The 576,716-nt window shown below is 37.0% G+C and overlaps 1 protein-coding gene, 1 long non-coding RNA gene and 1 pseudogene across 2 annotated transcripts; 1 reads left to right on the top strand and 2 right to left on the bottom strand.

Moving 5' to 3' along the window:
- The first annotated feature begins 176,664 nt into the window (after window positions 1-176,664).
- Thsd7a (thrombospondin type 1 domain containing 7A) lies at window positions 176,665-576,341 on the top strand. The gene is made up of 28 exons (XM_052722143.1): window positions 176,665-177,199; window positions 350,709-351,540; window positions 397,621-397,869; window positions 400,432-400,613; window positions 430,044-430,199; window positions 431,706-431,918; window positions 478,305-478,499; window positions 488,298-488,532; window positions 496,900-497,015; window positions 506,728-506,860; window positions 507,983-508,086; window positions 522,428-522,622; window positions 524,062-524,325; window positions 537,731-537,909; window positions 540,110-540,115; window positions 541,576-541,709; window positions 546,339-546,492; window positions 549,834-549,978; window positions 551,200-551,315; window positions 554,792-554,909; window positions 555,149-555,294; window positions 555,714-555,888; window positions 558,966-559,139; window positions 563,901-563,996; window positions 566,774-566,856; window positions 567,202-567,412; window positions 569,849-569,936; window positions 570,615-576,341. Exons 1-28 carry the CDS (start codon window positions 177,043-177,045, stop codon window positions 570,697-570,699), a joined length of 4,941 nt encoding a protein of 1,646 aa, XP_052578103.1. The 5' UTR covers window positions 176,665-177,042; the 3' UTR covers window positions 570,700-576,341.
- Window positions 211,306-213,356, bottom strand: LOC128098593 (40S ribosomal protein S27-like; annotated as a pseudogene).
- On the bottom strand, window positions 345,033-357,912 carry LOC128100084 (uncharacterized). Its single transcript, XR_008214657.1, has 3 exons — window positions 357,556-357,912; window positions 350,117-350,221; window positions 345,033-347,686 (listed from the first exon to the last, which is right to left on the bottom strand). It is a non-coding gene; the product is annotated as an uncharacterized LOC128100084 (long non-coding RNA).
- Window positions 576,342-576,716: the final 375 nt, after the last annotated feature.

The raw sequence follows: 576,716 nt of genomic DNA, 5'->3' as shown, positions 1-576,716 counted from the left end.
GCATTTTATTTATACAGAGCGATATCCACAGCAAAGGCTAGTGATTTTTGTAAGTAAGTTGATTTTGCACTCTGCCGCTTTGCTAAAATTATTGGTTATTTGTAGAACTTTTCTGGGGAATTTTGAGATCTTGTGCATAATGTAAGAGCATCTGCAAATATGAATGATTTTGCTTCTTCTTTTCCTATTGGTGTCCCTTTAGTTTCTTTCTCTCACCTTATTGCTCTGGTTAGTGCTTCCAGCACTATATTAAAAATGAGTGGGCATAGTAGACATCCATATCTGGCTCTTGATTTTAATAGAATTGTTTTGAGATTTTCTCCATTTAAGATAGTGTTGGCTATGGTTTTGTCATACATAGTCATTATTATGTCAAGGTGTATTTCAAACATGGTTGTTTCATTGTGGTTTCTGGTGATGAATCTTCCTTTTTCTAATCTATTTTGTAAAATTATTTTTTTAGATTTGTAATAATTCATTCTTCTCAATTTCACTGCTTCAAGATTGGCATCTGGTGCTTTGATTTTTTAAAATAGATTTCTAGTTCAGTAGGCCCGAATCTCTTTTGAACATGGTGTTTGGAGAAAGATAATGGATTCCTTCTCATCTTTCCATGTTGTAGGATCAGAACATGTACAGCTCCAGTTTCAATGGTAGTGTTGAGAATATCTCCCAGGCTAAACATACCTTTTACATTTGATACTAATAATTCATAGCCTTTTGGCCTGGTGGCAGAATTTTGTTTATTTGTTTGTTTATATGGAGAGTCCTTAATTTTTGCCTTTTGTTTTTGAAAACTAAAACAAAAATATTAAAAATATTAAAAGTATTAGATAAGTCTTATATTAAACTCACTCGTTTTTACTTCCCTTTTTATTGTACACATTTACGATGCACAAAATGTTTTGGTTATAATGGTGAAAATTATTACCAGAGTCAAGCAAACTAACTTATCAATATCCTCACAATAGGGCCTTGTTTTTTGGGAAAGGTAAAGGTCAAAAGCATCTGAAGTCTCTTAGGAGATTTCCAGTGTTTAGTTACACATTATTAATTGCAGTCAGCCATTAGTGTAGTCACAATCTACACTGCAACTTTGTACCTTTTGATCAATATTGCTTTATTCTATTATAATAACCACATGTTCTGTTGTTTAGTGTGTGTGTGTATTTTGACATTTTTGCATTCTAAATAACTAGCATAGTGTATATTTTAGTGTTAGTTCTCAGGTCAATATTAGTTAAGTGAATCCTTAGCTATTCATCTAACATTATGGCTGCATTATGAGTTATGTATTTGAGTCTCACTTATTTCACTAACATTGTTTCATTGGATAGCTTATACCATTTAGTCTAATTGATACAAATTATTTTTGAATACTTTCTGTGATAGGCTCTTGTGCAAAAAGAAAGGCCTGTTTGCACAATTAGTCCTTGTCAAATATGTCTGGAAACTTACAGTGATGTAAGAGCCTTATGGCTCACTATGCTTACATAGACCGTTTATACAAAGACTAAGGTTTATGCCAGGCACCTGCTTTTATATGTGAGCACAAAATTTTGCTATAGGTTAGGCAGAATGCCCACTTGACCAACCCCCCAGTGAAAACCCAGGACACTGAAGCTCTAATGAGCTTCCCTGGTAGATGACACTTCTACCCAGGATGGAAAATCATGCCCAGGGTGAGTCCCTAGAGAGAAGGCCCTCAGGTTTGTGCACCTGGTTAATTCTAATTTTCATTCCATACACCTTGGACCTTTCAAGTTTTGCTTTGTTTCTTTTTGCCACAATAAATCATAGCTTCAATGAAGCTATATGCTGAGCTCTCCTTGTGAGTTGCTGAACCTGGGGAGGTCTTGGAGATTGCTGACAGAGCTGTTCATCAAATAAATTGAAGACACTGTGAAAGGCAAAATCATTGGCTTAGGCAAGCCAAGTGTCTTATAGAGAGGAGTAAGAGAAGTAAATACTAACTAGTCAAATACATAATTAAAATATATTTGAAAATGACAGAGCTATGCAGAGTGCTAACTATGAAAGAAATGGAAATTGTGCTAGGGATGAAGGAAAGGTTTTAAACTAGGTGACTATTTCACCACTAAATAAAGGATTGTAATATATCCTGAGTATAGGACGTAAACATAATTAAGAGGATAGCAATCACCACAGGAGCAGTGACATCAATCATACAATCCTTAGTAAGTTCTAAACTTGCTTTAAGCACTTTCTATATTTTAGTTTTTTATTTTTATCTTTGTCTTATAAAGTAAATGATGTGGTTCTGTGTTTTTGAAAAAAAAAAGACAACTTGGGCAGAGAGAGATATCGTATATTATACAGATTCACATAGCTTGTGAGGTGTACAGCTTACTTTACTATTCTATGTTAGGTTTGTTTGTTTTGAAAAAAACATTTCTCCTTGTAGCCCTGATTATCCTAGAACTCACTTTGTAGACAAAGTTGGGCTTGAACTTAGAGATCCACTTGCCTCTGCCTCCAAAATGCTGGGGAAAAAGCTTGTGCCACCATGCTCAGCTCTGTGCGTTTTAAAGAAGGGAATAGGGAATAGTTTTGTTGGTATTTGTACTGATTTTTTTTCTAATGCTAAATGCTGGTAATCAAAACCAGGGTCTCATGATGTTAGGCAAGTGTTCTACCAATGAGTTATAGCATTTTCTTAACTTTTACTTTTTAACTCCAAATGTGATGATAAATGACTTTTGAAATTATAAACACAGTAAAGGAGTCTTTTAAGATGAAGATATGCTTTTATTATTTGACTGAGAAAATAAGACTTGTAAACACAAAGCAATAGAAATCAATAAAAAAAACACAAATACCTAATAGTTTAAAAGAGTATCATAGATATTGAAGATTACTTTCTTTGTACAAGTAGCAAGTCAATTATCTTTGTAGTACATGTATCAGCAATAAAATCATAATAGCATATCAATAGATAATCCATTTATTTATTGAATTGACAATACATTCAGCAGTGAATAACTTATTTTATATATTTTGTTTGTGTGTGTTTTCATATTTATTAGCTAAAAAGTGAATAAATATATTCTTTTGCTTTTGAAAGGCATTTTCTGATGTATATACAATTACTTGAGGTTTAAGATACAATTAGGAAGGTAAAATTGATTGCCTTTTAGATTTTCATTCAATGATACATCAAGGCTCAGCAATATACATGAAAAAGAAACACAAAGTGGCATGGATAAAGTAATATTCCATTTACCATTTTATAGCTCTTTTGGATATAATATAGCCTTCTGGATACAACATAATCATGAACAGTGCTTAACTCTAATGCACCTGGAAATGTAAGATTTCTCAATGATTACACACACACACACACACACACACACACACACACACACACACACACACACACATATTCATATATATATATATGAAACTGTGCTTTCCTGTGTAGCTTAAGAAAGGCAGCATAGTGGTGAGCTGTATATTGATGGAAACACTTTCAGGGAGCTTAGCTAATGAAAAATTTTAATTAAAATATATTTAGGAAGAGAATGACAATAGTCACATTTCGACAGATTTTAATGATTGTCAATAATAGTGATATTTTTAGACTCACCATGTGCTAGTTATAGTTAAAAATTCTTATTAATTGACTTATGTATGTCTGCGTGTCATGTGTTCAGGTGCCTGCAGGGGAGGGGCCTGAACAGGGCATCAAATCCTCTGCAGCTGGAGTAACAGCAATTGTGAACCAATCGATGTAGAACTAGACATGGGTCCTCCGGAAGATCAGCAAATACTTTTAACCACTGCGTCATCTCACTAGCCCCCTTACATGTTATTATAATTTTATTATTTACAGAATAATGATAAAATTTTTATTTCCAAGTCTCTAATAAATTTTTTATCATGTTATTTAACTACACGATTATATTCACTGTATTTATTTTAATGTTCTTGTCTGACAACTCCGGTATCTATTTCTGCCAAACATTTGTTTCCATTGTCTTCTGCTGGCTTTGAGACAGTTGGTCTTGTTACTTGCTATGCCTAATGATTATTTAATGGGACATTGTCTATTGAGTATGGAAAATTGTGGTGATACTTTGAGTCTCTACATATTATTTTACTGCTCACAAGAGAATTCACATTTGCCTTCTTCATGCAGACAGACTGGATAGATTCAAGTAGTTCAAGTCAATCAGTGATGGAAGCTTCTACAGAAAATTCAGTCATATTGAAAGGTGCTTTGCGTTCACCCTGAAATACGTTTGTGCAGTGATAGTATGAGTACATATAAACACTTAGTACAAACATAATCATATCTGATGTGTGGTGATTTTTAGAAAAATAGAATTGATATTATTGTTTGTGGTTCCCCATCAGGATGTTTACCAGGTTACCTGCTTGAACTCTTATGCACAGTTTCAGGCTCCCCCACCTGATGAGAGACTTGCTCTTTATCTTAACCTCCTAGCATTTGTTTACAAATTTGCAAATGCTTTAAAGTGTAAGTAGCTTTGAGTGTTTGCCTCAGTCCTCTACTTCCTACTTGGAATCATGATGTGTCACCTATAGCCTTTTAAATTCTCTATTGCTTTCAAGTTGGTATAAGTTAGATTTTGGACATTTCTACCCTTCTCACCAAGAGCATTAGTTTGCAACAATTTTTTTTCTGAAAAAAAAAGTTCAGTGCGTTATTGAAGATGCTAAATGTAAGAATGCATTTAGGTATATTGTCCTCTGTAGACTTTTTGGTGGCAAATTTCAGAATTCGAGAATACTATACTTAAAAGCATCCTTGTGTGAGGGGCAGTCGTAGATACTTTATACTGGGCTGCTCAATTGAATAGGCTTAAGAGATACTTAGCATAGCGTGAGTGATTTGGCACAATAGCTTGTTATAGCTGGACCTTCCAGTAAGTGCATCATCTCAATGTTTGACTTTACAACATGCCACTGTAAAAGGAAATATGAAATAACTGCCCAGCCTGAACTTCAAGCCACATGTTTTAACTGGGACCACATTTCAAGAACAATCTGAACCTATTTAGTTTTTATTATTGCAATCATTTTGCTTGCCTCCTGTAATAAATAAGTTGCTAACAGGTAAAATGCTTGAGCATAAGGATAGTAAAAGTCATGATGACTAACATAAAGAATGTAAGATTGTGTATGCAATCTTCGCTCTTGACTGTCTCATGAAAGTTCACATCTTATAAAGATGTCGTTCCATTCAGGTTCTGATGAAAACCCTGTCCTTCAGTGAGTCAGGGGAAATGCCTATTTATTACTTCACATAACTCAACATTGTGAATCACTACAAATGCCCATTAATATAAAATTTCCCCAGAAGCCTATTTCACATAGCTTTGCAAACACATGGGAAAGGAACATGAGATGAATTAGATATTTAATCATTTAGTAGCAATTCTAACTTACAGTTTTGACACAGCACTTAAATGAAACAATGAAGTGATTGATTCAGGAAAAGTAGTTAGAAGGCAAATTACACTGTATGAAATATTTAGTTCCTAAATTTCACATGTGAGTTATCATTACCATAACCCATGAGTATTCACTTAACGATTGATACCTTTTATAGATGGTTTGCGCAAGAAAGTTTATAAGAAAAACTTTCCCCATCATTAACGCTTCAAATTACAATCATGAATTAATTTTTAAGGGCTATCTATAGGACATAGGGGGAGTTTGACTTGTATCCACTGACATATATGCATATTAGAAATGTTTTACTTCTAACTTTGAAGCTTTTCTGGTGCCCTAAAAGTCAAGTAGTCCAACATTCATTTCCATGTAACATATGTAATAACTGAAGTATTATATACAAATAATTTGTTGAGGAAACTTCTTGTCTTTGGCACATATACCCTTCTCCGTTTTTGTTCATTTTATTTACTGTTTGTAACTTCACGTGTATTGAGTATAGGAACCCAGGGCCTTGTTCATGCTATGCAAGATGCTACAACTGAGCTATATTCCTAACCAGGAACCTTTCTTTTTAACGATGGGTCAAAATCAGTATTCTCTTTTTTATTACCTGCATTCTTTGACAGTTTCACACACACACACACACACACACACACACACACACACACACACACACATACACACACACATTTTGATATTTTGGTCACATTCCCCACCCGCAACCACTCTCATTTCTACTCTGACCCCTGTGAATTCAACCCTCTTACAAGTTCTTTCCCACTTCCATCTTTTTGTTAGTTTTTTGTTTTGTGACTCAATGAATTTAACCAGTGCATGAGTATGGAGATATCCACTGGAACTGAGCCAGTGAGTATAACACAGAAGACAAAGACTCCCCCTCCCTCAGCAAACATATGCAAGCAATAGTTTCCTGGGAAGGACAGGGTCCCATGATACCCTCTCCCAGTCATGACTGAATGTGGATGGGTCCAGTCTTGTGCAGACTGTGTGCATCAGCTGTTAGGTTCAAGACTGATTTCATTGTGGATATCATCTTCTGAGCTCAAAGTTGAAAATCTGAGATTCTATGTTAATACAACTGTTATTTGCTCTTACAATTGCACATATGCTGAATAAATAAAATACCATTGTTAGAATTATTTCTTCAGTTTTAGTATTATCTATCAATTTTAAGCACATGAATGAGTTTGGTGCATTTGAGAATCAACTAGCCAAGTGTTACATATTGTTCCTCATACATGTTACTACTTACATGCTTATAGAAAGCATTCTGATTATTAGATTGACAAATATAGAAATATATACTAACTGCCAAGAATTTCTATATGGAGAAAAAAATGTATAATTTAGGTTGGTAATAATAATCAATATTGGGGCTGGAGAGATGGCTCAGTGGTTAATAGCACTGACTGCTCTTCCAGACGACCAGGGTTCAATTCCCAGCACCCACATGGCAACTCACAACTGTCTGTAATTCCAGTTCCAGGGGATCCAATATCTGCACACAGACATAAACACAGGCAAAACACCAATGTACATAAAATAAATAAATAATAAGTAAATAAATATTTAAAAATCATTACTATCAAAATTATGCCTTCTAAGATATAAAGGACATTCATGAAGAGTCAGCAGTCTCTGCCCTAAGTTCAGAGTTCCTAGGCACATCATCACACAGCCACACATACAGCAAGAATGACAGAGACATAGGATCTCTGGGGTGAAATACATATGTCAAAGAGCTGATTTACATTTATTGTTGACCAAAGTATGCATTTGAATATGTTATTTCAAAAAAATGTTCCTTGCTATTAGATCCATTACTATATTTTTGAAAATGGCTTTACTTATGTGACACATTGTCAAGTTAAATATTCAATTAAAATTATTTTCAATGTATTAATTTCCTGTGATAAACAGGATTCTTATTTGCACATGACAGCTGCCACCAAAGGAACTCTCAGTCACTTCTGTGTGGAAGTATGTTGTGGAATATTTCTTTATACTGGAAAGATGTATCTTTGCCAAGGCATCATCTGATTGGTTTAATCAAGAGATGAATTGCCAATAGCTAGGCAGGAAGAGGTTAGACAGGATTTCTGGAGACAGAGAGGACTCTGGTGCTGGGGTCCATCCTCAGCTAAGGTTCAGGTCCTGAGACAGGGAAGGAGCGTTGGCGCAAGGAAAACTTCTGGCTACCAAGTGGATTGCACTCAAGTGCCCCAAATAGCCCAGGCCATCTTTGTTTATACTTAAACAGAGTTTTTCTTACCAGCGTTACACAAACAGCTTTATTATTGTCTTCTATTATTGACTTTAAGAAATACATCACAACTTAAGGAATACATTATGATCATTATGAAAGCCCCCATTATTCCCCTTCATGCTTCCCCAAATACACCTCCCCCACCCACATAACCTTTTTCTAGACATAGACTTCAGCAGTTTTTTAGACTTAACTAAATATCAAGCCAGACACAATCTGCTCTCACAGCACTTATGTCAGCTGGCAGCAACTTGCGGTTACAAAGTTAAAAAGTAATAGACATAGGCACAATGCTTTAATGACAATATTCAAACCCAAACAATTCTTTCATGTCTGCAAGATATGTTTTTATACAGTGCCCTTTTCTACAAGAGGGTCCCATGTCTCAATCTCTCTGTAAAAGGCAGACCTTGATAAAGCACTCTTTTCCAATCTCACTATACCATACTTCTTCCACCGATATAAGCTCCTATGTATGATAAAGGTGGATCTAACCACCCCACATTTTGCATTGAATTTTGTCCTCTTGGAGCATACCAGATCCTACCAATGATTCTATGCTTGGCGTCCAGGGAACTTACTCTCAACAGTTGGCACTATGTGTATTTCTGAGGCCTTTTCTCTATACTGTGTACACATGCCCTTCTATCCTTTTCAGAACTGTGAAACATGGTTAATGTTCCAAATATTGTTTTCTCATATGTACCTTACCTAACTATCTCTATTGAGTCAGAAAACTTCCCAGGATTGGGAGTTGTAGTTAGTAACTCCAGATAAGAGATCTGAGAAGTATTGGCCCCTTGCTGAGTCTTATGGGAAAATACTTGTGAAGGAGGAGAATTTCCAGGGAAAATAACAGCTATTGCATGTGTGACTGACAAAGTAAAACTAAAAACTGCCCAAAGAATCACCAATAAAATGAGAGAAAAAGAGCTTGCAAGCTGCATGAATTTTACAAATTCATACACTGTCCCATGGACTACTGGTCCTTGCCAAGTGAGAGTCCATTTCCACAGGTGTCTTGCCCTGGGGAAACCCATTAGACAGGTAGTCATATGCTTATCTGAGACTAGGCTGCAAGTCTCCCAACGCTCTGGGAAGAAAAAGGGCAGAGTCACCAGCCGGACACAGAGAGGAAACAGGAGATGCAAGATGGAAGAGAGGTAACACCACATGTAAGAATGTAGATTAAGATAAATGGACTAATTAAGTTTCTAAGAGCTAGTTAGGAACAAGCCTAAGCTATAGCTTTCATAATTAATAACAAGTCTCCATGTCATTATTTGGGAGCTGGCGGGTGAGACAGAAAGACTCATTACAGAAATGCCCTGAGCATATTGAAGTGAGTTTTCAGGCACTGTACTACCACAATACTAGCCAATTGTACTAGCCAATATGGAGGATGAGGAACTTTGCAACACAGGGATTAGCTATTAACCATATATAAAATGAAATGGACCTGTCTAAATTGCAGCTAGAGGACAGAAAAGGTGGATGTCGGAGGAAGGAAGAAACATTTCTTTCTTATTGAAACTGCTCTCAGAGCAGAGACAACGCCACTGAATTTCAACAACCTTTAAGAATTCATCTCTACCCTCGAGGACTGTATAAGAACTGAACTCCAGCCTTCATGTTTCAATAACCCCTCTGATGGTTTCTTGGCTGCTTTCATTTGGAAATGTACTCGTACAGTCTCAATATTTTCTCTGGAGTATTCTCACACTGTTCAATATGTGTATTTACTCCATTCTCTTCCCTGGATTTGCAACATTGTCCTCCTCAGCTTTCATGTAAGCAGAAAACCAGCTCATTTATAAATAAACCCTTGTCTTTTCAAGACTGACAAATGCTGAAAATTTTCTTCCTTGAATCTTAAGTTGCCCAGCCTCCTCGGACATAGAGGAGTTGTGTGTATGTGGGAGGGTTCTGAATGAATATACTAAAATAAAGGAGTGATTTTGATTTTTCCACTGAAATTAATTTGTGTGCTGATATATGCTAACAAGTATAGCAGAATTCCCTAATAATTTATATTATTCTGCTGATCCAGGCTAAAAAGTTAGCATATGTGGTATGTTTATTTTATCCCTTAATAACCATGGTATAGAGGGACGTATTTCACTGCAAATTTAAAGAATGCAATGAATTTTAAAAAGCAGGGCATTGTTTTGGTATAAATACCAATCTATCTTAATAAATGAGGAAAATAATTGGTAGAAAGTAGCTTTGGGGTTGACTGCCATGGCAATAACATAAATCATGTGAATAAAACATTAATTAAAATACGAGCAGGTAAACTCCTTCTAGCAGTGTTTTAATGATGGACACCTTCCAAGAGGACTCTAACCTCCTCGGGGCAAAGGATGGAAGTAGCTTTCCTGATTCAGTCACAGGATGATAGTGTCTCGTTTTGACTATTAAGCACAGAGTAAAAGTGAAAAGCATCCGGAAATACACAAAAACATGTTGCTTTTCAGAACAAGAAAATGCAGTAACTTTAAGGATCTGCTTTGGAGATTGGGAGGATTTTATTTTCTTTTGGTTTTGCACTTAAAGACAGTATTTGGGACAAAAGCAGATTTTATGTTCAGACCTTTTGAAAAACGTTAATAAAAGGAAACAACCCTGGCTATTTTTTTAAGTCAGATAGAATGAGTCAGGGACGTCCCTCCTTGCTGCTTTTAACCGATACTTATTATGCAAGATATTAATGTATAACTATGTGAGGTAAGCCACTTGGAGATATTTGTTCTTTGAATACCAAGTATCTGTAAATTAGTTCTCTTTTCTAGTATAGAATGTGGAGAAGCTTGTCTGAACTGACTTAGCACCTCACATACTCCTCTTCATGGGTGCTGGGGACCATTCAGTCCTTTGACTTTGTTGGTTTCAATGCACAGTCCCCAGGGGGTTGAATGCAGGGAATTTGTTGTAGAAGCACAAATTTCACCTTTTGCATGTCCTCCATAGGAGTAATCCCTTGCACTTGATCCTTTAGCTGGTATTTCTCAATTCTGACTATGCATTTCAACCCCCCGAGACTGTAATGAAATTGGTAGTGGGTAAAAGCATTTGTCCTCCTCATGTGACTCGGTGTACAGCACACTTAAAGTACCACACAATGAATGATTCAGGCAATTCACTCATGGCAGGAGATGGGAGCATGGTGGCCATGTCCTCTATACCTTTACCATGAAATTGGCCATTCTAGTTATGACCTCATCTTAAAAGATTTGCCAGATCCCATCTTTGAACTCTTCTATCATTCCTGCTTTGTTCTACTTCCAGTGCTTTGTACAGAATAGTTCAGGCATCTTCACGTTGCCTGGCTTGTGGCTGCATAGTATACAAATGATGATTTATCCCAGCCTGCAACTTTAGTCAGTCTCTTCTCATAGTCAAAAGATGAGGCTGGGCCATAGTCCATAGCAAACTAGACATATTACAGGCTCCTGAAGCAGTGTTTGCTTTTTCAGATTATAGAATACCCCTCACAGTTAGAAACTGGAACCCCTGCTACTTCTTAACCTCCATAAGAGCTAGTGATTCAAGCAAATGCACTAACGTTTAGTTCATAGCTCTGTATGTTATGGAAACAAATAAGTCTTTGATCCAAAATGTCATGCAGCCACCATAGGTCATCTCGCTTCTCTTCCCTCTGTATTAGTAATTCTAATTAATCTGACTATAAAAATATTTTATCAAAAAAGCATAATCATTTCCCAAGATACATTGTGAAAATATTTAGCTTTCATGCATAAATTACTTTTTAAATATCCTTATGTAGATTAGGAATGCAACTTGGAACACTTAGATCCATATGGTAGTAGAAAGTGGTGAAATCAATGATAATTTGTCAACTAAAATATGTGAATAGGTCAAAACACTGGTTTTAAACAAAAAGAGCTGTGTTCTCTAAGTTGCATTGTGATGCTTTAGTTGATAAGACTCCCACCCCACCACTGGAAGAATGTGATGTGAAATAATTCGACATATATAGTCACCAAAATACAATAAAAATTTTATACTGTGCAACTAGCATTTTTTTTTTAGAACTTTTTCACCTATTAGCAAAGCAAAGAACCACAGAAATCAGATTTGTAAACTTTAGTGATTTTCTTAGACAAAGAGTGTTAAAATAACTACAAATGAAGAACACCAGTGGTAATAATAATCAGCTCACAACATTCTAGTCATCTGAATCTTCATCCTCTAGGGCTGAGTAAGAGCAGTATTAAGATTGGTTGTCTTGTCCAGCCTCAATAGGAGAGAAGGTGCCTAGTCTTACTGAAACTTGATATGCCATGGCTGGCTGATAAACATGGGATGCTTGCCCTTTTCTGAAGAGAAAAGAAGAGGAGTGGGTAGGGGACAGGGGAAGTTGGGGAGGGATTAGGAGGAGAGGAGGGAGGAAGGGGAAGCTGTGATCTGGCTGGAAATAATTAATTGATTAATTAAAAAACATTTAAAAAAAGATTCCTCTCTGTATTTAGGAGGCCTGTAGGTGGCTCAGGTTTATCACTTGGAGTCAGGTCTAGTGTCATTTCTACAAGGTAGCTTTGACACACATTAAAACCTCTAATGACTTTACAGGACTAGGGTGCCACAGTTACCGTGGCACTCTTTACCCAGTTCTCTAACTCTTAAGAAACAAGAACAATATCTTCAAATTAATCTAAAAGATAATTGCTAAGGCAAAATCTCCTAGCCCAGCTGCAGAGATTGTGGTTGCTCCTGAGTATACAGGATGTGTCTTGGACTAGGCTAGTCTTTAGATTGTCCACTTAATGCTGACAATCTTATTTGTAGACAGTAATCTCTGTTTCATAGATATGCAGAGCTTTAGAAAATTAGTTTTACAGAGGAGGCTTGAGCCAGAAAGTAGTAGAGCTGGAATTCAGCCCCGGGAATCTGAATCTTGGACTAATTTTTCACGTAGTATTTTTGCAGAAGAGTGGATAGTATGTATTTATGTTGGGCAGCATCTCTTGCATGAATCCCCACGTAATGACATCTTTACTAGGCTTTATCAGGTGCCTCACCGCAGACATTTTCCAAAGACACTCTAGGCTGTGTTCTGAGTAGACTGCTCAGTTGGTAAAGTGTTGTCATGAAAGCATGAGGGCCTGAGTTCAATCCCCAGTAGCCATGTAAACAGCAGCATGTAATGATGCTGGGAAAGCACAGACAGATGGATCTCTGGAATTTGCCAGCCAGGCAAGTCCCACCTGGATGCAAGGAAAAGAACTTGCCTCGAAAAACCAGGTGGCTGGCTTCTGAGGAATGATTCCTGCTATTGATCTTTGTCCCTCTCACACATATAAAAAAACTCTAGGCTCACATAGTGCTTCTTTGATATAGCCCATTTCATTCAGTAGTTTCACTCTTCTTTTATGTAACATCATCTGTTTAGGGAGAGTCTAAACAGACTTAGGCTTATCTGCCTAGTGTTCTCTTCCTGTCATTATTTAGGAACTTAGGAAGAAAGTGGAGAGAAGCAATCTTACTCTGCTTTAGGAGACCTAATCCGAACACTTCTGCAAACTTCCAGATTCAACAAAAAGAATCAGCAATGTCAGATGGATTTTTGTCATCCATGCTATGGGGCTCCAGTGGGTAGTTCAGGTGGAAGCAGTCTAGACTTCTTTGCAGACAAGTAGAGGGAAGAAAGACAGAGGATACACTGGGATAGACAGATGCTTAGCATTCATGAAAACTCATGACCCAGATTGACAAGGTAACACATTTAAATTGCATTACTAGTTGACCAGAATTTGAACAATTGGACTTCCATGCAGACTGACCTAATTATAGTGGGGGAAATGAGAACCAAATAGACTCAGTTTACAAATGCATTTTGAAAATTCAACTCATTTAAAATTAGACATTCCCCACTTAGCTGTAAAATGTATATAATTGGGTCAGATTTCTGCTGAGAAATAAAAATATTATTCATTAGTAAAAATTATATGGAAGTAGAAACACCAGAATGCTGAGGGCCTAATGAAACCAGCTTGAAGGAAGTCTGTGGCAAGGGGCAATCCTGAAGGAAGCAAGTGCAGAACAAAATGTCACAGAAAAGTTTTTAATTATCTAATTGAAATGTATGGAAATTAAAGGTAACAGGATCATTTATAGTTTTTAGCAAAGCCTAAGCCAAGAAAAAAAAAGAAAAAATATCTAGCTCATCATTGTGGGAAGTATGTCTTCAGCATTGGTGAAGTTATAAAGCCAGTTTGAAATTATATTTTCACTATAATTACACTTACTTATATTACACAGTGATGGAGAAATACTTATTTTGGCTAAATTGAAGTTGATGATTTTGTTATTGACACAGCAAAACTGTCATCAGAATACAATCTGTGTCCCTTTTGGTGTGCAGGAAGAAAGATCTGTTGAAGTACACTTATGCTGAATAGGTCCATCTGATGCCTCTCCACTATCTCTCATTCAGCCATCTTTCACTTAATGCTCCTAAGAAGCTAATGCTATGCCAGGTTCTTGTTCCTGTTCATACTCAAAATTAAAATTGTAAATCTTGAAAATAATTCCCAAAGCAGTATGCTGGTTTGCAGTCTTGGAAAAACATGGCTTCAGTGTGATCCATTTTCTCAAGAGTGGTAGATGTGTTTCTTCAGGTTGTGTGGGGCAGTTGGGTACGTATTTTACTGGCAGGCTTCAGGACTTATCTTTACACACATCTCCTCCTAGCAAGATATCAGGCAAGCACAAATCATTCAGGCTCCAGTCTTCTCTTATGCTCCATGAAGGTCTGATTTATGCCTGGAGTGGGGGCTGTAAAATATCTAACTTTCCTTTGTGGTGACTGAGGAGACAAAGAAAATGCAAAGTTCCGGGGTCATTTTCACAGCTGGAAAGTGAAAAGTTCAAAGGTTTATCTTCCTTTGAAATTCTGATTTGTCTATATATGCTTAAAGTGAGTGTATTCTCTTTGATGGACTGAAAAGAATCTAACTAGTGACTTCTGCCTGCCTCTGCCAACAGCCTTAACCATGGTCCAAGTGAAAACCACAGTGCTTTTGACCATTTATCTGCTTTGAGATTATTTACTCTGTTGTGTTTATTGGAAGAATGGATCCCAGACTTGGTTTCCAAAGTTGTACAAAGTGAAAACATAGAGGCCTATAGAGCAGTTCTCTACTACTGATGAATGTGTGGATATATCTTATGGTGCTTAAAGTAACATAATTTTGTCATGTTATATTGTTGAGGGTCAGGAGTACTCTGGGTGGTTGGAGAGATGGCTCACTAGTTAAGAGTGTTTTCTGTTCTTCTAGAGGAAAGTGATTTGGCTCCCAGAACCTACATTGTGTTTGCTCACAGACATCTATAACTCACAGATTCAGGAGATCCAAAACCTTTCTTTGACTTCCACAGGCAACTGCACACAGGTTAAGCATTCACATGCATGTTAAGAACACACACATAAATAATAAAAGCAATAAGTTTTTTTTAAGAGTACTATTTTGGTCTGTCTGGTCTCAGATGGAGGTGTGAGCAGGCCAGGAAACTCAGAGGTTTTCAGGAAGAACTAGATACATGGCTTTCCCAGCTTCCAGAGGCTGGCCATCTTCTGGATTAATGACAACACTCCTCTACTACCTCACAATACACTCAGTTACATCTACCACACTTCTGCTGTGTAATATATTAAGAAGTAAACATAAAGGGTGAGAAGTGGGGGGGGGGCTGATTCTTTCTATCACAAAATCCCTTAAGGTGACTCGACTACCGTGACACCTTACTATTTCTTTATGGAACTTTCAAAGGTCTCTTTTTTAAAAGAGATTTGACTGCTAAATGAAAATTTACATATAGCAAGGCTAATGGTCGTTTTGAAAATCTATCTACTTTTAATCATATGTTTTTATTGCAAAATGGTTAAAAAATGCAATGACAGGTAATAAATTATATGCGTGAATGCATTATTTTTGTCTTAAAACTAGTCTGGATATAAAATAGCTTGTTTCTTTTTCTTATTGAGATCTAGCACAGCACAATGGCAAATAATTTGAGAATTATTCCATAGCACTGCCTGACTGAATGAGTGAAATGTTATAAAATTTTCAGTACTGGGTAGAAGTCTCACTACACATTAAATTGGAAAAAATGGTAGAAACAAGCCTTCTGCCGAACACTTTGATAGTTTTCTTGATATAAAAATAAAATGCCTACTGCATTCTCCTTTGAGCAATAGTTTTGAAATATTACTAACCTCCCTGGCAGAGGTTGCTTAATCTGCAAATTTATCAGCAGGCAAGCCATTATTATTGCTAATAACCCTTATGCACATTACCCAGAGAATTGCCTCTTCTGCCTTTCATCAGCAAATGAAGTTCAGCATAGTAGGCACACTAAAGCCCATTACAGCTCACATTCCATTAGCCCCCACCTCCCTCAAAGTTTTAGCTTATATTTTTCCTTTATGCCATTTTCTCCACAAAGACATTTTTCTTTCACCAAGGAAAACCTATTGAACAGTAGTTCATTCAGTTTAATATGATTCTCTCATGTCATTTTGTTTAAAAACTAGGTAAAGTTGTGACTTGTGTGCTTTTGTGAAACCATTCTGACTTGGTCCAGTTGGTCACAATATGAAAAGTACACAGAATCTCTTTGACTCTGTGGATATTGCTGAATTCCCTGCACTGTGTGAGTTAGAAATGACAGTGACCATAAAAAAATGGCTTAGTTGGACTGTCACGATTTGCAGTGATTAAATCACAATGAGACCTTTCAGCATCACCGTTTCCAAGGTTGAGTTTTGTATAGAGACATTTACTTTTCAGTCTTCTTCTAGTCCTTATTTGAAGACTGTTTAATCAACTGTGGTATATTGTGGTTGTGTTTCATGTTGGTTCCCACAGATATTTCTGCTAAATTAGGTAAAAATATTTTCAGTCTTTCTTTCAAAGTTTCTAATAATTTCTATTCTTTTACAAATTTCAAGAGAATAAGGTGATCTTTCTGTTAGCATTAAGTATATGCTCCCTTCCATAGGAAAAAATATATAAAGCAGATTTGCCAATAAGATGATAATAATCTCTTAGGTATTTCTGGAAATCTGGGCATTCTTCTGTCTGAGAATGCCAAGCGTGCTTTGTTTTAAGAGACTTTCAATCTAGCAGAGTTTATTCTAGCAAAGAATGATTTGTGAATCTGATAGCACTGTGAACTAGGAGGGGTCCAAAGAATTCCACCCACAAATGTCAGCAGGCAGTGTACACACCGAAAAAGCGGTGATACAGAGGAACAGCTTGACTGCTTGGGGCTCAGCATCTGCCTCATTTGGGAAAGCTATGATGAAGCTTTGCCTTACAGAGATACGGTCTGATGGGTTGATGGTATGAGATTACTGAAGCTTAGCTGCTATGATCCACTGAGACGCGGGTAATTGTTGGACTAATATGCTCAGAGGTAGGTTGCAGTTTGTTTATGTACTAAATTACATTGCAGTTCACCATGAAGGAACTCAAAGTACAAAGACAGCTCTAAGCCTGATTCAGTTATCAATCTCAAGCCATACATAGTCCTTTTCAAACCTTAGCTCGGATTATGGGTTAGGATTCATGTTGTAAAGGTAAATAGGACCATCTCTATTTATCAGCAGATTAGAAAACCTAGCCTTTAAACTTGCCTTGTAACTCAAGAGGGGCTAACAAGATTGGTGATTAAAGATATTAATCCCACATTAGTCATCTTTTTAATAATTAAAAAACTATTATGTGTTTTTATAGATGAACCAGGATGGGTAAATCTTTTCAAGTAGCACATTAAAACACTTGTCTGTCATATATATAAAGCTTAGAATTTATCACTCCTATTCTTACAGCAAGAAGGACCCTGAACAAATTGAAAATCAATAACCCTGTATAAATTTATCAGAGAATTAAACTCACCAGGAAAACTGCTGCCCCTCAAACTGGAAATGCAAATAGCATTGGGTCATGGCTTACTGGTCACAAAAGCCACAGCTGCAGACTTGTAGAAATCTCCTCAGGGCAGCCCTCTGATTTGCTGATGCTGAGCATAGACTAGCAAGGGCGAGAAAAACTTGTGGAGTCAGACTGAGGAGGACCCCCACCTTACCTTGTGGAATCAAACTTTGCCCACACTTTAGCTTCTGAGTTTTACCTCTAGAAGCTTCATCAAGTTCCCAGGAAGATAAATTAGGAGAAATCCTCTCCCAACTTCCAGCAAGAACCCCCTGTTTCTTTTCTCTGGGGCATCCTGGCTTCCTTTTCAGGTGAGGCTTCTGCTTCTGCTCCCCAGATTTGGAAGCCCCTCATTCTTTTTGGTGTGTCTTATTTCTGTTTCTCCATACTATTTAAGCTCTCCTTGCACTCCGTTTTTTTTGTTGTTGTTGTTTTAGTTTCAAAAGCTCTTCATTTCCTTCTGCCATTGGATCACAGCAAGTATTTTCTTTATCCTGAATCTTTCCTCACTAGTCCAATACATGGATACAGCCTCTGGTCCACTGTCTTGCCAATAAGTCCTGAATGCTATCATTTTGCCCAAATAATGTATGTTAAGAAAAAGAAAATAAGAGTAAAAGTTTAAGAAAAGGAGATTTTTTTCTTTTATCTACAGATGATCTTAGAATTCAGAGCAGGAATATATCTATATAAGGAGACAAATTATGGGTCCCAAATATCTAAGACAACTACACTACTTTTAGGATACTCTGTACATTTAGTCAAAAATGAATTTATAAACACTTTCTAGAAGTATATGAAAATAAAATATTACAAGCAAGATACAGATGTAGTCCGTTAATGATAAGAAGGAATATAAGGAAATTTAATGTTGAAAATATGGCTGAGGAGACAGTCCAGTTTGTAAAGAGCTTTGCCTGTAAGAATGAGGACCTGGGTTTGATCCCCACTTACCCACATACAAATCACAAGATAGGAAACACTTATAATCCCCCTGTGGTAGAGGCAGGAGAATCCCTAGAACTTGCTGACCTATCAATGTAGTTAAATTGGTGAGGTACAGGTTAAGTGAAAGACCCCGAGTCAAAATATTTGTGGGGTGAGGAAGACACCCAATATTGACTTGTGCTTGCTTGTTCATGTACAGATCTATTCATGTGTCTGCACACACACACACACACACACACACACACACACACACACACATGCATGTGTGTGCACAAGAGAGAGAGAAACTCATACTCACAAACATGTTTGAAAGATTCAGATTATTCATCTGAAACATTATTTGTAGGAAATTTTTGTTGAGATTTTTTGTTTTGGTTTTTTTTTGTTTTTTTTTTGGTTTTTCGAGACAGGGTTTCTCTGTGTAGCTTTGCGCCTTTCCTGGGACTCATTTGGTAGTCCAGGCTGGCCTTGAACTCACAGAGCTCCTCCTGGCTCTGCCTCCCGAGTGCTGGGATTAAAGGTGTGTGCCACCACTGCCTGGCTTGCTGAGATTTCTTAGGTGTCACAATTGGTAACTTCCTAAGAAACCACGCTGCAGGTTTCCTTTTTTTTGGTGTGTGTGGGAATGTGAATCAAAACAGAACAATTTTACCAGGCCTATGAATTAACTGAAATAATTAATAAACTTTTATTGATGAAAAAAAAACTCTGTTCAGAAACATGAGGTCTATTTCCCAGGTTGTGCATTTAAAGATTCGTTTTTTAAAATGGTTCCATATCAAATTTCAGAAAAGTTATTTAAAAAGTGATTTTTTCCCTTGTCCCACTATTTCCGTAAAGGAATCTCACTATGTAGAGATAATGTTCATCTTCTCCTGGCTTTCTCTTTTTGTCTGACAATTTGATCAACACGGCACTTTGAAGAAGGACCATGGAGAAATTAGGGCACAGGAAGAGACTAAAGGAAGAAAGTAGATAAACAAAATATGCGATAAGGGAGGAAAGAAGTTTTCTGGGTGAACATTTATAGAGACAAAGGAGACAGGAAAGATAAGGAAGAGAGATTTCTTCCAAAGGAATAAGTCCCAGTTTCCAGAACACTTTGTCTTTGTTCTAATTATGCAGCCTTTGACTCCTGCTTCATGAGCATACATCGGAACGCAGGATAAAATGAGTGAGGAGCGAATTGTGAGACTTTTCCTCCCATCACTTTCTATTTTGTTTCTATTACTTCTCTAGCCTTGTTCTGCTTGTTAACTTTGACCTTCCTATGGGAGCCCGTTTTCAGGTTCCTAGTGGCTTTACCCAGCAGGTCTGCAAAGAGAGGATGATTAGGACCATGGGCCTGAGTGCAGGTGTCTGAGATGGTCTCCACTTGGCTGTGCTGGGGGGAGGTCTTTTGCTCCACCCCTTGGCGTCTCTATAAAAACCCTGGGGCAGAGACAGTCAGGGCTCATTGGAATAGGTTCCAGGCCCTCTCGAGGATATCCTTTGTTTTCTATCTGTTTATCTCCACAGTCTAAATCCTTCTATCTAATATTTCATGCTGCTCGTACTCAAGAAAACTCTGGGGAGCTGTGGGGTTGGTGGGTTAACGCCCCGCATCTTCCCAGGTGGCTAGGCATACACACAGTGCAGAAGTTAGTGTGTATGCAGCAATGACTATAAACCACCTCAGTGACACAGCAAAAGTTTATTTTACAGTGGTGGAATGCCATACTAATTTGAACTCAGTGTGACTCCACCTTGTTTCTTATGCTAATCCGTGTTTTGATATATTTCTGTCAACATTTCTGTTTATTCTCAGATGGTTTCTATGACAACAGAAATTCTAGAAATATAACTCAATTTTATAAATTTTAACCTTTTAATGAAAACCGTGCAACTTCCACAGGCTATTTTCTTCAAGCCAAATAGCATCTACACTGAGTCACAGCCTTGGCAAAGTGATTCATAAGTCTCCTGAGTGACCCTCTGTTCAGAGAAACCTTAATACTGATTTTTTTAATTAGATTTTTTTGTGTATTGATATACTAAAATAGCACTTCCAATTATATGTGTTTAAATCTATTTGCATATATACATAAGTGTTATGGTTATGTATTTGATGTACATATTTTATACTATGTAATATATTTTATATTAATTTACTAGTATTTTATTTTTATAAAACCTCATATCTTTCCTGATATGCACTTACATCCCTGTCAATCTGAGTGGAGTTTTATAAAACTGTTTGCTCAGCTTTTTAAATCAGTGAGTCTCTCTTTTATGTCTCTTTCATGTCTTGCCCAGCTCATACACTTTTCCTGTAGATTTTTGCTATTAGTTGGATGTTACAAAGTGTTCCACCTGAGGCTTTGACATTGGAGTACCGTCTCAGGGGATAATCCTTTCTAGGATATTAATAATGCATTTGCACAACACATAAACTGAGATTTAAATTTTCTGTGCCCTCCTGAGAACCTGAGGAACACCACAGATGAGCTGCTCTTCTCTTCCCCCACTTCTGGGTCAGCAGTCACATCCTTGTATCTAGCTCTGAGGGATCTTTGCCGTTTGAGTTTTTGTCATGGCTGCTGTCATTTGTCTCAATGGAGGCCATCTTCCTGCTGGCAAACCTAGTATTATGATATTCTCATGGCCACAGCTAGAGAAGGAGCATTGCTGGCACTCCCTAGTGTACATTTTAGGAATCTGACATTGGTGATCTTAGTATTTCAAAAGAAAGAGCCATGTGGTATTCTTTTCAATGCCCTACCCTGAGCTGTCTGTTGCCTCATTTTTTTATATTATAAATATTTTTATATCATAAATATTATAATCACACTATTATTGTATCATATTCTATATAATAATAGTGTAATTATATGATAATAATTATTATTAAATATAATTATATTATTATTATCTTATAATATAATTACACTATTCCCTCCTTCTCTTTTATCCTTCCAAATCCTATAACACATACTTCCTTATTCTCTTTCAAATTCATGGCCTCTTTTTCATTAATTGTTGTTACATAATATATGTATACAAACATACATATATATTCCTAAACAAAACCTGCTCAGTCTGAGTCATAATACTTGTATGAATGTTTCAGAGCTGACCATTAGTGGCCCATTGGTGTGCTCTTCCCTGGAGAAGAATGTTGCTTCCAGCCTCAGCATTACTTAGTGGCCTGCAGTTCTTTATGTAAGGTTCAGGCCCCATGGGCTTTCATACTCCTACTTTAGCATGTCCACTGTTGTTCTTTTTAAGTGGAAATCTTTAGCTGCTTGATACCAACTATGGGTAGATCTCACTCTGTTGCCAGCTAATCACATTTAGAATGATATCAAAGTATGTTTATGACTATGATATAATATAGAAATGTATGATATAGATATGATAGGATGAAAGTGTAGATTATTGAATCTACTTTTAAAGAGCAACTTGTTTAAAATGTTTTACATTGCTATAGATTTTAGTTTATTGATATAAATTTAAAGTTAATTTTGTTATCCTATATGTATATTTCTACTCTTGTTTAAGGTATTATGTTTGTACAGCTCATTTGAAATTGTAATAAATAATTAAGATATACAGATTAATAATTAGTCTTCTATGATAGTCAAACTTATACTCATGTTAGCTGGGTTTTCTTGGTATACATAGATATATTTCAATTAGGTAGGTAATCTTCAAACATTTTGAAGGCCTGCAGAATATAGCATTTAAAATGTTTTAAAAACTTAAACATTTCTGGACAATGAGACACATCTGCTACTGGCAGCACCAATTACTTCAAGAAAAATGATGGGCACCAAAGACATTCCATATGGAGTTTATCTTCTTCATGGCAAAAGTTAGCCACTGAACAAAAAAGTGCCCTTGCATCGACTGATTGACAGTATGTTATATAAACTGGACATGCAGGACACATAGAAAGGTGACCACTGAACTTTGCACAGCAAGATGGTCCTTCAGGTTCTTGCTTCACAGTCTGAAACTGCCAGACATTCTACAGGACACAGAGAAAAGTGACTGAGAGGCTCTAGGCCTATAGGCTGAAGAAGGATGCCCCAACATTGCAGAGAAACCTTGGATGACTGTCCAGGCAGGCAGCTGTCTCTGTCATTCTAGATTTTTGGAAGTTGCTTACAATGCTCTTCTTGTTCACTTAGATAATATTGTATCCTTTTGAGGTCTTTGATGTAGTTGAAGACTAGATAGTTATAATTGTGGTTTTCCTTGGTTATGATAAGAGATAAGGTAGATATGAAACCTTGGACTCACAAATATAGGATAAATAGAATATTTTCTTTAAATTTGCCAAATATAAGTGGACTAGATATTGTAACTATGGTTCTTGCTTGATAACTGTTTTGTTATATGTAATTTTACTATGTTGAATTTAAAGCCTTCCTTTTTGATTAGATAGAAAAGGGGGAATGCTGTGGAATGTCTTTCTGTATGCTATGAATATGTGTTGCTCTGATTGGTTAATAAATAAAGCTACATTGGCCTATGGCAGGGCAGCACAGAGCCAGGTGGGAAAATCCAACAGAGGTAGAGAGAGAAGAAAGGAGAGTGGGGCAGACGCTACTAGCCACTGCCAGGAAAAGCAAGATGTAAAGGTATCGATAAGCCACAAGTCACGTGGCAAAGTATAGATCTATAGAAATGGATTAATTTAAGATATAGGAGCTAGCTAGCAAGAAGCCTGCCATGGCCATAGTTTAAAAATAATATAAGCTTCTGTATGTTTATTTGGGTCTGAGCAGCCACAGGACTGGGCAGAACACAGAAAAATTTCCAATTACATTGGTACAGCTATTCTGTACTCTAAGCTCCTTTTTCTGTACTAATTATTAATAAGTGACTTTGTGTATCAGTTGACTCGAAGCTACCTCTGCTGGTTAGTTTTTGTCAACTTGACACTAACTAGAGTCACCCGAGAAGAGCGAACCTCAACAGAGGAATTGCCTCCTTCAGATTGGGCCGTGGACATGTCTTTCTTAATGATTGATGTGGATAGACCCAGTCCACTGTGGTTGGTGCCACTCCTGGAATGACAGCCAGTGTTGTATAAGAAGGAAAATTGAGAAAGCAATGAGAGTAAGCGAGTAAGCAGCATCCCTTCATGGTCTCTGCCTCAGTACCTCTCTCCAGGTTCCTTCCTTGAGCTTTTGCTCTGGCTCCCTTTGCTTTCCCCCTCTCCTGAAGGTTGGTTTTAGTAATGGTATTTATCACAGCAACAAAAATAAAACTAATATACTTCTTGTTCAAAGTTGCATGAATGGAGGTTGAGGTGCTGTAGCTATCTGGCTGCTCCCAGCAGGATCCATGACAGGAAGCAAGTCTCAGATGCACAGTGAATAGCTGTCAAATGTGGATGTCAAACTCATCAGCCTCTCCCCTGTCTGTTCCTTTCCTTCAGTTCTCTCTGTAACTTCTTTCCCCTTTATCTTGAATCACTACCATTCACATACACACATTCAAGATTCCCCAAAACCTTGTTTTCAGTCATCACTGTCTTTCCAGCTTTGTAATTGGAGGCATCTTCTGTAAGCTGCCAGCTTTTCTTCCAATTTGAAGAGAAAAGGGTTTTAGGACTTCTTTATCTGCTGGTTGTGTTGAGGGAATTTAATGATGACCTTCCCATCTGGAGAGAGGAAACAGATCACGGAGTGTGGCAGGATGCTTCACTTCAGCCTAGAAGTATCTCAAAGTAGACACACACACACACACACACACACACACACACACACACACACACACACACCCCCGATGGCTACCTTTGTGATGATTCACAAATTTCCAAGGTCCCCATCTGGTCTTTGTGAGAAAGTCATATTACTTCTATTAACATAACTTTGACCTTATTTATAGGAAACAAATAACTAATAACTCTAGTCTTATTATAACATGACAGCATCTGCCTTTTTCAGCCCCAGGCTATATTATAAATTGTCTTGTATTAGCAGGCAATGAAAGTCACTGTATCTATTTGCTTCTACCAGATTCCTAGAGATGAGAACAAAATTTAAGCAAATATTCTTACAAAATGATTTCTTCAGTAGCACCCTGGAATTAGTAGTTTAGTATACATATAGCCTGTAAGAGTCTAATTTTCTTTATTTCCACTCTAATCAGTGTGGGCTTTAAACCATACGACAAATAGAAATGTCTCCAAATACCTTTATGAAATGTTCATTTATTTTTATTTCCTTAAATTTCCAAGGAAAAACAATCCAGTAACCAAAATTATTGGTTTATTTATGAAGGGGGAGCATATAATAGGATAATAGACAAAGTTTAATATAGAACATCATCAGTGCTTTGTGTTCTTTGCAAATAATGTAGGTGATCTTTGAAATCACTAGATTCTTGAGTCTTTGGGGTGGTTTATATGAATTTTGAAAATAATACAAATGTACTCATGTATATGCTATGCAAAACCAAGCATTTCAAAAACCAAATGTGTTTTTTCCATGTTTTTCAAAGTAGCCACCAAATGCTAACTTTTCCTGAATTTGGACAAGTGTGAGCTTCATGTACTCTACTGTGATTTCTTCATGTGCCCATCGTCTGTGTAAATATTTCACTTTTTCTATATGACATGTGTCTGAGTCTTAGTTTTCCAGAATGGTTTTGTAGCTTCCCAGTCACAGATATTCTGCATCTCCCACTTTCTTTTGCTGGCTTGTCTGAAGCTTGCTCTTTCAGGTTTTGAGTCCACCACCAATATCTGCGATCAGCGCTTTGTGTCTGCCACTCCTCCCTAAACACCTCGCCTTCCCCTGTCTGTATTTCCTGGTACTCTTATCTTCCCCGCGTCTCTGCCTGGACACTATCACTGTCAAATACCCCACTCTTTACTGATCGTCATCTTCTAAAAGTATCCTCTTTAACTGGTTTTGTCATGTGTTTGGGAGTCTTTATCTTCTTTTCAATAAAATGTCTTGGATAGAAAAGAGGGGGGCTTAATTATTTTATATGGGGATAATAGCTGCTGCATCTTATTCCTCCAAGGTGCTGAATCCAGTGTCCATATCTACTTTATAAATATATTGATCACCCACACTGGCTTGTACAAGCCAATATACCTGAAGTTCTAGAGATCCAAAGATGAATATTATACTTCCTGAAGATAAGTACCTTATAATGTAAGTTCCAAAAAATGTCTGATTGGGGTTGTTACTTGGTTTACAACAGCAAGTAATCTCTTGCTTGTATCTGTTATAATGGAGAGTTGTAATTCTCCATACTCCTATATGAGTAGTGCTGACAATGATTCATATGCTAACCACTCCTTTGTCATTGCTGGAGAGTGAAAAAGTCTGAAGAGTTCTTATGTTTAATTAAATGAGATGCCAGGAAGTGAAAATACAGAAGAAATTAGTCTGTAGTCCCAAAACTGTCTCAAGGTCCACTCCTGAAAAACTACTTTCTTCCCATATCAGCCAACTTTGTAACAGTTGCACCAGCATCCAATAGTGGTACCCTCTGGAACAACTTTCAATATAAGGATTTTTCCAAAGTATAGCATGTGCCATGTCTTGAAAGTGAAGTTTCTTTTAAAAACCAATGACTTAGCCACATGTTTACTTCTGCTTCTTTCCTGTTATGACAAAGCTTTGATACTCAAGCTCTGGTTCCCATTCTCATGTCTCAGCAGTGCCAGCACCAGGTGAAGTACACAGGATTGTGACTACACATCAGCAGATATCCCCAGAAGTAGAGAGTGCTTTCATTTCCCACTCTGCCACAGATAAGTTTCCCATGGAACCTGCCCCTCTGCCCTTGCTCAGTGCTGTCTCAGTCCTTGGTCTTGTTTGATTGGCAGCTGAGTTGAGTGATTCTAAAATGAGGCTCAAATCTACATTTGTACATTATGTGCACAAAATTCCTTCATGGTCCCCTGTGCACAGGAACAGGCTTTCCTTGTAAATTTGGCTGAAGTAAAATGTGATCTCAGTGGCATATCTGTTTGTAGTATCCAATTTTAAAAAATCAGGAAAGGTAGGAATTTGAAGATTATAGGAGAAGAGAAGAATCTAGGATGGACTGGGAAAGAAACCAGGTTTTTGTTGGTTTGTTTGTTTTTTAACTGTACAATTCCCACACCAGGGAAAAATATTCTCCTTCCTATGAGACTTTGAAGATGAGATTAAGAACTTGGAAACTGAAAGGTTTTTTATTTTAAAAAATGTTATTCTCCTGCACCTATGGCTTAGGGATCTTTGTGGAAGCAGGGCAGAAAGGTTATAAGAGCTAGAGGAACAGGAAGTTTGCTGTGAGAGAGATTGTGCCTCCTAGAAGAAATATCAGAGAAGTTATACCCATGAAGTCTCATCAACATGGATAGTTAACCTGATGTGAACCAGGATAACACCAATAGATATGCTAACATGGAAGGTGGAAAGTTTAAGAGGCCTCAACCCTAGACAAGGAAAAACAAGCCACTAAGGAATGCTGAGGATAATAGTCTTTCTCAGGAAAAAGTACACCAATTTGTTATAGAATATTATTTTAAGGTGTGTTACTTTTGTTTATGTTGCATTTGTTTAACTCTGTGACGCTATGTTACTTTGACTGTCTAAAACACCTGACGGTCTAATAAATAACTAAATGGCCAATAGTGAGGCAGGAGAGAGAAATAGGTGGGGCTGGAAGGCAGAAAGAAAGAATATATTGAAGGATAAATCTGGGAGGAGACAGGAAGTAACCAGAGAAGGAGGAAGACTTCAGGGACCAGCCACCCAGCTACACAGCAAGTCATGGAGTAAGAGTACGATTTACAGAAGTTAAGAGAATGGGAAAAGCCCAGAGGCAAAAGGCAGTCGGGATAGTTTAAGGACAAATAAGCCAAGCTAAGGTCAAGCATTCATAATTAAGATAAGCCTCTGTATTTATTTGGGACCTGGGTGGTGGCCCCCCCCCAAAGAGAAAATAGCCAAAAAACAATTGGAGTTACCCAATGCCAAATGGTCAACTCTGAACATATATGCATATGGATAACTTTCTATAGACTCCTCCGGTTTCATTTGTATATTTAAGAATAGGCACATGCATGTATTTGTGTATGTATGCATGTATGTATGTAGTAACAATTAGAGAAAAAGGAACAATGGATTTCAATGAGAGCATGTGGAGGCAGTACATGGGAAGGGGTAGAGGGAAGAAAAGGTAGGGGGAAATGATGTGACTATATTATATTCTCAAAAACTAAAAAGTTTTAGGAAAAAATTGTGATTCTCCAAACTCTTAAAAATGCATTTTTTCTCTTTTGTTCTGGCTACCTCCTTGCTGTTTCCATGCTAGATCCCTGTCTCAGAATTTGAAAGTAGATGTAAATCAGAGACAGCTCTTCGAGAGGCTTAATTCATCTCCAACTTTAGAAGAATAGCAGAAGACACTTTGTCATAGTGATTCAGTCATCAATGGATGCTCCTTCACATTTTATGATATTTAATTCTACAGTCACCATTAAGAAGCTCTTAGTTCTGATCCATAGTTAGATGCATTATCCATTGTGCTACTGGCCTGCCACACCAGTGCGGGTTGTCTCTGACTCTCCTGCCTGCTCTTCTGGCCTTTTTCCTCCTACTGTGTTGCCTCATCCAGAGTCTTATCGTAATTCCTTATGAGGTTTGGTTGATATCCCTGGGAAGCCTACACTTTTCTGAAGGCAAACAGAGTAGGAGTGAATCTAAATGGAGGGGAGGCGGGAGACTGGAAGGAGTAGAGGGAGGACAAACTCCAGTAGGGATATATTGTGTGAGAGAAGAATAAATGAAAGAAAGGAAGGAAGTGCTTCACAGAAGACTCTGTCAGATATTCTGCAGGACACAGAGAAAAGCAACTGATGAACTTTGCCAGTACAAGGCAAGACAGTCCTTCAAATTTCCTGCTTCACTGAGAAGTCTGCCAGACACTATGGGCCTGTAGGCTGAAGATGGATGCCCCAAAGTTGCTGAAGGAGCTTTGGGGGATTGTCCAGGCAGTCAGATGCCTCTGTCATTTCTAGAGATTTGAAGGTTGTTTGCAATGCCCTTTTTGTTTACTCAAATAATATTATCCTTCTGGAGTCTTTGATAGAGTTGAAGACTAAATAGTTATAGTTGCAGTTTTCCTTAGTTATGATAGAGAGTAAATTAGGTATAAAAGTTTGGATTCATTAGGATAGGATAGGTAATGGAATATTTTCTTTTAATTTGCCAGACACAAATGAACTGGAATTAATTACATTGTGAATGTAACCTTTACTTGATAATTGTTCTTATTGTATACATTCTTATTATGTTAAAGTTAAAACTTTTCATTTTTTGTTTAGACAAAAAGAGGGAAATGTACATATTATTTTAAGGTGTGTTACTTTTGTTTATGCTCTGGAACATTTGTTTAATGATGCAAAAATGTGTTTGATTAAATAAAATTCACCTGCAGTCAGGAGGCTGAGTTAGCAACTAGCTGACAGGAAGTGGTAGGGAGAAGCCAGGTGAAAAAGAGATTTTAAGGAGGGGCAAGGAAAAGTATTGGGGGGAGGGGCTTTTTGGAGGACTCATGTAAGGAGAGGAGGTGAGTTACTTGCTATTCAGCCTCTCTGAAGAGCAGAATTCCATCTTAAAAAAATAAAGGAAGGAAGGAAGGAACTCTTATTTCCTGAAGATAGTAGGGGTTAGAGAGATGGCCCAGCAGTTAAGATCTCATGGGGCATGTAGGGTTCTTGGAAAGAACCCAGTTTGGTCCCCAGAACCTATGTTGGGTAGCTCACAGTCTTCTGTAATTTCAGGTCCAGGGGATTCCTATATTCCCTTCTGGCCGTTTTGGACGCTGCACTTACCTGCAAAGAAAACACAGATGTACACATATATAGGTAATTAAAAATAAACATAAGGGCTGGAGGGATTGCTTGGGGATTGAAGGCACTTGCTGCTCTTTCAGAGGACCCAGGTTCAATTCCTGGTACACTCATGGCATCCAACAACTGTTTGGATATCTCTAGTACCAACGACTCCCATCCTCTCTGGTCTCTGAGGTCATCAAGCACATGGTCTACAGACATACATGCAGACACAGCACACAGGCCTTGGGGGTTTCAGTTTATCTTATAAGGCAAATTTCCACAAAGAACTAACTTGCTTAAGATTTTATGGTTGCTAATAATAGATATGCACGGTTATGACAAACCTAGAAAGAGACTTCAAAAATATGTTATATGGATTATTAATAGAAAGGCTAATGATATTAGTTCCCAACCCCCATCACATGACTTATAATTTAGTTAAATACAATAATTATATATATCATTGTTTTATATTTTTAATTAATTATATATAGTTAAATGATAACTATTTAATTGTATAATTGAATGTAGTTATATATATATATATATATATATATATATATATATATATATATATACACATCATATCTCCTTCACTTCCTTCCTATCTCATGACCCCTGTTCCCAAATTTATGGCCTCCTCCTCTCTAACAATTGCTGTTACATATACATATAAATGAATAAGCATATAAATACAACCGACTGAGTTCATCCAATGTTGTCTTAAATAACAGTTTTCTAGAGCTGATCATGTGGTATTAAACAACCAATCAAGAGCGCTTATTCCCTGAAGAAGACTAATTCTGTATCTCTCGGAAGTTACCTGCTTTTGCTCTACTTCTGGGGGGTCAGGCTCCATGAAATTTCCCCCATCCACATTGGGGTGTCAACTGGATTTGGAATTGTTCAGGTCTTGTTTAGTCAGCCATGTTGTTGTGATTTCATATCCATTTTATAGCTTCCCTGCCATAGCTAGAAGATACAATCTCACAGTAGACATCCTGGTCCGTTGGCCCCAGCAATATTTCTTCCCCCTTTTTGGAGATGGTCCTCAAGCCTTGGGTGAAGGAATTGTGTTTAAATGTATCACTTGGGGCTGGGCACCTGTCTTAGCTAAGATTTCTATTGTTTGATAAAGCATCATGACCAAAAAACATCTTGGGGAGGAATGGTTTATGACATTTACACTTATAAATCACAGTCCATCATCCCATCATCAGAGGAAGTCAGGACAAGAACTGGGATACAGGAACTGATACAGAGGTCATGGAGGAGTGGTGTTTACTGAATTGCTCCCATGGTTTGCTCAATCTGCTCTCTCATAGCTCCCAGGACCACCTACCAGAGGTGGCACTGCCCATAGTGATCAATCAAAAAAAAAATGCACGACAGGCTTAACCACAGACCAATCTTTTGGGCACATTGTTTTCAGTGGAGGTTTTCTGTTCCCAAATGACTCTACCTTGTATCAAGTTGACATAAAACTAACCATCCCAACACACCAGGACCAGTTATTCTCTGTAACTGACTATTATAATTTTAACTATTATAATTTTTATTGTTTGTTATGTTACATGTTCAAATATGCCCTTGTCATTAACTAACACTGATGTCTATTTGAAAGTAGCTTAAAGCCACATAAGTAATTTCCTCAGGTAATTTCAATCCTTATCTACCATTTGGGTCTAACTTCAGTTTTTAAAATAAATATCCTGTTCCCACTGTGATCTACTTTCCATCATTTCTATGTATTTATAATGATAGCTATTTTAACCATTAATATCTTTAATTAGTGTTTATCAAACACTTAGTTTGTTCTAAACCATGTGTAAAGTAATGGTGTTATGAATGACATGTCCATTCTCTAAAATTCCATAGTAAAATAATTTACATATGTTGTAGGTATGAGGTTATACTGATTTTTTTATTACTTGCTAATAATATTAACTTTATTTTAATACTATTACTCAGGAAAATATATTCTAATTATTTCTATTAAAATCTCTATTGTATTATAAAAATAGATTTGTTATATTTCCATAAATTGAATCCGTCTCTCCATACTAAATCCCAGATGAGTAAGTACTGCTATAAACTTAGTTACTCCCCTCCATGTTTCTTATAATTACCAAAATCAAAATGTTATATTTTACATTAATAGGATGATACCACTTCTATATTTGTACTTTTGAATATTTTCTGACTCAAAATTACGTTGGACTTCTCACTTTTTCAGTCTGTTTTGTTCCTCTTTATTTTTGCTGTTGTGTATCACTCATTAATGCCATCGTGGTAAATAGAATTTGATTCATTTTCATTTTTCACTGTTTTCCCCAGTGGTTAAGAAAAACATTGATTTTTATTGTGCTTTTCCAGTATTTGCCACTTTGATTATTGATATAACAAAAGTCAGATTTATTTTTCAGTCAGTGAGCCAGCACTTGGATGGATGGATGGATGGATGGCGATTACTGCTACATCTTTCTTTTCTTTTCAGGTGAATCTCAAAAATACATATATCAAAATGCCTTTCCTATTGTTGAGAATTTACGTTTAATCTGTGAGAAGCACTCAGAGGACATAAGCTATTAGAGATAACTAAAATCAGAACTTAAAATGGAATGGATTTGGATTGACTTATTGAAATTTAATTAATGTGTTACAGAGATCAATTTTGATGCCCCGGAGGAGTAATACAATTTAAGTTGATGGACTACCACTGCATATCTGTAACAGTTCTGCTGATTTCAATACACATGGGAGTTTCACAATGGCCAGCACAATAACTAACAGAAAACCTACAAGATACAACATTACCATTTCTCATTAATTCTGTACCTTTCAGAGACACACAATGGGTTTTTCTCCTTCTAGGCTCATTTTATACATGTGTGTGGTTTTGTCTGTACAAGTGGTAATTCCCAGGCAGTGTTAGTGAGTGAATGTGAAACCCAGGTGCAGGTTGCTTTTCAATATTGACCTCATCTGTTGAAGTGCAGTAAGCTCAGCCACTCTAAAATCCAATCAGCAAAGCCCAGCAAGATAAGAGTTGAAACAAGGTTTCCTTGTAATATTTTCAGTGAGGATAACGGATTTCATAAGGGATGGTAACTATTTGAATCATCTGAGAACCTTTTAGAGATATGAGGTCTATAGATATCTCTTGGGTTAATGATAACTACTGCATACCTTGAGTGCATTAAACTTTTCTCCAGCTGTTTTTGATCCCTTGTATCTGGTAGGTTTAGACTGTCTGTGTTGTTAATGTTAGTTGTTATATGATAGAGCTGATTAAATGTAGTTTTACAAAGGAATATGCCAGGTTGTGTGTATCAACATCTTTAATACAGTCCTATGCTGTCCTGATCCTCATGAGCCCCAGGGACCACAAAGAGCTGAACAAGATACACTTAGTACATCGGCAAGCTTAAGGACTGGTAGACAACAGAAAAAACAAGGAAGGTAGAAGAAGCAAAAGAGGCATTAAAGAAAATTAAACTAGGAAAAGATAAGAGACCCAAAAACTGACCTCAAAACATCCTGGAACCATTTCCTAAGATGATTCATGCTTAGTTGATGTCTAAGTTTGAATGACAATATCCCCATCTCTTTATTCTTTATTCAAAAAGAGAGTGAATAAAAGTATTGTGGGATGAATTTGGTCTATGCATGTATTATACACAAAGAAAGAATATTTTGTATATATCTGAATAACACCAGAAAAGTCATAAGAAAATGTAAAGACCATTCATATGATTAAACTATATGATAAAATTAAATGGCAGGAATCCACTTATCCCTTCACTTTATAACAAAATTATCAACATTAAAAAAATGGACTCCAGATTTTTTGTGTGCCTTTTGGTTTTTTGGTTTTAGGCATATTTGTTTATAGTAACTTTTCTATAGCCAAATCTTCATGCTTACTAAAAGGCAAATAGATAGTCTCATATCAATTAACTATCAGTTAAAATGTTTTCTATAAATTATTTTTATAACATATATGAGTGCAGTTGTATAATTTTGTCCACATAAATATACATGCATATATTCTTATAAACTTAGTTTTTGCTTGTAACTACTATAAATTAAGTAACCAAGATTATGATTGATAGAGTGCCATAGACCTATAACTGATTTTCCTTTGCATTATTTTTGCTTGATTCTCTGTGATGTTCCTAAAAAATGCAGGGACACATTTCCTTACATAGTGATATTGCAACAGAGCTCATTGGCCAAAGATAACTTCAGGTTTTGGTATATGTTAAACAACCCATGATGAATATAAACTATAGTAATTATCTCATATTGCTTATGGATTTTTAGTAGTATGTTTTTAGTGTAAATATGAGGGATTTTTTTTGGACCATATGACTTTTAAATTTTAATTTAAAAATTAGAGTGTCAAGAAATGATCTGCTACACAGAGATAATGCAAGGCCTGATACTGTAGCATTTTATCTGTTGCATTATTGATCTAGAATCTTACCATGTGTTAATTACTGTTGGTGTAAAAGGTAACCAAGGTAGTATCACAAAAGCTGATGTTGCAATTCAGTTTAGAAGATGAAAACATCATTCTTTAACAGAATACTTTAAGTGTTGATGCTTTTCAACACTTAAAACTGATGACCTATAATGTTTCCCAAGTCCCAAATGTGCCATCACGCAAATAAATATAACTAAGTAGTTATTTAACTAACTAATGTACAAATAGAGAATGGTGAAACTTGTGCTAAGGAGAAGTATGTGATAAGAGCTCTAGAGACATGCATGAAAGATTGTTGACAAAAGATGGTGAGCTTTGGTACATAGTGAATGACAGACATACACAGTCAAGTGACATTACACTTTTGAATTGCTCTTTTTACAAACTAGAAAGCCACTTGCAACCATTTAGTAGTAACATTGCTTCTTTTAATTAACAATAGACAGTGAATTAAAGGTGCATTTTATTTATTTAAATGTTCCTCAGATGCACTAGTTAATGCGTAAGTAGTAAAGTAGAAGGGTATGCAATTTCACTTTGCCTTGCCTTATTTCAGAAATTTGAAATACTTCTTTTTTTAGATAGAGTTATCACTGAAATATAAGAGAGAGTCTATAAATGCTTGAAAACAAAGGGAAATGACTTATAAAATGACACCCTGGTGACTTTATGTTAAAATTAAGAATAAGACACATTTCTTTATTTGCAAGAGGAGAAAAGATGTGATACTGGGGGAAAATGAGTGAAAGAAGATAAAGGATTGAACATTGCATGGGGGAAGGCTCATGAGGAATCTGTCATCGTGGCATGATCAAATGGAATTCTGAGAACAGAAATAGCTAAGATTTGGAGCATTTTTTGTTGTGCAGCATCTGTCTATCTTCTTTGCCTCCTGCTCCTTCATAAAGTGCCTTATACTTACAGTGTTCTAGATGTCATTTGTTTTAGATACTGGTAAATGGGTCATGTTTCATGGGCAGATGATTCATTTTTGAATTCTCTCATGTATTCAGCAACTTTAGAGCCCAATTCAATGTTTTGTATTTGTGAGTAGCTAGGGAAACTATTTTAAGCAAAATAAACTCCCCTTTCTAAAATATAAGCCAAAATTTAGGGAGTAAGAAAGCATGGTTCAAGCCACCAGACTAAGTACAAAGTATGTCCAAAGACAAGACTGTGATAAAGGATGTAGCATGTTGAAGGGATGAAAAAAGAACATTTTGGATGTCATGATGACTCAAAATTCAGTTGACCTGGTAGGTATAACGCTATCATGTTGCAGCATACATTGATGAATAGAATTATTGGTTAAGCCTCATATTAATTCCCAGAAGTATGGAACCTGGAATGGAATGTATGGGATCCATCTGGATATGTGGAGTATCAATTATAATATTAGAAAATTCTTTGAAACCTAATATACCTATTTTAAGTTAATATGCTCAAACTTACAAGTAAATTGTCTCCTAATTTAAGATCATGTTTCTTGTCCATTCTGCAAAGACCTATTTAAATGTCATTATTTGTCATATATTGTGACAATATCATAATGCTGAGGCCAATACCTAACACAATATTTTCCACATAACATTTTTGAGAAATAGAGTTTCTAAGTGACGATACTCATTGGATTCTATAGCCAATAACTCTCCATCCTACAATTGGCTGAACATAGCATAATTGAAAATTTGGTGGTTGTACATATCACCACCTTGAAAATCCTATTTAGAGTTCTTTTTTAAGATATGTTGGTAGAATTTAGTTTAAAGTAGAATACAAATTCTGTTTGTAATCCATTTCTGAATCTGAAAATGTCATATCCTATAGACAAATTTCTAAATGGTCTTATTAAATAAAAAACACGGAGCCAAATATAGGGGTGAAAACCTTAGATCAGGGAAATAGGATAACCCACCAGCCAACCTTACCTCATCAACTCTTCATCTTCCAAATGTGAGTTACTTCCCGTCTACGCATGCCTTTATTGCCTTGCTGTTCTACCCTGTCATTGGCTATCTTAGACCAGCTACCTCATTTCCTCTTTCTACACAGCTCTGTCACTTTCTGTCTGTCTGTACAGATCTCCAGGTCTCTATGGTTGGTACTGGGATTAAAGGCATGTGTTACCATGCTTGGCTGTGTTCCCTAGTGTGGTCTTGAACACACAGAGACACTACCTACTAAGTGATAGGATTAAGGGAATGTGCTACCACTGCCAGAATTTGTGTTTACTATAGTGGCTGGCTTTCCTCTGATTTCCAGGCAAGCTTTATTAAATCACATATAAAATATCACCAGATTTCAGCACAAATAAAATATCACCACAATATCCAAGTAAGTGGGTGTTCTTCAGTGTCAGTTTTATTACATAAAGAAGAATATTTTAAACTTCTTTACTTCATGAGCCCACTTTATATAATGGAAGAAATAATATAAAAAGTTAGGAAAATATTTGTGAGTTATAGCTGATGGATCCATTAATTTCAAATGATACACAAGTTTTGTTTAACCTCTTAGATTCACCTGTTTGCTGCCCAGTTGCATGATGCTGAGCTCACCGTAGTTCCAATGGCAAACCTGCCTGCAGGACAGTCACAAGGATCCTTGAGCATCTAAGAGCACATGTTGTGAATACTACTAGCTACTGACATCAATGCTGAAATGTTGATGGCATTAATAAAACCAATTTAGGAGCTTACCTGATTTGATGGTAGTTTGAGTATTTCCAAATAGTCTGTTATCAGTTTCACTGCATATAAATTTCTCTGAAAGTAATCCCTTTAACAGCAACCATCTTGTAAAGAAAACCAATTAATTACCTAAGTGTTGAAGGTTTAATGCTGAGAAAATAATTGAAGAATCTGATAGAACAAAATTAATTCACTTTAACATTGACTGAATACCTTTATCTTGAAAAGGAAAATGGAAATAGATTCTTAGAAGCTTAAAATTGGTCTTTTGACAAACACAGTACTTAATTTCTAGAAATGTAACTGAGAAAAAGTAGAAATCTGAGCTTATATATGAAGGCTTCTCACATGTTCATTTGACCAGCTACTGGATGCACACTGAAGGGTTTTACAGAGTCCCATAGTGCTTCAAAATAATCTAATTAGGAAACTATGCTAAATAACAATTTAAAAATGAAAAGCAGAGCAGCTAAATCCATCCATTTGCTCATACACAGTGGATCATAGATACATGACAATAATTTTTAAAAAATAGCTTTCCTCAAGTGAGCAAGTGGGACCTGCCCTGCCCCTACAGTGAGACCTAACAAAAAGCCAGTTTAGAAAATAAGATTGGTTTTTTTAAGTGACATTTAAATATGCTTAATAAAGTAGTCATGCCTTTATGATGAATGTGAAACTCGATGGAATATTTTATTGAATACTGTTTTGTAGAAAGATTTTGTAACTTCTGCCCAAGTTAGGTTTATTCTTCCCATTAAAATGTAAAAAGCTCCCCAGCAATTTCCATTCCTTGAGAGAATTAGAAGTTATTGGTGTGTTGAATTATTTTTATATATTTAACTTGAAGCTTGTTTGCCTGTTGGAATTGACCTTAAACTATGAGAAAATAAACCTAAAGCAATAAAATATTGCTTTAATCTTATCTGTTTTATTACTTTTCATTTTCTCCTTTTAGATAAATACATACATGTTTCTATTGTGGGGGCAATCTTAAAACTGATTTAAAAAAAGAAGAAACAAAAGGAAGTTATTGTACTTTTCCTCAAAAAAAAAGGACCAGTTCAAAACAGTTTTGTTAGTAATACGAAGACCTAGCTAAACTTTTGATTGAAGGAATGAAAGAATACAGCATTATCAGGAGTTCAGGAAAGTGAGGCAAGAGGATTGCAAATTTGAGACCAGTATGGGTGACATAGTGAGATACTGTTTAAAAAACAAAAACAGCCGGGCGGTGGTGGCGCACGCCTTTAATCCCAGCACTCGGGAGGCAGAGCCAGGAGGATCTCTGTGAGTTCGAGGCCAGCCTGGTCTCCAAAGCGAGTTCCAGGAAAGGCACAAAGCTACACAGAGAAACCCTGTCTCGAAAAAACAAAAACAAACAAACAAAAAAAAAAAAACAAAAAACAAAAAAAAACAAAAACAAAAACAATCTCAAAACCAAAAGCATGAACTCTCCTTCTTTGTTAATATCCATCATGGGAAATAATTAACAACCTTTCTCTTTATATAAGGAATTTCACTAAAAATCCATTCACTACTAAAGATAGTGGTCACTGTTTTTAATTCCAGAGAAGGAAAGGAAACAGAAAAAAAAAAAATTCTTGTTTGTTTGTTTTTCAAGACAGGGTTTCTCTGTGTAACAATCTTGGCTGTCCTGAAATTTGTTTTGTAGTCCAAGCTGGCCTTGAACTCAGGGATCTGCCTGCCTCTGCATCCCAAGTGCTGAAATTGAAGGCATGCACCACCACTGCCTAGAAAAAAAAAATGTTTTGATATTTTGAGAGTTCTTTCCTTCTGACATCTGAATTAACCTAATCCCCTTTCAAGCCACAATTGGTTAAAGTTCAGCTTGCTCATGAAAGTGACAGGAAGCCTTAACTAACAGCCTCCTTCCTCTCACCCATTCAAGTCTCAGCCTTTGTGCATCTGGCAGCTATAAAGTGACTTACTCAACAATACACCTTAGAAACAGCTGTCCATCTTTGGGTACAAGATGACTTCCCTTTACAGAAGGAATAATCCGAATTTTCACTCAATGAGGATTGTAATCTACTTAGTAAGGCTCACATATTCTCTGTGTTAGTAGGTAGTACTAATTTTTCCATACCACCTCAAAACCAAAGGATGCATGTAGAGTAAAGATAAAGGCAGATAAGAGTTAGCTCTTGACTCAGTACTTATTATTATAAGCATCATTAGAAATTCAGTATGCCTTTCCATCTTTTCCCAGGCAGATAGCTGGAATGTGTCACACTTTTTCCTCATGGATATTTTGTGATGCCTCATCCCTCCTTCCTCCTCAACACCCCTCTCCTCTCCTTCCTTCTCTCTCTCTCTCTCTCTCTCTCTCTCTCTCTGTGTCTCTCTCACACACACACACACACACACACACACACACACACACACACACACACACGTATTCTTCATTTGTTTGTTTATCAGATGTATTAGGATCATTTCAGCTGTACATAATAAAATAAAAACAAAACCATCTCAAATCCTCCCACCAGCTGTGAATGAGGGTTTGGGATGGTGACAAGGATTAAAGTCCCACATACCTATTTTTCATTATGTAGATTGTTTCCATTGGGTTGGTATCTATTTGATAAAGGATCGTATTCCTCTCATTTACTCTAAATATATACAATACAGAATTGTGTCTAGGATATAATATGCCATCATACGTCTCTGAAAAAAAGGAGACAATAAGTAGAATAACAAAAATGAGAACTTAAGCTGAAAAAGCAAATGAAGGTCATTTGTATACATAGACTTTAGAAAGAAAATGAACTTTTCTCTGCAGTGGTGACATTCAAAGTTTCTCAAGTCAAATAGGGTATATTTTAGTATGCACACACTTTTTTTTCAAATTAATTTTGTATTTTTACAGCTGTTAAAAAGTTTGTGAATTGATAAAGGTGACCATTTTAATACCCTGTTAATTTGAAAGTATTTAGCCAAACTACAATTTTATTTGTTTTGTTTTTCTTGGTTAATACATTGGCTACCTCTGTAGAAATACCACAAACCAAAAATCAATATTTCTGGCAATAGTGTAACAATGCCTGTGTCTATGTTTTCTATTAATGAATAGTTTTAGTGCATTTTTTTGTTTTGAACATCAAGTGAAATAAAGGCAGTTTTTTAAAATCTAAAACCTTTTTGTTTTGACAGATTCTCTCTACGTAGCCCTGACTGATCTGTAATTCACCTAAAAGACCATCTTATCCTCAAACACGGTCTTTTCTCCTTTTTCAGCCTCCTGAGTTCTGGGATTACAGCAATATGCTACTCTGCTCTATTAATTTTCAAAATGGCCTATCATGGTATAGTGTGTGTGTGTGTGTGTGTGTGTGTGTGTGTGTGTGTGTGTGTGTGTGTAGGTAGTAGATAGAAAGATAAATAATAGATACATAATGATATTTAGGTAGAGAAATAAGACTATATATAATGAGCACATTGTTCAGTTAATTCTCATTAAACTCTAATTGTAATAGTACTCAAGAAATCCCTCATATTAAAACATAACCATTCTTCCAAGCTTTAAGATGTATGTGGTGTGCTTTCATGTCTTACATAAATAATACATGCATTCTCACACTCAGCTTCTGCTCTGTTTGACCTGAATGAGAATGAACCAGATTTTACTCCTTGGTGTGACTATGGCACACTTTACTTGCTATTAGAGCAATGCTTATATGTTATTTAGCTCTTGTTTCTCTGAACAGATGTATGCTTTTGTGCTGAGTATGATGTATTAGTCAGAGTTCTCTAGAGTCACAGAACTTATCTTTTTCTTCTCCCTCTCTTCATATATATAAAGAATTTATTGGAATGACTTACAAGTTGCAATCCAACTAATCCAACAATGGCTAGTTATGAATGGAAAGTCGAAGAATCTGGTAGTTGCTGAGTTCTACAAGGTTGGCTATCTCAGCTGGTCTTTTGTACATGCTGGAATCCCAAAGAAGAAGGCTATAATACCAGTGAAGGAATGGATATGCTGGCAAGACAAGGACAAGCAGGCGAAGAATGAACAAACCCTCTCTTCTTCCATTGTTCTTATATAGGCTTCCAGCAGAAGGTGTAGCCTAGATTAAAGGTGTATCTTCCAGCCTCAAGATCTGGATAAAACATCTGTATCTTCTAGCCTCAAGATTCGGATGACTGGTGTGCCCTCCATTTCTTAATTGTAGTTCATTCCAGATGTAGTCAAGTTGACAACGAAGAACAGCTATCACCTATGCATGTAGCAGAATTGTGACATTTGCGCATACATGTGCTCAGCTATTCCAGCAACCTCTAAGACATCCCAGTACTGTTGTGATAATACTACTTCACACCATTTCAGCTTTTACTGTATTGTCCTTCATTAAATATTGGTTAGTTTCATGTGGTTCAATAAATATTTTTCCCTTATGAACAGCAATGTTGTCTCCTATTGACTATAACAACTCCAAGCAGACATTGTAGTTGATGAACTTTATCAAAACACATCTGACTCAAGTATGAAACTTTTAATTGCTTGCCACCCCCCCCCCAAAAAAGGAAAGAAGAAAATGGTAACTCCCAGGTTAAAAAGATGCTTCACATTTAGTTCAAAGGTATATACTTAGGGAAGAGAAACAGAGGGGAAGGAGCCTGAAAAAAAAAGCAAGTTTTAAGAAAGCAAGATAAAGGAAAGGAAGAATTTGGTTTTTGTTATTTTTTTCTTCATATTGAAACCATGGTCTCTGACTCCTCCAATTCCTGTATCTTTCTTAGGATACCATGACATGGGGCTTGGTGACCATACGATAAAATAAGCCTGGTATAACCAATCCTAGAGTATTACATTTGACCCCAGCAAATATTTCTCATTGAGTTATAGTGAGAAAAAAACACAAATACCTAAGTGTGAATGAATTAACTATACTGCTTGATAGAGAGTAGAGCTTCACAGAAGCAAATCTGCCTTTCTAGAGCAAATATTCCTTAACAGGCCTCTCTCCGCTTATATTTTGGGCATTAACTTTGTAATTTTATAATTATATCTTAAACATTTATGGCACATAAATGTAGTTTTCTCTTTCCCTAACCTCACCATTCTAAAGAATGTTTTATTGTATTTTATTGTTTTCAAAACAATTGATGTAAGAAGATTAAAAACATCTGAAATACACATTACATCACTTAATTTTCAGCTATCAATTCAACTTCATTAAACTTGAATGCAGTTCAATTAGAGTATTATGTTTACAGCACTGTTTTTCACAAGCCTGACTCCTTAGGCCCCTGAGGATGTGCCTCACTAATTAAATATGTTTGCTCTAGTCATGTATTCTTGCCCAAACAGTGCAGAACGAAGTCCTCTATGATATACTGTCATTATTATCTAGAATAGCTCCCATTTCCTTTGAGAAAATAAAGATACTCTCAAATATAGTATTTTCCACCTGGGAATGGAGTGTGAAGGTCATGGTAGAATCTTTGCCAGTCCTATTTCATGAAAAAAGGGGTATTTTAGGAAGTGAAACTTGGGATTCTGCTCTTTTATTATTGGCTTCTATGAAGGTGTGAAGAGGGCTTTAAAATTAATACCTAATCTTTCATAAAGTATCTAACATCTCACAATAAATTATAATTGATTAGCATTTATTCATATACATTTAAAACTACATATTATAATTTTCAAAATCATATATACACATAGATTACAACTGGTTAGTATTTCTTGACACATTTTATTATAGACATAATCAAACACACATGTATATATGTCTAAATAATTAAAATAATTTTCAAATAGTTTTTTGTTTTTCCTTTTTAAAAACTGTTTTTTTGAATTTATTTATTTTATGTATGTGAGAGCTTTGATGCAGGTATACATGTGCACCATGTGTATGTTGGTTGCTGTGGAGGATGAAAGAAGAAGATCCTCTGGAACTGGAGTTAAAGAAGGTTATGAACCACCTTGTTAGTGCTGGGAATGCAGCACAGGTCATCTTCAAGAGTAGTTAAGGACTATGAACCACTGAGCATCTCTTCAATGGATCTCTAACGAACTGCTAAACACATACTATTTAAAAGTATAAAGCCACTAGCTTGGTATTTTGTTAGTTTAGAATTTTGATCATATTGATTATTGTTTAATGCTGGTTGAGAGAGGATTTAGCAAATGGAGATTGAAATTATTTTAATTCCTCTCTCATCATTTCCAACACCATGTCAAGTGTCCTGGCAGAATAAATTTGTCTACATTGGCTACAGAGAGCATGGACATTCATAGTGAGCATGTGAGCCAACACAATTCTTTCCACAGGGCTACATGTTTGCTGTATTTATGGAGAAAACTGCAGAAAAAGGAGCATTAATTGCCCTTTATTTCTATAATCCACCTCCCCTAGTCATCTGCTGTTAAGTCACTAGAGACCCAGCCTTGTTAGAAATAAACCAGACCAATGATCAATCTAATCACTTAACTGTAGAAGAAAGGAGAAGTGACTTATCTAAGCGCTTCAGTGAGGAAGAAAGCTAGAACAGGTATGGCCCTTTCTCTAATCAAGGACAGTGATTTATGTAATCATCCTTCCTGTAAAGTGCTAAAAAAGGGGAGAATGAGGGAAGATGCATGTGCACCTCTCCCCAGTTCATTCTGCTTAAGTTTAAATCCCTTTAAACAATCCTCAGTCACTTTGACTGTGAGTTAACTTTGAATCACTGTCACAGATAACTGACTGAAGAACTAGTGTGTGCAAAGATTTATTTTGGCCCATGATGTAAGGGGATTTCAGAATATCAGCATAGGCAGGTATTAATTTCACTGTGCAAGAATAAAACCACTACTACAATTTTCAACCAAATTTAAAGCAAGTTTTTATTAAATATAGGCCAAGATAATGGACTCTAGCCAGAACCATTCTGGGAGTTCCCAGAAAATAGCAATGCGTAACATTTTGCAGAGGCTTATAAAGGCAAACACATAAGGTTATGTATTTCCCACCAGCTCTAATCAGGGACAAGCACATATCCTGACATACTTCCTGCCTGTGTACCTCCCGCCTACGTCCAGTCAGGGGCAAGCATACATCCTGATGTATTTCCTGCCTAGGCTGCTCCCACCTACATGTGATCAAGCACATCCCCTGTAGTTGGGTACAACACACTTGTTTAGTGGAGCAAAAATGTGTAGCTTGTTATCTTCCATAAACGATATCTTACAGCATTTCAGAAAGTATTTGGCCTTGAGCAAGTGGGCTTACAGATTAGAGGCATTTTTGTTTTCTAGATCTCTTAGACACAGTAATTAAAACTCAAAAGATAACTTTGGCTCTCACCACAGGCAGGGCATTGTGGCTGCCTGAGGGAGGGCAGAAGTGAGGGCATGCACCAGGAAACAATGAAGGGAACTCACTGCTCTGCTGAACTGTGGTCCTCAGTCTCACTCTTAGTGGCTGACTTCCAGCAGGGTCCTGCCTCCTACACCACCACCTACTAAAACCTGACCACCTGCCAGAGACCATGCAGGGGGCATTTTCGACTCAAAGCATACTCCAAGCTATTTCTTGCATTTCTGATAAATAAGCTAGAATTATTTCATAAATGAATCTGAGATTTCACCTTTTTCTGCTCTGTGTTTCAAAACATTTTAGATAGATGAAAAGATTCAAAGAAGTTGTAGGTTGGAAATTTCAATGAGTTAACTCATATTTGAAGTTTTTAAGTTATCCTGGAGGAGTACATTGTGTTTGATGTTTCCTTAAAATGATTTGTAACTATCACATTAAATAATTTGGAAGATGACTATTTTTACACCTGTTTTCTCTAAACATTCCAAAATCTTTTTAAATTGAGGTATAGTTGCTAAGTGACGAAATTTAAAATTATGTTCACTTACATTCTCCCATTAAACAAAATAAGAAGGGAATTTTTTTGTGACAATAATTTCTGTTTGAAGTTAGTGTGTAATCAAAGTTTAAGAGAAATTAGATTGGATAGGGCTTTGTTTTTTGTCTTTTAAAATATTAACTTGATTCTATAAATAAAAATATGGCATATTTAACTACAAAATTACTTATGTATCAATGTACCTAATGATTATTTAACTCTAATGCTGTGGGATGGTCTGTATGTCAAATGTGTTGCTGATTGGTCAATAAATAAATCACTGATTGGCCCGTGGCCAGGCAGGAAGTATAGGCGGGACAAGGAGGAGAATAGAGCTGAGAAGTGGAAGGCTGAGTGAGGAGACACTGCCAGCCGCCATCAGGACAAGGAAGATGTAAAGTACCGGTAAGCCACAAGCCACGTGGCAAGGTATAGATTAATAGAAATGGATTAATTTAAGCTGTAAGAACAGTTAGCAAGAAGCCTGCCACGGCCATACAGTTTGTAACCAATATAAGTCTCTGTGTTTACTTGATCGGGTTTGAGCGGCTTGGGACTGGCGGGTGAGAGATTTGTCCTGACTGTGGGCCAGGCAGAAAAACTCTAGCTACACTCTAATGTATTGAATTGTAGTTGTACAGAATGATTATAAGGTATGAGAATCAAATTAGAATCTCAGTTCTGATATGTTTGCTCAGTGTCAGCAAATGCAGTTCAAATGTTTTTAAAGTAAATGCTTCTCAAGTAATCTCAATTATCAGAACACAGACACTCCTCCAGAATGTGCTGATTAAAAATATCATTCAAGTTATTCTAGGCTGAGCTTTCCTTTAGCTTGTTTTTCTAACTCCATCTTACATAAGGAGCTTAATTTGATAACCGCGTAGTTTAGTAACCTTATTGGCAACTTGTATTGACATGATTTTGAAATTCTGACTGCAAAAATTTATATGTATATGAAATATATTCCCTACCTCTATTTTAGTTTTTTCTCACGTGTTTCTCTGCATTGACCTTACAGCATTTAGACATAAGCATTTATTAAGAACTTGAGGCGGGTTACACTCTTGAAGAAATATTTTCGTCCTTCATTCCTCCTGTCTAGTGGGAGGAGGTGCCCATTAGAGAGGCCCTGCCCTGGGCCCCCACTAGACCTCCTCCTGCTGTGTCCTCCCTCCACTCCTACTCTGCCATGCATCAGGCTTCCTGCAAATTAAATGCTCATCAACACTATTACAACCTTTGGATCTTTTGTTTTTTTTCTTACAACCCGTATAATATGAATTCCTTCTGTCAGCAAAAGGTTTTAGGGTGGCTAAAAGGCAGCTATTTTGAAGCTATATCAGCATTCTTCTAAAACAAAGGCTGACTTCAGTAGAGGCTGCAAGCACGTGGTGAAAAAGTGTTTGTCAGAAACCACATTTGCCCAGTTCCCTTCTCTGGGCCAGATACATAACTGGCATCTTTGCCAGGCAAATCATTTCTAGTAGAAGAGGTGAGTATGATTTTAAATGGAATATGCAGTTAACACTGGATTCCAATTTTGTTAGTATTTTTGCCACCTTAGTCTGTGGCAGCTGAAAATTTGTAAATTGATTAACTGATGTGTTCCAAGCTTTTTCTTTTGGGCCACCAACCAGCTCCCAAACCATGACACAGAAACTTGTTAGTTTTGAATGCTTGGCCTAGCTTAGTCACATTTCTGGCTAGCTCTTTTAATTTAATTTAACTCGTTTCTCTTTATCTACCTTTCGCCTCGGGGCTTTTTACCCTTCTTACTTCTGTATGTCTTTCACTTCTTCTCTATGTCTGTCTGTCTGGTGGCTGCCTGGCTTCTTGCCTTAGGCATCTCCCTCCTTCTCCTTCATCCTTCCTCCTCACTCTTCTCTCTCGCCTAGATTTCTCCTATTTATTCTTTCTGCCTGGCATCTCCACCTATCCTTTTCCTGCCTGGCTATTGGCCATTCAGCTCTTTATTAGACCCATCAGGTGCCATGGGTAGGCAAAGTGAAACAGCAACACATCTTTTCAGTTAAACAAATGCAGCATAAACAAATGTAACACACTTTTACACAGTTAAAATAATGTTCTACCGCATAAACAAATGTAACACATCTTTTCATAGTTAAAATAATATTCTACAACACTGAAAAGCCTGAAGCATTGCTCTACAACAAACACTGAGGAAAACAAATACAATGAAGTAAAATAAACCACGGAGAGGAAATTAATGTTTTGTGAATGAAAATGCATATTCATAATACTATTGTACATAATGAAAGTGAACAGATGTTACAGTAGTTTTAGGGTTGATGTTGGTGTTGTTTATTTAAAGAGGTCTAGGTATTAGCAAACTAATTTAATGCTTGCATTATGTTCAGGAAAATGTCTCTTTTGGTTCTCTGTCTCTCATTTTAAGAAGACAAGCCTTCCATATGCCACATGTCTACTTGATCTGCTTAAAGGCCTCCCTGGCAGTAGGATCAGGATCCATCCTTGGTGCATGAGCTGGCTTTTTGGAGTCCATTACCTATGGTGGGACACCTTGCACAGTCTTAATGCAGGAGGAGGGGCTTGGACCTGCCTCTACTGAGTGTACCAGGCTCTGCTGATTCCCCATGGGAGGCCATACCTTGTTGGAGGGGTGGGTTGGTGGAGGAAGACTGGAGGAGCAGGAGGAGGGAAGAGAGGGGGATCTATGGTTGGTATGTAAAATGAACAAAAAATTCCTTAATAAAAATTTTTTAAAAAGAATAAACCATTAGCATATACTGCTTTGAGAAATTTCCAGGCATCATTTAGTTATAAGACTTACCTTTATCTCATCACAACATTAGCTACTTTGCCAAATCCCTGTGATATTCCTGTTCTTAACATAGAATGCAGATGAAGAGATACTACTTTTTAAACATAGAATCTATCTAACATTAATAACATGAAAATGAAATTTTGAAGTAGGAGGGATCTTAGTATCTTTCTTTATAAAAATGTTGGCAGAAAGTTTGTACCAAGTTAAAATCAAAATTTTAACCAATATATTCTACTAAAGCATGCTTGAATCATTTAATTTTTCATACTAATTGGAAACATTTTCTCTCTCTTCATGTCAGAGTAAAAGCTGATGAGAATGACCCAGATAGGAAAAATCAAAACCAATGACAACTCTAGATTAAAAGTCAGTAGTCAAATGGGGAGGCAGACTAATATCAAATTATTTTGTGAGGAACTCTAAGGCACCAATACAAAATGTCAGTGGCAAAGTTATATTCTGAATTTTATTTTCAAAAATTCTGTTTTATTGACAGTCTTTGTCTTAGTCAGGATTTTCTTTACTGTGAAGAGACACCATAACCATGGTTAATCTTATAAAGGAAAACATTTAGTTGGGGCTGGCTTACAGTTCAGAGTTTTATTCTATTATTGTCATATCAGCTAGCACGGATGCATGTAGGCAGACATGATGCTGGCGAGGTTGCTCAGAGTTTTACAGATCCACAGAGAGCAGGATTAGGAAGTGACACACTGGCCAGGCTTGAGTATCTGAGACCTCAAAACCCATCCCCAGTGACACACTTCCTCCAACAAGCCCACACCTCCTAATAGTGCCACTCCCTATGAGCCTATGGGGGCTATTTTATTCAAACTACCACAGTCTCTATCTCATATTTAAAACCCTGGGTAGAGTTTCTACACATTTTATCATGAACTATTTTTGTTTCAATGTAAAATGAGGTGAGTTGAGGCAGGATAAAAAGATGGAAAATGAAGGGGACATGGTGAAGGAAAGGAGCCCTTCACCAGAGAGACTGCATGAAGCCTCCGGCCAGCTGAAGATCAAGTACTCTAGCTCAAGAATTCTACCACAATTAACAGTTGCTGTGAACATCAGCACGTAGACACATTATTCTTTTTATAGGGAGATATTTCAGATAACACACAGTGGGGGTGGTCCTTCCTCATCTTATTGTACCAGACTTTGTTGACTCCCCAAGGGAGGCCTTACCCTCTCTGAGGAGTGGGTTGGGGGAGGTGGGAAGGGTGAGCGAATGAGAGGGAGGGGCAACTGGGATTGGTATGTAAAATGAAAAAAAACTTTTTATTAAAATAAATTAATTAAAAAAAAGAATGCTAAAATAACAGTAAATCATGGTTAAGGCTGATGTGTATATGTCTTTTTCTTTCCCTATTGCAAACCTGAAATTTCTAGTAATCTCACAAGACATCCCATTTATATTAAAAATGTCTTAAATCCTTTGTACAACCTCTGGGGGTCATTTGTTTTTTGTTTTTTGTTTTTTGTTTTTTTGTTTTCTTATCAGGTTGCAATTTTACACAAGGTACTTAAGAGTCACCCCATAATGTCACTTATTGAAAAGAGGAAGTAATTAGGGTGTCCCCTAAACAATGAAATTTCAAAATTTCCCAATCTCCTGTAAGATATAACTAAGTCACAGAAGCACAACTCTCCCATGAGAAGCCACACCCATGTTCTCAGGTAGGTCTTATTCTCTTCCTGAACCCTCTCTTTCTATTAACCCCCCATGTTTGAACCTATGTTAAAAAAATCTCCACTTAATAAACTGTAATTCAGCTTCCAACTGGCTCACTGTGATAGTCTCTGCAGTTAAAAATCTCAACTTCACTCTGGTACCCTCCTGTCTGTGATAAGGGAGAAGGAAGAAAAATAAATAAAGTTTTCATTTTCTTGATATACAAATAATATTTTTTCTATTTTACCAAAGTTTTTACTGAGTTTCACTTCATGAAAAATTATTAGTGTTGTTTTGGAATATTACATATAACATCTGAAAAATGATGATTTAAAAAGGTATCACATTTGACTTTAAAATACACTTAAAATGGAGAATATTAGTTATCATACTTCCATTATATACAATAATCTATTGCTCCCAGTGAAACTAAATAATAACAACAAATATAGTTAAGGGTATTATACATATATATATGGAAGGGCAATTAGAATTGCTGCATGTAATTAAATTTGGTTATTATGAAAACCATGTGAGCTCTGAACATAAAAGGACATTTCAGAAATTCAAGTTGCTTCACCACAAGCTGCTAATCGAACTCAAGACAGAGGCTAGGTGAGAATCTGTTAAACATTACAGAGAAAAATTCATATGTTGCATGTTGTTAATGTCCCTTCTAAATTCAAGGCTTTTTAATTAAAATAATAATGATAAACATGACTATTGCTCTGAATGAAATTTGAAAATCTATGGCAGGAACTCAGGTCTGCTTCAGTTGCGTCTCCTCACAGTACTGGTCGTGGGAAAGGAGGAAATGACTTGTCCTGTAATTCTACCAGGATGCAGCCCTACAATCAGAATAACCTTTTCTAATCAAAATCAATGGGCACTGAAGATGAGCATTCAAGCAAATAAGGAATAAATCTTAATTAGATTAATTTTACCATAAATACAGAGTCCTCTCTAGCCACATTGGATACTTTTTACATATTGTCTACTTATTGAAATAAATTCTTGATTGTTTAGTATTTCACTGCACTAATTAGAAGTTTGTCTGCATTTTTATATTTTTTATCATTTGCTCTAACTTTCTGGGTCTGTCTTTTTTTCTATGATTAATACCAAGCTTTTATTGCTTACTTTTTATACACACCACAGAAGACTTACTTCCTATTGAGGAACACACTGTTTTTCTTTTCATATCAGATTAAATTTTATCTCACAAGAAATGCATCAGGAATCAGGTCACTCAATTCTGGATAGTATGCATGACCTTAGACAAGTCCCTTAAGATTTTGGAATAACTTATTGTTATCACTAAAATGTTAATAAAATGTAACCTACGGAAGTAAGAAATATAGTAAACCACCTTGTATAGTGCTTGGTATATAGTAAGTTTTTATTAAAGTTAGGTCCCTTCTCTCATCCCCATATTCCATACATACTATTTCTCACACCCAAAGAATCTATAGAATTATTCCCATTGAGTATGTCTTTTATCTTGTGCCCCACAAAAATCCTATGAACAATTTCATCACATTTTAACAGTTCACCTACTGGTAAAACAAAAAGTTTTCTTTACTATGCATTTCACATTGGACAAAAGAATGCAACTCTATGTTCCTTTAGACATATAAAGTATCAGAAGAAAAATTCAGGGTAGTGATAGAAGAAAACATCTTTGGTCTTTGTGTTGAATCCAAGCACTGCTATGACAGTAGAGGCCAGGCTAAGCACAGACTCTTTGATAACAAGAGATGTTGCTACATTTCGGCTATGTCTGCAGTATTTTTTTTAGATTCGATAAAGAAGGACCCAAGGCTTCATAATTTCCCTATTGTTCTTTGCTTTGGTGTTCCTATGCTTGCTCTTGATTCTCATGGTATCACATTTTAAAGTGAGATGGATACAGAGTTTTCATGAACATTTGAGGTAATCTGTACTCTTCTAATGCTTCCTAGCAACAAATGAATTTGGTAGACATTTCATGCTATTCCAAGTAGATGAAGTTATAACTTCATTATAGCTTTAAGAATATTTTAGAAAATAAAGTTTTTCTGAACCGCAGCATGGAAGTTGTAGAATTGTTACTTTACAACAGACACTTTTCCTGGTCATCTTGCAGTCTCATCCATCAGTGTTGACTTTGGCAGGTTGTACATTTTCTGGTGGCACAAAGTTAATTTAACTTCATCATCATAGACTATCATTCATTTAGACCACAAGCTGCTTGACAAGTTTTATATAAATATTTGATTAAAATAATGGCTTTCTGGCTCTCAAGAGAAGAACTATAAAAATTAGAGTCCCATTTATAATCCACACTGACTCCATCTAGTAAAACAGTGTATCTATAAAAGTCAGACAAGTTAAAAAGAAGATAAGTAACTTTGACGAACTTGGATTTGAATTCATTTGATTTTTAAACTTTCTCTTAATGTTTAGATAAAACATTTCATGCATAAGCATAATTTTTGATTTTTATAATATGCACAGCACTAGACTAATTGGGGAACATCACGACACAGGAGAATGCTTCAGGAATTCCCCAACTACAAACTGCTCTTTTCAAATGAGGTGGCTATAACTTTGTTATGGAAAGCTTTTGCAGTCGTATTTCTTTTTTTTGTTTTTTTGTTTTTTTTTTTGTTTTTTTTTTGTTTTTTTTTTGGTTTTTCGAGACAGGGTTTCTCTGTATAGCTTTGCGCCTTTCCTGGAACTCATTCTGTAGCCCAGGCTGGCCTCGAACTCACAGAGATCCGCCTGCCTCTGCCTCCCGAGTGCTGGGATTAAAGGCGTGCGCCACCACCGCCCGGCGCAGTCGTATTTCTTACATAGAAGCTAGCCTGTGAAACTGCAAACCTCAAATTCCTTGATTCTTTTCTCCCCCTTATATTTGCCCTCATCCCCATTGCTCCTCAACGGATAATTTTTATATTTTTTTTTTTTACTGGATCTGAAAGGAAAAGTTAACAACATTATCATTTCATATGATACTTTTAAAGAGTACCCTATTCTGCAGTTTGAATAGGAATTGTTTCCTTTTCAGTGTATAGAATTCTTCTCTATTCTCTAAAATGACTGTTGAGATAAAATATTATGGTGATATTTTATTTGTATTAAAATGTTATTTGTATGTTAATAAATAAAGTTGCCCAGGGGTCAGAGCTATTAGCAAGCCATAGGAAAGCAGGGCAGTGGTGGCGTACGCTTGTAATTCCAGCACTTGGTAGGCAGAGCTGGGTAAGTCTCTGTGTGTTCAGGGATACAGCCATTATTGGATACACATGCCTTTAATCTTAATACCAATCATGGAAAACCTGGAGGCCTATACAGACAGGCCGTGAGGAGGCGGTCATGTGGTTGGGTTTACAACCAATGAGAAGGCAGGACAGGAACTCTATATAAAGACTTTAACACAGGGGTGGTTCTGGTTCGGAGAGGTAGGACCACCACAGGAGGAAGGGTAAGGTTTTCGCTCTTAGTTCTGACCTCTTGGCTTTCTTCTTTGCATTGGTTCTGTGTTTCTTATTTAATAAGAAGGTTGGATACATCTACAAAATATATATTTCAACATTTTTGTAGTTAAGAATTTCATTTACTTACTGAATTATATATAAATTCCTGAAGTAAAGATACATTAAAATATCCTTTAATTACAACAAAATAAGTTTGTGGAAAATTGTATATATTTTTCTACATTTCTCCTTATGCACAATCTTTGCTTCAGCTCTTCTTACTAAGGGAGATCCCCAAGCAATCCCCAGCTTCCCTTTTTCTGTACAAGAACCAATTTACTAGTAACCAGAAGATGAGGCAGCTATTATTGGTTGAAGGCATTGAATGTCATTGAGAATGACTAACAGGGTACAGGTATAGAGGTCAAGTGAAAACAACACCATTATAAGCTATAGTCATTTAGCAAGTTCATTTACCAGTCATTCTATATAGTTTAAAACCTACCACACAACACTCAAAGCCTGTCTGGATAAACACTAGCCCATAAAAATCACAAGAGCTAAGCTAAGATCCATGTGTTGAAAGTCCAGAAATTTAATACACTCATAAGGTTTCCTCGTGTTACGTTTGTCTAAAACTTCACACCATGTTTTGTTTCTTATGTGCTCTCATGGTGCACCAATATCAATGGTTGATTTTTAAAGGAAATAAATAACAAAGTCTCTACAAGCCAAGTTTTGAGAATTAAGAAAAAAACTCAGTGGATGGCAATGCTCACACACCCATCTTCTTAATGGCCTGGTCAGTAGAGATCTGATGTGGAGAAGACCCTTGATATCTGCCAGCAACTTCCTCCCATGCATTTAATCCAAGCTGTAACAGTACCTTTCTTTGGGTCACCAGTTTAAACAAATAATGACAGAGAGGCTTATTATTAATTACAAAAGCTTGGCCTTAGCTTAGACTTCTTCCTAACTAGTTCTTATCATTTAAGTTAACACATATTTTTAAATCTGTGTTCTGTCACATGACTTGTTACCTCATCTCTCAGTACTTCTCTTCCTGCTCCTTCTGCATCTGGCTGGTGACTCCACCCTTCTTCTTCCCAGCATCCTCTGTCCCTTCAAGTCCTGCCTAACTTCTTCCTACCTTGCTATTGGCCATTCATTTTTTTATTAAACCAATCAGAAGGTGCCTTGGCAAAGACACATCTTCACAGTATAAACAAATATTCTTCTACATTTTCCCCTTTTTGTCTAAATGAAAAGGAAAGGCTTTAACCCCAACACAGTAAAACTATATATATAATAAGAACAATTATCAGGTAAGAATTACATTTACAATGTCCAGTCCATTTTTATTTGGTAATTCAGAGAAAATACTCTATTATCATTCCTATCTTGATGAATCTAAAGTTTTATACCTAACCCACTTTTTATCATTATTTGTATTACCATCCTAAAAAATATCTTTTTAGACCTCAAAACACCTCATTAGTAAGTTTCTTTTCTGAATCTTATAACAATGGAAACCATAACTATCTAGTCTTTAACACCATCAAAGACCCAAGAAGTACATAATATTACCTGAGTAAACAGAAACTGCAGAGCAAGCAACTTACAGAACTGTATACACAACAGAGGCAGCTGGCTGCCTGGTCAGTCATCCAAGTTTCCTCTGCAATGTCAGGGCATCCATCTTTAGCCTACAGGCCTGGAAAAATCTAACAAACTTTTCTGTGAAGCAGGAATTTTGAAGGACTACCCTACCTTGCCTTGGCAAAGTTTGGCACTTGCTTTCTTTTGTGCTCTGATTATCCAGTTGGGAGAGCATACTGTCACCAGTCAAGGCAAGGTCTGTTTCTAGCCCAGATGGCTAGCTTTGCCGCATAGAAAGCAAACTCCATATGGAAGGTCTTTGATGCTCATCATCCTTTTTTGAAGTAAATTGGTGGTACCAGGAGTAGATACGTCTCAATACCATGAAAAGCCATAAAATGTTATTAAAACATTTTAAGTGAAATATTCTGTAGGTCTTTGGAGTGTTTGAGACCATCTATATGTTTAAAATATGTCTGTTTGACCTTGAAATCATACCTAACATAACGTAAGTTTGATTGTTATAGATGACTAACTACTAATCTGTATTTCAGTATTGTCCTAAATAGCTTTCAAGGACTAGAAATTTACATTACATTATTAAATGAGGAGCATAAGTGCAATACCTTAAATAAGAGTAGAAGCATATAAACAGTATAGCAAAAATCACCTTAAATTTTTATCAATATATAAAAATCTATACCAATGTAAAATATTTGAAACTAGCAGTTGTTTTTAAATTCAAACATAGACTCAACAATGCACCCTTTTATCTTATTATTTCAATACTATATTCCCCCTTTTTCCTTTCAGAAAGAAATCCCTGAATCTAATCTTTGTTCATTTTTTTTCTGACCATGATCAATAACAACTTGTAACCAAAACCCCTAAATGAAAACATCCATAACCCACCAAATGACCAAAAACCATCCATCCCACCTTTTGGAAATATGGCTGTCATATTCTCTAGACTGCTTCCTGTTGTCAAGAGGCAACTGCATCTTTAGGGGACCCTGAGAAAATTGGGATAATGGTCAAGTTCTAGAAGAGCTATCTGTATTATTTTTTAATTTAGCTTCTGTGTTATGGGAAAGTGTAGAGCTTATCTGAAGTTTTAGGGGGGATAGTCTGTGAGGCTGGACCTTCTCAGCCAGCAGCTTTGAAGTTGTTCTGGATGCAGAATTTTGAGGAAACTGCAACAGAGGCATTCTGAGAGGTTGGATCATCTGGGATACTTGTCTTTGTTGGTATCTGGTCAAAAAGTTCCCTGAATACACATAAACTTTTAAAGATAACATATATATCTGTATCAACACAACTATCGAATTGCAGTGTGCATAAGTCAGTTAAAGATTTTTTTGTTTTATGTTTGAGCAGGTAAAAGGCATTTGTTAAGTTTACAAGTTTGTTTGGACTATATAACAAAACCTCTATGCATGCCATATGAAAGGATGGCATGTAATAATAAGCCATGAGGACTCGGTAGCCAATAAGATTTATTTATCATGTTCATCCAGTCTCAGAGATGTTCCCATAATAGAGGGATCCGCATATATGTCACCTGCCCTGCAGTATTTCATGATTTATTTTTTCATGTTTATAGCCACAATCAAATCTGATCTTCATTAATTTTAAAGAGAACCATAACTTTTTGTTTCCTGTGGAAACAAAGGTGTTATTTCTCCCCCAACACAATGTATTTTCTGACTTCCATTTTGAAGTTAAGACATTCTTAAAACATATAGGTTTGCATAATTTAAAAGTTTCCATAATCCAATGTCTCACAGAAGCTATTGTTTTTTGTACATTATCATTTAAAAAATTCAGTCATCAAAACAGCATACAAGATCCAGACACCCTGTGCATTTCCCATCTTTACATGGCTTATTCTTTTTATACTATTTTATTCTTTCTTTAAAGACTTTATTTATTTATTTATTTATTTATTTATTTATTTATTTATTTATTTTTGTTTTTTCGAGACAGGGTTTCTCTGTGTAGCTTTGCGCCTTTCCTGGGACTCACTTGGTAGCCCAGGCTGGCCTCGAACTCACAGAGATCCGCCTGGCTCTGCCTCCCGAGTGCTGGGATTAAAGGCGTGTGCCACCACCGCTGGAGAGATGGCTCAGCCGTTAAAGGCTAGGCTCACAACCAAAAATATAAGACTTTATTATTTTTAAACTATTTTTCTATGATTCTTTATTCCCATTTTTTTTCTTTCCTTAGCATCTAAGCACATTTTTAAACATGTACCTTTTTAGAGGTTTTCTGTGTCTGGAATTGGCTTTACTAAGCATCTGCAGCATTCTCTGACTGTGTAAGACAAATATTAAATTGTCACATCAGCCTCTCCACAGCTCAGCTTAGCACATGGTGCTCGTGCCAGCCCTCAGGCAGTGACTGGGAGCTGCATCTCTGTATGCTGAGCACTGACCTTCCTGAGAGACTGTAGGACTAGGAAGCCATGTCTGGCTCCTTGTCCAGAACTTTTCTTAGCTTTCGTGGGCCCTATGTTTTGTTAATTGAGCCTCCAGGTTGGACACCACCCAGTACTCAGGAGGCAGAGTCAGGTGGATCTCTGTGAGTTAGAGGCCAGCCTGATCTGCAGAGCAGCCACAGCTGTTACACAAGAAACCTCTTCTGGAAAAGAAAAAAAAAATAGTGCCTGGAGTGATTTTGATGCACCCACGGGTGAATTATTCACCACAGCTTGTAAAATAATTTCAAATCCTCTGGAGTTCTCTCTATTGACCAGAGTGGCTTAGCTTGCAAATTAGGTGTGAGAGTTCTGAGCTATTCATGCAGTCAGAACTCATTTTTGTAAATACCAGAAGGCAGAATTCCTACCTCACATGATGTAAGTAGATCACAGAGAAGGGAAAACAAGCCCTGATCTTCAGCATTTGTCAGTAGGAGTGCTGCCAATTTCAGCTTATGAACATGATTTCGCAGAAAGTGAGAGGAGGAAAATATTCATCCAGGACACCATTTCTGTGTTTATTTCCCTAAAGTTAAGGTATGTGGTTACTACTATAGCACAAGGTAAACACTTCAAGGAACAGCAAGGGTATTAGTGACCACATAAACATCAAGCTGATAGAGCCTACGGTCAGGGGTCTACATTACTGTAAAGTCTGAGGCACATTTTTCCCACTTGAAAATCTTGTTGGTTTCAGGTTTCTGGTTGTAGTAGTTTAAATGTAATTGACCCTCATAAGCTCATAGGGAGTGGCACTATTAGGAGGTATGGCTTTGTTGGAGTAGGTATGGCCTTGTAGGAGGAAGTGTGTCATTGTAGGGGTGAGATTTGAGGTCTCCTATGCTCAAGCTATGTGTGTTGGTTTTAAATAATAAGCAGCGCTCTTACTATGAGAGAAAGGCCATGATGCATGACAAAATCCAGTATCAGAGCTTTATTAGGAGGAAGTGTGGGGGACAGAAGAGAGCTTGGCCAGGCCTGTGGCCAGACACATGAGGAGAAGGGAGAGATGGGGGAGGAGGAAAGAGCAGAAGAGAGGGGAGGAGTCTGTGACTGGCTTTTAAAGAATTCCCTGCACATGCGCATGTGGGCTTATGGAGCTAAGCCACACATACACAGATTGCATGACCATACCACGTGCATTATGTAATCACACAGTGCACAAATGATGTAAGACCTAAGACTCCTTGTTCAGCTACTGAATTGCGCATGTGCAGTCATGCAGCTGGAGGACTGGCAGAATCCTAACAATGTCCAAAGTCAGTTCACTTCCTATTGCCAGCCGATCAAGATGTAGGACTCTTAGCTTCTAAAGCACAATGTCTTCCTGCATGCTGCCATGTCCTGCCATGATGATAATGGACTAAACCTCTGAAACTGTAAGCCACCAAATTAAATGTTTTCCTTTATACCAGTTGCCATGGTCATGGTGTAGTTTCACAACAACGGAAACCTTAACTAAGACACTGGTCAAACTGCCTGGGTAGATTTGCAGTTGTATCATTCTGTGGTTTCAACTCTCATTTCTTCAGGAACTATCATTTCAAAACCTATTTTTGTGTTTATTGACATTTGAATGTTTTCTTTTCTTTTTTGATTATTGTGGTCATTTTCTCATTGTGTATTTTGTTGGTACTGTTTATTACAGCTAGCAATATATGTTACCCTAGTCTTAATTTTTACTTGTAGACTTTTTTTATAAACAAACTTCTTCAATTTCAACGTATTGTAAACAAAATTCTCATCTTATTTCTCTGTGGTCAGTATTTCTTTTCTCCCCTGTTGAAAAAATTTTCCCAATTCCAAGGACTTGAGGATATTTTCAATGATTAATTGCTTTTAGTTTCCACATTAAGGGTCACAATTCAAATAGGAATGATTGTTGTGTGAAAGTTATAAGGTATCAATCATGGTTTTTGTCTTTGTTTGTATATTCAAAAACCCCAGAATGAAATGCAGAAGTCTATCCTTTGCTTTTGGTGCAGAATTCTACCTTTAGCTTAACTTGAATATCTTTGTCTTCTACAACAAAATATTGGAAACTGAATAACTTAGAAAGAAAAAGAAAAGAAATATATTTTGGCTTACAGTGCTGAAGGCCCAAACGTATGGCATCGTCAGTGGCTAGATTTCTACTTGGTACCCTTATGATAGAAAACTGACAAGCACAACTTACATAGAAGAATGTGTTGAAAATTCAGGATTTGCCAATGATCCTGTCCAGAAATCAATTAAACTTAGAAGAATAGCTATAATCTGAAAAAAAAAATATGTGTTTTGTTCTTCCTTATTAGAAGTAGCTACAAGAGGTTAGAATAAACATTGCTAATATCAAGGGATGCATATGACCATCTTAGAAGGCATCAAATAGGAATAATAGGCAAACTTCTTAAAATCAGAAAAGTTTGGTGAATCAGAAATGACAAACTTCTAAATAGTTCTTAAAACTGCTCAGTTTCAGCCAGGCGGTGGTGGCGCACGCCTTTAATCCCAGCACTCGGGAGGCAGAGGCAGGCGGATCTCTGTGAGTTCGAGGCCAGCCTGGTCTACAGCGCGAGATCCAGGAAAGGCGCAAAGCTACACAGAGAAACCCTGTCTCGAAAAACCAAAAAAAAAAAAAAAAAAAAAACTGCTCAGTTTCAGGTCTCCAGATGAGATGAATGTCAGCGTGGGAAAAATGTGTAGAGTGAAATTTATTCTACTAGAAATTCTCTTGGTCTATCTCTTTTCCCCAGGATGACCATATTTGGAGTGTGGGGGGGGGATTTTAGGAGACAAAGTTAAATGAAGTCATAAAGAATTGGTAGCCTGTAATACCAGGAAGAATATGAAGTGTGTCCTTCCATGTGTATACACCTAGGTAAGGCTATGTGATGGCACAGACAAAGGTGGTCATGTGCAAACAGGAAAAGAACCTCTGTTTGGCCTTAACCATGATGGCTCCCTTATCACTGGTTTCTCAGATTCCAGACACCCTGACAAAAGCGACTTAAAGGAGAAAAGGTTTATTTTGGCCCACAGTTCAAGGGCACAGTCCATCAGGGCAGGGGACTTCTGGCAACAGGAGCTTCAGGTAGCTAGCTGATCACACTGCATCCATAGCCAGAAAGCAGAGAATGATGAATGCTTGTGGCCTGCTAACCTTCTGGTCTCCTTTTTATATGCCTATGTTCCCATATGAAGAAATGATGCTACCCACAGAAGGTGGGTCTTCCTAATTCATTTAACCTAATCAAGACAACTCTAAACCATAGGCATACCCTAAAGTCTATCTCCGTAATTCTAGATCTTATCAAGTTGACAACTGAGACTAAGCACAACACTTGAAAAATACATTTTAAAAGTGTGTGTGTGTGTGTGTGTGTAACTACATGTGTGTGTATCAGGGAAAGCACTAGAGAGGGTAATCTATGTTGTCATCCTCAGAAATGCCATTCATGACCTTTCAGATAGAGTTTGTCACTGGCTAAGAACTCACCAATTGTGCAAGAATGGCTGGCCAACAAGCTACAAGGATCTACTTGCCTCCACCACCCCAGTCTGGGATTATAAGCACATGCCATCACACCTGGTATTTTTATGAGGGTTGTCAGGATTGAACTCATATCCTCATATTGACAAGGCAAGTGCTTTACCAACTCAGCTATTTCCCCAGTCCTGAAAATCAGATTTTAAGTAGATTTTCTTATTTCTATTTTATTTTCTTTAAATATTAAGCCACATTTTCCAACAAATTTTCTACTACATTAGAGTATTTTTAATTTAAAGGATTTAATTTAAAGGATTTTTAATGTTAGTATAATTTTTAATTTTAATTTAATTAAAAGTATGACAGTACTTGTCCTCTATTCTAATTGTCCATGGGAACCATATCAGCAAAGCCAGGTTAAAAGAGAATAAGCAAAAGTTTAACATACTGAGGATTCTTGATTTCTGTGGGGTTAAATCCCCATAAACTCATTCCAAGTTGACAATACTCTAAGAAAAGTTCATCTAATAGAACTAGCCTCAGAGCACTGTAGCCTAGCAACACAGTACAGTATCACTCTCCTTAAAGTACCTAACTGATAGGTGACTGTCACCCTGTCTTTTCAGAATTTGGGGAAAAAATCATACTTTTTACATACATAGTTAGCCCAGTAAAATATAAATATTCAAAGGAACTATCTGTAATAATAACAAAAAATATGAGTTGAATCATCTTAAATTTCCTACTTAAAGCTTGATGCAACATCTCTGCTTTCAAAGCTTTCTTTGTCTCTATTTCATGAAATAGTCAACTCAAAGTGATCATTTTGCACCCTAAGGCTTGTTTGAGAGGAACACTTTCTTTTCACAGTTATATTTTGATGAGGTATACTCTGGTCTCTTGGTTCTAAATAAAGAAAATAAAGTCCTGAAATACATTAGAGTAATTTTAACTTAAACACACCATCTAGCTTTCTACTGGGAAATAATCTGATTTTCAGAAGAACCCATTGAACTAAGGAAAATAATTATAAGATTATGGACACTGGGCAGCTGGAGAGAGGCAGGCACAGAGGGCTCAAGTGAATTTTTTAAAGACTGCAGTGAGTGCTCAAGAGTTCTAAATACTAATCTTCTTTGTGTTACATTGGCTGAAGATGGTTAGCCAAAAATATCAGTGTAAATTACAGAATGATGAATTCTTATATTTACAAAACACAAAATTAGAGTTTTTTATTTTATAGATTTTTATAGAATATATTTGATCATGTTTTTTCCTCTCCCCAAGTTCTCCAAGATCTTTCCCACATCCCTATCCACCCAACTTTACCTTCTATCTTTAAAAAAACAAACAAAGAAATTCAAGACAAACACAGCAAAAAAATAAGACAATGTAAAAACAAAATAAAATGCAAAATAAGACAAAAAGTCCACAAAGAAAAAACAGTAAGGTTGTTTTGTGTTGGCCAACTACTATTGGGCATGGGGCCTGCCCTGGAGTGTGGTTTATGTACCCAGTGACATTCCATTGGAGAACTCTGAGAGATTAGAGTTGTGTATATACAATATTCTTCCCAATAATGAACTAATTCTAAGGATATGCAAGATGAAAAGTACATGAGGCAAAGAAGACAAATGTATGTTTCCGTAAACGTAACAGAGTTTCATAAATTAAAGTGAAGTTTTGTTAGTTATTTTTCTCCGCACAGTTATAAAGTACCAGAAAAAAAGCAATTTAAGGAAGGGAAGGAGTTGTGGAATATTATTTTAAAGTGTATTGTATTTTTTTCCTACTGCTTTTGTTAACAATGCAAAGATGTGTTATATTTGTTTCATTAAATAAAATTAACCTGCCAGCAGGAGGCTGAGTCAGCAAGTAACTGACAGAAAGTGGTAGGGAGGAACTATGTGCAGCCAGGGTTCTTAAGTGGGGGCAGAAGGACAGTTGGGTTTTTTGGAAGACTCCAGCAAAGGGAGAAGGTGAGCTACTTGCTATTCAGTTGTTCTAGTGAGCAGAATTCCACCTCAACCTTTGAATTGTGAGTTCTTTGGAGGAATAGAGATCTAGAAAAAGTTTCCCTTAGTAGCTTTGAAAGAGTTGGGGCCTGAGGGAACAGGATTCTCTCAAGTTGTGGCCCTTGCTGCAAACTACTGCTGTTAATGGTGGAGTTGCAGTTTCTGATTAGGACAGCAGTTGCTTAAGATAATAATAAATGTAAATAATAAAATGTAAATAACAAAAACCAGTTAATAACAGGAAGATTTATTTTAGCTCACAACAGGGAAGTCATGGTACCAGGAGTGGCATGCTTCTGGTCATATTGCAGCATCAGCCAGAAAGCAGAGACATACTGAGTGTCCAGCTGTGTCCCTTTTTAACTCAGTCCAAGACTCCAGCCCATGAAATGGTTCTGCTCACATTTGGGGTGAATCTTTACACTTCAGTTACCCCAATATAGAAACTCCTTCACTGGCATATCCAGGAATTTGTTTCCATGGTAAATTTAAATTCTGTCTACTTGACATTCAAGATAGCTATTATAACTCAATCCCTTATTAACTTGACAACAAAACATATTACTTTTAAGCCTTAACCCTCCATCCAATGTCCCCATAGGCTTATGGCCTGGAGTTGCCTTAACCCTCCAGTGTTCCCATATACTCACTCGTGGCCCTGTCATGACACAAAATGCATGCAGTCCAATTTCCAATTCTCTGTAGTCTTTAATAGTTCCAACACTATTCAAAAGAAGGAAATATCTTCTGCAACCTAAGCAATCTTTTAACAGTGAGCCCATGCTCACAAAATGATAATTTCAACCCGCAATGCACAGAACAAACACACTCTGAAAATGGAGAATGGGGGTGTGGCAAGGAAATATTAGACTACAGCAAGACTGAATCCCATTAGGAACAACAACACCTCTTGAGATTCTATATGTAGTGTCTGGGGCTCATGATGGAATTTTGTTGATTCTAAAGGGCTTGGGTATCCCAGCCCCTCCCAGCTCTGCTTCCTGTAACACTTGTGGCCTTTCTTTTGGTCTATCTCTGTAGCATGAATCTTAAAGAGTCTTTATTAATAAAACAAACCCAGAACCAAGTATTGGGGTGAACACTGGAAGATCAGAGAGATAGAACAGGCCACAGCTAACCTCACCTCACCAATTCCTCAGCTGATTCTGTTTCCTCAAACTGGAAGCTTCTGTGTCCTCATATCCGAATGGGTCTCAGCTGAACTGCGCTGCTCAAAACCCAAAAGCTTAACCAGCCAAATGCCTCTAGTTTCTGGTCTTCACGCCTTATTTTTTTTTTTTCTGTTTTTGCCATCACTCCCTGGATTTAAAGGCTCACTTCTTGGGGTTAAAGGCGTGTGTCACCATGCCTGGTTGTTTCCAATGTGGTCTTGAACTCACAGAGATCCAGAGGGATTTCTGTCTCTGGAATGCTAGGATTAAAGGTGTGAGTGTCACCATTTTCTAGCCTCTATATCTAGTGGCTGTCTGTTCTCTGACCCAGATAAATTTATTAGGGTGCACAATATTTTGGGGAACACAATACACCACATATCTCTCTTCTGTACTTCAGCCCTTTGGAAACATGTGCCCTGGTTCCAGCACCTCCAGCATACCGGGTCTCCTTTGTAACTTAGACTTTGTCTTCACATGTTCATACAGTGGTCTCTCTGGAGACTGACACTACCACACATTTCTGGCCTAAGTGGTTCTCATGAGCCACACCTCTACTGTCTTGACATTCTGGTATTTCAAACTGCTACAACAATGAAGCAGACTATAAGCTCTGTTTATAGTATCCTAGTGTTTTTCTAGTACAAAGTTCAAAACTCCTGGGTGTTCCACCTGCAAATCAGTTTTACAGCAACAGCCATTGTCATATTTATCACAGCAACAGGCTTTACTCTCAAGACCAATGTTCTATATTGGTTACTTTTATTGTCACAATGACAATACCTGACAAAAGCAATTTAAGGAATGGGTCATTTTGGTTTACAGTTTTAGGGTACAGTTCATCTTTATGGGAAATTCATGATGGGAGGAGCTTGAAGCACCTAGTTACCATGTGTTCACACTCAGGAACAGTGGAAATGCTGATTTCCACCTCATTTTATCCTTTACATTTATTCTAGGACTCCAGGTCTTGTAATAGTGCTACCCAAAATTAGGGTGTGACTTCTGACCTCAATTAACCCAGTCAATCTAAAAACTTCTTCACAATCATATCTATAGGTTGATCTCAATAGCAATTCTAAATTCCATCAAGCTGACAAGCAAGATAACCATCGCATTAGTAAGAATTTTAAATAAGATCAAAATAGTTATGTTTTAATTAAAATATAACAATCTAAAATTGCATATAGTGACTGACTAGTTCATTCTTTCACATCAATAACATATATGTATTGTATAGAGGGCCTTGTTTAAGAGCTGGGGATAGTACATTGAATTCATCTGAAATATACTCATCTTTCATGAATATTGTATTATACTGATAATGCAGTTTCAACATAATATAAATCTGTGTTATTAATAGTGTTGCAGTGATGATTACAACTGTGGTAATTTAAAATGAAACAAATTTGTGATGTTGAGTGAAAAGGAAAAAAACCCTGCTACAACAAAAAAGCAAACTTGCAAATAATCTAAGGGCAATAAGAAAGTGAAATTAGAGAAGGCACTCTGTCAGTTCTAATTATCCTAATCTGAAAAAGTAAATAGGCCTACCAGATGTTACTACATGAGTTAATTGTGTCTTCAACATTAAAGGTAATTAACTTACGTGCTTACACTTGTACAATTTCTTACACTGGAGTTAAATTCATGTTATGATTTTCAATGGCACTGTCTTCAAGCAGAAGCCCCTAATAGAGTGGTCTAAGCATCTGCTACTTCAGCATGTCCTGTGCATGCTTTGGTCACAGGACCACCAGGATGCTGTTGGCCTTGGCTAGGGATGGTGAGGCCTTGGACCTACCTGTCATCTGCATCCCTAAGTGGCTGATTGACCATTCCTCACTGACAATTCCATGACATACTTTGTTTGTTCCTCAACTCACCTAGTACCCCATAGAGAGAAGGTAACCTAGAAAGGAATAATGTAGCTACCTTCTTCATCTACTGATCCCGTAATCACTGTAATAATGATAGGTAGAATTTCTTGAATGCTTTATACCTGTTCACCTGTATTTAATCCTCACTGAAAATCTTTTAAGTTTTCAGTATCTGTATCTAAAAATTGAGCATCCCAAGGCCCAGGAGAATCAAAAGTGTCAGGGAACCTTTCCAGTAGTCTAAGATGGAAAGCCAGGGAGGCTGAAGAATACTTTGTAATTGTAATAAGTAGTGCAAATTGTAATAAGCAGGGCAAAAATTTATACAATTTAGATATTGCCATATTCACAATTTTTTGCTGTGACTTTTCTAATATACTTTAACCCACATATATTTAATCAACGAAAGAAAACAAATTACCTCCATTTTGCCTCCGATTGAGGATAACTTATAACAAGTTATAGTATGAGAAAAATATCTGATAAATAAAAAACACCAGATAAATTTGAAAATGATTATGGTTATTACTTAGTACTCTTGACAACTTCTTTATTCTTTCCTTCTCCATGACATTAATCTTCATGCCTATCACCTTTTCTAAATTCGTCTTTGGCTCCTTCAATGTTTGGGATTCTCTTTTAATGACAACCCACTCGAAATGGGCAAAGCTGTCATACTCACCTTGGGTCTAGAGAATTGAGATGCCACCTAGTCTTTCTCCTTCATCACATAATGAGGAAATACTTTTCAGTTTTCTGATTGTTGCAAGGTTAACTTCTTCCCGAGCTAGTATTTGTGCATGGATTCCACTACCTAGTCTTAAGTCCTTCCTCAGCAGATGCTTGGTCAATTAAGTGGGAATAATTTCTCCATCTTTTTGCACATCATAGAATATCTGATCTGAAAGTTAATAGTGGTTAAAACATAAAAGTTAGAAGAGGACGTGTTTTAAGACTACTTCTGTAAGATTGCAATCGGTGAGTAACATCAGTTAAATGCAGAAGAAAATTAAAAGGATTAAACAAATTGACTCCATAATAAAAAGATATGCCATATCAGGGCAGAGTTACAGAAACATCTGTTTTTACATCTTTTAAGCAGGGGAAAAAACTAATTAGTTTGGGACCAATTCCGATAGATGTCATTTAAAATTACTTTTTTTCTTCTGCTACCAAAATAAAGCAATCAGATGGAGTAGAACAATAAAGAAGATTGTGTTAAAACAGATGTTTGGCAATAGACATTACACTATGAAAAACTATATAAGGAACTGCCTGCTAGGCATATTACACAGAATAAAGTGGGAGGTCATTCTCAGAAAAATAAATTGACTTGGACTGAAGTGCATAGATGAAGCCATGGCTCTCTTTATTTAATCAATGATGGCTTGTCTAGGTAGGCTGACCAGAGTGGCCTGGGATTTGAAGGACAAATGGGTGGTGAGGGGAACTAATTGGCTTAATCAGTTCTTCCAAGAAATGTCATAAGCAATATTTAATATTTTGAATTTAATTGAGGTTTTTATTTGCTTTTGCTGCCTGTTGTGAATGTACTTCTACCTGTATATTTATACTCATTCACTCACACAATTTTTTTCCTCAGAGAATTAAATCATAATAAATATGGTTTCTTAGTAGTAAAGTTTCCATTAAGCTAAACTGATCCTCTTTTTGGTATTTTTTTTTCTTTCTAAGTAGGAAAAGAGGATTCATCACAGATGGCAACAAATGATTTTGACTAAAACACAAAAAGGTTTTTATTTTTAAGTTTGAATAGCAGAATACTTAAAATAATAATAAAACATACCTTTATATCATTGGTCTTTTGAAGGTCTTTAGACATTTTTATAGAGACAGACAGTTTATTAATATTATAGAAATTACAACTCTCCCTTTTAAGTGAAATTTTTTCTCATGAAACTAAATGCTCCTTATAGTCAACTACCAATTTCATTGCACTAGTACAGTGCATGAGGCCAGTGTGATATAGGATCAACATTATCAGGTTGGGCGAGTATTTTGTTTCTTTGCTTGGTTGTTGGTTTTCTGAGTCAGGATCTCGTTGTAGAGCTCTGTTTGTCTTGGAATTAGCTATGTGGGCCAGGCTGACCATGACATGACAAAGAACCACTTGTCTCTATCCCCAGAGTGCTAGGATTAAAGGTATATGCTACCATATTCAGTCCTAAGAGTGTTTGTAGTGATAGAGCTTTATAGTTCACAGTTCAATGTGATTAGTAAAATGGGACATTTTTCTTTGCCTGTTGAGTGCATACAGGGCCAGCTGACCTAGCATGTTGCAGTTTGGATGTGGAAATATGTGGGACATTAGTTAAGGTACATGTGGCTGCAATTAGCAAAATAGAGAAAGCTGGTGGAACCAGATTACAAGTTGACTAATGAAGTATGCTAAAAATTTTCAAATATATCGTATGGACAATGGAAAATAGACGGTTTTAAGAGAGAGAGAGAGAAATGGGTAATCCAGCTTACATTAAATAGCAATTTTTGTTTAATTTAATTTTCAGGAAAGATTTATCCACTCTAACTCTTGACACAGCTCATTGTCAACAATCTTATTGCAGAAAAGACACTGAAAAATGGTTTTGTTTGGTTTCTGTTCGATAATTATCAATTGTGTTCTTTTTTTGCCATACTGCACCTTGCTGGGTTCTGGGAATTTGTAATAGGAACCCTTGAGACCGTCAATTTAGACAGTGATATATTTCTAAGTAAAGCATACTCCCTTTTCCTTGATTCAGAGAATTATATGACTACATATTTACTGGTATGTTCCAATTGCTTTTCTATTAATCCTGAATCCTCTCTAAATTATCCTCCTGGTCGTCTCTCCTTGTTTCTTATCCCACTTTACAAGGTTTTCACCTGGTAGTAATTCTGGTGGGTTTGTTGTTGTTTTTTCAAGAGAACCCTGCTTCATACAGCTGTCTTTTGAATTCATGTTTGTAAGTCCTAGTTGTCTTGGCTCCTCCCTCAGTCTTCACAGCATCTGGAAGACACATGTATTTCTTTTCAAATAGTATTGCACTAATTGGCCTTTACTGCTTCGCTTCCATATATTCTGCTTAAACAAGAATATGTAGACCAATGCTAAACCAATGGCCTGTGGTAGGTGGAGTCATGGAGAGTAAAGCAATGTTTAGCAACTGTTCATGGTGGAAGTATTTCCACCATTGCCAATGTCTCACTCCCAAAATTACATATCTCCAGTGAGGGGCTTTCTTTTAATTGTCCAATTGTCTCCTTTCTTGAAGAGAGAAAAAGGTTGCCTTTTGTTTAAGATAAAGCCAGTTAGTGTGCACAGATAGCCCAACAGCTGCCCTTCGGCTCTCAACTCTGTTCTGCTTCTGTGTAAGTGGCCTTCAGACCCGAGCTCTGTCCTCTTTCTATATTGTAACAGGCTTGAGAAATATCTTCCTTATCTATTTTTGTTTTTTATTTCACAATTGTTATGGACTAAATTGTTTCTGTTCAAAAGTTGTGTTTTGGAACCCTAATTCCCAAGGCTTTAGAATGTAATAATATTTGGAGATGGGACCTCTAAGGTGGCATTTGGAGGTAAAATGAGGTCATTTGAGTATGTCCTATCAAAATCCCTGGTATCTTTATAAAAAGAGAAGAGAGAAAAGGATGTGTGAAGACCTGGAGATAAAAAGGCATGAGAGGAATGAAGGAGTAGAAATCAACCCTACTGACAACTTCACCTTGACGCCTAGCTTCTAAAACTGAGAAAATAAACTGTTAACTCATGCAGTACGTTGTATTTTGATGTTGTATGCCTAGTGAATTGAGAGAGCACCCTAGGAATAGTAACTGAGAGGTTATCATACTGTAGCATCTTTACTTTTTAAAATTAGATATTTTGAACTATTTGCTAATTTAGAAAATTAATTATTAATTTTATTTCTGTTTCTATTATTTAGTAGTGCCATTTGGACCCTTTATTTATCCCATTGTATTTATTCCATTATAACTAATCAACGTTCGGACAACTGTTTCCTATTGTGATCTTAGAGTGATTTCTCAGTGTGTCTTCTCTTTCCGTTTTCAACACAGTATGCTTTAGAATTTTAGTTACTATCACAGTTGAGGGATCTTAGGGCAGAAACTCCAGCAGGGTAGGAGCTGAAGCAGAAACCATGGGTGAGTGCTGCTTGTAGTCTTTTGCTCTTTGGTTTGCTTAGCTACCTTTCATACACAGCCCAGTCCTGCCCGCCTGAAGCCAGCATGGCCCACACTGGACTATGCCTTCCTACATCAATTAGCAATTAAGAAAACATATCCCAAACAAAGTCCAGGCCAATCAGATTTAGTCACCTCCCCCGCACACACACACGCTCAAGGTAGTTTTAGGATTGTATGAAGTTGACATATGAAGCGAACTTTGACAGTTCTTTTCTATTTTTTGTTTTGTATCAAATATACTATTATTTTTGCTTTAACCCTTATGTAGTTCAGGACTTCTAGAATGAATTTTTAATTGATCCTTTAATGTATTTTATTTCTGAAGTTAACAGAGAATTTCTCATCTTTTGTTTGTGAGTATAATATTGATCTGACTATTTGTCCCTGTGCTTTATCCAACCTTGGTCTCAACAATTCTTGTTCATATAAGTCCTCCTCTTTCTCACTAATTGGACTCCCAGAGCTCCACCTGGGGCCTAGTCATGGATCTCTGCATCTAGATCCCTCAGTCGTTGGATGGGGTTTCTAGCACGACAGTTAGGGTGTTTGGCCATCCCATCACCAGAGTAGGTCAGTTTGGGCTGTCTCTCAACCATTGCCAGCAGTCTGTTGTGGGGGTATCTTTGTGGATTTCTGTGGGCCTCTCTAGCACGTGAACTATGAACCAATGGCTGAGGGGTCCCCAACTGGATCAGGCCCTCTGAATGGGTAAGACAGTTGATTGGCTTGATCTGTTTGGGAGGCATTCAGGCAGTGGGACCAGATCCTGTGCTCATTGCATGAGTTGGCTGTTTGAAGCCTGGGGCCTATGCAGGGTCGCTTGACTCGGCCTAAGAGGAGTGGACTGGACCTGCCTGGACTGAGTCTACCAGGTTGATCTCAGTCCTCGGGGAAGGCTTTGCCCTGGAGGAAGTGGGAGTGGGGAGTGAGCTGGGGGAAAGATGAGGGGGGCGGGAGGGGGGAAAACAGGGGAATCCGTGGCTGATATGTAGAACTGAACTATATTGCAAAATAAAAAAAAAAAAAGACAAAAAAAAGATTGATCTGAAAAGATTATTGTCTTTGAAAGTTTTATTACATTTTAATCTACTTATTTTGCGTGATGAATATGTGTAGGTGTACACATGCCAAGGAATGTGATTTTAGTCCAATGGACAAATTGTGGGAGACAGTTCTCTCCTACCATGTGGATCACAGGGATCTAATTAAGGTGGTCAAGCTTGGTGACAGTGCCCTTACATCACTGCCCTTGGTGGTTTCATTTTAAATAATTATTTACTTATTTTAAGATAAGAATTTCTCTCTCCCCCTCCCTTCCTCCCTCCCTGCCCCCCCCCCCCCCCCCCCCCGCCCCGCCTGTGTGTGTGTGTGTGTGTGTGTGTGTGTGTGTGTGTGTGTGTGTGTGTGTGTGTTGGGAACTGATCTCAGATCCTCTGTAAGAGAAGTGTGCATTCTTTTTTTTTTTTTACTTTTTTTTTTAATTTTTATTTTGCAATACAATTCAGTTCTACATATCAGCCACGGATTCCCTTGTTATCCCCCCTCCCGCCCCCCTCAGCTTCCCCCCCAGCCCACCCCCATTCCCATCTCCTCCAGGGCAAAGCCTTCCAGGCAGACTGAGATCAACCTGGTAGACTCAGTCCAGGTAGGTCCAGTCCCCTCCTCCCAGGCCAAGCCAAGCGATCCTGCATAGGCCCCAGGTTTCAAACAGCCAACTCATGCAATGAGCACAGGACCCGGTCCTACTGCCTGGATGCCTCCCAAACAGATCAAGCCAATCAACTGTCTCACCCACTCAGAGGGCCTGATCCAGTTGGGGACCCCTCAGCCATTGGATCATAGTTCATGTGTTTCCGTTTGTTTGGCTATTTGTCCCTGTGCTTTATCCAACCTTGGTCTCAACAGTTCTCGCTCATATAAACCCTCCTCATTCTCGCTAATTGGACTCCCAGAGATCCACCCGGGGCCTAGTCGTGGATCTCTGCATCCAGATCCCTCAGTAGTTGGATGGGGTTTCTAGCACGACATTTAGGGTGTTTGGCCATCCCATCACCAGAGTAGGTCAGTTCGGGCTGTCTCTCGACCATTGCCAGCAGTCTGATGTGGGGTATCTTTGTGGATTTCTGTGGGCCTCTCTAGCACTTTGCTTCTTCCTATTCCCATATGGTCTTCATTTATCATGGTCTCCTATTCATTGTTCTCCCTCTTTGTTGTTGATCCAGCTGGGATCTCCCACTCCCCCAAGCTCTCTTTCCCTCGACCCTCGCCCTTCACTACCCCCACTCATGTCCAGGCTGTTCATGTAGATCTCTTCCATTTCTCTGTCATTGGGCGATCCCTGTGTCTTTCTTGGGGTCCTGTTTTCCAGGTAGCCTCCCTGGTGATGTGAGTAGCAGTCCAGTCATCCTTGTTCCACATCTAGTATCCTGCTATGAGTGAGTATATACCATGTTTGTCTTTCTGAGTCTGGGTTACCTCACTCAGGATGATTTTTTCTAGATCCATCCATTTGTCTGCAAACCTCATGATGTCATTGTTTTTCTCTGCTGAGTAGTATTCCATTGTATATATGTACCACATTTTGTTTATCCATTCTTCAGTTGAAGGGCATCTAGGTTGTTTCCATGTTCTGGCTATTACAAACAATGCTGATATGAACATAGCTGAACAAGTGCTCTTGTGGTGTGGTTGAGCATTCCTTGGGTATAAGCCCAAGAGTGGTATAGCTGGATCTTGGGGGAGATGGATTCCCAATTTTCTAAGAAAGCACCATATTGATTTCCAAAGTGGTTATACAAGCTTGCATTCCCACCAGCAGTGGAGGAGAGTTCCCCTAGCTCCACATCCTCTCCAGCATAAGGTGTCTTCAGTGTTTTTTTTTTTTTTTTTTTTTTTTTTTTTTTTTTTTTTTTTTTGAGACAGGGTTTCTCTGTGTAGCTTTGCATCTTTCCTGGAACTCACTTGGTAGTCCAGGCTGGCCTCGAACTCACAGAGATCCGCCTGGCTCTGCCTCCCGAGTGCTGGGATTAAAGGCGTGCACCACCACCGCCCGGCCTGTCTTCAGTGTTTTTGATCTTAGCCATTCTGACAGGCGTAAGGTGGTATCTCAGAGTTGTTTTGATTTGCATTTCCCTGATGATTAGGGATGTTGAGCAATTCCTTAAATGTCTTTTGGCCATTTGAGTTTCCTCTGTTGAGAATTCTCTGTTTAGTTCTATAGCCCATTTCTTAATTGGACTGTTGGGCATTTTGATGTCTAATTTCTTGAGTTCCTTATATATTCTGGACATCAGTCCTCTGTCAGATGTGGGGTTGGTGAAGATCTTTTCCCATTCTGTAGGCTGTCGCTTTGCCTTGTTGACCATATCCTTTGCTCTACAAAAGCTTCTCAGTTTCAAGAGGTCCCATTGATTGATTGTTTCTCTCAGTGTCTGTGATACTGGCGTTTTATTTAGGAAGTGGTCTCCTATGCCAATGCGTTCAAGACTACTTCCTACTTTCTCTTCTAGCAGGTTCAGAGTAGCTGGATTTATGTTGAGGTCCTTGATCCACTTGGATTTAAGTTTTGTGCACGGTGATAGATATGGATCTATTTGCTGCCTTCTACATGTTGATATCCAGTTTTGCTAGCACCATTTGTTGAAGATGTTTTCTTTTTTCCATTGTGCACTTTTGGCTTCTTTGTCAAAAATTCTATGTTCATAGGTTTGCAGATTAATGTCAGGGTCTACAGTTCGACTCCATTGGTCCACATGTCGGTTTTTATGCCAGTACCAAGCTGTTTTTATTACTGTAGCTCTATAGTAGAGCTTGAAGTCAGGGATCGTGATGCCTCCAGAGGTTGTGTTATTGTACAGGATTCTTTTGGCTATCCTGGGTTTTTTGTTTTTCCATATGAAGTTGAGTATTATTCTTTCCAGGTCTGTGAAGAATTGTGTTCGTATTTTGATGGGGATTGCATTGAATCTGTAGATTGCTTTTGGGAAGATTGCCATTTTTGCTATGTTAGTCCTGCCTATCCATGAGCGTGGGAGATCTTTCCATTTTCTGACATCTTCTTCAATTTCTTTTTTCAGGGACTTAAAGTTCTTGTCATATAGGTCCTTCACTTGCTTGGTTAGTGTTACCCCAAGGTATTTTATGTCATTTGTGGCTATAGTAAAGGGTGAGGTATCTCTGATTTCCTTCTCTTCTTCTTTGTCTATTGTATATAGGAGGGCTACTGATTTTTTTGAGTTGATCTTGTATCCTGCTATGTTGCTGAAGGTGTTTATAAGCTGTATCAGTTCCTTGGTGGAATCTTTGGGGTCACTCAAGTATACTATCATGTCATCTGCAAATAGGGAAAGCTTGACTTCTTCCTTTCCAATTTGTATCCCCTTAATCTTCTTATGTTGTCTTATTGCTCTGGCTAGAACTTCAAGTACTATATTGAATAAGTATGGGGAGAGCAGACAGCCTTGCCTCGTTCCTGATTTTAGTGGAATTGCTTTGAGTTTCTCTCCATTTAATTTGATTGGTTGTTGGCTTGCTGTAAATTGCCTTTATTATGTTTAGGTAAGTTCTCTGTATTCCTGATCGCTCCAAGACCTTTATCATGAAGGAGTGTTGGATTTTGTCAAATGCCTTTTCTGCATCTAGTGAGATGATCATGTGGTTTTTTTCTTTGAGTTTGTTTATATGGTGTATTACATTGATGGACTTTCATACGTTAAACCACTCTTGCATCCCTGGAATGAATCCTACTTGATCATGGTGGATAATTGTTTTGATGTGTTCTTGGAGTCTGTTTGCCAGTATTTTATTGAGTATTTTTGCATCAATGTTCATGAGGGAGATCGGTCTGTAGTTCTCTTTCTTTGTTGTATCCTTGTTTGGTTTAGGAATCAGGGTAATTGTAGCCTCATAGAAGGAGTTTGGTAATGTTCCTTCTGTTTCTATTGTGTGGAACAATTTAGAGAGTATTGGTATTAACTCTTCTTTGAAGATCTGGTAGAATTCTGCGCTGAAACCATCTGCTCCTGGGCTTTCTTTGGTTGGGAGACTTTTAATGACTGTTTCTATTTTTGGGGGGTTATTGGACTATTTAAATAGTTTATCTGGTCTTTATTTAACTTAGGTATGTGGTACCTATCCAGAAAGTTATCCATTTCTTTTAGGTTTTCCAGTTTTGTCGAATAGAGGTTTTTGAAGTATGACCTGATGATTCTCTGGATTTCCTCAATGTCTGTTGTTATGTCCCCCTTTTCATTTCTGGTTTTGTTGATTTGGATGCTCTCTCTCTGTCTTTTGGTTAGTTTGGATAAGGGTTTGTCTATCTTGTTGATTTTCTCAAAGAACCAATTCTTTGTTTCATTATTTTTTTGTATAGTTTCCTTTGTTTCTATTTTATTGACTTCAGCTCTCACTTTGATAATTTCCTGGCGTCTATTTTTCCTGGGAGACTTTGCTTCTTCTTGTTCTAGAGCTTTCAGGTGTGCTGTTAAGTCACTAGTATGAGATTTCTCCAACTTATTTATGTGGGCATTTAGTGCTATGAATTTCCCTCTTAGTACTGCTTTCATAGTGTCCCATAGGTTTAGATATGTGGTGTCTTCATTTTCATTGATCTTTAGGAAGTCTTTAATTTCTTTCTTTATTTCTTCCTTAACCCATTGGTGATTCAGTTGGGTATTATTCAGTTTCCATGAGATTGTAGGTTTTCTGTAGTTTTTGTTGTTGTTGAAATCCAACTTTAGACCATGGTGGTCTGATAGAACACAGGAGGTTATTCGAATTGTTTTGTATCTGTTTAGATTTGTTTTGTGGCCAAGTATGTGGTCGACTTTAGAGAAGGTTCCATGGGGTGCTGAGAAGAAGGTATATTCTTTTTTGTTAGGATGGAATGTTCTGTAGATATCGATTAAGTCCATTTGAGTCCTTTATTTCTCTGTTAAGTTTCAATTTGGGAGATCTGTCCAGTGGTGAAAGTGGGGTGTTGAGGTCTCCCACTATTAATGTGTGGGGTTTTATATGTGATTTAAGCTTTAGTAATGTTTCTTTTACATATGTGGGTGCCCTTGTGTTTGGGGCATAAATGTTCAGAATTGAGACTTCATCTTGGTGGATCTTTCCTGTGATGAGTATGTAATGCCCTTCTTGATCTCTTTTGATTGATTTTAGTTTGAAGTCAATTTTGCTGGATATCAGGATGGCTACACCTGCTTGTTTCTTAAGACCGTTTGATTGGAAAGTCGTTTCCCAGCCTTTTATTTTTAGGTAATGTCTATCTTTGAATTTGAGATGCGTTTCTTGTATGCAGCAGAAAGATGGGTCCTGCTTTCATATCCATTCTGTAAGCCTATGTCTTTTTATAGGTGAATTAAGTCCATTGATATTGAGGGATATTAATGACCAGTGATTGTTCATTCCTGTTATTTTTTGGTGGTGATGTGTGTGTACTTCTCTTCATTGGGGTTTACCGCTGTGGCTTTATCTATTGTCTGTGTTTTCGAGGGTATATCTGACTTCCTTAGGTTGGAATTTTCCTTCTAGTGCTTTCTGTAGGGCTGGGTTTGTGGATAAGTATTGTTTAAATCTGGCTTTGTCATGGAATGTCTTGTTCACTCCATCTATGATGATTGAAAGTTTTGCTGGGTATATTAGTCTAGGCTGACATCCATGGTCTCTTAGTGCCTGCATTACATCTGTTCACGTCCTTCTGGCTTTCAAAGTCTCCATTGAGAAATCGGGTGTTATTCTGATGAGTTTGCCTTTATATGTCACTTGGCCTTTTTCCTTTGCTGCTCTTAATATTCTTTCTTTATTCTGTACGTTTAGTTGTTTAATTATTATGTGGCAAGGGGACTTTTTTGGGGGGTCTAGTCTGTTTGGTGTTCTATAGGCTTCTTGTATCTTCATAGGCATTTCCTTCTTTAAGTTGGGAAAGTTTTCTTCTATGATCTTGTTGAATATATTTTCTGTGCCCTTGAGTTGGTATTCTTCTCCTTCTTCTATCCCTATTATTTGTAGGTTTGGTCTTTTCATGGTGTCCCAAATTTCTTGGACATTTTGGTTCATGACTTTGTTGGCTTTAGTGTTTTCTTTGACTGATGAATCTATTTCTTCTACTGTATCTTCAACGCTAGAGATCCTCTCTTCCATCTCTTGCATTCTGTTGATTATACTTGCATCTGAAGTTCCCAATCGTTTACTCAGATTTTCTATTTCCAGCATTCCCTCTGTTTGTGTCTTCTTCATTTTTTCTATTTCCCTTTTCAGGTCTTGGACTGTTTCCTTCATTTGTTTCATTGATTTTTCTTGATTTTCTCTCAGTATTTTATTGTTTTCTTCCAGGACTTTATTGATTTCTTCTAATTTGTTTACCCTTTCTGTAGTTGTTTACAGCGTTCTTCCCATTTTTTTGTCTTTTCCTCTACACAAGCCTCTAGCTTCTTCATGATGTCATTCATAAGGCTGTTTTCTTCTGCTTCTTCCAATTTCTGATGTTCAGGTCTAGGTGTTGGAGGAGGGCTAGGGCCTGGTGATGCTGTATTGCTCTTCATTTTGTTGTATGTGTTTCTGCCTTGACGTCTGCCCATCTCCTTGTGGTTCGTTCTTGGCCTTATCCGCACACTTGGTTCAGACAGAACTGACAGATTCAGGAAGTCTCTCTCTCTTGTCCTGATGGGAGCTCTCTTGTCCAAATTGGAAGTCCGGGGCAGGATGGGAGCTCTTGTCCAGAAGGGAAGTCCGGGGCAGGATGGGAGCTCTTCTCTCTCTCTCTCTCTCTCTCTCTCTCTCTCTCTCTCTCTCTCTCTGTGCTCCAGAAGGGAAGTCCGGGGCAGGATGGGATCTGGGGACCGGCCTCTAAGTCTCAGGAAAAGGCTTGGGGCTAGGGCGGATAGGCGTGGGGGCTGGGCGTGGAGATTGCAGGGTCTGCCAGGGGTCTGGAGAAGGGGATCCTTCCCGGTGGGGCTAGAAGGGAACCTGCCTGGTGGCCAGAACCTGGGGCCAAGTTGGGCAGGTCTTCCCAGGAGTGGCTGGTGCCCAGGGATGGGGTCTGGGGCAAGCTAGGGCACTCACCTGTGCTCCTGAAGGGAAGTCCGGGGAAGATGGGGAAGTATGCAATCTTAACCACTGAGTCATTTCTCCATCCTCAAATTTTATCAATTAAATAATTTGTATTGACTTTTATCAAAAGTGTTTCGATCGCATCATACCTTTTTTCTTCTTTACATAATTATAACCTAATATCTAATACTAAAACATTAGTATGTTACTATAATAATCTGACATCATGTGGTTTATTGTACATTTGAATCCCATTCATTTTTTAGTATTCTACTTAACATTATGAAGCTGGGACCTATAAGGTCAATATTTTGATCTGTCATTGTACAATTTTATGCTTTTTCATGAAAATGTTAGCTTAGTAATACTGGCGGAATAAAATTATTACTAACTTAACATATTTCTTGCATAGTAATCTTAAGTATAAGTATTACAGATGAATTAATTTTCATTCAGTGGTTTACATTTATTTTCATTACAGTCAGATGTACTATCAAATGACACACACACAATATATATATATATATATATATATATATATATATATATATATATGGAAGGGAGGGAGAGAGGGAGAAAGGGGGTCCCTAAAATCCTCTTACTATACAAAATAATGCAATAAAACACCAGAATGTTTAGGAAAATATTAAAGAGCATGAACTTTTAAAGTGTATTAATAAGTGACTCATAAAATGTTGAACTCTAGTAAAAATGGTAGCAGAAGTTTTTATTGGTTAGATACTTTTAAGCATATATAACTATTAGAAATATAATTATTTGCATTAATTAAAACCTGAATTTTCTTATAAAATAGGAGTAGTGGAGGTTGTATTTGAGTGACTTTTAAACTGGCAGGTGAATAGTTAATTAACTGAAATGAACTGAGGAGAAAGCTGTAGGCCCATGTGTGATTTAACAGTGGTGCATAATGTTAAGTGCATACTGAGATTGTTTGGTGGGGGTGGGGAGGGAGAGAGAAAGAGAGAGAGAGGGGAGGGGAGAGAGAATATGTGTGTTGGAATGTGTTTATCTGCTTGGTTCAGCTAGGTGCAGCTTGCTGTAAACCTAATGTTTCTCATCAATAGAATCACAAACCAATGGGGAATATGTGGTAGGCTGTGTATGATTTTTAGCATACCCTGACTGCAGCAAGCTTATTGGAAAACTGACTCTACTGAGAGAATTGAAATACCTTGTCTGGAAATCTGTTAGTAACTAATTCACGCAGAACTTTTACTTCTTTCCCACTCTTGTTTGTTCTGGCTATCTTCATTTGGGGTTATTTTTGGTCATCCCACTGATTTTATCTGTGTTCAGAGTGTGCTTTTGCTTCCCAGGTCTAGTATTAGTCTGCCTTGGCCCAGTGCCCAGCACACATTTGTATATGTGCCAACTGAGAAAAATATTGGGGAACTAGCAGTTCCCAGAGGAAATGTCCAACCATCTTAAATCTCATTTCTCGGTTGTGCCTGATGATTCTTCGCCTTTGGAGTCCTTCCCCCACCCTTTTGCAAAATAGTTGGTTACAGAGACTCAACACATAGTGTTTTTCTGTAAAGGATGACCAATAATCTACAATAATAAGCCTTTCTTTCTTTAGTGCCCTTCGAATTGTGTTGCAAACTGCACCAAGAGATTTTAGAAGAGGTTCCAATTCCAGTTACATGGAAAAATACTTTTTTTTGCCTATTACCAGATTAATTGCTCTTGCAACCACAACAAAAGTAAAGATCAATAAGACAAAAGTATATAAATGTATTAATGCAAAATTTTATATGACACAGAGAACTGACGACCCAAAGAGATAGGAAAGCCTGTGTATTTTTTGGTGAGCCATGTAGAAGTATGATTGGACACAGAGGATATGACTCGGTGGTAATAAAATGGAGGCAGTGAAGCAAAGCCAGATTGTTAGGATTCTTCTTGCAGTCTTTGAGGTAAAGATGTTTCTTCCTTCTGGATATAAATGTTTTATGATCTGCTCAGAGGAGACAGGCAAGGAAAAATGAGTGATTGTTCTACTTCTTCTGGTTTCTCAAAAACCAAAGTATATTTTCTAGTGTGCATTCCTAACCTAATTTACAATGAAGTAAATGATTGACAATGATTGTTTACCAAATATCTCAATTGTAATATGCAAATAAGAGTCACTATAGACTAAAGGAAATCAGACCTGTATTCTGAACAGCCAGAACTACCATATTCTCAAAATCATGTTAAAATTTAAATAATATTTGCTTGAAAAATACAATGTGTGCATGTGTACACATGCATACTCTTGCTCTTCTAGAGGAACCCCATTTACTTTATTTTTTGTTGTTGTTGTTTTCTTTATCAATATATAACGTGGGTTTATTTACATATGCCTCATCTGTACACAGTATGATTTATTTTATTACTTTCTTTTTCCTTTTTTTTTTTAAATTTTGCAACACAGTTCAGTTCTATATACCAGCCACGGATTCCCTTGTTCTCCCCCCTCTCGCCCCCCTCAGCTTCCCCCCAGTACACCCCCTAGTCCCACCTCCTCCAGGGCAAAGCCTCCCCCATGGACTGAGATCAACCTGGTAGACTCAGTCCAGGCAGGTCCAGTCCCCTCCTCCCAGGCTGAGCCAAGCGACCCTGCATAGGCCCCAGGCTTCAAACAGCCAACTCATGCAATGAGCACAGGACCCGGTCCCACTGCCTGGATGCCTCCCAAACAGATCAAACCAATCAACTGTCTCACCCATTCAGAGGGCCTGATCCAGTTGGGGAGCCCTCAGCCATTGACTCATAGTTCATGTGTTTCCATTCGTTTGGCTACTTGTTCCTGTGCTTTATCCAACCTTGGTCTCAACCATTCTCGCTCATATAAACCCTCCTCTTTCTCGCTAATTGGACACCAGGAGCGCCACCCCGAGCCTAGTCATGGATCTCTGCATCCAGATCCTTCAGTCATTGGATGGGGTTTCTAGCACGACATTTAGGGTGTTTGGCCATCCCATCACCAGAGTAGGTCAGTTCGGGCTGTCTCTCGACCATTGCCAGCAGTCTGTTGTGGGGGTATCTTTGTGGATTTCTGTGGGCCTCTCTAGCACTTCGCTTCTTCCTATTCTCATGTGGTCTTCATTTACCATGGTCTCCTATTCCTTGTTCTCCCTCTCTGTTGTTGATCCAGCTGGTATACTACTCAGCAGAGAAAAACAATGACATCATGAGGTTTGCAGGCAAATGGATGGATCTAGAAAAAATCATCCTGAGTGAGGTAACCCAGATTCAGAAAGACAAACATGGTATGTACTCATTCACAGGAGGATACTAGATGTGGAACAAAAATGACTGGACTGCTACTCACATCACCAGGGAGGCTACCTGGAAAACAGGACCCCAAGAAAGACACAGGGATCGCCCAATGACAGAGAAATGGAAGAGATCTACATGAACAGCCTGGACATGAGTGGGGGTAATGAAGGGCGAGGGTTGAGGGAAAGAGAGCGGGAGATCCCATTTACTTTTTTTTTTTTTTTAATAAGGAAAGCATTTAATTTAGAAGGCTTGCTTACAGTTTCAGAGGTTCAGTCCATTATCATCAGGATGGGGCGCATGGCAGCATGCAGGCAGATGTAGTGCTGGAGCTAAGAGTCCTACATCTTGTCTCAGAGGCAACAGGAAGTAGACTGAAGCACTGTGCAGTACTCTGACCATAGAAAACCTGAAACCCTGCCCCCATAATGACATACTTCCTCCAAAAAGGCCATACCCACTCAAAAAAAACCACACCTCCTAATAGTACCACTCCCTATGAGATTATGGGAGCCAGTTACACTCAAACTACCACAATCCCCAACCACACCCATGAAAAGGGGAGAAGAAAGAATGTTGGTAATTAGTACACTGTGGTATGCTTGCTGCTTCCTTTGTGACTTTGGGGCTGACTTGGGGCTACCCAGCATCCTGAGAGCCTTGTGTGTGCTGCTAGCCTGAGCAAGGACCACGATTCAGAATTCTCAGCACAGTTCCTAATAGATGCAGAGCACATTGGAAAATCCCAAGGCAAACCACTGTAGTCAGGAACTGTCTGAAAATCCCAGCCTTACTCACAGTAGACAGTTCACGAACACCAACAAACATGGCTAATGAGCTGCAGAGTTCCAAACAGAACCCAGGCTGTCTAGCTTCAGGTCCCTTGCCAAACATTGGGCCTCTAAGGGAGTCCCCCTGAGCAAAGGGAAGAGGGATTATAGGAGCCAGGGGGTCATAGACATTGGAGGAAAACCCACAGAAAGAGCTAGCCTGGCTCATGGGAACTCTGAAACAATAGCCAGAGAGCCCGCTGATAACTGACCTAGGCCCTCTGCATAATGTGACAGTTGTGTAGCTTGGTCTATTTGTAGGAGTCTTGGCAATGGAAACAGGACTGTCCTGGTGCTTTGTCTTGCTCTTGAGAAACTATTCATCATACTGGATTGCCTTGCCCAGCCTGAATATAGGGGGAGGTGCCTGGTCTTAGGGAAGCTTGGTATGTCATGCTTTGCTGATGCCCATGGGAGGCCTGCCCCTTTCTGAGCAATACGGAAGAGGGGTGGGTTGGGGGGCAGGTGGAAAGGTGTATTTGGAGGAGAGGAGGGAGAGGAGACTGTTGTCAGGATATATAATTAATTAATCAATTAATCAATTAATTAATTAAAAGCACAGTTCCTCATGTTGTGGAGACCTCCAACCATAAAAGAGCAAGAACAATCCAATCAAGAGCCAATAGTGGAGGGCCAAGAGAGCAGGTGGCCAGAATGGCAGGTTCATATAGGAAAAGGGAGGGGGGAAGAAAAGAAAGCCCAGGCCCTGGGCTGGAGAAGTTTAGGGTAGGAGACAGAGCGAGAAGGACTGGGAGAAGCCACAGGTACTGAGTGAGATTTATTCCAGATTGTTTGGGACTTGACGCTCTCATCTCCATTTATCTTCCTTACAGAATTTTATTACTTAACAAAGTATGTCCTCTGTTGTTATTTTTAATGTTTTCTTTAAATATGGCTATGTGAAAACAAGTGAGAGAGGAAATATTATTAAGCAGATATTTGTGAAACCTGCAGTTTGCCAAGGAAAGGATCATGAACTCAGTTAAAGCTGCAGATAGAACTGTGCACCAGGGTGAGAAAAAGAGAGATTGGACTTGATTAAGGCAGGGTCTAAGAAAGTGGCTGCAGTTCCTAAGGAGGTTAGTGTGTGTGGCAGGTCCATACTTCCTGCATGGAGCTCTTGAGTGTGCCATGAATGAAGCGCAAGGTTCAGTAAAATCCTGAGAGAATTAGAGAGGTTAGGAACATAAGACATTTACTAAGGAAAGCTGCAGGCACTGAGGTGAGTCACCCTAAGAAAAGGTCACGTGTTCTTAGGCAGCAGTGGAATTGCTCAAGGCCACTGTATCCTAGACAATGCAACCTAATATCTCAGATATCAGATATGAATCTTCTGGATTTAATGTGTGCCCCATGTTTTAGTTAGGGTTTCTATTGCTGTGAAGAGATACCATGACCCTGGCAACTCTCATTTCATTGGGGCTGGTTTATAGTTTCAGAGGTTTAGTACATTGTCATCATGGTGGGAAGCATGGCAGCATTGCAGCAGATATGGTGCTGGAGAGGTAGGTGAGAGTTCTACATCTTAATCTGCAGGCAACAGGAAGTGAACTGTCATACTGGATGTGGCTTGAACATATGAGACTTCAAAGCTCACTTCCATAGTAACATACTTCCTGCAACAAGGCAACATCTACTTCAACAAGGCTGTGCCTCCTAATAATGCCAGTCCCCATGGGCCATGCATTCAAACACCTGAGTCTATGGGGGGCCATTCCTATTCAAACTACTACACCCTGATAGCTTTATGTCTTCATTTCACTCCATATTTCCTTAATATGTCATCAATACTCCCTTTAGAGTGGGAATGTTTATGCTGTTCCATTATGTGTTGGACATATACTTTTCATAGGCTCCAATAATTAAGATATTGCTTTGAGTCTCAAAAAAAAAAGATTTTTGGAATTTTGAACAATATTGAAACAATAAGTCTAAGGAGACTTTTGGATGTGGGCTGAATGCATTATTTTTTTTTGGCGGGGGAGGTCTGGAGATAGCAATAAGCTCAATAAGTTTCTGAAGGCCATACACAGAATAATATGTTATAAAATTTGAAATTCTCCATTCATCTAAGCATTTGAACATGTTGCCACAATCTGTCCTGTTTGGGGAGGTGTGGGTTCTTTGGAATGTGGTGCTTCAGTGGAAGAATTGATCCCTTGACGTGGATAGCCAACCCTGTTTCCTATTCCAGCTCTGCTTCCTGTCCTGTGAGATGTGAGCAAGCAGCCTCACGGGCTGCCACCACAGGTATGAGCTGTATACTGCTCCCTGTACTGCCACCATGATGCTTAGTAACCTGTGTCGTGCTCCAAAAACACCCTCCTGTTCTTATCCTTTAAGATCGCTGTTTGTAGCAAGGAGAAAACTTAAACTATGTGGTAAGTGTTGGAAAATAAAACAAGAGAAATATGAAAAGGAAATGGTAAGAAAGGAAGGAGGATTTGGAATAATCCAAGAATGGGGATGATGGTGATAATGATTTCCATTCAGCCAGAAGTATTATTATAGCTGAATGTAAATATTATTATCATTAATATTATTGTTAAAGAGAAGGAAAGAAAAGCATGAATGGTAGGTTCTGGCTATACATCTTGGTTGCCATTTTCCTTTAAAACTGATTTTTAGAACATTTAATGCTTAAAATGCATTGTCTTTGATATATACCTTATATCTCTATTTATTTATCCACATTGAAATGGACATAGATTTGAGTAGTCTGGTGGTTTGAATAAGAATGGCCCCTATAGGCTCATAGATTTGAATGCTTGGTCACCAGGAAAAGGCAGAATTTGAAATGACTAGAAGGTGTAGACTAGTTGGAGAAAGTACATTACTGAATGGTGTTCTCTGAGGTTTCAGAAGCCCATGCTAAGCCCAGAGTCTCTCTCTTCCTTCTGCCTGCAGATCCACATGCAGAACTCTCAGCTGCCATGTTTGCCTGGGTGCTGCTATGCTTTTCACCATAAGGAAAATGGACTAAACCTCTGAAACTGTTAAGGAAGTCCCAACTAAATGCTTTCCTTTTTAAGAGTTGCCATGGTCATGGTGTCTCTTTACAGCAATAGAACACTGGCTAAGTCAGGCATCTAAATAAATGTGCATCACATTGCTTATATTTTTTCTATGTTTTTCCTTCTGTGTACAATCAGTACATTTCAATTCATTAAACTAACGTTAGGCAGACAAATGCTGAATAATTTTATTCTTGGTCAATAGTGAATAAAAGGCTACACTATGGTGAGAATTTTCCTATCAGTAGCTGTGAATAATGACTAAATTTTATGGCTGGCTGTGCTGTTCATGTGCTTACTATTAGTGAGGCTAGCCAGCAGCATTATTATAGCTGAATGTAAAACCATAGATAGTATATTTCTTAATAAAATTATGAAGGAGTTCTATTTCTATTAAATTTACTGCCTGTATCCCATTGCAATCGTAATTTCATAGTGAAATAATGACTTGACGACTAATAGACTGTAAACACTCTTACTTACATATCAACTAATGAGCCTTGAAACCAACCGCACTGGTAAATACTTGTATCCAAAGTAGTCCTTACAATTCTGTTTTTCCCTAGAGATACAGAAGTGATTTCTGAGGGTCAATCAATATACTCGTCTGTTACATACAATTAGTGTTAGATCATTATAATATATCCTGACTTACTGAGACTAGCTAGGTGCTAGTTGAAAGTAATCCTTCCTTAGTAGTGAACCACTGGCCTCCAGTAAGTCAGATTTGGGACCCCTCTCCTCATTGCATATAGGGGCCACTTCTGAAAAGCTGCTCTGTTTTTTAATTAACATATTTTTAACATGATTCTTATTTTGTATTCTATTTCTTTGTCCTCTTTTTTTTTCCAGAGACAAGGTTTCTCTGTGTAGTTTTGGCGCCTGTCCTGGATCTCACTCTGTAGACCATGCTGGCCTCAAATTCACAGAGATCTGCCTGCCTCTGCTTCCTGAGTGCTGGGATAAAGGCGTGTGCCGCCCAGCCTCTTTTTCCTCTTAATATTACTAAGAACCAATAATTTTAATTTTAGGTATAATACTGATATCAAACATTCTTGCAAACCACCTTGAGAATGTAAAAACAAACAGAAATCTGTCTCAACTTTTTGTTAATTGTCTATTATGTACACTTGATTTTTCAGTTTTCTGGAGCACCTAGAGTAAAATATTTGAAAACTTAAATAACATAGCTTTTCATATATATATATATATCTATATATCTATATAGATATATATATATAAAATATATATATGAATAATGACTGGATTTTATGGCTGGCAATTATATATATATATATATATTATATATATATATATATGTGTGTGTGTGTGTGTGTGTGTGTATGTATGTATTGGTCTTACAGGGTCACCGAGAACCCATTAAAGAAAAACCCTCCCTCGGGATGTCAGCACCATCTTCAGCCATGCTAAAGAGATAGGAGGAATGATTCCCTCTTTAGTGAGACAATGCAGTTTATTCCCAGGAATACCCGCTCCTAGTAGAGGAGCTTACAAAGCTGTTGACATGCAACTTGGTAATTCTGCACACTTTTCCGCATTATTTGGAAAAAAACATGTAACTTTTCCTTTTCATCTTTTCATCCTAGCACATTGGTCTTACCTAACACTTAAGGTTTCAACCTTGCTCCAAATCTTCCCTCCCAAGCATGAACATATATATCATATGACTGACCTCTATGAAGGCTTAATTCAAACAGTTTATCCCTTTCTTTTTCTCTGGGCAGTTACCTGAGCTTCCATTTGAATTCATTCTTAAATTCATTTCTTAACAAGACTAAGAACCCCAACAGGGAAAACCTCAATTTCTTCAGTACCTTGTTGAATCCATGAAAGGATTTTCCATATTCCTGGTAATATTGTTAAAAAGTCAAAATAGCACCTGGGATTAGGTAAACTCTGCTTTTATAGTCAATGCAATTATAAACATAAGTTAATTTGTTCCATGGGTAATATTCACTTAAACTTTTAAATTTATTGTGCCAAATACAATAACAAATATTCTCAATTTTGTGGGATAGCAGAAATAATAGTTCAGTATATAAAGATGGTGTCTTAGGGTATTATTGCTCTGAAGAGACACCATGACCACAGCAACTCTTATAAAGGAAAACATTTAATTGGGGCTGGCTTACAGTTCAGAGGTTTACTCACTATCATCATAGCAGCATGCGGGTAGACATAGTGCTGGAGAGGTAGCCTAGAGTTCTACATCTAGATTGGTAGGCAGCAGGAAGACAGAGTGAACCACTGCATCTGACTTGAGCTTCTGAACCTACAAAGTCCATCCTCAGTAACACTCTACTTCCAATAAGGCCACATCCCAATCCTTTCAAATGCCACATCCTATGATCCGATGGGGATCATTTTCATTTACACTACCACAGATGGTAAAAACAATAACAACAGCATAATCTTGGAATTAAAGGATAAATGTTGATGTAAACTCATAGCACTCAAAATAAAAACACAACTCACACCTCAAAGGGAAAAGGAGATAACTTACTCTGAAGCAAAATATGAGTGATCGATGCACAGTAACACAGATTAGAGTTACCCTCAACAGTCTTATTAAGGGTTTCTGTGGCTGTGGTGAAACACCATGACCAAAAGGCAAGTTGGGGAAGAAAGGGTTTATTTGGTTTCCACTTCCACGTGGTTCCACAACACTGTTCATCATTGAAGGAAGCCAGGGCAAGAACTCAAACAGGACAGAATCCTCAAGGCAGGAGTTGATACAGAGGTGTGCTGCTTACTGTCTTGCTCCCTCTGGCTTGCTCAGCCTGCTTTCTTATAGAACCTAGAACCATCAGCCAAGGGATGGCACCACCCACAGTGGGCCCTCCCCTACCATTCACTCATTAAAAAAAAATGACTTACAGCTGGATCTTATGAAGGCATTTTCTCAATTGAGGTTCCTTCCTTTCAGATGATGTTAGCTTGTGTCAGTTGACATAAGATTCACCAACACACCCAACCAAGCTTCATATTCCAGTTTGATGAAGTTGTAAGAGTAAAGAAAAAAGACACACTTAAAATATATTTCTTGAGACTTCAGGTGGGTGGATCACAGCAAAGGGGGGAAATCTCAGTTATAGACCTGCAGGCATTCTTAGATCCTTAATGTTTGGGTTAGAGAAAGCTATGGTTTTGTTAAGTTATATATTTCAAAGGGATTTATCTCTTAGTCACGGACTGTTAGGTCCAACACAGATATGGGCAAGGAATGATTGTTCAGGGAGCTAAAAATAGCCCAAGATAAGTTGTAATTAAGTTCTGGATCTGCAGTATTCCAATCCTTTCATAGTCACTGAAGTTCTTATCAGTTAATCAGCCTTATGGAAGGTGTCATGTAAGGTGTTGGTCTTCCTAGGAACTTTACTTCACAAATGTCAGTAACTTACAGGAGTAATCTTGTTTTCCAAAGGTTCATTCTGATTTATGAGGACATGCCATTTACTGTGCCTTTCAAACCTCCTCAAACATGGTGTGCTCTCTGTGTTTTATTTCTGTCTTTTAGTCCGTGCTAACATTTCCAACTGAGAGCAAAGACAAAGAAGTCCATCTATACTACTGCAAATTTACATATCCCCAATTTCCTCAGCTCCTCATAGTAGGAAAGATACTAATTTAAATGGTAGAATATTATGCATGATTAAGGGGTTTATCTGAGCCTGTGTACATAGATGTGTTTTTAATCTTGTCACATGAAATTTTTCAATGTTAGTCACCCTCATAAAAACTCAGAATTATTCTGTCATTTTCCTTGCAGTCCAAAAAGAGGATTGCATCTAGCCTTCTTGTGAAATCCTACTTTCACTACAAACAACTGTTGGTTATTAATGGCTTGTCATTCCACCAGGGTCACCACCAGGCTGTGAAAGAGCTCTTATGCCTTTTATAGGCTTTGTCTGCAGGTCTGTATCTCCAAAGCCTGACAGTGTTGTAATAAATGTGAGTTTGTCAACGGGATGGTAATATTATAGTTCTATTACAGGATAACTAAGTGTGAAAGGCAGGTTCCTATCAATACTAGGCATGTATGGGGGGGGCAGCAAATTTTCATTGAACTTGTATGTTTCTATTCTAATTATGTATATTACAATGATGATGAGATTCCTATTTCCTTAGGGCTCAGGGGGAAACTTGTAACGAAAGCCTCATCTTCCTTTTCTTAGAGAATTTAGGAAGTTGTATTTATTAATTCTTTCTTGTTTTTTAGGGGGGAATATAAATCTTTTCAGATAGTTTTCTCAAGAACCTTGAGAACTGAGCATGGTGATTTACACCTGTAATCCCACAGTGCTCAGTGGATTCAGAGCGTTGGTGGTGCAGAGTTTGAGGCCAGCCTGGACTACAAAGCTACTTCCAAGTCAGCTTGAACTGTAAGGAGACATCATGTCTCAAAAAACAACCACATATGAGCTGTCATTTTAAAATGTAATGATCAAGGGGGTTAGGATTCCTTTTTTCTAGTTTCTATGGAAGGTTGGGAGCCTAAGTTCACAATTTTAATGAATCTTTACTCATGTTGTAAAATGTCTCCTATCCATAAGAGAGGAGAAAATGTGTTCTTTCTTTGGGTAAATTCAATTAACACACATAGACAAGATACCTCAGATCCTCATTCCATCCTAGCTTTTAAAGTTATTTGTGGTTCTTTCCTGTGGTGTTGAGCTCATATCCCATGGCCCCCATGGTGGTTAATTTTTATTTTAAACTTGACTGGATTTAAATCACATACCTGTAGGTGTGTCTCTGAGGGCATTTTTGGAGAAGATTAACTGAGATGGGAATATCCACTCTAAATGTAGGTAACACTATATCATGGGGTGAGGTTCCATAATGACCAACATCGAGAGAAGGAAAAAGCAAGCTGAACACCTATATTCTTTGCCAGCTTGTTCTGGGGATTTCCTGTCTTTGCCTTCTGAGGCAGGGATTACAGGCAGGAAGCCAAGCCCACTTGGTGTTTAAGTGTAAGGCATCCAAACTCTCATTCTCACATTTGCTTGGCAAATGCAGAACCATCTCTTTAACACAAAAAGTGATGAACACACACACACACACACACACACACACACACACACACACATTAAAAACTGATCAGGGACCAGGTAAGAGCCAGGCTGGCCTACAGCATATAGTGTGTAAATTCATAACACTGTAATATATTACAAACAAGTGTATTAAATATACAGTACAATGATACCAAAATTAAAAAAATACATACAATCTTGAAATCATATACCATGCAACACTTCATTATACTGTGTATGGATACATATATTTTAATATGTGGGAGGAATGCTGATACATAGTCACCAAGTCTTGATATTTATGCCTAAGAACATAAGCTTGTTATAAAACATATTAAATTGAATTATGATGCACCTTATGTCCTCAACCCTGTACATCAGAACCAGGTAACTTGATATCCTCAACCAAGCACATCACCAGGTGACTCCAAAGCCACTGGCATCCTTTCATAAATAAATAGGCAATTGGGACAGGTTCAATGCACAAGCAAACACTATGTGAAACATCATAGAGAGAAGACGACCAAGGAGAGAAGTCTACGTTGAACTCTCCCTTCCCAGTCTTTATATGGAATCACTTTGTAAACATCCTCACTGTGGCCTTCTAGCATCAGACACTACTTACATTTATTTTCTTTAGAACATCCAATTTATGGTTGTGGCTAGCCAATTTGTGGTTAATACTCAAAGCTTCCTTTGTAGCAAAACATAAAAAGTAAGAAAAATTGCAATCTGCTGAGCATGGTGACACTCAGTTTTTATCCTAGCATTCAGAATGAAGAGACAAGGGGATCTCTGCCAATCGGAGGACAGCCTACTCTACTCAGCAAGTCCTAGACCAGTCGAGGTGACATAGGGAGACTTTTGTCTCAAAAAACATGTAAGCAACACTGGCAACATATTGAATTATTGTAAAAGAATTAAAGCCATGTTTATTGAAAAAACATCTGTGGAGAAAGTACAACCCATATTCCCTGCTGCTGGGAAGGTAATCTTGAGCAGCCAATATGGAAATTTCTCAAAAAACTAAAAGTAGAACCACTATATGAACCAGCTATATAACTGTCAATTATGTACCCAAAATGCTGTAAGTCAACATAGTACAGAGATACTTAAACATCAATATTAACCACTTTGCCACTCACAATAGATGGGAATTAGAACCAGAAATTGTATTTTTTTAACTACACCATGAGCCTTTTGAATAAAGTGTTTTCTATTATTATTTTAGACTCTAAAATGGCTCATATATAAAATAATAGAAAGAATAAATATGTGTGCATTTTATGTGCTATGTAATTTTCTTACTACAAAGATATTTTGATAAAAGATGACTGTACTTAGTCCTTACTGTAATACAATACTTAAGTCTTGATATTTATAAAGAAAGGAGGTTTATTTGGCTCATAAGTTTGGTGGCTAGAAGTCCAAACAGAAAACACTGGGTCATTGACAGTCCCTTGGCTGCACCTCTTCATGGCAGATAGCAACACAATTGTGACATCTTGTGCAGGAAGACAAGCTCCCATAACCAAATAGGAAGCCAAAGCTGAGGAGAGGGCTAGTCTTAGGACTTTGGATTAGACTCCATCTTTTTCAGATTTATCCATCTTAACACTGTCATCTCTAACACATCAGCCTTTGCTCCAGTGAATCTGAAAACCCCTGTAGTGACCAATTAAATTATGTAAAGCATTACTACAAATGCATGCTTTGTTGATCACACCCATGGAATTAATAAACTGGATTTTATGAATGATGAGAGTCACTCTAACAGTTAAGGACCAAGAAGAAAACAAGAGACAAAGGTAGAATCTGCCACAGATTTCAGCTTGACAGCTCAGTCAACCCTGACTCAGGACAAGAATATAAACACTTGTAGACAGAAAGCATAAATTCACTTACATTTTCTACAAGTGTGTAGATATATATAAGCAAACAGAAACACAGTAAATACTTACTAGTTTAAAAATGGGAAATATGGTTTAAAAAACAGGAGCTTATTTGAATGTATGTGCTAGACAATTTTTCCATTAACCAAAAGACCATGAAAAGAACACTGGAATTCTTATAAATATTGCTTTTGTGCTTCCACAATATATCCAACCATCAAAATTACAAATGTGATGGCTGACCTCAAGAAAAGGAACTTCAGTTGAGGAATTGCCTCTATACATGGCCAATGAGAATGTCTATATCTCCAATTGATGGAGAGCCCAGCCCACTGTGGGTAGTATCATCCCTAGGCAGACAGGCCTGGACTATATAAGAAAGGGAGCTGAACATGAGCCTGGGAACAAGCCAGTATGCAGCCTTTCTCCCTGGTTTCTGATCCAGGTTCCTGGCATTCATGAGTTTCTCCTCTGACTTCTCTCAATGATGGAAGTTACCTGGAAGTGTGAGTTGAAATAAACTGTTTCCTCGGTTCATGCCTTGGGTGCTAGAACGTTCCATGAAATAGTTTAGAATAGTATGGAACTTACATTGTTCTAAAGAGTCTTTCAGCTTCCAAAACCCAGGAAGAAGATGTAGTTGTGAAGGTACAAACATAAAATTATATTTAATATTAATTATACTGGAGACTCCATGATTTTAAAGGACGATGGCCTCAGCTTCTCTGGAATTTCTTCTGCAGATTTCTTCAGCACATGGCATCACATAGGGAGGCTATTCTCTGCAGGGTACAATCCTGGGGACAAGCAAAAGTTTTTGTTTGTTGTTTGTTTGTTTTTTCTCAGTATCTGCTAATCAATAAGCTACGACCCCAGGTTCTGGTAATGTTTGTCAGAGCGAAAGGAAAGCCCAGGGTTTAGATAGCATGATTGATTTTTGAGTCCTCTGACTCAGTTGTAATTAATATACAATCAGAATCTGGTTTCTCATATAGAGTAAAATACATTTATTGCTTCCAGAGAAATGAAGTAATGTCTGCAGAGCAGAGCTGAGAACTTCTAACATAGATGCTGCTGTGGCAAACATCTGGATAATAGTAAATATGGGCATATTTTGTGTGTTTTAAGTTACTGCTATGCCCACTGACATGTAACTGGGCTTTCTTCAAGTGATTAATGAGTTTAAGATAAATGTGACCTCTGTTGCATAACCACTTCCTTCCATTTGCCAATTATTCTTAACAACTAGATTTTAGAAATGTTAAAAGATCTATATCACAGGGCCAGTTGAAGCCATGGGGAACCCTATAGCCTTCTGAGTGAATACATCATTGACCAGCAGTGACAACCAACAAAAGCGTCACGTGCTGCCCACAAAAAATGCAGTTTTCTGTGTGTCGAATTCACTACTATTTTGCTAGATTGTAAAGGGATGAGTGAATCTTATAAATTGTCTCTTCACTTTTTTGTTTTGATGACAATTTCATACATGTATATAATGCATTCTAATGAATCTCAACTCCTTTACCCTCTTTTATCTCCCTTCCATCCCTATGAACTCTGTCCTCCCTGTAAGTCCCTTTTGCACATTTATGTCTTTTTGTTTTGTTTTGTGACCCAGCAAGTTTAGCAGTGAGCATGTGTTTGGAACTCTCCACTGAAGTCTAGTGTACTCACCAGTTAGTGGATAACAGAAGATGATGATCCCACCCAGCCTGCACCTCTCCTCAAATCTATCAGTAACCAAAAATTCAGCAAAGAAGGGTAGGGCCCCATGAGCCCTCGCCCTGTCCATGCCTGACTGTCGAGGCTTTCTTCTGTAAGCCCAGTGTAGACAATTGCAGCTGCTGTGAGTTCTTGTTTGTGAGGGCTGTTTCTTACTCAGAAGATGGAATTTTACTGCTTTCCTTAAATTTTTGTTTACACTTTTAAATTTATTATTATTATATTATTATTATTATGTATTTGTGTGTGTGTGTGTGTGTGTGTGTGTGTGTGTGTGTGTGTGTGTGTGTGTGTGTTTGTGTGTGTGTGTTTTCACAGGCATGAATTTTCCAGGATGAGTGTATGGAGGTCCAGAAAACATTTAAGGCCAATGCTATCCTTCTAACATCTGGGTTCTGGGGATCAAACTCAGGTCCTGAGGCTAGATACCAAACATATTTACCAGCTGTCAACTCTTACTTTCTTTGTATCCTTTCTTCCAAGATGTCTCCTGAACTTTAGTGGAGGTGGTGTAAATGTACTTTTAGGGCTGAGCACATGATGATCACTTATTCTCAACACTGGAACAACCATGAGTCTCTACATTTACAGCTGTTCTCTGCAAAGAGATGTTTATAATTCTAACTGCATGTTTACAGTAAAACTCCTAGGCCACACAAATATTTGCATGTATATTTTCTTTCTTCTGGATGACAAGTAGGTTTCTCTTTCAAAAACTGAAATAACAAAATATTTAACTCCAGCAAAAGTAAGTTACTGCACCTTTTGTCTTTATGACACAATTTGAATGTGTAATGATGGGGAAAGGAATTTTGTGGAACTGTTTGCACCCCAAAGGGCAAGCTCTCTAGCACATTTGGTATAAACATTATCTTGAAAGATTATATAGAAGACCTGGGGCCCCCTGCTATCTGAGGGTTCTGTACTGTATTAGAGGATCTGACTGAAGTACAACCCAAGAAGCTAAGGAATAACCCGCCAGTTTCCTGTATGATTCTGATGAAACCCCCTGGGAGTGTGCCATGCTGGGAACGACCATGCAAACACTAGAAGTAGTAACAGGTCGCTAAACAAATACTGCAATAAGTATCTTATTACTTTGTTCACTAGTTGAGTACATAATTACTAAATGCCTACTATAAATAGCTCAGCCAGGTTCTGTGTTTCTGCTAGGAGAGGACAAAAATGGGCAGCTTTTTCTATTATAATCCAAGGGTAAGAATTCCAATTATTTCTAAATCCCCAAATGCTACTTCACTGAGTATGTTTCCAGTTTTATTATAATCTTATTATGTATAAATCAACACATATTTCTTTTGCCTTGATATGTGCATATTAAGATTCAAAATATTAAATCAAACAAGTATGAAGCTCAATAGATGCAGCTGCTATCTTGTTTGTCTTTTAGATGTATTTACCTTTATTTTAATAAAGATGCTTCTACCTGTGAGAGCAGAAGAACAGAGAATCACTTACTCTAAGGTAGTCTTCAGTGCTTTTGCACTAAAATGAAAATGAAACTCTAAAATACTTGTCTCCTTTTTTTAAGTTCAAGTTTAGGAATCATCACTGGATCTAAAATATTTGATATGCTTTATATGTATATATAACAGTGGAGTGATTGTTGGAGGAACAGAAGGAACAGGTGTTGACAAATTTATAGAGCAATCAAGCCAACAATAAATAAATACACCAATAAATAATACATAAGTCAATCCATCAAGCAAACTGAAATCTGTGTGATTATGAGCTATAGCATTAGAGAAAAAGATAAAGAAGTTCTTGTAATTTTTTATTCAATGAAATCACGGTTAACCATTGTAATCACAGTAATGTATGCATATGTTCATCTAGCATTTTATGTGGGCAGACTAGAATCTCTTAACACTTAGAGATATTCAGAAGCTCTTTTGCTATGCCTAGCCAGGGAACAAATCTATTAAACTGGCTTCTGTTCATATCTCTGTTAAGAAATGGTGCTTTTGTTCTCATGCTGGGATCTTTCTAGGTTTAGCAAGCTTCCTGCCCTAACCCCCAACACAAATAAGAAATTTAAACTATCACTTCTTAACTAAGTATTAGAAGCAAAAGTGTCTATGCAGAGTCCTGGCATCCGCCTGCCTATTGTGTTTACAGAGTGTGCAATAGCACTGGTGGGAGCCAGTTGAAACCATGCTGAGTAATTATCAAAGGTAATGAGTTTTGCCATTGTCTTCTGCACTGAGAAATTTGCACATTTATTGTTAGGTAAATATTGATACTGTATTTGTGCATTCATTAAAGTGCAAAAGTCTCTCATTTTAATTCCTAGAGCATAGATTAGGAGAAGGAAAGGATTAAATGAGGATACTCTGCAGCATAAATCTAGTTATGAGTTAGACAAGTGCTCTTTAGAATTAAATTTGCAAAGGAATCTCTTCTGTATGCTCATAGTTACTCTTATAAGGATTCAGCCATTTATGATTTGAAAGAACCACACATTGGTCGAACATGATGAGGAACTGTGTTAGCAAGTGATTTCCTAATAACCAAATTATTTCATACTATAATTTACAGATTGTAGCTTGTCAATTGATTATTTGTCTTTTAGACGGATGGCTGCAATAATGACCCACTCCCATTTTAACAGCCCAGCAAATTCTCCTGGCTCTTAAAAATAGTGATTGTTCTTTAAACCTAAAACCACAATATTAAAGTTACTTCTCAAAAATCCTTGTCCAAGAATACAATTTCTAATGCTTTATTAGTGTTGTGTAAACACAACTACATTGCTACAAAAGCTATTTGAAATACATGAATGATGCCATGTTATCTTTGAGGAAAATAAAAGTGGAGATAGTACCTGAAATACAGTTAGACACACAGTACTTTCTAAAAAATACTTCTGACTATATAAAGAATTTGATGAAGAAAATTAGATGTTTAAATAACATAACTAAAGCTAAATGTTAGACTCGTGAAGGATCAAGACAACGAAAGTGATAGTCTCTTTCTTTTGTGAATATTCTTGTGGTGATTCAAAAGAAAATGACCTCCATAGGGAGTGGCACTATTAAAAAGTGTAGCTTTGTTGGTGTAGGTGTAGCCTTGTTGGAGGAAGTGTGTCACTGTGGGAGTGGGTTATGAGGTCTCCCATGCTCAAGCTATGTCAGTGCAACACACAGTTGCTTCTGTTACCTGCCAATCAAGATGTAGAACTCTCAGCTCCTTCTCTAGCACCATGTCTGCCTGCACACCACCATGACAATAATGGACTAAACCTGAAACTGTAAGGTAGCCCCAGTTAAATGTCTTCCTTTGTAAGAGTTGCCTTGGTCATAGTTTCTCTTCCCAGCAATAGAAACCCTAACTAAGACAATTGCCCAAAGAGAAAATATTTTAATAGCTTCAGTGACATGACCTTGTCAAATTGATTTTAAATGTATTTTAAATTTTTTTAATTTTATATAAGAGATTTTCTAGTCATTTTTACCTAACAGCCACAGATTCCCCTGTCCTCCCTCCTTCCACTCCCCAGCCTTCCCCTGACTCCAATCAACTTCCCCCATTCCCACCTCCTCCAAGGTAAGGTCTCCCCTGGGGATTCAGCCCAGCCTGGTACATTGAGCTGAGGCAGGTCCAATCCCCTCCTCCCTACACCAAGGCTGAGCAAAGTGTCTTAGCATAGGCCCTAGGTTCCAAAAAGCCGACTCATGCACCAAGGACAGGTCCTGGTACCACTGCCTGGGGGCCTCCTAAATAGTTCAAGCTAATCAACTGCCTCACATATTTTCAATCTAAGACAAAGATTTAGAAATTTAGAAATTTAGAGCAAAATGATGTGATTAGGAATTGCATACTTAGCCTTTCGTTGTGTAGTCTGCTAGACTTTTGCCACAGTCATGCTTCCTGTGTTAGATTTAACTCTTCTTTTCCTAGATTGAGTTTTATATCTGGCCTTGTTAAAGAGAAGATCTGAAACATTTTGTTTATCATTATCCATCAGTTTGAACTTGGGGATAGGAAATGGGCTTAAATGACTCTATACCAATTAGCTAATGCTGCCTACCTCTCAACCTTATCCTAACTCAATTATACATGGTGGCCACACATGATAAGAAAGTATGTTAGTCCCTTGACAAACAGAGTTGAAGTGTTTTAAAGCTTGTACATGGGTATTTGGAGGAAATTGTTAATTGGGAAACAGTTTAAAATTTTTTTAATTAGACAAAATTTTCTTTTGGTAAACATCAACTCAACATGTATTTCTAATTATATGTTTGGGTCCAGTGGCTCTGAGAAACAGGGTCCATAAATACATAGGCACAAATGTGAAAACCATTCTCAGAATTTTCTCTTAATACTTTTTATATGAACTGCAAAATTCTAGTCCTATATTTCAGCTACATAAATTGTCACTGTACACTTGGTTTTAATTTATCTGTTATATATCACTGCCAACTAACTTACCTAGTCTTATATTAGATCCAAGCAAAAATTTTAATTTTAAGGTTTTTATGTTCAAAATAGCACCATAACACAAATCCCAAGTAACTACAATGAAGGCAAAGCTGAAAACAGTCATTCCCCAAATATCATGTATAATGGATACTGGAAAAGCAAAAGGATAAAGGATATAGAATCTAATATACTCTCCTCCTTTCAGAGCACAGAATTCTTATAAGCTCACTGCTTTTATACAGTCCCATACATAATTTACTTTTGTTTGAAGATTCTGAACTTCATTTTTCTGTTAAATTTTGTGTATTTGTGCAGGTGACAGCTTGTAGGTTTAATTTATTATTTATGTTCTTACCAAACAATAGAAGAAAAAAGAATACCAAGACAAACCAAAAAAGTCTACATGGAAAACATACCAATAGAGTAACAAAATCTTGAAGGGGAGATATAATATACAGTTATTATAAAATAGGAGAAGAATATTCCAGAGGAGGTGATATGCATGGAAAGGAGTAGAGAATCAGAAAAGAAGAAGACACGATTATATAGTAAAATACTATGGCTACATATCTAACCAGTGTCTAAGGATGGGTCATTCATATTAGAATGGGTTATAAATTAAATCTTTATGTTGAGTCATCCCTACTGTTTTATAATATGTATTTGATGGTTAATGCTTAGAAACACTTGGTTCTTGACAGAATGGTGAATAATGTCCTTTAGCCAGCTATTCTTCTTTGTCTGAATTTCAAGCATCAGAAAGGGTTCTTATCAATTTCCACAATGTCTCTTACATTGTATCATTCAGTTTGATGCTTTTAAATACAATCCATACCATCCTCTTAAGTCTACATTTAATGCCTCAAACTCTTCTCTCTGAAAACTACTTTGTTCAAGTGCCTCTGGGATGTGCTCACTTCAATATTTAGAAAGCATTTTATGGCTGTGACAATCCATATTTTTCAGGTGTGCTGGCTATGAACACACAGGCCAAGAATCCAGAATTGCTCAGTCTGCTAGGCTGGATGTCTCAGCTGGTCTTCAGTAGACTCTAGAATCCCAAAGAAGTATGCTATAATGCCAGTAAAGGAATAGACTTGCTAGCAAGGCTAGCGCAAGCAGGCAAAGAGTAAAAGCTTCTTTTTTTCTGTGTCCTTACGTAGACTTTGTCCTTATATAGACTTTGAGCAGAAGGTGTGGTCCAGATTAAAGGTGTGTCATCCAGTCTCAAGATTGTCTTCAAAGGTAGGAAGACACACCTTTAATCTGAGTAGTCCTGGATAGTCTTTTGTCATCTTAACACTCAAACACATCACTATTAAGCCACAACCCTGTGACATTTACCTAGATTGTTCTAGTATTAATAAAAACTCAGGAGACAGAAATTGAGATTAAAAGCCTGATAAATCCATGGAACAATGAAGGGGTGATTAGCTGACACTACTCTCCATATTTCCTTGATCCAAACATGCCAGAAATCCCCTCAGTCCTTCATTCTCTTTTCCTGTCCCTCTCTGACTTCCTCAGTCCTCCAACATCTCTATGGCTAATCCCAGTCAGCCAATCACTGACTCCATCCTTGATTCAAGGTAGCTTTATTGGCACAGTGGACTGGTAATGCAAACAATTCTCCTGCAACACAACCCTTCCCTTTTTATTTACTTCCAAGATCTCGCATTAAAATTATGAATAACTTTAAAAGTCCTACAGTCCTTATAACAAATCTTTCCAGTCTTTGCAGTCAAACACAGTAAAATTTCTGTCATTTGAAAATAGCCAAAAATCTTTAAAAATCCAAAGTCTTAAATTCAAAGTCTCTACTTTCTTCCTTCAAGAGGGAAGAACCAGGATATAGTCACAATCAAATCAAAGCAAAACCAAACTCCAACTGCATAACTGACTCAATGTCCAATGTCTGGGACCCACTCACAATTTTCTGGGCTCTAGGTCACTTCTATGGCTCTGTCTTCTGTCTAGAGTTGGGGCAGTAAACATGACTCTGGAGCTGACAATAAACATACCTAGGTCATGAGATTGGTCTCTCAGGGAACTGAGGGGGAGGAGCCAGCCACCAGTACACTATCATCTAAGTTACACAGCAGTTTAAATTTTACTCATGCAGACAAAAAGTTAACAGATACACAGTAAAGACAGATTCAGAAGGAAAAAGAAGCCTCTGAATGGGTTATGGTGTGTTTAAAAATATACATAGGCCTTGGTCCAGGGAGGAGGATACTGGACCTGCCTCGCCTGAGTCTACCAGGCTGGGCTGACTCCCCAGGGAAGACCTTGCCTTGGAAGAGGTGGGAATGTGGAGTGGATTGGGAGGGAGAGCTGGGGGGGGGAGGAAAAGGACAGGGGAATCTGTGGCTGATATGTGAAGTTAAGTATAAAATAAAAATATTAAATAAAAAATATACATAGGCTTGGGAGAGAGAAGAGAAAGGGTATATAAAAATATTTCAAAAATGAAATAATAAAGTCCTTAAGGAGGGAGTAAAGTAATATAAAAAAAAAGCCATGTGAAGATGAAAAATACACAGAGAGTCTGGATCCTGTATGTTATTGTGTTGCCTTTAAATATTTTAGCTGCTAGGACAAAATGGATTTTGAGGACTGCTAGATTAAATCAACCTATATATTTTGAAAATGTCTTGAAATCAAAATTTAAGTCAAAAGGTGTATTGTTTTGGGGGAGAGCTTATGCTTTTATTTCCACAGGAAATGACAGGCTGTGGATTCATTGCAGGTTAAAGAACATCAGGTTTTGATCAAGGAAGACCCCCTGAAATTCCTGGCTAAAAGCATAAAGAAATAAACTTAAAAGAACTGCAAAACACATAATGTATATTTTACCTGCTTAAACACATAACAAAAAATCATCTTTGGCTGACTTATGTACAATGCACAGTCTATACTTGTATTAAGGCAGATATGTATATTACCTTTAAAGGTTTATGTATTTTCAGAGCAAGGGGACCAGACATTAATGAAAACAGATGGCCCAAGTAATCCAGCATCCAATCCAGAGTCAAGGATGCTGGCTGAGATGATCCAGCCCCACAGACTACTCCAGGAAAGACTTAACCATTATCCTAAATTTTCTCAGGGTCCAAAGATTACCAGCTTCCCTAATCAGCAGGAAGTAGTCTAGAGAACTATGCCCACATTCTCAAAAAATGAGTTATGGATGTTTATTACCATTAAAGGAAGATTGGTTACAAATTGTCATTGGTCGTAGTCAGGAAAAAAAGCTAAACAAAGGAGTTAAATTCAAGGATCTCTTTCTAAAGGAAAAAAAATGGGATAGGATATAGAAATGTTAGGATAAAAGGGTAGATTATTGAATCTACTTTTAAACCAAAAAGCAACTACTAGTCTTAGAGATTTTACATTGGTATGGATTTTTATATATTGATACAAATTTAAAGTAATTTTGTTATACTGTGTGTATGCTTCTACTCTTGTTTGGGTTATTGTGCTTATGCAGCTCATTTAAAAATGTGATATATGATTAAAAAATACAGATCAATAGTCATCTGTAATAGTCAAACTTATAGTCATGTTAGGCATGTTTTCAAGGTCATGCACAGATATATTTAGATAGATAGACAATCTTGAAACTCTTCAAAGACCTACAGAATATGGCATTTAATATTTAATAACCTAAGGGTTTTCATGACAATAAGACACAAAGCACCAATTTACTTCAGAGAAGATAATGGACACCGAAGAAACTCCATATGGAGTTTACCTTCTTTATGGCAAATCAAGCCATTTGGGCAAAGAAACTGCCCTTGCTTCAATTCCTGAGAGTATATTGTCCAAACTGCACCAGCAGGATATAAGAAAGGTGACTGCCAAATTTTTCCAAGACAAGTTAGGACAGCCCTTCAAAATTGTCTGTTTCTCAAGAAAGTCTATCAGATATGCTAAGCCTGTAGCCCAGAGTTGGATGCCCTAACATTACAGAGGAAACTTCGGTAACTGTCCAGACAGCTAGCTGTTTCTGTCACTTCTCTCAGTATTTGGGCATCACTTGCTATATACTTCCTGCCTACTCAGATAATAGTATATCCTTCTGTGGTCTTTGATAGAGTTGATGACTAGATAGTTATAATTATAGTTTTCCTTAGTTATGATAAAAAAGGCAAATTAGATGTAGAACTTTAGACTCACCAGATAAGATAGATAATATTTTTTCTAATTTTGCCAAATATAAATGTACTGGATATTGTAACTATAATTCTTACTTTACAACTGTTTTGTTATATATAGTTTCACTATATTAAGGTTAAAACCTTCATTTTTGTTTGTTTGTTTTTGTTTTTCGAGACAGGGTTTCTCTGTGTAGCTTTGCACCTTTCCTTGAACTCACTTTGTAGACCAGGCTAACCTCAAACTCACAGAGATCCGCCTGCCTCTGCCTCCCGAGTGCTGGGATTAAAGGCGTGCTGGAGAGATGGCTCAGCCATTAAAGGCTAGGCTCACAACCAAAAATATAAAACCTTCATTTTTAATTAGACAAAAAGGAGAAATGCTGTGAAATGATCCTTCTGTACACTGTGAATATATACTAGCCTCACTGGTAAATAAAAAGCTTATTGGCAAGTAGCCAGGCAGGAAGTACAAATGGGACAGCCAAACTGAGAATTCTGGGAGGAAGAAGGATGAAGTCAGATGAGTTTCCAGCCAGAAACAGAGGGAGTAGGAGATGAACATGCCATGCTAATAAGGGTACCATCAAGTGGCACAGGATAAATCAGGAATATGGGTTAACTTAAAATGTAAGATCTAGTTAGTAATTAGCCTGAGCTATTGATCAAGTATTTATAATTAATATAAGCCTCTGTGTTGTAATTTGGAAGTGGCTACTGGGATGGGAAAACTCCACCTACATTTTCTGTTCTTTTTTTGTTTTTTGAGACAGGGCTTCTCTATGTGAAACTTTTGCTTTCTTGGAACTCACTATGTAGACCAGGTCAGCCTCAAACCAAATGAGATCTGCCTGCCTCTCCCTCCCAACTGCTGGAATTAAAGGCATGCACCACCACTGCCCAGATTACAATAGATTCTAATTTCTGGTTTTTGTAGACACATTCTGAGATGGTCACTCCTGATAATACCTTTATCTTCCACCCTTTGTGTTGGATGGAATGCATAAAAAATAAGGGACACTACTTACCTTTAATGGAACAACAGACTTAAAATAAAAGAGACTACCAAATGGGATAATCTGAGTTCATTAAAAAACAAATAGGTTTTTCTGGCCATTGACAAAAATGGGGTTTGGAAGCAGCGGAGCATTTGGACAACAGGCTACTACTCTTCATTACTAAGATATTAGGAGCCATAGACAAAACAGGAGGTACCTCTAGAGTCTGAAAAAGCTATGCCTAGTAGTACATTTTAGTCCTGCAATCACAGAGAAACTGATTCTATCCATATTGTAAAACTTCAGGTGAGGAAGGATCCTCTGACTTTTTGATGGTAGCCTTGGATAGCCTGAGCATAGACTCAAATATGCAGTGTTGAACTTCTAACAGTGAGGTGTTTTAAGCAGCTAAACTTGTATTAATTTTGCAACATAATAATAACATAATACACCAGCAGAGTGAGGTTTTTTCATATTATTAATTTTTTAAGCATTTTCTTAGCTTTGTTTAAACTTTTTTATTTAAATTTTTTTCTGGTTCTTCAGTAAAACAGAAGAAACAGTAAAATCCAGGAATCATTAACCTTGGGAAAGACATTAACTTCTAGTTGGATAGAATTCTTATAGTGCTAATATTAACTATTTGAAGAAAATTAAAATTAATTCCACAAACTCAAACATTTGTTTTTCTTCTGTTTTTGGTTTTCCAGCACTGTTGCATAATTTTATGTAGTGAATTATTATTCTTTTCAATATATAGTCTTCAGTTATAATTTCTGGGTTATTTTATAGTTTTGAAAATTGTTGCTGTTAAGAATGTGATATTCTTTTGTTTACAACATTTTCACAGTGAGGTTTATAATAAATTTTAAAATATTGAAAGTAAGAAAATTATTTTGCAATTTAAAAAAATCATACAATTCTTATTACATGAGTACTTCCAAATATTAATTTTGATGGCTAGTTATATTATGTAAGCTCTAATAACAAGTGTTTTATGATACTGAAACTCTGTTTTACTCTTGTAATGGCATGTAACCCTGTATTTTGTGTTCTTGGTATACATGATGCATTGGAGTAAATGGGAAATTTATGGTACATGGAGAATAGTGAAGCTATTCTAAATGGATAAGACAGAACCAATGGGAACAATGGTGTATTTAAAGAGGTGTCAGAGGGAAACTTGGAAGAATTTGTAGAGAAATTGAATTTGAAGATAAAGATGGACACATACAAGTTGATATTTTTAAAACAAGATTATGTGGCATTGGTGGTTTATTATGTTGAACAATCACAGATAATGAATATGAAACACAGGAAACAATTAAGCAGACATAAACTTGTGACAATGCTGAGTTTAGAATACTGGAAGAAAAGGTAGGCAGAACCTCTCTGCCTGTTGCAATGAAAATCTTTATGGTTAAGGAAGAATTCATCTGATAATTTAATTGAGTTTTTCTCTTGACTTAGCCATGAGATAGCTGATCTTAAATAAATGGGTGAATCTTGCTTATTGATTAAGGCAAGAATTTCAGTGAAATTCGGCTAACATTTATTGAATTTCTGCTCTGTAGAAAATACAGCTGTAGGAACAAGAAAGTTAGAAAACAAAGTGATCTGAAAGACTAGTTTGTTCACAACACTGATAAATGGATGAGTTTGGAAACACATAGATGAAAAAGATCAAAATTTATAATTCAGTGAAGACATCCAATGCAATGGAGAGGGCTTGATTTTCTAAATGTAAAATATCCAGAACATGTCCCTACACAGCTGAAAAATCTGCATTGTGTTTATTATAGAAAAAAATGAATTACTTGGAGTGTACAAATGATTGTTTATTTCTTTTCCTGCTTTATTCCTCTGCATTCTGCTTCCCTGTGCTACCCTGAGTTTCAGTCATTTCATGTCTGGTTAATGTGTATTCCAATACTCCTGATCTGATGCTCATGTCAGTGATCTGTCTAGAATTCCACCCTCACTATAAAATCACTTAGTGAGTACCTGTCAAGACTTCAAACCCACCTATCATCCCACCCCTTGTAAGAAATTCTAGATCTTGCTATGATGATGTTGCATGAATGCTTATTTTTGTCACTCGAATTCTCTTTATTTGCTTGAGTTAAAACATTGCATGTTTTGAAATTTCTTTTTTTCCTTAGGTGAACATTCTTGAAAATAGTGTTTGTGTCACATTTTACACATTAATATTTTCATTAACTATTCAGCTTGAATTTTTCTGTCGTGGTATGTTTTCAGCAGTTCTAGACTCAAGCCAGGTCCTCACCAAGTCACTACTGAATAAATGTCACTGTTGACAGATCTATGCTCATTTCCTGAAGTGCCATTTCCCTTGGTCTCAAACACATTTCTGAAATGAAATGACAACTTTCCCTTTCAATTACAGAGACTGAAGAGTTTATCTAAAACAAACAAAATCAAGGAAGGGATCACTTCGCTCTTTGAGTGTATGGGGTATTTTTAATCTTTTGTCCAATATACATTTTATTCTGATGCCTATAGAAACATTTAGAAAAAATTTCATTCAATCTATGATTTCTATCAGCAAATGTTCACTTGTGAGCTTGCGTCATAGTGTATTTCAAAGTCAATTTAGGACCTGCCTAACACAAGCACATTTATAGAATCAGGACATCTGCTGCTATTGGACACTCAGGCCCATGTAAGAGCCAGCTGCAGCATGCATTATTTATTTGAACAGCTGGCTGATTTGAAAGTCTTTAAAAATTCTCTCTCTGAAGCACCAATAAAGGGTGTTTTCTTTTGTATTTTCCTTTTTTGGTCATTGATTTCCTACATGTTCTATGAACAGGTCCTGAGTAATTAAAATAATTACAGTAAAAATTGTCTGGCACAAAGCATTCCACCCCATAGTCATACATAAATTGGTTAGAGGGATAGCATTGTGCTGTGTTTCTTATGACTCTTATTAAAGTATCTATCATAAAAATGAAGCAAATAGAATATTTTCATGACAGTAAGTGTTTATTAATAGTCTAACTGGTAAAACCTGATGCATTTAGGCAATGCATAACCAAGTGGCAAACAATCTCTTAAGTAAATTTTGAAATTTTATTACATTCTAATTATGTCCCCAAACATTTTCACAGGAGTAAATTATTTAAAAAATATTGATGTCTTAAATCCTGAACTATATTGAAACTGAACATGCCATTTTTTCTTTATAAAAGAGTCATAATACTTCTTTATTACTGTTAATGGGGAATAAACCAAACAAAGTGATGCTTAAAGTACATTATGTGCGTAATCATCTCTGATCATATTTTAGAATGTTCATGGAGACAGGTGGCAAAATTCAACCACGTAGCACTTTCAATTAAAATCTATATGTGTGATGAATGCTACACAAAAGCACCACAAGTGCCTTTTGCAACGATGTCTTGTCATATATGTGTTTCCTTTTTCTTTTGACACAATAATTTCTGACATTAATTAGTAAAGCTTGCCTCCTGCAGCAGGTAGTGGGATAGATGACTGGAGTAGTTGACACATGGTATGTTGCTGGTTTTTAATCACAATGGCTATCATGGTTTTTAGGTAATTGATTTCTGGTTATACTCAAGTAATTGTATTTGACTAACATTAGCACCACTTCAAGAATGACATATTAGTAAAATTAGGATTTTTAATTATTTTAATCTCATAATAAAAGCAATGAATGATCATTTATAGATGATTAGAAAGTAGAGTACTTATTAAGAGATGAAAAATTCTAGCTTCGTGCAGGCTAGATGAATTTAAAATGTTTATTCTTACAGTGTGAATCGCAATGCCATTTAGTTTGTTCACTTTGAAGCCAAGTTTCACTATGTTGCCTAAAAATAGGCTATAGATACTATATAGCTATCTATTCAGATAGAACTTGAACTCAAATTAAACTTACTGTTTCAGTCTCCTAAGTGTTGGGATTGCTATGCTTGGTGCTGTGATGTGTTGATATATGTGTGTATTGTGAAATTCTTGAGTCTAAATAATTCAGATGCCTATCATTAGGTACTTGTGATTTCTGGCAAAATAAAATCTTTAAGATCTGTGCACCAGAAAGTTTCATGTATACCATACATTATTATTAGCTAGAGCTACCTTGTTATATAAGAGAGCAACAATGTGTTCTTCTGGCTGATAAGAACTTTACACCCTGTAAGCAGTGTCTTCCACTTCTCTAACCCTCCTACAGACTCTAGTAACCAACTTTTTGTGTCTATGAGGTTGAGATTTTCATTTTCTCATGTGAAATTGAGATAATGGATTATTCACTTTTCTATGTCTGAAACAGTCCAAGTATCCATAGCCTTCACACATGTTATAAAAGTAAAAAGACTTCCTTCCTTTTAAAGACTGAATAACATTCAAGTGTGTGTGTGTTTGTTGTGTTATGTGTGTCTGTGTGTGTTGTGTTGTGTGTGTCTGTGTGTGTTTTGTGTGTGTATTGTGTGTGTTGTGTTTTGTGTGTGTGTGTGTTGTGTGTGTTGTGTGTATGCGTGTATATGTATGTGTTGTGTTGTGTGTGTCCATGTGTGTTGTGGTTTTTGTGTGTGTTGTGTTTTTTGTGTGTGTTGTGTGTATTGTGTGTGTGTGTTGTGTTGTATTCTATATTGAAAAATTCATTAATACTTTTGTACAAAGTTTTGGAAGAATCTCTAGACTGTTTTCCATAAAAAAATACTAATTTATATTCTTACAAAGAGTATATGTAAATTCCCTTTTCTCCACATTCTTCCCAATACCTGTTAAATTCTTCCTGATGACAGAAATTCCAACAGATGTGAGATGGTATCATGCTGTGATATTTCTGGTGAGTAATTATGTTGAGCATTTATTCAAGTGTTTGTTAACCAGTTGTTTGACTGTCATTTCTGTCAGTTTAGACTCAGATTGTTCTTTTCCTGTTGATTTATTTGAGTTATGTACATATTTTAGATAATTCTTTAATATATGTATACATTTTACTTTATGGATATGTATACTTTCCTAAAATATTTATTGAAGAAACTCTATTTTCTCTATTGCATATATTTATATGTATAAAACATAACACACTGAATACTTTTGGTGTTACATGAATTCATTTCATTGGTCTTTAAGTTTGTTTTATGCTTATATTTTCATTGTTCAAAATATTTTTGTAGTTGTTTTTCTTGTTTATTTGTTTGTTTTGCATGTGTTTGTGTGAAATAAAGAGAGATTCAGAGAACAAACATGAAGTTATATAGGTAGGGAGGCATGGAGGATCTGGGAGGAGTTGGAGAGGAAAAAATGATCATAATATATTATACAAAAAATACAATAAAAATATTTTTAAAGTAGGCCATGAATATTAAAGAGAGTGGTGTGGGTGTACTGGACTATTTGGAAGAAAGAAAATGGAAAGAAAATGCTATAACTATTATAATCTCAAAAAACTTCAAGAATGCTTGTATATAAATAAGTAACTGGGATAAAAAGAAACACAGTCATTCATCACATAAATAGACACAAGGAGAGATAGCGTATGACTGTTTTCAATGGAATCCTGACTTCAATTCCTTTGGATGTATACCTAATGACAAGGATGCTGGATCACATAGTTGTTCTATTTTTAATTTTTAAAAAGACCCTCCATTCTGTTCTCCATAATGACTCTACAATTTCCATCCAACCAGAAATGCGTAACAGTGCCCCATTTTCACCAATATTGCCTGTCATCTTTATTACTTTGTTTTTTGAGAAAGCTATTTTAACAGTATTATCTTAACAGTATTTCCCTGCCTTTAATCTGCATTTCATTTAATTATTAGTGAAACTAAACTTTTTTTGTGTGTGTACATGTTGACTATGTATATTTTTAGAGAAATACTTGATAAATTTTGTTCATATTTCTGTTGTCATTGATAGAGGTGATATAGGATATTATCTATAAATTAAGGCACTTTACAGTCCTTTTCCTGATGTATGCCTTTCATTTATTTCTCTTACCGAATTACTATGCTTAGGACCATATTGAACAGTGGCTTTCCTGTTTTTACCTTGAATATAATTTTAAAATTGGTTGTTAAGTGAGATCTTTATTTATTTTGGGGAGGAGAAAAGAAAGCTTAAATCTGTAGATGAATTGCTAAACAGTCTTATTAAATAAAAAACATGGAGCCAGATATAGGGTGAAAACCTGAGAGATCAGGGAAATAGGAAAAGCCACAGCTAACCTCACCACACCAACTCTACAGCTTCCAAAGAGACCTATTCCTGTATACCCAAGCCTGTATGCCTTTCTGTTCTGTTCTCTCATTTGCTCTCTCAGCCCAGCTACATCACTTCCTCTTCCTGCCCAGGTCTCTCACTTCCTGTCTGTCTGTACAGACCTACAGACCTCTATGGTTGGTGCTGGGATTAAAGATGTGTCACCATGCCTGGCTCTGTTCCCCAGTGTGGCCTTGAACTCACAGAGATCCAGACAGATCCCTGCCTGCCCAGTGATAGGATTAAAGGCTTGTGCTATCATTGCCTGACTTCTGTTTAATACAATGACTGGCTTTTTCCTCTGATCTCCAGGAAAGCTTTATTTATTAGAGCACAAATAAAATATCACCACATTTCCCCCTTTTTTGTCTAAAATAAAAAATAAAAAGTTATAACTAATATAAGAAAAAATATATACAATAAGTACAATGTGGGGCGTTTACCCACCACCCCCACAGTTCCCCAGAGTTTTCTTGAGTGCGAGCAGCAGGAAATATTAGATAGAAGGATTGCAGAAATAAACAGATAGAAAATAAAGGATAGCCTCGAGAGGGCCTGGAACCTATTCCAAAGGTCCCGACTGTCTCTGCCCCAGGGTTTTTATAGAGACGCCAAGGGGTGGAGCAAAAGACCTCCTCCCCAGCACAGCCAAGTGCAGACCATCTCAGACACCTGCACTCAGGCCCGTGGTCCTAATCATCCTCTATGCGGGCCTGCTGGGTAAAGTCACGAGGAACACGAGAATGGGCTCCCACAGTACAATAATTATATACAATATATACAAGCAATAAATATATCAACAATGTCTAGTCCATTTGCATTTGATCAATTCAGAGAAAATACTTCATTATCTATCCTATTTTTGTGAACCCAAAATGTATCTAATTCACTTTCTATCCTATCTTGTATTACCAACAGAAAACTATCTTATGATATCTTTCAAACTTATATACTTAACACCTCTTAGTGAGTTTCTTTTCTGAATTCCTTAACAAGGAAAACTATAATCTTCAACTCCCTCAGAGACCCAAGAAGGAAATATTACCTAGTAAAACAGGAAGTGCAAACAAGTGACTTCCAAAAATTGTGAGTTATGACAGAAACAGCCAGATTCCTGGACAGTCACCTGAGGTTTCTCTGCAATGCTGGTGCATCATCTTTGGCCTACAGGCTTAGCATATCTGACAGACTCATTTGTGAAGCAGGATATACGTAAGGCCTACAGCTCAACCTCTCATCAGTGCTGGTGTTTCATGTACCAGATAAACTTGAATTCCACCAGTGTCCTGACATGATTCAGGATTTTAAATTCTGGAAATTGCTGATGTTCTTGAAATTTGGGCTTCCATTTTTCTTGGCTTGTGGGTGGCTTCATCTCATTTATTAAATGTCAGTCTACTATTGAGAGGCCAGACTCTGTCAGCCTAGTTACTCCTCCAAGAATAACTGTTCCAGCTACTGTTCCACTGCACACCAGGGTCCATCAGTCCACTGACTGTTCATCTGCCTTCGAAGAAAAGGGCATTGTATCTTTTCTGAATTGCAAAGCCACTTCAGCAATGATGTCATATTGTCCTGGCCTCAGAGGATGCCTGTTGCCAAAGCTGCAACCACACTTGTCTTGGCAAGGATCGGTAGTCTGTGTGTGTGTGTGTGTGTGTGTGTGTGTGTGTGTGTGTGTGTGTGTGTCCGTCCTACTTGTCCATTTTTGACAGCATACTGTCAGCAGTTGATGCAAGGGCACTTTCTTGATCAATGGCTAACTTTTGCCACAGTGAAAGTTAACTCCATGTGGAAGTTCTTCAATGCCTATATCTTCTCTGAAATAGATTGGTGCTGCCAGGAACCAACATGTCTCATAGTCATTAAAAAAAAGAAAAAAAAATCTATGTTTTTGAAGCATCTTAAATGCCATATTCTATAGATCTCTGAAGGGTTTGAAGATGACCTGTCTGTCTAAAATATATCTCTGCTTGACCTTTAAAACATACCTAATATGACTAAAAGTTTGATTGGAAAGTCTAACTATTAACTTTATTTCATTGTATCCTAATAATTGGTAATAATAACATTCAAGGATTAGCAAATTGCATTACATTGTTAAATGAACTGTATAGGTATAATGCTGTGGGATGGTCTGTATGTCAGATGTGTTGCTGATTGGTCAATAAATAAATCACTGATTGGCCAGTGGCCAGGCAGGAAGTATAGGCGGGACAAGGAGGAGAATAAAGCTGGGAAGTGGAAGGCTGAGTCAGAGAGACACTGCCAGCCACCACGATGACAAACAGCATGTGAAGATGCCAGTAAGCCAGGAGCCACGTGGCAAGGTATAGATTTATAGAAATGGATTAATTTAAGCTGTAAGAACAGTTAGCAAGAAGCCTGCCACAGCCATACAGCTTGTAACCAATATAAGTCTCTGTGTTTACTTGGTCAGGTCTGAGCGGCTGTGGGACTGGCAGGTGAGAGAGATTTGCCCTGACCGTGGGCCAGGCAGGAAAACTCTAGCTACAGTATAATACCTTGAACAATATTAGAAATATACATACAGTATTTTCTAACAAAATCAATCTCAAATTTGTATCAATATACATAATTTGTATACAAAGTACAATCCAATCCAATGTAAAATATTTAAAACTAGCCATTGCTTTCTAAAAGTAGATTCAATAATCTACCTTTTTATCTTATATCTATATAAATCATTCTCAAATTTATAGCAATATACATAATTTGTATACAATATACAAAAATCCAATACAATTTAAAACTAGTAGTTGCCTTTTAAAAGTAGATTCAATAATGTACCTTTTTATCTATATCCTCTCATTTTTCTTTTCAGAGTAGATTCAATAATCTACCCTTTATTCTATTATTTCTATATCTTTTTTTCAGAGTAGATTCAATAATCTACTTCTTATCTATATCCTCTATTTTCTTTTTCTTTTTTTTTTTTTTTTTTTTTTTTTTGGTGTTTCAAAACAAGGTTTCTTTGTGTAGTTTTGGTCCCTGCCTTGGATCTCGCTCTGTAACCCAGGCTGGCCTTGAACTCACAGATCTGCCTGGCTCTGCCTCCTGAGCGCTGGGATTAAAGGTGTGCGCCACCACCACCTGACTTCTGTTTAATATAATGACTGGCTTTTTCTTCTGATCTCCAGGCAGGTTTTATTTATTAGAGCATAAATAAAATATCACCACAAATATCTCCTCTACCATTTTCCTAATATCAACCTGACAGAGATTATATATACATGCATAGTGTGCCAGATGGTATGTAAACTACTAAACTAAAAGTTTCTTTCCTTTAAAATATTAAACATTTCCAATATTGTTGATGACATGTAATATATTATTTTATACATGCCTATATTTAATAATACATATGAACTACATTTTATCAAAAGAGATATCTATATTGAATAATTATGCCATTCATAGATATTTGCTTTTATAAATTATTCAACTGAAACACTTCAAAATAAAGTTCCTATTGTATATTATTTTATTTAGTAATTTTTCTCTTATACAATGCATTCCAACAACATTATCCCTTCCCTCCACTCCTCCCAGTTCCCACTCCTTCCCCTCTCCCCCAGATCCACTCCTCCATTGTTTCCCTTCAGAAAATAGCAGGGCTCCCAGTGCCATCAACCAAATTCTGCTTAAGAAAATGTGATAAGACTAGGCACAGACCCTCATATCAGGGCTAGTCAAGGCAACACAGTAGGAGGAAAAGGGTCCCAACAGCAGGCAGAAGTCAGAGACACCCCATCCCACATAAACACCAAGCTAACAAACATAACATAATGTTTGACCGCACCTAATGTTTGCCTATGGAGCTCTTCATCTGCTCCCATCAGCTGCTAGAGAAAGCTGCTCTGAGAAGGGTTGGGCTAGGCACCAATCTATGAGTATAGTACAATGTCATTATGAATCATTTTATTAACTTTTTTTCCTATCTTAGATGCCTAGGATATTCAACCCCCAGTTCTTGGTCATCGAGGAAGTGTCTGACATGGGCCCCTTCTCGTGACATGGGCCGTAAAGTACACAAGTCATTGGTTGGCCACTTCCACAAGTACAAGTTCTGCACCTCTGTTGCCCCAAAACATCTTGTAAGCACGAAAGATTATCAGTTAAAGGTTTTGTAGCTGGGTTGGAGCCACAGCCCTCTCACTGGAGGTTGCCTGGTTACAGAAGAAAGCCAGTTTAAGCTCCATATCTTCCATTACTAGAAGTCCTCACTGAGGTCACCCTCCTAGAATCCTGGGAGTTTCTACTGCACTTGGTTTCCACACTGCCCCCCAAATGCCCTCCAGTTCTAATCGTCTTTCCCCATAGTCTCTTCCTCCACACCACCTGCTACTTGATCCCTCCTTATGCCCCCCAGTCCATCCTCAAAGCATATTCTGTTTCTTCTTCCCAGGAAGATCCAGGAGTCCCCCATTGAGCTTTCCTTGTGAATTAGCCTCTCTGGGTCGGTGAATTGTAGCATGATTATACTTTAATTAACCGCTAATGTCCACATATAAGAGTACAGACCATGTTTGTCTCTCCGGTTCTGGGTTAGTTCATCAGGATGATTTTTCTGTAGGTTTATCCATTTGCCTGCAAATTTCATAATGTCATTGTTTTTAACAGCTGACTAATACTTCACTGTATAAATGTAGCACGTTTTCTTTTTTTAATTAAGAAAAACTTTTTATTTAGTTTACATAACAAAGATCCTCTTCTTCCCTCCTTCTGCCCATCCAGCCTCCCTCTGCCAACTCACTCCACCCATTCCCTCCTATAAGAAGGTGAGGCCTCCCATGGGGAGGTACATCTAGTAAAGGCAGGTCCAAGCTTCCACACACACACACACACACAGCTCAAGGCTGTGCAAGCTGTTTCATCATAGAAATGGGCCATTCTCTTTATACATTCTTTGGTTGAGGAACATCTAGGTTGTTTTCAGTTTCTGGCTATTATAAATAAAGCCAGTATGAGCATAGTTGAATAAGTGTCTTTGTGGTAGAGTGGAGTGTCCTTTGGGTATATGCCCAAGAATGTTATCACTGGGTCTTGAGGTAGATCAATTCCCAGTTTTCTGAGGAACCGCCCTATTGATTTCCATGGTCGTTGTACAGGTTTGCACTCCTACCAGCAATGGAGGAGTGTTCCCCTTGCTCCACATCCTCACCAGCACAAGCTGCCACTTGTGTTATTAATGTTAGTCATTCTGAAAGGTGTAAGATGGAATTTTAAAGGAGTTTTGATTTGCATTTCCCTGATGGCTAAGGATGCTGAATAGTTTTTTCAGCCATTTGAGATTCCTCTATTGAGAACATTCTGTATAGATCTGTACCCCAATTTTAAATTGGATTATTTGTTTTGTTGATGTCTCATTTCTTGAGTTCTTTATATATTTTTAATATTAGCTCTCTGTCAGGTGTGAGGTTAATGAAAATCTTTTTCCGTTGAATGGGATGCCACTTTTTCTGATTGATAGTGTCCTTTACCTTACAGAAACTTTTCATTTTTGTGGGGTCACATTTATTAATTGCTGATCTTACTGACTGCACTATTGGTGCTCTTTCTGTTCAGAAAGTTTTCTCCTGTGCCAATGCATTCAAGGCTATTTTCCACTTTCTCTTCTATCAGATTCAGCATATCTGGTTTTACGTTTGATCCACTTGAACTTGAGTTTTGTGACAGATGATAAATGTGGAACTATTGCATTCTTCTCAATGCAGACATCCAGTTAGGCCAGCAGCATTTGTTTAAGATGCTTTCTTTTTTCCATTCTGCCTTTCTGGCTTTTTTATCAAAAATTTGATGTTCATAGTTGTGTGGATTTATATCTGTGTCTTCAATTAAATTCCATTGATTGATGTGGTTTTGGGGGGCAAATACCATGTAGTTTTTACTATTATAGCTCTGTATATAGCTTGAAATCAGGGATAGTAATACCTCTCAAAGTTCTTTTATTGTTTAGGATTATTTTAGCTACCCATATAAAGCTGAATATTGTCCCTTCAAGGTCTGTAACGAATTGTGTGGGAATTTTGATGAAGATTGAGTTAAATATGAAGATTGCTTTTGGAAGGATGGCTATTTTACTATGTTCATCTTACTGATCCATGAGCATGGGAGATCTTTTGATCTTCTGAAATCTACATTTTTTTCTTCAAAGACCTGAAGTTTTTTTATCATACGAGTCACTTTCTTGGTTAGAGTTACTCCAAGGTATTCTATATTGTATGTGATTATTGTAAAGGGTGTTGTTTTCTTAATTTTTCCCTCTGTCCATTTGTCATTTATATAAAGGTGGGCTACTGATTTTTTTTAGTTAGTCTTGTATTCAGCCACTTCGCTGGATGAATTTATCAGCTGTAGGAGTTCCCTGGAAGAATTTTGAGATCACTTATGTATTCGATCATATCATCTCTGAACAGTGATATGTTGACTTCTTCCTTTCAAATTTGTGTTCCCTTACTCTTCTTAGGTTTTCTTATTGCTCTAGCCAGAATTTCAAGTAGTATATTGAATAGATATGGAGAGAGTGGACAGCATTGTCTTATTCCTGATTTTGCTTTGAGTTTCTGTCCATTTAATTTGATGATGGCTATATCCTTGCTGTAAATTGCCTTTGTTACATTTAGGAATGTTCCTTGTAACCCCACTCTCTTCAAGACTTTTATCATGAAGAAATGTTGGATTTTTGTCAAAGGCTTTTTTAGCATATAATGAGATGATCGTGTGTGTGTGTGTGTGTGTGTGTGTGTGTGTGTGTGTGTGTGTTTGCTTTCAGTTTGTTTATATGGTGGATTAAATTGATCTTTGTGTGTAGAACCCTCATTGTATCTCTGTGATGGAGCCTAATTGATCATGGTGGATGATCTGTTTGGTGTGTTCTTGGATGCAGTTTGTGAATATTTTATTGAGTATTTTTGCATCAATGTTCATGAGGGAAATCAGTCTCCAATTCTCTTTTTTGTTGTTGTTGAATCTTTTTGTGGTTTGGGTATCTGAGTGACAGTGGCTTCATAACAAAGAATTTGATGGTGTTCCTTCTGTTTCTCTTTTGTGGAATAATTTGACTAGTATTGGCATTAGCTCTTCCTTGAATGTCTGGTAGAATTCTTTGATTAATCTAATGAATCTTTGGATTTCTTCCTTGTCTGTTATTACATCCCCCTTTTTGTTTCTGAATTTGTTAATTTGGATATTCTCTCCCTGTATTTTAGTTAGTTTGACTTGGGATTTGTCAATCTTGTTGATTTCCTCAAAAAAACCAACTGTTTGTTTCATTGATTCTTTGGATTGTTCTCTTTGTTTCTATTTAATTAATTTCAGAAGGCAGTTTGATTATTTTCATCTACTCCTCTTGGATGTGCTTACTCCCTTTTGTTCTAGGGTTTTCAGGTGTTCTGTTAAGTTGTTAGTATGAAATCTTTCCAATTTTTTTTTTTTTTTTTTGGTTTTTCGAGACAGGGTTTCTCTGTGTAGCTTTGCGCCTTTCCTGGAACTCACTTGGTAGTCCAGGCTGGCCTCGAACTCACAGAGATCCGCCTGGCTCTGCCTCCCGAGTGCTGGGATTAAAGGCGTGCGCCACCACTGCCCGGCCAATATTTTTTTTTAATGTAAGCCCTTAGTGCTTTGAACTTTCCTCTTATTACTGCTTTCACTGTCCCCCATAAATTTGTGTATATTGTATATTCATTTTCATTGAATTCTAGAAAATCTTTAGTGCCTTCCTTTATTTCAGTCTTCACCCATTTTTTTCATTCAGTAGAGAATTGTTCAGTTTCCATTAGTTTTTAGGCTTTTTGTTGTTTCTCTTGTTGAAATTTCTCATTGTCTTATAGGTTGCAGGAAGTTGTTTCAATTTTCTTGTATCTCTTGAGATTTTGCTTGGTGTCCAAGCATGTGGTCAATTTTGGAAAAAAATTCTGTGAGGTGCTAAGAAGAAGGTATATTCTTTTGTGTTTGGGTGAAATGTTCTGTAGATATACAATGTTCTGTGAAATGTTCTATCAGGTCCATTTAAGTCATAATGTCTGCCAACTCAATTATTCCTCTGTTTAGGTTTTGTCTGGATGACTTGTTCATTGGTGAGAATGGGGTATTGGAGTCTCCCAATATTATTGTATGAGGTTTAATGTGTGATTTAAGTTTTAGTAATTTTTTTTAAAAAATGTGAATGCCATTGTGTTAGAGACATAGATGTTCAGAATTGTTATGTCACCTTGGTGGATTTTTCTTTTGATAAGTATGAAGTACCATTTCCTGTCTCTTTTGACTAACTTTGATTGGAAGTTATTTTGTCAGATTTTAAAATAGCTACACCAGCTTGCTTCTTGGGTCCATTTGCTTGGAAAATTTTCTTGTACCTTTATAGGCATGTCTTTCTTTAGGTTGGGAAATTTTTCTTCTATGATTTTTATTGAATATATTTTCTGTGCCTTTGAGCTGGGATTCTTCTTTTTCTTCTATCTCTATTATTCTTAGGTTTGTTCTTTTTTTTTTTTTTTTTTTTTTTTTTGGTTTTTCGAGACAGGGTTTCTCTGTGTAGCTTTGCGCCTTTCCTGGAACTCACTCTGTAGACCAGGCTGGCCTCGAACTCACAGAGATCCACCTGGCTCTGCCTCCCCAGTGCTGGGATTAAAGGCATGTGCCACCACTGCCCGGCCCAGGTTTGTTCTTTTATTGGTGTCCCAGATTTCCTGGATGGTTTGTGTTCAGAATTTTTTTGATTTGACATTTTCTTTGACTGATGAATATATTTCTTCTATTGCATCTTCAATGCCTGAGATTCTCTCTTCCATCACTTGTATTCTGTTGGTGATGCTTGCATCTATAGTTTCTGTTCATTCACCCAGATTTTCCTTTTACATAATTCCCTGTTTGTGTTTTCTTTATTGTTTCTATTTCAGTTTTCAAGTCTTGAAACATTTCTTTCACCTGTTCAATTGTTTTATTCTTGGCATTCTTGGCTTTCTTTGATTTCTTTAAGGGATTTATTGATTTCTTCAAATATTTTGTTTGTCTCTTCCTTGATTTCTTTAAGGGATTTATTAATTTTCTTTTAGGAACCACTACCATCTTCACAAAGTTGGTTTTAAGGTCTTTTTCTTGTGCTTCATCTGTGTTATAATTTCAGGTCTTGCTGTTGTAGAATAGCTGGGTTCTGGTGGTGTCATATTGCCATGACTATTGTTTGTGTTCTTACACTGGCATCTAGGCATCATGTTTGTGGGTTAATATAGGTATAGATGAGGTGCTGATTTTGGAGTTTATCTTTGTTGGATGGGTTTTTGTTCCTTGGTTTCTGGTCTCTTTCTGGTCTCTCTGGTGTGCTCGTGGTTGAGCAGAAAGTCTCTGTCTGAGTTGGGGTTGGGACACAGCAGGAGGAGGGGTTGGGGTTGTGAATGGGATTGGGGGCATCAAGAGAGTGAGGCAAGTCTCAGAACAGGTGGACTAACTGCAGTGGTTGGTGTGGCCTCTGGTGAAGCAGTGGATCTCTCCCAGAGTCAAGGTCTGGTATATAGTGATAAGGAGGGCAGAGGAGACTTGGGATATGGTGAGTGGACACTCAGAGAGTAAGGGAGGTCAATTGGCAGGGTCCTGCCTGGAGTACTTGGGATCTTGGGATCAGGATGGCCTCTGATTGATTAGAGGGCCTTTGCCAAAGTTGGGATCTGTGACATGGTGGAGATGAAAATAATATTAATTTTTGAAAATATTTATTTATTTTTAATTTATTTACATTGGTGTTTTGCCTGCATGTATGTCTGTATGATGGTATTTGATATCCTGGAACTGGAGTCATAGACAGTTATGAGATGGCTTGTGAGTGCTGGGAATTGAATCTGGATCTTCTGGAAGATCAGCTAGTGCTCCTAACCACTGAGCTATCTCTCCAGCCCCTGTTAATATTCTTATTATACATGAGTATAAAGAGGAAAGAGATACTTTAGAATGATTTTTGTCCTTATGATTTGTTCACCAGAAGTTTTCTACCTGCTTATTTTCTGAGTGATTGCTATAATTTATTTATATTTTTATGATCACTTATCTAGGAAATACATAGTAATTGCAGAAAATATTTAAAATGTCTGGAGTAGATTAGCCAACCAAAATAAATGTCAGAATTCTTCTCAATGCCTATGTACATAGAAAGGAAAGTATAACAATGAAGTTCCCACAAGAGTTAGAAGACTGAATTATTTTGTTTAATTCTCTCAAATAATTTGAAAGTATAATGAATAACTTTTTGTTTTATTTTGTTTTTACTCAACTTTTAAAAAATAATCTTTCAAATTCCTATTCAATTTTTTTTGCATTAATGTTTAAAAAACAGAAACATGCTTGTAAAGTTTTTAATGTTTTCCCAAACAAGATAATTATCTTAACTGTTCTGGCACTATTTGCCTTTCTCTTTCTTCTTGACACCAATCTACATGCTCATTATTAATTGCCATTCATTCACACAGCACAATTAATTTACTTAGATTTAGCAGCATACTTACCACTTTCTTAATGTTCTTGTATCACAACATTTCTTTTATTTATTCTGAAACTTCGGCTTCAAAGTGTATGTTTCTTGGATCTTCCAGATCATATCCTTGATGCCTTCATTCTGCCAATAATGTACTTCACATTATATGATGACTTTCTCATAGTCTGTGAGGTAAAAACTGTGCGGACTCACTGTTTCTCAGGAAGCACACCTGTCAGACCCCCCCCTCCCCCGCCCCGCCAGCTCCAGCCTACTTTTGTGAAGCTAAATCCTCTCAGCAGTGCAGAGATCAGCTTAATTTTCACGGATCACAGACATGTTCTGAGTTGAAGCAAGGCTTTCCTGTTCAAAAGAGAGATGCTCACCTCTCCAGCTAAACTCGTGTTTCTTATCATTCCCTCCCAGTCCTAGTCTGCTCCTTTTGTAAAGATTTCCAGTGAAATGCATGCAGAACCAAGTCTCTAGAGATCAATCCATTCCCAGAATTCTTCATTCATCTGGTTCAAATTCTTGGACAAATGAGAAATGATTTGCTTTTCTTAATCACAAAGCCTGATTCAAAATACAACACAATGGAAAATACACACGTATACTTTTCAGTCTTTCTTTTTATACTTCTTTGGGTACTTTTGTAGCACAGTGATAGTACAGTGGAGTGAGCACCTACTTACTCTACCACATTATTTATGGGCCGCCACTTAAGACTTCATGAGGTATTGAGATTAAATAACATTCTATATTTCTGTGTTCTTTTTATTTCCTAACTTGATTTTCTTGAAAATTTTGGATATAGATGGTTGCATTGCTTTTCTTTCTGTATATATTTTCTCATTTGTGGATCACATCAATTTGCATAGTTTCAAAGCTTAGTTTTTCTCTATTCCTTGTAATCCTATGTGTTAGTCATGATACTTTGCGTAGCTTTGATTCTACTATTTTTAGAATTTTCTAGAAGATCTGCCTTCAGTTATTTGTTTTGCATTTCTATCTTCAGTGCATCAAAAAGAAAATCTCAATAACATGCCCAATTCTGGTTCTCTCTTCTTTTTTTCACATGTGTAAGTATATGTGTGTATGTGCACATGTGATTGCATGGAGGGCAGAGGAATGTGTGGGGTATCCTATGCTCCCTTTTGCTTCACACCTTATTTCTTTTGAACTTAGAACTATTTTTGTGGGGGAGTCTAGGCTCAAAGGCAGAAATCCCCAGTAAGCCCTCTGTCTATGTCTCACTCAGTACTAGGTTACAAGAATCACTGGACCATTTATTACATGGATGATGGGATGAGACCCCTGATCCTCATGTTTGCGTAACAGGCATTCTTAACTACCAAGCAATCTCTTTAGTTCTGTTTTCTTATCATCACCCGATTCAGTGATTTTTCTTAGCTACCATTTCCAATGTCCATTGATCTGCTTTCCCTGATAAAATGGCATAATCTCTTTGATACAAAAACTCACATGTGCTCAACAGACATTATGATTAAGAGAAAAATCTCCAATGTGTTTTTATTTTTCTTGTGTACATGTTTCTTGACTTGCAGTGGCTTGACTTAATAGATTTACTAATTGGCCATGGTGTGAAACATGACATTCATTCAGTAGAGATCATATTTTTAACTTCAATCGTTTTCCTGGTCAGGAATATGTGGTATGATTCTCTTGTGCAATAAAGGGCAGAGAAGCAGCAACAGCAGCAACCTGCCGCTCTCAGTCATTTCTACTTTGATGAGGTTAAAAAATGACAGTCCAGTGCATACTATGCTGCAGAGAAATGATGTCCAGAAGGTTAGGTGATATAAATAAATGCATGTTCAACTTACGATCTCATCAATATTCAGTGGGTTTATCAGCATTCAACTTTATTGTTAGTTGAGGAATGGTACTCACTTTGCCTTGCTGGTGGCATCACTGGTGGCCTTCATAATAGCTCCTGTGTGCCTGGGTCCTCTTAAAGTCACCTCTAGGCACAGTATAATATATTGTCCTCCTTGTGTGCATTCTACTTTTACCTTCAAGTTTTATTTATGCTTTTGGAGCCTATAATAAATCTTTTCACTTCCTCACATGCTTTGCCAAAGTCTTATCAGAGCAGAGCAAACAGTCATAAACCACCCTTGATCTTCCAGGTGGGTGTGCTCCATACATTCCTGCAATTCCAAGAGTGTCTAGAGATCAGGGGAGGGGGTGCTTCACAGGAGACTGGAGAGGTACTGTCCAGGAAGAGATACTTGAATATGACTAGTCATGACGAAGTGTTGTGAGTGTAAAATGCATAGATTTCTAGGGTCAAGTCAAATAAAATAACATTAAATGTCTTAGTAATTATTTATACTAACCCACACCAACTGCACATATATTGCAACTTATAACTGATGTACCTATTTGCAGAAACCAACAAATCTGGTAATGTATGTATTGAACAGTTTTGGAATTGCATAGCTTTCAGAAAAATAGTCTAACTGAACAGAGACCCAGCTTCTCCTGGGGATTAGTAACTTGTCTTCTCACTTGTCCTTTCTTTCAATTTTATGTGCACGACAAGCTACCAGATTACCCTCTCAAATGAGCCCCTTCCTGGTTTATTATATCCAATAGAATGGCCTAGAGGTGCGGCAGCAATCAGGATAGAAGAAACTGGTTAAATGCACCTCTAAGACTTGAAAGGACTGCATTTTATTATGTAACAGGCAATTATGATCTCTGATCCTGATATTATCTAGGTAAATAATTATTATTTGATAATCAATTTTAATTGATCTATTTGGTTACTTTGTATAACAAGAGAACATTACTCCACTTTTGACAGAAAAACTGCTGGATATCTGACGTAAGACAAGCTCTCAAACAGCTCTGGTGTCTTTGAGTAAACAACGACCTTGCTGCAGGAGATGGGGCCTTTTCCCCTCTAGAGCTGGAAGCACAGCATTGTCCACTTGAATGGCAAATTGTGATAAAGTAGTGAGTGCAAAATTGCATAGCATAATCACTGCAATTTTTTATTGAATTGAGCCCTTTGCTCTTACTCTTGACAGAACAGTTTATTGAATGTGCTTGTGGAAAACAAAGAAAGGCAGTAAAAAAAATATATATCTTTTCTTTCTCTCTCCTTTTTCTTTGTCTAAGAATAGAAGAGGCAAAAAAGTGTGTCTACTTCAAGAGTGCATTTGTTAAATGGAAGAACATTTTCAGGAGCAAACAGACTCCTTAGAAATATCATAAAACTGTGTGGCTCAAGGGCAATCCAGTGACTGATGAGGTCTCTAGCTGACACCCCTGTCCACTTGAACAATGAGAGTTTCTTCTGTCCTTTATTTCTGGGAAATGGAAAATTTCTACCAGATAATAAAATATTTTCATTGAAAGGTAGAAAGATGATTTTAACAGATGACTAATATTTAATTTATGCATCCAATAATAAATGGTCAGTCAGTTTCTAATTAAACTTTTATGAATATATGTGAACAGAAAAATAATTACCTGAAGTTTAAGGTAGAGATTGACACGGAAATTGGCTTTGAATTGTAGCTTCAGCACTGATGCTACTGTGGTAGATGGAATGATTCTTCGTGACTTGTACTAAGTATTTTCAAACTTAGTAATCTTTGAAAAAAAAGTACTGACTTTGTCTTAAAGATTTATACTTTAAAGCAGGAACAGTGCCATTTATCATGAAATATTTGGGGAAATGATGATCTCTGTTTCTTCTTCCTTCTCTTGGGCTGTTTTCCTTAAAAGAAAAGGGGTTGTGAGGTTTTTTTTAAAAAAAGGAGTTGTGAGTATTGAACTTGCAATGAACAACATTGATTGTCCACCTACAAATTAGAAACATTTTTAAGGCTCTTTCACTGCAAAAGGATAAAGTAAAATCAAATAAATGAAGAAAATTGGTCTAAAAGGTGATTCCCACATGATGTAGACTATCATCAACATTTTTCAGTTGTTTAAAACTTTGATTTTATAATTGTCAATGGTGAGGATGCCACTTTATGTAAATATACTATAAAATTGATAACCTATGAATGGATTAATCTCTTTTTTTTTATTTTGCAATACAATTCAGTTCTACATATCAGCCATGGATTCCCTTGTTCTCCCCCCTCCCACCCCCCTCACCTTCCCCCCAGCCCACCCCCCATTTCCACCTCCTCCAGGGCAAAGCCTCCCCTGGGGACTGAGATCAACCTGGTAGACTCAGTTCAGGTAGGTCCAGTCCCCTCCTCCCAGGCCGAGCCAAGCGATCCTGCATAGGCCCCAGGTTTCAAACAGCCAACTCATGCAATGAGCACAGGACCCGGTCCCACTGCCTGGATGCCTCCCAGACAGATCAAGCCAATCAACTGTCTCACCCACTCAGAGGGCCTGATCCAGTTGGTGACCCCTCAGCCATTGGTTCATAGTTCATGTGTTTCCATTCTTTTGGCTGTTTGTCCCTGTGCTTTATCCAACCTTGGTCTCAACAGTTCTCGATCATATAAACAAACCCTCCTCATTCTCACTAATTGGACTCCCAGAGATCCACCCGGGGCCTAGCCATGGATCTCTGCATCCAGATCCCTCAGTGGTTGGATGGGGTTTCTAGCATGACAATTAGGGTGTTTGGCCATCTCATCACCAGAATAGGTCAGTTCGGGCTGTCTCTCGACCATTGCCAGCAGTCTGTTGTGGGGGTATCTTTGTGGATTTCTGTGGGCCTCTCTAGCACTTTGCTTCTTCCTATTCTCATGTGGTCTTCATTTACCATGGTCTCCTATTCCTTGTTCTCCCTCTTTGTTGTTGATCCAGCTGGGATCTCCCACTCCCCCAAGGTCTCTTTCCCTCGGCCCTCGCCCTTCACTACCCCCACTCATGTCCAGGCTGTTCATTTCTTGGGGTCCTGTTTTCCAGGTAGCCTCCCTGGTGACTGATAGAGTCATAATAGAGTAGCATTATTGAAAGATAAAAAATGGAGCCAACCTGCATAAGGGTCATGTGCTGGGGAGTAGAGTTTGCCCAGCCTATTTCTGTATGAGCCTTTTTCTGTCCCTGCTGCCATGTGATCTACTGTTTTGCTAAAACCTTTTCTACATTGTTGTGGAATAATCTTTTTGTACACTGTGAAGATGTGTCTTTGCCAAGGTAACTTCTAATTAACTTAATAAAAGGCTAAACAGCAAATTGTTAGGCAGCTAGAGGTTAGGCAGGACTTGTAGACAAAGAGAGAGCACCAGGAAGAAGAAGGCAGGGTTGCTGTGAGCCAGAGGTAGAAGAAGCAGGAGATGAATATGCTGTAATAAAAAAGGTACCACCACACTGTAGAGAGTAGATAAGAAATATGGATTAATTTAAGATGTAAGAGCTAGTTAGTATCAAGCCTAAGCTACTGGACAAGCATTTATAATTAATAATAAGTCTCTGGTTATTTGTGAGTCAGGGCAGATCTGACTGGCAGGACCATGAAAGTTCACCTATACTACATTATTGAGTTTCATTAAAAATATTATTAAATGAATTTTGGCATGGAGTTAGAGAAGATTTCCAATGATTGCTAAAATGGATTTAAGCATACTTACATAATTATACTATATGTCAATATAATTTGATACTCTTAGCATTGATAAGTATAAAATTAAAATATTAACCAACTCTAAAAAAATGTTTAAGATGGTCTGTGTCATATAGTATCAAATATTTAGTTAAGGTCAAACTCTTTGTATAAAATTCATGAGTATTACTTTTATATTTCTACACACATTTATTTTGTCTTATTGAAGACAAAATGGTAAAATCATATGCATGCCAAATATTTTTTTTAAAAATTATTTATGATTTATCATCAATAGATGATGACTTGTATACCTAGGGTTGTGTAAAAATTTGCTTTGGTGAAAAAGAGTTGAGCCAGGCTGTTGCCAAGACACTAGATTGTTCTCTACAAAGTTATAGCAAGGACCCATTGCTGAAGACAACACACAGACAGCTTACTGAATAGAAGGAAGTCAAGCTGGTGCCCATATAGAGCCTTCACCTCCACATTCTAGTGTCTTTTGTACAAGAAGGTACTCTGCATACTACCAAAAGAGAAACATAAATACCAATCCTGTCACAAACCCTTGGATCCACAATGGTGTCCCGCCTGCAATATATGAAAGGGCAATGGTGGCACAAAGCTTGTGGGAGTAACCATCAATATTTGGTTTGACTTACGGCCCACTCTACGAGATGGAACCCGTACCCACTACTGCTTGGGTCACTGAGAACCTGAGACTGGATAGCCCAGGGACCTAGAGTAAAACCAAGTACTACTAAAAAAAAAAAAATCTGGGGGCTGGAGAGATGGCTCAGCAGTTAAGAGCACTACCTGCTCTTCCTGAGGTCCTGAGTTCAATTCCCAGCAACCACATGGTGGCTCACAACCATCTGTAATGAGATCTGGTGCCCTCTTCTGGCCTGCAGACAGAACACATACTATACATAATAAATAAACCTTTAAAAAAAAAAATCTGTAGCAAAAAAAAATGACTCCTAATGACATTCTGCTATAATTATAGATCAGTGCCTGGCTAAGCTTTATCAGAGAAGCGTCTTCCTGCTCCAGATGGAAACAAATACAAAGACCCACAGCCAAACATGTGAGAGACCTTGGAGCACTCAGCTCTAGATGGGATGTCTCCATCAAATCCCTCTCTTCGGGGCTCAGTGAACCCTGAGAGGAGAAGGCAGAAGGAGTGTAAGAGCCAGAGCAGATAGAGGACACCAAGAAAACAAGGCCCTCTAAACAACATGATCAAAGCTCACATGAGCTCACAGAGTGAGGCAGCATGCACAGGTCTTGCAGAGAGCTGAATCAGGTCCTTTGCATGTGTATTATGGCTACCAGTTTAGCATCTTTATGCAATTCCTGAGTGTGTGAAAGATTAGGTCTCTGTTTCTTGTGTCTTCTCTTGGGCTTTTTTCCTTCTGTTTCTTTGTTTTGTCCAATTCTTATGTGTTAGTTTTTGTTTTATCTCATTTTATTATATGTTTTAAATAGAAAAACATGAAAAAGAAAAAGGGTTGCAAGTGAAAAAAAGGGTTGTGAGGACTCAACCTGCCATGAACAACACTGATCACCCCCTACAAATTTGGAGAACGTATGGAGATCCTGATATAAAAAGGATGTCAAGATGTATTTGATGTCTTTTTTTGCTGAGCCTGGAATATGCACTATTCTGTTTGGTTATCACAATTATTTTAAGAAAAGGGACTATTATTTTCATTTCTATATAGTGAAACTAAGATCTAAAGATATTAATAATTTTTTTTGGTGTCTCAGCATGAGAAATTAAGCTCAATTTCAATGCAGATATGTCTTTCACCAAAGCCAGAGAGTTCAATTATACATCTTATAAAGAAGAAATCTGATGGTGCAAGAAGAAAATTCAAAAAGTGACACATATAAATTAGATAAAAATATAAGCACATAGGAACAGAAAATCTGTGAATATCTAAAAGCACAGTGTGTTCTATAAATAACAGTGTGGAAAATAAATCATGTTTATATGAGACACCGTAACAATAGAAACCAAATAAATGAAAAAAAAAAATAGAATAGAGTGCAAAAGCACACCCTGGCTCATGAATTCATCATGTTCATGATAATGGTTCTCCTGGATGGCAAGAAAATGACTCATAGTGTTTAAATGCAGCCTTTATGCCCAGACAGCAGGAGCCCTGCAGGCCACAGCAGCAGCAGCAGGGGCCTCCCAGCAACTGTATTTTTTTCCTGGCTAGAAATGCAACTGAGCTACATGGAAGATAATATGCCTTGGTGATAGTAGGAAGCCAAAGCAAAGAATTCCTCTCAATCCAGGTCATAGCAACTAGTGGTTTGGACCCAGAAAGATCAGGATGAACCATAAATTGTATGGCTTGCTCACTATAATAAACAGATAAGAAATTATGTGATGATTATTTGTTAGTACTTATTTTCTCAATTATTTAAGAGTCAATCAAGCTAATTGGAACTTTAAGTATACCAAGCAAATGACTTAAAAATCAGGTTAAAAAGTGAATGCATCATAAGTTATTTTCCTAGTTTTAATTGCTTGTTTGCTTGAAATTTTAGGTTGTTTGTATGCCTTACATGAAAAGTTAACATATTTCATTTACATATTTTTTCTTAGTAAAATCTGAATTTTTCAAAACAAATAGTATCTAATAAGACTAATAATAAAATATGTATTATAAAAAATCTGTAAAAATAGTTTTGTATTTAAATTCACATGATTGATACAAGTCTTATCACTATAATCACTGCATCATATAAGAACTCTTCTTTGAATAACATTCTATTTTTTTCTGCATGTTAATTAAGACAGAGAGCACTCAAAGAGATGCTACAAAATATTGTAACTTACCTAAATATTTAGAGATGAAACTATCAGGGTCATGTAGATCTGTAAAGTCAGAAAGTCTTGACTTACGGAGTGGGGAGGACGTGTAGCTGAAAATCTCTGCCTTTGAGGAAAAACATACTTGCATTGAAACTGAACTTAATTTCTCATACTGAGAAGGTATGTTGTAAAGTGCAGTAAACTTTAAAATGGCTTTGGCAAGAATAATAGAAAAGAAAAACAAAACTGGAATCTTATAGGTATTTTTTATTTTCAGTTTTTACTTCTTTTCCTGGAAAGCACTGTTTATGTCAATACCAATCAATTAAAAGTGATTGCCCGGAGTGCTCTGTGGGAAAGGACAGAATCCACACATCTACTTAATGGTTAAGTGGTCTAAAAGTTGTGTAATCAATTAGCAATGCTGACTAGAAGCTTGGATGTGAGCCGCCTTAGTGTAAAACCTGCAATACATTATTAGCTCAGATCTCAGCCCTTTCCTGTCCTAGTCTTAGGGTAAGTATGGCTTAAAAGTAACTGTGCTGTTACTATATCACTCTAGGTTTAGCATCCCCAATGTTCTTGCTTCCAGCAGTGTTCCTAGCAATTAATTTTGATCACATCCAAATATTCATTTTACCATTGCTTTTTCATTTTCATTAGTAGTCAAGCTAATAAAACTGTGTATTAGTGTGTGTGTGTGTGTGTGTGTGTGTGTGTGTGTGTGTGTGTGTGTGTGTGTGTTGGTCTGAAATTGATTTAAAAATTAAAAGATTGAGTGATATGGCCCAGTGGTTAAGCGCACTGGCCACTCTTCCAGTGGACCTGGGTTCAATTCCCAACACCCACATGGTGGCTAACGACTATCTGTAACTTCAGTTTCAGGTTATCCACATTCTTCTGGTCTCCATGAGAACTAGGCATGCATGTGGTGGACATGCATGCAAGCAACACCCACACGCATGCAATAAAATAATATAAAGAAAAACCTTATAAGATTAGTTTTTCTTCACAGATATTTTCAAAAGCCCTGGGTCAATGAACTTCAATTAACTTAAAGGGCATTCTACATTTGGAAAGGAATTATAATCTAAATATAAAATCATTGAAACAGAAACCCAAATACTTTATGTTGATTTTAGTTAACATTCTTCTAACATTGAATAGATACCTCAATTTAAGACTTGTTCACAGATTTTAAACACCTACTTTTAAGAGAGAAAAAGTATTTGTCTTCCTTAGTCACATAAAACTTTTAATGGGTTATGAATACCTAAGTGTAAACTGATTATTATATGAGTAACTTAAGAACTAGGAATAAAGGTGTATGTCCTTAATGACTATAGTAGATAATTAACAACAGTCTGATTCAAGAACATCTTAGCTATGCTAATTATTTGCATGAAAGAAAAATATATGATAAGTTCTATGGACTTAAGTACTTCTTAAGTACTGTGGTGTAGTTCATAATTTGTTGATGACTACTGATTTTAAAGCATATACATTATTTCATATGTATATTAATAAAACTTAAAATGTATTTGTGCTGGAAAATTGCTCAGTGGGTTAAGGCAATGACTTCTATTACCTGAGTTTGGTCTCTGAGTCCTGTGTGGTATAAGGAGGGAGCTAACTCCTACAAATTTTCAACTAACCTCCATAGGCATGGCACAGCATGCTTGTATCTGTACAGTAAAATAAAAAAGTACATTACTTTCCTGAAAAAGTAAACTTATTTAAGCATCCAAAATAAATATTATTTGTTTGTATGTTTTCATGCTGACCATTTGGCACTAGACAGTTTAAATACATGATTATGTTTTTCACATGGCTGTGATTTTCTATTCAAATAACTAAGGACAAAGGACACATGTACTGTATAAGACCATTATTGCTTTTATGTATAGAATTTTGCAAGGTATTGCTCTGATACTTATTTTTCTTAGTGTTAGCAAAGGTGGATTCTATTTCTTACTCATTATTAACATATTAGTAAACTTTTTATTATACACCCTTCATTTCAGTATTTTTACTCCATGAGTGGTTTTAATTTTTTGAATTTTTGCAACATTAATTCTGCATGAATTTCAAGTCCTATGCTACAGTTATTTCTAGGATTGGACTACAGTTCTACAGTATTCTTAATGACATATATAGTAATGTCTCTCCCCAGTATACTTTTTGCAATTATTTATGTATTCAGTAAATGCATTGAGTATCTTTTGTATTTCCGTTACTGTATTATACACTTGGCAAAAGGAAAAGAATGCAGCTGGTCTCTGTCTCTTTATTTATTTTGGAATACTTTTCTTCCTTGTTTAGTATTTTTATTAACACTTGGATATTTTCATGCAATGTTTACCCCCAGTTCCTTCCCCCTACTCTTCCCATATCTGTACCTACCCACCAACTTCATGTTTTCTTTTTTCTTACTCAATTCTCTTTTTATTGACTTATATTCAATGTCATATACATTAATCTTTAAAACTTTATTATAAAATGTTGCAAATAAAAACACCCTAAAATTAATAAAATGCATTAAACTATATTATAGATTAATATATATTAAAGAGAGCCTATAATATATTCTCAAAGGACTAGTCAGTCCTTTAAGAGTTTCATACAATTTGTTTTGATTGTGAGACTGATCCTTCCTTCACCTTCCAGCTGCACCTTCTTTTCCCTGCCAACCAAACTTGTGTCTTTGCTTTTTAAATCTATCAAGTCCAGTTTGTTCTGCAAATATAGTTTGGGATATGTAATCTTCCACTGGAGGTGTCAACTTGCCGGGGGCTACATTCTTAGAGAAAGCTTGCTTTTCTCAGCCACTATCAATTGCCAATCGCTCCTCATTTATGGCTGGGACTTCATGCCATGTTTCTTCCTCCATTCTGGGACTTGATCAGGCTTGAACTTGCACAGATCCTATGGACACTGTTACAGTAGCATGTGCAGCACCCCTTCCGTGTATAGAAGATCTGTTTCCTTGTAGTCTTTCACCACCTCTGGCTCTTACACTCTTTCTGCTCCCTCTTCTGCAATGATTCCTTAGCCTTTGGAGAAGGGGTATGGTATAGATATTTTATGTAGGGAGAAGTATTCCAGCTTTTTTTTTTTCTGAGCAAAGTCAGTTATGGGTATATGTATTAATCCTCACCTATTCCAAAATAGGATGAAGTTTGAGAGATGTATTAATCTATGGGTGTCATGATAAGTCATTAAGAGTCAGTGTGATACTGTGCTCATTTATAAGACTAATAGTATCAGGTCACTCCTACAGCTTACAGCCTAACTAAAGGTTAGGCTATCTTGGTCTGATTATGGGTTTCATCTTGTGGAGTGGGGCTTAAATCCAATCAGAAAGTAGCTGGTTACTCTCACGATATTTGCACTAATATTGCACCCTTGGACATGTCTTGCCATCCAGTTCTTACTGTAGCTTGCAGGGATTACAGCTGCATAATGATGATTACAGACTTATCATTGCTTTTTTTCTAGTAACATGCATAGAATCCTCCACTACTATGAAATCTAGGCATTAGGGATGAAGTGTCTAGGTTGATTTTTCCATGTTCTATGACTTAAATATATTTTCAGATATAGGTCCTTATCATCAAGTTCTGTAGGTAAACCAAGAGCACTGGCAGTAGCCTGTAATGTTTGTAGGTCTATGGGATATCAATGGTCAGCAATTTCAATAGCACTGAGTTCTTTCTTTTTCTCTTGTTGTGTTAGGACCCAAACCAAGGTCCTTCACATGCTGTATAAATGCTATCACAGAACCATACTCCCACAGATGATTTGGTAATATTTCTTCCCCATCCCTTCAGCATGGAAAAGCATTCATTATTCTTACTTTACTCTGTAATTCATTTTTGAAAGACCAATGACAATAATGTATTTTGATAAGTACTGGGAGAAATAATGTGTTTTTATTTTGTTTTCTTCTTTATGCAACTAGGGTGTCTATATTTGCTAAGGACATTTAATTTTTTTTCAGGCTAAAATTGAGATAAGAAATTTTAGTGGTAAACAAGGAAATTTGAAAGCCTTTGGTCTGGCATAGGCTAGGCAATTTTTTCGCTGGAAAGTAGCACATGAGTAGTAAACATTTATTTTTAGTTTGTAACACAGAAAAGTATTTTGTAAGTCTAGACAATTAGTATGGGTATTTCCTTTTGTTCTGTTATTTTCCTCATAAAAACAGATTCTGAGTCAGGCTTTCCATGCAGACAGTGTATTGATGCTGCTCTTAGCAAGCACACCTCTGAGCAGGAGGTTGTACTGAGAAGCATTGCAGCCCATTGTAAGGAAGCATTGCCACAGCAGGGGTTCTTAGATGTGTGTTCTTAGAAAGGGGTGCAACCTTTTGTGAAGAAAGTCTTATCTGAATAAGGCCATTTCTGAGGCAGGAGAAGTTTTCTTAAAGGGAGTATAAGGCAATATACCACAGTGTTCACTTCTTTCTTTATGCTGTTTTCAATATCTAGAGACATGAAAAAATTTGTACACTATTTCCCTTTTTATCTACAAGGAAAATACTGGAATAAGAATAATATATATTTCTTTACAAATCTAGCTATTTCCTCAATCAGCTTAATTATAATATTTGCTTTTTCTTGAATTAACATAGAAAAATCAAAGTAATGAAATACATCAAGAAAAGTGAAGTGATACCTTATTTTAAAAGTTAATTCTTTTATAAAATCTCAGAAATAAGAAGGAATGGTAGTTTGAATGTAATTGGCCTCCATAAGCTCATAGGGAGTAGCACTATGAGAAGATGTGACTTTGTTGAAGTAAGTATGGCCTTGTTGGAGGAAGTGTGTCAGTCACTGTAAGGGTGGGCTTTGAGGTCTCATACATGCTCAAGCCACACCCAGCACCTCAGACTACTTCCTGTTGACTGTGGATCAAGATGTGGAACTCTCAGCTCTTTTTCAAGCACCATGTCTGTTTTCATGCCACCATGTCACATCATGATGGTAGTGGACTGAACCTCTGAACTGTAAGCCACCCCAGTTAAATGTTTTCCTTTATAAGAGCTGCCATCATGGTGTCTCTTCACAGTAATCGATACCTGAACTAAGACAGAAAAAGAAATGGACACAAAGTCCCATGCAAAGGCAAGACGGTTTGCAATTGATACCTTCTGGGAAAGGAGCAATTAATTTCCTCCAATACAGTGTCACTGGATATATAAACCATACTCCAGGACAAGCACCATGCTAGAAGTAGTTGGTCAACACAAAATAGAATCCGTGTGTGTGTGTGTGTGTGTGTGTGTGTGTGTGTGTGTGTGTGTGTTGTGTGTGTGTGTGTGTGTGTGCAAGAAATGTTAAAAAGGCACCCCGGGCAGGCTGGTGCTCCTACCATGAACAGGTATGTGGCAAGAGAAGGAGAAATAAAGTGGTTTGTGGAACTGAAAAAGTTATGGTTGTGAGGAACAGGCTGATATGGATGGCCTGTGCTGCCACCTGGAGCCATGTGATGTTCAGGCCTGTGCTGCCACTGAGGGCCATGTAGGTCTGTGACCCTACTGCAGCTAGGGTCTGTGTTGATATCTGTGACTCGTGTTGCCAAAGAAGACACTACAGATGCTTGTGGTCTGTGCTGCCACCTGAGGCCATGTTGATGTCCAAGGCCACACTGTCTCCAGGGCCATACTTATCTGAGTGGACACACTGCCACCAGAGGCTATGGTGACATTCAGGCCTGAGCTGTGGCCAAGGGCCATGTCTTGGTCTGTGGTCCTATCACAGCCACGGTATATGATGATGTCTGTGGCCTGTGTTACCACCAAAGCCATGTGGATGCCTAGGATTGAGGCTGCCACTGGAGGCCAGGCTGGGGTCTAAGGGCCACACTGCCACTGAGGCCATATCAACATGAGTAGTCTATACTGCTACCCAAGGCCATGGAGACATCTGGGCCCAAACCGCTGGCAAGGGCCATGTCTGGGTCCGTGGTCTTATAGAAGCTGTGCTCTGTGTTGATGTCCATAGGTCATGTTATCACTGGGACCATGGCAGAGCTGGCTCCCATGGCTTGGGCACCAGAGAACTGATCCTGCCCCTCACAAGCCACCTCATTATTTAGAGAAATGAAAGAAGTTACCTACAAATAAACATAAATAAAGCCAGTATCTGTATATACCTGGGATGATGGAGTAATGTATATTTATTTTAAGTTAAAAGTTATATCTAATATAAAAGTGATAAAAAGCAACATATACCTTCAGAAAGACAAGGTCTGCTTCAAAAATGCAAATGTAAGAAAATGTCTATTAAAGAAGGATAAATAATTTCTGAAACTATCAAAAACTGCTTTGTGAAAAAGTGATTTGAGAGGTATGATGTACAAGTTTACTAATAATTACTCATAACTGAGGGAAATGTCAACACAGTAAATAGGTATAGAGAGAACCATTCTAGAAAAGCAAATGATCCACTGAACCCTTGACTCTGAAATTAGGTCATTTGAAAGGACAAATCATTTTTAGAAACTCACAGAGACAGCAGTAATCTGAATGAGAAAGTGCTTTATACAGCAACAGGCAGAATTTTAAAAATTGTATTATGTGTAACAGGACAAATACAACAACAGAAAACATAGTATTAAAGGACGTCCATACCCTCCAAGAGTCTCTAGACCTGGAGTGGGAAGAATTTCATCCATGAGCTGGGCCCAGTAGGGCAACATTATGGTGAGTGAGTGAGTACAGGGTGGTGAAATGGGAGAGAGAGAGAGAGGCAGAAGGATTCATGTGCTGGAGAAGTAGGCCGATCTCAAGAGAGGAGGGCAGGGAGGAAGGGGCTGAGCTAGATGCCCTGTTTGCCAGGGCATGGCGATATCTGGGTCTGGGCTGCTACCAAGGGCATGACTTGGTCCATGACCCTGATGCAGCTGTGGGGGTCTGTATTGATGTCTGTGGCTCCTGTTACCACTGAGGGCCCTGTTGACCTCCTCCCCTGACCAAGTCTGGGCTGCTACCTGTGACCAAGTTGATGTCCAAGGGATGTGTCTCCACAGGGGTCATGCTAATCCAGGATTCCTGCACCACCATCTAGGACCCTGGTGATGTCAGTCACAGAAGGCTGCTGGGGCCTATGTTTGGTTCCTCTCCTTTCGCCTGCTAGGGCCATGCAGAGGTTCACAGCCCAGGCTAACACCTGAGGCCATGTTGGTCTTAATGGGTCAAGTTGCCCACCAGGGCCATACAGACCTGAGTGGCCCATGCTGACACCTGGTGCCATGATGTCGCCAGGCCCTGAACTATGGCCATAGGCAATATCTGGGTCCATGGCACTACTGCAGTGCGGGTCTGTGTTGATGTCCATGACTCTTGTTACCATTGAAGGCTGAGTGGATACCCAAGGTCTGTGCTACCACCTGGGTACATATTGGGCCATGCCAGTATGAGCAATTTGCAATGCCAAGTAGCGCCACAATGACATCTGGGCCTGGGTTATAGCCAAGGACCATGTCTAGGGGGTCTGAGATACACCCCCTTGCTCCTCGCCCCTCATCCCTTGCCACCTACTACAGGCGGGAAAAGCTGGTCCCAGGGCCATGAGCATGGGAGAGCTGATCCTGCCCCTCACTGGCTACAGCAATCGGGAAAGTGGGCCTTGTACCTCCCCTGGGCAGCATAGTAGAGCTGACCCTGCAGGCAGGGGTGCAGGTGAGTGGGCAGCTGGTGTGAGAACAGGAGGACTGACCCCACCCCACCTCATCTGACTTGCGGTGGCATGGGTGAGAAAAAAATGTCCTTCCTCTCCCCACCCCTTGCCACCTGTGACAGGTGGGAGAGCTGACCTTGGGGGCATGAGAATGGAAGAGCTGGCCTTGCCCCTCACCTAGTATAGCAATCTTGAGAGCAGGTCTTGAACCTCAGCTGAGCAAACCCGGAGAGCTGGCCCTGGTGGTATGTGTGTGGGTTAGCTGGACCCTGGGGTATGAGAGCAGGAGAATTCTCTCTACTCCTTCCTGTCTGCGACATTGGGTGACCTAGCCAGGGCAGTGCTGAAGAGCTTGCCTGGTTGGTGATGCTGAGGGAAAGCTGGCAGGCTGACCAACCCAGCACCGACCACCCAGGCCCAGAACTAAGACTACAAGGAAACCCACCCCAACACCCACCTCATCTGTGAACTGCTGGAGCATATGAGGGGGCAGGACCTGCAGATCCAAAGCTGCAGGATCTCCATGACCCAGGGCAACAACAGGATATTCAAGAGGGGTCCCAGTGAGGGCCCAGTATTGTGGGAGTAGCAGAAGCCAGAGTCCTCGAACCAGACCAAGGACTCATTGCAACGAACACTTACACGTGAAGATGTATGGACTAAAGGGTAAACTGTGTGACTCAGTGGGTCACGCCACAGCTCCCATGCCGAGATTTTTGTTTGTTTTGTTTTATTTTATTTTATTTTTTGTTTTACTTTTAAATTTTGTTTTGTGGGGAAGTTGCAAGAGCAGAGGGCAGAAGTGAGGGGCAGGAGAGATGAGTGGGATCGGGATGCATGATGTTAAAGCCACAAACAATCAATAACAACTTTTTAAAAAAGGACACGCATAAAGTAAAAAAAAATTAAACAAATGTTTGTGGATGTAGCAAGCATCTGCATGAAAAAAAAAGTCTGGATAAAACAGTAAAACCCTAAAATCCATTTAACTTAGAAAATGTGCAGTCACACATAGAGGAACAATGTGATACCAATGGGGATTTTAGATAATGAATTTAAACCAGTCTGAAATGCAGATGGCTTCCAGGAAATAGCAAACTAAATTTTTCTCAGCTTGGAGCCCAAAGCATTACACACTAGAGAAGTGAGTGAGCAGGGGACACACTCTGCCGTCTTTTCAGTCTTCTGTTAGGTTTTCTACATCCCTGGCAGTAATGTGTTTAATCCTCTTGGGAGAACAGTATTGCCAAAAGAAGCATTTTTCTTTCCTTTTTTTAAACTTTCAGATTTTTTCCCTGTATAAAATATTAGACCAAGTACCCTTCACCTAAGTAGACAAGGGAGCCATAACTGAGATACATGCCATCTGTTAGGTTTTGAGACAGTGTCTCATAATACATCTGTGTACAGCTTGTGTTTCAAACCCCCCTGCTTCAGCCTCTTGGGTGCTGGGATTACAGAAATACACTACTACAATTTGGGGATTTTGCATTAGAATTTGTATAGGATGGTTCATTTTTATGTTTCCTAGGAATATCCTCCTTAAATTTTCTCCCTCCTCCCCTCCCTCTGTCTTTCTCCCCATATATATATGTATATATATATATATATATATATACATATATATGTATGATCTCTATACGTGCTGTGAACATGTTAATAAGAGATGATGGGGAAGATGATCATTATCAGTTATAATTGACTAACTATATGCAGCTTACTAAATAAGTTCATAAAGTCAATCATTCATGTCCCAGAGTGATCCACAGGCTGGAGTCAGAGTGACAGAGGAAAGAAGAGTCCATGAGCTAGCAGCAGATAATAGCACATCTGACAAGAGCATGGTCTTCCACATAGAGAAGCAAAGTGATACAGGGGCGAGCAGCATCTTTCCCATGCCCCGGGTGACTTCCTCCTTAAGCAGAAAACATAATATCTAAAAGGGAAAGAAGATTAATCTAAATCATTGTTTTCAAAATACTCATCAAAGCCAAATTTGCTCATTTTTATTTTGCAATCAGGAAGAATGTTTATTAAAAATTTCCAACATCTTGGGGTGGCAAAAGGTGACACCCAGAAAAGCTCACAGTTCTTTTAAGCAGGGTTAGGGAAATTCCAGGGAGGAGAGATTAGTCTGGAGGCTGATTGGTGGGAGGCTCTATTGGTTAGGGACCTTCCAGCAGCAGGGTAAAGAATATATGTTGAACAACCTACCCCCCAAGTTTTCTTTGCTAGAAAGAACAAATCATAAGATTGCTGGGCAGCAGTGGCGCTCACCTTTAATCCCAGCACTCGGGAGACAGAGCCAGGCAGATCTCTGTGAATTTGAAGCCAGCCTGGTCTACAGAAGGAGATCCAGGACAGGTACCAAAGCTACACAGAGAAACCCTGTCTCAAAAACAAACAAACAAACAAACAAAAAATAAAAATAAGAAACAAAAAATAAAAAAAGAAAGATTTCAATGTGCTTGATAGCTCCCTTCTGGTGACTGCTGAGAAGGACATCCATTATTCTGAACTTTTTTGTTGCTTCACTGAGTAAGACCGCATTTCCTTATTTCCTGGATTTTAAATAGCTTATCATAAACTTTAGGAGCCATAATATGCTAGGAATTTGGCATTGCCTTTTATAAGTTTATGTTGCTTGTGCTTTATATGTGTAAACTGAAAAATCTATTAATTTTATATTCGCAGCTCACATTAAACTTTTGTCCCATGACATATCCTGTTTAATAAAAAAGCCCGAACAGTTAAGGCAGAAGAATGAGTGATGAGTATAAAATATCATTTCAAACACTGTTCCTAGTGAACACCACCAATTGATACCTGTGGGCACATAACTCACCAGGGCCTGCTTGGGGAAGCAATTGTGAACTCTATGTTTGTTGTGTGGTCATTAAGACTGCACCTAGGGATCTGTTGAGAGCTATATGTGTCATTCTGTTTTCCTTTAACTCTCTTTATCTTCTATGAAGAAATACTGCACAATGGAAACACAGCCCAGTTGCCACTGGGGCTCATTCCTGAAGATGTTTTCCTGGAGCAAAGGAAGTGATTGTGGCTTCATTCACTCTATGATTGTGTATTAAAGAATAAAATGACAAAAATAAAGTTAGAAGGGGGAGGAAAAGGGGAGAGGGAAATATTGTACTTATATTATAATTTGAAAATTTAAAGAAATATTCAAACATAAAAATATAAGAGAGAGTCAGTCAAAGAGTAATCTCAAGCAGTACCCAATCAGTAAAAATCACAGCTGCTTTTAGTAAATTTCTTCTTTTTTATTATTTACACAATTTGGAGAGGTCCAGAGTTTTCACATACTCAATTTCTGGGGCACTACATTTAAAAACAAAGTGACTTTTCATTTAGACATTTTAATATTTTCACTTGAGTTCCTTTAATGGTACTTCAAAACATTAAAATTAGAAAAATCATGTCTTAATATTCCATTATGCTGTTATCTTCTCTTGAGATATTCATATGATCTCATGGAGGAAATTTTAAGTATAAACAACAAAAACAATTTTATGATATGAAATCAACTCAGATTTTATCAATTTGTATAAATAGCTTATTTTTATGAGCAATGTATTATTTAAACCTAAAATCCTTTGTTCAATGCTACCAATGTACAATTATTTACTCTATTAGCTATTTCATGGTACAGTGTGTTTTCATTTCTCTTAGACTTCTATGCATGCATATAAATATGTCACCCTGTGATTTCCCAAAATATGAAAACAAACAAATAAAATACAGCTTTTTATGTAAAAGGACATGTATGACATATTTTAAACTTGGTTTAGAATAGTCAAGATGACTAATGAAATAGCTGATTCATTAAATGTAGAAGATAACAATGGCAGACTGGACAATTCATGTTTTGGGATTTCCCTCTGATAATCGGTCATTTCAGTCTAGACAGCAAAATTTATTAGCTGGCTAGGGGAAGATGGTGCAACAAAGAATTTCAGAGAAAAAGTATCAAAGATGAAAGATTTTTATTTAATTCTTATTTGTTTAAGACCAAGTGTTCCGAACTATTGCTTATTAATTGCACTTATTTCATCTCCGTGGATGACTACATACTTTCTCATTCTAACATCCTAGTTAAGTTAGGGAAAGTACATTTTCGGTGATCCTTTCAAAGTTCATTTGTTATTTGCAGATATATAAAGCAAGGTGATATTTTACTGATATAGCTTTAGAAACTGTTTTATCGATTCTTTGATGGCTTCATATATTGCATTTTGATCACACTCACACCAAATTCCTTCCCTTAACTCAGGCTGCACCTGAGCGGCATGAATGTTATGGGGTTAACAAGTACAGATTTTACTTGTCTTAGACATTTTGTGGCAACCTTTTATGATTTGTTGTCCTTAAAGATGTTTAAATTTTAATGATGACAATATAAATTGAATCAAGCTTCTTAGAAATTTCATCTGCCTTTTAGTTTAGAAAAGAGTTCTTACCTGTGATCTACATGCCTACAATTTTGCCTCCTTTTCCATACCTGTGCCATAATCCCCTATCAAGGATATGTTCAAACCATATCACACAGACATGTTAGATTATCCTAATACACAATAGAAACCATATTGAAGCTACCAAAATCAGTCAAGACTTTGTTTTATGCTCAGAATTTAATATTTATTATTAGATTATACTGTGGGAACCTTATATAAATAAAACCTTTGTGATTTGTTCAAAATAAAATTTACTTTCAATAGTTAAAATCTAAGGCATATTCATGATTAATGACATTAGTGATAGAATGATTTTTGCAAGGTAATGCTTTAATAAAAGTGTGTTACTATAGGTAGCTTTCATTCAAATACCTTTTTTGTAAATATCACAATGATGTAATCTAACATTTAAAAGAAGGATAAGTATAAAAATAAAGGATAAATTTTACTAATGCTTTGAGATTCTAAGAAGTGACAAAAATAGAAACTGCCACTCCTGGAATAAATTTTCAGTACTAATTAAGTTGTGGTCTCCTGTTTCCCAGATGGTTTGCTTGGATGGCATGATCTCTCTTCTCACATCTCCTGGGCTTTAAAGGAGGCATGAAAATAAGTGGAGGCCCATGTGTGCATGGCCTAATTAGAACTGGGCAGTTAACCTCAGCAAAACTAAGTGCTTTGTGTGTCCTGTCTAGTTCCTTACTGTCAAATTATCTTAAATCCATCTTTTGAATGAAACACTAAATTATTCTTCTTCAAGCCAATATCTTTGCTCTTATTCAAAGTAATTGAAAGGATTATTCAAAAATACCAATAAGGATTGGCTACCTATACAAGATAATGAAGAAATAGACAAATCATAGTTATTTTCAAACTTGACATGGCTATGTCTGTCTTGATAAGCCAAATAATGAACAGATCTATTTCACTGAACACTAAATTTCAATACACCCACTGTCCCTTAAGTGGGAGATAAGTTGTTACTCAGAATTAATATAGTGCCCACATTTTGTAGAAGTTTTAGTGCCTTGTAATTGACTGAAAATCTGAATAAAAATGAGGTACTTTCTTACTTCAGTTACCACTTGCCTGTGTATCTTCATCCCAGTTCGTGCATCTACTGACCGTCATCACAATGGGGAATCTCAGTTTTGTGCCACATTTTGGATTGTGTCCTCTTATCATTTTTGTGGTTTGGATGTATCAATGCTTGTGATGCTATATATCCCTTTCATGGGCTGGGGATGAATTTTAGGACGTTATAGGCGATGCCAACTCACATCACTGTTCATGATGGAGCTTCTGAAACAAATGCTCTAATGACAGTCCAATTTGATGGTAGTTCACAACAAATTTGGCTCAAGTTCTCCTATTGAGAGAAAGTTCAGGATAGCAATTTGGACATTTGAGACCCAGAACCCACTAAGCTCTGGTTCTATAACATTACAGTAATAAATATCTATCTGTTCTGGTTTCCAGGGAACATGAAATAAGACATTTCTGTTTAGTGCTCAGAACCAGAGCCTGATACTTGGTAAGTGATGTTGACCATTATTGTTCTCCAGCACAGATAAGCATTTGTGGTGGTTTCAGTTAGGATGGCACTCATAGACTTATATATTTGAATACTTGGTCCTCAGTTGCTGAAACTGTGAAGAATCAGAAAGTGTGGTCTTGGAGGAAGCATGACAATGAGGGGCTGGTTTGAACGTTTCAAAAGTCTACAGTGTTCCCAGATAGGTCTCTGTCTGGTGCATGGTTCTGTCCTAAGATGTGAAATCTCAGCTATTTTTTCAGGGCCTTGCTTACCTGCCTCCTGCCATGCTCCTGGCCATGGTGGTCCAGGACTTTAACCCTCTGAAACTGTAAGTCCCAAATAAATTATTTCTCCTGTAATTTGCTTTGGTCACAGTGTCTTGTCACAGTAATAGAAAGGTAACTAGGGCCATTGCATATGGAAACATTTCTTTAAGAGGATGTCAATCAAACTTGTAAATATGTGTTCCCTCTTTTTGAAGTTTTAATTTGCTGAAAATATAAAAAAAATTGGTATAACCTAAGGGACTCATTTATTGTTAGTAATGGTCCTTAAGTACAAAAGTTCCATTTCAAATATTTTGTCCATAAGATACTTACATTTTAAATATCTTTACTTCAGCTATAGTTTTTATGTAGAAATTTTTAATATTTTTTCAAAACTTTCTTCATTGTAAAGGATTGTGGTAGTAGACTCCTATTCAAATAATGAGAGATTTTCCACTAAAATTATAGTCATAAGTGAATGAACGTATATATATTTATCATTTATTGATTAATTTGTGAATATTTAACCCTCTAACAAAAATTTGACTATTTCTTCATTTCTTTCAAACAACTACAACTGCATTCTAAAATCTTCAGTAGCAGGTGGGGCTAGGTTCATTTGCCTTTATTTTGTTGCTGCCATTCATAGTTAAGATTATTCGCAACAGGCAAATAAATTTAGTTTTCTTTGGAAATCATTCAGATATTTGACAAAATTGTAACAATTTTATTCTCCATTGTCTTTATTTAGTTGTTATTCGTTCTGAAGTCATTTTCTAAATCCCCAAGTTTGTTTTCATCTTTCCATCAATAGGACACCTTGAAATGGAGGTAAAGGGAGAAATAAAACTTTCTAAGTCTAGTAACCCCAGTGTTTTATTACTTCCTAGAGAACAGTGAATATTTATTTAAAGGCCACATAACAAATAATTGTGATCCTCGGGTTCATACAGGATGATACACGGCAGTGTGGAGGCCGAGTTCTATGATGCTCCATACCCACAAGTGGAAATGCAATTGCCACATTTAGTTCAGAATCACAGTCACTCTAGTATATGCAGTTAATTAAAATAGACCTTTGCAACTTTATAGGAATAATAATGGTCAATATAAACTGATTTTTCCCTAGATTTTAATAAGCCTTTGTATTCAAACACTTTATATCATAATATTTCAAACTGATTTCATTTTCTGGCAGAATTGGCTCATATCATTATCTATGATCAACCATTCTGATTATTTTAACATTATTTAAAATGTTTAATGGCTTTAGCCTCAAGACCTCTAGAAGGTAGATAGAAGGGTTTTTTTTTAAAAAAAAAAAAAAACCTACTGGTATCTCTGAAGAAAAAGTGAACTGTTAAATTGAAATTATTGTTCTCAAAGCAAAATTTTAAAAATAATGTTACAGCTAGGCAGTGGTGGTGCACGCCTTTAATCTCTGCTCAGGAGGCAGAGGCAGGCTGTTCTCTGTGAGCTCAAGGCAAGCCTGGTCTACAGTGCGAGTTCCAGGACAGCCAGGGCTGTTACACAAAAAACACTGTCTCAGAAAAAAATTTAAAAAGTTGAGTAATTTTACTGGTTGGTTAACATGACAGGGTCTTGTAGCAAAAGTGAAATCATCAGGTCATCTTCTCATTGTGCTGAGGACATGGGCTTCTCTGATTTCTCAATTTTTTTCCTTTGCAATGAATGGAAAACTTTATTCTTTCCACCTAATGCTTGTGCAACTGACTTGATTACAACGAATTCAATTTTGATAGCATGAAAACTACTCTAGCACAAGTAAAAAGATGTATGCTATTGTGTGATTTTTTAATGGGTATAATGCTGCTCTTATAGACCTGTGAGTTCTCTCACATTTTTATAGGCCTATCATAAACTGATAAGTTTCAACACAACATCAGCTGTTTTAATTGATTCTTTGCAATTTATGCATAATTTTCAAGTCATGCATATCCTTATTTATATATAAAATCATCATTAAATTTTCTTTGAGTCTGAGTTCATTTCACAAAATAAATGGAATATGTAATACTTTGGACTCCTTGCCTTAGCTGCAACAAACTTGGGGGGGAAATTAAGCACTTGATCTAACTGTGTCTTCCTCTTACACAGCCTGTTGAACTCATGAACGTTTGGATGATCTATGGATTAATTTATCCATATATCAATTTATTTTTAATTATTTTGAGTTTCTAAACTCAATTAATATTTCAAGAGTATAAAGATTATGGGATACCCATGATAATGATAAGTACCATAAGAAATCCAACTTAATCTTTTCTCCATAAATATTCTTAAATGCTTACCACACATTTTATCATTCTCAAACTTACTCTTTGTTTAAATATAAATTACTGTGGCTGGCATAAGGGTTGTGTATTAACCTATTTAAACTGAAATTTAGCCTAAAAGGTTATGTTTCTACATGAAGTTAGCTATTAATAAAGATATAATTAGCCTGTGTATAAATTAGGGTTAAGAGGCTGCTATCAAAGATGGCCCATACTGCCAAGCTTACATAAAAGAGCATATTTCTTACCTACTTAACGCTCCAGAAAACTCTAGTTCTGATTCACTAAGTTACTCAGAGACCCGAGCTGGTATTATCTCTGCAATTCTCACCATACATGTGGCTTCTCATCCTGTGGATAGAAAATCTGCTCTTATTTCAGGCTCTGCACCATTACAGGAGAATCAGGAATATTATGTCACTTTCTGAGAAGTGGTATAGTAGTGTTCCAGAAACACTGAGGACCCATGCTTACAAAGTGGTTGCAGAGCAAACCCCAGGCTCACCAATATCCCCTCTCTACCCCAACTCCTCATTTTTCTAGACTTTTGGTTTTCTCCTCCTCACTCAAGCTGTATTCTAGTTACAAGGAGCAAATCATGAATTCCAAGTGTCACAGGTCATGGTGCCGTGTTCATAGACTATTTTTGCATGATTTCTAATACTTCTGGTAGTTGATAAATACAAACATTTTTACCAATTTCTTTGTTCACTTATTTCTAGTAAAGAGTTCTCATTTGTAAAATTCTTTAAATTTTTAAAAGTTAAGCACTGGCCTATAATATATGTTGGACCTAAATTCCCTTATTTTGCCACATTTCTTTCAATATTGTTTATGTTTTTCTCAGTAGATGTTTGAAAAATCACTTAGTCATATGTATGAATTTTTTTCCTCAGTTAATTCCTTTTGTACTATGTTTAGAAAAGTCCATTCACAAAAATTGGTGTGCTTTGTTGCAGTATATTTATGGCCCCGCTCGTGTTTAACTCTTTGATGTGATTGGGATTATAAGGAGAGGACTTCCCATTCTGATGACATTCTTTCCCCATCAATAACTGGGGGGGGGGGGGCGGGTGCACAGTTAGAAGTTATTACAGAATTTAATAGTACTTAATCTGAACCATGTGACTGTGTGGTCCCAGGTAATAATAAAGGATGTTACAAAGAATATTTATATGTGATATCTATCATATTTATTTTGGTTACTTGGCAGCATTTTTGTGTGTTTAGACCAATGAATTATCCAGTAATATCCAGTAATAGAAAAACCTATTTTGTAAATATTAACAGAAACAACAGAATCTTAGAACTGATCTCCAAATACGTTCAAAGAGTATTTATGTCTTTATGTCACAAACTGGAAAAAAATGATGCTAAAACCCATCTAAGTTTCCTGTGCTCATTGTCATTTGACTCACTCTCTTCAATCAAGGAAAAAACGCCTACTATACTTATTTAACATACTACTCAACCCTTTCAGATTCACGGACCATGAGGGTTTCATAGATAAATGTATAAATAAAACAGAGTTAGTTGAATTGGCTTCTGAGACCATTTATAGTACTAACCTTTAAATGGTTACAGAAGAGGTCAAGAGCAGATAAAAGTGCATACAGGTTGATAACACAGATGGGGGCAACAGATAGGAAAGGACAAAGCTGTTAAATGGGAAGTCAATACAAGAATTATGAACCTTCAATTTCATTAGGTCATTTGTCTATTGTCTTTTGTTTTTTACAGGCTTCTTTCAACTGAGGGATAGTTAAGCAGAATTAGTAATAAATAAAACTCCAAATGTGCCTCAAACCTAAAACATTCAAAATTCTTCTAGTTCAGCTTAAATGATGACAACTTTAACAATACTGTGTTAGTAAAGGGACTCTGAGTTGCTTGTTTGCTTAATATGTTAAACACCCTGCTAAGGATGAGCAAGCCAAACCTGAGCACCATCTGGACCCCAGATATGGGCTTCAGTTGGATGACTGTCACATAAACCACTGAACTATACAAACAAATCAAAGCATCAGAGAAACAGGCAGCAAAAACTCCACTGTTCCTGTGGCTTGCCCTTTCCCTCCCCTCTGTTGTTTTCTGGTTGGAAATGTTGGGCAATTCCAGGACATGGTCTGGCAGATCTCACTTACTGCACCTATGTGATATCACTTTGATTTGTACAAAACTTTTGCCTTGTGAAGTTACATTTGAAAATCGTGGAACCAATTTGTTGGGAGCATAGTGCGAAGGTCCTTTTGCCCACAGGTCTCCAGAGAAATCAGGAATATTAAGCACCCAGGATTGTCTTTCAAATGGGAAAGATATGAATACTGTTCTTCTGGAAAGCTGAGAATTGGAAGTGATTAATAGCCTGGTGATCGGCATTATCTGTTGGGCCAGACCATCCTACAATCAGGGCCGAAGATGGCTAGTAATCTAAATGACCCTTACAGCGAGGGACTCGGCCAGCTCCTACAAACCAGGACCAGAGGTGGCTAATGAACCAAATGACATCTATGCAATTGCTATCTATATGCCGGACACTTAGACTCTTAAGCGAGCACAGGTAGCCTATCTCTAGAACCCATCTTCTTGGAAGAAATGACATGTACCCTGAGTAGAGTTTCTATATAGTTACACTTTCTTGTGCACTGGGGATTGTATTACACCAGGAAACCTTTTTCCAAATTAAACTGGGCTTAAATATACCAAGCCTAAATGTCCTGATGTCAGACTCCTGAGATATCTTGATCCAGAGTAATAAAGTCAATCTGAACTGAATTTTCATTCTCATATCTTCTCAGTTTGCTTCTCTGCATGACACCTGAAGAGACCCCCTCACCAAGTCTCCTAGCTGTAGCAAATAAATAAAGCAAGATTTGTGTGTGTGTGTGTGTGTGTGTGTGTGTGTGTGTGTGTGTGTGTGTGTGTAAGGTTTAACTTATTTTGATGAAGGGTCGTATAATACATACTAGACAATTGAAATAAGAATAGATTGGTTCCCTAGACAGTTTGGTTGGTCTGTGAGAAGCCTGTGCCTGTGTGACTTTGTGTAAGACACTAAAGCCTCAGGGTATATGCTGCTAATGTTGTGTGCTGGCCCTCCATGCCTGGAAGAATCATTACATGCGGTAGCTGCAGTCTTGTATGTACACCCTGGCTCCTGTTCCCCTCACTGTGTACCACAGATGGAGTAAATGGGCCTGCAATTCCTCGGGGTTTTTAAAAATTCACTGCCGTATTGTAGAAATTGTGGCTGCTCCATTGAGTTCCACCCATAGCAGTCTGCTTTGGTGTAGCCCCTCTGCAACAGAGCCTGGAAAGATTAAACCTAAAGCTTTGCTTAAAATCTCTTTATGGACTGTTAATCACCAAAGCAGGAAATATAATGGATTGCAAATATTTACTAGACTTGAGCTTCTATATACAGCTGTGCCTATGTAATTTAATCAAGGCTTTACAAGGCAATTTACCTCAAAGAGTTTTGTAATTCTGAATTTAAATAAGAAAAAAAAACATACTAAGCGAAGTATTTGCATTTTAGTGGTTTTGATCATTGGCCATCAAATTAAAAGGTTTTCATTTATGATGTAATATGTAAAACTGTAAAAATAAACTTAACATTATCCATTAACCATGCATAATTGCATGCTTAGATATAAAGAAAAATGTTGTCTCTACACAAATGTTCATTGGAAATCTTCCCATGGGAAACCAGGAAACTGATGGCTCTTTTCAAAGGACACAAAAACAGAACAATCTGAATACCAGTCTTGGGGTAAATAATGTCACAGTTTCATTGATGATGTTTTACTGGGAGATGAACTAAATATTCATTTCTCCTCAAATGTTCATTGCTTTATTTAATGTATTTTAATTTCTGGGAAGAACCTTTGTAGGGAGATATAATTTGAGAGCTAACTGCACCCCAATTTGCATACTACTTGCATAAGTCCACTTTTTTCTTCAGTTAATATCTCATTTGAAACCACAGTTTTACACAGTGGACATGAACCTTGTAAGGAAACCTTGGATAGAGGAACAAAAGGAGCTCATGCCAAGTCCCATGTACAAATGTTTTCTGAGGCTCCAGCTGCTGACTAAAACTAGTTCTGGAGGAAGAAGATTACTTTCATAAAACAAAAAGAAACCCTCATTAATATAAAATCAGTAGTGGGAGTCAGTTGCTAAAATACAATCTATTTCATAAAGGAGGAGAAACTTCATACTCCAAAAAGATAGAGAAGTGTATGGCCTTTGTAATGAACACCAAGTATTAAGTAGATAATGTCAATGTGGTTCAAACATTAAGAAAAAGGTAAAATTATAAAAGTCCTATTAACTGCTGTCAGCCTTAGACAAGCAGGCTTAATAATATTCCATGCTCCTCTTTCTAGAACTCTGGAGGGATGGAGATACAAAGTTCCAGGTCCATGTAATGGACCTATATTGAATAAACTGTAATAAGCAATTACCACAACACAGTAATACATACAGCCATAAGTGTGTCAAAGTGATAAGAGAAAGTCAGGTTAATTTGCGCTAATAATCTGTCCTTGCATTCCAGCCATTTATTTAAAGTAAACTGCAGAGGAATGGAAACATAATAGCTATTTTACAAAGGTGCTTCACATGGAAAGAAAAAAGAGACTGTGTAATTATGGCCCTGGGACACTGTTAGGGCTGTGAGGGATGGATAATCATGGAAGTAGCAAGGCTTTTATGTCACTTCCAACGGCACCAGCATGTGGTAGAGTCGACCCCTGGGATCACTGGTATTGCCTGTAAAATGAAGTCCCTTGGGATAGTTAGGGGATGGTGAGAAATTATGTGGGAGGTGTCAGATTCTTTAATATTCTTGTACATCTTAAGCCTGGCTGAATTTTATCACCTGTAAATCCACTTGCTCTACCTCTTTTCTAGATTCATGCCCTCCTGTTTAAGATGTGCATGGATTGGGAATTATAGATCGAAATCCAAGGCAGACGTTTTAAGGAAAGCTTTATTTTAAATATTGATCTGTGAAAAAAATAAAAAAAATCCTTGAAAAGTAAACAGATAAACAGAAGTTTGGGAAACACGGATATTTTAAAATACCATATAATGTGATACAGACAGTGTTCATGTGTTTTAAATTTGTTTCTATAATCTTGAAATCAATCTTTGCTCCAACATTGTTATACTTAGCTGCAATTGCTCTAGAGAGTTACAAATGCATGTATTTCACCATTTCTCTGTGTTTTCATCATCACCCTCAGATCATGTGTTCCAGTTTTTTGGGTGGGAATGCATGTCAGCATAGATCATCAGAAGGTAACTTGTTTTCCTCTTTTATTCACTTTAATTTTCGAAAGATGTAATGCCAATGTAATTTATTCATGCATATCTTAACAGGTTAAAAATTAAGATGAGCCAGGTGGTGGCGGCACACACCTTTGATCCCAGCACTGGGGAGGCAGAAGCAGATGGATCTCTGTGGGTTCAAGGTCAGCCTAGTCTACAGAGTGAGTTCCAGGATAGCCAGGGCTGTTACATAGAGAAACCCTGTCACAAAAAAAAAAAAAAAAAAGAAAAAAGGAAAAAGAAAAAAATTAAGATGAGAATTTGGGAAGTTGTGACTATCCTGTATTTAGCAATGTCTTTGTCAACAATGCTAAATGTCCTCTTTTTCCCCCTGACGGGAATAATTGGGACAAATGCCATTTGAACACTACAAGAATAAAGGATCGTGCTATATCTTTTATTTCTCTATTTATGCTCATGAAATATTCAATCTTCCTACAGTCCATAGATTGTCCTTGAATTAAATATTGTTTTAGCTTTACTTCTGTTTATGTGAGGAAAATGTTGAGGGATGTGACTAAAAACATCCTGGAAAAATATAACCAAAAGCCCAAGCATGGGCATCTAATTATATTGCATCGGCCATCTCTGAGAAAAAGAAAAAGAGCCCCTACAGGAACATGTAATAATAAAAATGATTATCATCCAATTATCAGGGGTTGTGATAGTAATAGGCAATGTAAAGTAAGCGGGTAAACCATTGGTTGCAATTTCTGTGAATGCTTACTATTTTGTTGTTGTTGTTGTTGTCGGAGGTGAGGGTTCAGGAAGTTCCAGAGCCTCATGTAGCTCAGGCTGACCTCAGACACTCTATATAGGCAAAGATAACCCTGAACTTCAAATCTTCCCTCTAACCTAGCACTTTGATTTCAGGACTGCTCTAGCATATCCCATGTTTGTCGGGGTACTAGGGCTTTGTGCATGCCGGACAAACACTCTAACAACTACAGAGCCACATCTGCAACCTCTGTGAGCTTTTTAGAAGGTTTAAGGAAGTCACTAATGAGACATTTTAAAACCACTATGAGAATAAACAATAAAAGACTGACCATCTTCCTGTACTGAACTAGACTGTGGCAAATCACAGCTGGAATTCTTTTTTCATACACAAACAGGTAAAAGTGGGGATACGAAGACAACCCCCAAATTGCAAACAGATGTATGTGGGAGGCTGTTTTGAAGACCAAAGAGGCATTAGACTTGTGTTCAGGCAGAGAAAAAAAATAAACAATTAATAACTCACTGAATTTTCTTTCTTTTTCTTTTTTTTTTGGTACAAATGATGGATTTGAGTATAATGTGGTAGTTACATAGTAGAGCAGAATTATTCTAAATCTCTTAAGGTAAAATGACACACAGAAGCAAATTCCTCTAATTTTAGGAGTTAAATGCTTAAGTATTCAAGTATATCCAATTTATAAAATAGTTCAGCAAGAAAAAAGGATATCTTTATATGGATTGTTATGTTAAAATGTCAAAAACTATTAGACTGGAAGGGAGAAGAACTCTGAATAGAGGATGTCAAAATACAAGCCAAGTGAATGAGGATATGGGAATAGGTGAGGGATTTTACTTTTCTTGGAAATGATGAAGGGAGACAATACTAAAGGAGAGAGGGAAAGGAGGGGTAAATAAAAATACGGATGTTTGAAAAGGACGTAGGTAATCATATTGTTTTATATTTACCTAAAATTACAGAAAGCACGGGCAGGCACGGGGGGGGGGGGGGGGGGGGGGGGGGGGGAGGGCACGCACATGGAAAGTTACAACACTTGGGGTGAAAACAGTCCTCCCAAGAGCCATAGAAATGGAATATCAATTAAAACTCCAGGGCTAGTCATGAGAAAACTCTTTGACTTGTAGATCAGAGAGGTGTAAGAAACTTTCAAAACTATACAGGTTATTGCTATTGCCCCTGGTTATCTCCCAGAAGTTGAAAGTAAGTCCCTATTGTATTGCTGAAGACACTAAGTTCTTTGCACATAGGACTCAGAATCAATCTGGATCTAACTGGGAGACTGCCTATCTGAAGACTAGCTTTCATATTATCAGAAGGTGGTAGGCAGGCTTCCAAGCAGGGGAAGCAATCAGTAGCCCTAACCAGCTGTGATGTCTATAAACCATAACAACAATCAGAATGATAAGCACCATTAAGAGGGCAATAGTGGCAATCGTATCTTGGATGTAACCAACAGCTGTCTAATTATACATAGGCCTGATTAACACACCACTATAAAACTAACCAACATGAGAACATAGGGAAATGGGAGGGTCAGATGGAACAGGGACAGAGTGGAAAGGCAGGGAAGGAGATACCATGATAGATGAGGACATCATGGGAATAGGAAGAGGCAGGGTACTGAGGAGGCTCTCAGGAATCCACAAGGATGACCCCACCTTGGAGTGCTGGCAGTGGTCTAGAGGGTGCCTGGACTGGTCTACTCTGGTGACTGGCCTAGTGAATACCATAACTGTCATCACAGAGGCTTTGTCCAGTGTCTGATGGAGGCAGATGCAGAGATCCACAGCCAGGCACCAGGCTGAGCTCCGGGAGTCCAATTGATGAGAGAGAGGAGGGATTCTGCAGGTGGGGGACATCATATCATGATGGGAAGACGTGCAGAGACGACAGGCCACAGTAGTGGAAGCCCATGAACTATGGACTGGTGGCTGTGGAGCCCCCATGGGACTGGACTAGGCCCTCTGGATATGGAAGACAGTTGCTTGGCTCTAACTGTTTGGGGGGCACCCAGGCAGGGGGATTGGGATCCATCCCTGGTACATGGGCAGGCTTTTGGGAGCCCCGTGCCTGTGGTGTGATGCCTTACACAGCCTTGGTGGAGTGGGGAGGGGCTTGGACCTGCCTAGGCTCAGTGTGCCAGGCTCTGCTGACTCCCTATGGGAGACCTTGATTTGGAGGATGTGGGTATGTGGGGTGGCTTGGGAGGGAGGGCTGCTGGGTAGGAGAAGAGAAGAGGGAGGACCTGTGGGTGGTATGTAGAGTGAGGAGAAAATTTCTTAATAAAGAAAAATGAAAAAAAAAAAACTAGCCAATGACCTGTGACTAATGAAATCATGGATCTTAGAGAAGAACATAAACAGTCTAATTCTTAACTGCTTTTAAGATCATTTTCATTATACTCACAGGTAAGTTTACTCCTCACCATTCATCAAAGAAACTTTTTTTGAAGCAGATACAAGGTCATAATGTGTCACATGTAGAAAACAACTGACATCTACAACACTACCACTACACCTAAGGCTTAAAGCCCCATGGAAGAAGCAGGAAGATTGCAAGAGCCAGAGTACCAGGAACCCTGCTGTGAGATTGTGTCTTCCATATATGTTAAAGAAGCTACACTCATGAAACCTTAATAATATGGCTGGCTGGCTAAACAAGACCTGAACAATGAAAGTATCAATTGACATCTCATCATGGATAGGAGAAATCTCCTCTTTCCCTAGATGAAGATCTGCAAACAATTCAGGACTACTGAGAGAAAGAGAATTTGTCTTCCCCAGAGTTGAGCCCTATAATTGGTTACCCAATACCAAGTGGTAGTCCAAAAAACATATACATACAAGCAATATTAAATGAACTCATCAGGTGGCATATATATATATATATATACATATATATATATACATATATATATACAGATATTTGTCTAATAAATATTCAATAATAGTTAAAGTGAAATAGGCCATGAATTTGAGATTGAGTCTGGGTTGTGGGAAGGTGGAAGTGGTATAGTATTTTAATCAAAAATAAAATTTTAAAAAATTATTAAAATGAATCTAATTGATGAGTATATACAAGTTCATTATAAATTAGTCATTTTAGAAATATTTAAAATTTTTATAGAATTAAGAACATATAAAATTTATAAAGGAGCATGTTAGCCAACCAATAGATCTCAATGGTCACACCAGAACTTTTGAGCAGCAGAACAGATAGCCTTGGAGTATAATTCAAAGTGTGAAATAAACATCGGAACACTATTTCCACTCATACTGTGGTGGTCTGAATGAGAATGTCCCCTACAGGCTCATATATTTGAATACTTAGTCCCCAGTTGGTAGAACTGCTTGGGAAGAATTAGGAGATATGGCCTTGTTGAGGAGGTGTGTCACTGAAGGTAGACTTGGAAGTTTCAAAAGCTCTTGCCATTCTTACTATGCCTCTTTACCTCAGGCTTGTAGATCAAGGTGTAAGCTTTCAGCTACCAATCCACTGTCATGCCTGCCATGCTCCCACCATCATAGTCATGGACACACTCTGAAACTGTGAGCCACAAATGGACTCTTCTATAAGTTGCCTTGGTCACAGCATCTTATCACAACAATAGAAAAATAACTAAATGCATACTGATACAAATAAACATTTAGACTAATGAACTGGTGAGGATGGGAAACAAGTATCCCATGCAGGTGCCACCTCTGGGCAGGGCTCCTGGGGTGTATATGGAAACAGACTGAACTAGTCATGGGGAGCAAAGTCCTCCATGGCTTCTGGTCCAGTTCCTGCCCTCAGGTTCCAACTCTGAGTCCCTGTCATTGTTTTCCTCCGTGGTGGACTATAAAGTGAAATTTCCTCAACAAGTTGCTTTTGGGCATGATGTTTTTATTGCATCAGTAGAAACCCTAGCTTTGATTATACGCCTATTCTTTGAGAGGTTTATTCATGTATAAAGTGTACATTGATCACTTTATTTGTAAATTGATTCATCATTAAAGAGCCAGACAAGTTTTCCTCTGTGCTGCCAACTAAAGTCACAGATGACATTAATTTTAGTAGCTAAAGATAGGTAATTTCTCTAAGTATAAAAATTCATTGAAAATAAATATAAACACACACACAATGACAAAATGGCAGTCATTACATATCTACATATTGAGTGAAACTTATTTTCTCAAAACTTTAAAAATAGAAAAAGTCTTACAGCTACAATAGGTATCTGCTTTGACAAATTAATCTGTAGGTCAAAGTTTATCTCTATAATCCCATTAATATTTTAGTAATTTTAGTAAATAGTTTTTAATCAAGTGTACTTTAAATATAGCATGTCCTTTCATGATTTATAAGATTTTTAGTTGAATAATCCCGTCTGAATCTCCCTGTCTTCCCCCAACATTATGTATTGGAAACTTATCCATGCTTGTAAATGCAGTTTAATTTGTTTATTAAAAATATAAATATATGCAACTTTTACCTCTATTCTTAGAGATAAACAAAAAGTATAATTTCATTTAATTAAGAAAGCTATAACACATTCTGATGATTTTTAATGTGATACTCAGCCCACACTAGAAATGGTTTAGTAATGCAGTTTGAAAACAGTGACATCAGGGTATTGCTCCTCTCTGAATCTCTGACTGTAAAGGTATAATATGAATATTATAAAGGTATAAGTATGAGTAAAGCAGAGCAAAAGGTGAATTGAAATACATTAGCAATGCAATAACAAACTGGATTATTCTCAAGACTCAACAGTTTATGGCCCTGACCTGATTAACCAGGCACAGTCAATGTGAATCCAACTCACTGCTGCAAATACCCAGCACACCTCATATGTGCAAATATTCTCTTTCGAGAGGGCTTAAATGAAAAACCAAAAAAGCTCCAACTCCAAGAGGTCAGTCTCACCATGAGCAAATGTAAGTATAATAAAAGCACATAGAACCTGAACAAAGTGTGGTCTCTTATGGGTTTTTACAATAGAACCACCGTTCCTAAAGATTAAGGAGAAAATTTCTTGATATGAATTGTATAGCACAAGTGGAGTTATTCCAGATAAAGAAGGTAAGAAGGATAAGTCCAGGCATTTTTTAAAAAATGTTAACATGGATGAACTTTTGATAAAGACTTGTCTCTGTCCAGGACTCAGGGACTCATGGTATGATAAACTTGCTGATGACCAAAAGTCAGCCTGAGGCAGTGGGTCTTGATTTCCTGTTCACACCAAAGAAAATGAAAGACCTGTACGTTCATGGGTATAAGCAAAGCAAAAACAAACATTATTAAGAAAAATTGTAGGAAGGTAAGATTAAGAAAAAAGTAGAAAAGCTACCAAGACCAGGAGGGATTAGCTAGAGAGGAAAAAAAAATGTTGAACGTTCTTTTGTTGTTGTTGTTTTAGGACTTAATGGCAGAAACTGGATGAGAACTGAAGTAACTTCTATTGAGATTGACTAGGTCTCTGGGATAGCATAGTGGACTGAGACAATAGAGGGTCCACATACTCCATGCATGGCCCAACCAGAAGGAATTTATACACTCACTGTTCACACACTGCCAAAGTTGGTGTGATTCAAGCACCACCTTTTTGCATTTCAGACTTACGCTTTCTTACTTGCAGGATTTGACTATCTGCTTGTCATTTACATTGTAGACGCTTTGCTTGCCTGTGCTCTCTTTGCTCTCACGTTTACAACACCAGCTTTTAGTCCTACCACGGCAGAGCACCGAATCTATTAAAGGTACCAAGATGTAGTGCCAGTCTATCTCAATTGCCTCACATCTAACTTCTTGTCTATGAGGTGTGTGGTATTTTTAATGTAATTGGCCCCTAAAAGCTCATAGAGAGTGGCACTATTAGGAGGTGTGGCCTTGTTGGAGGAAGTGTTTCACTGTGGAGATGGGCTTTGAGGTCTCTTTTGTTCAAGCTTCTCTCAGTGTGACTTTCAGTTGACTTCTTATTGCCTGCAAGATGTAGGACTCTCAGCTGCTTCTTCTGCACACCATCATGCTCCCTGCCATGATAATGAACTCTCAAACTGTAAGCAAGCCACCCCAATTAAATGTTTTCTTTACAACAGTTGCCATGGTCATGGTATCTCTTCACAGCAATAGAAACCCTAACTAAGATAGGGTGGTTTGGTGTAGTATCCTTTTTGAAATAGTTGGGAACTTCTTACTAGAAGCCATATCACCCACCCTTTACTTTGTTATAATTATCTATATTAGAAGGAATAAAGGGCAACAGTGTAGTCAAAAGTTTCTCCAGTTCTGCTCAGTTCCAAGGTCCCATATTTCTCTGATCCCGCCAGGCCCATGGTCACACAGCTGGTCATAAAACAATTACTCAGAGGCTTAATATTAATTACCAATTACATGGCCTATGGCAGGCTCCTTGCTAGCTAGCTCTTTAACTTAACCCATTTCTATTACTCTATAAGTTGCCCGTGACCATAGCATTACTGTTACTTTCACATCTTGCTTCTCCTGGTGGAGGCTCGAAGCATCTGTTCCACCTCTCCTTTCCTCTCTCCATATATCTGCTTGGATTTCCTGCCTGCCTCTAAGCTGCCTTGCTATAGGCCAATGCAGCTTTATTTATTAACTAGTCAGAGCAACACATACATACAGCAGACAGAAAGATATCCCACAGCACAACAGTGCCTTGCATATGTTCTCCAAGGAAGAAAGACTTTGGGGGAGCCAGTCATTCTGTTCACACTGTCTTAGAACCCTGTTCTTCATTTCATCTGATCCACTTGGTTGCATCATATCCAACTACAAGCTCTTTTATGTCTGATTTACAGTTGTTCCAACCTCACCATTTTAACCCTAACGTTTTTATTTACCTCAGCATCTGTTTTCATGATCAACTTGTTTTCACCACAAAATCTCTTTCCTTAATGCTTATAAAGCAAAGTGAAGGGAGTTTGACATTGAACATTACAGTGCTTTGAGTGGAAGCTCAGTTTGTAAATAAGTGAGATAAGAAATGGCAGTCCAAAAGGAGATGGCAATATATTGATGGTTATGGAAGACTAATGCAAATGTGAAAAACAGTGAAATATTTTCCTAAAGGCAAAAGGGAAGTATGAGACATGTTAGTGGATGGAAAAGCAGATACATTTCTGTTAAAATTATAACTTTATAGAAACATAGACTGTATATAAAAGAGGAGTGTTCTAGGTTTAATAGAGCAGTATTCTATGTTTAAGAATAAAATTAAAATATTCTGAGATTAGTTGAGTCTAAAGCCAGGTTAACAAAATATGGTTTCGAGAAGAAAGGATAATACTAAGTATTGCAGACTGACATCTCCCATATTTTATTCATTTATTTGTTTTTATGTGGTGTGTGTGGGGGTGGTGTTTGTGTTTATGTGTGTGTGTATGTGTGTGTCTGTGTGTGTGTATGCACATGAGGAGGACAGAGCAGGACACTGCATGAATTCTTCAGCTCATTTTTACCTTACTGCCTTGAGACAAGCATCAAGCATACTCTCAGGAGCTCCTGTCTCCATCCCCCAATGGTTAGTTACATGTATGTACGACCATACTTAACTTTTTACATAACTGCTGAGAATTCAAACTCAGATCCTAATGTTATCATGTTACAATCACCAAGCACCTAAAATTTCCATCTTATATGAGTTTTTCTCTATACACAGTAAAATGCTTATAAGCATTTTGCATGTGTAATTTTCATAATTAAAACAGTCTTTAGTGTCATTAACTATGCTGAGTACCAGACGTATATGTCTTGTTCAGCATCTCTGCCTGTTACCACTGACCAGCATGTAACTCATATCTTTTATCTTCCTCCTGTATTCCTTATGTTAGGTAAGATTGAAGAAAATGGATATCATCAATATTCAACAGAAGAAGTAATACCATGTTTAGAGTAAAATGATTGTAAGCAGCTTGTCTACTTAAAACCTTGGCCTCATTTAAATTGTTTCCATGTAAACACAATATTGTCAAAGTGCTATAGAGATATAAACATTGACATAGAGTAAAAAATAGAATATATTATTCATATTTAGGTATTTCTATCTAAAAATATGTGCTATAAATAAATCATTAATTCAATGTAGACAACGAGAAAAGTATTGCTCTGACATATGACAGAAAATGGACCTCACTAGTTCCTTTTTTAGAGGTCATTGAATAAATTGATAAAAAATACTTGGTTGAGCATAACGTCTCTCTGTGAAGATGTATCACCAATTAAAACTTTCAGATTTTATTCTGAAGTTTAACTATCACACTAATCAACAAATATATGCATGAATAACTCAGCCTTCTTTTCTTTCACAGATACTTTTGTGGGATTCTCTGCAAAATATATATTCCCAAATAATCACCGCTTAAGACTTTCCTCTGTGTTAGAAATGAGGAATTCCATGATATAGTTGTCTTTGACTAAGACACTTAAAAGATAGTTTAAAATATGAAAATATAGTTTGTAAATTAAAGGCAACAATGAATAGGACAAAATGCAATGAAAGTTAAAACAGAAGATTTTTATTACAAATATTGTATCTTGCAACTAAAATGCAGATTACAATGTACCACAATGTTTCTTTCTTCTAAACACACAAGATAAAATTTGCATATCTAAATTGGATCTAACCAGATGGGTTACCTGGGCCTCTTTCCCTTAAGTAGCAATAAACCTGAAAAGTCCTGCAGGTGACCCTCCAAAAGTGAGTTTTATAAAATCCATACTCAAGTCTTCATTGGATTTATGAGTACATGTGCATAGTCATACATATATGCAACTACATTTAAATGTAATGACCACCAAATTTATTTTCATTTTATTTGCTATTTTTAAAAATGTTTACCTATTGTGCAGTAAGAGAAGATCCATTTGGTAAGAGCATACACTGCTTGTCTTAGAGTTTTATTGCTGTGAAGAAACACCATGACCATGGCAATTCTTACAAAGGAAAACATTTCACCAGGGCTGGCTTACAGCTTCAGAGGTTTAGTCCATTGTCGTCATGGCAGGAAACACGTTAGTGTGCAGATCTCAAAGCCCAACCCTACAGTGAGACACTTCCTCCAACAGTGCACATCTACTCCAACAAGGCCACATCTCTTGGTAGTGTACATCTTATAGGCCAGGCCTTCCTTCAAACACCTGAGTCCATGGAGACCATTCCTATTCAAACCATCACACTGCTCTTGGGAACCCAGTTTGGTTCCCAGTACATAGATTAGGCAGCCAACAACTACCTGTAATTCAATATCCAGGAGATATGAGATGTTTTTTTTGAGATCCACAGATGCTGTACGTGTGTGTGTGTGTTGTGTGTGTGTGCATGTGTGTGTAATTAAAAAATGATCCCTCTCTATTTTTTCTTCCTTGTGTTTCTATTCCTTTCATGAATATTGTTTTTATTAATTCTTTAAAAATTTTGAGGCATTTTTCAGGATGTATGTACTTGGTAAAACTATTCATAATGTTTTATATTGAAAAGGGAACTTAATTAAGTACCAGTTAGAACTTCAGTTTACTTCTTTTTGGGAAGTTTCTCAACTTTCCTAGTAACTTTGTTTAACTTTTAATGTTTACTGCCACGTTATTATTTTCAAAGTACTTTTTCTTTGGGTTCTTTCTATTTTAAAACATCTTTTTGCCGGGCGGTGGTGGCGCACGCCTTTAATCCCAGCACTCGGGAGGCACAGCCAGGCGGATCTCTGTGAGTTCGAGGCCAGTCTGGGCTACCAAGTGAGTTCCAGGAAAAGGCGCAAAGCTACACAGAGAAACCCTGTCTCGAAAAAAAAAAAAAAAAAAAAAAAAAAAAAAAACATCTTTTTTGCTTCCTATTGACTTACTAATTAAAATGCCTTTTCATCCTACTGGATCTCATCACATGAATTTTAGTTTGCTTTAAGACTCCAAATGAATGGCATTCTGCAGGCTCACACTTTCACACATTTCCTTCATGTCCTTGAGACATTATTTCAAATGTTTTGCTTTATTTATGAAAGACAAGTGCTTTTGACATTATGTTGGCTGTTTCACAACCCAATACTTCTATTGAACAGCTGGGATCGGTCCTGAGGCTGGAGAGAGGGCTCAGTGAGCAAAGTGTTTGCTGAATAAGCATGAGTGTCTGAGTTTCTATCCCTAGCACCCACCACAGAAAAAGCTGGGTGTGAAGGTGTACACCTGTAACCTTGGCACTGGGGAGGCAGAGACACAAAGTATATGTGGTTTTATAGCCAGCTCTTCTAGCTGAAACAGAATGACAGGTTCGGTGAGAGAATTTGTCTAAAAACAATAAGGGAGAAAGCATTAGAAGATGAAAACATTGATGGTAACCTCTTGTTTCCATGTGTTTAAGGATGGGCACAAACACCTACAGATACATATGTGCATACATGGACAAATATACTTACACTAAGTAAAATAAAATGTAAATTCAGAATATTTAACCATCCTTGCCTTCTGGACATGGTTCTAAAATCATAACATTGTGTCATTCTCTAGCTCTATCAAGTAACCCAATGTACCAACATTGTATTTGAAATTTTTATCTGAAAATCTATCAGGGAAAGTGCCTGCACTTTTAATTTCTGATCATGTCTTATTTATTATTATTATTACATTTTAGTATTGCGCTGATTTACACAAAAAACTCAGCAACTCTAACTCATATTTTAATTCTATTCAATTTAAAATAAATTTATAGAGATAAAAGTATAATCTGAATTATCTTAAGGCATTGTCTGTAATATACAACAAACCAAATAGATCTTTCTCTTTAGAAAGAATAGTTTAGTGTGAGGCAGGAAACAGGGGATAAAGGCCCACCTATCTCTTTTGAGGACTTGTTTGATAAAAGACTTTCTAGGTTTGAGAAAAGAAGCCATTGATGAGAACAGGATAGCTCTTTTCTAATTCTCCATGTCTTTTTCTCAGGATTACAGTAGGCTATTTTTCTTCATTGGTATGATTTTTTCTGAATTGCTTTATTTAAAATAATATTTTTTACCCACTGTCCAAGGGGGATGTATGGTACAGTGTAATTCATGAAGTTATACACTGATTTATTCAAAGTACATTTCAAATAAGGGATCGTCTGTCTCTGTCTCTCTGTCTCTGTCTCTCTGTCTCTGTCTCTGTCTCTGTGTGTGTGTGTGTGTGTGTGTGTGTATGTCTTTCTCTCTGTTTAGAGAGTTTGGTTATGTATATTATTTTATTGAGTATACAATCATGATTGTATCTTATACTTAGTGCTTCCATTGAGGTACAATCTAATTGATATTATCTCACCACACATGAAGAAAACAATTTTTTCCATTTAAGCACTTCTACACAGTAGCTGTCATCCTTTATTGTGAAATCGCAATAACTTCTCACTACTATCACCACCTCGAAATTACTGATTGAGCTATTTTAGCATCATGATATTCCGAGTAAATTTCCATAGTTGTCCAATTACATTCTCTTCAGAGGGTCTGATTCTCTTTGAAGTTTGGAAACAAAAGTGTTGCTAAGGCAACCAAATTTGATTTGCAACAAAAATGAATACTTTCTACATTAGGAAAGCACTTCAATGGACCCCTCTGATTTTGAACACCCCTTGAATCTATTCATTAAAGAATATATGTGTATATTTAAATTGATATAACCAACAGAAGCAGTCTTGAAATTTAATAACCAAGAAAAGTATGTTATAATTAAATGCTTGTCAAACAAAGGGAGAAAAATACTTCACTGGCAATCTTTCATAAGGAGAAAATGAATTCTTTATTTCTGCATGTAAATCACTGTGACATATGAGTTTGTGCTTTAAATACCCTAGTGTGTAATACCTTGAGCCAACTGAAGGCGTTTAGTTAGAAGACTAATTTGGAAAACTGTGAAAGTTTGGGGATGTAAAGAAGACAATTTCTATACTAACTGAGGAAAATGAAGAAAAGTTTACATCTGTTAGTTCAGATATATACCAGTGTGGCTAAGGTTCCAGGTTATGCTCATTATTTATTTGCATTTGTATAGCAAGTCCACTTTGCGTTTCCAAACTGTGCTTGGAATCAATGATTCTGAAGTGAAAATTCTCAGTTTCCAACATATCCCAAACTTCCCAGAGATTATTCATTTATAACTGAGAGAACAAGGACAATGGCTTAGAACCTCAAAGCATTCCTCACAGTTGATCATATAGATGATGACAGGTATCTGTTAACATTGGGGACTACAGCTACAGCTAATGGATGAAACTGAATTTGAAAATGGTTCTTGTCTGTTTATCTGCAAGGGAAGCTGTAGGCATATTACTGATGTTGCACACTGAAATCTTTTGAAGCTTGTGTTTACTTAATGATGTTAGAGATATTTGAGAGAATCCATTTACATGTAACATGAAGGTCAGAGACGTCAAAGGCCTTTGACACAGCACTACATTTGTGTAATCATTGCTGTGTAGAATCCCTGGGCTTCAGATGGATCTGTAAGACGCAGCAACAATGACAATGTAAGTTTCCTGCAGCCACAATAGGAGAGAGGGTAAGGGTTTAATTTCAAAGTGTTGTGCACTCATGACCTTAGTGTTGCCCATTGAACTGTGATTAATGCTTCCACTTCAGGTGCCACAATAATCATTAACTAACCAAGGATATCATCTAAATTATAGATAATTGAATTAACTTCTTAGTTTTACTGGCTTTAGAGAAGAGCAGGCTTTTAACTTTAAGAAATTATAACCATCTGTGTGACTTCTATTACTCAATAGATTTTCTCCAATAAGAAGGAATTTGATTTAATAATTGTGTTCACAGTATCATACTAAAAACAAGCATAGGCAGACCTACTTTTTGTCTTTTTATACATGTCGAGATTAGTCAAATTAGAGAAAGAAGGTATTCAAATTTCTAGGGTGAATTGAGCAAGGAAAGCCTACTACCACTTTGTTATCTATAACAAACAACTGAAAATTTTTGTGAATTATGATTAGAAATATATGTTTGGTCAGGCAACTATGTAAACTAGACATTTTAATAGAAATGTACAAATCAAATTAATCCTTTAACAAGATTATGTTTCCACACCTATAGATTTCAAAAAGTAACATTTTGTGTTAATCTCTGATCTCCTATAATTTTAATGGATTAAAATTACAAAAAATGCTAATTAAATGCAAACACCATAAGTGAAGACCCATGATAACTAGGATGCTCTGTGATTATCTCTGTTGAAACACAGACTTGATGTTTTGCAAAGAAATCATTTGTTCTGCCTTAGTGAAGCTAATTATTCCCAGCATGCAATCACTGTTTCAAATTGCAAAAGGCACATCAGCCTTTGCTGTATGCTGCTGGAATTAAAACCCAATCAAATGAGATAATGAAGTGCACACAAAGAATATGATCTCACTTTTGCAATGCAACAACAGTGAAAACTGCTGAAAGAAATGTTGCAGAAATCATAATTCACAGAGGAAAAATGCAAATGTTTACTCTGTGTTTAAGTACTTACTGCTTAGAGACAAGTATGAGGTTTATCACATGGTAGAATCTCCCTTTAAGTGACTGAATAGCACCTTAACAGTCCAGAGTGAGGTATATAGGTTTCTTTACTTGTTATTATGTGGAAAAGCAAGAAGCTAGTCCATAGTATTGTCAGTAGTATATCACAGATAAACATTTGATTATAATGATTTTCTAAGAAAATAAGGAAGTGTTTACTAAAAGTGGACAGTATTCTCCTGAACTTACAGATCTAAAAGGATGAAACATACCAGTTCTCATTAAAAGATCATTTCTGCTAATGTCTACAACAATGTCTTACCCATTTAACAATCTGTGTTTATTCTTCAAAACTAAAAATAATTCACAATTCACATGTAGCCACCATGATTGTATAACCTAGTGAAATATTGTTGAGCATGGATGTGTTTAATGTTACTGAAGTGAAAATATCTTGTCATTTAAACAAATTGAGTTATCTCCTGTATTAGTCAGGATTCTCTACAGAACTTACAGAATGAATATATGTGTAGCTATATAATACATATAGACACAGATAGATAGATAGATAGATAGATAGATAGATAGATAGATAGATAGATAGATAGATAGATGGGTTTTTTTTAGAATTACTTATAGGTTGTGTCCTAGGCAACCAACAATGAGTCTATAAATGGAAGTTCAAAAATTCAGTAGTTGTTCAGTTCATGAGGTTGGATTTCTCTCTTAACTGGTATTGAGTATAAGCTGGAATCCTGGAGTAGACTCTAATGCCAGTGAAGGAATGGACTTGCTAGTGAGTATGAAGGCAAATGGGAAAAAGAGAGAAAGTCTACTTCTTCCATGTCCTTTGTATAGGTTGTCAAAAGGAGTTATGGCCCTGATTAAAGGTGTATCTTCCCACCTCAAAAGATTCATATTAAAGATTTATTTTCCCACATTTGGATTACATGTGAGTCTTCCTGTGTCAAATGATTTAATGAAGAAAAAAAAAAAACACTCACAGGTATGCTCAGCCATTTGGGTTTTAGTTAATTACAGATGTAGTCAAACTGACAACCAACAATAGCTATCAGAAGTGCACACCTTGTCAGCTTGACACATAATTGTATCTCCTTATGTCACACTTCATTTCCAAATGAACAATAACAAGGTCATAATTACACCTCATATAATATAACTATCCTTTGTACAACTGCAAACCATTATAAATTTAAAATAGGTGGCACTATCCTTTGAGGGAAATTCTTTTAATGTCTGGTTCTAGAGGAACATAACTATAAAAAATGAATATTTTAAGTATCTGGAATAGGTTTTCCAATTTGCCAACCCTACAGTTACCAAAGCCTCTCCCAGGAGCTCAGAGAGTACTGAAAGCCCATGATGTGAACTATTTTACAAATTTAAGAAGACAAACGCTTTTGATTATCCTGATTCATCAGTTGTGAGAAGCAACAGATTTGGTGACTCTCTAAATAAAACTTTTGATAATTTGTGGAAAAATAAGGAAAATGATGATGCTAGTTGGCTGCTCCTAGCGTCTCCGGATAAACTGACATAAGAAATACAGAATGGGTAGTAGAGGAAGATGGTTATAAATACCATCTAAGGCCACATGAGCAGTTGCAGACACAAATATTATAATTGACATGAGTGTTTCTGTCATACTTTGCTAAGAATGTATTTGCACAGATATTTGTGTTTTCTTTTCTCAACTTCTTTATCATGCAATGTAATATCAATTAAGAAAAAAAATACCTCTCAGGTATACTAAGTCATTTGAGTTTTAGTTTATTCTAGATGTGGTCCAGTTGACAATCAAGAATAGACAACAAATCCCTTTTCATGTGTTGGTTTTAGTTTTTGTTTTCTTCCACATTAGCCCCTGTCAGAGATGCTTTATGTTGTCTGTAACAACACCTCCTTTCAAAGAAATCTGCTGAAATGAAGATGGATTATAGGTTTTGTCCCTTGTTGGTTATGGAGAGACCAGAGCAACTTTCCCTTTCAGCTACTAAGAATGTGCAGTCATCTCAGCTGTCCGGAGTGGAAATAGCAGGATGGAAACAGAAGTGACAACCGGGAGAGACTGAAGTTTCTGCTCATTCCACTCTATGGGGGCTGCCTGCCTAGAGCAGTTTACTCCACGACCTATTGATTGGTGATAATGGCCACCATTAGTTACTCACACGCCGATGTGGCACATACAAGGGAATGTTTCTTTCAGCTGTGGCTGTATTTTCTCCCATACTGTTACATTCGATCTTTGTTTACATAGTGTTGTAAACAAAGGCACATGCAGTGTAATGAACATGTGTGGTTTCACATTCTGAGCCTCAAAGCTCTGCGCCATGAAAAGCAGTGAGTGGTATGTGATGTTGACATCACCACCTCTACAGCCTGCCACACTGGCTGACTGACACAAACTCTCGGTAAATGTTTTACTGTTGGTTGAATGAATGAGCTCACTTTCACTGACAATCTGATACAGGGGACATAATGAAATCCTGTCAAAACTGTGATGAAGTAAGTGTAAAATGGTCCATAATCCTTACATGATGACTCAACCAGGGTTGGAAAGAATGTAGAACTGGATTGGGCGTGTGCATGATTATTAAGTCAGTGTTAAATTCTTAATTTAATTTTTGCTTAAAGTTTAATAATTGCAGACGAGGCAAACAGCTGTATACTGTGGTTTCGACCACTATTTCTCTAAAAACATGTGCTGATAAGAGCATCTTGTCTCAGCTCTCAGCCCTCACCTATTGAGGGTTCACAACAGTTTGGCAAGTGAATGTGCCATGCATTTAACAGCCTTCCCCATGAATGTGATTGTGAGGAGCTGCTGCTCTTCCTGTCCCATCCTGCTCATTGTGCCTTTTCAAACTGAATCACCTGGAACTGGACTGTGATCTGTTATTCAGCTAATGTGGCGGCTTTCTCCCAGACAAGAGATAACTGAAAAATCCTTTATACTTTTTTATTATCTTCTTGGATCTGCTGCAACACAATATCCATGCTACAAATTGGGAATGAGAGAAAAAATTGTTTTGATTTTAAAGAGCCAAACGATGCCATTGTCATATATGAAGATAGGTTGGCATTTGCATCTCGAGGGAAAAACTTTTGAAAGTAACAGAACTGCCAGTGGCAATTAATGAGAAAGCTTTTCATATTGTTTTCAGTAACAGACACGTACTAGCAGTTTGAGAAAACTGGGAGTGACGGCTGCTGTCACCACAGGGTACTACCATGAATTGAGCTAATTTACTGACATTTGCTGGTTTTTTTTTCCTTCAAATTGTCATATCTTTAACTTACATTGAGCTTGGTTTTCATTGCCAAATGGTGAATTTAGCATAAATATATTTTTCAGAATTAAATTACAATACATGATGTTGTGTGAGATCTAAGCACATTGTTGTCGGCAGGAACAAATGCAGCTTACACCCGTGAATGACAAGCTGTATTGAACAGATGATCCCCTTTCAACACCTTCTATGCCAGACTACAAAAGACAGCCTCTCTGTTAGAAGCAAAGGAAAATAAATATTAGCAAGACATCAAAGTTATTTGACAAAATTTCCAGAGTAAAAGTATCTTTTATATAATAACTTTAGCATTAATTCAAAGGGAAGCTGCACTTAATTAATTTGGGGGGATAATTATGCAAGGCTAGATTCCTTATTTTCTTGAAAAGTCTTTTCTTTGAACTGTTTCAAAGTCCTGGAACACTGGGCAGAGTCTCTTCTCTCTTCCTAATCAAGTAAATCAAAACCTTATGGTTTATTAGTTTTAAAGCATTGAAGTTATTTGCTTACATTATTGATCTACTTTCACAATTTTTTATCTTAAGTCAATAATATATCTTGTGCTACCCTAAATAAATCAAAATCATATAAATATTTGCATTATTTTATGTTTTAATAAAGCCCCTCTCTGTAGAATCACTAATTTTTAATATCTTACTTTATTAAGAGCAACACTACACATAGCAAGTACTACTACCTCCAATTTATCACTGATTATATAGGAAAATTATTCAATCTCTGTGTCCACTTTTTTGGTGGCATCATAAAATATTATATTTATCACCTCATTCTTCAGACAGTGATAGCTTTTTTTGTTTTGTTTTGTTTTGTTTTTTAATTTTCCAGAGCTGAGGACTGAACCCAGGGCCTTCTGCTTGCTAGGCAAGCGCTCTACCCCAACCCCAAGACAGTGATAGCTTTAACTGACATTGAACATGTGAACGCAATGAACTCCAGCTCCAGTCAGTTAGATATTATAGCTCCTTTTTTTTTTGCAGTTGGTTATACAAATCAAAGATGAATAAAGGCAGTGACTAAATATCAACTTGCAATTAATTATGAAGTCTTGCCTCTCTCTGTTTCATTATAAAACCTCACTAAAACTTCAACATCATATGTAAATACAAAGACTAGATAGAAGAGGAAAGGAATAATGGCAAAAAAATAATGATAAAACGTATTAAAATAAAAATAACTCAGTCAGGAAGATCTGTTTTTAAGTATCTCAGCACAGGAGTATCTAGGACCTTACAAGTGTCAAAGAATCAAAGCAAAAATTTATTTGAAGGAAGACCAGAAAGCAGAAGTGTCTCAAACTGTCAAGGTAGAAAGAGGCAGCGCTTTTGTGTCAAATAAACACTGTGTGTCATGAGAATATTTTCTGAGGAATTATTATGTGAAGTCTGATGACTTTTTTAAAAAAATGAAAACCTGACTCTGCAAATAAAGTATTGAAAGAGATGTGTGACACAGAGAAAGTATCAATGCACCTTGATTACACACAGGTCTTTCCCTTCCTACAGTGTGATCACTTGGGCCCCTTTTACTTGTTCATTTGCTTTCTTGGTCAGAGTTGCCAACTTGATTCCTGTGGTTTCTGTATATTAACATTTCCACTTTAGTCATTTATTAATTTACTTGATTATCTGTAGACTTAGTAGTTTGACCTGCAAAGTTGAGAGTTATCACATTTTGAGTAAGTAGACAAAAATCACAAGCCTTTTAGAAACACAATTACCGTATCATGGGACAGTATGACAGAATTAAATGCTATGTATTTTTGAAATGTGATCTTTTCTTGATCCTGTTTTCCTGCTTCCCATGCAATTAAATGGCAGTTATGTTAAGTTCCCCAAAAGCTTACAGAGAAAGAGAGAAGGTAAACATTTAATATAGTTCTTTTGTCCTCTTCTTTCCATCTGTGGTAACCACAGGGGCCTCAAGTTGGGACAACAACCCAAAAGTTGATATAATCCCTTAGGTGAAGAAAAGCTGCATTGGTAAACTTGAACAGAGATGACTAGGCATGATGCAATCGAATGAACAGACAAGTGAAAAAACGAGCAGATCTCTATAGATATGTGAATCAGAACCAAGCATTCAAATGAGTAAGCCATAAAACTATCAACAAGGGAGAAAAGAAGAACAAGAAAAATTGTAGTTGAAGATTCACTGCTCAAAATTTCTCCAAGTTTAATGTGGAGCATTAAATAATAATCTCAAAAATTCTGGAGTAGTATAAGAGAATCACTTAAAATATGATGAGAAAATAGTATAATTCATTAAACGAAAAATGAATCATTAAGTACAAAGAAACTACATTTAATATCAACAGTTAATTTACAATTAGGAATAATGGCAATTAGAAGACAGTGGAATATTAAAAGTGTTAAAAGAAAAGTTTTAAGGATGTTTTTATTATGGAGGACCTTTTTTTGCGGGGGGGCGGGGGGGGGGGGGGGGGGGGGGGGGGGTGTTGGTTTTTTTCGAGACAGGGTTTTCTGTGTAACTTTGGTCCTGGAAATTGCTCTGTAGACCAGACTGGCCTCAAACTCATAGAGATCTGCCTGGCTCTGTCTCCTGAGTGCTGGGATTAAAGGTGTGTGCCACCACTGCCAGGCTAAGGAGGACCATTCTTAAAATATTAGGTGAAACAAAGACCTCAATAGATAAAATCTGAGTGGCTGTATGGCTAGCAGATCTTACTTATATGACTATCTAGAAAGTCCACAGGTCAGAGCACAATTAGACAGTAACTGTATACAACAGGAAGAAATGTAGTTGGAAGTTTTCCTGTGTACCGGCAGCAGTGGTCAGAAAAAATCTCTCCCACTTGTGTCCCCCAAGTAAGCACACAGAGGCTTATATTAATTATAACTGCTCAGTCATTCACTCAGGCTTATTATTGACTAGTTCTTATATTTAAATTAACCCATATTTCTTATCTACGTTTAGCCACGAGGTTTGGTACATTTTCTCAGTTCTGCCTTGTCATCTTGTTTCCTCTGTGTCTGGCTGTCAACTCCTGACTCAGCTCTTCTTCTTCCCAGAATCCTCCTTGTCTGCCTACCCTGCCAATACTTCCTGCCTGGCTATTGGTCAATCAGTGTTTTATTTATCAACCAATCAGAGCAACACATATTCACAGCATACAGAACTACATCCCACAGCAAAGAAATAAATGCTGATAAAAGTGATAAATACGTGTAGAAAATATGAAAATTCATGTGTGTTCAATTTTAATTTCTCTAAGAGATATCAGATTTTTGCATAGGATTATTTGTGTTGTTATTTTGCTGCAGTCACAATATATAAACCACACAGAAAATGGGAGGAAAAAGGAGATGTAGGGAAAGGTGTGCTTTGTGTGAATTATGTTACCACTCTTTTAAAGTAAATTGTGAAAAGGTGAGATATATACTGTGATTCCTAGAGCAGCTGCAAAGAAATTTACCCAAAGGGTGCCTTAAAACACCCAAGGATTAAGATGATAGTTATATACAGTTATAACAGAAGGCATAAAGAAGGAACGAAACATAAAAATTATCTGAAATGTGTATTTTATTAAACGTAACATTGTTTATAATAGTCAGAAAACAGAGACAACCCTAAAGCCTGAAATCGAATTAATAAGTGGAAAAGTAGCATCTTTGTAAAATAAGGGGCTTAACAACTATAAAAAGAAAATACTGACTTCTGATTTATGACACTTAAAACAGAAAGAACACTTCCAAACTCATTTTATGCAACCATACACTTTGAGATGAAGATATCTCACATACAAAAAATCAAAATCATTGGTGAACACAAATGCAAAATTCCTCAAAATTTTAATATCATAGCAAATTCAACAGCACATCAAAATGATTAGACATCATAATCATTTGAGATATATTATTGGATTCAAGCTTAAATCAATATATTCCAATCATACAATGTGATATTGCACATTAACACATCCAAATACAAAAAGCACAGAATCACTTCAGTAGATGTGAAAGAAGTAGTAGACAATGTAGACAATGTCCAACATCTGTTCATGGCAAGAACTCTTAACGAAATAGACCACCTCAACACAATAAAGGCAACTGATTAAAACACACACATACACACACACAGAGAGAGAGAGAGAGAGAGAGAGAGAGAGAGAGAGAGAGAGAGAGAGGATAACACAAGGATGCCTGTTCTCTTCGCCTTTACTCAATACTGTAGTGAAAGTCCTAACTAAAGTAATTGCATTTAAAATAGAAGTGAGAATACCTAGATTGAAATAGTAGAAGTCAAATTATCTGCTTGTGCAGATGATATGATTCTATAAATATATTTCATCAAAATATGTTAAAACAAGTAAATTCAGTGAAATTTCAGGATAAAGACATCAACACATCACAAATCAACAATAAATTAGGCAAGAATGAAACAAATGACCTCATGGTAACATAAAAAGGAATAATATTTTATGTAGCTAGAGTTTTCCTGGCTGCCCACAGTCAGGACAAATCTCTGTCACCCGCCAGTCCCACAGCCACTCAGACCCAACTAAGTAAACACAGAGACTTATATTGCTTACAAACTGTATGGCCATAGCAGGCTTCTTGCTAACTGTTCTTATATCTTAAATTAATCCATTTCTATAAATCTATACCTTGCCACATGGCTCATGGCTTACTGGCATCTTCACATGCTGCTTGTCATGGCACGGCTGGCAGTGTCTCCCTCAGCCTTCCTGTTCTTTCAATTCTCCTCTATGTTAGTCCCGCCTATACTTCCTGCCTGGCTACTGGCCAATCAGTGTTTTATTTCTTGACCAATCAGAGCAACACATTTGACATACAGACCATCCCACAGCACTTTTAGGAATGAATTTAACTGAAGGTAGATATATCTGTATCCCAGACAGGTAAAACAATGATAGAAGACACTGAAGAAGTAACAAATAAGCAAAAAGTTTTAATGCCATTTCAAGGTGGTGGATATGGTCAAAATGAAAGTATGAAATTTGTACATGTATGAAATTCTCAAGAAATAAAAATTATTAACTAAAAATAAAGTACAGCATACAACATCAATATGTAAGACTTAATTTTATTCCTATGACCCAGTAATAAAAAATCTGAAATCAAAATCAGAAAAATATATTTAAAAAGTAAGAAATAAACAAGTGCTTAAGGAAAAATTTTCACAAAGCATATGCAATCTTCTTGTGCTGAAAATAACATGCAAAATAGCATGAAAATAATTTAGGAAGACTAAATAAATGGAGAGCACATTCCATGTTTATGAATCAGTAGACTCATTACTACTCTTCAAATTTATCTGGAAATTTGGTACTCTCTCCATTTGTAGCAGCAATTTGTAGAAGTTGAAAAATCTCCCTAAAACACTTCTGACAACACAGAGCTTTGAATAAGCACTTTTGAGAAAAAAGAAAACTAGAGCATTTAATGTATTTCATAATTTCCTACAGACAGTTGGTAGAAGCTTAAGGTTGGCATTTTTACCAAAGAATAGAAATAAATCATCCCATTTATAGTCAGGTGACATTTAACAAAAAGTGCCAGAGCAGCTCAGTGAGAAAAGTAATAATCTTAGAAACAAATTATTTTCAGACAACTGGATATGTTAGCTTTTCATTCCTGTTATATACCTAAGGTAATCAACTAGAAGGAGGAAAGGGTTGGCTTTCTTCAGTGTTTTAGAGGTTTCTCCCCCATTGTCTTTGAGCCTGTGGTGGGGTAGCAGTACACTGTAGTGCAACTGCATGTCAGAGCAAGCTGCTCACTCCAGCTGCCAAAAAACAAAAGCAGAAAGCAAGTACAGGTTTTTCTTAGTAGGACCCTAGTCTTAATACAACAAGCCTGACTCACGAAAATCTTTCCATTATTTTTGAAGTCATCATCATTTCTTAAGATTTTCAGTTTGGTCCTTGGGTTTTTCTATTCTACCACCAATGAGACAAAGGTTTATATTTCAGCTGCTAAGGAGAACTTCTGTTCTATAACTTCACACTTGTTTGTTAAACGCCAATGCTTTTTCATTATCCTTCTGTAGGGCATCATGACAACAACACACGACTAATAACTCATCCATGCTGTTGTCTTTTTGTGTGCTGTTCTCCTGTGTTTCTCAAATATCCAATTCATTGCATTCAGCCAGAGTGCTTAGCTCTCTAAGAACATTCTGCCTAGTTACCATTGGTAGATTACTTAAACACATTGACTCCCATCTTCTGCCAGGTACCATTGATGCCACGTGTACCACCTGGAATAGGAGGCTCCCTGAGTCTAAGACCAGCTGTAAATAATCTATCCTCAGTGTTTGAAGGATCTGAAATAAAACATGGTACTTTCACCTGATGCACAAAATATGATCTCCTTTGTTTCCAAAATACTTTTGTTATTAGTAACATGGAGAATATATGACAATATTGTTATGTAAAACTTTTAAATTTAGAATCTTACCTCTTATCAAAATTATAAAACTACAAATCAGAAAACCAGTTGATCAACCAACCAATCAACCAACCAACATAGTATGATGTTGGTAACTAAAAAGGAATTGGAAGGGAAATTGAGGAGAAATATGAGTCAAAATTGAGAAGGTAAGGTACATGGCTACTTACCACAGAGATCAAATGTGAAATGTTTTCTTGTTTTGTTTTGTAATTTGATAGGTATAGCAGAGGACTGATGAGAAAGAGCCTAAAATAAATGTTGTTGAATACAAATCTTGGTTAAGTATGACACCTAGAGGATGCATAAATAGAATTCCTTTGAGTTTTTGATGTTGTTATTGGAATTAAGTAGCAACGATGTGGAGAAGTTTATTTAAGATTTTTATTTCAAAATAAGCATTTTAAATACTCCTCTATGCAATATTCTATCAATAAATAATTTTGTCTATAATTGCATCACATATTGCCTTTACACACAGTGTGTGTGTAAATGCATATGAATGTGCATATCTTTAGACAGTAGAGTTCTTAAATGAGAGTAAATGTAACGAAGGGCAATTAAGGATACCATACATATAATGTATAGGTCAGAATTGTACCATTTTTAAGTATTAGAAATTGTTTTGTATTTATCCTTTGTTGGATTGGAAAACTTTTCTAGTCCTGGCTCATTAATACTTGAACAGTTCATGAAAAATGATGACTGATTTACTTCATGGCAGGCTGTACAGATGGCCAATTTAAATCTGCATCCTTGAGACGTCTCTGGACCATATTTTGACATAGTGTCATTATACATTTGTGTATTATTTATACCATTGTAGAAAACAAAGATCAGTATATCTTGCTATCACTTGCCATCTATCAGGTTTAGTGATACAGTTTATCCATGTGGACAGTATTCTTTTTTCCACGAAGAGCTGTGTGTCTGAATATATGCGCCACCTTGTCTCTTCAGCAACCCAAACATTTTTGTCCTCACGTGCAGTAATGATATTGCATGAACAGAAATGTGGTGTTGGTGGAGACATGTTCTTATGACTCAGTTTCTCTAACACTGTTTAAAGATGTTTCCACTATTAGGGAACGTTTGCATATGTATGTGGGGGGTGGGATTCCCTTAAGCTTGGTTTAAGTTTCAATTAAAAGAGGGAACCCCTACTGATAGCAAATTTCAAACACTTCTGCACAACATGTCACCTTGGTTGTGTATTTTAAATGATAATAGATGCTGATTTAGAAATTAGCCTTGATATTATAGTTGCCATATTTCATGTCTAATATGGATAGGCAATTATTATACAATCCTGGATAAATAAGAAAATTCAATCTTAAATTTTCTTTTGACATTAGGTTATGGATTGTGACATCTGATGGCTCTTGGGAGGTCTAGGTGGTGAGCTTGCACATCAGCTACTCTGACTTGCCCCCTTGAATGCTCTGTCTTCTGCTGTATGAAGAACGTCCACTTGGTGAATTGACTTGGGTCTTAGGAAAAATGCTATGAATGGGCACTAATAACGGAGAATTTGCAGTGTGAGGTTATAGAACTTCAGAATTGGGCCCTATCAACTGAGAAATACAACCAGAAAGGGTAGGAAGACGCTTCTTTGCAGGGTGGCATGGCAGGGAGGAGCAATTTCTGAGAGGACGGAGCCCAGGAGGCAATGGCAGGTCTTTCTCTTCTTTGACAGTGTGAACATTGAAGGACTTGCTCCTTCAGGGAAGCATACATTAGTTAGGATCAGGCTTTCTTTGTATCCCTATCAACCTATAATCTTTTGATCATTGCCTATTTTTCACCAGTGTAGAAATATTAAGCCACACTGGCTTATCGCCTCTAATCACAGACACAGGCCAGGGCTCTCTGAGCTTTTAATTCCCTCTTAGAGGCCTAACAGAGTGAAAAGTAAACAAAGACCAAATTTGCAACCCTGAATGCAGCTAATTTCCTCTGATGTCAGAATACTTAAACAGGCAGGACCTGGGAATTATTTGATCAAACCTGCTTTTAATCTAATGCATGCAGAAGGGCTGTGTCTGGAAAGCTCAGCAAAATGACAAGCATCCCCAGGGAGCCCTAGGGAAGGTTTCCTCCCTAAGAAACAGTAGCTTTCTCCTTTCAGACTCATGGGTGGTTGGATCCTGGTGGGTGAAGTCACCAAGGGAAGTTTTCTGCTTTTCAAATGTTACTGTGTTTGGTGTAAGATTGGGAACCAAATGACAATAGTTATCCTGAGCTTTGGGTTGGTTGCTCAGGGATTTTTGTTGTTGTTTTGCTTTGTTTTCAGTGGCTAACTGCCTTGATATTATTTAAGCTTTACAAGGAAATGAATTAATAATAAAAGACTGTTATTGTGAGTTTGTGGGGGAGGGACAAAGCTTTATCTGACTGCACACATTCTTCTGTTAGTACTGATCTAAGAAAATGAAAACAGAGAACAAAAGGTACAAGCCATGTGGTTGCTTATTTTGGTTGTGAAAAGCATTAAAAAAGAATCAGGAGACATTAGTTTCAGGAATAAAATTTAAGTAGTGTTTATTAACTGGGAGATAGTGAACTACTGTCCTGACACATTTGCACTTTAATTTTTCTCCTCATCTCTAATACATATCAGTGTGTTTTCAACAGAGAGAGGAGAAAGAAATGGAACTTTTATTTACTTCACGGTTGAAAGAGAATCTGGCTAGCAGTGTTTGCACATTCTTATTTATGCAATTAGCATCGCGCACACTTCTTAAGTACAAATTCACTTTCAAAGGCGATTACAAGACAATGTGTTGAATTTGACACGGACTAACCACGGTCACATTGTTACTGAGAATGGACTGAAGTTAAAAAAAAAGACACTTAAGAAAGTGCTCAAGTGCCTTTTGACAGTGAGCTCTGGTCTGTTCCCTTATAAATTCATAAATACCACTCCTCACATAAAGTAATTCAGAAGGCACAGCTTCAGAATAAATGACCAGCACTGAAGCTTTGTGTAAATACGCTAGGAGAATAGCACACCACTAGATCAGCATCTGACTCCTTGGGTGACGATGAATTTCAATGTCAGTTATTCGTCATCCTGAAGCCTGCCCCGAGATGATTCCTTTTATTGGAGTATCCTTGCGAACATATTTCAGCGCACCATGTGCCGGGGAGTTCTCGGGGCGGGCGCGTGGGGTCTGGGTGCTGGCCCTGTGCCCTCGCTGGCCCCCGCTTGTGGTCCCCTCGAGTCCCCTCGGTTCCTCTCGGCTCTCGCCCCCCTCCCCTCCCTACAGCTGGCGGCGGGGGCTGCTCCTCGCAGAGCTCTGGGCCGGCTCTGTCAGCTGGGGCCCCCTGCGGCCGGCTGTGTCCCTCGCCGCTAGGACCTGCCAGTCTGCGCGCCATGGCAGCGGCGGCAGCATCCCCGCCAGCATCCCCGCCAGCGGCGGCGGCGGTGGCGTCCACAGCCACCGCGGATGCTATTGTTCCCTAGTGTTAGTTGCTCTTTGGCTGCTTTTCATCTGGAGCGAACAATAGCAGCAGAGAGAGCTTTGCCTTCTCTTCTGGTGGAGAAAGAAGGACCGTCCCCTGCGAGAGTACTGCGGCTCCGGAGGCTGGAGCGGCTGCGGACAGCATGGGGCTGCGAGCCGGGCGCCTGGCGTCCCCGAGCCGGGGCGTCCTGCAGCTGCTGCGGCTGCCACTGCTCTTGCTGCTCCTGCTGAGCTCCGGCGCCCGCGGGGCTGCGGCGCAGGGAGACTCCGAGGTGCCCACCCTCTATCTCTGGAAGACGGGTAAGTGGGACAGAGTTTCCCTTTCCTTCATCTCCAAATCTGGGACGATAATCCGGAGCTGGGGGGCTCCTGAAGGGACCCCTGTCCTTCCAGCTGGTCCTGATTGTGCCGGGATCCTCAGGTCAAAAGTATGATTCCTGCAAGCGAATTAGGTCACGTCCTAAGCCATCAGGAAAGAACAACATAACTAAGAGGCAACAGTGAGTCACTGGGGTGATTGTTTCTCTCGCAGCTCGCGGCTAGGCAGTGAATGAGGGCAGCGCTGTACTTTCATTACAAAGTAAAGTGTTTTTCATCTCTGGGTTTCCAGTCTAAGACTTTCTAAAATGACAGTCTAGCAGAGATCAAGTAAACAGTTTCGCATATGTTTATGTCGTGTTTGGGTGAGCAGTACGTTTACTGCTGTTATATATGAGGGGACAGAGTTAAATTTGTTAAGGGCAGATTTGTGGTGTGTGGGACACTCAGGGACAAGCCCTGTGAGGACAGAGCTAATAGAAAGAGGCAAAGGGGGTTCCTAGGAACCCTTAGGGAAGACTGGACAGCGCAATTAGTAACGCGAGAGTTAAAGTGATTTTTACAGTGTGGAGTGATTACCGTGTGGGTTTTGAAACTTTGCCTTCCGGGAAAGAAGTCTTTTCGCTTTGTTTTTCGACCAAACAAGAAAGGCAGCAACTCACTGCTTCTAAGACTCTCCCTGTCAAGCGCTGTTGAGGCAAGAACCCACAGAGAAACAACAAAACCCGAAGGCTCCAGACTCCTCTCTCTGCCGGGTAGGTGGATGCTCTCTGTCCACTACGGGAGATGGAATTCCAGAGCCAATCTGAGACTTCATACACTCATAGGAAAGAAGTGGAGGAGGTATTCTGTTGCTGAGAGCTGAGGATGACTTGAGAGTTCCTGGGCGATGCTGAAATATTGAGAGGGACTAGATAAAAGAAAAAGTGCCTCAATCCCAAAATAGAGGTCGGCTCTCCTTTCGGGTCTTCAGCCCTCCTAACCCCTGTAGAGGAGGTAGATCCATTTACACCAAAATTGCACTGATAACTGAAGGTTTTAAGAAGGTCCACATATTGAAGCAACTTAGTGAGGGAATTAAACAAATTCACTTAAAGACAAAACACACTTCACCTTGGAATATTGCATGAAATGCACATGCATGCTTGTACATGCACAAACACAGACACAGATTAGTCAAAGCAAAATCATTCCTGCTAACACTTTGAAGACCAATTGATTGGTGAAAGCAGATAAAATCAAATTAATTTCTTTGATTTTAAATAAAGAATTGGAAGATTTTATTTATTTATTTATTTATTTATTTATTTATTTCTAAATTGGTAGTGATTAGTAGTATTTGGAAGCTTAGAAAGAGCTTCTCAGATAAGTTTTGGCCAAACAGTGCTGGACTAGTTGAAATTTGTACTATCAAAGGAACATAAGCCAAGTTGTAATTCAGATGAAAAAGAGTGTATTCATCATTCACTGTGCTGCCTCTCAGGTGCCAATATATGTCAACATTAATGTCAAGGCAGGAGCACAAGCCAATTAACAGTTTAAAATAGAAGGAAACACTCGGAATCAAGGTCATGGAGACCTTGATTTCAGCATTAGGTTCAGCTCTAGCCTGCTCTAAGAATAGTTTGCTTGACTTTTGACCCCTACTTCCTCAGCGACCTATGGTTTGATAGCACTTGCTGTTGACTGCCAACACATGGTATGGTGAAATTAAGTGGGTGATGAGAAACTAACTCATGCATTGTTAAGTTTTGTCCAAACAAAAGCTGGTGTGGTAGGGTAATGGTACTATATTTTTGTTTGTTTGTTTGGTTTTTGTTTTTGTTTTTTCACAGTGACTTCCTGTTTGACTGACAATAATGGAGAATTTAACCTGCTAGGAAAAATAATGATTTCTTCATTTTTTTTTAACCCACTCAGAGGAAGGGAGATGTTACTAGATATGAAAAGAGTTGAGATTGGTTCTCAGAGGAACTAGGACATATGTAAAGGAACAGAGTACAATGTAACTGAAAATGCAGAGGTGACAGAATCACAATGTCTACCATTTGATGATTTAAATGAGAAACAAAACAAGAGAAAAAAGGGCAGGAAAGGAGCTGGGAGAAGAGGATAGCGAAGTTGAGCACATTTGCTCCAGTGAGGGGAACTTGCTCTCTCTACTGTTTACAGGAAATATCATGAAAGATGACATCACTTAGGTGGAATTTTCACTGGACAAAGGTCTGGGGAATGAGCATTAACTGTCAGTAACATGCTGTCCATCGTGGTGAAGTCAGACACTGCCTGGTTCAATGATTAAAAGAGATAATATTGGAATATCTACTCAACCATTAAGTATTTCATTTACATTAATATATAAGCAAATTCATGCATCATTAAATACAATATGCTCATGTAGTAGATACTTGTGATTGTTGAATATATCAGATTTATGACATGTGGCTAATAATATATGTGTTATATGGTAGTTTTAGGTCAACACACAATAGAGTTGTTAAAGATTTACAATTGACTCTCACTTTAGTAAAGGTTAAATGTGCTGTTGACATCTTTGTCTTTGACCAACTTAAAACTAAACAATTCTGTAAATACACAATAATTACTACATGGTATACCATACTCATGAACACCATACAATAAGAACAGAGGTTATGAAAGTTGATAAAAATGGTTGAGGGTATGGATCAATGAGAAACTGTTATTTGCTTTTGATCTTGGCTTTTTGCCAAAGAGGAAGTGCAGCACAGAAGAGAGAATATAAAAATAAAGACATACTGCAATATGCCTAGATCTTGAAGGGATCAGTGACAGTGCAGCTCATGACCAAATACTTAGTAGAAAAGTATTTAATATCAATGAAGTCAATTGGAAATAGACTTTTAAGAAAATTCTAGAACTATGAAAAAGCTATTAGATCTTAACCTGTAAGGAGGTAGGAGTCATTGGAAGCTCTAAGAAGATGATTGATGTATTGTTTGTTGAAAAAGAAGAGAGGTGAATCTAAAGATGATGGGGCCAATAAGAAAAGGAAAACAGCATCAGTACCATAGAAGTTATGGTAAAGCTTGGAGAACAGGTCTGTTTTGCATTGCTGAAGTGTCGGTTCAGGTTTGTCATCACTCCTAAAGAAGTCATCAAGGTACCCACCCTTTCAGCACCCAAGAATTGAGATAGAAGGTGACAAGGAAGAAACATCAGATTTCTTAGTGTTGAGAAGAGTAGCAGTTTAATTCAGACACATTGAACTTGAGGAACAGTGATCTAATGAATAAAGGTAATGCAAAAAATTTCTAATGGGTGATTAGTAAAGAGCTGTGCTGAATTTGGAAGCTTGGAAGTCAATTATGGTTTTTCAGGTTATGAGTAGTTTGCTAATGAAAGCAAATATTGAAAAGTAAAATAAGGATTTTCACAAAGAATATTAAGTTTTTAAGGAGTATATCAGAAACTAGTTAAGAAAAAAACTCGAGAAAGTATCAGAAATGTTATAAGGAAAATAGCAACAGGTACTCATTGGTAGATATGTATTATTAAATCACGTTGAAAAAGTATAAGAAATTTCAGAAATTACTTGATATGGGGTTATAAAGTATTACAAGTAATATCATGCAGAGGTTTTGGAAGGAACATGTGGTATCTGGTGTGCTAGATATCTAAACTTGATTAATTAATAAACAAGACAGTAGAAAACATGCACTATTGATTAAGCTGAATAACCAAATAACATTTAAGTCTTTCACTGTACTTCCATGGTGATTTTGGAATAGAACAAACTCAAATATTTCTTAAAATACAAAAGTATAAATTTTCAATTGTGTTATATCATAGCTATTTAAAATTAACTTGCCTTTATGTGAATTGTTAATAATATATTTACATCAGTATGTCAAATTACTGGTGTAATTGTAATTTGAAAAAATGAAATATTATTAGATGGTGAATAATCACTACAAGTATTAAACGGTTGCTTACTATTTATACTTTTTTTAGTTCATGAAATTATTCTCATAATGGTTTTGGTTAATCATAGTCACCTGACAATTTCACAATACAAGTGTGAACAGACTAACCAAAATGTGCTTGACAGCTTAAGAACACTAGGCTTTTGCCAACTTAAGTCATGGAGCTCTATTCTCAACAAAGTCCTAATAAACTCATTGAATATACTTTTAGGATAATGAGATTATTTTGAAATCTGGGAAACATGAAAGTATTATCCATTATTTAGAATTGGGATATTTATAAGTATAATTATCTCTCAAGAAGAACGCTTCTCACATTAGGTTCATGCAACATAACTATACTGATATTAATAATCACAGTGTCCTTTACAGAACTAATTGCATGAAAGTAGTATCTTTATTCTTCAATATGAAAGAAAATATAATCATTTTCCTTTTATTTCCTTTTACTGATAGTCATTACATATTTGAAAATAAAGTCACCTGCAATGACTTTTGAGAATTATCTCTTCTCCTTGTCAGTTAGTAAGTGACAAAGGAGAGACCTATCATCCCAAAGAGTCTAAAGTACATTTTTTGAACTTCAGTTATGCTGAAAAAGTGCCTTTGTTTGGACCATGACTCAGTTTACTCATAAACTTGAGGAAATGATGAAAAAGCATTGGCAGAGGATGAGCACCAATGTTCCTTAGTCCTGGTCAGAATGGTTTGAAAATATTCTATCTCTGTTTCTTATGAAATTATTTCATGTCCCTAAATGTTTTTAGTTTTATCTCCACTGTGGTTCAATAGCATATATTCTCTAGGATTTAATAGAGTAACATTATAAGGTACTAGTCAAATACTTGGTTCATATTAGAAGTTCAATAGTGATAGTTTTTTTATTGTTTCTAACATTCTTTCACACAATTTTGTAACCTCAATCAAGTGTGGAAATGTATATTAGCTCTCTCTAAAACACTCTTTTCCCTGTAAATGCACTATTTATCTCATATTGATAAAGTTAAAATACCACAACAAGTTATAAGGAATGTAGCATGAAATGTATGTGGACTGAGATAATATAAAATTGTTTTAAACTAGACTCTACCTGGTTATTCTGGCTATTTAAATGCTATGATGTTTTATATTAGAATGATAATAGAAGTTCTGAAGTAGGAAAGTACATGTGAAGTTTTAACAGGTACTAAAGAGAAAGTATCTAACTGGGTCCGCTAAGGTTCTCTTCCCATTCATCATTATTCACACAAAACGGCAGATAAAATTTGCACAGATTCTATTGGTCTCACCTGTTTGCCTGCTGATTTCAAGTAAGGGACAAACAAAAAAATCTAGAAAGTGAAGTTATTTGTTTATAGGTCTACCTATTATATTAAATTGGCATTTACTAGAGATCATAAGAATATTCTCAGTAAGAAGCCCAAGGTTAATTGTTCACTAGGACCTTTTGTACTTCATTTTGTGATGGTTCTTGGGGGACTGAGCAAGAGACTGAAATTCCACATACTTAAAAAAATCTCCCTTCAGCATTTCATGCATGTGTACAATGAAATATGATAATGTCTACCCTGTATTTCTCCTTCTTCAACTCGCCTCAGATTCCCAAACACATCCTGTATTTCCTCTTCCTCTTCTTCTCTGCTTTGTTTTTTTGACACAGGGTTTCTCTGTGTAGTCCTGGCATTCTGATTGTCCTGGAACTGACTCTGTAGATCAGGCTGGCCTTGAATTCAGAGATCTGTCTGCCTCTGCTTCCCAAGTGCTAGGATTAAAGGCATGTACCATGATTACCTGGCTCCCATTCTTATTCTTTTACTTTATTCTCTTTACTATCCAGTAAATTCACTTACCGTAGTACATGGGTATGAGGTCATGCACTGCAACATGGTCAACTTACCAATGGCCACCGTTTGAAAGAACGATTGTCCCTCCCTCGACAGCTATCAATGACAACAACTTCCTATCTGCATAGTATTGCTCCAGCTTCATGTGTTGGTTTGTTTTACTTTGTAAGCAATCATTTGAATAAACAATTCAAGTCCCTGCAGTTTATACTGTACCATGTCTTTCTTTCTTTGTTCTAGGTCTATGGGGAATTAAGAAGAATTTGCCCTTCTATTAACTCTCCATCTCTCCCTATTTTCCCCTAGTACTAAAATCATGTGCCAATGGTATATATTTTTTATAATCTATTACTGACTCATTATTCTTGACTAATGTTCATGGTTTCCACTTATGTTCACACTCTGTGTTATACGTTCTATGGATTTGACATGCACATGAAGATGTATGATATACCATGCTGGTATTTTACAAGAAAATTTCACGGAGATAAAATTCTTTTCGCTCAGTCTATTTACTCCTCATTTGTTGCCCCTGAGTCTCTAGCAACAACTGGTATTACTGTCTCTACTCTCGGAGTTTTTCGATGTCTAATAGCTGAAATCACGCAGTGTGTAGCCTCTTCATGCTGGCTTCTTTCCCTTACAATAACCATTTAAAATTTCCCCAAGTCTTTTAATGGCTTTAAAGCTCATTTTAGTATTGAATAATACTCCATTGTTTGTATACATTACAGTTTATCAAGTCACCTACTGAAGGATTCTGAGGTTTCTTCAAAATGCTGCCAATTATGACTGTAAATATGTTGCCATGGATCTATGTTTCAATTTATTTTGTTACTAAGGAGCATAGTAAGAATATATTTATTTTTATAAAAAAAATATAAACTGTCCTCCATAAGTGACTCTACCATTTTTTTGTTTCACCTCCAGGGCCATATGCAGTTCTATATCTAACCAGCTCTGGTCTGGTTATAAAAGTCATTTAACAGTCTTATAAATGTCATATTGGTTTGGGGTGGTTTGAAAGAGAACACCTTCCCCTTCCATAAGCATATTTGTATGCTTAGTTCTCAGTTGATAAACTGTTTGGACGGATTAGGAGGTGTGGCCTTGTTGGAGAATATGTGTCTCTGGGAGTGGGCTTTGAGGTTTCAAAAGCCCACAACAGACCCAGTCCCCCCACCCCCCGCCCCTTACTCTCCCACTGCCTGCTGATTAGATATAAAACTCTCAGCTACTTCTCTAGTACTATGCTTTCCTGCATACTGCCATGTTCCCTGCCATGATGATAAAGGACTAACCCTAATAGTCATGGACTCTACAGTCCACTAGAACCATGATCCCTAAATTAAATGCCTCCTTTTATGAGTTGCCTTGGTCAACGCCTCTTCACAGCAATAGAACCATAACTAAGTAAGTTGTATATCTACTTTTCCTTCTTCACTCTTAAGGAAGGCATGCTCTGGGAAAAGATGGACATATACTATCCTTTTGAACTTGTGGGACATTCCATTGTGCTGACATTGTGATCAGGTGACCAGAGAACCTAGTAGTTAAGGCAGCAAGATACTTAGATATCTCCATTGACATGTTGGGCTGAGGACCCAAAGAAGGAGTCAGTTGAACAATAGCTGTTGAGTGCATACTTGAGTGCACAGACAGAAAAACATGGCCCACTGTCAAAGTACATAATTTAAAGTTATCGCAGAACCTTGATGGAAAAACAAGTTCCTTAAGCATCAGGGACAGACATTGATTTTGAAGAGGTAATAGTTTAATTTATGCAGGGCTTATGCCATACATGTTCTTCCTTGGATTTTGATATCATTAGTAATACCAAGATATTTGAATCTTGTAAGTGAATCTGCTTGCAGGTATGTTTTATCATGTGTCAAAAAATAGCATGAGAACACCAATAGTAACTATTAGGGTTACATCTTTTTGTTTGTTTGTTTGTTTGTTTTTTAGACTAGGTCTCTCCTTGTAATCCTGGCTTTCTCAGAACTCACTGTGTAGACCAGCCTGGCCTTGAACTCACAGAAACCTGCCTGCCTCTGCCTCCAGAGTGCTGGGATTAGTAATGTCTGCCACCATGTCCAGGAAGTCTACAGCACCTAGGCGATTTCCCATCCAAACACTAAGCAGGCCAAACCTTGTTTAGCATTCAAGATTAGACAAGATCGGGGGGTTCAGAGTTGTATATCCTTAGACTGGGTTACATTGTTTAAACATTATTTTTATTCTCTAATAGTATCTGAGAATGTAACAGTAAATGTCATCAACCCACTGTCCCAGATTCTGTCCCTGACAGTGAAAGGCATGAGTGCTGAAGAACTGAATCGACAGTTAGAATGAGAGCAGCACTAACTACTCGATAGTATGCATTTACATATATCTGAATCTGTATTTCATTAAATGAGATATTTAAGAATGGGATTTGGGGCCAGGTATACATGAGTTGCTCAAAATTTTAGAGCTATGTAATCTCTCTTTGTATCTTGTTCTTCAGCTATAAATTAGGTATGCATTATTGTCTACTTCTCCACAAATTTTAAAGGTAAGATAAACTTGTACAAGACGTAGACAATGCTTGGTGATTACTCATTAAATAGTTATCTACTGCCTGACAGTGATCCCAGTGTGACCTGATAATGTCCCCCATCACCGCCCAGGAAAGAGTCTGTGGCCAGCATCTTTTACTTCTTCAATTTAGTTCTTCCTGTGTGGATGGATCTATGTGTATCTCCCAAGCCTTACTACATCTGATAGTTTTTTTTTTTTTGCCTGTTGCTGGGCCAACAGAATCACAGCTTATTAGCAAGATTATGCAAAGTACAGTTTTTAAGGAATATTCTGCCTTGATGTTTCCTTGAGATCGAACAAATCCTTGCCATGCTGGAAATGCTGCAGGTGTGACTCTTTAAGTGGGACTATGCAGCCTCAAGATGATCTAGTGTAGAAACACCTGAGACTATTCTTGGCAAGATGATTCAACTCTGTGAGGTGTAAAGAGGAAGTGAATGCTTCATTTCCCAAAGTGCAATGTGTATATGTATATACATGTAGGTCACATATATAATTAGACTTCTTACATACCTAAATCTAGATGGTTCAATATCTTCCAAATAAAACTATTTAATCACTACTTGGAAGGAAGGTAGCTATGCAACTGTTTCATGCCCATTAATACACATTTACCTATACATTTCTAAACTGCATTAAGCATTTCAAATTTATGGTAGAATTACAATAATAATCTAATGTGCCATTACAAGCATACTGATGCACACATAGCTGTATGTGTTCCTACATGTATAAATATAGACATGAATGTACAAATACCATCACTTATAGCTAAATCACCACACAGGACTTCATTATTTATCTGCCATAGGAAATTACATCTCCTGAAATGTGTTTTATATGTGATATTTATAGTACTGGCTTAAAAATGTAATTCAATTATTCATACTTTTTTGCTAAAATATTAATTATATTCAATTTTATTTTAGTGTGCTTTGTGCTAATTTTCTGTTCAATAAAACCCCCCAAAAGCACTTATTATATAAGACCTTATACCACCTTCCACAAACTCAAGAGTTTTATTTTAAGATACTTTATGTCTACTTTCCTTCCTGTGTTTGCCATCCTGGTGGCTCAGCAATGTCTACAAACTGCAGCGCCTCCATATATTTCTAAGAAAGATTTTTCTTTTAGTAGTATCTGTCTGCAATCATATCAACAAATTCTGATTTGCTTATGTCACCAATAATTGACATTGATTAAAACACCATGGAGACATTATTGATAAGAAACCCAAGCACAATAGTATAGAGAATGTAGTCCTGCTTTCTAGAGGAGATAGTTAAGGTACAGACAACACATTCTATAACTTTAGAGGACTTCAATCATAGAACTAGGTGATCCTTTTCCTCTTCAACTTGTGTCGATTAGGCTCAATTAAGTAGAACCGGCAGATGTTTAGTGTCTATTTTATGGCAAGGTCTGTGGCTGGTACAGGAGAGCATACTTAAAGAGTGTGTGAATCTGTCTTACTTGGAAATCCCCATTAAGTTTCAATATGTCATTCAAAGTAAGCAAACTGACTGTAAATAGAGAAGCATATAGAGACGTAGAGCACAGACAGAGGCACTCAGTACAGGACACAGTGACTCTCTTGCAAAACGGGACAAGCAATTAATATTTTCCTACAATATGAGCTTGAAAGATAAACAGTTTACAAAAGAGACATAAGCTAAAAAGAGAACTCCATGCAGAGAAGGAGCACAAATTAAAAACAAAACAAAAAGAATGGAGGCTAGGAGAGGTCATGCATGCCTGTAACACAAGTAGTCAGGAAGATGAGTCAGGAGGGCTGCTAGTTCAAAGCCAGCTAGGAGAGAGAGAGAGAGAGAGAGAGAGAGAGAGAGAGAGAGAGAGAGAGAGAGAGAGAGAGAGAGAGAGAGAGAGAGACCCTGATTCAAAAGAACCAGTAAAACTTTTTACAAAGAAGCAAATGAAAGCCAGCAAGATGGCTCAGGTGGTAAAGGGTCCTGCTTTCACGGCTTTGATCCCTGGTACAGTTAAGGTGAAAGGAGAAAAGCAGCTTCTACAAGTGTCGTTTGTCTACACGCATGAGCAGTGGCGTGAATACCTTTTCACACACAAATAAATAGACAGGTAAGTAAATTAACAAATAGGGATGAGTGAGTTGGTTATGGGGTGATGGCAGGTAAGGGATAGGCAGACTATACAGTCTTGTCTCTTATTCTAAGCAGACTGTCCTTGGCTTTCTGTCCTCTGACTTATGGAAACAAGTGTGTATGTATATAATATTGCCAGGAGTAAAAGAATATACTTATAAATTTTAAGCCAAGTGAACTTACAAATTTCATAAAATTGTTAGTTGAAATGAACTTCTATCAGGTTTCTTGTAAACTTTGAAAGACAAGTAAATACAGCCTTTGGTGATGCTAATTATACATACATTTAGAATAGCTTTTCTAGTATTTGAAATTGAAATATAATTACATAATTTTCTCCCCTCCCTTTTCCTCCTTCTAACTTCCCATATACCCCTCCTACTATTCTTAAATTCCTTTTATTTGTTGTTACATACATGCATACACTTTATTCCTAAATACTTAAGTACAACCTGCTCAATTCGTATAATGTTACTTGTATGTATATGACTTCAGAGCTGATCTTTTGTTATTGAATAACCAGCTGGTGTTCTTCCTTGGAGAAAACTATTTCCCCTGCTTTCAGCTTAGTTACCTATAGTTTTTGTCTAGTGTTGGAACCCCAAATGATTTTATCTCTTCATGTTAGCATGTCTATTGGTGCAGTTAATGTTTACATCACATTGATGAGACTTTGTGAGTGTTCTCTGACAGATCTAAGAGGTACAATATCACAGCAAAGTTCCTATTCCTCTGGCTGTTGTGACCTTTCTTTCCACTCTTCCACAATTATGCCTAAGCCTTAGGTTCAGGAATTGTGTTGTAGATGTATCAGTTGGGGCAGGGCACCTCAAGGCCGTTGTTCTCTATATTTTGAGCTGTTGTGGTTTTCTGTGATGGCCTGTGTATGTTGCAATTTGAAGCTTCATTGATGAGGGGTGAGAATTACATTTATCTGTAATTATAAGGACAAATATGTGGATTTTATGCTGGGTAGGTAAGGTTTATGCTGGGTGAGTAAAGTAATGGTTGTGGGTTCTCCTTAAAGATCCATGACTTCATTAGCCCTGGGTAGTTGCTAGGGTTTCATACTAGGCATGATTTCACTCTTGTTCACCAGACCTTGGGTCCAATTAGAAGGATCTTTGCTCCTGCCAAGGTACTCATGCTACTATTACCAATTAGGGTCACACGCCAAGCTGGTCATTGTTGTAGGTCATAGGCATCATAGCTAGTAGGAATATTGGTTGCTTCCCTTCTTTGGAAGTTAGCATTGTGCCTTTTATGCCATGAAAGCTAGTCCTCAGGGAGGAATCATTTAGGTCAGTACCATTTCAGGAGCCTCCAAGCCCGGTGTCTGAAGGAGATGGTATCTTCAGCAATAGAGACAAACTTTCACTCCTGGGAGATAATGAAAGGTAACAACAACAGGTTATAATGTTGGTGAAGTCTCTTAGATAAAACTGACCAATAACTAAAAAGGGGCTGCTCATGCCTGGGGTTAGGATTTTTGTTAGATTGTCTGTGGCTCTTGAGAGGAGCATTATCTGCGCAACTAGGTGAATTTTATTTAAATTTTATATGTGTGCAATGATTTGCATGTGTTATAGGCAGTTTTAGGTAAGTATATAATGTGATTGCTTATGACTTTTTAGACATTCTTGTTATTTCCCCCCTCCTTCCCTCTCCTTCTGTATTGAACACCCTCCTTCTTCCCTAATTAAAGGCCCCTCCCCATTTTTCCCATTTCCTTTAAATGATTTGTATCTTGCTATCCCCTGCTCTATTGATCCCCGAGACTACCATGATCCCTTTGTACTTTCCTATTTCCTGAAGACTTTTCCAAGTGATACGTTCACATTTTCTTTGAGGCCATTGTGAACTCGATTGTCTCTACGATTTCTTTCCTTCCTCCCTCCCTTGCTGTTCCCTTCCTTCCTTCCTTCCTTCCTTGCTTCCTTCCTTCCTTGCTTCTTTCTTTCTCTCTCTGTTACTTTCTTTCTCTTCCTCTTCCTTTCTTTCTTTCATCTTTTCTTATGTTTTTACCTGGTTTTGGCATTAGAGCAATACTGGCTTCATAGAATGAATTTAGGAGTGCTCCTTCTGTTTATAATTTTCTGAATAATTTAAGAAGGATTGGCTGATGTTTTTTTTAATATCCATGGGAAGCCTGACATTTTCTGAATAAAAATGGAGGAAGAGTGAATTGGGGTGAGATGGAGGGGCAGTGGGGGAGGGATTGGGAGGAATGGAGGAAGGGGAAACTATGGTGGGGTGTGAATTAAATAAATAAATTAAAAAGAAAGAAAGAAAGGAAGAAAATTGGGCTGTAGATTTTCCTTGAAAGTCTGATAGAATCCTGCGGTGGATCAAGCTGGTCTTTTTTTTTTTCTTTCTCTCGTTTTTTTAAAAAGACTTTATTACTGCTTGAATCTTCTTTGCTTTGGGTCCATTTAGGTTGCTGATCTCTTCATAGTTTAATTTTGGTGATTTGGCTGAATCTAGAAATTCATCCATTTCTTTTAAATTTTCTACTTTAATGGAGCAGCGTTTTTGAAGTATTTCTTTGTAATACTTTGACACTTCTTAGTATTTGTAATTCTATATTCTCTTTTCAATAGCATATTAAGTATCTATTTTAACTTATTTATAAAGTTCATGTAATGTCATTTTTTTTCCGCTGCAATTTTGAGTAGACCTATATTAAAGTGAATAGACCCTACAGTCTTTCTCTGGTGGAGTCTGTGGTGGGGAATGTGAGAAAAATGAAACATGGTGGTCTCAAGGCAGTCTTAGGCAACTCTTCTTGCCAGATTGTTTAGTGTGAGAAGCACTGCCATTCCCTACTCCTGCTAAAGATCTGTTGGTCACCCTTAGGGACAGGGTCCAAGTTTAAAAAGTATCTCAGAAGGAACAACAGTGTTGGTCATCTACAACACCTAGTGAACTAAAATTGGATGACAAGTTTAAGACCTTTGTCCTTACCGAATTATGTTCCACTTGAAAAGCATAGAAAGCTTATAAAGCTTAAGTGTGACAGTGGAAAATATATTTATAGCATGCTTTTGTTTTAGTCTTAGAGAATGATTCCATGAGAGAACATGGGATACCAACTATTAAGTATCTGAAAATCCTATTTCTAGCCATCTATATTCTATATGCTGTCCTTTGTCAATTCACTGGCTTGTGGGCCTTATGGAGGGGAGGAGCTAGGACCGCGGTATTCCTGGCTTCTGAGCTGGTGTAGATAATTACAGAAATGCAGTGAGATCTCCAAGTTCAATTGCTCTATAAAACAGCTTCTTCTGACAGTTTGCAGTCGTAACTGCATATCTCTAATGGGAGAGTCATCAAAGCAGATTTGGATTTATGGAATCAAATAATTCATAAAGAAAGCCTTGACGGCAGCTAAGATACATTTCTTTGCTTGTCTCTTACTGCAAAATTTAATGGCGCTTCTTCAGTTCCCTTGGCTCGTGTTGTAAGGGAGTTGGCTTTGAACTGCTTCAGCCATGAAAGTTCCACAAACAGAACTAATATCTCATCAGACAAGGTGGCGTCTCAACCTTGGCGGAGAAAACACTGCAGGGCTGTGATTTCCTGGTTGTAACAGAAGTTTTCAAGACTCTTCCTCTCGCAGTAATTTTGTATTTTGATAGCATCATCTAAAAGCTAAGTTGATGGAACTTTTTCTGAAAAAAAAAAATGACACTCTGAGGGGAAATTAACCCTGTGCCTTACTATTTTATATAAGATAGAGTTCCTTTGTAGCCATATAATGAAGAGTTGGAATTTTTACTACAGTGACATTTTTAATAGTTATGTTGGACATGACTTTTACCATGCAAGCATTCATTTTTTTTTAAAAAAAAGACAATATAGTGCCTTTTAGTATATTCACAGAATGGTGTGTGAATAACTACCATCATTTTAAAACATTCTTATAACTCTTCCAAAGAAATTGTGTATTCTCTAGTCATTATCTCATGGCCTATGCAAGTACAAATCTGCTTTCTTTTGCTGTAGATTTGTTAATTCTTGACATTTTTTATGAATGGAATCATATTCTCTTGGTTCAGAGTTCATTTATGTTGTAATACAAGTCAACATATTGTTTCTTAATATTGCTCCCTACTATTCATTTTATAAACCAACCAAATTTTACTTATCCATTTGTTGATGAACATTTGGCTTACTCCAACTTTGGGACCCTTGTGAACATTACCACTGACATTCTTTTTTTATTTGTTTGATTGTCCATATGTTTTCCTTCTTAAGCAGCTGGACAGGACAGAGCTTCTCTCCCCATTAGTTGTTATTGGTAAGACAACCTTGGAGAAAAGAGCTTTGTGAATCCTGTTAAATTATAGGAACTTCCTGTGACTTAGAAGTTTTGCATGTGTGTTCCTTTTTTACTTCCTGAGCCTTTTAAGTTTTGTATACTTTGTGAGTTTTAAGAATCTACACTCCAGAAGAGATACTTTCAACTTAGCTGTTCTTTCACATTATTCATATTAATGAATACACTTTAATGTATACATTTTTCATTAACACAGCCAGAAGTGATATCCCTCACTTTTAAGTGATATGACCTAAACCACAATTTTACTACTCAAGTATCTTTTGCTATATTTTATGACACTCACAAAAATAGTCAGCCCTGAAATGATGTACATACAAGAACATTATATGGAATGAGCAGGTTGTTACTGTATACTTCGAATAGATATTTCACACACACACACACACACACACACACACACACACACACACACACACACACACACAAAGAATAAGAGGTCACAAATTTAACAGAAAGTAAGAGGGATTAAGAGGGAGGGGTTGGAAGGAGGAAAGGGAAGAAGAAAATGGTGTAATTATATTTTATTTCAAAAAAAGAAAGCCTCCTATAAAGCACTTAAAAGGTATACTTCCTAGTATTTGAACTGTAGAAGCCAAGTAGAAAATGTTCTTTAACTATGTGAAGAGTAAGTTTATTAAATTAGCATTTTATAATACAGATAATATGTTATAACAGAAATTTGATTTTAAAACTCTGAGGTGAGCCTAGAAAGCTTTGCTAAGTGACCACACGTTGTGTTTTTATAAATAGTTCAGCTATTCAATATACTGAGAAATGAATACTTTAATTCAGACTTTACCATTTATGCTTATAACTTCCAGTTATATGGCAGAGCAATAACATATCTGATCTAAACAACAAATTACCCAGTGATCAAATACAATTACATCATCATATTGTTCCAAGATACAGTGAATCCTACCTCTCCATTCAAGTAATAAATCAATACTCATTTTCACTATCTTGTTATCCTTTTTACTGTGGCCATTCTTAAAAGTGTAACACAAGAGTTTACACTGACATCCTAAGTCTTTCTTCACCAGTATGTTTCTTCAGATACCCCACATACAGGTCCATGTTGTAGAATATTATTTTAAGATGCTTACATTCATTTATGCTGTGGAACATTTCTTTAATGACGCAAAGATGTGTGTATTAGTTTAGGCTCACATTTGTTTAACTCTGTGTAGCTGTGTTTCTTTGCTTGCCTAAAACAGCTGATTGGTCTAATAAAAAGCTGAAAAGTCAACAGCTAGGCAGGAGAGGGATAGAAGGGGCTGCCAGGCAGAGAAGATAAATAGAAGGAGAAGAGGGGGAGGGAGAGAAGAAGGAGAGAGGACACTACGGGCCAGCCACTCAGCCACTCAGCCACCAAGGGAGTAAGATGTAAAGAAAGGAATATAGAATAGAGAAAGGTAGAAGCTGAGGGGCAAAAGGTAGATGGGACAGTATAAGAAAAGCTGGCTAGAAATAAACCAAGCTAAGGTCGGGCATCCATAAGTAAGAATAAGTCTCCATGTATTTATTTGGGGACTGGGTAGTGAGCCCCCAAAGAGTCAAAGAGTAAAAAAATAATAAATAGAAAAAAGTAACTACAGCCCCCCCTCCCTCTCCTTCCTTCGAGGCCCTCTCCCGTACGTCCTAACCTCTTCCTCTACGCCATCAGTTTTATTTTACTCTCGCCCGAAACTTCTCTTGGCTGAGTTCTCCTTTCCTCTTCTCTCCAGCTTCTCTCCTCTGGCCATCTGCCTGTGTTCGGGACAGTATTGTACAATCTCCACCTTTACTTTCAGAGAATCTTCTGAGTGTGTAAACTGATACACTTTATCGAACCGGCATTTATCAACAACAGAAATGCTGACTTCCTCAGCATCCTGCACATGCATTCCAGCTGCAGTTTTCTCTTTCTTTTCTTTCCAGAATGAGACAAAATGAAAAGTTTACCACATCATTATAGATGTCTGAAGGCATCTAAGCTGATATATTCAGTGTGGACTGCTGTACGGAAGGCAGCTGTGAAATGAGCTAAATTTTATTATTGCAGGTAAAAGGACTAGTGTAAATTTATTCAAATGAAATCCTTTGCAAGCATTACTGTAAATAGGCTCTGGAAACAGCCTCATTCTGTCTCTAGCACTTTAAAAATGACTGTTCTGAAGATACTATATATCTCAGGCATGTGATGAAAGAGATGAAAGTGAGTCCTTCCACATTCAGATATCTATGTGGTTTGGATCTTTTACCATCAAGGAAATACAACTTTTAATTTGAATTCAGGTCTGTGCTTGGCTCATTCTAAACACTGGACTAGAGTCAAATATTTCTCTATGATATTTGAGAGAAGTGACTCCCAAATGCATCATTTTATTTTCTAAGTATCAAGACAAAAATTTTTATCTCATAAGAAACTTGGAATTTTTTTTCTATTTGTGCATTACACACATGTGTTATAAGTTGTGTGTGTGTTTGCATGGTGTGTGTGTGTGTGTGTGTGTGTGTGTGTGTGTGAGAGAGAGAGAGAGAGGGGGGGGCTGTTGATTAATATGTACAGGAAATTTTACTTCTTAATCAAAGATTGGTTAATGGACAGAAGAGACATTATACATAAATCACCAGATTTTAAAATACTAAAAACCAATATAATGTACTTAACACTAGCAATATATGCTACATAATTTAATCTGAATGTCTTCTGAAGTTTGAAGTACACCAGAGTCCTCATTAATGAATTAACATGTATTGCTCTCATGGAGTTATGAAGAAGCTCTGGGAGAAATTTGTAATAGGTATAATGCAGGAGAGCAAGATTTGAGGAGTCCTTGTTTTCTTAGTTTAATCAAATTTTAAGGCCTATTTTAGAATATCAACATTTTTATGAATGACTCCTTCTCATCAAAACTTCACTCATAGCCAGATCTTGGGAATTTAGAATCAAAACAGTTGTTAGGTCTCTGATACCTTCAATGATTTTGCCTACGTGCACACTTACATGTTTCCCATTATTTGTTACATCATATTATTTTATCTAGGTTAGGAGATTAACCAAAAGTGAAGAAAAGTTCTGTTTTATCTTTCTTTACACTATTACCCCACCCCCAATTTAATTTTGCAAACGTACTATTGATACCAGCATTAGTGTGCTATACTCTAAGCCCCTGTGTTTATGGTACATACCTCTGATTGAATTCTGGGTTTCACACTATTTGGCTAGGGGAAGTATGGACACATGATTGGGTCTCTCTATCACTGATGAGCTCATGTCTTTGAAAGAGATGCAGAAGCATAACAGCCATAAATCAGGATAATTGGGGCTATCAGGAAGGCATGTTTGAAGTGCTCTCCGGATACTGAAGGGAATGATCAATTACTTTGGGCTGGGGACCAAGACAGGCCTGATGGAGACATTTACATTTGTGCTAGGCTTCAAAAGACAAGCAAAAATCTTAGATCTGAAAGAGGAAGGGCTGTTTTGTAGAGGAAGGCAGTGAGTGAGTGCTTTCTCCACTCAGAATGGCTCCCTTCCTGGCTGTGTGCTAAACATTCCCCTGCTGGGCTTCTCACCAGGCTTCCCAGAATTCTTCTGCTTCACCCCTGGTTTCCATTTCTGAAGCTGATGAGTTTCTGTTCGCAGCTATAGTCCGTGCCGTTCCTGTTCAGCATTTCACAGTGTTTCCACGGGATAGTCACGTCCCAGTCCCAGATGCTTCTTCATTCCTGGTCCACTGTTTTCCAAGGTCCGTGGTTCCTTTTGTTTCTCTTCTCTGCACAGTCCACTCTTCCAGAAACTGCCTTCCACATGATCATCAAATAGGTAGTTTCTTGCTAGTTATACCTTTCATCTGTTTGTTGTGGAACCTGTATCACATCAATTTTACTCTTTGCTACAGGTAAGACCTGCTGGAGGATCTGGGTGAGAAATACCTTGTTATCATCTGCTTTAGACCTTAGAATGAAGCAAGGGAGCAAGTCTCAGAACTATTTTAAACAGTTCATTTTGGGAAAAGCAGAAGTTTATTAAATGTTGCAAAGGTGCTTACAATAATATTAAGCAGTGTTAATTCTGATTTTTTTCTCCTTCACAAAACTATAATTTGACACATTCATCAGTGTGATTATCAGGCTGTAAATGTTTTTCTCCAATAAGTGGACTATGTTTTAAAAACTAAATGCTCATGGGTACTGAAGGGTAGTTGTGATTTGTAAAATTTAATGAGTGGCAACAGTCATGTTCTTGGTGTGTGGCAGCATTTACATTGGTATTTGATTTCATTTTCTTGACACCTCTGCACATTTGGTATGCACTTCTCTCAAAGTCCCAGCAATGATTTGTAGGTGTATGGGTTTTGTCCTTTATCTTTGTACTATATTCCTTATACATCTCTTACCCTTATTACTACAATGGAAACTCCTAGAGTCAGGAACTGCATCATTCAGTCTGTTCCCAAGCATCTTTTACATACTAAGCATCCACACATGATTGTTAGATAAAATGTTGATGAGTCTTCATTTAAAATGCTTAGATATGTATCACAGAATTTCACTTTATGGCACTGGAAAGATTTTCTTGTTTTACTGAGTTTCAACTGAAATTTTGATGCATTCTTTTTCAGAAGATCATACATCTTATTGATGTATGAATTAAGTACTTACCATTCTTCCATACTGACTTTGCAACTTATTTCCTTCTTTAGTATAGACAAAGTGCTGTGGATTACATTTCTGCAGTCTTTCTTCTTGTATGTATCAGGGTTTTTCATAGGAACAATTAAAGGGATGAAAGAAATGTTTAAGGTTCAATACAGATTATTAAATTAATATAGATATATAATTTATTAATAAGGAATAAAGATATCTATTTTACATAACCACAACTGGACATAAAATCTTAAAATCTTTTCTTAACATGTGAAATTTCAAGGCATTTCCACATCACATCTCTTTCCAATTTTCCCCAAAGAAGATAGAACCTGAGTATGATCCCAGAACCCCAGAAGGGAGAAGCAGGTTCTGCAGAGGCCCAGACAGCCTCTCGGCAATAGTGCTCATGTAAGGTGTGTGAAATATCATCATTGCTCTAACAATGTTTTGTTTACTATCATGTGTTTTGTTTTGAAGTTTTGAATTATTGATGCTAGGTGATATCCAGGTAAATAAGCTTATAAAGTTAGCTGTGTGTGTGAGTGTGTGTGTGTGTGTGTGTGTGTGTGTGTGTGTGTGTGGAGAGCTGTATATTTTAGTTTTAGAAATGTATTTATTCACTGATTAAAAAATTTATAGCAGAAGCTATTCTAAAGTAAATGTATAAGGTCAAAACTTAAAAACTGTTTTCCTGAAAAGTAAAATAGTCACTCTATTAATTTCATACATAAGTTAATGCTGCTATAATTCATGTCATATTTAAATGGCTTACTTAAGTTTGAGTTTGCATGCTCATCAGTACCCTTATTTAGTTCACAGTTGTATATGTCTTCAGATGATAAAGCCAGTAATTGTTTTCCCTTTCAAATCCCTTATATTTTCTCTTTTCCCTTTCTGTATCCCTTACACATGTAAGAAATCAGAGCTTTCCTTGATAAGTAATATAACAAACAATTAAACTCCCTTCTGATACCCCAAATAAGTGTGCACCTCGTGTGGTTCCCTCCCCCCTTCTATTTCAGGGCACTATCTTGATGAGGAGCTAATTGGCAACTGTAAATACTGGTGCAAATAAATTTCTACCTGGTTGTTTTGAACTCTGATCTCTCACAGGTCTTAGGAGATGACATTTGTATGTTATGTGGCCACTGTGACATCTGTGCTGTGCCCACAGTCCATTACCAAAGGTGACGCAGAATGACAGGGAGAGGAGATGGATTTTGCACAACTTCCTATGGAAAAAAATGTTCAAGATAGAGCTCAAGAGCACTGCTTTTGTCTGCTCATTTTGCAGTAAAGAAAAACTGGCAGTGGCTACATGGGTCCTTGTTATTAGTAAGCATAAAATAACAAAGAGACACACACAGAGAGTTAAGTGAATAAAAGTTATTTTACTCTGCTAATGCTGTCCTCAATATTTTGTGCGGGCAAAAGCTAGCTCTAAGGTCTGAGTTTAACACAGAAGGGGAAGTATAACATTCCAAGGGTATTTTTTGGGTGGGGTAGGTAGAAATCTTGAAAGACCAATCAGGAAGTGAACAGGGGAGTGCCTGATGATTGGCACCTTCCTGCTCTAGCTGACACCAAGACCTCTCCCCCACCTGTGGCTTGGCCCGTGGCTTGGTCCGACCACCTCCAAGAACCTCCCTGTCTGTTATTTAGGTCCTGGGTGAGGCTGGCCATCTGGAATTCCTACTAGTAGGCTGAGCATACAGGAAGTGATAAAGCAGCACCACTCTGTCTCATTGAGGGCTATTTCTCATTCAAAAATGCCTGAAATTCTCTTCTCCTTAAATTTCTCAATGAACATTCTATACCGGCAGCCATTTCAAGACTTTGTAGAAGAACATTATTTATAGATCTTAGAATATTTTTCACTTCATCATGCTGTGAGATGTTGGGTAGTATAGTCCATTTCCTGTATATATTTTTTCACATGGAATGTTTTAATTTCTTGTTGTTTTTAAAATAAAGGTTACATATGAGCTAAGCATATTTGTAAAAATAGTTCTTGAAAATATTTTTGCTTACATACTTTTATTCTTCATTAAAAATTAAGTAAATTTAATTGTAAAAGTTGAGATTCACACACACAAATATTTTTTAAAAATGTGAAGTGGCAATCCTGTGGGAGACCTGTGTGATGCTGGTTAGCACTGTGGAGAAGGCATGCATGAATTATTCAGATGATCACAGGGCATTAGGTACATCCTGATTTGCTGACAAATATCAATGTGTATCACTTCTTACAGAGAAAATGTGAAATTATAAGTGTTAGAGGTCAAAAACGAAGACAAAGCTGCATTTAATTCTTCAAGGTCAAATAAAAATGATCAATCACTGAATCTTTGGTGTTTTGCCCTTGCAAATATCTGCAATCATCCCATAGGACAATTATAATTCATAATATCCTTCTACAAAATAATTTATTAGCTGCAGTCAAAACACATGAAATATTGAGATCTATGCAGGCTATAGCTGAGCCGTATTTTAGAAACAGTGATTCATAAATAATGTTGAATGTAAGCAGATTACAACAAGCCATTTCTGAATAGAAATACTGAGGGGCTTGATATATTTTTTCAAGAACTAATTTATTTCATAATAATTTTTCACATACCAATCTTCAGTCTTCCTTAACAAGCACAGTTCTAATTGCCACAATCCCTATTTAAAAGAAAATTTATGCAAAAATGTATCCCTATTTTTAATATATTTTTAATTGAAATAGAATTATATCACTTTCCTCCCTCCCTTTCTTCCACCCATCCCTTCCAAGGTAGCATCTCCCCAACCCCTCCTGTGCCCACCACCACTCTCAAGTTGATAGCATCTTTTTCTTTGATTAATATTATTATATATATGCATATGCATATATAAATTCAACCTGATAAGTCTGTTTTTGTTGTCTGTTTTCTGTATGGTTTTAGGGCTGACCATTCTTCACTGAACAACTAACAAAGGGACTTATCCCTGGAAGAGACTAGTTCTTCCAGCAGTCATTATTTGCCAAAAGAGCTTTGTCTAGGAGTAGAACCCTACAAAATCCTCACCTCCTGCATTAATATGTCCATTGATATTGTCATTACTCTAGTCTTGTTTATCCAGCCATTTCTAGGAGAGACCATCTGACAGCAGACTTTCTAGTGCTCTAGCTCAAGCAATCTGTTTACTCTGTCTCCTGTGATCGTCCCTGAGCGTAGATGCAAGAACTGTGACATAACTGTAGTCACTGGGGCTGAGCTCCCCGTAATCTGTACATCTCTCCAGTGTTTCCTGTGATGACCTTCATTTGTTGTAAGAGAGGCTTCTTTGATTAGGAGTGGTAACTGCACTGATCTGTGGGTGTAGGGATAAGATTTAGAATGTAGTAAGGTATTCTCCTGGTCTAGCTAAATGGTAGTAGTAGATTCTTTTCCAAGGTTCATGATCTCACTTGTCCTGGGAAGCTACTTAGATTTCTACTACTAGGCATGATTTCCCTTCTGTTGAGTGGGCTTTAAGTCCAACTGGATAGCTGTTTATTACCATTGGCATATGAGTGTCACTTACTTCATCTTTATGTATATCTTGCCATGTTGATTGTTGCTGTGGTTCACAGGTACTGAAACTGGATAGGACTGCTTAATTGCTTCCTTTGGCAGCTGGCGTATTTGTGCAGCAGTAAAGAAAAGGAAGTCATGACATTGGCAGGTAAATGGATGGATCTAGACAAGATTATGCTGAGTGAGATAATCCAGACCCAGAAGGACAATTGCTGTATGTCCTTGCTCATCTGTACTTCCTTCCTCCAAATCCTCAGATGTGAGGGTACAACATAGAGTAATTACAGAATCTAGGAAAGTACAAAGGAACCAGAGTTGAGGGTGTGTCCAGAGGGGAACAGCATGATACAGGTGATGCAAAATGGGAGATTGAAAAACTGGGAGGTGCCCCAACTGGGAATGGGGGATGGAAGTCAATACAGACGGAGAAGGAGGGACAAGGCACAAATAATACAAAGGATGTTTGATAAAGCCTTGAGAAATAATATTTTCTGTTTACCTAAATTATACTGTACATATAGCTATATAGTATATATATATATATATATATATATATATATATATATATATATATATATATATATTACATATACTTCTAGTATAATACTAAATATATAAAGTATATAAATATACTTCTATTATAATAAATATTTCTTGTGGGGAGCATTGGCACTATATGCTCTCCACAAGAACTATAAACCAACTAAAACTCAGTACCTGGCAGGAGAAACCTCCTTTCCAATGCTTGGGGAGGGTAGTCCAGGTAACTCCACAAGCAATATAAACTATGAATGTAGCCCTGGGTTACCTCTCAGGGGTTTGGGGTGGGCACATGTTGCTGAAAACACTGCACACTTAGGACACAGAACTTGAATATTCTAGCTGAATCTTACCTGAAAGCCTTTCTGTAGTTTAGCATCTATGTTTCCAGAAGATACTTTAAAATGTTACAAATTGCACATAGCTATAAATTCATCTTAAGGTTGAAATCACAACTTTCATATTATAATTTCTACAAACATGATTTCTTCTACATCATAACTAAATTACAGCTTGACATTTCAAAACCACATGAAAATGGGAGTGAACTAAAATTATCAACATTTCCTCTGTGAATGATATAAAAATAAATTGTCTAAAGAAGATTTAAAGAGATGTACATAGTTTTTCTTAGAATATTGCTTTCACAATATATAGAATATCAAAAGTTTGTGGATATTATTTTCTATATTTTTGTCTCAAAATCTTACATTAAAAGACATAGCGGTATAGCTATACAAGAGTTTCAAGTATATATTTTCTATAATTTGGTGAATGACAGTCATATGATATTTTGCTACTTTTATTTATACTCAGCATAGTAAATAAGGAACAATGTTTAAAATAGTATTTTAGTAACTGGGATGAGGCACTGAGATATACAACAGTCATAACTCCTATTTCTTTTGAATCCCTTTTCAAATGATAATATATACATCATTTTTAGGGAGCATGAATGAAACAAAAAGCTCCAATGGTAAGTAAGAATGGGAGGGTTGGATGTACATATGTCCAAGGTAAGAGGACTCTCCCAAAAGTAGTGACTTCCCAAAATGGGCCTTTTCCTAAATTCTTCCCTTGACATACAATCAATGGAATTTACCTAGGCTTTAGAAGTGGGTGAAGAGATTGAGAGTTCAATGAACAAGACGGATGCCTGACACTATAGGGTACTGTAGGGTACTGTACGTACTGTAGGCTGATCTCCTGGAAAGTCACTGAACATGTGTAGACACTCTAATTTTCAATATCCTTATATAATGGTTCTAAAACTGTGCAACCAGCCTGTAGAGGAGCACTTATAGGCTTTATGGGTGGACACCAAAGAACACCAAGCAGTCACTAAGCAGATACTAGAAGACTTAAAGAGTCACTTACATTATTTAGAGCATTAAAAATTCTATAAATCCAATAACCTTTTTATTTGTTGAGAAGGAAAAATGAAATCCCCAGATGTTACCTAGGAACTAAATGTCACAAGGTATCATAAATGTTTAATTTCTCAGCAATAGTCACTGTTTTGGTAAATTTAATGCAAATAAATTAAAATACTATGCAACATTTAATGAAACAAATTTAACAGCTGTATAAGAACAATTTTTTTTAAAAAAAAAACCATGTATTTACTCATGTTGGGTTTGAACTTTACATTTACCTTTTTTTTGAACATTCCTGTATTTTAAAAAGTTTTCTTGTCATTGACAGACAATTGATAATTTTGAAATGCATCATAACTATATCTGAGCCTGGGCCATTTTAAAAATAAATGCTTTCTTTGTTTGCAAACACTTAGTATTTAAGTCCATGAATTTTCAGAAAGAGAACTCTAGTTGCCACCATAGTATTATGCCCATATATTTTGAACAGAAGAAAAAGAATACTCAAAATCCATATTTTACAAATATGGAAGCCAAGAAATATTATTGTACTTAATAATACAATAGTCTTTAGTGGTAAAAACAGAATCATTTAGTCTATTCATTTTTGTTTCTGAAGAACAAAATGTAAACCAATAATCTGAATATCACCTAATATCTCTAGCTTTTTCCTGAACTAGCTAATTCAATCATCCTAAAACAGTTATGAATAAAAAGTCTAAAATCAAGAATTTACTATCTTTCTAGTTCATAACTTGCTGAATTAAATTAAGATCTGTTAATCTATATTTTGTGGCATATGATAGAATACTGGCTTTCAGTCATGGATACTTTAGAGCTACTGTACTGTAGACAGTACAGATATCCAGATGCTGTGTACCTCTGACCCCAATAAAGAAAGAGACCTGATGCTTTTATATATATTTTTTATATACATTTTATATACATACATACATACATACATACATACATACGAACTGCAGATAATTATAATGGGTAATTGTAGTTGCTGTAATTCCAACATACAGGAGTCAGGAGGTCCAAAGTTCTAAGGCTGACTAGGCTGCATAGACTCCATGTCCAAAGCAGAAAGATGCCAAGAAAACAAGAATTTAAAAAGGAAGAGGAGGGCTCGGCCGGGCGGTGGTGGCGCACGCCTTTAATCCCAGCACTCGGGAGGCAGAGCCAGGCGGATCTCTGTGAGTTCGAGGCCAGCCTGGACTACCAAGTGAGTTCCAGGAAAGGCGCAAAGCTACACAGAGAAACCCTGTCTCGAAAAACCAAAAAAAAAAAAAAAAAAAAAAAAAAAAAAAAAAAAAAAAGGAAGAGGAGGAAGAGAAAGAAAAGGGAGGGGAAGGGACAAAAAGAAAAAGGAGGAATATGGACAGGGAGGAAGACAGGGAAAAAGAGAGAGGGAAAGGCTGCATTGGATTGAAGATTCTTCTAGGCATTATCACAACTTACAGTGGGTGGACCTTTATGTAGTGTAGCCATGCAGGAAATGAAGAGCCTTCACAGCTTTGATTTAACTGCCACCAGAATCCCCCATACTTATGCTCAAAGCAAAACATTGCTTTAGGACACACATTCCACTTCACTGTTCCTTTATCTCCCTTTTCTCTTTTCCAGTATTTCATGCCTAGCTCCTTCCTTTCTGCCTCTGCTTCTGTTCATTCTGAAGAGAATGTGAGTTTAATTTATAGCTTGAAATATGTTTTTGACCAAATAGAGAAGGAAGTATAAGACATTGAAACTAGTTAATGGAAGTTCTACTCATGAGTAGTGCTTGCTTGTGATTTTGCTTAAGTATTTAATTTTTCTAAACATTATTTCTCTCATTATAAAATATTGATGGAAATTTCAAGCATAAAGCTTAGTGCCTTTTAAAGATATGACATGCAGCCAGCATGAGAAAAGAGGCATTTATAGAAACCCAAGGCTCACAAACACACTCTGTCTCAACTTTCTGAACAATGATTCCTTCAGATTGTCTCAGAAAAATGTTTACTGTGCTCTCCCCATCAAATTATCTTAGTATTTTCTAATTCCCCCTACTTTCCCATTTGTCACAGATGTACTTTAATATCTGGATGATTATTTTACTAACATCTGTGTTCTTCACAAGACTCTTATCTCATGGATGTTCTGTATGTCTTGTTTTATTTACTTTTTTTTCCTTTCTTCTTTGCATATGGCAGAATGGAACCCAGGGCTTCATGCTTGTTAACCAAGCAGTTTCTCTCTGAGCTGCAGCATCAACTCTCTTCACTAATTTTTAATCATAGGGTGCTCACCCTAGCAGATTGCCAAGAGAACCAGAAACTACAAATATGAGAAACTTGACACTCAACTCTTTATTAATTAAAGTCTTGCTCCCTCTGCCATTCTCTTCTATTTTTAATTATTATTCATAGGTCAGAAGCAACAAATTTTCCTACATACCCTGAGACCTTCTCTGCTGTGTCCTTACTTGCGTTTTCTCTCAGTAGATGGCTCATACACTGCAACTCTCAGGTTCAGGAAAGCTCCCAACAAGGAGATGTAGATTTCGTTTCTCAAAATTCCTGTTGCCAGAAGTGATGATTCAACTCAGTAACACAGCAGAATTCCAGTAATGTGATCATATGAACCTGATGAGAATACAAAGACCATGATTTCCTCAAAGCTGGAGAAAGGTACTCCCTAAAAATTCTGTGATTTGTGGAGTTAGGATGATGTTAAGTAGCTTCTAATGTATAGAATAAAGAACTGAAATAGTTACATCACAGAAATGATTCCTTCATCTGACCTAGAGAATTTCTCTAGAAAGAAAAGTATAATTTTTGGATACTAAAAAGCTTGTGAAGTACATGGCATAGAAATTATGAAAGGACATTGTTACATCACTTAAAATAGTCAGACAGGCTGTCATTAACAGAGAATGTGATACTTCAAAACTGGCCTATAAAATGGGAAATCTCCATTTCAGAAAACAGTATCAGTGTAATTTATACGACCTAACTTAAATCTATTCCTAATATATGCAGCATGAGAGTACACATGCATGTTTTATAAATATATTATTGTGATGTTGTAGCAAGCTTTGCCCAATTAGAAGAGAATGACAGTATCAGATTTTAAATTATTGCCCTTGAACAAATAATAAAAAGACTGTAAGATTTATTGTGAGACCTTTATTTGGCTTGTTCTATGATTTTAAATTTTTAAAAAATTTTATTCTGGGAGGCGAGGAGTGAGGGGAAACCGCCACTAAGAATTAAAACAAACAAACAAACAAATAAGTAAATAAATAAATAAATTTACAAAATAAAAAAGGGTTATTATTTTATGTGTATACTAGTTTTCTTGTATGTATGTTGTATATGAACCATGCACATGCTTGGTTCCCAAGGAGGTCAGGAGAGGATGTTGGATCACCAGGAACTGGTGTTCTGGATGTTTGTGAGGCAGAGAACTCAGCCTGGGTCCTCTGCAAGAGCAGCAACTATTCTAAACAGTTGATCTATCTCTACAGCCCCTAACCCCTAAATTACTCAGTTTTCCAGATCTAGACAAAGGCATTCATTATTTCCTAGTAATTTGAAGGTGTATATACTAATTTTTCACATCAGAGTTTGTGACTGGTTAAATTTTTAACCAATTCAATAATGTAGGTTATTATAATACAAAAGCTACAATATTTTAATAGACAGTATAAATTCTGAATCTTGGTGTAACACAAATTGCTAAACGGTCTTATTAATTGAAAATCTGGAGCCAGATGTTGGGGTGAAAGCTGAAAGATCAGAGAAGCAGAACAAGCCACAGCCAACCTCACCTCGCCAACTCCTTAAGAATCATTTTGTTTTGTTTTGGCAAATTCAGTGGTCATTTTCCTATGGGTCCTGTATGCCAAGTTTATACAACTTATTATCAGCAGTCCAGGCAAGAGCAGTTTCTTGCCCAAATGGCTATTTTTGTCAAGAAGAAGATAAACTCCATATGGAGTGTCTTCGACACCCATCTTCTTTTTTGAAGTAAATCAATGCTGCCAAGAGCAGACATGTCTCACTGTCCAGAAAGTCTAAGTTTTTAAAACATTTTAAATGCCATATTCTGTAGGTCTTTGAAGTGTTTGAAGATTACCTACCTAATTGAAATATATTATGTATAGCTAGAAAGCTTAACTAACATGACTATAAGTTTGATTATTATGGATGACTATATTTCTCAATTATACATTACAATTTCAAATGAGCTGCACAAACATAATACCTTAAACAATAGTAGAAATATACATACAGTATAACAAAATTAACTTTAAATTTGTATCAATAAACTAAAATCCATAGCAATATAAAACATTTTAAACAATTTGATGTTCTTTAAAAATAGATATAACAATCTACCCTTTTATCCTATCATATCTATATCCTACACTTTTGTATCATATCCCCTTTTCTTCTTTTAGAAAGAGATTGTATTTATCATCAATCCCCTTCAAACAAAAATAAACATAGACTATATTTTGGGAATTTGGGCATAGCTTATCATACTACTTCCTGCTGTTGGGGGCACTGGCAGTCTTTTGGGGATCCTGAGAAATTAAGAATTATGGTCAAGTACTGACTGGAGTAGTCTGTGATGCTGTATTCTCTGAACCAGTTGCCTTGAAGCTTTTTTAGATGCTGGATCATCTGGGCCTCTTAGGGGGTCTTCCTTGATCAAATCATACTAGCCTTGAAGCAATCCACAGGTTCTCATCTAGTGTGGAAACAAAAACATAACCTCTTTGCCAAAGTAACATATCCTTAGACATAAACCTTGAAGTCCAGATACCTTTAAAATATATATATTGGCTTAACTCAACAACTTTTACAATCAAATGTCTTTTTGCAGTTAAAAATACCAAAGACAATATAATCCAGATTCTCTGTGCAATATCCATCTTTACATGGCTTATTTTTTATATACTTTTACTGTCTCTTTAAAGACTATTTTTTTAAAACTATTTCTTTATATAACTGTCTATCCTCTTTTTCCTCTTTCTTCCAAGCCTATGTACATTTTTATATACATTGTAAACTTAGGGTTTTATTTCATCTGAATTTTTTTTATTGTAAATCTATAATCCTTTTCTGACCAGGAGAGATTTTAAACTGTTGAACTGCTTGACTAGGACCAACACAACAGCCTTGACTGCTGACTCCACCCACCTCAGCTTCCCAACTTGGTGGAAGTATGCCTACCACCAACTCCAGGAAGTAGTGTGTCTATATCTTTAAGAATTAGAATGCTGTGTGGCTTGGAGATACCAATGTGTGCCACTGTGGGGAATCTGCCATGCTGCTTAGTTCAAGCCCACATGCTGTGAACCTGCCATAGCTTAGCTCAAGTTTGCATGCCATGGCATCTCTGTACCTTAGCATCTCTATATCTTGGCCTGCATGAGACATGAAGTAGAAAACTATTTTTGGCTCCATTATTGTGTGTTTAGAGCCCTTTTTAAACTCTTTTAGGCCTCATGGAAACTCAAGAGCCCCGTATTGATATGCTAGTTGTCAGAGGATTTCCTGTGTCCCATCTGGCCCACGGTCAGGACAAATCTCTCACCCACAGTCCTGCAGCCTTTTATAAAATAAAATAATCACACAGAGGCTTAATATTATTTATATATTAGCTTATTATATAAATTATATAAATATTATTTATAATTAGCCATTAGCTCAGACTTACTACTGACTAGTTTTTGCACTTAAATTAACCCATAATTCTTTTCTATATTTAGCCATGTGGCTTGTTACCTTTTCTCAGTTCTGCCTTGTCATCTTGCCTCCTCTGTGTCTGGCTGGTGACTCCTGACTTTACTCTTCCCAGCATTCCTTTAGTCTGCTCACCCTGCCTATACTTCCTGCCTGGCTATTGCCCAATCAGCATTTTATTAAACCAGTGTACAAAAGCATTATCCCACAGCAGAGACTCTTCATTGTTGGCCGGCAATTACACTCGGTGTTCAGCATCTCAGTGTAGCCCTGTTACAATGGGAATGAGAACATGAAAATATATGGGGAAAGAGTGTAATCAAGAATTACATTCAAATATATGCCAAAACAATGCATTCAGAGCTCCCCTGCTATAAATATTGAGATGAACATAAGAGTTGATCTGCACTTGCATCTACATTACCAAACCTGTGTAGACATTGATACTGTTTTACAAGTCATTATTATGGATGTAATTTCAATAATGTTTAAGAAAATTAAAAATTTGTTTTGGCAGAAGTCTATGATATAGTGTGAACATAATTACGAGTAGTACATTTTATAATGATTGAACTTTATTTTAAAATGATTGGCCTTATATAAAATTTGAAGTTGGTCATTTTCACTCAGTTACTTGCTGTCTCTTTAACCAGAAAATTTTTAACCCTATAGTTTTACTCCTTTGTCTTCCAAAATGTCATATTTTTCTAGGACCTGTTTCTTCTGGATTGTTTGACAGTGCTGGAGCTCAAACTCAGGCTTTTGTGTGGACTAGGTAAAAACTTTACCATGGAGCTATATCCCCAGCCTTCCTAGGGCCTCTTACTCTATCAGCTCATTGCACCGCTGTGGTTGTTTCAAAGATTTTTGGTCTCCATCCCAATCAGGAAGCAGACTGGAAGTGAAACAGAAACCAGTAAAACAATAGTGCATTTGTTTTAAATGTAGGCTCATTTTGTGGAACAACATAATATGCTCGAATTATAAGCAAGCCCTTATTTCAGCCCTATCTTGTAAAGCATAAGCCCACAGACAGTAAACTATGTTACAGTGAATGAAGTCTACAGATCATGACAGCTGTTAAATTTGTTTTCATCAGCCCATCCATGAAAAAAATAATCTAAAACCATCTGTTATTTATATAATACCAATTTAATTGTGTGATTTCCTATGTATAGAATAGCATCATTTTTTTTTTTTGAAGAACCATAAATAGCTTACTAATGCTGGTGGGGGCAGAGCTCAGAGCTATTAGAATATGACTGTGACTTTAAGATATATTTTTATTTTCTCCATAAAATGTCAAATATGTGTGTGTGTGTGGTTAATGTACATATTTGTTTGTATGTCTACTTGTTTGCTTTTGCCAACTTGACACAAACTAAAGTTACCTGGGAAGAGGGTCCCTCAACTGAGGAATTGCTTCCATCATATTGGCCTTCTTTGGACATGTCTGTAGGGCATTTTCTTGATCAAGTGTTGAAATAGGAAGACCCAGAACACTGTGGGATATGCTAACCCTGAGCATGTATGTGGTCCTGGGTTCTATAAGAAATGTAGCTGAGTAAACCAGTAAGAGCAAGCCAGTAGGCAGCATTCCTCCATGGTCTTCAGTTACTGAATCCAGATTCCTGCTTTTACTTCCTCCTCTGGCTTCCCTCAGTGACAGACTGTAACCTATAGGGGAATAAATCACTTCTTCCCAAGTAGTGTTTGATTAGAGATCAAAGAGAGATGCAAGCTAAGACAATGTATTCTTTTAAAAATTGAAAACATAATTTTCTTCAGAATGCTGTAATTATTTGAAAGGAGAAGACAGTTTCCTAATGTTATAAGGCCTATATTTTTGCAAAACCTGTTAGCCCTATAAACCAAAAGCCCTAAATCATTCTATCAAAATATAATCTGTCTGAAAAACAGCTTACCATGAATCCTCTAACTTGAAGTTATAAAAGTATTCAATATATGTCATATGTATTACTATTTGTTTAATGGACCAAAGGCTCCAAAATCCAATGATAGTGTTTATTAGATATATTATTTGTTCAATTGTCCTTAATGTTTATAAAAATGAAATCCTGTTTCTGTTCCATTTGTCTCTGTACATATAGATTAATTGAAAAAAGAAAGAAAGAAAACTCTAGGTTCGCAATGCTCTGATAAATAAAATTTCGAAGCTCTGTTTCAAAGAAGCCAAAATGGCACATGCTCTCATATGATGGAAGAGAGCTGGGACTGCCATTGAAAAATGTCTTTCTAGCCAAAAGACACAGGCTTCAAGTGATTTTGTGGGGATGAGCCTCTCATTATTGATTCTTAAGTCTTAGGCGATGGTATTAAAGCATACTAGAAAATTAAGCTAGCTTAAATACCGATGCAGACCCCTCAGCAATGCTGCTTTCTCAATCATGCTGTGGATTAGTAAGTGATTGACCTGAATTAAATCCTGTATCATGTTGCCTGATAAAAATAGAAGTCGAGCAGTAGGAGGAGTGGATGTATATTAAGGAAATGCACTCTCCTTTATAGCTGGTTTAAAGGACAATGCTAATTGAGCATTAATTCCTAAGCAGAGGCTTGATATGGATTTGAGTGTAGGCCAGGAGATTGCTACTCAGTTTGATAAACTAAAAAATTCTCAATTAAAATATGCAAACCTATCAATTACTGTGTAAGCACTGAAGCACTACTAATTTTTCAGCTTCTATGAGAAGCCACACTTACACAACTCTATAATGCACCTTTATATTTCTATTGTCAAAAATGACGTAGGCAGTTTTATCCATCTACCTTAACTTCACAGACATTTTATCGTCTGACCTTTGTGTTTACAGATTTAATAGAAATAAAATGTATTTAAATACAATGAAGTAAATGAAAGTAAGATTGTATTCACCTAGAAACTTCTTTTTGTTCAATTTTCTTCTTTTACCTCGTTATTTCAAATCTATTGTTGATGTAAAACATGCTAGCTCTTCCTTGGTCCTAAGATATCCTAAACTTTAAGTTATGTTACAATGGGTAATCTAATCACCTCATGGGAAGCAAATGTTCACGTTCTTCATTTTATTACTCTTGCTTGCTTGTCCTTTTAAAAATTAAAATAAAAAAAAAATTCATGATGAGACTGATGCAAACAGGATTAGACATTGGAAGCAATGGTCTTAAGATTAATTAAAGACTTCAAAGACTAGATAAAATTGTCTATGACATGTTTTTTAACCTGGAAAGTGTAGTGTAGCATTTCCACATGACTTTTGAATACACCATTATCTCACTTAATGACTCATAAAATTACTATTTTAACATTTTTTTTGTTCATGTTTATGTTCTTGGTTTTTAATGAAAAATGTGTTTATTGGGATGATTCCCACTCATCCTGAATCAGGTGCTATCAGTTCTGCTTCCTCCTGAAGGAGCATCCTTCTGTTAGCCTGGCTTTTCTTCCTATGGGGCTGACAGAGAGCAGTGGAGCAGCCAGCTAAAGACCATGGGGATTTCATAGCATACTGAGCACTTCACCTCCATAAAGTAGGAATTGGGCTCTGTACCAGATGCTTTTTCTTGTGTTTTCTCTTCTCCTCTTCTGGAGAAGGATGAAGGAGATCCTTTGCAAGAGGCACGGTCTCTTCATGAGGTCATCATCTTTGGAAAAAGCAACAGTTGTTATTTTTGACATTGGGGTTTCTCTGCTTTTCAACACTAATAAATTTCCTTTGAGGTTAGGTTTTTATTTTGTAGGGTTTTTTTAGTTTAGATTTTTAGAAGTAATGGTTTACAATTTGCTACCATGGTTTCCAGATTCCTTCGTTTTTGTTTGTTACTTTTTAATGTCTATAGTTTGTGCTAATTGAGATCATTCTTTTTTCTTACCCAGATAGAGAAATCTTTTTCAGGTTGACTCTCTATGCCCTGTATACCGTAGCTGCCACCACTGCTTTGTATTTATCATCACCCACTATATACATTGTTTGCAGTTTTGCCACAGGGCTGCTGCTTTAGGCATTGCTAATTATGATTTTTCTACTTAAAAACTAAATATCAGTTTTGTCATTAGTAATGATGTGTTCAAATACAGACACGTTCCTTCCTTTCTTTTATCTCCTCCAATAGAATCTCATCTCATCTTTGCAGCAGATTCTCCCTTAAATTGTCCCTTCCTGTATATAGAGACTGTGCGATTCTTATCTTCATTTGAAAATATTTTGTTGTTTTATTGTAAGTTTCTCCTGTGTCCGGGGATAACTTACAAAACATGCAGCACAATCTTAATCCAGAGGTTTCTTGAAAATATAATGAAATAATTGAAAATATAATGCTACAGTCAGATTTGAGAATTAGAAAACTACAGCTCGTGTTTCTTAATATATTGTCTATAGAAGCCTCTCTACTCCAGTGGGAAGAAGAATGATTCAGACAAAAAAACAGAGGGCTCTGATAAGATATCCCCACTCCAAGGCCTGCTTTAAAATATATTGGAGTAGAGTAAGTTGCTAACAAACGCATGGAAGGCAGAACTTGCAGTGAAGAATCAGATTGAAAAACACTCATGCTCCATGAATAGTGGTTTGCAAAAGCCATAAATGACTTTACACTAGAAAATGACATTCAGATTTAGCTTTAGGGCAGGTACATCACCGATGGTTGAAGGGAAAACACTAAGGTAAAGGTGAAAAGCGTTTCCGTTACTAACATAGTTAATTAAACTCATGGTAATGTAACCCAGAATGGCCAAGAAACAGCAAAGCAATAACGATGGGAAAGCGATGTTCAGAGTAAACAGAAGACAAGGTAAAAGTAGAGACAGGAAGAATCAATTTCAAAAACTCAAAGAGGAGTGCATTTATGGTTGGATACAACACACTCCAAAGGAGGGCTTTTAAAAGAACATGGGTTTGTTTTGTTTTGTTTGTTTGTTGGTTGGTTGTTTTTCACATTTAGGTGTTGAGAGTTGTGTTTGTCGGGAACCATTGGAAAGTTATAGAGAACATAACACCACTTAGTAAGAAAATAAAATAGGGTGAATTCTTTGGGATAACACCAAGAAACAACAAAATAGAAGGCAGTCCAGAAAGTGGGGAAACAAAGGCAGGGGATCAAGCATGGAAGAAATAGGAAAGTACCACACTTTGCTTTTTGCAGTCCACTCCTTTCGTATCATTTCTCTTGGGCTTTAAAATGTACATTTTTTTCATGTGCTTGTAGTCTCTGCATGAAAATATAAGATTAAATAAAAAAATCTAGACTACAAGTTATACTTTCTTTTAACTAAAGTAAATTCTTGAAGGGAAGATTACAGTGAATAGCAGGGCTGTTGATTTCACATGGAACTTTATTTAGACAACTCACCGTGTAACGCACCTTACAGAAAACTGCAGTGACAGTTAATGCAATTTCAGGAAACTGAAACTTCTCACTAATCCCCTCAGGGCATCGGGGGCACATCTCTTCTTAATACTTAGACTCCATAAACTCCTCAGAAAAAGAGATAAGATGATAGAGGACAACAAGATGCTTATCAGAAAGTCAGCAAAGTTTTTCAACATTTCAAAACTGTCTATGAGATAACAGATGCCAGTTGCCACGAAATGTGGATGGTTGGTGAAAATCCAGAAAGACACTGCAGAGTGGGTTCCTGAACCACGTAGACTTCAAGATTTTAGGTGACCTTCAACTACATGTGTTGACTATTCTAGCCGGCCAATTAAATTCATGTTATTAAAATTGTCACATTAGTTCTTGGCAGAAATAAGTTTTTAATGTGACTTTCATTTATACTTTATCTTGGGAAACCATAGCAGATGGTTTTATGAGACTTGGCTTATAACATTTCTCATGATATATTTCATTCCTCCTTACATTTTAAACATGGGTTTTGAGAGGCTTGTTCTTCAAAAGTGAAGGCAGAGGAATAAAAGTAACTACCCGAGCAAAAATGACATTTTGATCTTACTTTTGTATAAAATTAGAGAACTAAAGGATACTTATTTATAACTCTTCATCTTATAAAACTTGGAAAATACGGCATTGTACATATGTACACATCTGTATATCTATAGCTGAATCAGTTTCTGTAATAAAAGTAGTTTAGGGGCTAATGAGTTGGCATTAAGGCCCTTGTAACAAGGCTTTGGGACCTGAGTTCAATTTCTGTGACCTACATGGTAGAGAAAACCAACTCCCACAAATTATCCTCTGACCTCCACATGTACATGATGGCATGCACATACAAATATTTACACACACAAACACACACACACACACACACACACACACACACACACACACACACACATACACACACACCCCTACCCATATACATATACAAAATAAAAATAAGATTTCAAAATATTAGGAAAAACTTATCCAGACTGATGATAGGCACATCTATCAAGCTAATAGTTCTCAGCAAAAAAATTAAGTAAAAAAGTCATAAAAATTTAATTAAAAAATTTTAAATTTCTTCTGACAGAAATATTCCTGCTGTTTTAAGATCTTATTTTATGCAAGGTACTGCTACATGAAGTGTTAAATAAAGCTTTAAATGATGTAACATAAAAATCTTCAAACTTTCAGCATGAAATCGTTCTATGCAAGGTAAAGAACTGATTGTATGCTCCAAAACTAACACCAGTGTTCTGTATAATGTACCCATTGTTCCTTCTACATCAATTTTGCTATTCAGAGGATATCAGCTTACAACTCAATTCCCTTGAATAGAGCTTTATTTGTTTTACTTTTTCTATCTTGCTGGTTGTGTTGGCTAATTTCATGTCAACGTGACACAGAGTAGAATCATCTGAAAGGAAGGAACCTCAACTGAAAAAAAATGCCTCCATAAGATCCACCTGTAGTGCATTTTCTTAGTGATTGGTGGGAGGGGATCCAGCCCATCGTGGGTGGTGTTAACCCTAGGCTGTCGGTCCAGGGTTCTATAAAGCAGGCTGAACAAGCCCTGAGGAGGAAGCCAGTAAGCAGCACCCACCATGGTGTCTGCATCAGCTCCTGCCTCCAGATTCCCAGCAGTGGTTTGAGTTCCTGTGTTGGCTTCCCTCAGTGGACTGTGACTGAAGAGATGTGAGACAAATAAACTCTTTCCTCCCCACAGTGGTTTTGGTCATAGTGTTTCACAGTGGTTTACTAAATATGCAATAAAAATCAGGGCCATGTCATTTATTTTCTTAAAATTTTCCATACAGTACAGCAGTAGTTGGGTTGTTTAGTCTGATTTTTCAACCACATTCAGTTATCTTCTTCATAAAACACTTGGTACTTTTGGCTGGAACAATGCACGCTCTAATTTTGCCTCTGTTCAGAAGTCAAAAGAATTTTAATTTGTTCTTGTAACATGACCAAATTCTTCCAGAACACACTTGTGCCTCCTTACCTCCGACCCCTTCCTCTTCATAAGACTTACTTTCAAACAGACCTTGAAAGAAATCCAGAGTGAAGTTTGTTGTATTTGCTACTCAGTTACAACAAATCCGAGACATTGAAGTTCACAGCATATATTCCCTGATAGCAGGGAAAGCTTGTAAGGCACATTGGAAGAAGTGATAGAAATGATTGAGCCTGTGTTTGCCATAGGAAACTACACAGGAATTTCAGATAGAGGGGAATAAGGTGAGCCTCCAAAGAAAAGATACTTTCTGGTTCGGTTATAAAACATGGTGACATTGATACTCAGCCAATGTGAAGTTTCAATTAAACAAGATGAGTAGATTCCTGACAGGTGCTTCATCACATTAGTAAAGAGTCCAGTACCATGCGTTTTAAAATTTGTTAGGAAGATAGATTGTTTGTTTCATAATAGGGAGAAGAAAAATAAAAGACTAGTAAATATGTAAATACATTTACAGCATCATTTATATCAGATAAATGTACCTTTTATTTTTAAAGGCAAAAAAAAAAAAAAAAAAACAAACCCCAGAAATGGGTGATTTGCCTTCATGAATCTGCCTGACTTCAGTGGCCCATTATATGGTCTTTCCTCTTCTACCCTTGTCCTCTACATTATAGTCAGTCATCAGGGTGTGCCCCACTTAGAGGTCTCCAAAGGCTTCCCTGCTCCCTGAGATTGAAAGCAATGTCCTACACGAAGGGTCGATTGCCCATCTTATCTAATTTCTTCAGTCTCTTCTCTGTGCTCAGCATGATGGCCTTTATGTGGTTCAGTGACACCACTTAAGTCTCTTGCACTCACTTCCCTGTGCTGGAGAGTGCATTCCTTCATCTCTCTGGGGGACTGAGGCTAGTTGGTAATTCAGGGCTCTGCTGCAGTGTTACCTGTTCAGGGAGGTCTTCCATTTAATTGCCTCTTCACCCAGAATTATTTCCAATTATCTCCCTTGGTGTCGTATTCCTCATGGTACTTACTGCTATTTGAGAGCTATTTGTTTATGTTACTGTGCTTTTCTTGACAGATTTCTCTCCCTAGAATACAATAAAAATAACAGCTAACATTTATTCCCCACTTATTTTCTGGTACTTATTTTGTATTTATTCAGTGATCACTATGAGCATGTATGATCTGATTTAGCTTAATCTGGAAGAGCATCAAATGTTTATGTATACTATTGTCTCATACACACACACACACACACACACACACACACACACACATACGAACACACACACACACATATACAAATATAATGAAATGTGACCAACAAGAGATTAAAATCTGCCTTCACGTGAGTGGTAGAGCAGCCTGACCCCTGAGCTTCTGAGTTTACAATTTACATCATACTTTAAGTCTCCATTGAATGACTTCCTTGGCAATGTATAGGAAGAACATGTCTCACTGTGTGTACTCTAATAATTGTTAATATTTTAAAAACTATCCTAGGATCGAAACAGCAGGCAAAGGTATAAGCAGCTTGGGTAGCAGCTGAAGGGAAGGGATTTTGCTGGCAGTAAATAAAACCAAATGGCTCTCAGGGAAAAAATGGGGCATGTGCAGAAAATGTTGAATACTTTATAAATATAAATCTGGATAGGCCAGACTATAAAGATGATATTCCAGAGATTAGGCAGTGAGAATGGAGTCAATGTGCTTGAGTGGGAAGGCAACAATATAAAAGTTATGCTTTAAAGAAAAAATGTGGCCTAGTACAGGGGAGAGGTCATGGTCTGTAAATGTTTGCTTTGATCCCTAGAACTCACACTAAAAAATAAATAAGCAAACAAACAAGCATTGCACACACACTTGTAATATCAGTGCTAGGGATATAAATAAAAGTGGATCATTGGGGCTCCCTGGCCAGGCAGGCTAGCTTACTTCAAGAGTTCCTAGAAATTCGAGAGACCTTCTCAGAAAAATTGGGTGGTGCCTGAAAAAACACAGGAGGTTTTCTTCTGTCCTCCACATGGAGGACACATACACACACACACACACACACACACACACACACACACACACACACAGTGGAAAGAAGGATGAAAAATGAGAATAATGTGGCAGAAATGTGGAAGTACATCCAGCTATATCACTCATACAAAAAATAAGCAAGAGACATCCCTATCATAGAGAACATGGATTCATAGGAATACCTGGTTTATTCAACTGTAGATGAATTGCTAAATGGTCTTATTAAATTAAAAACCCAGAGCCAGATATCAGGGTTAAAACTTGAGAGATCAGAGAAATAGGAAAAGCCACAAGCCAACCTCACTCACCTCACCGACACCTCAGCTTCCAAAGAGCTACTTCCTGTATACCCACACCTATATGCCTTTCTGTTCTACTATCTCATTTGCTCTCCTGTCCAGCTTCATCACTTCCTCTTCCTGCCCAGCTCTGTTACTTCCTGTCTGTCTGCACAGACTGTCAGACTTCCATGGTTAACTGTGTTGGAATTTAAGGCATGTGCCACCATGCCTGGCTCTGTTCCCAGTGTGGCCTTGAACTCACAGAGATCCAGACATATCTCTGCCTCCCAAATGATAGGAATAAAGGTGTGTGCTACCATTGCCTGACTTCTATGTTTAATATAGTAGTTGGCTTTTTCCTCTGATCCTCAGATAAATTTTATTGGCGAACACAGATAAAATACCACCACATTCAACACGAAGATTATTCTAAGGATGCGTAATTGTAGGATGTAGCTGCCCACCAGAAGGAAATGGAAAACAAAGGAAACCAAACTTGTAAGCAAACTATATAGGTTTGATGGTGATTTTGATTTTGTAGTTACAATTTTTCAGCAATTTAGAATATTCAGTTGCAATTCCAGAAGGCACTGATACATGAAGCCAGTGTTTGTGAGGGGTCATGGTTGAGTCTGATTTGCTATGTAATAGACTGTCAAACTACCTTCCAGAGTTACTGTACCATTTTGCACTGTTATCATCTATGAAGCATTTTTGTTGAATGTCTTCACTAGCATTTTGTGTTGTCTTGAATTCTTATTGAACGTGAGCAGATTTTTAATCATTGGGTACTGATATCTCATTGTTCTAATCTGAATTTCCCTGATAACATATGATATTGAGAAATGATTTGCATGCTTATTTGTAAATCTGTGTGTTTGCTTTAGTGAGGTATCATTTATGTATTTGTGCCCATTTTAAGGTTAGATTGTTTCCTCATTGAGTTTTAAGAGGTTTTATATAGTCTGTGTGTACTGGTTAGTTTCTGTCAACTTGACACAAACTAGAGTCACAGGAGAGGAAAAGGAATTGAAGAAATGGCTGCCTCAGATTGCCCTTTGGGTAATTTGTGTGGAGCAGTTTAGAGATTGATGATTGGTATAGAAAAGTGCAACCTGCTGTGCTGGTACCACTCCTGGGTGGGTGGTCTTGGGTTACACAAGAAAGTAAGCTGAGGATCCAGTAAACAGCTTTCCCCCACTGTTCTTCCTTTGTCCTGTTTGAGTTCTTGCTCTGACTTCCCTTAAGGATTGACTGTAACTGGGATATATAAGGCAAACAAACCCTTTCTTTCCCAGGTTTGGCCATCATGATTATCACAGAAAAGAAAGCAAACTAGAACAGTGGGTAACAATTAGTCGTGTACTTCAAAAATATTTTACTCTAAGTTGACTTCGCATCATCTTGATAGCACAAAGAAGGGGAGAAACATATTTTCATGAAGTCAGGTTTGTCAGTTACTTCTTTCACACCTTTTATCTTTAATGTTGTATCTTTTTTTTTTTTTTTTTTTTTTTTTTGGTTTTCAAGACAGGGTTTCTCTGTGTAGTTTTGCGCCTTTCCTGGAACTCACTTTGTAGACCAGGCTGGCCTTGAACTCACAGAGATCCGCCTGCCTCTGCCTCCCGAGTGCTGGGATTAAAGGCGTGCGCCACCACCGCCCGGCTAATGTTGTATCTTAAAAGTGAGTTTTATGTCTAAAGTTATTTAGATTTTCTTCTGTTATTATGTAGACCTTTTGTATTTTACATTTTTACTTAATTTAAAATGTCCACTACTATTTATGTTTTCCTGTGTAGATATCCACTTTTCTCAGAAGCATTTGCTCAAAAGACGGTCTTTTCTTTCTTGAATTTCTTGCTTTAATTTTAAACACAGGCATTATACAACTCTAATATGAGGTTGAGAGTGTTAGATCCAGGAACATAGATCACTTCATTGTCTCTTATCAATTTCTTAAATTTTCCCAGAAAATAAGCAGCTTTAATTTTCTAAATTTGAACTGCGTGGTGGTTTGAATGAGAATGGCCTCCACTGACATGTATTTGAATGCTTGTCCCGCCACCGCCACCCACCCACAGTTGGTAGAACTATTTGGGAAGGATTAAGAATTCTGTCCTTGTTGAATGAGGTATGTCATTGGGAGTGGGCTTTGAGGGTTAAAACCCATGTCATTCCCAATGAGGCCCTCTCTTTCTGCCTGGTGATTGTGGATGAGATGTAAGCTCTCAGCTAATGTTCCAACAACATGCCTACCCTCGTGCTGTCATTCATGCTTCCTAACCTGAGGCCCATGGACTCTACTGCCCTCCAGAACCCAAGCCACAAATAAAATGCTTCCTTTTATAAGTTTCCTTGGTTACATGGTTTTGTACAGCAATAGAAAAATAACTAAGGCCAAGTGTTCATGACTAATACAAACTTAGTAGAAGCTGTAGAGCTGAGCACTGTATCTTTTGGTGCTAATTTGTCTGAGAAACACTATCTCCTGACCACTACTTGCTGAATGTGAAGGATTGAGGAGACTAGTGATACCATGCCTGCAATGGATTATGTCATGTTTTAATGTCTGCCTTTTGGAGGTGGAGGAAGAGAGATCAAAGGAGGGACCCATTAATATCATATTAGTCTACAAGTTAGTTACTACACTCAAACTATAGCAAGTTCTATCTGTTCCTTTGTTTTCAAAAGGTGGTTGCCGTTTTCTTAGCAAGATGTCTGCATGAGAAACCGAGGGAGTTCTGCAGCTGCAAGATAGATTTCTCAGCTTCCCTCTAGCTTCATCTTCATCACAATTTTAGAGTCCCCTTTCTGCTTTTTTCCTAAGGTAAAAACCATATCATGAGAGAGTTGCTGTATGACAAGCTTAGTAACCATGTTCCTGGCAGAAAAAGTGAAAGAGGCAAGGGGACAAAGTTACCTCTCTAGCCAAGCTTCACCTTCTGTTTTATGAAGGAATTTCTCCCCCAGGGTCTTTTAGCAGGACTTTGTTAGCCACAGCCATGTAGTCCACCACTGAGATTTCTGTTTTGCTTGCTTCTCTTAGGGAGGAAGACAAGAGAGAAGGGGTTTCTGGTGAGTTCTGCCTGGTTGGGCCATTGTCTGCCACTGTGTAGGGCTGGGAAAAGAATGAGTATGAAGAAGTAAGACATTTGAGCACAGGATGAATAATCTATTACAGAAGGAACAATGGGAGATTCAAAAGAAAAGATAATAATTAGCCAAACAAATTATTCTCTGGAAAGAGAAGGAAAAAAGGGGTTGAATTAATTATGCAGTTATTCCACAACGCCTAAACCAGTTTAAAAGAAATTACTTTAAATTGAAATGGGAAATGAGATTCAAGGGGGAGTAAAAAATTGTCTTAAAGATTTAGTGAAAGATGAATTAAAGATTATAAATTAGCCAAGGAGCACATCTGAGTTTTGGAGACTTATTTTGTACAGTGAACAATTAGTCTATTATTTCCACTAATGCTTGGCATGCCGATACTGACAGACAGCATGTGAAGTTCAGCAGAGGTCACGGTACACTCAGTCTTTGTGACTGTGAAAGTAGACGTGATACAAAGATAAGCCATATAAATGTGTTATGGTGTGGTTTTAATGGGTGATCATAGACACATTGAACGTGGAGGGTATAAGGGTATAACAAGTTACATAAAGCAGTAAGAGAATGAATATAGTGGAAGAATAGATTAATAGTGAAGGTCAAATCCAGGTGGAAGATGGAGTAAGCAGATGTTCAAACTTTGTGGAGTATTACTTAGTGGGATATTTCCCTTTCCAAGATATGAAATAAAATGTAGCCATCATCAAAATAGGAATGAGATCACAAGAAGGGAAGGAAATTTTCAGAGTCAAAATTGAAATAGAACTGAAAATCAGTCATTAACTTCATAGGGAAACTGAGGCTGGTTGACCAGTGGGGCTTGAGCTATTGCAGAAACCAAAGGACACATAACAATGTTAAGCAATTTGCTAATTGGAATACATTGGACTTATGTATTGGTGATGAATAAATGATTAAAACGTATTTTTTGATTTCTAATTTCATCTATATTCTCCTAAAAGGCACAATGTTTTTAAAGGAAGAGGTAAATATTCTCCCTAAGAGCACATCTCTACTAGTTACTTTTCTGTAAACTGTAACAGAGAACTCCACAGAAGTAACCGGGGGAGGGGGTGGATATTTTAGTGCACAGTTTCATCTTGAAGCACTAATGCATTACTACTAGCTCTTGACATGGTCATGAGAGGAGGAGGCTACTTGCTCACATGTACACACACAGGAAGCAGAACTCCTAGCCCTCAAATAGGGGCTGACACATAATGAACACCTCCCTGTTCCCGCCAGCTAGGCTCTTGTCTACAAGTTTCCTTAGTCTCCCAAAACAGCATCATTAGAGGACCAAGTGTTCAACCCGCCAGTCTCTGAAAGACATTCCATGTTCAAACTATAACAACATCCAAGAAGGCAATAGTCTCTTAATATTTTTGGTCTACTGCATTTATTATTTAATATGAAGTGTAGTGTAGCAGCTGATGCCATTGCCTAATCAGTGCCCATTTAGTTCTCTGGATCATTGACTGCTAACTGCCAATCTCTATGTGTAGTCACCTTCTCTGAAAACTTTCAATGGCTCCTGAAGTGCTTAACCTGACTGCACCCTAGGCTACAAATGTCAGGAAATTAGTGTTGCTTGGAGCAGAACTCACAGAACAGCTAAGGAAGATTGGTGCGGAATATTTAAGCTCTCCTGATCCTCACTGGAATTGTTGTCAGCTGGAGCTGTCTTCTACATTCTTGTTTTCTCAAAGGAAAGAATTCAGCTGAGAGACACAGAAAGTTTACACAAAAGTTTATTTGGCAAAGTGGAAGTTAATATAAATATAGATAGATAGATAGATAGATAGATAGATAGATAGATAGATAGATACATAAATACATAGATACATAGATACATAGATGGAGAGAGACAGAGAGACAGAGAGAAGACTGGAGCAGGCTGACCTGAAGAGGGTAGCAGTCCATCAGATTCTGAGTTGCAGATACTTAAAGAAAAACTATTTTTTGACTGAAGGCTTCTGTGACAATCCCCGCCCCACCCTCCACCCCACCCCACCCCACCCCAAAAAAGGAAAAGAAACCGTCCATACAGGAAGCTGGAAGAGAGTCCTTAAAAACTGTGATAAAGACGTTGAAGTGTAACTCTTCACAGTTGACGGCTTCTAGTGGCAGGTGGAGGCATGGGGTTGGGGAAGACTCAGTTTTCTTTAAGGGGCTGGCCATTGGGAGTTTGATCATGCTTCAATGAGTACATGGACAGCCCTTTTTTTGAGACAAGGTTTCTCTGTGTAACAGCTTTGACTGTCCTGGAACTCTGTTTGTAGACCAGGCTGGACTCGAACTCACAGAGATCCACCTTTCTTTGTCTCCTGAGTGCTGGGACTTGATTTTTTTCCCTCTCTCTCTCTTTTCTTTTATTGTGTGTTGGACGCAAGGGTGGGAGGGTGGACTTGGGAAGAATGGGAAGTAAGTGTGATAGGGGCGAATTGTATGGACTTCCCAACTAATGAATAAAAATATTATGTTGGGGGTAAAAATAAAATGTCATTCATGACAAAATATAGAAGCCCCAAAGCCTCAACAATCAAACTAAAGAATAGTTAGTGAAATTTTGTGCCAAAATAAATGTTAGTGTAAGAATCCATTACCAAGAAAATATCAGTCTTTTATATGAAGATTAGACTCCACATTTAAACAAAAAAGAAAACTATTTTCTGGCTTTTAAAAATTAATATATAACTACATATTTTTTTCTCCCTTCCCTTTCCACCTTCCAGTTTCTTCCTTGTCCCCTCACCACCTCATTGTCTCTCCAATTTCTGGCTTCAGTTTCTATTTAAATAATTTTAATAGTTAATATTTATGAGTGGGTGGTATATTCCAAATCATGATGGGAAAGGAGTTCCCTGTTAGCGTGTGACTTCCCATAGTCCTTGCTGTTTGTTTGTTTGAAATAGGATATGACTCTGTAGTCTAGGCTGGTCTGGGACTCATAACACACTCCCTTCCTCAGCTTCCAAAGGACTGGGATTACAGGTGTGAGCCACCATACCAAGCCCCCAAAGGGGTTTCAAAACCATAATACAAATGATATAAAAACGAAGCCAGGGCCATTTGAAGATGTAGGCTTCTTAATGCTTTGTATGATGAGACAGTTAGGGAAGTTCCTGGAACATTAGCTTCTGATACAGTGCAAAGAACCAGGCTGTAGCTCTGCACCTGTTTAACAAAGAGAATTCTGACAGCACTGCTACCTATACAGAGGTGAGGGTTTCTTAGTTAACCACATAGCTAACTCTCACAGGCCTGTTCTCAGGATGACTGAGTTGTGCATTTGTACTGGCTTTAAATACTTCCCTAGTGGGAATAGACTTTAATTGTTTCCAGTCATGGATAAATTATGGAAGCATTATTGACTGTCTCCTTTTCTGTTTCTTAACCTTGTACCCTGCTTCCTCACCAGAAAATGAAAGTATGCTCACATTGTTGTATGAATGTCTGTTTCTACAGGGGCCCATACAAAACAAAAAGCACAGGTTTTTGTTGTTGTTTTTGTTTTGTTTCAAAATTCCAGTAAAATAGTTACCAATTAGGCAAACAAAAAGGAAGAATATCATTTAATATTCACTATATTAAAGAATTCTACAATACCTTATAACAGGCAGAGAAATCCCTAACACTAGAAAAATCCATCCCCTTGATTTTCTGGAAACAATAGTGCCACAAAAATATCTTTAATGCTTCTAAGTAGAAGACTCACAAAATTTCTTCAACTTATTCAAGACTTGGTTAATTTAATTGATGGCCATTGTTTACTCAAGTTTTGAAAATTCCAACAATAGGGAGCCCTTGGACTATTCACTTTACTCATTCTCATAACTTAATTCATTGACTTTCTTCTTTCTTAAATAAAATTTCAATTCATTCAGACACTGACTAGAAAGTGGTGAGAATGAATGAATGCTTTCTCTCACTCTCTCTACCCCCTCTCTCTGTGTGTGTATGTGTGTGTAAGAAAGAGAGTGTGTATATGTGTATGTGTAAGAAAGCCTGCATGTGTGTGTGTCTGTGAGTGGTGAGGGTATACATGTGTGTACGTTTATAAAATATAAAACTTTCTTTGTATATTTTGCGGTAAGGATTTTATCACAGACTCATACCTAAAGTCATTTTTCCTGACGATTTGCAACATGGACTGTCAGTTTGTGGCAATCTGTCAGATTTTTAGAACTATAGCAGATGGCATCAAACCGTTTAATCAGAAAAATCCAACTGAAGGTTCTAGATTCTCTTTGCATTTCATTCCTAAAAATGAAATGGTTCAGAGCAGATGGGAACATTGCTATTGTTGAAAAATGTTATTTTGAGTCAATAATTTAAATTACCTTGTATAATTATACCTATAGCTGTTTTTACCAAATGTGTTTCAGTCTTCCACTCTGGCCTCATTTGTTAATTTCTATAAATAATTCTTAGCCTTACATTTTTGGGAGTACCAGTACCGGCACCTGGGGTTCTGATGCCTGGGATATTGCTGAGGACCCTTCCACACACAGGAAAGATCCCTGAAATAAGAGCTGTCCAATTCAAAATGTATATATTAGAGGATAAGATGTCCAGGCATTTTAGATGTTAAAAGCGCATGCTTTTCTTTTAATTTTCAACAACTGATAAAATATAGATACATTTTTGAAGGAAATTTTTCCATTTGGAACTCATTAGAAACAATTTTTCTCAAAGAGGAGTTGGGTTGTTTTTATCAATATAAAGCCAGATTGTAAATTACATTTTGTTTATTTTTGCACATTGAAAACAGAAGTTCAATGACCCTGCAAACAAGAGAAATGTGTTACTTGACAGATCCTTTTAATTACAGTTACACTTGGGTTTCAATAATATCTATGACATTTGTGGAAAACACATGAGCCATTTACAGCATAATGTAACCTAATGTTTTGTTGCATTCGACTTTTATTTTGAAATAATGTATTCAAAATGGCTTTTCTTTATCTCCCCACCTAGTGAACTGCTTTAGATGGCTTGTGCTTTCTGTGAATCATTCTTATCACCTAAGATTTGATTTTTTTTATTTAGATATTTCATAACTTCTTCATTCTCTCTAAAATTAAAAGACTTGTTAGATTTTTCATTTAGCTGTAAACATTATTCTAAAACTCATTTGGTTAAAACAAACAACTATGGGGTAGTTTCTGTGATTCAGGAATTACTGGGTTAAATTATTCAGTAATTTAGGTTCATAGTAATTTATGAGATTACTTTCAAACTATTATGTCAGGGACAAGGATAGAATCTCTAGTTAGTGGAAAAATACAGACCCCCCATAAGACAGGGAACTAGATCATCTTACAGTCAGGTTGCCTAGCAACAGGACATTGAGGCAGAGCCCTTGACTCTTTCACCCTGTAAACATCCTATACAAACATCCTGATAGCTTGCCCCACCTTATGCAGATGACAGCTTCTTGCTTCCCCCACCCTGCAGGAACTATATAAACCCTCTTGGAGAAAAATAAAGTTGCACCTTGATCAGAATCTAGACTTGGTGTATTTCCTTGTATCTCCTGTCTCTATCATTCCGTCCTTAGGGTGGTCGAGAACCCGTTGAAGCCCTGCAGGTGGGGCACTATTAGATGCGCAAAAGTCATCTAAATGATTGATCAGACCAACAGAATTCATTTATAAGATGGCTCATTCAGATTCCCAGTATGTCATAGCTAACTACTGGCTAGAACCTGGGTTTATCACATGGACTTGCATATCAAGCATCCTAAAAGCATGACAGCTATAAATAAAAGTGAAAATCAAAATATATTTTATGATTTAAAAACAAGTCACGTATATAAATTACATAATATTCTCTTGATATGTAGGCCACTTTTATTCAGTGTGAAAGGAAGTCATACAAAAACACATTTAAAGGTTAAATGTCTGTGTTCTATAAATGTATTTATCCAACTCCTAATATGAAGGTGCTACAAGGTGTGGACATTGGGAGGTAAATAGTTAATTAGAGGAGGAGGGTGGTACCTCATGAATAGAATGAGGAACCTTAGGAGAAAAGCCTTTCACATTCTCTCTGCTGCTGGACACCATTAAGGATGCAGTGAGAGTCTATCTGTGGTGTTCTGAATGAAAATGGCCCCTATAGGCTCCTGTGTTTGAATGCACAGTCACCAAGCAGTTGAACTATTTGATAGGATTAGAAGGATTAGGCAGTGTGGCCTTGTTGAAAAAAATGTGTCATAGGGGATAGGCTTTGAGGTTTCAGAAGCCCATGCCAGACCTAGTCTTTCTCCTGCTTTCTGCTGCCTGTGGATCAAGATGTTGAACTCTCAGCTTTTTTCCAGCACCATGTCTGCTTTTGGTGCCACCATGCTCCCCACCGTGATAATATTGGGCTAACCTCTAAAACTGTAAGCAAGCCTCCCATTAAATGCTTTCTTTTTATAAGAGTTACTTTGGCCATGGTGTTTCTTTATAACAATGACTAAGGCAGGAATTGGTTCCAGGAGTCAGACATTGCTGTGGCAGGCCTGACCATTAAACAGGGCTTAATACACCATCCTACTAGGAGCATGGAAGACAGCTCTGAGGGCAATTTGAACTATGTGAGCCCATTTCAAGAAGCTTCTGGGGCAGGGGAATATTAGTAAGTGGCCTTGAGACCACTCTTGTGATATTTTGGAAAAGAATGTGCCTGTTCTTTGCTCTTGTCCTAAAAAAAAATCTGCCTGAGGCTAAATTGAAGACTTCAGTTAATGGTATGGGAAGAGGAGATTTCAAGAAACCCTAGTATCGACTGTGTCATGTGGTTACCAGTGGTCACTTTATGCATATCTATAATGAAAAGGAGTAAGCTAAGCAAGGAAAAATATTAAATAGGCAGTTTAGGAATAAAAGGAGCACCAGGAAATATAATGTTGAAGCCAAGTACAATGCTCAAGGAGATAGTTTCCTAAAAAGCTGGAAGTTAAATGGAATAAAGGGAGTGGTGACCTCAGGGCAACACCCCACCCAGCTTCCAACTTGTAAAAAGGAATTAAAGGAAAGCTTAACCACCGAAGGAAGCCTGAAACAGAAAACTGATGCAAATGTATTTGAATAAGGGGAGAAGGTTCCAGCCACACCCAGTAGCATAATTTGGCAGCTTTGGTTCTGGCTTTAGAATCAAGAATACAAGAAAGGGGTTTTAAAATCTTCCTCCATGGCTAAGGAAAGCCCCAGAGACAAGATATGTCAAGACTGTCCCTGCACGGAGGATCAAAAGCCATTGTATGAAGCTGTGGAGCCTGGATTGTGTTGGAGACGTCAAGATATAGGAAATGGCAGAGCCATGGGATAACTGCCAAGGGAAGCTGAAGTCTGGGTATGGAACCAGTCCAAGAGAGAGAAGTATGTTGTAGTCAACAAAGCTGAAAGGAGTTGGAGTTCTGGAGAAAGCTTTAACATCAGACATGGAGATGCAAAATTTGGAACTTGCCCTGCTGGTTTTTGGATTTGTTTTGGTTCAGTATTTCCTCACTCTGCTCCCTGTCTTCCCTTTTGTAATAGTAATGTACATTCTATGCCCTTGTGTGTTGAAAGTTTGTGATCTGCTCTTTGATTTTTCATTTGTACAGGGGATTTTAGTTAAAAGATTGCCTTGAGTTTCAGAAGAGACTTTGAACTTTTAAGCAGTGTTGAGACTGTGAAAGAATATGATGACTTTTGAACTAAATGCATTTTTATGGTATAGGCACAAGTCTATAGGGGCCAGAGAATGAAATGGGGTAGTTTGAATGAGAATAGCCCATATAGGCTCATATATTTGAATGCTTAGTTACCAGGGAGTAGAACTCTTTGGTAGGATTAGAAGGATTAGGAGGTATAGCCTTTTTGGAGGGAGTTTGTAACTGGAGGTGGGCTTTGAAGTTTCAAAAGTCCATGCCAGGCCTAGTTTCTCTCTTTCTTGTTTTCTCTCTCTCTCTCTCTCTCTCTCTCTCTCTCTCTCTCTCTCTCTCTCCTCTCCCTCCCCCTCTTTCTTTTTCTCTCCCTCTCTCCTGTCTGTGGATCAGGATGTTGAACTTTGAAATTGAATTTTCCTAGACTTTAGAACGATACAAAATACATGTTTATTGTGAAATCAAACTATGACAATTTGTTATAGAAATATAAACTAAGAGAGAGATAACAATGATGATGGGTCTATCAGTGGAGTCACCTGCTGTTCGTTATCAACACTTATACTCTGATGGACATGGTAAAGTATTTTATGATAACCAAAGGCTTTACTTTCTTTTTTATACATAGATTATGCTCATAAATTATTTAATTGTGTTTTATAATAATTTTGCAACTCAGTAATTGATGCCTTAGAAGGGAAAGAGACTAGAAGTAGGGAAACCAATATGAAAGTTAATATTCAAATTACAAATATAAAGTTATAAATATACTATAATAATATATATAATGAAACTATAAAGTTAAAATTCAAATAATACTCAAAAGGACCAGGCATATGGAGCAGAAATAGACCTTGCTCTGGGGAGAAAGATGGAGAGATACACAAGTGAATAGATAAGCTTTGGATTAAAAATAACTGCAGATGATTCTGAATTCTTCTGTGTCTGCTTATAGAAAAAAAAAAGTCCTTTAAAAAGATAACAAAACACATGGAGACAAGTGGTGTTCGATAATGAATCTAGTTTTCATGCATACCATCATGATTTATTATCAGACAAACAAGTTCAGAGAAGTAGCCAGGGATGAGTGGGAAGCATAGTGAAAAAAAAAACAACAACAGAGAACTTACTTTCAAATTAACTCATGTGGAGACTATTAAGATGGATAGAGAATAGAAGGAGGGATATGCGGAAGAGGGAGGCAGACAAAGAGGAAAGAAAGGAAAGAGGGGGATAGGTAGATGAGACAGAGAGAGAGAGAGAGAGAGAGAGAGAGAGAGAGAGAGAGAGAGAGAGAGAGAGCTGAACCTGCATGTAAGTGGACATTTCTGATGTCCACTCATCTTAGCAGTAAGTTATAGAAATGATGGAGTAAACACTCTTTCCCAATTGAAACAAACAGTGCAGTGAGAACAATAACTCTCTCTTCTTTGATCCTGACCATCAGGTTGATCTTTTGCAAATCCTTTTCACATTTGTTATGGATTTAACCTAAAAAATCTGTACAGTACTTCTACATTAAAAAGTCAATAGTGCTGAGAGAACCAACTCTCACAACTTGTTCTTTTTCCTCCACATGTGCATTAGGCAAGAACACCTCTGCATACACACACACACACACACACACACACACACACACACACACACACACAAACAAATACAATAAAACTTAAAATATATATGTGATTAAACTAGAATATCAGGCAAATGTTCAATGTTTACAGCATATAAGAAAAAGCTACAGTCCAGTTGAATAGAGGGAGGAAGGATTATATTAGCAAGGGGGTGATCAAGATTGTGATGATGAAAAACCACAGAGACAGCAGACCCAAGCTTGTGGGAGCTCAGGGACCCTAGACCGACAGCCAGAGAACCTGCATGGGGCTAACCTAGACCCTCTGCATGTGGGGGACAGTTGTGTAGCCTGGTCTGTTTGTGGAGACCCTAGCAGTGGGACCAAGACCTGTCCCTGGCGCATGAGCTGGCTTTTTGGAACCTATTCCCTATGCTGGGTTGCCTTGCCCAGCTTTGATGTAGTGGGGAGGGGCTTAGTCCTGCCTCAACTTGATATGCCATGCTTTGACACCCATGGGAGGCCTTACCCTTTCTGAATGGAGAGAAGGAGAAGTGGATGGGGGGGGGTAGAAAGGGATGGGGGAGGCAACAGGAGGAGAAGAGGGAGGGAAGCTGTGGTTGGTATGTAAAATAAATTTAAAAATTTAATAAATAAAAAGGAAAAAGCCACTGTGGGAGGATGGTGTCAAGGGCTGGGGTATTTCAGGGCTCCTGCATGCTAGAAGATCAGTCAATCTGCTGATGAGCCCTTTTTTGTAAGTGGGCTAGGCCACAATTTAGTTAACCACACCCTTGTCATCTTTTCCTAACCCCTCCATTGAGAAACCTCAGTTTTTGTTATGAGAACATGAAAAGCTCATTGCTATAAGACAATGTAAAGGCACGCTTCAGTTGATAAGCGCATCCTTGGGAAAGCCTTGTACATGCTGGAACTGCCTTTTCAGTATAGATTTCCAGACATAAGTATTAAATTGTGTGCACAAAAGGATCCTATGTGATATCTAAACTTGTGGAAAATGTTACGTGTTAAATAGTAATTTAAGACCAGTAGCTGAAATACTTCAGGAAAAGCATTTTTTGATCAAGTCTATATCTCCCCAGAGGGCTCTTAAGCCTTTCTTTGAGTCACATCCCTAGATACTAACATATCTTGAAAATAACAGGAAAGTGAACCTATAAAAAAATTTCCTAGAATATGCTGTTGAAATCTCAATTGTTTTTCTATGATTCTTCATGTTAGTGCTTATGCCTGAATTAGACCATTAGTGTTGGGATGGATGAGATGAGATGGCTCAGCAGTTAATAGTTCTTGTTGCTCTTGTAGAAGAACTGGATTCTGTTCCCAGCACCCAGGTGATAATCCACAGCTGACTTTAGCTTCAGTTCCAGGGGATCTGAGCCCTCCTGTCCTCTGAGGGCACCGGGCATGCACAAGGTGCAGAAATTTACAGGCAAGCAAACACCCATACACATTAAAAGGAAAGAATAAAAAATAAGAAGAACAATCCACTTGGTGAATTCTAAACTCCAAGTTCTTTTCCAAAGCCTGTTTTTAAAAATATACCTCCAAATCATTATTGTATCTAACGCATGGGAATGATTATTCATATAGGAAGGGGTACAATTTGAATAGCTCCACAGTGTAGTAAATTCGGGATTATAGTAGGAAAAATTATACTGGGTTAGCCAAGGCACAATTCCCCCACCATTTTTGGAATCCCTGGTAAATATTGATTTAATCTGGGTTTGTTAAAATTGACATCACTAAAGCTTTTATTATATCCATGACCTTTAATTGATAAGGAATTTGAGAATTAGACTACTGTTTTTATATGAATAGTAAGCATTCAGAACACACAGACAAACAAGATGAAGGAGTCAAGGTTTTCTTTCCTTTGTGGGTCCTCAACAAGGAGCTGGGGATCTGTTCACATGGGGAGACTGAATCACAGCAAAATGTCCTTACTCATGGATTTTGAGTGAAATTGATCCATACATACAAGTTTGTGTGTGTGTGTGTGTGTGTGTGTGTGTGTGTGTGTGTGTGTGTGTGTGTGTGGCAAGAGGGGAGGGTGTGATTTAATCTGCGTACAAAGCACCTCTTTTGGTAAAACATCCCAACTGAATGAAATCTTTTCTTCCTGACAGTTTGTTCTCTTTCTTTGCTTTCATATTTTTCTATCTGTAGTGGGATATAGGAGCACAATCATAACTGAGTTTTGGTCTCCTCATACACAATACTACACCAAATCTCTCAAAACTATTATCACATGGCTCCAAATGTCCTTCTGTCAGTATGACTAAGAATTGTAAAAGAAGTGAGTTTTTACGAAATTGACCTAGGCAAATTAGATTCCACTTTGCATTTCTTACATTACATTATCTCTGATGATTTTCTGTCATGCAAAATAAACACTACTTTCCATTCTGTGTTAAAAATCACAAACTGTATCTGGTAATGCTTTTTATAATAACTCAGATTATAACTCAGGAGGAAGGTCTGAGTGCACCAATATGCAGCCATTACTTTGGGTTAAATCACAGAAGGTCTATAGTGATATGTGAAATGCTGGACATAAATTAAATGCCTTATATTTATTTGAGCTGTAATGAGAGAAGGTTTCTAGCAATCTTCATAATTCAAATTGCTACAGACTATTTTCCAACTCTTCCGTGTTAAGATTTTTGATAGAAAGTTTTATTGCTGGTCAGAATGTATATATAGCTTTCTTCAAATACCTTCGTGTTTCTTTGTTTCACAGTGTCTATACTTTCAAAGGGTTTTAAAAATTGCAAATTGTTCTTGAGAAACTATGATAAAAATCTCATTTTGAAAAATGTAGCTGGGTGTCAAATGGGAAAGAGAGACAAACCAGATATAGTGTTTTATCCAGTATAATATGAATTTAAAATAGATTTTGTATAAAGTCATGGAATAGAAAATGAAGTTTGATTATAAGGTACCACCATCTCTATTAGCAAATAAGGCTGAGAAAATTGACCAGATAATAAAGCAAGAGCTCTTTTTATTTGTTTTTTTCTCTCTTTGGGAATTCGTAAAAATTATAAAGGCTTCAAAATTTTCCTTCCAGGCATTGTAACCACAGCAGATTGGTGTGTCCCATGATTGAGACTGATTTTTCCTATGCAGATTGAGTCTCTAGGGAAAAATTTCATAAGTGAGAACAGCTACTTCCACAAATGCGTTTGCTGCCCTGGAGGAGAAAATGAAACATATGTCCCAACTTTCATGTTTCAAATCTTTGGTGGTCTGGAGACAGCCCCTCCACACCAAGTAGACACTTACCCAGAGAGCCATGTGCAGTTTGCCTCCGTGAAATTGTAGCTCCCCTGGGCTAGCCACGACCTAGGAAACATCTGCTTCACCACCAGACAAGATTCACAAAGGAAACCTGCTCAGCTATCAGCTTACATTTGAAAAAGACAAGCATCATTTATTTAACTTAAATATCTGAATCTCTATAGTGAGGGAATTTGCAGACAGATTTAGAAAATACAGAAATGTTTATTTTTTTTAATGTTCACAGTTGTTTTTAATTTTACTTTATGACACATTTATGTTGATTCCTTTTTTCTTTTTTAAACTGTGGCAAAGTGCATGTAATACAAAGTTACTATTATAATCTTATTTTATTAACTTATTCATATTTTATCTCTTTTGTATATGTATATATGATGTGTGTCTGTGGTGTGTGTGTGTGTGTGTGTGTGTGTGTGTGTGTGTGTGTGTGTGTGTGAATGTAGGCCCACATATGCCACAGCACACACAGTCCTTGCCTTCGACTTGGTTTGACACATGACCTCTTGTCTGCCATTGTTACCTTGGCTAATTGGCCTCTAAGCTTTCAGGGATTCTCCTGTCTTCTTGCATCTCATCAGAGGAGTGCTGGGAATACAGATGCTCACTGATTTGTCTGCTTTACAAGGTATTATGGTTATCGTTAATGTCAGTGATAGGCCAGAATCCCCTCAGAGATGGGCCCTGTCGTAGATAGGGTTTCTATCGCTGTGAAGAAACATGACCACAGAAGTTCTTATAAAGGAAAACATTTCATTGAGGTGGTAGCTTACAGTTCAGAAGTTTGGTCCATTATCAGCATGGTAAGGAGCATGGTGGCATGCAGCACACATGGTGCTGGAGAAGGAGCTCCTATGTTTGATCCTACAAGCAAAAAGGAAGTGGTCTGTCTCACTGGGCGTGGCTTGAGCATATGTGAGACCTCAAAAAGCACCTCCACAGTGGCACACTTCCTCCAACAAAACCACACCTACTCCAACAAGGCCACACCTCTAAATCGTGCCACTCCCTTTGGGGGCCATTTTCTTTCAAACCACCACAGGCCCCTTAGAATGCCAGTGGGATATTTTCATAATTGTGTTAATTGAGCTAGGAAGACCTTCCCACTGTATCAGTCCCTATCTTGGATCCAGGAACATATAAATGAAGAGAAGTGAGCAGTAGCATTTATTCATTAACGTGACATGACCAGCTGCTTCAGAATCTTGCAAATTTGGCTTTCCCCACTACATAGGACTGTACCCCTGAGCTATGATCCAAAATAAACAATTTCTCCCTTAATTTGCTTTTGTGGTAGGATTTTATTACAGAAACTGGAAAAGAAACTGTGACCTATGGGTTCTGGATATCGGAACTTAACTTCTTGTTCTCAGATAGTAAACGATTTACACACTAAGCCATCTTTCCATACTATTAGGGTTTTCTTTGAGGCAGGGTTCCTGTAACTAAAGTTTACTTTAAACTTCTGGTTATTCAGTATCTTTGGCCATAGTGGTAGATTACAGGCATGTTCTACCAGGCCGGGCAGTTTTTGTGTATGGTTCTGTGGATTAAGCCTACTCACATCTCTGTGACCCAATAACAGTATCCATTTTCAGAAACTTTCATCCTATAGACTTGAAACTTTGTAGCAGTTAAACAATAAATCCTCATTCTTTTCTAAACGAAATCCCTGAGAATCATCATTCTACTGTGAGTCTCTGGGATTTTTTGATTACTTTACTTCATGTAGATGGAGTCATTGTTATTATGCTTTCAATGGCTTTTTTTTGTTTGTTTATTTAATATAATATCTTCCAGGTTTATTTACATTGTAATATGTGCTCAAAAATTTCCTTTCTAATTTGGGACTGAATAATACTCTATTGTATGTATTTTCCTAGTCATCTGTATTCGTCCACCAGTATGCAAATGACGTATTTCTGCCTTAGGTCAATTAGGGGTACTGATGTTAAGAACACAGAGATGCAAATATCTGAGCTTACATTCAATTCTTATAGGTATGTACCCAAAATTAGGCTTGCTGGATCATATGATAATCCTATTTTTTATGTTAGAAAAGTAGTTATGCTCTTTTGTCAGGTTGTTATTCTATTTTCTATCCTAACCAACCTTGCATGAAGAGAAAACTTCCTCTTCATCTCATATTATTTTCTGAATATTTAAAAAACAGTGATCACATTACATTTGGTGTTAAGTTTTATTACAAAAAGTATAATTAATAATCTTTCACTTATATTTTTATAATATACCTCCAAGTAGAGATTCCCTATCATAAATGCATAGTATAGGTTGAATATCAGCACACACCATGCCACTAATACCACACAATCATAAAATCAAGGTAGTAAACACACATTACCTCCAAAGCTTTCGTGTGAGTATGTGTGCATTTCAAATGCATAATGCCATGTTGGCCATATGGGTGTTAACTATGAATGTGATGTAGGGCAAAACTAATGAACTATGTGACTCCACATTTCTCCTTCCTCCCAGTACCTGGCAGTGGCCATTCTGTTCTTTGCTTTTAAAATTCTGGCTATTTTTAGGTAAGTGAAATCATAGAGTATCTCTGTTCCTGACACTGGATTATTTCACTTCATATTCTTATCCATGTTATTACATAAAATTTAATTTTCTCCCTTTTAAACTCTGTTCAAAATAGCCTTTTCGGCAAATTGTTTTACAAAATTCCTATTCTAATGCATACTCTTACTTCTGGTGTAAAGATGCCACCTTCACATGTTCCAACACTGATTGATACTATTACTTAAATCTGTGTGGTTTTATTTTTAAAAAGACTATTTTAACTTGCTAATTATTGTTAGGCAAATGTCTAACAAGTTCCAGTCATTAACTTGCACCTGAGAGGCATTTTATGAATGGCCTCTTCAATTCCCTAGCTCAGTTTTTCCTGCAGGATGTTTACTTTTCTTTCCACATCATGTGGTCACCTCTTAGTGCTGTTTCCTTCTGTTGTATGCAAAATCAAAACTCTGTGTATTCACATATGTGATTTCTCTCCTTCAGGTAATGGTTTATTATTTTTCTAATTGGTAAAGAATTTTCCACTGTTCATCATGTTTATTAGCAATTTCTCCATTAGGTATTTATATTTTGACTTCATATATAGTTGCCAAATTCACATCAAATGTAGGTGTTTTTGCTACCATGACTGGAATGGAGCATCTTTTAACATCCCAAGAAAATTCATCCTTTCACTCCACACTATCATCTAATGATATTTTTATTATAAAAGATACCAAATTCATGCATACGCTGGATGTCAGATTTTGTAGACTGTTTTCTTATTATTATTCTTAAGTCCTTCATGTGTAACACCATTTAAGTATTGAAGTTTATTGTCTTTAGTGTTTCTTTCATTGCCAATGTGGCTTCATTGTTGGACTTCTTTGAGTGTTTTTGGCTATTTTTTAATTTCCTTCGGGATGAATTTTATACTTACTCCTTACTCCAGGAAAAATGAAGTCACTGGTATTTATATTGGAATTGTATTAAGTGACCTGAGAATAACTGTTACCATTATAATTGAGCTTCTAAATTTCCTTGCTTATAAATTGTGATCAGTTGACTAGCATACTGTTTCACAAACTTCAAAATGTGTTTTTATATGTTGAATCTATACTAGGATTTTGACATACTAAACCTTTTTCTTTATATAACATCTTCAATGATAATTTTGTTGTTTAATATTTTTCTAATAAATATTAAATTAGAACTATTTGATTATTATGTTCATTTATTCATCTATATATTTGTTAATTTATTGCTTATAAAATTCATATTTATCTAGATTTTACGAAGTTGAAAATTACAATGTTGATTTTTATGATTGAGGAGTATACATGTCTATAAGATGTTTTGTATTATAAACATTTTCTATTATATTCTGTATGATAAAGACTTTTTAATAGCCAATGTTTGTTTAAATACTTTATATACTTTCTCACCTTTGAAAAATCTACCTATCAAAGGCAACTAAAAGCAGCAATGTTATGAGATGCTTGTTTGAATAATTTTAATATATACATTTTAAATTTAAATTAGGCAAACTGGTTTTCAATAATAATGGATGTATTCCATTACATAAAACTAATATCTTTGATATTTAAAAAATATAGAAAATATTACAAATAATGTTTTTATTATGTTGTAAATAATTTTAGGCATCCAAGGTATTTTGGTATGTTTAGATATAAATAGCATTAGGCCATAATATTGATCTTACTTGAGCATTTTTTCAGTGTATATAAATATTTGTTATTCTTTAAAAGGGAGTGATATCATGCATGTTTTTCTCAAAAATAATGTATGCTTACATATGAGAATTTGGAGCTAGGAATCACAGATAAGAGAAAACATGCAACATTTACTCTTCTGGTCTAAGTTACCTCACTCAATATAATCTTTTCTAGCTCAATCCATATACCTAAAATTTCATGATTTCATTTTTCTTTACAACTGAATAGTATCCTATTGTGTATCTGTACCATGTTTTCATTATCCACTCATCGGATGAAGGACATTAAGTTGTTTCAGTTTCTTGGCTATTGTGAATTGGGAAGCAATGAACATTGCTGAGCATGCAATAGGATGTGGAATAGGATGTCCAGTCCTTTGGGTATATGCCAAGGAGTAGTATAGTGGGATAATATGGAAGGTTTTGTTGTAGAGTTTTGAGTTTTCTCCATACTTATTTCCTGAGTGGCTATACCAATTTTCATTCTCATAAACAATTAACGAAGTTTTCTCTTTCTCCACAGCCTCACCAGCATTTCTCACCAGCTATTTTGTTGATCTTGGCCATTCTAACTAGGGTGACGTGAAATCTCAAAGTCGTTTACATTTACATTTTCCCTAATTATAAGGATAATAAATGATTTTTGAGATATTTCTTAGCTAGTCTCATGTCTCCTGTTGAGAACTCTCTGCTTAGATCTCTAACCCACATTTAATTGGGTCATTTGTTTCATTGACTCTTTGTTTTCTTGAATTCTTTGTGTATCCTGGATATTACTCCTCTAACAGATATATAGCTGGCAAAGATTCTCTCTCATTCTGTGGGTTTCTTCACCCAATTGTTTTCTTTTCCTTAGCTGTTCAGATAGGTCCCAGCTGTCGGTAGTTTACCTTAATTCTTGGCAAGTGAAGTTCTGTTCAGAAAGTTTTTTTTCTTACCCTATAATGGATGTGGTACTTACTATATCTTCAACTGGCGGTTTTAGTGCTTCAGGTTTCACATTGAGGTCTTTGTTCTACTTGGAGATAATTTTTTCAGGGTGATGGATATGGGTCTGCTTTCATTCCTCTGCATATGGACATCTAATATTCCCAACAGAAAGAGTTAAAGAGCATGAAATTGGGTGGGTAAAGCAATGGGGAGCATCTGGGACAAATTGGGGGAGGGTAAAGAATATGATGAAAGTATATTATATGAAAAAACATTTTAAAAGAACACATGAAATTTGGGGAAAATAATAGTGGAATGGATGGAGGAGGAACTGAAGCAGAGGAAATGGTGTGTGTAATATTTCTGAAGTTCCAGTGGAAAACTCCTTTCAGATTCCTAGCAAAGTTCACACAGACACACACACAGACACACACACACACACACACACACACACACACACACACACACACACGTACACACACACACACGTACACACACATACACATGCACAGGCACACAAGCACACACACATATGCACGCATCTCTCTGAATCACACATTTTATATTTGTTGACTCTGAATGATCTTCCTCATAATCTAAAGTATTTAGATACTGCTTAACATGTTTACTGACCTGTTTTCATCTCATCGCGTTCTAAAGTAAGCATGTGTCTATAATATCTTAAAGTCATCACTCATTTTAACACATTACCCATTGAATCTTCTTTTCCGTATCCTCCCATGCTGTGTTGTTTCTTTCTTGCACTCTTTTTCCTCCTCAAGCCATTTGAAATCACATGTTTCATTTTCTAGCTACAAGGAAGGCATTCTTCACTCAGTAAACTTTCAACAGGAATTAATTAAGACTGTATTCATTGCCAGGATCTTATGTAGGGCTGTCAGTGAACAAGCATTCTATAAAGATGTCTCTCAGGCCTTACTGTGGGCTGAAGCTGAAGATTAAAAGTAAAATCTATATAACTGAATATAAGTTTTAAAATCACGTGGAACTGTAGAGGAGTGTTTTCCAATGGGCGACAGTATTATGCAGGGTTCAGAGTTGGTTTCTTTGAGTTGTCATGAAAGGGTTGGTAGTGTAGATTAGTAGTGCTCCAGAATTGGGAAAGAGTTGTACATAGTTGAGGAACTAGAAAAGGAGCAATGCAACCAGAGAGAACAAAGGTCTTGATCATGTGGCCATGGAGAGGTGGACACTTTGAATCCAAATAATGTGATGCCACTCGAGTATTTTGAGCACAGGAATAATGTGATCTGGTTTTATAGAAATGGAATTATCTCGAACTGACAGAACGTTAAGAGTATGCAATGTGTTCTTGCTTACACCATTTTTGTTTCATGAACTATTGGTTTTGTCCCTCTGTTGCTCAAAGTTCCAGTAGAAAACCTCTTCCAGATGCACACACACACACACACACACACACACACACACACACACACACACACGCAAATAGACACTACTAAGTCACTAAAAGTTGTCCACAGATAGGCCATCCCATCTAAACATTTCACTTCATACTTTCTAGGAACAAAGATCTCTTACATAGCCACATCATCACATGATGCCTAAGATAATAGCTACAACTTCAATGCAGTTTTCAAGTTTCCCTAAGGTCTCTCAAAAAGCTTTTGTCCAATCTCATGTAATACAAGACCCGGTTAGTGCATTCCCTAAACAATCTGTATTCTCCTCATTATGCATCTTTCTGCTTTTGTTCTTCATGCTACTTAATCTCAGAGAGACTTCAGGTCATTTGTCCTGTAGGTCACCCTTGTTCTAATAGGCCTGGGTGGCAGACGTACATTTATATCCCGTTTTGCTTTTTCCATATATTAATTGCTTGAATAGGCAGAGAAAGTCAAATCTGTGTGAGCAGAGGCTACATTGACAGTTGCTTGTGTGATCTCTATTAGGACAAATGTTTGAACCAGCACAGTTATTTCTAAAGTCATCTTTTGTTTAAGTGATAAATGAGGATCTAGGGGGAGTATAATCTGGGGTTCAATAACCTATAAATTTGCCTTGGAAAGTTGTGTCTTATTTATCTCCTTCATTTATCCCTTGGGGCTAGTAGTTGATTTCTAAAGTTTGGAACATCCAAGGTAGATGTGTTATTGATGAAATCACTGCTCAGAGCTGATGACAATTTAATGTAGGGCAAAACTGGATTGAGTGACTTTTGCTGCAACTGACGTTGGCCTTGCTTCATGTTAAGTGACTGGCCAATTTATCTAAGTTATAGGAAATATTGTGATTGCTAAATAGACTGTCATAGATAAAGATACACACCATTCATCTTGAACAGGTTCACCAGACAGTAATAAGAGAAAGTCAAGGGGCATAGACTTCTTAAACCCCTTAAAATTCAATGTCCTTCCATACAAAAATAGTTGCATGACTTTTTATCTTTTAACTATTTCAGCACAGTCCAGCTCACTAAATACACATTGTGCACCAAAGAGTGAAAACATGTTTTACTCTATCATTAAAATATTAGATGTTTGGATTCATGTGTAAAATGAACATAAACTGTTTATTCTTTGAGTTGGGAACACAAACCTGGGTAATTATCAATGTTTATTAAACTGCAGATTCTGGATTATTTCTACGGAAAATTGGACTTACTTTCCAAAAAAGCCATACATGTTTCTTGAATGCATAGAATCGGAGGGACAAAAGTGTGGGAACATAGGCATTTTGGGAATATGCTATGCTGGAAGTGTGCTTCAATAAAATCGCGTAAGGCTGTACAAGAAACACATCTGCCTTTGGTGGGTGGGAGGAAATAAAAGCTTATGAAATGCATATAGTGACCCAATATAAATAGTTCAAAGACAAATTTAAAACACTGGTAACAAGAATTCTTCCCCTACATAGGTGATCCAAACCATATTTATTTTTATGTGTGAATTACTGTAAACAAATAGTAGTATCCCAGGTACTAAAACATTAATTATCTCCTACCTGGTTCATTTGCTGTTCACAAAAGTCACCTGGCCAATTGTAGGAACTGAGTGTGATATTCTTTCCGCTATTGACCTACATGGAACACTGATTCTGCCAAGTCTTTCTGGGTCTTGGTAACTTTAACATGAATTCATAATTTTATTAGGAAGCAACCTAACAAAAGATAAATTTAGATAAGCACATCAAATGTCCATTCTGTACAGGCTGAAAAATAAGGAAATAAAGCTTGTTACTCCTTTGTTGTAAAATTGTAGTTAGTAAACCCCTGAATTATTTCCTGTCTGTTAAAATATATTTTTCATACCTCACATACACATTTTCAAATATGTGATTCTTTTAAAAATGAATTTTCATTTCTGGTGCATCTTCCACTATTTTCCCTCTCAATAAGGAGATATACATTATTTATCCTACACCCTCCTGCGTGTTTAGCTGTGTCTACCGTCTCCCTCACCACTTAGGGTCATTACTGAATTTCTGTAGTATTACATACTTTCAAGCCATTACTTGCTGCATTAGGGTTTGACAAATTGCCCTCTTGAAATCCTTATTCTATTTTTATAGCTTTTCCATTTGATTTAATGAGTTAGGGAAATTTACTTCACTTTATTTTAATTGCTTTATTAGAAATGCCATATTTTCCAGAAGGCTGGAGCTGAAAAACTGACTTTCTCAAGTCTCTTCCAGGTCCTATATTCATTAATTTACTACATTAGTTCAGCCCTTAATCACTGAAAATTATAATTATAACCCAATTCAAGATTTATCTGGTTCTTCTTTCATGTTTACAGAAGAAACTATGTAACGATAGGTCCATTCCTTTCCATTTATTTCTTTATCCATTTAGTTTATTTACTATATTTAAATCACATTTAATTTCAACTGGTGTTTAATTGAAAAAAAAAAAAACACACCCATGTTGTCAAACACTGATCTTGTCAGTCTATATTTTTTCTGTCTTCATGTAATTTATCTAGTTTAAGGTAGGGTTGAATAATTCTATTGTAGTAAATCAAATTTTTCAGAACAGTAAGTTAGTAGTTACGTATTTAAAACTATCCATAGGACCTATCTATTATATTTGTGTCCTTATAATTAGAAAGAAAAAATATTAGAGACAGGGATTAAAGTTAAAAGTAGTATGAATAGTCAAACAGTTTCAATTATTTTAAAAGTTTGATAGCATCTGACATACTCATCTAATTAATACTAGTCATAATATTATTGTGATGACTCCATCCACAAAGCAAATTTTAGGTTATCGGTGCAATTGACATTTTTGTACATGTCACATTTAAGTCCTAACAAAATGTGCAACTTATGAGACTTTTGAAAAGAACTGAAACAATTATTTAAATATAATTTTCCTGGAAATGTAGGAACCATACTTAATGACCACCCACAAATATTACTTGTATCATTGAAGAAAATTAAGTTCAAAGGACATGTAAAAGTGACTCGACATATTTTATTATTTAAATTATAATTGCTAACATTTCTTAATTATCCACAAACTTATGCCTTTGAGTTGATCATTTTTAGGTATTCTGCTTCATTTCATGTTTCATTTCTGAGTAAAAAAATAAAGATATATACATATTTATTCATATTTATCTATACATGGTTATGCAAATATATACATATATATATATGTGCATAGACACATTTATACCTAAGACATAATGAAATACATTGTGTTATTTGTAAACACAGAGGAAAGAGCATCTAACTCAGCTCATTTGTAGCATAGAATGACTCAAGAACTGACGTTTTGGCTAAGACATCAAGTTGAATAAGTTGATAACAGGTAACAATATAATTGAGGGTAGCTATAAAAGAAGATATTCATCCAGCCAAGAAAACAGTGTCTGTACATGTCTGCTGTGTGATACCTGCTTATCAATAAGAATTCTACCTTAACGTTTATTTTCATGGGAAAATAGTAAAACAATTTGGAATGAATTTATATGTTATACATAAGTGTTTTTGTTATTGCTGTTGTTGTTTCTCCTGAGCTATGATAGGGATCAAAAGCAATGGACTGACTTAATTGCTTAGATGCTAAGAAGACAATTCTGTTACCAAAATATCATTGAAATGTGTTCTTGGCAAGAGTAAAGGGCACTTAGAAATGGTCAATTTCTACCCTCTCAGAAGGCTTTCAACTATAGACAGGAAGTACTGTACAAGCCTCTTTCTTATGTTAATGTGGCCTCCTGGTGGAAACACTTTCTGTGTTCAGTGAGATAATACCTTTGTATTGAAAAAGATCCATGATAAAACCTTTTCCTAATTTCTAGGAAAATACATATCTGTGAGCCCAATGATACTACACTTTGACCAGATCTATAATTTTAGGACAACATTATATCACATACACTCGATTAATAGGCTTTAACTTTCTTCTCCATTAAAAATACATTGACTTTTATGTCTTTGTAGCTGCGGGTAAAAGTGGTTTATTGATGAAAGTGCAAGATGACCTTTTTTTTTTGTCAGAATAAAACTCTTTAAAATTATTTGATTCAATTTAAATTTTCAAGTTTCTGAAATAATGAAATCTTCATGCCCACCTTTCAGGTTTTGTTGACCTTTCAATTGTTTAATGCTTAATGTATTTATTGTTTTTTATCTAATCATTTTGAGAAGTTTGTATTGAATTATAAATTACTCAGTTGAGCAGTTTCTGTGTTTTAAACTAAGGCTAGTAGGGAATTAAGTAACAGGTAGGTAGTTAACAAAGAAACAAATCTGTCAATAGTATCACATTCACATTCCATGCACTGACCTATTACCATATTAATAATATGGTACCATATTAACATCATGTGTCCATATTACAGGATAAATTCAAATTGTGCAAGCTAGTTCCAGTTAATGCCATTATTGTGGCTGTCTGGTTTTACACTGTGTAGTGGGTGGTGTTCTTAGCACAGTGTGTGCTGAAGCCACTGGTACTCCATGAAAGTCATAATAAAATCTACTGTAAGCCATCCATGAAGGGGACTTTTACAGATGTCATGATTATGTGAGCCTAGAGGCTGTCTTGCTATAACTGGCCTCCCATGAGGCTGGTGTTCTGCAATTGTTCCTGGAAATTCAGAGAACAAGAATTTCACAATGTCCGTAGAATTTCACAATGTCCGTAGAATTTCACAATGTTTACAGTTGTTGACTGTTACTTTGAGTTAGCAACATTCACATAAAGATGAGCAGTCATTCCTGCTTGCAGGCCTGTCCTGTTGATATTAAATCCAGAATTATCTTTGATTTTCTCTTTTTTTTTTTCTGCTACAGAATTAGGTCGCTGTGATAATGTTGATATAACCATCTAATAATTATCATGGCATGTTCTTTTTTCCACAAACATCTTGTTTATGTGTCTGTGGAATATTCTACTTTGGACATGGAAATCTCACAAATATCTATGTATTAATTTCTTAGTTTTTTAATTTGGAAGTTTTGTCTTTTATTTCAGTTCCTTTACTGATCATAAAGCACTAAAACAGTAGCTTTAAACCTTGACAATTCCTTTAGTGGGTGATATAGATAATTTTTTAAGAATTATTTATCAGAAGGGCCAGTGGCATAGCTTAGTGGGTAGAGGTGATGCCACTCAGTGATGCAAATGTAGGGAGATCCGACTCCACAAGGTTGTCCTTTGACCCCTGAGTACATTCCTTGACACACATGCCCATCAATACATCACACATACACACAAGACAATAACAATAAAGGAAATTAAAAAGAAAATGAGTATTTAACAGAAACAGACTTTAATATATTTGCCCTCCTAAAACAAGTGCCTTAAAATTCTTTGTCTTATTACTCCCAATTTAGTTACTGTTTATCATAGTTAGATCTCTGCAAATTTTATTCTTAATTATTAAATATTATTTTTTACCTATCAAAAGGGAGCTGAAATCTACCCACCCATGATGCTGCTCCTCTGACCTTGTGTCAGGTCTTCAGGAAGCTCATTATTTAATGATTCTAATTATTGAAAATATTTAGTTGCTAAACTGCTCACCACACTACTGTCTGAATGTCTTTAGTTTACACTGTTATTTGGATAGCTTTGCACAGCATGAGAGTCCATGTTGACAGATAATTTTACCTCACCACTTTGGAAGCATTCCATTGATACTTTTCAGTTTGGTTCAGTGTCTTGGGTGAGATTCTATATACACACATACACTTTACCACAATGATTTATTTGCCCTTTGGCGTCTGAGAACTGATATGTTTGATCAGTTCTAAAAATCCTGGATCATGATTTCTTCTAATGTGTCCTTCTTTGTAGAGTATATGCACAGAATACCTCCAAGATATGTTTTGTGTTTTCATTGTTTTCTCACTGTTGTGTGTGCCCATGTCACACTGTGCATCATTTCTACAGATAAGTATTGCGACTCATTAATTCTCTCTTGTTGCATCCAGTCTTCTACTTAATATTCTCTCTGAATTTGTAAATATTAATTGCATCTGTTTTACTTATGATCATCGTATGGTATTTTTTTTTCAAACACTGTGGTGATCTCATTTCAGCATACTTTAAAAACATACTGTTATCTTTTTAAACATTCAGACATCCCTGAGTTTCTAGAATTCCATTATTCATTGTGTTTACACCCAAACTATACAATTTTCAAATTAACTGTCAGTAGTAATTGTTCTTTTCCGGAAACACTGCTATGGGGATTCTTTGAAGCCTGAGCTTGCACAATTTCTCCAGAGACAGCTTGTGTTGTTCTGCCAGGTCCTGAATCATCAGCAGGATGGAACCACTTAAAGTAAATGTTTTGGAGAAGGTGTTCTGGGCCACAGCATGGCAAACTACAGCCTATAGAACAAATCCAGGGTTCTGCCTGCCTTTGTACATAAATACAGCCATGTTAATATTTTGTACTGTGTGATTAACTGTTACAATGGCAAGATGAAGAGTAACAGAGACCATATGACTCCCAATGCCAGAAACATTTACTATCCATCCTTCACAGGAAATCTCTGCTCACTATGGTTTTAGACCACACACCCCAGGGGCTTGTGAACTCTTCCAGATATTATTTTCTTCCTCTTCAGACATAGTGGATTTAGTTTTGCCCCTCTTCTTTCAGTTTACCTACTGATGGAGTCACCTTACTGGAGTTCTGGCATCAAATGCACTCTCTAGCATCTGATAATGACCATTCTACTCAAAACTTACTTAAAACCAACTTCTGTAGACTTTACAAAAGAAAACCATCACTGTCTATCTTTGCTGGACTTATTTCACCTGACATAAGGATATTTAGTTTCATCCCTATGCTACAGATAATGTAACAGACAGTGTCACCACCCTTATTTTATACTTGGAGAAATTAAAGTACTAGCTGCTTTTTCCTAGGTTTCAAACGTAACTCTATCAATATTGGGATTTTAAATCTATATCTTCAAAGTTCTTTCTTTTATAGTTGGCTAGTATTCCACTGTCTAGAAGATAGTTAATGGACACATGTTGTATTCACTTTGTGGCAGATCAGAATTAAGTGCTATATTGAAAAATAGGAACATGAATATGCATCACATTGACTTCAATTTCATTGACTATATAGGTGGATAATTCTTTGGGCTACCAGCTCACATAAATGACATGGAGACTTATTATTAATTATAAAAGCTTGGCCTATAGCTTAGGCTTGTCCCACTAGCTTTTATAGCTTAAATGATTCTATTCATCTGCATGCTGTCATGTGACTCTTGGCCTTTACCTCTCCTGCTACATGTCTTGCTCCCTCTGTGTTCAGCTCGCAACCCCACCTTTCTTCTTCCCAGAGTTCTCTCTGTCCCGAAGTCTCACCTAAACCTCCTACCTAGCTATTGGACGTTTAGCTTTTCATTATTCTACAATATTTGACTGTGTATCCAATAGTGGAAATGCAGGATCATATGGCTGTTCTATTTTTAACTTTTTGACAAGCCATCATACCATTTGCATAATGACTGTACTGACTTATGTTCTGACCAATAGTGTGCAGAGATTCACTTTTCTCTATACATTCTCAAGCTATACTTATTATCAGTAGTCTTTTAGATAATAATTATCCTAGCTAGGGTTAGATGATATCTCCTTGTAGTTTTGACTCACATTTTTCTGGTGATTAGTGATGATCATTTTTTTTTAACCTACCTGTTGTCCATTTGTATATGCTGCTTTGAAAGATGTCTATTTAGATTCATGGCCATTTTTAAACTCTGCTACTTGACTCTTTCATTATTAGGTATTCAGAGGTATTTACATGTTCTGAACATTAACACCACCCCAGATATACCATTTGTAAATATTTTTCCTATATTATTTAACACCTTAATTTTTTATTATTTCCACATTTAGGGAAGTTTTACATGGTGGTCTAGAATAAAAATAGTAGGAATTTGAAATTTGAATTTCTATAAAAACAACACTTTTCTTTTTGTTATAGTAACACATTTTTCATAGTATCTCAAAGTAGGCTAGAAGTTAAAAGATCTGGATTTAAAATGCCAACATGTGTGGGGCAAGTTCTAAGATTTTGGACATAGCAGTTAGTTCTTGAGTTTCTTCATTGATAAAATAATGATAGTAATGGAGTCCTTTCTGAAGAACAGTACTATGGGAGTGCACACTGGCATTATGACATCAGCTGCACTATATCACTCACTGCTCATGCACCAGGATTAGACTTTGGAAAAGCTGACTTTGTGGCATTTCTCCTCTACTTTTCATTCCAGATGGTCCCTAATTAATCACGGTGGTTAAACATGAAAGCAGATATGATAGATATCATCACCTTTTTGAGTAAAGTAAATTTATTCCTAACTTCTCATGATGTGGCTATACCATTGTGCTCTTGATTACTTTTTCCCAATTTCTCTGCAGCCTTTTATGACCACAGTGGCTTTATACTGGAAGTTCTGTAATTGAATGTTTTCTGAGCATCCACTGGGAGTAAAGCACCATATCATCAGTTGGAAGTGAGAACTACTTCATCAACAAGACTATAGCTTTAAGAAGCTTATACTCTCTGTTCGCCAGAGATAAATAAAATCTGCATTCATTTGGTGTTAGAAGGCAATGTTTAATAAGTAAAAAGCACACTATTTCCTTTTAAAATTTCACAGAACTCTTAAAATAACTTCAGGCAATGTTTTCCTGAATTTTTACATAAAATACTGTTCTAATTTCTCATTGGCTTTTTACCTTAGTAACAAAAATATAAATATAGAAACAGTAAAGTATACATTATATATAATACCCTCCTCAAAGAAGGTGGATTTTAGATAAAAAGCTTTTACAGATTTGACAAAAAAATAAATAAAATAAAGCACTGTGTTTCTGCATGTGAAAGACTACCTTCTCTATTTTTTAGTCTCAAAATTGTCTATGACATTTGTTAATTAATTAAATTTCATTAACATCACTTTACTTATCCTTGAAATCCAGATTTTTATTGAGTATTGATCTTTTATTTTTTTATTTATTGCCATTTTATCAGAAACACAAAAAGGTCCCTCATGGTGAATAAGAGAAATTCCCCTTTCTATAGCAGTATTTGTTCTCAGACATCATGGTCTACATCCCTTCATAAGCAAGGATAGTGTCTGGGCACTGAATATGGGAGTTTGCAAGTTGACACTCTGGCTGAACTAAATCCAAAAATGGAGACAATTGTTTTAGAAGTGACCATAATACATGTATAGAAATATTTATATATATATATATATATATATACATACATATATATATGTATATATATATATAGGCTATAGATTTAGGGGTGTGTGTGTGTGTGTGTGTGTGTGTGTGTGTGTAAAATCACACTTTCATTTGTAATTAAAATGTCATTAGGTAGTAACAACAGGAAACCCAGCTTTATTCCTTTCCTTGTATATTGAGTCTCATAGTAGGAAACAGATTTTATCGATGTGAGGCATTCTCTACAAGTCTGATGACATGCATAAGGTTTAATCTAATTGTTTTTTTGTATCAGGTTCTGAACATTGTGATTAGAAAATGGATTAATCCTCACTTATGACCCAGACTATGAATTTCATTTCTAATCATGAACTTATAAGCCTATTGCTTTTCTTTCCTCCATATTTAACTAGTAAAGACCACTTTGATATGTTTGCTCTACTCTCTATGACAATGGTTTGGAAACTATACCTTTGAATCAGCTAAAAATGAGACTTCTAGGTTGCAGCTACATTTAATCACTACTTTAAGATTTTATTTAATTGTTTATGTCCTCATAATGTCTACAGTCCAAAAACCAGTGCCTTGTCTGGCATTTTTCTCACAACCAAATTTTATTTTTTTTTATATATATTTTTTTTTTTTTTTTTTTTTTTTTTTTTTTTTGGTTTTTCGAGACAGGGTTTCTCTGTGTAGCTTTGCGCCTCTCCTGGGACTCACTTGGTAGCCCAGGCTGGCCTCGAACTCACAGAGATCCGCCTGGCTCTGCCTCCCGAGTGCTGGGATTAAAGGCGTGCGCCACCACCGCCCGGCCTTTTTTTTTTTATATTTTTATTTTGCAATACAATTCAGTTCTACATGTCAGCCACGGATTCCCTTGTTCTTCCCGCTCCCGCCCCCCCTCACCTTCCCCCCAGCCCACCCCCCATTCCCACCTCCTCCAGGGCAAAGCCTCCCCCGCGGACTGAGATCAACCTGGTAGCCTCAGTCCAGGTAGGTCCAGTCCCCTCCTCCCAGGCTGAGCCAAGCTATCCTGCATAGGCCCCAGGTTTCAAACAGCCAACTCATGCAATGAGCACAGGACCCGGTCCCACTGCCTGGATGCCTGCCTCCCAAACAGATCAAGCCAATCAACTGTCTCACCCATTCAGAGGGCCTGATCCAGTTGGTGACCCCTCAGCCATTGGTTCATAGTTCATGTGTTTCCGTTTGTTTGGCTATTTGTCCCTGTGCTTTATCCAACCTTGGTCTCAACAATTCTCACTCATATAAACCCTCCTCATTCTCGTTAATTGGACTCCAAGAGCTCCACCCGGGGCCTAGTCATGGATCTCTGCATCCAGATCCCTCAGTATTGGATGGGGTTTCTAGCATAACAATTAGGGTATTTGGCCATCCCATCACCAGAGTAGGTCAGTTCGGGCTGTCTCTCGACCATTGCCAGCAGTCTGTTGTGGGGGTATCTTTGTGGATTTCTGTGGGCCTCTCTAGCACTTTGCTTCTTCCTATTCTCATGTGGTCTTCATTTACCATGGTCTCCTATTCCTTGTTCCCCCTCTCTGTTCTTGATCCAGCTGGGAACTCACGCTCCCCCAAGCTCTCTTTCCCTCGACCCTCGCCCTTCATTACCCCCACTCATGTCCAGGCTGTTCATGTAGATCTCTTCCATTTCTCCGTCATTGGGCGATCCCTGTGTCTTTCTTGGGGTCCTGTTTTCCAGGTAGCCTCCCTGGTGATGTGAGTAGCAGTCCAGTCATCCTTGTTCCACATCTAGTATCCTCCTATGAGTGAGTACATACCATGTTTGTCTTTCTGAGTCTGGGTTACCTCACTCAGGATGATTTTTTTCTAGATCCATCCATTTGTCTGCAAACCTCATGATGTCATTGTTTTTCTCTGCTGAGTAGTATTCGGTTGTATATATGTACCACATTTTATTTATCCATTCTTCAGTTGAAGGGCATCTAGGTTGTTTCCATGTTCTGGCTATTACAAACAATGCTGATATGAACATAGGTGAACAAGTGCTCTTGTGGTGTGGTTGAGCATTCCTTGGGTATATGTCCAAGAGTGGTATAGATGGATCTTGGGGGAGATGGATTCCCAATTTTCTAAGAAAGCACCATATTGATTTCCAAAGTGGTTGTACAAGCTTGCATTCCCACCAGCAGTGGAGGAGAGTTCCCCTAGCTCCACATCCTCTCCAGCATAAGGTGTCTTCAGTGTTTTTGATCTTAGCCATTCTGACAGGCGTAAGGTGGTATCTCAGAGTTGTTTTTATTTGCATTTCCCTGATGATTAGGGATGTTGAGCAATTCCTTAAATGTCTTTCAGCCATTTGAGTTTCCTCTGTTGAGAATTCTCTGTTTAGTTCTATAGCCCATTTCTTAATTGGACTGCTGGGCATTTTGATGTCTAATTTCTTGAGTTCCTTACGTATTCTGCATATCAGTCCTCTGTCAGATGTGGGGTAGGTGAAGATCTTTTCCCATTCTGCAGGCTGTCGCTTTGCCTTGTTGACCGTATCCTTTGCTCTACAAAAGCTTCTCAGTTTCAAGAGGTCCCATTGATTGATTGTTTCTCTCAGTGTCTGTGCTACTGGTGTTCTACTTAGGAAGTGATCTCCTATGCCAATGCATTCAAGACTACTTCCTACTTTCTCTTCTAGCAGGTTCAGAGTAGCTGGATTTATGTTGAGGTCCTTGATCCACTTGGACTTAAGTTTTGTGCACGGTGATAGATATGGATCTATTTGCAGCCTTCTACATGTTGATATCCAGTTATGCCAGCACCATTTGTTGAAGATGCTTTCTTTTTTCCATTGTGCACTTTTGGCTTCTTTGTCAAAAATTATATGTTCATAGGTGTGCAGATTAATGTCAGGGTCTTCAATTCGATTCCATTGGTTCACATGTCAGTTTTTATTCCAGTACCAAGCTGTTTTTATTACTGTAGCTCTATAGTAGAGCTTGAAGTCAGGGATCATGATGCCTCCAGAGGTTGTGTTATTGTACAGGATTCTTTTGGCTATCCTGGGTTTTTTGTTTTTCCATATGAAGTTAAATATTATTCTTTCTAGGTCTGTGAAGAATTGTGTTGGTATTTTGATGGGGATTGCATTGAATCTGTAGATTGCTTTTGGTAAGATTGCCATTTTTACTATGTTAGTCCTGCCCTATCCATGAGCATGGGAGATCTTTCCATTTTCTGACATCTTCTTCAATTTCTTTTTTCAGGGACTTAAAGTTCTTGTCATATAGGTCCTTCACTTGCTTGGTTAGTGTTACCCCAAGGTATTTTATGTCATTTGTGGCTATTGTAAAGGGTGATGTATCTCTGATTTCCTTCTTAGCTTCTTTGTCCATTGTATATAGGAGGGCTACTGATTTTTTTGAGTTGATCTTGTATCCTGCTATGTTGCTGAAGGTGTTTATAAGCTGTATCAGTTCCTTGGTGGAATCTTTGGGGTCACTCAAGTATACTATCATGTCATCTGCAAATAGGGAAAGCTTGACTTCTTCCTTTCCAATTTGTATCCCCTTAATCTCCTTATGTTGTCTTATTGCTCTGGCTAGAACTTCAAGTACTATATTGAATAAGTATGGGGAGAGTGGACAGCCTTGCCTCGTTCCTGATTTTAGTGGAATTGCTTTGAGTTTCTCTCCATTTAATTTGATGTTGGCTGTTGGCTTGCTGTAAATTGCCTTTATTATGTTTAGGTATGTTCCCTGTATTCCTGATCGCTCCAAGACCTTTATCATGAAGGGGTGTTGGATTTTGTCAAATGCCTTTTCTGCATCTAGTGAGATGATCATGTGGTTTTTTTCTTTGAGTTTGTTTATATGGTGTATTACATTGACGGACTTTCATATGTTGAACCTCACAACCACATTTTATATAATCACACTTCAAAGGAACTACTGACAGTGGATAATTTTCATACCTGAGCAAAGAATTTCAAGGGGGAAATCTCTTTGATGTCAAATTTTGTTGTATTTTCATGAATATATGACCATCATGCTATCAAGTATTTTATTGTAAAATTCATTGGGTTTTTTTTCCATCTTTTCAAATAGTCCCACCCTAACTGTCAATTATTTAACAGTCCTTTAGAAATGAGAGTGATATGGGTTAGAGTGATTGCTCTGTGGTTAAGAGCACTTGATACACTTGAAAAGGACCCAGATTTGGTTTGCAGCATCCATGTGGTGGATCACAACTGGTTTTTACAATAGCAGTGGAGGACCTGATGCCCCCTTCCTTCCTCTACAAACACCACGCACACATCTGGTGCCCTTACAAACGTTCAGGCAAACACTCATACAGATAATAGAAATATAAAATAAATTTTAAAAGAAGAAAAAGAATGGTCTTATAAACAATCCTCTGCTCTATAATGACATTACCTGGCATTTTGGGACCTTGGGATACATTTAATATGTTAATGCTTCCTTTGTAACTACATTTGGAAAATAACAAACAGGAGTATTGTTAAATGCCATTTTATTCTTTGCAATTATAAATATAGGTTGAAATTTCCAAGTACATCTAAAGTACAATATGAGGAACTGTGTGTTATTTTTATCCAACTGCTTTTAAGTTTTACTTCTTAATATACTACCAATTACATTTGTAATTCTCTGTTGGGAAAGTAATATCGTAACTGAAATCTCATTAAACATATGCAAGTATTCAGACCCTAGTCACTAGACTAAAGGTCTCCTTCCTAATGCTCAAGGTCAAGGATACCATTCATATTCTCTTCCAAGTGCTAATATGTTTTCCTACTCTTCTTCCTTGATTATCAATTTTTATTCCTATATTTTCCACGTACAGTTGTGGTGGCTGCACTTCTTTCCAATGTAAGCATTATTAGTTTATTTCAGAGTATAAAGAACTATGGGCAACAAACAAATCCATGTTACCTTTTTGTAATATTTAATCATATCTTCTTGTCTTTATTTTTCTTTATGATTTATTGATTACATATTGTTTTTGTTTTTCTGAAATCTACTATTTATAGTGTTACTAATACTTTTTGGTTAGCACACTGAAAACTTCCTGTTTTCCATACCAATTGTATGGGACACTGAGAATGTCTCTCCTCACTTCTCAAATCACTTCCGTTATTCCATGTTCATTGGTTTGCTCCTCTCTTCGTGTCCCCTGTTTTCTCATGGATAATGCTGTGGAGGCGCTCCATTCTTGTCTGCCAGCATCTAGTCTTGAAAAAGTTCAGGTTCTAAGACATCACATTAGTTTTTTTTATGCATAACATCTCTCAGGATATTTTCCAGACAAAATTGTTTTATGTTTTATGATGACTAACCTACAACCATATCTGATTCCTTAGTACATTAGATCTGTTAGCATCCCTCCTTTCCCTAAATGCTAGCCATGGAGCAACGCTGTTTGTAGCCATTTCATATGCACAATAAGAAGATCCACATTTGGACTTTGCTTCCTTATGGGGTTATCTGTAAACTTTCTATTAACCTTTGAAGACACAGATCAAGGAGGATCCTTTCAAGTAATCCATGGACCTGGGAGTCAGTTTCTGTGTTCCTTTTTGAAACCAGCATAATATCACATGCATTTCTTTATTAAGTACATCTTTTTTTCTGTCTTTTCTAGATCTCTCCTCTAAACTCCTGTCTCTAGTCCAGAGTTTATTGTCAACAAAGAAACAAATATTATTCTTTAAAATAAAAGTCAATTATTCTTAAGGATTCCCAGCTATTTTTGAATTTTCTCAAAATAAAATCCAAATTTTTTGCACTGATTAATTAAGGCCATTGAGATTTCACCATGGCTGCCTCTCTCAACTGCCAGTTGCACATTTGATTTTATATTCTGCCATAAATGTCCCCTTGATAACACCCAAAAGCCAGGTATGGCTCCATCAAGAAATGTCCACAACTGTTTACCCCTCTGCTTTTATCATCTCAAATATTACCTAATTAGCAGCTTCCTTACTCCAAATATCATCTCCTACAACTTTCTATACTTAGACTCTGTATTTCTTCTTTATCTCTCCTCTTTTGCTAGCATTATACTGTTATATATTTACTGATGTTATTTCCACAACTAAAATGAAAACCATTTGAGATAAAGGTCTATGTACTATGTCACTCAGTGTACAGAGTTCCAGGGACATGTTTGCTGTGCAATAGTGGTACAATACATAACAGTATTGGTGATGGATTGATTCAACTAGTCAAACACATACATTATACCCCACGACTTACCATTTCAGCTGTGTCGCTCTTACCTATCCCTTACCTTTTACATTTTGGAGTCTCTATGTTTCTCTCATTTCAGTCTGGTGTTTAATATTTACCTAATTTCAGCCATGATCTTTTGCTCATAGACATGATTAGAATTTTACATTGGTTCTTGCTCTGTACCTCAACCTAGCAGCACCCCTATTCTCATCGTGGTCACTTTTTATAGATTCATAAGCAAAAGATCCAAGCGTGCAGTGTATGTTAAAATATACCCAAGCTTCTCAAACTGGCATCCAACAATATCCAGATTCTGACGTCAAAGTGAAGGATTTTTAGACCTGCTAAAACAAGGATGGGTGCTGGCAAACATTGAAGAATCTGGGCTTGAAGAAGCAAGTACCTAAAAATTATGTTCATGTTGTTTCTTTGATGGTTCTTACGCAGATCTAATAGGAGTCTCAGGAACATAAGAATTATTTTGCTTTTAGTTACTCATGAATCCAACATTTAAAATAATGCTTGCTGCACAGTAAAGCTAGCTATGCATTCCTTGAAAGCATAAGTTCCTATGTTTTAAAGTTAAGTTTTTTTTTTAAAGATGAGTTCAAAAACATTCTATTAGACTAGCTGAGCAAGGCAAGTAAAAAGTAAGAGCACAGAAGTAATTCACAAATGGGAATTCTAGTTGATGAGAAAAGGAAGACTGGGGGAAGAATAGGCAATTTAGGGGAATAAAGGGTTTGTTTTGTTTGCTAAAGTGATTACTAAATTTGAGATACATATCAAAATAGAGATGAAACCTGTTACTTAACTCAGTGGTAATGCTTGCTAGCATGAACGAGACCTTTGGCTTTATTCCCATTCTACCACAGCAAAAACATGGAAATGTTCTCTAGGTAATGCATATGATTCAAGAAATATCGAGAACATTTGGGTCTAACTATATCAACTTGGAAGTCATCCACATGGAACTGGTAAGTTGCTGCCCTGAATAATAAAAGAGTCTGTAATAGGTACTCATAAAAGATGGACTTTCTCAAGGTTATGCTGGCACACTATGTATGTGGAAGAAAATGCTTGAATAGGAGATTAATATTGTATGTAAATATTCAAAAAGTAGAATGTGTTCTAAATAAAACAGAGGCAAGGCAGAAATAAAATAAATAGTAGAAACATTTAAGAGGTAGAATCATCAGCTTTTTCAGGAAGCTACTGGGAATGGAAGACACAAAAAGTAGTCAGAGGCACTAAAATAAATAACCTGGTACAATGTGCTGAATAAAGGAGATAGATAAAATGGCACTAGAAGTAAATGCATAAAAAAGATGTCTAATAAAATTTCCTTGAGAAAGATTGTGCTTAAAGAATTTCAAACATCATTAAGTAGATTTTTAGCACAAGTTTATACATATAAGTGTATATAAAAATTAATTTTAAATCATCCTTTCAGAACTGAAACTAGGATTTATTAGTAATATTTTCTTCTGCGTTCTTTGAGACATGTATAATTAGGTGTTGATAATTTCCTATCTTATTTCAAATGAAGTAGAAATATTTAGAGTTATTTTCAAATGAGTATATTTTAAGCTTAAGCAATAACATTTATCTCTAACTTGATGTTATAACAAGTGAAATACCCAACAGATATGCCTTGATTACATGCCTTTGTTAATGTAGAAATGCTACCAGTCATCAAGTTTAAAGGATATGACACACCTGGTTTCCTGAAAATAATATTCTCTTCTCATTTCCTTATCAGACAATATTCCGTCAATTGTATTGCAGAAAGTAGTAGACTAGTAAGCATAACAAGAAGTTCTTATTGATTTTCAAATAGCCGTTGTGGTTGGCAGGGAGATGTACTGTATAATTCTTTCCTACTAAATTTCTGCTATGGGTAGCAGGCTCCACTGAGTGCCTCCAGCTGCCACACCTCTGGGTCCTTGTACATTTTTGATGCCAAGATCACACTTGCCCTGGGGTAATCCTAGCCAAAACTGTACATTAGGGTACTAGAGCCAAGAAACTCTATATTATATGTGATCCTCTAATTGGCATTTTGAGTCCAAACACTTTCCATGAGCCTGACAGAAATATCTTCAGACTGGTAGTGCCAGCCAAGGTGCTACCTGCTCAATCTTTCCCTTTCTATCCCTGTCACAGTCAAGGTTCAAAAAGAATGTCAAGTCTCTTCCGTTTCTGCCTTCACAAGCATACCCCTCCTACCTAAGTAAGACATCTGTCATCATCGTTCTCATCTCAGAATTTGGCTAAGGGAAGACTCAAGTGATACAACCATATTAAAAAATTGACTTAGCATTTTTTGGTCTGTCACTTGTAGTTTCTATGTTAATGCTTTTAACTAGTATTCATGTGATTCAATGTAGTTTATTTAAAGGCTTCATAAGGTTTTGCATAAACAAGTAATTATTGAGCACTATGTCCCTAAGCAATGTTTTCCCAACTTTGGCTTTGTTAAAAGATTTGACTAAATCACCCTTTGTTTTGGAGTGTTTTTGTTTATCTAAAGTCAGTGGTGTCCTAGTTTTTCCACTCACTAGGTTTGTCCCCCAGTCTCCAGACATTGTCAAATGACTTAAAAGATTACTAAGTAGCTTCTCATAGACAAATTAGGCCCTCATTAAAAACCAGTGGAGGTATGTGTAATTTGTGCTGTTACTACCCATGCTTCTGTCAGGGTATTAATTGAATTTAGTTCTATGGTTATGGAATTGTCAGTCTATACACTAGATTGATAGACACTGCCTATACAATTGCAGAATAGCAAAGACACATCTACAATATCTGTGAAGACAATTGTGTCCTAAGAAATAAGAGATGAGATGTGGTCTCATCTGACTAGACTGGTCTGAAAAACATCATGTTACAAAGAATGACTTTGACTTCTGGTCCTCCTGACCCATCTCTCAAGTGCTGGTATTATGGACATGTCTGCTCTGCCTGGTTTTAAGCTGTGCTGGGTGTCAAATCCAGTGCATTGGACATCCTAGTTAAATTCTGAACCAATTTGACTACATTCTCATTCCCATTACATTTGAAATAGTGATAAATGCTTTTAGGACACAGTAGTTGACACAGGTGTTTGACACTTGACAAGGATTGGCTCAGACAAGAACTTCCAGATGGGACTAGACACAGTGCAGAGGTGCTGAAGCAGAGATGAGCATATCCAGGAAATCTCTTCTCAAGAGGCCACTTCAACAGAAGCAGAGTTTCTACACTGGGAATGGTAGAATAGTAAGGTGATTCCTTCAGTGATATGTGCCTCAAAGCTCAATGTTATGTGTTTTTCCTGTTACATTTCCCTTAGTCCATCAGTTACTAAGCCTGTGAGTGCTGGCTTCATGACATCACATAAAAGAGTCTTTCTCTGTATTGTAACATGGGCTATGAAACCCAACACCTTCTAAGGAGGTCTTCTCTATAGTACTGAGCACTTCAACTTCCTCATTAATATTCCGACATGTTTCATTCTTTTATTTTATTTTTTTTAATTTTATAATTTGATTTAATTTTACATATCAGCGATGGATTCCCCTGTCCTCCCTTCTCCCCCAATCCCCCCCACTCTCCACCCAGCCCACCATCCATTCCCAACTCCTCCAGGGTAAGGACTCCCCGGGCATTCAGCTCAACCTGGGTAGATTCAGTCCAGGCAGGTCCAGTCCCTTCCTCCCAGGCTGAGCCAAGTGTCCCTGTATAAGCCCTAGGTTCCAAACAACCAGCTCATGCACTGAGGACAGGTCCTAGTCCCACTGCCTGGATGCCTCCCAAACACATCAAGTTAATCAGCTGTCTCACTTATCCAGAGGGCCTGATCCAGTTGGGGGCTCCTCAGCTATTGGTTCATAGTTCATATGTTTCCACTAGTTTGGCTATTTGTCCCTGTGTTTTCCCAATCTTGGTCTCAACAATTCTCGTTCATACAATCCCTCCTCTTTCTTGCTGATTGGATTCCTGGAGCTTCACCTGGGGCCTGGTCATGGATCTCTGCATCTGCTTCTATCAGTCATTGGATGAGATTTCAATATGGTACATATACACAATGGAGTACTACTCAGCAGAGAAAAACAATGACATCATAAGGTTTGCAGGCAAATGAGATGGATCTAGAAAAAATCATCCTGAGTGAGGTAACCCAGACTCAGAAAGACAAACATGGTATGTACTCACTCATAAGTGGATACTAGATGTAAAGCAAAGGATGACTAGACTGCTACTCACAACTCCAGGGAGGCTACCTAGAAAACAGGACTCGAAGAAAGACACAGAGATTGCCCAATGACAGAGAAATGGATGAAATCTACATGAGCAAACTGGATGTGAGTGGGGGTAATGAAGGGCAAGGCTCCAGGGAAAGAGAGCTTAGGGGAGGGGGAGATCCCAGCTGGATCAAGAACACAGAGGGAGAACAAGGAAAAAGAGACCATGATAAATGAAGACCCCATGGGAATAGGAAGAAGCAAAGTGCTAGAGAGGTCCCCAGAAATCCACAAAGATACCTCCACAACAGACTGCTGGCAATGGTCAAGAGAAATCCCGAACTGATCTACTCTGGTGATAGGATGGTCAAACACTGACATGTTTCATTCTTATGCCCCCTTTGGTTTCTTTAGAACTTTTTTCTGTGATTCCTTTAAAGATAATTATAAGATTTAAAGTGTATGTCTAAAAACTCTATGTGGACTTTTTTGTGGTGATGTTTCATTGATTGCATTTTGTACACCCATCGAAATTTCCAGTTTCCTTGTGTGTCTTCTGTTAGTTAAAATCTATACATTTAATATTATATATAAAGAGAATTATTTTTATATGTGACTTCAAAGATAACATTTATATAACTTATAGGTTTATAAGTTTCATATATCAGTATTGTCCTGTTACACTCTACAAATAACAAATGTTTTCAAGTTTATATTTTAGTACTAGTAACAGAATACACATTTTGCTTTTGTAAAAAGAGTTATACATTTTATTATATATGAGACTCTGTAATTAACTAACCAACTAACTTATCATAACTGATGTTGACTCTAAAGGACACTTTGAAAGTTTATAGCTTTAACAATCTGTACATAATTTGTATGGCTTGTGATGATTTCTTTAGACAGTATTCTCATGTTTCTTTCTCCAAATAAGAGAAAATAAAATTAGAGAAATATGACAAATATATTTAGTTTTGCAAACTTTAGCTATTTACATGGTAAAATTACATAACAAATATTTTCAAACCACCTCTTACATTTTCCCTTAAGTGAGTTTTTCAAGAACAAATTACCTTTCATTATGTGAAAACAGTTTCAACTCCAATTATGGTGAGTAATTCTGAGTCACCTACATTATCCAAATTAAGCTTCATTTTACTCTCTTTTTAATCAAGCTCACCCAAAGGGAAATCTGTCCTTCATTGTTCTAATTTAATCAATTCAGCTCATCATATCAAATTTGTTTTCCAAACAATTCGATAAATAATCCACCCTCTCTATCTCCATTGTTATAATGAGGCCCTCATACCTTTTTAGCTCTGGTCCCAGTCTACCTCATCTCTGTCTGGACTCTGTGCCAGCCTAACTAGTCATTAAAAAATACAAATCCTATTATACAGCAGTCCTACTTCCTCGGTTGTTAGATTGATGTGCAGATTTCTTCCCAGGGAACTGACGCTTTCTTTTCTCCTCTGTTATTTCCCTCCAAGTGCTTATCTGCAGAATCCATACATATTTTCTTGGAAAGACCATGTTGCCTCAAGTGTGCTCTGTTGTGTTACGGTGTTTCCGATTTTATAGATCCTTTTCTCCAACGTCAAGCATCCTTCTTGTTGATTAGCCCTTGGATTAATGCACCATTTAAGAAGGATCAGAGTAAATTTAACTTCTTTGGAAACTTTCCCCATGAACTTCCACAGACAATAACCTTCCACCTCCATGTAGAAACTGACTTTGAAACACAACCAGCACCCCAGAACTGGGTTTGAGATGTTTTAGACATAAAAGTTATGAAATTAAAGAATAAACGCCCCCCACACACAAATACCAAACTGATAAAACCTAAACTGCCATCCACTAACAGTGTCCAGTTGGTTCAACACTGTGAATAGTAGTGCCAGTTTGAAAGTTTGATTTCACTTCTCTGCATTTGCTTTCCTGTATTTGCTTCATTTTTTTGTTAATTCAACCTGCTTAAGAGAGAGACATTAAAGTTCTTAGCATGAGAGTAACTCAATCTCAGAGAAGAGAGCCTGGAGCAAATTTTCATGTTCATGCCTAGGGCTGCCTCACAGCATATCTTTGAAAGAAGCGCGATTAATAAAAATGATGATACACAATGCTAAAGGCACAAGCAATGGGAAAACACTTAACAAGTATACCATGGCTTTTCTCATTACTAGCAGTCTTGTCTCCTGAGAAGACAATAGAGTCTCATTTTTTTTTCAACAAAATCTCTATACCTTAAGTCATGTAAATCACTATTTAAAAACTAGAATACCCATTCCCTTGATATTGAGAAAGTCAAACAGTTTCCCAAATACCACATTAACTTTCCTTCTGAATTTCTGAGTTCATGGATCAGTTAATGTGAGTAAATAATACTTTACTTATGGGGAGTAGAGAAAGCATTGGTGTGAAACACTGGCTTTATTCCCAATATTTTCATATTATTTCAAAACGGAGGAGAATAAGGGATACATCTTTTATACAAAATTCACACTAATCCATTAGACACCCCTCCTTCTCTAAAATAACATTAAAATCACCTCCAAAATACATGTTACATTTAATGACTGATTTCCTATCAAATTAATGGAGCATGGGAAGGTGAAATAATAACCATACACTGGAGCACTGTGACAGTCCTGGCAGTGTCTTACCCAGATGATACCATGAGTATTACCATGTCAATAAATACACTTTTCATATACACTGTTGAGAATATTCTGACTCTGATATATTTGTTCATAAAGCCAAAACCATGCAGGTTAACAATGAAAAAAAATACTAGACAATCCCAAATTAATATTTATAAAATGTGTATTTACAGCTGTTCAAAACAAGGTCATCAAAAAGAAAGAATCTGGCACAACACACAGAGATCCTGAAACTCATAACAATTAGGAGTGAGGGGATCCTGGGATGGTTTGTGCAGTAGGAACAAATATTAATGTGGAAATGCAAATAAAGTCTGAAATTTGGGTATTTATAATATGTCAGTGTTGGTTTCTTTGTTCTGGTAGATGTAACATGGCAATGTAAGGTATCAACATTAGAGGAGATTGTATGAAGGTTTCAGAGATGTTTTATATATAATCTTTATAACTATTTATTAAAATAAGCATTTATATATAAAATATAAGATAAATGTAACTAATTAAAATAACAAGAGAGTGCATCTCTCAGTTAATTAAAAGGACAATTAAGCCTGGTATCATAAAAATTGATTCAAACATATGTTAATCTACATATTTTAATTGAAAGTATATAAATGAGTATCTATTATTCAATCTTTTGATGCAAGAACCAGGGGTTCTCTTTAATTTTATTCCTGTGTACTTATGTACATCTGTCAGGACATTTCAGAAGGAAAGCAAACTTACTTTAAAATTTCTGAAAATCAGTCACATAAAGAACAAAACAAGTTCTCCTTTTAGAATTGTATTAGGAAGACAACCATATTAATATTTGTCTGCATCTGTCAAAAGACATTGAGGCTGACTCCATTTTTATTCAGTTGTTAAAAGGGTCAGCAATAAACTTACTTGAGAACACATAATGAGGAAAACAGAACCCATCCCAGTCATTAAGACCGAGTAGGAGAAGGAGCCCTACATGTCTGTCTAAGGTGCCCCGCCCCAGGCAGTTGGGAGAAAACACAGTCCTACCAGGCTCTGCTATTATGGTGAGTTAGTATATGGTGGGAGAGAGAGAGAGAGAGAGAGAGAGAGAGAGAGAGAGAGAGAGAGAGAGAGAGAGAGAGAGAGAGAGAGAGAATGGTCCATATCCTGTGGAGAGAGATAGATCAGAAGAGGTTAAGGCAGTGAGGAGTCGCCATGGTGATGCCCAGGCCTGGGCTGCTGCCAAGGTCCATGCCAAGGGCTGTCCAAAGCTTTGCTGTGGCCATGGTTTGTGTTGATGTTCTTGGCTCCTGTTACCACAGAAAGCTGAGAGGATAGGGCTGCACAGAGTTGACCCTGCCACTCACTGACTGCAACACTAGGGAAAACGTTTCATGCTCTTCATCAGCTGCAGCAGGAAGGAGAACAGGTCCTGCACCTTGCCTGAAGAGAACAGCAGAGCTGACCTTATCAGCAGGGGTGTGGGTGAACTGGCCCCCAGAACATGAGCATGAGAAATCTGGCCCTTACCCTCATCTGAAATATGGAGGTACCAACAGGGGAGAGATGCCTCCCCGCCACACACACAATCCCCCCGCCACACACACACACCTCTGGCAGGTGTGAGAGCTGTCCTTGTTCCTCACCAGCTGCAGCACTTGGGAGACTGGGCACTGCATCTCACCTGCGCAACACAGTGATCTAGCCCTGGTGGTGTAGGTGTGTGTGTGAGCCAACCCTGAGGTCATGAAAGTAGGAGACCCAATTCTGCCCCTTGCTCTTGCTGCATAGGGTGAACTAGCCAGGACAGTGCTGAAGAGCTCACCCTCATGGTGAGAATGGGGGAGAGCTGGAGGGCTGACCAACCCAGCAACCACCCAGGTCCAGAACCAGGGCTATAAGTTGGCCTACTCCAACATCCATCCTATCTTATGATCTGCTGGAGCACATGAAGGGGCCTTGACACAGACCAACAACAGGATATCCAAGAGTCCCAGTGAGGTCCCAGTATTGATGGTGCAGCAGAAACCAGAGGCCTCAAACCAGACCAATGACTCTTTGCAATGACCACTTGCAAGTAATGATATATGAACTAAAAAGTATAATGTGTGACTAGCTATGTCACACTAGAGCTTCCACAGTGAGATTTTTTTTCCCCTTTCATTGGTTTTAAATTTTATTTTATTTTATTTGGGGGGCAGGGGTTGCAAAGGCAGAAGGTAGATTTCAAGGAACAGGAAGCTAAAAAGAATAAAAAAAGTAAAAAACAAAAGAATAAATAACAAAAACATGATATATACATGGCTATAAATGAATTTTATTCAGCCATAGAAAAAGTGAGACCTGAAGGAAAATGGATGGAACTGGAAATCATTAGTGAGGCAACCTGGACTCTCATATGTGTTACCTGAACTCTAATTTACAGATCTATATTCAGGGTAAAAGAAGTGTGGACAAAGCTTGGGAATCTAGAAGGGGGCCAATGAGACTAGAAAAGGCAAGAGGCTTTAGAGGAGGTTGGAGAAAACAGCACAGCAAAGACGACAGGCCATATGGACACACAGGGGTTTGGTGAAAGTGGGGAAGAGGGATGAGAGGCGATGGGTAACCCAATAAAATGAACTGCGTAGGAAAACTCCACACATGTGGAAAATCTAATTAAAAAAATGTTTAAAAATGTATTTGCAAACTACATCTAAAAAAGTAGTGGCATGGGAGTGGGGAACACTGTGAGTGGAACCAAAATTCAGGAACTTGGCTACAGTTTCTTTGATATTGGAGTGCTTTAAAATCAGTCCTTGTATTTGTATATGATTTAAAATTTTAAGAATTCAAAGTTTGTTTAATTTATGGACAGCTGGAATGTCACATAAACTCAGCAAGGTACATTTTTTTAAAAATGATTCCACATCACAGTGCACAAACTTGGGCATATCTAACATTACCAACAGTACCTGAAGTGTTTTCACAGGACTATCTTCTTGGTCTCCACATGAGGAGATGCAATGTATCTCTGAAGGGAACCAATAGTACATTCCAAAGGAACTGTGTTCTCAGGAAAACTCAACACATATTAAGAGGGGTACATTAACCAAAAAGACAGATTTGAAACCTCAATGAATAGTATATTGGACTACCAAAACGGATGGAATTCTCATTTATTTGGTATTCCCAAATAAACATTGCTCTCTATTGGACTTATTCTAATATTGTCATGATAACTAAAGAACAGGCATAATGTAAATTTGATCTCTCAAATAGATGAATAGACTCCATGGGTGATAAATTTAGTTGCAATTGCTATACATTTTAGGTCTTTTAGATAAGGACATAGTACTGGTAAGATCAGATTTGGTGTTACATTCTAAACACCATAATGATTTATTACTGAGCTGCCTTGTAAAGATAATGAAACCCCTACAGCATTGCTAAGTATCTCATCTATTAGGGCTGTAAAATATGTGTGCACTTTCATAAATGTTAATGAATAAGGATGGGTAAACAAATGCCACCGAGTATAAATTAGACATTAGAAAAGCCATAAAGCCATAAGGCTCTTCAATCTTTGTCCATCCAAAAAAACCTTTGCATTTTAGCAGAATTTTCAATAAAGCAGAGGAACTCTTATTGCTGCAGTTTCCTTCCAACCTTTATGGTAATATCACTGAATATTCCAGGGCAGCATTTTGCATTGTAAACCTCAATGAACAGGACTATCATGCTACTCAAAACAGCCATTAATTAAGTATGAATTACTATATTTTAAAGCGCTGTCTGTGGAAGGAGAAATGCTACCTTTAAATGAGTAGTTTCCTCTGGTTGATCTGTCCTCCTTCCCCTTGAGATGTGAAGGTGATAAATCACTAGGATGGCAGCAGCAGGGACACTCAATAATGGCAGTCTCCATTCTCTGACAGTCACCATAAGTGCAGATAACATGCACAAAGGGTTTCCTTTCTAGCTGAAAGGATGCATATGTCTGTAAGAAATTCTTAGAAATGACACAGAATCTCTGGGTCATGCAAGTAATTGCTTTGCCAACTGACAATGTAAAGAAGGGTTCCCAGAAAACATGGCAGTAGGACATCAGCTGTTGTCCTAACGGTTTGAATTGAGGGTTTTTATATCACTATTGGGGCTGTATTCTAGAAAGGAATGCAAAGATCACTGCAGAATTTCTTCCCCTTTGAAGGGGCAGGAAAATTGAGCCAGCAGGCAAAGGATATGATTTTTGCTTAATTAACCAGTTGAAAGAAGAATCTAATTTTAAAATGGTAACTTAAAAACTAGGGTTATTTAACTTCTTATTGCCTTAGTTATTATAACCAAAGGCTTGACTACAATTATTTTTTTTCCGTTTACATTTCTTCTTATAGTGCCTGTGCAACTGACAGCTTCCACCAAAAGCATGATACGATTAGCAAGGAATAGTCAGGTTTGACTTCGATATTTCAATCCATTAGAATTTCAGAAATTAAAAATAAAAGGGAAAGACAGGTAACAAAAAAAATAATGTGATTTTAGGAAATCTGAGTCTTAGATTAAACCTTATGTAAGCAAAAACCATCTACTCTTGGGGTCAGCATCCACATCTTCAGATAAAAAACCATGCCATCATTACTCAATATAAAATTGGAAGAGTTATTTGTATGGTAAGAATCATTTGAAATATTGTGTGTATATTAACACTGGGAACAGTAAACTCATTAAAAGTTTAAGGCGGTTTTATAAATATCATTACTGAAAAAAGAAGAAAACATTGATATTAGTAATTTGGAATTGATATAGAAATTTGATCACATTTTTGTTTGTCACCATTGTACTTATTGAAAAATTGGCTTGTTTTTTTTTATGTCCACCATAGGAGGACATAGCTTATTTTCTCTTCTTCCCTTCTACAAATTTCAGTCTTATAATTGAAAAATATTTTTCATATTTTTTCAGTCCAATAAATACTCACAGATTATAGTTCTTTTTTTAAAATTTTACATCCTGACCACATTTTACTCCTCCCTCTTCTCCTATCAGTCCCCCTCCTCCATTCTTCCTCTGGCCCCCTAATCCACTCTTAATGCAACTTGATATGCCATGTTTTGTAGATATCCATGGCAAGCCTGCCTTTTTCTGAACAAAAATGGAGGTTATAGTTCTTAAGGGAACAGAATCTATCTACACTTGTCTGTGTAATAATTTATCCATTTTGCAAACTATATTAAAAATATAACCAAAGTCACTCATGAGATCACTTCCAAATTTCAGTTTTTAAGTGCACACACACACACACAATATGGATATCCATGTGTGTATGGTGTGTATGTATGCTTGTGATCCTGTAAAATTAATGATGATGTTTATTTCAATATCTACTGATGGTGAAAAACAAAAAAGCACAGAATGATGAGTAAAAATGCATTTAAAATTTGGCGTGACACGTCAGAGAAGAGCCTGTGCTCGTCTGAACAGCGTAAGTGGGGGGAGGAGGGCTTTTCTTAGCAAAGTTTATTTAAAATACTCTTTTCTTAGTCAAAACTACAACTCAAAGTAATCTAACAGAGAAACAGCATTTCATACTATCAGGAGGGAATGCTATAATGTGATTACACAGCTAGCAGAGTACATAGGACACAGGATGAATTGAACAAAATTTCTATGGTTACCATTGAATAAATGGAAATGCCTTTCCTACTGTGGTGTTTTCGTATAAAAACATATAGAAAACTCAAGCAATTTATTCATTCAGCAGATACTTTCTACTGTTTATCATGTGACAGGTGCTTGTAAAATAATGGAAAAAAATAACTGGGCCCTATGGATTTTGTATTCTAGTCAAGAGAAGCAGACCTTGCAATGGTAGAGTTTCATCCATATGGAAAAGCAGATTAGCCTGCTTTCTACAAGGATAATCAGGGTGGTAGGAGTAGAAGAATAAGGAAGGTTTATCATATTGCTGTAGGATACGTGTCAGATTTCTTCTTCCTAGCCCTGGCTCTGAAGCCATTGATCACTCACTTCATCTGGTCACCAAGGTTTAGAGAACAATGTACACACATCTCAGTTCTCTTCTTACCTGTGCCTCATAAACTTCCTCTTTGAGATTTGCCTTATCCTTACATTTATACTCTGGAGTTGTAGAGGAGGTAGCCACCAGAGATAAATCTGTGAGCAGTGGAAGGAGGAAGACAAATGTACAAAGGGTAGGAATTTCTTTCTACTTCAGGAAAATTTTTCCTGGAATGGAATAACTCATGTCATCTGAAATGGCACTTTCCCTGTCACCACCAAGGTGATAGAGGGAATCTAGCAGAAAATATATTCCCTTGCCTCTTTCACTCACTGGATGTGCCTAATGTATGTATTGGTATTTTTATTGGTTTCCAACAACTGCGATGAGCAACAGCATAAACTTCTCAGATCTCTGTGACTTTCTCTTGCCTTCCTCTTCTGTCAAAAGGACTCCAGACCTTGGACACCTACGTATTGAAGATAGGGGGCATGTTTCTTCTTACAACATGTGCCTTTAACATTTAAAATAAAGAAACAGAGAAAATAAGAAATGTATCGAGGTCCCAAAAACTAGTAATTGGAGAAGTACTCAACTGCCCACTAGAGCGTATTCTTACTTTAAAAGAAGAATAAGAATTGCTTGTATAACTTTGCCTGTGTTCCTTTGGGGCAATATTGGATAATAGCGTTTGTTGAGATGATATTATGTCATGAATCTTAAAATACTATATGAACTTTCATTATGGATACAATATTTAAGTGACTGCAGATCCCAACATTCAAGAACCTAAGACTCTTGACAGAGAGACAACAAATGCCAAAATGAAGTATCAACTATACATGTAAATATATAACAAAAAATGGTGTTAGATACATAAAGTGCTATAGGAAGTGAAAAATGGAATTCATACAGCTTAGTTCATTTGTCCAGTGCCATCGTGCTTACCATAATGAGCCATGGAAGACAGATTCAACGTATTGTATTCTACTAAACACAAAGTCATATTCAATGATCACACTGGTTGACGGTCTTACTCTATCATCCTTGAACGATATAGTCATTTCCAGTTTTATGTAACTGGAAAATTAATTTGAATGTGGATTCACCTTCTTTGTTTGATCTGGAATATTGCTTAAAATATTGACTATTTTGTTAATTTAGATTTTAATTTAAACAATAAAGTGATTAAATTATAGTACCTATATGTGCCAAATACTCCCTAGAGAAATTTCTCCTCGGAGAACATGGTATATTTGGCAACATTTCACTGTCTAAAGACATTTGGATCCCTCTTTGCAATTTGTGATTTCTTCACAACTGCCTTAGGTTTCTTGATTTATTTGGGCACAAAATGGCACTTTTTCTCAAATTTAAAGATTTTTTCACTGATGGACTAAACAGTATAAATATATCCAGCATTGGCAAATCTTAAGACAGCACAGGACCAGACCATCCTTTCATGAACTTTCTATTTCCCCTCGTTCCGTCTTTCATACCTGCTCTGAACTTCCCAGAAGTCACCACCTGCCAAGAGCCCAACTCTTAATTTACATAAATCTCAAAAGAAGTGTCATCAGTACCACCCACCAGTGCCACCACAGGTAAGGCAGCTTCTGTCTTCAGGCAGCCACTTCTAGCTGTATGTACTGACCTTTCCTGATCTCTAATATTCTCATATTAACAACAACAAAAAAGGTCTCCTTGCTTAGTCAGCAAAATGAAGTGGATGCCGAAATATTTTCAGAGTCATTTTCAAGCTTTGAAAAGCAAAGTGACTTTTCTTCATCATTTATAATTTCTGAGCCTTCCATTTACACATATGTAAGGGTTGGGGGTTACTTAGCTTTTTCTCTTTCTTGTAAAAAAGCTGATTTTCTTATGATTTTGTTACTAAAAAAGATAAAAAGAGCATCCAGAGTCTTTTCATTAAAGCATCACTATACATCTAAACAGCCTTCAAATAAATGCTTAATTGAATTCTATGTTGACTATATCAAATACAGTAGCTATTAGTAAAGGAAAAATATTTTACTTTAGCATATATGTGGACCTAGTACTATTAGTTTATGTTATTTAAAATATCTTAAACTTTCTATGTCTTTTGGAAAATAATACCATCATTTGCTTTCTACATATTCATCTTAAGTATCTAAATACTGCATTTGGGGCTTATTTAACTTATCATAACTTGAAATTTAAATTACAAATTAGACACATAAAATACATTATTGAGCCTTTAGATCTATGTAGGTATTTACTATGCAAATATATTTAAAAGTTAAAATATGATCATTTAATAAAAATATAAGAATGTGAAATACACTGCCATTTGAGTATAACATAAACCACATAGTATGCTTCTGTTTTCTAGCATGTGTTTTTAATCCTTTGCATAGACATCCATTTCCCAACTATTAATATACTAGTATGTGCAATCCACAGCATAGTAAGTTTGATTACATTGTTTTCTTAAAAGCAGGTTAAACTTAAAAAGGTTGAGCATATAGTAGGATAACAGGCCGAGTACTCAGTCATAATGATTACAAGGCATGTTATTAATTTAGCTACAAGGTCTGACAAAACTTCACTCCATTTGAAGACAGGAGATGCTTTCAGAAAAATATATTACCACACTGTTGTAAATGAGAAGGGAAACCTTGCTAAAAATGACCTAGATACATTCCAGTGAGTAAGAGCATGCAAGGTGAGGTCAACAGGTAGAAGGGTTTGGGCAGGCTATGTGAACATAAGCAAGGTTTAATTAAAAACAGAGTGATCTTACAAAAAGTGGTTGGAACTCATGAAAGTGAGAAAAGTCCAGTTTTCAACAATTAATTAATTGGATCTAGTCCTCTAAGCAATAAAAGTTCAGTGATGAAAAGTTGTATAAAATTACTATACAATCAAGCAGAAAATGATTTGTTACATACATTATTCAAGTACTTTCTCCCGGGCTTTGAACTCATATATTTCAGGAAACATGTCAAGGCACTCTGTTGTTATCTGAATGAGAATGAAAAATCTATTGCATTGGAATCTCTGTCCATGAAAACAATCTCCTTTAGGGAATTTATACTGAAAAAAAAAAAGGAAATAATATCTTAGTAAATGTTGTGGCAAAATGAAAATCGTTGTCAGGGCTCTAAGAGAAAAAACATAAGTAATGATATTCAGTGTTTACAAGGAAGAGGCCACACTAGACTAGACAGTACAAAGAGTTATTATGGAAACACTGATTGCACTGAGTAGTTAAATATCAAGAAAGCAAGGTGGCCATTTCTGGGTAAAATGAGGGACTCTTAGGTCCCCATACATGAGGCATAGCCTCTCACTGTTTTCGACTCTGAAGTGTATAAAGGTCAGAAAAGTGAAGTTTTAAATGACATTATGGATAGATTTAATTTTTGCTGTAGTAATTTTTCGTTATTCTCCAAGAAGGAGCCAGATAGATTTGTTCGAATGATTAATGGTCTGCATACTAGGAATAATTAACTTCCTTGTGAGGTATGAATGATTTGAGACAGCAAGATTTTAAGTTAAAGGCTATTAATTGAGGGCAAGTTGTGACTTTCATAGCCACAGAAGTAAAAATGGAAAGGTACTTCTCAAAATACTTTACAATTAAGATTTTAGGGTGTGGGAGCTAAGAAGATATGACAGCTAATCAATAGGAAGGGGTCAAAGAGAGAATACAAGAGAATTTTGAAAGCCGAGATCAGGAATGAGGTTAGTAGGGAAAGCTACAGAACCCTGAGAGATAGGCCTTTGGGAAGTTGAATAGGAAGAGTCAGTGAAAGGAAACCTATTAAAAAAAACATATATATAAAATCAGATACAGGAACAGTACAAGGAGAGGGGATACAGGATTGAGTAAATCTAGAAAGCTCAGGAATGGAGCATTAAACTTCATGTTGGCAACATATTTATTTCAGTGTATGAACTGTAAAACATCTTTGAATATCAAATGTTTCATGAGCATTTTGTAAGAGTAAAAGGCAACAGCCTCTGGTATCTGTGAGCTCAATTTCTACCTCACTTAGAGCTGTGTCTGCCTAACTGCTCTTGGCCACATCCCATCTTTCTCAATATTGCAGATCCCTCAGCACTGACAGTGAAGGACTTGGTGCTTTAGATCCTGACTTCCTGCTCTCTGTAGCTTCCTCTCGAATTTTGAAAGGTACAATGTCCTTACCACATTCATTTCATCATTACTGCAGCCAGATCAATCTCATTGCCACTTTTCTCTACTTTCAAGGACGTACATGAAGTGTAACATAGGGTCAGATAAAATGACCAAAGTTTGTGATGTTCCACTACTTTTGAACATGTCATAACTTTTTGCATTCATTTTATGCATAAATATCTTGTAAATGTTTATCTCAAACATTATCTACCATCATGATGAGGATGTACTAACTAGTGTAGATAAGTCAAGATGATGCCATTTGGAGCTAACACGTGATAACTCAGCAGTGGGGATAATAGAAAGACTAATATGGACATAATGGGAAGTGGAGTGACCTCACTTGTCACATGTGGATATAGAAGTCTCGCTCTGGTCACTCAACTGTCTCTGTAGATATAGGTCTCACATGAAACACTATTTCCCTGCAGAGAAAAGCAATGTCCTCAATGTTGAAGATGTGATAAACTGGCTTTCTAGGTGGTAGCTAAACAGTTTGAATATCTTGAATGATTATCAATGTAGTGTCATACTGGTTTGTTAATTTACAATGCTTGGTAATAACATGAACCAATTCTATTGGCTACTTGATACTCACTAAATGTTATACTTTTATGTTAGACATGTCATGTACGTCTTTCTTTGACACTATACTTTTAAAAGAATCTGTGCACAGACTATAGGTTATGTACTTTAACAGTAGTTCATCTAAAGAATTAGGCTTTCAATCATGGTTCATATGCCTCAACTCCATTTGATTATCCTACCATAAAGTCACTTTCATAGCCTCTTATATGCACTTGTGAAGCCATACAGAAAGCTACTTGACTTTGTATCCAAGGCTAGGCAGTACTCTGTAGGTGGGTTGAGAACACATTTGTTTTTGGTGCTGTTTCAGTAATTGAAAGGTCATTGCTACAAATGTACATGTTTTGTTTTATGTTTTATACATAAGTGATATGCTATAGGTGAAATACAAAATATATTTTACATTAAAATATGCTACGAATATTTTGAAAGATGAAAGGGCACAGAAATACAAGGTTGGAAGAATAATCCCTTTAGAGTTAAACTCATGAATAAGAATTAATTTCATGTTTAACTTGGTTTCACTCTGCACTGCATCCTGAAGTATGCCACATGGCTGACTGCGTTTGGTTTTCATTATTTTATTTTACATTTCTGAATTGTAGTTCATCTATTTACATTTTAAGATTAGGTTTTTCACACACTTGAAGAAATGGATGGCAAGTTTTAAGACAAATATTCTAAAGGTATTGCCAAAAAATGTGTGAGATGTCTTCTATTAAAATAAAACTAACATCATGTTTTCAAAAGAATAAATATATTCCTGTGTGCTTGATGCTCATTAAACAATCTAATCACTTTGACAGACAAAACCAGCTCTCTTAGGGAATTTCTAAAGACACTCTTAAATCCTTGAGTAATTAGTTACTCTTTTAAGTCTTTTTTATTTTATTATTTTATATGTATAATGTTTAATTGAATGTATGTGCATGCATCACATTCATGTTTTGTGACCATGGAGGTCAAAAGAGGGCATTAAATTCACTGAGACTAGAGTTACAGATGATGTGAGCCACCATGTAGGTGCTGGGAATCAAACCTAGGTCCTCTGCAAGGGCACTCAGTGCTGTTAACTGCTGAGCCAACTCCTTTGCCCTGTTCAACTTTTGAGCACAAATTTCAATATTATTTATTAAGATTTCTAAATTATGTGTCCCACTTTTTCTAAAATTTTAAATTCTAGCTAGATGTTTTATAATACAATATTGCAATGTGCTCTTCTTAATTCTAGTTAAATTTAAAATTTGATTCAACCTATCCTAAGTACACCAGGATTCCACAACAAAACAGGTGAGTTCAATAGAAGCATATTGACCATGTCTGCAAAGTCATAACAGCAAAAGCTGCCTCCCTCACCATCTGTAGAGAATGTACAGAGGTGATTCTCCACATTGCAAATCTCGACATTCCTTTATCCAGGTTCATCTCTTTGGTAATGTCAATCACTTGTCTGGCACATCAGTTGGAAGACTTTTCACTTGTGTTTTCCTCACCTTCTAAAATTACTGAAATTCTTACTTTAATCATTTTAAAATAAGTTAACAAATTCTGTTTCCACACAGAAGAGTATATGGTATACTTAAAGATCTCATTCACTTAGAATGCTGCATTGGAAAGACGATTAAATGTAGCTACAGTTTTTCCAAGCTATCTGCTTAGTGACATTGTGTGGAGTGTCTGGGAATTTGTATTTTTTGTTCATAAGTTCGTAAGAGAAAGCTTTTCAATGTAAACTTAAGTGTGATTCTTTGAAAGTAATTGTCATAAAAACATCAAAATATTATCATATCATAGAATTGATATCTGTGACTACTGTCTATATCATTACAGCATATGTAATGATAAAATTTATGATTGGTCGTGTTTGTCTGCTTTTACATTTTCAAGTATTTTTTAAGGTTAATTACAATAGTATTTTCGGTGATTTATGGTTGTGATTAAATACTTTTGTCATCAAGGACAAATATTATTTATATTTCACAATATAGCTGAAAATCACTTGGACAAAAAGAAGGGAATCAACTCTGCCAGTGTTCTTGTTAACTTGTTGAAATAGTCTTCCTCGATTCTTTTAGGATGTTTTCCTACACATTTCCTACACACTTCCATGGATTTGGAAGTACTCTGTGATGCTTTATGCTATCTTATCATGAAAAATCTGCATAAATATATAGGTTAATATATAACAAAAACTAAAGAAGTGAAACACATGCGAAGACTGAACATGTCTTTCCATTAATCAAATCCTGGCCTTCCGTCAGAATGGAGTATCTACCAAATGAACCAAGTGAAATGTCCAATGTCAACTAGTGCACTGGATATTATTAACACTTCATGTATTTGTTTTCATATAAAAATGTATGAGACAGCCAGGTATGGTGATGCACACATGTAATCTCAGCAGCCATGAATCTGAAGTAGGGGAACCCATGGAAGTCTAAGGCTACATACTTCTTAAGTCCTCTTGAGGAACATAGTGAGACCTGATTCAGAAAATCAAATCCAAAGCCAAACAAAACAAAGTCAGAAATCAGTTTCTATAATTCATGCCTATAATTCCGGCTCTCAATAAACCAAGACAAAAGAATTACAAGTAGAACACCAGTCTGAGCTACATTTTGAGATCCAGTTTCAAAACAAACAAACAAACAAACAAACAAAAATTATAAATATGCATATACATTCACATGAAATTCTTTGAAACCATTTGGTAGTTTCTGATACAGTGGGTAACAAGTAGAATCGGGGAGCTTTCATTTCCCAAGCTCCTGGGTAATCTGAGCCCTCTTATCCACACACTACACTTGAAGTTACCAGATCTTACAGGGAATCTGCACATCTGAGGCTCACCTTAAGAAGCTTGCTTCCAGCTTGAAGATAGCCAGAAACGAGTTATGTCACTGAAGAATTTTCTAAGAGACAAAGTAAAAATTAAGTTTAAGTACTCTAAAACTGAGATGAGAGCTTGAGTCTCTCTCAACAGGCAAGAATATATACTTCTCTTGCAAAGAACCAAGCTGGTTCTCAGCACCAACATCAGAGGACATATAACTGACTGTGACTTTCACTGCAGGGAATCCAACAGTCTTTTCTGAATTCCGTGGGCACCTGCACTCACATACACACAAAAATAATTAAAAAATACATCTTTAAAAATTAGATAAAATTACTAAGCCATTTTAGTGATGAGATTAAAAGCGTTGCCCATATTCTACACAATAGTGTAAAATCAAAATAATAGATAGATCCTTAAAGAAAGACCCATCTTATTACTAATGAACAAACAGATCCTATAGTTATTGGAGTTTTTAAGTATTGAGAAATTTTCTACTATTTATTAAACAGAAATATTAAACTTAGTTCTTAATAAACCAGTAAAGTATGTTGATAGCCTTTCACATTAATGAAGCATGAAACTGCATTTGATGGTCCATACTTGCTCATTATGTCACTTTGGTATTTCTTATACATATTGATTATGCTAATATTCTGAACCCCAGAAGATTTCCAGAAAGCATAGTGAGTGAATGTATATCTTTAAAATGTGTTTTTAGAAATACTGTATTTATTAACTTATTGCCACTGTACAGCTGTTTTGAACTCTTCATTCCTTTACTGTGAAGGTTGGTGTCTTGAGATTTCATCCATAGTTTATTGTCAGAAGGAAAGAGACCAAGATGGGATATTGCCAATCCTAAGAAAAGTGAAAAATCAAATGACCTAAAAGAAAGTAACACAGAGAAGGAAAAGCAAAAAGGTTCTAAGAAAGTAATGCATAATGAGCTCAAGTCTGTAAAAACTGAATGCCTAACAATTTGGCCAGTAATTCTCAGTGATGCCTCACAAATTTGTCTCCATTTTCCATGTCCTTCCTGGCCTGGTGACAGATTGCTCTTCTTTGCACCTGGAGTGTTAGGCTGCATTTCAGTAGAAATACAATGCTTACCACGTGACATAGCACTAGCCTTAGGAGTGCAAGAGTAAATGCAGAAATGATTTGGATGCCTCTGAAGTGGGACCAGGAGCCTTTCTGCTCAGCCATGGCATGTCATGGCTGTGCTCAGCATCAGTGCCCCAAACCACTGGTTTTTCATTACGAAGCAGAGGCTAGGATGGACATAGGGAATTATTTTTAGATAACTGAAAAGGTGGTCTAGAAAACATGAGACCCTCCAGGCATGGAGTATTTGCGTTTTATGATTCCCTAGTCAGCACTATTTCCTCAGCCTATGGAAAGTAATGCAAAGGGAAACTATAATTTCTGCAGTACTCACTCGCTGCTCAGAGCCCATGTGGTACACACATGAGAGAGCCAATGTGGAGAATGCATCCATCCACACTGCACTGATCCTTGATCCAGGTACACCGTGACGGAGTCACAACCTATTTAGACTATCAGCGAAATCACCATCCACCTCCATCAACTGAACGCAAAGGGTGGAAAGGGAATCATTACGGTGCAAAAAAATCAATTCTGGGCATCTGTCTGCATGCAGACCTCAGGCCAAAACAGATTGAGTACTGAAAAGTAGACAAAAGGGAAATCCTGGATTTCATTGCACAGCTTCTATTATGTGACTAATGAACCTTTCATTTGGAATCAGTGTGTTTTACAGCTGCACCTAATCATTGTTTCTGAGACCTAAAATTATGATGTGTGGCAGAAGTTGCAGATGAGGTGAGGCGTGATGGATTGTCATTGTCAAATTATTAATAGAAAAGTTCATTTTCTATTAGGACTATAAAATATGGTATTTTATTCACAGCTACCTTTTGAACTCTGCCTCCAGCTGCCAAAAGCAACTCTATCATTCAATGACACACAACTTGGAAAAAGTAGGTTATTTGACAGTCTACCTATGAAACTTTTTAACCCTCGCTTTTGTGAAGACTATTTCCCAAATATTTTTGCACATAATATTATTGTGTTTATTGTTGAGAGAAGGTCTCACTACATATCCTTGACTGGCCTAGAACTTCTTATGTAGACCATGATGGTGTTAAACACATGCAGATATACTTGCATTTTCCTCTTGAATGCTGGCATTAAAGGTATGTACCATGTCTGGCTATAAGTACTATTTTTTAAAATGTTAAAATGTGATCAAACTTCTGTTGAAAGCTACAGCAAAAAGATTCAATCTAGAGAGCTCTGATTCTATTGGAAACACTGATAAAATTTGGTCTATGAGTAATGTTCAATATATTTGCAACATGTACATACTGTAGAATTAGTATCATAACATTAATTATCTACCTCTTATAAACAAGATTGTGAGATTCAAACAATGACATATCTTTCTTTTAAAACACCCCATTACATAAATATGAACATGGATCTTATAACTTGAACAAATTAATGATTCTAACTCTATTACTATTGCTAATTGTGAAGTTCAGAGAAAACAAGATCCACTCACCAAAATTTATACAGTAACAAAAATATACAACAATATTAAGTAGGTGTATACATATTTATTTTGTGTTTAGATTTAAGTGGAAAAGCTATCATGACCATTTCCATATGTAAAAATAAGACTATTTCAAATCTATAGCAGTTTCTTCTTTATGAGAGGGCTTGGAGAAAGAGAAGGGGAGGGGGAAATGATGTAATTATATTGTAATCTCAAAAATAAGAGAAATAACAAAAATAAGCTATTTAAAATTTAAAATAAAAAATAAATTGCACAAAATTCAATCACAAATATTAAAAATTATTTTCTGTTTTTATATAACCAGTTTGACATTTTTACTTTCCAATCCTGATTCTAAACTAAGGCAAATCTTCTTAATATAATGAGGGAGTGGAGTATTTTATGAGTTGCTTCCATTCAAAGTCAAACAAGTTAAGTATGTCATTTAAAATTTAAACGGTAAAGACATTTAAGAAAAAACATATTTCTGAAGATATGTGTTCAGGTCTCATCACAAGGAGTGCAGCTGAGGCTTGAAGAAGCTTATTCATGTCTAATTAGTAGCAGATACACCTCAATTTCAAGAACAAAACGTTAATTTCCATTATATTTCTTTTTTACTACTCCTACCTCTTCCTTCTACATTTTTTTCTTTAAGGGTGGTCTACCAGAAAGTTTCCTTTAAAGATTAAAAGATAAAAAGTAGCCAGGCTGCTTCCCTAGGTTAGTTTGGAAGGAAATTCTCAGTGGTGCTATTGATGACCACTCTCAGTGTGCACATCAGACTTAACCAATGGATTTTCACTGTTGCATATATTGTATACAACCACCTTGGTTTTGTGCACTGATGTGGGCATTCCATTATTTATGATGGTTGTCTTAAAATAACTATTTTTCTAAAATGTAAAAAAAAAATCCATTTTAGAACTCAACATCCTTAAATGTTCCCAACAAATTAAAAAATATAAAAGACTTTACCCTACTCAGAATAAAAGTGTATACTTAAGTAATACATTGAGTTAGAATATGAATTACATGTATATATACTGGTATATATCATATGTACATTCTCTTTTTCTGAAATAGGTTTTGCCTAGGCTTTGGCCCACAGTATCATCCTATATAACTAGCTTTACATCACTGAGTCAATATAAAGCTGGCTGCTGTCAATACCAGAAGAGATGAGAGGAAAATTACTGAGAACTGAGATACTTCTAATATTGTGCAGCTTAGAGCCTAATTCGATGCTGGAAGACTGTGCTATATTGGATTCTGTGATAGAAATTGTTATGACTTCAGCATGATAGTCAACATCTTTATTATGTCACTTTCTATTAAATGGTACTTTCAGTCTTCCACACACTTGGACAAAGTCTCCACACAGTCTCCACTTCTACACAGTCTTTCTCTACATCACATCTTATCTTTATCCCTTCCCCAGGCATTTGGGCTCAGTATTTGACCATATCCCAGCCTGCAGCTCATTACTACTTGTGCTCCTGTCAGCACTATGTGGAGCCTCCACCATCTTCTGTCCGGGTTTTACTGATGTCCTCTCTTTGTTCTTGGTTCTATATTTGTTAATGTTAGAATCCGTGCACAGTACATCAGCTACAATATGAGAAACCCTTTCCCACTCAAAATCTGAACTCTTTACGATGATCTCCAACATCTCTATGGTCTGAATCAATTACTTCCTGTCTAACCCAACTTCGTATTAATCTTGCTTTTTTGCTTCAATTCCATGGATCTCCTTGTTATGAATGAAGCACAAAAGTCCTACTTACTTTTCAAAATATTGGAGTTGTTATGTGCTCTTGTGAAGTTCTCTCCATGATGTAGCATAGAGGTGCTTCCTTTTCTACTAAAAATCCTCACTTAAACACCTGGAGTATAGCTATAAATAAAACTGTAATGCTAACCAACCAAACAGAAGATTCAAAATGACATTATCTAATTTCTGTGTCTACTTTATTTTTCTAAGTAATTATTACTAGGTAGCATACACTTTAATGTACTTTTAATCTGGTTTCTTATCTTCTTCCTTAGAATATAAGCTATTCTTCATTTCCATGGGGTTTATACAGTAGCTGTTATGCAGTAAGTAGTCATTTAACTTGGTGAAAGAAAGAACGGGGTTATATTACCAAGTACTATTGTGGAGGCGCACACCAGTAATCTCAACATTGAGACGGGCTGAGAGAAGATGGCTGCTGTTAGCACAAGCACAGCATGGGCTACATAGTGAATTTAAACTACCCTAGCCTACAAAACAAGACGTTGTTTTAAGAAAAAATACTCAAGCTAGGCAGTGGTGGCACATGCCTTTAATCCCAGCACTCAGGAAGCAGAGGCAGGCAGATCTCTGTGAGTTTCAGGCCAGCCTGGGCTACAGAGTGAGTTCCAGGAAAGGCACCAAAAGTTACACAGAGAAACCCTGTCTTGAAAAAAGAGAGAGAGAGAGAAACAAATACTCAAAGTAAAAGATGTAATGGGAGGAGAGGGAGAAAAAAGAGGAAAGGCAGAAATCTTTATCATGTTTAAAAATTGATGTAAAAAGCAAGAAAAAAATGATTAAGGCCACAGCATACCCAGATTCCTAAGAAACCAGACATGAACACTAGAGAATTTGTCATTATGTGAAAGTGTGTAGTAAAATTTCAGCTTGACAGTGAAAAATGAGGGATTTTATCTGAAGACTATTTGGTCATTGAATTACAAGATAATGACAGATGCTAAGGATGAAGGGCAAGAGGGGAAATGATTTGTGGGGAAATTTGACATTTTCTTGGCAAAGAATGGTTGTGTAAGGCGAGTGGGATGACAAAGTAGGACTTCTGGGGAAGTTCTGACAGATCTATTGAAGTTTGGGATCATGTGCTGGTTCAGTAGTGCTTATCTACATACTCAAGGGATTTTTAAAGCAACACTAAGCTGATTTCTTGAAATCATGCCAGAGGGATGTGACAAAAGCATATTGAAGCAAATAAATTTAGTACTTAGACAAAGCAGTGGCTGTGCTTATGGGTATGAGATTTAACCTTATTCAGTAGGATATGAAGACAAATTACAGTTAAGGAGGAAGTGGAGCTTATTCATTCAATAGATGTTTATCTAACAATTACTATGTTTATATGTGTGTTTGAGATATACTGAAGAGATATGGTCTCTATCCTTTGGTTTTTAAGGCTCTGGTGATAGAGAAGAGCTAGTGTGATTGAAATCAGTGTGCAGAATTTCTAGGAGAATTGAGTTTTCAAGGTAAAGATTTAGAATGGGATATATAGAGCACACATACTTTGGTATTTAGGCTGAGATATAGTTCTATACTGAAGGAATAAAGTGAAAGAATAGAGTTGAAGGAGAGAAAATCTATCCATTGGGACTATCACTGGTGACAACAGCCTTAGGGAATCAGGTGTTACATGTGAACATCAAAGTCACTTTGATGGTGGTCAAGTATTATTGGAAAAACTTAAGTTCTGCAAATAATTGATGAATGAATGAGAGAAACAAGCAGTAAATGGAAAGAAAAAGGTATCAGTCGTAAGGAAAGATGACCAGATAACGAAGTAAAGAGGAATGAGACTTTATAAAAGTGTGTTCAAGCACTCAAGAGGCAGAGGCACATGGATCTCTGTGAGTTCAAGTCCAATCTGGTCTATAAAGTCAGTTCCTGGACATCTAGGACTGTTACACAGAGAAATCTTGTCTCAAAAAAAATGTGTTCAAAATTCATGCATGACAGGATGACAGGCACTATGGGAAAAATATGGGAACAGTGAATGAGCATGCTTCTAGATTTGGGGATTCACTGCACAAAAAAGTAAATTATTTGTTTGAGAGAACGTTGAGAGAAAGAGAAGTAAAGGTTTCATAGAAAACCTGGGCTCAGTTAAAGCAGGAAGATGGGAGCATATAAAAAAACGAGAACACAGTTCCAAGGAGTTTTCAGGTCTCATATGTGACCCAATGACAATGACTAAGCTTTGTTAAGGGGGAAAGATAGGGCAGTTGGCTTTTTATGGACATAAGAAAAACATAAACATTTCACAAGAGTACTGCTTGAACAGGAAACAGTTCTTTTCTCAGTAGAAGCTATACATGTTCTCACTAAGTAGAGTAATAAATATCCTGATGCTTTCACTGATGCCTTTTCTACTTTTCACAATTGGCCCCATTTTCAATGGTGACATTTAAATCAAGCATTAAATTTTAAAAGGGATTTATATTGAAGTCCAAAGGTATAAATTCTTAAACTTTATCTCGATTTAATAATCTGAGCAAGATCAAGGTCAAATAGGCATCCACATGATATACCACTTTTAAGCCTGCTTTAGACCACTATAAGCCACACTTAAAAATATTTTACTTATTTTGGATTTATTTGATGTGTATGTGGACTTGTGCCTACATGTGTTTTTGTGTACCATTTGTGTACAGACTCATGGGGGCCAGAGCAATGTGTCAGATATTTTGGCTCTAGAGTTACAAGCAAGTGTGAGTTGCCAGGCATAGGTACTGAGAATCAAACCAAAGTCCTCTACAAGAGCAATAAGTAAATGCTGTTTTTTCTTTCTTTCTTTCTTTCTTTCTTTCTTTCTTTCTTTCTTTCTTTCTTTCTTTCTTTCTTCCCCTCCTTCCTTCTTTCTCTTTCTTTTTAGATTTTTAAAAATTCTTCTCTCATACAATACAACCAGACTTCAGCCTCTCTTCCTTCCACTCCTCCCAGTAATCCCCTCCCTTCTTCCCCAGATCCACTGTTCCTCCATTTCCTTCAGAAAAGAGCAGGCCTCCCAGGGATATCAACAAAGCTTGACATAAAAAGACGCTATAAGACTAGGTACAAACCCTCATATCAAAGCTGGAAGAGACAACCCAGAAGGAGAAAAAGGGTCCCAAGAGTAGGTAAAAGAGCCAGAGACAGCGCCATGCCCACTGTTAGAAGTCCTACAAAGTCCCCAAGCTAACCAACCACAGCATGTACTGACAGGAACTAGAGCAGATCCATACAGGCTCCATAATTGTTGCTTCAGTCTGTAAGCCCATATGAGCCCTGACTAGTTGATTCTGTGGGCCATGTTCTCCTAGTGGCCTTGAACCCTCTGGCTCCTACAATCCTTCCTCCCCTTCTTCAGCTGGGTTCCCCAGCCCTACCTAAAGTTTGACTATGGGTCTCTGCATCTGCTCCCATCAACTTCTGGAGGAAGCTCCTCTGATGACAGTTGGGCTAGGCACCAATCTATGAGTATAATAGAATATCATTAGGAATCATTTGATTGGCTTTTTTTTTTTTTTTTTGGCCAGTCCTGTTTGGTTCTACCCTAGGTCTCTGGGCCATCCAGCTTCTGGTTCCTGGCCATTCAGGCAATGCTTGCTATGGTCTCCCTCTCATGGCATGGCCCTCAAGTTAGGTCAGTCATTGGTTGGCCATTCTTGCAAGGTCTGAGCCACCATTGGCTCAGCACATTGTGTAGTCAGGACAGCGACACACACTGTTAAGCACTGAGCCATCTCTCCATCCCATCTCTAAGTCACTTTTTAAAGGGGCCATGTATTGTGTGAAGATTTCTTATCAGTTAATTCTTTGGTCAATTCCTTATCCTAGTTAAATGCATTCAGTAATTTACTGCTATATCAGGACCTATTGATTAAAGTAATCTAGCTACAGATGAATGGCTAAAGGAAACAAAAGGAGATATTTATCACAGTTGTGCTTACCATTTAATGATAGACACAAAATTGGATGTATTACTTGCTAGTCCCATGGAATATTTAAAAACTATAGAGTGTGCTATCCTTTAATCTACAAATATTTTAAAGGACAGTATAAAATATGAGGATACATAATAAGATTAGGTTCTCATTGAGAGAACCATTTCATTCCTAATATGAGAACCATAGCTCAAATTCTGTTTCTGTGTGGATTGATATACCGTGTGTGTGTGTGTGTGTGTGTGTGTGTGTGTGTGTGTGTGTGTGTGTGTGTGTTTGGCTTTGATTCTGAAAACAAGAAGAAAATGATTTCCAGGGCCACTGATGAGTTCAAAGTTATCAATGCCGAAAAGCCAGGGATTGATGAGAAAAAGTAAAACACAAAAGGGCATCCAACCTTAGGGAAACCCGGTTGTGTGTAGGACTGCAGAGTTTTGGTTCTATTTATCCATCACAGGCTTCATGGTTCCACTGTTACCCCCAAATATATATGACGTAATTTCTCGTTTATCCATTCATGACTATCTTTTAGCATGGCTAAGAGGATGAAGCAGACAGGATTCTAGTGCCTGAAAGACTCAGAGGCGTTAGGAGAGGAAGAGTCAGGGGATTGGTACCTGCCCCCAGGTATATGCAAATTGCAGATGCAGAAACTGATGATAAAAAATTCAGCAACAAAATTTAAAAAGCATGAAATATGACTAAAAAGAAAGTTATGTGGAACCAACATTAGCTTCCTCTGCCTTTCAGCGGTTTAGTAGCCAAGAAGGTACAGTGTTTGCTCCCTTATTGACAGGTTATCAAATTCTGAAGAGTTCGCCTGGTTGTAGAATCCTAGTCATTCTATTTTTGCCACCCAAGGGTACAGAGTTCCTCCCTGGGTTTTATATTCATTCATTCATTTACTTTTATTTCTTACTTCAATGAAAATATTGCTCTTTTTCATAAAGCCATAGTAACAAAAATTTTTACATAACTTTCATTATTTCCAAAGTAGTCTTGATATACAACATATTCACGATTACTACTATTTTGTTCTCTGGGAAGTGTGGAGATGAGAAAGGAGGGAGGTGATATCTCAGGTTTGGGGATTTTTATTTTTGTTGTTGTTGTTTCCTATTGCTGGGACTTAAAATACTCAGACAAACGCAACTTGGAGAAAGGAATTATTTGGCTCACAGTTCCAGGTTACAGTCTATCATGGCAAGGAGGTCACAGCTGCAGGAGCCTGCAGGAGCTGGTCTTATGACATCCAGGGTTAGCAATAGAGCAGTAAAGGATGTGTGCTCAGCTGACTGTCTCCACTTATTCAGCTTAGGTGCTGCTTAGTAATGGTGTCACTATAAGCCAGTGGGTCTCCTACCTCAGTTAACATATTCAAGAAAATGTACCACAGACATATCCAAAGGCCAAAAGAATCTAGAGAATCCATCACAAAGATTCCATTCCAAAGTTGATCTTATATGTGTAAAACTGAAAATTAAAACTATCCACCACAGGGGGCATAGCATAACATGTAGCTTAAGTTTTCCTGCTTGACCCACAGTCAGGACAAATCTCTCTCACCTGCCAGTCCCACAGTCATCAGACCCAACCAAGTAAGCACAGAGACTTATATTGGTTAAAAACTGTATGGCCGTGGCAGGCTTCTTGCTAACTGTTCTTACAGCTTAAATTAATCCTTTTCCATTAATCTATACCTTGCCACATGGCTCGTGGCTTACCGGCATCTTCACATGCTGTTTCTCATCATGGCCGCTGGCAGTGTCTCTCTGACTCAGCCTTCTACTTCCCAGCTTTATTCTCCTCCTTGTCCCGCCTACACTTCCTGCCTAGCCAATGGCCAATCAGTGTTTTATTTATTGACTAATTAGCAACACATTTGCCATACAGAACATCCCACAGCAATAACACACTATTGCTACCTTACAGACAGTGCAGCAGAATGATAGTCTGTAGAAACTTATTATATATTCTTGATTCATGTCATATTATATGCCAGCTAAACACCAAAAGTAAGAGCTGTTATTTTAACCTAAGTAGTGCTTAGTTTCAAACAGAGGCCATAGAATGACACAATAATTTTCAAATAATCTTTGACAAACAGAAAAGGTAAGAGACAAATAATTTTTCATACAGCATTCTAACTAGTTTAACCACTTTGGTGGTTAAACAAGCTGGTTAAATTCACTTAAAATAGGAAGTTTAAATTACTTTTAAGCAATCTTCAAGATTACTTTTCTCCATTTCTTAAAACTTATACTATATTATTTCAGCAAATCAAATTGTTTTCACTTTGCTTTGGAGTGTCCTTGGAGAATTCTCCTCTACCTGTTATAGCATGAGCCTCTCCATTCATTCACAAAATGAGCCTTGGCTGACATAATAATGTGTTTCTCTGCTTCTAAAAGGAAACAATTGGATTTTTCCAAAATGGAATCTAGTTTGCCTGACTTCAGTGTAATGATCCACTTCCTCTGAACACAGTTGTGAATGCCTACTTTTCTTTGCCTGACTAATGAGTGAATTGAATTCCTGAGCCAATGTTTTATTGATCTTAAAGAGTCAAGTTATTCAAGCACCTTTTCTTTCAGTGAAAAGCAAGGAACAACTAAAGCAACTACCTAGCCAGAGAGAGAGAGTGAGAGAGAGAGAGAGAGCCAGAGACAGAGCCAGAGAGAGACACACAGAGAGAGACAGAGAGAGGGGAGAGACAGAGACAGACAGAGACTGAGGCAGACAGAGAGAGACAGAGACAGAGAGAGGGGGAGATAAAGAGAGAACAGTGTACTCTGCAAATCAGTGTACATATGGTTTTCTGGCAAATTTAGTTAACTGCTACCTTAAAATACATAATTTGACTAATTTTGGGGCACACTATACTATTATACCTGCAGTTTGTTGTTGTTGTTAAGAAAAATACTGCTTATGTACTTGATAAACAAACAAGGAGTAAACTGCAGGAGAGGTCTAACCTACTTGTTGTTAAAAAAAATACTATGCATTTGAAAACAAGAAGTGGACTATAGAGGAGGTGTCTAACTTCATACCAATAAATTCTAACAAATTAAGAATTAAAGCAATTTGCTCTGTTAGATGGGTATTTTTATCTCCTACTTTTTTCCATTCCAGTTAATAAAATATAGTCTGCATCTGTCTATTTTATTGTTTATGTTAGTTTTGGTGTTGTAGCAGAACTCCCAAGGCTGTATATTTTATCAAGGAAAGGGGTCATTTAGCTCACAGTTATGGTTCAAGAGCCAATGCTTGCATTTTCTTGGCTGTTTGGAAGAGCTGCACAGCAGGTGGCGGGAATGATTGCATGAAAGATTACATTATGTGACTAGGAGACAGAGATCTGTGAAGTACCACACTCAGTCTTTCTGTGACACCCATTGTTGTTTGAACTAATGTACTTGTGCCAAATCTGAAAATTTCCCAGGAGACATTATTCCATTCATGAGACTGGAACTTTGTGATCTCACTACACTACATCTCTAACATCAATGAACCTTTGTGGAACAATGAATAATCCAAACTGCAGCAGTCTTTCTAAGAACTTCAGATCCACCAATAAGATTATTATTTAAATAATAAAGAATCTCTTACTCTAGCTTATATACTGAGTTTTCAGAAGTTTGACATTTAACTAAAAATCACTGGGTCTTCACAACTCAATCACCATGATTGTCTGACCTCTTCAATAAAAAGGAAGGTTAAAAAATTTCCCCAAATCATAAAATATTAAGATTTGCATGCATAATACATATAAATGTAAATATAACATATATATGTATTTAATATTTGTGCATATAAACACATATTTATTGGTACATATAGTAGATTTTGGCATTCACTCTGTTTCGGAGATTTCTCTGTGTTCCTATTACATTTATTTTGGCCCCGTGAACCTATTGAAGGGACAAGATGGCAGAAAATTTAGACTTCATTCTTCAAAAACAAATGAATATAGAATCTTACTTACGCAGAGAGGACATTCTCAGTTGACAATCTCACCATGACAGACAGCATGACTTGTCCTGGCAGAGGTGAATAAACCATACTCATGGAAAAGAGTATGAGCTTTAAACACTGTGAAGTGAAATCAACTACTACTTTTCTTTTATACATTTTTGGGAATGGTTGAGAGTCACAATATCCCACACTTTAGGAGTTGATATTTGTCCTTCTTCGTCTGGCTTCTGCCTGGCTCAGCAGCAGTGTGCCGCCCAGGAGTGTGTTGACGAGGTCTCATGGCTTTGGAGAAAGAGATTAAATTATGTATTAATTAAATCATTCTTTCCATATTCCTGGTCACATGGAGATAAATATTATTCAGAAGCAATTAGAAAGGTAAGTCTATGGACATTCAGAGGCAGGATACATGCTACACTTCCTCCTAGGCTTAGAATGTTCAAGTTGGATGAGACTTGCATTCACCACAGATAAGAGTATTCCTGCTCTATGCGTGAATTATGCCCTTTCTTATGACTTACAGACTAGAAAATATTGAGATCAATTTATATCTAAAATAATTTTCTACCCACACCAGTCATGTATGAACCTTTAGTTGAAAGTGAGATTTGATGTTAGAATCAAGTAGAAAATATCTAAGTAACAAATGTTATAGTAACAGAGAAAGATAGCTAAAGAAGGACAAAGATTGACGGAAAAAAGCATAAGACTCTGCTTGGTCTGTGGGGCATTCAATTCGTCTAGGTCATGGGGTACTAAGACATTTCTAATGCCTGGGCTTGTGGAAAATGAAACTATTGACATTTATGGGGCAAATACCTAAATTCTGGTGTCTAGATTACTGATTACATCTCAGAATGTTAATCTTTTTCAGAGGTAAATATTTTGAGTGAACGCTGGGAAAGGTTTGGATGACATACAATCCCAACCCCAAGACCTGCTGTGTGATAAGATTAGAAAAAGTATCTGTTCCTTTCCCTAGTTTTGGAACTAACAAGGAATATTCTGTAGCTATAGCACTACATTGTGGAACATGATATTTGTGTTTAATATAGAATATGGTAGCCTTGGTACAGTGAATGGACCTGTCATTTTGATGATATTGTTCTCTTTGAATAAGTGTATGCTTTGTAACTGCCTGAGAGATGACCTGGAGGCATGTAACGTGGACACCAGTTCAAGAGTTCTCCTATGTTTATGTGGTTGTGGTTTCTGTTTGAGGCTTCTTTTGGATATTTGTCTTCCCATGGTAGCTTTTTAAGCATGAGGAATGTTGTAATTGAGACTTGTTTGCTCTGTCTGTCTTAGTTACATGACTCTCTAACAGGCAACTATTTCTAGTAACAAAGAAACCAAATAGTGTGAAAAGGCGCTGGCAAGATGGCCCTGAGCTTTTATTGATAGAAATGCAAAGGTGGCAAATGACAAGTTATCTTAGCTAGGAGACTAACATGCAGATTGACAGGGTATCCTTTCTCTTGTTCCATTTGGTTGTAGTGGGTGAAACTGAAATGCCGCTTGCCTTTGGAATTACAGAGTTGTCTTCTGCTAATTCTTATTCATTTCTTGCAAGTTTTTAAAAAATTTATGCAGTTACTTTTTAGAAATTATTTCTTTAAGAAAACATTATGATGATATATTTTCCCAAGTGTTTTGTACATTTACATGTATTAGCTCATATAACTAATGACAATCTTATCTTGTAGGCAGTAAAAATGTCAATTTCATGATGAGGAAATAGAGGATGTTAAAATATGATGGCTAAGTGTGGGTTTATACAGAAAGGCAAATAAAATGTAGGAATGGAGATATAAAGTGATTTTATGAGCAGATAAATGTCATATTTAAGATTGAAGCAACATTTCAGAAGTTTCACCTGGGTAGGGAAGTCATGTAAACCTGAGCAGGGTACAGGGCATAGTCCAGAGCAGATGACACCAGGAAGCACTTCTGATTTTCTATAAGCTCCTTTGTCTATAGCATATCAAGAGCAACAAACAGCGAATTCAAGATTTAAATGACTGATACACAAAACAATTAAACATTTCTCAATTGTTTATTTGGAAAAAATATATATACAGCTAGTTTTCTTTACTGGCTATTGTATATTAGCTCAGTTTTCCAGGACTTTGTATAAGTCCAGGAGGGAGTGATGGAGGAGAGAGGGGAAAAAAGAAAAAGCAAAGCTGGAGACATTCCTATAGCACCGTTTCTACACAGGGAATGCAGCTTCTATGCTTGCTGTCTTAACAAATCTTTAAAAGCACTTCCATAGATAAATGTTAAAAGAATTGAACACATAATTTGTCTGCCCTCTCTAAACATACCATTTTATCAAGTCAAGTAATAAACAAAATTATCGTCTTAAAATAAAATATAAATGATGGTCCTGGAACTTACTCAAACTCAGTTATCTACAGTTATCTATCATCCTCTCTCACCATTTTTGTTATAACTTTCATAAAAGCACAGTGGTCCAAATTATAGGATAGTATATAAATATGTGCAGGTAACAGAACTTTAGTAATTTAGAAATATTTTTTGGCTTCTTAGGTGAAATCATCAAGTGTTTTTCCACCTCAGAGCATTTTGCCAGACTTGATCAGTCATGCTTTCTTGAGAAGTAGGTCAGCATTCAGATTATCTTTGCATTAGAACTCAGGAAGAGCTTGTTAATTCATCACCCAGGAATCCAGTCGGGGATATCTACCACGGATTTTACAGCTACCCATAATTCAGAATTCTGCCCTCTTGAGAACTCTAACTTATGGATTCTGTTGAATATTTTTGTAGATGAAGACTTACATAACATGCCACTTAGTTTTACTTCTGAGACCTAGCATTGATGAATAGATTAAACAAAGCCAGTTGCTGGGAATCTATTCAGATTCCCTACATGGTTTAAATATATGGGAGACTTTGAAAGTTCCTGTATTTGAACACAGAATAGTCACTGCATAGTGAATTTATCTTGACAATAGAATATTAAAGTCCTACAAGAAACGTTGCTCTGGTGCCTTCTCTGCTTTTCTGTTTTTTCTCCCTTGCAGTATCCTTGATGCAGTGGTGCTCAAGGATTTTTGCCTAGCCCACCAGCATCCGTATTGCATGGAAACTGGTTACAGACAGACTGATTACTGGGCCTCATCCCATATTTAATCAATCAGAAGTATTTCATATGGGACCCCATAAGTTTATACTTTGATAAGCATCCATGAGATTTTGCAGTTTGCCAAAGTTTTGAAAACACCTTGTTATGCATATTACAGATTTCTCCATTTTCTGTAATGCATTTATTTGATAAAAAAGTATCTTCTGCAGAGTCAGATTGTAGGACTAAACAGTTAAAGCCACAAGATGCTTAAGCACAGGGGCATTGAAAGTATGTGGATAGCACATTTCTTTGATCTGACTTTTTAAGAGTCAGTGGTCAGTAAGTCTAGATACACCTGTATGCACTTAGAAAAACATATTTGTTTTGACGCAGAAGCTGGAGAATCTTCTATTTAAATCTCCTTTGGAAAAGCAGTAATTTTTAAAACACAGGATATATTCTACTGATAGGAAAAGTTGCTATTCTTTCTATTGATTCCCAGCCATTATTCACCCTTATGTATTTGCCTTTCTGTTGATAAAACAAAATGTTTTCTACAAACTCCAAGTACTGCTTTCTTCAAAATATTTAACATAGCCAAAGTCAGAATAAACTACTACATACTTGTCTATACAAACACTCATGTTTATTCTTTAAAATATGGGAAGGACTAACTGAGAAACAGACCAACAGAGACAGCAATGGAGAAGGATAGAAAAAAATTCCTTCTGGTTTCTTCCATCATAGCTATGAATTATGGCTGTAAGATCAAATATGAATCACAAGTGATTCAACACACCGTAATGCCTTTAACAGGCCAAATCTGAGATTGATAAATCAGAAGTCCTGAAGCCCCAGTGTTCAGGCAGTGTGTAAATCATGACAGTACATTTTATTATCTCAGGCTGACCTGGTGATAGCAACGTACCTGTGGATATAAATTCACGTAGTTAAAAACAATCATTCATTTAAGGGGTATCCACTGGGTACTCACACACAGCATCACCAGGAGGATTAAGATAAAGCTCACACTGAACCTATGCAAGATGAGAGAGGACAACAAATTAGGTAATAAAATAATCCTGAAAAACGTCTCAAACATCTATGGCTATTTGTTAGTCACAGCTTAGCTCAGATTCTATTGTTCATTAATCTTAAGGACTTAATATAGAGTTTAGTGTATAGTGACTTCAAGATAAATTGAACTTGCTCAATGTATACTCTTTTGAATTTTCTTAGTAACATTTTATAAAAGTACCCATCACATAAGATTATATATTGCTCAGATTTTCATTGTTTCCTACATTGATAACCAGTATTTCTGCCTACATAAATTGTCTAGACATCTAAAAGTTCTGTTAAATTCTATTCTGTGCGTGTCTTTGTTAGGGTTTCTATTGCGGAGAAAAGACACCATGACCACAGAAACTCTTATAAAGGAAAACATTTCATTGGGGCTGACTTACAGTTTCAGAGGTTTAATCCATAACTGGCATGGGAGGAAGCCTAGTGGTGCACAGGCAGACATGGTGCTGGAAAAGGAGCTGAGAGTTCTACATCTGGGTCAGCAGGCAGAAGGAAGGGAGAGAGAGTCCTTGAGACTAACTTGAGCATTTGAAACCTCAAAGCCCACCTCTAGTGATACACTTCCTCCCACAAGGCCATATCTACTGCAACAAGGCTACAACATCCTAATAGTGCCACTGCCTATGAGCCTTTGGGGGCCATTTTCATTCAAACCACCACAGGGTGCTTAAATACCTTAAGGATGTATAATAGTTTGTCAACAATGACTATTGATGATTGTGGTGGTAGTTCACTCCAACAGAGTACTGCAGACAAATGGATGGATCTAGAAAAAATCATCCTGAGTGAGGTAACCCAGACTCAGAAAGACAAACATGGTATGTACTCACTCATAGGAGGATACTAGATGTGGAACAAGGATGACTGGACTGCTACTCACATCATCAGGGAGGCTACCTGGAAAACAGGACCCCAAGAAAGACACAGGGATCGCCCAATGACAAATGGAAGAGATCTACATGAACAGTCTAGACATGAGTGGGGGTAATGAAGGGCGAGGGTCGAGGGAAAGAGAGCTTGGGGGAGCGGGAGATCCCAGCTGGATCAACAACAGAGAGGGAGAACAAGGAATAGGAGACCATGGTAAATGAAGACCACATGAGAATAGGAAGAAGCAAAGTGCTAGAGAGGCCCACAGAAATCCACAAAGATACCCACACAACAGACTGCTGGCAATGGTCAAGAGACAGCCCGAACTGACCTACTCTGGTGATGGGATGGCCAAACACCCTAATTGTCATGCTAGAAACCCCATCCAGCTACTGAGGGATCTGGATGCAGAGATCCATGGCTAGGCCCCGGGTGGATCTCTGGGAGTCCAATTAGCGAGAATGAGGAGGGTTTATATGAGCGAGAATTGTTGAGACCAAGGTTGGATAAAGCACAGGGACAAATAGCCAAACAAATGGAAACACATGAACTATGAACCAATGGCTGAGGGGTCCCCAACTGGATCAGGCCCTCTGAATGGGTGAGACAGTTGATTGGCTTGATCTGTTTGGGAGGCATCCAGGCAGTGGGACCGGGTCCTGTGCTCATTGCATGAGTTGGCTGTTTGAAATCTGGGGCCCGTGCAGGATCGCTTGGCTCAGCCTGGGAGGAGGGGACTGGACCTAGGCTACCAGGTTGATCTCAGTCTTCGGGGGAGGCTTTGCCCTGGAGGAGGTGGGAATGGGGGGTGGACTGGGGGGAAGGTGAGGGGGCCCGGAGGGGGGAGAACAAGGGAATCCGTGGCTGATATGTAGAACTGAATTGTATTGCAAAATAAAAATAAAAAATACAAAAAAAGGAAATAATCATATCTATATTCATAAAAATACTGATGATAAATAACAAATATTGTTAGATAGCATAGAGGAATATTTATAAAAGTTCATTGTCATGCTATTAATTATAAATATTTTCCCTAATTAACCTTGCTTTCTACAAAATATCTACTGTCTTTACCTCCCAGCTCTGAGTCAGGCCTGTTGCATATTAAGGAAGCAGAATTGAGCAAAGAAGCCAGGATGGCTGTATTGAGTGCAGAAATGGGTGAAAAGATAAATGGGGAAAATTTACAAAGAACACAAGCAACACCTTGGTGTCTTTCAGCTAAATGTACGTCATGTTTTTCTTAGTGAGTTTACTGGCATATTTGGGGGGAGGGGCTAAAGAAATGAATGGAGAAGTGATAAAATGGGCAGATTCAAACTTTTATCAGCCTGCTAAGAAATGAAGCAGTGTAAATCAGAAAAATTCTTGAATAAAGTATTTCCTTTCCATCGGCTCTTTCATTTTCAAGGGTTATTTTGGCCCAAGCCAAATGAATTTCAAAGGAATATCAAATCAGTATTGAAAGATGCAGACCTGGAAACGATAGTATACCACATGCTGCTGAAGGCTTTAGAACAGACTCCTTTGGGTATCAAAGGCTCTGGTTTGGATGTGCGTTTTATATTAATTAAAAATAAAAATAAGAGCTCTCCCCTGTCTGGGGAAGATCCTAGTCTCTCTGATGGGTTTGCCTGCCAGGCACACACATTCGAGGTTTTGCAGAGATTATAATGATAGAATGTATTGATTTGAGCTAACAAATGGAGAAACAAGAGTCAGCTGGGGCTCCTCTTCTAATAGCATGCCCAGGGTTTTCCACGATTCCTCAACCCAAGCAACTTAGACATATTGGTTCGGCAGGCAGCCAGCCAGCACTCTTGGCATTCTGCACAGGGTGTCAGGGTAAACAGAAGCTATGTAAAACTTTAATAGCTCCATCACTGAGAGGCAGTAATGAAAGCAGGGGAGCAACAATGCCAGCAAAGACAAATACTGTGATTACCTTCCCACTGTGGCTCCACTGTGATGTCCAGCTTCATGGGCATGAATTCAGAGAAACGCAATGGAAGGAACCTGAGACATTCCTGGCTGTAGATGAGAATTTGGGATACTGTTTCAAAGTGCTGGCTTGCACATGGGGACAGAAAGAAACATTTCACTGATCCAGCTCAGTGTGACCCACTAGTTCTGCAACTGAGTTGTTCAGAAACTTGATCAATATTTAAGCCAGCTTCGTGTGCTGTGCAAAAGTTTCCTCTAGATTGTACTTTGATTTCCCAATATTTTTATCAAGCAAAAAAAAAAGTTCCGTCAATGAGAAATCTTTCACTCAGATAACTGAGTCAGAGGTGTGGCTGCCTGGTATCTGATGTTGAGGTAATGACAAGCATATGAAGAATAACATATTAGCCAAGAAGCCATTGCTTCTTTGGACTCTGATAGATATATTTTAATGATTTTCTGTAAAGCTCAAGCTTAATCTTTGAGAGTGTTTAGAACACATTTTCTTGGCTTTGTATTATTGCAAGTGGTTATTGATGTACTTGATTCAAGAAGCAAATAAGTTCCTGCTAAGCAGCTGATAATTTAAATGCGTAACAGCTCTGTAGCTTTCATAATGTAAGTGATAACAAAATTTATGAAAGAAGTAATCGTGACTATTTTTATTATTGAACATAAGCAAACACAGTGTCCTGTCTTAACAAACTAAACTTGCTAACGATGGTGGGTATGCATTCGCTAAAGCATTATGAGTATCTTTGCAAAGACACCCTTTCTGAGGAATGTGGTTTCTTATTGCTATGTGAAGATTCAAAGTATATTTCCTGCTTCAAATATTCTTTCATGCTCCACCAAATCAGCACTTGAGAATCAGATTAACATCACTGCACAAGGCATTAATGGAAGGTGTAGCCCATGTCATAGAGACTTGAGTACCCAAAAGGGCAATATTCACAATGGTGAGAGTTTACACTGCTATCATATATTATATGCTCATTTTCTTCATTCAATCTATGTTAAGGGCTAGCTGGAAGATGTCTTTGTAGTAGGTATTCTTTGAGATACTGGAACAATATAGAGAATAGATATTTGAGTCACGAGTAATATTTACTTGGGGGGTGGGGAGATGGCTTAGTTGATAAAGTACTTACCAGATTTGCCTGTAGTCCCAAGTTTAATACCCAACACCCAGTGGAAATGCTGGGCATGGTCATGCATACTGTAATGTTAACACTAGGGCTGGGGCAGGGCAGGCTGATTCACGGAGCTGTGTAGGTTTTCACTCTAGCCAACTGATGAGAACCGAGAGATCTTGATTTAGAAAATAATATGGAAAGTGATAGAAAAGGACAATTGATGTCAACCTCTGCTCCCACACACATACACAGTCGCTGTCACACACTAACACACATGTGCACTTTAGACAAACACAAACCCCCACTAAAATTAAAAACAAAAAAGTCTAAAAATATTATTTAAGGAATCCCTAGTAGCCTCATGGACAAATATACAGACTATTTCTAATGGGACATCACTCTTCAGGGCATCTTCCTTTAGGAAAAAAATGAGCCATTTGCGAACTAAACCAGTTAGAGGAACTGTAGCAAAAGTAAAGTAAAATTTTAACCAAATAAATATCCTGTGGTAAATCTCCCAGCATTCATCCTGCCTGCAATATGAACATGTATTGCTAAATATCCTTCTGGTGTGAGATGTGGAGGGGTGTAAAGTCAGCCCAGACTGGGACAAGCTGACAGACAGGAAAGTTAGGAACAAACCAACCACATGTATGTGACAATGACCGCTAATGTCAGCACGATCCAGGCAGAGCAGATGTGACTCAGTCAACTTTCAGAAGTAAGAGGTACTCTTAGGCCTGGTTAATTTGACCTCGTATTTGTCAAAGTATTATAATGTATAATACACATGCTTTGGAATTATTTATATTTATGTAATTAAATGTATGTAATTAAAATCTTTATGTAACTAAAACACAAGTTTAGGTTATTTAATCATTTCTGTGACTCTTATTAATTCAACATAACCATAATGATTATTTGTGTCACATTAGAGTATTGCATCTGAAGAATAGCAGGGTCAAATTCTTGATATTTTGTAATATCTTAACTTGTACCTTGAGTTTTGTGTTCTAGAAGGCTCTTAGTTTTGGAGTATCTGCTGATGGTTAGTTCCTTATGACAGACAGTCATAAAACAAAGGCTAGGCAAATCATCCCTAACAGTCTGCTGTGGTGATATATTGTACACTCTCATAAAATTTGCCTATAGAGCAGAGAGACAAAGGAACAAGCTACTGCCATGTCTTACCTCTAGCACTTCTCAGCCTGAAAAAGCTTCAGTTCCTGTCTCCTCACACCTTATATACCTTTCTCTGCCCAGCCATCACTTCCTTTCTAGTGCTAGGATTAATGGCAGGTGTGATTCCCAAATACTGGGATTAAAGGTGTGAGATCTCAAGTGCTGGGATTAAAGGTATGTGACTCCCAAATACTGGGATTAGAGATATGTGCCACCACTGCCTGACTTCTATGTTTAATCTAGTGGCTTGTTCTGTACAATGATCTTCAGACAAATTTTATTAGGGTACACAATACACCACCACAGTCTGCCTTTATTTTGGAGATTTCATTCAACTGAGGCATACTTCATTCTCTATAGGCTGTCATATTCTATAGTTCCCAAGCAACCAGATGCCTTGGCAAACTATGCTCCCAAATGTCTCAAGAGCTATTGGAAGATAGGTTCTTCGTCTTCCCTTGATCATGAACCACAAGGAGACATTAAGCTATAGCTCCTTTACAGGAAGACATTAGTTGGACAAAACAAACAAACAAAACATGCATAACACATTTAATTTGTTACTCAATTAGTGTCAGTTTATGAACTTTATTATTTAGAAATACTTCCAAAAGGTCTCATGTGAAAAAAATCTCCTTTATGAGGCCCAAACATAAGCTATTGCTCAATCATGAGCACTTTACACTGAATATCTGAAGTATATGTAGCTCATTCCTGCTGGTTCTCATTGCCTGTCAGAGTAATTCACTGAGCAGTGATTATTTTCATATATTCTGTCTGATCACAAATACCTACTCTTTTGAAACATCTAACTTACATGCTATTATGATTTGCTTTCTATGATCTAATTCCTATATATATGCTGACATATATGTCATGACCTGCTATATTTTACTAATACTGCATTTTTTTTCTTTTTTAATTCAATATTTAATTTAAAATGATATTTTTGAATTAGAGACAGTCTCAGTAAGAACATTAAAAACAATGATATGTGTAGCAGGAGTCATTACTTGTAGCTCTGCTTTAAAGTTCTATTAAAAGTTCAAATAATTTGTAGGTAAAAACCCATCATCATTTTCCTACTTGTATTAAATAACTGTCGAGAGAGCCTTTCAGTGCTTTGTTCTTCTCAATTAAACACTGGCTCTGTGTATAGAATTAGAATAAAGATTGGTTTATGCTTCAAAGATACCACTAATTAAGTGATAATCTAATGCATTCTGAAACCTGTTTTGTTTTCAACTCAAAGTCTGTGTCTGTTGCCAATTATACCCCAATTAATTCCAGTTTCAGTGTGAGAAATATTTTTTCTTTCTCACTGCACTAGAGAAGTGCCTTTAACTGAAGCTTCTCTGATCTTCTAGCTTTGCATATCTTTCAAAAATCATAAGCTATATGGCACACAGAGATTTACTCATTGCATTTCAATAGGTTCTGTTGTCCATTGAGCATATTTGATCAGTGCATTAAGAACATATAATGGGTGTACTGAAATCAAAGGGAAGGAGAAGGTCAAGTACAGTCAGATACTACACTGCTATTTTGAATTTTGTACTTTCCGAATAGAATTGTTTTATATGCATACTTCATATAAGACATTATGCCACACACTACAGTGGCACATAATAGGGTTTTTTATGAAGATTTAAGAAACATAAATATCCTGCAATAATGTCAAATATTAATTTCCAAAGAATAGTGACTTCTCACTTTAATAAATGGGCAATGTAATATTATGAACTTCAATCTGCACTGACCCAAGGCTTAAACACCCACTGCTTCTTACTGAGTATGGAACATGGAAATAAGATATCTTTAGTATTTAGATCCTGAAATGTGGATCCTCTGTGCAAATAATGCACAGAGGTTTGAGTGTGTGAATTAATTTGAAGCCGGTTCTAAATATGGTAAATATATACCTGTATCTGCACCCAATCAAGCCAAAGTAAGAGCTTTGGCATACAATGATCCACAGTCTAGTTCACAAATCCTTTCCCTTCCAGCGTATTCACACAGAATATTCAGTAGAGTTTCTTCTTCAGAGTTCCCAGAGAGCTAAACCAAGATGATTATGAGGTTTTTCCCTAAGAAAGTTAGGTAAATCACACTATGTTAACCTAGCACCAGAGCCAGGCGGATGTTTGAGGGAGCAAGAGCAACCAGATATTTTGCAACCAAATTATCAATGATTCTTCTTGTTAGCTAATGCATGCTGAATACCTAGTGTGAGCCAGATTATCATCTAGATAATCTACATTTGTACTTCCACCCTTAAAAAAGTCTTTTGAGCTGGTCACTTATCATCATTTACAAGTGGAATAGATCCAAGGAACATTCAGTTTGCTCAGGCAGAAACCAAGATGACTCCCCAAGATACCCAGCTCCTGGCTATTCAATCAAACAATAAATGCAGACTGCTGGATGTGAATTTCCACAGATATAATTGAAATTACAGTTAAATGAACACAGATAAGAAGATTTTCCAAGTGGGTATGCTTGACAAAATCATATAAGCACTTTAAAGGTAAAGAGTTTTCTTGGGCAGAAAAGAAAGTGTAAAGTATAAAGTGTAAAATATAAGCCAGAGAAAGGATTTTAGAGATATTAATATTTAGATGATGTAGATAATGAGATGAGATGACTAGAAACAATTTCTTACTGAAGAAAGGAAGAATTCTTTCAAGGAGGGAAGAATCATGGTAATACAGTATCAAGGACTTTGATTCTGCCTACATTCTGATTAAGCATCATAAAGGACCCCCCCCCCAGGTTCTTCATATTATCACATTTAATTGAGTCAATGTCTTAATTAAAGCCTTGTCATACCTTAAGCAGTGAACTCTTCAACAGAGTATCAACTTCTAACTATTGAAATGTGAACTGATAAATGGGTATCTTTTCAAATGGATCTTGACAGTGATTTGTTAAGCTGCAACTAGAAGTTAAATATAGTCATACAGTAACTGAGGGTACATGCAAGGAAGCTCTATGGAATTAGAAGAGCTAAGACACTGGGATAGATTTAACACCCAAGAGTCCACCTAGGCTGAGGACAGAGGGGAGACCTGGAAACAACAAAGTGGCCATGGGAAGTAACTTGAAATAAGAAGCTGCTGCCTTACAGGGAGAAAATTATCTCAGATGTCTCTGACTTTTGAGAGAGACTGAAAAAAGACCCAGTCTGAGAAGTGAGATCTTTCCATATTCTACTTAGCATCGAAAGGATGCTATTGGCTTGCGAACTGACAAATTTTGTATCACCTACAAGGTTCTTAGAGATTCTGAATGTCAGTTCCCAACCTAGACCTAGTATGCTGGGATGTGCCCTTTAACAATTTCTCACTAGCATGACCTATTTGCATACTATTATTTGAAAAAATACCAAACTAAGAAAAAATTAGTTACCGTATAACAACTGTCAGCTTGCTAGTAGAAGTAGATGCTGAGGGAAAAAGGAACCAAGAGTTCGAAATCTTGGAAATCTTTCTTTTTTTTGTACTACTAAATATCTTTTGCATGAGTTATAGTGATACAAATAGCTTAGAGTGTTCTAAAGATAAAACAAATGGAGTGTACAGTAAGAGGAAATTGATCTGCAAATCTTTGAAGAACTGTGTACAGAAAATGTAAATGTTTCTTCAGTTGAATGGTATGTGAATGAGCTGTTAAAATGTGTGTTTATGGTATGTGGTCTAATGTATCACATCAAATAACTTCCTCTGCACACATTGTGTTTTCTATACCTCGAATTGTATGCAGATCTAGAAAACTACAATTAAGAAAGACCCTACAAAGTCTTCTTACATGTAGAAATGTTAAAGCAAATTGTACAACGCCAAGTTCTGCAAATACACCTTTAAAAGTAATCAGAACTATGAAAAGAAAGTTTGGAAAATCAATTCCATGAAGCAAAAAGACATTTTTCATCTTCATGTAAAAAAATTAATAAAATCAAATACCACATTTCTTTACAGAAGGCTTTGCAAACATCCTAGGCAGATAAATTTAAATATAGAGAGTTCTTTAAAATTGACATTTTTTTCCAAGTAGAAACTGGAATTACTTGTAGATGAAGTCTGTTATTTTTCCTGGGGCTGTGGAGCAATCATGAATACAGTATTGCTTGTTAGACAGATAAGGCAGCCAGAGCAAACAGCAATGAAATCCAAAGCACACAATCTCTACGAAAGATTGGTATTAAGATCAAAATAAATTATTGCAATTTTCAGAAATGATCAAGGAACTGATGTGGTCCTCCCCTATTTTCAGAAAAGGCTGTGTATAAACAAGTATAACATGAAAACATGCCATGTGCTGTTTTACCATAATGTTCGTTGGAACTTTACAAATGAAGTTCTTGCTATTTTGTTACATAATTGATTCTTTTCATTGGCCATATGTCCTAATTGTTCACTGAAACTAATAATCATTTCGTCAGAAATTAATATCTTCTTATTGAAGGGGTATTTTTATTAGGAGAAAACGGAATTTCAAAGTAGTCCACTTCTTTCCAAAAGTAGTAAAGCAGATCCAACTCTCCAATACCAAATGGTAAGACTATTATTTGAAGTTTCTTTAACTGGGTTTTTGTACTGTTACTGGACAAAAGAGAGCATTCTATTTAATTAGCTTTCTTCCTCTGGTCCCATAAGTTGGACACTTTCTAGGAGTTGATCTATCAAGAAATGTGTGTAACCTGATAGAAGACTCTACTGACACAAACAATGTCATGTCCTTACCATACTATAATTGTTGTGATTGTCTGAAAGTGGTAATTTTATTAATATTTTGGAAACATATGTATGTATGTAATTATAAACAACTTAAGTTTACATGACTTGTTTATACTATTTGAATAGGTACTAGGCCATATAACCTTAAGAATGTTCTTTTACACTGTTGTTAATACTGTCTTTAGATAAGGAAGATTTGGTATAGATTTTGTTCAGGTTAAGACAAGATATATTGTGAAAGAGCAACCATCTACATGTATTCCCTCAGTGCCACACCCTGACTCTTACATCAGTACAAATTATAGGCCTTTTAGAAAACATTCTACTGACATGGAATCTAGCAGTCAGTTCTGTGGTAACCATAACACCTTAGCTTTGTAGGCTGGAAGCTGAAGATGTCACTCTGTAGAGAAATAATGCTAACAACTAAACTGTCATATTCTGCAACTGAGTGTAAGTCAGAAGACAATGTAAAAGTTACATGATGTTCTTTATTTATATATTTATTTATGATATATCACTTCAGGCCAAGGGAGCATAGATTAATCATGTAAGCAAATAGTCATTTATGCTCTTGAGCACAGATGAATGTTGATGGAATAATTGACCCATTTATTGGTAAGAATGATAGATAAATAATAGCAAGAGTTACTTCAAATGAATTAGTTTATGTTATAGTTAGGGGTTTCCAATTAATGCAAATTTTGTTTTGTTTTTTTGAGACAGGGTTTCTCTTTGTAATAGTCCTATCTGCCCTGGAACTCTTTTGTAGACCAGGCTGGCCTCAAACTTACAGAGATCTGCCTGCCTCTGCCTCCTGATTGCAAGGATTAAAGGCATGAGCCACCACTGCCTGACTCATAATGTAAATTTTTAATTTGGCACTCAGCCTAATTAGAGAATAGAATTCCTTAATAAATTAGATGTAGATAGATGAACAGTACTGGGAAGTTTGTCTTTATTTGGAGGTTTTGTATAGTCAATGGACTCTCCATAGACAATGAAAGCCAAATGGCAAGTCAGTGTAACTGTAATTAACCAAAGTTACTTTTAAGGTAATTGAAACACTCAAATAATTTTAATAATTTCATATGCATTATTTATGTATACTTATGATTTATGTTTCACTCATACTTGCAGAATGCAAAACTCTAGAATTGGTAGTATAAAATCAGAAAACTCAAGACAGACATCAATGCTATTAAAAAAGTAGGTATTCCAAAAGACACAAAGCTTTTTTAAATGATATTTTAATAGATATTTTTATTTTGTTTTGTTTTGTTTTTGCATTGCTAGAACGGGATTCTGCAGTAAGTTTCTTTTGTAGCTTCTATTAGAGAAGTTAAAAAAACAATTGTATATGAACAGACTCTCCTAGGATGAGTTGATATTTTTTAAAGTATTTATAAGCTTAACTTTCTCTTGTCTATAACTATGAGACACAATTTTTTAAAGAATAAAAATGATCAACAAAAGCCAATTTCTGTAAGAAAGAGAGAGAGAGAGAGACAGAGAGAGAGAATGAAGTACTGAGATAGAAGCTGTGATTCCATGCCTAAAAGTGAACCTCAAATGACCTGAACTCAAAGCTCACCTTACCTTATTAGTATGACAAGGGTTCATTTACTTTCTTGCTGCAAATGTTCTATATTCAGGTTTTCTGGTTCTTAATTAGTTATCTGCCCCTTGGCAATGTTTTGATATCATGGAATTGTAAATGCACAAAAGTATCAACAACAATTCCAGGAACATTTCAAAGCACCCATATACAGACATGATTATATTTGAAATCTCCTTCATATAACATAAAGAATACACTTGGGCTGAGAGCTGATACAAAACCTGACCTGATTCTCCAATTTCAGGTAATTATTTGAATTCATTAGAACTGTTAGTTTCCATAATTAACATTGATCTGACTTTATATTACTATTTCTGAAATCAGCAAATTCCCTCGTCTTTGCACTTCCTCTCTAAGTTTGGAAGATTTCCAGTTGAAAGCGTTGTTTTGAACCTAAATAGAAACCACCCTGAACAGCTCCATGATGCAGAGAGGAATAAAGGTGTCTTTGGAGAAAGAACTTCAAGTGCAAATTAACTTGAAATAATTTAACCTGAGTGTGGGATAATTTGCAGTCTTTCTTCTGTGCAGCTGTGGGAGTTGCTTATGCAGGCCCAGGTGGGGGAGTTGCCTGGCGACTCAAAATTTTGTCACATCTGTCAGCTGTAGTGAAATGGAAAACACAGTAAGAGGTAACCTTCCATAGATGTGGGACATCCCTGCAGGGGCTTGTCTCTTTGCAGCAGTGAATAAATTATGTGAAAATTGAAATGAAATACAATGTTGTTGCTTTGCCAACCCATGCAATTTGAAGGAATGGAAAGATAAAAGCAAAAAACACTTCTTAGATTAATTGTTGCAGTTATCTAGAGCCAAGAAACATCTATCTACCAAAATCCTACTTTCCATATAAAAAATCCAGGCCACTATTATCTGAGACAGATTGCACTTTCTATTTTTATGCTTCCGGATTTTGAAATATTTTACGAGGAATTAATCATTGCCTCATATTTTGGTATATTACAGTCAACAAATTTGTATTTTTTAAACAATCAATATTACATGGAAGCAGACATTCAAGCCATCTTACAGAATTTAGTCAGTCTATATGCTGTTATTAATTAATACTATTAATTAATTTATATTAATTGCATTATATTATAAGCATAGTCAACAATTTCAGTATGATGAGGGAGAAAATGTGGAATAACATGTAGGTAAAATATTAAGTATCAAATGCTGGAGCAGTTTACTACAAGGCAGCAATGTGCATTACTTGTTTAAATGCACTTAATTGATATTCTTGTTAGTGGAGGAAATTTGTTACTTCCTTTTCTAGTAAGGCATCTAAGTAGGAAACTAGGTGACCTTCGATAAGGTCTTCCCAACTTCACAGTTCCTTGCGTTGGTATATATAGGTCATTGACTAGATAGGAGATTAAAAACAATGTCTGCCTCTCTCATCTTGAAGATTTATTTTCAGGCTATGTAATGAGTAGACATATGAGAGTACTTTATAGACTGTAAAACAGTGATTCTCAACCTTCCTAGTGCTGCAACCCTTTAGTGCAGTTCCTCATGTTGTGGTGACCCCCAACCATAAAAATTATTTTCATTGCTACTTCATAACTGTAATTTTGCTACTGTTATGAATCATAATATAAGTATCTGTGTTTTCCAATGGTTTTAGGCAACTCCTGTGAAAGGGTCATTCGACCTCCAAGGGTCACAACCCACAAGTTGAGAACCACTGGTATAAAGGATCAATAAAAATTCTTATCCTTTAGGCAAATCTAATAAGCAAATAATAAATGGAAATTCTTCACATCCTTTGTTTTGATTTTACCAACAATTGTTTATCAAGTTACATATTTTCCCGTTACTTATCTTTAGAGTCATTCAAGAAATACTTAGCATACACTAAATATTAAATTACACAGAATATCATACAGCAATACAATTATGTCAATCATCATTATCATTAAGAAATTTCTAGTTGCAAAACACAGCAGCATGGGGCAAACATAAAATATTAAAGAGAATGAGAGTAACGAAAGGGCAATACAGAAATACAGGAAAATGTTAAGTTAATATATATTTTAACACTAAGGATTATAAAATTTATTTGGTCATAGGTTAAAAACATAATAAAACTTATAGCTGGAAAAAAATCATCAAATCTATTGATAAATCCACAAGAATGGCAAACACTCTGGCCTGGCCAAATTCAAAAGTTCTAAATCCACTGCCTTTATTTAAAAATTGGATTTTCCACACAAAATTCTTCATTTCAGCTTTCCAAAACTTCTGACCCAAACTGTAACCATGGGTCTGTATCCTATCAAACCACAATCAGTTGGCGCTGGGCTCATGTCCCTATAGACAGGATGCGTGCTCTCTGTCTTCACTGATTTGTGTCAATTGCCCAGTGTCTGTAAGGATATGAGCTCTCCAACCTCACTGCATAAGAGGGACTCTGAATTAACATCCACAGAAGGTTTTACCTCCCTTTCCTTCCATACTACCAAATTTTTACTACTGGGATAGACCTTCCTTGTCTTACAACTTCTCCTTTATACTGATTTGCCATTTATCTACCTGCTTCTTCCAGGTATTTGTCCTAAACATAATCAATGGAGTCACATAATTGTCTGTTTGTTTCAAACTGATAATATTTACCATTCTGATAGTACATTTTGATTATTAACTTGATTGGATTAAGAATATCTAGGAGATGAAGGATGCTTACCTCTGAATGTATCTGTGAGGGATGTTTCAAGAGAGTTAAATGAGAGGGAAAACCCATCCTGAGTATGAGTGATGTCATTTCTTTGGTTAGGACCATGGAAAGAACATAAAAGGGAGAATGGGAAAGCCAGTGGAGCTCGGGGATCTACCTTGCCTCTGTTTCCAGACCTGCTATGACATGTACTGCTCAGCTCTATCACTGCCTCCCTGCCATGATGGACTGAACCCGCTGAAACGCAGAGCTGAAGTAGACCTTTTCCCTCCCTCAAGCCAACGATGCCAGGCATTTGGTCCCAGAGAAGAAAAGCAATTAAAGCAGCCAGATATCATTGTTGCAATGCTATCCTCCTTTCCTGATTTAATTACTGTCCCTGTGGTCACATAGTTGCAGTTACCTACAGACCACTTCTAGGTCCTTTTTTTTTTTTTTTTTTTTTTTTTTTTTTTGTCCCAACTGTTCAAAGGCAACATATCTATACTGTGAGTGCACTCATGGTAATTTAGAAAAACACTTTACACTCTCTGTTTCATTGCTTGATAACTGACCTCCACATTCACCAAATGGCAGAATTGAAATCTTCCTAAGGGGCTCACTGGACTTTATACTTGTTCCATTCAGCAGATCCCTAACTGCACTAGAACTTATTTTAATCTGTCATTCTTATTTTTATGGTAAATACAACAGGCTCCTAGTTCCCATGTCATAAGCCAGTGCCTGCTTTATCTTTGTTCTGATGCTGGAAGGTCTCTCTAAAATGTGGATTTTTGTTATAATGTCTCTCTAATTTTAAAATATCATTGGTTTGCCACTATACTCAAGAAAAAGTTCAAATTATTTAGCTTGTCTTTCAGAATCTATTTCTACCTATTTATTTACTACTATGACTCAACTTCTCTTTGGAACCATGAGACAGACAATGGAGGACAGAATGTTTTTTGAACCTTAATATCTACCACAGACACTGCCTATTGTTTGGCATTCATGAAAAATTAATTGAATAAATCAATAAATTGCTCATTCTACACTAAACATCTCTAAGATTTCATAAATTCTAAGTAATTCACTTCTGTATTTCTGACATACCAGCTCTTTGTCAGTACTCTACTTTAATCAAGGTGTGTTATGATCAGCAAGAGATGGATAGGAAACGGAACTCTATGATGAGAATCTATGAACCCTAAAGTCCATTAGAGCAGACTTTATGTCTCATTCCATTTGAATGTTACCTATATGATTATGAGAGTTTTACTGGTCTCACTAGCTCTTTGTGCCTCATGTGTAAAATGTGAGTAATAATATTTGAATGAGAGATCCTTTTTTATATTGAATGAGACAGTTAAAGGGTTCTGGCACATTGCCAGTAAATATTCAACTTTGTAACTTTAAGTTTCTATTCTAGTATGTGTTGTGCCATTAGAATATGTAGTAATTATGCCAAATAGTCCCCCAGAAATTTAGAATTCTAATTATTAAAAAGACTTGTAAGTGAATTTAGACTTATAAGACATGGACTCTAACATGTTAGTATGTTTGGGTTACGATGATGAAATAGGAAGCATACTTAATATTTAAATTCAACTAGTGTAGCTACGTTTACAGTTACCTTGCTCACCCAAGAAATGGTCCAGAAATCAAGCGTTTTCTGATCTGTGAATTATATATGATAATCCTAATGAACAGGGTGATGATATATGGTTTCTGACTTATGAAACCTTGTCTGGTTCTTATTGCATTGGTGGGAACACACTTCATTCATTGTTCTTTGGTGCTTTTATTGGGATTTTATCATGTGTCTGAACTATATGAGTATTCAGTGTAACTGGGAAACCCTATAATGGAAATAATAGAATTTACATTTTGTTGACTGACATGTAACAAGAGAGAAATTTAAGGAAATGATATCTAAGTATTGCTTGTCTCCAGTGCAGATCAGTTAGTTCCAGAGGGCCGAACTGTGGCTTTTAGAGGCCTGAGAACAGCAGACTGAGGCTGCTTTTCTTTTCAATGCTTGTAATACATGGGGACATGCAGCAGTTATTGGAAATGGCATCTCAAGGGTTGACACTATAAAAATAAATAAAAAGATGAGGTCAACAGTCATTTGGAATCAGGTTAGATAAATAAGCGAGATAGACAATAGATGAGCCCCTGGGAAAGAGTGGATAATCACTGATGGTTAATCTGGCCCAAACCCTTCTATGTCTTCACATATACTTTTGTTCACTGTATGTCTCTAACTTGTTTGAACATCTTTATAAATGTAGTGTGGGGGCTGCTGAGAAAAATGTTGGAATTAAACCATTTCTCCTACTTTTATGGAAGGAGCTATACAAAAATATTTATTGATCTTTCATGTAATAAATAAGATGAAATATTTAGGGCAAGCTCACATATTATAAAATATGTAAGAGATAACATTTGCAATAATGTTAATAATGCCTGTAATCCATCAACTCTCATGTGTTCTAAATGATGAACTGATACATGACCGAGCTTGTGCATGTATATTTCTACTAGCTAGCAGTGACTCTGAAACTATTATCTTTGTTTTCCTGATGAGAACATCAGGGAAATAAAGATAGGGACAAATAATTCTAAACAAGGTTTCTTTAACATGGATTATTGTTTGAAAATATATTTACCTTATTGTGTGTGTGTGTGTGTGTGTGTGTGTGTGTGTGTGTGTGTGTGTGTGTGTGTAAGCATGTCTGCATGTGCACTGTGTTCGTGTCTGGTTCCTACGGAGGATAGAAAAGGGTTTTGGATCCCCTGAAACTAAATTTACAGCCAGTTGTGAGCTGCAGTGTGGGTACTGGGAACCAAACTCAAGTCCCTATAAGAACAGTAAGTGCTCTTAACCACTGAACCATCTTTCCTGCTCCAAAATTCACTATCTTATTTAGGCATAAGCACTACCATGAAGAATCATAAGTAATATATTAAAGATTTTAACTGCATATTCTCCTAGAAAACTTGTTGTAGGTTCAGATTCCTTTTATTTACAAGATATGTTAGTATCTAAGGTTGCAACTCAAAGAAAAGCTTATGAGCTCTCTAGAGAGCCATAGACTTGATCAAAAATATCTTTTTCTGTAGTATTTCAGCTACTGGTCTTAAATTATTGTTTAAAGTATAACATTTTCCACAAGTTTAGATACCACATAGGATCATTTATACACAGAGTTTAATACTTATGTCTGGACATTTATACTGAAAAATGCAGTTTCAGCATTTATAAGACTTTCCCTAAGATTCCCTTATCAATTAAAGCATGCTCTTTCTTTCCATGGTCTTATAGCAATGAGCTTTTTATGTTCTCACAGCAAATACTGAGGTTTCTCAGTGGAGGGGTTAGAAAAAGATGGCAAGGGGATGGTTCACTGAACTGTAGCCTAACCCACTTTCAAAAAAAGAGTAGCACTAGGGTCTGGAGTGTAGCGCATCAGTAGATTGAGTTCATGAGTAGATTGATTCAGGAGCGCTGAAATACCCTTGATGCCAGCTTCTCACACAGCTCGCTTTGATATGCTATATACATTGAGCATGCCTAGTACTATGGATTAATTTCATATACTTAAACTTTTACTCTGTTTATTATTGGTGTGTGTGTGTGTGTGTGTGTGTGTGTGTGTGTGTGTGAGAGAGAGAGAGAGAGAGAGAGAGAGAGAGAGAACATGGCATAGTACAGGTATGCATGTTAGTGAACACTTGGTAACACTCTCTTCTATAGTAGGTTCCAGAGATTGAGTTTCAGGTCATCAGGTTTGTGCTAAAAGTGACTTTACAACCTGAGCCTGTTTGCCTGCTCTTAATTATTTGTCCTTCACGTTCATTTGCTAAAATGAGAAAGTAATGCTTTAAAACCACTGGCCTAAAGTGCAGTTGTTCTATTTTGCCATGGGAAACAACAGAGACTTGATCATACACTGGTATCTCTACTCCTAGCTTCTGTATTATTTAGATAGACTTTGACTTCTGTTTTAGACCTCACTCTCCCTATCCCCGGCTGGAATTGAGAACTAGCAAGCACATCAGACCTATCAGGACGTTGTCCTTGGCTGACGCTATGACTGAATAATCTTTGAAGTCTAAGTTGTAATTGGAATTCTTAGCTGCTCTTCTTGTTTACTGATTCTGTGCTTCAGTGATATTATGTGTGGCTCGAAAAGGTTCACCTTGGACTTACTGGTTCTCTGAGTGTTACCCTAACATATTCCATCGCTGAAAATGATAGGTCCTAATACTAATGATAAGCCTTTAATTTTAGGAGAAACAGTAGTTTTTCTTTTTTCTTTTTTTTAACAGAAAGGTATGTCTTTTAATTTTTATACTTCATAACACATCTGTCATATACAAGCTGTAGTGACCCTATATTTTATTTTATTTTTAATTTTTTATCGATTCTTTGGGAATTTCATATCATGCACCCCAATTCTACTGACTTCCCAATTTTTCCATGTTTGTCCTCCACCTTCAAGCCTCCCCTCACAAAAGACATTTAAAAAAAAATAGAAATTAACAAAAAAATCACTTTACCCTCCATCTTTTCTCCATCACTTATTGGTTCACTGTAGAGGCATTGGCAGCTGTGGTGTGTCACACGCTGTACCCTTTGGCTCAAACAGCTTTACTTGTAAATGTTCATTGCAATGAGTCGTTAGTCTGGTTCAAGGTCTCTGGCTTCTGCTATACCATCAATACTGGCTCCTCATCAAGGCGCCTCTCATGTACCCTGCTGTTGCGGTGAGTCATGGAGATCCTCCGGCTGTAGTTCTACAGGACTGGTCACTTCACATGCTCCAGCAGGTCATATATGGGATAGATGTTTGGGTAGGCCAACTAAAAGCCCTGGATGTGTACCAGGGTGTTAGCTGGCTTGGTAAGCCCAGGCCTCCAATGGGGTACCACCCACACGAGAGTTAGGGGCAGCTCTCCTCCCTCGCCACTGGAGCAAGCTCTCCAGTGGTTGCTGGCTGGCTGGCTGGCAGTCATGGAGCAAGCAGACTCTCCCAGGGCCAGAGTGGAGGGGTGCCATCTCACACAACCTCAGGTGGCACCCATACTGCTTCAGGGGCCATATTGATCCAAGGGGCCTAAGCTGCCACCTGAGGTCATGGTGACATCTGGGCCATGCTGCAGCCAAGGGTCATGTCTGGGTCTACGAATCTACTGCAGCTGGGGTCTTTCTTGATGTCCATGGCCTGTGTTACCATCAGAAACAGTAGGCTTTCTATTTTAATATTTTCAGGACAAACTTTCATTCATATATGAAATTTAATATCTACCATTCTTTCTCTAAATAATTCAATATAATGATTGGTTCAACACATTACTCATTCAAAATACACTAAGACTTCTAAAATTACATGTGAAGTGTTATAAGTGGAGAAGTATAACATTTATATGTTATGGTTTAAAAGGCCTCATATAATATCAATTTGTATGAGTTCCAAAGAAGCACACCCTTATAGACCCAGGTGACCTTTTTTTTTGTTTTTCCAAATGCAGTTCTTTCTGTCTTTTATTTAAAGTGACTATATTTCATCAGGAAGTATGCCCTGAAATCTTATTAAATGCCCCATTGTTCTCTTACAACATCATACACTTCTCATTAACAGCAATCACTACAGCTGCAATTTTCTGTGAACTTTCTATGAATTGTTGACTAAAGAGCATCTCCTTATTTGGCTGGGTTCTTGAGGACGGACCCAGGAGATCATGGTTTTGTTCATTAGTGTGTCCTTAGTGCTATGCTAATGCTGCATTTTCCAGTTTCAAGAAACATGTCAAATACATGTACTTGTATGAGCTTCCTTCTTTAGAAACATCCAGATCCCAAATTGCAGCTGTAATGATTGCTGTTAATGAGAAGTGAGTGATGTTGGAAGAGAAAACAATGGGGCATTTAATAAGATCTTAGCACAATATGCACATTTCTCTGGTGCCTAAATAATGTTTCTTTCTGTATTTCTGACCAAAATATAATGAACATATAAGAACTTGATTAAAAGTTCTATGACTTTGTGACTTCGCTGTTTCTTTTTATTTTTTTTCTTCAGACCACTATTTTTAAAAAGATTTTGTATTGTATTAAATTCCACTCAGAATTTCAAAGAAAACTAAAAATCAATGAAGAAAGTATCATTGAGTACCACCACTTGAACCATGATCTCCCCAGTTGATTTTTTAGAGCATTTAAGGGAAGCATAGAGGTTCTTTTCTTTACATTTACTTTTTAAAATGTTATATATTTATATTTTAATAAGTATGTAACATGTTATATACATATATAGTTTATTTCTGGAAAAAATCAGCTTCTTGGTTCTCATCCTTCCCATCCCTCTGATACTCCAGTTTCCTCCTTGTCCTCACCCCTTCCTAACTGCATTTACCTATAGAGTCTGTTTCCCCAAGGGAAAAATAGAAGAAAACATATGTTGTTGTTAGTGTAGCACAGATTAACCTTTACGATGCAAAAACCCAAATGTACTCAGAGGAGTTGAACGCACGACTTTCATTGAGCAAAACCCATCAAAAAAACAAGTTAGTGTCAATCTAACACCTTTCACAATACTAGGGTAACTCCCTCCTGTAACAGGACCAATGGCAAAACAGGAAATAAAGTACCAGTGGGATAAACTGTTATCCACATTAGACCTCGGTTTCTAGAAATAGTGTGAGCACCTACTTCTGTCCTTCATTGCAGCACACATATATTCCCCCCATGTAATATCAGTCTGCCATTCACTTTTTGGTTTGAGAAAGAGCAAATACATCAAAAGTAGATGGTTAGATCTCCCTCTACCACCAATGCAAAAATATTCCTTGTTCATCTAGTCATCACTTGGTTAGTTTTAATTACCAAAAGACAATCAATCAAAAAGACAAGTAAGAAGACGTTTGGTCACCTGTTATAACAGATAAATGATCTATGCTGTGGAATGATGGATTGAAAATATTTAAGTCTTTAGGAACAGAAGTTGAATTAGTCATGTGACATTTTTCATTCTAGAACTCTATGATCATATTGAGCAATTAGGACCATATTTGTTATTTAATGTGAATTCTCTGAAGCTAATCCAGTCATAACATTTTCCTTAAAATAGAACCAAATTTATAGCTTGGCATAGTTCTTGTAGCAATCGAAGCTTTGAATTGAATGTGGGCAGATATAATCCCCTGGAGTCTTGATTGGCAGGGATGTTCTGTCATTTTGGCCTAGTTTTTACAGTGTTTCCTTACTCCTTCCAAGTGGATGAGGGTTTCTTTAATTGGAATGGGGCTCATCATATAAAGCTTATATTCACTCCATTTACTATTGATTTCTAAAGGTCTGACTGCTTACAGTTTCTGAAAACATGGGTTAACCTTCTTGCCTGGAGGAAAATTGCAACTGGGGATGGCATTTCCATTTGCTAAAGTAACATGACCAAAGAAGCAAGACTTTTTAAAGTGGCCTGAGATGCTAACTTGTGGCCCTTAGGAAGATATTTCAGATTTATAACATAAAATTTATTTTTTTAAAGCCATGGTTTTATATTTTAAGGGACAGACTAATAGAGGGGATCAAGGAGAGACAGGGAGAGAGAGAGAGAGAGAGAGAGAGAGAGAGAGAGAGAGAGAGAGAGAGAGAGAGAGAGAGAGAGAGATTGTCCTACCATTCTTCCAAGAATCTTTTGAAACCTTTCCCCCATAGACTATGACAAGGTCATAAAGGTCATTTGTATTCCCCATATTATCAGCTGTTTAAAGTGATAATCTTTTTCTAGTGATAATCACTCCTCTACTTCAGTCAATTACAGAAAATGTCAGTTAAGAGAAAAGCATTTCATTGCATGTTCTGGTATCTCAAGCAGTCAGTGATCCAGTGAGTGCTTTGACCTTACATAATAGTTATCATTCCAGCAGCTCTATCCAATTTGATCATAATTGCTGGACAGATAGTTTGCCAAATAAGGAGTTCCCTTGCAGGCATTGGAGCTTAATCTTCTATGAAGCAGCCTCATCTAGTCCAGAGCACACACTGTCATCACCCATATTTTAATTCAATACAGAAGGGAAGTCTGTAAAATGTTGTTCCCCACTGAGAGAAGAAACAGAAAAAAGAAAAAAGTTTCTTTTGAATCTGTTTTTATACATTGTTCACAGAAATCCCAATGCAGTCTGTCCTTATATCTTCCTTTGTAACTGAAGCTTCTATATGCATCTGATTTTCTACAGATCTTAAAAGCTCTGTGCATATTTATTGTGTTAATACAAAATGAGGACATTGCAGACCAGTTGAAGTGTAACCACTGAAAACTATTTTTTCTTTTCTATTTTGTTCTCCAGCATAATATTTTTATTAATTATTTGGGAATTTTGTAACACACACCCCATCACACTCACTTCCCATTTCTCACAGGCCCACCCTCCCACCCTTGCGCCCTCCCTTCCAAAAAACAAACAAACCAAAAACTACCAGATCTAATTTGTGTTGCCCTATACTCATTGGAGCATGGTCAAACTCCCCATGGCCAGACCCTTAAAGAAAACTTGCACCTTTCCCATCCCCCCACCAGAAGCCATCCCATCAGAAACTTATTTCGTAGACACCTGTTGCTCCAGGTTCGTAGCTGCCCAGTGTCACTTCTGCTCACTATCCCTGCACTCCATCTCGTGCACACCCACCTCCTTCTAGTCAGACATTTGCGTGTTTTTCTCTGTGCTTAAAAGGTCATTCTTCATTTCAGTTTCTAAATTAAAACACTGGAAGGCTCTCCACTTTCCATGTGGGGACACTGTCCTTTCTAGAACAGCACCGTTTTGCTCTCACAGGGATGGAAGAATGACTAGGCCTGTTTCTAATCCGTTAAATTACAAGGCAGTGAATTCCAAACCAGGCTGTACTTTGTAATTCTTGAGAAATGGTGAAACAATATTGATATTCAGTCCCAGCATCCAGAAAGTTCCAGAGGTCTGTTGGGTGAGGCCTACTCATCAGTGCTATTTAGAAGTTCTAAGATAGACAAACTCACAGCAAATCTCTCCTCTGACCTTTAGGAAATCTCTGGTTTTTCATTGTCTACTCTATAACCAGTGACTAGATGCAGCCTGGCAGATGTCAGTATCAATGGGATAGGAGTGTTTGAATTGTTGGCATTCTAGTATCCCTCGCTTGCCAAAATATTACACAAAGAGGACAGAAATACTCTCAACAACACTGTCAAATTGAAATGAAAAAGACACTTGAAAGTATAATAGCTCTTCTGAACTTCAAAGCCAAATCCCAGTTTCCCTTTCCTGTAACGAAAAAAAAAAAATCATTCTGTCTTGTACTACAAAGAACCCTTTACCATTATCTACTTCATAGTTAGAAATATATATATATATACACATGAGTTTAGGGACGACCAGTGAGTTCCAGACAACCAATCAGAGGGTTCAACCCTCAGAGAAGATTGCTTCCCCTGATCTCAGCATCTCCACTGCCTGTATTTCTTTGACTGGGTTGGGGCCCAGTGATACTGCCCTCTTCTGTGGCAGAATGTCTACTGGTGCTATCATTGTTAAAGTCTTGCTTCGGCAGCCAGATAGCTGAGATATTTAGGGTGAAGCTTCTCTGTCATTTCTAGGAGACATCATCTCATGGGTGATTTCCTGATCCTCTGGTTCTTTGTCTTTCTGACCTCTCTTCCATAGTGTTCTCTGTGAATGATGGTCACTGTTGAAAGCCACTTCGGACTCTACATCAAAAGGAAAAGATGTTCTAGTGCAATGCTTCACAGATATAAATAGAGGCAATTTATAAAACCCAGAATATATTCGTGTCATATAGCTGCAGCTTTCTTCTTGTATATTATCTAACATTTGGAAAATAAAATTTTGCTGTTTGTCTTTATCAGCTCTTTTGTTTTGGATTCTACATTTGAGAGAGAAGATATGATGTAGATGTAACGGCCTTATTAAATAAGAAACACAGAGCCAAATGCATAGTTAAAAGTCCAAGAGGTCAGAGCAGTAGCTAAGAGCTGAGACTTAAAACTGCCTTCTTACCCTTCACTGCTGCTGCTGTCCTTCCCCTCAGAAAGAGACATACTTCCTGTGTATCTGTCTTTTTATTGACTTTCTGTTCTGCCTTCTCATTGGTTGTAAACCCAACCACATGGCCTCCTTGTCACTGCCTGTCTATACAGATCTCCAGGTCTTCTATGGTTGGTATTGATATTAAAGGTTTGTATCTCCATGCTGGTGGTGTTCTTGAACACACAGAGATCTGCCTGTCATGTGATCGGGATTAAGGGAGTGTGCTACCACTGCCAGATTTCTGCTATGGCTTACTATTAGCTCTGACCCCCAGGCACTTTAATTTATTAACATACAAATAAAATCACATTTCAGCACAAATAAAATATCACCATATTTCCCCTTTTCTATTTTAATAAAAAGGAAAAAGGAAAAAAGTTATAAATAATATAAGAAAAACTATATACAAAAAGTACAATAACTATATACAATATATACAAGCAATAAATACCTAAACAATGTCTAGTCCTTTTGATATATTCAGAGAAAAAAATTTCATTATTTATCCTATTTTGGTAAGTCCCAAATGTACCTGATTCACTTTCTATCCTAACTTATAATGTCTTGCAAATTTATACACTTACACCTCTTTAGTGAGTTTCTTTTCTGAAATTTTAGCAAGGAAAACTATAAGTATAACTATCTAATCTTCAACTATAACTAACTAATCTTCAACTCCCTCAAAGACCAAAGAAGGAAATAATATTACCTAACAAAAATAAAAACAGGAAGTGCACACAAGCAGCTTCCCAAAAAAAAAAAAAATGTGAGTTGACAGAAACAGCCAGCTGCCTGGACAGTCACCCAAGGTTTCTCCACAGTGTTGGGGCATCATCTTCAGCCTATGGCTTAGCTTATCTGACAGACTCATTTGTGAAGTAGGATGTACACAAGGCCAACAGTTCGACCTCACATTGGGTGAGAGCAGTCCATGTACCAGAAAAAACCTGAATTCCACTAGTGTCATGTCATGATTCAGGATTTTAAATTCTGGAAATCATTGATTTTTTTTATTTTTTGAATTCAGCTGTCCATTCTTTGTGGCTTTGTGTGTGTGTGTGTGTGTGTGTGTGTGTGTGTGTGTGTGTGTGGTTTCATCTCGGCATCGTGTTCTTCTCTTCATCCCTTTCTTCTCAGCTTGTGGGTGGCTTCAACTCTTTTTTTTTTTTATGCCGAGTGCTGTTTATTAAAGGAGGGAGGAGGTCTTAAACACAGGCTTACAGCACAATGGGAGAACCCCGGAGGGCAGAAGTTCGCTACCGATGTTTTACAATCTTGCATCTAAGCTGTTAACGCCCAATATGGAGGATACACAGGTAAGGAACTTCCCTTAAGCATTCAGAAGGATGGAACCTGGCAGGTAATTAGCATAGGGAGGATATCAAGGTCAAGGTCAGCAAGCAAGGCAGCAGTTACCCAAAACAGGGGTCAGGGACCTACAGGTCCCCCCTTTTACTAAAAAATGAGCTTCTGACTTAGGTTGCGTGGGACGTCAGCAGGTCACCTTACCCATCATTGAAACACCTGCCCAGGCCACACAGGTGCTCTGTCTTAGGTTGGTGAGCACCCCCAGGTATTACCCATCTCTGAATACTCATTATCATACAGGCTCAATCATGTGTGAGCTGCATAATTAACTGCTGCAAAAGAAGAGATATTTTTTTTCAGAGCTGAGGACTGAACCCAGGGCCTTGTGCTTGCTAGGCAAGCGCTCTACCACTGAGCTAAATCCCCAACCCTCAGAGATTTTTTTTTTCAGAGCAACTCTTTTATTAAATGCCAGTCTACTATTGAGAGGTTAGACCCTGTCAGCTTAGTTACACTTTCAAGAATAACTGTTTCAGCTATTGTTCCACTGCACATCAGAAGTCATCAGTCCACTGCCTGTTCAGCTGCCTTTGAAGAAAAGGGCACTGTACCTTTTCCGGGTTGCAAAGGCCACTTCAGGGATGGTGCCATATTGTCGTGACCTCAAAAGATGCCTTTTGTTAAAGCTACAACCACACTTGTCTTGGCAAGAATTGGTAGTCCTTTGTTTTGTGTCCTGTCTGTCCATTTTGTCCTGTTTGCCAGCAGTCAATTTGAGGATACTTTGTTGTCCAGTGGCTAACTTTTGCCACAGTGAAAGTTAACTCCATATGCAGTTTATCTTCACCTTGGCAAAAATGGCCATTTGGGCAAGAAACTGTTCTTGCCTGAACTGCTTGATCGACTGGACATGCAGGACCCATAGGAAGGTGACCACTGAACTTTGCTTGGCAAAATGGTCCTTCAGGTTCCTGCTTCACAAAGAAAACTGCCAAACATTCTACAGGACACAGAGAGAAGTGACTGAGAGACTCTAGGCCTGTGGGCTGAAGACAGATGCCCTAACTTTACAAAGGAACTTTGGATAACTGTCCAGGCTGCCAGCTGTCTCTGTCTACTCTTGCAAGACTCCTGAAAGTTGCTTGCATCCATCTCCTGTTTCTTGGGTAATATTATATCCTTCTGAGATCTTTGATGTAGTTGAACACTAGATAGTTATAATTTCCTTAGTTATGATAAGAGATAAGTTAGATATGAAACCTTAGACTCACAAATATAAGATAGATAGGATATCTTCTTTAATTTTGCCAAAGAGACTAGATATTATAAATAGACTAGATATTGTAACTGTAATTCTTGCTTGATAATTGTTTTGTTTTATGTAATTTTACTATGTGAAAGTTAAAACCTTCCTTTTTGAAAAAAAAAAGAAAAGAGGAAGTGATGTGGATATCACTCTGTATAAATAAAATGCTGATTGGCCAGTAGCCAGACAGGAAGTATAGGTAGGACAAGCAGAGAAGAGAATTCTGGGAACAGGAAGGCTGAGTCAGAGAGACACTGCCAGCCGACACCATGACAAGGAGATGTAAGGTACCAGTAAGCCACGAGCCATGTGAAAATTTATAGACTAATAGAAATGGGTTAATTTAAGATATAAGAATAGCTAGCAAGAAGCCTGAGCCATTAGGCCAAACAGCTTAAACAATTTAAGTCTCTGTGTGTTTACTTGGTTGGGTCTGAGTGGCTGCAGGACTGGTGGGTAAGAGAGATTTGTCCTGACCATGGGCTAGGCAGAACTGGAGAAAACCACCAGCTACAATATGATGCCTGCCTTATGGATCCTGTTTTTTATAATTAACATTATGATCTCTATGCTTTGTAACTAAATAGTATTGCACAGCCATATTTCCTTTATCTGTTCATAAACTGATGGACACAGAGATGCACTCAACTATTTGTTGTTTTGAATAGTGCTATTTATCTCTTAACATGTTTTCTTTTCCTGTGAATATAGTAGTTCCATTTTTGTTTTTTTTTATATAAACTCAATTCTGTTTTTTTTAAAAAAAGGATAAGATGCCTCATTGGCTAGAGGTTTTTTTTATCTATTTTATGGATAAATTTTTGCAGAGTGTTTATAGATGGTGCAAATATTTGGATAACATCGGGTCTTATTTGTAACAAAACACTACATTATACTTTTACATCAAGTGAAGCTAGTCAACATTATTTGACTGTCACTTAGTCAAGAAAGGTTATCCACCTGTCAATTTTCTCCATTGAGTGAAAAGCACAAAGGAGTAGACTTTAGAAATATGACTGATAATTTTACTTCCACACAAGCAAAACCCACACTATCTCAGAAAGTGCTGTACACCTGATGACTATTTAGTCAATTCACAATATAACCTCCCACAAGTAAATGCGACATTATCATATCAAATTGAAATTCTATGCAAAAATTGTAAGAAAAGTAAAGACAACTACTTAAAAGTGAATATTTGACATTTATACTGTTGTCCATGTCAGATAATACAGTGTGAGAACAAATATACAAATAAGTTCAAAATGGAAAGACAGTAGAGTGGATCAGAACTGTAAGAATACCACCGTGGTCTACTTTAAGATACAGCATAATCCAATGAGAGGGTTTTAATAATGCAGTGAATAGTATATCTAATGGCTACCCATCATCTCTGACAAGTTTAAAGCAGTGCAGTAATTCCAAAGGTTGCACTTCTATAAGCTATTCTTTAATAGCAAACAAAGGAAAAAAATAGAAATGTAGGAAGAAAATAAAATAATAATTTATATCTTGAATTTGGTAGACAATTCCCTTAGAATGTCTGGAAAAAAAAATAGAAAAACCACACATCTGTAATTAGAAATTTAATGAGGAAATGAACCAGCCTTCAATGCAGTGTGCTAGAAGGTCTGGGATATTTTATGAACTGGAACAGGAGTAAGTTTATAAAGGTTAATAATTAAGAAGTTTCCAATCATTCTGGATGTTGTTGTCAATAATAGTTGGAAATATTTAATTTTTTAAAACTGAGAATAAAGCAGAATGCAATATGGGAATAAAAAGTACATCCTAAATGCTAAATTATCACACACTCAATATAGCTGTTGATAATAAATGCCCTGTTCCCTTTGGGACTCTGGCAATTAGACAACCACAAAATGGAAAAAAAAAAGACAGAAACTGCTATTGAAAAACTTAATCATCCTAATTTGGTTGCACAGGTTCATCTCCAGTATGAAATGTGTACAGAGTGTTTCATTGCCCTAGAAAGAGTTTGTGATCACCCAAAATATTTGTTTGATTCAACCTCCTTCTGTCTGCATTTTAATGTATTACATACATTACATCATTCCAGTTATCTACCTATAAATAAAACTAGCATCACAATTTAGAAAACAAAAACAAGAAGAACCATTTTATTCAATTATCTTTTAAAAGAGGGGTATAAAGCTGGAAATAGGTTTCACAGCAACTCAGCAAGCTGCAAATGACAGTGAATAATGAATGAACCCAGACAGGCTCCAGAGGATGTTCTCAGCAAGAGGATACCTTACAGACTTCAAAGACCTCATGGCTATAAAAATCTTACCGTTCTTATCATTTGAATGTAGAAGTGTTTGATTATTTCTACCAAACGATTTATACTTCTGAATCATGCCTGAAACTGGAAAGTAAACTGCTTTTTCCTGGGAGTTTGTGATGCCTTAGAAAACTAAGCCATTGAGAGCCAAGGGCACAAGCAGCAACCCACCATTAGGTTGCCTTCTCACTTGGAGGATTGATTTCACTAGTGCTAACAGGATCGGAAAAGCAAGTAAAAAACATTTGCTATCTCCATTCCCACTGTTCGCCCTTGAAGGTCTGTTAATGCTCTTTTGTAGCCCTCAGGTATTCCACAAACATGACAGGAGTGCTCACCATTATCTCTATAGCCTCCAGAGCCGTACACAATAACACTTCTCATCAAACTTGAAGCATCAGCAAACTTGTTAAATCCTTTGGAAAATACATTGCTTTACAGAGCCAGGGAGTCGCACCACCCAAGGTCAGTGCGGTACTGCTTGCAGGTCTATGTAGGTGATGGGAGTGTTTAGCAAAAGGTATTAGACTAGCATCGCAGCAGGAAAGAGCTGGAAATATTTGGGGAGAGTTTGAGAATTAAGACCAAGTTATTTTAGCCCAAGATAATCTGAAATCGAAAGGATGAGACTGAATTTCTGTGAATAGATTTAAAGCAAGGATTTGAAATATAAATTGTCACAAAGTAAATTGATTCTGTCTATAGTGCTTTGATGTGAGTCCCTCCTCCTGAATCCTTTTGATGAATTATCAGAGTTCTGCAAATGTCTGCATTGGCTATCTATGTATGGTTGTGTATTTTGGTTAAAGTCAGTTTGTCTTTAGCAGGCCAATTTACATATGTGCTTATACAACAACTGACAAAATAAAATATCAGCTTACTATAATTCATTACATTTAGTTCTCTTTGTTTATCCATTCGTTTAACTTTTCATTACTTACCCATGCATTCTATTCATTTATGTACACAGAATGTTGGAATTTAGGATCTAAACGGGTTGAGTATTGACTGGATCTCTTTGTATTCATAATCACACATCTATAAACTTTCCTCTCTGCCTGCTCAGTGAAGATTGCACTACACTAATGGCCCTGCCCTATCTATACAACAGAACCTGAAGTTGGAGCCTTTAGCTCAGCCTTTCAGGCTCTTCAGAACCTTCTGAAAACTTAAGCTTTCAGTTTCATCTCCCATTACCCATATCTTATATTGTAACAGAATAGGACTCTCCAATCACATTTTTGCTTCTGTTTCAAGTATTTTTCCCTCAAGTTTGAATGTTTGTTGAGTGTTATGCTGTACAAATTATACAGCTCACATTTGTCACACATATTTGCAAACATATGCACACATAAAACATACAACAGTACCTAGTAATAAGGCATTCAGGAGAAGTGCCCATGGGGTATAAAATCATTCTAAGGATTCCAAAGAGGTAACAAGGCCTTGAAAGATCAAGAAAAGGTCAGTAGGAACTAGATCTTTAGAAGGAGGGTTACAATTTGAAAAAAAACACTTTTAGTTCTTAATATCTATAGCACTATAATTACAAAATAATCATAAATATTGTGTATGTGTCTAAAACAAAGTCATTAGAGTCTTGTTATGCATGGATCACTTATATTAAATATTAACCAACTTGTTAATAATTAATACCAATTTAAAATCATAAAACCTCCAAATATAAAAGTTTAAAAATCCAAATATTTGACTTTATATATTCCATAATTATAACCAAGATGGTCCTAGGATTTTCTAATTCCTCAAACACTGTTCATCATTTTATTGACATTCATACCACACTTGGTTTACTTTGTAATCACACGTTCCTTTACTTACCCCAGTTATTGCTCAAGGGCATGGTGAGCATCTTCATCCCTGTATCTCTAGCAAATGGCATGCTATGGTAAAGAAAAGTCGGTTTTAAATAAAACGCAAAATATTGACTTCAGAATAACCTTTTTATGTGTTATGTCCCATCATGCTAAGAAATACTTCCTTTGAAAGAGACAAGTAGTGTGAGTCTTTTCCTTCCCTCTAATGAGGTTAGTTATCTGTGTGAATTGGTTATCTTTAGAATAACTTGTTTAAAATGAATGAATTCACATATTGACCCCTACTTTTCACATTCCTTGTGAGGCATTTCTGTAGTGGAGATTCTTTTAATTCCAAATAATAATATTTTATGGGCTAGGAAAATTGAAATATTAAGGAAATGGAGACAGTGTTAAACCCTGACACTGTGCAAAATGCTGAAAGCCATACCGTAGCAGTTGTCAAGGACGCAGTCATTTAAAAGTCTTATTCCATTGTACTTCTATGAAACTGATAGTCTCTAGTGGGTTAGGTAAACTATTAGGGACAAAGAAAGACATTCGCCGGGCAGTGGTAATGCAGTCTTTAATCCCAGCACTCAGGAGGCAGAGCCAGGCAGATCTCTGTGAATTCGAGGCCAGCCTGGTCTACAGAGCAAGATCCAGGACAGGCATCAAAACTACACAGAAGAACTTTGTTTCTAAAAACAAAAACAAAAACAAAACCAAAAACCAAAAAATAAAACAAACAAACAACAACAACAAAAAAAAAACAAGAAGAAGAAGAAAGATATTCATACCTGGACCCTGTACATAATAACTAGCTTTGGAATTTTTTTTTTAGCTTAAATGAACAATTGGATTTTAATGAAATAGTTTTATACTGTTCTAGATGAGCTCTCCTCCACATTTCCTCCTTCTTCTCAGTTCATCTGTCTATTTTAAGACTTAACATTTACTGACACTGTAAGACTGTGAGTGTCTCTAGGGCAGGCCCACTTGCCACCTTCATGTTGTTTACATGTTCATTGTTTGGCTAGCTGATTCATCTATTCTCTTTTAATTATGCAGATGCACACTCATGCCAAAAATCAATGATTGCATTTTCGGGGGAGAACATAACAAACCCCACTTAGCAGAAAGAGCACTTCAACTGGACTTAACAATACACAGTTCTTGGTCTCATTTGCCTTCAGAACCCAGCCTTGCCTTGGAAATACTATTTCATCTTCTGGTTTCCATGAACATAGGTGAAACATTTGACTCAGCAATCTCTGAATCCCCTTCTGACTCCTTAGCATTAGAGGTTCATTCCTGTAACAATTAACATTCATTTAGTACAGTGTGGCTTGTGAAAATTAGTATAATTTTGTTTAATGTCAGTCCAGGGCATTTTTTCAAATAGTTACTTTCAATGAAGCACATAAGCAATTCCTTTTGGCTTTTCCCCCCTAAGCCGAATCTGCTCAACTTTAAAAATAAATCACAGAGAATTATAAAATAAATCAATGATTTTACATAACCCTCAATTTTCTGCATTTGCATATGGATGAAATACTGATAACAAAATGCTTGTCTCATCTTTCACATTGACTGACAGTTAAGCTCTAGGCCCCCAAGGAGGATCCTCCATAAAGTCACTGTTCACTATAATGCGGCTGTGACACTGGGCATCATTACTACCTCACAGGGCAGAGATGTTTGCTTCCCTACTCTTCCCCTACTGCTTACACAATTTAGTATTTGCTGTAACTGCCATTCTAGGAATATTGTTATAAACAGCAATATGTGATTAAAACGACTATTAGAAGTAAGAACCATGAGAAAGATAACATTCAAGCATTTGGGTTGTAGATTGAGACAATATTGAATCCATAAAGATATAACAATGTCAACAAAGTCTAGGATGCCTCATATAATGTTTAATGAATGGCCCACTCAAGTTCATACATCAGCACTTAGAAAACATGTGATTTCAGCAATGAAACTATACATGCTTCTACATTCTGGTTCTGTGACTTATTTCTATGTGACTATACTAAATCCAAAAATTAACTTTAAATGCAGCAACCAGTATAAAATTGCAAATGCTGTGATTATTTCTTTGGTGAAATTTTTTGCTTGTTACTATAAAATGAAGTGTCAGTCTTTATATTTTTAAAAAGAAATGCTCATTTTATGTACTTTAATATATTTTATGTCATATCCTTAACACACATTTTTTTTTGAAAAATCCAAACTCTTTGTTAGCAGAATTTTTAAGAGAATACATATTTCCTTCACCACTCAACAACCAAATCCACAGTACCTCCTGAGAATTAATTCATAATACATAACTATCCAATGAGATGTTCGGTGGTCTTCAGCTCCAGTTTCTGCAATAGGCAGAAAAACAAAACCCAAACCACGTGTAGCTTAACACCAATGTAAATTAATGCCTGACATTTATTAAAGACCAATAAGCTTGGGCTGGAGAGATGGCTCAGAGGTTAAGAGCACTGGCAGCTCTTCCAGAGGTCCTGAGTTCAATTCCCAGCAACCACATGGTGGCTCACAACCATCTGTAGTGAGATCTAGCACCCTCTTCTGTATACATAATAAATAAATAAATCTTAAAAAAAAAAAAAGACCAATAAGCTTTACCCAGGACAAATTGCAAAAATATTGTGGTCTTTTGTTTCTCGTGTATTCCTTACGATCTTCTGAAGCCCAAACAACTAATTGGGAATCAATACAGAAAATAACCTGTTTGACCTGATCCTGCTAAATTAGAGTAGGGTCACCTTGGGAATAGTAAGGCCTTTCTCTGGCACAGATACCTTCTAAAAACATGGGAAGGACAGTGGCCACATGGTCACGTGATCATGTGTGTCCACACGCTGTCCTTCAAATGCTGATACTTTGTTTTTCTTTTCCTATTCTTCTGTATAGCAAGTTGCTCGTTCATTACTTATGTATCTTAAATGCATTGGTAGGTTAGTAGTAGCTTCTTTTCCTGCTCTCTCATTTACTGTTCTTTTTCCTCTGTGTTTCCTTTTCTCTTTCTCTCTCCAGAGAGAATAGTATAAGCTTTAGGTGGCACAAAATCTGGTCTTCAGCCTGCAAGACTTTCAGACTCTCAGGCTGTGCATTCATCCACGGATGCCACAGTTCATGGAGCGCTGTCTCTGATAAAATGTGTTTTATGTGCAATTAGAGATTGCCCAAGGAGATAAATGCTGCAGACTCCCTGTGTAAAAATATCAGGGAAGCCTGTAACAGGGGAGTCACAATACAGAAAAAGGCTAAGAAGCTATGAGAATAGTATTTCAGTGTGAGAAGTGTGTGAATGTCGTAGACCTATCAATGGAGGTTCATTTAAGGACACTATACAAACATGGTTCCCATTTGCCTTATTTTTCTCTAGGGCTTTAGGTCTCAACCCCACCACTTATTAGTTCTACTCATACCATATTTATTGAATTTATACTCCTGCAAAGCTGTTCTGCAGCTGGCAGGGTCTGAAAATGATTGGTAATTAACATTAATGGGCATGAACATTTTCAGTGGAAATTAAAAAAAAAAATCCTTTGGTGCCAGGCATAGTAACAAGATCGGCAGGCTGGCTCTTCTGGCGCTCTCATTTTCTCCTTGGAAATAAGCTTTGCCCTGTGCCCTTATTTATGCAGAAAGAACTAAGGGGGTGTTCTCTTCATATTCTGTTGGAGATCTTAACACACTCATGTCATCAAGAAATGGCTACATAAACTCTGATTGACATCACAAAGCCTTTGAAGCTGATCTACCTGTGAATTGGCGCCTTTGGCTCCTGCATTGTGAAAATTCTGCTAGAAGTAACAGGCCAGTCAATTTAATACTTAAGTCACCCTTTCCTGTTTCTTTGATTAGCATCCATCTCATTAGAAAGTGACACCGTCTTATTGATTCCACTCTACCCCTGAAAGAGAAGATAAGAAAAAGAGTGAAAATGTGACAGAGATAAGAGATTCCCAAGGTGATCCATGGGTGGCGTCTAAGAGAAAGAACTGCTTCTGGTCTCAGTGATTGGTAGTGGGGTAGCATGCTCAGAGCTGAGGAGAAATCTTTTTATGATATAATTATTTGCTTGAAATCTACTCTGCCACTCTTTGCTGAAGAGGAATGTCATGCTTTAGAATCATGTCTCTTTCCCATTTTATGTTTCTGTGTGCAAAGCAGATTGCAGTGATGCTACCATGGATAGCTGCACACATATCACATCAGTTCAGTGTCTGCTTTGTGCTTGTTGCTGAGAAACTAAAAGTCAACTAAGATTTCTTATTTTTAGGTCTTTTCTTTTAAAAGAAAACAATACTAAATGTTTGATCCATTCAAAGCATACAGCATCCCTATGAAAACTGTTCTGTTATTATCTCTGTTCTAAGAAATTTACTGTGTTTTCCAGAGGTTCGGCAAGTGATCCAAAGACAAAGAGAGAGTAAAACACAAGTACTGTCACCAACACAAATTCACCTGGCAGCTAGGCTTCCCTCTTTACTCTGTTCTAAGTGTTGACACTATTGGGACAGCACACATGTATAACCTTTGAGGACTCTATTGTTTAATTTCTATTTTAACACCTAAATTCTTGGTTTTTTGTCTCCTTTTTTGTTTCTTGGGTATGTCTAATGTTTTAAAGATCTCGAATCTTTCCTATAAGCCCATGTCAGGTACTAAAATCAATGAAACATGAATAAGAATAATTTAAACTAAGTGTTGAAGCCAGAGAATACCAACATACTAAATAGAATGGATGAAAAGACAAGAAAAAGAACAAAGACAGTTTTCAGACCCCGTGGAAGCACCCCAGTGCTACATTCATTTGAAAAATAAATTTATCATGATTCCTTATTTTAGTTTTTATAAAAGATGATTATTTTCACTTGTTCATAGCTTGCTTTTTTTTTTTTTTTTTTTTTTGGTTTATTCGAGATAGGGTTTCTCTGCGTAGTTTTAGTGCCTGTCCTGGGTCTCACTCTGTAGACCAGGTTGGCCTCAAACTCAAAGAGATCCACCTGGCTCTGCCTCCTGAGTGCTGGGATTAAAGGTGTGCACCACCACTGCCTGCTACAAAGCTTGCTTTTTGAAAACCATGACTAGCCTTGGTTGTTCAACTTGGTTGCTCTATTCTGGCTAATGCAAGACTATGTATTTTTCCCCAAGCTTTATACCACTGTGAACAGCTGCACTGTCATCTAGCCCTGACTACAGTTTAAAAACAGGTAAAGGTCTTAAGAGTACAACTTAAAACAGATGTCAGCATCACTATTCTGTCCTCATTTGTGCCTGGGATTCCAGCTCTTCCAGTCCCAGCTGCATTAATGTGTCCCTGGTGCTTTGAAGAAAGTTGTTATAAAACCTTCCAGCTTTTCTAGTTGCTCTGTCTAGGAAAGCTGATCTGGCAGAAGTGAGTATGTCAGGGTCAGAAATGGGAAAGTTTCTTTGAAAACATATTCATTTACACATTTCAAGTTCTTTTAACCTATTTAATACATATGGAATTTTATAGTATATACTATAAACTAGGGATTCAATTTTTTTTTCATAAAAATGATAATCAGGAGTTCCAGTCATGGGTCTTGGAGTGACAGCTCAATAACCAGAGTTCAATTTCAATACAAACATCGGGCGGCTTGGAACTGCCTGTAACTCAAACTACTGGGATCTGAAGAATCTGGCCTCCACAGGCACCTATATTCATGTACTTACACCCACATACAGACACAGATGCATACATTGGAGTCATTTAAAGAGATTCAGTTTTATTAATTATTATTATTTTACTTACACAATAACTACAATATCAATATATCAATGTATATAATATATATTTATATGTACTTATATATGCATATGGTTGTTTTACTATTTTTCTACAACTTTTTTCCTGTTCTTATTTAGGCTTCACAGTTTTTTTCATCTGATAGCAAAATATTAGTATGCAGCATATTATTGATATTATTTTCAATGATTATCTTTAACATATATTTATTATTTTATATGCATGAGTGTTTGCCTACATGTGTGTACGTAAACCATGTGCGTGCCTGGTGCCTATGGAAGCCAGAAGAGGGTGTTGGATTCCCACTAACTGGAGTCACACACAGCTGTGAGCCACCATGTGGATTCTGGGACCTGAACCTGAAAAATGCAGACAGTGTTCTTAACCATTGTGCCATGTTTCCATCCCAGCAAAGTTTATCCTTACAAAGCTGATTTTAATAAGATATGAAGCTTGAAGCTGATTTTTATCTAATTTATATTACCTTGCCTATGCTGTTACGTCTGGCTTTAATTGTAAGTGTAGAATGAGCTACATATGTTGTGCTTAAGTTGATCTTACATTTAGAAGGAGCCATGCAGCATGAAGACAATAACCCACTTTCCCAATGAACTCCAGGGAATATCTGGTGTTTCCACAGCACCTGATCAGTAGTCAATAGACACCCTCAGCTTGTTGAAAGCAGAAATAAATTCACAAATTTTATACTAACCTTTTCTATATTAACCCTTTATATCTATGGATTTCATCCATTCTGAAAAAATATATATCTGTCAGTAGAGTGGTTTATGTAAATTACCAGTGCCTCTCAAATATTAATGTGCAAAGTGACATGAATGGTTTTGCATGCTGACAAGATTCCTTCGACTTCTCAGGGTACGGCAGATTAGAGATGGATAAAAGTTCATGTGCAGCTTAGAGTCTTACAATTCTACATATGATTCAAGTATCATGGGCATCTTTTGACATTAGGATTTCCTAGTAGAGCCAAAGGGGTGGCCACTCAGAGTTAAGTCACTCATTATCAAATGAATATACAACCAACAAAAAAATAGGTAGTAACTGAAAAGGCAAAAGTGATGAGAGATGTGCTTTTAATATTTCAATGTCATCAAATGTTACAAGCATTTTGACATTTTAAGAAATGTCTCCAAACCTTTCAGTTCCAGCCCATATATCTAACCTACCTACCTGTGTAAAGCTTTCTAATCCTACCCAACCCTGTATTTCACTAGTCCTTTTTAGGCACAGGTAATGTTTTGAGTTCTGTTTGTATTCTTAAAATACAACCAACAAATCTTACACTCACTCATTTTCTTTTCATTTAAAGTAAAATTTATCCTATATTTAAATTATCTATGGATAGGGTAGGGAAAATGAATTATTTTACGTAGACGGTTTGAAATTCTTCATGTCATGTATCTGCAACAAACCTAAGTAAGATCAGGGTTTTTTATGGCACAAAATTCTGAAACTTTGATTATTAGAGGATAAAAAAATTCAACCTTTGGAAAAATGACTAAAGCCCTCCAAATGATTAAGATTTCCTTTGAGGGTGATGAATTTCACACCTTAGGGGTGGTGTTTGTCACATGGAAAAGCCAAGATGTTTTCAGAAGGGGATAAATTATGAAAATATAAAACACCCTCAGACAGAACTTGTGACACTGAAGAAAAGGCCACAGAAATAATGAGTAGACCATTAGCACCATCAGAGTGAAAAGGGAAAAGTAATCTGAATTCCATCACTCCTTGAAGTCATCTGGTCACAAGCATGTTAGCAAGTGACAAACAGGTCTAAAATAAAATATAGGTGATAGACACAAATCTTTCTTATTTATTCTGGAAATAAACCACTAGAAAAATAATGTTAATCTTTGCTAAGTTATTATTCTCAGTATTAGTAGGTGGCCCTTTCTAAAAAGAGGTAGTCACACCTTACATTTTAATTACATAATAATGTCTTTGAGTAGCTCCTTGAATCTTTGATTAATTTTAGGTACAAGTTTCCTTAACCTCTGAATTCATTTTTCTCACTAATTAACCCTACAATTAATGCATATTTCATATTGGACTCATTGACTGCCTCTTGTTGATGCTGGCAGTGTGACTACATTATCTAGTACTCGATTTTCATCACTGTCACTTTCAGACTGCTACATGACCTTGGTCTCCACAAAAGGAATGTCAAAAGACTACGTTTAATTCAGAATCTTGTACTCTCTCTTACAGCTCACCAAAAATATACTAATGAACAATACCAATTACATATTAAATGCATTTTGGTATACTTTTTATTGACACTCTTATATTTCAATGGGAATGGCATGAGGAATATGATAATGTGCCTGTCTCTGACTAGCTTAAAATCTTACTACAGAAATAAATGAAATGATCAACAGTGGAGGATACAATGGAAATGTGTGTTAAAGCATTTAGGGCAGATCATGTTATAGCTCTTCCTGAAAGCACATCACACCCTGAGACCAGGTGAGCACACTGTGGTTGGATATTAAGGACAGTCGTGTTCCTGTGATAAAGCATCATGAGATGCTGAACACTAATCTGCAATTTACCTGCCCCATTTCTAGATTTTTGACAGTTGACTGATTCAGGTTTCCTTTTCTCTGTCCTATTTGTCAGTTCAGTAGCATATTTTCTTTTATAATTTTGTTCATATTCCAGATTCCTAGTACTCTCCATTCATTGTTCTAACAACCCAGCCTCAGTGTCCATAATTGACATTTGTATATTTCAACCAAAACCCCATTGTTTCCACAAACCTGTGAGTTTTCTACATGGATCGAAGGTCTTGCTTTTTTTTTTTAGTTTTTTTCCCACCATATATATATATATATATATATCCACAAAGCCCATTCTCCTGTTTATAAGGACTAAATATTAACTTGAACTGTATGGTGAAGCTATGACTTAAAGAACATTAAGATTACATTCCAGCAGTCCGCGACTTTTTATCCCAGTCTAAAATAGCAACTGCAGGACATTATGTAAAATTTAGCACATGGCACTTTTATTAATTAGGTGACACAACATTTATTTTAGAATTTGTTGTGAACTGCAAAATAACAGTTAATTCTTTACACTTTGTGGAACATGTGTGTTTTGTTTTGTTTTGTTTAAGATGAGATGAAGGTCTCCCTATGTAGATAAGTTGGTGTGGAAATTGAGATTCTCCTGCACCTACCCCACTCCCATCCCCAAATACCCAGATTACAGAACTGTGCCACCATGGTTTGTTGCACTCCTTGTTACACTTTTTAAAAGATGATTAAAAATAACCTTCATTTTTCCAAGCTAAAATCTACTTAAATTATTCAATAGTGATAATATTATGACCATTATGACCATCTCTTCTTCAATTTCAGATATTTCTTATCTCATAAAGTTGATGAGTAAGTAAGACAATTCTGACTGGCAGTATTTGAGTGCTTGAATTTCTAGACACATACACTAATTTATGTATTCTACTTAATTAATTGCATTTTAAATTAATTAAAATATAAATTTTCACTTAATCTGATATTGTTATAACTGGTCACATATATTGATTGTTTAGTTTCAAAACAATTAATAACTGACATAAAAGTGATTTAAACTAATGCCTGGGGTCAAGATGAATACATATAAAAGATAATAATTCAAAATAAGTTAAGGAATGCAATTTTAGCAATCCCAATGAAAATTATTTCTCTTCTGCAGGTCAACCTCTGTTCGTCTAAAGACTGTCTGTGACCTGTGAACCTTCTGATCTTTATATTCTAGCAAAAAATGAGCATCCAATTTTGAATGCTTACACCATTTTTTTTTAACCATGGAACTGTTTCCTACAAAGAGAGTTTAATTTGTTACAAGTATAAATTTGAATGAAATGATTTTCACTTTTTGCCAAAATACTACAGAGTTCATTCAGGGAGATGTGTAAAGCATTTGCTGTGTATTTTTTTCAATCCCTCATAACTGTGTAAACATGCTGGTCCAAGCAAAAACATATACAGAAAGCATTTATTTCCCATTATCATCTTAATGTAACACATTCTTCATTAAATAAGAGGCCTATTGAGAGGAGACGATTGGTGATGAGAATTGACGGCATGACGACTCAGAAAACTACATCAAAGAGAAATTCCAGTTAGTTAAGGAAGTCCTCAGAGGGGGAGTACAAATCTGATCCTCAAGACATTTTATAAGTAGAATGTGCTGAAGAGCTAAGTATTCAGGAACAGTGTTTTAATTCATTCCTTTGTCCTGATGAAGTTGGCCTGCCCAGATAATTATCCAAAGACTGTCCATATCAAATACATTTGCTGTACAATACAATGTAAACCAAAATATGGTGATTTGTATCTATAATGACAGAGCTCAAGCCAAATGAGGAAGGTTTCTGAATGATCAAGGCCAGCCTAGCTTAAAAAATCAATTTCAACATAGCTTGAGATACAAACTGAGGTTGTTTCAGACACAAGCAAATAAAAATGAAAAAAAGAAGAAAAAAACCTATGCTAAGATGGATTGAATATGTGCTAGAAAAGTTAGCAGTATTTTAATTTTGATTGAAAAGTACATGATCCTAACTGCCTTGTTCTCTCAACAAGAATAAAGGTATATGGATATAGTGTTGTAAGTATATAATTATACTTCAACCTTGATTGAGCCTTAGGAAAGCAACACAATCACTATCTAACTAAGTCTTTAGAATAAGAAAAAGACAGGGAGATGATATTTGGAGTTCTTAAGTATTTATAAATTTCTAATGCTTGTGATGAATGGGTTGGAGTAGAATTCTCCATACAGAGAAAAAACAATTTAACTAAAATAAAGTTATCCATAGCAGCAACTGTAATTTCACTCAGCAGTGCGCTCCCCTGGCCCTGGAATTGTTGCAGCCTGGCTGAAAGAAACATCTTCCAATGGCACTATAAGACCGTTTGAGAAAGATTTGCTATAGGAGCACTATGAATCCTTCAAACTCATAAATAAATGTTAATTTTTATGATTTCGTGAACTAGTTATGGATTCCTAAAGCACGTTTCCCTTATTAAGTACAGTTTGAGATATAAATTCCCACTGTGGTCTGTTCACCAGTGTTAGAGTTTCCCAAGAAAGAATGGAACTGTACTGAGCTGCAAAATGAGACCCTGAACAGTGCCTTGCCTGCTGTTAGTGTGGCTGTAAAACCTGTATTCGACTCCTGATGGTCTCAAGGTCTTGCACTATTCACTCAGTTCTGCCTGTTTTAAATTTGACAATTTTCATGTAAAAAGACATTACATAGGCAAGTGCCTTTGAAAGACCAACATTGTTTCTTGAAGTAAATAGTGGACTATTAATATGACTTTTATTTTCTTTTTTTTTTTTTTTTTTTGGTTTTTCGAGACAGGGTTTCTTTGTGTAGCTTTGTGCCTCTCCTGGAACTCACTTGGTAGCCCAGGCTGGCCTCGAACTCACAGAGATCCACCTGGCTCTGCCTCCCGAGTGCTGGGATTAAAGGCGTGCGCCACCACCGCCCGGCTGACTTTTATTTTCTAATATTTAATAATTACAGAATTTTCCCCTGTGAAAATGTAATATTCAAGAAGAAATTTATATCTGAATCCATAACAAATATGTATCAATGCAATAATCAGAAAATGAAAATTGATTTCTGACCACCTAATTTTCAGTAAGATCTTATGATTTGGGTTGGGGATTTAGCTCAGTGGTAGAGCACTGGCCTAGCAAGCACAAGGCCCTGGGTTCAGTCCTCAGCTCCAAAAAAAAAAAAAAAAGATTTTATGATTTCAGGCAAAAAGAGAAATTGTGCTGGCTAAAGATGAAATGCAATTTTCATGGCTATGAAGGGACAATTTACTGAATTACATGAGACTTCAACACTGTTTTTTGGGTGACTGATTATCCAATAGTATTGGTCCATCGTTTCATCTGAATTAGAATACTCAAAATTCATCAAATCCAGTTATGACTGTGTGTTACATAACCTTATCCAAAGTATTTTACATATAACTTATTTTGTAACAGAAATCATTGCATGAAAAACATTGATGTTTTTCTAATTCTTAAGGAATACTTACAGAGTATATTTCGTTATCAAAACCCTACATGTTCTTTCTATAGTTCTAGATCCTAGAATTCAGGTTATTAATTTTCACAAACTCTGCTTTGTTTTGGAAGTAAGTCTTAACATTGATTTCTTATCGAGGATGTCTTTTACGGTGTTTCCACATTTCCTCAATGTTAACCACAGTATTTTGGGGTAAGGACACAGGACACAACCTACCTTTAATATTACAAAATAGTGACAGTTTTGCCATAATTATAACCAATAGACTATTCCTGCAGTGTAATAGAGAAAAGAAAACCTATGTCGTGTCATGTTATACAAATTTGTTTTGAGAAGTAAACAGTAAGGTAAATCTATTAAAATTTTGGGAGTTGATTTTAAGCTACCTATGTTTGTTTTGACAAATTATTAAGCTCAACTGAACTTCAGTCAACCCTGACGCCATCCTGGTTGAGAGAGTGCTTTTCTTTTTGTGAGAATAGACCTTGCTCAGGGCTGATCTCCTGAGAAATGCACATGAACTACCTCAGAGAGTCTCAGTGTTTCTCACTGCCCTTGGAGTCCTTAGAAGAATACTTCTTAGAGGAAGTGGTTATAAGAAATTGCCTGGTAGAAAAACATGTAGTCAAACAATTAGGGCTCAAACATGTCTCTTTGAGAGCAAAGGTCATATGAACTCACAGAGACTGAAGCAGCATGCACAGGGCCTGCACTTAACCTGCATTGAGTCCTCTGTGTATAATCATGGCTTCCAGTTTAGTGTTTTTATTAGATTCCTGAGTGTGCAAATGAGTGAGTCTCTGACTCTTGTGCCTTCTCTTGGGCTCTTTTTCTTCTGCTGGTTTGTCTTGTCCAAATTCGATGTGACAGCTTTTTGTTTTATCTTACTATATTTTATTTTATTATTATCTCTTAGAAGCCTGTTCTTTTCTAATGAGAGTTAGAAAGAGAATGGATTTGGATGGGAGGGGGGGTGGATGTGAACTGTGAGGAGTAGAGGGAGAAGAAATCATAATCAGGATATATTATGTAAGAAAATAATCTACATTCTATAAAATTAAAAAATGATATCGCTTTGGTCCTAAATAAAGTTGTAACTGATCAATGTTTCATGCTATAGTTACCAAAATGATGAAAAACTATAAGGTAAAGGTAAAGTAAATATAAAATAGCTGGCAAGATCTTCATTAAAATAAAGATAAACTAATTGTGGACTCAAATAACAAAATACATGTATAACACTCAATATCGTGTCTCCATAGAACAATATTAAAATGTTAATCTATTTTGATAATAAGTGAGTTGAGAATATTCTAATGAAAGTTATAATATGCCTGAACCCATTTCTCTGACAAATTAAAGTATTTACATTCAGATATTTAATGTAACATCTACTTAATAGTGTTCCTTTCATCTTATAAATCAAACTAGTGCTTAATCTTATAAAATTTGCTTGACTTTACTACAGCATAGAAATATCAATCTAAGTTCTAATAGATATTTCCAAGTCACTAATGACACAAATTATTACTTGAAATTCTACACTCAAATTCCTTGTCACATGGCATTTAAAAAGATTAATTTGGCTCAGTCAATTTAATTGCACATATAGATAATATAAAATTTGCATCTACAAATACTCATTTATTTACCAGATAACAGGCTGAAAATTTAATGTGTTGGATACTTTAATCATTTGCTTTTCTATCCTTGAAACATAATATTTGGGGGTAGAAATTATGTGGATATTATAAAAATACACAGCAATGTATATGGCTATTGATTAAGATAATCACAAAAGTTTACTCTCTCATGAAGTCATATCTCTCCATTTTCTTTTAAGTCTGAAAAGTCATTCTTCATGAAGCATCTGTATTTTTCTTCTTAGTAGTTCTTTCTAATAAAGGCAGGCGTGCTTCAATCCAGAACTGAAAAATTTTCATTCATTTATATCCTTTTTACTCCTCATCTTTATTAATTAGTATCTAACTTTAGGATAAAATTGGTTCTGCTCTATAGAAGTGATTTGTTATATGAAAATACATAACAAAATTTGATATATATCAGTGAGTGTATTTTATAAAATATGAAATGTAACAGCTGTGTAGACGTTTGCTAATTCAAGTGTGGTTTAAAATATCCTGAAGAAGTGAGTAATAAATATGTTTCTAAGTGTGTAATGAAAACATCATAAAAGTCCAAGGGCATTAACCTCCACTTAATTTTTATGTTCTTGTCTGTGGAAGTCATGGCTACAATTTGAAATTACTTGTTAAAACTGTATTACAGTTTTTCAGACATGAAATTGACAGTGGAACATCATCAGAAGATGAAGTTAGGATATATTATTTCTAATGACTACCTACTTAATATAATGGGCACTAAAAGTGAGATGATATTGGTGGCATATTTGAGTTACTCATTCTCTCTTCCTGTGTTTAATAAGACAAAGGAAAGTTTATTAAGTCTATAATTAGACCCCTTTTTTTGCTCAAAGGTCTCAAATAAGTTGCTTTTAGGTTTAACAAAGGTTAGAATTCCCTAAGGCTTCAAACATGGCAGTAATTCTCTAGAAACTTGCACATGTGTTGCTATGTCAAGAAAGGTTTTCTAGATTTCAAAGGATTATAAATATGAATATAAAGTGTGGCCTAGTGTTTATTGCAGTCACAGTCACATGCACATATAGTCAAAATATATATAAAATGTATACAACACTATATTTACCATTTAATCATGTTTGCTTGAATAATTCTTACTATGAATCATGTTGTTACATTACCTTTACCACTTCCCGTATTCAGAATGGTTTCATCATCCCAGTTATGAATTATGTAATCATCAGCTAATAATTCCCTATATTGGCCTCCCCTTAAATCCCAGTATCCTCCATTTTACCTTATTTTCCATGGATTATAGATCATACATATACGTGGGTTCACATAAAATTTACCCTGTTGAGAGCAACTATTATCAAGCTCTGAGTAACATTTCCTTTTTAAGTCCTTACTGGAAGACACTTTTAGGACCATCAGGTCCCTTCCACTGTCACCTCGAAGTTCCTTTCATTATATATTCTTCTCACTATCCAATCCCAACAATGACACTTTTATTCCTTATATGTCTGCTTATGGTAACATAGTCCCTATAGATATTATAATCTGTTAGTGACAGTTAATATATATGGACACAGTGTGATAACATTCTTCTCATTACATCTGTATGCAGTAGCTGTGGTTTCCTCCAACAATGGGACAGTGCTGGGGATGCTGTGAATGTGTTGCTTTGATTGATTGATAAAGAAAACGCTGATTGGCCAGTAGCCAGGCAGGATGTATAGTGTAGGCGGGATAAGGAGAGAGGAGATTTCTGGGAGGTGGAAGACTGGGTCAGGAGATGCTTCCAGCCACTCTACCATGAGAAGCAAGATGTAAGGTACTAGTAAGCCACAAGCCACGTGGCAACTTATAGATTAATAGAAATGGGTTAATTTAAGATATAAGAACTAGATAGCAAGAAGCCTGAGCCATTAGGCCAAACAGTTTAAATAATATAAGCATCTATGTGTTTATTTGGGTCTGAGTGGCTACGGGTCTGAGCAGGACTGGAGAAAACTCCAACTACAGGACAGCAATATGTTGTCATCAAAGTTGACTTCTATTGTGCATATTGTTTTACTTCTTGTGACTACGATGCCTTTACCAGTATGTGACTAGAGAACTTGGAGGACACCCGAATACTTATTTATCCTTGTACTCCATGTGCGTATAGTATTACTTCCTTCAAAAGAATATATGTGAGAGTAAAAAGATATGACATTGAATAATGTCAGTGAAAAAATCACTCGTATTTCTACACATCTCATTGCCTAAAAGCAGATATCTTAATTACAATAGTAATGTAGCATATTAAAGAGCTAGGTTCAGAAAAAAAATGTATGATTGGAGAAATTTATCCAGAATGTACTGAGAAAATAAAATATAATGCTTTACTATTAGAGCATATGCATATGGATTAGAAATCAAGGGTCAGGCTGAGGAGTTGGCTCCATCAGTAAAATGCTTACTGTATGAGCATGAAGACCCAAGTTATGGTCTCTAGCACTCAGATGTATATTAGGCACAACAGTGGAGGTAGAAAGATTCCCTGGGAAACATTGGCCAGCCAGCCTAGATAAATCAGTTAACTTCAGATTCAGTGATAGACTCCATCTCAAAAAAATTGCACATGCACACAATCACACACACATACATGCACACACAAAGAATAGTGAAATATTGTTGATATTATCCCCAAAGTTCCCATTAACCACTAAGGGAATGCCTACATCTCAAATTCTGCAATGTTGGAAGACAGCTCCAGACGGAAAACCCATATTTACAAAACCTGAACTGGCCACTAACTTGAAAGTGAGTCTGTGGTTTCTTGGACTTAAAATACACAATGAAGGTATCTGGATAATGAAAGGAGCCGCTATGTCATAACTTCCCATGTGCTACTTCAAGCAAACTGAGCGGTGAGCTATAGAACTATGATGGCCAACTTGACAGACTATATAATCATCTAGGGGACAATCATACATGTCTATAAGGAAGTTTCTACACTGAATCAAGTAAGGTAAGAAAACTCATAACTAGTTTGGTCAGTTCTGTTCCATGGGCTGCAGTTTTATGCTGACTTTAAAGGAAAAAGCAAACTGAGCACCAGAATGCAGGGCTTTCTAGTTCCTGACTGTGTGACCAGAGGCCTTGTGCTTCTGGTGCCATGCTTTCCCAACTATGATGGACAATACCGTGAGCCAAAACAAACCCCTCCTTCCTTAAGTTGTCCCAGCAACAAGAAAAGTATCTAATAGAAGAGTGAAAGAAGAAATGTTTGGTCGTTCTGTCCTGTGGACTGACAGTTCTACAATACCTTTTATAAAGCCTTGCAGAAAGTCTATAGAGTCAAAACCAGCCATCAACAGTGCACAAACTGATCGCACATGACTATACCAACTTTTCCTTATTCCCTTCTCCTGTTTTACTCTGTGCCTTATTCCTCACCAATGGAACACTTTTAAAATAAGCTATGAACATGAGGCCCTTTGTTTCAAGTTCTACTTTCAATAGACATAAGAGAACACATGCTTTATAAATTTGATTGATAATCAGTATTTTATCAGGAATTTGTGCTGTGAATGCTCACAATTCTTTTAAATTTTTATTTAAAATAGATTTTTCTCTCACACAATACATCTGACCACAGTTTCCCCTCACTCCATTGTTCTCAGGTCCACATCCCTCAACTCTCCTTTCCCCTAGATCCACTTCCCCTCCATTCCTCTTCAGAAAAGAGCAGGTCTCCAAGAGACAACAACCAAACAGGACAAAAGAAGATATAAAAGCCCTCATATCTAGGCTGGACAAGGAGACCCAAAAGGAAGACAAGAGTCTCAAGAGAAGGCAAAAGACTCAGAGATACACCTGCTCCCACTGTTAGGAGTCCCCCAAAGCACCAAGCTAACAGCCATTACATATATGCAGAGGGCTTGGTGTAGACCCATGCAGGCCATATGCTTACTGCTTGAGTCTCTGTGAGCTCCTGGGAGCCCTGCCTAGTTGATTCAGTGAACCACATTCTCCTGTTGTCTCCCATCCCCTGTGACTCCTGCAATATTTCCCTCCTGTATTCTGTGGGGTCTCCCAACTCTGAGGGGAGGGACCTGATGGAGACTTCCAATTTACACTCTCACTCTTTACATAGTGCTTGGCTATGGGTCTTTACAACCACTCCCATCTGATGCTGAAGGAAGCTTCTTTGATGACAATTGGACAAGGCACCAATCTATGAATATAGCAGAATTACATTAGGAATCATCTCATTGAATTTTTTGCCAGTAGTGTTTGGTTCCGCCCTAGGTCTCTGTACTATCCAGTCCTGAATTTCTGGCCATCCAGACAGTGTATGGCATGGGGTCCCTCTCATGCTGTGGGCCTCAAGCTAAACCAAGTATTTGTTGGCCACTTCCCAAGGTTCTGGCCCTCCATTGCCCCAGCACATCTTGCAGGTCTGACAGAATGAAGGTTGAGGGTTTTATGGTTGGTTGGGGACTAGAATGTAGAGGTGAGGGCTCCACGCAGGCATCAGCTTGACATCTCTATACTCAATGAGCTGTATGGTCCTTGCCAATGGGGTCCCACTCTCAGTTTTCAGAGAGAGACCTTCTGGTCCAGTGTCAACCTGGGTTATTTAGGGATCTTCACGGAAGCCCCTTGGCGAACAAATCAACCAAATGAAAACCAGTCATATCATTGGAAGCCTTGCCTGGCTACAGAAGAGGTCTAGTTCAGACTTGGTATCCTCCATTACTAGGAGGCCTCACTAGGGTCACTCTCATAGATTGCAGGAAATTTCCACTGCACAAGGTTTCCACATAATTTGAAATCCTCTTGAACTGACAAACTCATCCGTGGAGGAAATTCCAAACTCACAGGTACTCCATCCCTAGAACGATGTACACCTTATAACAGGAATGCTTTCTCTGAGGCCCTGTTGACTTTCCTCCTTTCGGCATAGCGTCAGGCCACTAAATATGGAAAGGCAGCTCTCTCAAAGATAATTGTAACTAAATATGCTCAATTTTATATGCCTAGAATTTTTTTCATTCCACATTCTCATTAATGCTATGTTTTAACATCAGTGCTAAGAAAACTTATTTCCAGTGATTCCAGCATTTATCAGATTTGACATTGCTAACTTAAACTCATTCCCTAAAAAAGCATATGTTGATGATGAGCAGATTTCATATCACTTGAGGATATGTAATTGCATCCATTTAAACAAAAGAAATGTTTGAGGAGCTTATAGTTTTATATATTTTTCAAATCTATCAAGATTAAACCTGTCATGCAGAATGACATAATCTTTGCTCATATCTAGCACTGGATGAGAGAAGGAATGATATATATTCCACTATATAATGACCAATAATTGCTATACTTTACAAAAATGTAAAATATAGCAATAAAATAAGATATATTAATGTAATCTAGAAATTCAGTATGTAAGGCTAAAAATTAAAAATTACCATTATTATCTATGTATAGTACTTGTAAAATTTTATAAGTATAAAAGTACTAAAATAATTGAAAACTTTTACATGTTTAATAAGTTTCTACTAAGTCTAACATATATTTGTTCAAATAAATATGAAAATATGAAAGTTGTTATGTGATCTCACAAATATCTATATTTCAAAATAGATCATCAAATAAATGATGGCACTACAAATACATAATCTGTTAGAAAATATGTCAGCCAACTTGGTGAATAATTCAGAAAAGAGAAGATAACTTACTAAATATTATGTGTTAGACGTTCACTTAAACCTCGGTGGATTTGTATGTATCCTTCCATACAAAAACTCTTACAATAAACATTTATTTGGGTGCAGTGATGGGACAGACTTCTATATATTTTATTGAAAAAAATCAGTTTGGCAACATAAATTTTAAATCTTCACAATTGCCAAATGCTTGGACCTCTTGTTTGCTTTAATGGAGACTAGCCTAACAAATATGGTTGCTTTGACCAGTTATAATGGTCAATTCCTATAATAAAAAAAAGAGAAGTGGAGGCGAAAGACACTTAAAATATTGTCACACAAAAATGTGAATCTTTGTGTGAGAAAATGTGCTTCCATATAATAATATTTCAGTTATCACGAGATGGTGGGAGTAAATGACATGATTCATTCTATATTATATTTTATAAAAATGGAAACCAGGACCCAGAAGGCTGAGTAATTTTCTCAAGAAGGATCAAACATGATAGGTCCTAAAAATAGGTTATTTTATTTAGCAATTGTTAAACAGCTCTCCTAGTTACTGGTTTTCATTCCCTTTCTCATCAGATTTAAAGTGTGTTCCAATTTTGAACACTTAATTTGATACTCTTATAATTTTATGAAAGTTTAATTACTTATTGAAGATGAAAGCACATTTGACTTCCACAGTAATCTCTCCTTATCCACCAAACTGATTTGTCATTTGAGAGTTATACTAAATTAAACTTAATTAAATTAAAATTCAAGTCAAAGGAGCCACAAGCTCTCCTTTTTTTATTTAAAAAGAAAATGTACTTTTTTAGGTTGGTAAATATTGTGGTTTTATTTTATACTTGTGTGTTCATCAGTCTGTATGAAGGGATCTGGGAGGCAGAGCATGGACACTGACAAGATCAACTAATATGCTCTCTAGTAGCTTGTGGGTTTTTTTGTTTGTTTATTAAAAATAGATTCTTCTCTCATCCAAGACATCTTGACCACAGTTTCCCCTCCCTCCACCCTTCCCAATCCCCTCCATCTCTCCTCTCCCCTGGATCCACTCCCTTCCACTTCTCTTCAGAAAAGAACAGACCTCCAAGAGGAAACAACTAAACATGACAAAATAAGATACAATAAGACAAGGCAAAAGCTCTCATATCGAGGCTAGACAAGGCAACCCAATAAGAGAACAAGAGTTCCAAGAGCAAGCGAAAGAATTAAGGACACACCTGCTCTCACTGTTAGGAAACCCATAAAAACACCAAGCTAACAGCCATGACGTATATGCAGAGGATCTGTGCTTCTAAGGCTATGAAAATATTTCAAGACAGACAATTTAAGCATAAATAACTGTTTTTCACAGAAAAATCTCTTGGCTTGATAAATGAGCACAGGACAAGCAAGATTGCATTTCTAGGCTGCAGGAGATAATATTGACAGCTTCTCAGAAGTTTTTCAGGCCTCTCTGGAGATAACAGTACACAAAGAATTGAAATGAAAATAAACCAAGTGTGGGAGGTAGGCAAAAATAAACATAGAACTACCCCAGCAGGAATCCACATTGAAGCAACAGTTATTGAGAGGAAAGGGGAATGTCCTCATAAATTGCCATTAAAAGGGCTAACTGCTACATTTCCAGGGGCATTTTCAATATGTAGAAAAGCTGGAAAATGCACAGCTTTGGGCCAATTTATCTGCCCACCCTACCACATACCTCATTTTAGTATCCTTTGTAATACTAAAACCATTGGAAAATAGACGTCCATTGGGAGAACATCAATTAAGACATGACACAGTGACAGAACAGAATATTACATAAGCATACTTTACATATAACTGTGGAAAATCGAAGAACCATGGGGATTAAAAGACCGAGAGAAGTCAAATCTGTGCCTACGTATTAAAATGAAATTATTTTTATATAATGCTATAAGGTACAAAGGCTGATTATAAAACAATTTATCCTAATTCTAAATAGATATTTAGATGCAAAATTAATTGTCCAAAAGGATGACAACAAAATATGAAACTACTTTAAGATTGAGAAAGACATTTTCTGCCATTTAAGAGCAATTTCTAATATCTTTATACACTTTACTTTAGTATAAACAAATGGATAATTTTGTTATCTGTGAATGTTTGGAAATAATATTTTATAGCAAACAGGACATGGGAATCAGTCTATAACAAAACTCTGTAAATGTTCCTTGACCTTGTAGTAAGCAGGACATGCTATTCTAGAACCATTTTCAGGAGGGAAAACATATTGTCTCATTTGAAAGATGCAGATGTATTTAGCCAAACAAGAACCTGGCTCATTTAAGAGTTTATAGCAAACAAGGATGGAAAGTAGTTTGCATAATTTTCTCATGTTCCTTTAATAGTGTTTATCTTTTATAAGGCTCTTTGGAACAGTTGCTGGCCACCTGTCAATAATGTGGCCTTTATAGACTCAACCTTTTATTGTTCTCATGCCCTTGACATATAAAATCAAGAGTCTTAGGAGAAGTGAGTTTTGAACATGGTAAGAAAATCACTAATTTTAAATTTAAAAGTGTATCTTTTGTAAACTGAAGTAAAGAAAGAATTTTGAATTACATGAAGAAACTAGATGCGTTAGAAAATTCTCTTTAGTAAAGATATTTTATTGGTTTAGCCATATGTTTTCAAAGTTCATATATAGTTGTATTTTAAATACTGGCTGCATGGAAACTAAGCCAAGAAACACCACTTAATGCTTTTGTCTCAGTGTTATTTAATTTTACATGCATTCTATTTGAAAATATTTATTTTGTAAGTATTAATGACATAAATGTTTTGGGCATACAAACAGTTGTTTAATTTATTTTTGGTAGAATAAGACATCCAATGTTTCTCTCCAGATTTGCATAAAATCTGTCAAGCTCAGTGTTTTTACACATATTTATTGACCTACATCCTAGACAGATTTTGTGCAATAGTGAATAAACACAGTCTTACAAATCTGTACACAGGAATACATTTCTATTCATAAAGTGATAGTATCCAAGCCCTAAAGGAGAAAGCTGTTTATTATTCCTTTGCCCAATTAGATTCCAACTTCCTCTAAATTATCATGAACAAGAATAAATGAAACAGATTTCAAACCAAGGGAAGTTCTTCCTGATCTTGTTAGAAATTGCGCACACACCCCACCCACCTCTTCTCACTCATGGTAATGGAAGCTGTGGGGCTGAATCTTAACATTTGTACAGAGATATTTGACGCCACATGTCACTTTCTCAGATCATGCTTGGCAGCGGACTTTTTGTTTCCCTTAATAGAATTTGCATACTGTGGTTTCAAGCTGTATTTTGAACCATGTGTGCTCTTAGAAACAGAGTAGCTAATTGGGTTAACTATGCTTGGTTGTCAAGAGCAATTTTAGATATGGTCTTCATTCTAGCCAGTGTGCGATTATTTCAAGACTGCTCGGAGGGCATAAGTAGACAGCCATTCATCGGGCATACTGGGCTGAAAATCTGATCTTTCGTGAGAGTACTTAATTGGACACACATGCAATACCCAAGGTGCAATGAAAAGATAAGATAGAAGTTGAAGCCTGCAAGGTGCATGAGTTCTTTCAATAATGATTGTGTTGTTGCCTCTGCTTTTGCAGTTACCTTCACACATGCTTTTCTTTAGTGTCTTTATAAATCTCTGCTGCGTTTTTGTAGGATATGCATCATTTAGTTCTCAGGGTGAGTATATGTGAAGCTGAACATGTTGTCTGTGAGGAGTCAGTAAGAATCTGTGTGCTCGTATTATTAGAACTGGAAGTGAACTGTACTTGCATTTGTAACATGTCCTTTTGTCTAGTGATTGAAGTATCCTGAGAGCTTCTTATTAGTACAAAATCATGTAGAAGTTCTCTTGAGCTCCATCTCTTTATCTGCTGCCATTGACATCTTCAGTATTAGTATCTGCCAACTAACTGCTCTCATTATGAACAAAATAATTGAAGGTATTTACACAAGAGTAAACCAGGAAATTAAAAGACACAAACTATGAAATGCAACAAGTTGTTCCACTAAATAAGTCACAGTGCAAAATTTATATACATACATATAAATATCATCAAACATATGTGAAAGATGGTCCACATTTATGTATGATAGTCAATGCATCCAAAAAGATAAATACACAGTATATACTTATGTGAGTGTCCTTATGTGCCATAAGACCACATACAATTAATATGTGCAATGGAAAACTTTTTAAAATCAAAAATTTAAAAGTTTAATAGAAAAATATCAAAGTAAAACCTTACTTTTCTAGTAAGCTAGATTTACAATAACTGATGTCATGTTTCTGTGCATCAAAGCATCAAGTAGAAATTTTTAAAAGTCAGTTATTAAGAAACTGTTGTCAGTTGGCTGTTGTATAGATATCTTAGGAGCTGAAACATTCACTCCAGGGTGATAGAGGGAGAAGCATACAACTCATGAAAGTAATGAAACATAATCTAAAAGCTCAGAAAGTTCTAATACTCACAGGACCCTTGCCCATCTTTTTTAAAGCTTTTCTTTAATTGAAAAAATTCATATAATAGATTTTGATCATGTTTTCCCGTCCCCCAATTCTTCCTGCATCCTCCCCACCTACCTATCCAACTTCATGTTCTCCCCACCTCAACAAACAGACAGAAAAAGACAAAAACAAAACAACAAAACTAAGAAGTATGCACACACACAAGAACTCCCTACAGAAACACACACACACACAAAAACTCAAACAAGCAAAAAACCTAGAAGACAAAAATGACCAAACAAAGCAAAATAAGACAAAAAATGTAAAATATCATTTAGGTCATTTTGTGTTGGTCAGATACTCCTGAGCATGGCATCTAACCTGAAGTGTGATGTATATTCCCAGTGAGACTCCATTGAAGAAAACCGATTTTGCCTTTGCCATTAGGGTGTCAATTGCAGAGAGCTTCTTATGGGTGGGAGCCTGCATTTACTTCCTCTGTGCTTGGACCTCATCTGGCTTGAACCTGTACAGGCTTCATGTGTGCAGCCACAGACTCTGCGAGCTCAGATGTGCATCAGTCCTGTTGTGCCTGGAAGACAGTTGCCTTGGAGTCATCCATCTCGTCCGGCTGTTTTTCTGCTTCCTCTTCCACATAGACTCTGAGCCTTGGGGGGAGAGCTTTGATGAAGACATCCCATTTAGGACTGAGTGCTCAGACTCCCTCACTTTCTTCACATTGTCTTGTTGTGAGTTGTCTATGCAAACAGAAACTTCTCTGATGAGGGCGGAGTGATGCGGTGGTCTATGGGTATAGAGGAGTATGTCATTAGGAGTCATTTTATTGCTATATTCCTTTAGCAGAATAATAGTATCTAATGTTATTAAAATAACCAACCACTTCCTAATTGTATCTAAGGCTCATTCCATGGGAACAAATACCTGACACTGCTAAAGAACCTAAGACTATATAGGTCATGGGCCTCGGAGGAAACTTACTGATGTTATTTTACTCAAGGATCACAGCTCCCACCCAATCTTACGTAAGCTGTAAACAACTGCTAGCAAAAGGAAACTCTCTCCTATGGAGCAGGGTACAAAGTGGGCAGAGAACTCTAGGGATGTAACTAGGTGGGCTTGGAAGTGATACAGATGTCTGTGAGTCATCCACTTGTACTCCTATTCATAACCCCAATGAACTCATTGGTTCACCAAATGAGACTTGGGGGGCACCATTCCTGTGGTCTGTCATTGGTACCTTTTCATGAGGGGACATGAATAAAAATCTATTCACCCAACCAGTCTTTAGAGTAGGGTCAGCACTATGAACAGTTTCTATAAAATTCTTCATTTGGTTTTATTCTAGGAATAAAATAATAAACATTGATGAATTGGTCTAATCTCATAAATAGTGTTAAGGATGGAAAATAATAGTACATCAAGAAATTTTCTTGGGTTGCTCTTGCATTGATTCTGAGTTAGTATCTATGCTTTAACATACCAACTGAGCAGCACATGGTTTATCCTTGAGTCTAATGCAAATGTGCCTTTAGTGAGGTTTATGGTGGGAAATAGGATAACAGTTTTGTTCAAACATAATGTGTGGAGGAAACTAAAACTAAAGCTATGTGTAATTAATTCTAAAGTCTTATGTATGCTACAAAGTTTCCTTATTGAAATGCATTTAAGTTTTATGATTCTCATATGGAATATTTTGCAAATCTGAAAGAAAACATCAAAAGTATAGCAGAAAAATATACAGAGACAAAGTAAAAATAGGATTAAAATATCCTTAGGTACTATATGTTGACACTTTCAACAAATTCAGTGTCTTTTTAATTTATAAAGTATTAACATTAACATCCTAGGACGATATTTCTCAAAATTTAAGTCCTATTACAATTTTATATATGATTTTCATGAAATAATATTTTGGATATACCAAATATCTAGTACTATTTTAAATGGAAAGACTAGTTAGCACAATAGTTCAGATAAATCTTGCTCTTCTGTTTAGAACTTGATTATATCACTTGTAAGCAAAACAACACCATTAAACATCTTTTTTGTTAAATAAAATTAGCTACTATAAGTGCATTCTTTGTATTTCTTCTTGTGTAGATTGATGGTTGTTTTGTTCAGAGGAAAGTACCTAAACCTAAAGCTCTCAACACTTGAGCCCCAGTGTCAGAAGAACTAGATCTGAACTGCAATTAGTTCTATTATTCATTCAAGATTGAATTTGGCAGATCAGCCCTCTTTCCTGTCCTGTTTTTCTGAGCCACAGAATAAGTCCTTTGGCCTAGTTTAATAGTTTTCGCTTTTTTTTCTTCTTCAGCATCTTGCAGACAAAACCTTATGCATAATGTACACATGAATAAAAATAAATGTGAAGCCAGACTTCTTATAGAAACAGGACAGCAGGAAGAGGGCAGCAGCTCTCTCTCTCTCTCTCTCTCTCTCTCTCTCTCTCTCTCTCTCTCTCTCTCTCTGTGTGTGTGTGTGTGTGTGTGTGTGTGTGTGTGTGTGTGTCTGTCTGTCTGTCTGTCTTAGGAAATCCTATAGCCATCTCATGAAACTTACATCTTCAGGACATGTTGATGACAAACAAGGGTCATAAAATAAGTCCTCGCCGGGCGGTGGTGGCGCACGCCTTTAATCCCAGCACTCGGGAGGCAGAGGCAGGCGGATCTCTGTGAGTTCGAGGCCAGCCTGGTCTACAGAGTGAGATCCAGGAAAGGCGCAAAGCTACACAGAGAAACCCTGTCTCGAAAAAACCAAAAAAAAAAAAAAAAGGAAGAAAAAAAAAATAAGTCCTCATCTTCATAACAACATTTTGAAAACCATATAATTATGTGATCTTTAAGTTTATTTGAAAATCTAAAATGTATTCTCAATTTAATACATCAGAATCTGTAAACACCTTGAAAATAGTATGACTTGACTTAGAAAAATAAATGTATAAGAAATGTAAGACCTGTGTCTCCTTAATAAGTGTTCCAGGGTAATAAGCCCATGGAACATACTGAAACAATTAACTCAAGTGTCCGATAAAATACTGAATTATTCATATTTAACAAATGAATGAACCAAAAGAACTCAAGCCATTGCTCAACAAAGGGTCGGACAATTGGGAAGTATTTGTTTGTTTGTTTGTTTTAGGTGAAATTAAATTTCTTCACTCATCTTTATAGTACATTGAGCTTTTTTTTTTTAATTAAAAGGCAGCAAGTACCTTTGAAAAAAGATTTTTGATTTCTTAGCTTTAGTTCCCATAAAGTTGCACTTTAAATTCTATCAGCAACACCGCACACAGCCACTAGACCTCTGCAGTCACAGCCTGCAACAATAAAAAAGCAGGTGAGGGAGAGCATTTTCTGCAAAATAGTTAATTGCCCAGGCAAAGAAAGCCTGCAGGAGAAGGCTTTCATGAGAGACTATTTTCTTTACCAGTTCCTAAAACAGAGTTCAGAATGTGAGGCAGGAATGATGGGTTTTCACTGTGACCAGTTTCTGATGCCCTTTATGAGCAACGATCTCTATCTACCTGAAATAAAGGAAATGAATCAAAGCAAACTTTTAGTAATCCCAGAAGGACCCGAAGTGAAATTGCCCCAGCTGTTACCTTATATAGACACCTTGACACAGTTCGCTCTTGTAGAAGTACTCAGGGACGATCATTACTTTCCAGTCGTCTCGTACAGAGACCTACTTTATAAGATGTCGGGGAAAGTTAATGTACTAAGTCTAGAGACGTCTTTCTGAAATGGGAATAGCCTGTCACTCTGTTCCCGTAGCCCTGCTAACTAACTCGTGCTGATTTGTAGGTCCCTGGGGACGGTGTATGGGAGATGACTGTGGACCAGGCGGCATCCAGACCCGGGCTGTGTGGTGTGCTCACGTGGAAGGCTGGACAACACTGCATACGAACTGCAAGCAGGCTGGGAGACCCAGTAACCAGCAAAACTGTTTCAAGGTGTGTGACTGGCACAAAGAGTTGTATGACTGGAGGCTGGGGCCCTGGAATCAGTGTCAGCCCGTGATTTCCAAAAGCCTGGAGAAAGCTCGAGAATGTGTGAAGGGAGAGGAAGGCATCCAGGTGAGAGAGATAACCTGCATCCAAAAGGACAAGGACATCCCCGCAGAGGACATCATCTGCGAGTACTTTGAGCCCAAGCCCCTCCTGGAACAGGCCTGCCTCATCCCTTGTCAGCAAGACTGCATCGTGTCTGAGTTCTCGGCCTGGTCCGAGTGCTCCAGGACCTGCGGCAGCGGCCTGCAGCACCGAACCAGGCACGTGGTCGCCCCGCCACAGTTTGGAGGCTCCGGCTGTCCCAACCTCACCGAGTTCCAGGTGTGCCAGTCCAACCCCTGCGAGGCGGAGGAAAGCATGTATAGCTTGCAAGTTGGGCCCTGGAGCGCATGCTCCGTGCCACACTCACGGCAAACCAGGCAAGCCAGGCGTCGTGGCAAGAACAAAGAGCGGGAGAGGGAGAGAGGCAAAGCCGTGAAGGACCCAGAGGCCCGTGAGCTCATCAAGAAGAAGAGGAACAGAAACAGACAAAACAGACAGGAGAACAGATACTGGGACATCCAGATTGGGTATCAGACCAGGGATGTGATGTGCACGAACAAGACTGGGAAAGCTGCGGATCTCAGGTAAACGTTTATTACTAGTAACGTCACCGGTCTCCTGTCTGCAGATATAGCAGGGACTTGAGACTGGCTGTGCTGGCTCCTGTAGTAAACATGTGACAGACAGTCCGTATTCAAGGCTGTTGAGCTTTTGTGGATTTCATGCTGTAATTTTTATTTTGTCCATGAGTAGGCCCCACACCACTTGAAGGTTTCTTAGCCCAGGAACAATTCTCTGTGACAAAATATAGCTTCTTGGGCAGGGCATATAGGGCAATGGTGGAGCATTTGCCGAGCATATGGGAGGCCTAAAGTTCAGTTCCCAGCACCACAAAGAAACATGGAGACTGCTTCTTTAAGCCGTCGGTACTCTTTTCCCCTCCAACAAAAGAAAGTAAAATTACTCGGATCTTGGAGTATTGGGATTTTGAATACTGATATTTATCTGAGTGAGTTAATAGAATAAGGCACACTTGTAATCTCTCCAAGTTTATAGCATTTTCAGAATTACCCTATAAACAAAATCTGCTCTTAACAAGCACCTGGGGAACCATACCTAAGAATAATATTCTTGCTGGTTTTATAAAACAAAGTAACTCTCTCCAGAGAAGAAAACCAGAAGCAGCGGGAAATCAGGTAAGTAGAAGGTATTTAACCAGGAGTGGCCTGGCTTTGAAAACGTAATGAATTGGCAGCAATTCCTAGATGGAAATTATTTGGCAGATTATCTTCTCGTCTGTAATGACTACATTATGAAAAGCTACCTCATGTATGATTCATTTGTTGTGAAAATGGTGTTCGTTGAGAATGACAGGAAGGCTATGATTTCTCTGAATTGGCTAAATTTTGCTCTTGGATGAGCCAGACCATCTGGGAGGGGCTATCTGGATCATTTGCATAATTGCTTTTCCTGAAATATTTATGAAGTTATGATTTGGACTCAACCAAAGAAATTATAGCATCATCACTCAGAATTTTATATCGTATTTATTGTAGAATTGGCATTGGGTTTGCTATCTCCTTTATCATTCAGTCTGTTCTCTTGATTAAAAACATAAGATAAATTTCACTGATGTCTCAACCCATATGCCTTGGTGGAGCAGCTGGAGTCTGTTTCTTGTTGCCCCTGGATATCTTGTGAAAGATTACAATTTCCTGTTTACTTTGGAGGTTGGAAACCTAAATAGGATTGTGTGGCATGCCTGCTGTTTTCTCGAATAACCCACTGTCTTTATTTTTTTATTCCTCACCCTCCCTACCTTTACTTCACCTATTCTCATTTATTAATTTCATTACTATGGATTTTCAGATACAGGTGAGAATTTTTTTGGAAGGTCATAGCTTAAATGAACGAGTAAATAAAAATGATCGATTCTTCTCAGACAAAAACTTTCTCTCATATTACCATTGTCTGGTTGCCTTTTGTTTCATTTCAACATTTTACGGTACTGGATACTGACCCTCGGGCTGTGTTTATGCTAGGCAAGCACTCTACCATTGATCTCTGTGCAGTCCTGGCTGCTGTCTTGAAACTATTTGCCACTGTTCCTCTTTGTGAATTCATACAATTGCATTGCATTTCAGCAGCACAGTAAATTACCCATTGCTCCTCCGTAGCCTCTTCCCAATTCTGTTGACTTTGCTGAGCGTGTCTGTTTTCCCCACCTCCCTTCCCCAGGTTCTCTTCATGTATGTATGTGTTTTTGTACTTCTACACTGTATGCATTTTCAATTCACTTCCTATTTGGTTCTTCTCTGACATTCTTTATTCTGATGATTCCCCAGGCTTTTTCCCTGTAATAGTACACTTATCTTGGTTGCTTGGCTCCCACTAAGTAATTGAATGAGCCTCTAACGAGCAACTTTGAGCTGACTCCCGCTGTCACTGGGTTAGCATGCTGAAGAGGTTTAATTTAATGGTGACTACTGGATTAAAAGTGTAATTAGGCTATTAGCTTCCATGCATAAAGTCTAATATTCACATCAGTTGTGGAATTAAGCAAATATACTTAAAAATGTGGGAATTTTTTTTAATCAGTCACTTGCATCCTTGTAGAAACACCATACATGACTATCCCAATACAGTGATAACTACATAAATATTAGTAGGCTATATACATAAATTTAATGTGTCCTAAAATAAGCAAATGGCTGGTATTTCTCTTCAACGTGAATTAGTACGCTGTTAATAAAATTAATTCTAGTCAAAATGTCATGTAAATCCCGTCTTTTGGATACATTTTTTCCAAACTTCACACCACTTCATCAAGGAAGCCAGGACAGTACAGTGTGAACTGGCATGGAGCCACAAATCAGGGATTTAGTCACTGAATTTAAAATATCTTCTATCTCACTGCATCTTTATGATATAAGAGGCTAAATAATCATTTAATAAGATTAGCAATATTCTAGAACCTAAAAGAACTTAGCTAAATAGAGCTAAAATTCTTTGTGAACTTCTCTATAGGCCAATAAAGTGTTTCAAAGAATTACTGCTGAATTGTCCAAGTTAAAGAAAACACATATGCCCTACTTTCAATGAGATCACAATCAATAAAGATGGTAGATGCAAACTACAGCTCATTTTTTTACAACAATAAGAAAATCAGTCTCAAGTCTCTATTGATCCAGAAGTTTTGGGCAGTGGGGTAGTCAGATGTAACAGAGACAAGACACTTGGGAAGCCATTGTGTCTTGCCACTTCATGAACACTTAAAACCTCCAGAGATACCTGAATTCTTTGTGGGGTGAAAATGTTATAGAAATAATATACTTTCCCAGTGAGAAATCACTCTGCTAACTTTGAGATTAATAAAGGTAAAAGCTTTTTAATATAGCATGTTCTGGCTCTGGCTAATGCCCAAAGTGTAGATGGCCTCAAATAGACTTTACTGACTTAAATACATATACCTTTGGCTTATGCATTCCATATATACTGTCATCCTTAAATCTTTCAGGTCCAATTCCCAAGTTACACTTTGAACATTTAAGCAGAAGCAAGAGGCTGCAATTCTGTCCATGTAGGTGAATGGAAAATTTATACAGCAAACATAATGTCAGAAATATTTCTTAAGTACATCAGAGTTCTTCTTTTTAAATAGGTCTTACCCAGGATCATCCTGCCCACCTGTCAGAATTACACTTTCTCTGATAAGAGCACAGGGGACTTAATGGCAAACTAGGATTTAATGGTGGCTGTGACCATTTTTTTGCCCACTTGAGCTGCCCGTTAGAGGCATGTTCTTTGATATGGGGATGGACCTAATGGCTGGTTGTAAATCAGGATTATCTCCTTTTGGTACGGAAATGGAGCCTAATTGGAGGTCCATCTTGGTGCATGAACATTAGCAGAAACTTTCTCAGCAACCTTAAACTTCAACTGTAGTACAAATTTCTTTCTGAGTGTCTAACAAGCCTGTATAGCACACTACTTATCTTCTAGTCATATTGGAAGTAGTACATCTTAGCCAAACTCTACTTTTTATCATTCAATATTTCCTAAGCAAGTTCATTAGTAAATCATTTATAGCATCAAGTTTCTCCTGCATCAAAGGGAATGACATGTCCTTGCTATATATAGCAGGGTCTGGAATAGAAACAAAGGATTACTCGAACACCCTTGGGTTGTGTTTAAAAATTGTTAGAGGTAAGCCTAAACAAGAAAACTCACCTTTAGTCTGCAAGTTGTCAAATGTTGCACATGATAGTTCTAAGAAGAAATTAATCATCAATTCACTTACTTTTCATAAAATTTGGCCCATATCCTCAGGAGAAAATATATGATTTTGCTGGAATATTATAGGACCTAGGCATCTGGAAATTATCACATTTTTAAGCATATTCCCTTTTGAAACAACTAGGTGGGCATACCAGATTCAATGGTAAAGATTGGTGTTGTGACAATCAGTGGGTGAGGCCATGAAAATCCCTTCACTTGGGAGAACACAAGTTTCTTCTTGTGCAACAGTGACTTTTAGCCGGGTTTGAACAGACTCTTATTCAGACTAGGAACTGATGAGATAGTATGTCAAGCATTTCTCTAGAAAATATTGAAAAACAACATGGCCCAACATCAGAAGAAAAGTCAGTGTTCCAACAGGAGCTAGGACACTAAAATATTGTGAAGAAAAGGCTCAGTGCCAAGCAGCCACCTACAGCATGTAGTGAGCACAGTCCTAATTTGAGACTTCTCTAAAAGCCACTTCACTCTGGAATGTTGCTTGCTGAAGTAAAGACTCCTATCTGCATATGAAGTCACAAGTTTCAGGAGTGGCTAGGAAGTGTGCTGTAAGTAAAACAAGACACATTTAGTGGAAGTACTTGACGACTTTAGAAAATACCTTCCATTTAAATGCACTTTGTTTTGTCACATTTTCTAACAAAGGCAATTAGTTGTAATTACAAGCCCATTGGAAACATTGCCAAGAATGGTGGGAAATTCAGCCCAAGAGATTCCCGAGGGACTAAGAATGAATTTGGGTTTGAAAAAGGATTTTTGGTGGTTAAATCAAAAGAAGTAGATTCAGCCAGCACTGGGAAAATTGAATAAAGAAAACACTTATGTACAAATAAAAGGTAAATAAATAAAGACCAGAATAACATAGTAACAAACATATAGAAATACTGACACACCAGAATATAGAGCTCTGATTTCTGTTATTGTTTCATTCTTATGTGGCTAGAGAATAAGCCACAGCGTGTCCAATGGCGGGGGGTGGGGGGGGATGGGTAACGATTCTTATGTGGCTTTCTGGTTATTGTTTTCAAAGTCAGAAACTGCAACACAACCTCTCTTACCTTTAATTGTTAATCAGAAAGTTATATTGCTGTTGAGCAAAATCAATGTCTTTGTGTCTTATTCTCATTTTACCTTAAAATACCAGTTGTTAACTGATTCAGTATTTGTTTTTAGTGTTGCTTTCTAGAGCGACAATATAAAACTTGAATATAAGTTCCGCATGGTGCTGGATGCCTTTTTAATCCCAGCACTCAGGAAGCAGACAGGCTGACCTCTGTGAGCTCAAGGCCAGCCTGGTTTATATGGAGAGCTTTCAAGACAGCCAGGGCTGCGTATTGAAACCTTGTCTCAAAACAGAAAAGAAAAAAGGAAAATTAATTAATTAATTGATTGATTGATTGGTACATGAATGTAAAGTTGTAGGCTTGACAGTGGTCTGAAAACTAGCCGAAACAACTAGAGAAATTAAAGTAATAGATGATCGAAAAAAGTGAATGCAAAGCTGCTGAGATAGAATCAAAGATCATAATGCAAAGGAGTTTCCAGGAAAGCTTGGCCACCTGAGTTTGATCCCCCAAACCCACATAAGGATGGAAGGAAAAGAACCGACTTATCTTAGTTGTCCTCCGACTTCCGTACGAAGGCTGTGACATTCCCATCCTGTCGTCCTCCCTCGGCCCCTACCCATATCTTCTCCTGTGCGTGTACATACACAAACACATGCAATAATAGCAAGAAATTTCTGGAAAGAAATGCTATATAAGAATAGAGAAATCTGTGGCCTCAATTCAATGGTATTCAATGCAGTTTTAAACAACTGATGTAAATTTTCTGGAATGAAGTAGCATTTCTATAAAATTATATGGGGGCAAAACAGTTTGAAAAAGCCTTCCAAATTTTGTGATCCCAACAAGCCTTCAAAAAAAGTGTCCAAAATTGTGGACACAAAAATCTTGTATATTTTCCTTAGAACGAAGCTTATTCATTTTCAGCATGTTCTACCCATCAGTTCATCCTGAATCAGGGAGAATTTCTAAGCAGGGAATCTGAAGTCCCAGCACAGCAGCCCTGTGTATGCCTGTGAGGGTTTCACTCACTTGATGTACTACATGGCTACTGAGAACCTTTCCCACACTGAGTCTTTGAGAGCCGATGAAATTGCAAATTTAATTCTACCCTTACCCAAAAGAAGGGAGAAAATTACCTGCTATTTAAGGCAGCATTGACTCCTTTTAGGTTATTCAGAACCCATTTATAAAATTACTACTGCTTGTGCATGCGTAACAGGCTTTCAGACTTACAATTTTCCTGTAGTATCCAGTGTTGACATGCCTGTCAGCTATTACTCCTCATATCTTGTGAGCTTGCCTCTGCATCCTCTTGATTATGCTAAGAAAGAGTCAGGGTGACTATTTCTTCTTCTTTGAGAGTTGATAGCTAGCAAGAAAGCCTCACTCCCCTCAGAATGTTGCACTGTCAAGGAGTATTATGCCAGAGGTATGAAAGGGCAGCTCTTAGGCATTCTCCACCCTGCTTCTGTGTCCCAGAGGGTCTGTGAGCAGAATATTTAAGAAGCTTCCTAGTCCTCTTGTTTCTAGGATCCTACCAAAGGAAGGGGTAATAGGATTCCCAAAGGTGGGGAAAGAGAAAAGTTGGAATCAGCAGTGGTGAATTTCTCTAACAAAGCAGTCCTCTCCTCAGCTCTAGATCTACCTCAGGTTCTGACAAAACCCTTCTTCTTAATCCATTAATCATTTTAAAGCACAATTTTCCCAGCACCCAGTTCTAATGTGCTTCATCATTACTAGGAGATTTCTCTTTTGTAAATAATAGTTTTATTAAACTTTTAAAATGAGTAAATATGAGTTTGAAACTTGTTTTCTGCTGCCCTAAGTGACAACTACATGAAAGTAAAATGTCAGAACCACAAAAATGGAACATTGGCACACATTACCTAAAAACAAAGCAAAGCCAATTCTCAGGTACTTTTCATTATAATGAAACTGCCCCTAAAGAGCAAACTAAATATTGAGGTGCCAAAGGAGAGGTCATGCAGGCAAAGAACAACCAGGGTAGTGAGCCCTTCCTGGAAGGAAGTTGATAGGATCCAGAATGGCCTTCCAGAGGGCTACTGTGGGATGTCGTTATTAATGCTGAGTAGGTTGCACAGAGTTGAGGGGGGTGATGGAGGAAGAATACAGGAACAGAGAAGCAACAGCACTGAAATCTGGAGGCCAGTATCAATTCGCTGTGCAGGGGTGTCACGTCCACACATTGTTCACAGGTCAGGCTAGATTGTAGGGGGAGGAAGAGTAAGTATCTGCTGAAACCTATAGAGCTTGTGAAATCAAGCTTAGATGTTTGGACTTTATATCCACTGACTCAAGCATCTCCACAGTTATTAGTAATGAGGGTTAAGCCTGTCTCAGTGTGTGTGTGTGTGTGTGTGTGTGTGTGTGTGTGTGTGTGTGTGTGTGTGCAGTTACTAAGGAAGCTCATTCTCAGTCTCAGAGGCATGTTTCAAAATATGAACTGTATCCACTAAAAATTAATCCAATAACTTCTACCCCATGGTAAATCAGATTGGATCCGATCAGATTAACTTTTTGCACCTTTTTATAAGGTTGGTGAAAAGCCATAGTGTTAGTTTCCATTGTCTTGCCATTTGTCTGTTCCCAGAGCATAATAGCAGGAAAGAAATAAAGCATAGACTTGTCTACTATCAGTTAGAAGAAAACATGCTCATTCATGTTCCTTCTACCAAGGGTGTTTACACTCATTTCAAAATACTAGAGTACTCAACTAGTGAGAACAAATGCTAAGAAGCATATATTCTCCACTGAATTCATACTGGGATCCAAGACATCTACTGTGGTCAAAATTATAAAGTGGGACATACACCTTTCTGTATTCACATCCCCAATTAACCCCATTTATTAAACATAATCCATTTCTCTTAAAATTTGTGATTGAATTTATGGATAACCCAATATTCCTCTTTTCACACAAATTCGCGTCTACTTTCTTCTGTTCTTTTCTTCAACTTGATTTCATTCCTTAAAAAAATAGCTAGCAAACAAATGAGTAGCTGACCCATACTTCATATATAAGGACATACATGAACATGTCTACTTATATGTATAAACGGCTATAATCCATATAGTGTTAGGTAAACTGTTGCTTAGAAGAAAGATACAATATTAACCAGCACAGTTTCCACTCAACTAAAATAATGCCTACCATGTATTCAGGTCCCAGCAAACACTGAAGCCCTGAAATTTAAAGGAGTCTTTCCATTTTTAAAGCGTGAACCTTTTAGTAAATTATAACGTGTCGACTGAGAACTATGGTAAACGGTAATTCTTTGAGTTCATGAAACATGTAAAAGAATGTTGCCAAAAGGTACCCTGGATTCAGTTAAGAGAATATAGGCCTATGTTTATTTTATGAGACATTACTTTGAATATGTCTCAATATTATACTGCCAGGTAAACACCAAGCAATTGCTATCACATTGCTAAAATTGGATTTTCCCATTAAAACTAGAAAGTGTACCATTATTAACATTTTAAGTACACACTGGTGCTTCCTTGGCAATTGTTTATTTAGCTTACAACTTCACAAATTAGCATATTTATTTGGGTTTCTTTCTATTTCTGTTTTTACATCTTTAAATTATTACTTATTTATTTTATGTATATGATGCTTGTATGTTAGGAACATACATGCCATAGTGTGCATATGAAGGTCAGAGGGCTTTGGGCGTCAGTTCTCTCCTTCCACTATGAATTCATAGGATCCAATTTGTTTCCAGGCTTCCATGGAAGTGTTTTTACCCACTTTTTCATCTCACCCACGCTGTTTTCACATCATGAAGCCATTAGGGTAGTTTGCCACCAACGTCACTTACTTGTTGTTAATAAAGAACTAAGGCCTCCTATTATGAATGTCTACCGGTCAACTTCTGGCACATTCCAACCATCAAAGTGAACATCAGGGTCACCTCCCAATTCTAAGGTAAGACTATATCACAGTCAAAATGTATTTACCCCCCCTCAACTTTCTCTGGGTCACTTCCTCTAAATATTTTTAAGTCACGTTAGAGAAGTGTGATTGACATATAAAAGCCATACATACGGAATATATAATCATTTGCTGTATAACAGTGTTTTGCTGATTCACTAAAATTACAATGGAGCTTAAAAATCCTTACCACCTAGTGATGCTGTGGCCAATGTAATATAAGAGCTTTGTTTTGCTCGTGTGTTGTTATAATGTCAGGGCAAGCACTCTGTACTGCCAGTAAAATAAAGGCATAGCACATACAATAATGAATAATGGGTATGAAGTAGGCTTCGCTGTCTAGGTTTTTGTAAATACATTCTCTAATGTCTGCAGATGAACTAAAAAACTATTGATACCTCTTCAAGAGAAGTTCATATCCCTAAACAACATATGACTATGTGCAACAGGCTGAGTCTAGTGATAAGAATATATTTGTGAAACCATCAAGGCTATAAAATTATATATCTTGCCTCACAAGGTTTTGTCCAACCCTTTTTATTGTTATTTAGGTTTTACTAATATTTTGTGTGTCAAGAATATATAAGATCTATTCTTTTACATATTTTAAGTATGAAATACAGCATGGACTGCTCTTGTGTAAGTGACGGCTCTGTGACGGGACTATTGAATGAAAGAAAGCTATGTTGGAGTATTTTAAGTACTTGATATTCAAGTTACAGGAAGAGATTTGAAGTTTGAACTAACCTTAAATCAAGTTAGAAATATCCCTGCATAATCTCCCAACACACAAACTAAGTATGGTTCCTTCCACTCTCCTCACTTTTCTTGGTGGGTTTATTTATACCTCACAGTTGGTTGTTCTGTTTGATTCTCTTTCTTAAGATATTGTGAGAGCAAGTTTCCTATGGGAACCAGCACTCCCTATGGGAACCAGCACTCCCTCCAGCAGAATGGACTCTGATTGGGGTAGTGACCTTGGAGCTCCTTGGCAGAAAAAGTGAGCTCACCCATTGTTTTCACTTGTTTGCTGGAATTTGGCTAGCTCCACATCAGTAGTAATGACTTTCCTCTGACAAATAAATCAATAAGCTATTTAAATGGGAGGAAACATTTCAAAAGGGAAAAAAATAATTCTCATAGGGTGAAGAATTAAATAAATCATTGCAAAGCTCTATTTGTATAATCTAATTAAGAATACACTAGCTTGCAAAGTTTACTAAAAAGTTGCATTTCAGTTTCATGTGTGTTTTTTATTTAATTGGCTTTTAAAATTGTTATTCATCCATTGATTACATGACTTTAGGTTTCTAGTCATACTTATATTATGCACTGTTATTTATTTTTCTAATTTTATATAATTTTATTATGTGAGAGATTTTACTTTGATTACAGATATGTGTGCACAGACACTAGATTTTAAAAGGATGTGATCATGGTGACAGTTTTGAGTAGTATTTACTGGGTTAGGAATGATTTCAGATAAACAAAATAACTGTACACTGCTTAGTACAAGCAGCCTCTGTACTGTGAAGTCTTTGAATGCCCACACAAGCATGTGCAGCATAGTGTTCTGGAATAAACAAAAGGAGTTTGTGATGAAGAAAATCCATCAGGACTACCAGAAGCTGAGATTACACTAATTATACTCTTTAGCTTTACAAACCACTTAAAAGTTTGAAAAAGACATGAGCAGACATGAAAGCCAGGCCACAACCATAGAGGTATAAACACGCACAGTTTCCCACTGGTAGGTAGATGTAAACACAGACAGACACTGAAATAGATACATATATCTTAACCCAAATAGTAGATATGAGTTTGTTAGAAACTGTTTTAGGTTGTATGACATTGGAATGCATTTGGACAGTGTGCTGGTACCATTTAAAGCTCACAACGTATTTCAGTTTTTCTTAAACATTGACTTCTCTGCCATGTTCTAAGTCTTCATGGTATTATATAGTGAAAGTGTGTAGGAAGTAAATGGACCAAAACGCACCCTAAAGTTTCAACTCTGTGTAATGCCTTATCCTTGCACTTGAAATTTTAATTTGATTAACATAAGAGAAAATAATATGTAACATAGTTGAATGGTTTTGAATCCAAGTTGGTGAAGATATTTTGTATCTCCAGTGAGTTACACATGATAGAGATCATAGCTGGTAAAAAGAAAAAGTGCTTAATGAACAGATAAATCTAATAAATCTAAGAATCTAGGAGAAAGACTGCTTCTAAATTAGATACAGTCATTGGAAAGGTTGGTATCATTTGATTAGTTCCTGGGAAATGCTGTATTTACTCTAGTCATGTAAGATCACATTCCAAGTCAGCCCACAGTTTAAAGCATACTTGGAACTGGTGTGAGCATTTTTTTTACGGAGGCAGAGAAGATACTAGTTTTACCTGCACTGAGGGATCTGGTGAGAAAAAAAAAAAGCAGCCAATAACCTTGGCAGGAAGGCTAACTGCACTGATAATAAGTCAAATATATCTGGATTTTTCCCCCTTTAATCCTGGGGAAAATCATATCCATGGACAGGAATGGCATGGAAAGCCTGATTGGTACAAGGTATCAACAATGGAAATAGACAATGCAGAAGGAACTCAGGACGAAGTACAACAATAACAATTTCCACGTAACAGTTTGGTTTTGTCTTCTGATTGCTGCCCACCAGCAACCTCCAACCTCTGGAGTTGTGGTAAATAAGTGAGAAAATTCTAGAATGAGCAAGATATCCTTGTCAATAGCTGAAACAGAAAGAGCAGTTTTCTGGCCTTTTTTGGCACTCTATTATTTCATGTCTCAAATCATATGCAAACTTCAAATTGTGCGTTTTATCGAGAACTACATGTCCTCAGTAGAGCAAAGCTTGACACTCTGAGTGACTACATGTATCTAAGGCCTGAGTATTAAGTATCCTAATACTTGAGTGTTGGCTATTGCCTGTGGATGACCTCATGATAATAACCACTAAGATTTCTTCAACACATTTCTATGGCTAGGTATGCTAGTCTAGAATGTTTGATTCTATAGTTAGATGTGCTAGCCAGATCCTTGATATCCCAGATTTTCCCCTCTTGGTTTTGAAAAATTACTGTTTTGTACTAACTCCTGTCTTCCACATGTATTTACTTTCTCTAATCCTTAGTGGGGTGAGAAGAAAATGTCTGCCATCAGCATATAACGTAGCTCCTTTCTTCAACATAATGAATAAGGGGAAAAAGACTAAACAATGAAAAGTGGGTTATGCAATTCAGAGGGAATGGGCACAAGGCAAGAGGCAAGGGAGTCTTGAGGCACAAAAACTGAATCAAGCCAGCCTGCATCGATGGAGTGCATGGCCTCCAAGGCTTACTCATTACTTAGGAGCTACAGGCAATGGATAGTTACTGAGAAGTGGAGTAACAAAATAGTATTTCTGCAGATATGGCCACTAGGCTTAAGTGGAGGGTCCCACAACCATATAGATATAAGCAGCACTGAATACAATTAGTAAGTTCTAAAATTAACATAAATTTGGATGGGGTCATGTTGGTAGATAAATGCAGAAAGTTGGAGAGAAGAAATAAAGATTAGGTGTGCTCATATTTCATTGTATATGTGCATAAAATTCTCAAAAAATAAATAAATAAATTTTAAAAGAAAATAGAATAGGAATATAAAACAAAACAAAATTTGTTTCTGTTTTGAGTCAGGATCTTGTTATGCAGTTTGGGGTGTCCTTGAACTAGTAACCTTCCTGCCTCAGCCTCCTGAGCACTAGCATTCAATGTGAATAACAACATACCCAGCTCAAAAAGTTCTTTCAACAAGAAATGCACTCTAGCTGGGCAGCAGTGGTGCATGCCTTTAATCCCAGCACTCAGGAGGCAGAGCCAGGAGGATCTCTGTGAGTTCAAGGCCAACCTGGTCTACAGAGCGAGATCCAGGACACGCACCAAAACTACAAAGAGAAACCCTATCTTGAAAAACCAAAACAAAAAAAAAAGCACTCTATGAAGATAATTATATTCAAATCAAAATAAATATTTACATTTTTTCAATTTAAATATGGAATGTAATATAAAGTGGAAATTTTGTATCATTTAATTTAATCCTAAAACCAAATGTAACATTGATTTTCTTGCACAAAAAGCAAGATGAAACATTCACTTCCAGTATTTCACCCCCAAATTTTCTATCTATCTTAAATTTGTTTGTAGTTACAAATCTACATATCAATATAGGTATCTCACATACATATACATATATATTTCATACTTATTATGATATATATATATCAGTATCACTTGAAAAAGGGATAGAAAAGAATTGACTGTTACGTTAAGGAATCTCATATCTTCTCCTTTTAAAGATTGTTCATCATATATAGTTGTGTATTCAATAAACAAATAATAAGCATCTATTATTACCTAATCTTTTCTTTGAAAAAGTCTTTGAATGACACTGATTTTGATGATCTTCCATATAGTTTATATATTCTGAATCTAGCAGTATTTTACATTTAAATATGTATATATTGCTATGAGTTGAAAGAAGAGATATAAAATCATGAATTCCATTTTCTTTGACTCTCCTTTTGTAGGGAAGTATTTACCCTTTCATGCAGTAGGCATTCTGTGTCATTTTGGAAACTGTTTCTATAAAGTCAAATTTTTACAAGGCTTTCATTATATTGGCTATTTAAAATAACAAAATACTTATATAATCTAGTCATGAAAGTAATACATGGCTCCTCACATTACAAATAGTAAGTAATACTGAGTAAATAGTTTTAGATATTCAGGGATGTTAAAAAGAGAAATTAGGGCAAGGACTCCCTGGTGGTGCTTTTTAAGGTAAACTTTTTTTGCTTAGTCTGAGAGAGGTGTAGTGTCCTTTCTCAAAAGTGTTTGGAAAATAAGATGTATTGGACACTAGAGGAATGGTCTTGTGCCACTTGCATAATAGACAAATCAGATAGCCTAGATTCAAGGAAAAACTCTACCACTCAATTCTTAACTCCAAAATGGAACAGTATCCCCATGGTTCCCATATGACAGGATTATTATGAGAATACAAGAATTTATGCATGTGAAATAGAGAATGACTATGAAAAACAAATAATAATAAAAGATAGCTTTCAAAATAATTGGATACTAAAGATCAAATATTGTGCTGAACAAAAATAGGAAAGAAGAGAACATAATAAATCTTAACTACTTAGGCCTTCTAAATTCTTTCAAATGATCAGAGTAATATTCATGGCCAAGAATCAGTGTGTATATACCGTATGTATGATTTCACAAATTAAACATCTTACTTAGAACTATCTTTAATATGCTAGAATAAGATTGGCAGCAAAAATAGATTCGTGTTATGTAACTATATATTTTTATTTTGCCCAAGTCACAGAATTTCTGAGTCTACTCACACTAGCCAGAAAAGCTGTTTTAACTTTAAGAAATATTCAATATATAATTTAAGAGATTTATCTTTAGCTCTATTCTATGGAGCAAAAGATAATAAAATTATTTTGTGCAAAAGTCATCCTATCATGCCAAGAATATGTAAAGATCATGTTTGTGGGATTTGTGATATTCAAGAAATTCAATGCCTATCTGTGATTGCCAAGATCACTGGTATTTTGACCTTAAGATATCATGTTGAGCCGGGCAGTGGTGGCGCACGCCTTTAATCCCAGCACTCGGGAGGCAGAGGCAGGCGGATCTCTGTGAGTTCGAGGCCAGCCTGGGCTACCAAGTGAGTTCCAGGAAAGGCGCAAAGCTACACAGAGAAACCCTGTCTCGAAAAACCAAAAAAAAAAAAAAAAAAAAAAAAAAAAAAAAGATATCATGTTGAACTTAGTGCTATATCACAGATTTGCATTTATTTACTTAACATTTCTGTATTACCTCATCCAAAATTAATTTAGCACTTCACTTTAAACACTACATTCTAAACAAACCTAGATATAAAGAGATTTTGTTCATATTACTCCTTGAAATGCCACTGTTTGCATCTGGAGAATCCTCCATATGGAACTCTATGACTTGTAAAAATTACAAATCCTATAAACCAGCTTACTTCAACAAAAGAAAAAATTACTGTTGAACATTTATTAGAACTGCAATTCAGAATATTGGTAGGAAGAAAGTATAGAGCTAAAATAAAAATATTAATTACTTACAGAATTAGAGTTTTTCTTATTGTTTTAAAACATTTTTCTTTTTGAGAATTGCATATATGAGTCCTATATTTACATCATTTTTACCCCATTCTCCCCCTCTAAATCTTCCTGTCCCCCCACTCCCTCTCAAGCTCATAAGCTCATAACTTCTTCTTTGACCATTGAAATTAATACACACACACACACACACACACACAAACTTGCTGAGCCATTTTAGTGTTGTTCATATGCGTGTGCTTAGGATTGACCACTTGGGGCTGAATAACCTACCAGTAAGCTTGTCCCTGGAGAATATGGATTCTCCCTCATGTCGTAGCCATTAATTGCCTCTAGTTTTTCATCTAGGGGTAAGGCCTTGCACCAATGGAGGTGGGCGTGTCTTGCTATGCCATCATTATTGCAGCTCACAACATCAAAGCTGGGTGACTCTGATCATTGCCTTCTTCCTCTGGAGGTGTGGATAGCACCTTCCAGCATTGTGCAAGCCAGTAAGGAATGGGCTTCTGGCTCTGTACCAGCTTGATTCCTCCAAGTTCTATGACTCAACTGTGTAGTGTCTGCAGCAATAGGAATTCTTTTTAAATATTGAGTATATTCAGAGATTCGAAATTGATATGTCAAATTAAAATTTAAAAGACATCTGGTGTTTTTCCAAAGTTTATAGAACCAGGTATTTCCATTATCAATGTAAAAACTATTATTTTTATCTTATTTCTCTAAGTAGACACTTTTGCTGACAGTCTCATATATGTCTAATAATATTACATCTTTACTTGAATTTGTATTTTTTGTGTGTAGCAAATCTTACCATTTTATCATTAATTGATTTACTATTAATGTGTGAATGTTTCTGGAGGTGTGTGTATTCCTATGGGTGGGTATGCATTTGTGTGTGGATGTGTGTGCACATTTGTGCAGGAGCATGTGGAGACCAGAATTGATGCCTGGTGTCTTCCTCAACCACTCTCCACCTTTCTTGAGGCAAAGTATCTTAATGAACTCAGAACTCACTGACTTGCATGATCTAACTAATCAGCTTGCTCCTGGAATCCCCCATGTCTGTCCCAAGTGTTGTGATTACCACTCTTGTCCAGCATTTACCTGAGTATTGGGATCCAAACTCCATTCCCCAACCTTGTAGGACAAATGCTTTTCCTGCCAAGTCAAGTTCTGGGTTACTCACTCTTTTCATTTAAGTATGGCTTTTTTTTTATTCTTTTTTTCTATATATGTGTATGTAGACAAAAAGCAAGATATATGTAATCTTTGCTTTCTATTTGTGGCATTACATTTATAGTAATTCATATTATTTCATAATAACTAAATCTCTACAATAAACATTAAGAATGTCAGTTCTATCATTAATTAAATAACTCATACAAGTTTTAAGTCTTAAATGTCAGGGATGTTTCCTTTCTGCCACAGCTTCTGCTTTGCCGCTAATGTAGCATGCACTCCTATTAATAAACATCTATTTAATCTCCTAGATTTCTTGAAAGATTTACATGAAGTTGTTGAATATTCAGCTTATATCTAGATTTCACTTTGTGTATGTGTGAGGAATAGCTTCACTTTCTTGACTCTTTGCTTTGTCTATCTATCTGCCTGCACTGCAGAACTTGAAGTGGATTAACTCTTCTATGTTTACCTGGAATATCACCTTCTCAGGCTAAGTTATTTGTCTGTTTATGTCCAGTACCATATACGTTTTCCACAATGACATTACCATACTGTTTAGTGCAGACAATAAGTGTTTCCATTCCATGCTCTTTTGAAAGCTCTTCCTATGTAGCCCCAGCTCATATTGAACTCACTATGTAGTCAGGCTCGTCCTGATCTCTTGATCTTCCTGCCTCAGACTCCTCATCCTGAGATTATAGACATTTGCTATCATGCCTGGTTCACATTTTTTCCCAATGAATAATAAGGTTTTTACATCTAAGAAAATATGTGTTTTTATTCATAATTAGTAAAATTAATACCTTATAAGATTCATTATTCTCATCATAGTCAATAATTTCCATTTCCAAGTCACGTGTATTGTATTTGAAAATAGTGTAATTTTAATGAAAATGCTTGACTTTTCTCATTACACTTACTTCACACATTTTTCCTTGCTGTTTTAAAAATAATTATTAAAAGATTTCCTAGACCTCAGTGTTTATCACTAGAATAAAACAGCTGATGTTTTAATATATTTGACTTTTATTCATCCACTCTATCAAATTCCTTTTAATTCCAAAAGTGTTTACTAGATTCCCACAAGTTGTCAGTGTCCAACATTGTTAACAAAACAATTTTTTCACCCTCTTAAATAATTGTGTCAGTAACTTCATTTGCATCATATTTTTACTTGCATAAACTTACAACATTGACAACAAGCCACAAGAAATTTTGTTTTGCAGAGGATGCATTTAAACTTACTGAAGCAATTATTTTTAATTATTAAGAGAGTTTTGAAAGTTGATAAAAATCAAGACATTTAGAAATACTAATTTATTAATTTGAGTTCTTTAATTTCAAGTAGTATGCTTAGGATATTCAAATTTATTCTGTATGTAAGCTGAGATTAGTCTATTATAAAATAATCAAGCACAAGAGGCCTTGTAACATTGATTGTGTTACAGAATCTGTGAACATTGAATCCTGTTTAACGAAGTGCAAACCATTAACAGTTTAGCATTTGTGTTCCATTAATTTCCACTGGTGCCCAGATCTGACAATGAGATCTACTGGTCTTCAAATAGGTTACAGTGTATGTACTTTCCTCTGATTGCTAAGTAAAGAGACCCTTAATATGGCAATTTTCATTTAACACTAGGTCCTTTTTCCTGGCCTATTACTTAAAGAATAGCAAGTTAAGTACTTAATCAAAAACATCATAGTTAATCTTCCTTTATCCTAGTTCACTTCCTAATTAGATAGACACTAGCATCTAATGAGGGTAAATATAATGTAACAATAAAGGAATTGGACCTTGACTGTTGGTAATATGTATAAATAGAACACTAGTGAGCAGTATAAGTGCCATTTGCTAGCAATAAAAATGTTCAAAATCTATTATATGTTCCAGGTGTCTGTTAGCATTCTTTTATTACAACTATAATTAATGTGCTTCCAATAAGGTTATGGGGTTGTTAACAAGATTAAGCCTTAAAATGAATTAATTATTTAATAACACATACATATTTACACACATGAAGGCAATACTGAGGAAAAAATCAAGACACATGAAATTTTCAAATCACTTGACATGATGGCTATATCAATGGAAACAAAAATTAGTTCATGTATCTGAAAAACAGAATCACTTATGTTTGAAGTGTGCATGTCACACTGATGGTAAGGCCCTGTTGCTGAAGACAACACCTAAACAATCATTGAACATGGAGAAGTTGAGCTGGTGCCTGCCTAGAGCCTCCATCCCTACTGACTAGTGTTCATTGTACTTGAAGGTACTCTGCACACTACCAAAGGAAAAAGGTAAATACCTACCCAGCTACAAACCCTTCAATCTACAATGGTGACTATCCTGCAAGACCCAGTAATGCAATAGTGGTACAGATCATCTAGTGCTAACATCCCAATATCTGACTGAATTTAAAACCTATACCTTGAGATAGAACCCATCCCCTAAACTACTCAGGTACCAAGAACCTGAGACTAGATAGGCCATGGACATAGGGGAAATCCAAATAGCATTGTTCTATTAAAAAACAGAGCAATAAAATCACTCCCAATGACATTCTGCTGTATCCATAGATCCGTGTCTTACTCAGCCATCATCAGAGATGCTCCCTCCTGAAAGATGGCAACTAATATAGAGACCCACGACTGGACAATGTGCAAAGAATGAGAACCTTGAAATACTCACTCACTCTCCATCAGTTCCCTCCCATCAAGGCTCAGGGAACCCCCTGGAAGAGAAGGAAGACAGGGTATGAGAGCCAGAAGGGTTTGAGGATAACAAGGAGATGAAGCCTTCTAAGCAGAGCAGGACTGGTGCACATATGAACTCACAAGTGATGGTGGCAGCATGCACAGGGCCTTCACAGGTCTGGGCCAGACGGCATTCCAGAGCTGAGATGGAAAGTAGACACAAGCCCACATCCGTATCTAGAAGCTATCTCCAACTGATAACCTCTCACAAATGAAAACTTATTTTTCCCCAACAGAGTCTCACTGGGTCTACAAACCACTCTTAAGTCTAGGCCCTATGACCAGTAGGAGACGGCCAACACAAAGGAAACTCAATGACATTTTTGGAAGTCCTTTGCCTCATAATGCTTTGTCAGGACCTTTTCCTTTTCCTCACAGGCCCTTTGTGTATATATTATGATTTCCAGTTTTGTGTTTTTAATAGGAATTTGTTGTGTGTGAATATGTGTGTGTCAGTGTCTATATGTGTTTCTTGGGAGTTTTCTTTGGCTCTTTTTCTTCTGTTTACTTGTTTCATCTATCCTGGTTTTATTATTTTTATTTGAAATAATTTTATTATCATTAATGATTTTAGATGTCTGCTGTATTCTTATGAGAGAAAGAAAGAAAGGATGTGGATTTAGGTAGGTGGGGAAATGGGGAGAATCTGGGAGCATTTGGGGGAGGGAAAATAATAATCAGAATATATTATGTTTAAAAATCTATTTTCAATTAAATATAGTGTTTGTAGGTGCACATGTTTGTATGTTCCTTCTACCTGTTTCTCCTTCAAACACCTGTCTAGTGAGTCATTGAGAGTATCTTTATAAATAGTTCACAGTTGCTTTTAAAGCACAGATATGATGTTACTATGATGAATTTTAAATAAATTTATTTGAATAAAATAACTAACAAATAAACCACCAAATAAAATCAGTGACTTCATAACTTTCTGCTGTTTTAACTATTTAATACTTTTTCCTTGGCCATTGTCTTATCGTCCAAAATTGTAAAATATTACAGAGTGTATTATTTCAAAATAATCAATTATAGGAATAAAATATCCTCCTAAGGTTCTTTTGAGAAACAGCGAATAAGACATTGAGAAGAGTTTTGCACATCTATATGAATCTAGAAAGAAAAGGCAGTAGGAATTAAGAGAGCCCAGTCAAATAAATATAAAAGTGAGCAGGAGATGGTGGCATATGTCTTTAATCCCAGCACTCAGGAGGCAGAGCTAGGCAGCTCTGTGAGTTCGAACCCCACCTGGTCTACAGAGCAAGTTCCAAGATAACCAGGGCTGTTACACATAGAAACCCTGTCTCAAAAACAAATGTGTGTGTGTGTGTGTGTGTGTGTGTGTGTGTGTGTGTGTGTGTGTGTGAGAGAGAGAGAGAGAGAGAGAGAGAGAGAGACAGAGACAGAGACAGAGACAGAGAGACAGAGACAAAGACAGAGAGAGGAGCTACTTTGTGGAATTTAAGAGAGTGAGAGAAAGTATGAAACATAATAGATGCTGTTGTACTTGATTCCTTGGACTCTATTGCATATTTGAGAATGATGAAGAGGAAAATACAAGATCTACTTGAACTATGCTCTGCAAATCTAACTTATTTGTGGACTGGATAAAAAGGCATTGTGAACCAGGCCTGTAACCCCAGATACTCAGAAGGCTGAGGTAGCAGGGTCCTGTGTTCAATGCCTGCCTATGATACAGATTTAGTTCAAAGCCATCCTGAATAACTCAGTGAGATTGTCTCAAAATAAAAAGTAACAGAACATGTAGAGATAGATAATGCTCAATGATAAAGCACTTGCCTGAATTTTAAAGACCAGATTCAGGTTTGGCACTGGTAAATAAATAAATAAGGTCTGTCTTACTAGGTATTCTTGGATCAAAACTGTCAATGCACACAGAACACACACCTGTCTGTTATGATGCTCAAACATGCATCCTCTTTCTCTGATTTTGTTATATATAGAACTTAGTGTGAGGAGAGAGATAAAATCAGAACACTGATCTGAATTACATACCAGATGCAATTTGTATTTATACATTTCCCATAAAATGAAAAGAAAAGAATCATGACAACTTAACAAAGAAGTGACAACTTCTTTAAAAAAAATTACAGAAACTACTATTACAGAAAAGCTATGTATACTATGCAAAGATACATATAAGACTAATGAATCAGAAAATATCTATTTCAAATTAAGGTTTATGTCAAAACATATCACAAGGCAGTAAAAAAATGAGTATTTGTTCAATAAATAGTAACATGGTGTTAGCACATATAAGACTATAGTGACAATATTTTTTAAAGATTTTTTTTGTTTTTATTTCAAGTGAATTGGTGTTTTGCCTGCCTATATGCTTATACACACATGCAGTCAGTGCCTGTGGAGACCAGAAGGAGGCACTGTGTCCTCTGGACCTGAGTTACAGATAGTTCTTAGCCTTCATGTGTGTGCTAGAAACTGAATCTAATTCCTGTTTCAGAACAAGTGCTATTACTCCATTGTGTATATATACCACATTTTATTTATCCATTCTTCAGTTGAAGGGCATCTAGGTTGTTTCCAGGTTCTGGCTATTACAAATAATGCTGCTATGAACATAGTTGAGCATGTGTCCTTGTGGTATGATTGAGCATTCCTTGGGTATATGCCCAAGAGTGGTATAACTGGGTCTTGAGTGAGGTTGATTCCCAGTTTTCTAAGAAAGCGCCATATTGATTTCCTATAGGTGAAATTATTAAGGCCACTCCACGTAGTTTAAAGGAGATTTATTTAATGGCGTAACTTACAAATGAAGGGATAGGTAGGTTGAGGGTTCTGGGAAAGAAGCAGCAGTAGTCCGGCGATGTTCTCTGGAGAACTCTCCTCTGTCCACCTCTAGTGTCCGGGCTCCCAGCAGCAAGAGAGCACGGCATGTCCGGATCTTGGGTCTTCAGGCCCTCCCTTGGCCCCGCCTTGTGGGCGTGATAGTTACCAAAGCCTCAATGGGAGTTGGAACTTCCAGACCAAAACTGGAATGACTACCCACTACAACTTCCAAAGTGGTTGTACAAGTTTGCATTCCCACCAACAGTGTAGGAGTGTTTCCCTTGCTCCACATCCTCTCCAACATAAGCTGTCTTCAGTGTTTTTGATCTTAGCCATTCTGACAGGTGTAAGATGGTATCCCAATGGAGTACTACTCAGCAGAGAAAAACAATGACATCATGATGTTCGCAGGTAAATGGATGGAACTAGAAAATATTATCCTGGGCTGGGCGGTGGTGGCGCACGCCTTTAATCCCAGCACTCGGGAGGCAGAGCCAGGTGGATCTCTGTGAGTTCGAGGCCAGCCTGGGCTACCAAGTGAGTTCCAGGAAAAGGCGCAAAGCTACACAGAGAAACCCTGTCTCGAAAAACCAAAAAAAAAAAAAAAAAAGAAAATATCATCCTGAGTGAGGTAACCCCCAGACTCAGAAAGACAAACATGGTATGTACTCACTCATAAGTGGATACTAGATGTAAAGCAAAGGATAACCAGACTGCAACTCACAGCTCCAGGGAGGCTACCTAGTAAAGAGGACCCTAAGAAAGACACAAGGATTGCCCAATGTCAGAGAAAATGATGACATCTACATGAGCAAACTGGACATGAGGGGGGTGGGTAATGGAGGGCAAAGGTTGGGAGAAAGAGAACTTAGGGGAGCGGGAGGTCCCAGCTGGATCAGGAACAGAGTGGGAAAACAAGGAAAGAGATACCATGATAAATGAAGACCCCATGGGAATAGGAAGAAGCAAAGTGCTAGAGAGGTCCCTAGAAATCCACAAAGATACCTCTATGATAGACTACTGGCAATGGTTGAGAGAATGCCCGAGCTGACCTACTCTGGTGATTGGATGGCCAAACACCCTAACTGTCATGATAGAACTCTCATCCAGTGACTGATGGAAGCAGTTGCAGAGATCCACGGCCAAGCCCCAGGTGGAGCTCCAGGAGTTCAATCTGGTGCGAGAGAGGAGGGATTATATGGACAAGAGATATTGAGACCATGACTGGAAAAAGCACAGGGACAAATAGCCAAACTAGTGGAAACACATGAACTGTGAACCAATAGCTGAGGAGCCCCCATGGAACTGGACCAGGCCCTCTGGATAAGTGAGACAGTTGATTAGCTTTAACTGTATGGGAGGCCACCAGGCAGTGGGACCAGGACCTGTCCTTGGTGCATGAGCTGGCTTTTTGGAACCTAGGGCCTAAGCTGGGACACTTTGCTCAGCCTTGGTGTAGGGAGGAGGGGACTGGACTTGCCTCAGCTGGGTCTACAGGAGACCTTGCCTTGGAGGAGGTGGGAATGGGGGGTGGATTGGGGCAGGGAAGGCTGGTGGTTGGGAGGAGGGAGGATGTGGGAATCCATGACTGATATGTAAAATTAAATTAATTATAAAATAAAAATATTTTTAAAAGAAGAACAGGTGTTATTAACCACTGAGCTATATCCCAAGTTTCTTATAACTTTACAATCTTACTGTGTATACTACCACAAAATAAATATCAGTTAGACATTTTTAAAAATACATAGTGAAGAAAATATATTATCCAATTTATGAATTAATTTTCTCAACTAAATAATATAATAGAGGAAATCACAGAGTCAAAAATTATGAAGTATAGCAGCTACACTATGTGAAAATAGACAAATCAAGATTAAACCAGCCTTCTTCCACTTATTACAGACTGACTACTTTGCTATAATAGCTTTATATTAGAACATTGCAAGTATAGATTGTCAAAAGTACATATTCTTAGGCTGGCAAATGGCTCAGCAGGTAAGGAAGCCTGCTGCCAAGCCCAATGATCCAAGTTTGATTCAAAGATTTCCACATGGTGAAAGGAGAGAATTAACCCCCTCAAAGTTGTTCTCTGACCTCCACATGAGTGCTATGGTAGGCAGATGTGTTCACAGAAAAAACAAACAAACAAATGGAATACATGCTTGAGCTAAAGAAAGGACCAAAATTGGAAGTCCATTCATAAATAGAAAATGAACACATTATATATCAAAATGTATATTACAATATTTGGCGAAAACAGGAATTATAGCTACAAGTAAATTATTTAGAAAACTAGTAAATGAGCCAGAGTTAGCTGGAGCACTACAGTCTGCAACAGCTAATATAAAGCAGAAAGAGATGTGTTACTGACAGTAGGCAGAGTGCAGAATTCCTGCGGAGTCCTAAGAAACAAGGTTGGATGCCACAGAAACAGAAGAAAAATAACTGGGTAAACCACTGTTCGACCAGGGAACAGTTCCCACATGGGGCTCAGACCTCCTCACTCACCACTTAATGTCTGGAGAGCTAGAGATGCTCTCTAACTGAAACAAACAAAAAAACAGACAGACAAAAACAACTCTTGACTCAACGTTAGGATGACTACATCCCTGAGCTACATTCAAGTATGTTCCCATCTCCTCCAGACCACATGTAATTTCAACTGCCTTAGACCCTCTAAGCTATGCGTGGGAAGAATTTATATGGTTGTGGAATATTATTTTAAGATGTATTACATTTGTTTATGCGGTGGAACATTTGTTTAATGATGCAAGGATGTGCTTCATTATTTTATGTTTCATTTGTTTAACTCTGTGAAGTTGTGTTACTTTCCCTGTCTCAATTGCCTGATGGTCTAATAAAGAGCTGAACAGGCAATAACAAGGCAGGAGAAAGGATAGGCGGGGCTGGCAAGGTAAGAGAGTAAATAGGGGGAGAAATCTGAGAGAAAAAGATCGAGGAGTGAGAGAAGGAGGGGGGTACTTCAGGGGCCTGCCACCTAGCTAAACAGCAGGACATGGAGTAAGAAGTAAAGAAAGGTATACAGACATAGAGAAAAATAAAAGCCCAGAGACAAAACAAAGAAAAGATAAGTTAAAGTTAAGAAAAGCTGACTAGAAACAAGCTAAGCTAAGGCCGGGCATTTATAAGTAAGAATAAGCCTCCATGTGATTTACTGGGGAGCTGGGTGGCAGGCCCACAAAGAGTAACGAGCAAAGAATGAAGAAAAAAACAACCACGTGAGCCTGTAAGAGAGGCATTAAGACTTGCTCCAAGAAGGTCGGAGTAGAGTGGGGTAGAGTAACAAACTATGATATTTACCTTGTTCAGCCTTCTCATTTGCATATTTAATAATTACACTATTGTTCTGCTCTGATGTTTCATTATCAGTATCAGCAATATGCTGTTGAAATTTCACTTGACTTTCCAAAGGCAATTATATTCAGCCTTCCCCACAAAGTCTCATTTTGACTGTTTTGTATCTCTTGATGGCATTTGTTTCTCCTCTAATTAAATTATAATCCACAATTAATTAAATTATATTGTATATAATAATAGGTCTCATATAGGGATAAACAAATGAAAAATTAATGTGATTAATACAAAGAATTAAATTCATAAAGATTTACTAGACCGAGAAAGAAGTTAGCAGCATCCCGGTTTCTCTAACTGATTTCATGGCCATAACTGAAATATAATTGTGTATTTAGTACATATTCAATTTCCCAACAGCCTTCAGCTAGAATCTGATCTCCTCAGTATTCCCAATATAGTGGATATGTGCTAATGTTCTATTGGTTTGATATTGTAGATCTGCTTTCACAATTCTAGTAAAAGTAGACCAAGGATACAGTTTTATTCTGAACCAGAAGAGGCTTTGCTTGAAAATATAAATACCACATAACCCACCCCCTTTTCTCCACAGTTGATTAATTAGCATAAAGAACCAAAATTTACCTGTTGGTTTCCCTAGCTGCCAAATAGCTGGAAATACCGTCTCTGGGTGAAAGCACACATCATTGGGAAATTAAAATTTCTATGGCAAAATTTAGAAAGTCATGGGAAAAGGCAACTAGATTTTTCAAGTGGATCATGAAGTGTAAGTCTCTATCCTATCTTTCCATTCCCAGAAATATATTTTTGTGCTTAGAGATAGGTAGAACCATTTATTTGTTGCTCAGTCCCGATATCACTGAGGATTGCCCAGGTAGCAAATTAACTGAAACTTTCCTTGAGTCTTTTCTCTTTCTATATGGTTAATTCCTACATGGGATGGGATATCCTCTAGGACTAGCTGGTTCTGCTACATTATCCCTACCTTCATCCTTTTGCTATAAAATAAGTTCCCTATTCAGAAGCAATAGGATGCCATGTCTGTAAGTAGGCAGTGAGTAAATTTCTAGAGATGTTTTTGGAAGAAAAAATGGCAGAAAATCAGGAAATAATTGTCTGTTCCATTGATATTAAAATGCTGCCTCTTCCAGGGTCTGGATTCAATGTTCAGTCTATCATTGTTTGCACCCAGAATGTGACAGTGTTCATAGATCAGGACTGCCCACTACTGCTCAGATGGTGGAAATCAAGATGACTGAATCCACTGCGTTGAAAGGAAGTACATGCAATATCCTCCTACTTGCCAGCCTGGTCACCCGTCCAGGAACTGAGGTGACTGTAGAATACAAAGATTGACTGGTATCAATCACAGGGGAATGTGCTGTGCTTCCAAAATCAAAAAAGGCACAACTATGCAAAATGTTACCTAGGTCTTATATGAGTTTGTTCCAAGGACATAGGACAGCCATGTTTGCAGCTACTGGTACTAAAGGTAGGATGAACTGAAAATGCATTGCTTCACATTGAGACTCATTCAATGATGCCAATTTAAATATTTCCCTTAGTAACTGGATCATAATCAAACAGCTAAAGAAGTCAAAAGTATGGTGTTACTTTTCACATAATCCAGGCACTAAGAGGCTGTGGCAGAAGGATCATGAGTTTTGAGTCAACCTAAGCAACACAGAGAACTACCTTCTGGATTACATCACAAGATTCTGTCTCAAAACAAACAAACACAAACAAAACCCAGCCAAATACATGAATATTTCCTCTAAGACCCAAAGAGTTTCAACAAACATTATATATCCCTCTTAGGCCCTAGAGAAGCAAGGTATTGCTGTTTGTCATTGAAGAGGATTGCCCTGGATTGTAGGACATCCAGAACCCTTGATGTGGGGCTTCTTGCATCTGTATCAGACCCGACTCTCATTTCGAGCATTGACTTCACTCTAGACTCGGTATATTGCTACTCTCTGATTATGAGTTCTTTGTCACACAGTCATCTCTGCAGATATCCAGGGGGATAGATAATGAAATGATCAGAATCCCTACAGCCTAAACTATGGAATCATGTAGAGGTGCCTGTAAGGAAGGACAGTGAAAATCCCTACTCCATGCTATGAGATCACAAGGAGAAAATACAGCAGACCAACTGGCTTGTAAGAGGACGCTCCTTTCTACTAATAATCAGCAAAATATAAGCAAAACAAGGAAGATCTAATCACTTGTCACAGTTCTACTTTAAACAATGTGTGTCTGTTCTAGCTTAAATAGATACACATGTGTATATGTGCATAGCAATTTATAATGTAAGTTGTGGGTTATAATATGATGAAATGGGACTCATACACCGACAAAGGAAATATAAATTAAGACTTCCCCATAGGAGAGTGCTTTGGTGGTATTGTTAAAATAAATATGTGGTGCTAGGGTTGAGAATGCATCCTGGTGGTGTAGCCATAGCCTATCATGCACATGGCTCTCTGTTCAATTCCCATCCCACCGGAAAAGCTGAACATAGCAATTTCTGATACTGTTACCAATGATGACTTACATGTATACACTCAAATAAATAACAGCATCTGCTTAGGATTTTTTAAATGTAGACTTGCACTTCACTCTAGGAAATACATATATAAGTCATAAATAGAGACATTATTCCTTCATTTGGTAGATAGTGATTCTCATTTTTTTTTTTTTGGTTTTGTTTTTTCAAGACAGGGTTTCTCTGTGTAGTTTTGGTGCTTGTCCTTGATCTCGCTCTGTAGACCAAGCTGGTCTCAAACTCACAGAGATCCACCTGGCTCTGCCTCCCGTGTGCTGAGATTAAAGTCATGCGCCAGCACCGCCCGACTAGTGATCCTCATTTTTATTGCAAGAATATGAAGACAAATGGAAACACTAAGAAATGACTCATGAAGTACTTTTGTGAGGAAAGCTGATGTTCCCTCCACATCCACCCAGTCAAGGACCTTTCCTTGGGACTAATCTGCCCCCTGAAATCTGGGAATCTGGATGAGTCAGAGCTGCCTAATAACTAATATTTTGATGGTAGCTGTGTCTGGAGAGGATTCTCTGGAAGCTTGCAGTACACATCTTATACAACCAGAGTCCTTTATAGTGATAGGTCTTGCATGGAGACCATGCTGTGGTAAAAGAGGGCAGGCAACATGGGATCATTTGGAGAGATGTTCAATAGCCAGAACCTGGTTCATTTCCCTTTAGCAATTCAAGAGATAATGGCATGATCCTGAGGGCATTTCCTGAAGGACTCAGGCTTCTTAGGGAACACAAAGATGTAGGCACTTCCATGGCTACAGAGTCCATAGTAATAATTACATAAACTTGGACAAGATATACACATACATGTGTACTTCTTTGTGGAACTTTATGGTCAGTCATAGTAATATGTACTGTATTAACCTATCATCTTCAACACCTGTCTGTGTTTAAGTTATGTATATTATTTTACTTCTTAAAGTATAAAGCCTGATAAATTATATTAAATATTATTAATACATTTATAAGACAAATGTATGAGTGCAAATGCATAGTAATGTTGTAGGCAAATAATAGGGTTTACTGCTAAGTAAGACGTTAAATCAATGATGATAGATATTATTAATATTAATGAATTTGATCATTAATATTTATTATTGCATAAATATTTAATGTACAGTAATTATTTTCACAAGTAACATAAAAAGGCCTCTTGCTTTAATACACATTAATATTAGAATTAATACACTCTTAAGAATAGCTATGTTAGACCATTATAATAGACTACGTAGCATAATAAAAATACAATATTGTGATTGATTTGCCCTCCCCAAAAAGAAGATCTATATATTTCAAAATGCCATCTGCATACGTTATCTTTTTTTCTGAAGTAAAATTTGCTTTAATTTTTTTCCTTGTACTTTAAATGTCAGTTTAGTTAGATTTGCTATAACACTTGAAAAAAATAATAAAGAAAAACATTTAGTTAAAAATATCTTCCCGGCTTTGACAGATGTGTATTGAAGAGTGAAACATGATGTTCACATTTGTGATTACTCAAGACCAGATTACACCATGGTTTAAAACTCGAAAACTTACCTGTCTTATACCATGTTAGACAGGCATTTAAACAGTGAGTCTGGCCTCCTGTTATCAGAATCCCTTAAGCATATTTTTCTCTACAACTGTACCTGGAAAAGGAGATCCCTTCCATTATAAAAATAATACATTTGAGATTACAAAGTGCACATATTGGAGCATAGTGGAAAGAAGTCATGGACTAAACTTATTACCAACACTGGGCAACTTTCATCAAGTGAAACAAATGTTGTAGCAGAGATTTCCTTACAGCTGAAATGGCTTTTCATTTGTCCTCTTTATTACAATTTATCTAAAGATGTTGACTTTTAAATCCTATTTCTGAGTTTCTATCCTGAGTTTCTTGAATCCTTTGAGAATGTATTATAGAACGGCAAACAGAATTATCTTCTTTCAAATGATTTAGGTTTCCCACTTTTCTTGGTGTAGAAAGAACTAAGCATATTGTGTTTTCCATCCTATTTGTGTATTTCAAGAAGTTATTAAAAGGTTATTGAGGGTTGGGTAAAATGTTTTAAAGTACTATCTATTTCTCAAGAACTCTTTATATATTCCAGTTTCAAGCCTTGTCTCCACTTTTATTACAAATAAAATACTTTTTACTACCTTTACCTACAACATTCATGAAGATTACTTCTTATTTGTCTGCATTATGTAGTTTAGCAACTGCTGTACATTTATTTCCCTATATTGAAGCTAATGAATAAATAAGACCACACTGAAATCTTTGAGAGAGTATAAAAGTCACCAGTAGAATAAGTACTGCTGCACACACAGACATTTAGAGGAATGGAAGTCAAAAAATGACCAAATGTTCTTTTCTGCATTAGGAGAGGTAACAAATTTTTAAATGATCTTTTGTATTACTAAATAATTACACAAGATGGTAACCAAAATGCTGACCTCTCCCATATGTTAAGTCTTATAATAAATTTTTGAGCCACTGGAACAGTTAATCTCCTCAAAGAAGTATTTAATGAAAAAAAGAAATACTCCACTTTAATATTAAATTCATTAAGGCATTACTTTCAAAAGCCACACAGTGCTAGTATTACTCATTAAAATAAAATTCCAAGGGGATAAACAATAGGAAAACTAACTGCTGATATTCTGAACTAAAATTTCTAATGCAGACTCCACACTCTGTGTAAAGTTTAAGTGGTAACTGTCAGTTTGCTGAGCCTTCCTATGTGGACTATTACAATAGCTCCACACATCCTGCAATTGTCATTTGCTAGTTTAAATTCAATATCTTATATGTTCTCTTATTAAAACTAGACTTTAATGAAAGCTTCAAGGGCTTCACCAAGTTTGACAGATCTATGTAGCGGGAGAAAAAGAGGGGACAGGGGCTGTGCAGAAACAAGCAGATTTCATCTGTAGACAAATGTTCATACGGCAACATTCTGTACTTGTAAGATGACAGAGAGAGTGAATTATGAAGGTAGGTGGAAAAATTCTGACTTGGGGCATTCTGAGAAGGCAGCCAATGTTGCCTTCCAAATAGATGATTAATGGGATGTATATAGATGTGCTAGAGCTGCCCTTCTGACTGAGCAATGCGAGGTAGTGTTCCTAAACCTGTCAGCAGGCATAGAACAGTTGGTTCTTGACTTCAGAGTGAAAATGGAGATTCCTGGGTGATTTGAACCAGTGCGCCCTATCAAAGTTTGCAATGCTTTGTTACTCAACTGCATAGAGATTTGACAATGGAGATTCGTGAGGAATGGGATAAAGATAGCAGGGCAGTTTTAGGGAATGATGCTGGAAACTGGGCTTTAGTGTGTTTATAGTAAGTACAGATGGGGATTACGGGGCATGTTCTTTAGCTTTTCCACTGCTTTGATTTAAAAAAAAAAAAACATGGCCAACGTCAGCTTGGGAAGAAAAGGGTTTATTTGGCTTACAAGTTATAATCCATCATCATAGAAAGCCACAACAGGAACCTAAGGCAGGAACTGAAGCAGACTATGGAGGAACACTGCTTACTGGCTTGCTTCCCATGACTTGCTCAGTCTGCTTTCTTATAAAACCCAGAAGCATTTGCCCAGAAGTAGCACCATCCACACCAATCATTAATCAATAAAATGTCCACAGACTTTCCTTACAGATCAATCTGATGGAGGCAATTCCTCAACTGACATTCCCTCTTCAGAGATATGTCTACATTTGTGTCAAGTTTACAAAAGCCAACCACTACATGGGGCTATGGTGATGGCTCACTGGGTAAAGTCCTTGCTACACAAGCATGAGGTACTCAATTCAGATCCACAGCACTCACGTAAAAAGTCAGGTATTGCAGGACGAGCCTGTAATCACAGTGTTGGGAAGCGAAGCAGGTGGAGACAGAAGGATCCTGGAGAGTCACTAGTAAGGTAACACAGTCAATCCGTGAGCTCCAAGTTCAGTAATGAACTCTGTCGCAAGTGGTAAAGTAGAGCACTATAGAGGAAGACACCCAATATTGACCTCCAGGAACACAGGGGCACATGTAAACACAGAGAGGTACAAAAATAAGTAGGAATCATGTCCACAATTATTTTAGGTGAGGTCATGTCTGAGGGTGTTTTTCTATGAGTGTGAAAAAATTATAAAAAAGAGAAGGGGTAAGTATTATCAGTTAGTGATTAAAATCAAGGAAGTATGGCATTATTTTTCAATAATTACATCTACTTTCTTAAAATTTTATGAGTTATGAATTGCATTTTATGATTGGGTTTCTATAATAATTTAAATGGAATGGACACATGTACCTCCAAATTGTCTAAGCAATTAAAAATAGACCATGCACTAAGCAATGTAGAGAATTTGTAGTCATTTCCCTTGTCCTAAAACTTTCTTGCCTCTGACTTCTAGTTCTTAACTCAGAGATATGATACTTTGTCTTTGTCATTTGTCATAAAAATTATGTGACAAATAGCAAACTTTTGAATAAATATTTGCTAATCCTACTTTTAAATAATTAATACCTAAGACTTTCCCCATAGAAATAGTGTCCTACTATTCTTGCTTAGTTCAAGCATTGAAAAACAGAATTCTTTAGATCAGGCTGGCCTCAAACTCACTGAGATCTTCCTGCCTCTGCCTCCCAAGTGCCTGGATTAAAGGCAAAATTCCTGCTAAATGATACCTTTGATAAGAATTGCCAAAATTAGTCATATTATTTTCTATCATTTTCACAGTCTTAAGGGAAGTTCTTACCCTGTTTCTGAAAAGAGATTACAGTTTTCACTTGGAGTCGATTTGGGAGTCAGCCATGAACTTTCACTATGGTGGCTGGACCAGCATGAAGATAAGGAAGCAGCTGCGTGCAAGCATCGCTGTGTGTGAAAGGAAGGAAAATCCAGGATTTGCTCTTTCAGGGAGGCCTCACTGCTATAGCAGTTCATCCCATTACCAAACAAGCACCATGCTGCTATCATCAAATTCAGCTGCTGACCAGCAATGTGGCCCTCAGTTTTAATAGGGAGCATATGATCACTCCAGCTGGAAGGTGACATCAGCTGGCAATAGTCCCAAGCAACTTAACAAAAGATTTTCAAATATCAAAGCAAGGCAAATACCTCTGTCTTTCCTAGAAAAAAAAAAGTGGTTTTAATATGCATGCATTTGTTTTCATAGGCATTGCTATGTCTGTTTTGTTTGAGTTCTGTGAAAGAAAGGGCTGTTTTATAATAAAATTCAGAGAATTTGTGAAAGTTCATTTAAATTGATACAGAAATTATGAGGCATAGGAAACATAATTTTATGATGAAGATAAAATTTCAACTTGAATATGCTTATAAGTGAAAGAACTCTCTAAGCAAAGTTTCATCTAAATATAAACTAATCAGGATTTAAGTTGGTTGGCTAAGTTAAAAAAAAAAACCCTTAAGGCATACACATTTATTGAAGAAAGGAACATTGTTGACCTTTTATAAAATGTAATTTTACCATATTAAAAGACCATGAGGGGGAGTCTTCATTAGCTAATCAGGGTTGTGTGACACAGGATCAGCAGGTTGGGACTGTCTTAGGTCTCTTGACTCTGAACACAGCATTCATCACTTTCTGACACATTGCAATTTGGGGATTAAGAGGATCTGAGAAACCTTCAACTCATTAGTATTGAAAAAGCCTAGTCTGAAAAACATGCATGCCTTATTAGCATTGTATTCCAGCATAAAATCTCTGAGTTTAATTTTGAAATCTACAGCTATAAGCTTAAGAGATGGGAATGCAGATATCACAGCCAATTGCCAATCCTGATACAAAAGAAAAGTTGCATCCACCTACAAATGCATGTCAGTGTCTTTTCCTTCCCTACCTTTATACTTGGCTAGTCAAAAATAAAGGAAGTACTTTCATTCTTAGGACAAGACATTTCATGAGATAGCATCAATGACCATTCTGATACAACAAAGTATTCAAGCCTAGGCATTTTGTATAACACATATTAAGTGATTTTTTAAAATACTCAGACAAAATTCTATTTGGTCCCATTGCACACATTGGGAAGGTTTGGTGGTATTATGCCATAGTTACATATAATTTCTCCTCTATAGAAAACCCCCTAGTGGCAGGTCCAAGCCCCTCCTCCCTGCACCAAGGCTTCGCAAAGTGCCTCACCATAGGCACTAGGCTCCAAAAAGCCAGCTCATGCACTAGGGATGGTTCCGATCCCACTGCCTGGGGGCCCCCTAGACAGTTTAAGCTAAACAACTGTCTCACCTATCCAGAGGGCCTAGTGTAGTACCATAGAGGCTCGTCACCTGCCTCAACTGAATGTACCAGGCTCTGCTGACTCCTCATGGGAGATCTTGCCTTGGAGGAGGTGGGAGTGAGGGGTGGGTTGCGGGGGTGGGGGGAGGCTGGGGGGTGGGAGGAGGGAGAACAGGACAATCTGTGGTTGTTATGTAAAATGAATAGAAAATTTCTTAATAATAATAATAAGAAGAAGAAGAAGAAGAACCCTAATGAACTAAGAAATGCCATTGGATTTACTTACATCTTTACAGAAGGAAAACTTGTTCTTTAATGAGATACATTTTTTTTTTTTTGGTTTTTTTAAACAGGGTTTCTCTGTGTAACAGCCTTGGCTGTCCTGGAACTTGCTCTGTGGACCAGGTTGGCCTCAGACTCAGAGAGATCCACCTGCCTCTGCCTCTCAAGTGCTGGGATTAAAGGTATGCACCACCACTGCCCAGAGAAATAAGAAAATTTTAAGTGCTTGCTACAGACTAAGTCTACAGGGGGTTAAAATTGTCATACTGCTATATTGTTTATAGATAACATAGCCCTAAATGTCAAAATGATTCAAACAACTATATAGACTCCTAACAGTATAATAATTCTCAGAGTAAAGAATTATCTGGTTTAGGAAGGGTGCCACATATGGGTTTGCTTGAATGTGATCCAACTTCTACAGTTCAGAACTTCTCAGGCTACCTGAATGGGAGGGTCAGAGTTTGAGATTTTATTTTTGTTTTATTTCCTACTGAAAAAATAACATGGTCCTATATGTCTACCCTGTCCTTTGTGTAGTTCATGCCACTGTCGACATACTAGACATTCTTCTTCAGCTGAGTCCATTGAGTGCAATGGGTGGGTGAGGGGGGCTTCTAATTCCCACAAAATAGCCTTTGAGCCTGCTTTCAATTGATACAGAAAACCTGTAAAAATCTCTTGCTTTCCTATATGGCACACATTATGGCTACCAGCACTCTAATGGAGTTTCTGCACTGTGAAGTCTGAAAACTAAAGCTGGTGTTTCCCAAAGGCACTTGCAGCCAGGTGTCTGAAAGTGATTTAGAGTCCAACACATGCTAGTGCTGGGCTTGGCTCCTGAGCTAAGGGCAGTGGAAAGAGGCAGCACAGAACAGCTGCTGCCAGAAACAGCAGACCTTCCTGTAGGCACAGAAAACCTCAAACCAGAGAAATGCCAGTGCCATTCTCAGTGCTGAAAGTTGCTAGGAAAACTTTGCTTAGCTTTCTGATCCAGATTCTTAAATGATTTTGGTTAATTACCCATCTGCTAACAAATTCTTATTCTTTGTGAGATCTACTAATATTCTGCTGTTTGTAAGAAGTAGGGTTGCCTTGATACGGATTCATTTGCCAGCTACAATTGCTGGCGGATTTATGTTTGGGGGTATAGGTTGATTCTAAAACTTCACTACCCAAGTAGATCTCATGAGGATTTTGTTAAAGTTCAGATTCTAATTCAGTTGTTTAGAAAGAGTCTTAGGATTCACATGTGTAACAAGATCACATTTAGAGGAAATGGTGTTGGTCCACAGCCCAAATAGAGAAGCAAACCCTATGTTTTACTAGGCCACAGCATCAGCTTCCACTTACAGATATATAACCTGCCAATGCTAGAGTTCTAGCCTTGTGATGTCATCTAACATTAGACCATAGCCTCCTTTATCCTTCCTATTTTTTCAATAGTAGTGAATACAATATAAAATACTTTTGCTATATTCAGATCTATAGACATAAACAGGAGGGATGGAGGCAGAGAGAGAGAGAGAGAGAGAGAGAGAGAGAGAGAGAGAGAGAGAGAGAGAGAGAGAGAGACAGAGAGACAGAGAGACAGAGAGACAGAGAGACAGAGACAGAGAGACAGAGAGAGAGAGACAGAGAGAGACAGAGAGAGAAACAAGTAATTTCAGAACAGACGCTTCAAATAGCATTCACAGATAACTGTTATGACTAAATATAGTCTGCTTACTTGTAAAGAGCCTTTTTATATGTTTGTGCAAAATGTATATTTGTGTGTATGTGTGTGTGTGTGTATGCACATTCATGTTAATGTGTGTGAGTGTTTGGTGTTTGGTGGTCAGAGGACAACCTCAGTCCTCACCTATGTTTCTTATTTGAGACCAGGTCTCTTCATTGTTATTCTTCTGCACATGCCAGACTATCTGACCCATGAGCTCCTGGATTCTCTTGTCTTCATCTCTCATCTTGCTGCACAATCACTAGAATTATAAACATGTGCTGCCACTCCTGTTTTTACATGAATCTTGAATATTTGAACTCAGGACCTTGTCCTCATGCTTATTCCAAAAGTCATATATTTGCTTAGCTATCCTCTCAGCCTAAGGGCATATGTTCTTTGTTTGTTTGTTTGTTCATTTGTTTGTTTGACAGTAGCTTATGATACCGAGTTTGCAGTCTGTTGGTTCTGTCTACTTCCTATGAAGAAGATAATCTCTTCAGGAACTGTTTGGAGGAGGGAAAATTCATGATATGCTTGGAGACTTTCTAAGAATCACCTTCATCATCAAGAGCCTCAGAATTTGCTTAGAGGCAAAGGAGGTGGCAGGGAGGAGATGGAGACCCAGTCCAGGCTGCTTTCCTTTTACAGACAGTGAGGAGAATGAACAGAACCTCAGACTTCTGTAGAACCCAGATATGAGTTCATCAGTTTATCAGCTGATGACCTGGGAAAGCAATGGAAATCGTGACAGATTTTTGAGAGCTTTTGTTACCATCTGGGAATGTTGGAACCTGATCTTAAGAAAATGAGTGCTGGAGGTTTCTGTTTAAGATAAAGAATGGCAACGCCACTTCAGAAAGCTTAATGTGCAACCTTCAGAAGAAGGTAGTTCTCTTGAGCACCATCATCACTAGATGAGCTACGAAGTTGGGTTTTGTTTTGTTTTGTTTTTCGAGACAGGGTTTTTCTGTGTGGTTTTGGTGCCAGTCCTGGATCTCACTCTGTTAGATCAGGCTGACCTCAAACTCACAGAGATACACCTGGCTCTGACTCCCAAGTGCTGGGATTAAAGTCGTGTGCCATGGCCGCCTGGCTCAAAGTCGTTTTGTTGCACGACTTTAAATATTTAAATAGAAGATTTAAATAGCTTCTATTTCTAATAGAGTATAGCATGAACTAAAAGAGATTAAATAAACTATAGCATTTTTTCAGATTGAGGAAAGTCTCTGTTCTTTATCAATGGATGAAGTCTTTTAACACAAATACTGGTTTGAATGTCATTTTTCACTGTTTATCTGGTTCCACTCTCCAATAAAAGGTATAGTGAGTAACATCTGCTTCTCTCTCAAAGCCAGGGTTTTGTTCTACTCAGTACTCACCATCTGGGTCTCCTAAGAATGCCACATAAAGGAAAAGAAGCCATCACAGTGACTGTAGCATCCTTGTAAAAAAGCATCACTTATCCATATCCTCACTTCCCACAGGGGCACGCTCTTGTAAACACATAAGGAACCAAAATGTATTTATCCTTTGAGCCTCGTGATGTCAGCTTTTTCTGGCCAGGATGAAGCAAGCAATGACTGAGGGTAGAAGATGAATAATCTAGTAAGCATGGATGATCTTGTGACTCAATTTAGCCTCACTAATAATCATGAAATAATACAACTAAACATTAGTGTTTATGGAACCACCTTGATCACCTGTAAGGCAATGTGTTAAAGGGACAGATCTAAAATGAGCCCAGCTGTGTGAGCCCTCCTCTGTCACTGCGACTCTTTGGCTGTGAGTTTGTGATATATATATATATATATATCACACATATATATATGTCATTCAAGACTTTCAGCAACACCCTGGGCCTTGGATAAGACGTCTTACTGGATGCATCCTTGGTTAATCTACATCGAGTAAAGACATGAATGCTGAGGTTATTTATGAGTTGCTAGAAAACTGGTTCTTCTAAGTTGTGCTTTCATAATTGATGCATTGGCCAGACTCAAAGCTAAAAGCTTCTAAGATTTCAGTGACTACTTCCCTCCTTTTGGCTATTCCTGTCCACCAGGTCAAAGAGTTTCTAATTTCCCTTCTTTCGTAGTTCATAATAGTTAACGTGTGTGCTGCCATACCTGACACCCTCATAAATGCCATCATCAGAAACACTTATCTGCATCGGTACCCTGTTACTTTCTAGCTGTATGGTATAAAGGAGACTGAAAGACTCTATTACCTCATTTATAAAATAAATTGCACCCAAGTGAATCTACTGAGGAAACACATGCAGGTTTTGTAAGAGATATTGGTATTAAAGAAAGTCTTAATGACTAAAATTCTGCATGTAAATTCATATGTGTGCAGGTGCACATGTGTGTATATTCGGCAGCTCAGAATAAAAGCACTGTACTTCCTAGAAACATAGGCCATATCTCTTTCTATTCTGCCCAGGAACTTAATGAAAACAGTGACTTCTCTTACATCTAACACACTGTACTTTCTGGAAACAGACATCAGTTGTATTTCTACTGTGCATATGAATGTAAATGCATATGTGTGCAGGTGCGCATGTGTGTATGCATACATGTACATATGTGCATGTGGAGCTTTGAGGAAAAACCTCATGTGTCATTCTTCATTTCTCAGGTGCCATCTACCTTTTCCTAAAGTATCTTTCAGTGTCCTGAAACTTGCCATATAGGTTAGGCTGGGTGGCCAGCTAGTACCTCAGATATTCCCATCATGGCCTCCCCACGTATGGGAAATTACACAGTATGTGCCACCATGTCTGACATTTAAAAAAAAATGTGGGTTATGTGCATAAAATTCAGATCCTCATGCTTTCAAGGCAAACAAATTACAGACTAAGCTCTCTTCTCAGCTCTTATTGAAGCATTCTTTTAAAACAACAATCCATTTATAAATTCCTACAAATAACTCTTAAAAATAGAAGACAGGTAGATTGATAAATAGAGAGCTAGATCATAGACAGACAACCAAACAGTAGTAGGGAACTCTCCCTTACAGAGTAGTTTGGAGGACTATAGACATGTTATAGGAAACCTCAGCATAGTACCGGATTTGCTGTAGACATGTAGTGATAGACAACCCCATTTTTCACATCTCTTGGCTTGACTGCTTGCTAAGAAAGTACTCAGGAGTGTTGAGGGAAACAGAAAAGAAAACAAAAGCCTTCCAATCCCCTTATCCCCAGCTTACTCAGATGTAACCACGTTGAACTAATAACTATTTCCTCATAATGTTTTTCTGAGCATAAAATTATTTACTGTTTTATACAGTTCCCACACATAAAGGTTAGAAAATTATCTGGCAGACAGTAAGTATTAAATGCATTTATTATGAATACTAATCATTGTGATAGTCACTATCTTCAATCTTATGTGGTGTTTAATTCTTCCACCTTGCTGCTTGATGTTACATAAAACCCAAATAACTCTTTTTGTTCCATATCTTTTAATGGAATTCTCACCCATAGGAGGTCAATTATTTTTTTCAAAAATAAAAACCGATATTGAGAAACTCTTACATGAGCTCTACATCTAAATCATTGCCATTCCTTTCTACCCATCCAACTCTTCCCAGAACCCTGCCTTTTCCTCTCAAATTCAAAATCTCTTTGAATAAAATACACACACACACACACACACACACACACACACACACACATATATGCTTTACACAAGCATACATGACATACTGAGCCCATTTAGTGTTGCTTGTATGAATATATATATATATATATATATATATATATATATATATATATATATATATGGCCACCCACATTGGATGGAATAACCAATGCGGAATATAGTCCCTGAAGGAAACTAGTACTCTCTCAGCAGCCATTGATCACCTGTAGCTCTTCATCTAGGAGTGGGACCATGTGGATTTCTCTTGGCAATCTTGACATGTCAACTGGTGTTGTCATTATGCTGGTCTTGTTCAAACAATTATAGTGTGGAGATTTCGTGGATGAATTTTTCCCTTCAAGTCTCACAGCAGCTGCTTTGATTTTCTGACTTTTACAATCATTCTACCCACTCTTCTGTGATTTTCTGCGAGCCATGAGTGTAGGAATAGCATCAAAGATACATTGTTTGGGGGCTAGACAGCCTATAGTCACTTATTCTATACATTTTGAAGAGTTGTGGGATCTCTGTAATAGTCTCCATAGTTTAAAAAAGAAGCTTCTTTAATGAGGGGTGAGAGTTTAACTTGCCTTGAGTATAAGGAGAGGCATTTAGGAAGCTGAAGTTACATCGTTTTAGGAATACGGCAGCAGCAGATTCTTTTTTGTGGTCTATGGATTCTCCAGCCATGAGTAACTGGCTCTGTTGATAATATCCAGCATGAATTCCCTCCTTGATGAATTTCATAGGATTTATGCTGAATAAGACTGACAATTGCTTCTTTCCCTTGGCAATTGCATAGTACCTCCAATGCTGTGAGAACCAGTCCTCAAGGAGGCATTCCAAGTCACTTTCATATCAATCATTTCATTTACAATGTCCAAAGTATGTGACATCCTCAATAATACAGTCTTACTTTTGTGTTTTGGAGGTAAATTAAGACCAATAGCAATATCCTCTATTATTTTCAAAGATTTTTGTATTTCTCCCATCAAACCTCATGGGATGTTGTTGTAGAATATTATTTTAAGGTGTGTTACTTTTGTTTATATTACATTTGTTTAACTCTGTGAAGCTGTGTTACTGTGCCTGTGTAAAACACCTGATGATCTAATAAACAGCTGAATGGTCAATGGCAAGGCAAGAGAAAGGATAGCCAGGGCTGGCAGGCAGAGAGAATATATAGAAGGAGAAATCTGGGAGGAAAAAAGGAGTAGCCAGAGAAGGAGGAGAACTCCAGGGGCCAGCTACACAGCTACACAGCAAGCCATGGAGTAAGAATAAGATTTACAGCTGGGATCTCCCACTCCCCCAAGCTCTCTTTCCCTCGACTCTCACCCTTCATTAACCCCACTCATGTCTAGGTTGTTCATGTAGATCTCTTCCATTTCTCTGTCATTGGGCGATCCAAGGAATAGGAGACCATAGTAAATGAAGACCACGTGAGAATAGGAAGAAGCAAAGTGCTAGAGAGGCCCACAGAAATCCACAAAGATACCCCCACAACAGACTGCTGGCAATGGTCGAGAGACAGCCAGAACTGACCTACTCTGGTGATGGGATGGCCAAACACCCTAATTGTCGTGCTAGAAACCCCATCCAAAGACTGAGGGATCTGGATGCAGAGATCCATGGCTAGGCCCCAGATGGAGCTCTGGGAGTCCAATTAGCGAGAAAGAGGAGGGTTTATATGAGCGAGAATTGTTGAGACCAAGGTTGGATAAAGCACAGGGACAAATAGCCAAACGAATGGAAACACATGAACTATGAACCAATGGCTGAGGAGTCACCAACTGGATCAGGCCCTCTGAATGGGTGAGACAGTTGATTGGCTTGATCTGTTTGGGAGGCATCCAGGCAGTGGGACCAGGTCCTGTGCTCATTGCATGAGTTGGCTGTTTGAAACCTGGGGCCTATGCAGGGTCGCTTGGCTCAGCCTGGGAGGAGGGGAATGGACCTGCCTGGACTGAGTCTACCAGGTTGATCTCAGTCCTGGGGAAGGCTTTGCCCTGGAGGAGGTGGGAATGGGGAGTGGGCTGGGGGGAAGGTGAGGGGGCGGGAGGTGGGAGAACAAGGGAATCCATGGCTGATATGTAGAACTGAATTGTATTGCAAAATAATAATAATTTAAAAAGTCAAAAAAAAAAAAGAATAAGATTTACAGAAGTGAGGGAACGGGAAAAGTCCAGAGGCAAAAGGCAGATAGGACAATTTAAGATGAGAAAAGTTTGGGAGCTAGGTGGCAGGCCCCCCAAAAGAGTGAAAGCAACAACAACAGGAGGTTTCCCATGTCTGGTACTAGGGTATTCATTAAATGCTATATGGTTCTTGGGTGGAGTCCCATCACTTTATGTGGTATAACTTCATTGACTATATATGTATGCGTGTATTATGTATGTGTGTGTATATATATATAATATGTTTTAAATAAGAATAAAACAGTGTTTCTCTATGGCTTTTCAAGGATCCTTAGTATTATTTATCTCTCCATCTCCCATTTTTCCCTATATTATCCTTCCCTCCTGGTTAAAGTCCAGCGGACAGTCATGAGAACCTGTATGTAAACAAAGCTTTTTTTCTTAAAATAGATTCTTCTCTGTTAGCACTTAGGCATCTGTACTGACCTGCCCTTAGGGTCCTGACAGGATACATCCACACTTGCAACCACTAAGAGCCCCCCATTTTGTGCATTCGCTGGGTCTTCTTATAAAAGAAGGCCTTGCCCACCTCCTGTCTCTTTCTCTTTCTCTTCCTTCACTCTTGTCCCCAGGGACTGGTCTTTACCCCTCCTCTCCCCTCTCCTCAATAAACATTTCACTGGGCCCTGTTGTCTGGTGTGACTCCTTCCCACTGTTTTTAAAATACAAGTCTCTTATACAATACATTCCAACCACAGTTTCCCCTCCCTCTCCTCCTACCAGCTTCCCTCCCACCTCCCCCACATCCCTAGATCCACTCCCTCTACATTTCCTCTTCATAAAAGAGCAGGCTTCCAAGAGACAACAGCCAAACATAATAATACAGGATATAATAAGACAAGGCAAAAGCCCTCATACTGAGGCTGGACAAGGCAACTCAGTAGGAGGAAAAGAGTCTCAAGGGCAGGCAAAAGAGTTGGAGACACCCCCACTTCCAGTTCAGAGTCCCACAGTGCAGACCTTGCATGCCCCATGTTAACCCAGCTTAGTTGATTCAGGGGCCATGTTCTCCTGGTGTCCTCCATTCCCTCTGATTCCTACAATCTTTCCTCCTCTTCTTCTACAGGATTACCAGATCTCCATGGGTAGGGACCCAAAGGAGACCTCCAATTTAGAGTCTCTCTCTCTCTCTCTCTCTCCGCATAATGTCTGGCTATGTAAGCAAAGCTTGTAATGTGTTTTTCTTATTTTTACTACTTATTACCAACTCTCAATTCCTCTAGGCCAAGAAAACAATCTGTTTTCTATTGTCCAATATGTTATTTCATCACAGATTAACTTTATCTCAATTAATCATCATCAATTAAATTTAACTCAATCTGAAAACTTCTAACATATAGTTAACATTCACCATAGTATTGCACTACTTGAAATAACCCTCTATGCCTCCCATCATACACTTATGATTCTAACTTAATTACTATCATCTTGTCTTTTTGTTTCTAAATTCCAGTGTCACAGTTTTTTCATCTGTATTTTTGGAAACTTGAAATCACACAGAAATACATACACATAAATGTATGTTGTATGTGCCCCACACAGAAGCATGAAATTACAATTTGACGTCATCCTTGTGTTTGTGTTTGTATAACTTTCTTCACTTGAGACATAATATTTCATTTTTTAAGATTGATTGAGTTTAACTAGGATCATCAGTGTGACCATGGCTTTGGAAAAAATGTATTTGTTTGGGATTTTAATTATTACTACTAAGCCCTGTATGGCAAACACAATACTTGTGAAGCATATAATTGGCACAAAATGTAGGTTTTTGAAGCCCTGGTGCTAGTTTTTTCACAGTTTAACTTCGGCATATTCCTCAGCTAAAGCAATAACTGCAAAAACCTTATGGTTTAAAGCTAGTTAAAGCTATGAGAAGTGGCTGAGAAAGGGATGGCTAAGAAATAAGCTCTGGTTTTAGAAAAATCTAAGCTCAGCTTACATACCACAATTTAGAACTGGCAAACTCTTCAGCAAGCTCCCTAACCTCTGTCAGGATGCTTCAATATAAAGTGAAATTAACAGTGAGGCCCATAGAAGAATAATGAAATCATCAAGTTAAGTATATGAGTTCAGTTTTTTTGTTTGTTTGTTTGTTTGTTTGTTTTTCGAGACAGGGTTTCTCTGTGTAGCTTTGCGCCTTTCCTGGATCTCGCGCTGTAGCCCAGGCTGGCCTCGAACTCACAGAGATCCGCCTGGCTCTGCCTCCCAAGTGCTGGGATTAAAGGCGTGCGCCACCACCGATGAGTTCAGTTTTAAACTTAGGCTTTCCAAAGTTTTCAAACCAACAATACTAACAATAGTACCATCAGCAGCAAGTGTTTTAGATCTACTGAGAAAGTATGAAACAGGAAACAGAACCTACTGTAATTGTCACATTCCTCATCTGGTGGGATGGCATTCAAAGCCAAATATAGGAATATATTATTATATGGATGTATAATATTATATGGATGTATAATATATGTGGATGTATATTCTCTTACTCTCGTATCAGGTAGGTGTGGGAGATGAATCAACAGCTTCATGGAATACTGGAGCCAGTATCTCTTGAAAGAATTTCATAATCTTAGGTGCCAAAATTTCGATATAAGTTTGTCTGCTCTGAGGGCCAGTGCTGTGTCTGCCTACAGGGTATTCATATTTCCAAAAATCAGATGAATTTATCTAAAAGGACTCATTTTATCATGAAGGAATATGACATAGTAATATAGCTGACATGTCAGTTCATCAGGTAACCCAGGTAACTGTCCTAATAGGCAGTACACCAATGGTCAAATTATCTAGAAAAGATTAAAATAGATTACTGATCTTTCACCTGCACATAGACTATGAACTTTTTGAGTATTACCTGGAGGATAATACATGCCAATGTAGAAAGAAAGGCAATAAATCTAGGAGGAAATGAATTAACTACATTTTGTAAAAATGGGGTTATAGGAAACATTTGGTTATTTATTTTTCCCTGATTCTCAGAAGTAACTCCCAATGTGAGGATGAAAAGCTCTTCATCACAAAGAAAACTCAGTGGTGTTATAGCTAAGGACACCATTAATGCCAGCACTTATGTAACATTTGAGTACAGGTGGGCTTTGTTCTGGTATAGGGAAACAAAACTAACCCACAGGCTTCCTTTTATCCATTCTCAGATGATTTTCTGCTCAGGCTTTTCAAGTTCAACAAAATGACTTTGATGTTTTCAGCTCTAATTATATTGTGGGACTACAGTTTTCAAAAACATGCATCGTGATAGGATTAAGACAACAGGATGTAAGTTGTTAGAGTAAAACGTACCTGCCTCCCTCTGTGGGTAATTAGAACAAATGAATACGGAACCTGAATAAGGTGGAAAGATCAGTGACTTCTCCCATCAGGCTGGATAATTATGATCACAACAGGCTGCTTCTATGACTGCACAGTATTGGGAGTCTGGGTAAGAGTCCACAGAAGAGTACATTTCCAGGAAAACTCAGCTACTTGGACCCTTAGCTGTTGACATCCATAATACCATCTTTTGCTTTATTTGTTGATATTACAATTTTGAACCCAATATGCCTCAGATTCGAGAAAAATTTAAAAGACAAGAATTTAAACACAAATACTTTATTGGTAAAATAAATATTAAAGATTTCTTTAGAGTATGTCTCTATAACATGTAGGAAATAGGTAAACATTTTAAAAAGTATTTATTGGGTGTTTAATCAGGATGTTCACAAGTATTTCATATTAATTAGAAAGGCAGGAGACATGTCTCAGTGGTTAAAAACACTTGCTGCTCCTCCAGAGGACTCATATTCAGTTCTCAGCATTCACATCAAGGGAATCACCACTGTCTCAGCTCCTGAAAATCAACCACCCTCTACTGGACTCTGCACACACACTATACACTCACAGACTTATACACAGACACATAAAAATGAAATTTAAAATTGTATAAGCTAGAAAGGTTGATATATTTAGATAAGCATATATTATGACTGTAAGTCATGACTGCCATAAAATTATGCTAAGGCACATATTAATTGATGCTTTCTATTCCAAAAATATTGAAACTAAGCAGTTATGCTTATTTAAATCAGTAAAATAGAATGGATATTAACATATGTTAACAGTTTCAGGTTTCTCCTTTTCTAAATTAAAATAAACCTAGGGTGAATAAGCATCAATGTGATAAACTCAGCTTTGGTTGATTTCTCTGACTCTCCTTTATTTTCTATTTCTTTTGAGTAGCTTAACAATTCCCTCGCCAAAAAAAAGAGGCAAATATTAATGTTCGTCTTATTTTTCCACTACACTTTGCAAATGTTAGTGTATTTTCTATGAAACTGTCAATTGCATGTCCACTTAGAAATCAAACTGTCTAAGCTGATTTTATTCTGGAGTGTAGACGACAAAGTTTCTAGCTGCCTGTGAGTCTGAGGTTAAAAATATGAATGCTTTGTTACAGCTTTTGCCAACAAGAGAAACTGCCCATGACCTTCCAGTCCTGTGTGATCACCAAAGAGTGCCAGGTGTCCGAGTGGTTGGAATGGAGCCCATGTTCAAAAACATGCCACGATGTCACATCCCCCACAGGCACTCGTGTCAGGACAAGGACCATCAGGCAGTATCCAATTGCAAGTGAAAAGGAATGTCCAGAACTTGAGGAGAAAGAACCCTGTTTGTCTCAGGGAGATGGAGCTGTCCTCTGTGCTATGTGAGTAAAACAAAGAGTGTGGTGTGCTCAGATGTCATGGCCCCTTCAGCTCTCTGACGTCACAAATATTTGAAACTTGTTATATCATTATTCTGATTCAAAACACTATTTCAGTCTCAACAGTATAGAAATGGTGAATTTTCTTGAGTGTTTTAAGCAGAAAAATAGAATATCTCATTACAAACTTTATCCATTAAAAATGTGCTTCTACAAAATGAAAATGTATTTAACAACTTCACTTCCAAATTTCTGTAAAGGCTAGACTTTTAACAGCAATTCTTTTAGCGTATTCTATAACATTAGTTGGTAAATTCTTTTAGTAGATGGCACACAATGAGAACATTAGATTGGACAGGTTACATATGTTTTTGTTGCAGTGAGTCAGCACCATCAGTAGAGGTATAGGTGGTTTGTAAATGAGTGTGTCCAATGATTTTGTCTTTGGTCCACTATCTGTTGACCTCCAAACATTGAAATCACAGATTCCTGTGACCTACTAATATATATATATATATATATATATATATATATATATATATATATATAAAATTTTAATTAAATAGAGTAAAGAACTACACCAAAATTAAGGGGATTTTAGGTGTTGGGAGTTGGAGATGTTTTGTTCATTTAGTTTTTTTGTTTGTTTCACCACCAGCATACATTATAGGGCCTAACACACATTAAATACTTAATAAATGTTCATTGACCTCAGATGAAATAAGACTAGTTCTGAAATATTTACCAATCTAACAGTACTTTTCCTTAAAAATACTGTTTCCAAGATATTACAATGAGTTGTCTTAAAAATATTTCTGATTTTTCTGAATACAGAATATATATAAGGCAACACAGAGAATCTTAGTATGCACACTCCACTGCAAGCTTCTCTGGACTACCCACACATTCAAAGGACATGGATATAGTTTGAAATTCATAAACCAGTGAAGAGGCAAATTAGTGTTGTTAGTATATATAGACATGATAACAAAAATAGCAATGGTTTATATGATGAGGTCTTCTACAGTGTTTTGCAATCATCCACAATCTTCACAGGTAAGAAGGGAATGGAAACTCGAGTTCCCTCCTTATGCTCTCTGGGTCCCACTGACTGTGCTGGTTCTTCTACGTTACAGGGGGTCAGGGATGCTGCCCAGATTTCTGGATGTTGTCTCTCCCATCAGTTTCTTCTGCTTTTGTCTAACTGTGGTGCCTCATTTTTTATCCTCTCAAATCTTCAAGTACCACTAATAAACACATGCAGATATCATTGGTATTCTTTATCTTCTCCACTTCCTAGGGTAGCACTTTTCTTTTACTATATTAACTATTTATATTATTGAAAGTCTGTTTCTATCACAGGACTCCTTAGTATGACCTAAACTGGAATGCCATTCTAGATTTTTTTAATGTGTCATTCTAACTACAATAGAAAATTAGTTCTTCAGTTTTACTTTCATCTACCCAATTCCAACAACCAAATATCAATTACCCTTGTATCTAGAAATGCTCTTCCTTCACAAACAAGGTTGAGTGCTGTTCCTTGATGGCCAATCCCACAGCTGTGCATCCTCAAATCCCCACTTATAAAAATGAAAATAGAAAGGAATCTCAATTTCACTGGCAAATTACTCACCATTGACAGAGCCACACACCCAGAACAGATATCTAAGGGCACCTTTAACCTTTTTTGTCTAATTGAGATGAGCACATCCATTTATATCTGTGTTAGCTATTAATCTGATCCATGGGGAAGCATCATAGTTAGACTGTCAAAGTGGTACTTGAGCCATTTCCTCTGGGCTTTTAAGGTATCTACTTTCCTAGAGGTGGAGAAATGCTATCACTTTCTATTGTTGGTGACATGAGGAAATGCTTCCCTGTCTATCTCCTTCTAGGGAAAATCAGGCTGACAACCCCAACATTGCTTTCAAATCATAATCAGGGATCATCTTCTCTGCGCATTACTAAGAGCATCGTCAGCTCTTCCCATCATTCATTGGCATTCATCAAGGATGCTGGGCTCTACAGAGCATGTACATGAAAGACTTCTGATTCTTGACAGTAATGAGAAAGCTCTGAATTGCTCTGTTATATTTTTAAATCTGGCATGCAATTATAATTTTGCTCCAATATGAATAAGCAATTTTCATGCATTTTATTAAAAGCAAAACAAGTGTTTGGGCTCGTCATCACTTAAAATGTTTGGTATTCTCAGATTCAGCCTGCCTTTGTTTATAAGCATTAAGAAAGGGCAAGCTTGAGTTCAGTTTAATTGCACATAAAATTTCATGTTTTCAGCATTATGTTCTTATTTCATAAAATATTGATAAGTAACTTCTAGTACTTGCAATTAAAACAGGCACACTCTGCATTTAACCCCTCTAAAGCGGTCCCAATTGAGGACAAGGAAGCTAATGAAACTGAATCTGCATCAGACTGGGAGTCTGTACAGGATCCAGAAGAAATGGTTTTAAGTTTGAGTTTTACAAGGAAATCTGAAAAGAGTGGAGAAACGTTTTCCTGAGTACACATTTCTACCACCCTCTGATTCTCTTCATCTAGGTATGGCTGGAGAACTACAGAGTGGACCGAGTGCCACGTGGACCCTTTGCTCAGTCAGCAGGACAAGAGACGTGCCAATCAGACAGCCCTCTGTGGAGGTGGCATCCAGACCCGGGAGGTATACTGCATACAAACTAACGACAACCTGCTCTCCCACTTAAATACACAGAAGGACAAAGAAGGTATGTGATACTCTCCTCAGATCGCTCGTTCATGAAGAGTGAGCAGGTGGTTGCCCTTGAGGAACATAAACCGGCCATGGAGGACAGGAAGAGCCCCTACTATTCATACTATGGTTAGAGTCCAAGCCAGCTAAAGAGTAACCGACATGATGGTTGGTAAGAAACTTAATACAACTCTGCCTTTGTCAGGTTGATTTGTTTAATAGGTCTCTTAAAAAATTAGTAAAAGCCTCTAGCATCAAAATTTAGAAGGAGTAATTAGTTATAAAACAAAAATTTTATCTTGTAAATATATGCATATAGTGCAAATATATGAAATGAGAAAAAATGAATAGGAAGCTCACCATCAACTTTAAAAAAAATCTCATTTTGTTAAACTGTAATTAAAAATAAACTAATCATGATACTGACATTTTCTGTGTATATTTGGTTTCCTATTGTTGCTATTTTGTTACATATATTATTTATAATTTAATATTTATAGTTTATTATATATATTAGATTATACAGATTGAGTAGGTTGTTATGTATTTCTTAAATATATAAATCTGCTCAGTCTGCATAATGTTACTTAGATGTATATGATTTCAGAGCTGGCCACTTTGTACTGGATAACCAGTTTGGGGATTCCTCCTCGGGGAAGACAATTTCTCCTGCTCTCGATATTCTTTAGTTGCCTATAGTTTTTTGTGATGCAATCTCCACGAGACATCCCACCTGTATGCTAGCATGTCTAGTGGTGCCATCCATGTTCAGATTTTCTTTAGGCAGCCGTGTTGACGAGACTATACAGGTATGGTTTCTCTGACATTTCTAGGAGAAAAAAATTTCACAGCGAACTTCCTGTTTCTCATACAACCTTCCCATATCCTCTTCTCTATGATCCCTGAGCCATAGATGCAGGAGTTGCCATGGCAGGTACTGGAAATCTGCCAAATACTTGAAACTGGTGAAGTCATGGATCTTGGAGGAGAGCCGCCAGGTGCTATTTACTAAACCAACATAATTCCTAACTACATTCCAAGATTTTGTCCCTATACTTATAGCTAAGTATAGGGCTCACCCATTGTTTTTATTGTATTCTAATCTCAGTTTGGGGACTGGATGGATAAGTGTGCAAAAGAGCAAGTGAATTCAAAATGGCCCGGGCTACAAGAGGATCACCATTGTTATTGGATCAAGTTTATACTGAGTACTTTAAAACAGTTCTGTAAACAGCTGTTTATCTGAGTACCAGCAAAACCCCCAAGACTAATCCATTCAACATGTGTTTATTGGATATCAGCAAACTGGGAATCACCAAAGAGCCAATGAGGTGTATAAATGGGATAATATAATCAACATATATTTCATGTCATAAAATTCTTAAATTCCTCATGATGGTAGACAAAACAGTAGTTATAACATCAACGATGACCTGTACAACCACGATTTAGAAAAACTCGTGGGAATAGCACTTGAGCAGAATGATGACTGACAAGCTACTTAGAGAAAAGAGGATGAGGGCAGGGACTGCAGTTTCTGTCAGACTGGGGGAATAGTGTGTAGTAAGGCACAACACTAAAGGAAAGTCAGAACAACACACACACACACACACACACACACACACACACACTGAGCGTGCTGCATTTGACAACAGGGAATAGTAGAGAATGTCCTAGGAAGCATGTAGGTTGGGAAATGAAAAAAAACTAGTTGATAAAAGAAAAGAAAAAAGCAGAATATTCAGGGAAGAATTCTGGGCAAGAATGGTCAGGAAAAGGGGTGGGGCGAGGGCAGGAAGAGAAATGGAAGCTTTTAAAACCAAGATTGGCTCCACTGCCTGAGCAAATGAGGCAGTGTCAGTGACCAAAGATAAGTGCTGAAGTTCTGCATTTACAACTTCCAAAATTTAATTGCTCTGCCTCCACTAATTTTACCCAGCATGTAAGCTCATTTAGGAATGCAGTCCTAGGTTAGACTTCCCTGCTAGCGTACCTTGAGGTTGTAAGGAACTAGCATAAAACACAAATGTTAGTACATTAATATTTTCTTGGCCACTTTAACAGCTGTATTCTTAAAACTTTTAGGTAGATTTATTACAGTCAGCTTTTCAGAGTAGTATAATTTCATTGCTCGAGGTAGATCAGATTTTAGTTTCTGAATGTCAATTATGTCTTGTAGGTTATTACTTTCAAAAGATCTTGAGAATTCTGAACTGCAACTGGTTGTGTTTTAAATCATTTTTTTCAGAGTCCCTCACACCTCTTCTAAACCACTGCAAAGAACCAAAAGTAAAGCAGAAAGACAGGAACACAAAAAGCATATCATTATTAAGATGTATCTGTTAGAATAAAGCAAATGCCAAAGAAAGGTCAGTAGATACAAAAGTAATGACTTCACCAAAATGAATATTTATGACTGGTATATATGGCATGAGTAACTTAGGAATGTGTATTCCTTTATAGACTGAGAATATTAATAAGCCTCTTAGAGGGTATAAGTTGTTTTATTTTGTTTTGTTGTATGTGTGTGTGTGTGTGTGTGTGTGTGTGTGTGTGTGTTTGGGGCAAAAACGGCTGATTCTCTTTAAACGTTACTGCTTTCCTTCCTCAAAACATACATGTGAGTTTTCCCTTAGGAGCTGTTAACACTTCCCAATAGAAACCCATCCAGCATACCAGCATCCCAGGGTGACATGTATGAGTTACAAATATGAGCGAATGGAGGACAATTAGACTGTCAGCTGTGAAGACTGTTCACAGTCTATCTTCCTTCAATAAATATGAAAACGCCAAAATCCTTTATAATAAAGGAGAGAAAAAGACTTCTCACACCAGCTTCTACAACCAAGCCCCATTAGAAAACAGTCATCTCAAGAAATCTGGACTGTGTTACCATGAACAAATCACCCCATATACTATCTATAGTGTACTTATTTCAAAGAACAAATTCCACACTTTCTTTTACAGAGTCTCACTGTTCTATAGATGAGTCTTTTTCACAAGTAGCAAGGTATTTTTAACATCAGTTGAAACTAATTTGACTCAAAATAAACTTACACACAAACACACAAAGAAAGCAGGTGATATGAAGTTCTTATAAACTTATTTTATTATTTTGACAAGTAGATCTCATAAATTAGAATGTTAATATCTGTATTATCATGAGGACAGGGTCACCTTTATCACTTTATTCATAGTTATATCTACTACTGTTAACTAAATTAAACCACACTGGTCACAAAAATACTCTTATCAGCCTAGTTTTCAGAAAATTAAAACCTAAGTGACTTATGTACACACATGTTTAGTATAATACACCATAGCACTCTAATTGTGACAGTCAAATTATTATCACAATATTGTGTAAGCTAGTGGTAGCATCTATAGGCAATACAAAAAACTATATCCTAATGATATTGGAGGGTGTCTACCTTTAATCCATTTACTGCTGCTAGCAGTAGGTAACCCTTGAAATCCAGACAATGTTTCTCTTACAATATCCAGCCAGAGGACAAGTGTATCTCTTTAGAAGAAAGGCCTGGCAAGCTCCCTACTGAGAAGAATTAGTAGTGGAAAACCTAACATTTTTGTTCATCCACGTGATCAGGATTTCAGGCAGCTGTATATGGTGTCCAGCTCAAACTAGACAAATCAGCCCTTATCAGAGTATAACAGGATGGAGCTTGTGGGGAAGTGACCCATGTATATCTTAGACAGCAGCTAAAAATATTCCTCATTGGATGCTCATGATCGGCTGAGTAGGAACAAATTGATTGCTTCCAGAGTTCAAATGGAAACTAAAGTTGATTTTAAGTACAATGACCTAGGAATCCTTTCACTGGGTGCAGGTTAAACATGGTCTAAATTATTGAAACTAAAACAGTGTGAAACAGTAGATCATACTCAAGGTGATTTACATCACAGAAGACTTGAACGAGTGTTCTGTAGGAAGTATATTAATAAAATCTGGATAAGAGTAGAGAGACTCGGGTTACTTACTAAGAAAGACAACCCAGAATGTGAACCTGTGTGATGAGGTACAACAACAGGAAGGATTGGTGCTTGTAAAAGATAGTTGGAAGGACAAACAGTTGAACTGGACTGTGTAGAAAGGCTTATAGACTCCTATTTCCCCATGCTCTACCAAGAAATGAGAATAGTCACATTCCTACTAAGTATAACGTAAATTCATTATGCATATAGCTCTCTATCTATAGTTATAATAACAAGCACACTAGGGCCAATGCTTTACTTTGAAAAAGTAAAGAAGAGCTTTGCTTATGGTACTAATTCCCTCTTGTTATAGAAAGTAACTATCATAGAACATCGAAGTTTAATGGTACACTTTTCCTGTCCATCACTTTTGAGATAGCAGGTGGGTGGGACTATTTTACATCACTTGCCATCAGGAATGTATATCAGAGTATCATGAGTCTGGAAGAGACTTCACAGCTTCACTAATGAGATGCTTAACCATCTCAGAAAAGTGTGCTTTCACTCTTAGGATCCTAGATGTGTATCAAGCTATCCCATGACATGATAATGGTCTCATGTTGCTTGAGAGTTAATATAATATCATTATTGGTGTAGATTACAGAAATAATAATTACTGACTTCTAAGATTTTTTAGCAGTTATTATTATACCTTATATATAATAACCATGCAAACAGGTATGTAAACACTTTTTACCGAGAGAAATTAAGCCCTTTCCATAATTTTTCACATGTCTAAATATTCCTTTCTGTGCTTGACTAAGCCTAATATGATAAATTGAAACAGAAATAAAAGGCATAGAGGCTGCATTTTAGAAATATAGCCTACGCTGTAGATGAAATGCAATATAGTATAGGATAGTTAATACACAAGAAAACCCTGAAGGAATCACCTCTTTCTTGCCAGTGAGTCCTCTGGAGAGAAGATGAAGAGCAGGATTGACACCCTCTGCATGTTCCTCCTGATCTCCATGCTGAGAAGTTTCAGCCAATGGGATAAATGCTAATGAGAACTCACCTGCTGGGAATTAGATTAAGGTGGTTAGTGTTTTACCCAGAGGTGACTTCTGAGACTTTTATGAGAGGAAGGTCCTACTTGTGAGATTTCAGAAAGTAATTTAACAAAAATACAATCAAAGAAAGCTATATTGGAGTAGTTCAGAAGTCAGCTAAACATGCAAACAATGATTCCTTGCATTTGGCTTAGGTTATGTGCTCAAGGTGTTTACAGCCCTCACTGCGAGATGGTACAATTTGTTTGAAACTTGTCTAAAAAATTGCTGCTCAAATGTTTGAATGGATTCCCCTCTTTAAAACTCTCTATTGCAGGCAAAGTCCATATTCACACTCACTCTGCCCTTCACCTCTGAAGGAGACATTACTAGCACCTCTGAATTTGAATAGAGATGTTAGCTCAAAGGATAAGACAATATTAATGTACTTTGACCAGTTTGGTCACTTAAAATTCTTTTTTATTTTAAAAGTGTTTGAACATTTTAAAACACATTTACTTTCTCTTTTTGAGTTAAGTAGGTAGTTTAACTGTATTTTGTACTTTCGTCCTTAAGGCTACTTTCAAAGGGCCCTGAGACAGAACTCAAGAAAGGATGGGTTTTGATTCTACTTTTCCTTGTATTCTTCTCCATGTCATTTAATTTTATTTTTCTGAATATACATACTCAAAAGTAGCTCTCCCATTCTATTTCCATCAGGATGACAGACTACATTATCTCAAAGTCATCTTTTCAAAATTACTTAGGTACTCAAGATACACTGTTATTTTAAATGCTTTTAAGGGCAGAAGTAAACCCTTGACTAAGAAATTCCCAGAACAGACCAGCAAAGTTATGCTGATGCTTTCTGTGGTTGCCCTGGTGTGGAGAATGGTACAGGTTGAGGGTTATACATTATTGTAACTTAGGAGCAGTGAAACAGATAAGGGGCAGGACACAGAAATAGTAAATTGCTGTATCATCTAATGAGGTTATAGCTCTGAGTGCTTCGGGAATTTCAGCTTCCCTTTCAGGGAGCTGACAGCATAGCAGATCGGCTAGAGTTGGGAAAATGAGCCTCTCCAAAGAAATGCATCGATAGGCCTGTACTCAAACCAGTTTTACTTTCAAATTTATGGTTACTTTGGGAGTCCAAATGCATAAAAGCCAGGGAAATAATATAACCAATGGTACTACCCAAACAACAACAGCAAAAGAATAAAAAAGGTAAAAATCACTAAAGGGGATACCTAAAGTGAAAACAAAGGACTTCCACAATGCATTGCACCAACAAAAGCTGCAAATTTCTATGAAGAATATTATAGGTGTTGTTAACATTATATTGAGTCTGTAGATTGCTTTTGGTAGGATGATCATTTTTCACAATAGTAATTCTGCCAATGCATGAACATGGGAGGTCTTTCCATCTTTGTGTCTTCCTCGTCTCTTTTTTCAGAGATTAAAAGTTTTTATGGTATAGATCTTTCACCTTCTTGGTTACACTTAACTCCTAGTTTTGTTTTTGTTTTTTCTTCAGCTATTGTAAATCGAAGTGTTCCTGTGATCTCTTTTTTTCTGTTGTTGGTATATAAGTTGATTTTGTATCCTGCCACTGCTAAAAGAGTTGGTCATTTCTAGAACATTTCTGTTGGCATTTTTGAGGATTGAATTTTGTATAGTATGAATAATATCATGTCTGCAAATAGATATAATATGACTTTTTCTTCTCCTATTTGTGTCCCTTAATTTCCTTCTGTTGTATTACTTTTTTAGAGCTTCAAGTACTTTATTGAAAAGGAGTTGGGTAGTGAGCATCCTTGTCCCCCTCCTACTTTTCATGGTACTCTTTCAAGTTTTTCTTCACTTTAGGGTGATGTTTCTTTTGTTTTTGTCATATGTATCCTTTATTATGATGAGGTATGTTTTCTCTGATCCCATTCTCCTAGGGCTTTTGTCATGAAAGCATGTTGGATTTTTGTCCAAGTCCTTTTCTGTATTCATTTAAATGTTTATGTGATTTTTGTCTTTAAATCCATTTTATTCTTCATAACAATATCAACTTACTTACGTATGTCAAACCATCCCAGTATCTACTAGGTAAAGCCAACTTTATATGATATGTCTTTATCTTTATATGTCTGCTGGGATTCAGTTTACAAGTATTTTATTGAGACAATTTGCATCTATGCTCACCAGGGATATTGGCCTGTGATTTCCTTTGTTGTCCTTGTGCATTTACATGGCTTTGGCATTAAAATAATATGGGCTTCATAGAAGGAGATTGAAAGTGATTCTCTTCTTTCTATGGTTTGGAATAATTTGAAAAGTATTGGTTGTTTGGGAGTCTGGATTATTGATACCATATACTTCTACTACTGCAAAACACATAGACTAATAGATTGCATATTATATTTAACTAAGTAGTTAGTGATTCCATATTTGTTTAGAAAGCACAGCTGAAAATTTTTCTTAGGAATAAAATAATATAACTAGAAGAGTGAATAACTGGATCAATTAAATGATATTTGATTTTAAAAAATGTTCTTTAATAATCACAACTTCCCAGAATTTTCTACAGATTCTCAAGACAAGATTTTATTTACAAACATAAGACTCAGGAGAATTTAGTTACTACTAGTTGTTGCCAAACTAATATAGTTCAATGGTGCATCCAAGTGATTAATATTTTTAAAATTGAAGTAATGAAAGACAAAAATATCATGAACATCTCCTACCTGTTCCTCTCTCTCATTTCCTTTTTCTTCCTCCAGTTTACTGATATAAAATATAAATGCCAGTGATCCAAAAGTTATTTTCCAGAAGAGTTAAAAAATAATTATTTATAGATTTGTTTTTTGAACAAAGCTTCACATGATATGCTAACAAAATATATGGACAGTACTAAGATAAAAAGATAATTCACTAAGATAAAGTGATAATTTTATGATATGTTAAGAAGCTAGAAAAATAAAATATGTCCAACATTTCAAGTTTATTGCAATGTTTATAAATATCTAAATTTAAAACCCGAATGCTCACTATAAAAATAATAGCAATAAAATTTACAATAATGATCATATTAACTAAGGTCCTATGATAATTATTTGCTTGTGGAAGAGTATATGCTTATTCAGAGAAAAAGCAGGTGGAATCAAGAGCTTGACAGTGAACTCATTCTGTGTCAATTCTCTAAAGCATTATTCTCCTACACATGCATGCAATCTATTTGGCATTTCATCTGCTCAGTGGATTAGAGTACAACTGTTCAGTTACATCAAAGGTTGATATGTTGAAGAGAGAATATTTTGTAAATAGCCTTGATCCTTATCATCAGAAATCTTAAATCCTGTAGTATTGCATTTACAGCTTTTTTCTACTTGAAGTTCAGAAGTGACCTGAGACAGACACAGGAAATTGCTGTGGATATGCCAGTTTAGGGCTATCCACTTCGGCTCTGAGTGTACTACACTGCAGTCTATCCTTCAGAAAGATGTCCATATTAGTTAATTGTTTATTGTTGTGATAAAATTACTCTTACAACAACAACTAAAGAGAGAAAGGATTTATTCTACCTGACAGTTGGAGGGACGGTCCAACGTGGTTAGGGAGGCATGGCAGCTGAAGCAAGAGCCTGCTTAACACCTTGTAGCCAGTCAGGAAGTATAGCGCAGTGAAAGCTGATGTGCAATTTACCTTCCATCTTTTATTCAGTACAGAACCCTCGCCCATGAATGGTAACACCCAGAGTTAAGGTGTGTCTTCACAGGTCAACCTAGTCTAAATAATCCCCCAGAGAATCTATCCACATAATAACTCACAAACATATCCAAGGAATCCTCTCCAAGGTGATTCTGAATCTTGTCAAGTTGATAATAATTTTAACCACTACAAGAACTCATATATCAGGTAAATGATTGGTCCCCAAAGCTTATACCCTCAATGTGTACTTCAAGAACCACCTGAATACTTTAAGGAAATACAAATCCCTGATGTTACCCAGTGAGGTTGTAGTTCTAAAGGTCAGAAAAGGCCACAGTTTTTTGTGTCTTGGATCATGGCAACCATAGTAATGAATCGCCTCTTGAAACCTGGTTGCTGAGCATTGGGAGGGACTGAGATTGTGGGGGTCTGAGTCTAAAGCTGATACTTTTTTTATGGTTTTCTAATTAAAGAAGACAATGAGTGAACCCCTCCAAATACAAGCCACTCAGGATTTACTAATGGAGTTGGATAAGCCTGGCATGTGAAGGGCCCTAAACCTGAAACTTCTTATAGGCTTCTCAACTAATCTTTCCTTAATTCTAACACTGCTATTGGATTTTGTATGTGGACAAAGAGAAGCACCATTTTAAAATGAGAAACAGGAGGTCAAGCATATATGTCCAGAAAAGCCTTGATTCCATGCTTCTTACAATAATTCCCCAGAGAAAAGGAGAATGAAAAGAAGTCACTACTTGTCTTCAGAGGTAAAGTTGTCTTATCTACACTCCCAGAGTCCTGTGTTAGGTCACTTGGGTGTACTTCTGCAAAAACCTGTTTTATCTTTCTAGGAAATTTGGGGAAAACAACACAATTTCATTGTGCATTAGCTCTATTAACTGAGATGAAAAAAAATCATAACAGTTAGTACAGGACCTTTCATTAATAAGAGAAAGATAGACTATAAAATTTCTGCTACCATGCCTTGATCAAGTGCCTGTGCTTTGTATTCTTTTTGTAACCCTTAAGCACTTATTTCATGGAGTCTGTTGTAGATGACTGATCGCTCCAGAAGGAATTCTGAAACTAGCACTCAGGGATGTGCAGTGGAGAATGAATAGCATTTTTTTCAGAGGCACACTCCTGCTATGTAAGGATGTAAAAGAAATGGTTTGTGGCTGGCACTAGCTGTTCACTGCCTTCCTAATGATTAGTCAATGGGGAGTAGGTACTCTCTGCAGTGTTAACTGAGGAGTACAAACTACATTGTGGAACTCATTAATATTTATTCCTTCTAAAAGCAATGGGCAATAAAAAGGGAAATAAACTGGGAAGAATAGCAATGGGGAAAGGAAGCCATGACAACAGATTCATCTTGGAAGGGTTTCACCATTTATTGAACACACACACACACACACACACACACACACACACACACACACACACACACAAAATCCTATTCAAAATGCAAAGATCCATATTATTTTGTTATTAGCCTGGGACCCAGTATAATGCTAGTATTACATGAAGTCATCTTTAAAACATATGTATCGACATAGTGCATTGTATACATGTATGACATTGTCAGTTTATTAATTAAAAATTAAATATTGAAGACAATGCATTAATTTTAAGTATAAACATACTTACATAGTGATATGCACTTGATGTACTTCTTATTTTATATTTTCTGGATTCAACAAAGCTGCATAGCCTTAATGTAAGAGTTCATTTTGTTTATACACACAAGAAAGAACATAAGCTCTCTTGAAGCTAAGGTACCAACAACAGAAACAGATGATATCTATTGTCCCTTCATCTATTGAAATGCCTTCAGCCATTGTCCTGACTATTCAACTGTCTCTTTCCATTATAAGTTTCTATATGATCTTCAATCATTTTCCTTTACTCAAAGCCCATAACCTTCTTATGGTTCTGCAAAAATTATTATTTCACTATATATGATTATAGTCTTTTACAATTACTTCATGAATATTAATTTCAACTTCTTAAGATGTTAAGGTTCCAAGAGAGGGCATAGTGCTTTCTCTCCATTATAGTTCTTTATTATAACACATCCTTCTCCATAAATGTCTGTGTGCATTTGATATTCTGTCATTTGAAAATAGATTTAAGAAAGGTAAAGAGCTCTCTTCAGTTAGAGGATGTGGGTTTGCTGGACGTCTAATTTACAGTGTATCATCTTGAATTAATCTATTTGACTCACCATCTACCCCTTTCTTTCTTTGTTTCTGTTTCCTCTGAAAAGACTTAGTGTTACATGTGAGGTCTTCCATCAGAACTTGTTTTTATTACATGGAAAATAAATGTTATTTTTGTTTATGTTTGCTTTACTGGTTAAATTGAGAAAAGGTTGAGAAAAGGGGAGGAATTTTAAAAATAAGAGTTTTGGTTGAAATCTTTTGTATGCAATAAAACAGTAATTGTATGTTGTCCTTTAGAAACCCAGTGCAAGATGAATTATGCAGAGAACCTCTTTATAATATGTTGTAAATATGTTGACATATGCTTACATTATATATGAAATTACCCCTTTTGGGGGAAAGCATATACTTTTTCCAAAGCTTTCACATTATTATTCTAGAGCAAAAAGAATTATGCCTAATTTTACTTTTGTAGTTGTTGAAGACAGAATAATTGCAGTTTTTCTTCCTTTGTTAGTCACTGTTTGAGAAGTCTAAGGAACACAGCATTGCCAAAAGTTTACAAAAGAAGTGCTTGGAATTGGATTATTTGTTCTGAAAAGAATGTTTTTCACCATTGACTGCACCTTGCATCACACAGGATCCCTGGGGAATCTAAAATCTATATGTCTAGGGAACATTATGCCTGTAAACCTTAACTCTTGTTAACATAATAGTAATAGTGAAGAGAAATGGGAAATATTTGGAAAAGCTTTGGAAACATTGTTTTACATGTTTCTGCTGTGTCTGTTACATACAATGACTTGAATCCATTAATTTCTAACTCCTTGACATATACCAAATGTACTTTGAAAATAAAAGCTCATTTTCAGTATGAAAGATCATGGTTTCTTACTGGACTGTTAAAAAACTATAAGAAAGAAAACAATTTTCACTAATTTACTGTGGTAGACAGTGTTTTCCATAATTGTATGACTAGGTGGTTAACTAGAAAATAATTTTCCCCAACACTCTGAAAAAAGTAAAGACAAAACCCAGACTCAAAGCCAGCTTTTTCATAGCTAAGTACAACCACTACTCAAAAATATTTCCCTGCCCTGTGAATCTGCTCCCTTGTAAATGTACAGTCTAAAGTAGATGTTTATTACTTTCTCAAAAGTCACTATTATAGGCTTAGAGCTAGAACTGTGGCATAGTTCAAGAAATTTACAAAATCATGTGGCACACATTTGAATTTTTCTTTATTATGCTCACTATTAGTTAGATATCCTGTCTCCTGACATTTCTCCTTTGCCTCACACTACTAATACATTAATCCTTAAAATCATTTCATATCCCTATATTGTGTGTATTTCAACATAACACAGTGGAGCATAATAAGCATTGCAAAGCACGCCATCAAGTGAAGATTTCTTTTTGTCTGTGCATAAATGCTGCCTGATGAATTCAACTCACTCATAAGCCATAAACATGAGTTATTTTCCCACGAAGAATATCTACTTATGGAGAATCTACATGTTTTTATAGAAGAGTATTATTGTGCTATCTGTAGCATATTGCTCATAGGGAAACAAGAACCACAATTCATAACTAGTAAATGGGGGCTCGATTCTGCAATTCTAGCATGGAAAGTAGTTCACACCAGGCGATGTAGTAAAATTCAGTAAGGTAACTTTTTCCTTTAATCACATGAAATTACTGCAACTGATAGCTCTTAAAATTAAACCAGCAGTTTTATAAGTTCCAACATGCTGGTTCAAATAACCACAACAAGAGTCAAGATTCCATAGTGGTATTGTGAACTCCTTAATTGAGTTGGCACTTAAAAATTCTTTAAATCACTTCGTTTAGTTCTTTGTGTAGGATTGGACTTTTTCCCCACCCAATTTGGCGTGTTCGTTGGTGCCATCCTTGATCAGTTCATGTTTGGACAGTCGTGTTGATAGACTTTATGGGTGTACCTTCTGACATTACTAGGAGACACAATCTTACAGCAAACTCCCTGATCCTTTGGCTCTTACAATCTTTCTGCTCACTATTCTGTAACATTCCCTTAGTCTTAGGTTCAGGAGAGTGTTTTGTAGATGCGTTCATTGGGACTTGGCTCCACCACTCTGCCTTTTGATTGGTTGTAGTTTCCTGAGTAAAGCTGGGAACATGATAGGTGTTCCTCTCAGGGAAGAGCACACCAATTTGTTGTTCAGTGTGAAATATTCAGCCCTGAAAACTTCATACAAGTAACATTACACAGACTCAACAGGTTACATTTAGGGTTATGTGTGTATATGAATACTCTATGCATGCAAAAGCAATTAATGAAAAAAAAGAGACTATAAACTTGATATGGGAGGTTTTGGAGGGAGGAAATGGGAAGAAATGGAAGGAAGATAAAATCTCAGAAATAAACAGAGAAAAATACAAAGCTAGAAAATGAAAAACTAGTACCTTAAATTTTGCCCATTTTCCCTTTATTTTTGTTATAAGAAGCAGTTTTCAGGGTTGGAGATTTGGCTCAATGATTAAGACAGCTTATTGCTCTTCCTAGGCACCTGAATTTAGTCCCCAGTACCTACAACAGGTGACTCACAACAACCTTTAGCTACAGGCCCATGGGATCTGACTGATGACCTCTTCTGGCCTGGAAAGGCACTGTACCATATGCTGCATAAAAATTCACTAGGGTGTGTGTGTGTGCGCGCACGCACACGCACATGCACACAAATAAATAGTAAGAAAAGAAGCAGTCTTCTATGCTATTTTGTTTTATAACAAATTTTGTATGAAATGACAAAACATATTTCGGGTTATTTTGGACATTGATACAATAAATATTGCAATGACTAGAAAGATTCTTTTTGAACCAATTTCTACAGCATTGCTACCACATTAATATGAAAGTATAGTGCAGTGAGAAAAAATAAGTGGGCTTAACATAATATGGCATAGATGCATAGGTCTCCAGTAAGGAAAACAGCCCATGAATGAAATTAGAGGACTAGTATTCTCCAATGAAAGTTGTAAGACTTACAAAGGAAGGAGCTTGCAGCCAGGTGGTGGTGGCGGCAGCTGCGCATGCCTTTAATCCCAGCACTTGGAAGGCATAGGCAGGCGGATTTCTGTGAGTTCAAGGCCAGCCTGGTCTACAAAGCAAGTTCCAGGAAAGGTGCAAAGCTACACAGAGAAACCCTGTCTAAAAAAAAAAAAAAAGAGCTTGCATAAAATCCTATCTCTCTTCTACAGGTGCATCATTCCAGAGACAGATAAAAAGTTTACCTAGTCAGATGTGTATGAGGTGGTAATCCAACATGCTTACAGTGCTCTCTTCATAAAGGACAACTAGCAAATTTTCTTTATGATCCCCAAAACAGAAACTTGTACTTTTCCTATGAAAATAGTTCCTGTTGTCTCACAGGCACAGTGAACTTCACAATTATTGTAATAGTTCCTTTTCTACTCACTGTTGTAAGTTTAGAACTAGAACTTGTGATCTACAAGCATTGGTTCAAGAGTCAGACTCAAAGTTAACCAAGTTACGTAAATATTTGTTTGGTGATCATCTTACTTTGAAGACCATATGAGAATGCTAACGTGACTCTTCCAAGAAATGACATTATTGTTGATTTTGGGTATGCCTGGTATTTGTTTTATAGTTTTGCTGTGGCTGATAACAAACAGAATAGATTTAAGAACCTTCAATTTTCTTTGAAGTAATAGTGACAGGGAGAAGGGAGATAAGAAGGATGCTAAATGCTTACAGAATGTAAAAAGTCTTCTAAGTGGTTTACAATTATTTGCTGATAGACCCTAAGTCTATGAAGTAAGTACCACTATTGTTATGGAATATTGAGGTGTAGAGGTGATTAAGTTATATCCATGATTGTCAGTCAAATAAGTCTGAACCTACACCTCTAACTGCAGTGCTGTGGATGGAGCATCAGTAAGAGCAAACCAGTTTGAAGATGAAAAAACATACTTCCTCTTCAGATACTACTTTTAGAATATTTGTGTTTTAAAAAAAAATCTAATTTAGTCTCAAAGCCAATGATCTATTAAAGTGACCCTTCTGATAGTACCCACATCATAATTCATGTGAGCATCCTCTCGTGTCTTCATCTGCTGTTTACCGAGTGCTCTGTGCATTATAGGCATTACTCTGAATGTTGAAAACAGAGATTTTTAACAACACAAACAAAATTCTCTCTGTCACCAAATGATTTTAATTGAAAGAACTAGATTATAAACAAATAAACAAGAAAATATCATATAACTACGTGCATTGTGCAGGGGATTAAAATACAGCTACTAAGTATTCAGTTAATATTAAATGAAGAAAGAAAAATTCACTCAGTAATGAAGTCAGAGTATCAATAAATATGATTAGCAGCTAATCTGGACTCTACCACAATGTCTTTCAGTAGTAGCTAGAGACGGAAGACCTAAACCATGCATATTATTATTATAACACAACACCTAGCAAGGAAATATTCAAAGTCATCAGCAAAACAAACATTTTTGGCTTCTGTTTCATTCCGAAGTAATATAACTGGTAATATCCCAAGAAAAACAACTCTGAAATTTGACAAAATATGTAAATTAGCTGTTTCATACATTAAAAAAAATAAGCAGCCAAGATTGTGCACATTATGACCAGAGCTTTACAATTTCATCTGTGTTTCCCTGGAAGTTCTTTTCTCTCACAAAGAAGGGAAGATAAGTGTTGTGTCAGGATCAGTTAGGCAAAGAAGTTAAATATTTACATTCCATAGTGCTAACGTGGCTAGAGATCTCAGGACAGGACACGGAAAAGAGGGATCTGCCTTGTAGGCTAAGAAGCAGAGTCCAGTTGTCTCTATATTGCACTCCATAGGTCCTTGGCCAGAGTGTGGCTGTGTATGTCCATGAAGAAATCTTTGAGGCACAGTGGTGACGTTTGGCTGCAAAGCTGAGAAGTAAGATACAGTCAAGCACTGACGATATCAGAGTTTGAGCTTGGAAAAGGTAAACAATACTTGTTGAGTAGCTCAGGTTAAAAGTAAGGGCCATATTGTCTCAGTTAAGTTCAAATTTGAAAAAGACTAGGCCTAATGCCAATGAACTCATCCTTGACAGAATCCCCAGGATCTTTAGGTGCCAAATAAAGAATACATTAAAAAAGATAGTTATGTCTCCCAGACTTTTTATCATGTACTGTTCATAAAGTAGAGTAAATGTTGCTATCTATGAATAGAAATATGACAAGATACCCTCCATCAAGAAAAAATAATACAGGAAACAAACACTTAAATGGGCCAGATACTAGAATCAGTAGACAAGGACTGTAAAAGAGCATTGGCTTGAAGCCTTAATTGAAAAAGGCTCCTCAGCTATTGGTTCATAGTTCATGTGTTTCCACTAGTTTGGCTATTTGTACCTGTGTTTTTTCCAATCGTGATCTCAACATCTCTCGCATATACAATCCCTCCTCTCTTTTGCTGATTGGACTCCCAAAGCTCCACCTGGGGCCTGGCCATGGATCTTTGCATCCACTTCCATCAGTCAAAGGATGAGAGTTCTATCATGACAGTTAGGGTGTTCAGCAATCCGATCACCAGAGTAGGTCAGTTCGGGATTTCTCTCGACTATCGCCAGTAGTCTATTGTGGAGGTACCTTTGTGGATTTCTGGGGACCTCTCTAGCACTTTGTTTCTTCCTATTCCCATGGGATCTTCATTTATCATGGTCTCTCTTTCCTTCCTCTCCCTCTCTGTTCTTGATCCAACTGGGATCTCCCGCTCCCCTAAGCTCTCTTTCCCCCAACCCTTGCCGTTTATTAACCCCCCTCATATCCAGTTTGCTCATGTAGATCTCATCCATTTCTCTGTTGTTGGGTAATCCCTGTGTCTTTCTTAGGGTCCTCTTTACTAGGTAGCCTCCCTGGAGTTGTTTGGAGCCTGGGGCCTATGCTGGGACACTTTGCTCAGCCTAGGTGAAGGGAGGAGGGGACTGGACCTGCCTGGACTGAATCTACCAGGCTGAGCTGAATTCCCAGTGGAGTCCTTGCCCGGGAGGAGGTGGGAATGGGGGTGGATTGGGGGGAGGACTGTGGGGGGGGGGGAGGAGGGAGGACAGGGGAATCCACAGTTGATATGTAAAATTAAATTAATTATTTTAAAAAAAGAAAAGAAAAAGGCTGAGAGAATGGACACACAGGGGTATGAGGAGCTAAGCAGCCATTTAGGAATTTAGAAATAAATGATGCTCCAACTCTGCAATAAACAAACTCATAGAGTGGACTTATCAATTGGAGATTGAAAAACAAGTCTAAATCTAAGTGGTGTGAAAGAAAATAGAAATTACTGTTTGAATAGATGAAAGGATTATTGTTCCTGAAGACAAAGAAATAGAACGATCAGATCTAAAGAAAAGAAAGAAAGACTACTAAGGGTGATAAGCAAAGAGACAGTCAGTGACTGGTATTAAGATGTGTAATATGTGGGGTAATGATATTATAGAGGGAGACTGGTCTGACAGAGAATGTATTGGAATAGATAGCATTCAAAATTTTATAAAATTTCCTGAAAAAAATCAGCTTACAGGTCTATGAAACTCAGTATGTCTCAAGAAGGAGGCATACAAAAGCAACAATGATGGGGGTGTATTGGGCTTTAATTGTGGCAGAGTAGCAACAAAAAAAAGAAAAAAAATCAAGTGCAATTCACACACATGAATGGAGGTAACAAATGAGGATTGAAATCTTGTCATGGAAAATAGAAATGTTGAAACAATGGAACATCTGCTGAAAAAAATTCAGAATTCTCTATCAAGTGAAAATATTCTTTATTATAGATTATGGCAAGCTGATTTCTTGAAAGAAATGACAAGCTAAAAGCAGTTGTTATGAAGCACTTAGGAGTACACAGAGTGAAAATAGAATGTGTGAGTCAGGTGACTTTGGATGATTTATTACATTTCTCTGTGAACTAATTGGTGAGATTTTAAATGAAAGAATGCATGTAGTGCAGTGGGAATCATGTCAGACCGACGCCACGTTGTCATTTAATATGATCTGAAATAGTTAAAGCCAATTGTTTAGAGCAGATTATCCTTCAGCAAGAACACTAGATGTTATTCAGAAGTAACTCTGCTGAGTGAAAGGCATGCCCACTGTGAGAGCTGAGGCCACAGAACTAGGTAAGAATGCAGGATGAAAGTTCTCCATCCTTCCTCAGATTAGGCTAATTTCTTATAGATCTATAATCTCCCCCATCTCCACTGCTCCAGAGAGCTTCATCCACTGGAACTAAATCATATTGTCTTGAAGGGAAACTCACTTCACTTTTCATGTTACTAGCTCCTCAAATTTGTTTGACGCCAGGTGGTCAAACCTAACTCCTGACAAATTAACGTGGCTTCCCATCTGCAGTGCAGCTGAGACCATTGTAGAACAATTCCCTGCCCAGAGGATCAAGCTGAGGAAAACCATGCCCAAGAGGGTCCTATGAGGATTCCAAGAATGGACTCAGAAATGATCATAAAATAAGAATTAGCTAAATGCTTTTGATACCTGACCTCTAGCTGTGGATATTCCACTCAATACTTTCTCAGATATTCTTTTCACATTTTATACTACCAGATGCCCCAGTAAGGCAAAATCAGAGGCTCAAATCACCACAGTCTACTCTGCCTATAGATCTTGTGAGTTATACTGACATCCTTTCCTCCACAGCCAGTAGTTCTTAAAATGCCAAGTGAGATGGATATTTAAACATGGAGCTGTCATTTTGACTTTGAGTGACAGGAGACACTATAAAGCACAGCCATTCCATTTATTTGTGTGATGTTAGAAAACTCCCAGAATTGCTCTGGGGGATAAATGGGAAGGTCTGAAAGCTAAGGATGAGCACCCTTCTCACAGAAGTTGATATGGATACTCTCATTTTTATTGTTAGAGGAAATGTGATTTTTAAATACATGGAAACATTGCACTTAAAACATATAATGATGATGATGATGATGATGATGATGATGATGATGATAAAAAGAGATAAAGACCAGAAATAAAGTTGTTAAATTACAAGTAAAGTTTTAGAGAAAAAATATTGAAGAAATAAGAATGATACTGAAATATCATTACAATAAAGCAGGCCTGGTAATGTGGGAGAACTGCAAGTTGAAAGCCTTCCTGGGTTACAGAGTGAGACTGATCCAAGCCAGGGCAATTTAGAGAGACCCAGTCTCAAAATTTAAAAGTTAAGCAAAGGCTAAAGACACTGAGGGTTCTAGGCTCAATGCCCAATACTAAAGACAAGGTGTGTGTGTGTGTGTGTGTGTGTGTGTGTGTGTGTGTGTGTGTGTGTGTGTTGCCATTACAACAAAAATGTAAATGAAAAACATTGATAAATTAACAGGCACAATTTTAAATGACGGCAGTTCGGCTTGCCATCAACTGAAACATTAACATGAAAGACACAGAGATGTTTAAAAGGGTAAAAATCTTCACAATAAATTGTGAGGGACTATTGATTAGTTATAACATATACTCTCAACAGAAACTGGATAAGACATATATAAAATCTACAAGGACATTTAAAAAATAGTAATGACTGGAGAAAGGAAAGAAAATAATAGAACAGCTCTAGAATAAGCTGGGTTCAGAATATATGCAATTGGTGTGACAAAGGGATCCAAACAGATCAGTGGTTGGTAATCTACTCTTTTATTTAAATCACTTGAATAGCCGTTAAGAATCCTGGTGTTCAGGCTTTATTACAAACCATTATCCTACCCAGTATGTCTAAGAGAGGGATTTGGGCATCAGTAATTCTAAAACATCTCCAGCTGATTCCAATGTACAGCAAGACTAAGTAAGAATCACTATAGTACAGGAAGTGCCATTCCATTATTCAGAGAACAATGCAATTTCTTCCTGGAGTATTGTAATTCACAAGCCCCAAAGAATTATTAGCCTTTATACAGCAAGTTAGGACTGGAGACACCTAAAAACCAACACAACTAGAGCTAGTCTTTAGGGGCAAACAGGAACAACTGCCTTAGGAAACCTTCTTTCCCCTCCCTCCCTTTTCCCAGTAGCCCATTTGTATCCTTCTGCCTGAAATGAGACTTTACCAGCCCACAAAGATGGTGGTAGGTGTTATTTTCCACCAAGATTTTCTGGCAGGCTTTGAGATGTGCCATGACAGGTGGTTTAGGATCTCCAGCATCATTCCTCTAAGCAGTTGTATTAGAGTGAATATACTATATATCCGGAGAGCAAAGAACTTAGTTTATATGCTGTGGTAAGTAAAAACCGGGCTTAGGAATCAGAAAAAAATAGCTATGAATCTTTGACCAGTAGAAAGAAATAATAACCCCTTAGGAAATTTTCTTTGGTTTCTTATAGCCAATGGCAATGATAAGCAATTCTTCACTGGTGTGCGCACGGCTGCTCTGCAGTATGTGTGGTATTTTCTGATAGGTAAGATGTAGTCATACAGAGCTTTATGGCATCCTGTGGTTCAATTTAGCTGCAATTCTCAAACTGCTTTGAAAGAATTGTCTGAGTGTTACTGCATGGGGATCATCTGAAGTGCACTTCCAAAGTCCCCACCCCTAGATTATCCTTGAGTTTTCAGTTAAAAGGAATGAATCTGTTTTTGGAATATGATTCCTAGGAGTCCACTTCTTCCCTTACTTCTACCACTTAACAATTGCCTCATGTACTGAAAATTGAAAAAAACTACTGTTCCAAATGTCAGCATGGATCATGAGAATCATGACTATGCCTCGTGATTTTCTCACATTTCAAAAAGTTACGAATACATGATGACCATGTCTCGGTGACACTTGGTGTTTACTTTTAAGAAATTCATATTAGAGTTGAAATGATTGCAGTGCTTTGCTGCAATTCTTTGAAGGAGACTCTGCACAAATTTGACCAATCACAAGTGGAGTTAAGTATTATCGCCCCTCCTGCAACAGCTGAACAAAGGAGGAATGTAGAGGAAGGGAAATTTCTATTGTTTAAATGTGAAGTTAATATTTGAATCCAACCTACTAGTTCAGATGGCAGCTGCTGGAGGGGTGGATGAAATGAAGATAAAGCAAAGCCAGAGAGGAAGTGACAGGAATGGCTGTATTAAGTGTGGAATAGAGCAGAGTCCACTGACATACTGAAAGGAGGTGTGAGACGTAGACTCACTCCAGTCCAAGGAGTCAGGAACAGAAAGACACAAGCCACAGTGTCTGTCAATCTACATATGACATGTTTGGGACCATTCTTGTCTCCTCTTTCTTCATCACAATTGCTCAGGAAATCCCCCTGCCTCTGTTTTCTGTCTTTGTTCTGTGCCACTAGCAGCCTTGGGTCTAAGCCACTGGCCCCATGTTGTATTATTGAAAAGACTCCTCACAAATATACCTGTATCTCTGTCCTCCACAGCTGATACTCTACCCACCAACAGAGCATCAGTTTAAATATAGTAAGATGCCAGGTTGCTTCTTTTTTTTTTTTTTTTTTTTTTGGTTTTTCGAGACAGGGTTTCTCTGTGTAGCTTTGCGCCTGTCCTGGAACTCACTTGGTAGCCCAGGCTGGCCTCGAACTCACAGAGATCCGCCTGGCTCTGCCTCCCGAGTGCTGGGATTAAAGGCGTGCGCCACCACCGCCCGGCTCAGGTTGCTTCTTAAATCACGTCGTCTGTGGAAATGTGTTCTAGTAGCCCAAGCAGACTGAAATACACCATCATTTGCGTAACTGCAGTTGAGGTAGATCAGTCAATATGTAGAACTGGTTGCAAATTTTATTTGATTAGATATTCAATTTTTTCAACACTAACTTTTAAGAAGATTGTATTTCTTCAAAATTCTAAATGCTAATGTTCTGTCATATTGTGAGTAATATGCATGTTGTGAGCTGATTATTTTAATTTACAGTATCTATTAACACCTTTCTCTTAGTTAGGGCCATCATTATAAGTGGAAATTTGAGTCAATAGGAAGTGTTGGAAGATTTCAGTAGGAGTTTTTATATGTGCTATTCTACAGTGTGTCCTGTTTAAAAGAGGGAAAAGCAGGAAAAATTGCATTTGCAGGGCAGCAGCAGATGGTGCATCTGTTTAGTAGGATTGGGAGGCCCCAGTCAGGCTGCCGACAGAATGTGTGAGGTTTCAGTACTAACAAAGATTGCCATTGCTCTAGAGCTGTGTATTTCAACAATCCCATGTTTATAAGCATTCTCATCTTTTATGAAACAGGGTCAGTGAGAGAAAATGTCTACTTTTGTTTCTATAAGTACTTAAACAGATTGCGCAGGTCTGTTTTATGAGTCAGGGCATGAGCACAGTTACTTTCTGTGGCTTTGTATCTGGACTTCTATATTTTCTAACATGACCAATGGAAATAGGAAAAACCACCACACAAGTCCCTGAAGTAAAGGAAAAGGTCAACCAGAGGCTGAACCCTTAGAAACATTTTTATTTTCTCAGAGGATAATGCTACAGTGTTGAAGGAATTGGAAGGACCAAGGTAAGAGCCAACTCCAGTAAAACTGAACAAAGTCTGTGAGAAGTAGGAAAGAACCAGTTTCGAACATTCTAGCTCAGCAGTGAAGGCTGAAGTCAAGAGTACTAACAAGTCCTACACTGTGATGCTCTCCAGTTCGTCTGATAACAAGAGCAACTGAAATGTGGTCTTGCTCTTCTATCTAATAGTCCACTGCCTTGGAAGTCCTTATCTACCTTTCAAAACACTGCTGATAACTCATCATTGAAAAACACCAAAGGTTAAAGCATGACAATTCCCAGGGGTTCAAGTCCACCCTGGACTACATAGTGATTTCTAGGCTAGCTTATGATATAGTGTGAGACCTTGTCTCAAAAATCCTAAACAATAAAATGAAACAATGTTACATAATAAAAATAAAATAAATAAATCTTAAAATAAAACAATGTTAGTGTTGATATGCTAGGTCTTTCATCACCCTCAATCTCTTCTCTTCCATAATTGTTACATTAAAGCTAGACTCTGCAGCTGATGAGAACAGGAAAAGAATATTCTTTTTTAAATCAGGGTACATAAATCCTGCATTGGAATATTTTAGAAGAACCTTATGTAAGTTTTTGAAATGGATCCGTGATCTCTTTTGCTTTACAGTAAACCAACCGAAAGGCAAATTCAAGCATACCATAATTCCTAAGAGAGTGACACTCAAATGAATTGCTAATATTAAGTATTGAAATGGAAAGTAAACGAGAAACATTTACAAACACCTGACTTATGATCTCAACACAATCCAGAAGGTTATCCTAGCAGCCTGAGCACTCTCAAAAAGAAGCAGTTTTTGGTCTGCCATTGATGGCTTGAATGAAAAACAAGGCTAATAGATAAATGGAATTTGTTTCTTGACCCATTCAGCCAGGGTGTGTCTTTTGATTGGAGAACGGATGCAATTAATTTTAGAGGTATTATTGAAACATGGCTGTTGATTACAGTTATATTTTTGTTGTTGTTGTTCTCAGGAGTACTTTGTGTTTCAGTGATTATAGCTTTATTGCTTTATTTATTGTCTTTCTGCAATCTGTTTACCATGCTTATTCCTCTCTTCAGCCCAGAGTATTGCTGCCCATCTTCTGTTCAGGTTATTTAGTTGTTAGAGTATGCTGGATATAAATGTTTTAAGGCTGTTTGATTCACTGAAAATGTTTCTTTCTCCATCAGCTATGTCAGATAATTTTGCTGGATTAGCAGTTGTGCTCTTTTAGGATGTAGAATGTGTTGCTCCAGGCCCTTCTGGCTCTAAATGTTTGCACTGAGAAATCCACTGTTAATGTAATGTAATTTCCTTAATATGGACTTGTGATGTTTGTTTCTTTTGTGGCTTTCAATGCTCTTATTCTGTATACTTTGAGTTTTAGCTCTGATATTCTGTGGAGAGTTTCTTTTCTAATGTTGCCTATTTGCTGTTATGTGTGCTTTTTATGTCTGTATAGGTATATGGTCTCTTAATTTAGGTAAATCTTCTATAATTTTGTTGATGATCTGGTCTATGCCATTGATCTAGGGTTTTTCTTAATTTATTCCTATAAGGAAAAGGCTTGGTCTTTCTGCCACATTGCTTCCTGCATACTTTCTTCAGTTTAGGTAGTTTTTTGTTTTGATATGTTTTTAACTGAAAAAAATTACACCCGTCTCCCTGTCCCTTTCCTCTTTCCAGTTACTCCAAGCTAACCTCCCTCAAACCCTGTCTGTCCCCCCATTCTCATTGACACCTTTTTCTTTAACTATTGTTACATATATAGACACATGTATGCACAAATATATATACATATATAGTATGTATATATGTATGTATGTACATGCATATGGATGCATGTATGTATGTTTTCTGCTGAGTCCATTTTTTGTTAGTGGCGTGTATATAGTTTCAGGGCTGACTACTCTGTACAGGATTCACCTTTGGGCGAGGCTAACACTCCCTCTAGGTAGTTACCTGTAGTTCTTTGTCTAGGGGTGGAATCCCACAAAATTTCCCCCTTTTATGTTAACCTGTGCATTAATATTACCATTGTTCTGGCCTTGTGAATATAGTTGTTTCTAGAAAAGACTGTTTAATAGCAGACATCTTGATATTTTGCTACTTAAAATCTTTCTGTCGCATCTACTCTGATATTATCTGTGCCATAGATGCAGCAACTATGATATAGATACATCTATCAGGAGTGGGCTCCCCACTATCTATGATAGTATTCATTTTCTGTAAGAGAGGCTTCTTTGATGAGAAATAGCTACACTTATCTTTGGATACAAAGATATGATTTAAGATGTAGTAAAGAATTATACTAGCCTAGAAAATTGTTAGTAGTAGATTCTTTTCTAAGATCCATGACCCCTCTAGCTCTAGGAAGCTAGTTAGGTTTGCAGCACCAGATATTATTTCTCTCCTGTTTAGTGAGCCTTGAGTAAAGGTGCCATAGATAGTACATACATGTCAGCAGTAACCAACAGCTATCCAACTGAACTAAAGGCAGATTTCTGTGTTTGAATTGCTTTCAAATTCTTTGTTTGTTTGGTCTAGTTCCTGTACTTTATCTTAGATCATAATATTTTATCTTCCCTATGATTCATTTTGCTTGTGGGGCTTTCCCTTGAGTTTTCTAGTTCAGTTATTGAGTTTTTCAATTCCGTCTTCATTTCAGCTTGAGTTCACTTCAATGTTTCTACATATTTATTGAATTCCATCTTCAAATCTTATATTGTCTTCATGATTTCCTTCAGCTTTGGTTCGTGTTGGGGGAAGGGGACATCACCTGAACATTTAGCTCACTGAGCTGTTTGTCTTCTTTAAACTTGAATTCTTTGGTCTTCTTATTGTTCTTTTAAATTTTGTGTCCTGAGGTTCACATAGGTAATTATCATTGTCAGACATTTCTTTGGGACTAAGGGCTTTGTGGAAGGAAATACTCTCTTGATCTTGTACACCGTAGTTTTGTGATGCAATCTGTGCATGTGGACTTTTTTATTTGTTCTGTGTCTGATAGGTTGGAGCAGAGCACGGTATGTGTGGGTCAGGTTAGGCTGAAGGTGAGATATGGCTTAGGTAGAGAGAAGTCAGGCGGTTTCAAGGGGCTGAGCTGGCACATAGGATGTGTGTCATGCTCCAAGCCTGGGGTTTGGCAGTAGATCTGGACGTCAGGGAGTGTCCTTGGAGGGAGGGAATCAGGCAAACTTACCCACTTAGTTCCTGTCACAAGATGTACAGGACCTAATTTGGTGGAAAGATTGCATGTAGTACACAAGGTTCCTGTAGGTTGTGGGAATATGGGTCCTAACTAAAGCCTGGAGATTAAGTGCAAGCAAAGCTGTCCAGATTAGGCTCAGGCACTGGATATGAGATGCTGAATGTATCTTGAGCACTGAGGAATGTGAGTAGAGGGGATAATTAGGTAGAGTCACCTATCTAGATGCTGGCACAATATATGGAGAACCTGGGGTAGAGAGGTTGGATGTGATACAGCAAGGGTTTGTAGGTTGTGGGTGGGCTGTGGGGTCATGGCCAGAGCTTGAAATGGGAACAATGAAAAAAGAGGTTGCCAGAGGAGGCTGGAGCACTGAATATAGAGCCCAGCTTAGGTGTGTGGTACAGGCATACTCTTCAAACTCACACTTACCTGCCACATCCAACGTCAGTATTCAGACATGGTATTATGTAATAGTTTTCTCACATCTTACCATCATAAAATGGGTATAATAGGTACAGGATATAATTATCTGAAAAATAAAATATTTAATTTGAAAATTATATGTTGACCATTTAATGGAAATAGAAGTCTTACATTTGTTTCTTGCAGTAACATGTTTCCCTTAAAAGTGCTCTGAATGAACAAAACCCAAAAATATTTCAGATCTACAAATGTATATTAGTCTTACTGTGTGTTGAGTTTTGTTTGTTTGTTTTGGTATCCCCAAGAAATTCAGACACTGTAGCCTCATGAAGCACGGAATGTTCATTTAATTATGTTTAAATCATACACTAAAACAAAATGTTTTAAGAAATTAGCAGTAACACTTAAAATGTATTGGAGACATTTTGTCTGCATCATGCTACAGGCAAAACCTAAGTAGTAAAATTACACATTAGTGAAAACTGGCCAGTCTTGAATTCATAACTCAGTATTTGACAATATGAAGCTAGAACAAATCACCACATCATCTAATAAGACCCATATGACTCATTGGACAACTGTAATTATGAAATTCACAAAATTTGAGAAACTTAAGTAGTATTGGGGATTTACATTAATCAATACATAATATGTTAATAAGAAAGCAGACAACAAAAGGACTCTATGTATACCCACACATGTTCTTTCTTTCTATCTCTTTGATTAATGAAAGGGTCTTTATGTGTAAAATTATATCTATTAAATAGAAGTCAGTGAGAAGATATGTTATCTCAGGGCAGACTTTGTTAACTTAGCAGCTGAGTAAGACTCAAGGGTATTTCACATTTACAGTACTGTATTAAGCCCTTATTCGTCACTTCCTTTTCTAAAGGCCTAGGATTTTTTTGAACAAGTTTTTAATCCATTTGGAATACATCAAAACTAAAATTAAATTTCTGAAAAATTAAAAAAGTGGATACACATTGTTTCAACCTAGTAAGCTGGGGTGGAAAGACTGTAAGAGCCAGGGAAACAGAGTTTGAAAGATTGTATCTCCTAAGAATGTCAGAAGTTATACACATAAAGCTTCACCAACATGATTGCCTAAATACGAGCTGAACAAGGATGATACCAATAGACATACTAACATGGATGGAGAAAGCTCAGAAGACCTCAATTCTAGACAAAGAGCTACAGGTCATTAAGGAATACTGAAATCTGAAGAAATAGTCTTCCCCAGGGAAGATTATACCAACTGGTTATCCAATACTAATTGATCACCCCTGACAACATATGTATGTAACATTATATAGACTGAGCAGGTTGTGGTTATATATTTAGACATATATACATGTATGTTATATGATGAAATGGAAGCCATGAATTTTTTAAAAAAGAGAGAGAAAGGAGAGGCTTGTGGAACAGTTTAGAGAGAAGAAAAGGAAGGGGGAAATGATGCAATTATATTATAATATCAAGACAATAGAAGCTGTTCAGGTCTTTGTAAAGCAAAAATATCTAAAGTTTTTTGGTGTGAAAGATTTTACAACTGAAAGTTTTCATTTGTTTTAATTTTCAACTTCATATTATACACTTTTCTGTCTATTAGGGTCTTCAATAAGATTTAATTTTTTGGAAAATATGCAACATTATGTCTAGAATTTTTATATTCAAAGAAATGAAGCATTTCTTTCCATATTTTCTGTCAATGACATGTGGAGTACTTTCCATGTTAGAAAGCACTAAAATCCCTCATCCTTGGCTTTGGCTGGTGTTATGATGCACTTACAACACTCCTAGACTTGAGAATCATTGCTGGGCTTCATACTAACCAAAGCCTAGGTGCCCTGTCAATTATTTCCACTGTGGTGTGTTTAAGAATGGAAGGATATTAAGAAAATTCTTTCATTCATTTTACACACAAATCAAAGATCTCCCTCTTCCCTCCTCCCACCCCCAGGCTCCCCCTCCCAACCTACCCCCCACTGCCCCCCCCAGAAGAAGGCAAGGCCTCCCATGGGAAGGCACATCCAGTAGAGGCTAGTACAAGCCCTTCCCCCTGTCTCAAGGCTGCATGAGGGGCCAATAAAAAAAAAAGAATGGAAGGATAAGCCTTATTGGAGGAAAAAGCAAAAATAAAGCCTGCAGTATTTTTCTAAACATCAAGTGTAACCATGAGAGGTGTCAGCATCATATTCTCTAGGAACCATTTGTATTAGATGTGTTTATGTGTACAGACACCTCAGGGATACTCAAGTACTTAAGAATGTCTTAGAGTTTCAACAACACATGTATATTTTCAGTACTTTTATTTAAAAGTGAGACATTTAGCGTAGATTATTTTAGTTTTCTGTGATTATCTAGATGTAATCTTACATAGTTGGAAACTAATAGTATTCCCTCACAAGAATGAAAAATATCCAGCACCATTTGTTTAAGTCAATTATTCTACAAGTCTGGACTAGTCAAATTATTAGTGTTAAACTGTCTTTTTTAAAGGAAAATGTAGCCAAAACATTTTTGAAGCACAAGTAATTACAGCTATTAATGGTAAGCAATAGATAATAGAGGAATCGATAAAATAAACACAGAGATAATTTTCTTATCCTGTCCATGGAACTTTATATATCTTCCTGGCTCATTCATCTTAACTAATCAATATAACCAATCATATATCCATATATCTATGGATATAGCTTTATTTTAATTTTACAATATATGTATGTACAAAGAAAGGTAATCAGCAGTCATCAAACATAGCGGGGGGGGGGGGGGGGTGGCGGGCAACAAAAAAGCAAACAACATTTACTTATTTTTTGATCAACTAATGAGTAAGCCTAAATAACTGTAAGTTAGGCTCCTTAGCAGCTCTTAGATTAACAGATATTCAGATAAAAGAATGGACAAAATTTCTGGGAATCATTGGATCAGCTTGAACCTGGAGGTCAAGGCTAACCCCATTGGATCTTCTTTTTCCCTACATCCATGTGGCGCCTCTCCAAACAGTAGGCCAAAGTGGATAGGAGTTTTTTCTACCAGAAGCCAATCAATGGATTTTTTTTTCATGTTTAATAAAGCTCTGTGTCCCTTCCTACCGTGCTCAGACCTCTAAAGCACCACTCTCTTTAGCATTTGACTGTAGAAATTTAGGATTCATCTGAATGTTTATTTTGATAATTAGGAGAGCTGCATTTGTTTTACTCACTTCAAGACCTATCAGTCACAAACCAAGCCAATTATAGGACTCCCCGTCCAGTTTCATTTGATGATGTGATACTATTTCTTCCATTTACCCCCTTAGTCCTCCTTTTTTATTCTCAGGGTACAGCAAAGAAACCCTGGGATAATGTCTTGGTGACGCATCTTCAAACTCTCTCCTCTGCACACACATAAAAATTACTGTTGACCATAACATCTGTTTTTGTCTAAGTCTTAAGAGATATCTGTGTTGTTCTCCAAACAGCTTCAAAACCAGTGGACTCAAAATTATGCAGTGGCCCTGTTCCTAACACCACACAGCTGTGCCACCTTCCTTGTCCAGTGGAATGTGAGGTTTCACCCTGGTCTGCCTGGGGACCTTGTACTTACGAGAACTGTAATGACCAACAAGGGAGAAAAGGTATGTAATGGTGACATTACCTGTTTCAAACACCCAGTAATTGAGGCAAATTGGGATCTATATTTTATATGATGTTTTGTGTTCCTTGTCTGGCTTGGTATTTTGTAGGTCTTGGATATTCTGTCAAAACTGCCATAAGTTCATATGAACAGTTGTCACGTTGTATTTGAAAAAACTTGTTTCCTTGTAGTCATTCTGGCTCCTCTCAATGATCCATGAGCTGTGGAGAAGAGGGTGTAACTCTCTTATTTTTTGTACTTTTGAAAATTAGAGATTCGTTATTCTCTGGGTGTAATGATAAGTCATTAGGAGTTGTTTTAATCCTATGTTCATTTAGCAGAACAATATTTTCAGGTTCCACTCTAGGGCCTATGTCCTACATAGCTACAGATTCATAGCCCTGGTAACTTGCCAAATATGGGTTTCATTTTGTGAAGTGGGCCTGAAATCCAATCAGAAAGTAGTTGAATACTCCCATAATATGTATGCCACTATTGAACAAGTGGACATGTCTTGTTTGGCCAGTCATTAGTTTAGCTTTCAGGGTTCAAAGCTGGATAAGACAGACGATTACTATTTCTCTTTGGGGTCTGTGCACAGCACCTTCAAGCACTATGAAAGCTTGAGTAGGTCTAAAGCTTCCAGGTTGATACAAGATTAGATTCTCCTTTTCTACAACTCACTTACATAGGGTCTTACCACCAAGGTCTGGATGATAGCCAAGAGCACTGGCAATAGCCTGTAATGTTTGAGAATCTATGGGACAAAGTGACCAACAACCTAAGGGAAAACCCATTCCTGTGTCTGGGCATTTTGTGCTGGCATGTGTTGTGTAGCTGGAGTATCCCTCTGCTATGGGATCACTTCATTTAAACTCTTTTATATATGTATATGCATATATTTTAGGAGAATTCTCCACTACTGGGTTTCCCTATGACCTTTTCAAAAGATTTTGTGTTAGTTAATCTATTTCTCCTCTATCCTGCTCTTCCACGCCCTCACATTTAATCCTTCATTTCTAAGTGAGGTAACAGATCCAGAAAGATAAATGTGACATGTTTTCTCTCATTTGTGATGTTAGCTTGGAACCTTTAAATATGTGTATTTAGTTCAGAATACCATAATATTGGAAAATTAGTAAGGGACCTTAGCCAGTAGAAGGGAGCTTTAAAGGCTGGGAGAGAAAGAATGCAAAAGTATAAAGGGGCAAAGGGAAATAATTGAGCCAAAAACTATTTTGATTCTTCTTGCTCCTTCCTTCCTTCCCTTCTTCCTCCCTCCCTCCCTCTCCTTCCCTCCATCTCTTCCTTCTTTTCTTCCTTCTTCTATCAATAATTGACTGGTGGTCTCACATTATGCTTCAATGTTTACACTGGTTATTCAACTCACTCAGGACTCTTACCTTCTACCCTCATCCAGCATTGATTCTGGGATTTAAATCATCTTTCTGAAATATCAGAACTCTGGCATTAACAATAAATTTATTTCCTTCCCCCAATGACTCAGGATTCAAACTAAGGAAGCGGCGCATTACGAATGAGCCTACTGGAGGTTCAGGGGCAACTGGAAACTGCCCTCACTTACTGGAAGCCATTCCCTGTGAAGAGCCAGCCTGCTATGACTGGAAAGCAGTGAGACTTGGAGACTGTGAACCAGATAATGGAAAAGACTGTGGGCCAGGCACTCAAGTTCAAGAGGTTGTATGCATCAACAGTGATGGTAAGACATATGCTTTGTCACAGGTTATTGAAAAGCTACTCAGCCTGGAGGATGTGATTGTACATTATGTTAAAATCAGATCTCTCTCTCTCTCTCTCTCTCTCTCTCTCTCTCTCTCTCTCTCTCTCTCTCTCATTGTTGCTGAGTACAGATATTCCATTAACTACCCAGAGTATTAACTTTATGTTGCAATTTTATTAATAATATTTTGATTGTTGTATATTCATTATATAGGTTTCATAAGTACATTTTTCTGTGCATTTTACCCTCTATTAGTAATCTTTCTCTCTCTCCTTCCTCCTTCCTCCTCTTGTTAGTGTCCTTTGCTCACTTACATTGCTTCCTGTTCTCAGGTCATATAGACATACAAGATTTTATTGATCTATATAAAAGTTTACAATCCACAAATGAGACAAAACTTGTGATTTTTGTCTTTCTAAAACTGACATAATTCACATAACACAATTATCCTCAGTTGTATACATTTACATTTAAACAATATAATTCCATTATTTTATAGATGAAATATTCCAGTTTGTATCTACCACATCTTCTCTACCCATTCCACTATCAATGGACACAGTACATTTAACTTTGAGAGTAGAATAGATGAGGTTGGAGAAGATAAATTAACAGCAGAAGAAGAATATTTTGAAGAACAAACAAAAATAACAAGGAAAGGCAAAATTTTCTAAATAATATTGTTTCATTTGCTTGCTTATTAAATGTAAATAAACAAAAGGATAGTTGGCATGACTCTAGAACTCCTTTATTCCCACCTGATCTGCTTAATGATCTAGTTTAGTTTCTGATCCCACATGTCACAAAGCCTATCACAGTGCAGTGTGTCTAAATCAGCATCTCCTTCCATGGATGTAGCTCAACCAGTTGCTGTCCACAAAGTTCTTTTCGTCAACCAGAGTAGGACTTTGGGTTTTATAATTAGTTTTTGTTTAGTAAAATATTATGTCCTGATGTGATATCTGACATAAGACATTTACAATCTTTCTAAGAATGATGCTCCTGTTTGGGTACAATCACTCAATAATTCTTGAAACCACACTTTGGAATCATAGGGTTCCCTCTCAAAGTCACAGTGTAAGCCCTCTGGACAGATCATCTCTGAGGGTCCTACTCACTCTCAAATCCTGTGACTCTGCATCTCAGCGAAGTGTGAGCACTGAACCCCAGAGTCCCATGATCTGACAGTTTATGCTGTCTGCAGCATATGCAGAAGCATCCTGGTGCCCCCTGAGAGGCACTGCAACATCTGGCAGCCGTCATAATTCCTTCCATCCTATTTTCTTCCAGCAAGCAAAATTGTTGCCTCCTGTGGCTCAGTCACTGCTCAGTAGTAAGAAGAATTCTCTCTGAGGTGGGAAACAGACATTGCTATCACTGAGAGACTAGCCTTTTCACCCTTTAAACGTAATCTGTCATTCTGTCCAGTGTGTTCAGTAGCCACACAGGGCAACACCAGGTAGAATCTGAGCTGGTGCTTGAAACTGAACCATGGAGAAGGAGATTATTGCTCCAGATCTTTCATGATGAGTTTATGTCCTCTGCTTTGTTTTATGAAGTACAATGAGGTGTGATGCATGCTCTAAAGAAGAAAGGAAAGGAGATGAAGACTGGCATCCTAAGCCTGGCACACAGGAAAGCAAAATAAAAGAAAGAGATCATCTTTGCCTTACTTTGAACATGACTGAGAACTCACGCTTAAAACCCTAGTTTGAATTGAGCGTACTTTATAGTCTCAGGTACTGAAAATCAACCAGTGATATTCAACTCTCTTTTTGATGCTCCTTCTTAATTTCATCTCTCAGTTCAAATAACTTTTCCTGGTCTTCTAAAATCCTAAGAAGGCATTCAAGTCACAAGTATTGAAAAATTAGTATTTTAATAAAGCAAAAAGCTCCAACAGAAGTGAATTAACCATTAAATTTCTGCCCGCCTGTTAGCCAACCACAAAATAGTCAGACCTATATTGTTTGATGCAAATATCTTAATAAATATCATGCAAATTGAAAATAGTTTATATAGGGGAAGAGCCACCTCTTTAAATTATATCAGTGGTTAACTTTAATTTTGTCAACTGAAAGTTTTAGTAACACAAGTAATCATTTCTTTTCCTTTTCATGGAATATTTTTAAAAAGCAGAGATGTGTTAGGTAAGTCCAATTGTATTACAAAATACTGTTTGTTCTGACCAAAACACAAGTTGATATCTCATAGTATGTGTGAGTCAGTTTCCTTGTGTTTACATCACTGAAAAAAATTAATTAAATCAGCTAAGAGGTATGCATATATTGTCCAATTGCCACTGTTTTCCTTTACTAGGACATCTCTTCCATCAGTACATTGACCTTGTACACACCATAGCCAATACTAATTTGTCAAAGGTGTGACTTGGGCTCAGCTACAAAGGTGTGCAAAGTCAAGCAAATCTTTAGTATAAACCCAAGAGTTTGCTCAAATTTGTACATGACTGATTCATAGCTGTGCTGAAAGTGTGTGAGCAAGACTAGAGACCTGTAAATTCTGCTCCCATATCATCCTGTGGTCACCTGGTAAGTGTTTAGCAGCTGTACCAAATGTTGCTTTGTAATTAAATTGGGCCCAGGGAATTAACATTGATTAGTTGTGCAGACTCTACCCTCAGGCTGGAGCTGCAGCTATAGATTTTGTTTTATAATTAAGTTAAAATTCGGCTAGGGACATGAAGAATTAGAGACAATGAATCTGGAAAATATTAAAAAGAATTTTCTGGTCCCACATTCCTCACAAATTTCACAACTTTAGTAACTACACAAAAACCTCTGAAGTCTCTATTTACTTTGTTCTGAAATGTTCTTGTGTAGGCTTCCAGAGACCATTAGGGCTTCTGCTGTTGTTCATTTCTCCCATTGTCTTGTGTGGAACATGGTTGGTAAAGGTGGTGAGAAGGGCCAAGAGAGTTTTTTGCAGATTCTCTTGCAAATGAGGGCATGTAACAGAATTGCTCAGGGAAGAGAGTACAAGACAATCTGAGAAGAGATAAACATCTACTGTGTAGTCAAAACTGAAGATCCTGAATAAAGACAATGCCAGATCTCTAGCACAATTAGGTCCTACTTCTGGGGTAGGAAAGGCACAATCCTATGGGGTGTTACACCTTTGAGAATATCCAGTTTCCTCCTTAGTTTCCTTGGTATGTTTATATTTTCCTTAAAGGTATAAACTTTGTGAGCTAAGAGTGTTTTGTTTCCAAATTGGTTGGTTAGAGGCAGAACAAAGACCACAAAACTGCGTAGGGGTGTGGTGGTCTGTTTATATCTGTGCTGCAGTTCTTGGGAGGCTGAGAGGATGACCATAAAGAGGTCAAGCAGGCTTGAACTATTTAGCAAGTCCCAAACTAGCCTGAGATATGAGAACTGTCTCAAAATAACAAATAAAATAATCAGGAGTTTGGGGAAGCTGAAATATTATAGACTGAACCTATAAACAAAATATTCTTTCTTTATATTCCTCATGAAAAATGAAATAAATTATGGCATCAATGTTCTCATGCAAGGCTCTGTTTCAGAACGTTGACATTATTCTATATGAATGCCCTACACTCAGTGTCCTTGCTTAATCTTTTATAAACAGTTAAAACTCAGCAGGAGTTTCAAATGTTGATAGCTTTGTTCTGTCTTTCTTACTTTACTCTTGTTTGTAAATGGTATTTGATTAATGATACTAACATGTACAATTCACTCTCATAGCTGATTCATAATTTTATGAAGATAAAAAGTATATTTGTGAGTCTGGGCAGGGGCTCTGTTGCTGAGGCACATCTCAGCCCTCTAAAAAATATTGTAATTTAGTCAGTATGATTCCTCATTCCACAGTCATTACAGGTGTAGTTGTGGGCACAAGGAGGAATCACTTGCTAGGACTTGTTAATGTTTGCTTTATCATTCTTGAATGGAATAGCTATTCCACCCAAAGACTCGGTGCCATAGTACTTTGGCTTAATTTTCAAAATGCAGAAGAAAGCCTACTTCATGGTTTGGATATGAAATATCACCCAGAGGTTCATGGGCTTGAGCACTTCATCTGCAGCTGATGGACCTGTTTGGGGAGATTGTGAGCTGTGTAGGAGCAAAGCTGGAGGAAGAGGATCACTGGGGACCAGCCTTGAGGTTTCTTGTCAGGCCCTACCTCCTATCCTGTCTCAACTTCCTCTCCTTCAAAGATGTAAGGAGATGAGGAGTCTCATCTGCATTCTCCTACCACTATACCTTCCCTTCCTCACCATGAGATAATCAACACCCTCAAACTGTGAACCAAAATAAATTCTCCCCCTTAAATTACTTATCAGGTGTCTAGCAACAGGATGGAAAAAAGAAGGAAAATATGTACACAATTTATGAATGAAGGTAATTAAGAATGAAAATGGTGACTAATCTGGCTTAGAGTAACATTATGTTGGGATTAGAATGAGGCAAATTGCAAAATCAACCAAGGAAAATAATTCAAGAGAAGTATTCATTTTGGTTCACCATTTCAGATGTGTCAGGTTTTCATGGTAGAGAGGACATAGTAGAGAAGAGCATCTCACATCATGGTGGCCAGGAAATGGAAAAAGAACACTTTACTAATTTACTTTTTATGTTTCCCTTTTCAATCCATCTAGACCTCAGCCTATAAGATGGTATTCTCCAAATCCATGGTGATTCTTCTCTACTAGTTCCTCTCTGAAAATCCACTCTCACACATATAAATGTTCTATTTACCTCCTTAAGGCAACTCATTCCTTTTAAGTTAAAAATGATTAACTATCACCAAACAGTATAGGTTTAGGATTCTCCAACCCATTTCCAGGTTCAGTGAGTCAACAAGAATCCCAAGACCTAGCATACAATTGTTCCCACAATTTTGCACAATTACCATGATCAACAGCAAAGTGCACATGACTCAAAGTCCAGAGGAATCCATGTGTACACTTCCAGGAATCCTCTCCAAGTAGAATCACAGAATTTTTTTAGTTTCTCCATCAATGACTTGTGACAATGCAACTGATTCACTGCCTCAGTAAAGCTCACCAGAGGTGGGAATTCCGAAAGTTAGTCATGTAGTCACCATCTATATAACACGTACCAATTTCCAGAATCTCCAAGGGCAATTATATGCACAAGCTCTGGATTGCACATGGTACAAACATTTAAGCACAGAGGGTACCCTTATAATCTGAAGAATGGTGGAGCCCTTTAGAAATTCAAGTCCCAACTGTAGAACAAGGTTTACCCTTGTGAACATGAGAATCTAAGGGTAAGAGGTACAAGACTTCTGCAGAATCCCTTCTGTGCGGTGGAACCTGACCTGCACATTGAGTCTCAGTTGATGAAATCTTCGCAGTGTAAATTAAACTTTGAAGACTGTGATACTAGGAGGAAAAGATGTGGTTTTCACATTTTTACATCAATCACTGGACCACGGCTGCCAACTGGAAGAAAGAAGGTGGATCACACAAGGTTAGTCATTTCAAGAGCCTAGTAAATAAAGGCCATAAGCCAAAGATGAAGAATGAGGCTTTATCAGGAGAAACTGAGATGGTTAAAAAGAACTAACGAAAGAGATTCCATGAGATCCATGTTGACCGTGGGCACAGTCCATTATTAAGGAAGAAGATTCCATGATAAGCAAAAGAGTAGAAATATTATCTAAACTAAAAGAAACAGAGAGTAGGAAGAGAGTATCTTCTAGCCAGAAAGGGCTGACCATGAAGATATGTTGGATTCCATTTTAGGAGAACACTTCGGTTGTTTATTTTGGTTGACAAATGTGTGGCACTGCACATTCCCTGCATAACAGCAGCACCAAAACAAGTTGGATGTGTCCTTCAAAATAAAATAGGAGAATTTATACATTACCTCTGTCAGCATGTAGAGATACAAGAAACTTGGAAGTAGAAAAAGAAGATATGATATGTGTCTGGAATCAAATGCATCAATAAAAATTCAAAGGAAGATAGAGAAAAAACTTGAGGCAGGCCACAGCTAATTATAAGTGCCCTTTGGTATGAAAGAGATGACTGGTTTCTTTAGCTCATTACTAATAGCAGCCCTTTTGCTCTCAAGAATGTCTGAGTTACTGGGTTCTTCTGTGGAATTTAAATAATTCCATTTTATCTCTAGAGGTTAAAAGAATTTTAGAAGGCTATATACCTGAAGATTCAGAGCAGACATTTGGATTGATTATTATTTTTAAATATCAGAATATCTTTAAGGTCTTAGATTAAAAATCATATTCATAAATACTTTTTCTTGTTCTTTCACACAAAAGCTTTTTGCTTCGTATTTTATCAAAATTGTCACCAATGACAGGCAAGAATATCATGTTACACAAGAATGAGAGACCAGTAATTAATTTAAATGTATAATGGAACTTAATGAGGATTTAGTTATGTAATTTGGATGAGAACTCTGAGTTTAATCTAGTGCACTTTTCTACACAGCTGCCTGATAATACCATTTCACCTGTGTGATCATTTACCGGCACTGAAACTATTTCCTAACACAAATTATATGGCCATTATATGGAAAAACTGATCTTGTAAGTGCAAGAACCCATTCTATAACCAAATATTCTCTCTATAAATTAAGTAATAAATCTCTCAAGAAGTTCCCTTCCAGTAGAATGCTATGCCTGCTAATGTCTTTGGAATATAATTAGATTGGATATTGTGTTTAAATCTGAGGTCTCTTACTTACAATTAGGATCAGCTAACACTATTGGTTGGAGTTTATTTTATATAATTGGGTTGAGATTCTTTATTTAATTTGTTGTAAAGATGAAAGTCATTGTATCCCTTTAGAAAATTTAAGATAACAGGATATTCTTCGGTGCTGCTGTGTAGTAACTACAATTTTATAATGGATTTTTTTAAAATTCAGTTTCAGTTATACTGATCTCTGTGTTTTATAATATATTTGATATGCTGTTGATAAAACTGACTTTCCACTTTCTGGAGCCCATTCTCTATGGTAAGATGCCTTGCTCAGCCTTGATGCAGGTGGAAGCGGCTTGGTCCCACCTCAACTGAATATACCAGACTTTGCTGACTCCCCATGGGAGCCCCTACCTTTTTGGTGGAGGGGATGCAGGGTGAGGGGGAAGGATTTGGGCTGGAGCAGGAGGAGAGATGAGAGGGGAATCTGTGGTTGGTATGTAAAATGAATTTAAAAAGTTTCTTAAAGAAAAGTTACTTCCCTTTTTGAAAAAAGTAATGAGACTGAGCCAATGGTTTTTGAATTGCAGTGTTACAGCTAACAAGAGGAATATATGGAGAATATTTTAAGTAGAGCAAATTAGGCAAACACTGTCCATGAAACATAGGTAAATATTTGAATATTTACCACCTAGTCATACAAATTCCCCACTTGACTGTCAGCTATCATTCTCAACACCCAACTCAAGAGAAGACAGACCACATGTTGTCATATGCAGTGGTGAGGTAACAACTGAGACTGAATAGCCAGTTTTCTTACATGTGGGTCATCTTAAACCAGAATAGATAGAAAGGGTAAGTTATGGTCAGATTAGGGAAGAGTTTATTGAATAAACTGAGAGATGTATCTCACAGTCCTTGCATTCTCCACCCTCTCCTTTGCTCCTTGGATTATTATAAGGATTCCTCCATCATACTTTCTCCCTGTGATTTCACTGGCTCAGCTAAAAAGCCACTTACAATCAAGGCTTGAGAAATCTTCAAAGTTCAATTTAACACCCTTGCCCCAAATCATATGATCAAAATTAGTCTTAAAGCTATCCAAACTAAGAGAATAGTGAAACATCACACATTTTGATGTGAGGTACTCACTAGAATTAGTAGTCGTGTTTAATTGACAGCAGGTTACTTGCTCTGTTTCCTACAATCTGAACTCTTTCTCTTCTACTTCCTTAAATATTAACACTTCTCTACAATTCTCAGCTACCTGGAAGCCCCATTCAACTCCTTCTGGCATTTTAAACCCACTGTCTACCAAAGTTAAGTCCATCATCTTTCTTCCAAACTTGATTTCATCTCCAGTATTAACAGTCTAGAATATCTCAAGACAACCTAATCCTGTTAATAGAGTGGTGATGTGGAGGGATGTAAAGTAGATAGGAAGAAAAATTCCACATGGGAGGTAGGTAGCACAGGGCACAGAGCAGAAAGTACCTCCATTTCAACACCTTGAGATAAATGCTCTGAATATCAGAGAAAGAGCCAAGTACTCAGTGTGCTTGCAGTGAAATGATTTATTGGAAGACAAATTGTAGGATGGGTTTAGAGAGATTCCAGACGCAGGAAACATTCCAGGGCATTCATCATAAAGTAGGAATTTCCAGAGTCTGAACAAACAAGTAACCATTGATATCTTCTTGAATAATTGTTTTGTTGAGATTGAACTTTAATGAGCAGAAAAGAAGGAATGAGGAGGCCATATCATTAGTTAAGGTGAGAAAAGATAGTTTGCGTTGAATGAAAGTCCTGATAGTTCCATCCAGGATGCTGATCTGAAACAAATACTGTAATTGGGAAGAACCAGGGACATTACTGGAGATACTGCTATTATATGACCCAGTGTTCTTTATACCTCCATTAGAATGCTTACTATGAATCCTCCCTTGTTAGATTACACAATTTGGCTGTTGTGCAGTCACTTGCTGGCTTCCTGATGGCTTCTTTGTGAAGTTCAAAGCAGTTTTGTAATTGCAAAATGTTCTTTGTCATTTCCTCCTGCTATTTGTCTTCTGCACCCCTTCTTTTATGTCACCACTGTACACTTTGTAACGTTTGGAAGACAGTCGGTCTAATGCTTCATAGAGTACTGTCAGTCGATGCTAGCTAGCACCTATTACCTTTGCATGCCTCTTCTCAGTTCTATCTCCACATAATAGGCTGTCAACAGGTCTCTGGCCCATCACTGATTTCTTTCTTTTATCCCTAGACACCACCTCTTTTCAAGAAATGACTCTCAATTTTTCTTTACATAAATTTTTGTTATTGCCCTCATTGCAAATTCCATCTTTGCCTGTCACATGTCAGATAAAGCTTGGCATAAAATTGCACACCCTTTTAATATCTGGACATGCCTTCAAATTCCATTACTCTCAAGTGTCAGTACACTGGAGCAAAGAGATACTATCTTCTCATGAGGATAAAAAATAAACAGGATGCCATGAAAAAATCCCTGAATTTTGAGGAATTTCTCCAGCAAAATTTTATCCATATATATATTTTTTTTTTGAGAATCAGTTTTTCTGGAACCCAGTGATTATAACACTGAATGTAGATTCACATGTGAAATCTGTTAGTCAGCTTTGTGTTACTATAACAAGATATGTGAAACAATCAACTTATTTCAGAAGAGCTTAGATTGACTCACAATTTTGGAAGTTCTGTTCTATGAACAGAGGGCCCATTGCCTCTGATGAAGATACTGGATAATAAGGTAAAAATACCACTTTCACTTCATGGCCAGGCAACAAAAGGGAGAGGAAGAGGAAAGAACCAAAGACCCACTATCCCGTTCAAGGCATGTGTTCAGTGACCTGAAAAGCTCCCACCGAAACATGATTCCTAACTTAAAAACAACAAGTCCTAATAGCACCACTCCATTATGCCTCATGGACCATTAGGAGAGATATTTGTGATGTAAACTGTGCCACACACATGTACGCAAGCACAGAGAGAGAGAGAGAGAGAGAGAGAGAGAGAGAGAGAGAGAGAGAGAGAGAGAGAGAGAGAGAAAGAGAGAGAGATGACTTGTGTTAACCAAAGGATAAAATAGTTTAGGCTAAAATCAGAGCTGTGGGAAAGCATTTAGTAACCGACAAGAATTCAGACCTATCATAATTCCCATGCAGAAGTGTGAGATGAGTTTCTGTGGATGACAAGAGTTCATGAAAAAGGACAGAATGTGCAGAGCATTCTGTTCAAATTGGAAGTGTTTGGAGAGTGGTGTGATCATTATTCAGCAACAGAACTCCAGCCACAGAAGGTTGAAATGGAAGTTGAAACAAATGGTATTGATCTTCCTTTAGAAAACAAAACAAAAGACTCACACTCCAGAAATAAAAGTTTTTCATTGTAGTAAAATTGATTTTAATTGGTCATGTTGGTGCTCTCTTGCTCCAACATCACACATTTGATTGACAAAGCAGAGATATATAGCCATATTTTTCAGAGTCTGTGTTTCCTAAGAAATATCCTTTACAAACTGTCATAATCTAAAGCAGAAATGTATCAAATGACCATTTGGAAAGTAAATAAAGACAGAAGTTAAATTGTCAACTTATAGTTTATTTTGTAGCATCTCAATGATGTAAAATAACATTAGGTAAAAATACTTTTCATAATGTTGAGGAATTCATATCTGAGCTCTGTGTGTGAGCATCTGTAGCCACCATGTGAGAGTATGTAATACGACTATATATGCTGTTTATTTTTCTCATCACTGTAATAAAATAGCTGACGAAATGAACTTAAGAAGAAAGGGTTTATTTGGCTCACTGTGTAAGAATGGATCTAGTCCATCTTGACGGGAAAGCCAAAGCTACATGATCAAGAAACTGCTGGCCACACTGTGTCCTTAGTCAAGAAGCATAAACTGGACAAGCATTGATGACAGGCTGAAAAGATCTCTAGTGATCCACTTCTGTAGATGGAACCATCTTGTTAAATAAGAAACACAGAGCCAATGCAGAGATGAAAGCCCAAGAGGTCAGAGCTAAGAGCTAAAAACCTTACCCTTCACTGCTGCTGCTGTCCTCTTCAGCAAGAGACCTACATCCTGTGTATCTGTCTTTATATAGACTTTGTGTTCTGCCTTCTCATTGGTTGTAAACCCAACCACATGACCTCCTCGTCACTGCCCATCTATACAGACCTACAGGTCTTCTATGGTAGGTATTGAGATTAAAGGCATGTGCTACCACTGCCTATCCTAAGTATCTAGTGGCTTTTCTGTTCTCTGACCCCAGATAAGTTTATTAGGGTACACAATATTTTGGGGAACACAATACCACCACAGTTGTCTCCCAAAACGGTTCCAGCAGCAGGGACTAAACGTTTAAACTCATGAATCTATTGGACAAGTTTCACATTCTAAGCACAAATACAATGTCAAGAAACCTATAATTTCAAACTATCTTTTGTGTTCCTAAAAAATTAAAATAATACTATAATTACATCACTTCTGTCATATACAAGTAGTCCATTGCTTATACTATTTCTAGAGTTACTTATTATTGACAATGACAATTTGCTGACTGCTCACATATTTTACTTTAAAAGAATTATATGTTTATGTTTTCAATTTGAGCTGAAAATGTTATGATATTTAGGTTTTCCAATATTTTGATATATTTGTTTTTAGTATTACTTACAGTATGGGTTTAAATAAAAAAAACTAGGGCCATACAAGTGAACTGAAAATCTGATCTATATGATCTATTGATTTCAATTAGGGGAAAATGACAAAGCAAAGTCATGTCTGAGTCATAAAGGAAGCTTTACCTTCTTTTCCAGAGTAATATCCTCATGCTCTAATTAGATAAAAAACATTTTAAAGTGGATCTGATGATGGATTAAAATGTAGCCTTGGTCAATAGAAAGGTTAATATTAAATGTGAAAACATGATAATCTGTATAAAGAATGTGCCTGTCAGTTCTCAGGAAATAGAAGTGTTTATCTCTTGCTAAAATGAAGAAAGGCAGTGCAGTCTCCCCGCTGTTTCTTTTTAAAATAATCCTGTAATCACTCTGTCAAAGTCAAGAAAAAGAACAAAGAACATTCTTTTTTAGAACTCCTTCTTTACCAAATTGTATTTCCTATTGATTCGAGCTATGCATTAACCATAGTCTTGAGAATGTGTTGATTTGTTTCCATTTTTGCCCTTTATCACAGAAGAGAATGGCAATAATTCTTTTTAAGTAGAGTGATTCCCATTATTGCTTTGACTTCCTACACATGCAAGAGGAGTTCTAAGATCTATTCCAAGTATCCAAGAGAGCTCAGCCCTTGGAGAGCTGTTTATGGGCTGGTTAGACATTTGTAAGACTACAAATATTTTCAAACACAAATCATCCCTTTGCATACTTTGAATATCTGTTTATCTTGCATATTTTAATATTTATTTATTAGCCCATACATATCAGATGATTATTCCTCTGATAGGATTAGTTTCTACTTGTTTCCCTGAAATACATAAAAGTGTTATTCTTTGTGTGTACAGTCCAGGCTTTTTCTAAGAACAGTACATCTTAACCACACTCCAGCCTGAACAGTTAAGAAGAAACAGAGCCCAGCTGTACCAGAAGAAGAAAACATGGTCAACATTTAGAGTCTAGATTCCATTCTGGTGATTGGTTCGACAAAACTATGGATTATTTATGGTATAGTACATCAAGATGCCCCCTAGATTTCAATACAATGACAGTTTGCCATTGAGGACCATATTCTGAGCACTGACACCCAACCTGTACCCCAGAAAATTTGAGAATAATTTGCTATACCCTAGCAAATATTTAAAAATTTAAAGTCAATGTCTGTGTTTACCTATTTATACAGTATGAGGAGAACATGCATAGGGAAGAAGAAAGTATAAATTATTATGCTCTTTAGAATGAGAAATCTTAGGCTGGAGAGATGGTTCAATGGTTAAGAGCACTGGATGTTCTTCCAGAGGTCCTGAGTTCAATTCCCAGCAACCACATCATGGCTCATAATCATCTATAGTAGGATCTGGTGCCCGTAAAGTCAATAGAGGATTCATATACATAAATAAATCTTTTAAAAAATGAGAAATCTCATATATGACAATCTATAACATTCCTAATAATCTGAACTAAACAATAAAGCCCCAAATGTGGAGGTATTGTTTGCTTTGTTAGTTTGGTTGGTTTGGGTACTGAGGATGAAACTCAATGTATGTAAGCACAAACCACTATTCTACAATGTTTACTAAAAGAATATCAGACCCAAAATGTAGACTCTCAGGAAAAACAATATGCAGAACATATTAAGAGACCAGTAAAGTATTCCAAAAGAAAATCAAAAAGAAATATGAAAAAGAGGAAGGAACAATAAAAACAACTTTGTGTAGGTAAAAATATTTTAGTTCTAGCCAGGCAGTGGTGATACATGCCTTTAATCCCAGCACTTGGAAACCAGAGGCAGGCAGACTTCTGAGCTTGAGGCCAGTCTGGTCTACAGAATGAGTTTCAGGACAGACAAGCTTAGGCAGTGAAGGTAACCATCGAAAACAGAAAGCTGATGAAGATGTACTTGAATGAGGGGGCCATGTTTTAGCCCCAACAAGCAGCAGAACTTGTCAGCTTCTGCCATGTGGCTCTGGCTTTAGAGTCAACAATAGAAGAAAGGAAAGGGGCTATGGAATCTCCCTCCTCAACTAAGGAAAGCTGCTCAGGCCAGGCATGTGTCAGAAGTGTCCCCGAATGGAGGCCTAGACAGGCCATTGTATGAAGCTGTGAGGATGAAGCCTGGACTGTCTTGGAGACCCCACAATGTTGGAAATGCCAGAGCCATGGGATATCTGCTAAGGAAAGCTGCTATCAGGGAGTGGAACCAGCCCAAGAGAAACATATATGTTGCAGTCAACAAAGCTGAAATAAGTTGGAGATCTGAAGAGCACTTTGATGTGAGACATAGAGATATAGAGTTAGAAGTTTGCCCAGCTGGGTTTTTTGGTCTTACTTTAGTCCATTATTTCCTCACTATGCTCCCTTCTCTACATTTTGGAACAGTAATGTACATCCTGTGCCGTTATATATTGGAATTAGGTGTTCTATTTTAAGATTTTAATTTTATAGGGGATTGCAATTAAATTGAATGAATCTCAGAAGAGACTTTGAACATTGAACTTTAAAACATTGTTGAGACTGTGATAGACTATGGGGAGGGACTTTAGAAGTTAGACTAAATGAATTTTACATTTTGATATTGCTACAAGTTTATGATGGTCAGGGAGTGGAATGTGGTAGTTTCAATGTAATTGGCCCCCATAAGCTCAAAAGGAGGGATATTATTAGCAGGTCTGTGTTTGTATGTCATTGTGGGGGTGAGCTTTGAGGTCTCCTATGCTCAAGCTATACCCAGTGTCATAGTTCACTTCCTGTTACCTGCTGATCAAGATGTAGAACTCTCAGCTCCTTTCTAAGCACCATGCCTGCCTGCATGCCACCATGCTTCCCACCATGACAATGGACTTAAATTCTGAAACTTTAAGCCACTCAAATTAAATATTTTTCCTTTATAAGAGTTGCTGTGGTCATGGTGTCTCTTCACATCAACTGAAACTTTAACTAAGATACCTGTCTTGAAAAAACCAGAAAAAAATAATTCTATAGTAAGAGTTTTTTCTTCTGATTACAAATCATGAGAAAATACAGTATTACTAACAAAAAAACCCAACTGAGTCATTTTTATTTTATTTTTAATACACAAAATGTTATTTCAGTTTTCATATCTCAGCAGTGTCTTAATACCTTGCCACATGAGGAAGTCCTGAGGGAAGATATTTCTTAATCTTTTTTTAAAAAAAGATTTATTTATTTATTATGTATACAGTGTTCTGCCTGCATGTATGCCTGCAGGCCAGAAGAGAGCGCCAGATCTCATTACAGATGGTTGTGAGCCACCATGTGGTCACTGGGAATTGAACTGAGGACCTCTGGGAGAGCAGCCAGTGCCCTTAACTGCTGAGCCATCTCTCCAGCCCAATATTTCATAATCTTGAATGTACAGACGGATAAAGCATTTCTGTCATGCTGCATGTTTATGTAGGAATGTGTCAATGGTTTACAATTGCACTGGGCTTCTCAAAACCACACTCAGAACTGAGAGCTGTGTCAAATGTCTTGTCTTTGTGTTAATTTCTGCTAATGGCACTAGCTTTCTCATAGTCCACTCAGGCTTCAAATCTCCAATGCTACTTTGACTCCTCTTTCCTTGGTTCCAGATACTATCTGCTGTCCAGGCCTTGGTGGTACCTTTATAAAAATCTCTCCTACATCTGTTTCTTAGGCATTACTCTCATGGCCACTAATGTAGTGCAAAACCCTATCAATAAACTGTCACTCTTGTGGTCCAGTCACTGAAGAAACAGCACCTGGGATTGTTTTCTGTGGCACCATATTCTGTCCACCTGCCTTGCTCACCCAGGGACCTGTCATGATTTCCCTCCATGTAAGAAAGCCCTGTAGCCAAAGAACAGGATCAGAGCTCTTCACTGAAATTCTAGGTCTACTCAGCAGGCTCCCTTGCTCCTTCAGTTTCTGTCCTGGTTCACTGCTGCCTCTCTGGAGTTCTGCATTCTACTGCTAACTTTCTGGTAGTCTTTGTCTTGACACTATCATACATTTTAAAGAAGTTCTACTAGTCTCACCTTTTCTTTATCAATGAAAATATCTGTTCTTAGTAATTGTGTCTTACTGTCTCTACCAGTTATCTTCTATCCATCTTATGAACTCCATCAAAGCAGTTTCTGAAGACAGGAGTGTTTTGTATTCTCTTTGGTTTTATTTCTGTGACTGTTATAAGCATCCAATAAATACTTTTAAATTACTGAATGGTTTAAAAAACATTTTAGTTATGGTAATTATTGTGCACTTAAAGTGTCACAGAATATTCTGGCCTTCTTGTCTGTCTATTATATTATTTCCATCTTTTTATCTATTCTTAACTAGAACCAGACCTTAGTTTGATCATTTGTTTTAATATTAATAAAAACATTCTTCTTTCTCTATTCATAACATTAAAAAAATCAGTAACTAGCTTGTTGTCTCAAATTCAAAATTCACTTTTTTGTATTTCTTTTAGCAGAGATTTAGAAATCTTAAATTAATTTAGAGAAAAATACCGTCTTCATCACATAATCTCTCTTTTTCAGTTTTATTTTTCTTAATAGTATTGTGAAAATTTTATTAAGCTGCCAAAACATGGTTGAGATTTTAGTTTTTGCAGTCACTTGTACTATATGATATATGTTTTCATTTAGTAATTATTTTTCTAAAAGACAAATTTAAACTATTCATATTTTGCCTTAAACTTTATTTTTAGTGATTAAGAAACAAAAAGCTAGTTTTTTAGTTAAAAATGTACGATTGAATAATTTTCAGAATGTATTGAACTTTGTGATTTTCCATCCATGAAAATACAAAATTAATATAGAATGAAGAAAATCTGTTTTGTGTTAAAAATTTTTATTAATATGAGTGAAAAACCATTTTCTCTAACTGGTCTCTATACTTCTGTCATTGAGATAGTTGAGCTGAATTTGTCAATCACAGTTACATTCTTTTTCTTTATTGTTCAAACCACAAAGAAATTTAGAAAATATTTCATTGATTTCTACCTTTGCTGTCTAGTTTTATATTGTCAACTTGGCATGAACTATAGTCATTTGAGAAAGAATCTCATTTGAGAGAATACGCTGTCCACAAGATTAGCCTGTAGCCTCTAGGCAAGATTGTAGAGTGTTTTCTTTATTGGTGATTTATGTGGGAAAGCCATGCTCACTGTGGGTGGGGCCACCTGTGACCTTGTGGTCCTGGGTGCTAAGCAAGCCCTGAAGAGCAATTCAATAAGCAGCACTCCTCCATAGCCTCTGTACCAGTTCCTGCCTCCATGTTCAAGTATGGAATGTGCAGTATACATAAATCAGCTAAAGATGATTCTCTGTTCTATGTTTGAGCAGGTAAAAGACATCTGTCGACTTTATAAGTCAGTTTGGACTGCATAACCAAACTGTACTATAAGTCACCATCCATGTCATATGAAAGAATTGCACGTAATACTAAGTCATGAGGACTCTGTAGCCAACAAGATATATCATGTCTCATCCTGTCTCAGAGCTGTTCCCATGTGGAAGGATTAGTGTATGCATCACCTGTCCTGTGCTGTTTTTGGTGTCTTTCTTCATGTTTGGTTTCTTTCTTCATGTCTGTAGCCAAGATTTTCAGAAGGTGTCACCTGATAAAATCTGATCTTTCTTAACTTTGAAGAAATCCATACCTTTTTTGTTTCCTGTGGAAACAAAAGCATAACGTCTCCCCCTATGTAACACATTTCCTGATTTCCATGCTGAAGTTAAGACATCCTTAAAATATATAGGCTGATTTAATTCAGTAGATTTCTTCACAATCCAGTATCTCTCAGCAGGTGCCATTTTTTGTTCATTAGCACTTAAAAATTCAATATTCATACATTTATATATTTAAACTATTTATATATTTCCATGGCTATCTATATCCATTTTCTTTTCTTTCTTCAGCACCCAAACACATTTTCAAGCATACTACACCTGTTCAGAGGTTTTCTCAGCCTGGACCTGACTTTTTTTTTCACATCTGCAGCATTTCTCTGACCACCTGAGCCAAACCTTAAACAGCCAGGCCAGCTGCTGCAAGGCTCTGCTTAGAGCTGGTGTCTGGCTCTGTTCCCCCTTGGGTCAGTGAGAGCCTCATGTCTGCAAGCCATGGGCAGGAACTGCATTAACCAGCCTCAGCTCTGGGAAGTTGCTGGTTTTGTGCTGCAGCAGATGTTTCTAACTAATTTCCCATTCTATCTAGTAGAGCACCATTCAAGAGCTCTGCTGCATAGCAGGGCCTATTAAAGGAGCCATGACTCTGCACTGCGAGCAGTGGGCTCATGCAAGTGCTGCATGTTGGATGCCAAATGCAGTTGGACTTCATTGTCAGACTTTCTTTGGACTACCAGACCCAAAATAATGACATCGAGACTTATTATTAATTATGAAAGCTTGATCTTAGTTTAGGCTTATCCCACTAGCTCTTATAAGCTAAATTAACCTGTTTCTACTAATCTACATTCTGCCACATGGCTCTTTACCTGTCCTCCATTTTGGTTTTTTTGTTTGTTTGTTTGTTTGTTTGTTTGTTTGTTTTTTGAGACAAGGTTTCTCTGTTTAGTTTTGGTGCCTGTCCTGGATCTTACTCTGTGGACCAAGCTGGCCTCAAACTCACAGAGATCCAACTGGCTCTGCCTCCCGAGTGTTGTCACTAAAGGCATGTGCCACCACCACCTGGCCTCTCTTCCATTTTGTACATCCAACTCCCTTCCATATCTCACTGACTAATGCCACCTTTCTTCTTCCCAGAGTTCCTATCTCTGCCCAGAAGTCCCACCTATTCTTTTATTTCTTTTATGCCTAGCTATTGGTGATTCAGCTCTTTATTAAGCCAATCAGAATAAAACAGTGGCACATTTTCACACAGTGTGATCAAATCTCCCACAACAATTAGGACCTGATCACTTGCAGTCTCTAATTCTGTACATTTTGTTCAACTGTAGAGCTCCATGTTAGTCATCATTTACTGCAAACAGACACTGACTCTATAAAGGTTACATGATACATTAGTCTATGGGTATAATGATGAGTGGTTAGGAGTTGTCTTAGTACTACATTTATTAAGCAGACTAATAGCACTAGGTTCTCCCCCATGGCCTATACCCTTTCTGGCCATACGTCCTGGCCTGATAATGGGGCCAGGCATGAGCTCTGTCTTGAAGCAGACTTTAAATGCAATCAGAAAGCAATTGGCTATTCTCAGAACATTTGTGCTGCTGTTACACAATGGGCACATTTTGCCAGAATGGTCATCATTGTAGCTTTCAGGGTTCATAGGTGAGTAAGGTTGTTGATGACTTTCCTCCCTCACTAGCATTCAGAGAACCTTTTAGCACTGTGAAATGTAGTCAATAGATATGAAATATCCAGATATGAACCAGCTTGATCTCTCCATATTCTATGACTCGAGTGTGTGGTGTCTTCATCAATAGGGTCTTACTATAACATTCTGGAGGTAACCAAAAGTATAGGTGATAAATATCTTGTAATGTTTGAGAATCTATAAGACATCACTGGCCAGCAACACCACAAGAAGTAACCCATTCCTGACACTGTTTTGTTTTGTTTTGTTTTAGCCTCTGGTGTCTGGTATGGATATTGTTACCCATTATAATGTGACTCCATTTCAACTATTTTTATGTATGTGAATGTACATATTTTAGGGAGTGTCTAAAGTAGTTAGTTTCCATATGACTTTTTCCAAAAGGTCTTTTGTATTGTATATCCCTCTCCATATTCCCTCCTTTACTCTGCCTCCAACTCTACCCCAATTTATCCTTTCCTGTTCCATTATTCCCCATTAACCCTTTACAGGAGTGTATTTTATCTCCCCTCCCTAGAAAGCCTCTCCAAATGGCCCTTTAGCAATTTCCAGACCTCTATGGGTATTCCAAATGAAACATATCTGTAGATTCAAAGCTAAGCTAACATTCAAAAATGAGAAAAATATGTAGCATTTATCTTTCTTGATCTTGGTTACTTCACTCAGGATGGTTGTTTCCAGCTCCATCCATTTACCTTTAAATTGTGTATTTTCTTTTTTCACAATGCTTTCTGAACAGAATGCAAATAACATGGGCACTGAGATCAGTATATAATAAATGGGACCTCATGAAACTAAAGTGTTTGAAGTGGCATTTATACCATGGGAAAAACTTTTACCAGTTGTCTTAGTCAATGTTCTATGGCTATGAAGAGACATCATGATCATAGCAACTTTTATAAAGGAAATCATTTAATTGGGGCTAGCTTATAGTTAGCTTATAGTTCAGAGGTTTACTCCATTATCATTATGGCAGGAAGTATGGCAACATGCAGGCAGACATGGTGCTGGAGAGGTAGCTGAGAGTTGTACATCCAGATGAGCAGGCAGCAGAAAGAGAGACGCACTGGGCCTGGCTTGAGCATTTGAAACCACAAAGTCCACCTCTAGTGACACAATTCTTCCAACAAGGCCATCCCTACTCCAATGGGGCACAACCACTCCAACAAGGCCACACCTCCTAATGCCACTTCCTAAGCATTCAAATATATGAACCTATGAAGGTCATTCTTACTCAACCACCACACCAGCTATACAATATAATAAATGGAGGGTTAATGTCCAGAATACACAAAAATTCAAAATTTTAAGAATCAAGAAATCAAACAACCCAATTTTAAAAACACGGCATGGAACTAAACAGAGAAGTTTTGAAAGATGAAGTATGAATGACTGAAAAACACTTAAAAATATGCAACATTGTTAGCGATTAGAAAAATTCAAACTAGAACTAACTCAGATTTCATCTTACCCAACTCAAAATAACTAAGATTAAATAAATAAACAAATGATGATGAATGGTGAATCTAGGAAAAGGGACCACTCATCCATTTCGGGTAGGGAGGCAAACTGGTACAGCCACTGGGGATATCAATGTCAAGGTCCTTCAGGACTCTAAAAATAGATCTCACACATGGTTCAGCTATACCATTCTTGAGAATATGGATAACAAGGACTTTATACCGTACTGTAGAGATACCTGCTCTTCCATGTTCATTACAGCTCATTCATAGTTACTGGAAATGGAAACAGCCTACATGTCCATCAACTGGTGAATGGATAGTGAAAATCTAGTTTATTTATACAGTAGAATATTATTCAGCTCTTAAGAAAAATAAAACCTTTATTTTTAGTGATTTATGCTATGTTGGAAGCAAATTAAAAAGCAAACAAACAAACAAAACAATAAGTAGCTTCAGAAAGAAAAATGAAAGCAGTGAGATGATAAGATTTTGAAAATATTCTTACTCTCTTATTTGGAGCACATTGATATGATCTCATTCTTATTTTCAAAGCTTAAGTCATGAACCCATCATTATTTTATATTTTATTTATAATTTGTGTTGTAACAAAAGTTAATAAAAAATAAGCTCATTTTGAACTATCAGCAATAGATTTATGTCAGACTACTTAATAGATGAGAAAGCAAAATTAAGTAACAATTAATTAAAATAAGGCTTACAGATACATGAACAAAATATTTAAAAACTGTATGTTCTTAATAAATCTTATCTATAAGCATAAGATTATATAAAACGTTGAATAAATCAATGCAATGGATATTTACTCATGAATATTTTAAGATATATTGATCTCTGCTAGTTACTTATTAGACAAAAGTGACCTGCTTCAGCTGGGTGCATGCCCAGTAGCCTGTGGGGAAACATGCACTTATCTAAGGAAAGAATAGGAAGCAGACTATGATTTATGGGCTTCTAAGAATTCTGTCAGAGAGTTAAAAGAACATTTAGGTATTGTGAATGAGCTCATTCTAGTGAATGGCTCTTTCCTTCCATTGAGTTTTCTCTGTATCATGGGAGGCCCTGTTATCAAGGTTTTGTCAGGCTAATTCTACTTTCCTAACTTTAGCCACATTTGTCTATATTTGGATCCTTAAGTTTTTAGAAATACTAAAAATTTAATATTAGAAATACTGTGCAACCTTATATCCAAAAGGATTTGCATTTTAGAATATGAAGGTCAGACATAATATTTTCCATAGGAAAACATATTCTAAATTGCCATAAGCAACCATCTTTAAAATAAATAGTATGTTTCTTAATTGTGCCTACACTGAAGCCACTACCACAGAAAGTCCATTGAAAATTATGATAACATTTATGTATTACATTATAGAATATACCCATAATAGAATTTGTGGAAATAAATTTGTTAGTGTTCTATACTCAAGAACAGTTTTACCTTTTTGGAAAGTAATTATCATGAATTCTGCAATTAATCTCCCTTTGTGTTGACTACTAAAAATCTGAGAATTAAGGTTTTTGAAGTGCTTGGAACAAATGCTCAGGATTTCATATAAACAAATATTTGTTTTATCTCTACTTTTAAATTTCTAATTCCTTTATCTCTACTTTTAAAAAAGTAAATTTATCACTTGTCTCTTTTTAATTAATACCATTCTGTAGGCTGTCGCTTTGCCTTGTTGACTGTATCCTTTGCTCTACAAAAGCTTCTCAGTTTCAAGAGGTCCCATTGATTGTTTCTCTCAGTGTCTGAGCTACTGGTGTTATATTTAAGAAGTGATCTCCTATGCCAATGCGTTCAAGACTACTTCCTACTTTCTCTTCTAGCAGGTTCACAGTAGCTGGATTTATGTTGAGGTCCTTGATCCACTTGGACTTAAGTTTTGTGCATGGTGACAGATATGGATCTACTTGCAGCCTTCTACATGTTGATATCCAGTTATGCCAGCACCATTTGTTGAAGATGCTTTCTTTTTTCCATTGTACACTTTTGGCTTCTTTGTAAAAAATTATATGTTCATAGGTGTGCGGATTAATGTCAGGGTCTTCAATTTGATTCCATTGGTCCACATGTTGGTTTTTATGCCAGTACCAAGCTGTTTTTATTACTGTAGATCTATAGGAGAGCTTGAGGTCAGGGATCGTGATGCCTCCAGAGGTTGTTTTATTGTACAGGATTCTTTTGGCTATCCTGGGTTTTTTGTTTTTCCATATGAAGTTGAGTATTATTCTTTCCAGGTCTGTGAAGATGTAACGTATATGTTAAGTTCCATTAAACTTCATTTTTGGGAAACCAAATAACCTGTAAATTAATGAATGCATTAAATTCCCTCATATATCTATCAGCCTTAAATATTTTGAAACAAATCAACTCAAATCTGCCATTTGAAGGAAAAATCATAATGGGAGCATTATGCTATTAAACAAAACAAAACAAAAGTCCTTTAAGCACATATTCTAAACTTTTGGACTCAGTGTCTCTAGAAGTTTCTGTCTTAGAAATCATGCTGGCCAATTACGATCTTTTAAAACTTTAGTGTCTGCATACAATCCTTTCACAATGAGGCTGCATGAGTGTAATGGCTGTGTTGACGTCTTAGAGGGTCTAAGAGAATTGCGGTGACTTGTAGGATCACTTGTAGTAAGACAGAAAGAACAACTCAGACTGAAGACTCTTTTCCAACAGTCTTTGTATGTTATTTGTATGTGTGGGGGTAGATAAGGTGAAGTTACAAATGTCTGAATGTATAGTAACTCTTTGTGTTCCTTGTCCCAGGTCGATTGGTTATATTTTGAAAATTCTCTAATAGAATTACAGGGATATTAAATGATGACATTTGAAGAGCAATATCTGTCAGTCACCATTTTCTCAATAGCACAGTCAGCATTCTTATTCCCTATAAAATCTTTCAGTGTATTTGTCTACTGGTGGTCTGCATATTGATTCCTGCTGTTTCCATGACTAAAATTGATCCTCCACCTACTGAGACCTTTGCTTGTCATCAGACTTACTTTTTCTCTTATGCCAAAATGACATTTGATTGTATTATGTACAGAAGTCTTCTGTTGGGGAGCATGATCAATATGCTTATAGTCACTGATTTTACAGACCTCATAGGGACTACATTTGTGAATAAAAACTGGGCTGATTTGGGTTCTGGGAAGATCATGTCAGATTTAAAGATTTAAAATAAAATTGTCCATTTTTCTGGATAATATTCAGTCTATTTCTAAAGTATTATATATTCATATATGAATATGATTTAGTTAACAAAAATTAAAGGACAAAAATGACAGTGAGTAAAAACCAACAAGCTATATGGAATAAAGTTACCTGAAAATAAAATGTACATAATTAGTCTTAAATGAGTCACATTACCAAAAACGAGTTACTGTTATTTGCAGATTTTCTGTGCTATGTCCAGCTATTACATCGATTATATTTAACCCTAAAACAGATCTTCAGACTATTTAATTCCATTATACAAAGAATTAGATTCATGAAATTAACAAACATAATTGATTCCCATGCCCACAGCCTCTCAGAGAGCACACAGTAAATGTTACTCAAGTTCAGAGTTAGAAATCCCTTCCCAGTATAGTGGGCAGGAATATTTGACATTATAGTCAATACTGGTTTGGCTTTTCGGGAGGCAAAAAATGTAATAAGTTAAAAAGTAAGAGGAGGTCCAAATGCACAAAAGAGCATGAAATGGCAAATGAATGAGAAGCCCTTTGATTTGTGAGATTTGAATATAATTAGATGTCCAAATTCATCTGAAAGTTTCAGTTTGTTCATAAATTTGAAGAGCTTTTATTTTACCCCTTATTGCTTGGGAAATTCTAATGGTAATAATTTAATTTCTGTTTCATAGCAAAATAAACTCAGAGTTCAGAGGTGAAATAGCTTAGGAATTTCATACACAATAAGACTGCTCAGAACAATTGAAAATCCTGGAAAGTGTTTATAAAAATGTATGAAGGTGCTGAAAAGTTAAGAAGGCAGTAAAGAGCCTGGGAAACATGCTGTTGAGGAGATGGAAACAAGAGGATCCCTGAGGTTTGCTTGCTAGACAACTCAACCCATTTGGAAAATTCCCAGCCAGTGAGAAACCCGTCTCAGAGCAAAACTAAACAACAACAACAAGATAGATGATTCTTACAAAACATTAGAGAAAATGGGATACCAAAAGAAATATTTTTAAATAAGTTCATTAAAATATATTTTATTAATAACTGAAATATACGAATTAAACTCAAAATTCTACCATATACTTACTGGGATGGCTAAAATTGAATCATTAGCAACACAGGAGTTGGTTAGGGTGTTGAGCAAAGGAGCTCTCCAAAACCACTGGAATAAAGTAAGCTTGCCATTGCCTAACAAAATGAAAATTCTCATGACTGATGACTTAGGGACCCTACTTCTAAGCATAATAAAAAGAAAGGTAGATTTTACAATAAATCTATGCTAAGACTGTGATTAACTTTAATTGTATGAATTCAAAGTACCCAAAATTAAACAAATGAGTTGCTGCACTTGGTCCATGGTTGGGTGGCACTGTTTGTGGAAGATTTGGGGCTTTTAGATTGTGAAGACATACAGGAGGAAGTATGTCTCTGGCAGATTTTGAGTTCATAAGAGTTTATAACTTCACCCAGTTTTCTCTCTCTGCTTTCAACATATAGTAAACATGACTTCTCAGCTTCCTGCTTCAGTCACTTGCTGTAATGCCTGCCCTGCCACTATGAATATTAACCACCCAACACAAGACTCATGAGCCAAAGTAAACTCTTTATTCCATTAGTAATTTTTGGTCATTTTCTGATGATGATGAAATGGAAGCATTTCTGTCTTCTGTTAGTCCTGTGTGGTCTCAGTGCAGGTAACCACTATTGTGAGTTATTAGGATATTTACACTTGTATGTATTTGGGTTCCATGTACTTGGGAAACTAACTTCCATCCTTTTACTCTGATTATGAATGTCTTTACCAGAGACCTAAAATCACACTGTATATATAAACTGAAAAATAAGGACTTTTAAAATATCTAAATATTTTATATTAACTTTTTATTGATTCTTTGAGAATTTCATAAAATGTGTTTTGAGCATACTAACCCCCCAGATCCATCCCTACCTTTCTATTACCCCCAACTTTACATACTTTTTTAAAAATAGTTTTATAACTTATCAAGTACTTTTTGTGCTGCTCATATAATCCTGGGTATACGGCCACCCATTGCAGCATGGTCTACCTACCCGTGGCCACACCCACAAAGAAAGCTTACCTCTCTCTTCAAGAAGTCATCAATTATCCATAGCTCCTCAGCTGTGACGGAGGCTTATAAAACCTTACTTTTGATGCTCTAACATTGACCAGCTTGAGCTTATGCAGGCAACCACAGCTACCGTTAGATTGTGAGTAGAATGGCTCTGTCATCTCCAGTAAACCCTGTTTTCCTATAACACTCCCTGACCACTGTCTTATAATCATTCTACACCCTCTTCCATAATAATCCCTGAACTATAGAGTATAGTGTAGTGTGTGTGTGTGTGTGTGTGTGTGTGTGTGTGTGTGTGTGTGTGTGGCTAAGTACACCAAAGAATTTATTCTCTGCATTTTGACCAGTTATGAGTCATTATCAAATGATGTTTGAGAACTACACTAATCTGTGTACAAATTTTGAGGCCAAGTTAATATTATATACATCTAGCAAAATAAGATTAGTTTCACCTCTGGGGCCTGGAGCTCTGCAAGCACTCTGGCCAGTTTTCTCGTACCAAGCATGTAGTTCGTCCTGCAGAACAAGCCTTAAGTCTTATCAGAAAGTGATTGGCTACCCCAATAACAGCTGTGGCACCGCTGTACCAATGGGCAAATCTCAGCATGTCGACTGTGTTGGTTAGTTTTTGTCAACTTGTGACAAACTGAATTACCTTGTCACAGGGAACCTCTATGGAGCAATTGCTTCCAACAGCTTGGCCTGTGGTCATGAATGTGGGTCATTTTCTTGATTAATGTGAAAGGGCCCAACCCACTGTGGGCAGTGCTATCCCTGGACTGGTGATCCTAGATTGTATTAGAAGGCAGGCTGAGCAAGAAGCCACCAAGATCAAGTCACTATTATTCTTCCATGATCTCTGCTTCAGTTCTTGCCTACAGGGTCTTGCCTCAAGGTCCTTCCTTGGCTTCCTTAAAGGATGGATATAACCTGTAAGCCAAATAAACCCTTTCCTCTACATGTTCCTTTTGGTTATGATGTTTATCTATAAGAAAGCCAGTGTGTTCAGAACAAAACGATACAGATGACTAAGACTCAGATCAGAGAGAGCCATTTAGCACTGGGGAAATACTTCACATTGCATGAGCTTCCCTGGACAATTGCAATAAAGAATTAAGTGATAGAAACTATGTCCAAAATTATTGACTGCTGAGTACAAGGTAATACTTAAAAAATGATCAAATCAGCAACAGAATTATCAGAATATAAATGAGCCAAATACTAATAATAGCCATGTTGAAGTAACATGAGTTTTTTTAATTAGTAACAAAACACATTCTCTATAAGTAAACATTTAATTAACAGAAAAATTCCAAAATGTAACCATTTCAACACCTTTAGAGGCGTTTGGGAATGCCAAGTAAACAACAATTGCTGATCGTTTGCCTTAATCACTGCTAAGGACCATTGCTCCTGGATAGCTTAACCTCTTTAGATTATGTTTTCCCATTTCTATTTACTTCAGAAGTACTTTAGAGAAAGACAGTCTTAGTGAAGTGCTCTTAGGTTCTCTGTCCAATAAGTCCTGACTCTTATGCCAAGTACCTACCAGCAGAAGAAGAAACTGTGTAATGAGCCCCTGTATAAACCAAGCCACAGTACTTGTTATAATGGCACAAATGACAAGCATTTACCATGCTTCATTTCCTAATTATTTTGAATCCTTAACTCACATTTAAGCATGTAAAATTTTCTATAACTGTTCACTGAACAGATACTAATGACAGGATTATTCTTCTGAACATATGTAACCTTTATGCTATATAAATGTGATAGTGTATTTAATTATTTATTTTAAATGCATGTATAAAATACTACTTTGGGCTTAAGTGTTTCTATTTTTTGAAAAGGCTTTTATGCTTAATTCAAGTCTAAGAACCATTCTATCTTTTAAAAACACCATTCAACTCTTCTGAGCTAAAAATAAATATGCCTTTGCAATGAAATGCTAATTTTTTGAAGCATAAATTGTAACTGAGATTTTCAAAGTACATTAAATCTATTACTACTTTATGTTTAAAATGGAAAAAGACATTAGCTTTTCATGCCTAATGTTCAAAATGGATGCTTGGAATTAGTAAACCTTAACTTACAAAGCACTGGAGAGAATAAATAGAATAATTGATGGAATAAGTCACAATATTTTCATTATTATCTCATTTTATCAAATAATTTCAATCCTCTGATATTCAGAATACGCAATTATACTTCTTCTCAGTGCATAATTTAATTTTGTTGACCTCTAAAGCTTCATAAACTGAATACTTTCCTAAGCAAGAATAAACCAATTAAATCTATTTAATAGCCAGTGAAATGGATGAGACTGTGATAGCCACACTGAGTTTGACAAAGAATTCTGAGATACACCTGCATTTCCGAGGTCCCTGACATGTTTCCTCATTTGTACAGTATAGTACAGTGCACCCTGATAGTAATCCTGAGGATAATCATTTTCTAAGTGCACCGTGCTACTAAATGTGAAGGGTTGCAGATGGTACATTACACAGCAGAAGTATGTTTGCATAAAGGATGGTCAACGTTGTGGAACAAACATGGTTTAGGAGTTGGTTTTGTTTGGACTGCTCCCTCAAATATTACCCTATTTTTGACACCTCTGAAGAAATTGAACAGAGTACCTTTTATGAGAGACATTTGTTTCAAATTTGAGAGACACTCCCACCAAAGCATCTGGTCCTTTGCAGAATAGATATTTCAATTAAAATTGTTGAAATGAGCTATGTTAGAAAACTTAACTTCCAGATTCATGGCATTAATGCTGCTTTCCATGATTGCCTCATGAACGTAACCTTAGTTCCTTTACCTCATTCCAATGATTACTGACTTTGATTTAACTTTTGATTGATTAATTTCTTTACTTGTTTTAAATTTATCTTTCAGTAAATTAACATCCTATATTTAAACTCCATGGATGTTTAATAAAATTTGCCACTTTTATATATTATTTGTGTAGTTTGCCCACTTTTAAAGCTAGATTCAGTGTCCTACTTCTTAGGAATACTGTAAATATTGCATGTAGCCACAGGTACTTGGTTCTTAGAAGAAGAATTTGCTTCCTTAGTATGCCTTACAATTAGCACAATTCTCAGAAGGAATATCTATACTCTCAATAATAATAATAATAATAATAATAATAATAATAATAATAATATAGTCTCAGACATGATAAAATAACAAATGCTTCAGCCCTAAACCCTGGGTCCATATGGTCACTAAATGAATGCCCTGCCATCAACTGGGGTGTGACTTAGACAATTTTTCTTTTGCTATTGTAGGCTTCACTTTCAATCCTTAAACTAAATAATCTCTTGCATCTTTTCTTTCTGCCTGTCTTTATACTAAAATATTCCACCTGAGAATCACACAATAGTAAAGTAAGTCTAACAAGTGTCCTGTGCTAAGAAAGGCAGCATTCTGGCAGTATAGGCGTATTAGTCAAGCCCATGCTCAGTTTCAATCTATATAAATAATGTGGCTCTAATAACCATATCTGGCTCATAAGGTTATTGGAAAATTACATCTGTTAAAAGCCACAAAACACTTAACACCAAGCACATAGCAGTAAACAAAATATGTCAGCAATTATCAGTGCCATATTACGGTTTTATGTTTATCTCCTCTAGATGGGAAATGAGAGCATGGTAATTACAAATGAACACTGTGTTTATACTTTGGACTCTAGAATTTATACTTAAATTATAAGGCTACATACATACCAGTGTTCTCATATTGGGGCATTTATTATTCTTTCCTTTGACTTCCTAATAACTTACCTTGCCTAAAATTCTTAATTCTCCAAACCCTATAATTTTAATTCTGTGCATTTTCTCTCATCCATTTCCCTCTCGGATTTGTAGGTCCATTCAAACCCAAGTGCATTATCTTATTATTCCTACCCTCAGGACAAAGACTTCAAAAGTATTAACATTATCGCGGGAGCTCATTCTGCCTACATCTTCTCTCTGCATTTGATCACATAAGCTGTCTCTATTCTCTAGTCCATCAATCTCGGGTGCACATAAGCCAAACAGTTCCTAAAATTTCTCTAGGTCATGGTGGTTTTGACTTTTTAATGGTTTTGGAAAGCAGTGTTATGGCACAAAATGTTAGAAGATATAGTTTTACAGCTGAATACGTTCAAAGTGATTTGAAGTTATTCTCATTGATACTCTTTGGCAATACCACACAATTGGGGATGGAAGCACTATTAGTTTGAAAGTGAATGTGATAAGGAATTCTTCAGCATCTCACCTATTTCTAAAGCAAGACTATTCATATGTGAACTCTATTTCTCTTTCCTTTACTCGCATATTCAGTCATGACTATTAACATTTATCTTCTTATGCATAAATGGCCCAGGGCCTTGCTAAAGCTTATCTGCCTTGTGATTGCCTTTGCTCTGAGCCTATGGTTCTGAAAAGGTTGAAGCAAGGCAGCACATGCATTCCAGGTGCTAAAAATAAAACGAAAGATTAAATTGAAGGAGGAGATTTCATGTGACTAAGCAATGCTTTATAAGTCAGGCTTTTGTTTGGCTTTTAACTTTTATCATGAATGCAGTATTTCTGTCAATTTATCAAGCTACAAAGTTTTCAAAAAGAACTGTATCAAAGGTCAAGTTACTCATGAAAGCATTACTGAAATGTCAGGAATAATTACATTCCACAAAAGAATAAACTCCTAAAGAAATTAAATATCCATTTGTAAAAAGTTGTCTCTGTGTGATGATCTCATTTCCCAAAGTCATAGTATTGATGACTTGCAAATTGTGTTATGCCACATTGAATTGATTTATTTTAAAAGTAGGTTATGACATAAAAGAAAAAAAAGTATTTTGGAAAAGGATCTAGTATAAAGATTTAAGTAAAATATGTTTATTTATTTTTACCAACTTTTCACAAGTGCCTACTAAATGGCTGTGCCTAGAGATTAACATATTATGAATGAAGAGAACATAGGAAAGACCAGTAAAAGGAGTGGGAAATCCTTCCTGTGTCTTTCAATATAAAATGTTAAGTACAGAACACAAGACTCTCTTAGATGCTTTGTTTCAAATACTCTAAAGTTATGGCCCAAAATGATTTTCTCCTGACTTGTTACAGTAGTCCACTGCTTAGACGTAGTAAGACTTCAAAAGTGTAATTTTTCACCCACAAATTATCGCAATTGTCTAACCAGTAGTTGTAAACAGACAAGTAGCACAGTAATAGATTTCACTGGGATGGTGCTTAGAATTTCACCTTTATGCAGATTGAGACTAGAGCAAAATTTCTTAAGTTTAAATACACGTTTATTGGTTTCCTTTGACATTATAAGAGTAATTCGTTAATTAGGAAAATTGAACTTAAAAAGAATGATGTAACTTTTCTTGTGATGATTAATTTTTAAGTGATAATCATCACTTAATAATGATAATTGCACCCAGCTTGTCCATAATATTGAATAGAGAACAACTCTGACCTGACCCCTCAGGTCAAATGCCTTGAACAACCACTGTACTTCTAAAAGTAAAAATCTCCTTTATCTGTGTAAGCCAGGACACATAAGAAACTAAGATCCTCATTATTATATCATAAACTTCTATAGTATCTTTAAACTACACTGTCTCAAACTTAGAAAGTATTTGCTCTCTTCTATAAGAGCAAAATCCCCCTCTAACATATATGTTTATTTGCTTTCAGGTTTGCAGCCAAAGCATGTTTAGAATATACACTTTGTACATACATTCACATTTTCCCTTATGAACTCTGGCATGTCTAGTCATACTCCATTAATTCAAGATCTTTTATCAGTGAGCACGATGATATATTATGTTAATCAATATTGATTATGTGATATATGTAGTTCTAAGTCACTTGGTCTTCTTATAAATTTTGGCAAGATCACAAAGTCAAAAAGAGTTTTATTTTTTAATTTAATTTATCTGTTATACCAGAAATGTGTTCATGTATTTTATGTTTGTAAAAGCAATTTCTGTATGCCTGATCTGAAAAGGTAACACACATCTTTAATTCTAGTTTGAGGCCAGCCTAGTCTACAAAGCAAGTTCCAGACCAGTCAGAGTTACATAAAGAGACCCTGTCTTAAAAACAAACAAATAAAAAAGTGTAATGCATTTATAATAATTATATTTACTTTTTCTTTTTGTGTCCATAAAAGATATATCAAGAAGAAAATCAGAAAACAAGGAGGTAATGATTATTTAAACAAGAATATTTTCAATTCAAAATTGGTCTTGAAAACTTAGCCATAAAGAATTATAAACACATTGTAGATTCATTTTTTTTCAAGCTGTAGGACCCATTAAGCCTTGTTCTCTAGAAATGTATAGGTGGGAAAATAGACTCACTAGACAGGTTATGTCAAGTGGGGCAGATGGTGGGTATTTTAAAATAAAGCAGACATGAATGCATGATCAGAACTACAAGGAGTCATTACTGAGTGTGATGTAGTTTGGTTATAATTTTCAGGAAACGTGAAAAGTATAAGAATCTCCAGAAACAAAATTATAGTAACTAGGACCTTAAAAAAAGAGCCAATCTGGATATAGATGGGAGGAGAAGGAGGGAGGAACTGGGAGAAGTAGAGGGAGGGGAAATTCTAATCAGGACATAGTATATGAGAAAATAATCTATTTTCAATAAAAGGGAAAAATAGCCAGTCCACAATCCCTCATCCACAAAGGAATCTGTGTTGTTCTTTAAGGCACTAACTGGTCCAGCACCTACAAGATGTCTTAGTGTGTTGTAAGAAGAGGTAGGGGGTGATTACTGGGGATTTGTGTGCTGTCATAAGGATCATAAGGAAATGGCATTCTATGATGCAGCTACTTTTGAGCACAAGCTTTTAATTATAGCTTTATTAAACCAATAGACTATAATAAATGTGACTGCTTTGGTGATTGTATTGATTTCTCTTAAAGATGCTCATAACATATTACTTCTCTTATTCAGGGCTATAATTCTTTTCGTTCATTCAGTCTAGCAGTATTGGAGCAAGTCAAAGATGAACTGACTTTCTTATCTAGAGGATGCCCCAGGGAGTATGATAAGTGACTGTAGTTCTGCACAGCTATTTCACATACAGTTGCTAAAATCCCACATTAATTATTTGGTCAATAGATAGTTCACTATAGAATAGCATAGGTAGCTAATGTATTCATGTTTCTGTTGATTACTGTGAGCTATTTATCCTAACCTACATTATGAATTTCAGCCAATGAAGGACTGATAGAACATGAGTTCAGAAGCTTAGTGGTTATGTCCTCAGCACTGAAATAAATAAACAAACAAACAAACCAAGAGTCAAATACCACAGTTCCAAATCATTTTTTAAAAAAGACTATACTATTTAATAATTGTGTAACAAATTAATATTTCTTCATTTACTTATCATTTTATTATTTTTGCAAAACTAACAATGGCAAAATCACTGAATTATCAAGCTTATGTGATGAGTACAATGGTATCTACCACTAGAGTACTTTTTTTTTTTTTTTTTTTTTGGTTTTTTGAGACAGGGTTTCTGTATGTAGCTTTGCGCCTTTGCTGGAACTCACTTGGTAGTCCAGGCTGGCCTCGAACTCACAGAGATCCTCCTGCCTCTGCTAGAGTACTTTTATACAATTCTACTTATAATTCTACTTATAAGTAGAATTAGGAAAATATGATTAGAATATTAGTCCAAGTTAATTAGAACACAAAGGAGCTAAGAATGGACCATATTCATCCCCAAAGTTGTATGGCAGGGACATCATCCCCTCTTCTGACAAGTGGTGAAATAGGCAGAGTACTATTTCATCATAGGCACAGTACTATTTCATCACAGGCACAGTATTATTACAGCATAGGCAGAGTACTATTTCATCATAGGCACAGTACTATTACAGCATAGGCAGAGTACTATTTCATCATAGGCACAGTACTATTACAGCATAGGCAGAGTACTATTTCATCATAGGCACAGTACTATTTCATCATAGGCACAGTACTATTGCATCAAACAAGTTTTTCCACCTGTGTGGCAGACATTGCGCTAGGTTCTTAGTTTAAAAAAAAACTTATTTAATACATACAACAGCACTGTAAATACAATTATTAGCTTCCATTTGAGGATTGAAAAACTAAGTCTTAGAATATGTAAATACTTACTCAAGGACACATATATGGTATGTTGAAAAAACAAAAACAGAATTTGAACCAGGATAATTTTTTAGTTTTAGTTACTAAAAAACAGACATCTGTAAGATATGGAAATTGACACTGTAGGTAATTTCAAGCTCAGAAACAATTAAGAGGAGTGGAGTTGTAAAAAAATAAAAATAAAAAACCTATTCAGACATGAAGATATGAATTATCTACCCTCTCTCAATAATTAGTGCCCATTCTCCATTTTCTTCATTTCCCTCTTCAAATCACTTGTATCTGCTATTTCCTTCTCTATTGCACACACACACACACACACACACACACACGCACACACAATGGTCCCTCTTTACTTTCTGCAATTGCTCCAGGTTATATATTTACATTTGAAGATTTCGAACTAGAAACTTCAGATGAAAAACATCATGTGATGTTTGTTTTTCTGACTCAGAGTTAGCTCATTCAATATGATCTTTTCTAGTTCTGTTAATTTATCTGCAAATTTCAGGATTTCATTTTTCTTTAAAGCTGAGTAGCATCCCATAGTGTATATATACCACATTTGCATTATCATTCATGAGTTAAGAGACACATTTCCTAGCCATTGTGAATAAAGCAGCAATGAACATGGATGAACAAGTACCTGTGGAGTAGGATGTCCACTCCTGTGAGTATACCTGGGCCATGTATAAAACTTATCTTTAGGTTTCTGAGCTTTCTCCACACTGATATCCAGAGGAGAAAAATATGACAGTAAAAATGTCTGAAAAAGTCATAAAGAATCATACTATTAACTATCTACATTAAAAAATCTTTAATACGCCGGGCGGTGGTGGCGCACGCCTTTAATCCCAGCACTCGGGAGGCAGAGGCAGGCGGATCTCTGTGAGTTCGAGGCCAGCCTGGTCTCCAAAGCGAGTACCAGGAAAGGCGCAAAGCTACACAGAGAAACCCTGTCTCGAAAAACCAAAAAAAAAAAAAAAAATCTTTAATACATGTGACTATTATGTATAAAAAAACTTAAAAGTTTAAATAAGAATTTCTCATCTGTGCCCCTCCCCCAGGCCCACAGACTATGTAAAACACAAAAACCAACACCAGCCATGAGAAATCCTCTTTTAAGTTGTTGAACAAGGTTGTCCAAGAGACTTCCAGAACATTATAAGCTATTGCTATTGCCTTTGGTTACATCTCAGAAGTGCTAAGAATACCCTACAGCTGAAGACACCATGCACTTCAGACACAGGGTTTAGAGGATCTGAGCTGGATCAGACACAAATGCCTCCGTCCTGAGGACCAGCTTTCATGATACCAAGAAGGTAGTGTGCAAGTTTCTAAAGGAAAGAAGGAACCAATAATCCTCTCCAGCTATAATACCTGTGGATCACAACAACAAGCCATATGGCTCAATAACCATCTAAGGGTGTAGTCCTGGCAAGCATACCTTGGCACCAACCAACAACTCTCTAATTGGACTTAAGGCATATTCAACAGGAAGTAAGTGGTGCATGGTACAGAAAATAGGGCTAGTTAAATAATAGAATTTGGAGGGGAACCTACACCTCCACTCTGCTAGTCCAGCATAATCCCTACATTCATCCTAACAATTTATCCTTTACCTATAAATATGTATATTTCTCGCTCCTCAGCAAGGAAACTTTTCTTTGCAACAGATGAAAACCACAATTAATCAAAATGCAATTTTAGAGCCCAGTTATAACTAATACATCTATAACACAACTTCCACAGCTAAAGTTCAGGGATCATTGTGGGAAAAGGATGGAAAGAGGGTAAGACTCCAAGAAACAGGGAGTCTACTGTGAGATTTTTGTCTCCTAGAAATGTCAGAAACTACATCCATGAAGTCTTACCAACATGACTGCCTAAACATGACCTGAACAAATGAAAAAACAATGGACATGCTTCCATGGAAACAGGGAAGCTCATCAGGCCTCAGCACTAGACAAAGAACTACGAGCCACCTAGGGAATACTGAGAGAGGGAGAAACAGTCTTTCCCGGGGAAGAACATATCAACACCAATTGTCCATCTGTGAAAACATATACATACAAGTAACATGACATGGACTGAGCAGGTTTTGTTTGTGTATTAAGAGTATGTATATAATATATATGTGTATAAACAATTCAAGTAAAAGAAGTCGTGAATTTGAAAGAGAACAAGGACGAGTTATGGGAAGACTTGGAGAGAAAAGAGGAAGAGAGAAATGGCATGCTTATATTCTAATCTCAAAAACTAAAAAAAAAGGAAAAGAAAAGACAAAAAACTTTTAAAAATGAAAATGTGAAATAAATATGAACATTGAAACAAAAATAAAACTAATCTCAAATTTTGGCAAAAATACAGTTATTATTTGTATTTTCTACAGGCATGAGAATATTTTCTATAAACCTGAGTCAGGATACATTTTAGTCACTAAAAATAAACAAAGTCAGAGGGTCTGTGACATTCATTAAGACACAATCCCAGCTGGGGGTGGTGGTGCATGCCTTTAGTCCCAGCACTTGGTGGGAGGCAGAGGAAGGAGAATGTGAGTTCCAGACGAGCCTGGTCTACAAAGGGAGTTCTAGGAAAGCCAGAGCTACAAGAAACCTTGTCCTGAAAAAAAAAAGACAAAAAAAACAAACAAACAAAGATGCAATCACAGTAGGAAAGGACAACAAATTAAGTATTAACTTCAGTTAACAGAAAAAGAAGAAAACACTTGCAGATCAGAAACATGCCTTTTTCCTCCCTGACACAGGCGTTCTTACGAAGGTCAGCCATGATTGCTATATCTCGCTTACTTGAGTTACAAAATTCAAACAAGAAAATTCTGTTTAAATTTATTTGGGCCTCAGCCTTCATCACTTATTCATGAGTCATGGTATTTATTACATTTGATTAGGATGGAATCTAACTCAAAAAAAAAAGATGAATGTCTCAATGGTTACTAGATTGGAGCCTAGACTGGGAAGTTAATGCCTGCAGAAGAATGGGAGCCCTGGATTCAGAGACACGTGACTCCATTTCCTATGGTCTTGAAGGAATGAAAACTTGGCTTGGATTTGAAATAATAACAAAATTGAGAAAGATAGAGACAGAGAAGCTTTAGAACAGAAAACAAAGATGGAAGAAAATCACTTAAAGTAATATTTGAAGAAAATAGGTTGGTTGAAGTTCTTTAAATGTCAACAAGTAAGTATATAATTGGATAAAAAGGAAACTAGAGATATTTTTCATGTCGGGAATTTCATGAAGAAGTTGTCAAGTAAAAATTGCTCCGACAGTACACAGTGTGTTTTGCACAGTTAGAGTGGGGAGAAGCAGAAGTCAGACTGGCGGAAAGAAAAGACAAAGAATGCTTTAAGTGTGAGGCGGGGCTAATGGGAAGGTACTGGAGAGCCCTGCAGGGAGCTTTCATAACCGAATCTGCCTCTCAGAATGAGCTGTTTCTGAGTTTCTGTGCTCTTCTCTGTGGCCCATCTGTGTTTGCACACCCGCACACCAGGAAGCCAGGCACCTCCAAGTCTCATAGAGAAGGGAGATCAAGGCACGCTGTCTTTACATGCAGACACTTAGGAGAGAAAGTTCTCAGCTCTACGAGAAAGATAATCTCTAGGTTTCAATACTGGTAAATAGCTTTGAAAATTACATAGATTTCAATGGAGGAAAGAAAGAATTTATGGTTATGTTTTAAAATAAATGTTCAAACAGAAAGTGAGGGTGGAAAGATCCCTCATCCCAGAGCGTGATTCAAGCTCCTCTCCAAATCAAAAGCAAGAATTCCAGCACAATTAACATTTGCTGTGAAGGATGCTCCATAGAAATAGAATAGAATTCCTTTCATGCAGAGATATCTGTGACAAGGTACTAATAAACCAGGCTGAATGGTCATTAGGGTCTTAATAAACATGGCCTGATTCACTTTCCCAGACATGAGGGGAAAAAACCTATTTATAACAAAGAAAGTGAAAAGCTCTTATTTTCCTGTATATAGAGGAGACACACTTCTACCTTATCAGCTACGGACTTCTCACACACCTCTCAGCAGCGACCCAGTAATTAGATAAAGTTCAAAGCCCACCAAAATTCTGTACATGACTACCATGAAAACAATGAGGGGAGACTTGAGCTGAAATAAGCTCACATATTCATTCTGTGTGAGGCTTCCTTTCTCCTGAGCTCCACTCCTCCCCCTAATCCTCAGGCTCAAACCTCCACTAAAATGTAATTGACAAATCTCCAACACTGCCCCTTAAAATGGCTTATCCTGAACTTCTTTGCAATACTGAAGTCACAAATTCCATTTTAGCCTAAGTCAAGGTGCCTAAACCCTAGGTAAACTCCTCTGACTGCTGAGTGTGACAGCATGCAGCTCTGCCTCTGTCCTCTCATGGCTGACACAAGAGATCCTAAGGGGCTTAGAATCTAGACGAAAGCCTCCATTTAGGCTGAGGAAAGAAACGTCAAGGCCTAATTTGCCAGGTCCTAGTGAACTCATATTTTGGAAAGGAGCAGACACCAGTGGGGAGGGTTTGTTTGTTTGTTACAAAAGCAACGTGTAACAGAGGATTTCGGACTCACTTCTACTCATTTCACAAGCCTTTGCTGGGAAACTCCAAAGTGCCAAGGTCTGAACCAAGGGCGTAGCCAGATCTGAAGACCTCTAAATAGAAGTTCTCATGGTCTAATTGGGGTACAGGTGAGCAAACGTACAGGTTAAAACGTTCCTCAGTCAGCTGTTTCTGAACCTCCCAACTTTGCAATGAGTTGCAGAGAGTTTAGTTTAAGGCTACTATGAACCAATAGCTGAGGAGCCCCCAACTGGACCAGGCCCTCTGGATAAGTGAGACAGTTGATTAGCTTGAACTGTTTGGGAGGCACCCAGGCAGTGGGACCAGGACCTGTCCTTAGTGCATGTCCTTAGCTGGCTGTTTGGAACCTGGGGCTTATGCAAGGACACTTTGCTCAGCCTGGGAGAGGGGACTGGACCTGCCTGGACTGAATCTACCAGGTTGAGCTGAATCCCCAGGGGAGTCCTTGCCCTGGAGGAGATGGGAATGGGGGGTGGGCTGGGGGGAGAGGGGGCAGGAGGAGGGAGGACAGGGTAATCTGTGGCTGATATGTAATGTTAAATCAAATTATTAAAAAAAAGAAAAAAACATTTTCTTAAAAAAGAATGCAAATATGAGACTCCATTATCTTAATTTTTAAGGTTTTATTGGTTAGCAAATAAAAATGCAAATACACATTCTCACAATGTCAATATGACTTTTACAATGACTTTTGAACAGTACAAAAGATAACACAATGATGTTTCATGGAGTTGCTATAGTTGTTGTCTTGGTCTCATAAGATAAATTTAATTCGCAAATTATAATGCTAAAGACTCATCACAGAATTTGCTTTTTCTTGTTTCTTTTTTTCTTTTTTCTTTTTTTTTTGAGACAGGGTTTCTCCGTGGAGTTTTGGTTCCTATCCTGGAGCTCGCTCTGTAGACCAGGCTGGCCTCGAACTCACAGAGATCCACTTGGCTCTGCCTCCCAAGTGCTGAGATTAAAAGTGTGTGCCACCACTGCCCGACAGAATTTGCTTTTTCAACTAACATTTGCATCTACTTTCACTCTGTCTAAGATCTCTTTTCTGTTTTTCATTTCAGCTCCATTATATTGATAAATTTTAATATTGAATAGAAATGCTTTATATAGACTACTACTGTAAACCAAAATATATACCACAGAAGCTACATTTGGAACTGTAGAGACGCCTTAGTGGTTAAGAGCATGCATTGCTCTTCCAAAGCACCTGTGTTCAAACCCCAGCACCCAAACACTGGCTTACAATTGTGTGTAACCCCAGTGACATGGATCAGCCACCCTCCAGTGGCCTCTGTGGACACTAAGCATGCATGGAAGCAAAACATCCATACACATAAAAATATTTTTAAAGAATTAAAAAGAAAAATTCATCAAGTGTTTAAGGAACAATGCCAGCATATACATGTTAGCACATACTTAAAACATAGTTAATTGTGGGCTTAGTGTTTTACTTTTGCAATCTTGATCTTAATACTTTCAAAGCCTTGACAAACAACAGTTTATCTTTTATATTTCATTTAAGATCTGTGAAAATTAATGTAATAAATTTCCAGTGTATGGTTTAATAAAGGAAGAAAATATGTGCTGAATCTGAATTCCTATTTTGTTTTATATCCATTGGAAACTTCATGAATTTTTAGTATGATTATTTCAAGCACATGTTCAAGTCTTTTACTAGTGATAGGAAGTACAGTAGAATGGAAAGGATAGTTGGGAATTTCATGAAATAGTTTGAAAATCTCATCAAAACAGGCTGGATACAAAGAATTTGCAGATTTATCTAAAGATGTCAAAATACATGTTTCAGTTTATGAAAATGAAAAAGAGAAGAATTATGAAAACATACTTTTTCTCTTGTTATTTTTGAGACTATAATATATTTGCATCATCTCTCCCTTCTCTTTCATTCCTCCATACTCTTCCATATGCCCCTGCTTTCTTTCTTTCAAATTCATTGCCTTTGCTTTTTAAGCTGTTGTTACATTTGTATATGTATACACTTATGTATACATATTTACATATATATATGTTCCTAAATATAATCTGCTCATTTTCACAATGTTACTTTTATGTATGTTTCCAGGGCTGAAAACTTGGTATTGGACAATCAGTTGGTGTGCTCTTCCCTGGGAAAGGCTATTTCTCCCACTTAGCATTCCATAGTCTCCTACAGTTCTTTGTGAAGGGTTGAGGCCTTACGGACTTCCTGTCCACTTTAGCATGTCTCTTATTTTCATCCTTGTTCAATAATGAAAACATACTCTTAACATTATACTTGTGATTTAAAAAAAAAAAAACCTAAATGGATAGATACCAACTTGGACATTTATATCTCAGTCTTAATTTACAAAAATTAGTAAGCACACAAATTCAATTTTCTGGGTCAGTTTCTTATATAGGATCTCACAGAAACATGACACATTTAAATTAGGCTTCAAAATGAAGTATAGGTTGAAGATCTAAATTACAAATTCAGTGTTGTGTTCTATATTTCCATAAAATATACAAGCTTGCAAAGTTTAAAAGAATCTAGAGCTTTGCAGGTGTATAAAAAAAATGAGTTATGTAAGTGTAAACCAACTCTTTGAAATTATTTATATGTTAAATTTGTGTCATAAGGTGAGTATATTGACTACACAAAGGAGAATATAAAATGCTTTTAATACCGTCATAAGCATCTCACTAAGATACTGTCTCCAAACCAAACAAAGAGAAGAAACGAATGCACTGCTCATATCAGCGCCAGCTCTGGTACTTCATCTGCCACAGGAGTCATCATCAGCGTGTCCACCTGCATTTGTAGGGATGCTCATTCAGACAAACAGTGCCTCAAAAAGTCCCTCAGGGAATGTCTGAATTTGCCACAATTGGAGGGCCCCCAAGATGAAAAAGGTGCATTTCCAAAGTTCTCAGTAGAAAAATTTGCAGATCTTAATCAGAATTATGTATTCTGAGTGATTTTTTGCTATACACAAATAATATATATAATATATAACTATATTATATATATTATTTATATATAATATAATTATATATATAACACCTATATAATCACTGAAACTGTGCCATGAAAAACAATACTTATCCAATTAAAGCAAACATAATTAAGAAACAACTTCTAAGACTATGAAGGAGAAAATTATTTTTGACTGTTCTTGTGTGACCTTATTTGCGATCCACTTCTTACAAGAATGTAAAAATGACAGTTCACAGTCTCACAAGGTGCTTCAGATATGAAACTGCTGGTTAAAAACATAGATGCATTTTACTATTTACTTGTCATGTTTTCCTCTTACATTTATTTCTTTTAACTAGTAGTTTGCATATGACTTAGCCCTATATGTTGGGAATTTAGCTTTGAAAGAACACAGCCCCTGAAGGTTTCAACTAGCCATATTGATTAAAGCTCTCATCAAAACAAAGTCAAAGATTTGAATGATTCTCAACTCTCACGGATTCATTATTGTGTGTTCAGTGGCTATGAGCCCAATGTATTAATATATAGAAAGGTTAGCACTACCTCTGTACTGAGGCAGAGGTTAGCCATACATCACTTTTTGGAGAAGTAACTCAAGAGTACCGATTTCTTGACTTCTTTGTAGACAAAGCTCATCCATCAACTGCTTTGGTGTTGCAACTCAATTTCCTCTAAAGTAAAAAAAAAAGGAATAGTTGATCTGAGAGTATAGCTCAGTGTCAGAGCATGTACTTAGCTTGTACAAGGCCCTAGGTCCAATAGTTGTCACTAAAAATTCAATTTAAAAATGTTTTTAAAAACATCGATGCCTATGTCTGAATGTTAGTCTGAGAATCAGCTAAGATGCGTATATTCAACAGTCATTGGACAAATGGATATCTAGTAATGATTTGTTAAGGCACAGTTTTCACTTGTGTGTATTCTCTCTATAAAACGAAGTATACAGCATGTCCCCCAGAAAAGCAAGAGTTACAATGTATAAAATTCAATTTATGTGGTTGCCCTTTAAAGAGGAAGTCTGATTCTGCTCAAACCAGAAGACAACAAACATAGATAAATCCTAGAGCAATATTTCTTAGCTTTTATGTGTGTGTAAATCACCCAAGGATCTGTTGTAAGTGCACATTCTGGTTAACAGAAAGAGAGGCTGCATTTCCAGCCAACAGATGATTTATGCAATGTTTTCCACTGAGTACAGTTTGGTAAGGTTCTTGACGGCCAGAATGCAAGACAACTGAAGAAATGTAGTTTTTTAATCCATATTAAGTACTTAGTCCACATCCAAATGTTTGTTTCTCTAATACAATGTCCATTAATTTATTCATTTTATGCACAAAATATTAATTTTCTACTATGTGTCAGCTATAGGTTCTAAGTATGAGGACCTAAACAAGAAAGATGAATACTAGGTGCTCAAGATGACTTAATGTATAAAGACAATCTGGGCCAAGCTTGAACACTTGCATTCAGGCTCCACATACTGGAAGAAAAAAGCCAGCTCCAATAACTTGTTTATTTGTTTGTTTATTTGTGCCTCCACACTCACAACATGGCACTTTTGCACTCACCCAACCATGCACACGCACAAAATAAATATTAAAAAGTGATAAATGTCATGACTTTATTTAATCTTAATAACAGGTTCCTGAAGTGATTAAAATCATGATAAAAATATGCAGTTACTGTGCTTGTATATGGTCAATGAAGACTGAATTTTGGTAGTCATCTGGACAAAGAAGAAAATTTTTCATACCAAGTTGAATTAGTTACTTTTCTATTGCTGTAAAAACACCATGACCAAGGCAACTTATAGAAGAAAAAGTTTATTTATGCTTGTAGATCCAGGGTGTTAGAGACCATGACAGTGGAGTACAGGTGTAGCAAACTCCATGGTGGCAGGAGCAGATTCCTGAGGGCTCACTCATTAACTATAAGTGTGAAGTAGAGAGAGTGAACCAAGAATGACTGAGCCTTTAACATCTAAAAGCCTGTCCCAGGTGACATACTTCCTCCAGAAAGGCCATGCCTCCTAAACCTCCCAAACAGTATCATCAAATGGGGGACAGTACTCCAATGCCTGAGACTATGGGGGTTATTTCTCATAAAACCATCACAAAAGTAGAGAGAAATTGCTAAGTTCCTGCTTCAACAGTGAGATTTGTTTGTGGAAAGAAAGGGGAAACTAGCTATTGTGTCTAGAGCATAAGGCTTCAATGTGCCCACAGAGGCTGTGACTGTATGCCTGTGGCCTACACAGGATCCAAGGAGCACAAATCTCCACACATATTGGGGAGCTGGTCATGAAGTCCCAACCCTAGCTGAAGAGCTTTCAGTCAGCCATTGATGGTTGCTGGTAGAGGGAGAGTCAGTTTTCTTCAATGATGTGGCTCCTGAGAGGCTACCACCCATACTTCAGCAGTTGGCCCTACATTCTGACATCACCAAATAGATTCACTCAGTGTGAATAATGCAGCACATGAAGTTTGGAGGAAAAGGTGGCGGGTGACATAGGGGAGGAACTGTGAAGACTAGAATAGATGATGAATTTCATGAAAACACGTTAGATACATGTATGAAATCCTCAGACTATTTAAATAAAAGCTTCACTGTGAATGCCAGACAGTAATGGCTGAGAGATAAGAGAACTGAGAGGCAAAATCATATCTGGTGAGGTAGAGGAGAGGGCAGCATACACTCCAGAATCATTAGGGGAGTCTCAGAAATTGCACTTGATTAATCTGCATGGTGCCACCAAAAATCAAGTTATGCTGTTTGGATTGAATAATATGCCTAGGGGGAAAAATAAAACAAAAACCCTCCCTAAGCAAAGCATGGTGAGTGAACTGGCTAATATAAGGTGGGAGCAACTTGAAACATGAGGAAGGCCATTTTATATATCCCTTTGGTTTACACTCTAGCAAACAGAAACCCATCCCTTAAGTCAGGAAGTCTATTACAACAGTATTCTTGGCACAAACTCCCAATTGCTGCAGAATTATATCTTTCTGAGTGAGATAATTGGAAACTATTGGAGAACACATGAATTGTCACACTTATTAACTATCAGCTGCAGTTTCAAACTTTCTCATCATTCCACAGGATACTGGAAAGAAAGTGAGAGAGAAAAGATGGCAGAGAGCTAGGACAATGAAAATACCCCCTTGCCTTAAGAAAAAGCCCAGTTTAATAGGAAAAAAAGTCATTATTACTATTATTATATAAATTATAAAATATTAGCTGCCTTATTACACAATAATGATTTTCTACTCTTCTTAACATCTGTGTATCTGTCTTTTAATCATATTGTCTTATTGGGTTATATGCCAAGCTTCGCAGCTAGTGAAAGCTGTATTTGAGAAACCAGAGTCACAAAGAGACCCTGTTGCCTCAGCTATAATTCTAAAGAACCTCTCCTATTAGTGAAGAAGGCTAAGATTTCAGATCTTATATACTAGCGGATATAAATGCATTTCAATTGACTTCTGATTTTTTTCTAACAGTAAAAGGCCCTTCAAAGTAGTAGTTATTAACATGTTAGCACATTTCCAATTTACTTCTGATTTTCTGTCTCACTTTTCAAATATGTAAGTAAAGCAGTGTAGAGTACAACAGTGCTCCTAGCCTTCAACCAGAGAAAATTTGCTTGGATTTGTTAGTGTAGTGATTGTCGAGAATGGCAAGTCAGTAGCCTTCCTCCCCTGAATGTCTAATACAGCACTCAGGATTCTTTCAATTCATCCAGGATTGTGGATATGTTATACAGCAAATAGCAGAAAGATTTTCACGTGCTTACATGATGTATTGTTTCATTCTACTCTGTGCAACTCAGAGTAACCAAGTCACAGAATCCAAACTTCTATCAGACTTCTTTTTATCCCATTTTCTCACAGTCATATTGCTTCTCCTTGTTCTTTATTCACAGTAATACTTTCATTTTCTCTGGACTTTTATCTCATTTCATTCGTTCATCAAATAGTAACCTGAACATTGTCTTAGTTACTTTTCTCATCACTAACAAAAAAAACCCGAGGAAACGACTTGAAGGGAAGACTCATTTCTTTGGGCTATGGTTTGAGGGATTTAAATCCCTGCTCCTTGGTTCCATTGCTTTGGTGCTGATGATGAGGCAGAACATGATGGCAGAAGGAGAAGGGGGCTGTCCACTTTATGGTGGACAGGAAGCAGAGAAGAACTGCAGACAGCATACAGCCCCAAAGACATGCCTATCCCCAGGTCACACAATTCCTCAAGCCAGGTGCCATTTTCTAAAGTCCCCAGACCCTCCCAAAGTAGCACCACATGCTGGGGGCTAATCATTCAGTTCATGAGCCCATGGGGAACATTTGTTCTTCAAACCACACATGTTGGCTATTTAATAACATTTAAAGTTTGGGGACAAAAGGAGAGTGTTATATGAAGTTTTGTTTGCTATAAAACAAACAGCTCTTTACCTAGAGACCCATAGACACTGTTAATGACTTTGAAGCATTTTGGTGACTCCTGTTTACTTCTGCACATGCTCTGTCTTGTCTCCAGTCCTCTGCCTTCCCATGTGGCCATCTTAAGTACTGGCATGGTGATTCTATTCTATCTTTTACACTTCCTGTCTACTTCCAATGGAAGGGGGATTTTTTTTAAGAAAGAGAAAGGTGACTGGTTATAATAAAAAACAACTTCTATGGCAGATACAATAGCATTTATAGACATATCTGTGAGCTGATTCATGAAAACATTGACACACGCTATAGCTATCTACCACTGTTTGGAAATCATAGTTCCCAGTTGAATAAGAAGGAGGGCAACATAATTTCATGATGCTCTTCATTGCACATTAATATCATAAATGTAAAAATCTTATGGGAAGATAGTGTAGGGTAAAAATACTTTCAGTAATATGTTGGTTTCTATGCCTATGCCTCTAATAATTAAAGAAACCTCATTTATTTAGGGATTTAGGTGTCTGTTTCTATGTTTGCATTTTTCTGATATTCTTTTAACATTTCACTATAACAACCATGTCTTCTTTCCACTTCATTTTTAATTAAGTGTTAATGGGAAATAATCTAATTCATCGGGACACCTGTCTTATTTCAATCACTCATTTTCCATGGACCTAATGATGGTAAAGTTGGTGGTAATGTGTTTCCCAGGAGAAGAAGTGGACAGACAGCTATGCAGAGATGCAATCTTTCCCATTCCTGTGGCCTGCGATGCGCCATGCCCAAAGGACTGTGTGCTCAGTGCATGGTCCACATGGTCCTCCTGTTCACACACCTGCTCTGGGAAAACCACAGAAGGGAAACAGATCCGAGCTCGCTCCATTCTGGCCTATGCAGGTGAAGAAGGTAAGCTCTCCAACTTCTTAACTGTTTCTTCTGAAAATTGATAGCTATTTACTTTGAGTATCCTGTATAAGATGACATTCTATGAAAATGAGCTGACAGAAATCCAGTAATGAATGACATTTAATATATATCTGTATGGTTTGATTCTATTCATAATAATTAACCTTTAAAATTGTTCTTTAATAAAAAAAGAGGATGTTTTAAAGAATTTGCCTTTTTTCCATTCACCTAGTAATTCCTGTTCCTTCTACTCCAAAGTGTACAAAGTGGGGGAAACTGAGAAACAAGTTCTAAAAAACCAAATATTTCTTTTTTTTTTCTATTTTGGTAGCTCATTTTAGGCATTGACAGTCTAATGCCTCATCATATATATATATATATATATATATATATATATATATATATATATATAATATCAAAGTTATATTTTAAATTTTAGCATGACTATTGCTTGGCTGGACACTATGTGTGTTCTCTACCTTTCTTATTTTTGAGCTCAGGCTCTGAGATTCACTGGACTCAAACACGGATTCACCCTGTGGGGTGAATAAGGCATAATTGTTATAGATCACACCTCACCCGCAAGCTTTATTGCCAAGTAATACAAGGCAGTAATTGCCTCTGAGCTGTTCTCCAAATGCTAATTTGTCCTCTGTGTGACTGGGTGAGACAGTGTCAAACTATTGTTATTTCTGGAAGATAACAGAGGAGTTGGAAAACATGGGAGTCAAATTCTTTCACACTTAGGCACATTCTCTTTCAGGAATGTAGATGTGCAGCTACAGCATCCCACAGTAAATGACCCTTCTCCTTATTCACATTTAGGACTGATAGATCACAATTTCTCTTTATAGTAAACATGCACACCTATTAATCCCTGAAATTAATTGATTTTGATTGGTTTATGTCATTTTGACTTTTTATGTGTTCAGGCGTTTTAGTCATAGTATCTCATAATCTTATTTAACAATACTTGCAATTATTTTACGTAATAACTATGCAGATTATATAATTACCTTGGCTTTAATACACAAGTGCAACATATTTTATATAAATGTTACCCTTTCAGAAATTTTATTAATTCTGTGGAGCCCTCAAATATTTCCCACTATGATTGCTAAGAAAATGAAAACTTTTAGAAAAAATACAGATTTTAGAGAAAAAAAAACCATTATTTTTCTGTGTTCTCAAAAACACCTCCAGCTTGAATAGACTACCTTCAGACTTCAAACTCTATCAGCTCAGATTATGTCTTGAGCTTCATTAAAATTAGATCTGTGGTCACCCTGCTTCCTGTAAACCCATTATACTTGGCAGACATTTGTTGTGTGACTAGTAATGAGTGACTTTTCACCTCAAGTCACATAGCAAGGATTTTTGCTGTGTTTGCAAAACTGCAGCAGATCATTATGTCTATAGATGAGACACTTCACACTGAAAGGTCTTGAATGTTTTAAAGGCAGAAATTCATGGTTAGTATTTGATACATATAATCCATTTAATTTGAAAGGGTAGGACTTCAATAATTTTTAATTAAGTCTCAGGATGACTGACTTGTGATGCAGCTATTAAGCTGCATCGCAAGTCAGTCATCCTGAGAGACTACAGATATTTGTGTAGTATACTAAAGGGCATGTATCTAAACATCATTTTAAGTACAAAGCAGATTGAATATCTGTAAGTGGATGTCTTACTCTCTATCTCTGGCAATAACATTTACAAAACATAGTATAATGTGTGAGACACTTAATGGAGAACTCATCTGCAAAATAAATTTCCTTAATACCTGTTATTTGCTGGATATGAAAATAACCTTTCATCTTGTGGGAAATGAGACTGTTTTGATACTGAGCTTTAAAAAATGGTTTTTATTTTCTGAGAGAATTACATCTATAAGAAGTCTTAAATTTTGTGTTCCTATCAATGATATGATATTCTACAAAAGTAGGTATTTTATTATTCTACAAAATTTTGAGCTTGGAATGTGTCACAGATTTTTTTATGGAAACCACTGTGATAATTTTATAGGAAAATAAAAGATAAACATGATATGTAGTGTTTAGAGATGAGATTATATAATTTTGTAAAAAAAAAAAAAATCAATGTGTAGAGCAAGTGCATAGGTGTAGGAGTCTCTTTAATGTAGCGGGAAGTTACTTACATGTGCTGGCGGTTGAACCAGGCCTTTGCGCTCTACCTTTGAGCTCTATTCTCAGTTCCAGATCTTGTTTTCTGATTCTATTTTACCATAACCATAGCTGTTAGTAAACTCTGAGTCAAATGGTTGCCTTACCCCAAGGAATCTAAACAACACAACAAAAATAGAACTTTCAGAGGGAAAATTATGTTTCTTGACTTGCCAAACAGTACCTATGGCTTGAATAGATTATGTTCAGAAAAGTGGAAACATACAGTAAAATGTTAATAAATGTGGCTATACCGTGGAGGCAATGGGCCTAACGTTTAGTCATTTTTTCTGGTTATTAATGTGAATAAGGATTTAAATAGGGATGAATTAGGGCAGGGCAAGAGGTACATACAATTTAATCCTTGACTGGACTGTGATTTTTTTTATACTGATTCCAGGTCTGCTATGGCAAGATCTTGGAAAAGCCTTTATTTTGTGAATCCCCACCACCAGCACCATCCAGACATGACTGCTTCTGCTTGTGAGGCCACCTACTTCCTGTCATGGAATAATTGCTTCCAGTTAAGGAGAGTCAGTCCCATCACTGGATATTCTGTCTGCAGGATATCATGCCTTAGGGTGGGGAACTAGAGAGATGCTTCAGCAGTTTAAAGCACTTGCTGCTCCTCCAGAAGTTCACAGTTCAGCTCCTAGCATCCACATTGAGTAGTTCACAACCACCTGTAATTCCAGCTCTAGAGAGCCTGAAACTATCCATGGCTTCCCAGGCACCAACACACTCTGTGATGTGCATACACACAGGTGCACACATATAAATAAAAATAGAAATGTATTTAAAAGAAGTAAATCTTGCTTAATCTACTGACCCAAGTAATTGAGAGTAACGGAGAATTCAAAATCTCTTCTCCTTAATGTTTTACAATAACAACGTTGGCATTACTTCTAACAAACCTTGCCAGAAATGCATGCATAGAATCTCACTCTGAAAAAGTGTCAGAAAGTTGCTATATAATTGTAAAATAATGCACACCAAGTATTCAGAATTGCTCATAAAAATTAAGGAAATACAGAAGAAATATTTCCAATTAAAGGAGACCAACAATTAACAAGACACCTAAATGTGATACTTGATTCTGAATTAAATCCTTGTTTTATGAGGATTATTTGGGGATAGTTAGAAGTTTAGATGGGGCTAGGAGTACTGGATGTGTTTATGTATGGGAGAATGCCTTACTTACAGGAAATATATTCTAAATTTTTCAGTTTGATGAGCCACACTTATTAACTTCTTACAAATGGTCCATGAAAATAACTGTTAATTCTGTGATACAATTATGAAGGTAACTCAAAAGAATTTAAAAGAAAATAAAAGAATGAAAATAGATATCTTTTCTTCCCATACAATTTTAGATAACATTATACGGCATAGTGTCAACAATACACAAAAATATCTACAAAATAATTCATGCTGAAATTAGGAAACCAAACCATGATTGGAAGCACCTAGAGATAATCAAGGCATGAACATGGGAGAAAGTTGACTATAACTTTTAAGTTAAACAGGTGGAGGCAAGAGGTTGCTGAAGAGACTTCCATGGAGAAGAGTTTGCTATGCAAAGACAAGGACCACACCCAGTACTCATGTACAAAGGATCTAGGTTTTGGGGTGTGCTAGCAATCCCAGAGCTAGGGCAGCAGGGATAGAGGGATGTTTGCAGCCTACTGGCCAGCCAGAATCACCTAATCAGTAAGCCCCAGTCTCAGTAAGAGAGATTGTCACACACACAAGGTGGACAGTTCCTGAGGAACAACACCTGGTGCTGATTCCTAAATTTCACACATGCATGTACCTGCACACACATGAACACATACCCACAAACACACATATACAATACATACATGGAAAGGAACATGTGCCCTCCTTGGGGTCAGATTTTTACTTCTTGTTTTCTACTTATATAAAATCGAGAACTTACTAATTTAGCATTGTGTGATTTTTTTTAGATAAGCATCTTTATGATATTATGTAAACTAGGATTTGTCCTCAAACCTACTTTAAATTTATGTGGAAGTTCCAAAAGAAAGAAACCCTTTAATAGTTGAATCTGGCATAATATAAGTAGTGGTGTGTTGAATTTGAATAAAACATAAACATTAATGTTAGATTTTCAGTGTTTTTCATTTTGAATCCCTGTGCAGATCGTCAACAAATTTAATTTTTAAAGATAAAAATGACGTGCAAGTACCCTCACAGAGTGAAAAATGAGAAGACATTTGTTTCTGTAAAGTTCAGAATGACCTGATATAACTTCACTAGCCAAATGTCAGTGTGCTGTCGTATCTGCTGTGAGCAGAGAATAGATGCAGATTAATATAGAATTATACCAATTTTCTCAAATAATTAGAAGCCTTTGGAATCATATTTTACAGAGAAAAGCTTGGAAGAAGTAGTAGTTCTATTTCAATATGCTTGTGTTTTACAGTTTAGTGATTTTGATTATTAGAGCCGTGAAGCAGCTGTGTTTCTTAGAGGATTCAAAGACACACAGATCCAGGGTGTGTGTAGATATGAACGTCACTTGGTGTCTAAGGGGATGTTAGCACTTCCTCACCCTCCAGCTTCAGAGGATTTGAGGGGGCTACACGATAAGAATGTTCCTTCCTGTTTCTGCTAATGCTCTTTCTGATTCAGCTCTCCCAAGCACTTGTCAGGCCCTGGGCAAGGGCGTCTCACCAAGCAGAGTCTGCCATGAGAGGATCTGAGCTGCAACAGCTGGTGATGGTAGAAACATGGTGTCACCACTTCCTAACGTACACTCCATTCATTGCTTATCTTTGCAGCCTTTCACTTTCTCATGTGAACTCTACACTCTGACTGACATGTCAACATGCTAATCCCCAAGGCTGTACCTAGATGAACTGTTCTGCACTTATTTTTAATTTTGCATAGATAAAATGATCTCTTCTTTTTCATCTCAGAAACTTACTATTTAAAACTCTAGCTAGTTCATTCCAGTGCCTCCTTCTTCCAGACATTAAGTCTCCAAAACACAATGAATCATACTTCTCGTAATCATTATTAAATTTAAAAAAATTACATACCTCTCAACATAATTCTGATGTTCCACATAGAATTTTCCTCTTGAGTGTGTTTGCTCAGCCACTCTACCCCTCCTACTTACTTTCCTTACCACATCACAATATCCTTGAGTGTAGTGAACAATTTCTAATCCCTCTGATGTTCCTTGAAGTTCCCCACATAAATACTGGGATGCTGTACATCACACTCCAAATACAGGTATCCAGTTACCATATTGAATAGGGCTCTTTATACATATAAAGTTCCTCCCCCAAGACCCCTATGTCCCCACCCCCTAATCCACTCCTCTTCCATTTCTGTTTAGAAAAGGATGATACCATGAGTATCAACAAAACATGGCGTATCATGTTGCAGTAAGACTAAGCACTCCTCCATGTAATAAGACTGGGCAAGGTGACCCAGTATGAGGAATAGGGTCCCAAAAGCCAGTGAATGAGTAAAAGACAGCCCCTGTTCACACTATTAGAGTCCCCATAAGAGGACCAAGCTACACAACTGTCACTTATATGCAGAGTGCCTAGGTCAGTCCCATGCAGGCTCCCTGGTTGTCAGTTCAGTCTCTGTGAGCCCCTATGAGCCCAGGTTAGTTGATTCTGTGAGTTTCTTATGGTGTCCTTTGCCCCGCTCTGGCTCCTACAGTCCTTTCTCCCCCTCTTCTGCAGGATTCCCTGAATTCTGCCTAATGATTGGCTGTGGGTCTGCATCTGTTTCCATCAGTTACTGGATGAAACCTCTCTGATGACAATTGGACTAGGCACCAATTTGGTCACAAGAGATGGCCAGTTCAGGCTACATATCCACTATTACTAGGAGTCTTAGCTGGGGTCATGAATAGGTCTATTTTCAAACCTGTCATATCAGTTGTAAATACATCAATGCCAGAAACAGCAATTCCCTAACTCTCACCATACGTATTCTAACAAAGCTTCTGCAAGACTGATGTGTATAGGTAAAGTTATGTTCTTTTTCATATATTTTGATTGTTCTTTATATTTACAGACTATATTGTGTGGTATATGCATACATATGAGAGGGAATATGAGCTGTGCATGTACATGGAGGCCTGAAAAGGATGTCAGGTGTTCTGCATTGTTACTATTTTACACACTTGAGATAGTCTCTTACTAAGGTTGGAGATTACTAAAGCAAGCTCTAGCCATCCTCCAGTCTGTTTCTGGCCTCACGGTGCTGAAGTTACCTGATCATGCAACTACACCCAGTATTTTAAATGAATTCTGGGGCTTTGAATTCAGGTCTTTGTGTTTGCAGCAAGTACAGTTATCTATCCCTAGCCCAGTGCCTCTTGTTTTAATACAGCAGTTTCACCTAATAGCTGGAACATTTTATATGCACATAAATATTTCTTTCTTTCTTTTATTAAAAATAGATTTTTTTCTCACATAATATATCCTGATTACACTTTCTCCCAGCCTCAACTTCTCCTAGCTTATCCTCACCTCCTCTGTAAAGGTTTATTTATGTAACAGAAGTCTTTTCAGGTCCAGTAAAATCTTTCCTGTTGCTGAAACTATAAAAACATCCAAGTAATCCAAGTTTTAGTGTAAAGCCTATATTTTTACATGTAAGAGGACATAGTAAGTGTCATAGTAAGTATAAGTGTCATAGTTCACATTTTATAATTTCTCCATGACTATGGAAATACTCCCAAAGGTCCAAAATTAGGTTTTCTCATAAATAATAGATACTTTCAACATTGTATTTATCAATTTTTCTAACATAAAATTATTCCCCAAACAACACATTGATGCTGCAGTGACAGATTACACCAAAATTGCAATGTTGTAATAATTAAGACCACACTAGGGCTTATCAGTGCAAGGATCCTGCATCAGATCCAAACTGCTGATGTGGCTTTAATGTGGATTAGGGCGAGAAAATAAATAGCCTTTATGTCTATAAACTTAACAGCTATCTTGCAGTTCCTCGACATGTTATGCTGATGTTGTAGAAGTTCTTTTCTTACCCTTATCATTTTTTCCCTAAGCCAAGCAGTCAATTCAAGTGTCAAAAGCAACTCAGAGGTTTAAAATCAGTTTTAACAGGATACTTATTCTTAGAGTGAAAATGGTGTATGACAGAAATGCAGCATTTTATTAGCAATTGTAGTATTAAATGTAAAGGAACTGTTAAATAAGTGTATATAAAATCATATTTATAATTACATATATAATTGGTATGTATTTGTTAATGTGGAATATGTCTAGCACCTGGAAGAAGGAACTCTAGGTGTACTCACTTATTTCTCCCCAATACAATTAGCACGTTTTAGAATTCAGTGTATTCGAATCCTAAAAGTCCATGCAAGGGTTGCAAGGGTCATAGAGTTGTATGACAGCAGACAGATATGAAATGTGACAGGTGTCCTTACCTTCATTAAGCAGGGACACTAATAAAATGTTCAGGACAGGTCATTCTGATTTTGGAGCCACATTCAACAATGCAGAAATGATTCTAAATTGTTATTAACAAGCTGCCAATTGATTAGCTGCTGATCAGAGGGAAGTCTGAAAATATCTGTAATCTCTGGAGATCATCTCTGGTGTTGGCACTGGAATCAAATCATCAATGAAGTAAGGGATGAATTTCTCTAATCCCTGCCTTTAACAATACTGCTCTTTATTTTCACAGTTGGTTAAAACAAAAACATGATCTTCCTACATTCCTTATTAACACACTGGTCACATCGTTTCAGATGCTTGGGTTTATACATTTATTCATTTGACAGTTGTGAACACAAATTAGGACCCCACCTATGAAGTTCACACAATAGGGCTGGCACAAAAAAAAAAAATGATACCAGAGTATTAGCCTTCACATCACAGTCTACTAATTAGACATATGGCTATCTTACCATTTAACATCCCCAGCATTATCACTTTGTACCTTGAATGCATTTCTGCAATGCAGCAGCTAAGCAGAAGTCATAGCAGAGTTGCCAAAACTTGTAGTGATAGCGAGCATTGTTGTTCTGGCTGGAAACAGCAGTCCCAGATATGCAAAAAGGAAACAATCAAAATCAGCTAAAGACCATTTGAGGAAAAAATAAATACTGGTTGTTTGATTAAGACTTTTAATACATCTTCTGGTGCAACTAAAAATCCAACAGGGCTGGGGAAGTTTCTCTGTGATAGAAGACATGCCTAACATGTGCAAGTCCTAGATTCCTTCCCCCAGAACTGGAAGGAAAAGCATGTAACAGCATCAAAATCTAAAGACAGCTATTGTTATCCTGGAGAAAATTCTGTCAATTACATGGGACAGTGTTTTTGTTGTTGTATGTATAGGCTGAGGCAGGATATTTGCATGTGAGTGCAGTCTTGAGGCCTCAGATCCCTTGGACCTGGAGTTATAGGCAGGTGTGACCTGCCTGATAATGGGTACAGAGAACCAAATTGGTATCCTTTGCAAGACCAGTATATGCTCTTAATGGCTGAGCCATCTCTCTAGGTCTCGGGACAAATCTTTATAAGAAATTTCGTATTAGGCTGGTAAGATGGCTCAGTGGGCAAAGGAACTTGCCCCTAAGCCTGATGACCTGAGTTCAATCTAGGACCCACATTGTGAAAAGAGAGAACTGACTTCCACAACTTTGCATTTGATCTATACACACACACCATGGCATGTGCATGCCCTACCCAATATATACATAAATGCACACAAACAAATGTATAGATGTAATAATTTTTAATAAAAAGTGAAATATCTGATATCACCAACATCTTTATGTCACAGATGATGATGATACCATAAAAAAAACCCACAAACTTTAATGTGAATGAGTTCAAACTGACTGAAAAGATCTGGACTCTGAATAGAGAAGTTAAAAACTATCTTGTAATTTTTGCAAAAGCATAATACAGAAAAAAGCAAACATGGAATTAAGTCATAGAAAGCTGTTTCAATAAGCATACAAAAATTAGAGTTAAGCAGAAAATATTGTTTAATGACTTAATTTTAAACCATTTCTTTTTCTTTTGAACACATAAAATGACGGTGCATAGCACAGCCAATGACACCAGAGATTTGAACAAATCCATTGATTTCTCAATAATATTCTAGAAGATCCTAAATTTTTCTCCAATGTTAACATATTTGCATGTAATCACCCTAAAACCTAATACATTAAAGTAAGCATTATTTAAAACCCTGGGTTAAGACTTTCTATTTAAAAGATGGCAACTGAAAACATATTCAGATATTTTCATCCACAGTGTGAAGTTTTCTCTGGCTTGTGGTTAACAATTCCGTGGGCTTCCTTGCATTTGATGTTGGGTTTCTCTGAAGAACAATGGCTTCTCCTTAAGGTCCTAAATTGTCTTCAATATCTAGTATGTATACTGTATGCTTCATATTTTAAGCTAGATCATGAAAAAGAATAATATACCTCTTTTGTAGTATGCTGGTAGAATACTATGTGCTCAGTAAGTGGTCAGCATCGTCGTTATCAGCCCTGAAAATTCCTAGGAAGAGAGAACAATGAAATTCTTTGGCTCTCTATCTAATCTGTTATCGTTGTCCATTTCTGTAGGTGGAATCCGCTGCCCAAACAGCAGTGCCTTGCAAGAGGTGCGCAGCTGTAATGAGCATCCTTGCACTGTGTATCACTGGCAAACTGGTCCCTGGGGTCAGTGTATAGAGGACACATCAGTGTCATCCTTCAATACAACTACAACATGGAATGGGGAGGCCTCATGTTCTGTGGGCATGCAGACACGAAAAGTCATCTGTGTTCGAGTCAACGTGGGCCAAGTGGGACCCAAGAAGTAAGGCCTTTAGAATGTCAGCAGTAAATCCTGTGGTCAGCCATGCAGAAGATTGGCTTGGGCTTTGCTTGCTTCGTTAAATGGAGTCTTTTGATGCTTGTCATTCCTGTCTCCAAGAGAAGATTTGTTTGTTTTCGGTGTCAGTTGCTGATAAAGCTGTAACTATTTCTGAGTCTTGTACAGGGAACCCATAAATTCTGTAGAAACCTTTCTACCTGGCCCCCATTTTCAATTCTATTGTAGAACAGTGTGCTTTTATTAAGCTATTGAGGTAAAGAAAGGAGTCTTGCTCTAGGCTTGGCTGATCAATAATGATGGTATACAAAGTCCTAGCAGTGGAGGTCATCCATGACCTCCTGTATATCCCTGGGCTTGGAGACTGACAATCTATTTAATTGAATAGAAGCCATCTATGATCTGCCTTCCTTTTCCCCCAGAAAATACTATATCACTAGTAATAAGGCCAAACTTATATTTTTCAGTGGTAAAATGAGTAACCACCTACTTCCAGTTGAGAGCCTTGGGATAAGATGACTGCTAAGATAAAGTGAAAAACACATCAGTTTCTGATGGGTTAGGTAACAACAAGAGAAACAGTTTGCTAGTGGGAAGGACAAAAATACAGAGACGTGAGGTGTTAAGAGTATCTTGTGACTATTATAAGCAAAACCAAGTAATGTCATGGAGGAAAAACCAATTCTTAGAGAAAAATTAATGAATTTTCTAAAAAAAATATTCTTTTGAGTGGGAACATCCTATTTATTTTTTGAAACGGAATAACTTCTTTAGTCATTCAAATGTCCTTAGCCATATGGAATGTGGACAGCACAAGCAACATGTTTTACATAAGTGTAACTGTGTGTGGCCTTGTGTTTCCCAAATCATCAGCCAGGTGGCTTTGACAAAGCTAACTGAAAGCATTATATAATGAAAAATACTCTGATGTAGTCACTCAATGAACATTAGAAATGGCTGTTTTAAAAATGCAAGATATTTCTTTTGCTTTTTTCTATCAGTGACTTTAGCTCTTTGAAAATTTTGTGGTTGTATAAAAAGCACTCGGGTTACTCTCTCTTCCTCCTATATCTCTTCGTCCCATCCCTATTATGTCCCCTTCTCCCTATCTGTTCCTTTTTCAGGTGCATGATTTTTGGTTTTGTTCTATTACATTTTCCATGGGCACGAGAATAATTTATCTCACATATGGAAATATGTAAGAGTTCCATTATGTACTTTTATCTAGCTATCATTGCAGGTATTAAAGATATTTAGCTCCATAGTGTATATATAGATTTAAATTTGAAAATATATTAGAAAATATGTGCCAAAGAGATTCACATAAAGTGAGAGACCATTCTGCACACTTCATATGGTAACCTCAAACCAATATGTTAATGGGAATTACACTAAGGATGTTATTAATCTGACTCAGGAAATTAATTTGCAATATATTAAAATTCAATGGTGCTAGCAGCAGCAGGGGTAAAAGTCCCAAGTCAGGCAGAGCCTGATTCTTGCTGGGACAAGAACAGAGATAGAAGTGCTCAGTAGACCAGACAGGATGAACAATATTATATTGATTTGCAAAAGGCTTCCTCTTTCTGTTTGACGGACAATGGCCTTTCAAAGGTTTCAACTTAGAGAGACTACAAACTAAAATACTGTTCCAGAGTGAAGGGTTACATGTGAAAGGATCTCTGTGTGAAAGAGCCTAATGGATCCAGTGTCATGAGATCATTCACTAAGAAGGGTGTCCTGATGCCTCATATTAGACCACCACAGTAATCCAGCAAAAATTTACTATGCCTCTACAGCTGTTTTTCAATGATCTGGATATGCCCATAGATTTGTTGAATCATGTGGGTTTCCTTTGCCCTTAAAATTGTGGGAAATGAAACCATGTACAGTGAGTTCAAAAGAAAGTGTTATTGCCCTTCTCCCTAAATGCTAGGTTAAATTCAATGAATGCTTTCCAATACAAGTCATTTGAAACAAAAATGCAAATAGAAGCCTTGTTTTAAACTCTTCTTAATAAAATAGATTACTGAGAGATGGCAAAATCAATGTTATTGATCTTATCTATCCTCCCAAGTAACAAACTTCAACTCCTATCACATCTGTTTAATTTGACCTTGAATAAGATTGGGAGGAAGGAGGAATCAATTGTTTGATTTAAACCACAAATGCTAAATACACACAGTTCCAGGGAAAGGAAGCATGTTGGCTAAAACAATTGCCTCACCAAAGGAAGTCGGAATTCATTTTATTGGATGAATCTAGGCTGTATAATTTATCTTTGTGTGTTCACTTAATGACTTTGTTGTTAGTAATTTTGCTCTCCACAGTTAGCCCAGTATCTTGCTGTGGCTATTTCCAAACTAAAAGATTATGTAGAGGGTCAATGATAACATTGTAAATTCAATTGATTTATTTGGAGTTACATATTTGAAGAGCATGCAATTGAGTAATGGCCTCCCATTGTTAAAGTTATAAAATGCCTCAATGAAAAGAATTGCTTTCAATAATAATTACTGACCAGTAGCTCCATAATCCCAAAAGAATTCTTTACATTATATGTTGTATTTTGTCGTATTTTCAAGTTAAATTATAACTCCAGTCTTATAAAAAATCTAAATCATAAAAACACATCAATTTCTGTGATTCATACTTAAATATTTTCTGCCCAACATTTTAAAGAGTCATAATAATTAGGAAAATCCAAGTTTATCCTCAACTAAGCAAGGAGATTATTGTTATTTGACATGTTAAATATTAAATATTTTTTTTTTTTTGGTTTTTTCGAGACAGGGTTTCTCTGTGTAGCTTTGTGCCTAATATTAAATATTTTTAAAAATCAACTTCCAAATAAACCTGAGTAAAGCCTAATATTAAATATTTTTAAAAATCAACTTCCAAATAAACCTGAGTAAAGTAAGAGAATATGTATTCTATTTATAATAGAAAAGAGTATTATATTTGTGTGGGAGAAAATGCATGTAGGCAAATAATTACAGGATATGTCAAAACTGAAGTCTCAGCAAATGCTATAAAGAAATTACTGGAAACAAATAGTGTTAACTATTATTACTCACTGTTTACTTCCTTAAAGGTGACTAATATGGAACTGGGAATGAAGGCACACACCTTTAACCCCAGCACTCAGGAAGCAGAGTCAGGCAGATATCTGTGAGTTTGAGGCCAGCCTAGTCTTCATAGTGAGTCCCAGGCCAGCTAAGGCGATACAGTGCGACCCTGTCTCAAAAAATAAACAGAGAAAGAAAGAAAAAATGAAAGAAGGAAGGGAGGAAGGAAGGAAGGAAGAAAAGGATGAAGGAAGGAAAGAAGGAAGGGAGGGAGGGACTGTAGATGTAACCAACCGTCTTATTAAATAAGAAACACAGAACCAATGCAAAGAAGAAAGCCAAGAGATCAAAGCTAAGAGCCTTACCCACCTGCTACAGCTAGCCTCTTCAGCCAAGAGACCTCTCCAAAAGAAACCTACTTCCTGTCTGTTTGTCTTTATATAGACTTTCTGTTCTACCTTCTCATTGGTTGTAAAACCAACCACATGACTGCACCGTCACTGTCTGTTGGCTGTATCCTTGAACATACAGAGATCTACCTAGCTCTGCCTACCAAGTGCTGGGATTAAAGGCGTGCACCACCAACTCCCAGCTCTGCTATGGCTTGCTATTAGCTCTGACCCACAGGCAACTTTATTTATTAACATACAAATAAAATCACATTTCAGTACAAATAAAATATCACCATAAAGGAGGGAGGGAAGGAGGGAGGGAGGGAGGGAGGGAGGAAGGGAGGGAGGGAGGCAGGAAAAGAGAAAGAGAGAAAGACAGCAAGCAAGCTTGATGGCCTATGTTCAATCCCAGAATCGACAACCAAGCACGGTCTCATGTCCATACCCTCACACATTCTATTCACACACATACATGCATACATATGACAGTAATATTAATAATTATTATTAAGAAACATCACTCATAATATTTTTGTCATATTATTATTAAATATTTAGCTACAGATACAGAAATTTTGTCCTAACATTGGTAATTTGAATTTCTACAATTTTTTATTATGCATATTAGTAATATGTATTTACTAGTGGAGAGATTATCCTAAAGGAAAGGATATAGTGGTTATATTTCTTCTGGAACACATGAGTGTCATGAAGTATACATATTTATGTGTGTAGTCTTGTGCAAATACGGTTGGAGAGAATTAATTTAATTAAATGGTGCTTGTTAAAAGTGGCCATCATTGAGGAAATCCAGAGAATCATCAGGTCATACTTCAAAAACCTCTATTCCATAAAACTGGAAAACCTAAAAGAAATGGATAACTTTCTGGATAGGTACCACATACCTAAGTTAAATCAAGACCAGATAAACTATTTAAATAGTCCAATAACCCCTAACGAAATAGAAACAGTCATTAAAAGTCTCCCAACCAAAAAAAGCCCAGGACCAGATGGTTTTAGCGCAGAATTCTACCAGATCTTCAAAGAAGAGTTAATACCAATACTCTCTAAATTGTTCCACACAATAGAAACAGAAGGAACATTACCAAACTCCTTCTATGAGGCTACAATTACCCTGATTCCTAAACCAAACAAGGATACAACAAAGAAAGAGAACTACAGACCGATCTCCCTCATGAACATTGATGCAAAAATACTCAATAAAATACTGGCAAACAGACTCCAAGAACACATCAAAACAATTATCCACCATGATCAAGTAGGCTTCATTCCAGGGATGCAAGGGTGGTTCAACATACGAAAGTCCGTCAATGTAATACACCATATAAACAAACTCAAAGAAAAAAACCACATGATCATCTCACTAGACGCAGAAAAGGCATTTGACAAAATCCAACACCCCTTCATGATAAAGGTCTTGGAGCGATCAGGAATACAGGGAACATACCTAAACATAATAAAGGCAATTTACAGCAAGCCAACAGCCAACATCAAATTAAATGGAGAGAAACTCAAAGCAATTCTACTAAAATCAGGAACGAGGCAAGGCTGTCCGCTCTCCCCATACTTATTCAATATAGTACTTGAAGTTCTAGCCAGAGCAATAAGACAACATAAGGAGATTAAGGGGATACAAATTGGAAAGGAAGAAGTCAAGCTTTCCCTATTTGCAGATGACATGATAGTATACTTGAGCGACCCCAAAGATTCCACCAAGGAACTGATACAGCTTATAAACACCTTCAGCAACATAGCAGGATACAAGATCAACTCAAAAAAATCAGTAGCCCTCATATATACAATGGACAAAGAAGCAGAGAAGGAAATCAGAGATACATCACCCTTTACTATAGCCACAAATGACATAAAATACCTTGGGGTAACACTAACCAAGCAAGTGAAGGACCTTTATGACTAGAACTTTAAGTCCCTGGAAAAAGAAATTGAAGAAGATGTCAGAAAATGGAAAGATCTCCCATGCTCATGGATAGGCAGGACTAACATAGTAAAAATGGCAATCTTACCAAAAGCAATCTACAAATTCAATGCAATCCCCATCAAAATACCAACACAATTCTGACCTGAAAAGAATAATACTCAACTTCATATGGAAAAACAAAAAACCCAGGATAGCCAAAAGAATCCTGTACAATAACACAATCTCTGGAGGCATCACGATCCCTGACTTCAAGCTCTACTATAGAGCTACAGTAATAAAAACAGCTTGGTACTGGCATAAAAACCGACATGTGGACCAATGGAATCGAATTGAAGACCCAGACATTAATCCGCACACCTATGAACATATAATTTTTGACAAAGAAGCCAAAAGTGCACAATGGAAAAAAGAAAGCATCTTCAACAAATGGTGCTGGCATAACTGGATATCAACATGTAGAAGGCAGCAAATAGATCCATATCTATCACCGTGCACAAAACTTAAGTCCAAGTGGATCAAGGACCTCAACATAAATCCAGCTACTGTGAACCTGCTAGAAGAGAAAGTAGGAAGTAGTCTTGAATGCATTGGCATAGGAGACCACTTCCTAAATAGAACACCAGTAGCACAGACACTGAGAGAAACAATCAATCAATGGGACCTCTTGAAACTGAGAAGCTTTTGTAGAGCAAAGGATATGGTCAACAAGGCAAAGCGACAGCCTACAGAATGGGAAAAGATCTTCACCAACCCCACATCTGACAGAGGACTGATATCCAGAATATATAAGAAACTCAAGAAATTAGACATCAAAATGCCCAACAGTCCAATTAAGAAATGGGCTATAGAGCTAAACAGAGAATTCCCAACAGAGGAAACTCAAATGGCTGAAAGACATTTAAGGAATTGCTCAACATCCCTAATCATCAGGGAAATGCAAATCAAAACAACTCTGAGATACTACCTTACGCCTGTCAGAATGGCTAAGATCAAAAACACTGAAGACACCTTATGCTGGAGTAGATGTGGAGCTAGGGGAACTCTCCTCCACTGCTGGTGGGAATGCAAGCTTGTACAACCACTTTGGAAATCAATATGGCTTTCTTAGAAAATTGGGAATCAATCTCCCCCAAGATCCAGTTATACCACTCTTGGGCATATACCCAAGGAATGTTCAACCACACCACAAGAGTACTTGTTCAGCTATGTTCATATCACCATTGTTTGTAATAGCCAGAACATGGAAACAACCTAGATGCCCTTCAACTGAAGAATGGATAAACAAAATGTGGTACATATACACAATGGAATACTACTCAGCAGAGAAAAACAATGACATCATGAGGTTTGCAGACAAATGGATGGATCTAGAAAAAAATCATCCTGAGTGAGGTAACCCAGACTCAGAAAGACAAACATGGTATGTACTCACTCATAGGAGGATACTAGATGTGGAACAAGGATGACTGGACTGCTACTCACATCACCAGGGAGGCTACCTGGAAAACAGGACCCTAAGAAAGACACGGGGATCGCCCAATGACGGAGAAATGGATGAGATCTACATGAACAGCCTGGACATGAGTGGGGGTAGTGAAGGGCGAGGGTCAAGGGAAAGAGAGCTTGGGGGAGCAGGAGATCCCAGCTGGATCAACAACAGAGAGGGAGAACAAGGAATAGGAGACCATGGTAAATGAAGACCACATGAGAATAGGAAGAAGCAAAGTGCTAGAGAGGCCCACAGAAATCCACAAAGATACCCCCACAACAGACTGCTGGCAATGGTCGAGAGACAGCCCGAACTGACCTACTCTGGTGATGGGATGGCCAAACACCCTAATTGTCATGCTAGAAACCCCATCCAACTACTGAGGGATCTGGATGCAGAGATCCATGGCTAGGCCCCAGGTGGAGCTCTGGGAGTCCAATTAGCAAGAATAAGGAGGGTTTATATGAGCAAGAATTGTTGAGACCGAGGTTGGATAAAGCACAGGGACAAATAGCCAAATGAATGGAAACACATGACCTATGAACCAATGGCTGAGGGGTCACCAACTGGATCAGACCCTCTGAGTGGGTGAGACAGTTGATTGGCTTGATCTGTTTGTGAGGCATCCAGGCAGTGGGACCGGGTCCTGTGCTCATTGCAGGAGTTGGCTGTTTGAAACCTGGGACTTATGCAGGGTCGCTTGGCTCGGCCTGGGAGGAGGGGACTGGACCTGCCTGGACTGAATCTACCAGGTTGATCTCAGTCCGCAGGGAAGGCTTTGCCCTGGAGGAGGTGGGAATGGGGGTGGGCTGGGGAGAAGGTGAGGGGGGCGGGAGGGGGGGAGAACAAGGGAATCCGTGGCTGATATGTAGAACTGAATTGTATTGCAAAATAAAAATTTAAAAAAATGTGAAAAAAAAGAAAAAATGTATAAAAATAAAAAAGTAGGCGTGGTATGGGCCCTAAACAAATTATCTGATTGAAAGTCTCAGGTGATGGGGGAGATACCACTTAATCACACAGTTTCTTAGCATGCATGAGTCCTTCTGTCTATTACTTTGTTGATATTCATGTAAATTCAAAAAATTAGTATCACAATTTGTCATTGTACTCAGTATGAGAAAAGACATCCTTGAGACAATGCAAACTCTTTAAATTAGTAACAAAAAATTTTTCTATTTAGCAGTCTGTTTTCCTTTAATATCATTGAAACTTCAAAAATTTTTCAACTAATGTGTTTCTCAGATTGATGCTATGTGATATCAAAGGGTTCGTCTTTCCATTAAAAGCTATTTATTTATTTGTAAAAAAAAAAAGTGGCCATGAAAGCTAAGTAATAGAGGCTGGTGGCTGTGACTCAGACAGCAAGGAAAACTGGGAGGAAATTACGATACTTGGCTTTGTGGATTGTTAAAGTCGGAATAATTTCTTTGTTTGTTCTAGGTGTCCTGAAAGCCTTCGGCCTGAAACAGTGAGGCCTTGCTTACTTCCTTGTAGGAAGGATTGTATCGTGACCCCATACAGTGACTGGACGCCATGTCCCTCTTCATGCAGAGAAGGTATGGGGTGTAGATTCTGAAGGCTCTTCACCCAGGACTTCATTCCTCAAGACATTTGACTTCTTCTGGATGAGCAATATTTGTGATTCTTACACAGGGCGTTGTTCTCCTGGCTTTTCATGAATGTCAGAACATTTGGGTTTCTCCCTGGAAATAATACTGAGTTAGAGTTCCTGGGAGGTAGTAAATTTTATGCTAGAGTATGCCTTGAATTTTTATTATATACCTCAAATTGAAATGATTCTAGATTTTATTAATACATCTTATCTTTCATTAATACTGAAAGAATGTATACTGGTCTTGTGAATTTTTAAGAGAGTTTCCAAGTGACCTCAGTACACACGGCTTCTAACCTACTTATAGGCAAGAAATAGCCTGAGACCAAGTTTGCTACAGATTCAATTATGTGGCCCAAGGATAGGAATAAAACAAAGAGAAAAACCGTCGAGTTGACTCCCTGCCAACATTTAATGTGCCATGAGGCATTTCCAAGATGAGTATTTGTTCCCTGCAAAGTTTGGTTTTGCTTTTGTGACTTGCAAAGACTCTTTTTTTTCATGGTCTGTCCCCTGATAAATCTTTCCTTACCCTTCAGGGCATGGTCTTTTAGCATTCCCATTGAGAGAAATTTTCACACCTTCCGAGTGACTTACACAGTAACAGCAAATTTTTTCTCAGTGTGACAGACAGCATAGTCTCCAGTTTTCTCGTTAGCTCTCTCAACCTGTGCATTGTCTTTATGCTTTCCTTATGTTTATGTTCTTGACTCTCACTGGAGATTTGCAATTCAGAGCTAATTTCTAGTTTCATGACTATCTTACCTTGCTAAATGTTATTCTAAACCACTCGATTTTCTGAATGTTTTAATTGATTGTTTTTACAGATTATCCTGTGTATAGTTGAAGCACAAGTTTTGGGAGATTTTCTTAATGAGATAGGACCTAAGTCTGTCGAGCAGTTTTTGCAATCTTCCTTCCTCAATGGGTCAGTTTCCGGGATTAGAGACGCATACCACCATATCTGGAATATTTTCTTTTATGTTTTATAGTACACTGTTAAAATAGTGTATGAAACTAAACTGCTAGCAGAGCAAGAAGAGGTTTTTTTTTATTTCAATGTCTTTTAGAATTCTTAGTAGCCTTGGTGGGGAAAGAGTAGCTGCCATTAGTCTGCTTGTTTTTGAGACAGAGACTTTCAGCCCAGGCTGGCCTTGAACTTACTAAGTAGATGAGGATGATGGTGGACTTTTGATGTTCCTGGCCTCACCAAGGGCTGAGATTACAGATATGTAGCACCATGCCATTTTTTGTTAGTGTGCTCTAGAAGGCTAAGCCCATAGCAAGTCTACCAAGCTATAACCCCAGTTCATATTAGGTTTTGTAAGATTGTTAATGGTTTAATAAACATTAATTTAATTGCAAAAAGAGAAAAATGTTAATGACATGAATTTTCTAAAAAGCAATGACATTTTCTGATTTTTTCAATAGATTTTATAATCTTATTTCTTTATTTTCTTAAAAGCCACATAAAATATGGTTATTATTGGCTTGGTCATTATCAAATAACATACTTTTCTATAAGCTGTGATCTCTGAAGTTTTTGGTGCTGTTCATCACTTCAGTGATAAAGTTTACCTATTATATTACATTACATCACATGACATTGCATGTGAAATCTTGTGTTTTGTTTAGGCTCAGGTTTTGGTTTAGTCTATAATAATGATGATAAGGTCTTACAGGACAGGCACAGCATGCTTGCATGTGCTCACTATGTGGCAAATACTTTAGTTGGCTATATTGGAAACAATCTTTCTGAGAAAGCATTGAGATCACAATAAAATAAAACTTTCTTAGAAAATTTGAACTGAAGATTATTAATTAGCAATTTCCTGGTATGTTTATTATTTTCAGTTCTTCATTAAAAGCACTCATTCATCTTTCACTCTATAATGTTTTTCAAGTTACTACAATGTGTCAGGTTTGATTCCAAATATAAGGTATCAGCAGTCAACAAGCTAATATCCTAGAGGCATGAAATGTATAAGGAAATTTTTTTCGAATCTCTTAATTTGTGTAAATAAAGCATTGTCCCTAAGCATGAGGATCTACAAAATAAAAACAGGGGTAAAGAAGAGAAGTAACTTAACTTTGGAAAATTACAAAGTAAGCAAGCTATGATAGAATATCTAGGCAATATCAAATTTTCATTTAGCCATGCACTTATAAAGAGATTCCTCAATACACTGCTAGTATAACTTAATTCATATTCAGCAACCTGAATGTGCAAAACGTAAAAAAAAAAAATTAGTGGTTTTGAGCAGGGTCAAGACTACTACAAGACAGTGCAAGAGAAAGAGAGGGAGATGGAGCACCAAGTACACTCTTGGGTACTTATAATAATAATGGTCACAACAGAGTGCTAGAAAAAGTGCATTATCAACCCCTGTTGAATCTGAAGAATTTTAATAAGATAAAAAAATTAGATGAACTGTCAAGTTAGGAAAAATGGTCAGTGTATAAAATATTTAAAAATGAAAACATGCAATTCTGATGGTTATAACATGAAGGTCTCAACATAAGACTGAGTAACTGATACAACATAAAAGAGAAGACCATGAAATGAGTGGAGGTATAATAATTGTGAATGCAGTGTCTAGGATGGAATAAACTTGTTGTTGTCGAAGAAATGAAAGTGGTAACAGAAGTGGAAAGAGGATTACAGTGAGGTCAAGGTGACTAATTAGTGAAGCTTCTTGAGGCTGAAAGGTAGATAGATAGTGATGTTAATGTCAGAAGTTTAGGAGAGTTGGTGATTTTTAAAGGTAGAAGGAAGGAGAAAGAATACGAAATTGCTAAATGGAGCTAAGTAGTGTCTGTAAAGGGAAGTATAGAAAATTTCAATTAAGAAATTGAAGATGAAAGATTGGGTATTCCAAATGAATATGTAAATAGATACGTCAGAGGGTGGAGAGGAATGAGAAAATGTAATAGGTTATGTCTGTGGATATTGCTGTGGATCCGAGCAATAATGAAGGAACACTTGGGGTGCTGATCTGGTATAATGTGAGGTATAATGGGTTTAGTTGGATTAATCACTTGGTCAAATATAGGTAATTGTTCTAAATTAAAACTCAGGTTGCCACTAGATGACAGTTCTTTCCAGGATCTGGGATAAGAGTGACCGCTCTGTACAGGGACACCAGCTCAGAAACCTGCTGACATGGAAGCAAGAGGCTCTCTCTCTGGTGATGGAAGATGTAGACAGGACTCTACTTGGGGTGGCAAATGTTCTCTCACCTGCACAGCAAACCAGCTCTACCCCTCTTTAAGTGAAAGCTATATGCTAAATCTCCTAGAAAATATTTTCAAAAACCAGAAAGTTACACTCTTAGATTTAAAAGTAATAACTGTAATTGTGTGTTAAAGACATAAAAGGAGTGGGATTATAGAGGAATAATAGTGGAGGATACTTTGTGCTCTCCAAGAAGCTTTTTCTGCTCCCCTGCTGACTTCTGTAACTGAGCAAGGGGGGGACTGTGGCATTGCAGAAGGGGTAGCCTTTTGCTATGGTGAAGAAAATGAAACAATGGCATGAGGCTAATTTTTCCATTATTTACTTAAGAAATGGTCTAATCCATGTGCTGTTAAAATTGCACTGACGCCGGGTGGTGGTGGCACACGCCTTCAATCCCAGCACTCGGGAGGCAGAGGCAGGAAGAGCTCTGTGAGTTCAAAGCCAGCCTGGGCTACAGAGTGAGTTCCAGGACAGGCCCAAAGCTACACAGAGAAACCCTGTCTCGAAAAACAAAACAAAAAAAATTGCATTGACTTCAGCATATGACTAAAAATTCTAAACACAGTTTTGTGTTCAATAAGAGGAAATGAGAAAAATAATTCAGGAATGTAGTATTTATTTTTAATTTAAAATTTCAGGTAAATCCTAAATTTTATGACTTTTGTATTTATTAGAACTTAGAACTATCCTTCTTCTAAAAATCATTTTAAGGAGGTAAAATTACAGTGTAGTATTGCAGAAAATGGAAATAATTAGGTTTCAAGGAATAATAAAAAGGGAGCATTTGAAATATTATTCATTTCTCTCCCATGATACATCTTGAAAAAGAACCAGTGTTAATAAAGATCAATATTAAGTTGTAGGTAGTTTGGTCCTCAAATGGTTGTATACTAGTTGAATTTTAAAAAATTATTCATGAATTTTGAAAAATGCCACTTTAATTTATAAATAATTTTTGGATAGAATTTGTTACTCTAATTTATAAAAAGTAAGTTCTTGTGATCAAATAATGAATTTAAATGTTCAAGTTCTGTTTGCTCCCCTTTTTTTCACACTGATTGCCTTGAGAGCCAGACAGAATGTTGCAGGAACAGAATTTGCTGCTCAGCCCCTGAATCAATTGTATACTAGAATTACCCCAAAGATCTAAAGATTACCTTCATATCTTACTTCTTGAATCAATATTTACTTTACCAATTCACATATTGCTACTCCAACTGGTCACTCTCCTTTTGACTAGTGTAACAAATAAATTTTACTCTTAATTCCTTCCACAAGTAATTTCTTTGATAAAATATACTTTGAATGTCTTGAGATAACTAAAAAACTACTGAAACAGATTTATAGATTATGTACGTACTTAATTTGTTAACTTACAAAATCAGTTATTTTGCGTGCATAATTCCCTTTTCTTATTCTATCTTACATAGGGATTTCTGAGTAAAAATACAGCACACAGGAGCCTTTATAATTTCGTGCTCATTATTTCTCAATGAAATAAATTGTTTGTTCTTAATTCTCAATATATAGGCTTGTTTGTTCTTAATCACCAATGTACAGGCTTTGGACCTAGTACTTATTTCAGGGAATGGACAGAAACAAACAGAACATGCTAATAAACCATATGAATGGGTGAAAAATAAAAGTTTTCTCATTCAATAAGTATTTATAAAGCACTTCCTATGTGTGGGCAATTTTGTGGATGTTCAGAGAGGTCAGTGGAAACCCTATATGTATTTCCAAATACATTTAATAAGTGGCATAAATACACACAAAACGCTATCAAATCCCAAGCTTACTACCAAAAGTTGTTTGTGAATAATATTCCTTTTTTACCCCCATGGATTCTGTGGGTCCATACCAATTGAGTCCTAAAGTGAATGCACAAGCAAATTCTTAACTATGGTCAGAAGAATCAAGGATGTCCTGATACTCCCTATACAACACCATTAAATTTCCTCTCTGAGTACTATAGCGCTGAAGTACTCCAATGTAATCAGGACACTGCTTTTGTCCTATGGCTACATAAGGTGAAAGATTTTGAATTTAGTATAAGAATAAATGGATTACCACTGTACAGTCAATTAAAGTAGAAAAAATACCCATAGTCTTGATTTCTAGTATACATGTGTATAATTTTAATAAAATTATATCAGAAGAATATTACAGACTTGTATTTCAGATAACATGTGTGTTTCAAAAGTAGAAACAAAGAAAAAAGAAAGGCAGACTGCTGTGGGATGTTCTGTATGGCAAATGTGTTGCTAATTAGTCAATAAATAAAACACTGATTGGCCGTTGGCTAGGCAGGAAGTGTAGGCGGGGCAAGGAGGAGAATAAAGCTGGGAAGTGGAAGGCTGAGTCAGAGAGACACTGCCAGCTGCCACGATGAGAAACATCATGTGAAGATACCGGTAAGCCACGAGCCACGTGGCAAGGTATAGATTAATAGAAATGGGTTAATTTAAGCTGTAAGAACAGTTAGCAAGAAGCCTGCCACGGCCATACAGTTTGTAAGCAAAATAAGCCTCTGTGTTTACTTGGTTGTGTTTGAAAGGCTGTGGGACTGGCAGGTGAGAGAGATTTGTCCTGACTGTGGGCCAGGCAGGAAAACTCTACCTACAAATGGCGTCCAACTTGGTGGCAAGAGTTTCCACCTAAAAACTGAGAAAAAAAGATTCTAAAACGGAGCTAAAAACAGCTTCCTAATTGTCTCTCTCAAATGAGCGGCAGCTGCCTGTTTGAGCTACTGGTGGGTTCCTAGCGTGCGTGCTCGACCTGCAGTATGGCGGGAATGAGGCCTCTGCAAGTGGCACATTAAGCTGCATGGTGGATTTAGCCTTTGCTAGTGCAAAACAAAAAAGGGTTTCTGGGCTACTTGCTGCTTGGATAAAAGCATAGACCCACGATAGCTCCCAGAGCTGGCGGTAAACCACTGCCATGTTGTGAAGCTGAGGTGGGCGGAGCCAGCAGCCACAGCTGCTGCAGTTTAAAGCAAGAGATTCACAATAAGACAGATTCAGATGTAATAGTTTGCAATGTGTGTAAAAGATACGTAGGCTTGAAAGAGACAAAAAAGATGATATATAGAGTTATAGAAACAAATACATAGTTTTAAAAAATAAAGTCTTTAAAGAGACAGTAAAGGTAGTATAAAAAATAAGCCACGTAAAAATGGATATTACACAGAGAATCTGCATTGTGTTGTCTTTGGGACTTTTAACTGCAGAAAAACATTTGATTGTAAAAGCTGTTGAGTTATGCCAAAATGTATATTTTAAAGGTACCTTGACTTCAAAATTTGGATATAAGGATATGTTACTTTGGAAAGGAGACTCTGCTTTTGTTTCCACAGAAAGCCAGAGGCTATGGATTTGTTCCAGATTAAGACACATCAGGTTTGACCAGCCAAGACCCCCTGAAAGGTCTCCGATGACACCATGGCCCAGATGATCCAACATCCAGAATGGTTTGAAGGCATCTGGCTCAGACGATACAGCCTCATGGACTATTCCATAATCCTAAAATTTTCTTTGTTTCCCCATAAGATACAGCGCCCCCCTCCAGCAGGAAGTAGTAAGAGAAGCTACGCCCAAATTCCCAAATTATATGTAATTTTACTTTGTTAAGGTTAAAACCTTCCTTTTTGAAAAAAAAAGGGGAAGTGCTGTGGGATGTTCTGTATGGCAAATGTGTTGCTAATTAGTCAATAAATAAAACACTGATTGGCCGTTGGCTAGGCAGGAAGTGTAGGCGGGGCAAGGAGGAGAATAAAGCTGGGAAGTGGAAGGCTGAGTCAGAGAGACACTGCCAGCTGCCACGATGAGAAACATCATGTGAAGATACCGGTAAGCCACGAGCCACGTGGCAAGGTATAGATTAATAGAAATGGGTTAATTTAAGCTGTAAGAACAGTTAGCAAGAAGCCTGCCACGGCCATACAGTTTGTAAGCAAAATAAGCCTCTGTGTTTACTTGGTTGTGTTTGAAAGGCTGTGGGACTGGCAGGTGAGAGAGATTTGTCCTGACTGTGGGCCAGGCAGGAAAACTCTACCTACAGCAGACATTGGAGCACATGAACTGGAATATCCTTGACTGTGTACCAGGTGACATCTAGACAGTTAATGCTTAGGATCTTCAGTTTATAAGGTTTCATTGATGCTGAGCTCATTGTCTGCTCCAATCCCCAGCCCTTGGCCTTGTTTCTGTGTCAAACTTCCTTATGCAAATCGAGAAAGGTTAGCAAGTGACTTTCTCTAAATATTTTGACCACTTGGGAAACAAAGACCCATATGCTGGTGATCTTTTCCTAATGAAGAAGACAAAGAAATAGAGAGACTGAGGGAGGGAGGGAGGGAAGGAAGAAAGAAAACAAAAAATCCCTCTTCAGATACTAACCAAATGATCAGATGTTTATTTAGTTTACATACTCTTTTTAAAAATATTAAAAATTAATCCTAAGCATATACTAAAATAAAGTAAATATTCAAAATAATAGAATGGTGGAACTAAGTAGTAAAAGGGGAGGGTATGAAGTCAAACTAAGAAAAATACAAATGAGAAAATCAAAGTTAATGTATGCTCCTGTAATGAGAGAAAATTAGCTCTGAGAGTCCAGTGACCAAAATGAAAAACAGGATAATGGATTCTGAAGAGTATCAAGAGAAATGAAAATGCTCCTTGCTTTGAGTTGTTAGAGGCATCTATCACCTGGGCTTGAAGCTAGAAGTCATTTGAACACTATAATAAATAGAAAAGCATTGGTAACACTTCATTTCTACTGACATTTCTTAGATCTTCTCTAGATAAATCATATTAAATATGTAAAATCCAGTCAGAATTCAAATTTATATTGTTACAAAAAAAGTCCACAGTAGTGTTCCCAAATACTTCACTTCCTAGTTGCCAGCAATTTTAGTCCCAAATTCCCTGCTCCATTAACTATGGTATTCCAATTATTCATTAACATAATTATTGTAGTTATAAACATGATTCACAATGGGAATAATCCTTAACAATTCGCAATAATCCAGAATCTTAAATTGGAACAAGGGGCACATAGTCACCCATTCAGTCAATTCTGTGCTCTCCCTTTCCATGACTGTTCATCACATATTCCTGAAAGGCTTTTAAAATAGACTCTTAAACCCTGCTATCAGAAATGGTGACTCAGAAGTCCTGGGTTTGGACTCAGCTGTCTGCTGTTACTGTTCCTGTTTTTAAAGAGGTTATCCAACAGAGTTATTCAGAAATCGCTGGTACCTGATCAGCTCTTCTGTCTAGCACAAGAGTCCTCTCTAAGCATGGCTGCCATTGTTCTCCCACCACTGTGTTAAGGGACACCTTGAGTTCATGAAAAAGGATTCTGTTGTGGGAAATTTTTCACTTTCAAATCATTTTATCTTATAACCACAATAACTTTTTTTCCCTTCTGATTAAACTCTGGTTGTTAAAGGTTGTAAACTTTATAAAGATCCCACTGTCCTGTAGTCTGTGCATGGAATATTTTAATAATCTTGCAAAATAATGTAAATGCATCAGGAATTATATTATCTGCTGACATAATTCTCTACAGAATTCTTTTCTAAGTGAAACTGTACCATGCAGCTATTCACCCTTAAAAGATATGTGTATTGAAAGTTGAAATATCAGAGCTGGTAAATGTGTATATTTATAATCTAAAAAGCAAATTTGAACATTCTTTAATCATTAATACATACTACTGTCAGACTGTTATCTTTCTTGAAGGTAAAGTTCCCCCACCACCAGTTTTTAGAAATCATTTGGAGTTATTTACTTACAGTAATTGCTGCTATTTTTGACACTTACCTAAAAAAAAAGTCTTTCTCTAGGAAACGTCTTTTGTTTCTCTACGTGGAGCATGATACTCAGAGTGTGGCCTGAATTGAAGCTCTTAGGCTGCTTAGCATGAATAATAAATAGCTGGAATAATTTATAAGTTATGAGTTTCAAATTAAGAGAGTAACAAAGAAATAGCAGTATAACACTGACTATATCCTCCTGAGGAAGGTTCACAACAAGTGTATGTGCCCCACATGGCAAACACAGCTACATGAGATGACATGAAAATAAACTTACAGTAACGGGAAGGATTTAATTAGATCTGTCATATTTCTCAAGGGAACAGAAAAATATGAAAGAACAGTGACTTTGTAACTGTACAGTAGAAGGACTGGTTGACTGTGGAATGGTTTCTCTTCATTCTTTATATTTTAAAATATAAAGTGATTTGGTTTTAAATATAAGTGTTCTGTGAGACAATTAGTAATTGATTAGATGAAATAAAGCCTCTCATTCGGACATGTCACAGCACATGTCGCTGGAGGCAGGGGAATTTCTTCAACACCAACTGTTATTGAGAGATTCTAAGTGCAGGTTGGAACGTTGCTTCATTTCAGGGGACTCTGGAACCAGGAAGCAGTCTCGACATCGGGTCATCATTCAGCTACCAGCCAATGGAGGCCGGGACTGCTCAGACCCTTTATATGAAGAAAAGGCTTGTGAGGCCCCTCCCACGTGTTACAGCTACAGGTAAAGGGGGGAAAGAAAGTAGATGGTGCACTGGGTAATTCCTGATCACATCTTTCAAGCTGATATTCCTTCCATCAGCTCAGTAGGCTGTTCAGAATTTTCAAAGAACTTTACTTCTGAAATTACCTCTCCCAAGGCAAATATGTGTGTCAATTTCCCAACTGTGTAGGTAACTCCAGGAGGTGGGGAGAATGTCTTATGTTGATATAAACTATAAGAAATGCAGAAAAAAGTTAACAATTATAAGACACATGTTCCTTAGGAAGGGATTTCTTGTCACAGGGGAATAACCTTGTCTCCAAAGAGCACCTGTTTCTACTAAGTGAGCACTGAGGCTTAGGAAGTGACATTATTCTTTTGTAATGCTAGCGAGATGTCTGTCTGTTCTATTCATCTATTAGCAACTCCAAGAAAGTTGAAGTCATTGAAGCTACACATAACCTGAAATTTTTATTGCAGAAATATGGCCTCCTTGCCAATATTCTCACTGAAGCTTGCTGAAGTGTATCATTGCAGCCCTGACAACAAATGAAACACTATGTACTATGACAATCATTAATGAAATGTGTGATCATAACACGGTAACTTAAGTGGAGATTAGTGGTAAATTGCCATATTAATACATGTATCATTAATTCACAGGTGACAGATGTCATTACTGTGTGTTTACACTGTGAACATTATTGACTATTTGCCCCACATATTGATTTTTGAAATTTGTTTTTGTTACGGGATATTATAATTTCAGTTGCTGTTACCCATGCAGTGATCATCCAAAGCTCATTGTAGAGAACACACTTGGCCTGACTGGAGTTTACTTAGTGGAATGCAACCCTTTTGGGGCCAACTGGGACATCTCTTGGAAGTGTAAATAAGAAGTCCAAATGCTCTCTGTCACTCGGTGAAGCCTGTTTCTACAGAACTTGCCCATCTTGTCTCTTGTGCCATAGGAAGAATTTTATATTTAACAGTGTCTTTAGAAGGGGTTTGTTTGTAGCTAAATTAAACTTAGGAAAAACTTCATGTGGCTAAACAGCCTGCTTTTTGTTAACACTACATTATCTCTGTGATTTGTCCACCACATCTGCTTCTTCTCACTGAGATTTTATTCTTCTCCTGTAGGTGGAAGACACACAAATGGCGCAGGTGTCAATTAGTTCCTTGGAGCATCCAACAGGATGTCCCTGGAGCTCAGGAAGGCTGTGGGCCTGGACGGCAGGCAAGAGGTGGGAGGCTGCACACCAGAGTCGATTTGCTCTGCATTTCTCCAGTATTCTGTCTTATATCCCTCCCATCACTGCCTTGTTGCATTTTGCTTTAATATCAGACTTGGCATACAGAGCAGAGCAGATAGGAACAGCTTTGCCCTGTTCTACAAACACCGGAAAACTTAGTTTTTGAAATTTTGTTCTTTAGAATGAACACATAACTGCTGAGCTCTTCCCTAGTTGATAGGTAGAAGAAAATCAAGTGCAGGTTTTGGTTATGACATAAATAATATTATAACTAAGCATTTTATGTGTTTCTAAATAATACTAATTTATAGCACTCTACTTGACACCTTAACAATCACTGCGATTCATAATCCTTGTTATGCATCATATTTGTCCATGCATACAGTGTAAGGTAACTGCATAGCTTTCCTAGAATTTTCCATGGTGACATTCCTAATATCACAGAGGTTGTCCATGAACCTGATCATACTTGGCACTGGCTTTTAAATGGCATATTTATTTACTCAAAGCTTGCAGTGTGAAGTGAGACATTCTGCACTGCTACAAGACACAGAATCCTGCAGAAGTGCCTGGTGGAAAGTTTTCACATTTGCATTAACTATGTGCTGGATTTTCTAGGAAATAAATCTCAAGGTTTGGAGAACATTGTTCAACCCCATGCACGAAATAGAAAATTTGGTGTTTAGATATTTCATTATTTTTACTTATACAAACTGTCAGTAGTTCTTCCAGAATGTGGGAACAGGTTCTAGCAAGCATGCAGATTAAAAGCTCTAAATTTAGGGTCCAGATGCATTTATTTACCTGAGGATATACAGGAGTTCTCTGAAGGGGTGGATCTTTCTTTGGCTGTTGTGAGTGAGTGGTGTGTGTGTGTGTGTGTGTGTGTGTGTGTGTGTGTGTGTGTGTGCGCGCGCGTGCGCACACGCACATGCGCGTGCGCGCATACATACTGCAGGGAGCTTGTCCATTCCTTGAGACAGCCTGGCACTATCCAAGTGGTGACCTTCCTTGGCTTCTGGGTCTTGAGTTACTCACAGTCACACAATTCTGACCTTATCTTTCATTCTCATCTCCATCATAAACCTTAGAATAAAAGGACTCTGACTAGAGCTGTATTGAACTGAGAGTCACCCTTCCCGTTATAAATTTTTCTTCAAAAAGTTGAGTTAGGCAAAGCCTTATCACTCACTGATAACTCCTCCTTTAAACCAAGTGTGAACTCATGTACATTTCTGATTCTATGCAGAGTTACTAATGATCAGGGGCATAGGTGAGTTTGGAATTCCAGATACATATACAAACTTCAGTTCCAATTCTAGTACAAATGCAAGGTGAGCTTTCCTCATCTAGTCACTCTTCTATGTGGAAAAGAAAAAGTCTGGTAGGATTCTTTCCATTTTAATATATAACCACACACAAATAGTACTCAGAGATCAGTGGTCAGAATATGAAAGGTATATTTTATAGAATACCACTAGAGAAAATGTTGGATAGGATTGTCCTGGCAGGTTTTGTGTCAACTTGACAGAGCTAGAGTCATCTGAGAGGAGGGATCCTTAGTTGAGAAAATGTTTCCATAGATTGGCCTGGAGGCGGGCCTGGAGGCAGGCCTGTAGTACATTTTCTTAATTAGTTATTGATGTGGGAAGACCCAGCCCATTGCATGTGGTGCCATCATGGGCTGGTGGTCCTGGGTTCTATAAGAAAGTGGGATGAGCAAGCCTTGAGGAGCAAACCATTCCTTCATACCGTCTGCATCAGCTCCTGCCTACACATTCCTGGCCTGCTTCAGGTCCTGTCCTGACTTCCTTCAATGAGAAAGGGTGATATGAAATCATAATTCAAATAAACCCTTTCCTTCCTGAGTTGCTTTTAGTCATGGTGTTCCATCACAGCAATAGTAGCCCTAACTAAGACAGGGATGAAAGTGGTATACATGGGAAATGGCTTCATAATTCAAAAACTCTACTATTAAAAGCTGAGCAAACTTGAGTGACTCACTTCCTCCCTTGAGGCTAAAAAGCCTTGCCGAACTGTGCACACATTGTCTTCATTGAAAGATAATTCCTTCCCCTTCCTGTCAGTCCATGGCCCTGATGACTGTGCACAGAATGTCACAGAGCACAGAAGCAACGGTCTGAATGAGGACATCTTGCTGTTTAGACACACTATCTGTGCAGAAATTGATTTTTTATGATGATCGTTGACTTTATCATTTCCAAATCTCATAGACTCTGTTATTTTCTGGTCCTAGTGAGTACTTCTTAATATCTAATACACTTACCCACTTCTTCTGTGAAAAAGGAAGTTGTCTTTGGCCACCTCAATGCCACTTTCTTTTGGTTTTTGAATGTTCATTAGTTGGCTTCCTGTTTGGTGGCTCTTCCTCCCCTAGTCTTCAAGCAATGCTGGCACAGTCTACTCCTGGCACAGTCCCCACAATGCTCACTCTGTCCCAGTAATCTTACGAAATTCAGAAAATCTGGGGGGACAAAGTTGCCTTATAGTAACTGGTTTGTGTATAATTAACTTTAGGATAACAACTTTCATGAAAAAGGATTGCTTGTCTTTATTATTCCAGCCTGTGGAGATTTATTTTTCTTGCCTATGTTCCTATGGGGCATGAGATGGAGAGAAGTATCTTTTGTTCTTGGAAAGAGAGAAATGTTTTCTTACATTGATATTCATGGTTGATTCCAGAACTGTGAATGATTCATTTGTCAGTGTCTCGCTGTCTTTATCGTCGACATCATATGGTCACAGGCAAAATAAAATTAAAGGAAGTGTTTTCCTGTAGTGATTAAAGTAATCATGTTGCATTAATTCAATCAGCAAAGCCTATAGAATGGGCACTTCTGTGTTGTCTAGTATTTCAGACTTTCTAGTCTAGCTACTCATTCATTTGTGACTGCATTGAAGAGGCTGTGCAGAAAGAGCCATGGGTGGTGTGAAAGGATGGGGATATTGACACCAAGGAGCTTGCATTTGTTAGGGAAATGAGAGCATTTACTCTGACCCAACAAATAGGACTTCAACACTAAAAGCAATTGATTGCAAATCTGATCATTTGAAGTTGGAGGAGCAAGAAAGACTTAAAGGAAGGGCTTCTACTTGACTTGTCCCATCTTCCTAGAACAAGCAGAAAGAAGAGTGGAACGTACAAGGCAATCAATTCTATAAGCTAAGCATTTGAGGTAAGAAAAGCAATTAATAAGCTCATAGAAAAGTAGGTAGGTTGAGGTCGCAGAGATGTGAGCTGGAGCCTGGGGAGATTTTGTGGAGACCTATAAATGTCAGGATCAGTGTTTGAGACCATGTTCAATAAGTGAAAAGAGCAAGGCCTGATGAAAGCACCGTTTTATCTGTCAGCATGTGCAGAATAAATTAGAACGATAAGACACTTGGATCCAGCTTCTGGCTAAGATACTGTTGGAACAATAAGAGGCTGAAGCATGTGGCTTAGATGAGAGCCACAGTATGAAAATGGACAGAAATAAATAGATATTGGATTTAAAATAGTGAAGATGTTTGTAGGATTTCACAAAAGAACATAATGGATAATAGAAACACAAGTTAAAGTTGAACCTTGTGCTCCTTAACTTCAATATTTTCAGCTTCATAATAGTTCTGTTGCTGTAAATAATTATTCTGAATGCAGAGCTAATTTGGGAAGTTCTAGTTCATATAATTTGCATAGTATAGTCACCAAGTAGAAAGCACCTACTCTGAAGTTGAAACAGATATGTAACTGTAAAGGTGGCATAGAATGGTAGACGATTATTTGACCAACATTCTATAAGTGATTTGTTGTACTATAGGAAACCTCAAATCTCCAAGATACTGTATATATTTATATATAAACATAGTAGTAATATTTTCTATTACTATATTTCTTTTTTCTCCAGCTTACTCACATCCAACGGTTCTTTAGTTATTTCTTTTAGTATAAAGAATTTAGATTAAAATTAATATTTCTGTAACTTACTAACGTTAGATTAACATTTCCTTCTTTACATCAGAAGTTCATTATATGAATTAAAATATAGTCATTACTATTAAAAACCATGCTAGAACTCTAACAATAGATATAATTAATGTATGGCCTTTATAAAATGATTTGTTTAAACTATGGCCTGTCAACCCCATCCAGCCCACAGCCTGTTCGTTTGTAGTTAACATTGTATTGGAACACAGCCATACCCATTTCTTTATGCACTGCCTATGGCTGCTTTCAAGATACGTGGCAAAGTTCAGTAGCTACAAGAGACACTATATCTCAGAAAGCAAAGTTTATTTACTATCTCAGCTTTACAGAAAAAAATTGACTAACCCCAATCTAAATTGAGAAGCAAATAATCATTGATATAGTTACAACTTCTATTAGTATAATCAATAGCATTAGATAGTCCTACCTTGTCCTTAGCTCGTTTCCAAATTAAGACCATCAGTGAAAAAAAAAAACATTTAAAGTTATGAGATACACAGGCTCCAAAATCTATTATAGTAATAAAATACCTTCTTTAAGAATGAAATAGCAGCATTCTTTTGGAAATATCAGAATACAGCATTGACTTTCTGAACTCCAGCTGTAAAGTTTTTAAAGAAAAAAATAAAGATAAAACCTGAAAATACAGAGTGTGGAAGACAAGAGGCAGAAACTGTTGTAGGGTTTTTCAATTCTTTTCTCTAATGATGAATCATATCACAGCTAGATGTTAATTTCTGGCTTATTCATGATGTATTGCATAGAGAGGAATCAAAGTATTTGTTTTGTGTAATAAATATGCACATCTCAGCACATCACTTGCAAGGTCCTGTTATGGTTCAGTTTTTCTCAGACTTGAGCCTCCACATCACTAGCAGATTATGACACTAGATTCTGTCCCATCTAATAGTCTTTTGTAAAATAAATACATAATCATTAGTGTGCTGTAGTTGCTGTAACAGTATACCACAATGTCAAAGTGCTAAGGAACTCAATTTCTGGTGATGGCTTTTTCTCTGGCTTTCAGAGAACATTTTCCCTATAATTTGTGGAATAGAGAGAGAAAGAGCTAGAGAGACAGAGACAGGGAGACAGACAGGCCAGGCAGAGAGACAGAGAGGCATACACAAACATGGAGGGAAGCTCTCTCTGAGAGCATCAGTATCATCATAAGAAACCTCTCCCTTGTGACCATATATAACCCTAATTACCTTCCCAAGTTTCCATCTCATGACTCCATTATTCTGGGATTAGAACCTCAATCTATGAAATTTAGGGAAATACAACTCAGGCCATATCATCAATGTCTTAAACTTTCTGTCATGATGGACAGGTCTATAAGTCTGTTATATTGAACTTTCTCAAAAAACTGTATAAACAGGGTAACACCAGTCCCTAAAGCTAATGCAAATTTCCTGAATAGTATTCAATATGATTAATGGTAGCATAAACAAATATTTCTTAAATGCATGCTACACAATTCATGTTGCCTCATGCTATTTGCCAGTTGAGAGAATAAAAATATATAGATAATTTCATATGGTATGAAGTATTCTAAAGCATACATGATTTGAGTTTCAAGGCAAATTAATAATGTATATATTATTAGTACTGTATAAGTGCAACAACAATAAAAAATTTGGAGGAAAAAATCAGAGGTAACTACTGCCATACACCTAGTGAAAGAGAAAATTACATTTCAACACAGGGTGACTGGAGGAAAAGAGCACGATGTGAAATCTATACACTTAAGGGCAGTGTATTGGCTGGTTTCTCCGAGGCTTCTCTGAATGCACTTGAGGCAGACAGACATCCCTCAGGGACTGAAATACCAAGAGGAAAATAATGGATTATTTTTTCAATTAAAAACAAAAACAAACAAACAAAAAACAGAAGCAGCGAATTGTCTAATGGCTTAAGAACAAAAAACAGAGAAATAAAAGAGGTGTTAAATAATTAACAGGATTTGGTGATTTTAAAGGCTTGCTTCATGTCACTCAAGTCATCTGTATGTAGACATGTCATAGAACAGCAGCCTCTACTGTCTGTTCTCTCTGGTCACCTTTCTACTCCTCAGATGGTATTTAGAAGACTAAGTCACTGCTTTTCCAGATGAATAGATTGTTGAATCCTAGCCATATTCATGTATAAAGTTAGCACTGGGTTTGCATTAGGAATAAAATACATGGCTCATAACAATGATAATTTTGGGCAGCCCACACCTGACTTTAGATCTCATGCCGTCTTCTCCTAACTGCATGAGCATAACAATCCCTCAAATTTCTCCACCAATTAATTCCCAGTTCCTCGGATCCCTCAAATCAACCAGGCACTAACCCTTAGCCAGCATGTAACCAATGTCTATGCAGGCACCAAAGGCTTCTGCTTCTAGCTCTTCACTTCTTATTTCACCAGCCACCAGAGCAGAGTTGGTGGCCCAGGCTAAAGTGAGATTTGGTGGTATTCAAAGTTAGAAGACCACAGAAAGGCTGATTGGCAAGGGCCTATAAGAAGTTGTCATTGGCTAGAAAACAATATTATTGGATACTAGAAATAACTGAAGGCCCAGGTCAGACTAGAAGCATCACTTCAAAACCATCAGAGAGATTAGTCTTTGAAGATCAATGGATTCTAGAAAACCAGAAAGTCTGAGGGACATTCAAGATTACTATTATGTAATCTTATGGTTGGATGATCTCAGTGGAGTACTGATATACCTGGAGCCAGAGCTGGCACACGCCAGGCTGTGGATTCAAAGTCTAGACATGAAAAGGAAGCTGAATGCTGAGCCCTCCTACCCCTACCTGTCCTGAAAGGATTTCACAATAGCCTGGACAGCAGCAGCTCTTTGCAAACATCTAAAATATGACATCCTGTAGGGTCATGGATGGCGACACAATGTCTGAGTCAGTGAAACCACAGATTAGAGTACAAAGTCAGCAGAAGTAGGGTACCCTCTGGAGAAGAGGGAGCCAGCAAAAATTCAAAGGTCAACAAACATAAAAAAAAAAAACTATCGCCGGGCGGTGGTGGCGCACGCCTTTAATCCCAGCACTCGGGAGGCAGAGGCAGGTGGATCTCTGTGAGTTCAAGGCCAGCCTGGTCTCCAAAGCGAACTCCAGGAAAGGCGCAAAACTACACAGAGAAACCCTGTCTCGGGAAAAAAAAAAAAAAAACTATCAATGGCATATTTCAGATTATTTCCTTATTTTTTTCTCAACAATTATTCTAAAGAAAAATAGCAGCTTCTGCTATTTAAATATGAGTATGTAATTCTGGGCTTTATTATTTGTTATACATTAGTGGAAGAGCATGGTACAAAAGTTACAAAAATTAAACGTAAAGCTTTCATATAAATAATTTCAAGGTTGTTTTAGTTCAATATCCATGTTGGTCCCTATGCTATCTCCTGTCAGGCATATCTTATGTAGTCAAAATTAAATCTAAATAATTTGTGGAATGTGAGATAGTAATACTTAACTGCACAATATGTTACTTTTATGAACAAATGTGCTTAAATCTTGGATTTCAATGTCTTGAGCCTTATCTTTTGCCTACAACTCTTGTCCATTTTATTCTTTTAAAAAAATGTATTTGAGACATTATTAAAGTTCAGATAATACCAAATATCTGAGTCAGTTTATTTTAGCAATACATACTCTTCTGTTCATTTACAGACAGAATTCAATTAAAAACAAGAAAATATAAGTAGAAAATAACTAAATAAAAAAGAGAGAATGTTACTTTAAGGAAACTTATGTGTTATAGTTTTAAAACCTTCTTTGGACTGATTGTACTTATTAATTGGTTCCTAAGTTTTGTGCTTTTCCCTTTTACAACTATTATTCAAAGCTTTTATTATTTTTCCATTTTAAAGTGCTATCCCCTGATTTTCTGTATATCTCAGCATCTTAGTTGATTTGAACATTTTGATTCAGTCTTATATTCCTCCAAGACCTTTGTTATCAACTGTTTGCCAGCATTTGCCATTTTTCAAATAGCAGCTCATAAAATACATGTGGCACCATCCTGTGGCTATGATTACTCTTGGATGTTCCACATGTGGCCATGCAGTTAGCTAAACCTTCCAACATCTCCACTCCAGTCTAGCTGACCTTGATCTGAGCTACTCTTCTGGGAGCTGACATTTTTTTCCTAGTAAGAGGTGTGAATATTTTCACACATATTGTGTGCATCAATGGCACTGGGTTCATTGGAAACTATTTAAGAATAATTTAAAAAGAAATATGGCTTTTTTTCCATTCTGACAGGGTTGTGTTCACAAATTATAATTAGGAAGTGTAAGTTAGCAACTATGTCAGTGAAAATCTCTTTGCTACAAAGAAAGACCAGGATCATTATATCTACCTAGGAAACAACTGGTGTGCTCTTGCATTATTTATATGCTGGATCTAAGCACAATTAGGTCTCTTGGTAACAAGCTCCTATTCATGCTAAGCCTTTTCTGTTTCATTTTTATATGATTTCATTCTCATTCTTGCCATTTATTCATAAAACTATGGGAAAATAACTCATCTAATCAACTTACCAGCTAGCATAGTATGTCTGGAATGTCACCCAGACACTATTGTGGTAGGATACAACATGCTTGTACCACTCAATTTAATAAATAAGGTTTCAGAGCCCCTTGACCTCTTTGTTACACATAATTCAACATCTTTCATTACATCAAGATATAGATTCTGCTTCCTGTAATGAACTGTGTGCACATTTTAGATTTAGCAGCTTATTTCACTTTGACTAGTTAAGCAAAATGACAGCAAGGGCTTACTCACATACTGCAGAGTAATACACAGTCTACTTGAATTCCCCACTTTAGTGCAACCTGAATAACAGGGGAGTTTCTACCTCTTCAAGAAAATGAAGGTGTTATGTTGTTAGACTTACTGACTCCAAGTTCTGTCAGTATCTTCAAACTGATACTCATATTAACTTATACCCATCTCCATCTGCTGTTAACTCGAGTGCTATCACTGTTTCCTCTTATTCCTTGAATCTTTAATATTTTTTCTATTTAAAACACAGTTCCTAGGGCTGATGGCTCATCAGTTAAGAGCATGGGCTGCTGCAGGATTGTTTGTTTGTTGTTTGGTTGTTGTTTGTTTATGTTTTTGAGATGGGATCTTCCTGCGGAGCCCTGGCTAGCCAGGAACTCAACTGTGTAGACCAAACTGACCTTGAATTCACAAAAATGTGCCTGCCTCTGTCTTCTGAGTACTGTGATTAAAATTGTGTCCTACCATGCCTTCCTAGCATCATCTACCACTTTTGTAGAAGATCTTGATTAAGTTCCCAACATCTGTATCAGGCCAACTCTAGCTGCAAGAGATCCAACACCCTCTTATGGCCTCTGTGGGCAGCTGCTCTGATATTTACATACTCCTACATAGACACACACACATCATATACTTTAAAAATAAAATAAATCTAAAACATAATTTACAAATAGATTTACACAAAAATATTCTGAAATTGATTATTCGATTTATTAGGCTTTGATACTTAAATTTGGGAAATGTTTTAAAAAATAAAAAAAAAGGGAAGACTAGAATGAGTATTCACGGTGTGGTTATTATTTATTCACCATTAAATGTTTTTGATATCTTGCCATCTTGGTCATCTGTCACTCCCTGTACATTACAAAATAATTTTCCTGGAGTATTTTTAAGCAACACCTAGATAAGATATTTATTTCTTATAGACACTTCATTCTTTTCTAACACAAAAATGATATTATCATTTCAAACATAATTAGTAATAATTTAATGATGGCTAATCTTTAGGCCATATCTAATTTCCCCTATTGTATCAAAAATGGCTACACACACAGGCAGGGGAGATGGCTTAGTACATAAGTCACTTGCCACACAAGCACAGGGCCTAAATATTTATACTCACAACCCATGTAAAGCTGAACACAATAGCACACTCTGTAATTCCAAGGCAGCCGCATTGACAGGGGAGGCAGAAATGGGAGAATCTCTGCAAGTTTTTGGGCCAAGTAGGCCGGTACACACATCTGTGTAGAACATAAACCTGGCTTGGCTTCGAGCAAGATGGAATGTAAGGATCAATCTGAGGGTGTTTTCTCTACTCTACACATGCACCGTGACATGTGCATGCCTATATTCACATACATAAGCATTCTCACAGGAACACACATGTACATATACACATACATCATACATACATCATAAACACTCATAAAAATATTTACACACTGTTTTTTTCAAATTAGTCCCCCTAAGGTCTACAAATTTTCTTTGATTAGTGTATCTTAATTACTTTGATCTAATCCCACATTGTTTTTTTTTCCTTATAGCATTTATTTGCTGAAGAAATTGAACTTCTTACTTACTTTTATACTACTTTCTGAATCTTGATGGGCTATGCTTGCCTAAGGTGATTCATCTTTAGTCCATAGTTATTCAAACTTCTGTCTCTGATGCTTTTAGCCAGAGTCATTTAATTCTATAACACATAAAATTTGCTGTGATATCTATATCTTTATATTTCATAAGTGAAATGAATGTGTATAGTTAACATACTGTTATCTGTGTTATTTCCCTTTAAAATAACTATTTTGCTAGTTGCTAATCTCACCAAGAAGCTTTTGTGAACCACTCTTCATAGGGTAGTATTATTTTGACCCATTTTACTAATAAGACCTCAACACAAAGGAGAATTTGCATAATCATTATATATGAAGACAGATGTAATCACAACTGCTTGCATATGTGTAGCTTTCTGAAATGCCAGGAAACCAAGTGGATATGATCCATTTATGCTACAATTAAAAATCACAAATGATTTTTAAGGTTAACAAAGTTGAGAGAACAGGTGGTTCCCTTTCCAAACATTTATATTTTCCTCACCCAGTAGCAGGAAGTCATTTTAGATTGCATTTCTATGTTTGAATTGTTGTGTTTCCTCTAAGTTAGAATACAAACAGGCTAAGACGTATGATAAATTTTCAATATATTGTACAAATGGTGTTCTTGCTCTTGTTTGGATAACATTGTGTGATTCATTCCAAAAGTACACTGTTGAAAATCTCAGATAAGGGAAGTGGAGTGCTGAGCGGATTTCGGAGAGCAGATATGGGAATTTAATACATTTGTTTTCCATTTCAACTAACTGAAGCACTAACAAGATTTTATGCTATGCCTGAGTATGGGGAAAGACCATTTGATTTTTGTGAGTAGTATACCAACACTGTTCATTTATTTATATAATTATGTTGGTAGTGGAGTCATTTTGATTGTTTTTCTCACATCACAATGTGATGATACATGGAATAATTCTGAAATGAGATTTGAGAGAGAGAGAGAGAGAGAGAGAGAGAGAGAGAGAGAGAGAGAGAGAGAGAGAGTCTGAGACCCTCATGGAGAGCCCAAAGCAACTTTATTAACTTTATATTTGAGTCTCCATTTCAGAGAGGCATGTTAGATAAGTAGGCAAATTTCATTTCATTTCAAAGACCCCAACTTTACATTTATAATCCTTAATTTTAGTTAAAAATACTATATCCATCTTCAGAGCTAAGAATTCTAATACAGTCATACATCTTCTATTCCAAATTAATCATTATTGGAGGTTCTGCATATTCTAACCAGTAAAATGTCAAATATTTTTCATTTCTCAAGTCTTTCTTTTGAGTATCTTTGGTACAACTTTGTCAATAAACTACAGGAACTTCCTGAGTTTATTGTGTATAAGTGGTTGGTCCTATTTGCAAATAGTGTAATAAAGATAAGTGTGAAATACCATCAGAAACATCCACCTCTACTGTGTTACAAATAGCTTACCTTCAAAATAAATGAATGCTCATTTTGATCCATCCCTATACAAGTCCCCATAATACTTTCTCAAGAGAACAATAACTTGTTTAGAGCCCCAGACCCACATAACAGTGTTTTCCAAAACCTGACATAGTGCAAAGGTGACTGAGTTACCAGAGAAGCTTCTATCTTACCCACAAGTCTTAGTCAGAACTCTTGTGCCTTGAATACCCAGCAGCTTTGAAAAGTGCTTATTTCTTGACCTCAGTAGCTGCCTCTTAGATGAACCCAAGAATGGAAGTGTTGACTAGCATTCCAGGTGTTCCTGCTACAGGCTATACTACATTACCTCCTAGAGCAGTAGCTTTATATCCAGCCAGCAAATTAATATCATCAGGGCGGCAAGAGAATTGAAAACTCAGGATGTTGTCCTTAGCCAATGAAATAGAAACATTTGAGTTGAGTAAGGAAGCTATATTTCCAAAGCTAACCACTTTGCAGCCTGACACAATCACTACTTTAGATTTCTGTGATAAACACAGGAGCATGCTAGCCTCCCCCAAAGTGGTGAGAGAGACCATTTGTCATCACCTGGTTTTCACAATGCCCACCGTTGCAAGCATTATGACTTCCCAATTCAAGAACCTCAGTTATTTTTATACAAATCAGCTCTACAAAACCAGGGTGTATGAAGGAGACTCCATTCAAAACACAGAAGTCCTGGAACTGTTCTTGCAGTGCAAAACGATCTTGCATGGATTTGTTCCACATTGTGCTCATCTTGTCTCCAGTTGTCAGCACCTTCCCTTTGCACACCCATTACACAACCTGTATTGTTCAGTTAGGTCTCAGCTCACGGGTGCAGAGGATATGACCTAATCAGGGGACACCTGTGTCCCAGCTATAACTCAGGTCAACATGTCATCCTCTTCCTTTAATTTAATGATGATGGGATTTTGAGAAAGCTAGAGAGCAGGGGCATTTTCAGCCTCCACCACATACCCAAAAATGCCATATAAATCAGTGTGCATGAGGCCATCTCGGGGAATTTAATGAAGATTTCAATTCAGGACCAAAGTTTAAAAGTTTCTTTGGCCGGGCGGTGGTGGCGCACGCCTTTAATCCCAGCACTCGGGAGGCAGAAGCAGGCGGATCTCTGTGAGTTCGAGGCCAGCCTGGGCTACCAAGTGAGTTCCAGGAAAGGCGCAAAGCTACACAGAGAAACCCTGTCTCGAAAAACCAAAAAAAAAAAAAAAAAAAGTTTCTTTGGCTTCCTTGATAAATGAATGAATGAGTTTTACAATCTATACAGTAAATAGAGAGAGAGAGAGAAGGGAGACTGTAAATATCATGTGACCTTTTCCTTTAAGATCTGTTACATAAAAAGCAATGTTATCTATCTATATTTTGTATCTAATAAAACTGTTTCTTGCTTTAAATAAATCACTGGAACAATCTCTTGGAAGGAATCATTATATGAATTAAAATTGTTTGATTGTCATTAAAGTCCATATATAATCATGAGAATTCTACTAGTGATATGCTACATTAAGCTTGTTAAAAGTTTCCTAATTTACTTTTAAATTCAGAGTTAATATTTCTGCTATGTGAAGAACTTGAGATCAGAAGGGCTTTGATACTGCCTCTTATTAGCCACTCAAAAGACACCGCTGTACACTCTCAATATGGAAGAAAATGGTGCTTTCTATGCTAAGGTGACTGTAAGGCAAGATGCACAAGCATGTTGTCCTACCACAATTTACTAACAAATGGGCATTTACTGTGACCTTTGTATGTAAAAATTTTAGATTGCTTGATGTCCTAAAACAACATTGGAGATATCTGATTTGCTTCTAGCACTGTGGCAAATATTCCATGTTCAACACAAACTAGAATCCATCCATGATTTATCTGCTAAAATTAATTTCTAAGTCTAACCCACATGTAAAATGATTTTAAATCATTCATAGAATCTATGTCACTGTATGTGTGTGTGTGTGTGTATGTGTGTGTGTGTGTGTGTGTGTGTGTTATGGTATGTTTTCCTGTGCCACAATAGCCAATGAAGGCTATGTGGTCTTTAAATATACAAGGGTTGGGGGATGCCTCAGTGAGTAAAGTGCATATTGTACAAGCGTGAGGATCTTAGTGTGATTCCCAGCACTCAATAAAAGCAGGATGCAGTAGAGCATGACTATAATACAGCACTAGGAGAAAAATGCCAGAGGATGCTCAGAGTTTATAGGCCAGCCAGTCTCAACAATGGTTGACCTCTAGGTTCTGTGAGAGACCCTGTCTCAAAACAAAGTAGAAAGAGATAGAAGAAGGCACTAAGTGTCAAATGTGCACTCACAGTACACACACACACACACACACACACACACACACACACACACACACACTTTCACGTCTGCAGTGATTCTTGCAAATACTCTAACTACATTTCTACTGTAAACTGGGAATTAGAAGAGGATTCCTCACTCTGTGAAAATGCTTTTAATTTTTAAATTATAGAGTAATTAGACACATGCTTTTCTTTTAGCCATTACTTGTCGAAAGCAAGATGGAGGGCAGGCTAGCATCCAGGAGTGCCTCCAGTATGCAGGCCCTGTGCCAGCCCTGACTCAGGCTTGCCAGATCCCCTGCCAAGATGACTGTCAATTTACCAGCTGGTCCAAGTTTTCTTCATGCAATGGAGACTGCGGTGCAGTTAGGACCAGAAAGCGTGCTATTGTTGGTAAGAATAATTGGGATGCTAAAGGCAACTCTTAGCATGACAGAAAAATACAATAAAACTCCAACTAAGAGCATTCTGGCAGTATGCTTGAAAATCCTTATTGCTGCTGTAGTTATACTGAATATTTCAGTACACTGAGGTGTGTTTTTAATGCAAAGTAACAATGATAGAAGCATATCATTTTAGAAGAAAGAAAAGGCAGCCTAATTCCCTATACAACAAACAATGAAACGTTGTTGTTTAAACATGCACCTTTAGTGCATTGTCCAGAAAGTTTGAAGTACCTGGTGCAAGGAGTAGCGACCACCCCTTTACCATCTCAGCCTGTTCTCAGGACCACAGCCTCAGCCTGTAGCATATCTCCTACAATGAGAAATGCAACATTAATTCTATGTCTGAAAGTTGCATTAAATACAGTCACAATGGCTTTAAAAAGTCAAAATAACAGTGACGTAGCTAAGTTTAGAAGGCATGGCACTACACTGAAGCTGGATGTATCTGAACATAGTCAGGGGCAAAAAAAGAAACCAAAAATGTTGACTATTAAGAGTTGTCAAATTATAAGATGAACCAAAGTAAAATGAAGACTGAAGACTCTGGGAAGCTGCATATATAAATCATATATATATAATATATATTTATATATCATATATAAACCATATACATATACGATATATATGTATCACTGTGTGAAAATTAGAAATAAAAGTTATTAAATCTGATAATATACTTAATATATTATATGTGACAGAATTATATATCATGTATATTTAATATGGTATGACTAACATAATTAAATATATAATTTTAAAATACACATATAACATATATAAGTATTTTTAAGAAAGAGAAGTTTCTTTTGATTCAAACATTTAAAACGTTTTATTCTGATACCCAATCAAATCTTCTTTTGAGCCTGTATTGGTCATCAAGTATGTCAAAATGAGTACTGTTCAGAAATTTTGAAAGATACAAAGTAATAGGCCAAGAAATAAGCCTTAAATCTCCATTTCCAGATTATAACCCCTTGTAACTCTGCCACCTATCTGCAGTCAGCAAAGAGAGTGCAGCCCGGTGAGCTCACCCTCTGCCTCTTGTATTTTTGCATGTATTTAAAAGAAGAGGTTTGTGCAATTGCCACAAACTCCTGAGTCAGTACAAACATGAGAATTTCAGTCATTTCAAAGAGTGTAAAAATCAACTACAATCCTTTATGCAAAGTGGACTATTTTTAAATGAAAAAGTAAGAAAGTTCCACTGTGCAAAGCCCAAAGCACTGAATATCAGCGAAAATTTATTTAGAAAGCACTTAGAATTGAAAAAATATCATTTATTTATAGGCTACTATTGAATCGAATCAAAAGCAGAGAACGGAAGTATAAGAATGTGAAAAAAATCTAAGGATGCTAGAAATTAATAATGCTATCTTCCATCTACAGGAAAAAGCAAAAAGAAGGAAAAATGTAAAAACTCCCATTTGTACCCTCTGATTGAGACTCAGTATTGTCCTTGTGACAAATACAATGCGCAGCCTGTGGGAAACTGGTCAGACTGTATTTTACCGGAAGGGAAGTCCGAAGTGCTGTTGGGAATGAAGGTACCAGGAGACAACAAGGAATGTGGACAAGGATACCGTTACCAAGCGATGGCGTGCTACGATCAAAATGGCAGACTCGTGGAAACATCGCGATGCAACAGCCATGGTAACCCAACATTATTGCAGGGCTCAAATTGCTCTTTGGTACTGGGGGTATCATAGAGAGGAAAGGAAACGTTTGCAGCAGTGTGCTCTGAAGGGAAGGCTGGGCACCCCATGGTCCGCCTTGCGTGTTTAACAAGACATAAAGCCGCACAGTCTACTGACTCAGAGTTGGTAGATGAGTCCCAGATTGGTTAGAAGCAGCATTATGGAGCTCATATTCATAAACGGGAAGACAAGAATAGTCATAGAAAATTCCCTTGGGATGTATGTATTCTCTGTTCGTTCAACAGACCCAGCAATCCCTAACTGGCATGTGAACAGAAAGGAGAAAAAAATCCGAACACAAAGAGATTGAAGTTTTAAACGAGTTTTTTGTTTGTTTGTTTTGATTTGTTGTTTTGTGGGGTTTTTTCTTTTGGTTTTTCGAGACAGGATTTCTCTGTGTAACTTTGCGCCTTTCCTGGATCTCGCTCTGTAGACCAGACTGGCCTCGAACTCACAAAGATCCACCTGGCTCTGCCTCCCGAGTGCTGGGATTAAAGGCGTGCGCCATCAAACGAGTTTTAACAACCAAGTTGGCAAACTATGCAATATGCCCAGAATGTCATTCAAGTAACAGAGAGTAAGGGCAAAACTCTCAGAGATCTGTTCATCATCCACTGAGTTGAGACTAGGGGGGAGGGTAGAATACTTTTAGAAAACTATGCCCACTTCTATTTTGTAATATTATCTGTAAACTGCACAGATAATAATTACGATGCCAAAAATTTGTGAACAGTAGCTACTTGGAGCCAGTGAATACAAGGAAGCCTTAAGTTTTGATATGAATGAAGCAGTAGCAACGTATCACCACTATTCTTTAATTATAATAAATCTGCTTTTTAATGGAATAAAGTCATTTTACAGTGTAATAGCCTGAGTCAGAGACAGAATGTATTTGCAAAAGTCAGGCAGTGGTGTCCTACCTTCTTACAGAAATGACTGGAAAAGATGAAATAAATTGCTAGGAGCAAATACGCAGCAGTCACCCTCCAACTTTGCTGCAATAACTTCTGTGATTGAAACAAGGCTGGTCCAGTTTTATTATAAGGTCTAGAAAACAATGCAAGCTAATAGGACCTTTTCACGTTTACGAACCTTCAAAGTTTCATGCTGACATATTTCTTGGAGTCCCTTTAAGCCTTACCCGACAAAGGAGCTTCTAAAAATCTTGCCCTTTATTTTCACTTTGTCTCATAATTCCTGTTTTTTAAACCCTAAAGAGTCCTCAAAGCTGAAGCTGTAGATATAAGTATTTTCAGGTTAGTAAGTGTGCACTACTAAATTGAAGATCTCTTTGCATTTGAGCAATAGCTGTAAGCAAATAGGGTTTTTAAACTCTGAAAATACCTATTTAAGTAACACAAATTTACTCTTTGCATCAAATAGCAAAAGTGTTATCAATTAGATTCCAAAAGTATAGGTACATTTCCTATTTTGAGATGATAATATATAAAATTTTAAATAGTGATTCAATGTGAAACTGAAAATCATTTTAATTGAATTTCTTTTGAGGTGCAAGGTGTATTTGCTCAAAATTCAATTTCTTCAGTGAACTGATTACTGAGATAATAATTTGTTTTGAACATTACCTTGAGCTTCCGGCATGGCTTTCACACAGCTCTGTTTCTATTCTGGTCTACTAATTAGATGCATGAGAACTTTAATAATCATATTTTGGGGTTGGAAGGGAAAAACTTTATTTTTATTCAAGGTGCTGGAGATCAAAAACAAGATGTTGGGCATACTAGATAGGCATTTCACCAGAGCTACATACATTTCCAGTGCTTAGAAAACAATTTTTAGCAAATTATATGACTATCACAATTTGCTAGCTAATAAATGTAACTAAACCACATAATTAAAAGATTAAAACCAGAAATGTCATTGAAATTAGCCAAAGGCAAACTTCTTACCTTAGTATGATCAAGTCGAGGCATGGAGAGTGCAGCTCTCCACTCCAAGGAAGGTACAGACAGCGAAAGAATACCACGAGGAATGGGAAAGAAGCTAAGAAAAATCCTTCACCAAGAAAACCATTCCATCTCAGTTCTGCAGCATCCCTGTCATCTTTAATGGTGATGGTGTCCCTCTCAACATCCTCATCTTCTTTAATATCTTTTCATTTATAATAGGGCATCAATGAAGTATCTGAACTTTTCATTTCTGTTGACAGATCTCTATTTCACAGTTACTTGTCTGTGGCATGTTCTGTCAGTTCCAATAGTGTGTGGAAAGCCAAAGTTGCTCACCCCATTCTAGTCATGCTCTGCATTACTCTATACCTCCTCACAGTCAAGTCAACGTCCTAGATGGATGACAGACAGGAAGTTTATATACCTTGGAGAAAAACTATCTTCCTGCTTCAATTTAAGCATAAAGTTGACCCCTATGTGTATGAAGTGCAATAATATTAGTCTTCTACTCAATTCTCGCTTGCCTTGGGGCAATTCTGTTTAATCACTGCTGTCCATCATCTGTGACTTATGTTATCAGTAATTACAGGGTTATGCAATTCAACTTTCCCCAGTTTAATTGTATGTTATTTTAGACTATTTCCCATGTGACCACCCTTTTTAATTTCTTAAAATTGGGGTATAGTTTTATTACCACAGATTAAGCTTTTTTATAATGATAGACTCTGGTCTGAGAAATGCTACAATTATATCCCTACAATTAGATCTTATATAATGGTTTCTGTTCAGTCCATATAAACCTTTGTCTTTTAATAAGATCAGACTTCAATGTATAGTGTAGGATTACATAAATTTCTATTATTTCCATTATGAAATTTAAAACAATCAATTAGTCTTCATATTTTAAAGAATCTCAAAGGTACCTCAGCTTATGCAATGTGTACACAAGATTTTCATTGAAGTATAAGTGATAAAACTTTATTATGCAGCTTCTAAATTGACCTAGCACCCTAAAATCCCAATTCTGTTCTACATTTGGTACTTATCAGGCATGCATACCTTATAAACATGCCATATACTTTACCTGTTATACTCATTATATGTGTTTTCATCTGCCATGCATGAATACAGATTTGCTAGGACACTTGAGAGAATTGTACTCACGGATATATTCTTAGCTTCTGTAAGAGTTGATGCACAATAAATATTTGCAGAATGTATGAAAGAATGAAATTCTAGAGAGAATGTTTCAACATGAAAAGAGCTGGTCCCTGGTGTGCTTACAGTTTATCAGAACCACTCTAGCACTTTCTGTTTTCTCGAGACCCTCTCTCTGAAGCACATTTCTGAGAGATAACCAAATGGATTGTTGAAAATTGGTGTGATCTTTAGAACAAATAAGAGCTACACTTGCTACAAAATGCCCATATGATTCTGATCAATTATCCAGGTTCCAATCTGCCCATTAAGTGGGAGAAAAAATAACAGCCACACAGCCATCCTGCTCAATTAGATCAATAGTAACCCTATAATAAAAAGTTCTTTCATTGTTACAGTTTCCTGTTCAAAACGGTTTAGTTGTATAATAGCTTAATTCTTGGTTCCTATTGCTAAATCATGATGTCTTGAATTTTCTAAGCATTGTTTACAAATTTAATTGGGAGTTTGAGATACTGGACTCTCTTCATTTTTATTCACATTTCCTGTGAAAATAAGGAATAATTATTCCAACTGTTTTCTTTGAAAGACATGTTTTATATGTGGAATGATAAAGTACAAAAAATGCCAGATACCCCAGTCTTTAAGTCTCCAAGTCACATCATTCCTTCTAGACAATTTACCATCAAGAAATTTTACTTGCTATTTTGAATAGGCAGTTTAGTCCATAATGCAGTATCAGTAAGTAGTCTAAGGTTGAAATTAATTATACATGTAATGACAAATAATCTGTTAGTACCAAGTAAAGGGAAAAGTTCAATGGGATTTTTTTCATGAATCTCGGCACTTAGTGTGTGGAACTCTCCTGTGGCCTGAACATAAAATACAACCATTGAAAACATCAAAGAGTTGCAGCACAGACAGACCAGGGGGGAACTCAAATAGGACATTATGTTAGATTACCTGCAACTAAATATCTTCCTAAAGGGTAAGATAACAGATAATTTAGGGTTTGTGATTCATAGTCATTGTTACAACTTCTACAGTTGTAGAATGAAATGGGCTGTGATGGAAATATGGCAATGAGCACAGTTGTGTTCCAGGAATACTTTATTTGTTAAGAATGAAAGAAAGAAAGAAACAAAGAAAGAAACAAAGAGAAAGAGGGAGGGAGGAAGGGAGGAAGGACGGAAGGGAGAGAGGGAGGGAGGGAGGAAGGAAGGAAGGAAGGAAGGAAGGAAGAGGGAAGGAAGAGGGAAGGAAGGAGGGAGGGAGAAAAGAGGTGTTAGATGCCCTGTTATTTGAATGTTGATCTAACTTTGAACTGTACAAGATGTGGTTCAGGGACCACTGAGAAACAGTTGTAAATAAAGAAATGTCCTTCCCTGCAAAAGGTAGAGTCAGAATCTCTATCTCACCAGGATCATAGGTGGCCTCTGCTACACAGTCAGCCTGAGGAGCATCAACCTGAATCAAGCCTGTCTCCGAGTCCTGAAGACAGGGAGGAATTAAGAGCTGTCAGAGAAAGTGCCCTCCAGAACTTTAGGTGGATGCTCTGTTACAGGCAGCACAGTCCACACCTCCATATGTCCATACACTGATAATCACCCATGGAAAGTTTTGATGTTTATGATAGCCGGTCTTGTTAAAGACAAGCTCTTTGACCCATTCTGGAAGATAACCAAGTTTTATGGCCCAATACACCTTTAGCATTTTACTATGGCATTTTTTATATATAAAGAAGTGAACTCTTAAAAATTATAAAAATAACCTAAGTCTGTATATCCGTCAAAACTCACAATATATCTGTCAAAGCACTGGAAGGGGAAAGTGTTTTCAGCTCTGGTGGAGAAGAGAGCACTCCAAGTTATACGCTGCTGTTTGTAAACAGAACGCAAATTGCCTTCAAGGTATTAGCCACATGTTACTTAGAGAAGTCAATAGTCATGGCCCGGCAGCTCTCCAACCGTGCATTGGCATGCGATGCCACACTGGCACTCAGAGAGCCTGCATGTTTTGTAGATCACATAGCACACTTTCATTTTTTTACTTTAGATTTGTTTTCTGTCACCTCAAAGCTGAGGTTATGAATAGTTTCTCTAATGCCAACTAGTGTGACGTTTATTTCCTCTTAACATTAATTTTGAGAAAGGGCAATTTATATTCAATCATTCTGGCTTTCTCTCTTTGCCTATTATGCTAACCAATGATAAGAGTGCAAAAAGTGTTGCTAAGCACTGAGTGACTTTAACAGTTGATTTTGCAAGCACTTAAAAGATTCACAGGATACCCATTCAAGTTCGATATTTTGTAAAAGCTGTCACTAGCAACCAAAGCTGTCATACAGAATATAATCATAGTTTGTGGTACAACACTGTTAATTAAAAGAAAAAGAAATTCTTAAAATTTATAATTGAAACAAATTTAATTTTAATATAAGGTGTTTTATAATGCACAAATCTCAAAATTTGGATAGAGTTTTAATACGTTAATAAATGTTTTCATGTTATAGTTATATTATACCCTTGTGTGGCAGCATTTGTCATTATTATCTACCAGCCTAAGAATCCTCACCTCACCAACCTCCCACAGTTCTAATACTGAAATGATTTCAAACCAGATGTACATTTCAATGGTCAGAGCAAAGGAATGAGAACACCAGACAGCATCTCCTTGGTCAAAATCTCCAGAGAAGGCTCACCAAGTGTGAGGTTATTTACTATTAAAATATGTGGGAACAGAAAGACTCCTCAGCAAAACTTAGAAAGGAAAAGCATCTCAGATGAACAAAATGTGACTTTGATATCCAATTTGCATAGATTCTAGTCTTTGAGTTTGTGCTTTAAGTTGTATCTGAAACTCAAAACAAACAAGTCTGATAAAAATCCTTGTGAGTGTGGGTAGAATGGATTTTTCAGATAGCACATGTGACCACTCAGCACAATGTAACTGAAATAATTTTTTTTTGTCATGGGATTCTGGGGGGGGGGGGGGGACGGACATAGGTTTAATATTAGAAGTTTATTAGAAACAAAATTAAATAAGAAACTGTTTCCTGTCCTGGTGGACACTTGTACCCCGGGAAGAGTGTATTTCATTATATCAAGCAGAAGAGACAATGAAGAGAGTTTTATAAACAAACTGGAATGGAATTCTAATATCTCCAAAAAGCCTTTTCAGTTGCTAGAATTCATTTAATGTCTAATCCATTTCAGAATTTTTAATTTCTCATTTGAGAGCACACATACAGGTAGTGTTGCTTTTTGCAGTTATCCAAAAACTGGATCTTTTTTTTCCCCTTTTCAAATGTGAAAAGAAGGCCACGTGTATGCGTGTGACTTTTCCTGAGATAACTGGATTCAAAGTTGAAGAGCCAGAGAAATAGGGAATCGCTGGAGACATCTAGCACACAGAGAAAGCAGTGGTGCAGGTGCAGAGGTGGAGAGGGATAGACTTGGGAAATGCCCCACAGCTACAGTTCACAGCCCATGTGACAGGGAAGAACTGTCTCTGCAGTTTAGTTGAGTATGCTTGTTCCTCTGTCTTAGTTAAGGTTTCTATTGCTGTGACAAAACACCATGACCAAAGCAACTTGGGTAGGAAAGGGTTTATTCAGCTTACACCTCTACAACATAGTTCATCATCGAAGGAAGTCAGGGCCAGGCAGTGGTGGTGCACGCCTTTAATCCCAGCACTCTAGAGGCAGAGGCAGGTGGATCTCTGAGTTTGACAGCCTAGTCAACGAAGCAAGTTCCAGCACAGCCAGAGTGGTTACACGGAGAAACCCTGTCTCGAAATGAAAGAAAGAAAGAAAGAAAGAAAGAAAGAAGAAAGAAAGAAAGAAAGAAAGAAAGAAAGGAAGGAAGGAAGGAAGGAAGGAAGGAAGGAAGGAAGGAAGGAAGGAAGGAAGGAAGGAAGGAAGGAAGGAAGGAAGGAAGGAAGGAAGGAAAAGAAAGGAAGGAGGAGGAAGTCAGGACTGCCCAATCATATGGAGACATTTTCTCAACTGAGGTGCTCTTCTCTTTGATGACTCTAGCTTGTGTCAAGTTGACATAAAACTATCAGGCACATCTTCACACCTCAACTTATCTCCCTGCTTAACAGTTCCACAGAGCTCCCCAGGCACTACTATCCAGTGTAGTCTTTAATATTGTTGGTGTTTGTTTGGATTTGGTTTCTGGTTTTAACAGCATATGTTGTACTGCTTAGAATAAATTTAACAGCTGAGAACAATTACTATGTTCAATAATAAACAAGAGTAGAAAAACTTTCTACTGGTGGTTTCTGCCACTGTATTTTAATCCTCTTTCTGTTAATCTTTGAACTCTCATAGCTTCTAATGTCAGTGAAAGGGAACAAGGGAACCTTATATGAACTATATGAAGTGATAATATAGGTGACATCCAAGTAGCCTTTTGATTAATTGATTGATTGATTGTGGGGGCCAGCATGTGCCACAACATTCAGAGAAGTCAGAGGATGGCTTGTAGGAGTGGATGCTCTTTCTACATCATGTGGGTTCCATGGACAGAACTTGGGGTGTCAGGCCTAGAGGCAAGTACTTCCTCGTGCTGAGCCATCTTCCTGACCCCATGGTAGCTTTTCAGTGTAAATAAGTACCAGAGAATTCTTTGGTACTTATTTTGTTGCATCATAATTGTGAAATATGTAGAACTGTTTATGTGAGTTTATATAGAGAACTCTACTCTGTTAGTGCATGGATACACCTAAAGGAACCTGGATGTACTTAGCCATTGAGTAGACATGGTACAGAAGTAACATAATAAACCCTTCAGCTGTTCTAATCATGCTGAGAATATGCATAAGTACATAGTAAATATGAAGAGTTGTGCCTTCGTGTGTATCTAAAGCAAACAAATAAAATCAAAATGGTATTTTGTCATATCTACCTGGCCATTTCACCATGATAATTAATTGTCCAATGTTGATTCATAATTTTTCATCAAACATATGAGCTGGAGGAGAACATTTAAATATTGGAGTTTAGATATATATGTTATAGTTTGGTTTTCTGTAAGTTTTCAAATTACCAGTTTTGAATATGTAACTTATAAAATAATGTTTTCAATTTTTCCAGTCTCTGATAAAAGTCTACTTAAATTACCCTGTTCCTGGTTATAGTTATATACAGATAATTTATACATATTAGATAGAAGATATTTTTGAGGTTTCTTTTTAGACTAATCCCGATGTTTCAGAGACTGCACTGGAGTTACGTATTCACAAACCTGTAAATCACACTAACCAATATATACCATGTGCTTTTAGAATGAATTATTTAATCATCTACAGTGCACCTTTCAGGAACATAATTTACTAATTGTGAAGGTTGTTGACAGCTTCTTTATCTGCATGTTCATAATTCAAATGAATGAGGTGATTGCACATGTCTCAGAGGCAGTATGTCCTGCAGTTGCCCCTTGAAGCTTGATAGGATTTTGTCTTTTTTCTAACTGAAGCAGTAGTCAGACCATAAAAAGGCTTCAAAAAGCATATGATCAGAATTCTCAGCTTGATTTTCTTGAGTATCAGGGTTGGTTTTTGAATTGCTGAAAGTTTTAACATCCTAAACATGAAGTCCTTTATTGTGTTTTAGCATTCCTCAGAAACCATAAATTGCTATAAGTTGCCAGCAATTTATTTGGCCTTAAAATGCTTGAAATGTTCCATCTCCTGTGATTGTTTGATGTTAATTGCCCTCAAAAATGATCTTAGCAGAGCAGGCAAGGGAATGCTTATCTGGCAGTTCACTGGTAGCATTAAAGATTTTAATAGTGCTAGATAAACACGACAGGCAATTATTGAATGTGGCTACACATTGGGAAATAAAACCAAGAGATTGAAAATATAGTCTTCTGCTGTTTCATCTTTATCTTATTTCCTAATTTGTACCTTTTAAAAGTTTAAGGTGTAGGTGTTTTTTTGAAATGTTTTCTGGAATATACTATTGAAAAATCAGACATAAAATTGTTATACCTTCTTCCACAATGATACGTGATGAATTAGTCTGAAGTCAGATATGTTAAATCTTTCTAGAACAAAGGATCTAGTCTTTAAAAGGTTTCCACCCAAAACACTGAAGGTGGCTCATTTTCCCACCTCAAACCACAATTAAAAACAACAGAAAGTCAATCGCTGCAATTTATTAAAGGAATAACTACACTTTGAAAATGTTTAGTAAACAGTACTTTGAAGTTCCCTTCGGTTCTTTGTTAGACTTTCTTCTAGATCTTTATGAACACATCATCTGCCTGCTTCAGAATCAAAAGTATATTCCAAACAGCACTGTCACCTTCTGCCTGTCTGTAGCATTCTATGGCTGTTATAACCTAACCAGATTATAACCTTTGCTCTCCAGAAGAATATCTGGCAACTCATCGTTTGCAATTGTCACTGTGCTTTACCTCTTTATATCAGATTTGTGATTGCATTTCTAAAATTGTCTCACCCTTGGCTAACAATAAAGTGATACAAGGTGCATGCCCCTAATTCATGTTTCTCTCCTAGGAACACATACATCAAAGTGTATACTTAACTTACCAAAATACATGTTCTGAAATATTCATAGCAGATGTATTAATATTAACTTCATATTTAAAACTACCTCAAGGCTCACCAACCATACAATGAATAAATAAGACATAACCCATTCACACAATAAAACACAGTCTCCAACAGCATACAGAATATGGGAGAATCTCACAGTGTAATATAGAGTAAAAAAGACTACAAATAACATACATTATGGGTTAGATAGCTTTTTGCTGCTGGGGAAAAGTATGCCTAAAAATGAAGGAGGAGGGGTTTATTTTGGCTCCATTTTAGAGTTGACTGTGCCTCTTTAACTAGCTTTGTAGTTTCTGTCTGAGGATATGCAGAATGTGGTGGAAAGTTTGCACCCACAGGGGGTGGAAGAGAGGCCGATACACCAAATACACCTTTCAACACCACACCTAGATCTCATCCTACTTTTCATCACTTCCCAGTAACATTAAAATTATGAATCAATTACTAGACTGTTTCATTGATGAAGTTAGAGCCCACCTGTTACAATCTCTTCTGAATGGTTGACTCCACTAGCTGGGACCAATACTCAACACTTGAGGACATTCTGGGGACACTGAACGTCTAAGCCACACACTGTATGAGTCAAATTACATGTAGTTTTTAAAAATAAAACTATTCTATACTGTAAGAAGTCAAGATAGCAAACACTATTAGCAATATTTTTGCTAAATAAAATATGTATTTGTTACTAACAATAAATCAATAAATAAAATATTAATATTTATTTAGCAATAAGACAATATAATTAAGAAAGACAATCAAAACTTGCGCAAATACAAAAATATTGTTGTGTAGTGGGTATTTGATAAAAAGTCTTAAACACATGAATATCTCTAATAAAAAATAGGAGCTAATATACAGAAAGATGTGCCATAAATCTGTACCTCCTCCAGATTTTATGGGTTTCACCAGCGTCTTACTGCAGTGTCCCTTGTGTCAGTCCTATACATGCAAATAAGTGCAAGTAAAACTGATGATACCTGAGAGGGCTCGGTGGAATGTATCAGTGTCAATATCTCAGTCGAAAGTACATTCTAATTGTATTAAAGCAACTGGAGAAAGAATACAAAGGAATTCTGCATATTACTTCTTAAAATTACATATGCTTCAATAATTATTTAAGAAAAAATTTCCAATACAATTTGGAAACAAGGCTATATACTAAACCTGTCATTTTAATTTAAAGATGTTCTGATTTCTCTGTATTTGAAGATATCAATATTTATTGCTTACTTTTAAAATATAAAGTATAAAAGTAAAATATAAAATAAATTAACAAAATTAATTTAAGACCTGAGTACCACAAAAACATCAAGCAGTGTCATTAAAAGAAATTAAAGAGCCGAGCAGTGGTGGCACATGTCTTTAACGACAGCACTCAGGAAGCAGAGAGAGGCTGATTTCTATAAGTCCAAAGCCAGCCTCCTGGTCTACAGAGAGTTCCAGGACAATTACACAGAAAAAAAACCTGTCAAAAAAAAAGAAAGAAAGACAAACAAACAAAAAGGAAGAGAGAGAGAGAAGAAGAAGAAGAAGAAGAAGAAGAAGAAGAAGAAGAAGAAGAAGAAGAAGAAGAAGAAGAAGAAGAAGACGGGAAGGAAGTGATGGAGGGAGGGAGGAAGGGGGAGAGAGAGAGAGAGAGAGAGAGAGAGAGAGAGAGAGAGAGAGAGAGAGAGAGAGAGAGAGAAGGAAAAGACCCAAATAAATGGAAAGAAATCCCAGCTTCTCAACTACCTGGATTGTTACCATGGCAAGATGCTCAAGTTAAGCAGACTTGAAGTGATTCCCATTGGAAACCCAAATATCTTTAATTGCAGAAATTGAAGAGCTGTTCTAAAATTCATATGATTCAAAAATAACCAAATCTATACTGAGAAAGAATAAAATTGAAATATTCACACTTTCTGACTTCAAAGCTCTCTCTGAAGTTAGACTTGTCCAATCAGAGTGGAACTAAGACTAGAGACAAAGACAAATGAATGAAACCTCAGGTCCAGAAGTCAACCCTTCCTTCGATGTGGAGAGCAAAAGCTTTCAAGAAATGGGATCGGGACGACTCGGAAAGCTGATGACTGACGCCAAGTCACTCCATGGCACTACAGGTGATGTCAGTGACTACATGCAAAAGGATGGGCCCTTTACTCATACGGAAAACGTAAACCAAAGAAAAATTAAAATTTATAGAACTCTCAGAGAAAAAAAGAATATAAACCTTTGTGAATTTGAATTAGGAAACAATTTCCTAGACTTAAAACCTAAGCACAAGGAAACATAGAGGGAAAAAAAGGTGGATTTTGTCAACATTTAAATCTTTTATTTGTTTGTTTATTAGAGAACTTCCTTTTGTCTGCTCTTGGAACTCTTTTCCTCCTGTTGGGTTGCCTTATCCAGCCTCCATATGGGGAAACCATTTAACTAAATGAAAACAAAAACGGATATTGTTTCATTTGGTCTCATTTATATGAAATGTGAATTAAAATGCAATTTTGTAAAGCCCCATAGTAAATGATTGTTGGCATATGAAGAGGAAGATGAGAAGTGGATATATTGAGTGATAAAAGTAAGGGCAGAATTTCAGAAAAGGAGTCTAAAGATGATCTAAAACTCTAAAATTTAGATGTTAACTATACAACTCAGCAAATATACAAAAATTCAAAACATAAGCTGATTTTTTTATGTTATATGATTTTTTAGCTCAAAATGTTTTCAATCTACCTGTCCCCTAGTAGACTGTGAATATGGTAGTCACTTGCATGATCAAGTCTGTGGCATCGATGTAAAATGATGAAGCAGACTGATTTTGACTTCTTTCTAAAGTCTATATACAGAAAGAATAGGCATTTGATTTTTGATCAGAGGAATTTTGCTTTTCCATCTATTTGATATTTCATGATATTTGATATCATGAAAAGTCAAGTTGGAAGTAAAGAACTAATCAAAGAAAGCAGCCTGCTTCCTGAATCCAATCTATACACTATTCTTTTAGCTAGTCAGTTGATGGAATGAGTCTACACCGTTCCTTTCCCTGAGCTCTTAGCCTTGTCAATCATCTCTCTGTGTTTGTTTTCTTGTTTCTGCCTAATACAGTTAAAATTCCAAGAGAGTCAAATGGACCCAAGATGAGGTGTGACTTTAATAGCAACAGTGCTGTGGAGATATGAGGCGTTGTTTGCATAACATCCTTCAATTTCCCTCCTCAGAATTGATTTTCAAGGAAGGGGAAACACAAGGCACTAACTTAAATGGATTCTTTAGGATGGTTATTGAGACAGACTGGCTTTTCTTGAGGAAGAATGCTGTGAGGACTCAGAGCCCTGCCAGTGTGTGGCATTAACACATAAGGTGTCACAGAAATCTGTGTTAGGAGATTTTTAACAACGTTCTGGCAGCATTGAGAGTGAGATGGTTAGCCGACAGGTTACTGTCAATTAAACGAGAGCTGTCACAAAGTCAGAAATACTGAAACATGGTGGGCATGAATCCTAAGCAGATCATATGGCAGCTACTCAGCTGTTACTTTAACACAGTCGTGGTATAGATGTGTCATTTCCCTGCAGATTTTAATTTGAGTCCCCAAGGACACAGACAACTCTTCATTTGCATGCTGCTGTCAAGTCCAAAGTGGACCTTCTAATGAGCTGGAATGGTGGGTGTGAGGCGGAGAATGACATGTGGCAACTTCTTGTTCCATTTTCCTCTGCTCAGGTTACATAGAAGAAGCATGCATCATCCCCTGCCCCTCAGACTGCAAGCTCAGTGAGTGGTCCAACTGGTCTCGCTGCAGTAAGTCCTGTGGCAGCGGCGTGAAGGTCAGGTCCAAGTGGCTTCGAGAAAAGCCTTATAATGGAGGAAGGCCTTGCCCCAAACTGGACCATGTCAACCAGGTATTTCCCTAACACCAAGTGTATTAAGATATTTCTGAGATTCCCAAGGATCAATTATCTCTCCAAAATGTACAAAGTTAAATAATTGCTCCTGAATAAGAAATATGATTGATTTCTATTCTTCTAAGGTCCGAGTAAATTACATGTAACTTACTAAAATCTAAAATCTTGAATTATATATATTATCTCTGAATTCTCTGGGGATTCAGAATCCTGCAAGCAGCTAGATAGGAACAGAATTCCAGAGAGGTGAAAAGACACCTATCTTGTGAATAACGGCAAGGTATTTATTTATCTGCCATACAATTGTGCCTCACTGCTGTGATGAGGTCACATAATTCTTACGGTTTCCCTAGACTCCCAGAGAGAGTTCTCAGTTACCAAGTACTAAACATAAAAGCGAAGAAAGGACTTGAGTGTTCTCTAAAATTAGGGGAAATACTATTTATTCCTTTCAATCTACTCTGCATAAAAATAAATTCAAGAAAATAAATATGAAGAACGTCAAAGCTTACATATATATATATATATATATATATATATATATATATATATATATGCTAGCAATTTAGTCTCGGCCTTTTCTAACATTGGAGCTGTGTTAGGGCTTGCAGGCACACTTCATTAGCTGCTGCAAGTGATTGTTATTTGTATTCTATTGCAGATAAAGAGTAAAGCGGCTAATGACAGAGTTGTGATTAATTTAAGTGTAACAGAACAGACAATTGTTATCACAGTTTATCGGCATGTAAATTAGCACAGAATGGATTTTATAGAGTGGGTGCAGATGTTATGTCTTGAATTTGAGCCATGATCAAATGAACCAAGTATTTAAATATGTAAAGCTGTTTCATGGGGACATAGCCTATCTCATTTTAATCTCTAACTGCATTGTTATCTTCTGTTTCCTTCTGATTAACCTAAGATTGTTGATAACAATAGAACTATACCACATAAAAAGTAAATAAGTATTTTAAGTAAATAAGTATTAAGCTATATTATTATAATTTTAATTATAATTATATATTAATGAAATAATAAATAAGTTAATAAGTATTTTAAGTAAATGAAAATGGAAACATTGAAGAATTAAATTCATGGAAAGTATTCTCAATTAGTCTGAAGTTTTCCAAAGTTGATGAATTTAGGCAATGGAGAGAGAATAATACACTCTACTATCGCCATCTACTGGCAGTTGAGCTGCCTTGTCACAGAATATTTTATATTCCTACTCTGCAAGTGTTCATTTCCAAAGCTGAAATGCATCTGCAGCGCTATAATTGTGTGAATATAAAACAGAATAGCAGAGGTGACATATATATGATCCAGAAGAATGCTTGTCTACAACTTAGGAAATCTTGAATTTCCAATGACAAATTTAAATATTAATAAATTGTGATCTAACAAAGAGGAAGTGTACATATACGCAATACCTCGTGAGTGTATGTGTCCAATGAGTCAGTATGCAATGCAAATATGCCACATTTGCCTGAGCCCTTCTGTTTCCAAAGTTTCATGACCATGTCCTAAGTTGTCTGTACTGTACAAATTGCTAGACTAAGACACTTCCATTGTTACTTTCCAAAATAAACAGGGATTTAAGTATTAGTAAAATAGTCAAGAAAATAAAATATACAAAACATGTGGTAATGTTTAAAAATATAAGGCATGCAGATTTTAGTATAATTAATTCCTCAGTAAAATTATAGCAGTCCCTTGACTTGAACATGGTCTCTGAAGTTGTTTCCTAGCTGAAGTTAAGTCCTAAGGTTCTTATTTCAATGAAAATGAATGGATGGATTAAAGTGAACTGAGGGATAGATGGATCTGTAGGTGGGTCAATATATACATAACAGTACATTTATCAGTTGGCTCATCACTTATTTGAAATCATAGTTCAGTTTACCATGACAGGGGCTGGGAGAGCCACTCAGTTTTTGAAGCTTGGTCATCCTGCACATACAATCTTTTCCTTGGTTGTGCAGTCCTTGTCTATACATCTTAAATTTAAGTCCTGTTAAATGGTTGGTTTATATCTCCTAAAGTCTAAGGAAGACATCCTAATCTTTTACAAAAGTAATGTTTTATATAAAAGTCCTTATAACTGAAATGTAGAGTGTGAGTTCTTATCAAAATAACTGACATTTTAACCTTTCTTTTTTCTTGTCCTTTTCTTCATTCCTGCCAAACACTACCCCAGGCACAGGTAAGCACCCTTATCTCCTGATTCTTCAGAGTTCTTAAAAAAAAAAAACCATTACTTTCTCCACTAGATTTGCCTCTGCCTATCCCTATTTATTTTATTTAGTTACCAGAATTTCTTTATTTATAGGGCCTGGGGAGATGTGGTGGAGTGAGTAGGTTTCACCTATATCCCACGTTGATGAGGCAACAGAACCTCTTATTTATGCTGAAAGAAGAGAGGCATGGTGGGCTGTAAATGGTTGTTTGGAGATGTCTATGAAATAATTTGCATTTACCCCAACAAAGAGGAATAATGATCCATTTATCAGAGGATTAGGAATAGCAGCAGGTCCCTTCATTTTATCTCTTCCATTACCTCGGAGTGGTGGGGGATGTTTAGCCATGTGATAATGGTCCTGTTTTAACACACCAAATGGGACTGTGCTGGCTGTGCCATTAGTTAGAGTCTTATTCCAACAGTGCATATGTTTTACTTCTTATCTGGGGTAGTTCTGCTTTATTTTGGTTTTCAGTCCTCCAAATGTGCAAAATAGCTCCAAAGGACTGTTTAAATCTGTTTCCTGGAAGTGATTGCATAAATCATCTATATACCATAGTGTGAGAGAGAGAGTGTGTGTGTAAAATAGGAAACAAAATTGAATTTTTATATATTATGAAAGTGTTTTAAAATATTTTTCTTTAATGGTTGTATTCTTGGTTGGTCCATTTATTTCTTCTACTTATTTTCCTCATTGGAAAACAGCACAATTGCTTTATTGTTCTAGAATTCCTGAACAAACATAACATACTGCATTTGAGACTGAAAGCTTTGTGGACAATAACCACAAATAGTTGGCTGTGCTCTGTGAGGTCCTTGCTGCTGACAGTTGTATCTGTAGCTATATGTCATACAAAAATTATTTAGGACCTTGTTTCTATACCTTAAGTGATTGAGGATTAGTTTTAAGAATGGATTTATTTCCATTTATTTATCATTTCAGTTTCTTATATGAAAAAATGTTAATTCTTACAACTATACACACTTATATGTAAAGATGGCTAGATTATATTTATTTGAAGAACAAATGTTTGCAATATTCATTCATTCATTCATTCATTCATTTGGCAAATCTCCACATAAGAGTGCCTGAGGCTAAGGACTAGACACACAAAACCTTTAACAAAGCAGATAGTCCAGAAGACTATAATATAATATGCTAAATGTCAGTTTATGAAAATATGTTTTGAATCTGGCCTAGTGGGTTAGATCTACACTCACTGGGTAAAAGCAGACAGAGAATGCAGCTCAGCCCAAGCTCCCCCTCTTGACTAGACTAGATCTTTCTTACTACTTGAGCGTTTGAACAATCATGGGGAGGAATGAAAATGGATGAAATAATGACCGTGATTATATAGGCGTCTTCCATCCACCCACCCCCCACTCTCACTGCACTGCCTAAGATCACCAGATGTGTGTTTCAGGTGTATGAGGTCGTCCCGTGCCACAGTGACTGCAACCAGTACATATGGGTCACAGAGCCATGGAGTGTCTGCAAGGTGACCTTTGTGGACATGCAAGAGAACTGTGGAGAGGGTGTGCAGACCCGAAAAGTGAGGTAAGACTAAGCAGAATGACAGAGAAGCAACATGGCAATCACCTCCCTATTCCACAGGCAGCAACATGGGGCTTCCCTCTTCTCCACTGTCCTGAGAATGTTCGTTAGTTTTGATTTTAGGTAATCTGGGTACCTGGAAATGAAGACCCTCTGTTTCAAGCAGCAATTTGTGTCCCTGACACCCATAAAGCTTACTTTCATGTGTATTTCCAGTGGTCTGCCTTGATAATATACATATGCATAATATACAGACCTAGTAGGTTATGTATTTATTTATATATTTATATATTAAAAATTTATATATTTAGGAATCTATATCTCTATATTTATCTGTACTGACACATATACATAAATGTATGTAGCAGCAAAATAGGCCATGAATTTTCAAAAATGCAAGGAGGGGTATGGGGGGCTTCTGGAAGGAGAAAAGAAGATATAATATTATAATCACAGTTCCTAACTTTAAAAGCTTCACTTTATAATACTTTTTCAAAATTGCATTCATTTTTATTCTTGAGATTATAACATAATCTCAAAATTCATGGCCTATATTTTCATTAATGCTGTTACATACACTTATGTATATGTGTATATACAGATAAAGAGAGAAACATAGATTCCTAAATATATAAACACAACCTACTAGGTCTGTATGTTACTTGTATGTATGTTAGCAGGGCTGACCATTGGAAATACACGTTGAAAGCAAGCTTTATGAGTGTAGATGTTAAACTTCAGTGGCTTCTTAAAAGCCAAAAATGTTTCTTTTAAGCATATGTCTTTTTTGTATACGTTCATGTATGTATGGAGGCCAGAGATCTACATTGGATGTTTATCTCATTCACTGCCTGCCTTACTTTTTGAGCTAGGGCCTCTCACTGAACATGTGCTGTCCAACAAGCCCCAGGGATACTCTTGTCTTTGGCTCCTCAGTACTAGGATCGCAGATGTGTGCTGTCGGGTTTAATAATTTTGTCATATGAGTGCTGGAAATTGAACCCAGGTCCTCGTACTTATGTGGCAAACACTTTACTTACAAAGACATCTTCCCTACCACAAAAGCCAACTATATTTGTAAACACATATTTTCAAATACCCTACCTTGACTTCCTGCTTTTTTCTGTCAACCTGCCTGGCATTTGAACACTCTCATCTCCTTCAAGAAGACGTCTCTGAACCTGTGGCTAGCTGTTGCCTCTCACTTATTCAAATTTAGCTATCCCGTATAACAGGATAGCTACTGGTCATGTGTGGCTATTTCAATTTCACCTTAAACTAATTAAATAAAGTTTTGAATGCATTACTTCATTCACACTACTCATAATTTCAAATTCTCGATTGCCACATATGGCTGTTCTGTTGGACAACACAGTCGTAGACTATTCTATTCATCACACATTTCAACACAGATGTAGAATATTTTTTTATCATAAAATATGATAATAATAGTAATAAATCCAGAGCTTGACATCAGTTCACTCTCATCTATAACTTTAATTTATCACAAGTTTCACAATCTATTTCAGTAGAAAGTTTTTATTTAATTAATGTTGATATCATAAAACATTTGCATATAAAATATGTATAACCTTTTTTCTTATTAAAAAAATTATGTTTGTCTCCAAAACTCATGTTAGTGCTTCATTTACAATTTCTATTGGCCATAATGAAGGCAGACTAAAAATGAAGACAGGAAGGAAGGTGATAAGTAGATAAGAAATGAAAAGGTAAAAACAGAGTTCCTGTCCTCTACACTTTTGCTTTCAAATTAAAATTTTTCCCTCCAAATTTAAAAATCATTTCCTTATGTGAGGAATTTGAGTCAGTTGCTTGTTTTGTTAGTGAAAATTTGTAATGAAAGAAGGTGTATTGCACTTTTTCTTCAACTGTTGTGTACATGCTTCTTTTTGCTTTGTAGTTATTGTTAATGTTCCCAAACACATTTGAAACAAAGTAACTTTTCAGATCAACTTATGTATTGAGGTTGATGCAATAGAGAGAGAGGTCACTATTGATCGTGATCTCTGATCATGTAATAATGTGCCTGCTTGTTCCTGATTGAGTGGTACAGGGCTCAAACTCTATCCTCCACTAATTAGGGTCAGGAAGTCCTGCCTACATACAAATGTGAGCTGACATTTCAGGATAGATGGGTCTATAGAAGAGCAGGCTTGTGTTTAGCTATTTTCAATCTTTCTCAGTGAGGAAGGAAGGACCTCTAAGGAAGTGGATAGTAGATGTGGTTCTTCCTTCCTTCCTTCCTTCCTCCTCTGCTCCTTCCTTCCACATCTTCCTCCCTTTCTCCTCCCCCTCCTTCCTTCCCTTTTTTTCTTTCCTCTCTTCTTTCTTTTCTTCCCTTCCCCTGGAGCTAGGAATCAAGCCATGATCTCAAGGAGGCCAGGCAAAGAAAAGGGCAAGCTGTCAATGACATCTTTGCTGTTACAGTTTTATGCACACAATGACAACACAAATAAAAAGAGGCAGTTAGAGTTGCTGTTAGTGCAGCTGCTGTGTCCCAGCCATGCAGACAATGCACCCTGATTTCCCTACCTGTTAGGAGTCGGCCACCTCCAAAGTGGTCCTGCAGTCTCCACTTGCAATATACTTCATTCTTCTCAAAAAACTGTCATGGCTCTTTAGAAAAATAGAAAGGCCAAGGCTAAGAAGGAAACAAATTAAAAGTATATTTCTTTGGAATTAAGCTTGATCCAAGTATTTATTTTGAATTTTAGGTTGAAAAAAATATCAATGCCAAATAAAACAAATGCACATCTTGGTAGGTAGAATTTGTTCCTATTTTATGAAATGGAAATATGTTTAAAAATAATAATTCATTTTAAAATAAATCAGATCTATTAAGAGAAGTTACCTCTGAGTGGTAGATTTGTGGTTAAATTTTTTCTTGTTTTTGAGTTATTTATACAATACAAAATTAAGAAAGATAAAAAGCCTTTACCTATAAAGTTGTGTGTATATAGCTACCTACTAGGGTATTGAACATCTGCTCTTAACTTGGATCAATAAGCAATTTTACAAGTTAATCCTGTGTGCTGCATCAGTATCTGCTAAGAATGCAATCTTTGCATCAGTTCCACCTTTTGAATGAGAAAATGCTTGACCGTCCATGTCTTTGCCAGGTCGCTGGTGAAAGAACATTTTTAGAATGTTACTGAAAATAGGACTTTTTCCTACATAACTAAAACCTCCTTTCAATAAATCTCTAATTTAATTTTTCAACAATTAAATCACCAAATATCTGCTGATTCATTTTTTTTGTGAATGATTTTTTGAAACATCACAGATATCAGTTTTTATGTAGTTTTTTTTTTCAGATTGCATGGCCAATCAAAATACAAGTATTGATAGTCTTCCAAGCTTTCAATGTGTCTCATTTAATAGGAATAGTTTTCTTAAAATTGTTATCACTGTAAATAGTGATCCTTCAGAGGATATTTTTAAAGACACAATGTCCTTCCTGCTGGAAATCTCTGAGCAAAGATGGGATGTCAGGCATATAACTGTGGCATGACTCAGCCAACTGCTAAAACACGGCCCAGGAGGTTTAAGAGCCCATCTTCCTTTTCATCTTCCCATAGGTACCTCCCGTCCCGAACCCATTAATTTGGTTGACCTTTTCTACATTATAGATTAAGGATCACGTTTTTCTCTCCCACTGTTGAAGTTCACAGAGAGATTATTAACTAAGGTAAAGGGAGGCCAAATTAATTAGCTTCTCAAGAGATCAGTAAAGAGTAATTCTTGATTGTTCATAATGGAATAGTATGAACTAAGGTGTAAATTTGTTCCAATAAAAGGAAAACTAACAATTAAGAAAAAAAATCAAGATAAAAGATCCAAATAACCATACTTAGAGAAGTTGTGCGGTTCTAATTATAATTTTCTTTTGGTTTCTGGCTTTCTTCTCAAGTTAGCAGATGGGAAACTAAAATTGCCTTTTAAATGGCTTTTAAAACTATTTCATTTTATTTATTTGTACACACACACACACACACACACACACACACACACACACACACACACACACATCACAGGGCCCATGTGGAGGATAATTTGCTGGGATCAGTTCTTTCTTTTCTGCCACGTGAGTTCTAGGGACTGAAATCAGGTCATCAGGTTTGGTTGCAAATGCCTTTACCCACTGAGTCATCTTGCTGGCAGCTAAAATTACCTTTTAAAATGACAAAACAAACTGATAAATGCCTTATCTTTGAAATCACCTAATGAAGCATTTTGTGTGAATATTGCAGTGTATCTAAGCCTCCATCACCTATGAGTCAACTGCATTATCTCTGAGAATCTCTTTGGATCATTTTTCATTAGTTCCTGTCTCACATATGGATGTAAAAATTACTTCCCTTGCAAAGAAACATGATAGCACTTACCAATTCACTGAAGCTATCTTATTAAAATATTATAAGTGTGCATGTGAGCATTTCTTCTTAAAGAAGTACTAGCTATATTTAGGGGGGGAGCATGATTACTTTTAACTTCCTGCTTTGGGAGAATGTTATTTATCAGATAATGTCTTAATGAGACCTACCCATCCTGTGTGTTGGTTGTCATTCTAATTGTCCTGGTTCCTTTGTTGATGTGCATGCTTTCTTTTAGATGCATGCAGAATACAGCAGATGGCCCTTCTGAACATGTGGAGGATTACCTATGTGACCCAGAAGATATGCCCCTGGGCTCTAGAGAGTGTAAACTACCATGCCCTGAGGACTGTGTGATATCTGAGTGGGGGCCATGGACCCAGTGTGCTTTGGTGAGATTATTAGCCATTTGGGTAAAATAAAGCTTGCTTAATTTTTGAAGGTTTAAAAAAATAATTTCATTGAAAAAAAAATCTCTTTGTGAGCCATGTTTAAAAAGCAAGGTGTGCTTTCTTGGCTACTTCCTTGTATGGGTGAGCCATGTAAATTCAGCAATGTTTCTCCAACAGCATGACCTCTTACAAGCCCTTTGCTCCTTTTCAACTACACTCCTAAACCAGCACATGATGCCTTCAGCTGGCCTTGTAGAGTACACAGAATCTTAGCAACTGCTCTGGTCACCATGGTTCCCTTTAGTGAAAGTGAGGAAAAAACGAAACTCTAGTGGAGTTCCTCTAAGAGTGTTAGTTTGGTATCCCTTGCTTCGAATTTGTTTAATTTCAACAGTAGGAAGACTCTTTCACACAGGGAAATGCTACAGGAGTATTGACATTAGAAAGTAAAAGATCCTGAGTAAGAAACTGAGGAGAAAGAAGGTTACTCATGGTAAGACCTCAAATGTTCTTCTAAGATGATTATAGACATTCAAAACAGAAACCAAATGATCACAGTGTTTCTTCAGTGAGCCTGCTATTAGAATCCTGTTGATGAGTATAAAAGCAGCCTGGTGAGTTCAACAGCCTCTCTTTTATAAGAGCAACTTTGTAATAGAATCTGTGACAATTTGAATTTCATCTGTGGGATCCACTATTTTCTTAAGAAGAAAAGGATCACGTGCCAAAACTGCACCCTCCCTGAACATCTCTTCTTCAAAACACTTCTTACTTAGTGCCTGTCTCACAGTGGGGGCGGGGAATATTATTTCCCTTATGAAGAAAGTTCACTGGGTATTAGTGAGGGTTCTCTAGAGGAACAGAAGTTATAGAGCTTATATTTTAGCAGGGGGAGATTTATCAGAGTGGCTTACAGGCTGTGGTCCAGCTAGTCCAACAATGGCTGTCATCAACTAAAGGTCCAAGAATTCAGTAAATGCTCAATCCAAGAGGCTGATTGTCTCAGCTGGTCTTCAGTATATGCCAGAATCCCAAAGCAGTAGACTCTAGTGCCAGTGAATGAGTGGACTTGCTAGTGAGAGTAAGGGCAATCAGGCAGAGAGCATCCTTCTTCCAGGTCCTTTATATAGGCTGCCTACAGAAGGTGTGGCCCATATTAAAGGTAGATCTTCCCTCCTCAAAAAATAAGTGTTAAAGGTATATCTTCCCACTTCCAAGATCTGGATTAAAGGTGTATCTTCCCACTGCAAATGATTTAATTAAGAAAAAATCCCTCACAGGGAATTGGGTTTTAGTTAATTCCACATGTAGTCAAATTGACACCAAGAACAGCCTGACAGTCACACATAGTCTGAGCTTCTTCACGTTCCTAGAAAGCCAAATGACTTCAAACTCAGACAGAACTCTGGATTTCAACAGTAGTGGGGGCCCTACCATCCATCCAGAGGAAGGGAATCACTTGAAGCAATATACAGGAAATTTAGTGTCTTAGTTAGAGTTACTGTTGCTGTGATGAAACATCATCATGACCAAAAGCTGTTTGGGGAGAAAAGGATTTATTTTACTCGCACTTCCACATGTCAGTTTATCATCAAAAGCAGTGAGGGCAAGAACTCATGACGGACAGGAACCTGGAGGCAGAAGCTAATGCAGAAGCCATGGTGGGGTGCTTCTTTCTGGCTTGCTCCTTCTGACTAGCTTATCCTGCTTTCTTATTGAACCCAGAAGTAAAAGCCCAGAGACAGGATGACACCATTGACAATGGGCTGTCCCGACCACATTGATCATTAATTAAAAAAAAAAAAAAACTCTACCAGCTTGCCTACAGCCCAATCTTGTGGAAGCATTTTCTTAATTGGAGTTCCCTTCTCTCAGATGACACTAGCCTGTGTCAAGTTGATATAAAACTACCCAGCACAATTAGCTTAGCCCTGCACAGCTTTTAAAAGCAATGTGAAAAAAATATTGGAAAGATACATCTAATGTCAAATTGCTTGAATTACAGTAAAGGACAGCTTCAGGCAAGTTTATAGTCTGTGTTTTCCAAGGAGATTTGCCTTTTTGTGTCTCTGTTAACACTGTTAACATGAGAACTGGAAACCAACGGACTGTTCAGAAGAACAGGCCCAATCTATCACTTGAACAGATATGGAAAAGAGGGTAAAGGCTCCACCCTCCTTGAGAGTCTGCAAATGAATTTCTGTTTTAATTCTCCAGTTGAACTCCATTCTACAGTATCTGTTTCTGTTTACAACAATGGAATTCTCATCATCAGATATTCCATTAAAAGAATCTTCAGGTTCTACAAAACAGAGACTGTTGAACTTGGGCAGCTCACTCCTTAAATCCCTTAGCAGGGATGCCAGTAACAGGAACTGGTGAACAAGAATTCAGCCCATCTGGGTTCTGTTTTAAATATCCGTAAGTAACTGTCTTAAAAAAATATTGAGTTCCACCATGTGTAACAAGGAAAAGTTTGTGAAACATATTTTGTTTTCTTGAGCATTTGCCAATAGAAATTTTAGAATGAGATTAAAATTCAACTAGTTGAATAGGTATACCTTTTGGACTTTATAAGTTATCTTGTTTCATCACCCAAGACATCCATAAACAAACACAAAGCATTTACTGTGTGTAAAAAACTATTACATTAAAAGAATATATAGATATAGAAGACAGAAACTGTTCAGTGTACTCACACTTTGAGTACAGTTTTATATAATTTGCATTCTCTAAATACAGAAAGTATTGCTTCCGTGATATGATTAAAATACAGGAAGAGCAAAAGACAAGGCAATAACTACTTTGGGCCTAAGAAATCCAAAATTGTTTGTCCCTTTCTGTTCTTAGAAGCCAAATGTTTTCAGAAAGATGCACCAGTAAGAAAATAGGCAGCCACTCTATAGATGCTAAATTGTTTATATGAGCATGTGCATTAGGAAAATAAAAGTCATTGATACCTAGATAATTGTTTCAAGTCACCATTTAAACTGTTTAAGTCAATTAATACATTCACACACACAAGTGGAAACATGCATATACATGTATGTACTTTTATACATATACATTAAATCATTACAGTTTATAGGATTAACATTCTTTGTTACTGATTATGGCCATGTGAATGTGTTTATATAGGTGTGAGGTAATGACTTAGGATGGGACATCGGATTCTTAGTCAATGTCTGCATTCCACATATGGGAACTCTGAAAGATGATGAGGTTAACTGACTTGTTCAAATTAGCCAATGAATTGAGTGCTGTAATGCCAGCTCCAGTACCGTGCTAGCTGTCGGACAGCTGAGTTTACCTTTCTGAAAAATGCTATTGTTCTTTGTAAGCCTTGCAATCCAGGTGGTTCCCGGCAAAGGTCGGCTGAGCCTATCAGACAGCCTGCTGATGAAGGAAGAATCTGCCCCAATGCCGTGGAGAAAGAGCCCTGTAATCTGAACAAAAACTGCTACCACTATGACTACAACGTCACAGGTGAGCACTTTATCATGTCTTCATAGAATCTGGGGTTCTGTCACGTATAAATCAGCTCTAGACATTCTCATCTGCCTAGGCAAGCTATGCTGTGTGCCATTTGGAGACATAGCTTACACTCTGAGCAATAATGACATGAAGTAGTTATCTGTTTTATTTTTTATTAAACATCAAATATAGAAAATAAAAGTATCACAAAGACTAAATTTTTGAAGTATGTGGTAAATATTCCAGATAATCCTATTTATAACCTCCCACTTTAGAACGGTACAAATATATTTTCTTTTTTGGCAGATGTTTAATTGTTATAACATCTACATCAATAATTCCTGGGGTGCAGGGACATTTATGAACAACATTAGCATGACATAAAATCCTGTAATCTTAAAGATGAGTATTCAAATAAGTAGACTTGTGATAAATTGCATTTGTTTCATTGATTTCATTTAATACTGTCAAAGCATACACATCAAAAACATTTCATTGGTTCCTTTGGTTTGGTAAAACATCAAAGCCAACTTGAATTTTTCCCAAGTAATTTCCACATTGAAATAAGCTCAAGAAATTGAAAACAGAAATGTAATAGTCACATTGGCTTCTGTTTCTTAGTTTTCTCTACAGTTTGTTTTGATGACACAAAGGAAATTAAAGTTCTCTAGGGTATGTTGTCCTAGCCTAGAGAAAGATGAAAGAATGATTTTTGCGAAAGATACAAAGTAAGGGAAATTTAATAAATATGCTGAAGTTATTTATGAAATAAATGAGTTTGCATTATTTTTAAAAAATCCTTCTTATGGAAACAAATGAAGTACATGGTGTTACTATAACTACAGAGTACCACCCATTAAAATTATGCCTACTTTGTTAAAAGAAACATAATGCTAAATTTTTAAATTCCACCCTTCTTAAGAAAAAAGTTTAGAAATGGTATTGATCTACAGAGCAAAGCCATTTTTACAATATCACTAAATAGCTAGCTGTCAAGATTGTCAAGTAGACATCTGCCTTAAAGAATAATCCCCACCGCTCTGTGCAACCGCAGCAATTCCATTTGACTCCTAATACGTTCAAGGCTGGGACCCATATGCTCTGCATGTGGGATGATTGATTGTGGGGCTTAGGAAGCAGTTATGAATTAGGTATGGGATTCAGGTCATCAGAGTTTCATCTGAAATCTGTTTGTGCATCGCCTTCTGTTCTGATGGGTCTTGCTCTGTTCAGACTGGAGTACATGTCAGCTGAGCGAAAAGGCAGTTTGTGGAAATGGCATAAAAACAAGGATGTTGGACTGTGTTCGAAGTGATGGCAAGTCTGTTGACCTGAAATATTGTGAAGAGGTGAGTGAGTGCTGTGTTAAATGTTTGTAGGAAATTCTTCCCTAATAATTTAAATTCACATGAAGCCAAGTGACGTGTGCTCCACACAGCGCATGGCCAACAGCTGTTTTCACAGGCTGTCTAGTGCCCTCCTGAAAAGAGACAGTATCCACACTACTGATTTCCACAGATAATTTCCTGTATTTTGTTCTGCTTGGAGCCCAAAGGTATGCTAATTAGCCCATTCTAGAAGAAATGCTTAGGAAACAATAAGCAATCAAGGTGAATAAAGGCAATAAATCTTAATCAGACCACTCATCATCTTTTGTAATTTGATGTGAATTAGGTGCAGAGCTTGGACACCTGCCAAGATCCATCATTTATTCTTTCTGTTGCTAAACATTGATCACATGCAGTTTCATAGCAGATTTTGGTATTAAGATCCGATACCCAGCTGCGAGAATCTAAGTACTTAGGTCTCATGTCTGGATAAGAAAGCTGAATGTTCAAGCAAAGAAATGAAGTCTGTCACCATTATTTTCAAGGCGCAGAAAAACTGTAGTTTATAGTTAATCATTGAATGAAAGCAATACCATCATTCTTAGCTGTGACCTTCTGAGCAGTGGAGAAACATTGCATTGACCTTTTCATAGAGCTGCACCTCTTAGGGATTTTTGTCTGATTTCCAAACCTAAAAGGATATGGTATTTCTGTCATTTGGCTCCCTGTGCTTCCGAGATCCACAGGGGTCATTTTCAGACCAAATAAGCAAGGGCTTCAATAGCTCTGAAACAAAACTGTCTTAACTCTTATGGAAAAGCCATAAATGGAACTACTCACATGCACTTAATGCCACTGTCAGGTGCACATAACTTTAACTTCCTGGCATCTCTGTCTATAGATTTTCAGATGCTCTAAAAACAGCAAGTTGTTTAGTTAATAAATGCCGGCCACTAAAATCTCGTGACATGAACCAACCTATTAATATGTTACGTGAAAGTAAGTTAAACTCAAGTTTTTAAACTAATACTATTTAAACAATATAACCAACATTAAATAGCACTTTTGTGAGTGAAGATTATTACAACAATCACAAACTTCCCAGAGAGTGGCCTGTGATTCAGCACAAGCTGATGGTGAGTGTAGTCTCTTTTGTAAATGCCTGGCCAAGTTCCCTCTTTACAAGATCATGAAATGACCTCTGTGAAAGAGGAGCCCAAAGCATTCAAGACTATTTTAAAGTGCCTCATATTATGTGAATTCTGCAGGGACAACTGCAGGTTCAAATCCAAACATCCTGGCAAATGCTGTCTTTAGGGAGAACTAAGCTACTCTCTGTGGGAATTAAACAGCACACATAGCATTTTATACATCTCTGTGACTCCAGCTGGCTCCACAAACAACTGGGCTGTCTGTGTAAACAATGGTCAGACCACCTACCTGCCAACCCCTGTGCAAACCCTGCATTCAGTTCAGCAGCAGTAGGTAGCTCTTGCTGTTTCCTTAATAGCAGCAAAGAAATGTGTCATTACTGCCCAACAAAGAGGAAAATTAGGGTTAAATTCACTTGCATTTGTGTAGTGTATTTTCCCCTTTGGTGTTTTTTAGTTTTGTTTTGTTTTGTTTTTAACTCATTTGATACCTAGTTATTGTGTCTCCTTTTCTATTTTTAAAACCTAAATGGATTATTAAGATTTACTTAGAAACATATTTACATGAATAAATGAATTAATTTGGGCAGACAATATGCATAGATAGATAGATAGATAGATAGATAGATAGATAGATAGATAGATAGATATGGATGGATGGATGGATGGATGGATGGATGGATGGATGGATGGATGGAGGAACAAACAGATAGAGTGAAAAGATGAAATAAATGTCAGGAGAAACAGAGTTTAAAAGTCTAATTAGTGAATAGCCAAGACATTCTAATGAAGTAAGTCAGTACAAATTTATTCTGTGTTAAATGCTTCCCCTGAAGCTATGGCAGATCATAAATGTTTCATATTACATTCACTATATCACCCCAAGATGTATCTCTCCACCCTCCTGTGTTTCTTAAAAATCTTTATGAGGCTTTAACTTAGTGGCCTGGAATAGCTTTAAATCCCAGATACGCGTCTATCTTTGCCCTCTGTCTCCTTCCTTAGCATTTCCTGTTCTCTTCTCATAGTCTCTTGTCTAATTTCATAGTCAATATTCACTCTCACAACCACATACTTACATATGTACAATATTAAATTTTAAACTTCTTTTTCATGTAAAACAAAAAAGGTTTGACAATTCTGAGAATTACCAATAAAAAATTTATCTTCCTACTATAATATTAATTATACTTTCATTCTAAATTGTTCCCTGGACTTCACTTCAAAGATTGGAATATATGGCATAAGAATTTGAAACTTTTTCTTATACTTTTAAACTATAATATGGGAGTCACAATGACAGAACCAAAATGTAAATAAAATGGTACATTATGAGACACCAAGCACACACACATACATAAAACAACAACAAAACAAAAAACTTGAGTTATACTACAGAAATTCTTTGTAAGAAATTTATATAAAACATTTATAATCAACACATTTCTGAGGACCCACATTTCTTTTGAGAAAGATGGCTTACTTCACTTACATTTCTATCCAGGCCTGGTGGTACAACATCTGTAATTCAAGCTTAGGCAGGAGGATCAAAAGTTCAAGGCCAGCATTGGCTACAAAGAGCATTTTAGGACATTCTAGTCTACATAGAAAAACTCCATCACTAGCAAACAAAAAAAATTCGACTCATTTATTTTCAGTGTGAGAGACTGAATTCAGAGCCTCCAGATAGTAACCATGCACTCTATCACTGAGCTACATCCCAGCTCCCAAGCTTTTTTTTTTTTCAGTACATTCTATCTTCGGTTTTAAGTGGCAGTTAGTCTTTAAAACCATTTGGCTACTCAGTTTAACATGTCTACATAAAAACAAATAATATCAGGAAGATAAAATTATAGGTCTATACATTGATGACATTTTGAATTTTGAAATATTACAAGGCAATTCCATCTATACTTCTTTATTCTTCATATAGGGACATTCAACTAATTTGTAGATCAATGTATTTTTTCATTATTTATGGAAAATGTTAACACAGTACCTAGCTGAATACAGTCAGTATAGCCCTGAATTCACTTTCTGCCCTTGGCTCCTACTTTGTTGGGTTGAACCATTTTATGTTCTTAGTAGTTTGGATAGTTGTGTCTTTCCAGTAGCTTTCTGCTATGTCATACAACTAGCTTTGCTCCTTTCTTCTCATCCCCCCGCCCCCGCCTCCCTCCAGCCTCCTCTTCTCCCCTCTAGTCTCCACATCTCCACTGCTCTCTACACTCTTTTCTACCCTTTTCTCTTCCACTTCTCTTCTCCCTTCTCATTTCTTTTTCCACTGACAGTTCTCATGGCCCTGTCTCCCTGCCAGTACAAACATACCTGTCTCTCCTCTTTCAGCTTGGCCTAGAGAAGAACTGGCAAATGAACACATCCTGCATGGTGGAATGCCCTTTGAACTGTCAGCTTTCAGACTGGTCTCCTTGGTCAGAATGCTCTCAAACATGTGGACTCACAGGTTGGTTTGTATTACAATTAACAGTAGGCTAGCTGTCAAAGCACACCAAACCAAACAACTCTGTTGCTCTAAATGATATCAGGTGAGCTACGGAAAGTTGTCTTCTTTGTGAAAATGTGAGACTCTTGCTGCTCCAGGGACTCCTCAAGGGAGACATCTATGGTACTTTCAATAATATATCCATCTATTTGTACAACTATGACATCACACTGAAGTTGTATCATTCTATATCTCTAAAGGAAAAATGATTCGAAGACGAACAGTGACCCAGCCCTTTCAAGGTGATGGGAGACCTTGCCCTTCGCTGATGGAACAGTCCAAGCCTTGCCCAGTGAAGCCATGCTATCGTTGGCAGTATGGCCAGTGGTCTCCATGCCAAGTTCAGGTATCAGAACTCAGGAAGCTATGTGGATGCGGGCATTCTTCATCTGCTAAGACTTGGTTCTAGAAATATTTTTGAGTTAGAGATGGTCAGTTTCCTCATAAACATTCTAGTGACTTTGCCGCTTCCCAATCCTTTCATCAGTTTTGATAGCAAGCACCCCCTGTCCTGTACTTTTAAAATCATTTGGAGACTTATTCGTTTTAATGAAAATTTATTTGCCTGTCTTTGTCTAGGAAGCAAATAAATTGTTGGTTGTATGCTTTATAGCTTGTGCCCTATAAGGCTCCTTCCCTGGGGTTTCCAATGCTTCTCTAGCTACACATAAATCAAAATCAGTGATGCAGAGATGACTGTGAGCCATGAGCTCTCTAATTAATTATTTTTCTTTTTCTAATTAGCTGTTTCTCCCTCCATTCCAGGAGGCCCAGTGTGGAGAAGGAACCAGGACACGGAATATTTCTTGTGTAGTGAGTGATGGCTCAGCTGATGATTTCAGCAAAGTTGTCGATGAAGAATTCTGCACTGACATTGAGCTCATCGTAGATGGTAATAAACAGATAGTGCTGGAGGAAACCTGCACCCAGCCTTGCCCAGGTAACAACAGGACACAATTCATATTTTTAGATATCTTCTTAGAAACAGAGTTGTAGCATGAATCTTAAAAGTTCTTATTAATAAAATCAAACCTGAAGCTAGGTATTAGGGTGAATGCTGGAAGATCTGAGAAGCAAAATAAGCCACAGCTACCTCACCTCGCCAGTTCCTCAGCTGATCCTGTTTCCTCAGACTGGAAGCTTCTGAGTCCTCATCCAATTGAATCTCAGCTGAACTGTGCTGCTCAAAAGCCTAAAAGCTTAACCAGTTCTAGTTCCTGGTTTTCACACCTTATATACCTTTCTGCTTTCTGCCATCACTTCCTGGGATTAAAGGCTCACTTCCTGGGATTAAAGGCTTAAGTCACCATGCCTGGCTGTTTCCAGTGTGACTTTAAACTCACAGAGATCCAGATGGATCTCTGCCTCCCAAGTGATAGGATTAAAGGCGTGTCTGCCACCATTTTCTGGCCTCAATGTCTATCTAGTGGCTGTTCTGTCCTCTGACCCCAGATAAGTTTATTAGGATGTACAATATTTGGGGGAACACAATATCACCACACAGAGTCAAGAAGAGGTTAAGTATATAGTCCAAGTGAAGGGTGTCAACAATCTTATTCAGTACTAACCTGTACTAACAGCATAATGCCATACCTGTGGGTCAGAGAACCACTGCATTACTGCAGAGAATAAGATCTCAAATACCCTGAGCCACATCCCCAGCCCTCCACTATATGTCTTGAAAGGTAGATGAATTTGACACAGTAAGCTTTAAAGAGTAGACTATGAGTTAGGCAAAATATTTTTCCTCTTTGAAAGGTATGGTATAAATTTATTACCTCAATGGATCTGGTCAAAACATAAAAGTGTGTTTAATACCAGGAAGGCTTCACTCTCATATTGTTATTAAATCTTGACATGGATATTTCAAGATGATGATTATGTAATTGTAGCTAGAGTTTTCCTGCCTGGCCCACAGTCAGGACAAATCTCTGTCACCCGCCAGTCCCACAGCCGCTCAGACCCAACCAAGTAAACAGAGAGACTTATATTGGTTACAAACTGTATGGCCGTGGCAGGCTTCTTGCTAACTGTTCTTATAACTTAAATTAACCCATTTCTATATATCTATACCTTGCCACATGGCTCGTGTCTTACCGGCATCTTCACATGCTGCTTGTCATGGCGGCGGCTAGCAGTGTCTCTCTCACTCAGTCTTCCACTTCCCAGAATTCTCCTCTCTCCTTGTCCCGCCTATACTTCCTGCCTGGCCACTGGCCAATCAGTGTTTTATTTATACAGAACGATATCCACAGCATGTAATGAAGAGACTATAGCAAAATATAATTATTGGATTTCTCTGCAAATGCATGCTAATATCAAATAAAGATACATATAGAGATTAAGCCTACTTACACAAAAGGGAGATAGATTAAATTTCCATTCAGTTTGTAGTCACTTATACATTATACATTTGGCAGTATTATTTTTTTACTTTTACCCATACCAGGTTTTCCTGGTAAACACTGGGTAACCCAAAATGTGACATCTCAGAGACACAAGCATTTCTACAATTTTCTTAAATAATTTTGATTGTTGCTTTTTCTTGGCATTTTCAAACTGTACTATATTTTTTAAATAATATTTTCTTGATTCCTTGAGAATTTCATACAATGTAATTTAATAATATTTACCCCTCTGCTCCCCAACTGCTCCCAGATCTACCACCACCCCCACCCCTGGATCAACTGACTTCTATTATCTATCTATCTATCTATCTATCTATCTATCTATCTATCTATCTATCTTCTATCTATCTATCATCTCTCTATCTATCATCTACCTATCATCTATCTATCAATCTATCATCTATCATCTATCTATCTACCATCTATCTATCATCTATCAATTGATCTATTTATCATTATCTATGATCTATAATTTATCTATCATCCATCATCTATCACCTATTATCTATCTATCATCTATATATATATATATCATCTATATATATCATCTATCTATCTATCATCCATCATCTAGCTAGCTAGCTAACTATTATCTATATCTCCCTCTCCCTTTTCCTCTCACTTTCTCACTCTCACTCTCCCCTCTTCTCTCTCTCCCAATCCCTCCTCTATTTGTATCTCTAACTCCTTCCTTCTCTCCCTCTGTCCTTCCCTGTTCTCAAAATGGTGAAAGATGCTGGATACATGGATCGATCATGCAATTCTATTCCTATACATACACTCAACAAAATCACACATGTAACATATATGTTCAGCACAAGCTTATACTTCAATAGTCACAAGAGTTTTAAATTAGAACTATTTAAACATGTAATGGATCTTACAAACATGAGTGAGTGAAAATGGTAAATGCAAAAAGTTATATATAGTATATAATATGATTCCAGGAATAACATGATGGAGAATTTCTGAGGTTCTGGGAATGGTCTGTTCTTAACTAAATGTTGCTTGCATAGATATATAATCAGACTATAGACACTTGTTGTGGATTTTTGACATTTTGCAGGTACTGTGTGTTTTCCTCTAAGGGGATGTGGTTGATTGGAAATGTAGACATGAAGAAATAGCCAGTATCATTTCTTCTGTGTCAACTTCTCACTAGCCTGCCTCAGCCTGACTCCTCTAGGAAGAAAAAAAAATAATATATAATCACTGGCTATCTCATCCTGAACTTTAAGCTCACTTAAATTTATGAATACCTAGAGACAAGTTCTATGTATTGTTAGGTTTTACTAGCCCCCTTTATAATAACAACAAATGTCATGTTAGATTTTAGCCAAATACTATCTAACTCTTGGGAAATGATCACGATGGGCAAACTCCTTCAGGCCATAGCTTATGTTTTATAGCATTAAGATACCCAGAGACCAAACAGTCACTCCAAATAACATATTTACTACATATAAATGATAGTTATTGCTTATCCAAATATCATAAATATCATGTATAACTAGCATACTTACAAACATGGCCTAGCACAGTTGGAATCAAAATGAGTATCTGCATCACTGTTCCCTATGGGTATAAATTACCAACCTGTTTCTTACAGGTGACTGCTATTTGAATGACTGGTCTTCATGGAGTCTGTGTCAGCTGACATGTGTGAATGGTGAGGATCTTGGCTTTGGTGGAATACAGGTCCGATCCAGAGCAGTGATTATACAGGAACTGGAGAATCAACATCTGTGCCCAGAGCAGATGTTAGAAACAAAGCCATGTGATGGTGAGTGCTTCAATTCCTGATTCTATTCATTTGATTGTGTTCGATTTTCTGTTGAATGACTGAATTTGTTAGATTTATATTTACACTTCAGAATTAAATTACAAGTAATATTCTGAGGGTCCAAGGATGTGCTTCAATAGGTAAAGTGCTGGCCATGCGAGTATGAAGACCTGAGTTTGAATCCTCAAAGACTAAAGGCAGAGACAGCAGAATCTCCAGTAGCTTGAGAGCCAGCTAGCCCAGTGTACTCAACAACAACAAAAGACAGATTCTATCCCAAACAATGTGGATGACCAACAACCAAGGCTGTCCTGCAGCCTTCAGATATATGCCTCTAGACTCTATATGCAGAGAGAGAGAGAGAGAGAGAGAGAGAGAGAGAGAGAGAGAGAGAGAGAGAGAGAGAGAGAGAGAGACAGAGAGAGAGAGAGAGAGAGAGAGAGAGAGAGAGAAGGAGGAGGAGGAGGAGGAGGAGGAGGAGGAGGAGGAGGAGGAGGGAGCAAGGGAGGAAGCTTCTGGTTTTAAAATGTAGAATGTTGTAAAAATATTTCCTAGCTTTAACAATTGTAGAAGCCTAAGATAATTAGGATCATTGATTGTATATTTATAACACCTATGATCAAACACAAGTCTAATATTTTCCATTTGTCTACCAAGTGGAAACAAATAACAAAATTAAACACTTCAAAACCACAGTAAAATTAGACTCTTTAGCAGAGTTTAAGAAGCTGATTAATCAATTAATTGGTAAGAATTAGCAATTTTAACTTCACAATAATTGGACTAGAGCATCATGTGAATACATGGTCATGTGTCTATGCATGTATATGCATATACAGAAGCAGTCCTTCAATATTTGCTGCACACTCCATATCCAGAACCTCAGTGCATTATAATGTCACAGTTTTGACCATGGTGGCACCTTGACAACAACAAAGCACTTGGTATCTAGTGAAGAATATAAGGCACAAATTCTTAGCTTTGTTCTGTAATGGTTAAGAAATGTGACATAAAACAAATAACAAGTTAGATAGAAAAATAAATCACTTTATGTCAGAAAACTAGAGGATGAAACCTAAGATGCTGAGACCACATAGAATGAAAACTAATGAAGTAGATTGCTTAACCTAAGAATTAGGTAAAATTACCTACCTTGTCATATATATGTCAATATAACCTTACCAAATTTACCAACTACATAAAATATCCCTGATTCCTAGGACAGCAAAGAAGTACAGAAGCTTGTGGTTTACAAGTAATTAAATAAATCCCAGGTCACAGGAAAGAACTGTCATTCTTAAATGACAGTGAAGTAAAACTAGAAATCAATAGTACAACTGAAGAAGAAATCCTCTCCTACACACATGAGCAAAACCTGGAAGCCACGAAGATTGCCCCTGTAAGCTATTAGGGGAGAAAGAAGTGTTTGGAGGAGACTCAGAGACCTTGCATGGTCACATATGTGGGGAAGAGCAAAAAGAAGCTGCATATTTAAATCAAGAAATTTTATTTTTTAAGAGGAAGTAGATATGTGAGGATAAAAACTCAAGGAAAAAAAAAGAGACCATGAATTTGGCGAGTGGGAGAATGGGGAAATGGGAGGTTTTTCAATAGAAAAGACGAATAGTAAAAATGCAATAATTTTATTTTAATTAAATTTTAAAAATCAGGAAAAAGGAAGTGGTATGCAGCCTATATAGATAAATACAAATTGAATTAAGCAGAGAAAATAGACAGTCAACAGAAATAACAGTGTATCTTCTATGATGTGGGAGCCCATTTTCAGGTTCCTCGTGTCTTTACCCAGCAGGTCCACATAGAGAGGATGATTAGGACCATGGGCCTGAGTGCAGGTGTCTGAGAGGGTCTGCACTTGGCTGTGCTGGGGGAGGAGGTCTTTTGCTCCACCCCTTGGCGTCTCTATAAAAACCCTGGGGCAGAGACAGTCAGGGCTTGTTGGAACAGGTTCCAGGTCCTCTTGAGGCTATCCTTTATTTTCTGTTTATCTCCACAATCTAAATCCTTCTATCTAATATTTCCTGCTGCTCGAACTCAAGAAAACTCTGGGGAACTGTGGGGTTGGTGGGTAAACACCCCACACTATGACAAAGGAAGAAAATGGCCACTGCATAGCAAAGAGGTAAAGAAAAGAAAGCAAATTTGCATTACTAAAAATAGAAAACTGTTTGGAAAAAAATTCTATAAAGAAGTTTACTAATAAACATAAAAATGTAAATGAAGATAACTTAAGGTATTATTAATTTATCAACAGTAACAGAAAAGTTGTGCCATGGATGCTTTAACTAGTACAAATTCAAATGTATTTAATTTATATTCACATTTAATACAGCATAAAATGTGACTGGGTGCCCATGTACAACAAAAATCTGTAAGTCAAACTTGGGAGAAAATGTACATATTAATTCACTCAAATATATAAGTATTTGGAAGTAAAAAGAAAGTTTAGAAACATAATTTTTTAAACTAACATTAAAATAATTAGTCTTTATTTTCCAGGAAAATTCAATAATAAAATCTTTACTAGAAAAAAAAAAACTATACTTAAGCTGTACCTACATCTAACAAAAGTGGAGCAAGATATGTATTGAAAAACCATAAAATCCCAATGGAAGTGACTAAAAGACTAAAACATTGATGTAGTGAACCATTTCAGAAATGACTATCTGCAGTGGCACCCAGGAATTTGACATGCATTTACCTACAAATTCCATAAGATTTCAACGGGTTTTTAAGGCAATTAAGTGGATCCCATGGTTCGTTTGCAGGTATTAAGAAAAAAAAGAGCCAAGAAATTTTTTGAAAACAAAAATTATGAGAAAAGGCCAGGAGATTTCAATGGCCTTTTCTTATGACTCACACTATCTAAGCACTGGTAGAATTACTTGCCAATAATGAAGCAATCACTCTAGTAGGAAAGGATGGAGAATCATAGAGCAAACCCAGCCTTATACTCAGATATGTAGTTGAACATGGAACAGAGGTTCACTCTCTGCTGGGACATCAAGACAGCCTGGGCTTCCTGGTGCATACATTGATGCTCACTACTTAAAATTAATAACTCCTTCATTTTAGTGAGTAAAAACATGGGTGTCAATAAGAAATAAAACAGAAAGAAGTCACTTCGATTAGACGACATCCAAAACATTCTTTAAACTGTTTGATAACTTTAGTTATCAAGAATTTATTTTACTATGATAAGACAGACTTTCATACACCCAAGACTGGTTAAAAATAAATGTGTTATTCTAAGTCTTCCTGTGTGTAAAGAGAGACAGAGCAATAGAACCACTACTACAGTTGGATGTTCAAATGTTTGCCTTGTAGTGCACAAAGATGGACAGTATTTAGCAAAGACTCTGCTGTCTACAGTTATACCAGAGATTTCTCTTCTAGATAGTTATAAGTAAAAAAAGCACCAATATACTTGCCTCTGGGATGACCAACAAGGCATTTTTAATGGCAATAATTTAAAATAACATGACCAAAGAAAACACTGAATAAATTGTAATACATGATACAATGCAATTCTTTGTGTCAGTTAAAATTAATTGACTAGATCTACATTATAAATCACATTCAGATAGTTTATCGGTAACAATGACAAATAAAGTCCTGAATTACATATAAAACACAATGGACTGTGAAACCGTAATACTGAATAAAATGTTAATTTGAATAAAGTATTAATCTTATTCATTAATATTAAATAAGATATGCATATGTATATAGTAAAAACTAAAAACAATGTAGAAAGCAGTATATTTGCCTCAGAATGATATTGACTGGATAGGATCACAAAATGATGTTATACAGTAACAAGTTCTTAACTCATTTTTTTGATGATCAAGCAAATGAAAACTAAAGCAAGTATGGCTAAATGGTAATCTTTGTTAGAATTCAATTATTATCAATGATAAATAATTGAATATATTTTACAGTTAGTTACTTTCTGAATTTATCCATATGTTCCATGTTCCAGTGTATAAAAAAAAGTTTAAAACTTTGGAAGTAAACTGTAACATGAATTCTAAACAGTCTTTTAATAAAATCCTGGTGCCAGATATTGGGATAGATGCTGAAAGATCAGAGATACAAAGGAAAAAGCCACATCTTACCTCTAGGACTCCTTAGCCTGAAAAAGCTTCCAGCTGAAAGGGATGCTTCTGCCGAAAAGCCTTTAGTTCCTGTCTCCTCATGTCTTATATACCTTTTTCTGACCAGTCTTCACTTCCTGGGATAAAAGACATGTGTGCTTCCCAGTACTAGGATTAGAGGTGTGTGCCACCACTGCCTGGCTCTGTTTTCTCTCCTAGACTGAGTCAATCTCGTGTGGCTTTGAACTCGCAGAGATCCTGATGGATCTCTGCCTCACGAGTACTAGGATTAAAGGTGTGTGCCACCACTGCCTGACATCTATGTTTAATCTAGTGGCTTGTTCTGTTCTCCAATCTTCAGGCAAATTTTATTAGGGTACATAATATATCACCACAGTAAACCATAAATTACATGTCCAGGATCTGTCACAATAGCAGGACAGATTAGTGGGGACATTAGTAGGGACCTATGTTAACAACTGCAGTTTTATCAAATTTTTTCTTGCAACTTCTAGACAGATCATTGACATTGTCATCCTCAGCAATAGACTTCATGTCACCTTTCACTTGTTCATACATTCATTAGTAATACTCTCTCATGATGATCCTGAGTAATGAAACATCAGTGCTTACTCTATGCCTGCAGATGGACAGTGCTACGAGTATAAGTGGATGGCGAGTGCTTGGAAGGGCTCCTCTCGAACAGTCTGGTGTCAAAGGTCAGATGGTGTAAATGTAACAGGTAAACCATCAATATCTTGTTTTTCTGAATTTATTCCTGTAACACATATGTAGTTGAATTCTGGAGGACATTCAATTGTTAACACATTGTTGGAATCAAGAAATTTGTGTTGTACACATGTGTGGTGACCAGTGACAAATTGTTTTATTTTAAAATATGTCACATTCTCTCTTACCTATTACCTTTGGACATTAGAATATATTTATTTGAAATACTGCTCAATACTAATAAATGAATATAAGTGATTTCCTGATTTTTCCCTAGAAATTTTGTACATTAACAAATTACTATATACAAAGAAAATCATAATTGTATGCTTTGAAGATGATACAGATCAAGGTAGTATGTATATATTAACACAATCTACCTGAATTATCAAAGCTATTATTAAGTCATTTTGTTGATTAATAAGAAAGATTTATCAGTAAATTCAAACCCAGGGCATCTGAGAGGGACATTTGCTATGTCCCCATCACAAACAACTATTATACTTCCAAAGAAGAAAATCAAAGGAAGATTTTTCAAAGATAGCTCCAGTAGAATCCTTTAATTTACAAGTTCTTTGTATGAGCTCAGTGAAGTCAAGAGCTCATTCCAAACACCTATTAAAGGGAAAAATTCAGGCTGAATATGTATTGAATAGCCTGCAAATTTCATAGGGAAAAAATCAAGGTCAGAGACAGAACCTCAACTTCAGACACATAAACACAAATTTAAAATGTTTTTCCTTAATTATCATTTTAAAATAATTTAGTTGTTAGGAATCTCCATATCAGAGGCAGGATGGCTGTTGACTGTCAGCTGCCCAGGTACCTGTGACTTGGGCCTCTTGTTTCAACTCTTCTGCAAGCAAAGCAAAGTGGTATGCATCGGGGTGCCCCTGAGTAAATCATTTGTGATTTAACTTTCATATATACAGTGAGATCATAGGACCCAGCCAGGATCAATGTGCTTCTTGGAAAACATCAATTTTTATATTGAATTTCAAGTGACCCAGGTTTATTGAAACCTAATTACTTATTTCTTCCCTATGAAAGCCAGAACAGAATGTCAAATTATATTCTTATGAAGACAGGATTTTTCATGAATAAAAGCTATACCAAGAAACCTTTGATAATAGCATCTCCCAGTGGACATATAATATATAGTAGAAAACCCTCCTACCAGGAAGCTCTTTGCAGTCTCACCAGTATTATTTGGTGAAGGAAAGCAATCAACCCAAACTCCATTCTAAGAGGAATGGGTGATAAAAAGCACAAACAGAGAAGTATAGCCATTCCAAACCAGGTGCTTCAAATGTCATTCACTTAGCTCAGATCCGGGGAAGGAATGTGTCATTCTTGAAGTGATTCTGAAGGAAATTAATAGTTTCCTAAAAGGTTCTACTTGATAGAAGGTTTTTTGCAAATATAGAGGCAAATAGTATCTGTCTGCTTTTACTTCTAACACTATTGTTTTCCTACTGCAACTGAGACTATTCCCCAAATCAACGTTAAGTTGAAATTTAAAGTCATCAGTATAAATCACATTTTAAATTTATTTTCAATACAATCAAGTGTATACACAATTCTTTTTGTCTGTTGCCCAGAAGTCAATGTGAAATGACTTATGATAAACTCTAGATGCATTCTTCTTCCACCGTTTAGATGGTTTTCTCTATGAAAACAAATGTAAAGTACATTATCTATGTGGATCAATTGCTTTAATTGATAGATCACCTCTGTAAGAAAGCCATGGGACTGCTTTCTTTTCTCTTCACATGTGTAGTAATAGATAGTATGCTCACTAAACTGCAATTACCTTGCAATGACTAACTGCTTTTGTGATGTGATAGTTTTTGTTTTATCTTATTTTATTTATGTTGCTGTATTTTTAAATATGAAAGAATGAATGAATAAAAACCTTTTTTAAAAGGCATTTATAAGATTAAAAGAAAAAAAAGAATTGATGATGGGAACCTGGATTGAATCCCAAAGACTATGAGCTCAATAAGGAAAATCATTTGTTTGGCTAAAGTTTTGTTAAGCTGAGTATGTATAGTTTGAAACTATGAGTCACACCTATATCACCAATATTGTTTCTTTAGGGCAACTGCTTCCATCTTTAAAGTGCAACACCAGGCAATGCACAGTATGTATTGTACGAGAGAAATAAACTAGAAGAATTAATTTCAATGGCAAGTTGGAAAATAGCTCAAGCAAAAGACTTGCTAGTTACATTGGTCTTCTTCCCAGCAACCATAAATATCTGGAGTTAACAACAAGAATCGTGATTTTCCTTAAAAATAAATATGTATTATAATAAACACCTTTGTGTAATGGTCAAATAAATTGAAAAGTTGCTTTGAGGGATGTGAAAGCTACCATTTTGAGTAGCCAAGAAAAGTATTTAACTATAAAATAAAATGAAATCTCTTTTGGTTTTGTTTTTCAATTGCTGGGCTTGGCTTGAGGAAATAGGTTATATGACCTATTTTTTTTCTGGCCATTATCGGAAAGAGGTTATATGAAAGTAGTGTTTCAAAAATAGCAGCTACAAAATCAGGCCCTTGGCAGTGTGTCTTGGATACTTAAGAAGCACAAGCCATAATGCTGTCATCTGGGTACAAAGTCCCAAGTTACTAATGAAAGTGATGGAGGTTAGCCAGCTGTTTTGAAAGTCCAGAACTTCTTGGAACTTCCAAAGTGGTTCAAACTTCCAAGACAAGTCTATAACAATATATATGTTTATCACACCAAGAGGAACCATTTGTTAAAATATGATTTTCTGTTCTGCAGGTGGCTGCTTGGTGGTGAGCCAGCCTGATGCTGACAGGTCTTGTAACCCACCCTGTAGCCAACCCCACTCATACTGTAGTGAGGTATGTGCACATTCATTAAGATGGACAAGCTACCTCCATCATTTATCACCCTGCTGTCTCTGGTGCAGTCCTAAAAAAGCCTTGACTGGAGGCAGGAATGATCCACTTCTAAGCATTTCTTTTTAACTATGTGGACAACTCTCGATGCACTTCATTTATTTACCTCTAGAATGACTTTGCACAGTAGCATGGGGAGGCGGAGTTAACGTAGCTAAGATGAAAATTGCATGTTGTAAATTCTCTTAAAAATGTTTCCTAGTGCTCCTTTTCTGAATAAGCTTAGTTATGGTTTCCAAGATTGCATCTCATCTTGGATGGAATATAAACCTCCCTGTTCTCCTGCAGATGAAGGCATGTCGTTGTGAAGAAGGGTACACTGAAGTCATGTCCTCCAACAGCACCCTTGAGCAATGTACACTTATCCCAGTGGTGGTGATTCCCACTGTGGAGGACAAAAGAGGAGACGTGAAAACCAGTCGGGCAGTTCACCCGACCCAACCCTCCACTAACCCAGCAGGACGGGGCAGGACCTGGTTTCTACAGCCCTTTGGACCAGGTGAAGCAACCAGACACTGAACACAAAATTCTTTACTTAGACATTCCATCAATAACAATGCCACAAGATTTTTTTAATAACGAAGCATTTTCAAATTAATGATTATTTCTTAACCCATTTACTCATTTTAACATTGCAGCTATCTTTATGTCATTTTACTTTCCTTGTTGAAAGAAATACCCATGTCCCAAATACATAGAAATAAAATTACTTTCTTCAGAAAAAAAATTAATATTGATATCACTTATCTAAAACCTAGACCTAAAGTTGTAAGTATAATAAATAAACATTGAATAAAGCTATGTAATAATGAAAATAATTAGGAAAAATGTGTTTTCACTTACAACAAGGACAAATAAGACTATAAAGACATTTGGAGTTTTCAGCTTAATATACAGAGTCTGTGGTGTAAACATTCACAAAGAGCATGACAATTGCAGTTCCATGCCAAGGGCACTCGGATGGTAGAACAATAAGTAGCATCCCCAAAGTTGGTGTTCACAGATGCCTCAGAATCCATAGTAGTGCAAATATACAGAGGTAGTAATGGAGCCTTCCTTTCTTGATGGAATGATCCAAACTTGGATGCTGACCAGACCATTGTCATGTTACAATAGACACTCTTACTATATCCAGGAAAGGACTTGAATCCAACACGGGCATAAGCCTGCAGGCTTGAAGAAGTGCTACTCTCTACTTTGCACACTTTCTCTCTAACTGGAATAGATAGTACACTCCTGTCTCCAGGTACATAAAGTGCCCCACTAGTGCTCCACACACAACATGGAATCTGCCTCTTTCTTTCTCACCATGGAGAAGATCCATGCCAAGCTAGACATAATTAACTACATAATTCCATTAGAAACATGAGAAATGAAAGAAGAAATTTGCATATCTAGCATTCCTCTGTTTATGATCCGTTAAGTAAAAGTATTTCCCTTATGAAAGAACCAATATTGAATTTTGAAGGTGTTTTAAATATCTGGGTGATTACCTTTATCCATATAATCACTGCTTTTATTGGATTCTTAGCTGAAAATACAATTGAATTTTGAAAAGCTGATTTGTCTGTAAAAATGGTAGAAACTCTCCTTTCCAAGTCAGGAGAACAAATTATCATTTAGCAATTTTGACCTTAAGCAGATCTCCACAAATGAGAACAACTTTTCTCAATTTAAATACAAGTATTCCTTCCACTTTGTTTAATAATTTCCCCCAAAATGAATATATTAAAATAGTAAAGAGGTACATATTCTGACTAAAGACATTCTTTGTTTTTGAATATTTGTTAAGTAATATTCACAGCAAAGAAGCCTAGTAGTAGAAGAGACCTTTTGATTTTAAACTCATTCAAAAAAGAAAGAGAGAGAGAGAGAGAGAGAGAGAGAGAGAGAGAGAGAGAGAGAGAGAAGAAACAAGGAAAAAACACTTTTTAAATCTCCAGGTTTAAAAGGAAGTGATTTTTGGAGTATTAGCTGAATTTATTTCCAACAACTGGACCTCTAATGAACAACATACCTTGTACTAATCAGCATTTGATACTTTTCAAATATTTGTTAAGTCTCCATAGGGTCATTTTTGTCAGCATCTAATTTTCATACTCATATCATATCATGATATGAGTATTTTCTGCATGCTTGTATGTACATATTGACTACATGCTTAAATGTAGATACAGACTATGTATGCTAATGTTAGCATCAGATTAAGTTAGGCAATATCATCCCGAGCAACGCATGTTTGAAGTTTACTCAGAGCCTAATGCTTCAAGGATGAAGAAGTCCCAAAACTGAACTAGAATAATGTCTGCCACCTGTGATTGCACATATCAGAAAAGTTTGCAAAGGGACATTTAAAAATCCTTTCCTATGTTATTTTATGTGATTATCTCTGCAAATTCTATTAATTGTCAAAGCACAGTACAAGTATAGATGAGATAAAAGATTTATTTACTAAACAAATAGTAAGTATGTTAAGTTTCATCTGGTACAAAACTGTTGAAATCACAGTGAATTGTCAAATACCCACTGGCATCCACTCCAGGTTTTATGAATTGCTCAAAAGCTGCATTATTTTTTATCTTTTAAATATACCATGCCTGAAATAGGTGGAAAAGTCAAAGCATATGTGAATAGAACAATGCACATAATGAATTTGAGATAAGATTTCATATAAAGGGTTTAAACTTGAACTCAGCATCTGAGCATAAACACAATTTGTTTGCTTTTCAACTGTTTCCATTGCTAATTCCCCTTGAATGCCTTGCTGCCTAACTCCTAGTAACTGCTCTACATTAGTGGTAATGGTGCTAGGAAATAACTCAAATTGAGTCTTGAACAGAACTGGTCATATATGACTGATCATGGGTCACAGCTCAAACCTGTCATATATGATCTAGATTAATGTAAACTAATAACTAATATCTGTTCTTCTTAGATGGGAGACTAAAGACCTGGGTTTATGGTGTCGCAGCAGGGGCAATTGTGCTGTTAGTCTTCATTGTCTCCATGATTTATCTAGCTTGGTGAGTTTTTAAATATTTCAGAATCTAGAAGGATATATATGATTGTTATTTCAAAGAAAACCCTTTCAGTTGCCAGACACAGGAACAGACTAGTGTGTGTGGAATGCATATGATGTACTCACTGCATGTTCACACAAAGTTCTGAATTTCAAACATAAACTTTAAGATTAGAGAGCCTGAAATCTGATTTCCATGTCTGAGTCATTCAGATTGCGGAAATGAGTCAGGACTGTTCTAGGTCATTTTTTTAAAAGATTTTTCTCATGAATAAATGACATAGAATGTTGCTTTTCATGAATGGTATGTAATATATATTTTTATATTGAGTTTTTCCCTAGAGGAAGACATTATGATAATTCTTAATCTTATTTAACTGTATTTGTAAATGTACATTATTTATAAAAGTTCCTGAACAAACTCAAAATATACTATATCATCACTTCTATTGTTATCAACTAAGAAACTGATTAATTTGGCTTTTACAAAATAGTTAAATACCCTAACACAGCCTCTTGGAACTGTGAAACTCAAAAAGACCACAAAGTCATATTCTAAAAGGCAGTGTGGAAAATAGGCAACTTAGATTTACCATTTTGTAAATGCTTTTTAATTTAAAGCAATAATACTTAACATGAAAGGCTGACTTTCTTTCTTCAATGTTTCCTGAATTTCCTACAGCAAAAAGCCAAAGAAACCCCAAAGACGACAAAACAACCGCCTCAAACCTTTAACCTTAGCATATGATGGAGACGCCGATATGTAACATTGAATATTCCTGGAAACAACCAAGCTTGGCCTTTTGCCTTTGAGTAGACATCCAGGGGCCACAGTGCCAGTATTCAAATTATGAATTATAATTCACTTTAACTGTTATGAACACTATCATTAAGAAAAAAAGGAGAAAGCCCTACTCCCACTGGGAACATTCAAGACAGTGCCACTGACATATAGAGTCAACCTTGAGAATTCTAGGAGATGAAGTGGAATGCATGTTGTGTCTTGAGAGTTTTGTATCATCTTTTCAGAAATCCACCAATTGGAAAAAAAAAACACTTTTGGTTTCTAAAAAGCAGTGAGGAAATTGGCCAATTTGGAAGCCAGATGCAAGACTGCTTACAGCACTAACCCACAGAACTTTCTAGCATGAAGAGTTCATAATGAAGGCTTTTCAATTCTACACTTAAGTATAACAACATGTATACTCAATCAAATGACTTACAATATGATGTCATCTTATATACTTGTTAATAATCAACTTTTAACAGTAAAGAAGACATAAGCCCTATGCTAGATGAAGAACCCATTGAACAATTTAGCATCTTCATGGTTGATGGTAGCTTTTATTGGCCTGCATTTCAGAGACAAACTGTTTTTATAAGACTATTCTTGTCTCTCTCCAATGTATGAATGCTGGACATGTACTAGGACCTTAGAAGACAGAATCCTCAAGTTCGGTATTTTATAGCAGTTATTGTCTAGAAAACAAATATGCTTGTGTTAATACATTTCTACTTTCCCTAATTTCACACTGGTTGCCTACATCTTTTTTGCTATATGGAAGGCACATTTTGCACTATATTAGTGCAGCATGATAGGCCCTTAACCAGTGTTGCCATAGAAACTGCCTCTTTTCATATGGGATGAAGACATCTGTGCCAAGAGTGCTGTGGAGACATTTGCAAGCTTTTGTTCTCTGAAGAGAGTTAGTTCAGTCTTGATGGTAACAGGATCGAATCTGCTATGACATCTGCTGTCTGCACTCTCCCTTCTCACTACGGCCACTATGAAATTGACAACATGGCAAGAGTTCAAGTGCTGAAATCCCTAACCATCAGCCTCCCAAAGGTGGAACCCCCTGGTTGGGTTGCAATTGCTCTTGGAAGGCTGTTTCTGATGAGATTTATATATTTGTTATCTTTGTTTTAAAAAAAAAAAAAAAAAAGAAGAAGAAAAAAGAAAAAAGGACTGGTTGTCGTCATGATTTTGAGCACATGGAGAAAATGGTGTATCAGTGATTTTTTTCTAACAAAACAAATCAAAGTTAGGTGTGAGCTTTTCTTTCTTCCTAATTTGCTTTCTCCGTGTGAGGTTGGCATTCTGTCAGGTAGGCCGTATTTCCCAGTCATGGCCTTTTGCCCTTCTCATGGCTGAAAACTGAAGTAGCATGATGTTAAAACCTAAAATTTAAAAAGAGAAGAGTGAAGGATCTCATCCAGAGCTTGCTTAAATATCTAGAGAAAGGGTTCCAAGCTTTTTAAGCAGAAGATCAAACAGGACATGTTCTCAGTCAGGTCTGTAGTTGAGCTCACAACACTGTGACTGTGCAATGTTGCCAGAGAAGATACTCAGCGGGAAAAACAGTGACATCACTGTTTTCCAGTACAGCTTCCTTTCAACAAAAACCAACAGGCTATATTTACATGTCTTAGTTTGCGGACCCACCTTACACTCTAGGAGTTTTTTGTTTTGTTTTGGTTTGGTTTTTCGAGACAGAGTTTCTCTGTGTAGCTTTGTGCCTTTTCCTGGAACTCACGCTGTAGCCCAGGCTGGCCTCGAACTCACAGAGATCCACCTGCCTCTGCCCTAGGAGCTTTTTTAGAGCTAGCTCTACATTATATAGTTGCTAGTTTTAGGTTGTTTACTCTCTGTCTACCAGATTTAATCTCACAGGTCACAATTTATAGTCATTACTTATGATTGCTTCGGACATGGCTCTATGTTCACTGGTATAGCCCAGGAATTGCCACTATGGGATATATCTCCTTTCTTCTATAAAGGAAGTTAAACTATAACATGAAAAAAAAAACAGTCACATATTTCTGGCAGTAACTACTACAATTAGCCTCTGATAGGGACCATTATGCTTTCCAGTCTTTAAAACACAGTAAACACCTTTTGGGTTTTGTTTTGTTTTGTGTTGTGTTGATTTGTTTTGTTTTGTTTTGTTTTGTTTTTAATCTTAAACGTGTCTGTATTGCTGGAACTGTGGTTTGGGTGGTGAGGTATTTGCCTTCATAGACTGAGCATGAGCTCCCTCTGCTGTCCATTAGAACAGCCTTTTCTGCAAAGATTACAAAAGAATTCTGAGTAAGAGGATGTTGTCATCTCCCAAACGAAAATCTTTATATACAATTCAATATGAAAAAATGTGATAATGTTTCTTATTTATTCCAAATGCAAGGCTTTAGATAATAAATGTCATTTCAAAGAGAGCAGATGGGAGGGTGAGTTTCACTTTAAGCCAAGGATTTAGTTGAGGTAAAACATGAAGAGGAAGAAAAATAATATTGTTATTCTAAACCTGTGATTGCTCTCTCTCTCTCTCTCTGTCTCTCTCTCTGTCTCTCTCTCTCTCTCTCTCTCTCTCTCTCTCACACACACACACACACACACACACACACACACACACACACACACATACACACACAAAAAAAAATCAGAGGTCTTCCAAATAATCCTCAAGTTTATCTCTTTGGTTAAAATAAGCTCTGTCTGTCCAAAATATTTGAAACAAAATCCATTGTGATTAGGTGAAAAATTTTAACAATCTGATGAAATGTGGGCAACACCTAGCAATCTTGAGATGGGGAATAAATTTTTTTTCTTACACAAGCAACATTTAAGGTATTTTATAAAATGCAATTAATTATAAAGACAAATCAGTGTTCTCCTACCTGGGACATAATAATAAAATAAGTTAAGACATCAAAAGTTATAAAATATTGTGAAGATGGAAGATGTTTATGAATAAATAATTATATTTAAAACACTACATTAATGTTGGAGACACATTGGGTATTCAGTATCAGGATAAATCAATACTACATGGATTCTTGTTAGAAATGTGGAAAATAAAATGTATCCATTTGGATAGTTTGGACAAAGAGTAGGTTATTATAATCATGTATAGATGGCTTTATTGAGTTTATAGGGAAATAAATACCGGAATTTCACCAGAACTTTATTCTCTTGGTTCATGCAATAATTCAGGAGGTAAACAGTAAAACTTCTCTGTTGACCCCTTTGCCTTTCCAAAACAGTCTGTGGGCAGGAATAAAAGGAGAGGGAGACATAGAGGGAGGTAAAGAGGGAGAGAAGAAGGGAGGGAGGGAAGGAGGGAGGAAGGAAGGAAGGAAGGAAGGAAGGAAGGAAGGAAGGAAAGAAGGGAGGGGAAGGGGGAGATTTTCTCCTGGATTTTAAAAAGAAAGGACAAATGCAGACATCTATAGAATTTTGCTGGACTGCCCCAGGAAGTGTGGCATGGCTGATATTCCATGAAAGGGACTGATTTGCCTATTCGTCAGTGCCCATCCAATATACTGACTATAAATAAGCTCTATTTCAAAGCTGTTTTGAGTGTAGCTTAAGCTAATTGAAAAGGAGTACGTTAAAGCATGTCTTTAATTATTTATATAGTAAAGCACAAATTATTTATAAGAAGAAATATCTATTGAGTTATCACATGTAAGACACTCAGCTGGGCACTTAATATTAGTAACGACATTTGTATACTTAGGTTGCTAAGACATGCAAAAGAAAACCATGCTTCATGAGAGGCACTTGCATTGGAACACATTACCATAGATTCTAAGTGTGCTTAGTCTTTTTCCACAGGGGCTCTAACTTTCAAAACATGCTGTAAGGGGTGGCAATGGTCACAGTGGCTTAATCAGAACTGTTAAGTCCCTGAATATTTCAAGATAAAGTCATTGCTTCTGTAGGAAGAGAGCAGCACTTCCCATACATATGTTTACCTCCTCTGACTTACTGTATCCCTGGTTCTGTGTGATGCTTTTCTCTGCCTAGTCTCTCTAATTCTACCCTCCTATTTGTTGCTACAACCTTGTCTACTTTTCTCCAAACCACACTTCACTAAATATGCCCAAAATTTGATAAGGAAAAGTGAAGCATATTTATTAGCTCTTCCTATTGAAACACAAACGTCAATTAGATTGTAAACATTTTTATTTCAGTGGACTGCACTTATCAAAACAATGAATAAAGAGTAAAGAAGAGCCATGTAGGTGGCGTGCCAAGAGAAGAATAAAAAGAAAGTCTTCAGGGTGAAGATGTCAATGTCTGTACTTACATTGTTACTAGACAGTATCCTCTTATTCCCCCTATTTTCATCTAAATCTTTGTTCACTTCCTACTTCACACAACAGGGAAAAAGTCTAAATCTATCCCTAATGAGCAGAAAAGAGAGCCCCTTTCTAGGGAGAGTCCAAGTCTGAATAGATTTGCAGAAATCATGCTTGCCAGATGTCCTGGAATCTCGTTATCTGTAACGTTCCCGAGTTCAGTTCAAATGTGTTTTGTCAAGTTTCCCCTTTAAGACTGAGGGAGGAGGCAGCCAGCAGCCCCTGAACAAGTCTCTAAGAGCTCTTGCAGAGCATGCTTGAGCACTCAGGGTCGAGTCTGGGTGTGAGAACAGACTCTCCCTGCTCCCCTTGTGATGGTACCCAGCCACCCTGCCAGCCTTCCTGCCTTCAGATGTCCTGGCTCAGGTCAGGGATTCGGGCTCCTAACATTGAGGTGTGGACCCAGCAAGTGGCTTTTTCTTTGTTTTTATATTTCTTTTTTGGTTTTTTTTTTTTTATCAATAAGCTATTTGCAATGATAAAAATCATTCTTGTGTAACAAAGACAGTGGGAAGTGCTTATGTCTGTAATATTAAATTAAAAAATGTTAAACAAATAGAGTTAAATTTGCATTTTTATTCTGTTCTGTCAAGCCAGACCAGAAACCTGGAAACATCTGAAGCAAGCCACCTTGTCAGTGGGCCAAAACCTACTTTACTTAGAACATAACTGACTATAAGTTTTATTGTTCTGTTTTGTAGTTGTTTGGGTTTCTTTTCTTTGTTTAAGTATAATTTATTTATTACCTAATTTGGGGCCTCAATAAGCTCCCTGGATAATTTGTTTTTTGTTTTTGTTTTTTTTTAATCAAACATTTAGACTCTCTTTTAGTACATTTTCCTGTCCCTTTTTATCACAGAATTTTTGACGATATCAGTAGCCATTACTGTAAAGTATAATTTTATTAAATTTGTAATCAATCTTTCTTTAAATTATATTGCTCTAAGTGGGTATACTTTTGTTAATTTAACTACCTGAATATTTATTTTGCTAGAGTAAGGAGGCAACTGTCTGTGAATCTTTTGTTAATATTTCTTTGTAAATTGTGTAATGTAATTTATTTTAAATTATGTATACTTATTTTTTAATGCACAAGATATCTATGTACAAGTAACTGCAGACTGGCAAATACTGTCACTGAGCTTTGTGCAGCTAATGTGGATGGCGTGTGGAGATGTAATGTGCTTTTCTACATTTTCATATGGGTTATTTGTAAATATCTATATTGCTGACAGACATAAATCGGAAGTCATTTTCATTCTAACTGTGTGGGTCTGTGCTTTTATTTGCTTCATCTGCTTCTGATGTGTGGATAAAAACATTTATTTAGTGAACATCAAGTTTTTTACCTTTCTTTGTTTTATTTTGTCACCTTTTGCAATTCCAATATATAAAGCTTGGGAAATTAAGATTTCGCTTTAAAAGTCAACCAAAGAATGGATAAAGAAAATGTAGTACATTTACACAATGGAGTATTACTTAGCTGTTAAAAAGAATGACATCTGGAAATCTGAAGGCATATTGATGGAACTAAAAAAAAAAAAATCATCTGGAGTGAGGTAACTTAGACCCAGAAAAACAAACATGGTATGTAGTCACTCATAAGTGGATATTAACTGTAAAGTAAAGGATAACCATG

Source organism: Peromyscus californicus, unplaced genomic scaffold (assembly GCF_007827085.1).
Source record: "Peromyscus californicus insignis strain IS unplaced genomic scaffold, ASM782708v3 Scaffold_6__1_contigs__length_162567912, whole genome shotgun sequence".
Classification (NCBI taxonomy): domain Eukaryota; kingdom Metazoa; phylum Chordata; class Mammalia; order Rodentia; family Cricetidae; genus Peromyscus; species Peromyscus californicus.
This window is presented reverse-complemented; position numbering and strand designations above follow the sequence as displayed.

What these genes read in the sequence shown, in the direction of transcription:
- Thsd7a (XM_052722143.1), top strand. Translation starts at nt 177,043, where the DNA reads ATGGGGCTGCGAGCCGGGCGCCTGGCGTCCCCGAGCCGGGGCGTCCTG. An exon ending in TGTATGCATCAACAGTGATG is followed by an intron (nt 431,919 to 478,304) that starts GTAAGACATATG and finishes TGTGTTTCCCAG; the next exon opens with GAGAAGAAGTGGACAGACAG. An exon ending in CCCACTCATACTGTAGTGAG is followed by an intron (nt 566,857 to 567,201) that starts GTATGTGCACAT and finishes GTTCTCCTGCAG; the next exon opens with ATGAAGGCATGTCGTTGTGA.